The sequence below is a fragment of the Mauremys reevesii genome, linkage group 5 (genome assembly GCF_016161935.1).
Source record: "Mauremys reevesii isolate NIE-2019 linkage group 5, ASM1616193v1, whole genome shotgun sequence".
NCBI lineage: Eukaryota > Metazoa > Chordata > Testudines > Geoemydidae > Mauremys > Mauremys reevesii.
The window spans coordinates 26,529,436-26,983,398 of NC_052627.1; the positions used below are offsets into that span (position 1 = coordinate 26,529,436).

Consider the following 453,963-nt stretch of genomic DNA (forward strand, 5'->3'; position numbering starts at 1 on the left):
GGGAAACACAGCACACTCAGGGAAGAGGCGGGGCCGGGGCGGGGATTTGGGGAAGGGGTCCAACAGGGGCAGGGAGAGGGTGGAGTTGGGGTGGGTCCAGGGATGGGGGGACGCGAGCACCCTCCAGCACCAGGGAAAGTTGGCGCCTATGGATGTAAGGCTAATCTAATTTTTGCCAAGCCACTGGCAGCCCTGGGGATTGGGAGACAGGGCTAGGACTGTGTTGGGAGAGGGGCACAAATGTGGCTTAAAGCACAGATCTGGAGAAATTTAGAATATAGTTCAAAAAGAGTAGAAGATATGGTCTTTACAGCAGGTCTGGGGTCCCATTATCTCCCAATATCTTCAGCAGGCAGTCCATGATGTTATAAAAAAAAGTCTAATGAACTGATGCCTCCAACAGTGACTTAAATATCTATACATTTTAGAGACTGCGGTCAAGCAGCAAGGATTGGCACCCCAGCTCTTTCAGAGGAGGAACCTCTCCCCCAAACCATACACACACACACACACAATTTTAAATGTGAAATAATCCCATGGAGCATGTTATGAATTACCTTCATCTTCATAATTTTAAACTTCATTTAGGTGTAGGGAGAAAGATTCTCATAGCCCTTATGAATTAAAACAGATTTTTCCCACGTGTCACTCACTTTCATATTCAATTCAGGTTTAGTTATGCAATTTCATTTCAGAAAAGTTTAATATGCAATATTATCTTTCTTCCTATTTTCTTTATTCAGAAGATAATATGATTTCAAGGATGCTGAATTTTAACAATTGTATCTGGAGTTGGGAGTTTTAGCATTATAAATCTTGCCTTATCTGTATTCACAAACTGTTTGCACTGCTGGTGAGTTCCAGGTTTCACGTAGTACAGGGATGTATTTCTTTTTTCATTTGGCAAATTGATTATAGCTCTTCAACCAACACAAAGCAGGCAGAAGAAATAGAAGGTAGTTTAATGCATTTCACCTTGATAGGAAAGGCTTGTAGGCCAGCTCAGAGTAGCCGTTTAAAATATCACACACAGACAGACACACACACACAGCCTTTCTCAAATTGAGGCTTTTATTGCAAGCTGCATGCCAAATCAGACAGACAGAAGCTTATCAGAGTTTTGTCAATAATTTAGTCATACGAAGTGAGTAGGAGCAAGAGCTCTGGCGGAAGACAAATTATTCAGACTACTGTCTTGTGGAACGTCAATCTGAGTACATTTCAGTCCACTATAGTCACTTGTTGCACCATACATCATGCCAATGACTCTTCAAGAAGTCATAGGAATAGCAGAGCTATATTTGTTACCTGAGTTTTGTTTATTAAATGTGATTTGGTTATATCCTATGTATGATTTATAGTTATACATAAGCCTAAGCATTGAAATTCTCATAAAATCCTAAATTCCTCAGAATTTGGGACAGTTTTTTGATCACGCTGACAATTCTAACATCCTAAAATTCAAACATTTGCTAGTTTGGGGAACACTAGAATATCTTAATGTTTTTCCCTGGCTGTGATGGGGTGTAGTAGGCCCAGAGGCTCCTGCTGGATGCTTCAGGGTCCTACCACATTCTGAACCAGAAAGGAGCAGTAGAGAAGTCCTCCGGGATGCCTACAGTGTTTGTGGGGAAGTGGCCAATCAGAGAGGCTTCAGGGAGCAGTTAATCAGGGTCCAATAGGGCCATATAAAAGGAGATGCAGCTGTAGAGACAGTTAGTTGCTGCCTAGAGCTGGAGGAGCATGGATGGTGTTCTTGAGTGGCTGAGGGACCTACAGATCTATAGACAGAACAGTTTCTGGCAAGGACTGGGGGAGCAAGAGGGAGCTCCTGACTGGCTGCTGGGACCGAATACAAGACTTCAACCCTACTGTAAGAGTGAAGCATTCATGTAGGTGCTCGGGAAGTGGCCCAGGGAACTGTAGCAGCATAGTGAAAAGTTAAAGGGGACACAGTGGCATGTGACTGCTATTCATAGGGTCCCTGGGCTGAGGCCTGGAGTAGTGAGTGGGCCCAGGTCCCTCCCTGGCCACAGATGGCCTTAATTCCAGAGAGGGGAGACACATTTTCCTCAGAAAGGAGACTGAAGACCCCAAAGTGGGTCTGGAATTGGTATTAGACTTTGATACACCCCTAAATGGGGAACTGAAGTGCTTAGTGGCCGATCTGGGGCCAGAAAGGCCCACAGAGGGAGAAACTATTGCCTCCTGCGAGGAAGCCCGGGGGGTATGACTCAATACCAGGGCCAGGACTGTGTAAAGACTGTGAGACTGCTTAAAGACTGTTAGGTCTCTGTTGAACTGTCAACCCTGGAAGGGGTTTGTTTTGTTTGTGTTACCTACAGACTGTGTGAGACTCAGCTGGAAGGCTGAATCACAAACTTCCTGAGAAACCACAGACTGGGATCGCCACAGCCTGAGCGGTGCAGATGCATATCCATTGAGGGTGTGCTCATGAGAGGTGGGTGCAATGCCATTACACTGGCCATTCTTGCTGTTTTCCCACAACAGTTAAGGCAACCGTTGCTGGCACATATTTGGACTTTTCTCTGTGAAAATGGTAGCATTTCACCTATGGTATGGTAAACGTGTTGACATTGAGTTGGATAACAAAGTCAGCCAAATGTGTGGGGTTTCAAAGAGGAGGCAAGAAAAAAAAATCTCTTTGTGGTTTGCTAACAAGTCATGTTTCCATGTAGGCATAGGAAACTGCAAGTCTGATAAGCAAAAGCCGTATCAGCTGGCAGAGTCTGGTTCAAAATTAAAGGAACAGAAGTGAGTGATTCCCCCCTCCCCTCTGTGGGAAAGGGACAAACACCAGTATAAAGTACTTGAACCTCTAAGTCTTGAGCTACACTTGAAAGAAAAAAACCACATCCTGCCCAACATAGCTATGTGGACATAACCCCTAGTGTACCTGAAGTTCCCTTTACGGAAGAATGCTTCTGTCAACATTGTTAAATTTGTTGGTGTTCCTACATTGACAGAAAAACCCCTCCGTTTTGTTGTAGGCAATGTCTACATGATAGCACTCTACCAGCATAGTTATGCCGACAGAGCTATGCTAATATAGAAGATATCTACACTATGGAGTCCAAGTGTTCCTTCCAGTTTGGTGCAGCAGGCAGCTGCTACTTTTCAACTACTACAATACCCACTCTGGTTGAGCTATGTCATGTCTAGGAGTACATTCAACAGGTCAGTCTTAACATGGTCACTGTAAGTTGCTGCATTTTAGGGACCAGATGATTTGTGTATAAAGTATTCAGGAACCCTTCCAGTTGAAAAGTGTTACAGTGGAAGCCACTCTAGATAAAATTCACCCCTGTGCAGAGGGCCTACACAAGTGCTATCAGTTAAGCTCTCAAAGTAAGGCTCAAGTAGGACCTAGGTGGTGAAAGCCTCATTCACAGTAGTGAATTTAATCCATAGTTAACTGGAAAATTAGTTATTTGGTTGAGTCATACATTTAGAGTGAAAGTCATCGCCATGTTAAGGGCCTGCCTTAGGGCCCGTGCACCCCTTAAGCCTTATGTTGAGGGCATAAATGCTATTTAAGTGGTGCATAGGTCTTGTGCTGACCCTCCGCAGAAGGATGATTGATTCTTTGGACCTGGTCTTCCTCCTGTTGATATCAACAGTAAAATTTCCATTGAAATAGTCACCACAAGGAGCATTTTGTTTGTAGTCTACTGGTCAAAGACTAAGTTTTCCTGTGTGCTTTGTATAACAACTAGCTCAAATATGGAACAAAAAATAATAATGTAAAGAATGTGAGTAATTATTGAAGACACTGGGTTAGTGTAAACTTTTTTGAACAATTTTAATTTATTACTTCAATGGAAAAAAATGTCTTACTTTGCTACTACTTGGTTTCCAGATGAAGGTGAAAGGCCCATTGTAGATACAGTGAGAAATAGTTGGCTACACAGATATGCAGTATTTATCTGTATTATAGTGATTAACAAGAATTACAGAGAAAAGCCTTTGTTTATTTCTGTGCTTCAGCATGAGTGATTGTGGCTGAGGATGAGCTGGAGCAGTGGCACTTTCATGGAGATGGCTCTAAAGCTTACCAGGTCACAACTTACTAAATGGTCCTTTGATCCCATTTTAATTATAGGTCAGATTTTTTTGGTTCTTGAGTCAGTCCAAGCAGAATGCCCTCTGCAATTTATCCTTTTAATATGGAATATTTTTAAAATACAGCAATGAGACAAATAGGGATTTGAGAATCAGGTGACATTGCAAGTTTTATGGAACCTCTAGAAATAATTAACAGTCTTGTGTTTTGAAGAACATTGCCCATCCTATCCCTTATATAATACACGTACACACGCACTCCCCTAAAAGTATTTCTTTCACCTTGTAGTACCACAAGGGGGAAAAAAAGTCTAAAAATATGTAGCAGACCAGACTATAAGCTTTGCCTTATCCTGTTAGGATGGCCTTATAGTTAAAACAGTGAATGGAGACTCAAAGGAACTTGCTTCAGTTAGTGGATCTGCTAAAGACTTCCTGTGTGACGTGAAGTAAATAAGAATGGCTGTAATGGGTCAGACCAATTGTCCATCTAGCCCAGTATCCTGTCTTCTGTCAGTGATCAATGATAGATGCTTCAAAGGGAATGAATGGAATAAGGCAATCAGGTGATACATCCTCTGTCCAGTCACAGCATCTAGCAGTCAGAGTCCTAGAGATGCAGTGTCACCCCCCCACATACGCAAAAATCAAACACATGTAATGCAGCCAAATGCAAGGTCAGAAATGTACTAACAAAGTGTGTCAGGGGGAATGACTGCAGTGTGCAGTCTGAGTTTCTCTGCTGAGCTGCCTAGTAGAATTTGTAGCCCAGAGTTAAAGTGGCTTGGGGCCATCTAGGTGTATGAGGCTAGGACCTAAGCACCTAAAAAGGGATTTTTCAGAAGCTCACTGGATGAACAGGAGCATCCTAAGTGAGCCAGGAGTGAAATGCCAGAAGATATGTCTACAGTGCAGCTGGGAGTGAGCCTCCCAGACCTGGTAGACAAACTTGCAGTAGTGGGGCTCGACCTAGCATGCTAAAACAAGTGTGGTTGTTGCAGCTCTAGCAGAGACTTGGACTAGCCACCTGAGCTCAGACTCAAAAGGTTGGTGGGATTGAGAGCCTGAGGGGGTAGCAGTATTTTGAGCCTCGCTAGCACAAACCCCGCTACCCATGCTGTGAGGCTCTCTGCCACTACAATGTAGACCTACCCTACATGGCTGACCTGGTGCACTTCACAGATAGTTCAGAAATTGGTGCCTCCCTCTGCTAAGAATACTTAGCTGCAAAAGCTGTTCTGGAGTTAGCTGCTTATGTAGCTCATGCCCCAACACCATTTGTTTCCTTCCTGTGTTCAGTGTACTTGTCCCTGTGCCAAGGCGCCCTCCCCCACCTATTGGTGGTCTGCATTCAGTCTCCTGGTGTGGGGTCTGACAGGTTCAGGCATGCTCAGAGCACACCTACAAGATCAAGTCTTGTTGGCAAAACAGGCATTCACCTGCCTAATTAAAAAATCCTACTTTGGGGCCTCCAGGTTGGAGCTAGGGCAGCAGCACTTAGGCAGCTTTGAAAATGATGATTGGCTGAAAGTTGGGCATCTAGGATACTTAAGTGCCTTGGGGGTTAGATGGTGCCTGAGCTGCAGCTTTGAAAATGTCAGTGATACCCACATCCTTTAAAAATATGGCCCTTAGTTGTCAAATTGAATAACTAACTGAACATGAGCATCCAATGTGATGTATGTATGAGGGCTCAAGGACTGCATTATGTGCAAACAAAAAAAATGTAGTAGCAGGGAGCTGTAAGCTTGGCATAAGGCACTGGTGGGACCATTTCTGAAATATTGTGGTGTCCAAGAAGAGAACCACAAGAATGAATCAAGAGCTGGAAAACTTGCTTGACAGTGAGACTTAAGAAACTCAGTCTATTCAGCTTATCAAAGAGATGACTTAATCACAGCCTGTAAGTACCCACATGAGTCTCTGACATTGGCCAAATCAGACAGTCTCTACACAAAAGAATAAATGGACACAAATCAGACATCAAGACTGTAACATTCAAAAACCAGTAGGAGAGCACTTCAATCTCCCTGGACACTCAATAACAGACTTAAAAGTGGCCATTCCTCAACCAAAAAAGGACTCCAACAAAAAACTGCAGAACTGCAATTAATTTGCAAACTTCACACCATCAAATGAGGCCTGAATAAAGACTGGGAATGAGTGGGTCACTACAAAAAGTAATTTTCCCTCTATTGATACTTTCACCTTATCTACTGTTGGGAATGGGCTGCATCCACCCTGATTGAATTGGCCTTATTAGCAATGACCCCCCCCATACTTGGTAAGGCAACTCCCATCTTTTCATGTGCTGTATTTTTATATTTGCTTACTGTATTTTCCACTCCATGCATCTGATTAAAGCCCACGAAAGCTTATGCCCAAATAAATGTTAGTCTCTAAGGTGCCACAAGGATTCCACGTTATTGTTGCTGATACAGACTAACACAGCTACAACTCTGAAATCTGACAGTAGAAGACTCTAATGCCTTTGTTAGTTAGATAGCATGATCTAAACACTGGAAGGTCCACAAATTCAAACTGGAAATAAGGTGCAAGTTCTTAACAACGTAGTTGTGGAACTTCAGGTGATCTCAGCTGTGGCAGTATAAACGGAGAAATATCAGGGATTGTTTCTAACCAGAATGTATACTATTTAGGGCTTCATCAGTTATAATAGCAACACCTAAATATGCATCAACTTCAAGCCAATGCAGGAGTTGTGCTCTTTCCTGTGAGATGCGTCACTACCCAAGTGAGCAGTTATGTTCTGCTGTGTTTTCCTGACTAGTTTGGTGAGTCGAGCACTTTAATAACCATCATTTAATACTAATATTATGCCGAGGGAAAGTCTGAATGTCAAGACCTTGGCAAGGGTAAGACTGCTGTGTTTCTGAGGCAGGTCAGCAATTTGTCACATCAGCCCCTTTATGAACTATCAACCTCATTATTGTGGTTCACTGCACAAACCGCCTTTGGGAGTCTAGAACTAATAGCATGCACATAGCGGTAAGATGCACAGTCCAAACTACCTTTTTATTGATTCACTTTAAAGAAACGTGTGCATACTAGAGTGAAACAAGCATTACATTTAGAAAAACAATCAATAAGAGAAGTCAAACACTTATTTTTAAGTAATAACCTCAGAAAGAGCTTTAAAAAATGAAAACAACCTGGAAAACAGTGTGTGACAAGTATCATTGGTGTGGACAATCTCTCAAACTAGATTAATCATGTATGTAAATATAAACTCCCCATCTCTGCTAGAACTAACATAACAAGAGTGGTACTGTAATCACTTGAACAGGAACATGCTTTAAAAGAGACATGAATCACCAGGAAAAGACACAAGGGGCATCCAATTTTGGATCTGCTTGTTTGTGCCTGCTCTCCACTGCAGGTTTAAATAAGTTAGAATTGTAATTGCCTAAAGGCTTATACCTGCAAGGTTTTGAGCATTCAGGTGAAGTGGTGAGTTCTTTCAAATCTCATCAACTTTGGTAAAAGCTGAGAGTACTGAGCACTCACTGAAGTGCTCCACACCTTGTGGGACTCAATTGTATACGTTTACAAATCTAGACAGCACCCAGATAGTCTTATTTATGGTGCAATTAATTGTACCATAATTCTGAGGGTAGTTAGTTGTACCTCAATTTGATTTTCAGCACAAAGCTGTCAAAGCAAAATACTCACTGGGGCTAGGTGGTAAAGGTAATAATTGGAGATATACCAATCTCCTAGAACTGGAAGGGACCTTGAAAGGCCATCGAGTCCAGCCCCCTGCCTTCACTAGCAGGACCAATTTTTGCCCCAGATCCCTAAGTGGCCCCCTCAAGGATTGAAATCTATTATATTGATATTGGGGTCCAACAGTCACAACCAACCCTTTGAAAAAGTTAGCCATAAGTTACTATCATTCAAACAGAACTAAAACAAAAACAGAACTGTCTACACTTGTTGAACTTTATAGGAAATTTTAAGATAGTGTCCTGACAATACAAAGCATTGCAACTATATTCCCTCTTCTACTTTTCCACAGACCTAATCACTTTACCATGACATGTTATAATTATTTGACTAAGTTCTCTATTTATAGAGAATTTAAAATCCTTGTTCTTTTCAGGTGAAATTGATTTGTATCACTTGCTAACCTGTCAGAGTAAAACAACCTGTTAAATGCAAGGTCATAAACTTAGCAACAAAGAATGTGGGGGGTGAGGACACTGCATTCTGGAAAACAATGAACCTGAAAAGGACTTGGGGCCAGATTTTTAAAGGGATTTGGGTGTTGCTCTGCTGAGCACAGCAATACAGTAGTCAGCCTGCTGCCTGAGACAATGTTCAGCCCTGAGTTAGGCAGAAAGGTCCTTCACAAGGCATAAATACCCTGCAGAGGGGCAGAAGTATGAATTGCATTGTGTCCATGTGAAACCACAGTGAATTAACCAGGTTTGGATGCACTCGTATTTATGTATGTGGCATGAACTAGAGAATGTATTTTGAAACCTATATGGCTTTTGTTCAATTTTTGTATATTTTCCCCTAGTGATCATTAATGTTTCATTTACATTCATAGAACAATTTATGCCCCCTTTTGCAGCCAAATCAACACCTTTAACATCCCAATGCAGTTAACCAAAGTTTATTCAGTCTCATGAATAAAGGGTAAAACTGGTGTGTGCAGCTTTGTGCCACACCAATGCTATATCTTGGTGGCAAAACTTAAGGCCCCAGTTCCACAACATGTAACACATGGGTGCACTGCCGCCCCATTGTAGAGCCCACTAAAGTCAGTGGGGCTCTGGATGGGTGCAGCAGTCTGGTATGTGCTATGTTGCGGGATCTGGGCCTTAGTGCCTGAGGAGGGGGGTGGAAATTGGTAATACAGGGGCTTGTGTTTCATTCGCTGTGATGCTATCTCATAGGTTGCCAGCAGACTAATTCATTCTCATGCTAATAGAAATCAAAGGAATGTTAAAAGTTCATGGCGTGTTCAAACCAATTCACTTGTAAGATGCAACTGTATTGTTAAGCTTGACTATATCCTGTTTATTTACTACAGGGCATGCTTAATAGGAAATAACCCTAGATTAAAAGGTATGTTAATATAAGCATGAGAATTTACTAGGTGAGCAGAATATGAACAATAATGAAGGATACTTGTATTGTTCCCACTTATCCATCCCTATTGTAATGAGTGGCCAACAATTACATTATGTATATCACTGTAACTGGATTACTTGTCTATGCATAGGAAGTAGAATGTTCACTTCAAAGCCAGGGTCGTTTCCTGTTCAACATTGGACATTCACAGTCCCAGTCTGCATTTCCTAACATTCCTCAAAGGAAGCACCCATGGGGGTCAAGATGCTTGTCAGCTTGCCTTAGGTGAGCACCATCTACAAATACTAATTCAAGGGAATGATGCCGCATCTCTGATTTACTTGGATGCTGGGGAGCGGTTTCAGATACAAGACAGAGGTCCCCAGATACATTTTGGGCAGCCCTCAGAGACTCATGAAGAACTAAGCAGATATACCATCTCTGCTATAATTTTGGTCTTGCAAACTTTGACTCCCTGATTACATATTTTATCTGCTTTAACCTCCCTAACTCATTTTTTCCTCAGCAATCAATCTTTAGTTTAGTTTACTAAAGAAATTGGCTTCAGTATTCTTTTTGATGAGATCTGAACTATACCTTGACCTGGGGTAAGTGACTGGCCCTGGGGCTGAGAGTAAACAAATGTCAGATTTTTGGTTTTAATCACCTTTCATCATTAATTCCAGTTTGTCCGGCTGGTAATATAGGCTGGAGCATCTAAGGCACTGGTGGGCAACCTGTGGCCTGCCAGTGGGCCGCCTGTGGCCTGCGCTACTTCCCGCAGCTCCCATTGGCCAGGAATGGCAAACTGCAGCCAATGGGAGCTGCAGGCGGTTGTGCCTACAGCCGGTCAACATAAACAAACTGTCTCGCAGCCTGCCAGCGGATTACCCTGATGGGCCACATGTGGCTTGCGGGCTGAAGGTTGCCCACCACTGATCTAAGAGGACTGGCTGTGGCTCCATGGTAAGCTAATATAGTGGTCCAAGAGCACACTTTTGTTGCTGGTTTGCTTAAATCTAATTATAGACTATACCACCAGTTTGGTTATGTCTGCCCTGTTCTCTAGCAGTCTGACCAGCTTTCAGCTGTGACCCATTCCAGGCACCATGAGACACACCCCCTCTTTGCTGGTGTCAACAGTTCTTTTAGGAACAACTGAGTAAAGGTTCTCTGTCTTTTTAATATCAGGCTTGTTTCTGTGCCGGGAGAGGATGCCAAGTGTGGATTCATGCATGACTCATGTTGATGCTACGATATATGCAGATTTCAATGTCTTAAATAAGTAGATTCTGAGTTTCACTTTATGCAGAGTTTACAGTTTAAAGCATACATCTTATCAACTCGGTAAACTGTCTAGTAGGTTTGAAAAAGCCAAACTTGGTCAACAGAAAGTGATGCTCCATAAACATTATGGAAATCAGGGGGAAATGAATAACATCTGTGCTTTTAAAAAAACGATGTACAGATTTGCTAAAATGTCTACATTTCCTTTCATTGATATGTAGCCAGATGGTTCCTTCAATCATATCAGTACCATTTCCTTGATGTCAGTGGGGTGGCATAAGTGTAAACAAAATTTAGCTGAGGATGTTTTCAAATCCAGTAGCTGACAGCATTGTGACTCCCCACCCTCCTTTCTTTGAAGTTACTACTGTGTGTGTTGTGGGATACCTGGCACCTTTTAGTACCAAAGGAGGCTTCCTGTACCACAAGTTTGAAGGCATGTTAGATACCAGACCATAGGCACTAACAGTTTCTGGGTTCCTAACAAGTCCAATTGAGGCATCCAATAGACAAGGAATATTTTACTGTGGCTGGCAGAAAAGGAGGGGTGGGGGGTAAAAACCCCACCTCAACATGATTACAGCTCTTTAAGGAAAAAGAAAGAGATTAAACCGAGGGCTACTTGGAACATTTTTTTTTCATTGAAATATGTTATTTTGTTGAAGCCAAAATGTTTCAGAGATGTATCAGTTTTGACAGGAAAGTTTCTGAGGTGTAGGGTGGACTCTGGGTACTTCCAGAGAAAAACCAAAATAGACAATCTGACCATTTCAGCCAAACATGGATATTTTGACAATGCCATTTTGCAAAAGGCTTAGATTTTGTTCCACAGTAGAAGGAAAATTTTCAAAACCTTGAAAGCTGTCAGGAAATGGAATTGTCATCCTGTGACCAGCTCTATTTTACTACCTAAGGGGCAGTCCCAACAACAAGATATATAGGCTGCTTTGCCCCTTCTGAATCTCACATTTAGTACCTGGCTTTCTTCTTTTAGTCCCTCATGCTTGAGGGCAAGAGACTCCTTTTCCTGGTCTCGTAGAGTTTTGCATCTGGGTTTGGTGACTTACAGGTCATCTAGTGGTCTAACTGGGACCCTTCTGCATAGCAACAACAGCAACCTTACAATTTTATTTGCAAGAAATCTCCCATAGCAGAGTGAGTTAGAAAACAAATCTCCTTCCATTTCAGGTATTCAGCAACTTGGTATCGCCAAAGGTAGCCTCATTTGGCTTAACGCCCATTGCCCTACCCATGGGATCTTGACTGTTTAGAAACTGTTTCTCAGCTGATTCCATTCTAGGAATAGATGATTGGTCTCTTTGGTACTGTAATTTTCGAGGCTTCTCTACAATCAACAAACATGGCAACTTTAGCATCATACTGGTGCAGGAGCAAAGAGTCCTGATCACCAGCAAACTAAGATACCATAGGATATGGAAAACTAATTTCCCCAGCAGGGGCCAGAATAATACATGAATATCTCAATGATAACAGAATCCATCTCCTTTAGGCTGAAACATAGTAAGCAGCACCCAGTAAAGACATTTAAAAACCCCACTGGACATAAAGGAAATAGTTTCCTTTGGGTATGTAACATTCTCAAAATTAGATTAGAAGATCCCAGAGAATGAAACATGCAAGGAGACATAATTTCTAACTTTTAATCCATTCATTGACAGCTCTGTCCACAGCTATGCCCAAAATAAGTACAATAATTATTTTAGTTGTATTTCATCTCACACACTCTCAATTCCACATCATATCATTTTCCATATCATATCAGAACATTGATTTCTTTCATTCACCAGAACCTCAGGACTATGAGGTAGGTGATAATCCTTATATTCTAGCCAATTGTCCACCACTGTATATTGTTGGAAATTTCCTCCCGGACCACAACAGTGGTTGGTAAGTGTCAGAAGTATGAGATTTGTTTATCTTCCTCTTTGCACTATAAATCTAATTGTTCATAAGATTATATAGCCCCTTTAAGAAAGTAGCTACATTAGTTGAGCCAGATTAATCACTGGCAGAACTCTCTTGATTTCAATGGTGTAACATTAGAGAAACTTGGCTCACTGAGTCTAAGGCCTCCTGTAGCAATGAGTGCAACAGGCCAGCTACATGCTGTGTGAAGAGGTATTTCTTTTTCTCTGTTCTAATTTTGCCTGCTATTAATTTATCAAGCAATCCCCTTGATCTCATATTACAGAGCCCTGCATGTGGAGACTAGGAAAGCTAAAATGCAATTGCCCAAATTAATCAATGATGTTCCACCAGGGTAAACTTCTACCATTATTTAGAGAGATCCTTCTGCTGGTATCTAAAAGATACAGGTCCAGTAAAACTAGTAAAAACAGTAGTGGGACGAAAACTGTTTTAGAGCAAAATGGAGACCAGATGTTTCTTCTTTCCTGTACCTAGCCAGGATAGTATTTATGAAAGAGCCTTTAAAAAAATTATATGTAGCATACAAGCCAAACAAGACAGGAGAAAGGGAAAACCTGTACATGCCAGGCAAAATCCCCCACTGGTGTGGGTCAGTATAACTCCACTGACTTCAATGGAACTAAGCAGATTTGCACCAACAGAGGATTTGCCCCCCTTCCCCATATTTATACTGAATTTGAAACAGACCCTCTTCCTTTTCATCAGGACTGTATTTGGGGTATTGCAATTCCAACCCAGACATTCCTCCAGGGCTGTTCTAGGTAGCCTCAGAAGGGAAGTTTTTTTATTTTTTGAACCAGCTATTGGTTAAAAGCACTGCTTTAATAAGTGAAGAGGCATCCTCCTCACTTCAGTCTTCTGCTGCAAAGTGCATTACCTTGTACTTTGTGAAAGTGAGAATGAGATGTGCAGGAAGTGGAAGTCATTACCATTTAAACTTGAGGCTCCAGAAGAGGAGAACGTATCTGGCACTCAAGTGTCTGCTTGTTCAAAGTTCGGCAATAGTTTAGGGGATCTAGCATACCTTCTGCATGTTAGTATTGAAGAGTGACTCACCAACCAGGTTGCCCCTTTGTAGCTCGGCATGACATACCAGGCTTTCCTCCTCCAGCACTCCTTGTTGACAGCCACTCCAGCTCTAGAGTGGTCTGCTTCATCTCATGACTTGACCTTCTGGCCAGGTCACATTCAGTCCCATCCCTTCTGGGGGTAACAGAGTCCCACAAAACAGTAGTGACCTTATGCCAGGTGTTCAGCTCAACTCTGGGCTCAATGAGCCTTATACCCCTTATATCCAGGGCCTTGCATGCCCCCTTCTTCTGTTCCTGGTAGGGGAACCCAGGACTTCGCTCTGCCCTGGGCTCCAATCCCAGGGTCCTTTAGCAAGCAGCTACGGTCTGCTTCCTCACACTCCTCACTACCTCCCTATATCCCTTCCTATCACAGCCTGTCTCTAGGTCCTTTCCCCCAGCCCCTTCCTGGGCTCACTACTCCAGAGGCTCTTCAGCCAGGCTCTGCAGAGTCCTTTTCAGTTCTTGGACCAAGCAATGCCTCCCAGGGGATTCTTCCTCTGTGTGTGTGGGGGTCTCTCTCCTCCAGAAACCCAGACTCCAGGCCTGGGATTTTGCCAAGGTTTCACAACAGGAGCTCAGTCTGCTTCTATGGCTGCACAGTGTCTGTTCTGGTCCTCTGTAGAGCTGCTGTCTCAGGCCTACTAATCTCATGCCTTCCTTCTACTTCCCTGAAATCTTAGTCACCTAGCTCCCCTCAGCTAGGACTCATCCTTAGTTCAGCCTCCCAGCTGCATCTAATCCTAAATAGGGCCTGACCCACCCCCAGGTGCAACTGGGTGCTCTAATTGCTTTCTTCTGTGCCAGTATCCACTGCTACACATTTAATACAGGGCAATGGGCCAAACCCTTATTCAGTTTTAATTTAGTCTTGACTCTGAAAAATACCAGTAGGAACCTGGCCTCAGGAGTCAGGAGTGAGTGAAAACTGAATGGCTCCAGGAACTGGCCCTATAACCACGAACAAGTCAATTGAAACTTAAGTTTTTATCTCAGCAAATCAGTTATGGCAGTAGGTTGGCTGAATGTGAAATTTTCAGATTATATTCTGACAAAGGCAGAAGATATGTAAAGTGTGCTGATGATTCATCAGTGACCTAGAGGTCCCTTGCAGTATACACTTTCATTACATGAAGGCACCCAGAGGAATGTACTATTTGTTCTGGCTCTGAGATCTGTCACGTAAAAAATAGAATTCCTACAGGTGAGATTATCCTATGTGAGAGCTGAAGTGGCAGTAAGGTTTTTTTTTGCATATATTGTTTTCTTTTCAGGAAGTCATGAGCCTTCTGAAAGTTTTTAATATCCATATATGTATATTTGTATAATATTAGATACAAAGTTTTGTGTTAATTGCAAGCCTCCTCCCAAAAGGTTTTGACAATGTCAGGCACAGAAATAGCCAATATTGTGCAAAGCAGAGATGACATTAGCCTTGTGATCAGCCACAAGCCAAGAAGGTGCCCTATGGTAGAGCTCTGTAGCAGGACTGGGATCCGTGGGGTTGCGTGGGATCCCCAGGGTCCCGCAGGACCCAGTGGTGGCAGATTTGTATAATTTTTGGTGGTGCCCAGAACTGGTCCAAGTCCCGCCCTCCCAGACCTGCCTTGTAAGCTGATTTTTATATCTATCTATAAAAATAATGTAAAAATGTGAGGGCTCTGGGTGATGAGGGGTTTGGGGTGTGCCAGGGGCTCAGGCAGAGGGGTGGGGTTCAGAGGTGAGGGCTGTGGGGGAGCTGGGGATGAGGGTTTCACAATGCAGGAGGGGGCTCCTGGCAGCACTCATTTCACACCACTGTCACTGCACATGCTCCTAGGGCCCTGGTCAGGTCCAGGAAGCCCCTTCGCTTCCCCTGTGGTGGGTGCTGCAGGGGGCTGCCATCACATCCTCCCCTGCTGCTGCTCCTCACTGTAGCCTTACTGGGGGTGGGGCTGCCCCTTGCCCAGTGTGGGGCAGGAGAAGTGAATCTTGCGGGGGGAGGGTGTCCCCTGTGCTGGTGGAGTGTCCTGCTGTAAAAGGAAGGGTTCGAGGTGGAAGAGCAGGGTTAGCCTGCCCTGGCGTTATTGAATAGGGGGCGCTAGGACCCTGCGATGGTAGTTGATGCTGGGAGCCAGAAGAGTGGAGCTCAGCTCCTGGGGGCAGCCACCGGCTTGAGGATGGGACACTCTGGGGCCCAGGAGAGGCACGCAGGGACAGCAAGTGGGGGCCGGGGGACACTCGGGGGAGATGCGTGGGGGGCAGCAGGTGGGGTGGAGGGAGACACCATCACCCCAAACATTGGTGGATCCAGGCCCCCAGTCTCTGAATACTGCTGGAGCCTGGGCACCATGGGCCATACTTTGTTGCAGGTGGGATCAAGTGGGCAAAAAAACCAGACCTCGGTAATTTGCAGGAAAACACTAGAACTTTTGTCTGTCTTAACTAGAATTTCAGCAATGTAAAGAAAGTTTTGCTTGCAGGATTTGCAGGTTTTTTGCAGGTGGGAGCAGGATAAAAATGCAAGAAACAATGCAGGAGCAGGTAGGAATGCATTTCAAGGGTTTGATCGGAGCAAGATCAAAAAATAGTCCTGTGCAGGGATCTACCCCATGGCATTAGCCATTCTCATTGTACATTGATGATCTGATCTAGATATTCTCAAAACAGTAGACAATTGGCAGCCAGTTTTAGGTTTGTTTCTTATTGAAGAGATGAACAGAACCCAGAGAAACCACAACTTGTAATCACTTGCTGGCAATTTTAGCTATTGTGTATGATATTTAACATATCTAGTGTAGTTTATTCCAATGTTCCAAATGTTTAGTTTCTGTTTACATTCCTCTCTTTGTTTGTTATCTCTAGGTTTGATCCCTGTTACGTGTTCCTGTTTATGTGACACTCATTTGACACTACTACAGTTCACTGTAAACAGGAATGAGACAGCAAGATAAAACCTTTCTCTTTAGTGATTGAGAAAGCAATTTGAAAACGTAACTGTGAATTATAGAAATCTGTAGCAATTTAACATGCTCATCTTAACTACTGGATTTGAAAACAACTTATTCAGCAAAACCAAACAAATAAACCCAGAAGGATTGATAAGCCTTCAAAATGGTTTGAAAACAGATTTATTATTCCTGTCTTATTGATTGTTGTGCACTTTATAGACCATTATTTCTCTCTCAACCAAGCTAAAATTTTGGCATCTGGACCACCCAGGTGGACAGACTTAAACCAAATGTCCCTCATTCAGTGTTTTATTTGTTCTCATGAAGAATTGCAGATCCAAAATAGCTACTCTGGAGAAATTGCAAGCAACTAAACAAGTATTATTTTCCTTCTTTATGAAAGAATTAATCCTTAGAGAAAGCAGATGGGTGATCAATCTCTTATAGATAACCAGACCAAAAACAAGAAGTAAATTATTAAACTGGAATCAAAATTTTAAATATGTATCAACAACTTAATGGGGAAAATAATAAAACAACACTGCTTTAAAAAATTGGAAGGCCTGGAAAGTCAAAGTTAAGGTTATACTCACAATCCTCTACAAGCACTGGAAAGTATGGAAATACAAAATGAAGATAGGTACCCCCAAATAACCTTAACTCTGCCCATCCTGTTCTCCAAGCCAACAGAATATCTTACACCTTTAACAATGCCAAAATAATGCATTAGTTCCCTGTGTCTCCTATGGAAAATTGGGAAGTTCCTGATTTATCAAGTTACTTTCTCCCCACCTCCATTAAAAACCAAACAGGCTCTGGCACTTACTTTGCCCTCTTCCTGTGGTACAGACCTAGTTTGGCTCCTGTCCCATGCTGCAGCAGTCTGGAGACAGCAGAAACCCAGCATGCTAAACCTCTCTAAATCTCATGCTAGTCTCTCTCCTTTCTTCTTCAGGCATCTTTCCATGGGCAATTGTACCAGCTGCCATCTTGGCTGGCACCCCAGAGACCTCCAGAGCTAATAGCATAAGCTGCTATAGTTTGAGCTAAACAGTCAAGACTCTGAAGCTTGCGGCTGTAACTCATATTCTCTGTGGAGCAGCACACAGGGGACTTGTAACACACACACTCCAGTGGGTTACACTGTCCTCCCAGACGCCTCTATTTCCCACAAACTCCTTCTACAGCTCCTCCCTCAGTCTCCTCTCTAAGAACCACCATTGCTTTCCCCCTTTTCTTTTCTCCTGCTTTGCTGCCCCTCTCCAAAATCCTTCCAGCTTCTTTTCCCTTTCCCCAAGAACTCTCTACTGCCCATCACTCAACCCTTGTGACTGCTGCCCCCATATCTCTCCCCTCTTCGTACATCCCCCGCATATCTGTATTGCTTGCAACTGTCTCCCTGTGGGAGAGGAAGGAGAAACTGCTGCCCTATCCCACGCATCCTATTTTAGAAAGACACAGCCACCAGGGCAAGAGCTGAGCTGGTTGCAAAGAGGAACCTGAGCTCTAGATCTCTACCTGCCAGGGCCGGCGCTACCATTAAGGCGAACTAGGCCGTTGCCTAGGGTGCCAAGATTTGGGGGTGCCAAAAAGTGGTGCCCCCAATTTTTTTTACAGCGGTTCCTCCCTGAGAGTGCGGTTGCTGCTCCATTTCTCCCGCCTCCCAGGCTTGCGGCGCCAATCAGCTGTTTGGCGCCGCAAACCTGGGAGGAGAATTAGAGTGGGGGCGGTGTGCTCGAGGAGGAGGCGGAGCAGAGGTGAGCTGGGGTGGGCAGGTGCTGCATGGCTCCCCGGGCCGGGGGCGAAGGGAGCTGCCGCGGTGGGGGAGGGGCACCTCAGGGTGGGGGGAAGCTGCCGTGGGGGGGCGCCTCAGGGCAGTGGGGGGGAAGCTGCCATGGGGGGCACCTCAGGGCGGAGGGGGGGCAGGGAGCTGCCGCAGGGCTGGGCGGGGGAGCACAAGGTGGAAGTTTCGCCTAGGGCACGAAAGTTCCTTGCACCGGCCCTGCTACCTGCACAGCAGATTGGACATAACTCCTGCTTGTAGACTGCCGCAGCTGCCTACTGCCCCACAAGCCTCCCCAGCCACCCCCTTTGCATAACCTGGGATGGCTGCAGGTCATGCAGCCGGCACACCTGTGACCTGAGCCTAGAAAGCATCTGTACGCACTCCTGCGCCAGGCCCTTTGCTTCCTTCACCCTCATAAGTAGTATAAGGGCCCTACCATCAATCAAACCCTAACCCCGCCCCTAACCCCGCCCCTTGACCCCTGTAGCCCCTCCCACCTGAATCAGGGTGACTTCGGGCGGGTGACGGAAGCGAAGTGGTGGGTTGGGGGTGGGGGGCGGAAGTGGGTCGTGTGACCCCTCTAAAGCACCATACTTATGTGGCGGGGGCGCACGTCAGCGACAGTTCTGAGGAGGAGGAGAGTGACCGAGGAGCCCTTTGGCCCAGCCGTTGATGGAGCCGCCGAGGAGTCACCGTGGACAAGGCAAACGGAAAACAGCTCGACGATGCCTTTCTTCGCGCCTAAAGAACCCTGCGTATCAGTAAACCGGTGGGAGTAAAGGGTGATGGCGTCCATTTTACAGCCGTCTGTAAAAACAAAAGGGGTGATGGCGCCCATTTTACAGCCGTCTGAGGGGGTGATGGCGTCCATGTTACAGCCGTCTGACTTACGTGGGGGTTATGGCGTCCATTTTACCAATATAGCGTGTCCATTTCCATACTTGTGGTAGTAAAAGACGGTACCAGTAGCAGGGAAGTTGGAGCTTTGGCGGAGTGAACCCTCTTTAACAGCTTGGCTCAGACACCAGGCTTACACTTTACACAAACCGGCTCGAATACATTTTAAAATATGCGTTCTCCCAAACACAACAGCGGTTTTAAGTACATGGCCTTTATTTTCAGCGGTCGCGAAGGTCTCAAAAATTACAAAGCCGATCGGGGGAAATTTTTTTTAAACAAACCTTTAAAGTGTTTGTTTAAGCGGCATAGGGTTCACCATTTTGTTACTAATAATGAAGTCAAAGCAGGGGGTTGTGGGCGAGCAACCCAGAGCCAAAGACCTGTCTACCGATTAAAATTATGAGGTGAGGTAGTGACTGGATCTTTTTTACCCCTGAATTACAAAAAAGTAAACCCCAAACGAGACAGGATTGTTCTTTGAGTGTCCAGTAAAAGTTAAATGAATCTTAAATACTTTGTTCTTAACACATACTCTCTGGCCAGGGCCTGCTTGCAGCCACAAAACATACAGCCACCACTTTTTTTTAAAAAAAAAAAAAAAAAAAAAACAAAAATTTAAACCATCAGAGGGGCCTTAAAACCCCATTATGTACAGTAAAACCAAATACTTTTAAAAAAGCATGCCCCAGCTTTATGATGGTAGGGCCCTTATACTACTCTCATATCCCGCCAATTGGTGGGACCATCTGCCAGCTGTGGAGGGGGAGGAGCCCTGGTGGGCCAGTCTGTATTCCACCCTGGTCCCATGGCCCGTTGAGGATATCAGTTGGCAGCTCCTTAATGGAGCTGTGAGCACAGGCGTGTACCTGGCATGGTTCACCACCTCACCCGCCACCTGCCCCTTCTGTGACAAGAGGGAGACCCTGGTGCACCTCTACCTCAAGTGCACCTGGTTTCAGCCCCTTTTACGGCTCCTTCAGAACCTTCTCCTCCGGTTCTGGCTACACTTTCTCCTGCACCTTTTCATATACACCCCCTATCTGTGCTCCCATGAAATTCCAACGCTTTCTCATCAGCCTCCGCTTGGCGTTGGCCAAGGTGGCCCCCTCTGGATCCCTGCTTTTGACCCTGTCACTCTTAATTCTGTCTCTGCTTTTTCATTTGTTGTCCCCCCAGAATTTCTTGATGTCTGGGTCCAGTAGCTCCTCCCCTTAGGGCCTTTAGATCCCCGGGAATCAATAGATGCCTTCTGCCTATTGAAACCTTGCAGCTAATTAACTGATTGGCAGGCAGTAGCAGGAGGGAGAAAGTGGTCTGTGCAAAGCAGCAACAGACCCTCCACTCTACCACTTTCCCCTTTCTGGATAGTCAACCCTTGGGGTGTGAAGAGACATTGTTTTCTCCCCTTCCACAAAGTTATAAATGGGGGGGGGGGAAAATACCCTTCCTTATCTCCCCTAAAATTAGGCCCATGGTCAAACCTTACAGAATAAAATCTTTTCTGGTATAAGATCCTGCATATCACATTGCAGTTCAGTTGGTTGAATTTTGGCAAAGTTAGAGAGATAGTGTGGTACTCTCCTAATGTGTTACTGCCTTCTAGCACTTTCTCGTATCACAAATAAGATTAAGGGCATAAAGATCCTTTTGTATTCCCCTGCTCATCAAATTCTATCTGGCACAGGTGACCAAACATTCATTCTGAGAATTCATGCAGACCTGCCCCCGCCACGTACATGTTAAGTCAACATGGACTTTATTTTTCATTAAAAGAACAAAACGAGCAAATGTGCAGTCTTCATGGAAGAGCACACATTGTCCTTTTCTTCTAGAATGGTCTGTATAACTCCCCTTCCTGAGAGGGCACACAGCCCGGACTTACGCAGCTTGGCTTCTGACCATGTCTGCTGCCTCAGTTTCTCCTGCTTGAGGTCCTTTCTAACTTCACCTCGGCTTTTGTGGGTCAAATAACACCCCAACTTGGGGTGCAGTTTAACATAAAGTCTAAAAGGAAACAAGCATCCATACAGCCTCCCTAGCTGTCTCACAACCCTTAGTGTGGGGCTCATGGTCCTAGACCATGAAGGCTCCCTAGAGACTTACACTCACCCACACCCCAAAAACTAATGAAAGTGGGCCTCTCTGAGTGAAATCAGGCAGCCCTTCTATTTCCCAGCAGGCCAAATTCTGAGTTTCATGTTCCCATCACATGACCTCTGGATTCATTCCCTTGACCCGTGGAGGTGAGCTACACCTAGCACAGGTGAGGCTTAGGCACAACCCTGTTAAAGAGCCAGCAAACTCTGTGACAGGGCAGAACACAGAAAACAAGACCCTAACAATAACACAGGTGTATATAGCACATTAAGTTCCTTGGTGTGTTTGCTACCTTAGATAATATCAAATGGGGACTTAAAATCAGCCTTCCTCAACATTTCCCTCCAGTCTGCTTATTTAACTGATCACTTTTTGAACATTTAGCTTTATAAGCAGTGCAGATATTTTTCTTGGAGCTTGGCATTAATGTCTTGTCCAATCGATCACATCAATTTTCTTTGTGTGCTTCTTGGTGAGAGGGTTAGTGATTTTGCTGACATAATTGTCAGTGACAATATTCTTGAGTGAGATTTCACTGAATTTTTCAGTTGAGGGTTCTTTTTTGTTGTTGTTTTCCTTTCCCTTTTAATGGACTAATCTGAAGGTGGAGTGGCAAGAATTCACATGCAGACTGGACTTGAAAACACATGGACCAGCTCCTCAGATGTTGTAAACTGGTGAAACACCATTGCGATCCAGTGGATCTATGATGATTTATACCAGCTGAAGATCTGGCCTTTATAGAGCATTATGGCTGCTCTTGCATGAGTGAACAAAAGATCTTTCTCCTCCATTGTTCCTTTGCAAAAGGCAGTCATAATTTGGCAGCTTAGTATCCAAGTGTGCTTGGGGGAAGGCAAGTCCATGCTGCCTCCAAAACATATCTCCCTGGGAAAATTTGCCGTTGCCGTGACCCGATACTCTGATGCGAGCAAGGCATAATGCATAAAATTAACCAGGTATGCTTCCTTCTACAATCCTTGTTACTCTTCTTCTACCCCCAGCCAGGGGCGGCTCTACCGTTTTGGCCGCCCCAAGCAGTCATGCGCGGGAGGCGCCCCGGAGCCGCAGGAGCAGCGGACCTCCCGCGGGCATGACTGCAGAGGGACCGCTGGTCCCGCGTGGCTCGGCTGGACCCCCCGCGGCTGCGGACGGTTCGCGGATCCGGAGGCTCCGCTTGAGCTGCCGCAGTCATGCCTGCGGGAGGTCCAGCCGAGCCGTGGGACGAGCGCCCCCTCCGCAATCATGCCTGCGGCAGGTACGGTAGTCCCGGGGCTCCGGTGGACCTCCCGCAGGCATGACTGCGGCAGGTCCGCCGGTTGAGCCTGCCGCGCCCCCCCCCGGCTGCAGGGGACGGGCCGGCAGCGGCAGGATGGGCTGGGACCCCAGCCTTTTGCCGCCCCCTAGATTTGGCCGCCCTAGGCACCAGCTTGTTTTGCTGGTGCCTAGAGCCGCCCCTGCCCCCAGCTCCTTTGTTTCTAAAAAGCCATAAGGCACAATTTTAGTGTCTAAAGTTTGGCACCTAAATCCATATTCAGTTATCTAAATAAGTAACCGGATTTTCCTTGGTAAAGAGCCAGTGGGTGCTTTGAAAATCAGGCCACTTACCTAGGTGCCTACCATTGAGCACTCACATTTGAACAGTTTCCCCATAAAAGTAGCTCTTTGTCTCATGGCAACTTTCATTTCTTTCCCAGTGTGACTTGGCAGGTTGTCTTCCACTTCCTTTTCAGAGCCTTGAGGATTTGTCCAATGTACTTTGCCTTGGCAGCCAAGGAAGACTGAGAAAGGCTCTGTCTTGGATCCATTGACTGCCCTGTCTATCTTCTGGAGAGAGAAGAGATTTTTCAATACCACAAGGCCTTCCTTTTTCCATGTCGCCCCTCCCCCTTTGCAACAGAGCCCAGGTAGTAGGCATTTTGGTTTCCTCCTGAGAGATGAATAGGAGACGGACAAATCAGAGTAAATATCCTTGACTTTAGTTAAAGACAATGCAAAGTCTTTTAGTTGCATTCCAACAGAGAAACAAAAGAGATGAAAAGCAGAAAAGGCCCCATTAGGCTTGTAGTGGTTTTGAAGAACTGTAAAATGTAATGCACTCAAACCACAGAGAAAAGGAAATAAAACAGCTCCACCTATTATGGAGGGTTTCAGATATACAAAAGATCACTCTTTCCCCGAGGTGACATTTGTACAAATTAAATTGACTGTCTCTGACTCCTCTCATGCTATATAATAGAGCAAGGTGACATATTTGTAACCAAAAGTTGTTTGTTTTTTGGGAGAGGGATTAAACAAAAAACAAACAATTTTAGACTTTGCAAAATAGTCAGATTTGGAGTGACTTCGTGATCTTTAAGCACTCAACAAAGCTGTGTGCAAAATGTTCTTGAATTGGAATGTCTCTAAAAAACAGAAAAATCTGCATCCAGCCAATAACTCACACTCATGGATTTTGAAAAAGCAGCAAAGAGAAAGAGAGGTAGCAACAATTTTCCCCCAAAGCAATATTGTCTAGTGGAAGAATCATTGGCTCAGGAGCCAGGCAGCTGTGAATTTTATTCCTCCCTCTGCCACTTAGTCGAAGTAGTATTTTGATTTCTTTTAGAATGTCTATCCCCAGTACTAGGTGCTCTTACAATAGTGCAAAAACCACCCAAGTCACCAGAAGTTTGCCCCTCAATGCTACTAATAATCATAATGACTCATAATAATCCCTCAAGCAGAACTATAGCCCACAATCCGTCAGGGCCTGAACATTTCAAGAGAAAAGATGCACATTGCCATGTGCCCTGAAGGTTAACAAATCTGGGCTCTTCTGTACCAAGGTGGGGGCTGAGAGCCAGAGTATAGGACCCCATTCAGAAAGGACTTGCCACCAATTTGTTCCATAGGTTGGAAGGGCAGCACACCACCCCAATCCACTGGATTCAAATAATGGGCTAAAACAGTCCCTCAGCACAAATTGCCGGGAGTATTGAGTCCATGTAAATGTGTAACCATGGATGCATAGCCCCTCCTTCAGCTAATCTGTGGATTGCCCCAAAGTGATCTTTGACATAAACTTACACAAGATTGGTGCAAAAGACCCTTTTTGTAGTGAATATTGGTGCACAAGCACCTTCTAACATTGCTCTTGAGGCAGACACTCCTTCCTCTCAAGCAGTCCCTATGCCAAGCTTTGGTGGTGTGGAGGACCCCGTTATAGTGTCTCTTGTCTATTTCCAGTTCTACCACTAGGAGTGGCAGATGTTCTAAAATGTCAGGTTTAAATATGCATAACCTACACTGTGGCAGTGGGCCAGGTCTAAGGTGGTCAGGCCTAGTGGTTGGGGCAGGAGACAGGGCTAGTGGTCAGAGTCCGAATGCCAAAGCCAAGGTGCGAGACAGAGTCGAAATCCGGAATCAGAGTTGAGGGTTGGAACTGAAGTCAGAGTCCGAATGCCAGAGGTATTCGGACTCTGACTTCAGGGTTGAGGTAGAACCATCAGGAGTCAGGGACGGTAGGAACAGGGTTGGGTCTGAGGCTGGAGCAAGGTAGGAACAGGATAGGGACAAGGCTGGATGCAGGTCAGGATCTGGGCTGGAGCTGTGGAGGAGCAGACCAGGAGCAGGGCTTGCAGAAGCAAGTACAGATACAAGGGCTAACCCTTTCTACTGTGTTTGGTTTTTTGCTTTGATATTACTATGAACATAAATGGCCAGATCTGGAGCTGATGGAAATTGGCATAGTTCCTTTAGTGGGGCTGCCCCAATTTAGTTACACCAGCTGAAAATTTGTCCAAAAACTTTTTAAAATATGAACACTAAAAAAAAAAGGATGAATTTTCCTTTAATTATACTCCCCTGAGCCCTTTTCTAGTTCTGGTTCTTCACAATCCCTAGTGACTTGTTAAAAGATTTTGTTCGTTTATTATTTTCTTTAATTTCAATATCCCTCTTAGTCCACCATGGTTTCTATTGTGGTATGTGGGTGTGTGGGAAAAGGACTCACAAAATGTCTATTATTCTCATTTCCTCTCTCAGCAGATGATTTCTTTTTATTCTTTTTCCCACACATGTACTTCAGCTCTCCTTAATATACCACAGTGCCTGTTTGTTCATTAAGTTTGTATTAGAACAGGAGGTAGTCAGTATAATAGTAATGAACAGATAGTGTACAGTACATACAACATGCTGTTTCAGAACATTAAACATAGATCCTGCCCTCTCTGTCCCATTACTTTAAAAATGCCTTTAAAAAGGTTTGTATTATCCCACTGCTACATAATATATTTTGCGGCACCACTTTTTTGCAATGTGTACACAATGCAACTGCCCCACTGTAATGAACTAAAACATCAGGTAACACACCACATATGTATGACCAATACAAATTACATATTCACTCAAGCCTCAACCTTTGGAGTTTTACATTTGTCAAAACTTGGGGACAGTTTAGATCCAGATCCAAACATTGTGACTCAGGTATATTTCTCATAAGAATGCAGAAGGAAGGATGCCACTGGCCTGGTCCAAATAGACTGCTGTGAAAATTACATATGTACAAATGAAGAACTGGAATAAAATAAATCCTTTGTCTGGGGCTGGCATAATGGTGATGAGGAAGAGTTGCCAGATCACCCAAGCAAATTGTTTCGACAAGATGCTAAAAAAGTAGTGACTTGGATACAGTACCTGATCCAGGGATAGATTCCAATCTCACTTACACCAGTGTAAATCAAGAGTAGTTCCACTGAAGTCAACACAGTTACATTGGTGTAAAACCAGCTAAGTGAGATCAAAATTAAGTCCATTAACTCCAGCAGCCAATGGCAGTCTTCAAAGAATCCAGGCACCCTGACTGGTTACGTGTGGGGGGGGGGTCAATCTACCTGTGGACCCAAACAGACACAATTGTATTGGCTACTGGAGTTAAAATTCCCTCCCCTCATCCCAAAAACTGTACGCAACTGTACATGAGAAAGGTCACAGATTTAAATGTGAACCTTTGATGAATAACCTAGTAATCCTTATGGACCGCATTCACAGAATATATACTCTGTCAGACATGTCGTCTTTTCCATTTTCATTTTCTAAGAGCCAGATTGTGAACACATTACTCACAACATAGAGCAGTTACCAAGGAGTAATCTCATTGACTTTAATGAGACTAAAAGTACAAGTAACTGCTCATCAATTGAAGGAAAGGGCTTCTAAACTGGCCCTAAATTTCATCCTCTGGAGTCTAGACTTTAGAGGAAGTGAAGTGAAATTTACTTGATGACTAATTGGAAACTACATTTTCAGCCTAGATATCACTGAGGTAATTTAAACAGAATCTGCATGTTTTTTACAGCACCACCTTTATGTTTCTTTATGTTGGCCCTGAGCCACTGGGGTGCCTAAGGCCCAGGATTAGATGCTACTACAATCCACAAAACTCCTGCTGTACTGCTACCACATTTATTTTTCTTTGACAGGAGCCTGGATGCCTTGCTCATGCTCGTGCCCATGCCCCAGTGTGATCTTTAAAGCAGCTGAAGGTACACACACAGCTTGCTTGCAGGGCCTGAGCTGATAGGTATGCTCTGAGCAACCCTAACTTTACACAAAAGGAGGCCGCCCTTATAGCCTTTAGCATAGTGTAGTCACCTGGGATGTGGTTTAATTTCCCCCTCTAGCCAAGGAGGAGACAGGGTTTGAACAGGGGTTTGTCACATCTTATGTGAGTGCCCTAATCACTAGACTATGGGATATGCATTGAGCCCACAATAGTGTGGCAATGACTTTGCATGTGAGAGAGAGTGTGGGGGGGTACTCACCTGGTATATGGGGAACTCTTCATCTCCTCTCTAATAATAATAATTGGAGATATACCAATCTCCTAGAACTGGAAGGGACCTCAAAAGGTCATCGAGTCCAGCCCCCTGCCTTCACTAGCAGGACCAATTTTTGCCCCAGACCCCTAAGTGGCCTCCTCAAGGATTGAACTCACAACCCTGGGTTTAGCAGGCCAATGCTCAAACCACTGAGCTATCCCTCCCCACAGCAGCTTCATTAGGCAAGCCCCTGCACCCCGACAGGTGTGTGTGTGTGTGGGGGGGGTCAGGGCAAGCCCCCACACTCCAACCCCATTTCCTCAGCAGGCTCATGGAGAGGGAGCGGGAGGGACTGTAGGCAGAAGGGTGAGGAGGGGCCCCCACTTGCTCTGGCCCCAGGCTGCACAAAATGGTAATCTGCTCTGGGCCTTAGGCATGCACCGCTGAAGCTTTTACAAGAGACAGCTTAGGTGCCTAAGGAGCCTGACTCCAGGAGAAGGTTCCTGGCTGTGGATCCCAAGCAAAATTAGGCACCTTTCTCTACACTGGATTTAGGTGCCTAACTTAGCGAGAGGGGCACAGCTTAGGATGCATCCCTTTTGTCAGCATCTGCTATTGGCTAATTTAGATGGCTCCCTGCCTAGCATGGTTGCCTTTGTCGATGCCATTCTTAGGCACTTCTCTCCACATTCTTTGTATAGGGAGCCTAGGTGCCTAACCCAGGGTTTATGGTTTCCACTGGCTGCCTAGTCATCTAAAATTTAGGAGTTTCAGTGCATAGGAGCCCAGCCATCAAGATGAAGGTGCTGTGAACAAACACAATGGCCATTAGTTAAAGGCTAGGGAGGGGTAACTACCGAATTTAAAAGAGACAAAAGAATGGAGATGGGGAGAAATTAATGCTAAAAATCAGCTTTATCAGGATGAGGCATATTTTTGAATAGTGACTAGTTATTGTTGGTTCCCACCTTCAGATAGAGCAGAGCACCCATCCTCTGAAAAATCAAGTCTCTTAAGGTCTCTTAAATTGACTCCCCAAAATCACAAGTCACTTTTGAAAATCTTGGCCATATTTTCTAAAAACTGCAACACCTTTTTTCTTTAATCTGTTACTTTCCTTGACTAAATGGCAGAAAACATTTTGGCCCCAATTTATCTATCATTCCTCACAGCCCATCTTTTCTTACTCTGCAAACATTTATGCTGAACTCAGTGGGACAACTTGCAGGGTAAGGCATCGCTTATCATGATCTGGGGAGGCACAATTTGTTTCTATGTCTGTCTGCAGTTTCTGAATGCACAATGTTCATCTGAGTATCCTGTTTTCTCTGATTTTGTATTCTTTAGATTAATTGCTTTTCTGGACATTTTCTTTCACCACTCTTCTCTCCATTTGCCCATCCTCCCCAAGACTGCTTTAGGATGGGAAGCACTGGCACACAAAGGAAAAGGATGAAGTTTTAATTTTCTCTCCCTCCTGTTACTGAGAAAAAGAACTCAATGCAAACCCCAGTGCCTAAATTACTGGGTAGGTTTGTGAGCTTGGATTACACTTAAGGATTCCACAAAGAGACTATTACATTACGTTTTCTTTCTCTAGTTTCCAAATGCTGACATTGATATTACCAGCCAGCTTAAAGATATCAATCATCAGAAAGCTTATTGACTCTTCAGAATAGTTCTATCAATATCTAATTTGCTGTCTGATCTAATGCACAGTCTGTGCAATGACAGTGCATTGACTCCATCTTTTAAATCGTAAGGCATCACTTCTCTACATGCATTCGCGAAAGGCTCACATTGCGTGCTTGGCCCAAGTCAGATAAATGACTTACTGCTGCTAGGCTGATAGCTGTTCAAAAAAATTAACCTTGTAACACAAGTTTCAAGTACAAGTTACAGCAGTACTGAAAGAAATACTTACATTGATGCAATATTTCGCCTCCAAGTTTGTAGATAGGATTTTATAATGGTTTTGCATTGCTCAGCTTAAATGGACCGTATTGTTTCACTGGAATTCATTCAGTATGGTATGTAACTAAAACTGATTTCGTTGGGTGATACATAACGCAGCTAACCTAATACTGTAGTGATACAAGACACTGGTCCAAATTCTGCTCATACATTGACTTCAGTTCATTTGTACTGCTGTAAGTGGGAGCAGTATTTTTTTTTTGTATGCATGTCTTTGTCTCAGTGTAATACAATAGAGCTTCCACAAGCTTGTTTGCAGTTACCACTGTCTTGCCCAGAATTTTGACAGTATTTTGCAAAAACTCAAGACTAGACTATGATTTGGGCAGCACACCTCCCCAAGAGTATTAGACCAAATCAAAATTCCTCATTTGCTTGTGAGTAGACTTCTCAGACCTTGGGTCTGGCTGTGCTGGGCTGTGGGCAATGCACACCAGATCAGGTAGGCAGGGAAGAGTACAGACTGGGCAGACACTTGACTCCATCCCTGGAAATGAACTATCCAGCCCAGCTGGATTAACACACAGGGACAGACAGGGTTAATGATTTTCTGCCAGTCTAGGGCACCAGCTAATTGCGATCCCTCTGCAGCAACAGGGGAGCAGGGATGGAATTGTCTCCCTGAGTCACAGTTCCTTCCATGAGATGCTTCTGTGCAGCAAAACAGTGCCACAGGCAGTGTTCTAGTGACACAATCTAATCCTCGGTAAATAAGAGTGAATACTAGTTATATTTTGGGGGGATAAGAGGGCTTAGTTTGTACTACAAGTGTACGGTAATGGAACTGTATTCAATACAGTCGGGAACACACTAATATCTTGAGAGGGACAGAGAGCAGCAGGGCCACGAGGAATCAGATTCCTAGCAGCAACAGGAAAAGAGCAAAATGTTCCAGGGTGCTGTTCTATTTGAAGAGGAAATCAAAGGTTTGGGTTCTTACATGTAGCTAGTCTATATTTAACAGAACCTCTTCAGTCTAGAAATAAATCTGGATAAAATAGGATCTTCTACAAGATTTTAAGTAATTATTGGTTTTGACTGGGTTGGAAATATTGCAACAGTCTCTCTGGTGATGTTCCAGATTCTTCTAGTCCCAGCTGAAGCTGGGAAGAGCTGAGTCATGAAATGAGACATTTCAAAGGTGACTAATAATAAGTGCTTCAGTTTTTAGGCAACCAACCTTGAAGAGGCCTGATTTTCAGAAAGTGCTGAGCACTAGAGCTTGGTGGGATTAGGTTACCAGATTGAATCCAGCCCAGGTTAGGAGTGATTTTAAAATTGATGCTATAGGATGCCAATTCAGTGGCTTTAATTCAGTTTCTAGTGGTCTGGTGCCCACAATTTGCATCTTAGTTGGTAGGGAAACAGTTTTTCTATCCCACAAACATTTTTAAGATACCAAACTATTTTTCCCATCCTGAATTGGGGCAAAAAGTCAAGCTCTCAAACATTTTCACAAACCAAAATTCCTAAAAAAAGATTCAGTTTTGGTTAATTGAAACATTTCACTTAGATAATTTTGAAATATTTTGTTTCAATGTTGACCTTTTAAATTAATTTTAGTGCATATTTACCTAAATTCCAGAACAAAAAATCATTTCTACTAAGAAAGTCTGAAACTTAAAAGTTTGAAAATGTAAAAATACGGGGTTTCAACAATTTCAAAATGTTTTTACTCACATTTTTTTCTTGTTGGGAGATTTGTCAAAATTGATCCTGTTTCATGAACAGTGTTGATAATTGGCATTTTTTGGAGAGAAAATGGTTCATCAGAAAATTCCAAACCAGCTCAATTGAGCACCTGCTCTCTGAAAATCATGTCTCTTTAACATGCCACAGGTTGGGCACCCAAAAACTCAGACACCCAAAATCACTAGTCACTTTAAAAAATCTTGGCCAAGAATTGGGAGGAAAAAAAAAGAAAAAGGAGAAAACAGACATAACCAGATCCCAGATGCCACTTGCAACACTTCAGGGAATCAAATCTGACACTCCTGGCCTGACCTACAGTGGCAGCCCCACTAGTACAATATAGTGTACAATCTACTGTATGGTATTATTGTATAGTTGTACTATATTAAAGCTTCCCATGGATCTATAACCTAAACAGAATGACACAAAAATATTCTTCATTTCCTTGGGACTAGAGATGGCTGCAAGGCCCAACATTCTGATCTAGATCTGCATTTGGAACACTTTCACATTCATTAGTGCTTTGAACCGGAGTTTTGGTTCAGTCCATTCTATAGGTCAGGGTCACATGCAATGTTTGGATCCAAATCTGGATTGTAGACACCCCTGACATTTGCGGGTGACTGGATCTAGGATTTTGATTCAGACTGGAACGCACTCTACTTGAAACATCAGTGAAAATGATATCTGAGATCTGAGGGTTAAATTAACAAACAAAAAAAATGAGCATAAAATAATTATCCATCTGGAAAGCAGAAAGGAGCAAAAGGAATTTTTGGCACAAGGAAATTAAGATTGTTGACATCCAGAGAGGGCTGAAAAGTGTGAGAGCGCTGGATGTCCTGGTGAGAGCCAGGTGCAGACTTGAAGAACTAACCACTAACTTATTCCTGATGAGAATGAACAGGACCCTCTATCTATTGAGAATTGTTATCGCCAGACACTCCATGGAGGAGCATACAGGGAATCAGGGCAGATGTGAATTAGTGTAACTGAGTGTTAAACCTGGCAACAGAGTCAGGCTATCTGAATTACTGCAGTCATAAAATGTTATTATCATTTATTTATACAGAACCAGAAGTGTGCAGAATACTGCTTTGCTTCCGGAAGCTGCTGGCACAGAGTGGAAATGTCTCCATTTAAGCAATTTTTTATTATAAATCAGGGAGTGAATTCAGCAAAAACTGCAGCATACATACAGTGGGGAAATTACAGGGTAGTTTTTGCTTAGCAGGTGTGCATCTAACTTGCAGGAAAAATGTTTCAACTGATGGGAATTGAAGTGTTCGATTTATTCACTTTCATATTGACTTGCACAAGTCCACTATTGTTATTACAGTAACAATTATTATGGATGGAGACCCTAACCAAAATTTTAGCCCCATTGTATTTGGCACTGTATAGACACATAGTAAGAGGCAGTCCCTTTCCTGAAGAGTTTATATTTTTAAAGCACTATGAAGGTACAAAGGATACCATTCCTTTGGGGTCAGAGACCTGCAACTGGCTGCCTGGCTGATTAGCCCTGCCTGCTGCACCTGAGAGGAGAGCTGAACTTAACTAACAGATTCTTATGAAAGAAGACACCTGGGGGGAAGACTGTAACCCCCTCCTCAGATTGTTGAGAGGTTGTACTTTCAAAGGGCTGCTACTGGAACCACTGTAGAAAGGAACTGTTTTAGAAACCAAATGGACAGAAGGGAGACTGGGAAATCTTTGGTTACTGAGGTAAGTAAGTGCCAGGAATTTTGGGTTGCTGAAGGTATTATTGTGAGGGACAGACTCTGGGAAAGGACTGCTTAGCCTGCATAGACTTTGAGGGAATAAAGTGTGAGCTTTGATTTATTTTGTTAAGAGGAGTTAAAATAAACAACTAAGCCTGCTGGAAGCTGCTTCCCTAAATTCGTTGAAGAGTGCTCAGACAGAATTACCTCAGGAAGTGAGCTGGCTCAGCAGGAGCAAAGCCTGTAGGAGGAAGGCACTGAAAGATAGTCCCCAATCCTTTACAAGCACTATAAGGTGGATCCTGGTGACTTACCACTGCAAGATGGGATTCAGTATTTCCTTTTAATGTGCTTATTACTAAATGAAGCAAGAATATCATGATTGTTATACAATATAGACTACTGCATATTGTTACATTAACTGTGGTATACATGTAAGAAATTCAGTCCCAAACACACAAGTAAGACAGATATTTGAGCTGAAATGGTTTGCTCATTTTTTCAGTACCTTGCAGAAAAAGAAATAGCTCAAGTAGATTTTTTTTTAGAGCCTTGACTTTTCCCTTAGTTACATTCTGCTCCCCCCCGCCAAAAAAAACACCCCACCTCCAAACCACTGAATGATTTAGTCCTACCTGAAGAACTCCAAATTAACAATTGGTGTGTGTGTGTGTGTATAATATATGTATATATATACCAAAAAAAGCATGATGAAATATCATTACAAAGGTTGCAAGATCAAGCACTCAGCTTGGAAATGCAAGAATACAGAAGAACTATGTGATGTTCCACAGTATAAACTCCGCATCTTAGATCAATAAGTCTATGTGTGTATGTGTTTGTGTGGGGTGTGCTTATATGTATGTGATAAATGCTTGGGAGATGGATTTGTGGACAAAGGATGGGTCAGATGGTCAGATGTGCATGATAAATTAACTTATCACAAGGAATTCATCATATGTATTATGTGTCTATAATTGGACTTCACACATGTGCATAGCTAACTGGTGTTATGATCATGTGTGTCTTAGGATGTGCGCTGAAGGAGGCAGGGCTCCACTGTGTGCAGTGTAAATGTTCAGATTGTGTGACTTTTGATCAGCCCATGCAACATTATTTTTGGTATGTTTTTTAATAGAATCTGTCTATCTTTGTCCATGGCTATACACAAAGTTATAATTAAAATTATACACAATATTCCAAAAGAGCAGAATAAAGAGTAAGTTCAAAAGAGAAAGGGAGAGAATGATTACTTCAAGTGAGGAATAAACTTCATGAAAAGATGAAGTCCTAAGCTACCGAGATTTTGTTTTTCATGCTAATGTTGTTGGTAATAATAAAAAAAAAAACCAAGGAAGAAAACACAGAAAATATAACACTAATGGAGATGTACAGCGAGCACGATGCTGTGTCTGGCTATTATGTGGGCGCACAAGAAGCATGGGAATACAAGAATCCTATTCTTTTGCTTCACCCATGCAAAGGCTGGGCAGAGTCTCCAGCCTCAATATTTCCCTGAATGCAGGCACTGGTCCTCTTAGCACCCATGGCTCTACTTTCACAGAAGCCAATGGAGCTAGCCTGCCATGGAGTGGTGTGTATGCTACAGTTTCCTAAGGGGTGACACAGCAGGCACATTACCTGTGCGATGAAGAGCTCCAGCCAGGATCATGATCCCATTGTACAGCTGCCACTGTTGAACCTTAAGTGTCTTTAGTATTGCTCAGCCTGCTATTGTCAACAACCCACTAAGGTGTGGAGATCTGGATCCACCTGCTCATATCCCATGTGCGGTAGTGAATCGCAGCAGCAGAACTAGTGTTTTGGTGGAGTCATTTTAGATTGCTTTTATTTTCCTTTTCTTTGAAACAAATGACTAGCTTTGTATTAAAGCAGGCCAGGGAAAATATTTTTAAAAGACCAATGACATTGGTAGGAGGCTTTGTGCAGCAGAGTCTGACTGATCTTAAATTAATTTGTGTCGTACCTTCCTCGTTTTTCCTCTCCCACCCCTCCCCCTGCCAAATCCAAGTAACTTGAAACTAATTTAACCACATAATGATTTCTGGCTTAATCTGCAAAGGGGAATACAAAGGCATTCTCAACCAAAAACCCACAGTTTTTCTTTTAAAATAAATAAATACATTGGCTAACATGTGGAACTCTAGGAAATATAGAAGTAAGTTTTGATTTCCATTCTTATATGATCCTCACTGTAAATATGTGCCATATAGGTAACTTGTCAGCCCCAGTGTTGCTCCCACTCAGATCAGTGGGAGTCTTTCCATTGACTTCAGTAGGAGTTGGTTTATGTCCATACAGTCCTACGGAAAGGAGAGCAAATGGATACACAATCTCAGATGTAGTATTAACCCCATTTCTGCATAGCCTACTGCCTTGCTGCTACTTTAAGGGCTCATTCTTGCTAAATGTTAGTAACTTTTACAGGTGCTGAATGTCCATGATGGTCACTGAAGTCAATAGGTGCATGGGTCCATTAGTTGCTCAGCATCTTCAGGATTGAGCCCCAAATCATCTGGCTACAAAAAAGTTAACAGAACAGCAAATTGAGCCAGTTGCACTAAGCAGCACAAGAGACATGTTTGCAGGATGTAGCATATTCAGAAGCAATGAGCTCTAAAATACCAAGGTTTTGAGGATTTTAGGTCTCATCCTGCACCACTAAACTCAATGGGAAATTTACTTTTGACTTCAATAGGAGCAGGACAATCAATCCAATGCCTATAATTGTATCACTTATTTTAGAATAATTTATTTTGGATCATTTTACTCATGTGCATGTACATGAATATCATTTCTCCATCTGTTTCTTCTTCAGGATGTCAGCATTAATAATTTGGTAATACAGTCTATCTCCATTTATTTGTGTCATGTAGAAGGTATGAATAGATTCAAAAGGTTTGGTGCAATATAGTTGTATTCAGTTGTATCTGGAGCCTTGGAGAATCTTCTAACAAAGATAATTGGATTAGCAATGACCGAACTGAAGGGAAGAGATGATAAGGGTGGCGGAGGTAGCATCCTTCTGAGCCCTGCAGCGTTTTAGAAAGGTTTAACCCTAACAGCTGAAGTGAAGATGATAAATCACATGTCAGTTCTGACCAATCAAGCAATGAAATGGCAATGGCAGCAAAGTGTTTTCTAGTATGTCACTTGCCTTGTGACATAATTTCACAAATACAGCTGACTTTCCTTTGGGGATTGCACCAGTGGTTATAGGTGCTTTGTTTCTTGACACTTCAGTAATCACACACAAAGCTTCTTCAGAGGAAAAAAAAACCCTGATCAAATAAACCCCACCTTTTTCAAAGACACCGTTTCTCTCTGTGTGTGTGTCTGTATGTGTGAGAGAGAAATTGATTACTTATGGCGTGTAGGTGGCCATGTTCACTGCCATACAACTCCCTCCCTCCACAAGTTAAAGGCCAACTATATTTTTAGGCAGCTGCGAAGTGGAAACCCTATTGCGGAGTGAAGGCACATGCAGCCATCATCACCTATTATCATTCTGCTGCTGTGTGAACATCAGGCGATACAGATTAAAATAGAATTGTTAGACACAGCCATTTTAACTTTACAGTAAAAAAGCAAACTTGTGTTTTCTCATTTAGGTTAATGTGGTACATTCAGCATTGGAATTTTCAACAACTTTCAACATTGGCTTAACTCTGCTCGCATTGAAGTCAATGGTGAGACTTCCATTAACTTTAAAATAATTTAGAATGAGGCCAACACTGAGTGCTTTTGAAAAGCCCACCCTAAAAGCACAATGTTACATGTCCTATCAGAGTAACCAAGGGACTGAGAAAAATCCATTTAATGAACAGAGGTGGTCTTCACATTGAGCTGGAGCAGAACTATATTCAGCACAATTGGGATCCCTTTAGGGCAGTCTCTCTCTTTGAGAGGAGATTGTTTAATAAGGCTGGCTTTCACTGCCATTTGTCCTTGATTCACTATTGTGAATGATATGGTACATTCTATCGACCCTTCCTTGGCCACGGCTGATCCTGAAGGAAAGGAACTGGTGTGATTCCACTACATGTAGGTGGAAGGGAGGATGAAGTATTCAGGAAGTGCCAGCATTTTATGGAACACAGCTTCACTGAAACAACCTGTGTCCCAGCATGGAGGAAAACTTTGGAGACAGAGCGCAAATAATTATGTCCCTGCCCTATCTGAGGATTTACTGGCCATTTTCCCCATGAACTGGGTGAAGCAACAGCAAAGGTGGCTGTTGCCCTGTGACTTCAGGAGCATATGTAGACCTGCTCCACTGTCACGCTACAACTTAGTAGAAGGATTGTTTTCCCCAGTGGGGAACCCTAGTGCACACACAGTTACTAGTTGTGTGTGTTAGGAATGTTGGTTTGGCTCTAATGGCTTACTGATGCAGGCACAACTATATGGAACTGGAAAAACCATATGAATAACCATCTAGAACTTTAACAATACATATACAAAATATTTAATAATACCCACTTAGTGGGGCAACACACCCTCCCCTAGATTCATCATCAGTAACTCCTAGAATTATACGTAAATCCCATTGATAAATAATGTACTAGTGTGTCTGGAGTCCACCACAATGTGGATACATCTCCAAGTTTTGGTCACCTCAGCAAGCGATTGGGGAGAACGTGTATTTGGATCCAGGGTTTTGTTTTAGCCCACTATAAAGATAGGAGCTTGTTGTAAGTTTTGGATCTGGATTCAGGTTTGGATTTCCAACACTTGATAGTTCCAGGGTGTTTGGATTTGGGCATTTGGCAGAGGACCATGCCTGGAACATGCCATCTCTTTATTGTAAATTTAGCTAGATTAGGAATACATAATCATTCTCTTTACTAACATAAAGAGAGAACTGCTACAAAAGCCCACTTTGCTATATATAGTACATGTTATGTATATTTTACAACCTCCAGTTTAACAGCACACCTTTACTGCTGATTTACAGACATGCCTTTACATTCACAATGAAATATGGACAAATCCATACCATGTTACTGAAAGTCACATCTGGTTGACCAAGTCTGACCAGATAAAAAAATAATTAAATTCCCTGCCCTAGAGAGTGTTAATCAAGTGGGAGGCTGTTATTTTTTGCAGCACATTACACTCTGAGAAAAGGCTGGGTACTAAAATCTTAGATTCTTTAATTAAGGTAGGAGTAAAGTGAGAATTTATTTTGTACCTTAAAACCACTGACATCCTCTGAGTTGGTGGCCTGCATCAATGATTGTTTGCCTCCAGCTGGCACCTATAATTACTGTATTTCCAGCTAACTATGTTTCCAGATTTATTTAGCAAGTGTAGATTCTCTAGGGATGATATTCAGCTGTCAGTAAAGACATTTCCTTTGTTGCTGTATTGTTCCTTTCTACAGTTTTTTTTAAGACACCTAACAGTACAATTGCTTGAGCCAAGCGCAAGTGAAATCCTTGCAATATGCTCTTGTACCCATTCAACCATTTAAGCTTTTTAAAAATTAAAGCAATTTCCTTGTTTAAAGTGAGAACAACAGATCTTCAAAATGTGTGCTGCATGCTGCCTGTTAACCTATGACATACTGTACAGATTGCAACTGGGGAACAATCTGTATGGTATGAATCTCTTGCTGGAAGTCAGTCTTTTTTGCTTTACATAAATATGGAGATGTTCCTAGCTGAGCAACTCTCTTCATTCTTTTGGAAAACAACTCTTTAATCAACATGATGCATTCTTTACATTAATTTGCACCATGGACTGTAAAAATATCTCATGTCTAATATTGTGTGCATGCCAACTTAGTAATTACGAGAAATTATTTAAATGGTTTCTCCCCCCAAAAAGTCATATCGCTAACATATGTTGACAATATAAACACACACAGTGTGCAGATAATACAGGGTCCATGTAGACATGGCTTGTGACCAGTTGCCTTCATGTGCACCAGTGTTTTAAATGTTGGTTTTCAATTCTGTGTGTGTGTGTGTGATATTGAGGAAGGATGATTAAATGGTTAGAGGCCAAGTGTGGCTGGTGGGAGACATAGGTCCAGTTCCTGCTCTGCCATTGCTATTCCTGTGCTAGTCACTTATGCCTGGATCCTCAAAGGTATTTAGGTAATTAACTCCCATTGAATTCATATACCTTTGAGGATCTGGGCCTTAGTCTTTCTGTGCCTCAGCTTCTCATCTATAAAACAGGGATAATAGTATGTCCCTACCTCAAGGAATGCTGTGATGATAAAAACATTAGATTGTGAGAAGCTCAAATACTATGGTAATAGGAGATATATCAATACCTCAGATATCTCACCATGATTTTTAAAGCTATACTCCTTGGTCCATATTTATTCACTTGAATAAATGACCTTATTTTCAAAATCCTTTCTCTTAAGGTCAATCTACAAAGCTTAACGGGATCTCATCACTCACATTGAAAGAAACATTTATATTTTAGGAATTGTGCTGAACTACTAACCTGCACTTACCTTCATTGTCATTTGATGGAGTTATGAGTGAGGTCTCTGGCGACTTGGGCTAATTGCTAGCTATTTCCAGCATACTTAAGAGATTGGTTGTATGTATACAGATGCAATAGGAGGCCTGTTTACAAGGTTGCTTTTTAAGTGTTGAACACAGTCACTCACAATCTAGTTGAGTATGTCACAAGTCTTCAGAGCCAACTGGCCCAGCCTGAAGGAATATGGATCAATCCAGACTATGGAAAAGATGCAAAATTATAGAGGGATAGAAACAAATTTTGGAGGTTCTTTCCCAAGAAGTGGATGAGAATCGGAACTAGAACACTCTTGCTAGCCCAGAATCAGCACACCAGGAGCAACAATAAAAGTTAGTGTCTTTCCAGGAGAATAGCAGTACCATGGAAGAGAGAAAAGTAGCAACAGGGAGACCTAGAAGAGCATGATCTTTTTGAAGGCATAGCATTAAGTGATGAGATGTGTGCTTTCAAAGTGCTACTACTTTGGTCCAATAGCTAAAGAAAGTCATGAGTTAGGGGGCTCAGATGTCAATGGGCCACTGCTTTCAGATTTTAGTAAAACACTAAGAACATGTCAACATAGTGCCTTAGTCCTCACCAGCTGGGGTATAAATTCTGATGTGCACCAGGAGTTATGCATTGAGTTGTTGATGCTTCTGGCGCACTCTAAAAGCTTCCTACTGCAAGTTAATGTAGTCCCCTTTCAAACTGTTAGACAGTCTTTCTTTAGCTTAAGTTGTTGACTGTACAGGATGATTTTTTAAATCATGATTTTCTTGTTTTCCTGCATTATTAGGTGAGAGTTTGCTTGCACACTGCCAGTAAAGTAATTAATTGCCCATTAATATAAATATGCTTTACCTAAATGGCTTCTTACATTGCTAATTAGTTTAGCATCAAATGACCTTGCTATATTTGTACAAACAATATCAGATTTTCATTTAGAGACAAAATATTTGCAAATATCCGTATTATGCATTTGAGAAACAGCAAAGGTTTTCACGTTTAAGTGGAAACATGAGTTGGGAAGTAACTAGTATTTTCTGTAAAATATTTCCCACCATAAATGTTAAAAGCATGAAGACTTCAGTGTGTTTACAACAAAAAAACAGTTTCAATAAATATTTCTCTAGTTCTTTTTGTGTGGGTTTAAACTTACACACTTTCTTTTCAAAGAAAAACCTGTGTTTGGCGGGGAGAGAGGGGAGCGGGTATAGGCTCACTTGACCTCTCGATTTATTGCTCTGATAACATAACCCTGCATTCCTTTCACAACCAGGTTTCTGCCTAAGTGTTTACATGGTTTCTGTTTGTTTGCTCTTACTTGGGAGCTGGAAGGGGAAATCTTCTGGTATGTTTTTGTTTGTTACAAAATATTAATACTAATTAGCTAAATGTGTGTATTTTTTAGCTCAAAGCATCCTCTTGTAGCTACGTATTAATATTTAGTAAAAATGCAAGTTTGTAAAGACTTAAAAACTTTATCAATTTTGCATCAATATGGAGATCTCTCTCCCACACTTTCCTACTCTAGAAGACTCTCTGTCACTAATATTGAGGTCATGAATCAGCTCTGAATTTCCTTGCTTAACACTACCCTATTGGATGTAAATATGTCCACGTTTTGTGATATAACAGCACACAATACAGCCCCAAAACACTAGTTTATAATTCCCTCTCCCTCCCCATCTCACCCACTGCAAGCTTGCCTGTTCATAGGATTTCCCCCCACTCCACCCCATATGAACTTTTCTGGGGCTGGCCCTCCAAATTTGGCAGAGAGGAGCAACTGTAGCCTTAAAGTGGCCATTTTCCAAGCTGCTTTCTCCTACCATCTCTCGTTCTCTGTTCTTCATCTAAGTACTCTTAATTTCTGTGATGACCTCCCCCATAACACCAGTCCCAGTTTCTCCCTTTCTTATCACTGAGGCAAAACCATATTCTCACAGTGCAAAATATGAAATTCCCAATTAAAGAATGGGGGAGGAGACTTATTTTTAAGTAGATGGAGTAGGTGAGTACGTTTTTGAAACTGGACCTAAATTATATTTTCATGGAAATAAGATTGCTTACCACTTTTATCACACTTAAACCACTGTACAGACATCAACTAATTACACCTCAAAGCCACCTTATGAAGAAGGTGGGTGTTACCCTAAGAGCCTCCCAGTGCCAGAAAGCACTTGGCTTACTGGTAATAGGAAATGAGTTACACTGAATTGGTCAGGCCAGCTGAATCCCAACTCACTGACATTTTAATCTATATGTAAAAGGTGTCATGTAATATATCACTGGAAAACTAATTCACTGATCATGATTACTCTTGCATGATGTATGTTTGCAGTGTGTATTGAGATTTATGGATATATGCAGGAGTGACTAACGTGTTTAAACCAGGCATGTCAGGGTGAGTTGGTAAACAGGTCTGCCCTAGACAAAGGAATGACCACCCGGATTGTCAGGCAGAGACAATGAAGGTCCATTTACATATTATGTAAACAAAGTTAGCCAGCCAGGGAAGAGACTGCTTCCAGAAGGGAAGAGAAACTTTATTGGCACAGAAAGATAAGTGACTTGAACCTCAAGTTAGAAGCAATTGAATCAACTGATTATATGTGATATTACTGTATTTATATAAAGGTTTTTATGAAAGCATATGACACCCTTAATTACTAGTGTATGTATGTATTAACATCATATAAGGAATTATGGATACTCATTGATATTAGGCTTTACATTCTATGCCCAAACAAAAGGAGAAATATGCAGCTCACAGACAGGAGGGAATGCCACAGCTGTCATGTGTCTCCTATGTAAACTATTCTTGCTGGAATTTAAATAGTGGAAGCCCCATTCAAGGGGATGGGAAGCCCACAGAAAGGGAAGATCAGCATGAGGTCATCCTATCTCTTGAAACAAGGTCATTGAACTTTGGAAAATGTAATCTAAAACAGAAGCCATCATTGGCATCCATCAGTAGATAGACACAAGGTGCCAGAACTCTTGCAAGCTGAAAAAGATGGGCCCTTCAACCAAGAAGGGTGGAGTTGACATCTCTGGAAACTGAACATTGGAAAGACACCTGCTTAAAGACAAGGGAAGCCAGCATCTTATCCTTTTTGTGGTAGGTCCTGACTTAGGGACCTGGGAAGAATGACTGGAGAGTGAAACCATCTCAAATAAAGCCAATACCTTGCTAGATTGTTGTAGACTTTTAGATGCATGTTTTTGCTTTTATTTGCTTGTAACCCTTTCTAACTTCATGTGTTTTATTTTGGATCACTTAACCTATGGCTACGTCCTATGGCTAATGTGTCTAGTTTTTACTATAAACCAGCTCAGTGCCGTTTGAGGGGAAGGGTGTGTTTACCCTAGTTAAGTAAACAAGCTGTAACGTGCTTTGCTGTCTTCAAATGAGCAATGGATCCTATTTTCTGAATGATCTAGGAATGGGCTGGACACTTCAGGGTGCGCTCTTTTGGGGAAATTTGGGATTGGGAGTGTGGTGGGGACACCTGTCAGGGCGCTATAGACAGGTGTTGGGCTCAGAGCTGCTGAACTAGGGTTGTCTAGCACACAGACACTCAGGGTGTGAGATATGCTAATTGACTGGTTTTGAGCATCTCAGGCTGGGAGCTACAGGAGCAGGGTATTTCAGGCACCTAGGATTACAGAGCAGGTGGTATCTAAACCCCTCACCGGTCTCTCTTGCACCCTGACCCCTGTGGCTGTGTAAGTACTTTAAACATGAGGAAGTTAATACAAAAGGTTGGTGTGGCTTTCCCAGTGCCATACAGTAAATCAGAAGCAGAACTAGGATTAGAAGTCAGGATTTTCTGACTTCCATCTCCATACTCACTTCTCTAGCCGTCTCTGAATCCTGGGCCAGGTGAGAGGGTTTGGAAAACTTCACAAGGTTGAGCTCAGTATTTCTCAAGAATGCTTCCTTATAAATGTAAGTCTCCCAGAAGATCCAGAATGTATGCTACCAGGGTCTACTGGCACCTCACAGATCATGGAATATCTGCAAAGAGAATCAATACTTCCTCGGGGTGTCTTGGTCTTGTGACCCATCTCCATGCAATTATGCCTTTTAAGAAAGGTGGGTTCCTATTGACTCTTCTGCTGAGGGTAAGAAGATATGGAGAGTGATGCTGATTATAAGAACAGCATTAACTCCTTGGTAATCTGTTCAGTCCTGATTGTTGCATAACCTGGTGAACTGTGGCTGCTCCCTGGATCTACCTTCACCCCTGCAGAAAGTTCCTGAAGATGGAAATTCATACTGCAGAATCAGTGCTCTCCCTTTCCATTACTTCCTCCCACATGTGGGTGGACTTTCCACCTCTTTGCTTGAAGAGAAATGATTGTTGAACTCACAGGATTTCTTTGTGGTATTAAAAGAAGTCAATGTTTAAAAATGAAATAGGAAACTTTTTTTGTTTAAAAATATACAAATATCAATAGCAGCAGAGAGTCCTGTGGCACCTTATAGACTAACAGACATATTGGAGCATGAGCTTTCATGGGTGAATATCCACTTTGTCGGAGCATGTTGTAAAGCTCATGCTCCAATACGTCTGTTAGTCTATAAGGTGCCACAGGACTCTTAGTCTGGATCTGTAAAAGCAGCAAACACGGCTACCCCTCTGATACTAAATATCAATAGGTAATTTTTAATCTAGTTGACATATCCATCCCCAAGTGCTCTATTGGATCAAACTTAAAGCACTTGTGTAGTGTCCACTGAAATAATTTAACTGTAATATTGAGCTTAAAGTCACACATGGTAAGTACTTTACTGGACTGGATCTGGGGGGAGGGTTGTCCTAGTGTTCCTATTGGACTTCTTTAAAAAAAAAAATCTTTTCAGTCCATATATTTAGAAGTGCATGTGCAAAATTGTGTACATGCAGTTTTGAGTGAGCATGTCAGATATCGGGCATGTGCAACCCTGCTGCATGCAAACCAGGGATGGGTGCACCCGAGTGTACTCTTGGGTGCCAGTCCCCACCTCGTGCTGAATCTTTAGACCTTGCCCAAATAAAATGTGCTTATTAATAGCTTTAAATTGCCTTTCAGCAAGGTAATTGCCTTTTTTTTAAACCAGTCATATTAAATAGCATCAGACAAGCACCGTTAATTTTTCTCACGCTGGAAAAACCTAGCTTGTGTGTTGACTTGAGTTTATTAAATTTCATGAGCAAAAAGACTAACCCATTTATTGTACATATATCCTTATAAACACATGCGCTGTGATCTCATAGTAGGTATTTTGGTAATCTCCCTGCCTGACTCAAAAGGTGAGATGCATTTTGTAAAGCTATAAAGTTCCCTCCCGGTATTTTGGTCCGGAATTTGCTGGAATAAATCTTGTATTTTGCTTTGGCTTTTTTCTCCAGAGTAGTTCAAGAACAAGCCGGTGTCCTGGATTTCAGGGTCAGTGTAGTGATGACAGCACATTACTCTGGATTAGCTAGTCCTTTCAGCTAGTCCTTTTTCCGCTAAGTGTTTCCTGAACTAACAGTATGGGTTTAGCAACCCAAGCTAAAAGAAGCCATCTGGTTTGTTTGAATCAGCCTGTGTCCATGGCAGTGTGGTTCTTTCACTAAACTGGCGTCGGATTCTATTTTTCTGAAGACTTCTTTGCAAAACTAGGGTTTTTCTCTCTTTTTTTTAATGAGTAATTGTTGCCATTTCTCAGCTATGGTTCTCACCCGGACATTGCTCATCCTCACTTTACTGTCTCCTGCCTCCCTACTGCCAACTATCTATTTACCCAACAGTTCGACTCCATGGTCAAATCCATTATGCATTCTCCCCTGCACTGTAGTTTAATTAGAAACAAGGCTTTATGTTCACTTACTGCTGATGGAGGTACAGGGGAGAAGGTTTATGGGAATCTGTCCACATTATTTATGGAATGTTTCAATATTACCAAGCAGCTGATGACACATCAGTCATCAATCCAAATCCATGTCCAGAGAGACACTAAAACTTTAGTGCTTAACAGAGCTCGAAATACCCACCTGTCCCTCTATCCATCCTGCAATTAGAAATTGAGAGAAGACAGTCTATTCTGCTGGTTCTGTGGATCTTATATAATCGTTTACATATTATAATGCTGTGTGATGCCAACTATATTGTTGCTGATATTTGCTGGTGTTTAGGATTTCAGTATTTTCATCAGTTCAATAGGGCAAAGTTGAGAAGCACAGGAAGATAGGCCCCAGAGCGGTTGATTATTGGGGGACAGATATATTTAAGCAAAATCAATGTAAATGTTAGATTTTTATGGGAAAAGAATATTCTGTACACACGTTCCCAAAAGGCATGTATTTCTTTTCCAGAGTTCATACATTAACATTTGCTAGTGTGTAAGATACATTTCTGTTGGGTTTTTTATAGTAAAACCACCACCAGAAGAGATTGACTTTATGACTGAAGTAGCAACACTTCAAAATACTATTCTTTTCTGTTCTGCTTAGGTCTTATTTAGCCCACCTCCTCATCACCATAGTATCTGAAAGTCTTATTAAGTAATTCTGTCTTGTGTCATGAATGGCTTTAATTTTCATTATAAACTTAATTATGGTGAACTATGACAAATAATGTTGTGGCATATTGCACAAGATGGTACTAACATGGGGATTACATTATATTTAATAATAGTATTTAGTTATATGCATGTAAGTCTTTCATCTTCGAAGCTTTTGTAAAAACATAAACTAGCCCATAGGGAGCATATTAATTGGTTAATCTTAAAATGGGATATTGTTCATCGAAAATGGAGGGTGGGTGGAATAAATGACTTGACCAGTGCCACAAAGGAAGTCAATTTCAGCTCTAGCATGAGAACTAGGATTTGCCTAGTTCCTAAATTTGTACTCCTGTAATAGTTTAAAGACTCCATTTCAGCAAAGCACTCAAGCATGTGCTTAAACCTGAGGCATATGAATTGTCCCTTTGACTTCAGTGTGACTACTCATTTAAAGTTAAGCACATGTATAAGTGCTTTTCTGGGCTGGGGCCTCAAAGATGATGTTTCATCATATTTTAATGTTTGTTAATTTACCAGCATCGGGTATTATTTCAGCCTCCAAATAGCTAGGAAAGCTTTGGGCTCCAGGTGCAGGCTATTCCTTTAATGGGGGAAAAAATATGGACAAAGATACAAGATATTGTCTTTCTAGTCTAATTTGTTGACAAGATTACACACTCATTTAGGGGGTATTCAATGGTAAAAGCAAACTGCTGTTTATAAGTCTCAGAGGTAGCATCGGTTTCAGCAGTCCAGCAAAATGGCTGTATTCAGCTTCTAGTCATAGTGTTTGTCATCTGCTTCTCCCCAGATACTACTTCTAACTCAAACACTGAGGCTACTAGACCTTAACTCCTCCCCAAAACAAATTAAGGCCCATATGTGACCAGCAGGTGGGTCTCTATTTTTGTGGAAGTAGGATGGTTAGTGCAAAAATGTTTCCATATTTATTTGCAGATGAAAAATGACAGCCACAATCCTTTGCTTCTAGAATGTCAATAATTTAGGTGTCTCTATCAGGGAAGTGTCCATGTATTGCGTCACCTATGCTGTGGGCACACATCTACACCTGGATGGGATTTTCAAAGGAGCTTCAAGGAGTCAGTGCTTAAATCCCATTGAAAATCAATGAGGAGAATAGGAGACTTACTCCCTTAAGTGCCTTTGAAAATTCCATCCACAATTATCAATTTACCAACAATCTGGCCTTTCCACACTTTGGTAGTCATGTGACTGGCTGCTGACTCAGTCACAATACCAAGCCACCCATCAGGTGCCAGAAAAACATGAATGCATGTGCTTATCAATCTGGGGTTACTTGGCTTTAAAAAGGGAGCCAATCTTGGTTTTTGCCTTCGAGCATTTGACCCATTCTCTCAATCAGGAATTATTGACTTTCTCAAGTCATCACTTAATTGACTTAGCATCTTGACCATTATTAACCCAGCTCACTAAATGCTGTTATCCCTTCTCATGGAATAATAATCAACTCTCAAATATGAGCAATTTCAATGAACATATTCATTTAATATGATTGCTATTTGCCCTGCAGTACTGCATTGATTTAGCAATGCATTGTACATAACAGAGCAGGAAGGAAAAGGTTCTTTTTTAAATCCCTACTGGAAATTTTTTGCAAACCATATGAGATGGAAAAAAAATCCCTGTAGGAGGTGTTAGTGAAACCTGCTGAAGGAGAAGGTGGTATGTTCCAAGCAGTAGTGAGGGTAGCTCTTAAGAACAAACATTATGAAAGAGCTAGCAGGAACGGGGGGAGGAGAGGTGGAGGTGGTGGTAAATAACCCTCTCTAGTGGAGTAAGAGAGAGAGTAGATAGGAATCCAGCTAACTTATTCATGTGTGGTACCTGGTACCAGCCCTAGAACACCAGGTAATGTATCATTAGAATAGGTAGAGTTGAGGGGCATGATATAAGCTTCCTTTTTTCCTTTATAAATAAGCAGTCAAATCACATAATCTGCCCCATACCCAAGCAGATCCACATCAGAAGTAGAGCTGCCCAGAACTCTGTATTCTATTTCACAAAGAGACATGAGGTTTTGGATTTGGTTCATTCCAATATGAAATGAAGCTGAGCGCAGAGGCCTGAACCTGTCTGTCCACTCTCCTAAGCCAATGCCTTAACCACAGGCAGGATAGTCCATCCTGGATATTCCACACCGTTTTGATGAAATGTCTACCTGTTTCTATGAAACATTTTGGTTTCAACAGGAAAATATTTAATTGAAAAGTTTTTGACCAGCTTTGATTCTAAATAGGCATGTGTGTCCTGGCTTGGGGGTAGGGGGAAATGAAGAGATCTAGCTGCCTCAGCACCTGGAGATAATTTTTTAAAAAGTCATTCCCTGACAGGGTTTTTCCTCACCCTATAGTACAAATATCTTAATTTTACACTTAACCTGATGTTAAGGGACTTGCATGTATTAGGTAGGAATGGTAATAGTGCACTAGTAACGCACTAATGCAATAAGGATACTAATGTGATAAAGCACTAATGGGACAAGATTAACCAGAAGGCTCCTTTCTGTCTCCAGTGTTGAACTCATGGGAATAGACAGAGGGGTACTATCAGAGGGAGAGCCTTTCAAATATAGACCCTCATTAAGTCTGTGAAACCTAAGTTTTGTTGCCTTTAAAACACTGTGCAAGACACATTTGTTCACCATTTTTGGAATGTATTATCTGGGATGTTGGGGGTGGGAAGCTATAGTCTATTTGTCAAGTATCAGAGGGTATAACTAGCCGTGTTAGTCTGGATCTGTAAAAGCAGCAAAGAATCCTGTGGCACCTTATAGACTAACAGACGTTTTAGAGCATGAGCTTTTGTGGGTGAATACCCACTTCGTCGGATGCAAGTCTGTTAGTCTATAAGGTGCCACAGGATTCTTTGCTGCTTTTGTAGTCTATTTGGTTACAGATTTATCACTAGTATTTGTTGAATGCAATTATTTTGGAATTCATGAGAAGACATGGTCAACAAAAATGATTAGGGGAATGGAAAGGCTTCCATATGAGGAGAGATTAATAAGACTGGGACTTTTCAACTTGAAAAAGAGACGACTAAGGGGGGATATGATTGAGATCTATAAAATCAGGACTGATGTGGAGAAAGTAAATAAGGAAGTGTTATTTACTCCTTCTCATAACACAAGAACTAGGGCTCATTAAATGAAATTAACAGGCAGCAGGTTTAAAACAAACAAAGGAAAGGATTTCTTCACACAATGCACAGTCAACCCGTGGAACTCTTTGCTAGTGGATGTTGTGAAGGCCAAGACTGTAATAGGGTTAAAAAATGAACTAGACAAATTCAAGGAGGATAAGTCCATCAATGGCTATTAGCCAGGATGGGCAGGGATGGTGTCCCCAATCTTTGTTTGCCAGAAGCTGGGAATGGGCGACAGAGAATGGATCACTTAATGATTAACTGTTCTGATCATTCCCTCTGGGGCACCTGGCATTGGCCACTGTTGTAAGACAGGATAGTGGGCTCTATGGACCCAGTATGGCCATTCTTATGTTCTTATGCTTTCTAGTGGTGTGTGTGGTCATTGAGTAATATAAATGCAAGCAGATACAAGGCAACAGGAAGCTGCTTTGCATGGCATGCACTTAGCAAACCAGACTCTTAGCAAGTGTAAGCTGGCACAAGTCCATTGAATTCAGTGGCTCTATGTTAATTTACACAATCTGAGGATCTGTCCCAAAGAGTTTAGATTTTATGATACCTAGGGGCTCACCAATTAAACATTTAAGATTCTTTGCTTTTTGCCCTACCCACTGCCTCCTTTCCACCGCTTACCCTGGCAACATCATAAGAGTCAGGTTAGTTCGGATAAAATCTTAGCAGCTGGCATCCTTCCTTACTAGCTTCAGGAAAAAAGTGATTTGTGTGTGCGTGTGTGTGTGTGTTTTTTTTAATGCTTCTTCCCTTCTTATAGAGCAGTCATATTTTGCACAGTCATCAGGCTGCTGATCTTGATTAAATTCTTTGTGGTAACAGCAATATGATTGTAACTGCTGGTGGCCATCAAATGAGGGGGAAAAAAAGCTGCATTGTGGCGAACCAGTTTCTTTCTCAAAACCCAATATCTTTTTTGGGAAAAAAGATTAGATGATGACATACAGGGCTTTTATCATGCAAAATGAAATCACTGTTGTCAGAAAAATACACATTTAATAACACGACAGGAAACCCTGTTAAAGGCAAATACTTTGCTCTGTAGTAATATCTTTCCACCTTTCATTGCATTTTCTCCACTTGGCACAAAGGAGCTTGATGCTTTTAAGAGGTGGGGTTTTTTTTGTAGCTAGCAAAATGGATTTTCAATATGCCTTGTTTCTCAAAGGTTTTAAGGATTATGCTAAACTACACCAAACTGTAATTTGTAGTCTTGGCAAATTGGGAGCATTACTTTCATACAGGAAGATGAGAGCTGGCTGACTCCATGACTAAAATCAGCAAAGAATCCTGTGGCACCTTATAGACTAACAGATGTTTTGCAGCATGAGCTTTCATGGGTGAATGCCCACTTCGTCGGATGCATGACTAAAATGATGCATTTCCTGTCTTGCTGGTGCTTATTTAAAACATTGTGTAAGGCTCATTTGCTGTATGTACAAACATGTCATTGTTAAAGTTCAAAATGGGCAGAACGCTGTCCTTCTAAAATGCGAGTTTGATTATATAAATGAGGAGAAGGGCAAAGAACATAAAGGATGGAGTACTAATTGATCTGGAAATCACTTCCATTGCTCGCCTTGCATCTATTCGGTCATAGAGGCATGTGTGCACTCAGAGCCCCACACACCCACTAAAGCACTATTCCAGCCACCAGTTGCATGATTTCCAGCAACCCATCATCCTTTCCATCCTTTCTGATCCATCTGCCACTAGCCTGTATTGGAGAATTCCATTCCTTCCTCTCTGCTTGGCTGTGGTATGGTATGGGATGCTGGATAGCTTGAACGCTTCAGCAACTTTTGCGCTAAGTATGATTCACAGGCTGCTAGAACATAAGCATGGAAGCTGTCTAACAATAACAGAAGTACAATGAGGCAGATTCTGAGGAGAAGTTATTGCCAAGAGGAACTTGCAGTTTTGCTTTCACAGTGCTGCCGTAATGGGGCAGGAGAGAGTGGGTCACCAGAAGATGCAGAATCTCACAGAATGGGTTGCTCGATACCATGAGGGGGACAATCTTTAGGTTCCTAGGGGTTGTGTGCATTGTGAATAGGTGGGAGTGCAGGCCAGTAAGGAGTTGAAAGGGATGTGAACGAAACCCTCCATTCTCTAATATACATAGAGCATTGGAATCTGTCTAACTAGTCACGAATAGTTCCAAAGGGCTAAACTGTGCCTAATGCTGTACAAGCCTATGTGCAGCAGAAGAGAAGCCTTCCCCTCCCCTTGAGTCCTATATGGAACCCAGGCAGAATACTGGAACATGCATTCCTAGCATGTTCCTAAAAGAGGCAGATGGGAAATGGTTTTCCTGCCCTGTGAAAAGTTTCAAGATTTTGAACACTTTCCTGTTCCCCATCAGGATGAAACCAAGACCTTGTGAAATATTTTGTGTTGAGAGACCCACCCCAATAGCCCACTGGATAGGGCCCTTGCGTGGTATGGGGGAGAGTGAGGTTCAAGCTCCGCATTTGAATTGGGCAAGGTAGGAAATAAACATGGAAGTCTCAGGTTCAATACGAGTGCCCTAACCACTGGCTATTCTGAGGTGGCACTCTCTGGTTTTGACCAGAAATTCCATTTTGGACTTGAGGAACCTTTCCTGGTGAATGTTTCATTGGAACAGGTATATTCCTATGAAAAGTTTTGGTGTCAATTGACGTTTTCCAATGAAAATCCATTTAGTCAGAAAATTCCCAACCAGCTCTAGTTCCTAATAGCTGCTCACATCTAAATGTAGGGTTTGGACATTTTATTAAAGCTAGTAAACATGAAGTCTGAGGTGAGTGGTCCAAATACATTGTATTGTATTATACTGGGGTGAATTCATATGGCCCATGGCCCTTACAGGGCAAAATAGAAGAAATTGGATCACACATTGCATTTGCTTCAAAGGAGGGACCCTTGTCTCACTTTCTTGACTTCCAGTTTCATCCTCCCTTTGCCCCTGTCACATTTTCTTTGCCCAGTCATACCCACTTCCTGCTCCAGTTTCTTGCCCAGCCAGTCCTATTCTCCCCTTTCAGGCTCTCTGTTCTCTCTCCTTCACCACTTATTTCCCACCTCGCCTATCTCACTTGCTCCCAGTCTACCCCCCAGGCTCTTCATCCAATCCGTTTTATTCAATCTGTTTCTCCTGGCCAGCCCCTCCAAAGCCCTATCTCCCAGTCTTTTTGCCCAACCTGTTCCTGTTCTCCCCCTGCATCCTTGTTCCTCATTCAGTTTTTCTTCCCACTCACTGAATTCATCCCTTCCCCCCCCAATACACTGGTTCCCAATCCCATCCAGTCCCAGTTTCCCTTCCCCCTCCAGGAATGGCTTATGCTCCCTCTGCGCTCATATCAGGCAGCATCCTTCTCCTCACTGCCTGAGTCCAATGGGCGTGTCGGGGGCATTGAGAGCACAGGAGACACAGTTCTCGTGCCTACACCATACCTGAGCTGCAGTTGAAGGGGAAGTTCTGCCCATCCCCAGGTTACAACATACCAAGTGTAGATGGTGTCTTTAGGTTTTTAGCAGCAAAACTTTAGCAAGTCTCCACTGAGCATGTACAAACTGCTACTTTTCAAAAGCTTACCACTTGCTGGATTTGGGCAGATTTCCATGGGGGCAGCAAACAGCACGTCCCCAATATGGAGGCCACCCCCTTTCAAATTTCTAGTCCCTGCTCCAAAGCGTAGGAGTACCAGAGCTTCTCAAAGACATGGTAACCAGAGTTTTTAACACTAGCAGAGGTATATTTCCCTAGTCTCATTCTTAGAACTGTCTGAACTTTTTTGGCTAAAATTCTTCTCCCCAAACTCCAATGCTTGGCAAGTAAGATTGCCAAACTTGAACCATTCAAGCTACAAAGTTATAAACAACTGAAAACAGTGTCTTCTAATGGGAAGTGATGGACAACTTTAATAAGCAGGGCTGGTAGCGTGTGTGTGTGCGCTCTGATACCCCTTGTCCCTGACAGGATCAAAATTATACAGCCACAGGTGGCTTTTTTTTTTTTTTTGTTAAAACAAACCCTGAGCAGATAATGGCTTCCTTAGCTAAAAAAGAATAGCTTCTTTTTACTTGTCTTATAAATTAGGCTTAATTGTATTTGATGCAGAGTAAACCTTTTAAACCAAACAAATACTGCAGATCAAATGAAATTATTGGTATTATATTCCATTAAAAGATGCAGCTTTATAGTGGCGAAAATTGCTATCTGAACTGATAACACTTCTTAGCTGAAAATAAGTCTGCATTATTTAAATGTTGGCCAAATTCCAAGATTTAAAAAAAAAAAAAGTGACACAAACTTCTTCTCAGTTTAAAAAATTCTAACAACGCAGGCAACAGTTTTTAAGGCTGGAAAGGAATCATTCCTGTTTTTAAAGAGTGTAACAGTAAAAACTGGACCAGAGCATATGTTCCCTTAGTAAAATTCATGGAAGGGGGCCTATAATGGGGAAGTCTCCATTAGGTTCCCACGGAAGAAGCAGGAATCACAGCCACCAAGCCCAGCTCATCTCAGGGATCCGTAGGGAGCACATGACTATCTGCATGGAGGTCAGGTGCTTCCAAACTGGTACTAGTGCCCCCTGCTGTCTGGCCCACCCCCTGTCAGTGTGGCCCCATAAAGACCATACTACAGGCTTTCTTCTACTGGCAGCTGACCTCATTAAGCTGGGTTTCCCAGTGGGTGAGGGCCACAGAAAAGAGAACTGAGCATAGGTGTTCCCACTAGGTGCTGAGGTCCTTTCTGTAGGGGTCTGGAACAGGGGGCTACGGTGGTCTGGCCAGTTGTGAAGAGGACATATGCTGGTTTAGGGGGATTGATCATGTTCTATTTTTGGCAGCCTTGCCATTTGTTTGCAAGATTTCTCATCACCCAACACAGAAAATATAGGGGCAGTCCCTCAGCTGATGTAAATGTGTGTTGCTCTGTCTGAGAATATCGCCCATAATAATTTTCCTTCTGATAACAGGTAACTTTTGTCAGAAAATTGCATTGCCTGCAATATGGGATTAATATAGGAGTCTATGCTGAGGCAGGAAGGGCCTGATTCTTCTCACTCAGGTGCAAATCAGGAGCAACTCCACTGAAGACCAATGGTCTCTCAGGCTGCTCTAACTTGCACCAGCTGCCTGGCATGGTGCAAAGACAGCATAGTGTCCGGGGAGTGTAAATGTTAGTTTAAGGCACTTTTATCTTCCACCTTCCCTTTGCCTGTCCTAGCATGCATTGCACAGTTTGCTCCTCAGCTGTACCTGAAGATCTGGTCCAAAGTATGTATAAGCCTTAATCTGCAAGTGCTAAGTAAAAAGGACAAGGAGGGAACTGTATGCTAATAATATTTTGTTGTTGCTAGGTTGGTAGCAGCTTGCTAAAGTGGCCTGCCATCAATTGATATTTATAGCAATGTATAAAACATAGTAGTGACATCCCTTTTTAAATTCAAAAGCTTTAGCTAATATTACTGTCTGCATTCAAAGCAGAGCTCAGTGCCTAAAAGCTGGTCAATAAACATTTTAGTACTGCTCTATTCCAGTGATCTGAATTCAATAATGTTACCTTTCCAGAAGCTGCAAAATGGAAAGTGAAAGAATGATTTATGAAGCTTGGCTATGCATGGCCAGATAAGAAAGCTTTAACTGATGCTTGCAGGATTCTCTTTAATGAAGTACAAGTTGCCAAGAGAAGTTTAGGTAAATGAAGCCTCTGTCACAATATGTTACAGCAAAAGAAATGATAGAGCAGAGCAGAGCAGATGGAGGTTATTACAGCACAGTGGATCAAGCAAAGTAGTCTAGGTAACTGCACAAAGATGGAGCAGATGCATTAACATTGTTATTATAAACTTGATAATACCAACACACATTTATGGAATCAGTTTAAATTAACCATAGCAGGTGTCTTTAAGTTGTCACTTTGCCCTCATTGAGATCATATTTCTAACCCATCAGTTTCTTTCAAGTAAACTGCTCCTATTTAATACAACCTCCTTTTTAAATGTAGCTATTAGTCTCAAACCTCCTCATGTTTTGCCTTTTCAAGATCTTTTGTTAAGAGTAGCTTCCTGTTTTGTTGACTGTGTTAAGAAGCTGTGATTCAAATGGATGCAATTCCTGTTGTCTTTGTTTCTAACATCCTAACGTGAAATGCAACCTGGTATTGTGAATTACACCCAGCAACCATGTTTATCTGTGTTGCTGGTCCTTAACAATCAGAGTCCATGCTAGAGACTCAGGGTTCTGCTTACATGTTGTCTTCAGGAGAGGCTTGGGGGCTAAGTAAATGCACCAGCTGCAATTGTAGTCTCTCCATTGTAGTATTTCCTGTTGTTTGATGCTAGATAGTGAGGTGGAATTGGAAAGAGATGGATCAGGAGAGAGCCAAGCCTATTGTGACACTTGACTTTCTGCTTGGACGTTGAGTAAACCATGGAGGGTTTCATTGAGTCCTTGAAACCTCACAAGAGTCGGCATTTTCTCCACATCTTGTATTTTGATAAGTTAGGACATATTGTATAAAGGAATGCAGTATTAAAAAGGGCACTGCCAAAGCTAACAGAATCAAATTTTCAATTCATAGTACCTCGAAAATGGAGTTTTTTGTTCTTTGTACTCAATCCAGAAAAATGTATTAGTGCACCTTCTCTGCTGGGCGACCTGCCAAATGAGCACAGAGCCACTGCGTTACTTTGCAAACGTGTATGGGATCAGATCTCAGCACTCATGATACACAATTCCTCCAAGCTGCCAGTCTGCTTTGTTCTTGTTTGAAGGCAGGGTATTGAAAACCTGGCATTGAAGAGCTTCACTATCTATAGTACTCAGACAGCAGGATTCTTCTATACAGTATTTGAATACCCTGCCTTCTCATAAGAAAAGATGTAGAATGGAGCATGTAACATACCTGTACCTGGAAACTGAGACACTGCTGGAAAGAATAACTTCAGATTGACCAGGGCTGGCAGTATCTCTGGCACACTAAACTCCAAAAACTGGTTGCTCTTCTCATTTTGTTTATGCCAACCCCCCTACTCTCCACACCCCCCCCCAAGTCTTTCAATGAACACTTTTTTTTCTCCAAGGTTTCTTCACTATGGCCTCCCTTATTCAGGGATGAAAGTAACTTACAGGTCTTACCGGTACTGCTGGAGTCCTGAGGGGGGGCGTGGCCTCACCCAGAAGAGGCGTGGCCTCATTCAGAAGAGGCGTGGCCTCTCAAGATTTAAAGGCCCTGGGGCACCGGCTTTGGCTGGGAGCCTCAGGGCCTTTAAGTCAACCAGGGGCTCCCAGCTGAAGAGGTGGCTGGGAGCCCCACCCCCGGGCTCAGGGGCAAATTAAAGGGCCCAGGGCTCCTGCCACTGGGGGAACCCTGAGCTTTGCGGGGCTGGGACAGGGATTTAAAGGGCCCAGAGCTCTTGCCACTGAGGGGAGCCCTGAACCCTTTAAATCCTGGCCCCAGCCCAGCCGCCAGAGCCATGGCCGGGATTCAAGGGGCTCTGGGCTGCCCGCAGCGGTGGGGAGCTCTGAGCCCTTTAAATCCCAGCCGTGGCCGGGATTCAAAGGGCTCTGGGCTGCCTGCAGCCGCGGGGAGCTCTGAGCCCTTTAAATGCCAGCCGTGGCCGGGATTCAAAGGGCTCTGGGCTGCCTGCAGCCGCGGGGAGCTCTGAGCCCTTTAAATCCCAGCCCCAGCCCGGCCGCCATAGCCGCGGCCGGGATTTAAAGGGCTCTGGGCTGCCCGCAGGTTAGGTTAGTCCTTGTTTTCTCTGTCTTCTTCGTACTGTCTTAAACTAATCAGTTGATAGTTTTATGGAGAGTATTGTACGGCAAAGTATCAACTGAGTGCCCCAAAGTCATTTAACTCGGATTTATTTTGTTTTCTTTTTCCAGGATAGAAGCTTTAATAAAGTAACATATAAGAGTTTTACATGCTTTCTGCTCTTCCTTTTTTGTTATTTGACACAAAAATCTCCTACTCTACAAAGAGCTAAGATGTCAGTCTTGGTTTTGATTTGTTATGCTTCTTGTAACAGCATAGCCTGTGTGTAAACGGAGAGAGATTTCACTCAGATGGCACAATCAGCTTAACCTTCCTTGTGGCTTTGTAATAATAGTTTCTACGGCAGTCCTTTTTTATCCTTGCAAGTCTTCTTTTCCTACTGCTGTTTATAAAGACAGCAAAAAGCTCTAGAGCGAGGGAGAGAGACCAGTAATTTTATGTAATTTAGAATTAGCGAGTTGTATTTTCAATAGACAATGTTTGTCAGTTTTGTTACAGCTAGGAGGACATAATAAAGCCTAAGATTTATTTTGTATTAAAAAATCTGAACTTTATCTAAGCTCTATAGAACCTGGTAGCCTCCAAAGGAAGAAAAATGAGTTTCCACATCACTTGGCTCACACAATGGAATATCTTCTTCGCAGTCTAGTTAGAAATGTTGCTTTTAGTATTTTAATAAGTCAGGACAGGATATCAGCAGTTGCAAAATAGAATGAGATCTATCATTAACAGACATCAGAAATCACTGGAGTATCTTCTAAATCGGAGGAAGGAAGGCAAGAAGTGCCAGCCCCCTGAAGTCATGTTTAGAGACTTCAGAAATACTTTGTGCACCTATCATAAAAATAAATGGATGGCCAGAAGTGGGTTGTATGGTTGTGGATTTCTGCTGAAAGTTTAATGTGCTCAAGTTTGTTTGATTGCATTTGCATATACCACAATACTATACAATATAGTCACAATACTATACAAGCTAAGCATTCTCATTTTGTTGCTGAAAAGAAATGGCTGTCTATGTTGTCTCATATTTATAGCTGAAATGCTGTGAGAAGATGGCCCCCCTCAAGCATGTTTTGCTGGGTTCGGAATGACTTGTAGGCCCTCTGTTATGCCCACAAGATTATTATTCCTTTATTTGTATGGCACCTAGGAGTCCCAGTCATGGACCAATACCCCAGTGTCCTAGGCATGGTACAAACACAAAATAAAAAGACCATTTCTGCTCCAGAAAGCTTATGATCTAAGATAAGAGAACAGGTGGATACTGACAGACAGAGGGGAACATAAGGCACATCTGGACATCAGCATGGAGGCCCAATGCTTCCGAGAGCTTTCTGGAGTGATATTGTTTTGCCACCCTTTGCAAGTGAGCAGCACTTGCTTCCCCTGTGCCCGGCCAGCTTTGCTTCCCAGTGTGGGGTTGGGAGACAGGGCTGTGTCTTGTCCTTGCTCCCCATCTTTAGAGAGACTGGCACGATGCATCCTTGCATGCAGGAAAGCACAAGGATTTCACTGTGCCCATCCCCTACTGACATCCAGGAGGCTACCTACACACCTGTTTGGCAAATCTTAAATAATGAAATATTCCCTGTGACTTCATAGCATGATTTGTCGAGTAAAAACTCAACTACTAATCAGTTTCAGGTTTGACTCAGTTTTGACCTTCAAAATTAAGAGCCGAATCGTACATAATTTTTCTTGTATTTTGGTTTGAATGATTCATTCAAGATGTTAGCTCAATTAAATAGAGAATTTAATCATAATTAGTTCTGAGGTAGGGGAATTAATTTTGAATTGCATGGGCATCTAGAAGTTCCAAAGCATGAACAGCATTCCCCCCGCCCTCCAAATACAGGTGAAAATAAGGAGAGGACAAATAGACTTTTTGTTTTTTTCTAATATGGTTTTATTTAAGTCTTATCCACATTGTACAATTCCGAATAATAAACACCCCAAGTCTGAAGATGGTGACTTTAGAGTTTTTAAAAACAAGATTATTTTTTAATCATTTAGTATTCATTACCTTTGTTAAGAAAAGATTAACATAGCAAACAAGCTGAGCTATTGAGTGAATATATTCAAATATCCCATTAGCTGATGTAATAATTGTAAAACTCAAACTAATTCCAAAATAATTAGAGCAAAGCAAACAAAACAGATGACAAGCCGAAACATCTCCAAAATAACACACAGGATTAGACAAGACACTAGTCACTGTGAACTGTGTAATAAGAGATACAGCTATCACTGGTTTATGCAGGTGTATATCTTGGTATCTCATGTTAAGTATGCCTCGGAATAGCCAAATAAAACTGAACATAATCTCAGAACTGCATTGTGAGGATTCTCTACATTTCTTGTCAGCATAGGGTTAACCAAATAGAAACAAATTGTGGTCATAGTAATATTTGTTTAGTCTTGTATATGTGGCCTTCACATTTAGCTATTTCTAACAAATCAAATCAGAAATAACTTATATCAGAGGCAGGTTAGGTGTTTTCAGGTTATTAGAAATAACTCTTTAGCTTTGAAAGAAACCATAATGCAGCTCATTCTTACAGAACAAAATAAGTCAAGAGGTATCAACAGATAAAGCTGATTCAAATTCCATGCTGAGTCAACACCAATGTAATTGTAAAGATGGAGGCATCTGAACAAAATGGCTGCACTGTTGAGCACTTTCCTAAATGAGTTAGTGTTCCTTTACTACTGTTGCAGTTCCAGAAGCTATCACATTCTTTTAAGCCTCGTTGCTATCCAATACATCCTAGGATTTTTCTTGAATTAGACTGCCCTGCTCTCTACATACAGTACTGAACTTTAAAGTTGAAAATCTTGGCCTTAAAGTGTTATGATTTCTGGGTGCTGGACATCTCAGCACTGAGACACCCAGTTATCCATTAGATATTCTGTCTCAGGGAATGATATATATTTAATCAAACTCACAAACACTGAGACGATCGCTTCTGTAGTTCTGGCAAGTCTTGAAAGATCCACTATTAAATAAATAAATCTTCAAAAGCTGACCCCCCCCCTCTATTTTTCCACTCATACCCCATATTTTCCCCTTCAATTCTTAAATTTAAACTATATCTAACTATTGCCTTTGCAAACCAAGTCAAGTAGGATTTAAGATACTCTGGGCTGTCATACATTTTGCTGTTCACAATGAAGGGATTAGAATTCTTACTACAGAGGTATATTGCCAGATCAAAGTGTAACACAGATTAAATGCTATAGGGCAACAAATTGAGATTTTGAAGAACCAAGCCTTCCATACTAATCAAAAACGTATGCAGTATGGAAACAGGTTCTGTAAAACTCCTTAAACTTCCTCTGTATCTATTTTTTGGTGACGGTGTGTCTGTGTGTTGTTTTTATTTTTTTAAAGCTAGCTTGAGAGAATCCTTGTCATAGAAACATGACCCTGTACTGTAGGGGGAAAAATAATAACAAAAATGTTAAACATTTCTGTCCCAAGGAGAGTTTGTGTTTTGCAGATTCTGGACATTTTAGGGTATGTACTTGTTTGCTGCTACAACCAATGTGGTGGTGTGATTAATTTATTGTAAATAAACTATTGCATAGAAACAGTGTTAGAAATTGATATTTGCTGTCATTTGGGCACACTTTCAGAGAGAGACTCACGGCAGATCATCTGAAATAAGTTGAATCATATTTGTACTCCTTCATAAAGAATGAAAATACCATAAATCTGTAACTTGTCTTTACAGATAGGAATGTAATGGATCATTCACACCCAGAGCCAAATTTTCAATGGTGTTTCAACTCCTCTTCTGGAGTTGTGCATGGAATTTTGAACACAAAATTGTTTGAGTCCACATATAACTGAACATAGATACCTAATCACCTGATCTATTGGCCAAAATTCTGTCTGTAGCACCAATTCCATTCCAAGGGGGTGCAAAGAGCTGTATGAGCAGGGGGTTGGACTAGATGACCTCCTGAGGTCCCTTCCAACCCTGATATTCTATGATTCTATGTTCAAAATAGCAGGTGCAAATTGGAAGACCATTTTGAAGATTTGGCCATGGCCATGGACACACACCGATATTAAACCACTAACTAAAGTAAAAAACTCATACCAGAGAATTAAGCTAACTGAAACTAGGCTTTACAAAAGTTTAGCCCCCTTAATGAAACTGGGATTTCTGGTTATGTAGCATATGGCAAGTAGTCGGACTTTTTCTTGTGAAAACAAATTGAGGAGCTTCAGAGTTGTGTGGACTCCCTTCAAGTTAAATGGAAGAACATCTCCAAGCCCTATGGAGAAAAAGAGAAATGGATCGACAGGCAACTTAAACTGAAATTGGAATAACTTTAGCTCAATTTTTTTTTAAGAGTAAAGAACTTGTGAAAGCTCCGTATCAGTAGAGTGAAGTGGAGAATGTCTTCTCTTGTATGTTTATTTCATACGATAGTAGGTATTATGATATAGGACAAGTTTGTTTTATTAATTAATTCCCTGGTCCTTTGATATTTGGTCTACTGACTTTTTAAAATTAAATTCAAATTTCAGAACAGAGGTGTTATAACAGAAAAGCTATCAGTCCAAGACTAATACACAAGTTAAATGCTGCTTTTAAAAATCTAAGTTGCCGTCCAATTATGTTATGATAAATAGCAGACTTCACACTTGTCAGTCCTTAGAAATCTAACTCCTATCAATTGACATAACTAGTTCTGTTAACTTGTGGAAGTCTAAACTTCATAAGCCAAATTCACCACTGGCATAAATGGATGTTATTCCATTGAGGATTAAGCCAGCAGTGATTTTTTTTTTTTTGGTCCCTTGTATCATTTCAAAAATCCTTTCTGCTGGACAGGACACATAATCTTTGCACCTCCAAGAAACCTGTAATCCACTTTGTGAAGAAACAAACTCTATTCCTAAGAGAAGACATATCTGCTATATTTTAACTTAAATATATACAAAATTTACTATGTGGGCCCAGCAGTAAGTTAATACTTGATTAGATGGATCTAGCTAATGTGATTTCACACCTCCAGCTCTAGAAAGACTCCTTCTTAGCATATGTGCAATGTGCCTCAGGTGGCATGTGACCAGGATTCATCCTGAATTTGATCCGCTGGTTGGCTCATTAGCTGCCCAGGCCAGGTACTGATGGGGAGTGTGACACAAACACTGATCCACTCCCCCATACCCTCCTGAAAGACTAAGGCCATGGCTACGCTACAGAACTTACGCTGGTATAGCTCACTAGTGCAGATGCAGCATATACTGACTGAAGGATTTTTTTCTGCCCATATAGGAACACCACCTCCCTGCCCACTACTGTTGGCAGAGCTGCATCCACGCTTGAGTTTTGCTGGCATAGCTGTGCTGTTAGGGGGTGCAGCTTTTCGCAGGCCTCACCAGCATAGCTATGCTGGTATAAGTTTTAAGTATAGACTATGCATAAGGGTTGTCTTATACTTAAGACTCTAACCTGGGCCTTGGGAGATCTGGGTTCCATTCCTGACTCTGCCACAGACTTCCTTTGTGATGTTGAGTAGGTCAATTACAGACAGATTTTTCAAAGAGATCCTTGTTGGATTTTAAAAAATGCTTACGCAGGTTGGTACCTAACAACTATGTGCCTCAGTTTCTCCTTGGTAAAATTAGAAGAATAACCCTTCTCTTGCATCCTTAGTTTGTTTCACTTATTAGACTGTAAGGTCTTTGTGCAGGGGAATGTCTAACTATGAATATGTAGCCACCTGGCACAATGGGGCTCAATCTTGGCTGTGGCTTCTAAGAGTTATCATACCACACATCATAATACTGCAATAAAAAGTCTTTGTCCACACGAAGATCATATGTGCTCCAAGTACTACAGGTAGGCTCCAGTTGACAGTCATTTTCCAGAATTATGTCTGAGCAAACACCATAATTCAGTCATACCAGCTGGCCTGGACAATACCATAGGAAGTGGAGACTACTGGAGAGCTTTTGATTCTTGCCCCCTCCAACACACAAATGCAAATTGAGACTGAAGTTTTCTCTGTCTGTACTATAAGGAACAGCTCCAACAGCACCTACAGCACCTGCTTTTTTTTGTCTCTACTAGTCAGAATACTGTTCTTCCTGTTTAAACTGTCATGCACAAGGATGGGCTATTAGCACACAATCACTGCAGGCTGAGGGAAAATTAAAAATGAAAATTTTTCCTGCGAGTAAAATGCACAAGTTCTGCTTGCTATGGTACCTGCACATAAATAGCTTGATGAAGGAAGTGTGGGTGTTATGCTAATGATGATTAGAAATTACAGTTTTTCCCTTAAGTATCTTATTATTCAAGTGGGCTATAATTGTATTGATTTCTAGCACAAATGTACAACATACATTTTCTGCTGTATTCCTTCCAACATCAATACAAATGATTTTCAGAAAAAGGATCCAAATCAGATGGGACCTTCCCATACACTGTAACCTTTATTATATTTTCTAGTCATGTTAATACTCCAGCCTTTGGAAAGAGTTAAAAATAAACTTTATGTCCATAAGAAGTCTTCTAGCCCACCTCCAGATACAGTAGGTCACTTTCTTCCCTTTTTTGCTTAGACTCTTATTAAGAATGTGCTTCTCTGGGCACAAACTTAGAGGACAGGTTGAGCCTTGTTGAAAATTTGTTTTGGGGGATGAACTAACTAACTACACTTCATGACTGTGCAGGACACTTTCTACTGTGTGATTGCTGATTTTCTGTATTCCGGGGGTTTAACTGGATTCTTACTAGTTCTCTCCTAAGTATCACTCTCCCCAAAGCTCCATTTTCAGGGGAAATTTCAAATAATTTTAAAGTTCCTCAAGAAATCAAAAAAGCTTGAGGGCTAGGTTTTTAAGAGTTCAGCATCCAGTGAGCTCTAGAAAATCTGGCCCCAGTTGTAGATGTTGAGTGCTCATAAAAGACTGGTCCTCAAAACTTTTTGGAGTAAGCCAATGGGAGTTGCGTATTTTCTAGATGGGAGACTTGGACTATAGTACTGGGACATAAAGTTAACTTTTTCTTTAGGATCATTCAAGGATGCACTAATCTTGTTGGAAATCTTAAGAGGCATGACGTGATATGTCTTACCTTACTCATTCCTTTGTTAGTACCATATAGTGGGTTTTGGTTTTTTTGTGTGTGGAGGAAAATCCAGATGTTGATACACACTCAGGGTATAGATTTAGGGCTCCTTTATTAGCAAAACTTCAGTAATCTGCTGCTTGTTTTGAGCTCCAGTACAAGAATATCTTTGATTACAACAATGTTGGCCACATCTTTGTATGGTATGCTGGAATGCATTTAAAAGTTAAAACTATAAATCTCACTACACCCAGAAGGAAGTGCTGATGTTGACTGTTACTTCTAATAAAGCACTTACCTTTCTAACAACATGGATTTCTCTGTGATCCTGGCTCCTGCCTGTACCACAACATGACATGTCAGAAGTGAATTGATCTCCCCTTCAGAAAGAAGAGAAAAGCCAGGGGAAAGAATGAAGAGTAAGGGAAGTTCCTGCTCGGAGTGCATAGGATTTGTATTTCTCATCTTGAAGCATAGAAGTAGGCCTCAGAACAGACTATGCTGCCAGAGCTTAGAGGGAGAAGAGCTCTGACAAAGGTTGTAAGGGCAGGAAAAGCCAAAATAATGAGATCTTCTCAATGTTTTACACCCTTTATGAACTGAACTACTATCCGAAGGTAATATCTCATTAATTCAGGCCAAGAAAGGGCTCTATGAGGCACTTCGATTTCATGGAGATATATAAATAAATGCTAGAACCCTTAACAGCCCTAGTTTATAGTTAAAAAATGAAAATGAGTAAAGGAGATATCCTGAGCAAAATATTCTTCGAAGTCTTCTGTGAGGTAGTAGAGCCTTTTAGATGTCTTAATTCTAATCAAAGATGTATTCAAGCTCATAATCCAATGAGCGATGAGATTTATTTTCTTAGCCAATATATATCTAAGCAGGGGCTGCTGCATACATGAGTCAGAGTTTCAGGAAAAGTGTTCATGACTCGGTACTGCACAACATTCTTATTAAACTAGAATGATATAAAATTAAATGGCACACATTAAATGGATTAAAAACTGGCTCACGGATAGGTCTCAAAATGAAATCATGAATTGGGAATTGCCTTCGTCTGCATCATGGGGCCTGGGTCACTTGCAGGCTTAAACTAGTGTAAATGGTGGATTCTCTGTAACTTGAAATCTTTAAATCATGATTTGAGGACTTCAGTAACTCAGCCAGAACTTATGGGTCTATTGAAAGAGTGGATGGATGAGATTCTGTGGCCTGCAATGTGCAGGTGGTCAGACTAGATGATCATGATGGTCCCTTCCGATCTTAAAGTCTGAATCGCTGTGCAGTTTGTTTCCAGTGTGATCATGTAGGGATTGGTTCTTGCTCTACCCTAATTAACATTTTAATCAACGACCTAGTGGGAAAACATATAAAATAATCACTGATAGTTTGCAGATGACATTCAAACTTGGGGAGTGGTAAATAAGAAAGAGGACAGGTCACTGATACAGAGCGATCTGGGCTGCTTGGTAAACTGGCCACATGCAAACAATATCTATTTTAATATAGATAAAAGTGTAAACATACTTATAGGAACAAAGAATGTAGGCCATATGTATGGGAGGAGGACACTGTCTCTTGGAGTGCAGTGACTCTCTGAAAAAGATTTGCGGATTGTGGTGGAAAATCAGCTGAACACAAGCTCCTGGTGATGCTGTGGCCAAAAGAGCTAATGTGATCCTGGGATGCATTAACAGTAGAATTGCAAGTAGGAGTAGAGAGGTTTATTTTACATATTTTTATATTTTATTTGGCATCAGTGTGACTGCTGCTTGAATACTGCATCCAGTTCTTGTGCCTACCATTCAAGAAGGATGTTGATAAACATGAGGGTTCAAAGAACTCAATCTATTTATCTTAACAAACAGAGGGTTAGTGGGTGACTTGATTGCAGTATGTAAGTATCTACAAGGGGAGCAAATATTTAATAATGGGCTCTTCAATCTAGCAGAGAGAGGTATAACATGATGCAATAGTTGGAAGTTGAAGCTAGACAAACTCAGGCTGGAAATAAGTTGTATGTTGTTAACAGAGTAATGGATTCTCCATCACTGACTATTTTTAAATCAAGATTGGATGTTTTTCTAAAGATATGCTGTAGTAATTATTTTAGGGAAGTTCTATGGCTTGGGTTTATACAGGAAGTCAGACTAGATCAGGGATTGGCAACCTCTGGCATGCGGCTCACCAGGGTAAGCAAGCGGCTGCGGGAAGTGGTGCAGGGTGAGGTATGTGCTGGCCACCGCTTCCCACCATCCCTATTGGCCTGGAGCGGTGAACCGCAGCCAGTGGGAACCGTGATTAGCCGAACCTGTGGATGCGGCAGGTAAACAAACTGTCCCGGCCCACCAGGGTGCTTACCCTGGCGAGCCACACGTCAAAGGTTGCTGATCCCTGGACTAGATGATCACAATGGTCCGTTTTGGCCTGGGAATCTATCAGTCTATAAAAATCGGATAAATGTATTGTTTTGGCTGATTTCAGAACACAGGGAGATACTTTCTGTCTTTTCTCCATATTTATCTATTCCTCTAGGATGAAATTTTGAAAGTTGCCTAAGGGTTTGGATGCACAATTCCCTTTAACTTTCATTTTCTATTTAGAGCCATATGATTGACTATTGGTACTTGGAGTCAAGTATCAGAGGGGTAGCTGTGTTAGTCTGGTTCTATAGAAGCAGCAAAGAATTCTGTGGCACCTTATAGACTAACAGACGTTTTGCAGCATGAGCTTTCGTGGGTGAATACCCACTTCTTCAGATGCAAGGCTTCACCCACGAAAGCTCATGCTGCAAAACATCTGTTAGTCTATAAGGTGCCACAGAATTCTTTGCTGCTTCTATTGGTACTTGGAGTATCCTAATCTTTCTTCTTAGTTTTTACCTCCTTCACAAGAGTCTGGAACATCACTGTCATCCCAATGCACTTGAGCCCTTGACTTTGAATCTGGTAACTGAACATGTCTTGGGCTGACCTTTAATGCTAACATTATCTTGCTATTTCTCTGACTCTCATCTGTTAACAAATTCTTTGTATAACCACCTGTTAACATGCTAAGCACCACACAGCACTTGAAATAATGTACACATTGTCCCTTTCTACCTTATTTTATTTCATATTTCAATAGCTGTATAGTTGTCCACCCTCAATTATATTTTTGACCTTGAGCTTAGTTGGGATGTTGTTTGGAATTGCAAATTCATTCCTATTTCAGACTCCTGGTTGAGATAAAGTCCCTAAGGCTATGAAATTTTGTTAAATGCCAGTGCTACCGTTCATACTGTGTTGTATTTAATTAGGATTCCAAGTAACTAACTAACTAACTAACTCTCTCTGGTCTTTAAGTCTGTGTGTTAAATAAAAAAAAGTTTTGTTTTTTTCCTCTTTTGAAGGGTTTTGGAAATATTGAGCTATGGTATAACTGTATCTTTTTGCACAACTCGAATTGCAATTCAACTTCTATATACACAAACCTTTTGTATTGTATTAGCAATGATCTAATACCTACTTATAATTATAACACATGCCAATACAGATTCTGATAGAAATATTTTGATTAGCATGGCATACATCAAATTATTCAGAAATATTTTTCCATTCAATTTATTGTGCAGAGAGGATATGTATTGCCAAAAGGTCAAATATTATGATACCATGAAATATTACATATAATTTGCTGCTAACACATTAATTAGGGCCTGATTTTTTTTTCTTTCCAGAAGTGCTGAGGATCTGGATCTGCCACTGATTTCAACTGGACTTTTGGGTGCTCAGCATTTCTGAAATCAGGAGTGAAGTTGGTCACCTTTTAAAAAAACAAACAAACAAAAACCCAAAGAAACAAGAATTGAGTTTTTTGTTAGTTTAAAAAAACAAAACAAAACAGCCTGTAACCAGCAGAAATGTTAGTTGATGTTTGAAAAACTATGTGGAATGATTAAAAAAAAAAAACCAAAATACTGCTTAAAAATAGGTTTTACCACTACTGTAGGGCTGCTTTCCTGCATTCGTCACTTGAAAATGTTAGTGTATTACAAGTCTGTGTCCCAGTAATCCTCTTACTTACATCCGTGTAAAATGAGGAGGAACTCAGTTATTGAAGTTGTCTGGTGTACATGAGGGGAGAATCTGGCTGGATGTATACACAGGTTACAATATAGTATACTTGGAAAGGGTGTTTCTATGAAGTATTTGAAAGTTCTCTCTTACCACAGGATAACTCTAAACCAGTGGTGGGCAACCTGTGGCCTGCAGGCTGCATGTGGCCCATCAGGGTAACCTGCTGGCAGGCCACCAGCCAGTTTGTTTACATTTGCACAGCCGCTCGCAGCTCCCAGTGGCCGCGGTTTGCCGTTCCCGGACAATGGGAGCTGCGGGAAGTGGTGTGGGCTGCAAGGACGTGCTGGCCACTGCTTCCCACAGCTCCCATTGACTGGGAACGGTGAACCGGGGCCACTGGGAGCTGCAGGCGGCCGTGCAAATGTAAACAAGCTGTCTGGTGACCTGCCAGCAGATTACCCTGATGGGCTGCACTGTTCTAAACTGTTCAGTGAGAATTTAGATAAAAGTTGAATGATGAGGCAAATACTGGAAAAAAGTGACCAACCTTTCACTTTCCATTTCAGTTTAATAAACGCTGATCACCACTAATGTTTCCTAGGCATGTGTGAGAATAGACTACAATGGCTTCCATTGGAAGAACATATCGCAGAAAAACTCAACTCATTATAATAGAAAAAATAGCTTGAGTATCAGGAAATCTGTCTGTGAAATGAGAGTACCAAGTAGTCCCATAAGAAATGTGGTGCAAGTTTCATCATATGGGACTTATTTAAAAAAAAAAAAGCCAGACAAAGCAATAAAAAAGACTCCTCTTGTAAGGAACAGTTCTCTCCTGGCAGGCATCATGAGTGGCTTATCAACTTTGAGAGTTGTCCATTTCCCCATTACTTATATATTTTTGTTTGTGGCTCAGACATGTCATGTTACAAATCATTCCAAAAGTGCTAAAAGAAAAATCATAGAACGCATTTGTATGAATCAGCCCCAAAACATGAGGTAACAAAGATGACCGGATAGGAAAATGAAGTTCCAATTCTATGGACGCAATTAAAAATAATAAAACACACCAGGTGCCCACAGTTAGGTTCCTAAATCTATATTAAACCACCAAAAATATGTCTTGATTTCCAAAGATGCTGAGACCCCCAACAGCTCCCACTGAAGTCAGGTGTTAGTCTCGGTGTTCTGGATTACAGCCTTCATTATTTATACAGTGGTGACTTTACATCACAACTGTGTGTGTGACAATGTATTTTGCCTTACTCTACAGTTGCTCTTTAAGAGCACTTCTGGAAGTACCCCTCAGTGGTGGTGTCTGACATACAGTTCAGTAGCAGTAACACTTCATTACTGTGATTCAGTTTTCTCCAGTGTGAGCAGTAATACTGGCCTGAGAACGTCATTGGAGAAAGATGAGAATTATCTGAGTCAGAATTGCTCTGCACACAGTTCCATCTCTAACTTATTTGATCCAATTAAATATTTTATTTTTTTATATGGTGGTCATATTTATAGGGCCTCCGGGAAGGTGAAAGTCAATTAATACAAATCCTGAGGATATGAGTGGAACAGACCTATTGCAGTGGTACCCACATTTTGAAGCTGAGCCTCTGCTTGAGGAAAATAAAACCTGGTTGTGCCCTTCCCCACTGCTACCCTGCCATGTGGTGATGAAGGGCTACAGAAGATGAATGGTCCAATGGTGACAGTTCTTGCCTGGGACATAGCAGACTTGGGTTAAATTCCATTACAGGCTTTCTGTGTGCCTTTGGGCAAATGCTTTCCTAACTCAGTGCAGTATTAAAAGAATGAATACACTGAAGAGTGAAGTGCTCAGATTTAAAATTTTTATTAAAGCTAATGTTAAACAATTGTATAAATACATAGGTTGAGAAAAGTGTCTGGACATCTGGGCATAGTGCTTCAATTATCCACAAATACAAAGTTTGTTTTAAAAGTCATAAGATTCATATACTGCGTAATCAGCAATAACCCAAATTTAGGTGAATAAATTTAACAATACAGTTTAGATATTGGTATCTACACTGATGAGGGCCAAATAGATACCTTAGCTAGATATCTTCACTTTTATACATCTTCCACATTGGCTGGCTGTCTAGTCCTTCTCCCCATCTCCGCCCTGCTCTCACTTTGAGAAATCTTGCTGTTGATCTTCCTCATACATTTCCCATCCTTTCTTGCATCTTTGAGCAGTAAAATAATTAACAATATCGATATTTTAAAATGATCATTGTTGGTATCTGAGTAATAGCATTTATTGAAATGTATGGGGCTATTCGCTCCTCAGAGCTATTGTTTCAAGCTATCTACAAATTTAGGCAGACATCTCTGCAGTAACTAAACTTGCTTCATATTGTGAAGCTATTCTTCGGTTAGAGACTTGCTTTTTTGTCCATTCCTGCCCCCCGCCTCCCCTTCACATGAAAGTTGAGATTGGAAAATAACTGAAATGTCTGCATACCACAGATAGTTTTTTATGACCTTGGTTCACAAGTCTAGAAGAGTTGCACTCAGAGAGCAGTGGGAATACATATTTTGAAGCATGCTTCCCTGTGCCCAGCACCCAGGAGGCATTTTATCTTCCTAGGAATAATTCTTCCCTCCTTAGCACTCTGATACTGAAGATGCTCTTGATTCGTGTGACTCAAGACATTTAATGGGATGGGGTGTATGGGTGATGTGCAATAGGCCATGGAAGAAACTGCAGGTGCTTCCTAGAAGGATCGGCAGTTCTTCACTGTCTGGTTTTTCCACCTTGGCAAATCTGTCTCCATATTCTATTCTCTTGCTCATTGGTCCCAGAATCAAGGGAAACAACAGATATTAACATTTAGCTGTTCTAGTATAGATTCAGCATTACCCGTTTGTTTGATTAGCAGCAATTCTTCAGCAAGATGGAGCTTGAAATGTTTTGGAGCCAATCTACTCTGCTGAGTTGTCTCCAGTGCTTTGGAATCTCTGTTCACTGCAGGAAACTGACTCTATACTCCTTGCAAGGCCACATGTTACCATAGGATGTTTCTGTATAATACAGGATGCAATTGCAGCTGATGGGATGGAGCAGCTAGTATCTGGTGTACACAGACTTCAACCAAAGTGGAGTCATCACATCTCCAAAGATGCAGTAAATCTGAATGTTTTGTTAGAGAACAGTCAGTTTTCAAATGGGTGACTCAAGTTAGGCATACAGTGTGGTATTTTCAAATGTGCCCACAGGAGTTGGGTACACAACTCCCATTCAATGTCCTAAAGCTCCTTTGAAAATCCCAGCTTTAAATCCATATTTAGATACATAAATTGGAGACTTGCTTTATTTTTTTTTGGAGGTGGTGAAGACACAGCTCCAGTAAATTAAATGACAGCTCTGAATTTTCAGGAGCTCAGGAAATCAGGCTACTTATTTAGGAGGCTAAATATAGATTCAGGTGCCTAATTTTAGGCAATCCTGTTTAATGTTGGCCCAGGTGGTTGGATCTATAGAAAATTGGCTTTGAATCACTGAATGTAAATTTCATCATAAAAGGGTTTAAAAGGATATGCAGAATAATCTAAACAGTATGTTTAATAACCATTTTCCTGTCTACTGTAGTTCCAGATTTGGCATAGAGTGCATTATCATTTGTCTAGACATTATAGACAATACAAGAAATAAATCAGTGTTTTAGGGAGCAGTACATTTTTTTTATATTAATGACCAAAAGTTGTTAGGGTCACTGGTTGCAGTGATAATCTATATGTATTAATGACATATTCAGTATGCCTATTTTCTATACTGCAAAGATTTATGGCCGTTTGTAGCACTGATGAAAAATTACAAATGCCCATGAAGTAAGTCAGGTCTGCCTAAGTGCTGACTGCACCATATTTACTTGCTTATATAGAAACAATCTCCCTACCAGTCACTGCAATTTGTCAGGCGTGAAAGCACGATAGAGGGTAAGGCAAAAAAGAATTATTATGGCATTTGTCAGTAACATCTGATCTTGAGAGGCTGTGCAGATGGATATGCAGATGTGTGGAGACAGAAGATTATCTTTCCATCATTTGGAGCAATCTCCAGAGTAGCTAGTAATTTCCAACGGGGGGTTAGGAGCTGCCACAAACCTGTCCTTTCCAAGCCATTGGTGATAGCCGAATAAAGGGACTAGCAACTTTTGATTGGTTGCTGTTGCTAAGCAATGAGGAGCTGCGATTCTTTCTAAATAAACTTAGAAAAGATGAATAAATATAATAATTTCTCCAAACACTTCTAAGCACATACTAAGACATGGTGATTAGTCACACAATGTATTTTCCAGAGAGGAACAGGCTCATTCAGTTTCATTGCTGCACATTCAATAATGGTTAAAGTCAGCCATTCTCATGGATGCTCCTTGATTCTGGTTTACTAACACGGTGCCTCCTTTTCTTAAAAAAAATGGAAAATATTTCATGGATTCAATGTCTGCATTTTGCTGAGAAGAAAACAGTAAAATGTTTGTTGGGGTGTCTAATGTCTTCCAGGAATCTCTTGGCATAAATCTTGTTTGCTTTAAAAAATCAAAACAGATTCTTTTCATGTTACTATGTATAATAGACATAATGAGAACAATGACTTCACTAAATGTTCAGTGCAGAAAGTATATTCTTTAAACACTAGGAAAGAAAATCATAGTCAATGATCAAATCAACAGTCAGATGAACAATCTCCTGTTACTGTTTTTGTGAAATTACAGAAGCAAGTGGATAATATAACTTGCTGTGGGCTGCTCATCCATCCACTTTCCCAGAATATTCTTTTCTGTACTTCTGTAATTGAGGGGATAGTGTTCTTCAGAGGGCACCAGATAACATAAAGTATGATGTGACAGGAGACTGTGATCTAGTGGATAGCACAATGGATTGGGAGTCAAGAGACTTAGGTTCTATGTGCAACTCTCTGGAAGACCCACTGTCAAACTTTTTGTGAATTTGTGTAGATATTGGCAAATTTCGGTCGAAACACTTTTAATTTATTTTTTATTTTTTTGAAATGTTGAAGCAAATGTGAACACAGCTCTATCTAGCAGAATGACCTTGATTCCTGAGGCATCTAGGCACTACTATAAGATAAACACTGTTTTTGTGCAGATATACTGCTTCCTAATGCCAATAGATATCAAGGTAGTTTGTTTCATCCATCGAGTTTAGATGGGGATCTTCTTGGAGCATGGAGTTATTCAAACTACATGCTGTATATATTTCACAAAGCGGCTTGGACACATAATTCTAAATACGTTAATAGTAGCTTTAGAAACCATTGTGATAGATCTTATTTACCTATTATAGGTAGGTATTTTATCTACCTTCAGCAAAGGACACATGAAAAAATACAGGCAAAATCGATATTGCCAGCTGTTTAATAATAAAATAGAGCATGTCTAAGTACTACAGAATGAAAATAAGGACCCAATCTTGGAAATACTAATTTATGCATTTAACTGTATGCATATTGCCTTGAAGGAACAATCTTGAACTGGGTAAACTCACTTGGGTAAAATTAAGTACATGAGGATGACTTTGCAGGATTTGGACCTAAATCAGCAGTTATTATCTAACAATCCATTACCTGCTGATACGTTTCAGTGAAGAATAATCTGCAAAGGTTGTCAAAGATTCCAGTTGGTGGTGGTGGTGGTGATTTTAGTGGTGCATGCTATGCGTATCGTTCAAGATATATAAAGAATAAAGATTAAGACTAAAATTCAGTTGTTCTTGGAATGTACCGTACTTATGAGATTTTTCAGCCTTCTATGGCTTCTTTCAGAGAAGTCCGATTCAGGAGTCCCAGGAGAGCAAACAATATCACAGGTCCGATTACTAGTCTGTCACCACTAAATGGAACCCAGAAGGCGATGCAGAATGTTTATCGTACAGCCCTAGCAGGCCTAAACCTGACCAAAGATGGAGTAGGACTCCCCTTACGTTAGGCACCATATCAGTTCCACACAGAGTACCTGCGCTGGACATCCACCACAAGGAAGACAAAATGATGGTCCCTGCACAAGGAGCTGACAGATTAAGTAGTGAGAATTTAATAAGTGTTTGAACAATCCTGCCACAATGAGGCCCCCGTTTCCTGATCAAGCTGTTGTCCACCTATGTTGAGGAAGGACAGGAAGCAATGGATGTGGTTTTTATCAGGCCACAACTTTTATTCTTCAATATCTGGGAGTACCTGGTAGATAAAACTGTACAGTGCCAGAAATTCCATTTACATTTTCATATACTTGGAGCTGCTGGTCACCTTCTCCCTTTCCAGCAATCTTGGTCCCAGCCATCCTGCTGCTGTTCTTCCCTCTCTCCCCCGTATGAAGGTTAATAGGGCTATAAAGGAAAACTCCCTTCTGTACCAGTCGTAGGAGCCCCAAACGCCTCCTTCTTTCTCTGCTCCTTTAAAGGATGCTTCCTTTAAATACTTCACCAACACTCTTATCTGATCACCATATCCATGCCATACAGAGTACCTGCACTGGACATCCACCACAAGGAGGCGCCAACAATTAGTTTGACAGCTTGCCTTCTATATCTAGATGGGTTCCCAGACATTTACTGATGCCTTTTTTAATATCAGCCAAAACTATATCGGTCCCAAGTCTGATAGATTAACCTCTTCCTCCCTGAATACCTGCTGTGCTGTAACCTATGCCTGGGTGAGAAATTATCAACCCTCCACCCCCCAATATATAAATGTGGCTACCTCCCTGTACATGTAGCTACTAGCCTTGTCAACCTTCAGATGATTCATGGCTCCCTGCTACACCCTGTGTTGCAAATTAACAGACCAAATAACTTTCACTCCAGGGAAAAGTTCTAGGATCTGCTTCAAGTCTCTCTTAGCTAGCAGCATCAATTATGTTCTTTGCTGGTTTAGGGCCAGCTCCCAAAATCTGTCAATCTGAAAATGAGGGAATGCATCAGCTATGTCATTATCAACCCCAAGATGCCTTAAAGGCGCCTTTATTATTATTATTATTATTATTATTATTATTTATTTTTAGAAAGTGCTGAATGCTTTTTTAAAAAAAAATTAATATCCAGTCCTTCTTTAGGTTTTTCAGGATTGAGCACCATCTGCTGAGCCTGACGACTAGCCAGCCCAGCCTCCAGGCAAATGAGCAAGATCAGCTGTGTTGTGGTATGACCACCTGATTGGCTGGCCTGCTGAAGGGAGGCAGCAGTCTGCTTTTCAGCTCAGCAGCAGCAGGTGATTGGCTGCTCAATGCTTGGCCTGCAGCTGTGGTTTCTCTTGCTCCAGTCCTGCTTTTGCCCTCTTCTGCTCCCGCCTTGATCCTGACCCTGACTCTGGTTCCATCTCTTGGCTCTGCTTTTTGGCCCCTCAGCCTGGCTCTAACTGTTGGGATGGACTACCTGGGCCTGAGAAAGTTAGGTCAAGTTGTGTAGCAAGGACCATTCGTCACTTCTGAAAATCATGTCTTTTTTTTATTAAAATAGTCTTCAGTTTCGATGGTGGGTGTATTCTGCTGATCTTCAACTTATGCTGAATGGATCCTTGGTGTTGACTGAAGTCCATGGAGCGCTTAATGTGGACCATTAAGTTGTTGTGAATAACTCCTGGTGTCACTTTATATTCCTATGTATAAAGAGCAGGAAAACTTTTTTACCACCATCTGCTGTTATGTGAGTCCTGTTTCCTTATGGTATTAAGGGAGAATAAGGAGATGGGAATGGGAAAAGAATTAGACTAATCATGCTAGGAAATGGCAATGAGCATTGCTTGCCACTGGCTTGGGCTACAAGAAACTTTACACAGCCATTTAAGCTAGACAAGCTGCTTCACCCTGTCCCAGGGAGAACAGAAGAAAAGGCCTCAAAGTGGACTAGAGTGGCTGCAGGGGAAGCAGCCAATCAGAGGGGCTGCAGGAGCAGCAAATCAGATCCGTTTCTGCAGTACTCCTTCCTAGGTAGTCATTTCCCATGTTGTATGTGTGCGACTGTGCCTTCCTAAGTGGAGCACTTTGCATTTGTCTTTATTGAATTTCATGCTATTTTATTTACTTCAGGCCACTTCTCCAGTTTGTCCAGGTCATTTCAAATTTTAATCCTATCCTCCCAAAGCATTTGCAACCCCTCCCAGCTTGGTATCATTCGCAAACTTTATAAGTGTACTCTCTGTGCCATTATATAAATATTCAATGAAGGTATTGAACAGACCCAGACCCAGAACAGATCCCTGCGGGATCCCACTCAAGCTGAACGTGCATATTGACTGTGAACCACTGATAACCATTCCCAGAGAGTATCCAACCAGTTATGCACCCGTCTTATAGTAGCTCCATCTAGGTTGTATTTCCCTAGTTTGTTTATGAGAAGGTCATGCAAGACAGTATCAAAAGCCTTACTAAAATCAAGATATACCACATCTACAGATTCTCCCATCCACAAAGCTTGTTACCCTGTCAAAGACACCTATTAGATTGGTTTGACCCAATTTGTTCATGAGAAACCCATGCTTATCACCTTAATATTTTTGAAGTGTTTCAAATTGATTTCTTGGTTATTTGGTCCATTATCTTTCTGGGTACTGAAATTAATCTGATTGGCCTGTAATTCCCCAGGTTGTCCTTATTTCCCTTTTTTATAGATGGGCACTATATTTGCCCTATTCCAGAAGGCTGGAATCTCTCCCATCTTCTCTCTTTTCAAAGATAATCACTAATAGCTCAGATATCTCCTAAGTCTCCTTGAGTATTCAAGGATGTATTTCATCAGGTCTTGGTGATCTTGAAGACATCTAACTTGTCTAAGTAATTTTTAACTTGTTCTTTCCCTGTCCTAGCCTCTGATCCTGCCTCATTTTCACTGGCATTCACTGTGTTTGGCATCCAATTGCTTAATCACCTTTTTGGTGAAAACAGAAACAAAAAAAGTCATTTAACACTTCTGCCATTTCCACATTTTCTGTTGTTTTTTCCCCCTCATTGAGTAACAGGCCTACTCTGTCCTTGGTCTTCCTCTTGCTTCTAATGTATTTGCAGCATGTTTTCTTGTTACTTTATGCCTCTAGGTAGTTTAATCTCATTTTGTGCCGTGGCCTTTTAATTTTGTCCCTAGATACTTGTTATGTTTATATTAATCCTTTGTAATTTGATCTAGTTTCCACATTTGTGTAGGATTATCTTTTGAGTTTCAGATGACTGAAGAGCTCCTGGTTAAGTCAGGGTGGTCTAGTGCCATACTTCCTATCTTTCCTACACAGTGGGATAGATTTTGCTCTTTTACCTTTAATAATGTCTCTGAAAATCTGCCATCTGTCTTAAATTGTTTTTCTCCTTAGACTTGCTTCCCATGGGATCTTACCTACCAATTCCCTGAGTTTGCTAAAGTCTGTCTTCTTGAGTATGCATGACAGACTTAGCTTTAGGAGTAAACATCCCATGGAAAGGCAATGGGACTTGTTCTCCTATGTCACACAGGCACTTTTGAAAATCCCAACCTTGCTTGGAGAATCATGTCCACAGACAGACTAAAGGTATCAGTTCTATATAAAGGTTACTGGGGCTGATACTTCTCTCTCTTACACTGTTGTATAACAGGGTCCAACTCCACTATTTTCAATGGAGAATTCCTGATTTAAACTGCTAAGGGGGGAATCCTATGCACAGTGGGACTGAGCATAGATGTCGGCGTGATGGACCAGGGCTGCTTAAGAGAACTTTCAACTCATCAAAGAAACTAGGAGCCTTTGCAAATAAAACACAACTTTTTTTGAGGCTCTTTAACATCTTGTTTTTGCAAAGAAAGTAGCATGGCACTCTTTAGATAACTCCCACAAAACAGCTCTGTTTACAAACTGGCATAATCACAGTTTTATTTTCCCAGATAGCAATTGAAATAGTGTCTTTCCTGGTTGGCTCAGAACACACAAGTAGGTGGGTGGATGAACTAATGTTCTAGAAAGAATTGGCCATAAAATGAAATTTGGGAATTCTCCTGAAGGACAAACAGTTATGGTTTAGGTTGTTTTCAAGTTTTCTGTGGTTGACCAAATGGCGTCAGATTAAATAAAAAAGATTACTCATTAGATGCTTTTTTAAAATGAATAAATGATGTTGCTTTTTATATTTCTCCACGTTTGGATATTAAATACATAGGAGTATATGTATTGGTTAACTTGCGTACAATAGGCACCATTAAGAAGTCAGCATGTGTGTCAGTGATTGACAGAATACAGACAACACTTACCACTTGCATTCTTCCCTATACTTCATTATCCAGAGAGATTTTGAGATATGCATATGGTCAGTAAGCAGTGCACACAGCTTCCATGAGGAAGCTATCTGGGGCTGATCATGTTCAGGTAGGGAAGCTAGGACTATCTCTGTGGTGACCTCACTGTTAAGGAGTGAACTGCCACCTTGTTTGTTTGTAATGACTGACTTGCATGCTGAAGTAGCTCCTAGCCTTTTTCTGTGGAATCTCTTTCTTCTGTGGAACTCAAATGGATATTCCATTTCTGTCTCTCTGCATATCAGGCCATGGCACAAGCCAGGTCATCCTTTTGGTTTTTTTCCCCTCCCGATCATTTTCTCTATTCTCTCCCTATTTTTCCTCTACTTTTCTTTTGCCATATCTTTCTTTCTTTTTTTTCACTCTCATTTTTTGTTTTCCTCTCAAGTTTAGGAATCTCCTTCCACGTTCCCCACTCACCAACATATTACATGAACTTGGGACTAGAATGGTATCCAGTAGTAGGCCTACAGAGCCAGGCTGCATGAACTGAGTGCTGTGGGACCAGAGGAATGTGAGCTGATGAGGTGGTACTAGAACCTGCAACCTTTGACTTATGAGCTGCTTTTGTTGCCAACTGCATCAGCAGTCACTGAGATGGCTGACAGATGCCTTTCAAAGCACCACCTGTTGCTTTAGTTCAGGAGTACATTTTCAGTGGAAGTCAGGGTGGATCCCAGGTCATGTAGTTTCTCCACTTTCATTGTTGTCCTCAGTCCCATGTCCCCCACACCTTGAAATAGGATTAAGTCCCCCTTGGAGAGGAGGGTAGGGGGACAATTTTCAAGTTGGGTAACACTGACACCATGTCTCTCCCTACTGGGGACTATGAATCTCTGTGAAAGTTGGGGAAACCTCTTGGAGATTTCTCCTTGTAAATTGCTCTTTAGTCATGTTTGTTTTCCCCATCTAGATCTGTGCTGCTGTTCTCCACACTAATCTGAGGGTAGCGATGGGTCTTTTGCCCTCGGCTAGATAGGGAAATTGCCTTTCTTTAGCATGTGAAAACTGTTCCAGTGGACTGGGTGGAGGAAATCAATTTGTGATTCAATGGACATGAAGGCAGTTCAGCAACGTGCTCTGGGGAACAGAGACCATGACAAGGCATTGAAGATGTCCTGGTCACCCACTGCAGCTAACAAAGTCCCCAGCCATAATGATTCTTCCAGAGCAATAGAGTGTGACTGCTCCTCTGCAACACCTTTCTCACTCAAAAATTTCCCATGTAGGTTTTCTCGCAACTCTCATCCCATGAATAACATCTTATCAAATCTTACCATCACTAACATCGTATAATTAATCCAAGTCCTGTGGCAATGGGAGCGTGGCAAAGCGATAGATGGAGATGACCACTGGCAGTCAAAGCCCCAATCCTGCAGGTAGGCAGCCTTGGGAGTAATGGCCATTCAGGTCCGTCCCTGGGGCAGCAGAGAAGTTCAGCAGCATCCTAGGTGACTGAGCAGCCCTTTCTAGAGTAGCACTGCTCACCTTTTTTAAGGGAAGGGGCTAGAAAAGATACCCTAAACAAAGCCTGGCCAGACACTATGGGGCAGGCAAACGCAGCTGGCCGATCATCCTACAGCAGTCAAAAAACAATAAAGAACAAGACTCATTCTAGGAGCATGGAATGTCTGCACCCTTATGGACGGAGGTGATGCACGAAGGCCTGAGAGAAGAACAGCTCTTGTCTCCAGAAAATTCGCTTGCTACAATATCGATATTGCAGCACTGAGTGAGACGAGATTGGCTGGAGAAGGTACCATCAATGAGCTATGAGGGGGATTACACTTTCTTTTGGAAAGGAAAAACAGTCTGTAGGAGGTCTAGCTACCTTAAAAATGCCCAAATCATTGTGGCATAATCAAATGTCAGATCTTGAGACATGATTGCAAATGGTAGAGAAATTACCTTTCCATTGACAAATGGCACAGCTTTAACCTTTATCGTTGAGGGGGGGTTATGTCATACTAGTCATTCTTACATACCCTAGGATGGGAAAAGTGAACATCTGATTTTTTAAAATAATAATAATAATATCACATCATATTACTCTCCAGTTTTTCTAGTTTTAGAATGTAGAAACTCCTAGGAAAAAATGTATTTATGACCCAGGTATTTAACAGATATTCATCTCTACATATTATACTCTATTCCGTTTTTAGTACTGTATTTCTAAACATGAAAAATATTTACCCCAAACAGGGATTTGCTAATTTATCTGTTTGGGAAGAAAAGATCACAGCTCCAACATAGACAATATACAGAAATGAATACTCTTTACTCATTGCATAACATATATATTGTATGTGGATGTATATATATGTGTATAAAATAATTATAAATAAACCTATGTAACAAACATTAAATCAGTTTCTGTAACTTATTATCCAATGCTCATACTTAAATTATCAAATTTAAGATTTAAAATAAAAGTTGTGCCTACTGGATGTAACTTACAATTATTTGTATTATCCTTTAGTACTCCATATACAGCTATAAGAACAAAATTTTGTTTTTAGAGGGGAAACAATTGTTGAAAGGAATGATTACAGAATTAAGAAGTTTGGCTGATTGTATTTTGGGTATTAAAAAAACAACAACCAACTCTCTCCTTTTTAAAGATAATTTCCAACTTTTCACGATGAAAAGAAGCTAGGTCTGCAGCACACAGCCTTCAGAAACAGGGAGCATTTTGGCACACTTATTAATGCACTTTGTTTTGCAGATAATGAGAACATCGCAAGCTGTTTTGCTCTTTTGTCTAAAAATCCCCACCAGAGGCTCTTTTGAGCCTCCATGGCTTTCAGTGACTGATTCCTGCAGAGCTCAAGTCTGGTTTTGCTGTAGCTGTCAGCTGTTTCATGTGCTTGTTGGGGCCTGCTTTGCCATCAGTGGGAACCTAGCCAAAGTTGTGAGAAATCAACTGGCTTTAGGACAGGTGTTCCCCTCTCCCCCGCTTTGTGACTGGGGTTTTGATCAGCTTGTCATCACAGAGAGCTGTCATTCTGAAACTCCTCATATGGTGACATATATTAACTTGCATTGCCCCATCCTGACCAGAAGGGAACTGAAACTAATGACTGGCATATGGTAGTGGAATGAACAATCATGGTGGATGAATTGGATCAGACCATGGCTTGTTGAAATAGTCAAAAGACTAACAATCAACAGTAGTCGAGATTCTAAATCAGAATATTCTACATCTAAATTTTAGTATTATGAACTAGGTTACGATCTAGAATAACGTCAACACAATTTTTCACCCTCGCTTGTTATCGGCTGTGTTATAAGTGACTTAAAAAGGAGCCTGCCATTCTCACCCTTGTTTTTCTCCTGTCTGAAAACTGGTGCAGAGTGAGTGGCATTGGAGATTATTTATGGAGGCAGTCCATCACAACAGCTTTCTTTCCTTTGTTTTAATTTGAATAGCAGTCACAAGCACGTTTAACAGACAAATGGAGAACATAGTGCATGCTTATATCAGCAGAAGATTTGTACCTTAGTTGTAATCTGGCACAGTTTCAACCATATTTTCTCAAATACATCTGGAAAAGACAATGTGCCAAAGATCAAGAAAAGGTTTCCACATACGTAAACCACAGCACTCAAGTGTAGGTGGATTGTCACATTTTGCATTTAGACAACAACACCTTCCACCTGAGGCTCACAAAATGCTCTATAAACATTAATAAATTAAACCCCACAGCATTTCTGTAAAGTAGAGACTATCCCATTTTGATAGGTACCCAAGCACTAGCAAGTAAAGTAACTTGCCCTAAATAATACCAGAAGTCTGTGGTAGAATTGGGAATAGAACCCAAGCTGGTTTCTTTTTTTTTTAGTGCTCACTTTTGTACTTTTAAACCACAAAAACAACCTTCTCCGGAGAAGAATTATCAATACTGCTGTGCACTGCAAATGCTTTTTCCTGAGGTGACCCTGCAAGCCCTTGCACAGTGTGCAGATAGGTTTGCAAGTCTGTTGTACTCCAGCAGGAGTGAGTGGAAGCTAAGCATAGGATCAAGAGTCTGTTTCAGTTTCCATTGCAGTCAGTGGGAGTCTTACCATTCATTGCAGCGTGAGCAGACTCAGATCAGGCCCAGTGTAATGTTGAGCATTAAGCATAGTCCTTCACGCTGATCAAATTAAGATAGCTGTGCCCTTGTTTGCAAACATGCCAGGTAAAAGTATGGGATAGGGTGTAGAATCATAGAATATCAGGGTTGGAAGGGACCTCAGGAGGTCATCTAGTCCAACCCCCTGCTCAAAGAAGGACCAATCCCCAACTAAATCATCCCAGCCAGGGCTTTGTCAAGCCTGACCTTAGAAATGTCTAAGGAAGGAGATTCCAGCACCTCCCGAGGTAACCCATTCCAGTGCTTCACCACCCTCCTAGTGAAAAAGTTTTTCCTACTATCCAACCTAAACCTCCCCTACTGCAACTTGAGACCATTACTCCTTGTTCTGTCATCTGGTGCCACTGAGAACAGTCTAGATCCATCCTCTTTGGAACCCCCTTTCAGGTAGTTGAAAGCAGCTATCAAATCCCCCCTCAGTCTTCTCTTCTGTAGACTAAACAATCCCAGTTTCCTCAGTACTTGAAGACAAGGTTTAATATGTAATCCTCACGTTAATAGGCTTCTTAGCTACTCCTTCTCTCAGGTCTTCCTCTTGCTGCTGGGCAGAAGTAACTTGATAGCCATATAGCAGTGCTCTCATTACTAATCCAAGATCAGTGACCTGTGTTGTTTAAGATCAAACCCTAACTCTTTTTCTTTCACGGAAGAATCTCTGGAATAGTGATAGGCATAGTTATACCTTAAAATGGTGACAATAAGTGAGAAGAAAACATCAAGCTCATGAAACCATTTCTTGGTTTAGCTAAAGATTTCAGAGGCAGCTTTTTAGTGCATAGTAGGAGGAATCAGGTGTGCAGTTGCCTTTATTGCTAGACTTTTTGCTGAAAATATATCCCACTGAGCTCTTCACTCACAGGGAGATAAAGCAGTTCTTTGAACAGTATTTCTGTAGTTTTGTTCTTAATGTGAGGTTCACCTACAGTCCAATTCTGTGGTTTGTGTATGCACTTACATAAGAAATAATTCCTTTTCTGATTACTAAAATTGAACAGTTTTTTCATCTTCAATACTCCATATTGCAAAAATGCCTGTTTCTGTAGTGAACATGGGTGCTACATTTTTATAAATGTCTTTTAGTTTAAACCTTCATTTTGGAGACAGGTGAAAGGTTTCCATCTCTTCCTTGTTAGAGGAGGTTACATCACTTGTCCAATCAGACACCAAGTCAGTAGCAAAGTGGGAACAGAAATAGGAATGTGTACTTTCTATTCCTTACTCTAAGCACTGAACCACACAAACAAGTAGACAAATCATGATACAAAACTGTGCTTCGAAAGCATGAGATTTCTGAATTAATATGAGCATGTTATACAGAATTTCATGCAAAGACAAAACAAAAATACCTCTTGTTGATTTTTTTAAAATACAGTATATATGGAAGATGTCACTAAAAGACCCCAATCAAACTATTGATTTTCAATAGCAATAATGAAAAAGAAGCTTTAGTGTGTATTGAAATACCAGCACAAGCATAAGGGTCTCTTATGAAACATAGCCTTTCAAATACCTGGTATGGCTTCTTATGACTTTTGCATAATTAATAATGCAGGTATAATACATGGCAGTGCTTTTAATATATAGTGGATTAATTCTGAATTAATGAAACTAATGAATTCAAAAACAGTAGGAAGCCATTTTCCTGTAAGAAATGATACTTAAACTGTCTCAAATGAAGGTCAATCAAGAACAATGAGCATTTGGTTCAAATTTCGTCTGCAGATTGCTATTGTGACTTATCCTATTGGAATTACAGCTGGAAGAATTCTGAACAGCCTTGAAAGCTGTGTGGTTTTTTTCAAATGTACCTAAATCTATTATCTATTCATTTGCATCAATGGTATATTAAGAATAGTTTCAAGCCAGAGGATCCTGGGACTTTGAGGACTGAGAAACATGACCTGATCTTTCTGATCTCTGGATTTCTTCTTTCTTCTGCCTACTAAACACACCAGCCATTTTGAAAAGGAAAAAAAGTTTAAAACAAAATCAAACATCCATCCCAAAAGGGAAAAAAAATTGACAGAAATTCCTCTTTACCCAGGAAATGGAACCTAAGGTCAGGCAGACATCATCTCTTCTCTATGGTGGATGACATTCAATTGCCAAACTATTCAATTGCACAACATTTACTTTACCACATCTTTTTCTATATTCAAAATGCACATCTCAGTGAGGTATTAAATACCGTACCTCAGAGATGAGGTTCAATATTTTTATAAGGAGATTCCAGAATATATCCTGTGGCAAATGCCACGTACCCATGAATACATGTGGTTGTAGTGAATAGGAATGAAAGGCTATCTATTCATCTGTTTTTTCCATTTAAACAAAAAAAAAGTCATAAGGAGGCAACCCAACTTGGCATAAAGGCATAGCAAGTACACTTAATGGGAGATTTTTCTGTTTGTGAAATATTTTTCTAAATATATTGAAGCCTACCAGTGTTCACCTTATGAAATAGGGTGTCTGTGTATGTATATATATTTTCAGGAGGACCAGTATTATCATATTAGAAATTTTGTTTTTAAAAATGTGATTGTAACAAATGATCAGGTGCATTCAACAAGAAAAATACAAAATGAAAAATCTTCAGAAATATTTGTGAACCTCTGGGAAATAAGTATGATCTCTGGTTTGGATAATTTGGCAATATCTGGAGAACAGGGTGGGCCTTTGTCAGAGGCAGGGAATTCATCTCAACCTTCTCTTCAACTTGATAGTGGAAAAGAGCTGCAACAAGGTCCTTCCAGCTGCAACAAGGCCCTGTCACACTGTGGTGAGTTTTTTCTGTATAAATCTTTGGTAATTTTAAGGTGCCTATCACATTGGTATCTAAACACACATTGTATATTGTTCATTTACAGTCTGCCTGATCCAAAGTTCAAATGACCCAAATACACTTCAAATCAGTGACTTAAGCGGGCTTTGGATTCAGCCCTTAGTTATAACTGGGTAACATAACTGAGCAAAACTCTTTGGTCTGTGTTAGGGAAGAGGTCAGACAAGACAATCTAATAGTTCCTCTGGCCTTCAAAATCTGTGAAACAACGCTTTGCTTTACAGAAATGATTGATATGCCAACCAGGACTGCTCTGAGGTTTTTTTTTTCCCCCCTTTTGTGAATATCTGGAAGGTGCAAACTTTCCTGACAGAGTGTGTGGTTCAAACAAAGATGTTTTTAATCTTCCAGCTCAGAGCTTTTTTCCCCTCCTTATTTGTATACATCATGGAGTGTTAATGGGCATAACATAACAGAGCTGAGAGACAAACACATTTGCAGCCAACTCTCATTATAGTGAGCACTGCTTTTGAACTCCTTAACCCATTCTTACTGTTTCCTTCAAGTTAATATGCAAACTGAAAGGAAACGCCTTCCAGTTTACTATTTTTCCTTGCTTCATCTCTGTGGATGCTGTCTGTGAAGGGCTTTTCTGTTCAGTTTGATGATGTGACTGGGGAAAACTGTCATACTAAGTTTAAAAAAAACCCTGCTTATATATTCTTCCTTTTTATCTACTTGGCTTCAACACCAATCAGATTTGAACATCTTATTAGAATAAAGTGGCATTTAACATGTTCAAAGTCATATATTTACATAACTTTCTAGTATCAGAGGAACTACAAAGTACCTCAAGGATGTGCCTTTAACAAGAACAGTTTTTCCTCTGTATCTTGAATCTATGATGATGGAAAGATATACCGCTCATTGAGTTCCAAACATGGTAGAATGTGTACATTCTCAGGGTGATCCTGTTGTCACATTTATTTATTTATTTCTTAAATGGAAGTTGGTTGGAATCCAGACTATCCATGGATTCCAATAGATTAGACACACGGTGAAATTCCTCCTGGAGTTAATTGACCCATAATCTGAGAAATCAGGTCTTGCTAACTTCCCCTTTAAAGATTTCTTTTAATGATTATCATGCCCATTTCTATTGTGTCAGACACTCAAATTGAACTAACAAGGACATCTTCAGGGAAATGTAAGTTTCTAGGCAGTGATGCGATCTCATTATTTTCAACTGAGATGGCATTAATGTATCAGTTCAGTGGAAGTCGTATGCAAATCCATAGACAGGGAACTCAGTTTTGAAGTGTGTGTCTGTGGGTTTTTTTCTTCCCTTACAAAGATGTTTTTCAGAATTGGCAACAGGTTTTCATTTTGTGTTCTGTTTTATGGCATGAAGCTTATCTGGTCTCCATCCTCCTCTGTGTAGAGCAGACAAAAATCTCCCCAAGCTCTGATTTACCAGCAGGTCTCCGCAGGCTGTAGTGAGGCCTGCACAGCACCAGATAAGAAAAGAGTATACTTCAAACAGCTAGGCATTAATCAGCCAGCATGACTTCAAGCTCTGTTATAGCAAAGGAATGCAATTCAGAGGCTTGCTTACATTAAATGAAATTAAAGGAGACAGACTCACTTAATTCTTGCCTTTAAAAAGCTCTTGAAGTTCTGTTTTAAACTAGTTACTTTGTGATGTCACTGAGCAGGGATGCTAATCAGGTTTATCAGAAAGTGGAAGTGGCAGAGCCCTTGGGATTCTTTCACAGAATTGTTGGGTTGGCCTTTGAAACAATTCCCTTATATCTTATTCATACCTTTCCAGCATAACATATTGTACCATCCATTATCCTCTTGTATCAATGTTCTGGGAATTCCCCTGTAAGGAATGCAGGCGATAGGCCTTGTGTTCCTTGATAGTTTGCTCTTTCTCTTTGCCCTATGACTACATTTCTCCATTAGATTCATAGGCTGTGTGACTTTAGTGCCACTGACACCTAGCCGACTATCCTTAATTTTACTTTGTATGCATGCTTTGTATGCACATTGTGACAGAAAAATCTTGGAGAATTCGGAAGAAATCAGTGTAGAGTAATGGGCAAACTTTCTTTTTCCAGTCAATTTTGTCCATCCTTACTTTTGGGAACTTACAAATGATAAGAGGTCCAGCACACTCTTGAATATACTGTGTGTAATGTAAAGTAAAGGCTTAAACAACTACATAGACAGCATGTAACAAATCCAGTTTAAAGTGTATACAGAATCTGAATATGAGAAATAATCCTCCCATAGTTATAGAAACTATTCCAAAATGGTTCAATATCGTCTGTTTGCTAATTAAGTGATTAGGCAATCAGAGCAATCAATTTATACTAATGATAGGGCTAATAGTAAATCCCCAATTGGGTTTTAAATCCATGGCTGCAAGCTCAGAAGCATCTGTTCTAATGATTAAACCATTTGTTCTGATACTAGCCCATTAGTTAAACCAATGAACGATAAGTATAGCTTTTTTTTAAATTCAAGCACAAAGTAAAACAACAAAACTATCTGCATTATTGATCAATTTTTTTATGAATTTATCCATTTGGCACAGTGACCTATAACTCTGCTGTAGAACTGCAGTGAAAACAAGTCAGTAGCATGGGGAATTGTGGCCTCTGCTCTAACATAAACAGTGATTATCCCCAGAAATTATGATACACACTGTATTTTCAACAGCATCTCCTGTCCCTGGCTCAGATGTTTACCATTTGTGTGTGTAGCTGCATTTATAAAACAATAACACATTAAACTGAATTCACATGGTTTAGGAGATTGAATTCTATTCAAGGAGATAGATGGAAGGTCAGTATGACATCAGGGGAGCCATGGGTGATGAGGGGGAAGAAAGAAATCAACTCCACTGGTTATGAAGAAGAAAATGACTGACACGAGGCTTTCCACTATTCAGTTGAAGATAGCGAGGAAGAGGCTTCTCTGAGTAGGTTCTAAATTAGCTTCAAGAGAAATTTTGTGTAGTCAGGTTATATTAAGATAAATCAGGAAATATCATGCCTCTCTGTAACAGAGTACAGCCCCGGCCAATCAAAAGGCCATGTACTTTATTTTCTTCTAGCTCACCCACTCATTTCCCCCTCAGAGTTCAGCTTTCCTCGGAGAAACATATCCCTTTTCCCCTAGAATATTATGCAGAATATTATCCTTCAACTGGATTTAGCCATGCTTCTCTCGGGGCAGATCCTTTGGTGATCTCTGAACTGAGGGCAAACTTTTGTGATGCATTTTACATTATTACTGAAATGCTCAACTAAAAACTTTGTGACTGATGGTGACACTCCATCACCACCAGCCACAGTGCTTTCAGGTGAGCATTTCAGTAACAATGTTGATCCAGGGCTTTGTAAACAGGAAAACTGATGGTTCAATAGTTATGGAAGATTGTGTGTTACCTGAGAAAAATTTGTTTGGAAAACATTGTAGCATACAGCTGGTCATAAGATGGGAAAGAGGGGGAATGGAGAGAGGAATCACACACAAACATTTGTCCTGTTTTTTATTGAAATTTGAAATCTCTCCAAAATTTGAAAAAAAAAATTAACTAGCTGCACAGTTGGTTGAAAAATGAGAAGGAAATTCATGAAAAAAATGTGAAACAGTTTTCTGTGGGGTTTTTGGTCAAAATTCTAAATTTCAGTGACATTTTTCATTGACATTTGAAAAATTTCAACCAGCTCTACTTAAGGTACATGTACAAGTAAAAACATCGAGAGGCAAAATCCTCTAGATTTGGAAATAATGGTGTGGAAATATTTCTGCATGAAATAAGAACCAACCTGAACTTTTGCCTACCCCTTGAACCAAAGTTTGCCTGAAGGAAGAGAAAAGGAACTTAAAAAAAAGTATGTGTTTCCTAGTTGTTGACTAGAGGCAGATGTATTGAAAGGGCATCTTTACAGCCTGTCTAGCCTACCTGGAAAATTCCAGCCATGTATCTAGACCAGAAAGTTTGGGATATTTATCTGTCCTAAATACTTGTATGACCCCTACTACCATAGTACTTGAGCACCTCATAATACCATCATGAGATAGGGAAGTACTATTCTCTCCATTTTATAGACGAGGCACTGATGTGCAGAAGGCCAGATTTTCAATGGTATTCAGATAAGTACTGAGCAGGGTTTTCAAAAGCATCTAAGCAGGTTATGCACCTCCCATTAAAATCACAGGTCTCCCATGGCCCAGGCTAGGGCTCTAACCACTAGACCATCCTTCCCCACTATGTATTAGCAGTGGATGAGCATCTAAACATTTTGGTTCAATTAAGATATGAATCTAAACGTTTTTGAGGTTTGCCAAGCTCCACTTATAATGGTACCCTGCCACTGAGAAACTAACAAGATAGTCATGGAACTACTGTTTAGAGCTGACCCTACTGTGCTTCTAACAACATCAGGTCCATTTGAGCTGTGGCTGTGTGAGGGTGGGGAGAAGTGACCAAAATGGACTTTTCAATGTAGCCAATATTTTCTGAGCATTGGTCCATAAGTAGAGCTGGTCAGAAAATGGGGTTTCTGTCAGATAAGAAATTCTGACATTTCAACATTTTGATTTTGTTATGAATTGGGACAAAACAATTAATTTCAGGATTTATGTAGAATGGAAATTCGCCACATTTTGATGTGGAAATATCAGACAACCTTATTGAAATGCTTTATTCTGACATTGTCAAAATGTTTCATTTCTATAATGTTGAACCATTATGTTATACCATAAAGTAAAATATATATAAACATTATAATGTAATATAAAGGCCTAAACTAAATGAAATGACAGAGCAGAGAAAAATGATGAGTCTAAATGAAACAAGAACATCAAAACAAAATATTCCAATTGGATTCAAATGGTTTCAAAAACTTTCCATCAAAAATTTCAGCAAGATCAACATGGTCACAGGAAACACTTTGATTTTGACAAAACAGCATTTTTCAAAGGAAAACTTCCACTGAAATTTTTCCAACCAGCCATCTCTCTTTAATAAAATAAAAATAAAAATGGGGGGAGGGGTTTCTCTGACATAGTCTTTAGGTTGAGGTCATGCTGTGTTGCTATGTTTGATGTGACAGCGCACACATTAAAAGTGTGAAAAGGAATTGAATTAAGTACATCAGAGTTGAATGGGAATACAGTATTTTTTTAATTTTTTTTGGTTCCTTTCAAAATGGCCTATTAACATCATGGCACTGACTTGCAGTAGTAGGTTGTTTAGATAGGTTTCAGGGATAAGTGGATGGGAAGAAAGAGGATAAGAAAATAAAGGCTTGAGAAAAGAAAAGAACAGACAAGAGGAGAAGAGTTAGAGAGATGATGTGGAGGAGAAAGCGGAACAAGAAAGGGCAAAGGGACAAAAAAAATAGAAGGGAGGGATAGGAAAACAAGAAACATGACACAGGGTCAAAGAACAAGGGACAGGCAGGCTAGACAAGTGCTGGGGTGCCGAAGAAAATCTCAACTAGCTTGATCATTTCCCATTCTCTGTAGTTCTGCAAACTTTAAAAAAAAAAAAAAAAGAGAGAGAACAGATGCCAAAGCCAATTTCACCATCACAGTCTGTACAGCACTTCAAATAGATGAGCATTGGACAAGCATGTCAGGACCCTGCAAATAGCCCAAGTCCATGTTTATGTGTGGAAAAAATACATGACACAGTAGAGTTCTGTCCTAAAGTAGTTTAAGTGTGACAGGAAATAGAGCTGGATAGAAAATGTCAGGGCTGCCTGCGCACCTGGCAAGTGGAAAATGCAAAGCGGAGAAACAATTTTTCCTTTCTTTCTTTGTCTTTTATCTTCCTTTTGTTCTGTATCCCCTCTTTCCTCTTTATTCCCCTTCCTCTCTATCTTATCTGCCAATATGTCCTCCTTTCTCAGACCTTTTCCCCCAGAAAGCCTACTTCCTCATATTCTCTTTCTTCCTGTTTTCTTGTATTATCCCCAGAAAAACACCCAAATCACCTCCTGCTGTGAGATGATGCCAACAGGTTAGGATTCTATTTTGAACGGAACATACAAGTCCTGTAGAGTCAGTGTGATAGAAAAGTGATCTGGCTTGCATAGCAAACAGGAAAACAGTATGGGGCGGGGAGGTAGACTACTGGTGTATAATGTGACTGTAGGGAAAGAATTGATGGGAGAGATGTAACTATGAGGGAAGGGAAGCATTATGAGAGAGAGATGTAGGGGGAAAATAAGATGGAATGTCTGTAGGGATTGGTGGAGGAAAGGAATGATAGTAAGGTTACAGGTCCCCAACAAGCTTTTCTGTTAGGGTGAGGAGAAAGAAGAGTAAGAAAGCAGGAAAGAGAGTCAAGATGGATTTACCAGAAGTACAGAAAGAAGAGTAAGAAAGCAGGAAAGAGAGTCAAGATGGATTTACCAGAAGTACTCCAAGAGAAGAAAGAAGGTTAAATATAACTACAATGAAAAAGTAAATTGCAAGGGTAAAGTGAGAATTCTGAAAGAGCAGGTTTTGTGATATGCAAGGGAGTTTTTACAGAATTGGATGAGCAGAAGGGGGTTGATTGTTTCTTCCTCCTCCTCTTCCTCATCACTTCTGAACTCATTCCTCATCTCTCTCCAGTCCTGAGCTAGGATCAGGGCTCACCTCTTTGCCTAACATCCCAGCCAAGGTGGGAAGATGAGCAGCTGCTTGGGAAGTGCTTACATGTAAAACAGGACAAAGGACTCTCCTCCAATCAGTATTTCGCACCTCATTGTGCTCTTGTGTTTCAGAAAGGAATAGACTAGGTGAGTAACACAGACTAGTCTGATAAGAAAAGCTTTGGGAAATCAAAGAGTTGGGGGGAGCAGGAGGAAAGCCCAATTTCAGGATGCTGTGGGAGGAAGGAAGAGGTTAAAAATGCCAAACCCAAGGGAGCACACAATTGTGACAGGCCATAGGCCTTACACCACCTGTAAGGTGCCCTTCTCCCCAACACAGCCACGTGCTTCCCAACACAGCCACATGACCTACTCATCAGAGCAGTATTTACACTTCCCTGCTCATGATTCCACTTCATTCTGATGCTAGCAGCCTGAAGCACAGAGTGAATTCCCTAACTGCTCTCCCCAATTTCTGCTTAGAAAACTGTTTCAGTTCTGATTCCCTGCACAGGTAGGAGAGTTAACAGGAGCTGCAGAGCCTCTCAGACAGGTGGGCGAGTGGTGGTCAGAGTCTCACCGACAAGTGAAGAAGCGGTGTTTGGGTACCATGGTGATGAATGTGGTATAAACACCTAGACAGACACCTTGCAGAGGAGGGTTTCACTGGCAAGCAGGAGAGATCATGACATGGGTAGTGGTGGGAAGACGAGTTAGGAATTGTATAAAATTCTGCTTGCATTATTCTGTCTAGGACACCAAAAAAAATTTAGGGCTGACCCTGACAGTGTCACAGGGGGAAATCCAGTAACTGAAAGGAGACATGTATAACAAATAGTGTTTTAAAAGTTTTTAGGAAAAAATGAGAAAGTATAGTGAGGGAAAGTAAAATAATAGGTTAAAAAAAGAAACAATACACTGGATAGATGACTAAACTCTACTCTGGCATTGAGGGCAAAGTTCAGAGTCATTCCATTGATTTTAACGGCATTACTCCAGATTACCATTGTTATCTGAGAGAGGAATTTGGCCCAGTACTTTTTTAATAAAGTTTTCTAAGTGATTAATTAGGTCAACATAGCTTATGAAAAAATGCCCCACTTTCAACTGAAAAAGTGGCGTTGTGTTTTGTCCACATTGTTGCTTATTGTCTGATTAGGATGTTGATGTATGCTGCGTAGGCAGTTTCCCAAGAAGATTGTAATTGTTTCGACTAGTTGTTCCCTTCTTATCTCCTCCCCTTCAGTCAGCTGTTCCTTCAGCCAGGAATAGAACACCAACTTTTGCCAATACCAGTCTACTGGGAGAGACTTTTGCATTGGGCAGCTGTCTTCCCAGAGACAGAGGGCATCACCTCCATAAAAACCTCTTTACTATTCTCAAGGCTGAAAGCTTGAGTTCATCCCAGAAACCAATCTTACAGTTGTCACTCAGTGTGCTATCACCATATGCTAACTTGATGAGAAGCTGTCTTCAGAGCAAACATGATTGTCCACTCTGCCGCTGTATGTGTTTGTGTGAACCTGCAGAACCATGGGGGGTGGGGGGCAAGGGTGTAGGGGAGAAAGAGACGATAGTATGAAATGTTTCAAATGATTTTCCTGTAATGAAAAGTGGAGTGTTAGCTAATCACATATGCTGTGTGAGAACTGGCATCTAACATTTAGGTTTTTACGTATAAAAGACCATAAGCCCCCTCAGGCATTAAAAAAATTAAATAAACACATTTCTTTATTGGGTCAAGCTGATAATTTCCAACCTGCAGTTCATAAAGGCAGAAACCCTGATTTATTCACATTTAGCAATGCTCATTTTCAGCAACTGGGTTGTGTTACATCTGGAGGCAGAAACAGATGATAAAGAGTCCCCAGATACTGGTAGTCTTTGAGAACAAAAACTATTTTAGAACATTTAAAAGACAATTACTTTTTCAAAGTTGTTAGCTCCAAAATCAGCTTATTAGGCATGCCTTCAAACTCCACTGGGGATTTTTTTTTAAGACAGAAGAGTTTCTTTTGAGAAATGTGTAAATGCCAGTGAATTGCACCGTTTTCTAGCACTGACATTTATGCAATTCCCTTATATTATAGGGGATGCTGTTAATTCAGTGCCACTGTTCACATCAATGAGACGACGACAACAGTGTTGGGAAGAAAGTGTAAAAACACACTTCAGGTTTCTATTTGGAAAATTAAGAGCATATTCTCCCAAGATTCTGTATAGAGGGGCATAACTTGGAAGCTTTTCTAGGCTTTCATTTTATTGGTTCTAGGATTATTACTAACTGAATTATTTTAGTGCATTATTTTAGAAACAAGTTGGGAATGTTAAATTGTCCCTGTTCATCTCACATTATTGTGTATATATGTGCTGGTACATATGTATATGCATAGAGGTATTTTAATGTTTATATAAAGGGGCCAGATTGACTGCAGTGGAAACAAAGCTTCTGAATCTATCCCCAGAACAAGTGCAGCAAAAGCCCTAACCATCCCCATGGTGCCCTGCCAATGTGCCTCAGCTCTGTTGTAGAAAGTCACCACTGTTAGGACTGAATGAATACTGCAGTTAAGTCTCCATGTCTAATCTCTTTCCTTCTCTGCTCAGCCTGCTATTAGCTGTACCATTATAATTTTATTTTTTGTAATTTGGACACTGACCCACTAGGAATAGTTATGAAACAACCAAGCTCATTGTTTTTTGTATAGCCATGAAATCATAATGTCACTGCTGGCCTGCTATCAGGATTTGAATCCATGACCTGGGGGGAATGAGAGGAGGAAAGCACTGCAGCTCATTAGTAACCCTCTCAGCCATCTAGTACCCCAAAATGTTTGCTTCATTATCACCCCAAAATGGTCAATGTCAAAATAAGATGTTGATGTAAAATTGAAGTGACATTTTTGCAGTTTCAGTAGTGATTGCTAAATTTAGCTCCAGTTTGCCTGCTCAGTGGTAAGGGAATAAAGAACAGAGTTCTGATAAGTAAAAGACTAAAAAGCATTTTCAAGTTCAGTTGTTAATGTAATTTCTAGTTACATCACTGAAGAGGAGAAGAACAATATGTTTCTATAGTTAAAGTAGCACATAGGTAATGCATGTTTTCTTCAGAGTAACACTTGGAGTTGATAAAGTATATTTTTGGAGTAATCATCTCTGTCAGAAGGTTTCTGAAAATATATGGGCTTTATCTCTAATTCTGTTAACCACTTTGTTAGAACTGATTCCTGTGGTATAAATTTCTGGGTAATTACTGCAGCACAGAATAGCAGATTCCAAAATATAGACAAATCCAAATGCATGCATGTATTTGGAACATACCTGATTTGTTGCACAAATACCACTAAGTGCACATACATGACCAGCTAGACATTTAATTGACTTTTTTCCATAGACACAGAATGCAAAAAAGCTGTGGACGTAAGATGCACATAATTGCATATGTACAGGTAACATAATGCAAACATTCACTTTCCCCCAACACTCTCCCGACCCCCTCTCCACAAAAAAATCAAACCTACTCCAAGCAGAGTTCAGATCCTATAAAGGGAGCAGTGCTAGAGACCCAATGATGTCCACTAGGGACTTTGCTATTTCTATTAATTTCTGTGGAATAGGCTGAGCTACTAAGGTGATCAGCACCTAATTATCTTTTATTTTTCTACTGCTGCCTAAATTTGGAAATCTGGCCCTATATTGACAAGTTTTCTGTTTCTAATAGTGATTTAATCCTGCAGATAGTGCAATGGGCATGGAGAGTAGAAAAAATGTATAGAAATCGAGGGTAAGGATGACAGGAGATTCTAAATAAAACTTGCAGTGAAAGCAGACATTCAGCTGAACAGAAGTGGAGATAATAGAGACTTTGCATTTAGCAGGGGTTTCGCTTTTAAACTTATACTTTTGAAAATGCATATAGCTGTTGTGTCAGCTAAATTGGACTGGTGCTTTGAATGCCAAGTATCTTTACACACCACTGGAGCAGAACTGTAAGATGTCAATAATGAACCTGGCCCTACAGGTGTACACCTACTTACATTTTAATGTTTATAAAAAATGTTTCACACTTTGCTGCTGAAGGGATGAAGCTAGAGACCAAACATACACCAGCTTCCCAGAAACTTTATTACAAGATCATGGTGGTTCTTATCACAGACTATGTTCCTTTAGCTTCATGTTTTAAGGATGAATAAGAAAAGAATCCAAACACTACATCCTTCCACATATTTCTATATTCGTCTAATCGGGCCCAGTGGTGGGGCATCTGCTCCGGGTTTTCCGCAGCACCAGAGGACCCCCCCATTGCCGAAATGCTGCCAAAGACCCCCGGAGCGGAGCCCCCTCTGCCAAAATGCCACTGAAGACCCCTGGAGCGGGGCCCTCTTTGGCGTGGGGGCCCGATTCCGGGGAATCGGGTGAATCGGCTTAAAGCCGGCGCCGGTGAATGGTCCATCTCGTTGCCAGCAATAGTTGTGTCAGCAGGGGAACAGACACACAGCGCAGATACAGGGTTAGGTAACAACAGGAACATGTTTGTTTAGCCCTGGTCTACACTACGAGATTAGGTCGAATTTAGCAGCGTTAGATCGATTTAACCTGCACCCATCCACACGATGAAGCCATTTTTGTTGACTTAAAGGGCTCTTTAAATCGATTTCTGTACTCCTCCCCGACAAGGGGATTAGCGCTGAAATTGACCCTGCTGGGTCAAATTTGGGGTAGTATGGAAGCAATTTGATGGTATTGGCCTCCGGGAACTATCCCAGAGTGCTCTATTGTGACCGCTCTGGACAGCACTCTCAACTCAGATGCACTGGCCAGGTAGACAGGAAAAGCCCTGCGAACTTTTGAATTTCATTTCCTATTTGGCCAGCGTGGCGAGCTGATCATCACAGGTGACCATGCAGAGCTCATCAGCACAGGTGACCATGGAGTCTCAGAATTGCAAAAGAGCTCCAGCATGGACCGAACAGGAGGTATGGGATCTGATTGCTGTATGGGGAGATGAATCCGTGCTATCAGAACTCCATTCCAAAAGACAAAATGCCAGAATATTTGAAAATATCTCCAAGGGCATGAAGGACAGAGGCTATAACAGGGACCTGCAGCAGTGCCACATGAAACTTAAGGAGCTCAAGCTAGCCTACCAAAGAACCAGAGAGGCAAACGGCCGCTCCTGGTCAGAGCCCCAGACATGCCACTTCTGTGATGAGCTGTATGCCGTTCTAGGGGGTGCCCCTACAACTACCCCACCCCTGTGCATGGACTCCATCAATGGATTCTCACGCCACAGGGATGCAGATTTTGGGGACAAGGAAGATAGTGGACTGCAAGCAAGTGGCGAAGCCATTTTTCCCTGACAGCCAGGAACTGTTTTTCACCCTGGATCTAATACCCTCCCAAACCACCCAAGGTGGGCTCCTGGACCTTGAAGGCAGAGAAGGCACCTCTGGAGGGTGTACCTTTGTAAATATAATACGTGGTTTAAAAGCAAGCATGTTTAATGATTAATTTGCCCTGAAGACTTGGGATGCATTGGCGGCCAGTACAGCTACCGGAAAAGTCTGTATGTGGATGGAGTGGAAATCCTCCAGAGACATCTCAGTGAAGCTCTCCTGGATGTACTCCCAGGGTCACCTGGTTGAAATAAGGGAATTTTATTAAGGGGACATTCAGAGGTGGCAGTTCCTGCCGGGCTGTTTGCCTGTGGCTTAACAGAAATCATCCCCATTGTTATCTATGTGGTGGGGGGAGGGGTGAAGCGATCATCCCAGAGAATTGGGTGTGTGTGTGTGTGGTGGTGGGGGAGGGGGTTAGTTGGGTTTGTGCTGCATGTTAACCCAAAAACCGCAGCCCCTCCTTTTAATGGCCAACTCACTTTAAATGGCCAACCCAATGGGTGCTTGGAATGGGAAATGAGGGCGCTGTTGTTTGAAACCATCCCCACATGCTATGAAGGTTAAAGAAGCCAAAAGACTGTGGCTTACCATGTCTGCCTGCAAGCCGAATTCTGTTGCCCGCTGGCCCTGCGTGTGTGATCTCTCATACCAAACCGGCAGGCCCTCAATACAAGAGGCAAAATGTGACCTTGTAAAGAAAGCACACGTGCTATGTAATGTTAACAGCTTGGTTCACCGTGAAAGAATCTACCATTGTTCTCTAAAATGTGTCTTTTTAAAATACTACTCTCCCTTTTTTTCCTCCCGCAGCTGCAAATGTTTCAACACTCCCCGTATCATCTCTGTACCAGAGGCTAGCAAAGATTAGAAGGCGAAAAAAACACACTCACGACGAAATGTTCTCTGAGCTCATGCAGTCCTCCCACACTGAAAGAGCCCAGCAGAATGTCTGCAGGCAGACAGTATCAGAGGGGTAGCCGTGTTAGTCTGGTGCTTCTTGCTTGCATATATATACCTGCCCCTGGAAATTTCCACTACTTGCATCCGACGAAGTGGGTATTCACCCACGAAAGCTCATGCTGCAAAATGTCTGTTAGTCTATAAGGTGCCACAGGATTATTTGCTGCTTTTGCAGGCAGACACTGTCAGAGTGCAGAAAAGCACAAAATGAACGTGAGGACAGGTGGCAGGAGCAAGAGGAGAGATATTGGGATCAAGATGATCGGTGGCGTCAGTGTGATGAGAGGAGGCAATGCTTAGGCTACTTGAGGATCAAACTGATATTCACCAGTGTATTGTTGGGGTGCAAGAAAGGCAGCAGGAGCACAAACCACCACTGCAGCTCCTATGTAGCCAACCGCCCTCCTCCCCAAGTTCCATAGCCTCTTCACCCAGACGCCCAAGAACGCGGTGGGGGGGGGGCCCTCCGGCCACCCAACCACTCCGCCCCAGAGGACTGCCCAAGCAACAGAAGGCTGGCCTTCAATAAGTTTTGAAGTGCAGTGTAGACTTGTCCTTCCCTTCTCCCCTCCTCTGCCACCCCACCCAGTGCTTCTCTCCTCTGTCACCCCTCCCGGGCTACCTTGGCAGTTATCCCCCATTTGTGTGATGAATTAATAAAGAATGCATGAATTTGAAACAACAATGACATTATTGCCTCTGCAAGTGGAGATCAAAAGGGGGAGGGTGGTTGGCTTACAGGGAAGTAGAGTGAACCAAAGGGGCGGGTTTTCATGAAGGAGAAACTAACAGAACTTTCACACCATAGCCTGGCCAGTCATGAAACTGGTTTTCAAAGCTTCTCTGATGAGCAGCACGCCCTGCTGTGCTCTTCTAACCGCTCTGGTGTCTGGCTGCACATAGTCAGCGGCCAGGTGCTTTGCCTCAACCTCCCACCCCACCATAAACATCTCCCCATTACTCTCACAGATATTGTGAAGCACACAGCAAGCAGTAATAATGATGGGAATATTGGTTTCGCTGAGGTCTAACCGAGTCAGTAAACTGCGCCAGTATGCTTTTAAACAACCAAATGCACATTCTACCACCATTCTGCACTTGCTCAGCCTATAGTTGAACAGCTCCTAACTACTGTCCAGGGTGCCTGTGTATGGCTTCATGAGCCATGGCATTAAGGGGTAGGCTGGGTCACGAAGGATAGCTATAGGAATTTCAACATCCCCAACAGTTATTTTCTGGTCTGGAAAGTAAGTCCCTTGCTGCAGCTGTTCACACAGACCTGAGTTCCTAAAGATGCAAGTGTCATGTACCTTTCCCGGCCATCCCACGTTGATGTTGGTGAAATGTCCCTTGTGATCCACCAGTGCTTGCAGCACCATTGAAAAGTATCCCTTTCAGTTTATGTACTGGCTATCTTGGTGGTCCGGTCCCAAGATAGGAATATGCATTCTGTCCATTGCCCCACCACAGTTAGGGAATCCCATTGCAGAAAAGCCATCCATTATGACCGGCACATTTCCCAGAGTCACTACCCTTGATAGCAGCAGCTCAGTGATTGTGTTGGATACTTGGATCACAGCAGCCCCCACAGTAGATTTGCCCACTCCAAATTGAATCCCAATTGACCGGTAACCATCTGGTGTTGCAAGCTTCCAGAGGGCTATCACCACTTGCTTCTCAACTGTGAGGGCTGATCTCATCTTGGTATTCTTGTGATTCAGGGCGGGGGAAAGCAAGTCACAAAGTTCCATGAAATTGCCCTTACGCATGCAAAAGTTTCGCAGCCACTGGGAATCATCCCAGACCTGCAACACTATGTGGTCCCACCAGTCTGTGCTTGTTTCCCGGGCCCAGAATCAGTGTTCCACACCATGAACCTGCCCCATTAGCACCATGATGTCCAAATTGCCAGAGCCCATGCTTTGAGAGAACTGTGTCCAAGTCCTCATGACTCTCGTCATCACGCTGCTGTCACCTCCTTGCCTGCTTCTGAAGTTTCTGATGCTGCATAAACTGCAGGATAATGCGCGTGGTGTTTACAGTGCTCATAACTGCCGTGGTGATCTGAGCAGGCTCCATGCTTACCATGGTATGTCGTCTACACAAAAAAATGATTGTCTGCCATTGGTCTCATGGAGGGAGGGGCGACTCATGACATGGCTTACAGGGTTGGCTTACAGGGAATTAAAATCAATAAAGGTGGCAGGTTTGCATCAAGGAGAAACACACACAACTGTCACACCGAAGCCTGGCCAGTCATGAAACTGGTTTTCAAAGCCTCTGTGATATGCAGCGCACCTTGCTGTGCTCTTCTAATCTAATCACAAACAACCTAGTCAACAAACAGCGCCAGCGAGCTTTTAAACATTCAAAGGCACATTCGGCCACCGTTCTGTACTTGTTCAGCCTATAGTTGAACTGCTCCTTACTACTGTCCAGGCTTCATGAGCCATGGGAGAATGGGGTAGGCTGGGGTAAGTGCGACTGTGCTGTGCTGCCGGCTGGGAGAGCAGCATGAGGCAGAAGCCTCCAGCTGGCATGATATTCCGGGAAGGACTGAATCTCCATTAGACGAAACTTAAAGAAGAGACTGAGCTGGCACCATTCCCATTTTTGTCTAGGCGCCCCCAACTGACCTTACCAAGGTCAGCTAGGAGCACCCATGTCTGCCCAAGCGTCCCCAACCGACCTCACTGAGATCAGCTAGGAGCACCCATGAGATGACAACGATGGTTAACAGTCATATTGCACCATCTGCCACCGGCAAGGCAAGGCAAGGAGATGCTGCTGTGTAGCACTGCAGTACCACATCTGCCAGCAGCACCCAGGAGACGTACGGTGACAGTGAGCTGAGCGGGCTCCATGCTTGCCGTGGTATGTTGTCTGCATGGGTAACCCAGGAAAAAAAAGGTGAGAAATGATTGTTTGCCGTTGCTTTCGTGGAGGGAGGGAGGGCAAGAGGGGGGGCCTAACGACATGTACCCAGAACTACCACAACAATGTTTTTGCCCCCTCAGGCATTGGGAGCTCAGCCCAGAATTCCAATGGGCAGCAGAGACTGCGGGAACTGTAGGATAGCTACGCACAGTGCAATGCTTTTGCACACACACAATTGACTGCATACAATCGATTTCTAAAAAAATGACTTCTATAAAATTGACCTAATTTCGTAGTGTAGATGTACCCTTAGATATGTCACTCACAGAGGAGGTGACTCCCTTCTTAGTTCGTGGCTGTCCAACAGACACTGTCTGTACTCTCTGAGCCAGACAGAAGCACACAGGAAGGCCACAATGGGGTCAGATGCTAGTTCACAGATGTCCCACAGCATATACAAAATAGACTTCCCTACATAAATCACTAGAGTTTTAAACACTAGGATCCATCTAAGGAATTCTATTCCTGAATTGATAATCAATAGTATTTCCTAGCAGTTATTGTATCCTTTGTATTAAAGACATACTGTTACTTTTTATACATTAAATTGTCTTGAATTTAAAATCTGTTGTCTTAGGTTTTCTTAGGGCAAGTGCTGTATCTACCATGGGGATGTTGGGAATCTGTCTCCTGCTTCTTGCCCTAAAAGGACCCTAGGATATCAGACTTTTAAAACAATGACAATTTTTGTGTGCATAAAACTGATCACTGGTAAAGAACTAAACTGTTCATCCTGGCCCTTGGGGAGATGTAATTTTGGGGGAAAGTTCCACATTTTGAGGGAAAATGAATTTTTCTAGGACTTTTTTATGCAAAGATTGAAGCTGATTAAGAGTTGGGAATATTAGACTAAAGTCTAGGAGTTGTAGACTGCTGGACAGAATGCAGGTGAGACAATCAAAGCTGTATGTTAAATTCAATGATCTCAAAGTTCTAAAATGTATCATGTGGCTATGTAATATATCACAAAATCATCAGTCCCCATTTTTTAAAATCTATCAGACAAAGGTTTCCTGCTTCCGCTCCCAAATGTGGAATTTTTCCATCAAAATTACATTTGCCTGAGGCCCAAGATGAGTGAAATTCAAGCCCAGGCCACTTGCAATTTCTTCAAACATCATGTCACAGTTTTAAAGTCAAATTTCTGGTGTTGCTAAAGTGGCAAAACCAGGAGATTTAAGAAGTGAGATGTCCATTTCCCAGAGAGACATAGCATTCACTTCTATCACTGGATGCTCCCAAGATAGGTGAATCATATATTTAAGTAGGAAAAAGTGATTTTTTTTAAAAGATAAATTTTGGAGATGATGTAGATTTATTTTTGAATTTTTTTCTTTCCTTTTGACTCATGTACAGTGAGTTTCATGGCAACAAAGACACACAGATGCAGGGATAAGACTTCCAATAATGTTTTAGAAACTCATCAAAACATTCCTAAAATAGTTTCTCTAACATGAGGCATATACAGGGTGCCTAATCATATGCTGTGTTATAGAGCATTCATCAGGGCTCGTTTGGCATGATCTGCATAACTCACTCATGACCCACATTTATGCTAATTAAATCGCTATATTTGAGGCTGGTCAAAAATTGGTATTTTGACTAATGAACATTTTCTCAGAAAGTGCTTGTTTCCTGAAAGTAACTGAATTTTCATCAGAATAACAAAGAGAAAAAATGTTGGGGTTCTGGCTGAAAATGTTTGTTTTTGATCAAAAATGTGTGATTTAATTTTTTTTGGCAAAAAGAATTTGCTGTGGAAATAGATCCCATTTTTTGACCAGTTCTTTTTTTAAACCGAGTTTAACCCATAGGATACTCTGGATTTATATCCAAGCCTGGCCAAAGATTAACTGTGTTCTCACTGGCAATGATAATCCTAGTTCCTCCCAGAGCGCTGGGGTAAGGCCTCCATTCCCCATTTTTCTCCCCTTTTTGTCTTAGCAACAAGAATGATAAACTGTCAATTTTCCTAAAAGAAAAAAGTAAAACATTTGTAAAGAGTAAATAGTCCTCCATGACTATTGATCTAGTGTATGGCATGATTGTTCCAAAGAGTTATTTTTCAAATCCAAAGTGGATAATTTACAGTTGAGGGGGGAAAATGTATGTGTATATACATTTTGTGGAGGCAGAGAGTTAGCTGTCCTGATGTCTAATTGAGCAAGGTACTACGAAGTATCCATTGGGACTACTGATGTGCTTCAAGTTAGGCAAATGTTTAAGTACCTTGTTGAACTGGTCCTCCTGGTCAGGTGGCTTGTGATTAACTTAAACGTTGCATGTCTGTTGGCAACTAGCCTCTAACAACGGGCAAATTATCCTACAAAATTGCATGGTACTAAAACTGACAACCAGCTTGATCACCTGCAGGTGACTGTTACAACTGCACATGCTCATGTGCACACTAGTCATTCACCACGGAGTTTGTTCTAGTTAAGAGCCTATTATCTGAACTACTTTACAGCAAATTATATGCATCACTATGATTAGAGAGGCCACACAATTCCCTATTAATTTCTGCAGAACAGTAGCTCTGAGCATCAAAGCCACTGTTCCAATTAAACAGAATTGGATTGCTGCACAATATTGACAAAGCAGTTTTATGAACAGCACAGGTGTGAATACCTATCCTCATGAGAGATGTTGAACAACGTAGAAAGAGATTTTTTGAAGATCACAAGTTAGTCAATTAATTTGCAGAACCAATAATTTAGAGTAGTTACCAATATAAATGAAAGCAAAAGAACAGTAGGGTGGATCTCACAGCCCTTTAAAAATTTCCCCTTTTACAGTTTTTTAGAAGTACAGAAGAGCCTGCTAAAATATCTCAAACTGCAAGGGACAATTTTTGTCTTTGGATGCATGTATGCATGAAGTCCCATTGGAACTAATGGCAGTTACAAGTGCGAGCATCCAAGGATAAAATTTGGCCTGAAGTAAAAACCAACTCTCAGCTGCTCCCTGGGATAAAAGTGTCATAAATACAAAACCCCATCAAACTAGCAATTCAATCTCAGTTTCCCTGCTTTCCTATGAACAGTGCATCTGCTATGGTGGGAAGATCCCAGGTTCAGAAACAGGTGTATGTCTTTGTTCTTTTTAAATGAACTGTTTTCTTTACTTATTTTGCCTCTCTGGTTAATCGGCTTTTTTTGAACACTGTTTGCTGCAGTAAAAGGCAGCTGTGTTCCCCCATCAGCAGGGCATGACTGAGATTCTCAGTCTGGTCCCTGTTTTCCCCTTTGCTCCTGTGATGAAATAGTGTGTGCCTGCCCTTTTGCAATTTCCCTTTTGAAAAAATATCTAGATGCAGATTGGGAAAATCTGATGTCGGCATGAGTCGGCAAAATCTGATGTCTGCCAAATGTAGGGCTTAATTCTTTCATCCTTTCCTCATCTGAGTAGCACTTTAATCCATTAATTCGATGGATTTTCTTGCAGAGTAAGATACTACTCAGTGTGATAGAATCAGGCCCACGGTGATATCATACAGCACCATACTTCTTCACCTGTTTTAGTCTTAGATTTTAAACTTCACGCCATCGAGTTCTTGAATTAAGAATATCTTTAGGGTCTGCAACTTTTTAGTAAAAAGACTTTGCCCGTGGGTGATAAAATGATAGTTTTCTCCCTCCACTCCACAAAAAAAAAAAGAAAATTGCTCTGATTCCAGTTTTCTTATTTAAATCTCATCGCTATCAGCTTTTATTTATTCATTTATTATCCCCCCCCCAACTTTTTGAAAAAAATCCTTCCTCTGTTTCCCATTTTCTGGTGTACTGTAATAGTCCATTCTGACAACCACTAGAGTGGTACATTTGTGAAGATGCTACCAAATACCACCTTCCTACCACTTAATGCCTCAAACGTTGAATAGTTCTTTACTAGAACTTTTCTCTGACTGTGACCTTTCCGCTATCCATTAAAAAATTCTCACTATCCATCCTCCAACACTTGGCATTGTAGAATAAGTGAAAATATAAAGTGTTTTATTTTTTCTATTTTTTATTCGTACATGGATTTCCTCATTATTACTGGTTTACTTAACTAAATGTTCATGTTTATAGAAATCTGCCACACGCTGTATATGGTTATTCAGAACACTGTGTGAAAGAGTTCAATTTTCCATTTTTCTGCAAGCTATGAAATATGGCATTTTTCACAAAAACAATTACAATGGACCAGATAATAAAATATAACTTTTAAGAACAATCTGTTCATTAACATTTTGAAAAGCAAAACAAATATAAATCTGCAAATTCTGGCCCAGGAAAGCATGACAATTCACTGACTATATGTGACATGTTTCCTTTCTGTCTATAACTTTTAGCGTACCAACTTCAGAATGTTATTTCACATATGTACTTGAACTGATATATAATGGCTTTGGATAGAGATTTTTGCATGTGCCGTATGTCTTCAAGGACAAACACACGGCTCGCAGCAGAACTCAATGCACTTATATAATACTGCAAAAACATCAGGAAATTGTGAAGAAATAAATAACTTGAGCCCCATCATTATGATAGTTAATGGCTTCAGGGAGGCACTAAAGCACACAATATGGTCAGAATGAAGTCTCCATCTGTGTCTCTGCTGTCAAGGGAAATAGTTTAACATCATTTCTTATCTCTTCCTTGGTCCCTGTGACAAGTAGCCCATGAGGTGTTCAGACTCCGCACTGAAGTAACTAATGAAAGATGATAGGCTGGGAATTGCTAAATGAATTGAGCCTGACTATACGCCTTACAACGTCAGACAGCAGCTCCTCCTTCTATCAATTTTATAATCTTTCTTTTAGTTTGATGCCCCAGAAAACCTTCTTCCTGATTCTGAAATGTTGTCGTTTTCACAGGGATTCAGAAATAATCGGATAGGCAGGCTAAACAACACAGAGAGCAGTGCTAAATAAATGGGCTGTCAGAAAGATATTCTTCCTTGGAAAGGTTTAAGGCTTTCTCTAAAATCTGATGATAATCCAGGAGAAGTCCTGGCAAACTAAATGTTGTTCATTTTCTGTATACAAGTTTTTCACCTTCAGTGCAAAACTTTCAGTGGACTTTTTGGATATAAAACAATCACTATTATGATATAGAAAGAAAATAATTGCTTCCATACCTGTGATGGGCAAACCCAAACATAGGCCCAAACCCAAAAATAACATGCATGCTGAAACATGACCAGGATCAGAACCAGAATTTGGATGTTGATTTCAGTTTGAGTAAGAACCCCAAATTTAGAATGTTAATTTGGACTAATCAAAGCTTATGATTCTGAAAAATTAAATTGAAGAATGCCACACAATAAGGATGCATTGCAAGATTTCTAGTGTTTTCTGTCTGTACATACCATAAAAACAGGAGATGATTTACCCTGACCACTTAAAGTCCCAGCTGTAAATAGGAAAGGCAGAAGCTCACCAAAAAAAAAATATATCATATTTAGTAATGTATTTCATTGGTAGTCCCATTTTTCCCCAACGGGACTGTTAGGACTATGCATGGAATAAGGTGCTATTCAGTGTGAGTAAGGGAAGCAGAATCTGATGGTTGCATGGTTATTTATTGTTATGCCAGTTATTCTATCTGTAAATCATGCAGCATTCTCCTCCTCCGTGTAAAATGTTGAGCCAGTGATTTTTCTTTTGGGAGTCTGTAAATTTTATATTGTCTATCCCTGTCTGTTTTAAAAGAAATGTTTTACTGTCCAGTGATATAGGAAGTGTCTGTGTGTGTTTGTGCTTCTTCGTTTTCTTTACTTTTCAAATGAGTAAAATGCATTTGTCATGGTCTTTAGTTTCATGGAATCGAAAGCACAAAAGAATTCATAGTCTGAAGGTTAATTAAAAATAAGGAACAACTCTCTTCCCCCCTCGACTCTCTGTCATTGTGCATACAGTAAGGTGTATGAGCAATGTGACCATGAGTCACTTTTTGAATGTTTTAAAATATCAGCCCCCCCACCAAATTATGTTTGTCTGAGTTAGTGCGAGGAGAATGAAGGGTAAAGGGGAATTTCTCTCTGTATCCCACTATATTAGTTGTGAACATTTCAGCCACTATACAGGGTGGCCAGAAAGGGGCATACAGCAAGGAGGTAAGTCTGTCTAAACAGGAAATAAAAAGTCTTGCGTTCACCCTGTCCATAGCATATTGGGGTTCTCTAATCTCTGCACCCACTACCAGTGTACCATTGATGTGGAGGAGTGAAGTCATGGCAGCAGAATGCAGAGACTTTTTCATTTTTCACTTAAACTCTTGGACTGAATTACTTGTCACATGATGGGGGTGAAGGTGGCCATCAAAACAGTTTGCTGGTGGCATCTTATGATGGGGTTGACCTGGCAAAGAGGTCAGATGACGAGCCCAATAGCACAAGAGAGTGGAGTTTATGGCCTCCCAAACCTGATGTTTTTAGGAGAATGAGAGTCATGCTGCTACAAATTCCAAAACAGAGTTGATTGGCTGGATAATGAAGGTTGTTAGCTCTTGGCGAGAGAGCAGGGAAGTCACCTGAACATTGGTATGTGTGGTCCTAGCGGCCACAGTGGGGCGCTAGGGTTAGGAAATAAGTCTGTCATTTATAGCTAAGTTAAAGAGAGAGAGCAAGTTCCACCCAGGAAATGAGCTGGCTTTTAAGGATTTCCTCCTCTCAGTGTGTTTTAAGCTTTGTCAATAACACATAAGGCTGAGGTCAGTCTAGGCAAGTTTCTAAAAACTGTTTGTCTCTCCCTTTCCCCTTGTCATCTGCAGTGCATTTATGTTTTTAAAATATGCAATTTTTCTAAATGTAAAGTTTGCCCTTTCCAAAATTGTAATTCTAGAGAGCAACCAAGTAGTGGAATAGATAATCATCTTAGTAGAGAATCAAACTTAAGACGCCTTATCCAAACCAAACATCCATCCATCACCAGTATATAACAGATTATGTACCATAAGGTCCTCATGGTTTGCTATTGCTATCCTTCTTTGCATCATTTAGTCATTCTAGAATGATTTTAGTATCTAGCAGAAGAAGCAAAGCAGCTTCAATTGTTACTTTAGGTCAATTCTACTCCACCTGCATACAGTCTGAGTAATAGGGTTCTATGCAGGTGGAGGGCAGAAGAGATTAAAGCCAACCCCTTGACCCAGAGCGGAGCAGAGCTGCCTTGCAGCCCACCCACAGCTGCTGAACAGCAATTGTAGCCCATCTGCACAAGTTGTACAAGATACTGGGGTTGCTGGATTCATGTAAATGAAGCACCTATGGCCTTCCCTTGGCTTGTGCTCATGGCACCACTCTATGCAGTGCCACTGCAGAGAACATTTGTGTGATGCCTTGGGGATAGGTTGGCACACCTGCACAGCCACTCTCCCCATGCTCCCTTCACGCACCTCCTGTGCAGGCCCCCAGGCTGGTCCTGTGCATCAGAAGTGAATTTCATGCTTGGTGAAGATAGAATTTTGAACTTGTTTGATCTCTTCTCAAACTTATTTCCAAAAAACTTTATTCAAGACCTAGATCCGCTTCTGCCCTGACTACATTGTGCTTTTGATACTTAATTTGTTTAATATTTCCTCTAATCTACTCAGTGTAATCCTCCAGGCCAGCTTCACCTTAACTTTCCAGGCAAGGTAACTGCTTTGGGACTAATCTGTACTGTATAATTTATCATAAGTCATGTTGGAAATGGGATTTCACACCATCTTCCCCACCCACAACCTCACCTCCCCCTGCATCTTCCCCCTTCCTATGTGGTGTTCATGGTCTCTTCAGTACAACTGCCATTCATTTGGATTCTAGCAAAAGAATCCTCTAATATGATAAAGGAGTGTCTTTACCTGGTCTCTCTCTGAAGGTGTGCCTGACAGCAACATTTGGGAATATTGACTGAAGCAAAACATTTTTAGAACAAGTAGGTATCACTCGCTGCATATTGGGTTACTTAGGCTGATTTTTATTTTAGGTAGGTAGGGACAAAAATTGCTTGGCTATTAACCTTGATAGCAGAAGAAATGCAATTATTTTCAATTGTGAAATAGCACTGCAAGGCCATATGAGTAATTTCTCTGAACTTATAGAACCTTGAATAAAAATTTTTAAGTTTAAACTTCTATTATCTACAAGCTTTATATAAACGGAGATTGATAATGTACATATTTCATTTTGTGTACACTCTGAATCCTTGCCTTCATATGAAACATTTCTGCAAGATTGAACACTTGTAGACATTTCAACAGCATCCAGACACAGAGAAACCCCCTGTGTGTAAAATATGTGCATGCATTAAATATAGTCTATATGGATAAATTGTGCTATAATAATTGGTATTTTATACTAGATAAAAGAAAGCAATATTTGTGAGAGTAGTTTAAAAAAGAAATTTTCACATACTGATATTGAAGCTAATTAACACAGAAAACCAAACTCAAGATTGAAAGTCCCCACGTGGAAAAAAAATAATAAAATGCACGTTAAAAGGAAAACTATTTGTTTTCCATTTGGTTGGATTTTGTTTGTGATGAAAATACATCATTGAGAGAAAAAACAGCAGAAGGAATCACAGCACATTTCATGGGTTATGTCTGTCTATCAGGAAACAGAATGGTCCTATCATAGGTTTGTCAAAATAAATATAGAGATACCATTACTGTAGCTGTCTCCCTCTGGTACGTTTCAACTGCCCATCAGTTGAAATGATGTTCCTATTTTCTGCTACTTAATGTTACTCTTGTGATATCTTCAAAGGTCTTGCTTAGTATTGGATACGTAAATAGAAATCCAGTTGCCACATGTTTCATTTTTATACAAAATGGATGCACTTTATGCAAGCTTGGTTTTTTTTAATTATTATTTATTTATTTATTTAATAGCCTTCTGTGTTCTGAATTCAAGATGCATCCTTTAATATATTAAGCCTTTGGAACCTGATGTATGACACACTTCAGATGAATTTTAACTTTTTTTATTCAGTAAAAATATGAAATGTTTTTAAAGGAGATACTTGGTAGGTATTGTACTTTCAGGATAGGATCAGTTTATACCCAGTATACCTTCTATCCGAGGTCTGTATCCATACAGTGGCATGTGTTTACACTTGTTAAGAGATGAGATCATCTATTACTTAAAATTAATAAACCAAAACACAAAATGACCTACAATTTTTTCCCGTTTTATATACATTTGTTTCCTGATTTCAGTGATATATTCATTTGTAAAGCCAGTTTTTTCAAGGGAACATATTTAAAAGAAAAAACAACCATCACCAACAATAGCTGGCTCAGGTATACATGGGGTTGCATAGTAAGTCATGTGTGGGCTTTGTTTTTAATTTTTTTGCCTAATAATTTCTAGGCCAAACAACCTTGATGTCTCTTAAATTTTATTCATAGCAACATGCAGAGACATCATACTGAATTTATTTACATCTCTAAGTATTTCAAGGATCTATAGCCCCTCCACCAAAATCATCTGCACTGAACTTCAGAACAAACTGCTGTCTGGATGGATTGATTGACCTGTGAGCGTGGTTACTTTTCTGACAAGTTGCACATCCATAAACTTAGAGTAAATACAGAGGTCAGTGAAGTGAGAAGTATATGGCTTTGCAGTATGTATTGTGCAAGCAGACTACTGTTTCACATCATACTTATTTACAGAGCTGGACATGATTTAACTTTGAGGCCCGTATGATAAATAATATGATTAGGTGATGACTGCTTGTAAAAGCTTTTGCTATCCTGGCCAGCAAAAAATGATCCCAAGAAATCATTTGAGTTCATGAACTCATCAGAAATTGTTTAGATTTAACTTTTTTCATTGACATTTTTATTTACTAGGCATTTTTTTCTGCTTTTCATGTGAACTACACACAGGTTCCATTTATTTTTGAACTAGGGCCATATATGTCAGCAATCACCATGGCTAGTACCAATCTCCTACTTCTAACAACTCTTTTCATGTTTAGCTGTCTTACAACTAGTCTGGAATGCTCGACTAGCGTGAGTGGTGAGCTTTTCTTAGACATTGTCATTTAAATGTAAAAGTCATGCTGTTTTAATTAAATTTTAAAAAAAAGGCACCAGTATCTTATGTAAAGGGGGAAGGATTTTTCCTGATATTGGCCAGCATTACTCCTCCTCCCCTTCCCCAGGTAGCAGGGCCGGCTCCAGACCCCAGAACGCCAAGCGCGTGCTTGGGGCGGCATGCCGTGGGGGGCGCTCTGACGGTCGTTGGGAGGGCGGCAGGCGGCTCTGGTGGACCTCCCACAGGCGTGCCTGCGGAGGGTCCGCTGGTCCCGCGCGGCTTCAGTGGAACTGCGGGACCAGTGGACCCTCCGCAGGCAAGCCTAGGAGCAGCCCCTGTCAGGTAGGAGACAGATGCCCCAGGCAAAAGGGGTGTGGCTGAGGCTAGGTGTAATCTGCTGTACTCCTGCAGTCCCTTCCCACCACAATGACTCAGGGCCATTGTAACTGGATACAAATAACATAAGGATAAGGAGAGCATGAGACAGGTCTCCCACCTCCTCGGGTTCTGTTCTGAGTACAGCTGGGCAAAACTTTTTGGCCCAAACTCTTTTTGGTGAAAAATGAAAATTTGGCAACATTTTGTGAATTCATTGATTTCACTGAATGGTTTTGAAAGAAATTTGAGAAGAAAAACCCATAATATTTCACTATGACTTTGTTTCATTTCAAAATGTCCTTTATCTTTTATTTTAAAATGCTTGAAATCAAAACAAAACATTTTCATTTTTTTTTAAACACAATTTTTTTTTCTGGAAATGAAAATATTCTTGATTTTTTGATTCGCTGAAAATTTTTCCAAAAAATGTTTAATCGCCTAAACCAAAATGACTTTTCCCCACTCTTCAAATTTCTAGGGAACCAAAAAAATCTATTGTTTGCCCAGCTCTAGTTCTGAGCACTGTTTTGTTGGACCAGAGGATCAAGTCCTATTCATTACATAAAGGCTAGTCAACAAAATGGAATGGTATTTAAAAAACAAAAGTCAAGGAAAACAGTCTGGACTTGGCATCAGTGGGTTGAACAGGTGAGGCTAAGTGTAATTCTGGACCTAACTGCTGAGCAGCAGCAGCACTAGTAGTCCAGGGTGCCAGTCTGCTTTAGCGACTAAGCATGTCAGCTGCCACTGGGCATTTGGGGTAGAGAGCAGCCAGCTGTGCAGCCCCAGTCTGGCAGTGCAGCCTTGGACTGGTGATGGGAAAATAAAGGGGAAGGGAGAGGAAATATTTATGGCTTTTGGTTAAAACCACAATGATAACCAGTCTCAGAGGGGTAGCTGTGTTAGTCTGGATCTGTAAAAGCAGCAAAGAGTCCTGTGGCACCTTATAGACTAACAGACGTATTGGAGCATGAGCTTTCGTGGGTGAATACCCACTTCGCTGGATGCATGATAACCAGTTTAATCTTATTGGGGCAATAATGGTAATAAATAAAACTTTGCCCTCATTTGGACATGGAGTTAAAAGTGTGTGGTGAAGGAGGGCTAATGGGGAGGAGCTCATCTTTACGAGTATGCAATAAATTGTGGCTGATGTGAATTTTACTCACTGAAAAGGAAGGATTAGCGGTACTCCTTTCTAAATGTGACAGATCTTATTACTGCAGTTCAGTTGTTAATTGAGTTACCTATGGGTAAATTTTCACAATGCTGCCACTAGAAATGTTTATTATTTCTATATATTTCTTGGCAAAAGTGTGCAACTGCACATGGCAAAGTATATGTTGGTATCTACTTAACTGTAATAAAATGTTTCTTTGGTGGTGGTAGCAACATCATCAATGTTGCATTTTGTCGAAGAATAGCAACGTTTATAAGTGAATAAATGTGTGAAGATACAAATGGCCCAAATATTAACGACAATGATTTACTCAACCAGCTCCTAATAAATATTCCTTTTTTAAATGGTTGTTTCCATTTTCTGAAAGTAGAGCTTTCTCTTTGGCTTGCTCAAGAAGCACATGAAGGCCACTGTGCCCGGAGTAAGGGGTAGTGAATAGCTGTGCTGTCCGAGGAGCAGACAGGGCGACCTCTGAGAATCACTATTTCCCCTCTGCTTTCATTGCTGCTCTGGTGATGGGTAAACTATGCCAGCATATGCTGTCCAAAGCACTAGTGCCACACAGTGTGTTCAGGGTCCCTGCCCTGTTCTGCCCCTTCCTGCCCAACTGTAAGAGAGGTGGATGCAGCAGCTCTGTGGACCCTGTTTTCTCTCCTGTGCTGCTGCCCATGATGTGGTGACTGTCATGGGATATAAAGGGAAACCTTGCACCTCCTTAGGCCCCGATATCCCTGCAAGAAGCAGGCCACAACTAGGCCCAGAAATACCAGGAATTGAAATATCAGCCACACTGGAATTCTTCTGTATGTTGAATATAATGAATGTGAAAACATACAGAAGTCAGATCTTTTGTGCCTGTATCTTTGTTAATTGCTAAACAAAGAATTTTCATGAACCAGATGAGAAGAAATTTCACATGAGAAATTGTGATTACTTGGTTTTAGTATTTGTTGGAGCATCTATGCCCCCAATTCAGCAAAGCGTCTCTGTGTAACTTGAATAAACTAAATAACTTCAATGAGACTTCCTGCTCACTTAGTTAAGAACATATTTAACTGTTCTGGCAAATCGGGGCCCTCTTGAAAAGGTATCATCTACATGAGAAGAATACACCGAGAAGACTATCAGCCAATATGGTCAAAGATCCCAAACTATTTCCAAACTGATAAGACAATAATTACAGTATGACTTTTATGAAGAAGTTAACATGTATCCCTGTGATGGGCTGTACAAACCCCATACTGGGCAACAAGGAGTTAGGGGATTATTTTGGGCTCAGCCAGTTGTGCCCTGCCACACCTGCAGAAAATGCTCCAGCTGCTGGAGGAACTAAAGGGCAGGGAATTAGCTCATTTGAGTGGCAGAGCTGGAGGTGAGCAGACCTGCAGCCCACAGCTTCGGAGCAGAGGGAAGCCTAAGCCTCTGACCCAGTTGCCCAAAGGGGCCCGGGGGGGCCGGGGGGAAGGAGGACCCACCCTACAGACAACAGAGAGGGACGTATCCTGTGAACCTTGGACTTTGGTAACCCCCTTTACTTATTGTGGTTTGGGTTTCCCCACCAGGAAAAGCCTTGGACTAGGCTGACTCCAGGGGTGTGGATGAGAGGAAGAGGCCCAGGGAGAACAGTCATAAGCAGTCTTGGTTGCTAGACTACTGGTAGCCCAAAGGGCCCTGTGTCAGAGACCGGTGGAGTGGGAGGGCCCAGGCTCCACTCCCCACAAGTCCTTGGCAGTCAGGGGTTGCAAATGTGACCACTAGGCCAAGCTCCTCAAGAGAGGACTGGTACAATCCATCTATTGGAACAAATATGACTGAACTTGGATTTGATTCTGAAAGCAAAAAGAGAATCCATAATATATGTAAAAGGAGAGACAAAAATACACTAGATTGTTAGTTGGATAGAATCGTGAAAAAACTGGGTGAATAGTTGATTACGGTAGTTTATATTTAGTAATGGAGTAGAGAAATTATGTATAAGCATGATAAAGAAATCATGTAATAGGAAATAATTCACATTTACTTATTTTAAAAAACGAGAAATATTTTATACAAATATAAATATTTCAGTTTGTTTGATCTTACTTTTTATTATTCCCTGAGGCCCAGCAGACCTCATATCTATTTGGATGATAACCTTAATGCTTTTGGTCCAAATCTTGGAGTTCTTATGCATTCCTTATTCACACAAACTAAGTGAAGTCAATAGGAGGTTTTCCTGAATAAGGAATGTTAGGGCTTCAAAAAACATAACCCTCATAGATAAAGATGTAATAAAAATAATCATGATTGGGGGACGAATCCCCTTGCAGTGGATCTGAACAGAGAACTGAAGAGAAGATCAGTTTCAAAGGATTTCCATATAAAGAATGTAACTTACACCAGCAATACAATATTAGGCAGTTATTTACATTATGTTCCCCAATATGCCTTTAATGAGACCTATAATAAGCCCATGGAATCTGCATACAGATTGGACCTTGTGCACAGAGATCTTCCTCTTTTCACATAGGCAGAGCAAATTAATCATAGCAAAATACTGTATACATGAAAGCATACAGGAAAAAATCATGTAAAAGCCTGAGTTAAACAAAACAAAACTATATAAACCTAATGTTGTGGGCACCTCAAAGTATGGAGTTCGATGTGAAAAAGTATCCCAGCTGTCTGAACCAGGCCCCAAAATCCTTTCTTCCTCTTGAAATCTTCTTTTCAACAGATTCTCCCTTTAAAAATCTCTCACACCACTACTTGGAATGGTTGCCTTGGTGTGAAGGACCAGCAGCCTGTTACCCCCACTTTACCCATTGTGGTATTGGCTGGCAGGCCTGCTACTCAGTCTCTGTCTTTAGAGATGGGATGTAGCTGCCAGACAGGGACACTGCCCCTCCCTCAACACAAGATGGTTTTGGATGGAGAAATAAGAACCATCCTGCAGTACAGAGATGTTCCACTCTGCTGATGACTCATAGAAAGTACATGTCCCTCAGACCTGGTGAATATTCATTAGAGAAACACCAAGAACTCTTCAATATTAAGAGAAATTAATGTTTGTTCTTGGTTCAGAGGACACATAATAGAGCCCTGTCCTCTCAGAACATGTGTCAAATATGGCTTCTAGAGTACATGGGGTAAGCTCACTGAAGGGAACCAGAAATAAAGCCATGTGGCTTCAAGCATGTAATCAGTCACAGCTCAAAACTCAGAATTGAAAAAAAGACAACTAAGAAGGCTAGAGACATAAGGCAGTTGAGGTAATATCATTTATTGGACCAATTTCTGTTAGTGAGAGAAGCAAGCTTTTGAGCCATACAGAGTTCTTCTTCAGACCTGGGATGTGCTCAGAGGGTTACAGCTACATAGAAAGTGGAACAGATTGTTCAGCATAAGTAGTTAACACATTTCAAGGGACTATTGCAGGTGAAGTGCCCAGTTATCACCTCTCCAGTCACAGGTGGGAAAGGAGGGAGAGGAAAAAAGATTGGGGGCTCTTCGTGGTTATAGATTCTTGTAATAAGCCATAAATCTAGTGCCTCTATTCAGTCAATGATTTTTAGTGTCTAGCAAAGTTATGAATTTTTGCTTACAGGCTCATCTTTTGAAGGTGTTGTGTAGATTTCTTTTCAGGGTGAGGACTGAGAGGTCAAATATAGAGTGATCGCTTTGTGAAAAATGTTCACCCATATGGTCATATGGTGTTTTTGTCTTTTATTTTCTGTGTGAGTTCTTTCGAAGGTATGGCGATTATTTCATTTCACCCATAGTTGCTATTGGGGAATTTAGTGCATTGAATAAGGTACACCACATGTTGTGGATAGGCATGAGTGGGACAGATGGGTCTTGAAAGATCTGTTTGCAGGGTCTGGCGCCACTCTTGGTTGGGGGGGGGTTGCTTGAAGGCCAGAAGAGGGGGTTCAGGAAAAATATTCTTTCAGGTTGTGGTCTCCATTGACTATGGGTTGTAATTGTTAGTAATACCCCATATGGGTTCCAGTGTGGGGTGGTAGGTAATTGTTTAGTAACACCCGGGATGGGTTCCAGTGTGGGATGGTAGGTGAAAACTAGGAGTGTATGGTCAGAGAGGGTTTTATTTCCATATTAAAGCAAGTTGTCTCGGAGTATTTGGGTGTCCTGTTCCATGATGTGATTTACTTCTCTGGTGGAGTGTCCTTGTTCGGTGAAGGCAGTTTTAAGTGTGTTAAAATGTATATCCTGGACTTTCTCCATGGAGCATGTTGTGTGGTATCTGAGTGCCAGGCTGTGAACAACAGATTTCTTCGTCTGTTTTTGAGTAATTACTGGATCTCTAAAGGTAGTATGGTTATCAGTGGGTTTCCTATATACAGCTTGAAAGCTTGTATCTCTCACCAATAGAAGTTGGTCCAATAAAAGATATTACCTCACCCATCTTGTATCTCTAATATCCTGGGACCAATACAGTCACAACAACAATAGACAACTAAGAAGATTTGCAGATATCCTGGTAGTGCACAAAATATTCTGCTGAACTTCAGTGAGACTTTTACCTGTGTGAAAAACTACACTGATGAAAAATAGGCAAGTTTTGAATGATTTTGAATTTTGCACAACTTTTTGTGTACTCTATGGGCTGGAAACTTCCTCTAATATGATTTTAAATGTAGTAATTAGTTGGTATTTATTTAATACACACTGGCTCATTCTATTAAATCTTAAAACTTTTAATTCATAGCATTATACAGGATGGAGTGGCTATCTGTCCATGTAATGTGCTTCTCTTAGATGCTGATAGTTGAGAGGATAAGAGAGCATTTAAATTGTGGGCTTAAAGAAATCCTATTTACCTTTGTCAGGTGTATTTGGATAACTCCTTAAGATACTAAATATGCACCCAGACACCACTAGAACTAGGCTAGCTGTCCAAGGGCATCGTCTAGCTCCTTTTGCTCTTTAATGTCAGCTCTGAGTTTGAGAGTGGAAGAGAATTAGGTATGTTGGTGTCACTGATGTCACTCTGCATCTCTGTGAATAGTGTCAACTGCTGTCCCAGTTAAAGAAAAATACATTCCATACTTTCAGCACTTGACTGCAGTTCTAACCTATTAATTTTATATGGGGAGAGGGAAATGATCTCCTGTTATATATTTTACTAAAGGAAGCTCTGGACAGATGAAGCAAAAGTTTCAACCCTTTTAAATAATGTCTGTTACAATAAAGAGTTAGAGAAATGTAATGGTGGGTGAAGCTAAGGACTTGTGTGTGTGTGTGTATGCATGTGCATCCACGCTCGCATAGATTTAACCTCACTCTATACAAGGCAAATGTAACAATGGATGGTTGGAAGCTTTATATCGTATGACAGAATTGGATCAGAAAATGAACTAAATGTTGTTAGGAGGGAATCTGCAATTCAGTATTATACCCCGAAAATGGGGATCAATATTGAAATTCCATAAAAGGCATTAATTTTTCCAGTTAAAGCTATTTCACTGGTAGTTTAAATATAAAATGCATCTTCTATTATCCAATCATAAGAAATCCTGTACATCAGGGGTTCTCAAACTGGAGGTCAGGACCCCTCAGGGGGTCATGAGGTTATTACATGGGGGGGAGGGTCGTGAGCTGTCAGCCTCCACCCCAAACCCCGATTCACCTACAACATTTATAATGGTGTTAAGTATATTAAAAAGGGGTTTTAATGTTTAAGGTGGGGGGGTCACACTCAGAGGCTTGCAATGTGAAGGGGGTCACCAGTACAAAAGTTTGAGAATCACTGCTGTACATGAACTAAGTTTGACAGGATTAATAAATGAATTCAAGTATATTGTTCAAAATAGAGTTTACCCAGGAATAACACTGGTAAATTTGGGGTGGGTGTGGGTGTAAACCATTGAATTTGTATAAAACTCAGGATTCCTGCACCATTTTTTTTCATATAAAGATGCCATTAACATTTTGAGCCTCATCTTGATGTAGTAATTGCCAATTAATTTTTTACTCCATACCCTGACACTCAGACCTGTCACAATATCCATTTGTTATAAGATTTTTGATCAAAGTACATATAAGGGAAATAACAGGCAAGTGTAAATTATAAATCTGTAATTCCACTGTGGGACTCCGGTGACAAACCACAAGAGTGAGGACTGAGTAATTCTATCTCACCTAGCGGCAATATAAAGCATAGGCTCATAACTCACAGTTTATATATATGGATCCAAGTCCCATATTCCTGTCCAGCACAGCCTACGGCTATCTCGCTAGCACTGCATCCCTATTTGGGCAACTGCTGGTTACTTCCCAGCTGCTTTCACTCTGTCTCCAAATCATCTCCTGTTCTCAACTCCGCTTTGACCAGGCTTCCCCCAGCTTTATTTTACACCATCTTGTACCCACCTGTTAGCTGCTTTTCCTACTGCAGCCTCTTCCTTTCATCTGTTCCAGTCCTGGCACAGTTTTATTTGGGTCAGCTGTATGGGGTGGGGACAGGATTAAGACTCCCCCCAGTTCCCATCCCTGCCCATTCATTTGCACCCCTTGGACCTATTGTGGGTACTGGGATAGGGGGCCCAGGCCAACCCAGAGTTAAAGGTCTACCCCTCAAATGAGGGGGAAGAACCACTGACCCCAGGTCAGAAATGAATTCTTGGAACAATAAATGGAAAAAAAAACCAGGAATGGGAGTAAGGGTTAAAGGTTAAAAATAGTGCAACCAGAAGGGGGCATGGGGCAGAGAACCCGCAACATCATTCTGTGGCTCTGGAAGGTGGCTAAGAAGACAGGGGACACCACCTGGAGGAACTCTGCTCGGAGGTGTGATTTAACGAGGGACCAGAAATAGGCCCCACTGTTGCAGAGCAACTCCCTGTCTAGCTTCCTCCTTTTGGCATGGTGGATAGCCATTGTGGGCAGAGCTAGGAGGAGGTCTCAGGACTTTGTAGGACCATGCGTGGGGTGTGCATAAATGAGGAGGTGCAGGGAAAAGTGCGGCCAGAACATCAATAAGAGGTTTTGGAGGATCTGGAAGAGGGGCTGCAGCCTGACACATTCTACATGCTCCAGGGTTTCCCTCTTGCTGCATAAGGGACAGGTGTCAGGTGTCCATGGACTATGCCAGATACACACGAGTGCCTATGGCTCTATGGAGGAGCCACTAACATTCTTGGCAGGCCCACTGGCCAAGGAGATATACAAGCTGGTCCACTGGGGCTCCTCACACTCCACACATGGCAGAAAGTCCTGCTGCTTGGACTTGGGGCAGGACATGTTTCACCATTTGGACCAGTCACAGGAAAGGGATGCAAACCCACTTTACCAGTGGGTTTTACAGCCATTCACTGACAGCAGAGACTCAGGACTCCTTGGTTCAATTCCAACTTTTGAGTGGAAGACCCTTCTGCTCTTGTGCACACAACCTTTCTCCATTCCTCTCTTTTCCCATCTACATCCCACCCATGGCTCCTGCACTCCTCCCCCTCCAATTCTTTTCAGGGCTGCCCAGAGTGGGGGACAAGGGGGTAATTTTCCCCAGGCCCCGGGCCCCACAGGGACCCTGCGAGCCCTGGCCCAGCGGTGGTCCGGGTCTTTGGCGGTATTTCGGTGGCGGGGGGCCCTTCAGTCACTCCATATCTTTGGCAGCAGTGAAGGGCTCCCCACCACCGAAATGCTGCTGAAGACCCGGACCGCCGCCAGGTGAGTACAAGTGCCGCAGCTCCCCTGCTTTGCCCCAGGCCCCCTGAACCCTCTGGGTGGCCCTGCTTCTCTTTAACTCCTCTGCCTGTAATTTGGTCCTGTCCCTCTGCTCCTTTTCACTACTCTGCAGCTCCTGTCTGCTGCCACCCTCCTTCTCCTTGCTTATAACCCCTCCGGCCCCCTTGTTGTCGGCTTCCCACTACCCTCTGGCTCTTGAAAGCCACTGCCAATCCTCACCCCTTTGCATTTGAGTCAGGTGGCTTCCTCCTCCATGTGGCTGAGTCCCAGCAAGGGAGTTGCAATCACATTAAACACAATCCCCCTGCTTTCAGTGGCTGTGCTCACCGCTACATCAGCCTGCAGCAGACAGGAGGAGCAGTTGCAGAGAAAGTCCTGCTCAGCCCCTGAAGTTCTGGGCTGGAACATGCCTAATTGCTCTTCAAAGATAGCACATGCACAGTCTGGTTGGCACTAGCAGCTGTGAGGGGATGGAGCATGCTCAGTGCAGATGGAATCTTTGGAGAATTTAGTGGGCAAATTCTAACAAGTCTCTATTAAAAAAACGAATATTTTTTTTCAAAGGTTCTTAACTTGGACAAATTTGGGTAGTTTGCAGGGGGTATGGGGGTGGCCAAAGGCATATCCCTGACATCACAGTAACCCCTCTGCCAAATTTCAAGTCCCTGTTCCAAAGCATAGAGGCAGTAGAACTTCTCAACAAAAAGGTCACCAGAATTTTTTTAATTTGGGCAAAACAATGTATTTTTCCCTACTCTCATTCTCAGAAATGGATGACTGATTTTTTACTTCAACTTTAAAAAAATATAAATATAATAATACATTATTTTATTATTCAGCCTGACATAGACACGTGTCTATGGTTACAGTTTGCAAAGTTATAAGCAGCTGAAAACAGGATCTTATATTGGAAATTGTCAGGCAACCTTAACTTTAGGTGGTACCAGCTCCACCTTTAGTAGATCATAGCAGATATACTGACATACATTTACATACATTTACAGAAATATACATAAGCAGAAAAATGAATTGTTGCTATTTGCTTTGTAATTATTTGACAGCATAATATAGTCAATGGCAAAGTGCAGTATGCAAGCTTTTAAGTAGTGTATAGCATATGCTTCTAGTTATATTAAAAAAATCTGTTGACTGTTTTTGAATAGATAGAACTGAGAGCAATTTTTCCTGTTGCTATGTAACGCTGCCTGTGTGGATCTAGAAAAGGTTATGACACTTAAATGCTTTCTGAAAAAATGTTGACTTTTTTTTTTTTTTTTAAGAAAATACAATACATTCGCCAATGTGAATTCAAAATATTATTGTTAGGACATTTGCAGAAATTGATGTGGGTTTGAGTGGAAAGCATTTCTATCTTATTCCTTTTTGAGAAATCTTTTTCGAGATCAGGGACAAATGGAAATGTCATTTGTATAGATTAGAAAGAATGCATCTTAATGAAAATGAAGAGTAATATGACATCCCATGGTGAAAAACAACCTCTCTGAAAATATCCTTCATGAAGACCTAAGAATTTAAGCCCTCAACAGAAGGGAAGGAAGGAAGGAAAGGAAAACATTAAACTGTGAAATAGTAGATGCACATGCATTCATTTTACAGACAGAAGCTGGATTTTTTTCTATCGACTTTACTACATTATTCTAAATTGATTTTTTTTAATCTGTTATTTATAGGCAAAGTTTTTTAATCCAGTATCAGTTAGAGGCTGATCCAAAGTCCATAGACAATGGAAAAACTCAATAGACTTTTCAGGGCTCCAGATCAGGCCCTTACACAGATTAAATAGGGAGTAACTCCATTGAAGCCAATGATGTTACAATAGTGTAAAAACAAATATTAAGATTATCTTGCTCTAAGTGACATGGGGATGGAGAGGTCCAAGAGAGGGGTTCCCAGTTGTGGAACATTAGCAGAGATAGGCACCTCCCTGCAGCTGGCACTTAGACATCTAACTCAATCAAAGGTGCAGGACTTAGGACAAATACTTCTTCTTGGCTATCTTAGACAACTCACTGCCTAGCATGCTGGCTTTTGGTGGATTGCATTTTAAGGCCCCATCTCTTCCCATTCATTGTATAGAGATCATAGGTGCCTAACTCAGGCTTTGTGGATCACAGTGTTCTGTAATTTTTCTCACTATGTAGAAGGTAGACACTCTGATGCTCAGTGTCACAATGCCTAAATCCATTTGTGGATCCAGCCAAATGTGCTAACAGCTTTCTCTGTAAGCAGTTACTTAGATTCTAAGCTGTTTGGTGCAAGGACCATTTTTTTTTGGTTCTGTGTTTGTATTGGGTCTAGCAAAATGGGGTCCCAGTCCATGACTGTGCCTCTTAGACACTACTGTAATATAAATGAGTAATAATTAATAAGGAGCCAAGTCTATGCTCAGAACGGTTGGATACTGAGGGGAGACCAAGACCTCTTGGCCAAAGGAGGGATGCTTTGTTTTCTGACGTGCTTCTGTATAAAGGACAAAGCCTTTCATTTTAAAATGAACTCTTGGATTTACATTGCTATAAAAGTAGATATTGCCTGGAAATTATTACATTTGTGGGTAGCAATTAGACTGTGCCACTTATCCATAAACTGTAGTTAAATGTTTCAGGGAAGAAACATTTTCTGATCTTGAAGGTAGAGAAGAGAGACAGATGATTTAATCTCAGTAGTGCTGGTCTGTGTTTCTTTGTGGATGGAAGGGCAGCTTAGATTGGGATTTTTTTTTTCATTTGATAGGCCAGTCTATTTTATAAATCAGATTAGGCCTCAAAGTTAGGTTTTATAAATAGAAACTTTTCCCAAACCAATAGAAATATTTCTGGGAATATTCTTTGATAAATGCACTGGAAATGGGTTTTTAAAATACCTGTGATGTTTGCAATTAAAACATGGCTGTGATAACTGGATGCCGCTTAGGGATTCCCACACTGCTTTTTCAAACAGTTTTGTGGCCCCTCTGCACCACCAGAACAACACAAAGGGGGCAGACTGGGGCCAAGGATTTAGCCCCATATCCAGATTCCCCTTTGTATTCAGGCTACTTTGTGCCATGGTACTGGTGCAGAGCAACCGTAAATGTATAGCCAGCTACAGAAAGGTCAACTCATTTATAGGAGGATCTTGGATTGCATAAAGCCAGTATAGCTGCTTATTCACTACCCATGTAGCCTTCATAGGAGGCATGACTGGAAAAAAAAAGGAGGGGGTGGCATTCATGTTTTCCTTGTGCCTTAGTGTTGCTAACTATCATAATGCCCTGTTTGAAACCTTTTGACCCTCAGTGTAATTGACAGTAGCTCTCAGACTGCTCTAATTTATGTCTGGGGACCAACCACAGCACTGCTGGACCCAAGGATCTGGGCAACTTTGCACATGTAAATAACTAGACTGGGCTGAAGGCACAGGGGACCCAGGCCCCAGGTAGTTACAGCACCATAAAAGAGGTGTCACATCAGAATCAGGCCCAGTCTAGTTACGCTCTTACTTTGACTTATTTCTACTGAATGCTCTTTTACGAGCCAATGGCCTATTTTATGTGAAGCATTTAGTTTGTCTCAAAGAACCCCAAAAGTTACCTAGAAGCTTGTGTGTGTTTTCCCCTTCCCCTCATGAATGTTAAGTGGCTGGTTCTACAATACAGAGCTTTTGAAAAAGAGAATCACTTTATAAAACATAGAAATGTTTTAAAACACTATAGATAAATAGGCTTTCTATGAGTACAGGCAATATGACTGCTCTGTGCTACCTATTATGAAAATGAACAGGGGAAAGCCAGCTTTGTTTAAAAGAGCTTCTCCCAGAGCAATTTTTGTATGTTTGACAGTACACTTGTTAAGAAAATGCACATTAAGGAAGGAGAAGAAAATGAGCATCTTTACCTGATATGAAAAGGACAGAAGAAAGATGATAGGAACACTGAAAGATTTCTCACCAGAAAATGGTTTCTTGCTTGCTGAAAACAACAACCTCCTTGCAAAGTTCAATCAAGGCTTACAAACACATTGCTGTGGTACACTGAGTTCAGAATCCCAGCTGACATTTCTAATAGTATTTAGACAAATCTGATTTATTTGAGTCTCTCTTGTCGGCTGATTTGGTGACATATTAGTCATAGCACTTTCAGAGCAATTTCTTTTGCTGATAGTAGAGACCTATGAATGCCTTTCAACAGGTTTAGTATTTCTGTTTCTTAAAGGCTCTGTTAGTTTGACTGGACTTAAACTCCTGGCAAAGCCTTCACACACTGTATATTTCCTTGAATAAAACTCCTGTCAGACAACAATTTAGTTAATTGAGGTTAATGCCTTGTAAAATGCCGATTGAGTGATTTGGAAGGAACTTACTTCAGCTCTGTGCTGAAAGAGTGGCCCTTTCAGTTTTATAATTTAAGTAAAATGGAATTGAAATGCATTGTTAAATATTATCATCCCTTTGCATTTATAATGGTTTCCTTTAAAATAACAAATGACAACAAACAGCCTTCTCTCAGCAATGAGGCAATTGTTCATTAAGGATGGCATTTTAGGTGTCATGTTTTTATGAGCTGCAAATTGCAATTGTAGTAGTAGGGCCTCATCCAAAACTCACTGAAGTCCATAAGAATCTGAGAATTAAAGCACCAATCACTTTTTGTAGGATCCTTTTTTTTGAGTTTCAGATAACTGAAGATCTCCTGTTGCCATATTTCCTATCTTTCCTATGCAGTGGGATAGTTTGCTCTTGTGACCTTAATAATGTTTCTTTGAAAAACTGCCAACTTTCTTGAAAACATTTTCCCCCTTAGACTTGCTTCCCATGGGATCTTACCTACCAACTCCCTGAGTTTGCTAAAGTCCACTGCCTTCAAATCCTTATCTTTATTGTGCTGTTTTCCCTCCTACCATTCCTTAGAATCATGAACTCTAGTGTTTCATGATCACTTTCACCCAAGCTGCCTTCCACTTTCAAATTCTTACCCAGTTCCTGCCTATTTATTAAAATTGAAACTGAGAACAGTCTCTCTCCTAGTAGATTTCTCCACCTACTGAACTAAAATATTGTCTCCAATACATTCCAAGAACTTGTTGGATAATCCGTGCCCTGCTGTATTATTTTTCCAACAGATGTCTGGGTAGTTGAAGTCCTCCATCACCATCCAGTTTGTGCTTTGGATGATTTTGTTAGTTGTTGTCTCTCAAAGTCCATTGTTCACCTGAGAGCCTATATGCATATGTGAAACTCTACATTTTGCCTCTGCACTCCTGCAGTTTTTATAAATGCTTTGGAGAGAAATATGAACACAATGCAAAATAGCATTAATAAATTAATAATAAATAAAAAAATAATTTCCTTTCCTGGCATGTGGGTAACTGCGGGGTTCTTTTTGTATTTTAAATTCATGCATGTTTATCTGTAGCATAATTTCCAATTTTATACCTGCCAATAGAGCAAACATCCTCAAAAATAAAGTAGTTCTGCATTAGAACCCTAATGACATATAAGCAAAGTGATAGTGAGCTGAGGCATATGGAGATGCTGTTTCAGAGTGTGGATGGCTTAGATTTTCTTTCATGCAATTTTCTGCATACTATCGCTACAGAATACGATGCTGCCATTTCACTTCAAAATGGAAGACTCAGAGATGGAATCATAATGCAAAATAACCTCTCATCTTTGGACTTCAAGTTAAATCTGATGCTAGCAGGAGGGTGAAATTAATTTCATTGTCTTGGCCTAAGTCCCAGTGGACAGTTGTCTGTGCCCTAAAACCATTTTACACAGTTTAGTCTAAATGTAATAGCTTTTGTATTGAATTGCTCTTATTGAGGGACATCAGTGCTTCCATTTTATGTACGAGACTAATGCTTAAGAATATTAAAAGTGACTTCCCACCTTTTTTTAAATTCTTGCAAATTTCCTTTACAAAGAAAGTGACTCTCCATATCCATCCTTTGCCATTTGCTTCTGAAGCAATATCTAGATAGCAGTAACACAAGCTATTGACTAAATTATCTGGAAACTAACCCAGTCTTTTTGTTTTCTCCAGTGGTGTTAAGTGCATAGCCTGTGTAATAATGTATGCGAAGCAGTCACCGCTATACGTTAAAGTGGATACCTTGCAACTAGAGACTACCAACTAACATAAGGGACTAAAGACATATTTACCATATATAGATGCTATCATCTAAACTATCAATCCATCTAATCTTATCACTATAGAGTCTAACACCCCTGCTGATGTTAGAAAGTAAAAATCTAATGCATTTAAGCAGAACCTTCTGGGTTTTGAAAGATCTCCAGGCTTGTGTCCCTTAGTGGTATGTGTTCAGAATATTCCTACAGTATTTTCCAAAATTTGGAACCTCTGTTCTTTGCCATCAAGAAGAAAATTAAACATCAAACAGAGCTGAAGGCTTCTTATTTTTCCCATTGTAAAAGCTAATTCTATTAATAATTTTGCATGTTGAGATGAAGGAGCTATTATTCTCTGTCTTAAAACTGTGCACAACACAGATGAGTGACTGCAGCAATTTGATATGTTTAGTATGTCCTTCACACTACCTGACCTGGCATAGGTCTGATTCTCATCTAGGTGACATAACAAAAGTCCACTTCACAGATGCTCAGAAGATGCATTTTCACAGTTTTCAAGTTTCTCTGGTGTTAATTTGCTTACACTGCTGAAAACAGGAGGGGATATATCTGAAATGAACCATGTGGGGAAAAAAGTGCTCAATTTGAATTAATAAACTGGTATGCCTATTTAATTGCAATACTCAGTGAAAAATCACCAAGCTATGTATCGGGTGTTATGAGATTGTCAAAGGCTATGAAGAGTCACATACATGATGGAGAGCCATAAAAAGTCTTGAAGTCTGAGTCTCTCTTATTTCAGTGGACATGAAACCGAGGACAGTATTACAAAGGTCTACAACTCCCTCACTCCCCAGGCCAGCAGAGGATGGGAGCACTGTGTGTTGTATTTGGCCAGGGAAGTGTATGATTTACATCCTTGAATGAGATCCATTCATTGTTATAATTCTACAGACACAATTAGCATGCAACCTGGCAGCATCTAACGCTGGAATTGGTCAAAACTATTTAGAATGGACTAGTTTTGTTTAGAGTGAGATTTGTGGCTTGCCTAAATGGGAACATTCAGGTAAAATTAATCTGAATTAACTATTAAAATGGATTAGTTAAACTGCGGTACACCACTGTGGACACTTTCATTCAGAATTAAAGTGACCTTAATTTGGTTTAGCATAATTCACTTTGAAACTGAAGTTTGGTAGGTTGTAATCCCAAAATCAGGCCCAGGATTATTAGAATTACTATTAATTTGGGAACCCCGCTGTGCACTGTGGCAATACTTAGGAAAAACCTTTTGAATTTGCAACAATTTTATTAACACAATTAATAAACACCCACACACTTCAACCCAAACAAGTTGGTAACAAAAATCCAGAATTGTTTTAATACCCAGTGTCATGACAAACACATACTCATACCTTCCTTGTGGAGATCTAGGAGTGATGAGACAAGTGATGATCCATGAAGGTCCTATCTCATCTCTGGCATGCCAAGAGATCCCAAAAGTCTAGACTATGGTTAGCCCTGTTATAGGGTCTGGTGACTGCCATGAATATTCATAAACTTCCTCATCTTAATAATATTGGGGTGTCCTTATCCTATAGGTTAGGGTATTCATTATCTCAAACCTATTAACATGTAAGTCAATAGATTACTATAGCAATCTTGAGGTTGAACATCTGCTGATGTTCCTATCCTAAAATACCCACAACTGGCATCAACTGACTTCTTGCAGTTACTTGTCAGCGATTAAGCATACTTGTTTATTATAGGAATGCATCTTCTGTTATCTTGCGACTTCTGGTTAACTGCCTTATGGTAAGGCCTACAGACCTCAAACCCTTTTGCTAAGTGCTAAGCTAATATCTTTCAGGTTTTGGATCTGTAGGTTTCTTGCATTACTGCCTTATACCTAGCCCTTATATCAATAGGCTACAACTGTGTGCTGTTGACCACTCTTGATCCTGACCTGATCTAGGGAGATGTATAGTTTTGGGTAAAATGTAATCTATCTGCTAAGCGTGCCTGTATATATAATAATGGAAGTTATTGAATTAGTAACAGCAAGGGGAAGAACTAAAAAATATGTATTAAATATAGACATAGCTATATGTCTTGAGAATTGTTAAGGGCTTAGAGTGTGGCCCAGTAGAAGTTGGCAGTTGGCATAAGCTAACATAAGTATTATGTGCTTGACCTAAGGTTATAAAATTGAGCAATATGTATCTTGTGACGTTTTAGCAATGCATTGTGTGATAAATAGGTAAACCACAAACCAACATATGGTAGCATCTTAGGGTATTTTTGCAATATGGTAACCATGGAGCTAACTGCACTGACATCTCAAAACTATAGGAATATTAAATGACACAATTGTGGTGTTACCAGACAGAAATTTAACGGTGGTTAGCTGGCATATGACATATGGGCAGGGATTGATAACTTATCAATGGGAAAAAGTGCATAGAAGATGTAGTTATTCAATCTGTTGTCGGGACACTGGGACGATGACATGTGACAACCAGATAGGAAGTCTGGCCCACTGCCTTCCTCTTGGAGGATCTCCACTTACTTTTCCTCCCATCTTTATTTAATGGTCTCCATAATAATGTGAGTATGCACAATGTATGACTGTAAATATGAACAATGCAGGAAACCACTTTACTGTATTTATCTTATTCTGTTTATTGACTTTTCCTGTGATTTCAGTTATATTTTACTGTATTAACTAAAGCTCATAAAGGTTTGTGTGTGTGTGTGTGTGCTTCCCCAACTTCATTTTCTTAATTAACTCTAAGTAGCCGCCTACAAAAGAAACTTATTTGTGATAGGAGCACTTGATGCCCTAGGTCATTCCCAGGCTACAATACTCTGCATCACTTCCACCCTCTTTCAATGTTTGTCATTCCTCTTTCTCTTTGTCTTAGTCACTGAGCGAGTTTTTCCTCATGTTCCTTGATCGCTTCTTTCATCTTCAACAATCTCTTCTCCTCTTCTATTCTCATTTACCAATTGCCAGTCTCCTTTCTATATGTTCTTTTTTCTAGTGAATTCACACAGAGCCAGATCATCAACAGCAATAGAGTAGAGCTCTGACGTTTTCTCTCCCTGTCACCACTAAAATATTGTATTATGTTTCTCTTTTTTCCTGCACCACTCCAGTATGTACCATTCGTTGCAGGGACAATAAAGCAAAATGTAGTGCAATCTTCTCCTCTCTTGTATGCTGAGGTGAATGGGGAGTAGCTTCACTGAAGTTAATGAAGCTACTGCTGATCTATATCAGTACAAGTGAGAGGAGAGTCAGGTCTAGGGTGACCAGACAGCAAGTGTGAAAAATCGGAACCGAGGATGGGAGGTAATAGGAGCCTATATAAGAAAAAGCCCCAAATATAGGGACTGTCCCTGTAAAATCAGGACATCTGGTCACCCTAGTCAGGTCTTTGTTCTCAGGATGATGCCTTCACAAAGTGCAGCAAAGAATGGAGTCAAGAACAAGAGAAGGGCGGGCCGGGAGCAAAGAAACACTATAGATTTAAAAACTGTCTCCCTGCAATGGCTGGTGCTGTAGATATACTCATCTATTGGTACATACTGAGCTTTGATCAAATGGAAGGGAAGGATTTCAAGCGATACCACAAAGATTAAATGACTGATTCCTCTTTCACAGCAGAGAAAAAAAAATCCCTGAAATGTTGATTTAGGAGCACACAAGATATACTTAAGACTGGTAGTCATTCAACTACTCTTCATAATCCTGAAGACATTATCTGATGATCTTATAATATATTGAGACTATAACTTTGACAATCTTAAAACATAACTGAAAAGGAAGAAAGAAACAATGGAAGAAACCATCCTAGAAAATTGGACTTAACAGAGTAGGCGGCATTAGTTATGTATAAGGACAGATCCAGGTGCCAGTTCTGACTGCTTTGTGAGTCAGAGCTGATGGCAAGCTAGCATAAGCAGTCAGGAGAATCCCCAGATATTGTAACTAGCTCAAATGTTGGGAATTTTGTCATTGAAATTTTGTTCATGCATCCAAGGTCAAGGATAAACACATTTTAAAAGTACAAATATAGAAGCTGAAGTGCATGACAATTTAGAAAGGATAGAAAAAAAGAAACATTTTGAATTTAAGTCAAAAGTTTTGGGCTCGTTTTTACTTTATATGAATGCTTTAGTCCATCTTTTAATGATAATCACAGATGCAAAACTGATTTTCACACGAATTTGGGCACTACAGTTGCTGAAAAATCAATAAACAGTAAAGAGACAGTTTATATGAGAAATGTCAAGCTCAATCTTAAGGCCAATACAAAGTTCTTTAGTATTATGTGATACCTGTAAAGTAGAGGATTTATGCTTTTGCAAAGAAAAAATCAATAGTCAACTGTGGAAAGCTCAAATCAGAGAAGGACAACTTGAGATGAGACAGGCAATCAGATTGGATTTCACCATTTCAGACTCCAGGCGGCTTTAAAAAAGAAGAGATGTGATAAGACTCCTTTCCCTAGCCTACAGAGAAATCTATAGGTAATGTGTGAACTTAACCAAAGAAGGGGTTTACTACTAGACGAGGATCTGAAAAAAAAAGGAGGAAAAACAGAAGTTAAAGGGTTTGCCAGTAAGAGGCATTCCTTGTGGAGAAGGCAGGTTTCAGACTTCGGGGAAAAGCTTCTGTGCAACCAGAAAAGGGGCAGGTTCAGTGAAGTCTTTGAGGAGTTCAGAAGTTTCAAGAAACTTGTTAAAACTATAGTTCTTCAAGAACACAAAAGCAAGCTGCAAAGTGACAATACTGATGTATCCCAAGACATGTGTCCTGAAGATCCCATAGTTATACTAAGGGTGAAACTGACCCAAAGCAGACATAGGCTGGAATGCCAAATCCAGTGAAGATGAACAAGTGTCTTAGCCAGCAGGGCTGGTGCATCTTAGGTGCCAAAATTCTATGAATGGGTGAAATACATAACTTGAGATTCATATGCATCCTGTGTTGTCATAAAGGAACCTAAATGTCCCTGTGGTGACAGGGTTGTGTACTTTTTTATATGGGGGAGAGAACTGGGGAATGCCTAGTTTACATGCATCTTCGTAACCTACACAGCTTTTACATATGATTTTCAGGATCTTGCCAATACAAGGCCACATGTTGCCTTGATTTATGTTCTGTGCACTGTTTTGTAGTTAATGAACCGGTTCCACCATAAGCTGTGTATCTCTGACTTGAGGTTATCAGAGGTCCCTAACTAGAATTAACACTCTTGGCTTTGCTTTTATTCTTAATGTTGGGAATATCTAACACAGATTGCAACCTGATTTTCACTACAGCACAATAATCTGCACCAATGGCAAAGTCATAAATCTCTTTAGCTCAGAGTAAAGAAGAAATAAGGTTTTTATTTTAATGCTTGAAACTTCTTATATAGGTGAAGAGAGCACATATTTTATTTGGCTGTATTACAGGTCATTACCTCAGTCTCCAAACCAGTGGCTTGTCTATCTAGTTTTTATATATTTTCTTTTTTCTGTTTGTCTACATAATGTAATTCAGTGAAGTCTCTTCTCCCACAACTCACTGCTATCAGCTATAGCTTGGTAACAAAGCTACGTAAGTCTCAGAAATGTCAAACATAATGAAAAAAGGCGAAAACACAAAAAAGGAAGTTGTTCCTGTGCATTCCACTCTCAGAAACAATCTGCACAGTCTTCTGGTTCATCAGTCACACCATAGTTACAAGGTTATCCTACCATTCCTCTGTTACTCTTGTGGCACGGTCAAGAGGCGATGGCATACGCTCCATTAAAATAATATCTCTTGCAGAAATAGCTAGAATTACTGCCTGCTGATAACTTGAGAAAATAGCTTTGCTATTGAACGACAAGATTTTTTCCTTTGATTCCTTTCATCCATGAAAAATTACCAAGACTGCTAATTGTTAGTGCCAGTTGAAAATTTTTGATCAAAACTCTTTTTTTATTAAAGGAACATTTTGGGGTCTTTTGCTGAACAATTTTTTTCACAAAGAGTTTGCTTTCTGCTGAAAATTTCATTTTTTCATTGAAAAACCCCAAACCTGAAAACGGAAGTATTTTTACTTGGCTATCCTGCCTTGGTGCCTCCTGGGAGTTGTAGTTCAATTGCCTCATGTCCCCATTCTCCTCTATGGGCTAGGCTATGGCGACAGACGACATCTCCCATGATGCACCATAGCCAGGAACTGCCTCCCCCTACGATGATTCCTTCCCCTCTCCAAGAAGGGAGACCATGGTACATCTTGTGAGATGTAGTTTAAACAGGGAGCCTGCTCTTTAGAAGAGAATGGGAGCACCAGATTCATGAACTACTACTCCCTCAAAGCACCATGGCAACACTTCCTAAATGAAATATTTTAGTTTTCAGCCAGAAAATTCTGGTATTAACATTTTTCAAAAATTTGAATATTTTCTGTGGGAACCACTCCCAACCCCCAATTTTCCAACCAGCTCTATTTATTGTACCAAGAGCTAAATAATCTTCCACTTGACAGTGGTGAGTGTTATGGCACATATATTCTTACTGCTCTATTTGCCGCCCAAACACTTCACCATTTAAAAAGATGCCATTGATCTGTTTAGACCGTGATGTCTTCTTTCCACAAAGGTTATTCAATCTCATGTAGCATCCTTGAAGGAACTCTTATGTACATTAATATTTTAAATAATATTTTAAAGGCTTAAAATAATGGTTTATCTCTGTAGTAAACAAGTTGATGTAGTTAAGGTGTAGCATAAAGGTTTTATGGGCATGAATTTGGGATGGCCATATTTATCACCAGTAGCAAAGTTGTGTTTGTGCTATGTGGGTCACCCTAAAGAAGTGGCATTTAATCCCTAGTACCACAGTATTGTATTCTGTATGTACTGCATCATTTAGAGATCAGCTATTTTAGGAAAGTTTTGGAGAGTATTATGAAATTTAGTAGGACTAATTTTTCTTATATTTCTGTGAATAAAGTCAGGTTCCCTTGCTGTCACAAGTCCAACTTTACAGGCCTTCAAGGGAGACAGGAAGAAATTATATTTTAGAAACCTACAGTATTATGTGAAAAAGTTCTACGTTATAGAAGAGTTGTGATTCGTCAGGTAACCTCACAAGTCCAAAAGTAGGTGCAGTGTATCCCATTGCAAAGCTGGGAATCATGTACAGTACATCTTTGGGAATATAGTATCTATTTCTAGCCAGGATAATTTGTGAAATATTGGAGCTTAAATCTGTCACTGGTCCAGTGCTGATTATTGCCCATCCTTGGCCACAGGCCAATGTAATTTTGTAGGGAAGGCCCTCATTTATGAGGTAGAGAAGGAAATATTTTTGGCAGTTTTTATTTAAAAACTGCAGGTATTGGAAGATCTCCGACATTTAGAATATGATCATTGAGTAATCCCAGAGGAATTGCATTCCTCAGCAGAGTGCAAGTGAGGTGATTGAAGGTGCATGATAAATGTAATTTATTAAACAAATCTTTCTCTGTGTGTGTTTTATTAATTTTATATTAATAGTGACTGATATGGAGGACAAGAATTGTGAAGTTTGGTGCCTAAAGACTTCGATATGGAAAACATTATTCACCGAAGCCCTTGCGTGTACAGGGACTTCAGCACATATCACATTGTCCCCTTGAGTGGTAACCATTGCCAGAAATGGCCTGGTTCTATTGCTGGTGATTCAGGGGAACCCAGCCCCATGTTGTTTGAAAACATCCTTTTCAGTTGTGTGCTGGTGTCAGATGTAGACTACTGCCCTCCAAGCTGGGCACTTACCCATCAAAGAGGGCAGTAGCACAAGTCCAGCTCTGTTTGTGACTGTTTTTTAAGTCATGTATTTCCTCCTCCAGATATGAAATTTACTTTTTTGTAAAGGAAGGTATATTTTGTGGCATAAGTACTTTGATAGTGTCCTTTCAGTTGCCAAGTGTTGAAAAATCAATTGATGGCTCAGAGTCAATAAGGGAAAGTGAGCGGAAGGAGTGAGTCATTGGATTTATTGGAAAGCAACAGACGGAGGAAGCAATGACTGAGACATCTGATTCTGAAAACACCTGTGCTGAAGAGGAGTCTAGGTCAGGGAGCAATGGCAAGGCACCAAAAGGAAAAGAACACAGGACAAACTTCCATCCAATTCATTCTCTCCCCATCTTCTAATTAAAACCCCCCACACAGAACAGTCCAATTTTCATTATTATTTTTTATATCAAGCAGATTCACAGTCTAATTGTCACTGTCAGTTTGCAGTATAGTTGTAGCCATGTTTGTCCCAGGATATTAGAGAGACAGGGTGGGAGAGGTAATATCTTTTATTGGACCAACGTCTGTTGGTGAGAGAGAGACAAGCTTTCAAGCTCTTCCTCTTCTGAAGATCTCTGTGTAGCTTGGAAGCATGTCTCTCTCACCAACAGAAGTTGGTCCAATTAAATATTACTTCTCCCTCCTTTGTCTACTGTCTTAGGCCTGGTCTACACTGGGGGATCGATCTAAGTTACACATCTTCAGCTATGTGAAAAACGTAGCTGAAGTCAACGTACTTAGACCTACTCACCGCGGTGTCTTCACTGCGGTGAATCGACTGCTGCCACTCCCCTGTCAACTCTGCCTGCGCCTCTCGTGGAGGTGGAGCACAGGAGTCAATGGGAGAGCGCTCGCGGGTCTATTTATCATGTCTAGACTAGACGCAATAAATCAATCACAGTTGGATAGATCGCTGCCCGCTGATCCAGCGGGTCGTGTAGACATACCCAGAAAGTGGAGTGTCAACGAAGTGAGTCGTCTCAATCTTTCTACATTGATTTGTCAAATACTAGATACTGTACAATATACCAAGGCCTTTTGTGTCCTCTCCTGGACAAGTTTCGTTTGAGAGGCAGAAGAAAGGTGCTGATGTCCCTGCAAAAATGCTAATCTGATAATGATTTGTTAAGCATTATTCTTCCCAGAGGCTTTGAAGTGCTTTACAAATTATACACTTAAATCATTTCATCCACAAATAAATACAGCCAACATGGAGAGCAGCTACAATTTAGGACAGGAAATGAAAAATAATTTTGCCTTTTGAAATCGAAGGGGGGATTTTAGGAGGCAGAATCTAATTATTGTAATAATTATCCCTATCCAAAAAGCAACCATATGCTTTTCAATATGAATTCCTTTTATTTAGACTAAGGAGAAAAATATGTACAAGAAAATAGTCAAGTATACACAGAGAGCACTGTGTGTATTTGCTCTGAAATATACCCTGTAAACTCTGCCTCAAAAACTAGCAGCAAATTATTTGTAAAAAACTGTTTTGTAGAAAATGAGGTGCCAAAAACTACAAAAATACACATACAGTATTTTTTGACTTCCATATAACAGATGGCCAGATAATACCCAAGAATAGTTTTGTTTATAATTTTTTTTCTGTCAACTGACAAATAAATAATTCCTAAATCTTTACTTATTTGACCAGCTTTAAAGAGACATCAGGTTGTGTGGTTCTATAGGATCATGGGAAGAGAAGATGTTGTTCTTAGTTGTCAATAAGAGATGAGCAGGGAAACCTAAGGAATATCTTGATGTAGTTTTATGTTTTTTGTTATTTATTCTGTTTTTTTTTAAATAATTTTAAGTACTTAGATTAGGCTGCCCTAAGAAGTGCCTTACTATGTATCTAATCCCATCAATTTTAATGGGATTACTTATGGAGTACAGTATTTTTGGGTTAGGATCTCCTACATGCTACTCAGCATGAATAAAGGTAGCAGTATACAGCTCTATAAGATTGCAGATGCATTGGATTGAAGACCCGCAAGAGCACTTGCAATTAGGGAGGGACGCAGGCAGTGGTTTCATTGAGATTGGTGCATTTATTTCAGGTTTTGCTAGAATATTCTCTCACTAGTAAGGTATTATTTCAAGAATTCCAGAGAAATCCTAGATGGGCAATTCTCTGTTTTTTGTCATAAAGCTTTTCTTTTGAAATGTTTGAAAATCCTCTAGCATGATGGAAAGTCTACCTGACTAAACATTCTCTGGAGAAGGCCTAGTTCTTTTCTCCTGCCTCTTGATAGCATTACATTTTGCCTTAGCTGGCTATAGGCTTGCACAGAGTAGTAATTATGTGCATGTTCCTTCAGACTATTCTGACATTACTGAGTTGATTTACAAGTAATTAGCATGTAACCTGCTCTGTGGATTAGAAGAGAGGGACTAATCATGCATTTATCATATAATGATGAGCTGGTATATGTACAATTATCCTACAGCTAAATGGTAATTACGGTGTAATTAAATGATCAACAGTTTAAATAGAGAGTACTTACGTGATATTTGCCTGCTGTAATTTAAAATGGTACTGACTTTTTTTCCTCTACTGTGCCCTCATCTCTATCCCTGGGTTAGCCATATTCCTGAACTATAAAATTGTATTCATTAGTTATGAAATGGGCATGTGTGGCTGGTGCATAACAAGTAAAAGGGCATGAAAGGGAAATCTTAATAAAACAAATTCTGCCATTGAATTGTCCATTGCTTAAAATTTAAAGTCCTGATCCACAGCCCACTGGAGAGAATGAAAGGATTCTTGTGAACTTCAATGGGCTTTTTATCAGACCTGTACTAACTGGTCCAGAAACATATGCATGGACAATCTGTTTTCATGTTCCTTCTTGCAAATTGTCCTTTATAAAATAAATGTTACAGCCTTCTCTAGATAACATATTGCGTTTAGTGTATGCCTTATGGCCCCAAAGACCATCTGTCAAACAGTGGAGTACCTGACAATTTCAGTATGATGAACAATGAGACAGTGGGCTAAATCTTGCCCCAACATAGTCCTGAGTAACCACGGTGACTTTATTGGGGTTACACTTGTAAGTTATAGCAAAGTTTGGTCCACTCTCCCTAACCATGTCCTCTAAGAGCAGAATCACTAAGAATATAAAATCCTAGCTATAGTTTGGAGTATGACTTGTGCCCATATCTCTGCCATGCTTCAATGATAGTAACTTAGAATAATATCCCTTTTGACACAAAAGTGCAGGATGGGGAGAAAGCTACTCACAACAAAGAAAAGGTTAGGGGGCTACATGGCCACCTAACTAAGCAGCCCAACAGTCTGTGGTGAATCCTGGTCGCAACCTCCCTGAATTTCAGGTCTTCAGCATGCCACTCTCTGGCCCCTTTCCTCTGCTGCAGAGTTCAGCCATGAGCCATGTTGGCATTAGTGGGGCCAGCTCCAGCTGCATATGCTTTCCCTCACTGTGGACACACACAACGAACACACACTAAGGTGAGTGAAGCAAAGAAGCATGCTACTCCAATTAGCTTCCAATGGATATTCTGGAGGATTATCTACCAGTTTTCCATGAAACAATGCCACCTAGAATGCCAGACATATTTCCTGAAATTGTGTTAAGCCCCAAACTATGCTCTGTTCATGTAAAAGAGGTCCCACCATCTCAAATAGAAGATGATTATGATGAAGCATAAGCATACTTAACTGTAGTGCTTAAAATGCCTTATGATTAGCTTCCAGTAGAATATGTGAGTACTCTGCCTAGTCTGTGAAGGCCAGAAAAAAATAATCCTGACTGAACTTCAGGAAGATTATTGCAGCAGTCGAAGGTTTCATCCTCTCAGAATTCCAAATCTTACGTGGCTGAGAGGCTACTCTAGCATTAAAAACTGCCAATATAGCTATGTTGGAAAATCTGATATTGTCTTCTCTTCCATCTAAGAACCAATATTAATGAACACCCCCCACTTGTTTCAGCTGGCCGAATGTTTGGTCAACAGTGAGAAGTATGAGTTGTATGTTGTCACATATTCATTGTGTCTTTCCCTTGCTGGGAGAAAGTTAATAGACATGAGTCTAAAGGAGAAACATTACATTCACAATAATAGAAAGTCTTATAAAATATGACTGTATTTTACAGAAACAGCCCAAAACACTGTAAAACTAGAGATGTTAGAAAATTTTGGTCAAAAAAAAAATCCCATAAAATATCAAAACAAAAGCTTTGCAACTTTTTTGTTCCTGATCAGCTCTAGTAGTATCAACATTGTAAGCTGCAGTGCTTTAGAATACTGAAGTATATATTCATGAAAGCAATTCACTGTCCAAACTCATCTCATACCATAAGCTGTATTAAAATGTCAGCATTCATCATATCACTGTATCTGAGACACCACTAATATTTCCAGTTATGTTTAGAAAAATACTGCAGTACCTCAGCTACTGTTGTCTGATAACTGTTGGCTGCTGGATGCAGGGGAAACATTGCTGGATTTGGATGGTGGTTATTATGCTATTTGGTTTTCCAGTTTTAAAATCTAAATGCTTGTTTTCTCACCTGAATCAGGAGTCAGATTTCATCGTTTTCCTACACTTCTCTACCTTGAACCTCTCCCGCAAGAAATCAGTACTCATTTTTCAGTTTTACTCCAACATTCACACCAGCTATAAAGGACTACTGTGTAAATTCAAATGCAAACACATGGAGATATAGAGATATGGAGATATGCTGTTTATTGTCTACATTACACACGTGAAATCTGTAGTCATTGTTATGCTAGGACAATGCAGAGTTACCACTGTACTATTGCTATTCAAACTTAGGGGTACTAGCTTGTAACTGCTGAGACATCAATACTATCATCCTTTGCGTTTTTGAATAAGAAAAATGGCAGAGAACTACTGATGGATGACTAGTAGGCCATCTACTCTGTTGTTTTCATTAGGAAAGTGTAGACGGATAGTTGAAATGATTAAACAACAAGATATGGTACAACCCCCCTCTCCCACCAGTACAGTAGCATTTGAAATTTTTTCTCTAAGTTATAAATGTCTAAAATAATATCAAGCTACTGCATCTTCAGAATACTATAGAGTTTCAGGAACTTATGACAAAAACCTCCTTATCCAAAGCTAATCTTCAAATTTAATTGTCTAAATGTGTTGTCTGTTCCAAACTACATAGTGCACAAGAAAGCTCTTTGTGTTGACATGGATTCCCAGAAAATAAAGCTCCTTTGTGTTAACGTCTATTCCCAAATACTATATATTTAATGGCAGGGTAATAGAGGGTAATAGTGGAGATTTTGTATAAATGATAATAAATTGGACAGCTCATTTTCGAGAAATCTGTTACTGGGTTGAGGATTTATGTGTTTCTCAAATCTCTTGTGTGTATCACCATCTGTTTTTAAAGAGTAATATACCTGTCTAGCCTCCAGCTATTTTGCCAGTGACTCAGACAATTGGATGAAACAGCCAACAGCTTTATAAAGATAATGCTGCTGTGCGCTTTAACCATAAGAGCAATTTGAGCTTTTAAATCACAAGGAAGCATGGCTTTCTGCATGGAAGCAACCCGGTAACATGGCAGCAGTTCATTGGGACGCCATGTGGGAGGCCTAAAAACAGGCAGCTTCTAGATCTTACACTCACCAATCAGAAGTCTGGCCAGGTTACAGGTACAGTAGCAGGGATCTGGTGTGAAGACTGATGTAATGTAGCTGTATTTATATGAAGATTATATATCAAATACTCCGGTCCTAAATGTTGGCCAATGGATAGAAAAATGAGACCATATATTTTGTACTAGAATATTGCAGTATAGTATTGTGTGAGTAAAATTTACTCAAATGAACAGTATCTGTGCAAGCCATCTGCACTACTGAAGCCTCACCTTAAACCTGCATCTTATTTAGAGTTTACGTGGTCCAGAAAACCTTGTGTGAGCTCTTTGCACTAGAGGACATTTCACACTTTGGACCAAATGATGCTCTTGGTTTCCCCTATCTAAAACGGGAGTAATCCCATTGAATTCAAATGAATTACAATGTTCCTGACTTAAAGTGAAAGCAGAATTTGGCCCTATTTTTTTAACTCATGATATAAGCACTGGTCTTCTTTCATTCTGTAAACTGTATGGCATGCAAAGGTCCAAAATAAATTCATTGTCTAGTGGTAAGTCACTGAACTGAGAACCAGGAGACCTAGGTCCAGTTCCCAACTCTGTCACAGACTCCCTGTGTATCTTGGGAATAGCTTATTTATGTGTGAATTTTCAAATGCTTGACTGGGCACAAGTGACCTGCTGTGAATTCCAAATTATCAATAGTCTCAGAGGCAAGGAAAAATCACACACGAAATGGGGAATAACTGGCTAAGCAGTTGTACCACAGAAGAGGAACTGGGGGTTATAGTGGAGATGGTCTAGATAATACTTAGTTTTGCCTCACCATACGGGGAACAAGGTGGACTAGGTGACTTCTCGAGGTCCCTTCCAACTTTACATTTCTAATTCTATATTGTTTCCAACAGATGTTCCTGTTACAGTCTTGCACTTTTATTTGAAATGTAGCCATTTGGGGTAGAAACATGATATAACAGTGCCTTATTTGGTTTGCATTCCTTCTCTGCAAGATTTCTCCATTGTCTCTTCTAAGCAGGCGTAATGCATCTTCTGTGGTGGACCTGCCATACTCACCCAAACAGTAGATGCATTTCTAGTATATTGTATATTTCCTCCTTCTTACGCAGTGATTACCACATAAACCTTGCATAGCTCCTGCTTTGTGCTATATTCCAAGATACCATAGCTTAACGTGACAGTACTGCCTTTTGAAAATCTATGAGGATATGACTCTGCTTTTTTCAAAGAACTCAAACACTTGAAGTAGCCAGACCAAAACATCTTGATAATGACCTATCACTTTGAACATTTCACCAGTTTTAAGCGCTGAATGCTCTGATTTCTAACTGTGTATCCCAATATCCAGCTCTGCAAATCACCTTGGACATCCCTCTGTGCCTCAGTTGCCTGCCTACAAAATGGGAATAATATTTCTTTAGCACACGACCACATTATTATTTAATTGCCTTGCCGCAGCATCCATACACCCCAGGCTCATGATGCTAAGTATTGGATAAATATATACCAAAAGAGAGTCCCTCCTCTGAACAGTTAACAATCTAATTATAAGAGAAAGAAAAACAGGTGGATACAACAGACAGAAGGGATGAGCAGAAGGTAATAATCAGGCTTTTCACATCAGTGTGATAAGTAGTGGTCACTGCACACTAGCTGCCTGTCTATTGTTGATTTTTTTTTTTAGGAGACATCATGGCAGAGATTAGTTTTAAGGAGGGTTTTGAAGTAGGACGAGGTGTTGACTTTGCAGGTGTCATAGGGAGCTTTTTCAATATATAAGATGAGACCTGGGGAAAAGCACAAAAGTGCTTGTTGAAAAATGTGACAAATAGCATCACTGCCATATTGTGTGTAAATGCACCGATATTTGTGAAGTGCTCAAATGTTATGGGGCTGGGGACTGGTTAAGTAGCTAGATAAAAAGATAACACAGCTCCTGGTTCCCACACAAGATGTGAGTCATTTTAAGGGAATCATTTGAAGCACCAAGTCAGACCAGATTCCCTTTGTAAACAAGAGTTTCACAATGTGAAGTACACAGTGGAAAGCAAAGCATTTTTAGGGAGTATTTAGGGAGCTATACTCTGTGTTGTGTGATTTATACTGGTTCTAATGAGGTCAGATGACAGTCCAAATATTTACTTTGTTCAGTATTCAGCCACACCAAATTGTATTTCTTGTTTACTTTGTGTTCTCACACTAGCTTTCTTTGCTCCTAATGCAGTCTCAAATTGCAGTACAAATAAAACCAATGTCCTCTGTCCCATAGCAACATAGATTCTTGCTTAATTTCTCTGTACTACAGAAAGGGACTTCAGCAAATTGTCCCTGAGATAGAGAATAAAAAAAAAATCTGGTCTCAAGTACAGATACTGACTCCAGATCAGCACAATAACTTGGTGATAAGGGACAGTCAGTTTACTGCTGCATACCTCCGTTTACCCATCTCTCCAAGTGTTGTGTGAGTTATGTAAAAGTGCTTTGCGATGCATGGATGCAAGGCACTTGGTAAAAATGAAACAATATTAATATAATTCACTACGTGGAAAATTCAGCCTCCTTCTCTGCAGCTATAGAAGGACCTGGGACAGTTGAACTGCTGCAGCTGCATAGTTCAAGGGAAGGCATCTTGTGGCTAGCCAATGCAAAGGTGTGCACTGCCTGCTGGAGTTCTGCTCCACATGAACCTCTATATAATAGGTTGCAGGGGGCAAAAATGGATGAAGCAGGGGTGGGACTGTCTACGTCGATCCTCCCATTCCCCTCCGCAGGAGACTATCCCACGTAGGCTAATTCAGTCATTTGGTTGAAACAGGCCTGTGTAGTGGTTCTGTAGTCACTCCGTGGTCTGGGCTGGGAGGATTTCTCACCCTTGCCCTCACTCCATACATCCTCCAAAGTCAGCCAAGTTCTGGCAGCTGGGTTTGGGCCTTTGGATCTTTTACCGTACCATGGAAGTCAAGGGTACTTTTGCCATTGACTTCAATGGGAGTGGAATCAAACCCTTAATTGCTCGATACTAAGCCCCCAAAATGGCCAATTGACTTTGAGCCTCAATCATACCTCCATTGAAATCAATAGAAAGTAGGATTTGGATCAAGCCTATAACTTGTGTAAACAAGCAAAATTAAAGCAACTGAATGAAGCTGTAAAAAGTTAAAAATATTGTAATGAACATAAACATCAGCAACCAAAAATAAGCGTTTTCACAGCCTTTTTAAAGATGAAACATCTTAACTCTAAGCAGAAAAGAAAAGAACAATCCAGCCCTCTTAGGTCAATATAATAGCACTCTTCTATGTCTAACCTTTGGCTTATAGCCTACAGTAGGTAGAGCTTAAGTAGGTGTACCTGGGAACATCTTCAGTGGAAAGTAAGGTATTTTATAAATCTATATGTAGTACAAGTAGTATAATACTGATCAAGACAATATTGACACAGAGTACATTTATCATCCTTGGACCACTACCAAGCAAAATTATTGTAGAAGCATATTTGAGGTGGTTTTGTTTTACCCTCTCCCTCGCACCCCTTTAATTTATTTATAGTAGTGATGAAAGCTACTCTGCAGTAATTACCATCTGCATCTTAATTTTGTGTGTATATTTGGTTTTCATTTTCCGTCAGATTTTTGTTTTCTAAAAGCAATTTTTGGCTTGATTCATTAAGCAATTTATGATGATTTACATGCTGTTCCCCAAGTGTTACTTGAAGTAATTTTCCATTTGTGGAAGCGATACCACACCATCTGTGAGTTGTCCGAACACAATTAAGTGTGCAGTCCACTGCTTATGGGAAAGGTGGAATCCCTGGTCTTCTTTCATTGGATCTTCAACAAGGTCTTTGTTTGCGAAGTCATAAGCAGCCCACGATTTGAGCCAGCAAATGCTGTTATCCTTTCCGTTGGCCTGTAGCATTGACTTGTGGATCTAGAAAGGCTTCCTGGGTTTGAGTCTGGAGAGTAGCAGTGAATTAAGGTCTTGGTGTATCAGCAGGTTTGGAGTGGCCAGGATCTCATTGTACTCGCAGTGTCTCGCCTGATGTTGGCTGGCATGACGCCCACCAAAACTGAGAGCCACACTATTGGCATTGATTTGAGAGAACTGATACTAATCCCGAGTACGGCATTGATTTCAGAGTCAATGGGGTTGCTGTGGAAACTGTTGCACCAAACTAGCACGCGATACTCTGCTGTTGGCAAGACCAGGGCTTGAACTGATGTTTGAAGTGTTCGTGTATCATATCATTTGCCAAAGCGCTTCTGGCTGATGTTTACCCATCTCTTTATCTTTTTTTGGTGTTGTCAGGTTGTTGGCAATAACTCAGCAACCGATCCAGGGTAACACCCACGTACTGTGGGTTGTGGTCCTGCAATACAGGCAGTGATGGTAGTGACTGTGGTAAGATACAAACTATACAACACATCATGGACAACTGCCCTGTTCACATTTACAGTGATGGTATAAGGAGGGGGTCATGATTCACCCCTCCAACAGAGCCTGCGGGGACTCATCAGTCAGGCATGGGGCAGCAACTCATGTGCACTGGCTCACCCTGTAAGCAGAGCCATCAGTGACTCAGCACTTAAACACGTTGCAGCAGCCTATCCCTTGCAAGGCCTGGGTCAGATGATTCCCAGGTACAGGTATTCCACTGACCTGCCAGAACTGCAAGTTAATCTGTGCAACAGTAGTACTCAGCCAGGAACCCTCCTACTGCCTTGCAGTGTTACAGGCTCCCTAGGCTTCCTGTTCCTGCCCCATGCCTTGCCCTACTCCAACTGGGCTCCAGACCGGTTACCGACTTGCTCCAGTCCTGCACCTGCCACCTGACCTTCTCCCTTCCCAAACCCTTGACCTTCTCCCTAGACTCCCAGACAGATTTGATCTTTGGGCTGTATCTGGACTCTGACTATGATTCTGATTTACCTTCTCTATAGACTCTGACCTGAGTTCTGACCTACTGCCTGTGCCCAGTCTTGATTTCAGCGCCTCTTTCAGCCTGGTCCTGACTCTATTGCTGGCTTTGACCCTTGTATCTGTTCTTCACCATGGCTCTAATCACCAGGCTTGACCACCTCAAACCCAAAGCCCGACACCTGGGGACTGCAGTTGGTCAAAAACAAGGACACCATTTTCTGTGAAAATTTTCAAATAAAAATTTGTCCTTACCATACAAAGAAAATTGCAGGGATTTTAATCAGCTTTACTGAGGACAGTAGGTTCTGCTTGTGGTTCTCTACCATAAGTGCTACAGGAGGAATCCAACTGTAAAAATCCACTTATGAGCCCGTATCCTGGGGGATGAAAGTTTTGCACTTTTGCAAGGCACCTTGGCGGGCAGGAGTTTATTTTGGTTTGGCCACAGGGCTAAACTAACTAACCAACCAGTTGGAAGGAATTTGCTGACAGTATGAAGGAAACTAAGGGTATGTCTACACTACGAAATTAGGTTGATTTAATAGAAGTCGATTTTTTTGGAAATCTATTTGATACAGTTGATTGTGTGTCCCCCCACTAAGCGCATTAAGTCGGTGGTGTGTGTCCACAGTACCAAGGCTAGCATCGACTTTCGGAGCGTTGCACTGTGGTAGCTATCCCACAGTTCCCGCAGTCTCTGCCGCTCATTGGAATTCTGGGTTGAGGTCCCAATGCCTGATGGGGCAAAAACATTGTCGCAGGTGGTTCTGGGTACATGTTGTCAGGCTCCCTCCCTCCATGAAAGCAATGGCAAAAAATTGTTTCTCACCTTTTTTCCTAGGTTACCCATGCAGACGACATACCATGGCAAGCATGGAGCCCACTCAGCTCACTGTCACCATATGTCTCCTGGGTGCTGCTGGCATATGCGGTACTGTAGTGCTACACAGCAGCATCCCCTTGCCTTGCCTTGAGGATGGCAGATGGTGCAATACGACTGCTAGCCGTCGTCGTCATCCCGTGGGTGCTCCTGGCCAACCTTGGTTAGGTTGGTCGGGGGCGCCTGGGCAGACATGGGTGCTCCTGGCTGGCCTCGGTAAGGTCAGTCAGGGGCACCTGGACAAAAATGGGAATGACTCCAGGTCATTCTCTTCTTTAAGTTTTGTCTAATGGAGATTCAGTCCTGCCTGGAATATCATGCCAGCTGGAGGCTTCTGCCTCAGGCTGCTCTCCCAGTCGGCAGCACCACGCGATCACACATACCCCAGCCTACCCCTTGTTCCCATGGCTCAAGAAGCCTGGACAGTAGTAAGGAGCAGTTCAACTACAAGCTGAGCAAGTGTATAATGGAGGTAGAATGTGTCCTTGGACGTTTAAAAGAGAGCTGGCGCAGTTTACTGACTCGGTTAGACCTCAGCAAAACCAATATTCCCATAGTTATTACTTCTTGCTATGTGCACCACAATATCTGTGAGAGTAAGGGAGAGACATTTATGGTGGGGTGGGAGGTTGAGGCAAATTGCCTGGCTGCTGATTACACGCAGCCAGACACCAGGACGGTTAGAAGAGCACAGCAGGGTGCGCTGTGCATCAGAGAAGCTTTGAAAACCAGTTTCATGACTGGCCAGTCTATGGTGTGAAAGTTCTGTTTGTTTCTCCTTCATGAAAACCTGCCCCCTTGGTTCATTCTACTTCCCCATAGGCCAACCACCCCCCCCCCTTTGATTTCTGCTTGCAGAGACAATAAAGTAATTGTTGCTTCAAATTCGTGCATTCTTTATGAATTCATCACACAAATGGGGGGATAACTGCCAAGGTAGCCCGGGAGGGGTGGGGGAGGAGGGAAGCACAGGGGTGGGGTAGTTGTAGGGGCACCCCCTAGAATGGCATGCAGCTCATCATAGAAGCGGCATGTCTGGGGCTCTGACCCAGAGCAGACGTTTGCCTCTCTGGTTCTTTGGTAGGCTTCACCCGGCACTGCTGCAGGTCCCTGTTATAACTCTGTCCTTCGTGCCCTTGGAGATTTTTTCAAATATTCTGGCATTTCGTCTTTTGGAACGGAGTTCGGATAGCACAGATTCATCTCCCCATACAGCGATCAGATCCCGTACCTCCCGTTCAGTCTATGCTGGAGCTCTTTTGAGATTCTGGGACTCCATGGTTACCTGTGCTGATGAGCTTGCTACTCTAGCCAAACAGGAAATGAAATTCAAAAGTTCACGGAGCTTTTCCTGTCTACCTGGCCGGTGCATCTGAGTTCAGAGTGCTGTCCAGAGCGGTAATAATGGAGCACTCTGAGATAGCTCCCTGAGGCCAATACTGTCGAATTGCGTCCACACTACCCCAAATTCGACCCAGCAGGGTCGATTTCAGCGCTAATCCCCTCATCGGGGAGGAGTACAGAAATCGATTTTAAGAACCCTTTAAGTCAACAAAAATAGCTCCATCGTGTGGACAGGTGTAGCTCTAACACTGCTAAATTTGACCTAAACTCGTAGTGTAGGCCAGGGCTAAGACCATGGCGTCACCTGCTGCCAGAGAGATGTAATGCTGCTACAAGCATACATCTCTACAAAACGGCGTGAAAAGTGTTGCTCTGGTGGTATTACTGGTCTGACCTGAAGAAGGAAATACTGGTAATTGTATTTAAAGAAACCACCCCCCAAACAAACCTATTCTCATGAGATTTCCAGCTCAAATTTGCTGTCCCAAATGTTTCCAACAGCATTGATTAAGCAACTGAACTTCTCTCTGCTTAGCCACATTAAGCCAAGTTCAGAACTTTTATTTTTTGTGAATCCCATTGGGATGATGCTTCTATTCTATTCTCCCAGATCCTTTTTTCACCCTTGTTATCTGAGCTCTTATTTTGTTAAGAAATATAGCTCCAATATTCTGTGGCAAGCAGCTCTTATAATAAGTTTGTTTTCCTTTACTAGTCAAGTGCCATCCAAATCAAGGTATATGGATGCATAAGAGATAATATAATGGAATGCATAAAGGAAGGTATATGCATAAGGGAAGATCTGGGTCTGAATCCAGCACTACAGTAAGTGTTCTATTATTGAACTCCTTTTGTTTTTTTATAGGATTTTGTTTCCTCACATGTATGCCTATGCGATGTTAGAATAAAAATGAACTTTTTATGAAGTCAAATACTTTTCCCTCAGCATCTCACTTCAATAATATTTGCAATATATTTTGAACCATGCATGCTTTTGCTCACTAGCAAGAATGCCTACCCCTCTACCACTCCTCATTTTTTATTAAGCCAACCATTCACATTTGAAACACAAGGCTGCTAGTTTTTCATATTCAGTTCTGTATGAACTGTTCTTCGCTCTCTTTTTCCCCCAACAGTGGATGAAAGTGGCAGGAATGTAGTCTTTATCAGGTGAAATTCACTAAATGGGGGTGGGCCCCCTTTTTTCATTGAGGAACCCAATTGTCTGCTTGTGTGAGGGAACTGTGGATTGAGCAGCTCTTCAGTAAACTTCCTTACTCCCTGCAACCTAGGGTCATGGACATCCTGCTAGATCTATATATGCCACTGTGGATGGGAGTGTTGGGGATAGGCTAGATAAAAAGTCACTGGTTTTGCACCTACAATGATTCAGTGCGTAGGAATTCTTGTATAGGTACACAAGGAACAATACATTAGGTTGCCACTGTGGCCTGACCCCATGTTTATAGGTTTAGAGTTCATTGTGTACCCTCCTTTTCACAGTACAGGCGTGTAAAGCCTAATCCAAAACCCACCAAAGTAAGTGAAGAGACTCATATTAGCTTCAGTGAAATTTGGGTTAGGGCCATTACACCCATTCTAGTAAAGCTCTTAAACACATGCCTAATCTTAAGCGTGTGAATATCCCTACTGTGTTCAGTGGAACTACTCATGTATTTAAAGGTAGGCATGTGCTTAGGTACTTTGTTGGATTAGGGTCTGTGAAATCAAATATTTAGGTTTTATGCATGATTCAACAATTGTGTCCTCTTTTTAATAAGCATTCTCAGTTGTCTGCATGAAAATAAAGTAGAATTGCCCATACTGGCAGGGCTGGTGCAAGGATGTTTCGTGCCCTAGGCAAAACTTCCACCTTGCGCCCTCCCCCGTCCCCGAGCCCCCACCCTGAGGCGCCCCCCCCCGTGGCAGCTCCCCCTCTCCTCCCTGAGGTGCCCCCAATGCTGGCTCCCCACCCCTACCCTGAGGCACCCCTCCCACCACAGCTCACCCCTGCCCCGCTTCCTCCTCGAGCACGCCGTCGCTGCTTCACTTCTCCCGCCTCCCAGGCTTGCAGCGCCTAAGCTGATTGGTGCCGCAAGCCTGGGAGGCGGGAGAAGTGAAGCAGCCATGGCGTGCATGGGGAGGAGGCGGGGCAGGGGTGAGCTGAGGCGGGGAGTTCCCCTGCGTGCTGCCCCCACCACCTTTACTTGCTGCAGGCGGCCCTCCCTGCGCTCCCCTGTCACAGCTCCCTCCGCCTAAATGCCGGCAGTGACCGGGGTGGCCGAAGATCCGGCTGCTGCGGTCACTGCTGAAGAAAATGTCCCCCAAATCCTAGTGCCCTAGTCGACCGCCTAGGTCGCCTAAATGGTTGCACCGGCCCTGCATACTGGGCAGTTTTATAAATTAGACCCCTAGTGTGAATGTAACAGGAAGAGAAAGCACATTAACTAAACCACAGTCCAATACCAGATTAAGATTTCATTTTACAAGTGTGTGCGAGGTTGTTACCAAATTGCAGATTCCAGATAATATAAATCATTTAGATACATGGTAAAAAGGATATATTTTGCAATCATAAGTGATGGTTATCTTTCATGTTAGAGAAACCACATATTTTCAGATTAAAAACATATATGTATCAGAGGGACCTCAGCCCTGTAGCAGGGCTGGTGGTATGCCATGGAATTGTGGTCATCCCTGCCTCAGTTTCCCTTAGTTGGTTCATGGATGGGAACCTATCTCTGTCTAGTGTCAGCTGTAACTCCTGTCCTCCAGGTGGGTGAATTGTGTCTCTCCTCTTTCTGGACCCAAAATTCTACTGGTCACTGTAGTGGACCTTCACTCAATAGTCCAGGAGTTTGAGCCTTTGTCTCAGGACCTCTCCTAACCCCCTTCCTGGTGCTGCCCCCTTTACAGTTTTTCCCCCCCTTTCTTCAACAGGGTAGAAAGTAAAGAAAGTTAAAAAGTGAACACAAAGGTGAAATCTAATATTCCTGTTATTGTTACCACCCTGGTCAGGTTTCTTGACAGTCACTACCCCCAGCTGTTCAGGGTTGGCAGAGCTGGGTCCCCCTACCATCTCCTCTGGGCCACAGGCCAGGGACCCTGGGTGATGCAATCAGTGACTTGTGTGTTTAACTCTCTGAATGCTTCTCTGGGCTGCTTCCTGTCTTGGCCTTGCAGGTACCTCCTGGCTGGTAAACTTCTCTGAGCCTGTCTGGCAGAGAATGGTTTCTCTGAGCAGCTTCCTCTGGTCTGGCCCTGTGGGAGCCCCCTTCGCTGTGGCTCTCTGTCTCTCCAGCAGCCACCTTGGTCTGGCTGGGCTTCAGCCTTATATCTCTACTGTTGTTAGTCTGCCCATAGGTTGCAGCTGGGGAGGTGAGTGCTCCCTTATCACACCCTTTAGTGTCCATTCCCTTGTAGGGTCTTTATATCCCATCACAAATGCAAATTGTAATATTCAAGTGAAACATCCAAGGGTGCAAATTTCTGTGAAAATCTACAGTGACTTTCTTGAGGACAATGGAATTATGTCAGATTTACATTTGTGTGAAGGAGAACAGAATGTGCCCATTCTATATGAGCATATATAAATGATCTGGAATATGGGGTAAAGAAGCAAGGTGGCAAAATTTGCAGATGATATGAAATTAGTCAAGATAGTTAATTCCAAAGCAGTTTTTGAAGAGTTACAAAGGGATGCCACTAAACTGGGTGACTGGGCATCAAAATGGCAAATGAAATTCAGTGTTGATAAATGCAAAAAATGCATATTGGAAAACATAATCCATAAGAATATAAGAATGATCATACTTGGTAAGACCAAAGGTCCATCTAGCCCAGTATCCTGTCTTCCAACATTGGCCAATGACAGATGCTTCAGAGGGAGTGAATAGAACAGGTAATCAAGTGATCCATCCCATTCTCAGCTTCTGGCAGTCAGAGGCTAGGGACACCATCCCTGCCCATGCTGGCTAATAGCCATTGATGGACCTATTCTCCATGAATGTATCTAGTTCTTTTTTTGAACCCTGTTATAGTCATGGCCTTCACAACATCCTCTGGCAAAGAGATCCACTGGTTGACAGACCCCAGCTATACATGCAAAATGATGGTGTCTAAATTAGATATTACCACTCAAGAAAGAGATCTTGGAGTCATTGTGGATAGTTCTCTAAAAACATCCTCTCAATGTGCAGCTGCAGTCAAAAAAGTTAATGTTAGGAATCATTAGGAAAAGGATAGATAATAAGAGAGAAAATATCACAATGCTACTATAGAAATCCCTGGTATGCCAAAACATTGAATACTGTGTGCAGTTCTGGTCACCCCATCTCGAAAAAAGATATATTAGAATTGGAAAAGATACAGGGAAGGGCAACAAAAATGATTAAGAGTATGGAACAGTGTCTGTATGAGGAGTGATTAAAAAGACTGAGACTTTTTAGTTTGGAAAAGAAATGCCTAAGGGGGATATAATAGATGTCTATAAAATCATGAATGGTGTGGAGAAAGTGAATCAGGTAGCAAGTTTAAAACAAACATGAGGAAGTACTTCTTGACACAACACAGTCAACCTGTGGAACTCATTGCCAGGGGATGTTGTGAAGGCCAAAAACTATATTGGGGTTCACGGATAAGGTCATGGAGGATAGGTCCATCAATGGCTACTAGCCAAGATGGTCAGGGATGCAACCCCATGCTCTGGTAATCCCTAGTACCTGCTTGCAGTGGATGACCAGGGATGAATTGCATGATAATTGCCCTGTTCTGTTTATTCCCTGTGAAGCACCTAGCATTGGCCCCTGTCGGAAGATAGGATACTGGGCTAGATAGAAAATTGGTCTGACTTAGTGTGTCTATTTGTGTGTGTGTGTGTGTGTGTGTGTGTGTGTGTGTGTATTTAAATATATATACAGCGATTTTGCTGCAACACAGGATGCTATAATGCAAGCAGTCCCCTCACATTTACCTTTAGGTACTTCTCCCTGGAATGCACATACACCAAACCTTCTCCTTCCAACACTTCTATGGAAGAATACAACTACCCTCCTACTTTTTGTATACTCTTCCCTGCCAGAATAGGCAGAAACTCACCCTTAGAACAGTTCCTGAATTCTGTTGGGTTGTGCTGAGACTTGTGACTACTGGATGAAGACGACAGATAGTGCTGTTGGATGACTTCTGTTGGGAGATGTTGCTAAGTCTCAAGGGAAGACTTTTTCTTTTCTGATCATTGATCCAGGACCAATGGTTAGAAAAGTTTACTGGCCCTGACCACATTTGTGCTGCTCTGTAAATGTTTCTGTCTTGTAAAGCCACAAAATCTTACCCTTAAAATAGAGCTCACCTAATCTAGTCCATTTCTTCTTTAAAATATGTATCTTATTATCAAACTGTAATTATGTTTATTTTTGTAATGTGCATCTAGAAAATATAATAACTGCCTCCCACCCCCTGGGCAAAACCTGAAAGGAAGATTGAGTCCTAGTGCAGCTACAAACATCACAATCAGTTCCCATAATGTCAGTGGTTCTGAGAGTGCATTCAGCATCTACCTGTTCTGGCCAGATCTGTAGAGTAGATTTTTACCTTTTCATGCCCTTTGAACTGTACTCAGAGCTACTCAGGGAGACTAGGGCTTTAAAAAGCCCGCTCCTAAGCAACCAGAGGAGCTAGCGAACAGGAGCAGCTAACATGAGTTTTGCGAGGGAGTTCTTCAGGGAGAGTGTGAGCAGGGGCTAAAACTCAACATTCTTTAAATTTAAAAGCTCAGAACACCCCCTTGAGAATGCAGGCAGAAGTCCAGCAACAGAGTGGGGGCTACACAGTTTATTGCAACCAATGCAGCATGTATGATTACCTTCCCTATGGGCAGGTGGCGTATGTGTGCATTCAGTGCAAGGAGCTCCTGGCCCTCAGAGACTGCGTACAGGCTTTGGAGACCAGGGTGGCTGAGCTGGAGGAGCTGACGGAGACAGAGAGACAGAGAGATGAGACTTTCCAGGACACAGTAGAACGGTCCCACCCCCAGTCTGACAGCCTCGTGCTGTTGAGGAGGATGAAAGTCCCAGGAAAGAGAGCAACTAAATGGAGCAGAGGGAAACAATCCCATAGTTGGGACCCTCCTTCCAGATGATCTTGTGGTATCCTCTCGCACTGAGGATACCTCTCTGGGGGAAGGAATTCCAGCTATTAGAAAGAAACAGGTATTAGTTAATGCATGATTTGATCATTAGAAACACATATAGCTGCGTTTGCGATGACCAGGAGAACTGCATGGTGACTTGCCTGCCTGGTGCAAAGGTTGCGGATCTCTTGAGACATCTAGATAGACTTATGTTTAGTGCTGGGGAGGACACGGTGGTTGTGGTACATGTAGGTACCAATGACATAGAGAAGGATAGGAGATAGGTCCTGGAGGCCAAATTTAGGCTGCTAGGCAAGAAATTGAAGTCCAGGACCTCCATGGTAGCATTCTCTGAGATGCTCCCAGTTCCACACGCTGGGCCAGTTAGACAGGCAGAACTGCAGAGTCTCAATGCATGGATGAGATGATGCTTGGGAAAGAGAAGGCTAAGGGGAGATATGATGGAGGTCTATAAAATCATGACTGGTGTAGAGAAAGTAGATAATGAAGTATTGTTTACTACTTTTCATAACACAAGAACTAGGGATCACCAAATGAAGTTAACAGGCACTAGGCTTAAAACAAATAAAAGGAAGTATTTCTTCACACAACACATAGTCAACCTGTGGAACTCCTTGCGAGAGGATGTTGTGAAGGCCAAGACCATAACAGGGTTCAAAAAAGAACTAGATAAATTCATGGAGGATAGATCCACCAATGGCTATTAGCCAGGATGGGCAGGAATGGTGTCCCTAGCCTCTGTTTGCCAGAAACTGAGAATGAGCAATAGGGGATCACTTGATGATTACCTGTTCTGTTCATTCCCTCTGGGGCACCTGGCACTGGACACTGTCTGAAGACAGGATACTGAGCTAGATGGACCTTTGGTGTAACCCAGTAGGGCCATTCTTATGTACCAGCATATAGTGCTATTACTTGGGCTTTACTTCGCTTAAGGTGAAATCCTGACCCCATTGAAGTCAATGGGAACGCTCCCATTGACTTCAGTGGGGCCCAGATTTCACTATTCAACTACCCAGATATTACAGTGCTCAGATACTATGGGTGATGGGAGCTATGGGGCAGAAAGTGGTACTTGAAGTTGAACACCAAGTAATTTTATCCCCCAAATTACTAGAACTTACAGTCTAAAGAAACAAGAAATGGCAGGCCAGATCTTAATAATTGTCTGTTTTAATGACAATTCAAGGATGTAACTCCCACTATTTGAATCACATGAGTTTTTTTGGCCAATCATTAAAGGACATTATGATTGAAGAACAGCAAAATAATCACACATCAATTATGACTATTTTATTATTAAATTAATTAATTAAAACAGAACACAGACAATAAACAGTGGTTACTTCAGTTACAATCTCCTCTGGATGTCTTTCTGAGGAGTGCTTTTGAAGGACATTACACCTTTGAGAGTGGGCCTGACTCTATTGCTGGCACACTTCTAGAAGTAAATTAATACCAAGTTACACTAGACTCCCAAATTAGTGGTGAGACCTGTTTTAGTTATCTGTGAAACACTGAAAAAAATTATAAATGAGTAAAAGAACTTCCTCCGAGGGATTAATGAATCCTGTTTGGTTTGTTATGGATAAACTAAACATTTTAGTAAAGGGCAATGATGAGTAGTCTGAACTAAGTCCCATGAAACCAAATAAAGTATTCAGATCAGTTCTATAAAAGGAGCCATTAAAGGAGTTGTCTTCAGACAGGCAAAGCAATGAGTATTAAGAATCATAAATCCAAATGAAATGCCACTATTTCTCTCTGTTTACCAATGTTGGCTTATGCCTCTTTTTCAGGAATACACCATCTAACAGTCAGGGTTTAACAGGAGAAGCTGTCAATGTCTTAAATTACAATAGCATTTCAATATCCCATTAAAATCTTTGCAAGAAAAAATTAAAACAAACTCCTTGCCAGTGCTTTGACAAGTTTCATCTCACACCTGATGCTGAAGAAACAGTGTTTAATTGGAATGCTGCTTCTTGATGTTGCTCTGTGGCAGTTTTCTTCGTAGCCATCTTGCTTAGAGAGACAGGATGAGCAGAGATGAGAGGTAGCGATGAGACTGTTGCCTGGAGTTCTGAGCAGAGAGTGCTGCTAAATTGTTTTCTCAATTCAGAGAGAGGCATTATACCCATCTCTTTCCTCTAATTTCACAGAAGAAGGACAACACACCTTCAAGTTTTGGTTGGATAGAAAATATAGCTGCTGTCTTCCTTTCATTGGCTCAGTGACTTTGTGGGTTTGTCTAGAGTAATATTTTCAAGCTCATTAATGTGTTAATACACATACAGCATACTTCTAATTGCCTTTGTTCTTGTGGCAGGAAATTCTCAAAGCATCTTTAAAGTTAGAGTTTTAACTTTTTTCCCTCTATTCAATCCATTATTTGAGACATATTTTGAGTTTTTCTAGCATTTAGGAGGAGTTGCAATTTTCCTTCAAATAAGTCGAAAATCCTTATGTTATAAAAGTTTTCCAGTTCTCAAAATATTCTTTTTTTATCTTAATTCTTAAAGAGGGGCTTTACATTTAAAATAGCCATTGTTAGAGAGGTAGTGCTTGAGTTTGTTTATGGAGATGCTTAAATATTGCCCAACATCTACTATTTCCCCAATTAATATAAAGACTCTACACTCAGATCTTACAATAGCAACCATTTATAGCAAGTAATACACAAAACAACATACCACTTATACAGCAATGATGTTAGGAAGGTATTACATTAGATGTTTGCATTAAATGCAAAACATTTGCAAATATACATCTCAAGAGGCTCATGCTATTTTAAGCATTTATAGAATTACAAAGTATTCACCTTTAAGCAGGAATATGAATTCAGAAGTTACAGTGATCTTCTACAGAATATTCCCAAACTGTAAGTCTTCAGAGAGGTTCTAAGAGATATTATTTTCAATATTTCTATAATTTATGGGTGGTTTAAAACTGAAGCTTTCTTCTTTCAAAGGAGGGTAAAGAAAAGCCAATTTTTATACCTTAGTTTTATGACTCTGGTAATATCTTATATGCATCACTCCTTTTTGCATCCTTGTGTTCTTTTAAAAGCAGGACTTCTCCTAAACGATAAATATTTTATAAAGTCTGTTCTTTGAGATAACATTTTATAATCTGAACACAAGACTGCTGTGTCATGCTTTTTGAGAAAACAATCGGTTGGCTATGATCTGCCATTTATAACATTCACAATTTGCAGTTAAAACTTCTATTAAATATTATAAATCACAATAACCAATGTTTTATATGCCTAAATCACAATAACCAATGTTTTAATGCATTTGCTAAAATATAGCACAAAAGACAATATTATAGAAAATAAAAGCAAGATAGAAGTCATAAAAGTTGCTTTTTAGAGTCTGTATAAACACACTTGGGTATTATCTGCTTTGACACTTGAGGCTTGCCTTTGGTGACAAGGAGAGGCCTCGTGCATAAGTGCAAGGAACTAGGGGTGCTGCTGTGCCCCCTGGTTTGAAGTAGTAATAACAACCCAAATACATGGTTTCTACTTACAGCACATATAAAAATTGTTTCAGCACCAGTGGCCTCTTGGGATTTCTTTAATAAGCCTGAATATTTCATTTAATAAAATAAGCATCCAAAAACATAAGCATGTGATATAGTCTTCAAGCATTGTGGGTATAAAAGTAATTTTAGAGGTCTCTTAAAACTGAGTAGATGGGCAGCCAAATTTGTAATGACCTACCATCAGAGTAAACTATTATTATTTTGTTAATACCCATTTTTGCATCCATACTGAGGTCTATCCTCTTTAGAGCCAAGTAAGTACCTACATAGATAGATAAATAGACACATTGAATGAAGCCAGGTGCACTTACTGAACACCTGGGAAGTGTGTGTGTGTGTGTGTTAGGTTACTTATGCTAGGAAATAAGGAGACTTGTGCTAATCTCTTGTGAGCTCCTGTGTGTCTCACCTTTATTACATGGAGTCAGGAGAAAATGTAATTTTTGGGGGGTCGGGTGTGGGGGGAGTAGTAAATGAATCCACTTGATTCAGTCTACCTAGAAGGGAATGCTAGATTACTAGAAGGCGGTCCAGTATCACAGGTTTTTCCTAGAAGCAAGTGGTATTTCTGAGAGTCTCTCCACACTGCTAGGTCCTTCTCTTGTGATTTGGCAAGAGCATTTGCTACTTCCTCCATTTTCAAAATGGCTTCCCTAGTCCTTGATTTCATGTCGCTCCCCCTCACCCCAAGGCAAATTTTACTGATATTTCTGTGCAGCAATTCATTGAGGTCAATCAGAACCAGAAGTTCTGGATTGCGAGATGGAGCTCTGCCTGTGTTAGGATTGTCCCCTAGAAACTGTGGGGGTCCAAAATGCATATTTTCAGCAGCTGCAACCTCCCTTGTTTACATCTATCTATGCTGTAAGTACCTTGTTTGTTCATATGTACTGATGATCAGCTCAGGTGGTTACTAATGGGACTCTGCACCTTAAGTCTGAATTTGGCCCCAGGAGTGAAAGGGGGAAAAAAGTAGTTTTGATGTAAAGTATATGCATGTGCTTTGTGGTGGTGAAAACGCTTTCTCTCACAGATACATGCATAATTAGATCTTCATTTTCTTATGTGCAGTGTTATCACAGCATGAAATTGTTTTATTGAACTGTCTCACTTACTTTAGTTTTAAAACAAGTTTGCTAATCAATACATTTTATTACGGTAGTTGATTCACATAAGATGAACCTCAAAACAAAAATTGTGATTTAAAATTTGTAAGTGATAAATGCTTATACTTGTAAGACTCCAAAAATTTGTATACCAAACTAGGTTCTGATTCAAAGCTTACTGAAGTCAATGGGAGTCTTTCCATCTACTTCAGGAGATTGTGGATCAGGCCCTAAAGCTGATTGTCTTTTTGAATGCTGCAAAAGAAATAACTAGAGCTGAGTGAATATTGGCTTTTTCAGTTCAGTGGCAATTTTGAAAAGTAAAAGAAAAATATTTTGCGTCAAACCAAAATGAACATTGTATACATTTTTGGTGAATTAAAAAGTAAAAAAAATGAAATAAAATGCATTTTAAAATTTTTGAAAAGTTTTAAATAATTTTTTTTTAAAATAAATAATTTTGAACCAAAATGTCAAAACAAAACATTTTTATCTCAATGTTTTAAAGTTGTATCTGAACAGTTTGGTAACATCAACATGAATTTGCAAAATGTATCTGTAGGCCACAGATCTACATTTTTCACCAAAAAGGTCACTTTTTTTTTTTGCCAAGCCCTAGAAATAGTAGTCCAGTAATGGAGTTTTTAATGAACTCCTTTGAGACCTTTCAACAGCATGGGCAAATCTTCAGTGTAAAGTGGCTGAAGAAGTAATAAGTATGGTTGTTCATTTTCTCTCCGTCAGTCTCCAAAAGCCAGTTTAGAGCCCTATCTTGCCAGGTGCTTAATGAATCCAAGGAGATGCTGACTGGCATTCAGTGAGGGTTGAGCACATGCACCTTGCCCAAAGCTATTCAGAATCAGGCCCTTTCAACACATGGGTATTAAGCTGGAGCTAAATGTTCAGATAACAACATAATGGCATTGCAAAATAGGCAAATTGCATTTACCAGAGTTTAAAAACCAGTAAATAGTTTTATATAACTGTTTATATGCTCCAGATGGACAATCTGAAAGTGTTTGGATTATGACTCCATTAAAAATCAAATACTGAGGATGAACAATAAAATTGTTTGTATGGCTTACAGGATAATGCTGCATTTGTTATTTAGATAATTAATTAGGAACAGTCATGCTTTAGATGCAAGTTTCCTCCTCATTCTATCTGGAAGAGAATTGCTTGATAGAATGCTTGTTTACTACAGCTCTCTCAGCCTTGATTTAAAAAAAAAGTCTCTGCACTGAATAGAAAGTACACTGTACTTGTCTGTCTATGGTGTATACAAAAAGTTGTATTCTTTCCTTACAATTAAACTAATCTCATCTTTCAATGCGCTTGATTGTATGAAATAGTATTATACTTAAAAGACTATTTGCATAATAGCCCTTTTAAAGGGCTTAATAGCTACGATCATTTTTAATCTACGATGGAGTGTTTATAACATATAATAAAATGAAATATTTTATTGTGTAAAAAGGATTATTAAGACATATATTCTAATCAGAAGAGTAATAAAAATACTAAGTGGGATGGTTCTTGTTATTTTTTCCTAATTGTTTTTGGACACCTGATTTTTTTCCCCAGTGATTAGATGTCCATGAGAAGTGAGCTTGCATCTTAAATATTTTAGTTTCTGATGTGATTGTATAATTCTTTGCTCTTCTTCTTTAGGATGCAACTCTTTGCTTGTTTTCAGGTCTGATCCTGCTCCCATTGACAGCAATTGACTTCACTGGGATTGGGTTCAGGGCCCCTATTGTGAATGTAGTAAGCAGCTGTGGTTTTTATTTTTTTAGCTACATATGAGATAAAAACAAATTGCTGGCATAAATTATGAGTCATTCTCTTGAGTGTGTAATCTAGTCAAGAATCAGTCTTCTCAAGAGGCACACTGGATTTGATATAAAGAATCTGCCGTTGCCACTGGGAACAAGCCACATGCTGTAACAGCTATTCACAGCTTTCCCCACTCATCCCTCAGTCAACATACCACAGCATACAATGGACACATCTTTTCATAGAATATAATATAGGAATTTCATCAACTATAGTATATGGATTTGATGTAATTCTTGTTATAGAATTGGAAAACTATTTATTTTAACATCTGTTGTCACATTTATTTGAGATTTCAAAATTAAACACCAATACTATAAGCTGTTTACATACTCCATGTTTTATTATACCTTCCAAGCCAATGAATCATCATATATGCAACTTAATGCCAACTATTTTTTTGGTTAAGTAACTCTTAACTTGCTTAGTAACTAAGGTATTTTCCTCTGGATTTCAAGTGTTAATCTTTCACGCCTTAGTATTGTACAACCAACTTTGAGTACTTGGACATAGTTTGATGTTGAACAAGTGTGAGTGTTTCTTGTGGTAAAAGGAGTCTACCTTGCACTTAGTTCTTGTGTTGGTATGATATTTTGAGACGCTGTTCCAAGTCTATTGGTGTCTGATCAGCCTATACTCCTTCCGTGTCCTGCTGATCAAGTCTCGAGGGACTAAATATTTCATTGTCCTCCCTTTTCATGTATGTATCTTGTGGTCATAGCAGTCAAATGTACTTGTGGTTTTGGAGATATATATGCCTATCAGCTTCTACATTAAAGAGGATGTGTCTGTTTCACACATGTAGCTTACTTCAAAGTGCATGATTTGTCCTTAGGAAATAATTTGATCCTGACAGGGTCTCCTAGTTGTAGTTCTTGTAGGTCTTTAGCTGGTTGGTAGGCTTTGACCTTCACGTGTGTCTCTTCCTTTTCATCTGTTACTCCTTCCACTACTGCCAGTTGTAGTAACATGGGGGCTAGAGGCACCAAGGGACAAGTATTTGTTGACTTCAAGCAGGCTGCTATAAATACCTTCTGTGGGAATGTTTCTCCATTCAAAAACTTTTTGGAACCTTTTTAGTAGAGTCTAAGCAATTTTAATGGATGATTCATCTTTGCCATTGGACTGGTTATGATATGGTAATGAACTCCCATTTCCAGGGAAATTGAACAAACTCACTGCAAGCAAGCTAGGGTATGTTGTCTCTAACCTCACGCTTTTGAATTCCATATCTTCTGAAATTCTCCATTATTTTGTCTATGATGGGTGCTGTGGTAATGTCTGTCTGTTCATGTTGGTTCCAGAAGTTTTAAGAGTACTTTACAATACTGAGCTTGTGTGCGTGATTTGCGATGAAAAGTCCATTCCTATTTTGCTACAAGGTCTGTTAGGAATTGTCATAGGTTTATTCCCCACTTTGAACTTTAGCGTTCACAAGATGGGGACCTGCATGGACTCCTCTAAACTAAAATTCTAGTTTAGATCTGGTTCTCACTGCCACCAGTCAAGTTTTAAGTGTCTGACACACTCCCTGTTCCCCAAAACTTTCCCTGGGGAACACAGATTCAAACCTGAATCTCAACACAAAGGGAAACAACCCATTTCCCCCTCCCCTCTCCTAGTGCTTAGGAGAGATACCTGATTCAACTCCTTGAATCTCCCAAAGAGGGATTCACTTTTCCCCCTCCCCTTCCCCTGAAAATCCAAACAAGGGAAGAAATCAATCAAGTTCTAAAAAGAAAAGATTTTATTAAAGAAAGAAAAAAAAGTACACTCTCTCTGTATTACCAGGATGCAAAAATACAGGGTCTAACTTATAAAAACTAGAGAGACTTCCCCCTCCCTCCTCCTCAGAATAATCAGTAACAGCAATAGAAATAAAGAGATTCCTTCAGCAAAACACACAATTGCAAATGTAGAAATAAACTTGTAATACTAGTTCACCTTTCTAATACTCACTAGACTGAATAGATGAAAAATACTGCAGAAACCTGGGAGGACTTGATTAAGATGTCTGGCCTCTCTTAGATCCAAAGAGAGCACACAGAGCAAACAAGGAACACAGACAAAGCCTTCCCTCCACAGAGATTTGAAATTATCCTGTCCCTTGATTGGTCCTCTGGTCAGGTGTTCCTCAGGTTACTGAGCTTGTTAACCCTTTACAGGTAAAAGAGACTTTAACTCTTAACTATCTGTTTATGACAGGAATACTGTGTATTTTCATGGTCTCTCTTTGATGCTGCACCGGTGTTTGCCCACATGTATCACAACTGCTCACCAGTTGGGCATTTTTGGCCAGTATAAAGTGTCTGTAGTTTTCTAAAGACATGCTTTTAATCCCAAATGGCTCCAATATATTCTTGAGAGGTTCTGTTCTCAGTGATCTGAATATAATGATTCAATTGCCTTTATATATGACACCATCTGGTATGCTTAGCTTGCCTCCTTAGTTCTGGTATTCCTGAGAGGCAGGTGGAGTTTCTCCCCTGGTGCCTGGCCATCCTGACAGAATGATAGACATGAACATTTGTAGATCTTTGTCTTACATAATTTAGTCTCTGATACTTTTTAGACCCTGCTTGAAGCTGGCATATAAGTGGCTAGCTTGGTGCTTTTTATGTTATTTCTGTGTTTTCTGTATTTCTATCAGGTTGAGGATCTCATATTGTTCTTAAGCTGATGTATTTTCAAGCTGCAAGGCTGCTCTGCTCTAGATAAGAAGACAGCTATTTACATATCAGTCCCTTTCTTGTTGCATGAGTTGAAGGTGTTTTGGGGACACTAGCAGTGGCTTTTTAAAAATGTTTCCCAGTGGTTTATAGTCACTTTCTACTGAAATGGTTTGTGATGCTTCTTGTTTCAGAAGGTAATATTTCAGGCTGGGATATTTGGTCACCTGCTCCTTGATATGTATGATGGCTGCATCATGCTGAGGTAGTCATTTCCACATTACATCACTGCCACCAGTTGCCTCAGGGGTTCACATACATCTGAGAGGCTTGTAAGAAATGTTGTCGGCTAGTTTACTGTTTCTAATGGTTTCTGAACCAATTTAATATCTTTAGGTGTGGGCATCTGCTGTATTGTCTGGTGAAGTCATAGCCCTTGGGAGGTCGGCAAATATATCATGTATGGTGCTGCAGTCAATAGCAACTCAATATTGTTTTTATTTAATTTTAGATTTACTTCCCTGAGTCTTTCTAGCAGACAGGTGAAGTTGTGGTAGTGATCTGCCACAACGTCCACCATGTCACTACAGCCGTACACTAGAATGTTATCTTCTATGACAATAATCCCTGCAACTCCTGTTGCTACATCTTGCTGCTGACATTGATATTCAATGCATCAAGTACTCTAGTTCATTCTTCCCTCTGCCTCATAAGAAGGGATTTGATTTTGAGTCTCCTGTGTTGTAGGAGAAAACCCTATCCACTGGGCTATGGGATATACTGGTATGGATCATTTTCAGTCTTTCATGTTGAAGTTGTTCCACTTATTATAAATAAATAGTTTCTGGAACAGGGACCTGAGTCTTACCCTTAACAGGTTAGTGCACTCCCTAAAAGGGTCTAGAATCATTCTCTCTAGCTTTTTGGCCCTATCACTGTTAGTCATAATCATTCATGATGACAATGGATAATCATGTGGATAGGAAAACATCAAGACTGACTATACAGACTGGTTGGTAGGGCACTTATGTAGGATGTTGGAGACCCAAATTCAAGTCTCTGCTCCAGTGTCTATTTATAAAAAGTGGAATAGCTTCAAGAGAACAGATTGAAAAAGCCCCATACCAGCATAGCCCAGTGCTTTGGTCTCTCACTTGCAGCATGGGAGATTTAAATTCAAATCCTTTCTCCTCATCAGGGAGAGGGTAGAATTGAGCCTGGATCACCTACATCCCAGTAGGCCCAAGCATGACACCACTGCCTTTTCCTGGCTGAATCATTCTATCAATTTCCAAGTGTAACATGACTCATAGACTTTAAGGTCAGAAGGGACCATCGTGATCATCTAGTCCGACCTCCTGCATGTTGCAGGGCACAGAACTTCACCCACCCACTTCTGTAATAGATCCCTAACCTCTGGCTGAGTTACTGAAGTCCTCAAATCATGGTTTACAGACTTCAAGTTACAGAGAATTCACCATTTACACTAATTTAAACCTGCAAGTGACTTATGCCCCACCCTGCAGAGGAAGGCAAAAAACCCTGACGGTCTCTGCCAAACTGACCCGGGATAAAATTCCTTCCCGACCCCAAATATGGGATTCAGTTAGACCCTGAGCATGTGCGCAAGACCCACCAGGCAGATAGATTGGAAAGAAATCTCTGTAGTAACTCAGAGCCCTCCCCATCTAGTGTCCAGTCTCCAACTGTTGGTGATATTTGCTACTGGCAGTTGCTGATGGGACACATGCCATTGTAAGCAGTCTCATCGTATCACCCCTCCATAAACTTATCAAGCTCAGTCTTGAAGCCAGTTAGACTTTTTCCCCCCACTGCTCCCCTTGGAAGGCTCTTCCAGAACTTCACTTCTCTAATGGTTAGAAACCTTCACCTAATTTTGAGCCTAAACTTGTTGTTGGCTAGTTTATATCTATTTGTTCGTACGTCCAATCATTTCTCCCCTCAGCCTTCTTTTGGTTAGGCTAAAAAAGCCAAGCTCTTTGAGTCTCCTCTCATAAGGATTTCTGGAAGACATCCCAGTTCTTCAAAAATGACTTGGTGATCTTTTAGCAGCGATGTTGTCACAGGGTGGGGCTTCTCCCCAGCTTCCTAACACTCGCTACTGTGCCCATCTTCTTTTGAGAAGGTATATTCATTTAAAAAAGGCAAGCAATGCAAGAGAAAACAGTCTTTTATCTCATTCCCTTCTTTCAGGCTTCAGGGCCAGCACTCCCAGAGGTCTCTGATGCTCCCGCTCCTGGCAGCTCCCTAGTTCTGGTCAGCTCTGTTCCCTTCCTGGAGCTTGAGTACCTGGCATAGGGTTACCAACCCTCCAGGATTGGCCTGGAGTCTCCAGGAATGAAATCTTTAATTAAAGATTATGTTGTGTGAGGAGACCTCCAGGAATAGGTCCAACCAAAATTGGCAACCCAAACTGTCCCCTTGCTCCAGGGACACACCATAGAAATTAGTTCCACTCCACTGTGAATTCCCTTTCCCAGGCACAGCCCGTCCCAATCACTCCCTTTGACCTATCATTTATTTTAATGGCAAAGCAAACTTAATTGAATAGTCTATAATAGCTACCAACTATAATTCCTATATTTAGTGAATCATATTCTTGCACTCTACCCTGTGTCCATCAGGTAATGTAACAACACCTTTCTAATACTACCACATTTCCCCAGTATTTGTACTAAATAACATGCTGTAACTTTTGTTACCTTATGATGTTTGAAGATGTTTGAATTCCTCTGAAAGCTTTTCCCTTTATTTCTCAAAGCTCTTACATACCAATAAAAGGTGATCAACTGTTTCTTCCACCTGCCAGAATGCACTCAGTCCTTCTTGGTGTCTATTTTAGTCAAAAAAAAGATTTTTGTTTAAGCCACAATGGCCAATTAGTACCCTGAACAAATTCACTTATTTTTTTTCCTATCCAGGCCCAGAAGTATATACTCAGCCTCAACTCTAGGGCACAATTAAAAAAAATTGCCTTTTTTCAGTAAAACAATTTTTTTTGCCATTCCTCTTTTAATGTTTTTCTGTACTAGGATTTTGAATACCTATTTACTGAAGGGTATTTCTATGTCAATCCTTCCATTTCATATGGCATTTTTAGCTGCTTTGTCCACCATGTCATTCTCTGTTATCCCAGTATGCACTGGGATCCAAGCTAATGCTACATGTATCCCCATCTGTACTAATTCTGTTAATAGAAATATAATTTATTTGATTAAATCACTTCTGCATATTGAGACATGCTTTTTTATCATCATAAGGCCTGAGAGTGAATTAAAAAAAATGACCGCGGCTGCTGGGCATACATCCCAGATCCAATTTAGTGCTAGCGTAATTGCTACTTGTTTGGCTATCATGACAGCTACAGAATCGAATATTCTTTTAGATGTACTAATTCCAAATTTTGATTTACAATATGCTGTGTCCCTGCCCTTCCTGTTTTGTCTTCTTTGGACCCATCTGTATATATTTGACAAAACTGACTCCATCTTTCATCTATATACAAATACACTTCATTTTTAATGCTTACTGCAGTGGTGGGCAACGTGTGGCCTACAGGCCTACAGGCCACAGGTTGCCCATCACTGACCTACTGTCTTTTTTTTACCCATAAGTTTATAACATAAATCTAAATCTATGTTTGGACATGTGACTTGCCAACCATAACTAGTTTTTCCATGTCTAAAAGTTTTGACTTCATTTGGCTTTTCCTTTTCTTTTAACTTCTGCATCCATACTAACTTCAATGGCATGTGGAGTTCTAACTGTGTGTTATAGTTCACCTATTGAATGCCCAACAATCCTCATATATTTGTTTGGTACTTTCATTATTAAAATTCCCATTAACTTTGGCCCAGAAAGTTAGGTCCGGTAGTTTTAGTCATAGTGTAACTGTCATTTCACTAGAAGCTATGTGTAGCATGCGTCTTTCCTTCTCCTTTGTGATTGGGGGAGTGTCACAGGGTCAGTCCAGAATCAGATTCCACTCTAGGGCCTGGTCTACACTAAGGGGGGGTGGGGGTCGAACTTAGGTAGGCAAGTTCAGCTATGCGAATAGCGTAGCTGAACTCGAACTACCTTAGTTCGAAGTATTCACCCGTCCAGACGCCACGGGATTGAAGTCCGCGGCTCCCCCGTTGACTCCACCACCGCCGTTCGCGGTGGTGGAGTTCCGGAGTCGACGGGAGCACGTTCGGAGTTCGATATATCGCGTCTAGATTAGACGCGATATATCGAACTCCGAGAAGTTGAACGCTAGCCGCCGACCCGGACGGAAAGTATAGACGTACCCTAGGAGAAAGAGAGCAGCTTGTGCCAGGAAGTGTCATTCATCTGTTTGTGCTCCTTCCCCCTGATTCCTTATGGGGCCTTACAGGATGTTAGATAACGAATCCCAGCCACTGGCTCTGGTGTATAGCAAGACAGGAAGGTGGGACAAGGGCATGGGTGGGAAGGCTATTTAGCATCCAGGGTCACATCCAGCACCCAGAACTACTGCAACCCATGGAGCTCAGCAGTGACCCGACAAGCCACACATCCTCTCTAGAGTCAGAAAGTGCTGGATGTGTGCTCCCTGTGACCCAGCTCTAGGTATGTACCAGCTGAGATTCCAGCCACAGACAGGGGCGCCGGGAGCAGGGACCCCTCATTAACCAGCTATATCTGCTTCCCGAGTGCACCAGGCATCGCTATTAAACCTGCCCCGAGGGCCACATGCTCTTCCTGTTTACAAGTCCTTCTTTGTAATAAACCTCAGTCCTCCCCTGTACTCCACAATTATAAACAGCCTCTGAGCCATCTGTACAGACTGAAACATGATGAGCGAGTGACTCCTTCTGCCCTGTACCTCTGTTCTAACATATGGCACAGAGAGGGCCGGTGTAGCTATTTTAATATCTCGTCAACCTAAGTTTCCCAACTCTGATCTGCATGGTCTTTTTACTCAAAAATTCTCTAACTCACCCATAAATTCTCCCCCTTATCACTTTGTACCACAAGCTTTCCCTCCATAGCATGTAATATGTCTTTTCAATATCTAGAAAGACTGCTATCGTGAAACCCTTTTGCCTCATACTCTTGTATTTCAGTTTCTAATTTAACAATGTGATCAATGGTGCATCTTCCTTTCCTAAAACCACTCTCATATTTTTATAATGCCATTCTTTTCCAAAAAGGCAACCAGTCTTTCATTCGTCATTCTCTCCATAATTTTACACAGACAAGACATAACACAATAGTTCTATAAGCATCCACTTGTATGGTTCATTTGCCTGGTTTTAGTATTGGAATTATTACTGCATGTTTCCACCCCACCAGTATCACTCCTTTTTCCCCATATAGTGTTATATAATTCCAAAAGAAACCTTAAACTGCTTTCTGAGAAAGATGTAAACATTGTTACATATGTCGTCTTTCCCTGGGGATGTATTCCTGCTGATATCAATAGCTTTCTCAAGTTTTCACATACTAAACCATTCATCCAGCATAATATTTTCATGTTTTCCCCACCTCTATAATAGTTCATGATTCCCTGCATTGAATTGTCTTTTAATCTGTCTTAAAAATTCACTTTGATTTTCATCATCACTCACCCCCTACAAAGCTTCTGCTAAAACTTCTGCTTTCTAGTTGTCAGAACTTCTATCCATTTTGTCAATCCCACTAAGACCTGGGATGTGATCACTCTTAGTCTGAATCCCATTAATACTTCTAATTTGCCTGTATATCTCTGATGTCTGAGTATCTTTGTTTATCCACCTGCAGTACTTCTTCCAACTTTGTTTCTTTAATTTCTTTTATAATTCTTCATGCTATTGCCTTATTTTTATATTTCATTAGATCTTTACTATTCATTGTATCTTTTTCTTTTTTATAGGCTTTGTTCCTTTCTTTAATTGCTATTTGGCATTCCTCATTTAGTCTTCTCATTTCCTGTCCTGGCAGCCCTTTATATGCCCAGGAATAGCCCATTCCCCTATAATCGACAGGATTACGCTCATTTGCTCTGACACAGGGGAGCTGGGCCCAGTTCTACTCACAGGGACCAGTTCCCTGTGACAGATGTCATAATGCATTGTGTGGGCTAGATATAATTTTTGTTTTGCTTGTGTGTCCATTGTATGAATCATTTGTCCCAGGTTTAGTGTCACTAAGTTCAAGCATTGACATGATTTAGTCAAAAGCAATGGCTTCTCTGTTGTCTGTACTGCCTGAGATTTCAGGTTGTGTGGTTTTCCTTGGTAGTCTGCTTGTAATTTGGCTTGTCCTAGTAGCATTATTTTAATTTGGTTTACTTTTTTGAAATATCTCTCCTTTTGCATAAGTCGAGGAAGCCTTCAAAATCTTGCATATTCACCGATACCCCTCTGTCTATTTGGCACTTAATTTCCTGTTTGTATGTGTGCTGCTAATTTGTACACATGGTAGAGTTAGTCTGAGCTTTACAAACTATTCATTTTTGCATCTGACGAAGTGGGTATTCACCCTGAAAGCTTATGCTCCAATACATTTGTTAATCTATAAAGTGTAACAGGACTCTTTGTTGCTTTTTTTCCCTTGCATTCCAACTTTGCCATAATTTCTCTTGCTACAGTTATTGCACATGACTCCATATGTAGGACATTTTCCTTTATCCCATTTTCCCGCACAGTTTCCACAGGTGTTCATTTTCATTTTGTCTCTTCTGCTTTGTACGGATGCATTTGTTTTTGCATTAATTTTGGTGCGTCTTTCTTTGTATTGTCATGCTTTCTCTCTTACTTGATGAATTATCTTTGTTCCACTCATATTCTGTATTTGGATGTGAGCCTGTCTACTACCTTTGCACATGTCTGTAGCCTTGGTATAGTGAGTGTGGGCTCTCTGAACATTCTCATTCAAGATCCTGTATCTTTCTTCTCTATTACAAATCTGCCGTGAATTGGTTCATCTTTTAAGACTTGCTAAGCATACAAGTCAGCCATTTTACATAGTTTGTCAAAATAGTGATCTGTTGTTTTTCCAGATTCTTGATTATACTTTTCAGAGTAGCAGCTGTGTTAGTCTGTATCTGCAAAAAGAACAGGAGTACTTGTGGCATCTTAGAGACTAACAAATTTATTTGATTATACTTGTTGAAAAGATGCTTGGAAATGCTTTTGGAAAGCTTCTGGAATTTTACATGGGTCTTTGAAGTCTTCTGCTGACTTAGTTGAATTCTGGTAGCCCCTAGAAGCCCTCGTTATGGACCCGGGGCTGCACTGTGCTAGGTGCCATATGAGCACACACCAAAAAGATGGTGCCCCAAGTGCTCACAATCTAAGTATATCCCTGTTGTGTGCTGTTGTGTTTTGGCAACCTTTGCTCATTACTGCTAATATTGTGGAGGCTTTTCTTTGGTTTTCCTTTTATATCCAGTCCCATTGCGATTATTTAGATTTTCTACTGTGATCTATAGTATGTCCAGTTGATATACATACCCCTCTTACATGTTCATCTACTCAGGAACAGGAATTGGGATGTCACCATTATTGTTTACTCTTTCCTTTTCTTTTTTGGAATGTTCTCAGAAGTGAGTTCACATCAAAAACTGCCACCATGTTCTGTGTGCAAGTCAAAAGAGAGAGCGCCAAGACGGTATAACGTTCAGATTTTATTCCTTTCTCCATATATTCTGTCAAGTATCAGAGGGGTAGCCGTGTTAGTCTGGTTCTGTAGAAGCAGCAAAGAATCCTGTGGCACCTTATAGACTAACAGACGTTTTGCAGCATGAGCTTTCGTGGGTGAATACCCACTTCTTCAGATGCAAGACATCTTGCATCCGAAGAAGTGGGTATTCACCCACGAAAGCTCATGCTGCAAAACGTCTGTTAGTCTATAAGGTGCCACAGGATTCTTTGCTGCTTCCATATATTCTGTCCTTTCTCATCAAGCACTTCCTAAAAGTAGAGTTTTCAAAGTTAATGTACATAATCATACTATAGCACCCCTATTGGGAAGCTATTTATCATTACAAAATGCTGCAACTTGTAAAGCCAGCATTGGGGGTTGGGTTGTAATCATGGCTGAGAAAAAAAATGTTTTTAGGTGTTTGTAATAGTCGGGCAATATAACCCTTCAGTATAGGAGTAAACAGCTCCATGCCCCAGATTCCTCTTCCTTGATGATTTACGGGTCTGTCCCTTGTCTAGGGTTATTTTTCTACAGGAACAGTTTCTCTGGCATGGCTATCTGGGGACAGCCTTTCAATTTGCTAGAAACAGGCAGCGGTAGAGCTCTAAAGTAGCCATTTCGCTACTGGCTGATATTTGCTGCCTCTTTCAGCTGTTAAGTACCTGTTATGGTTCCCCTCAGATTTCCCTTTTTTATTGTTGAGGAGAAGGCATATTGTCACAACTCCCAGGCTGAAAATTCTCATGCTTGGTCTCAGTCCAAATGTGAAATATTCCCTGGAAGTATGGTGAAAGTACACAGCTCTCTTTTGGGAATAGTCAGCTGTGGGGAGAAGGGTGATTTTCATACGTTAAGACATTTTTGAGATGTTTTCTTTGCATATGGATAATGCAAAAGTATCTTATTTTTAAAACTTGTCATGGACTCTGTTTACACAGAGACAGAAGTGTTTTTACATTTGCTTTAGAAATAATGAAGTAATAAGTGTTTGAAAACTTCATGCTGTGAATTCCCAGTTCGTGACTTTTCACTAAATCTGTAACAATATGCCAAAGCACGGTGCTCCTGATACATGCAAATATATGTGCACCTGTCTATGTGGTTCAGTTCTTCATAGTGATATAAATGCTGCTCTTTATTTCAGTGATTGCACATTGAAATAATGATGATAATTTTACATTTAGGGAGCAGCTTCCATCTCAAATGATCCTAAAAATTTACAAACTACAGCCCTTGATTCTACAATCAGATCCATGAAAGTGGCACACACCCCCCGCAGTGATTTCAGCAGAGCCCGATATTCATTCTCTACAGAACTGGTTGCAGGATCAGGGCCTTTGTTAGTGACCCTATGAGTCACTTTGCAGGCTTTGGCCCAGTACATAGAAGAAACTTTACCAACTGCTGAAATGCATCCACCTTTGAAGTAATACTTGGCAACTGTTGAACAGCGCATAACAATGAGGCACAGGACTAGAATGGAAGAACTCCTCCAGTTCATACAAAAGCATGGAATATGTTTATTTCAGCATATGAATCTATATACACATGTGAACATTAACTAAATGGTTAAATAGATCCAAATGCACAGAGGCTGCTCCAGGCCCCAGCACGGAGGGTCCGCTGGTCCCGCGCCTGCGGGAGGTCCGCCGAAGCCGTGGGATCAGCGGACCCTCCGCAGGCAAACCACCGGAGGCAGCCTGCCTGCCGTGCTTGGGGCAGCAAAATCCCTAGAGCTGCCCCTGCAAATGTATGATTTCTTTTAAAGTAGTTTTGCAGACATTTATTTAGCATTAAGAAATGGATCATTCTGTATGTCAATTGTTTAAATGCCATATTACAGAGATGAGTTTAAGCGGAGTTATCCTGTTGAATTTCATTGAAATGTACACTCTAGAATTAGTGGTGCAAATGAGATCAGCTTGACAGAATTTGTACATTTCATATCAATGTAGTATGACATTAGCAGTGGGTATTATACACAAAGCAGGATTAAATCTCTTCAACCTCAATCCAACTAATACCTACACAACTGCTTAATTTTAAGCATGTGAGTAGCACGGTTGAATGCTTAAAGTTAAGTCTGTGTGTAGGTGTTTGTAAAATCGCTGCTTTATGTGGGTGGTTGGGAAATTGCTACTCATTCACTGGTACTGTGCTCTTTTTTTGGCTCCATTGTTCTTGTACTTGACTTCAGGCTGAATTTTCTAAAATATGTTCAGCTTCCTCACAGTGTTAAACAAGTCTCTCCAAATCATATTTTTAGGAGTTAATGTGAAAGTCAGATGCTTTTTTTTTCTGAACTGCTTATAATTCTTTTTTCAGGCACAAAAATGAATATAAATAAGAAAATATAATATGTATTTAAAATGAAAATTCAGAACTCTGAATTCCTTCAGCCTTATATGCCAAATTAAAATCATTGGTGTAAAAGTGTGCACAAGATTTTTAAAAACAACAAAGAGAGAAGACATACCACCCACCCACCCCAACTGGTGGGGGAACTTGATGGGATCAACTGAGGGGGGATGACCCCAGCAGCAAGGTGGGGAGACATGGGATGAGGGCCCCTACCTGGGAGTCTGTGTCACACATTGGCCAGTCAGAGGGGAAAAGTGCTGATTGGCCTGCATCCCCCCAGCACCAGGATTTAATCTGGAGCAGGGCCAGGTAGAGCTTCTTTTGACTCCATTCCAGCAGTAATAGCAGTCAGGATGCAAAGGAGGATTGGTAAGGATTCCAGGGCCCCTATTCACAGGGGTGGAGTTTCTGCCCCTGTGGGAGTTGTACCCCAACATTAGGGTTCTGACAGCTAATGGAGCAGGAACCTGCTTAGCGAGGGATACCATGCTGTCACCCTCTCCCCTCCCTACTTGAGCGGGGAAGGGGGGGAAAGGCTGAGGGCCACATGTGGAGGCTGACGGGGTCACCAGGTCTTGAGATGATGCAGCTCAGGTCAGGACTGCAGCCACGCCTCTCCCCCTGCTCATTATATCAGCTGGAAAGGGCCCATGGTACCCTGGGATCGCCACCCTGTGGGGAAGGATGTGCTTTGTCTTATATGGTAATAAGCTTGTAGCCCCCGAAGTGGAACCACTTAAATGCCTCATATGGGAGAGTATGGGTCATGGACGAGTAGCATCCTTCCTCTGTGTTTAAATTTAATAAAAGTTGTGGCCTGCCATCTAAAATCCACCCATGTATAGGTCCTCATTTTGCCTCTGTGTCTGAATCAATGAGTCTAGCTGTTACAGCTGTTTCCTAGCTATGGAAATCAATAAAGCACTCACAAGATTTTCAAAAATGTGTTTACTTTTTAATGTTGAAAGAAGGCATCCTACAAGCTTAAAAACTCTCTCTATAGATGGACATGTGCTTTTTAAAAAGTTTCTGATACAACAGTTGCAATAGATATGTCTATGCCTGTACACCACCCTCAGCTGCATGGCACAAAGACAGCATGTGCAAATCCTTGCCAACCAAAGATGACAAAACTTGTTAAATATTCTCCTTATTTTATAGGTAGGGAAACTGAGACACAGAGGTGAAGGGTGACATTTCCAAAAGACAGCACTAATTTTTGGGTGACTCCCTTTTTGGATTCGGCACCTCAAATCAGGGTTCACTTATGAAAATGCAGCCATGAGTGAATGACTTGTAAATGAGTCCAGGGTGGCGGCAGAGAGGTGAGGGGTAGCTATGCAGTACTGTTCCCTGCTAGTATGCAGCTGTCACAGGGTGACACTGGCCCTTTAAGAGGGAAGAGTCCAGTACATCTGTGACTGCTCAGCTGACCCACAGTTAGGCTTTAAAAAGGGCACCTGGGTCCTAGAGAGCAGACTGAAAGAGTCAGGGGGGAATGGGTGGGAGCTGCCTAGGAACAAAGGAGAGACAGAAAGAGCAGCAGAGAGTTGCCTGAAGGAAAGAGCTGCAGGAAACCAGGAGAGCAGTAACTGTGAGCTGCTGGTGACGAGTTCTAAGGAAACTGTTGAAGGATGGGTTAGCGCTGAGGAGCAGTGCCAAGTTGCAGGAAGGCTGGTGCAGTGACCCGGCCCTAGGACAAAGGGGAAGAACCAGCATGGTCAGTGTAAGACAGGGCCTAGAAGCAAAGGTTCGCTCTGGAGGGAGGTTCCCTTCAGCAATGGTAGGACTCACAGGTGAGAAGGTCTGGGCAGAGTGAAGCTTTGCTGGGAGCCCTCTTGCAGGAGAACTGACTGGGGAGCTGTGGGAGAGCAGTGGGTCTTGGAACTCTCGGGTAGGAGGCTTGGAGAGCGGGGCCCTGGAACTGTGACCTCTGAGTGGGATTGAAGAGCTGCTGCATTATAACCTTGTTTTACTGGGAGTGATCTGTGATCTGTGACCATTTATAATAGAAAGTTTTGAATGTGCTGCAGAGAGAGGCAGCATTCATTTACACAGGTGAATGCCAAGGGGAAACTGAGGCAGCCACACAAATTGTGCTGTAGCCTGCTGCTGGAGGGTGCTCCAGGTGGGGTTAGCCTATGACCATAACAGTCAGCATTTCTACCACATCTGCTGTAAGCATTAGCAGATATGCATGGCGAAAGGGGCATGATGAAGATGAGTGGGGGAGCAGCTGCCCTGCATGGCATGATCCCATAGACAACCCACCTAATTCACATGAAACGTTGCCACATGTGATAATGCGGATGAGTTCAATACTTCTCTATTCTCCCCCTTCCCCCAAGTTGCTTCTAAAGGGCAGTGCAGAAAGTTAATTTGTAGGAAGCAAGAGGTTAGTCAGAGTCAACACAACTCAGAATGCAGTGTGGAGCTGAGGGACTAAACTGAGATCTGTGGGATTAGGCTGAGTTGTTCCTGACCCTGTCAATGCTCTTATCTAGCAACCGAATGTGGCCTAACATAGGGAGCAGGGTATGAGTGAGTAAGGGCCTGGTTCATCTTGTGTACCATAACTCCTCCCCTTTCGTTCTTATTTACAGGGGAAAGGAGCATGTGGAGCTATAAGAAGGGTACATTTCTTAAACTGGTATGGTTTTAGGCCTTGTCTACACAGGGAGGTATTCCTGATTAACTCCATGTGCAGAAGCCCCTATTCTGGAATAAGAGTGTCTTATTCTGATGTAGTTTAATTCATTTTGGAAGTGGATTAAGATAATTTGGAATAAGACACTTTTATTCTGAAATATGAGCTTCCAAACATAGAGTTAATCAGGAATAGCTAATTTGTATTCAGTTTACATCCTGCCTTATCCCAGATTGACTGTTATGTATTGACAAGCCCTTCGTTAATTAAATGCTGATGAGATCTTATAATAAATTTCATATAAGAAGATTACTAGGTAACTTCAGTTTTTTTTGTGCTCCAAATACTTCCAAAACCAACCTGCTTCATGCCCTTTAACTCTTAACACTTCTCCGGCCCTGATTTAGACTTTCCATTTAAAAACTACCATGTTGCTGAGGAAACAATAAATTACATAATTGCCTTTATTGCCATGTATCAGAGGGGTAGCCGTGTTAGTCTGGATCTGTAAAAGCAGCAAAGAGTCCTTTGGCACCTTATAGACTAACAGACATGTAGGAGCATGAGCTTTCGTGGGTGAATACCCACTTCGTTGGATGCATTTAGTGGAAATTTCCAGGGGCAGGTGTCTATATATGCAAGCAAGAAGCAGGCTGGAGATAACGAGGTTAGTTCAATCAGGGAGGATGAGGCCCTCTTCTAGCAGTTGAGGTGTGAAAACCAAGGGAGGAGAAACTGGTTTTGTAGTTGGCAAGCCATTCACAGTCTTTGTTTAATCCTGGCTGATTGTGTCAAATTTGCAGATGAACTGAAGCTCAGCAGTTTCTCTTTGAAGTCTGGTCCTGAAGTTTTTTTGCTGCAGGATGGCCACCTTAAGATCTGCTATTGTGTGGCCAGGGAGGTTGAAGTGTTCTCCTACAGGTTTTTATATATTGCCATTCCTAATATCTGATTTGTGTCCATTTATCCTTTTCCGTAGAGACTGTCCAGTTTGGCCGATCACATAGCAGAGGGGCATTGCTGGCATATGATGGCGTATATTACATTGGTGGATGTGCAGGTGAATGAACTGGTGATAGTGTGGCAGATCTGGTTAGGTACTGTGATGGTGTCGCTGGTGTAGATATGTAGGCAGAGTTGGCATCGAGGTTTGTTGCATGGATTGGTTCCTGAGTTAGAGTTACTATGGTGCGGTGTGCAGTTACTGGTGAGAATATGCTTCAGGTTGGCAGGTTGTCCGTGGGCGAGGACTGGGCTGCCACCCAAGGCCTGTGAAAATGTGGGGTCATTGTCCAGGATGGGTTGTAGATCCCTGATGATGCGTTGGAGAGGTTTTAGCTGGGGACTGTATGTGATGGCCAGTGGAGTCCTGTTGGTTTCTTTCTTGGGTTTGTCTTGCAGTAGTAGGCTCCTGGGTACACGTCTGGCTCTGTTGATCTGTTTCCTTATTTCCTCGTGCGGGTGTTGTAGTTTTGAGAATGCTTGGTGGAGATTTTGTAGGTGTTGGTCTCTGTCTGAGGGGTTAGAGCAGATGCGGTTGTACCTCAGTGCTTGGCTGTAGACAATGGATCGTGTAGTGTGCCCGGGATGGAAGCTGGAGGCATGAAGGTAGGCATAGCGGTCGGTAGGTTTTCGGTATAGGGTGGTGTTAATGTGACCGTCACTTATTTGCACCGGGGCGTCAAGGAAGTGGAACTCCCGTGAAGATTGGTCCAGGCTGAGGTTGATGGTGGGGTGGAAGCTGATTGAACTAGCCTCGTTATCTCCAGCCTGCTTCTTGCTTGCATATATATACACCTGCCCCTAGAAATTTCCACTACATGCATCCGACGAAGTGGGTATTCTCCCACAAAAGCTCATGCTCCAAAACTTCTGTTAGTCTATAAGGTGCCACAGGACTCTTTGTTGCTTTTATTGCCATGGTGAATGCTGGACTTCCTCGATAAAACCCATCTCTGCTCCTATTATTCCAAAGTAATGATTTCTTCAAACACATTTTAGCAGCGCTGGGTGATAACTGCAGAAAACAAGTCAGCAAATATTTGCTCAAATTTTAAAACAAATTTGCTTTGGCTGGCCTCCAGCCCCTCTTGTGCTGGCTTTCTGTAAACAGATGATTCACTACTACTATTTGTATGTTGTTTTTTGAGCATCCAAAAATACACTGGGTACTCATGGTGATCAAATTTTACTTGCTCTCGTGCTTAGTGAAAGCACATTTTAAGCTCCCAGACTTGAGTATTTGCACCAGAAGTTGTGTATTCAACATGGGGTGGGATCCAGCTTGATGTACCAAGGGCAGGGATCCCAAAACTTCTTGCCAGAGCCCTGGCACAGAGACAATTAAATGAGCCAGGGCAAGGATCTGAGTGGCACCTTTGCAGTTAGGACTGTGCATGCTCATGCAAATGACTTTGAGAGAAAATTAAATTTAAACCCTACAACAAGTCAATGAATGAATATTACAGTAGTCTAGGGTGTGGTTTTTGTTTTGTTTTGTTTTTTGGGTTTTTTTTTTAATGACGCCTCAGCCAAAGCATGTGTGGCCCGGAGAAAAAATGGTCTAACGTATCTAAGTATTCCTTATTCTGCTTATATCTCCTACCAACCCCTGAGAGATCCAAAGTCGTGTTGAATCCTTCAGACCTTCTTCCTGATTGCACTCCTTGAGTCAAGGATCAGAAACTATATCATTTCACTCGAATTGGTACTACAACTGACCCTGTTTCTGTGGTAGAATACTGGGGATGCACTAAGCATGCTCTCAAGATGTTACATGCGGCCACATCGCCCCATTGCTCCTTGTGAAGCTCCATTGTTCCAATCGTTCCTTGTGAAGCCATTTCAAAGAGCAAGTATTCCCTCAGAATAGTGCAGCCTCCTTGAGTATGTAGCCAAGGGAGCCTGCATAGCTATCCAGCTCCTGAGCACTTTTAAGCTAGGCAGAATTCACAAAGCACATTTGAGAGTGTCTCTTTAACTTCCTGCATTTGAATTGTAAGGAGAAAACTTTAGATGACTATCATGGAGCATATCCTCAGCTGGTACAAACTGCCGTATCACCATTGACTTCAATACGCTTTGCACCGTGTCCGACTAGAGCAAATGAAATGAACCTGCAAGATTTCACAAGCTATGATGGCTTGGCCTGCATCAGTACTTAGATGGAAAACCTCCAAGGAACTTCTACATGCTACAGGAAGTGGTGCTGTGAGTTAACATAAGTGGCACTTTTCCTTCACAGTCAACATTGAATCTATGCCTTATATGGTATTGAGGAGGACTGTGATGCTTGAGGTATAATTGGATCAGATGTAGAATCAGAGTGGCCATTTACTCTCCCACTCCCGGCACTTTTTGCACTTTTTTTTGAGTAGAGATATTTAGACCTGGTGTCTTGCTAAAATCTAACTCAGCTGTATGCAGTTAAATAGCTGCTACCCTGCACCACAGAGGTGGATGCGCTGTTTCCTGTGTATCACTTACCTTCCTTTACAAGTGTTGTTTTGAGGCCAGTTAATGTCTGCAATGTGCTTTAAGATCAGTAATATAAACGTCCCTGACATGATCATTACTAACACATCAATTCAGCTAAGCATTTTCTTAAGTCTCTGTAAAATCAATGATATTCAAGCATGTGCTTCAAATACTTTGCTACATAGGGATGGATGTAAGCACAGGCTTAAAGTTAGGCACATGCTTAAGTGCTTTGCTGAACTGGGGCCTGAATCTTCACTTTGCTGGCATGATATTGTCATGCCTCTGTCAAGAGTCTTTGTAGTTTAAGTTACCAAATGTCTTTTAAAATGTGTAGAATATCAATGAACTCAAGAGTTAACTTTGGGAAAACTAAAGCCTGAAAAGATATATAATATAAAACCCAGAACACCTATTGTGGAAAGCCATATTGCATTCAAAGGTTTGTGCACTGCTTTATAAAAGTACTTTATGCAGCCACCATTTACTTTTCTTTAGGAAGTTTTTTGTTTGTAGAATCCCTCAACTTGTCAATAAAATTAGAGCTGGTTTTTTTTTTTGTGTGTGTGCCTGATGGAATACATTTGGTATGCAACTTCTAGGGTGCCTATTCATTAGCAGCGTCCTGCTGTTCAAATTTTATTAATGAAGCAACCCATCACCCCCCTACCAGCAGACACTTAATTCCTTCCCAGAATCCATCTGTTTTTCATGGTCTTCAGAAACCAGCTTTTCTTAGGAAATCAGCTTTAACAAAGCCTTAGTTCCATGGGTCAATTAAATACCAAATATAGTTATTTCACAGTTACAGATCCTTTTAAAATGTCTCTTAGCCATGATTAATTCTAAAATGATTTCTTGGGAGGGGATTAGGAAATCTAGATCCTACTTTAAAACAAATTTATTCTTATGACGACTCATGAGTACTACATGCATATGGACCATACAACTGCTGCTGCTGCTTCCATCTATTATGCTTTTACGTTCATGGTTTGTTTGGAGCTTGCTTTGCTAAAGAGTAGATGCAGAATCCTGTCTCTCATTAATAAATGTATCATCTGTATTAATAGCTGCCATTTTGTCAACTATACTCAATCAAAGAGGGTATCAGTGAATGATCACTCACAGAAGGCACATCAGCAGTATGCTTTACAGAAAGATAGCCAAGAGCATTTGTAAATACTCCCCCTGTCATAATAAAATGTTTTTCAGTATCAGTGTCTGAAAAATGTTCATGTTGTCCCAGAAGATTTTCAAACCGGTTTAGATTTTTCAGTGTAATTTGTCTCTCATTTGACACACACAAAGCATGTATGTCTTTATTCTAGTTGTGAACACTGTGCGCTCCCAAATCAATTGAGCATGCATATACTTACACTGACTTTCCTGCATCTTCATGCAGACCATATTAGCTCCAGCCACAAACAAAACTACGGATGGCCTGCTCAGCAGCAACCCAGCCTGGATTCCAAGTATCATTTCCTTAGAGAAGGTTTTCTGATTGACTGACTCACCCTGACTCATTTATTTTAATCCAGGATCAAGATCTGACATGTCCCTCTACCCCTTATTCATGTAGAGTTGAACCTTACTCAGCAAGTACTTCCATTAAAATCAGAGAGACTAAGGTACTACTCAATGTGAGTAACTGTGGGCAGAATCTAGTTCAATATGTATAGTGACTTATGGCAGATGTTCTTAGGTGCGGGCAGCAGAACGGCAGGACTCAAGTCCTGATACCAGTTACCTATAGAGACCAGATTGAGCCCAAGCCTGAATTCATATAGCTCCAAATGCAGGAGCTGTTTGCATATGAAAGGAAAAACAAACCATCTCTGGGAGAGAGAGAGAGAGACATCAGTGGAATGGGGAGGAAACAAAGAGATGAGACCCACTTGGTCCAGAATTATGCTAGCTAAATCTTAGTCAGTCTTTTAAAGCCTAATCCTGACCACTGAAGTCAATGGGATCTTTTCCTCTGACTGTAACTGGTGCAGGATGAGACTCATAGGCACTGCTGTAATAGTCACCTTACACAAAGGCACAGTAGGGCTGGCTCCTGAAGGCAAAATTGGGCCTTGGGGCCCATTTCTCAAGTGGCAATTCCAATCAGTGGGATTACTTATGAACATGTGAGTCCTGTCATTCTGCTGCCTGTACCCAATAATTTCAGCCTTGGCCTGTCTGTCAAATTGCAGTTTTCCCATGGGCCATAGTTGTCTTGGTGGGACATGGGGCAGATAAATGGCTTTTTGCTTGAATCAACTGAACATTATGAATTTGGATGTTTACAATAAAGTTAATGGAGGTAATGTTTTAAAAACCTTCTATGTTATCAGCAACGGTGTGTTCTGCATGCAGCACAGACCAGACTGATAAATGCAGTTCCTGTAAGTTCAAACTTAGCATTTTTTCCTCCTTTTCTCAGGTTCCATGATGTCCATCCTCTCTTGGACTGCTGGCTCCAGCTCCTGTATAATGTCACAGTGTACACCGTGCTGTTGATATGCCTTCTGTCATGGAGCCGTGCTTGCAACATGGGGTGAAATCTTGGTCCCCCTGAAGTCAATGGCAGGATTACATCTAAGATGCTTAATCGTGGTAGGGTAAGTAAAACTTTACAAAATGTTAATTATTATTGATTCATACTGAAAAGCTTATAAAAGATTATCTTTGATATTATAATGTGTGAATGAATGTGTGTGTTTATTATATTCCTTTTTATATTATATAACAAATCTAGCCTAATAAAATAGGGACTATATATCTTTACAGTACTATTCTGCCTATATCAGATAAGCACTCTTTAAAATAAGTAAATAAATACTGCTTATTATATAATTTTAATAAACATTTAATAATGTATACAGTATTTCAGCTATAATAACAAAAAAAAAACCCTAACATTTTCCTGTATTGTACCAATAGCAGGTAAAGGTTTGCAAAGTTTTAATATCACTTTTTAATATCTTAAATGGTATTAATATATATATATTTAAAAATCACCCACAAAACATTAATAGCTTATACTTACATGACCTCCCTGTTTTAAATGTTTCCTCAATGCTCCAGCATGGAGCCCTGGGTGATGAGAATGCCATTACAGAGCATGAGGGGCCATCACTGAAAAATTAGTATCAGAAACTTAATCAGGCTGGATGTTGAGGGACCTGAAAAAAAAATAAATTTTGTATTTAATAAGTGCTGGACGTCCAGCCTTACCTTCCAATTTGGGAGATTCAACATATACAGCTGGAGCTGAGAGAATTTAAAAAAAAGATTTTCAGGTCAACTTTACCTTTAATATGTATATTTTTAATTTGACCATTCCCATTCAATATACCTCTCTCTTGCATATGAACTTTCTGGGATCTTGCTGGGTTGAGTAAAGTCAGCCAAACCCACATGCACAACCCAAAGTTGTGCATGTGGGGGAATAATGGACTCCTCCGTGCTCTGTTTCTAATTCGGGACTACCTGACCTGTAGTTAAAGGAAGAAAAATTGCTCTACTCTGTAACTATTCCATATGAGTGGCTAATATTTCCCTGCAGACTGATTAGTTTTCTTATAAATTACAAGAACCCATGTACGCTTGGGATCCTGGAACATTCATGCATCACACAGGTAACATGCATGTATTTCTGAAAGGACTCAGATAATTTCTCAGCCCATTTTTTAAAAGACCTCTTTAATTAATTGTGAAGCCTCAGGTGACAGCAAAATGACCCTGTCTGTGAGTTGTATGGATACTTTATTTAATTTGGGACAGCTATAGTAACAGCAATTTTCCTAATTGAGAATAAATGTGAGTTGCATGATTGTTTTCAGCAGAGATACAAAGCCAGATTCTCTGCTATCTTGCAAGCCCCTCAGATGCAATAATCCATATTTATCACCAGTGCAACTCCATAGATTTTAATGGAGTGGTTTAATCTTAGTCCACAGTGTTTTAAATATGTTGCATGATATGACACTGCCATATATATATTTGACATAATTCCATTCTTTCAATGAAAAAATACAATAGTATTTTCAGTTGGGATCATTATATCACAGTTTATACAGTTTTTTCATGTTATATAAAGGAATAAGATCAAAACTATAGCTAGAGTCCATTGTGGACTAGAATTGTGTGTGTGTGGTGTGTGTGTGTGTGTGTGTGTGTGTGTGTATGATAGTTATTGACTTGGAAACTATATTGCTTTGGCCATGGTAATGGTATATGTCTCAGTTATGTCATTGATTCAAATCTAGACCAGGTTAGTAATGATTAAATCATTACTATCTGACAATATTTGGGTGAATGAGCAGAGAGTTTTGCTGTCTCAATTTAGTTGCTAGTATATTGGTGTTCTCATGACAAATACCACCATCACAGCTAGCAGTAACTGATGTCTGGGTTCGAAGATTTGGCGGAAAACCCAAGGATGGGATAATCATGGAGAGTCAACTATCTTCTCATTTCCTTGAGGTAGTTCTGTCAGAAGAGTGTGACTTCACAACCATGGGGGGAGACGGGGGAATTTGACAATGCTTCTAACTGTACTGTGACTAAATGGAATACAAAGGCTGCCAATCCTGTGACTTTTCAAGCCCAAAATTTAGTTGAAATATATCTATAGCTAGCTAAATAAAAGAATAAGAGACAGGAAGTTTTCTACTGTTCTGACATCTGTACACATGCTGGCCATGATTCCCCTCTCACATCAGACTTTGATGATTCAATGTAGTTATCCCAGACAAGTCTTTCAAACATGGTGGCACTTAATACACTAAGTCATTGTTTGCCAACAATACATATTTTCTAAAGCTTTTTACTAGCAAAACTCTGCAGAGAGAGATGGAAATGAAAGGAGACAAATACATTCATTCCAAAGAAAGGTGTATAAAGGACTTCAGGAAACCACTGGACCAAATTCTGTTTCAGATCACTCCTGTATTTATCTAAATCCATAGAGTTTTAGGGCTTTTACTATCAGCAGAGTGTGACCCATAGCTTATGATAGAGGCACCCACATTCTGACTCTAAACTGCATGAACACAGCATATTTGAAGTGGCTCCCAAAGTAGGTGGAGAGACCCCCCAAATTTCTCCTTAGGTATGATCAATCATTGGGGTCAGGCTAGGACTGTACATGCTTTTCTGCATACAGGGGAGTATTTTAAGAAAAATGGTGGCTTTGCAGAGGACAGTTCAGTTGAGGACCGTGATTTAGTGTTTTAAGCTTCTTAATGACCACCATCTCCAAACTCCTGCATCTTGTACGGTGGAGGGGTTCATTCCTATGGAAAAACAGATCTTGCATGCAGAAGTGGTGTTTATGAAGGACAATATGGGAAGGATGGATGGAGGTTTGCTGCTAAACGAGAGATGGAGAAGAGTGGGCTATATGTATTTAGCAGATAGGGGCATGATAAAAGGGAAAACCCTGTGATTTGCCATTGGGGTCAGCATATTATCCCTGCAATTTCACATTAGAGTATGTATGTTAAACATCTCACCCGCATTTCATTATGCTAAGATTCCTATCCAGCTGCAGGTCTGGCAGAATCATCCCAGGCTGCAATGGGTGTAAATAAGAGACTGAAACAGCTACAACCAGCAATCCATGCCATAATCTCTGTAAACTACAGACTTTAAAAAAAATCAGTAGATTTTTAACAGAATGCAGTTTCCATAAACAATCTGGACACATGCGATAAAATTTCATCCAAGGTGCACTTGTTTATCTGCTGTTCATTTGTGGAGGTGGTAAAAAAATAATTTCCATTCTGTGAGAAATGATATTTCAAAATTTTTCATTTCAACAGAAAGTTGCAATTTTGAAACTTTTCAAAGAAAGAAAATGTTGAAACATTTTGATTCAGGAACACTGAAATGTTTAATTTGGATTATATTGAAATGTTATAATATATATTAAATAAAATATATCCATATAATATTTTGATATTTAATATAATATTCAACATGAAATGTTGTTACCTTGACAACACAAAATCTTTCCACATTATGAAAACAAAATGAGAAAGTTGAAACAATTTGTTCAGACACTTATCACTGAAATGAACACATTCCTGAGAAACATCTTGATTTCAACAAAACTGCACTTTTCAATTGGGAAAACTGTTTCATCAGTTTTTTTTCAACCAGATTCATTAGTCTGAGTACTGAGAGCTTTGAAATTTTTAGCAGGTTGGTAGTTATACTCTATAAGATCATAGAAAGGGGATAAATTTGATAAGGTTATAAATGACTCCATAAGGATGGTGAAGCGCTATCTTTTTTAACTGCTTGGTTCCTGCTAATTCTCCCTATAGCATGGTTGCCCTCTTATATGAATTCCCTTTCCAGCAGCTATCACCCTATAGTGACTATTTTGCAGCTGGTTGCTGCTTGCTACATCATCCTCTCTTCCAGTTAACAAGTGACCTTAATTTCTGTTAAGTTCTCTCTAGTTTTCCCTTTCTTGCTCCTGAAGAGAAGGTAAATCTTCAGAGTAAGGCTCAGTTGCTCACACATCAAAATGAATGGTGATATTTGTTCCAAGGAGATTTTATTGGTAGGTACTAGATGTGTTGATATTTTTGTTGCAACTTGGTCGACTGAGCCTTTCTTCCAATCTGTTTTGTCAAACTATGAAAATAATCTTTTCTGACATACAATTCTGCAGTTCTTATCCTAGTAATTGTTTTCTCTGTAACAATAAACCCAATAAGAATAGTACTTCAAGTGTAAACATGCCACCCGCTGCCCTATGCCACATATACAAACTACCTATTCATGAACCGAAAAATCACATTTTAACCATGGAAACCTGAACGCGTACCTTTAGCTGTGTTTTATTACGATAATGCCAGAAGAGTTCTCTACTTCTAGGAAATTACAGTGATTGAAATATCTGTAATGTTTCATTTACCAACTTTTAGCCTGGCAGGGAGTCACTCTGATTGCTCACCTTGCACTATTTCTCTTCTTAATTCTTCTAAGATTTTCAAGACTGCTGCCACATTTTGTGTTTCCAGTCTCTGAAGGGGTGTGTCCCTAACTGTTTATGGGATAAAAATTCAAAGTATTTTGTGAGGTTTTTGCTTCATGACTCTAACTATAGGGAGTATACAGCTAAAAACAAATAGAATAGTCTAAAATATGTTACCCGTACATTATCTGAAAGTCTAAAAAATTATTTTCATTAATAATTAGTCTTCAAGTCTGAAGAAAAAATATCCAGAATATTTTCTTTAGTATCCTCATGATAGCACGTTGCCTGGGATTTCTAGGAATCTGGGCCTTGCATAGTAGCTACTGTCTTGAGGAAACCAGCATGGTTGGCATGACATAAATAATATAGGAGCACACTTAATTGTGCCATTGCAACAATTACCAGGAGATTTCCCCACACAGACGTGCACACACAGAGGATGCCATCATCAGGTGCTTACTCAGTGCCATTGTCACCTCGCACATGGACTATGTTTACACTTGGTGCTAGCTGTGTGCTTCCCAGCTTGTGTAGATGTATTCACACTTACTCTTGTTGAGCTAATGCGCTAAAAATTGTAGTGTAGCCATGGTAGCACAGGCAGCCAGCCCAAGTACCTTGCCTGGAACCCATGTGTAGTACTCAGGGTGCCCAGCCCATGTCAACTCCTCACCCACTATTGGCCATGCTACTGCAGATATACTACTATTTTTAGCTCTGTAGCTCAACGAGTGCTAGCCCAAGTATATCTACAAGACCTGGCAACCACACCCCTAGTTCTGAGTGTAGACATAGCCCATGCAATAACAGTTTCAGTATGTATTATGATCTACAGTGACAGTAATCAAAGAGTCATGGTATTGTAAGACTGGAAGGGACCTCGAGAGGTCATATAGTCCAGTCCCCTGCACTCATGGCAGGACTAAGTGTTATCTAGACCATCCCTGACAGGTGTTTGGAGATTTTTAATAATAAGTTAGACAATGACGGAGATTCCACAAACACCCTAGGCAATTTATTACAGTGCTTAACTGCCCTGGCAGTTAGGAAGTTTCTCCTGATGTTCAACCTAAACCACACTTGCTGCAATTTAAGCCCATTGCTTCTTGTCCTATCCACAGAGGTTAAGGAGAACAATTCCTCTCCTTCTCCTTGTAATAACTTTTATATACTTGAAAACAGTTATGTCCCCTCTCAGTCTTCTCTTCTCTAGACTGCTCCCTGGCCTTGCTGTATCACAAAATACATTAGAAGCAAGAGGCCAAGCAAGGACAGAGTGGGCCAATTACTCAATGAGGGTGGGAAAACAATAACAGAAAATGTGGAAATGACAAAATGCTAAATAAATTTTCTTTTCAGTTTTCACCAAAAAGATTAGTAGTGATTGGACATCTAACAATGAAAATGAGGTAGGATCAGAGGCTAAAATAGGGAAAGAACAAGTTAAAAATTACTTACACAAGTTAGATGTCTTCAAGTAATCAGGACCTGACAAAATACATCCTAGAATACTCAAGAAGCTGACTGAGGAGATATCTGAGTCATTAGCGATTATCTTTGAAAAGTCATTGAAAATGGGAGAGATTCTGGAGGATTGGAAAAGGGCAAATATAATGCCAATATATAAAAAGGGAAATAAGGACAACCTGGGAAATTACAGACCACTCAGCTTAGCTTCGGTACCCAGAAAGATAATGGAGCAAATAATTAAGCAATCAATTTGCAAACACCTAGAAGTTAATAAAGTGATAAGTAACAGTCAGCATGGATTTGTCAAGAACAAATCATGTCAAACCAACCTAATAGCTTCCTTTGACGGGATAACAAGCATTGTGGATAGGGGAAAAGTGATAGATGTGGCATATCTTGAGTTTAGTAAGTCTTTTGATACTGTCACGCATGACCTTCTCATAAACAAACTAGGCAAATACAATCTAGATGGAGCTACTGTAGGGTGGGTGCATAACTGGTTGGAAAACCATTCCCAGAGAGTAAAAAGAACAGGAGTACTTGTGGCACCGTAGAGACTAGCAAATTTATTTGAGCAAACCCAGACTCCTTCCCTGCTTCCCTTCTCTACCACCTTCTGGGGCCACTATCAGGGCCCTTGGCGCCCCAAGAGCAGGGACAAGGGGTGGTGTCCTAGTCCCCCGCCAAGAAAAGCACAGAACCCACCATACCAACATCGGCCATTTTGCCATAATTTGTAGAATGTTTTTTTGTTACCCTTTATGTCTCTAGCTAATTTAATCTAATTTTGTGCCTTGGCATTTCTAATTTTGTCTCTACATACTTGTGTTATTTGTTTATATTCATCCTTTGTAATTTGATCTCCATCTTTTTGTAGGACTCTCTTTTGAGTTCAGATAATTGAAGATCTGCTAGTTAAGCCAGGTGGTCTCTTGCCATACCTCCTATCTTTCCTACATAGTGGGATAGTTTGCCCTTAATAATGTCTCTTTCAGAAACTACCAAATCTCTAGAACTGTTTTTCTCCTTAGATCTGCTTCCCATGGGATTTTGCCTATGAACTCCCTGAGTTTGCTAAAGTTTGCTTTCTTGAAATCTGTTATCTTTGCTGTGCTGTTTTCCCTCCTGCCATTCCTTAAAATTATTAATGCTACCATTTCCCGATCACTTTCACCTACACTACCTTCCATTTTCAAATTTTCTACCAGTTCCTCCTCAGTTGTAAAAATCAAATCTAGAACAGCCTCTCCTCTAGTAGCATCCTCTATCTTCTGAAATAAAAATAAAAATCTCCAATACATTCCAAGAACTTTTTGGATAATCTGTGCTCTGCCATGTTATTTTCCCAACAGATGTCTGGATAGTTGAAGTCCTCCATCACTAAGTCCTGTGCTTTGGATGATTATGTTAATTGTTTAAAAAAGACGCACCCACCTCTTCTTCCTGGTTAGGTGGTAGACTGTAGTAAACCCCTACCATGACATCACCTTTGGTTTTTACCCCTTTTATTCTTATCTAATGACAGTTGAGGTATGTCACTATTATAAATAATAGAAGTAGTACCATCTCCTCCATTCATATTCTTCCTCTGTGTTCCATCTTTTTTAGAGTGGAGGAGAAAGCCATCCAGTCCAAGAATCTCCTTTATAATAAGGGTTTTCCTGAGGATTTCCAGACAGACCCATGCTCCCTCTATCTTTTCTCTGACAAAGTTACAACTATCAAAGCAACAGCCACCTACTGGCTATGCCTCACACAAAATCAATCCTTCATTAATTTTGAAACTAAAAAAATAATGTGGATTGGGTGTTAGGCAAAGGTTGGGTGAACTAAGAAAATCTGAATTAGTCAGATTATGGGTTCCAACCTGGCTGTAATTGCAGATGTAATTAAGAGGTACTGGGCATATCTTGCTAACATAAGTGCCGGAACTAGGGGTGCTGGTGGTGTTGCTGTACCCCCTGGCTTGAAGTGGTTTCCATCATACACAGGGTTTTCAGTTTGGTTCAGTGGATCTCAGCACCCCCACTATACAAATTGTTCCAGTAGCCTGGCTTGCTAATCTTTTCAATTCCCATTGTATGTCTAAAATGGGAGTTGCGCCAATGAGGAAGGAATATTCCTCCATTTGGCCTGCCTCTAATAGTGGGCTTTCTGAGACTTGGGATCAGGCTTGAAATGTCATCTTTTCAAGCAGTAAAAGGGTATTATATGACCAAAAGTCTCTATTTCTAGTTGAAAGTTAGAGGGAAAATAAGTATTGATATTTGCCCACAGTGTACTCAGAAGCAAAATGGGATTCCTGATAGAAACAAAATCAGAAGTAAAAATACTTTCCATGCAGTTTAACTGTAAGTGGTCTTATTTTTCACTCGGGTGTCCTAGTTTAGACTTCCTATATTGAAGAAACGCTTTTCTTTCTCTCAATATAACTATCCAAATAACTAGGCCCTTAACTGGTTTACGTGAGAAGTTGCTTAAACATTTTAAGCACACTTCCCCTACAGAAGAGCTGTGTAGGTAAAGAGCAGAGGTTTGCCAAACTCCAGTGTGGAACCAGTAGCATTTAGGTCATTGGTCTAATACTCCCTTCTGAGCTATCCTGGGGGTGTGTGTGTGAATTCTTTTAAATTTTGTTTTTCTTTTTCTCATTAGTCTTGCAGAACTTACTTCTGGTAGAAATGAAATGGGGGAGAAAACACCCTCTGTGAGAAGCCTTGGTACAAAGGTAGCTACAATGGCCTAGGCAGCTGTGAGATCATTGGCTCTGCAATTTTTTGCTTGCTTTGCTGATGTCAAGGCCTTAGGCTCTGAAGTCACTGGCTCAGTGCACTTGCTGGGACGATGACAGGTCCCAAGGCTTTGTGAAGTTACTGGCTCACCCAGCTGAAACTGGCCTTATTTGTGTGCACTTGCCTTGAATGGGGGGGGGGAATAAGGTTTGGGTTTTTTTCTGAGTATCAGGGAAAGACGACATTACTGTGGATCTTTCACATGTGAGATGAAAAAGGTAAATGCTAAAATGTGGAAAAGTGTCTGCCTGCCTGGTCTGAGCATTCTTTTTTCAATGATATATCAAAGAGAAATGCAACAAGAAAACAAATACTGGTGAAAGTGGCTGGTGAGAAGTGACATTTCTATGGCTGGTGAAAAGTTGACATTTAGGCTCCCTTCTTATGAATTTTCTCTTCCTGCTTTGGGGAAAGGAAGAAGTAGCATATCGGCCTGGTTTAGAAACAAAAATCTTGTGATAACAAAGACGCTGCAGGAATTCAGCTTATGACTACTCTTCCATGGACCAAGTGAAGGTAAAGTTTATTGCTTGGGCTATGTCTTATCCCACACCTAGACCCCATTAAAAAATAAATACTGAAACCAGCACCTTCTTGTGTGTCTGGTTTGTATGGATCCCATACTCACAAACAGCAGGGTGGGAAGGAAGAAACAGGAGGAAGTTGGTGTTTCCAAGGCCATGTGATGCAGGGAAGATATTTGAGGAAAGGGCATACAAGTTTAACTTCAAACTCAATCTTCTTCATATATCAATAATATGTTATTGACTTTACCACTAAACGCATGCTTGTGTGTAACTTTCTTAATTTAGAGGAAATCTGAGTTCAGATGGTGCATTTTGAGTGCAATACTGAGGATTTGGGTGTTCACACTGTAGATGATGATATGCTAGAATTCAAAAGGAGTTTGTGGAGCTGAGGTATCTTAGTGTTTGGTTGTTATATTTGGATGATGACATGTATGGTGAGGTTGGTGTGGATTTAATGGTGACTTAACTTGTGTTTGCATTGATTTTTAGTGATTGCAGTGGTAGAAAATGCAGGTAGCCAGTCTTATTTCTAAGTTAATGGCTTTTTTTTTTTGCTGTAGGAGAAAAGATTTGATTTTCCTAGCCACTCAACTTTGTAAGGAAGACAAAGCTGACCTTGCATAATGGTACCTCCTGTAGGGTTTCCTCCTACTTCTTGATGAAAGAAGTTATATCCATAAATGAAGAAGTAGTTGATATGACCCCCAAGCATTGTGCTTCTTCCAGATGCATACAGATTTCTGGATATGTTGGAGGCGCAGTACTTTCTATGTGGATATTCTGTTACTTGATATTGGCTCTAGTTCCTGTGCTGATCTTCCCAGATCCTTGTCAGCAGTTTCTCAGTGCTAAAAAATAATGGCACCTTCTTGTTTAATTTGGCACTGTCCTTTATTTAATTAAGTTCTTAAATGAAATATCTTTGGCAGGGCTTAGTCACAGATTCAGAGTCCAGAAGGGGTCATTGTGATCATCTAGTCTGACACCCTTTATAAGACAGGCCATAGATCTTCCCCAAAATAATTCCTAAAGCAGATCTTTTTAAAAAAAAATCCAATTTTGATTTAAAAACTGTCAGTGATGGAGAATCCACTATGGACCTTGGTAAATTGTTCCAATGGTTAGTTACTCCTACTGTTAAAAATTTAAGCCTTATTTCCGGTCTGAATTTCTCTAGCTTCAACCTTTAGCCATTGGATCATGTTATAACTTTCTCTGCTAGACTGAAGAGCCCATTATTAAATATGTATTCCCCAAGTAGGTTCTTGGAGACTGTAATCAAGTCACCTTTTAACCTCTCTTCATTAAGGTAAATAGATTGAGCTCTTTGAATCTATCACTATAAGACATTCTTTAAACATTCTCATGGCTCTTCTCCGAACACTCTCCAATTTATCAACATTGTGATATTGTTTGGCATACTCTGTCTATTGCACAGTGTTGTTGATGCCAACAGTGCTCTGTAAATAATTACAAATTGTGCTCCTCCTCGTTCTCAAAACAATCCTTTGTCAGTGACAGAAGTAAGGGACCAGTGAAACTACTCTTGTATTTTCCTTTCTGAGGCATACAATTGTATGTTTTTCTTGTGCATCATAGGCATTTTGTATTATTTTAAATGAAATAAAGTAAAAGATGTTAACATGACACTGTCACTGTCCAACATTAAATAGTGTTAAACAAGGTTTGGGGTTTGGTATACAGAGAGCTCAGTCTGCATAGTATCAAAACTAACCCCATTAATAATCTTTTAAACCTGTTTTTAAAGATACAGAAAAGAAGGGGAAAATAAGTTTAAAGCATTTGAAATGTAAAATATTAAGTAAGGCTTTTATTTTAACATTTCCTGGTCCCTTTTCTTCTAGCCATAGAGAGTTTTACAAAGAAACCCTCCTTTGCGCACACACACGCATTTGACAGTCTTTTCGATTATATTAATAATTGGTAATAATGATTCTTTTTGGGAAAGGGAGAATAAGTTAGTAGAAATGGGCTGGAACTGTTTTTATGGTGGTTAAAATTTACTACTGTTTTTTAGAAGACAGAAGATAAGTGCACAGGAGGGGAGAGAAAAGAACAGCAAAGATAGAAGATGCAGGTTCTGTCTGTGGTGTTGACTTTCACTTGATCTCGCTGGTGGAGAAACAAAGGCACAGCACACAGTCTTAATGGACACTCTGAAACCCAGCACACTTCTACCAGCATCATGCTATTTAGGGCTCAGAATCGCAGCCATGTTAGTCTGTATCCGTAAAAAGAACAGGAGTACTTGTGACACTTAGAGACTAACAAATTTATTTGAGCATAAACTTTCGTGGGCTAGAGCCCACTTCATCGGATGCATAGAATGGAACATATAGTGAGGAGATATGTATACATACAGAGAACATGAAAAGGTGGGAGTTCCCCTACCGACTCTGCGGCTAATTAATTAAGATGAGCTATTGTCATCAGGAGAAAAAAAACTTTTGTAGTGATAATCAAGATAGCCCATTTAAGACAGTTTGAGAATACTTAACATAGGGAAATAGATTCAATGTGTGTAATGGCTCAGCCATTCCCAGTCTCTATTTAAGCCTAAGTTGATAGTGTTTAGTTTGCATATTAATTCAAGTTCAGCAGTTTCTCATTGGCCAAATCGGACAGTCTCTATGCAAAATAATAAATGGACACAAATCTGACATCAGGAATCATAACATTCAAAAACCAGTAGGAGAACACTTCAACCTCTCTGGCCACTCAGTAACAGATTTAAAGGTGGCAATTTTGCAACAGAAAAGCTTCAAAAACAGACTCCAATGAGAAACTGGTGCCACAGGTACTCCTTTTTGCTATTTAGGGCATTGCTTTTAGCTGTCTTTGGTCACAGGCTTACAAAATATTCAGTGGTGGCCATCTAAGCCAGACTCCTATTAGGCAGAAGGAAAAAGGAGAGGGATAGGAAAGAGAAGAAAGAAGGTGGGGAAAGAAAAGGATACATGGGGATTGGAAGGAAAGAGAGAAATTCTCTTATTCTAGCAATTGTTTGGGATATTTAGCTGGAACTGGTGGAGGTGGTGATGTCATCCGGTCCCTCTCTTTGACCTGTTCTGGTTAGGACATCTCTCAGTATTAGGATGATGGAGGCTGAGTGGTGTCAGTGGATCCTGGTGTCCCAGAAGAAGTGTGTATGGCAGCCGTGATGGTGAAGCTCACTCCTTCCTGTTGCCCATCTTTCAGTCAATCAGCACCTGTGTCCATTATCTTTTTAAGGACCCCAAAAGGGAGTGATGGGCAGAATAGCGCACCCCCTTCAATTAGGCTTAATTTCTGATACACAAATTTTGGTTCATTGACTTCTAGTCCCATACTTTTCTTGTGTACCAGGCATGATTTTAATGCACCTCTTGAATTATGTAAGGTCTTTTTGTTCATACTAATTCAGTCTATGTTTCCCTTTTGCACATTTTCCCGTCAACATGTTTGTTATAGGTTATTGTGACAGTTTATAAATGTTTACTCAATTTTTATAGTTGAGCTTACAATTAGGTTCAATTTGTAGGCCCTATTATTACAAGGTCTTTGAAAATATACTACTTGTGTTTTGTTGAGTACAAAACAAGAGAAAACCTTTCCCACATTAGTTAACAGTGCAAATTCTTACACCAATCAGAAGACTTCAGAAAGTAAATGACTTGATTCTCTGATTGGTTTAGTTAGGAGAAGAATCTGATTCAATATCAGCAATTAGGTGACAGTTAAAAACAAAGGGATTACTGAGAGGGGTACTCACCAAATTCTAAGCAGATACTTGAGAACCTATCTTAGAAACAGGAGATGATATGTAGTTCTAATATTAGAATATTCTAGAACAGTCAAATCTTATGCTGAATACAATAGACAGAATGTTTCACTGGTCTATCAGTGGTCATTGGTTTACTCAAAGATGTTTTTAGTGCATATTTTCCACCATTAGAAATAATTTTAAAGAGCATTTAGAACAAAAAAACAGCCTTCTAACATTTATTTAAAAGATTAACGGTTCACTTGAATTTGTTAAGATCATTGTTCATTTTATCAAATTATACTGCACGACATTTGATGAAATCATTTCCCCAGTCAGAAATTAACTTCATCTGTGTGGTTTTACTTTATAAAGCTGCTTATTAGTCATAGCAATGAGCCCTGCAAACTTTATGTATGGTAGAGAGTAAAAAATATGAGCCGCTGTCCATGCTCATAGCAGTACTTGACGTAACAAAGTGTAGGCGGTAAGGCTGTGAAAGCCAATACCCATCAGCTTAACAGGAAAAACACAGAAGCAACAGCTCAAAACACTGATTCATTATCTTCTCAATCTGTAACTGATTTGTGCTGCATAAAATCATTTAAGTTAAATATGAACCTTGATAATCATCATAGCTTCAATCTGTGAGCTGAATTCACATTTTCCTGAGGAAGCCTTGATTTTGATAGACTGGAAAAAAAACCTATCATAAATTAGTCTCCCTTTCACTTTTGTTCACACAAACATTCTCACTCTTCCAGTTAATATGGGTATAGGGTGTGACACACCAATGCAAATCAGGAGGAACGCTAGTGATGTTTGTGGGTTACTCTGCTGTAAGTCAGAGGCAAATCAGGCCTATGTATCTAAACACAGAAAAGCACTGGCTTTTTCAGATTCACCCAAGAGTGATATGTGTTACCTTCCTGACTAGCATGACTGGCACATGGTTTTGCATGCCAAGTTGCATCAGGCTGTCACCAAAAGAAAACAAATTAAATAATTCACCCTTGCTTGGTCCTTGACCCTGATCCTCATCTGCACAAAATACAATTCAGGGTTAGAGTGATATAAAGGTGGCTTTAAACTACCTTTGTGTTCCCTGAACATGGGCTGAGGGCTCAAGCGAAATCCCTCGGTGTGAATTAGAGCAGTCTGAAGGCTTCTCTAACTTCCTTCAGCTTCCAGTGTCCCCAGCCAGGAATTGCCAGGCCACAGGAACCCCTGGCCATGCCTATTTTCACTGATGACATACACTGCACCAGCTTTACACCTCTGGTGTTGTGGCACAAATTGTCCACACTGCAGTGCAGAAGCTGGCTTCCGTATCCAGACAGAATGAAAGAAGGCACGTGACACCGCTGATATCCAATGAAGCACCCAGTTCAAAGAAATATAGTGCAACAAACTGGATTCAATCTCTTCAGAGAACAAATAGTTATTTTTTGATGTGACTGGAACAAGGGCATTTCTGTATCCAATTTCTAATCAATGGCCTCTGTAAATTGTCCTATAGTGAAAACCAAAAGGCAGGTACATGCTCTGTTAATATCCAATTTCTCAGCTCTTCTAATGTTGTCAACTCAGAAATACTATACAAATAAATTATTGTTAATGGGGGAAATAGAAAACTCAGAAGGCCATGATAGAGTTTGAAGTGTTACTAACAGGAAGGATTGATGCCATTTATTTCACCTGATTCTTGAGGAAAAGTCATAGCATTTTAATCATGCTCACTACTTTTTGCCTATTACTTAAACATTTTCTATTAAAGCTGGCTAATATTGATTCTGTCTCACTGTATCCAATTAGAGTTGGACCCCCCCCAAAAAAATCCTGTATCTTAATTCCCTAAAAAAATTGGATCCAGATCTAGCTCCAGCTCTGAACTTTGCATCTAGGGCCACATGTTTAGTACTTGTGAACTCCTAGAAGTAGTGAGCACAGATCGTAATTACACAGTGCTATTGTTATAGGGCCAGGTTCAGCTCTAGTATAATTTCACTGACTGCAGCAGAGTTAAACCAACGATGGATCATTTTTTATGGTGCTCTAACCTGCCTGAGAATTCTACCCCAATACAAAATCACCCTAGGAGAATTCCCACATATGTTGGGGAATTGTTTGTGTAAATGGCTCAGTCTCGAGAGGGATTGTAATGTGTCTTCTTGTAAAAGGTAGATGTGCCAGAAATAGAGAGCTTGGTGTACACACACACTTGTGGGCAGGACCGGCTCCAGCCACCAGCGCAGCAAGCAGGTGCTTGGGGCGGCCAAGGGGAAGGGGCGGCACATTCGGGTCTTGGGCGGCACATTCGGCAGCGGGTCCCTCGGTCCCTCTTGAAGGGAAGGACCTGCCACCGAATTGCCGCCAAAGAATGCAGCGGTGGCGGTAGAGCTGCTTCCGAAGTGCCGCCCATCGTGACTTTTTTTTTTTTTGTCACTTGGCAAAAACGCTGGAGCCGGCCCTGTATGTGGATAGGGGAAACAGTGCTACTACTATGCATGGTAGAAGGCGCTATCTCTGTGCAGGACTAGGGAGCAACTGATATCTCTTTGTTAATCGCAGATGGAATAGTCTGACACCTACCATGTTGCTTCTATATCAAGTGGTCAGTACTCCAGTAAATTCATTTGTGTAATTAATGTTTTTAGTGTACTTTTTGTAACTACTTTAAACTATCTTATTAAAGTGTGTAATGTAGGGATAGTCTCACATACCTTTACTTTTATTTTTGGTAAGCAAAGCTACTGACTTTACTAGTTATGTGGTAATGTAATATCAGCAGGCAAAGAATGATATGGAAGCATGCTGCCATTAAAGATCCTTTACTGTTAGATCTTGTGGAATGCAGTGGATAGTGAGCTGCAGGAGAACCATTATAAATATAACATATAGTAGGTATCAAAGCTTTTTACCTGTACAGTATATAGGCGATTTCAGTTTTAATACAGGGGAAATAATTGTCTACCTTATGCATCATTCTGTACCTTTTCATACTATGTATAAGACCAAAAGGCAGTCTCTAAAATATGTCCTTCTGAACTGTCCTTGAAAATTGTCAAAGATTAATTATTCTGCTAATGTTTTGTGACTTCCTCAAAGGCTATTTTTGCTATGAAATTTCCCTCACAATGAAAATGCATCATTTTGCTTCAATAGTTAGTTATATGTCCTTTTAAGTATGGAGCCTAGGTTTAAAATAATCAAGAGCTTTCTAATGTGAAAATTCCAGTTTACTGTGTGACTGAACTGTTTCCTTCTTTTTCTGTCCTGTTTGATTTGTGAAAGCAAATTTCTTGTTGGCAAATAATTTACTCTAAAGCAAAGAAAATCAGAACCGCTCCTTAACTCAGGCAATTGCATAGTTGTGATCAGTAGGAAAGAGATTCCACAGTGTATCTAAAATTATTATTAATATTCTAGGCATTAAGGAGTCCATCCCATAATAACTAGATGTCAGTACATAAATTTAGTATATGTCCATCTAATTACATCAAGAAAAGATGGCCCTTTCTTCACTGTGTTTTTATAATGAGTAGTTCACTCAGGGAAAGTAGTAGTATCTCCCTATTCGTATATGAATGATATGGACAAAAATATGCCTCTTTACTGATGAATTTATTTACCTTAATTAGGAATGTAGCACTAGATCCTCAACTGATGTAAATTGGCAGAGCTGCATGGAAGTCAGTAGAGCTGTGCTGAATTCTATCAGCAGAGGACCTGGTCCTTTCAATGAAAGGGCCTGATTCTGTGAGGTTCTGAGATCTTCCTGGGTGGTGCTGAGGATTCTCAACTCTTTTGTTCTAGAATGAGAACTCAGGGTCCTGGGGGACATGCAGGATGGATTCCTAAACTAGGAGTATTGCTACTCTTAGCTGACAAATGCACCATCTGCCGTTGGACTTCAGTGGACTTTGGACAATATTGGAGAGAAGCAAATCCACAGTGCAATTAATACAATTTATTTTTGTTCTAACTTCTTCACTTTCACTCTGGGATTTTCAAATGAGCCTGCCCAATGAAAGTCAATGGTATTTGGGCAATGGATTCTGTAGGCCCCTTTGAAAGTCCTAGCCTTATGTCCTATCACCCACTAAGGGTACGTCTTCACTACCCGCCGTATCGGCGGGTAGCAATTGATTTCTCGGGGATCGATATATCGCGTCTCATCTAGACGCGATATATCGATCCCCGAATGCGCTCCTGTCGACTCCGGAACTCCACCAACCCGAATGGCGGTAGCGGAGTCAACATGCGGAGCCGTGGACATCGATCCCTCGCCATGAGGACGGTAGGTAATTCGATATAAGATACTTCGACTTCAGCTACATTATTCACGTAGCTGAAGTTATGTATCTTAGATCGATTTTCCCCTGTAGTGTAGACCAGCCCTAACTTAGAATCACAGAATTATAGAACTGGAAGGGACATTGAGAGGTTATCTTGTCCAGTCCCCTGCACTCAAAGTGGGAGTAAGTTTTATCTAGACCATCCCTGACAGGTGCTTGTCTGACCTATTCTTAAAAATCTCCAGTGATGGAGATTCCACAACCTCCCTAGGCAATTTAGTGGTTAACTACCCTGACAGTTTGGAAGTTTTTCCTAATGCCCAACCTAAACTGCCGTTGCTGAAATTTTAGCCCATTGCTTCTTGTCCTATCCTCAGAGGTTAACAAGAACATTTTTTTCTCCCTCCACCTTCTAACAACCTTTTATGTAATTGAAAACTGTTATGTCCCCCCCGCAGTCTTGTCTTCTCCAGACTAAACAAACCCAATTTTTTCAATCTTCCCTCATAGGTCATGTTTTCTGGACCTTTAATAATTTTTTGTTGCTCTTCTCTGTACTTTATCCAATTTGTCCCACATCTTTCCCAAACTGTGTCGCCCAGAATAGGACACAGTACACCAGTTGAGTCCTAATCAGCCTTGTTTTTACCTTGTTTCTTAAGGTGGTTGGGCCACATGTTAATAAAACATGCTTGGTTTACACTTAGCCAGTCAACTTAAGGTAAATAATTCAAGTAATGAATAGCTGTGGATTAAAAAACTCAGTGTCAAACAGTTCATACGTTTGGTACCCACAGACATAAGCCAATAGGTCCTTTTACACTAGGCCACCACTGTATTTCCTTCTTCAGTTATGAAAAAGTTTTCAAAACGTTTATAGAAGTGCAGAATACAAAGAGTGACTTTTCATGTGCCAGAAGGGTGGTCTCCTTTCCTGAAACTGTCATTGATTTGCTTGCGGTAATATAGGTTCCCTTGATTAAGAGTTTGACAAGTTTCTATTGAAGCTGCATAATAAATCAACCCCTTACTGGAAATGCCTGAGAAGGGTGTAAGTGAGGATGCTGTACATTAATACCTAGGGGATAGTTACTAACCTCTGTTCTGTGGTGATCAATCACCCCACATAGGCTGTGCCAACAGTGTCTGGAGGTCATCTGGTTAATGAGACAGCACTGGGAAAATCCTTTCCAGCATTTTGTTGTACCTTCCAATCATTAGCATCCACATCAGATTCCCAGCTCGTTCCTAAAGGGAAGTGCCCTAAGAGAGTTCCGCAGAGAACAATATGAGAGTTAAAAATTATAAATTGATGACTTGGAAGATTGTGATGAAAGGAGATGATGGATCACTTTATTGCTCACCACACATGGCCATAAATGAACCACCAATCTATGGGGGTTAACAGATGGCTGGCATAAGTGCTAACTTTTGATCGTATTAGACTGTTTTTGAGGAGTAGGGTGGGGTTGAAGGAGGCCATGTGTGAAGGAGGATACTTGAAGGATGATTGCATTATAATGGGCATTGGCATATAAAATTATGGATTTATGAACCTTCAGATAAGATAGGCTATATTAAACACCTCACATTCTGAAGATGAGATAAATGCTGCATTTTTTGTGTTATCTGCTTCAGATAAGTGGGTTTCTGAGAAATATTGTATAAATCGTCACAAGCATCTCTCCTGGATACCTTAAAACTGCCCATTTAGCATTCAACCATAGAATGCAGCCTGTAGATCTAATGGACATATGAAGTTGTGCCCCAGCAGTTCAGTTTTTTCCAGCTTGTCTTAGAATGGGACAAGGTTTTCATTGAGCACTGCAGTCTATGTTCAAAATGCTTGCTCTATATTGAATTTTTTTTCTTTAGGGCAGATCCTTAACTATCATGCACTTAAAATGAACTTTAAGGCAGTGTTGTACAGTGGATAGAGCTCTGGGCTGGGACTCAGGAGACTAGGGTTCTATTACCTGCTCTGCCACTGGCCTGTTGGACAACCTTGAGCAAATCATTTCACTGTTCTGTGCCTCAGTTCCCCATCTGTAAAATGGGCATAATGATGCTTACCTCCTTGCTAAAGTGCTTTGAGATCTTCTGCTGAAAAGTGCTGTATAAGAGCTACATGTTAATTAGAGACAAGGTTATAACTAAAAGTAGGGGGATAAAATTAAGGAAAGAAACATTAAAATCCAATATTAAGAAAAAAGTTACTGTGAATATCTATACTATGTAAGGTTTGAGTTTCTTGTATATTTAACCCTGAATTTCCTGGCTTTCTTTTATTATATATGCTATTCTTAAAAGATAGTATACAGTCAAATTACTGACATGTGCCTGCAACCTTAATTCCACTTTAACAACATTTTGTTTGTTTGTGGTGGAATTTCTTTACTTTTTGGTGGACAGGATCGCTGTACCTGCAAACCCTTAGAGGGGAGGTCCCATCCAGAAGGCCTTCGGAGGCCTCAAGGGACACATCTTTGGTCTGATGGCTACTAAATCTTCTCCCAGTTCCTACTTACCATTACCTGGCGGAAAATTCTGGTCCTGTAGATCTCCTGATGTCTGCAAAGAAGGAAAATCTCTTTCAAATATCTACAGTTTTTAGGGTTCATGGTTCCTTTCCTGCACAGCCTCAAAAGAATCAGTCTAGTGTTAAGAACAAGCCTCTCTAGCCTGGATCAAACATGTAGAGAGTGTCCACATGAGCCTTTATAAGTGTGTTTAAGTACCTCAGTTAGCGTGAGGTAAAAATGTCTAGTGAAAATCAGTCCTAGGAATAGAGGCCATCAGCACGTTGGCCCATTGATGTAAATGAAAACACACTTATTGACTTCAGTAAGATTTGGATGAGTCCTTTAGTGGGTCTAGAGTGCCAAACATTATTAAATATGCAGATGTCTATCCCAACCTATAATAGAAAATTCTATGGGAGTTCATGGCACTGTATGGTTCCTCGCCATGCTGGAGGACAGGTAAAAAAAATGGTGTCAGTCATAGCTGTGCTCTATTCTCACATAAAATCCTTGCACAGAAGGTGTGACTTCAAGTTACTCTGCAGCAATCTCTTCTGTAAACTGCATGTTCAGTGGCTTTAGTTCTAAGAGATAGCGATTAGTAAACCATGGTGCTCCAACGGACAAGGAAGTGCCAGGGTAAAGACAGAGGGTGGGAAGTTAGAAAATCCTCTCTAATAGATAACTACAGCTCAGTCAACTATTTAGGTGGAGTAATCAGGAATACCACTATGCCAGAAAGGAGAAATGACTTCCTTTATTTCATCTTTTTTTTTCTTGTGAATGATTCCCATTAACTATTCGTCCTAACCCCTCCAATAAAAATCCAGCCAACTGTCCCCAGAAGAGATTAGATTTACTTCAGTGTCCCATTTAGTAGCCTAAAATTAGACTTTTCAATCTATTTAGTATACATGTGGGGCACTTTATAGATTCTTAATGGTATTGAGCATATAATAATATTTTATCATTGCTTTATTATCTAGCTTACATAGAATGACTACAACTCATTGAATATTTCCACTTGGAAATGGAAGTTCTGTCTTAATACCATATCTAACTCATAGACTGTTATACTATCTTTTTGTGTGCACCAACACCTGCTCAAGATATCTGGCATACACATAGGTATGAATATGAGCATTAAAGACTTGCAAACAATTTGGGGGGAGGGGATTGACTTTTCCAAATGATAATTAAATGTGACTTTCATCCACACAAGACGAAGAAGAGTTTTCCTCTGTAACATGGATGACCCAGAAGGCCGCAGGTTGTGACTAGGATCAGTCAAGTTCTCTAGTCATTTTTCTTCCAGAAGGGTAGTAAGGCAGTTATATTGCTGGAATAATAAAGACACAAGTAGTTGAGGCTAAACAAAGTAAATGTGTCCAAAGTTTCTTGATGGTAAACTAAACAATACAGTGAAATATCCCTATAGAGATTCCTATAGTTAACAATGTTATTCCTGTAAAGCTCTGTGAAATTCAGCTCTCAAAAGTGACTGCTTCAAAATGGCACCTCCTATTCAACAGATGTGCCCCTGTATATTGAGTCATATTTGCTTGCATTAGGGGACAAAAATGTTACTACCTTTCACTCCAAATAGCCCTGAAAAGCCAACATGGCTAAATGAAGATGAGTGGAATCTCTTCCTTCTTATATATCAGGAAACAGAGTTGTTTACTAAGTTCCAGTTAGCTACACCTGGGCACAGCCACTGAATACAATAAGGTTGTAGGTAAGTGGCACTGATGACATCTAAAGAAAAAAGAATTGCACAGGTGTTGCTTAGGGTTTATTTTGACCCACAGAAACGTATTCCCAGAAGTAATGGCATGGGAAAGAAAGGACACAGCTTGCTGCTCAGATCCGAGCTGGACTTTGCAGGACTGGAAGTTAATAAAGTTACTTCTAAACTGAGGATGTTCTCCTTGATATTGGAGGTCTGGAATGGGTCTGAATATTGATGTTTGCACAATGCCTGTGTTCCTACTCTCTGTAACCTTCATTCCATACTACTTTTACCAGATGTCATCCTTGCCTACTACTCTCCACTTTGCAAGGCAACGGTAGCAAGCACAGCAGGATGGGCCCAGACAGGGCCGGCTCCAGGGGTTTTGCCGCCCCAAGCAGACAAAAAAAAAACAAAACAACAACCCGCGATCGCGATCTGCGGCAATTCAGCAGGAGGTCCTTTGCTCCGAGCGGGAGTGAGGGATCCTCCGCCGAATTGCCGCCAAATACCTGAAAGTGCCACCCTGCTCCGAAGTGGCCGCCCCAAGCACCTGCTTGATAAGCTGGTGCCTGGAGCCGGCCCTGGGCCCAGAGGTACTGAATGAGCACTAGCAAGAGACAACGTAGATATGAGCATTGATTTTAATCTTATATAATCATGAGGAACCCTTTAAAAATTCTGGAATTTTTCTTATTTTCTCTCCCCTCTGCTTAACTGGTGATGCTTATCCCAGCATCTAAGCTACCATGTTGATTTAAATTCTCTGCTGCAAGACTGCCAACTTCTGTTTTTGTTGAAGTAATCTTATGTAAAAGTGTTAAGCAAAAATGTGCATTTTTTCTTGTGTTACAAATTTAGATTGTTCACAAGTCACTCAGACAGAATATATCAATGTACAAAACAAAGGAACAGATTTAAAGGAAATCTGTGAAAAATAATGTAGTCACATTGCTAAAGAAACAGTAGGGCCTGATCCTGCTTTCCTTGAAGTCATTTGGAGTTTTGTGATTGACTCAACAGGAGTCCGATTGAGCCATTCGTGAGAATGTCTTGCAGCAGATTTTGATGGTGCAGTATTAGTAACTGCTATTAATGTCTTGATTTTTACAAGGCATGCAGGATCTATAAAAGCAGCTGATTGTTTCTAGGCTGTATGTTTCTTTTTAATTTGGCAAGGGCATCACATTTCAGTTACTTGTGATAATGTATATTTTGTTTCCCCACTAATGGACTCTAATATATTTTCAACACAGAATAGCTATATAATACCTCCCAATGGCTGGAGATCATAGACATGTCAAGAGAGGCAGCAACAACTGTGCATTAGAAATCTGAAGGACATATATTAGCATGACAAATCCAGAGAGAGGGTGGTTTTTTTGTTTTTTGTTTTTTTCCTAAAGATACATGAGAGCTTGGAGAAATATAGGCTTGTCTCTTCTTTCACCCATTAGGCTCTTGTCTCGCTCCCTCTTCTCATTTATACTGAGTTTAGAGAAGGGCTGGTTGAAAATGTTCATTTAAACTGTTTTTCAGTGGAAAGCCGGGTTTTTGTCATAATTTTTTTTCACAAAGTGTCTACTTTCCATGAACCTTTTTTATTTTTGAAAAAAAAAAAATCAGAAAACATGTTTTCAGTTTTTTGGCTAAAATTTAAGAAATTTTCATTAAAAAATGCTGCCATTGTGTCTCATGCTCCCATTCTTTTCTACAGGCTCAGTTCCACAGCTGAGCCACATATTTCATGATCCACCATGGACAGAGACTCCCAGGGATGCATTGTGGTGGCTCAGCAAGGAGATCATGGTGCATCATAGGAAATCTAGTCTGACCATGGAGCCCAGGCTGTAGAGGAGGAAAATGGGTATAAAATACCCAAACTAAAACTCCCATGAGGTATTTCAACAGCATTTCCAAATAAATTTTTTTGGTATTCAGCCAAAATTTTTTAGGGTTTTTTTTTTCTGTAGAGTTAAAAATTTTCCACTGGGAATTTTTTAAAACTTCTCACCAGTTCAAACTTAGAGATTGCCTGTTGGGGCTAGTTAAAGAGACTTCTGTCATCCTTTTACCTAGATGGTACATTGCCATTCTGGCATCTTGGTGAAATTTTGAAACTGCAGTGACCAAACATCCAATACTCACTGCAGTTAATCTCTGGGATTAGAGCCCATGCAGACCAGGAGGGACAAGGAGGAAGCCAAGGTGGAGAATGAACTCTAGGACTCTTACCTGAGAGGAGAAAGCTGACAAGTAGTCAGGAGTGATATAGAGCAGCCAGTGAGAGAGAGCAGGCTGTGGTGGGCAGATATGGGACTTCCAGGGTGAGTAGGGAGGATTGAGGGATAGAGCAGGGAAAGCGGTTTTGCAACTACAAGGAAGGCACTGATCTATAGGAGCTCTGTGGCCCATTGAATCTGAGCCTACAGATTATTTAAAGTTGTTCATACTTGCTCTACTTTTGTATGCCAGGTGACCAGAGAAATGCCTGGATGCCTTAGCAACCTTAGATGTAGCCTCTGAGAACAGACCACTCCTGGCAGTGGTCTACTCTTGAGGATTGTTTCTGTAGATGGGCACTGCTTTACAAGTCTCTTGTCAGGAATAATATGAAATGAAACTTGATGTATCAGGTATTCAACTTTCCTCTAGTCCTTTGAAATCCTCCCCCACATTAACCCTGCCACTTGTCCGTAAGATTCAGACTAGAAATGGTTATAATAATTGCAATCACATACCCTTTTGTCTCAGAGCTCAAAAGTAGGAGTAGGTGCTTAAATATCTTTGAGGATCTGGGCCTCAGTGAGTTGTTCAAGTCACTCAGTGAGTCAGAGGCAGAGTTGATACGATACAATTGTTAAGCAGCAATGCTGTGCTTGATGCTGTACAAGGAAGCAGTAAGGACTGTCCTAGCTCCATGGAGCATTTTATATAGGAAAGGATGAAATATCTTATACCATAAGTGAAACCAGTTTTGTCACTGAGATTTTGGTTTACATTTGTGATGTTATCCTGTATATATCTGCTTGTTTCCTATGTAGTACATCAAGTTATTTGGATGGACTAAAAGTTTTGAATGCTAATTTGAGACAGCTAAGAAATACAGTTATTTCTCTGGCACTTAAAAAAGTTTAGAGATTTTTCTTCTGTAGTGACACAGTATAATGATGTCAAGGTCTTTAAAAAAAACCCACCATGGCATTAACAAGATGGAAGGCTAACTTAATGGAAGTTCCATTGATAAAATGCCATCCTCACACAGCAAGTAATTGTTCTTTGGCTATTATACTCTTACCAAAGAAGTAATATATCAGGTGCTTGCTCATCTAGGCATAACTGTAAAAGATTCTGAAAAGCTGCAAGTTGTATATCACTAAACTGTGGAACATTAAAAGCAACTAACTTATTCATTAATTATTGTAGTTCACTGACTACAGTCAAAAATTATGACAGGCACTTTAATTTAAAAATATTTTGAGTATAGCTCAACTGCATGACTTGTTAAGTGAACTATTTTCTAGAAAAAGCACCACAAAGATCATGCTTGCTTTGATAAACCCAATACACAGGACTGCAAACCAATGAGCTTTTGTAAAGTCTTGTGTTTTCCTCCATTTATATCAGTTCCAAGCTTCACAAAGGGCCCTGAAATAGAGAAAGTTGCACCTCAGCAAATGAAGGCTGGTCTTTTGAAATCCTTGGAGCTGTGAAAGAAATGTAGTCTGAGCTGAGCTGAGATTCTAGAGAACAACGAATCCAAATACAACTAGCGATGGAAGAAATTCAGAAAGTTTAGGAGTTGAGGTTTGATTTGAATAAACACACAACAATGTGGGTGTTTATCTGCTCTGCCTGAACTACTTCTGCCTGAAAATTTGTAATAGTTTTCCTGAACCAGGAAGGCTTTCTTTGGAAATTTCCAGTACTCCTGCTCCCAGATGGAAATACTACAAAAATAGCTTTATGGATATAGTTTGTCAATTTCAGTCCCATTTTCATCCCAGAAATGAAAGCCAGCAAACATAGGCAGGCGAGGGGAGATAAGGGGGAGTTCTTTCTGTGTGTTAGAATATCAGAGTAGGCACAATAAAAAAAATCATCCAAAACTGAAGGAGAGAATTCTAACTTTATTTGAACAGGTTTACCAGTTCAAACACCTGCATACATAGCCCATGATCCAGAAACACAATTAAATACATGCTGAAATTTAAGCATGTGACTAGTCCCACTGACAGCAATGGAACTAATCCAGTGCTTTTAGTTAAGTGTGTGTGTTTAACTGCTTTACTGGAACATAGGAATTACTGTCCTGGATCAGACTCGAGGCCCACTCTGACAGTGGCCAGTAGCAGATGCTTTAGGCAGGGCTGGCTCTGGGCAAGCGTGTGCCTGGGCGGCAAACGGGAAAGGGTGGCTTCCCTGGCAGTCTTAGGGCGGCACTGTGGTGGCTTTTGGTGGCACGCCGGCGGCAGCTCCTCTGGTGGCAGGTCGGCGGCAGCTCCTCCGGCGGTTCCCTCATCGTCAGCAAGCCAGCCGCAGCTCCTCTGTTGGTTCTTTCATTGTTGGCAAGCCGGCAGCAGCTCCTCCGGCAGCCTTTTTTTCCCTTCGCCGCTTGGGGCGGCAAAAATGGTAGAGCCCCGGGTAACACCAGTCTCTTCAGTCTCTTTTCAGATGAGTTTTTCGAGGCCCTTGATTATTTTCATCACTTTTCTTTGAAGTCCCCTAGCACAGCAGCAGGCCAAATCTTCTGTCTGCCGGTGGGGACTGCAAGATGTATCCAGAGGGAGAATTCAGAAGAGTCCAACTATCTCTAACTTTTCCCCGCTTCTTTATGCATTCCTGTGTTTATAATATTTAGGTTAAGCACAATTACAAAATCCCTGTAATGCATTTTACTCTAAATTATTGATATGTACTCTCAACTCCATTTTAAAGATTTTGTCTTGGCATTTCCTTGGTTCTTTTTAAATAAACCATTTAACACATTAGCAAGAAACCCCAAAAATATGACCATGTGCTATTTTTAATGATTTGAAGATATATAGTATTAACCTTACATAATTTTTAAAAATTTAACTTTTGGCTAGATTCACTGGTATGCTCTGGCTGCTTTGTCCCACTCTGGAACAGCACAAAAGCAGGCAGAGCATATGGGCCATTTAAACTAGTTTTACAGCAGCTGTGTTTTGCCAGAGCAGTACAAAACATCCAAGGCATACACTGCAGTTTCCCATTCCTGCCTGTCCTCCAGATTCCCCTTGGCTCTGGCATCTCCATGCTACGTTCCTCTGCGCACATGCATTCACCCTCTCAAAATGCCTCTTGTACCCTTCTCCATTCCCCTGCATTTGAGAATATTTACCCACTCTCTCCTGACCTGCCAATTGCATAGATGTGGTGCAGTAGGTAGCTTTTGAATAGATATTTAGGATTAATGGTCATTTTTTGCTATTATTTGGCATAACTGAATTTTTATCAGTCACAAAGTATTGCTCCCTTTCAAAATGGCCACCATCTCCTATTGTTCTCAATGGGACTGAAGCCACTGCTACCCACAGGGACATGAAGGGCCCCCTATGCTATTAGGAGGTGGAAACACTCTGTCCTATTGAGGACAAAGAGAGAGAGAGTGCAAGACTCTTCTCAAAATGGCCACACGCTGAGGGTAGCTATGACTTAAATTCCATTGAGAACAATGGGAGATGCCATTGTTGAAAAGGGCCGTTCTACCAGGAATTCTCTGTAATAGACCATTATATCCTGCAGCCTCTGATAAATGAGAGACTTTGAGTTCTGATGAATAATGGGAGTAAAACTACCATTACCCCTAAAAAAGTCTAATGTAGTCTAATGCATAAGACTTTGGTGACTTTTTACTATATAGAAAATTTGAAAACTGTTACTCCATTACTGAGATTATCAGAAACATAAAAGGTCTGATACTAAGTATTAAATAGTTTAGGAATGAAAAATGAGTCCTTAAGAAATCTAACAATTTCTGCACTCCTGTAGAAATTCATTCTGTACTCAGAGTAAGTGTCATATTTTTGTGGAAGATACACTGAAATTTTCATACATAATAAAGAGGTTGAATCCCTGCTTTAACTGCAAAACTCAACTTAGCCTTAACTGTGGAGTCATTACCACCTTAATGTACTGTACATTCAAATACGAATGTCTGTATTCAGAAAGAGTAACATTTTTCCCCGATGAGAAATGAAAATTGAAGTTATCTGATTTACAGATAAACAGTCTCACATTTGCTAAGATTGCCAGACACTTGTCCTCAACTTCACAAAAAATACATATTCCCTTTTCATTTCCCTGTAAATTCATAAGGATATGAATAAAAGCTGTTTTCTAGTGGTATATGCAATGTCCATATGGCTAAAAAGCTGTTAAGTATCTGGAAGACCATCCAGAGCAGCAGTGCAGTTAAGCTTTATGCTCACTGAAGTGTCATTTTTTCAGGGTAGTAAAATCAAGGTATGATAAGTTGAAACAGATAAAGGTGTTGCTATAACAGCCCCTTAATTAGTCAGTTTGATATTAATTTTGATCTCTGTAATTAGCCAATAAACCATCTTTAAAGTGATGTTATTGTGCAAGTACATCATGGGAAATCAGTTATTTGAAAGGGTTTTCACAAACCCTTGGCCATTTTTGTAAATGTAATGTAACCCTAAGCCAAGTGGCTAAGTATCCATCTGCCAGGTAGATGATCATACTGATTATGTGAAAAGACAGCAGGTCTCTATTGCAAGACTTTATTTTATTTATAGGGCTGTATATGTTGGCTTCCATTCTGATGATATTCAGCAAAACTAAAGCAATGAAGGAGGCACTTTAAATGCTCAGTAATATCCATACCCATGCCAAGTCAGCTTGAAGCTTGGTCTAATGAGATGTTCTTCACAGAAATGTTCCTGCAGGGATTGTAAAAGGTTATTTGCTTTTCAGTTTTGTAAGGGGTTAAGAAATTCGTATAGTGGCATCAGCAGGCTGTAGATCAAAGTCTTACACTGAATCTTGGGCTCACATTTAATGATGATAAAACTAACTATAAGGGAGGTATGCTTTTTGTGAGATATTAATTCTTTGGACAACGGTCCATTTCTCAAATAATGCCAGCTCAGATTAATTGCTGCTAAGAGAAAAATTTACAGTCATTTAAAAAATATATTGAATGCCCAGCTGCTGCCATGCTCAATATGCTAAAGGTATGCAATACAGCCCTCTGGAAAACATGATTATAATACAGCCTTGCAATGAGTTGTGGTGAGGCCGACGATATACTCAAAATGTAATGTTTGTTCTGGGTCAAAACCAATAAGCCCAGACTTCATTCTTTTGCTTACCTGGCCTCAGTGCTATAAGTCCTAATTTAAAAAATCATGATAAGATAACCATTAACTACAGTAATTATGCAATTTCAAGACACTACAGCAAAAAGATTAGTTGTTGACCAGACAATGAAATACAACTCATAAACAAATATATAACACAAAGGATTACAAATGATTGTTCTAAACATTATTGCTGTTTTAATTTAATAGAAGGGTTGGATTTAAAAAGTGCCTAAGCGAGAATTGTGCCCATCTCCCATTGTAAAAGTCAAAGAGAATACGGTGCCTAATTTTTTAGGCGCTCTTGAAAACCTCACCCCAGAGGCGGTGGCTTGAATACCAATTTTATTCTGACAGTGTTCCTTTAAGTTAAAAAATAAAATAAAACATTCACATGAAAAATCTTTGCAAGCCTAGAAATGTAGTGTAGGTAATAACTAAAATTAGACCTCCAACCTAAGTAATACTGTTTGAACTGATGGTGTTAGGTATTCAGCAGTAGCCCTAATTTGCATTGAAATAGATTCAAAAACAGCATTTCAGAACTATATTAGTAATTCCATGCAAACTGTAGTGGGGGCAACACAAGGGTTTACAAGATTTACCACTTACTAGTGTAACCCCCACTTGGAGTTTGCCAGCTCCTGGAACTCAGGACTGAGTCTCTAGAAGGTCCTATCTTATGGATTACAACAACAGGGGCTACCAGAGCCCTGACACCATTTCCCAGCATTCTTGGAGTCAGAGATGGGGATGGAATGGATTAGAAACTCTAGCTGAGGCCAATAGGGAAGCTTCTGCATGGGGTGAACAAGCAGTTTTCTGGGCCAATGATGAGTCTGGCCTGCTCAGCCCCTCTCAGTGGCCAGGAACAGCCTGACTAATAGACAGAGACAAGGTTTAGTTTCAGTTTTGAGCTTTTGCATTTGGGAGCTAAGAGAGAAGTAGAACAGTTCAGGGAGCCCCCAAAGGGAGTCTTTGATCCACTTTAGAATCTAGTGTATGTGTCAGGCAGTTCCAGTTCTGCAGAGACCAGCATTTAAAGTGGTAAAGATCTGACCCAGTGCTGGCTACCAGCCGAGACTTACACAGGCCTCCACACCAGGGAGCCAGGAGAGGACCCTGCCTCTCTCAGAGGTAGAGACACAGTAAAAAGCCAACATTCACTGTGCTGGAGCACTTGTCTCTGGACTTATCCTCAGCAAACTGTCTGCCTGCGAAGGTGGCAGGGAGGGAGCAAAGGGGTGGGAAGAGTGGGGAGTGTTGTGTATTCATGTGTTAGTGCTTATTAAACCCTATTCCTTTTCTTCCCCAAATCCTATTTTCCTGCTTCCAGTAAATTCCCCCTTTATAGTTTTATTGTTGGCAGTGTTATGTCTTTGGTGAGATGTGTGTTGATGTAACGTACTGTTTCTTGTGTGTTGGCTTTTATACTCCCTGCCAGCACTGGTAGGATTATTTATTTTCCCAAGGGACAGCATCCTTTGTGTCTCAGGTACAGTGAGGAGACACTTCAGGTGGAAGCACTAGGGGTCACAAAAAAGAACCAGGCCCCAACCCATGCAGGGAGAAGCCGCTCCCACTAGCAAGCACCAGGGAGGAGGCTTGGGCCACATCTCAAGAGAGGGGCTACCCTGGGAACTAGCTAAAAGACTACGGTCTAGGCCTGCCAAAGCTGAAACTATAACACCACAAACAAGTGATTCATGATGATAGAGCTTCAACCTTAACCAAGACAAAAATATTTAAGTGGTTTAGAATTGCTGCCAAAAATAAATCGCAAGGCCTGATGGGTAACACTAAAGTGCAAACAGGAGAAAAAGAAGTGAGTCTCTCTGCTCAAAGTATCAGTTTATTAATTTTTAAAGACCATTATGTTAATTTGAATAAACAGGCCCTAGAATTTTCCTTCTTTCTTTTCAAAACTCTTGCTTTGTGGTAATCATCCTAATCTATTTACCTCTGTGTAATTATGCATGTATTATTGTCAGAGTTTGACAGTTTCTCTCCTGAAAGACATGTCATGTTGGAGAAATATGAAAAGGAATGAAACACATGAAAGTAGTTCATATGTGAAAGATTCAATGTGGGTGAAAACAATGTGTACTATGCAGTGCATAGATTTCTCTAAACACACCAACTGTTCACACACAATCATTTTATTTTATAGGGCTATTAGTTTAACGGGCAGCCAGAGTATTGAGGAAGTAAAAGCAGTCCTTTCTGTTCCAATAACTTCTCAGAAGAGATGTTTTTTCCCTTGAGATATTTTTTACATTGCTTAGTTTAATTGTTACCGTAAGAAATCAGCAGGCACGTTCAATTTATATGGAGTGCCTCCTTTGTCTTCATTCGCTACCTTTGTTTCACATGAGCATCCTCACTTTCTAGAACCAGTACATCTCCAGTTGTCATATAAATACTCCTGCAGCCTGAAATTAAGCAATTGGATGTTATGGATGATATTTAACTGACTTTCAGGGAAACAGAAAATTAATAGTGTACGTTTCTGGGGCTGCTTTAGAGAACACAGAAGAAAAAGTATTCTGATTTTTAATACAACTAAGTTGTATTTTCTCAGTTGAGTAATAGATTTTAACTGAACAAATGCCATTAAGCACTAGTTACTCTTTTTCTGGAAAATTTGGCCTTTAATGATGATCAGTCAAAGGGAATTACAGTCAAATACAAAGGAAGGACCGAATGAACTGTTACGAATGAGATTTAAACTTTCTAGTTGAAAGACTTGATTCAAGATCTATAGAAGTAGGAGAATATGGAATAAGACCCCAATAAAATGCCTTCAAATGAAAACTCTAGTGGCTGATTCTTAAACATTTAAGGTACTTAGTATCAGATCTTTGTTGAGGGCCTACTGGAGTATATTACGAGATATTGAGAATTCATGAGGATATGTTATTATTACATAGTGCTAAGAAAGTTTTTCAGTTTCTGTGGTACATTTTAGAGGTTACAGGATGCCTGAATAAAGGTAGGATAGAAACAAATTATCCAGGCTTGAAGTTTTAAAGCACTACAATTACTGAATACTGCCTCTTGGAATAGAATGTGTCCTGATTTTGAGGTAAAGATGTTTCATGGATGGATGTAATATATCTGTGCACTAGTAACTTTGGTGCTATGGGGTAGGGGATATTTAAAACTAGACTGGACAAAACACTAGAAAATGTACTGGAGGGAGCAATCCTGCACTGACATGGAGATGCACAACCAACGAGGTCTTTTCAATCTCTAGTTTCATTAATTCTATGATTCTCTCAAGTGAGAACAGCACAAAACTGGAAACTCTCTTCATTTGTGTTGCAAATCCTTCTAATCCATTGGCTGGGATTGGGCTATTTGGGGTTGAATCAAATTTGCTGCTAGATGGCAAACTTTCAGAACGAGGACATATGATTCTGTCCAGTACAGTAGTGTCAGGACTGCACTGGGGATGTACTAAATTCCCTCCTCCTGGTGATTTGTATAAAAGTACTGAATCTTGTAATTACAGCTCTGTGTAGGAGAAAGCATATTAGGACTAGCATTGCATGAAAATCCATTTGAATTCCAAAACATTTTTAATGTATTTTAATTCTCTTGTTCACTTGTCCTCGACTGGATGATTTTGAAATGTTGCCCCCTAATCTCTGATTCTACTAGGGATGCACCTTTTATAAGATTGTGGGAGACTGTCTTACAAGATACCCTTTAATTAGAGGTGGGAAAATATTTTTTAGTCAAACAATTTTTTCACTAAAAAATGAAGTTTCAGGGTGACAAACTGTGCAACTTCAAGTCAAATTTGACAATTTTAGCTGAATATAAATGAGATTATTTTTGCACATGTCAAAACGGTTCCTTTCAACATTTTCAAAATGAAATGGTTTGACTATTCATTTCAAAACATTATATTTTGAAAAATTATCTACAGTTATGCTTTTAATTGATGTATTTGCATACTCAAATATTGCATGCATGTATTTTTTGCTTTATAACCTACTTTAAAAAGTTCAACTGAATCTATAAATCTCGTTTTGACACTGATGTTTCTTGTTGTCCATGATTTTAGCCATTGTAGATGATACTCTCAGAAAATACTGAACACATAGTTGCTGCTCAATAAATAATAAATACCGTATATACTCGTTCATAAGCCGAATGTTTTTGGTAAAAAAGTGACGCATCAAAGAACGGGGGTCAGCATATAAACGGGTCTACACCAACATTTGATGATTTTAAACTCTATGGACTCATTGAATTGAATATTTAATACATTGTCATTTTGTTTACATGGAGCATCTGCAGGCATGGAGTCCCTCAGCTCCCTGTAGCTGCGGTTCGCCATTCCCAGCCAATGGGAGCTGTGGAAAGTGGCGTGCCACAGCTCCCATTGGCTAGGAACAGCAAACTGCGGACACTGGGAGTGGAGGGGCTCCGTGCCTGCAGATGCTCCAAGTAAACAAAACATCCCAACCCGCCAGCAGCTTACCCTGACGGGCCGGGAGCCAAAGTTTGTAAACCCCTGAAATATAGGGTCGACTTATAAAAGGATCATACAGTTTTTGCTGTTTTTACCTAACCATCTTGCGGGGTAGCTTATAAACAAATGGGCTAATGAACGAGTATATACGGTACTAATAAAGTAGAAACTGAATCTGTATGAGGCATTATAAAAAATAATCCATGGCTGGATCGATCAGGTCCACATTCTTTTTGAATCTCCAGTCTTTTTTCTTTCTGTTCAGCCTTTGATTCTTCCATCTACCTGCCAGTGAAATGTAGGCCCATCTCTCTGTAATGGTAGATCCAACAAGAGAGAAACACATATTTGCAAAAGCTGTAGGCCTGTGTCCTCGCGTTGGTCTCACAAGGACCACTAACAGAAACGTTGATTTAATGGTATCAGTAAGCTTCCTACTGCATTCTCAACATTGAGGGAATTAAGTCACGAAATCAGCAATTTCTTCTGCACAATGAACCAAGCTTTTCTCTTCTATGTAATTATTTTATATTGCCTCTTAAAAATTGTCTATTAAAGAAGAGCTGCTGGCACGGGCAGCTAAAAGTGATGGCTCAGATGTATTAAGACCAATTATGATTACTTTACATCTTTTTTTTTAAAGGATTTTTACATCTTGGCAAAGCACCGGTCTCTGCAGATGTCTGTGAAAGGTGAAGTTCAAATAAAGATGTGCTGGGTGGACGGAAGTTCCACTGCACAGAGCAGTATTGCTGCCTAGTGTAAAGATCACTCTGAGAAATAGGATCGAACAGTGTGACTTTAACAAGAAACTTTTTTTTATTTAAGTATTTATTTTTGGATAGGTTAGAATCCAATATATCCTTTGTGGGATGATCAGACGAGTGACAAACTCCAAAGTGCCAAGGTCTAGTAAAATCTATACCAAAATATTTTAAGATGACTAATATAAAATGGATTTCTCATTGACAACTGCTCGCCTGTTGCAGAAGAGGGAAGCAAGTGAACCACTAAACAATAGTAAAGAATAAAATTGTCAGACACACAGAAGAACATAAATTGTTGGGCAAAAGTCAACATGGTTTCTGTAAAGGGAAATCATGTCTTACAGGGGTCAACAAACATGTGGACAAGGGGGATCCAGTGGACATAGTGTACTTAGATTTCCAGAAAGCCTTTGACAAGGTCCCTCACCAAAGGCTCTTACATAAATTAAGTTGTCATGGGATAAGAGGGAAGATCCTTTCATGGATTGAGAACTGGTTAAAAGACAGGGAACAAAGGGTAGGAATAAATGGTAAATTTTCAGAATGGAGATGGGTAACTAGTGGTGTTCCCCAAAGGTCAGTCCTAGGACCAATCCTATTCAACTTATTCATCAATGATCTGGAAAAAGGGGTAAACAGTGAGGTGGCAAAGTTTGCAGATGATACTAAACTGCTCGAGGTAGTTAAGACCAAAGCAAACTGTGAAGAACTTCAAAAAGATCTCACAAAACTAAGTGATTGGGCAACAAAATGGCAAATGAAATTTAATGTGGATAAATGTAAAGTAATGCACATTGGAAAAAAAATAACCCCAACTATACATACAATATGATGGGGGCTAATTTAGCTACAACTAATCAGGAAAGAGATCTTGGAGTCATTGTGGATAGTTCTCTGAAAACATCCATGCAGAGTGCAGTGGCAGTCAAAAAAGCAAACAGGTTGTTGGGAATCATTTAAAAAGGGACAGAGAATAAGACAGAGAATATCTTATTGCCCTTATATAAATCTATGGTATGCCCACATCTTGAATACTGCATACAGATGTGGTCTCTGCAGTATATATTTATACTGGCATTAGAAAAGGTTCAGAGAAGGACAACTAAAATGATTAGGGGTTTGGAGAGGGTCCCATATGAGGAGAGATTAAAGAGGCTAGGACTTTTCAGCTTAGAAAAGAGGAGACTAAGGGGGGGATATGATAGAGGTATATACAATCATGAGTGGTGTGGAGAAAATGAATAAGGAAAATTTATTTACTTGTTCCCATAATATAAGAACTAGGGGCCACCAAATGAAATTAATGGGTAGCAGGTTTAAAACACAGTGCACAGTCAACCTGTGGAACTCCTTGCCTGAGGAGATTGTGAAGACTAGGACCATAACAGGGTTTAAAAGAGAACTAGATAAATTCATGGAGGTTATGTCCATTATGGCTATTAGCCAGGATGGGTAAGGAATGATTTCCCTAGCATCTATTTGTCAGAGGGTGGAGATGGGTGGCAAGAGAGAGATCACTTGATCATTACCTGTTAGGTTCACTCTCTCTGGGACACCTGGCATTGGTCACTGTTGGTAGACAGGATAATGGGCTGGATGGACCTTTGGTCTGACCCAGTATGGCCATTCTTATGTTCTTATGTTAAATTTTATGGATTTAGACCTTGGGTAAAATTTTCAAACACACCTAAGGGACATAGGCTTGGGTTTCTAAAGGTATTTAGGCACCTAAATATGCAGCTAGGCATTTAGTGGGATTGTAAGGTTGATTTTAATGGCAGTTAGGCATGTAACCCGCCCAGGTGCTTTTTAAAATCCCACTGAGTGTCTATCTGCATTTGTAGGCACCTCAATATCTTTTGAAAATCTGCCCCTTGGCAACCTCAGGCCTGGTCCATACCACTAGCTAAGCGCCCATTGCATTCTTATTGGAATTAACCGGGAGCACCCCGCTGAACGCGCCAGAACGCTGCAGCCCACACACTAGTGTCTGGACAGCAGTCGCTTGGATTCTGGTCTCTGGCCTTGAGAAGGCTTCACACAGGAATTCATTTGCCTCTCTGGGGAGAATGGATTCTGGTCTTCTCTGCGTTCTGGTTGCAGCCACCGTGGAAATGACCCGCCAAAAGCTCGGGAGTCTCAGCAGGTCAGCGCAGAGTTGAATCAGAGGAGTCTGGGCAATCCCAGAATAGGGGAGTCGGAGCAAGCATGCAGAGGAGCGGATCAGCAGGATCTGCCGCCAGTGCCAGCAGAGTCAAGAGGCAGGACAGAAGCGCTCCCAGTCTCTCCAAGAGAAGAGTGAAGGGAGGAGTCGAGTGTGATGTGATGCAAAGAGGTGCAAGGACCGATGAAGTGCAGTGTCAAAAAAAGGAGGAAAAAGGGCAGAGATATCAGATGTAGACATGACAGATGCAGTGCCCCAGGAAAGCCCAGGACCTAGGACAAGGGGATAGGTGCCACAAAGATGCCCAGTGCTACGACAGCCCCGGGCCATCCGTGCACTGGGAGTGAGGAATTGCCCTGCCAGCCTGGGTGGTGGGACCGCCGGACCAGGTGTGGAGGACGAGGGCGGCGGAGGAGACCACTCCGCCTCCCCATCACCCCCTCCCCAGGACCACCACAGCAGAAGGGGATCATCCCCACCGTTCTCCGGGACCCCGACCCCCTCCCCCTGAAGGATCCAGAGAGGACAGGGACCTCAAGATCACCCCAATAACAGCAACAACCCCAGGAATTAAAATTTTGAAGAAGAGGGATATATATGCAAAAAATAAAAACACAAAAATATATTTATTTTAAAAATGAAATATATATATAAAATAGAAACATAATAAATAAAATAATAAAGCAAACAAGAAAAAATAGCAGCAAAAGACATAGCAGGGTAGACAGCCGTTGTTGGAGTGGCCAGGACAAAAGCACACTCTGAGAGCAGCTGGGAAAGCACACTCTTCCTTCCTCAGGCAATCCTCAGGTAAAGTGGGGTCCAGAGCTGTTTCCGGCTTGGCAGCGTATGGCTCTGTGGTGGCTCCATCTGCACTGAGCATGGCATCTCATGGTCCTCCTCTGGGCATTGCAGGGTGATGTCATCTCCTCGTGCTGTCCTGGTGGAGCCTCATTAGTGTGTGATTACAATGCTGCATGGAATTTACTTTTGTATAAGAAAGAATGACCTGACTTTAGACTTTACTTTTTATGCTTTGTGACTCTCGCTTAAGCATTGTTTACTTTGCATAGAACCTCGCTTAACAGTTTTACTTTGCATAGAACAGAGGTGTCTGCAAGCACAGTCTTGCTCGGCAACAGAGAGTTAAAGGCCACAGCATTCTTTCCACCAGAGCGAGAGCACGCATACAGTGAAGCTTGTAGCACATCTGTGACATAGCTGCAGCCAGCACTGTGTGCAGCACTGTAGCATCAGACTGTGAAGAACTGCTTGGACATGCTGCAGAGGGAGAGGTGCCTCGGCTACTGGACATTCTCTGTCCTCCACTAAACTGTCTTCTCTCTGTTCTTTCTTCTTCTTCTGTTTCTGCTTTGAAACTGAACTATGTTTTCCCTGATTTGTTCTCCTAACTGACTTATTTGAAACTGAAACTTACTGGCAAACATGTGTTTGTGGAACGACCACCCACAGCATCCCAGAGCCCAAGAAAATTCCAACTCATCAGGCATCACAGGAGCTTATGCTCAGGAGAGCCCGCCGAGGCAGAAGATGACCACATCAGGCAGGGAGGGAGCAGAGACCCAGAGAGGGGAGACTGTGTCCAGAGCACCAGGAGGACCTGGAGAGGGAGCAGCAGCAGCATCCTGAGAGGAGGGAGCGCTGCAGGCGGCGGCGGGAGCAGAGCGGGCAACGCGGAACAAGCAGGAGAGGAGCTGGGAGAAGGAGCGCTGCTCTGCAGCGCTGCAAGCACCGCTGGCGAGACCGCCTCCAACTGCAAGCAGTGAGGGCACCGGGACCAACGCGCAAGACGTCCTCCACCCCTGTCCCACCCCGCCCTGTCAGAGCCACCCAGCACAGGAGAACTGTCCCTGCAGGTGCCTCGCGCAACTGAGCACCACGAACTCCAAAAAGACAACACTCTCTGCTCTTTCCCATTCAAGTTGTCCCAAAAATTTGTACTACATTTGTTAAAACAAGTTTTGTACTTAACTGTTTAACAGGTGACTCTCTTGTGGTACACTTCTTTCTTTTCTTCTGTCACGTTTCTTGTTCTGTTTGCAGTTCACTGTTTCAGGGTGTTGGCTGGATTGGCCATCACTGGTAGCCAGCAGTGCACTTGTACAGAGCACACTGCAGGGTACAGCCAGGGCTGCACTGGGTGTGCATGGGCACACACACTGCCCAGGTTGTGTGTGTGTATGACAGTCTGTGTGATTCCTTGATCCCTAGGCTCCAGGGATGTGCATCTTCTTATGCACCCTTCAGGTCCTCACCCCTCCCCATCCAAATGCACCCTTCCACCCCACCCTCCTCCCCCCTCAAGACCCCTCAAATTCCCCCTCACAGCCACCCAGAACACCCCCACCACACCCCTCAACCCTACCCCCCCAGCCCGCAAACAACCCCGATCCAAAGACGGCACCCCCACACCTTAACCCTCCAACCCACCCATCAGTGCACACCTTAACCAGCACAGAATGCTAAGAATTTCTTAACCTAAAGAGAATTGAAGACAAAAAAAAATGTTTATAGATTTAAAACTTTGTTTTATGATCAGGCTAAATTAATTTCAAAAGTCCTTTCTAAGTGGGGAAACCATGCATCTCTCAAGCTCTGTGAAAAGTATCAGGCCCTCCTCTCCCTGATGCCTACTCAAAGGTCTGCCTCTCCTGCATATCTGATCGCGCTCGCTGGGATATTCCAGCTGCCAGGGTGTCTGCCCCAACCTCAACAGCAGCCAGGCACAGTTGATCGTAAACAGCAGGTTGGCTCAGCCTCTCAACCTCACACAGATTGCAAGGTTGCTCTCCCCAGCAGCACGTCAGAAGGGTCCTCCACTGCCCATTCAGCCGAGCTGACGCACCATCCCACACCAGCGAGTCCACTCTCCCAAGTAAGGTCCGCCCACCATTCCACTCTCTGCCACCGCCTGTTGTTTTTCTGTGAGCCAGGGGGCATGCGAGGGGTAGGCATCCTCCCGAGGGCTGCATGAGTGGCAGCCTGGTCGGGCCTTCGTTGGCAGGTGGTCCTCTGCAAGAAATCCTCAAGGCAAACGCGAACAGAGAATCCAGCCTTTGCAAATGTATGCGAAAACATGAACCTTGCCACCCCACCCGATGTTATGACCCTTGCCACCCGATGTTGATGTTGATAAAGGTAAATCATGGTCCACCATCCTACAGCTTGCAGCACCAAAGTAGACCTTGGTGCCAATGTACTCGTAGTGCCAGTATAGTCCCATCTGATAGGGGACAGCTCCACCGCCATTTGGGAATCCATATGCGCATGACCCCATGACGCACCCATCCATCTATGATGATTTACTTAGAGCAGTTCACGAGAGCAGTTGCTCTCATTCACTAAACAGTAATTCATCCCCACAGAGTTGCCCAAGTCAAATTGCCCACAGTAGATTTGCGGGCCAAAGTGACCGGGCTGTCTGGGTGGCTGTCTGGGCTGCTCGCTCACCTGTGCTAGGGGCACTCGCTGCCTGCGGCAGCCAGTGTCGGGTCGGCAAGTCACACAGGACAGCAAGTCACACAGGCACGCAGGGAAAGTGCTCATTCCCTCAGTCGCAGCAGCATCCACTCTGTGCCCAGTGCTGCATGCCCAGCAGTGCAGTCCCACCAGTCTGTGCCAGACTCCAGAGCCCACCCCACCCCCCCACCCCATTGCCACACCCATTCCCACTGTTGATTCCCACTGCCGTCGCCTCTCCTCACCTGCACTCTCGCGCCACCCTCTCTCACCTCCCTGTTGCCTCATCCCTGTCTCAGCATCTGATGACTGTGGAAGTGTGCGACTGGTTGTGGAGTTGGTGTTGCAGCGATGAAGCGCGATGATGGCTCGCGGCTCTGTGGCTGCCGTAGTGCTGTGCTCCGACCAGACAAACCGACCAGACACCGACGCGTAACCCGCGGAAGCGAGGAGAAGCGCAGGGGGGCGGTTGTGACAACACATTTTTTTTTTCCCCATTTCAGCCCAGCACAATCAACAATTCAAATGGAAAGGGGCGGGGAGTGGGGGGGGAACTGGGGATAGCCGCACAGTGCACGCTTTCCAAAGTGCCCCGTGAATATATGGGGATCAGAAGTTGAATTTTGTGTATTAGGTAAATTACACAAATTCGACTTATTAAGGTCGAATCCACAAATTCGACTTAAGTAGATTCGAAATAGTCCTGTAGTGTAGACAAGCCCTCAGTCACATTGTCAAAAGAGACTTAAGGGGGAAATTTTCAAAATCACAAATGTCATTTAGGCAGCTGATTCTCATTAATTTTCAATAGAAGTCAGGTGCCTAAATACCGTTTCTGCCTTTAAAAATCTCCCCTGCAAGAGACTATGTCTTACCAACTTTCAGCAAGACCTGGGGTATTCCTCTATGGCCATCACAGCATGTGACTGCAGCTTGAGTAGATATACTCAAGCTAGCTTTATAAGCCTCTCCAGAACCCTGGGTAATTGCTGGTGGAGCTGAAGCCTGTGCTGCCACAGCTTCACTTCTCTGGCACTCAAACAATCTAGATTAAAGCTTGCTCGGGGATGTCTGCTCAAGCTGCATGCAAACCCCATGACTGCATTATAAGCAACCCCCCAATGCACCAAAGTGCCTAAGTCACTTCTGAAAATGGGACTTAGGCTCCTAAGTCATTTAGGTGCTTGTGAAATTTTTATCCCTTGATAAAGATTAAAGGGGAATTAACTGCAAGTCATTTTTGGCACATGAAGCTACTAAATTTTCATGTTCAAAGGGGTTTTATATACACATGCACACACATGCCTACTTATGCACACCTTTTGGGGGCATACATTGGTCATCATGTCCTAAATGTTTGGCTCTAAGTTTTGCTAGTTGTAACAGACATTTTTTCCTGTAGAATTTTATTCACATGGGCTTGCTCTCGCTTCTTCTTCTGAGTGATCTCAGTGACATCAGAGAAAAACGGAATCTTTGGATCGTATTTCCATTGTGTCTTATTTCGGGTTTTATTTCCCCCTGGCTGTCTGCAATATCCTGTGCTAGTCATTGCTATCATAGACTGATTATCATAGTATAGTTATTTTTATTTATAAGCTCCTGTGTGGTGCTCACTCATCACTGTCATATCTCGTCATCTCACAAGCATTCATGAATTTTGCTTCACTATATGTCTGTCAGGTAAGAAGCATTATTATCCCTGTTTTAAAGAGGCAGACATTCACGTATGGAGAGTTTAAGTAATTTGCCCCAGGTCACAGAGAAAATTAGTGGCAGAGCCAAGATTTCTACTTTCTAGTCCAGTGCAATTTACCATAAAACCATTAATTAGCAATGGTCTTTTAAGTCCTGGTAACACGTAGGTCATCCTAAATATCTACATTTCACGTATCTTATATATCTTCTCTGGAAGGCCTAATATCCTCACATATTTCCCCCTCACCTATTGTGGAAGAAATCTCAATTTTTTCCCCACAAACTGGTTTTTGTTTCTATCTTCTTACATGGCTCCCATTGCCACGGCTTCTGACCACCTCACAATGATGAATATACTTATCCCCACAACACCCTCTGGTGTAGGCAAGTAAATTATGCACAATTCACTGATGGAGAGAATAAGTGATTTGACCAAGGTCACAGAGGAAGTCTAAGGCAAAGTGGGGAATTAACCTGTCTCCCAAGTCTTAAGCTAGCACCCTATCCTATTGTACCATCTGGCATCCCTTTTATTATGATCAGTGAAAAGCATTTATTTTGTTCCATTTCCTATCTCAGTTGGATCATACGGGATTACCTTCTTTATTTTCTCCCTCACCCACATCTACATATGTTTCTACTGTACCTTCCTTTAAGGTTAAATGTATCCAGCTTGGCATCAATGGTTTTGAAAAGCTTCCTGCTGGCTAACCTTGTTTTCAGTCAGGGCCTCTGTCAATTCTCTCTGGGATGTAGTACTGCGTGGAATGTCAGGTCTTTCATCTACATCCAGGAGTACAAATGCAAGTGCTCTTTTGGCAGAAGGACTATATTTGGACAGGGCATGTAGACGGGTTGGACTCACCCCTGCGGCACCTCCTGCTGGTGACTCCGGGAATTAGCTCTGTTCTCCAGTCCGGAGCGCCCTCTGCAGGACGGTGATCCGCCTGTCCTCAGGCCCCCGTGTCCCTCCCTGGACCCAGTGCCCTTTCACATGGGGTGCTGCCCCTGGCAGTAACCCCTTTCTCTCTGGGTCTCCCCTCCTTGGGGAACCCCCACCCTCTATCCCCACCTTGCCTCAGTATTGGCTACTGCCAGTCATTGTCTAGCCCCACACTCTGGGGCAGACTGCAGTATCAGCCTACTCATCACAGGCAAAGGGGTTTGGACCTGCTGCCTTGGCCTACCCCTGGGCTGCCCTCTGCAATCCCCAGTACCTTTTAGCCCAATGCTAGGCTGCAGCCTGGGGCTTTCCAGGCTGGAGCTCCCCAGCTCCTCTGCCTTTCCCCAGCCCTGCTTCACTCAGGTATCCAATCTCAAGCTCCCTGCAGCTAGGCCTTTCTCTCTCTGAAGGCAGAGAGAGACTGTCTTGGCTTCTAGCTTCCCTGGCCTTCTTATAAGGCCCTTGGCTCAGTTTGGGGCGTGGCCCCAGCTGCAGCCACTTCCCCAATCAGCCCCGCTTTTAGAGCCACTGCTCTCAAGCCCTGCCAGGCTGCTTTTAAACCCCTCAGGGCAGGAGCAGGGTCCACCCTGCTACACGGCAAGAAACAGAACAGCTTTTTGGATCACTTTCTATATAACCAATAGTAAATAGTATTCCTTTAACCAATAGTAAAAGGTTTTTTAGCCATATAAATAGGAAGAAAACCAAGAAAGAAGAAGTGGGACCGCTTAAAACTGTAAACGGAGTGGAGATTAAGGATAAGCTAGGCATGGCACAATATCTAAATGAATATTTTGCCTCGGTCTTTAATGAGGCTAATGAAGGGCTTAGGAATAGTGGCAGAGTGACTGATGGGAATGAAGGTGCGGGGTTGGAAATTACAGTATCCGAGGTAGAAGCCAAACTTGAACAGCTTAATGGTAGTAAATCAGGCGGCCCGGATAATCTTCATCCTAGTATATTAAAGGAATTGGCGAGTGAAATTGCAAGCCCGTTAGCGATAATTTTTAACGAATCTCTAAACTCGGGGGTTGTACCGTTTGACTGGAGATTAGCTAATATAGTTCCTATTTTCAAGAAGGGGAAAAAAAGTGACCTGGGTAACTATAGGCCTGTTAGTTTAACATCTGTAGTATGTAAAGTCATGGAAAAAATATTAAAGGAGAGAGTAGTTACGGACCTTGAGGTCAATGGCAATTGGGACAAATTACAACATGGTTTTACGAAAGGTAGATCGTGCCAAACCAACCTGATCTCCTTCTTTGAGAAAGTAACAGATTTTTTAGACAAGGGAAATGCGGTGGATCTAATATATCTTGATTTCAGTAAGGCGTTTGATACGGTACCGCATGAAGAATTACTGGTTAAATTGGAAAAGATGGGGATCGAAATGAAAATCCAGAGGTGGATAAGGAACTGGTTAAAGGGGAGACTGCAGCGGGTCGTATTGAAAGGTGATCTGTCGGGTTGGAGGGAGGTTACCAGTGGAGTTCCTCAAGGTTCGGTTTTGGGTCCGATCTTATTCAATCTATTTATCACTGACCTCGGAACCAAAAGTAGGAGTGGGCTGATAAAGTTTGCGGATGACACGAAGTTGGGAGGTATTGCCAATTCGGAGAAGGATCAGGATATCCTCCAGGGAGATTTGGATGACCTTGTAAACTGGAGTATTAGTAATAGGATGAAATTCAATAGTGAGAAGTGTAAGGTTATGCATTTAGGGATGACTAACAGGAATTTTAGTTATAAGCTGGGGACGCACCAGTTGGAAGTAACGGAAGAGGAGAAGGACCTCGGAGTCCTGGTTGATCGCAGGATGACTATGAGTTGGCAATGTGATGTGGCTGTTAAAAAAGCTAATGCGGTCTTGGGATGCATTAGGCGAGGTATTTCTAGTAGAGATAAGGAGGTGCTAGTCCCGTTATACAAGGCATTGGTGAGACCTCATTTGGAGTACTGTGTGCAGTTTTGGTCTCTCATGTTTAAGAAGGATGAATTCAAACTGGAACGGGTACAAAGAAGGGCCACTAGAATGATCCGAGGAATGGAAAGCCTGTCGTATGAAAGGAGACTTGAGGAGCTCGGTTTGTTTTCCTTAACCAAAAGAAGGTTGAGAGGAGATATGATTGCTCTCTTTAAATATATCAGAGGGATAAATACCAGGGAGGGAGAGGAATTATTTCAGCTCAGTACTAATGTGGACACGAGAACAAATGGATATAAATTGGCAGTCGGGAAGTTTAGGCTTGAAATTAGACGAAGGTTTCTAACCATCAGGGGAGTGAAATTCTGGAACAGCCTACCGAGGGAAACAATGGGGGCGAAGGACCTCTCTGGCTTTAAGATTAAGCTTGATAAGTTTATGGAGGGAATGGTTTGATAGGATAACATGATTTAGTCAATAGGTCAATAACGTGCGACCACTGGTAATTAGTACCGAGGGTCAATGTTGGGATATTGAAAGTCTTTTTCCTGAGTGTCTGGCTGGAAAGTCTTGCCCGCATGCTTGGGGTTCAGCTGATCACCATATTTGGGGCCGGGAAGGAATTTTCCTCCAGAGTAGATTGGCAGTGGCCCTGGAGGTTTTTCGCCTTCCTCCGCAGCATGGGGCAGGGGTCACTTGCTGGAGGATTATCTGCTACTTGAAGTCTTTAAATCAGGATTTGGGGACTTCAACAGCTGAGTCAAGGGAGAGAATTATTTCAGGAGTGGGTGGGTCAGCTTTTGTGGCCTGCATCTTGCGGGAGGTCAGACTAGATGATCATAATGGTCCCTTCTGATCTTAAGTTCTATGATTCTATGATTCTTTTTCTCCATGTTTTTGCTTATTGTCTACTATGCATTGGAAACAAGAACAAAGTATCAGATGAATGACACAGCAAAGATGCATGATTTAGTAACTTGCTCGCTTGCAGGTGCTTTTAGAACAGGGATATTTTTGGAATAATGCTTAGCATTTTATATTGTCACAGCACTATACAAACATTCTCATGCAACTTCTCTGAGGTATAAAGGCCAAATATGAATGTGTCTATTTTACAGATTCAGAAGAGAAATGGAGGCGGAGACTTGTCCAATGTTGTTTAGCAAATCAGTTGCAGACTTAGATTGGAACTTGAAGCTGCTGACTCATAGCCACTGGATCACACCAGCCCTACATATAAAAAGACAGGAGGATGAGAAAGGGATGGATTTAAGGGGACTTTTTTCAAATGTCCCACAGAAAATAAATTTGTATGGAAATACAGCATTTAGATACAGCTATGATAGGCACAATTCAGGACACCTTTGTGACTAGAATAGGGATCTTTCTTTCAATGGGCCATAATCTGTAGTCGCTACTAATTCCTTGCTAAGGAAGACTTTGCTTAATCTACCAGTGGATGTATTTCTTTATGCTGCTCCCATTACTGCAGGATCTGATTGCCTTACAGAATTATTAAAATGTATTTAATGGTCTACAAATAGCTGCTCTAGTAATTTGTTTCTTTTTCTCTTCCCTGCTAAAAGAGCAGGCAGGATTGTCTGGAACCTAACTTCACTCTTCTTCTCCTTTTTTCTTACTCTTCTTTACCACATTCGAAGGTCGGAAGAGGTGCTGAATTTTGTGTGTGCGGGAAATAATATGCAAGAGCTATGATGAAAGGGTGGCTCATGCACTTTGTCCCAAAGGCAGCCTGACTTGTGGTCCTCCTCCAGGTCTGTGGAAGGAAGTCAAACAGCCATGGGCCAGCCACCAAAATATGTTTTCCTTCAGCTCCACTGCTTCTTTCTGCTGAGAGTTTTATTGTCTGAGTATCCGAGTTGTCATGTCATGGAGGGAGAGGCAGTGTCATAGAGGGAGAGGTATTTGAGAACTGTGGAGATCAAGACCAGATCATATTCAATCCGTAGCGAGTGAAGTGATCAGAGTATCAGGATGACATAATCCCACTGGCCAGTGTTTGTCAGCAAATGGGCTGCTGTGACATGCACCAGATGAAGTTTAGTTGGTGACAGTGCATTCGTATCCAAGTACTGTGTATTGCAATAGCCTGACTGTCATAAGCACATGGATTATAGTGGCAAGCAAGTTTGACAGGAGGGGATGTAGTCTCCTGACCTGCTGAATGTGCAGGATGAGAAGTTCTTCTTTGAATGGTGTCTCTATGTATGCTCTACTTCAGGTGCGCATGTGCCTCTTGAGCCCTTGATTGGCAATTTTTCTGCTAGCAGTGCCCATTCAGCATGCTCATGAACTCTGTGCCTCCTCGTGCCAGACACCGAGGCTATGTAGGAATGCATGGGGTGAACTGCCCTCAGTTCTTTCTCTACCATCTCTACCTGAGACAGAGCTCTAGTGTGCCTCAGCTATTTTGTATTCTTCTCATAGTTTTGTTCAGATTTGTTAATATAATTAGCTAGTAAGTGTTACTAGTGGGAGGATAGGTTTTTTCCTCCTCTCTTTCTCCGTAGGGTGCCTTGTCTCCCTGGCAGGGGATGCCTTACTCTCCAGGCTTCATAGGCTACCTCTCCTGCCGAGAGGCTATACCTGTGAGATACGGCGACTCTAAGTGTGTCCATTGTTCAGGGGACTCCCACATCTACCAGAAGTGCAATTTCTGCCTCACGCTCCCATTGAGGGCCAGGAAGAACAGGGAGATTAATTTCAGACTGTTGATTGAGCGCTCACTTCGACCAGCATCTAAGTCAGGTCAGGAAACCACCCTGCCCCTATCTGTCTCTGGGCAGATCCAGCACCCCTTCCAACTTGGTATGGGCTTCCAATAGGAAGGGAATGTCTTTGAAGGTTCTGAGAGGGGCCCCCCAAAAGAGGAGAATGGCCTCTCATCTATAGGAGCCGCCAAAAAAGCCTGGGTCCCCTGACAAATCTATCTCCAAAACCTTGACCTCTCAGTTCAGTACTGTTGAGTCAAGAAACTCTTCTGCGGCAGTGCTTGAACGTCACAGAGCTTGAGGAAGAGAGATGCCTCCGACAGGGCTTTGGTACTCCCTACCAGGGGCAAAGAGGGCAAGCATAAGCACCTCTCCATTTGGCACCTATCTATTTGGCATCTTCAGCAACAAGCAATAGTGCCAGATTCACTGGGCATAGAGAAAGAGAGGAGCCACTGGTTCCTGTCTGGGTTAAACTTTGTCACTAAACTGCCACCCATTTGAGGCATAAAAGAGGAGAACGTCCCAAGTACACATGGTATAAGAGACACAATGTGAGACATATAAAGAATGCCAATGTTCATCTCATCTCACATGCACAACTTTTAAGGTGTATGATAGCAGTTCCAATAAATTCTTTGGGAAATTCATGGCTCTAATCTGGATAATTAGCTAAACTGCCTGTTTAGATGGTTATATTTTTATCTGTACATTAGTACCTCTGTGTGCTTGGAGGTTGGGAAGCCACTTCAAACCTTGTGAAAATCAGCCCAGTCAGAATAAAGTGGGGGAAAATCTGTTTCTAACAACCCTTTTTTATAAGACACATGGCAGTGCTTGTGATCAGCTAACCTACTTGTGCATTTCTCATCCCTTAAAAAGTCTCCATTCGATTTTTTACAATTTAAACAAAACTATTCCCAATAGATTCTTTTAACATGTAAAAACCTTAAGTGTTTCCCACATGATTCCTAAAAGATTGAAGCAGAATGGGGACCTGCAGCTGTATTACTTATCTTACCCTTTGAGGGAACTGGCCAGAAATCTCTTTGCACAAAACATTCCTGTCCCACTCTGGCTCATAATTTAAAGGATCTTTTTAACCCTATGTGACATTCTAACTATGTTCTTTACAGTCATGCACCCCTAGAAAAAGCACCCCTAGAAAAAGAATGTCAGGTTCTCATAGTCCTTCCCCAAAAATATGATTTCAGTTAAATCAAACTTGTTATCCCTGAAGTTCCTGCATTCTACACATGAAGAACAGAAAGAAAATGTTTCAATAAAATCCCTTGGGAGTAACCTAACATTAGTAGCAATTTGGACCTGAGAAAGGTTCCATCCTTTCATTTACCTCTCTCAAAAATAAGTTCAGCCTTCCTGACTCAAGTCTGTCATTTAAAAAAACAAACAAACTGAACCTGCCATTGAATCCCAACTCAAAAGGCGTACACAAACACACCTTCCCCCACCCTTCTCAAGACTTGTATATCCAAAGACAGTTGGTGACTAATTTCCTCCAGAGCTTCTTCCACCTCTTATCTAGGACAAAATGGAATTAAGAATTTGGTGCCTCTGTAGAGGCTGTGATGTGGGCCTACATCTAACCCATTATGAACAATTTCTACTGACTACAGATTGCAGGCAATAAATATCTCAGAATATATAACGTGCTAGAGATGCAACCACTCACCTGCCTCACCACCACACATTCTCTGGTCCCGCAAAATGAAAGCCCCCATACGAATGGCCATCTGCACCCACATAACACAACCCCTTACTCCTTCTGCTGACTTTTTTTCTCAGCCTTGAAGAGTGTAACCTACATACCCATTCTATCTTACCTTAAAGAAAAAATTTACTGAGACACTTGAAAATCCCTCATTCTCTCCTAATTTTGAAATTAGCATCTACCCACATAAAGGAAAAAAAAGTTCTCTCAAGGAAAGGCAAATCAGACCTCTTCTCCAAATCATGGCCGGTACAGCAGTACATCTCACCATAAAAGTCCCTTTAGCCCATTTGACTACAGGTCCATATCGCCTTAGCTATTGGGTCTTAAACTTAGCAGCATCAATCCCACTCTTAATCCTGCATTCTTTGTATTTACTATTTTAATGCTTTCCTTTCAGATTTCCCATATAATTAATGGAGGTGCTAACTGACTGTAACATTCTATACCTTGGGGGAGCATCCTGGAACCCCCATAGTCCTCATTTTTATATAATCGTGATATTACATATAAAGCATGCCTTGTAAGATATCAGGATCTGCTGAAATTCATTTATCTATCCATATACATATCTATCCATTAATGCATATGAAATTATGAGAATTGTGTTGTATGGTTGTCAGTAAAACATGCTGTAAGTTGGGGAATCAGCCAGATATCAGCTCCCCAGAGACAACAGCAAGAAAAGTAACCAACAGCCGGGCAGGGTGTCAAACAACCCATCAATAACCGTTGTCCACCAAGGGAGCTACAATTGAATGACTCACCTGCATGAGGCCAAATCAGGGGAATTGCTCAGCCTTGCCTGGAGACTCAGCAATGCCTCCCAGACATGCCTGGACTTGTGTTCTACAAGCACATGGACTGAGGGTATAAAACTGAACATGGGGGCCTATGCTTGGCCTTTTCTCCTTCACCCACCTACACTGCAAGCAACAAAGGCACTCTGAAGACTCCAACTGAGGGGACTGGCCCAGATTTCAAGAGTGAAATCTGTGTACTATGAACTGCAATATCTGGTGGGGTGAGGAAAACTGTTTAATCTAGATGTTGCCCAGTCTAATAGGGTTGAGAGTTTAGACTGCGTGTTAATATTTTATTTGGTAACTAACTCTGACTTTTTGCCTATCACTTAATATCACTTAAAATGTATCTTTTGTAGTCAACACATTTGTTTTACTGTTTATCTTTACCAGTGAGTTTGTATGAAGTGTGTGGCAAATCTGCTCAGGTTTTGCAAAGGCTGATGTATATCCACTTTCCATGGATGAAGTGGTTAACCAATTAATAAATCTGCATTGCTCGTCTTGAGCAGTGTAAGACAGTATATTCCTGAAGTGCAAGGCTTGGAGCTGGGGGGATTTGGCTCTGGTGCCTTTCTCTGGTGACTCATGAGTGGCTCTCGGAGCATTCGTGCAATCTAGCTGGGTGTTGGGTCTCCGCATGCTGTTGTGTTGAGTGATAACAGCACCTGGACAGGTTTGCTGCTCGTCACTAGCAAGGCATTGTGAGAGACAGCCCAGGCTGGAGAGAATTAAGGGGACACTGGTCCCCTTAATTAAGAATTAAGTGGTCCCACTGTCCCAGGCTGCACCCCGGGGAACCCGTCGCACTGACAATTGTTAACCTGCACTTCATTTAAGGATGCATTCTCATGATGGGATAGCCTAATTTTGGCAATTAATTTGGCAATTGATCTTTTATTATCAGCTGGTAAGTATGCCCAGTGGTCTGTGATGGGATGTTAGATGGGTGGGATCTGAGTTACTACAGAGAATTCTTTCCTGGGTGCTGGCTGGTGAGTCTTGCCCACATGCTCAGGGTTTAACTGATCACCATATTTGGGGTTGGGAAGGAATTTTCCTCCAGGACAGATTGGCAGAGGCCCTGGAGGTTTTTCGCCTTCCTCTGCAGCATGGGGCACGGGTCTCTTGCTGGAGGATTCTCTGCAGCTTGAGCAGCAAAGAGTCCTGTGGCACCTTATAGACTAACAGACATATTGGAGCATGAGCTTTCGTGGATGCAGCTTGAGGTCTTCAAACCACAATTTGAGGGCTTCAATAACTCAGACATAGGTTAGGGGTTTGTTATAGAAGTGGATGGGTGAGATTCTGTGGCCTGCATTGTGCAGGAGGTCAGACTAGATGATCATAATGGTCCCTTCTGACCTTAAAGTCTATGAGTCTATGAGTCTATTTCTTTCTTAGTTCTTTCTGATGTTTTGTTGAAACAACACTGTTTGGACCAAAATTTCAACTTTTAATTTTATTCTTTCTTTATGCATATACAGAAGCCACCATTACAAAATCAGCATTTATCCAGCTGCTACAAAGTGATATCTAGATTATAATAACTGGAGGTAAATGTTGACTTGTAAGTGTTAGCAACTGCATTGTTGTTTCTGCAAATCCATATACTGTAAGTGCCCAATATGCATACCTGGTGCACCCAAAACTCCCAGTGATGTCAACAGTTTCCTGTGAGCAAGAAATTCAAGGATTCTCCCCAAATTTGCACATTGTTTTAGTGTACTTGAAGAATAACAATATATTCTGAGAGTTGAACAAGCAATATTTTAATGTTTAAATTTAAAATGTTTAATTTTAATCCTTACCTCAAAAAGGTAAGGATTTCTCAGTATAGATACTAACAATGAGGCTAATTTACCCTGAGGTTTATTGCAGAGATACATCATCATGCTTCTTCAAGATAATTTTGTCTATCACTCTACAGCTGAAAATATATAATTAAAAAAATCCACCTCTATAAGTTACAATTTACAGTCTCACAAAAGCTTGAGCAATAAGTCAACCAAACAGAATCTGAAACATGAGAGTTCTGGACTCATCTTGAGCAATAGTTGCTAACGTAAGATGCAGTAAGGATCCATCCTTCATCACTTCGGCATCCTACTGAGAGTTCTGTATGCTCTAAAACCAATCAGTGCTGGAGGTAGAAACATAGCTAGAAACCTGAAATAATCAAAAAAGAACTAAGTCACTGTATAACCTATATAAAGAATATAAACTTGGCCCAGCAAGAGTCTCATTAACAATTTGGGACTAATTAGCCAGATAAGAGCCATGAATTTCCCAAAGAACTTACTGGAACTGCAATCATACACCTTAGAAGATGTGCATGTGATATAAGATGAACATTAGCACTCTCTGTAAGTCTCACACGGTGCCGCTTATACCATGTGTACTTGGGACGTTCTCCTCTTTAATGCCTCAGATGGGTGACAGTTCAGTGACAACGTTTAACCTAGACAGGAACCAGTGGCTTCTCTCTTTCTCTATGCCCAGTGAATCGGGTCCACATCCTGGGGATGGTTTCATTTCCATAACTGTCTTGCTTATGAGCTGGCCAACTCAAAAAGGTGCCTTTAAATTTTTACTCTAATTTCCGGTTTACCAATATGGGAGGGGGAAAAACCTCACTCTAGTGGAGAGGAGGCTATCAAGCTCTTCTGGGCTTAGTCAGCACTTATCAGTTGCACCTGTAAAGCTTGTTCTGCCTCGATTGGGGGAAGCTTAGAAAGGGAATTTGTGCCCTAGGAAGAGATGGTGAAGAGGAACAAGATTGCGCTACCTCAGAGATTGTTGGCCACAGGGACAGATCAGGAAAGAGGAAGACAGTAGCAGACCTTGCTAGGTTTTATTCCCACTGCCAGTGACCCAAAAAGTGGGACTGGAGGCAGACCCTAATTCTGATTAAAGACACTATGCCCTGCTAATAAGCCAAATCCCAAAGGGGTGACCAAAAAGACTGCAAGACAGACCACATTTTTCTTTTTCTTTTTTACTTGGATTCCTCCATCTCTTTGGGGAAGGAGAGAGAAAGGGACTCTTTTGTCTTGATGACTGTCTGTTTCTCCTTTTAATTCTGAGTAATGGGATTGATATCTATGGAAAACAGTAATTTGGTACTTTCATAGAAAATGTCTTCTTGGATCCTGTCTCTGGCCTCGAGTGCCTTTCAAGGTTATGGTTATTCTTTCACAGTTGTGGGGATTCTAAATGATCTTTTGATGTACAGCATACATGGTCTTCTGTCAAACCTACAACTAACTTTTGTTACAGAAAATTTTCTATGATGCTAATAGCCTTAGGGATCAAGGTGTGTGTGTCTAGGGGGGAATCCAAGACCATTGCATCAGATTAAAAATGAATTTGAGTTGATTGTGTTCACATCCCCTTTTTGTTCACGTTGGATGAAATTTGCCTTTGTGAAGAGGGTCTGTGCAAGGTGGCCTGTTTTGAGGAAATCGGACTTAAGTACTGCATGGGCCCTCTGCATGGGGGTGCATTTCATTTCTGGTGCAAACATTCATATGAGGGAGGTTTTGTTGACACAAATGTTCAGGAGGTGAGTTTGCATTCATGAAAATGTTTATTCACATATGGAAATGCATGTTTACATGAAAATATGAACATTTGCAAGGGAAGGGTCATTACTGGTAGAAGACCTAGGGTGACCTTTTTAGATTCTATTTATGGGTTAGGGTAGGGAGTGAGGATGGTGGGAGGAAACCAGCAACTGGAAAAAAAAAACAAGCAGGATTGAGAGGTACAGAGGAGAGGAGGATAGATTTGGGGTATGGTGGACTTGTTATAGTAGCTGACCCCTTTAGTACAATCCCACCTGATGATGTACAAGTTACCCACGTGGCAAAGGGCACGATTTTGAATTAGGTAATGTTTGCAAGGCAATTTGTATACAGAATAAAGCCCTGTAGAAAGTGAAAAGTGATTATTAATTGGATTATTAATAAAAATAATGATTTGTTTGTGTTTTCATCAGCTACAGCAGTTTTTCTTGCCAGTACAGTATGTGCTAGGGTTGGTCTAAATCAGTGGTTCCCAAACTTGTTCTGTCGCTTGTGCAGGTAAAGCCTCTGGCAGGCTTTGTGTACCTGCCGCATCCGCTGGTTCAGCCGATCGCGACTCCCAGTGGCCGTGGTTCGCTGCTCCAGGCCAATGGGAGCTGCTGGAAGCGGCACGGGCCAAGGGATGTACTGTACTCAGTATTGAGAAAAAGCACACACCAAAAAACATTATATTCAACTATTAGTTTCTTAGCAATCCCAGAAAGATATGCCTTCTTGCCCCTGTTTCTCCTCCAAATGTTCATTAGGCTGTTTATTCTAGCTGAGAAGGCTCCTCACTCGCTGATCAGTAAATGCACCTTAACCAGGAGGCAGTTGTCTCTTTGCTATTCATTGAGAACACCATTATGTTTTGTGCTAATCCAGCCTACATTTTAGAACCAGCCCTAAAACCACCTTTAGGCATAATACACACTGTATCCTCTGTATGATCATGTAATCCTGCATTCCAATTTTCTCTGCAAAGGAGTGAAATGAGTTCTGTTGTCCCCAGTGAATTTTATTTTATCCAGATATAACATTTTTTTGCTGGTTATATTTATATTTGTAAAATTATGGTGAGATTCAGTGTTTAATCGGCTAGCTACTAAACTGTTCCCATCTGATTCTGATAGGGAAATCCTGTAATCTCTATTGAGAAGAAAAAAAATTGGCACCTCTTAAAGATTTTTCTCCTGTAATTTATTTGAACGACGACAGGATTAAAGTCTCCGTTGATATTTACTGTGTAATACCAAGATAAGGAAGTAGCTTTCCCCCTCTTCCCCATCTCCATTCATCTGATCTTTGTCTACAGTGCAAAAGTCAGCTGTTTTAACCCTTCTGTAATAAGACACTTTAGATAACCACGTTAAAGATGCAACAAACGTTTTCCTTGAATGTGTACACTTGAAAAGCAGTGCTGTCTGCACATTTTGAAAATAAATTAACACTCTATAAGATTTATGTTTGCCATCCCAGTTGGCAACTCTTAATTGGAAACTCCTGAGTCCTGATTCCTTAGAATCAGTCTGCTGTATGTTATCTGATTTATTTTTAATTGAATGATCAGACTTAATTTCTTTAAACAGATAGCATTACTTACTTTTCATGTTAGTTTTCTAGCCTTTTTTCGTTAATAGTTACATTTATAAAGGTTCACATAATGGCAGGGCTAGAAAGGAAAAAAACAAACCTCTCTCTGTTATCTACAGGCAGGTCCAGGCAGCTACACTCTGAGCCTGTGTGTTACTGCCTTGCCAATCACTTCCAACCTGACCTAGAGAAGGAATCGCTTTCTGTCTCCCTTGACTCTGTCTCTGGCATTATTGATGCATTGAAAAAGATGTCTTCATGTGACCTTGAGAAAAGTCCTCATGGACTAACAGATGGTTAGACATAACTTTTACTGTTTGATTAGTTTTGGCGTAACAATAGAAGATCTGAAACTCACATAAATATAGCAGAGACTAAACAAGAAAGAAAGTGCCTACTCTGAACTGGATATGGAGGAGGGGAAGGAAGGGAAAGAACAAAATGAATAAGCAGAGCCTTAGGAGAACTTTCCCTGAAGAAAACATTGACATGAGTTCATTTTCCTGAACCTTAAGGCTTCTTCACAAAGACTTCGGGTCCTAGCTGGAGAATGAAAACAAATGTTATATGAAACTCAATTGATCCTATAGTAAAGGTCCATCACCTATCATTTTTTATAGAAGAGTGAACAGATCTTTGTTTTCTTCCCTCTGATAATTGCTTTGCTTGGACTCTGAAGCTCATTTATAGCATCATCCCCCCCCCACCCCCCCACACAAGAATGATTCATTTTCATGAATAGACCTCTACAGACCAAGTAATATGCTGTTAGCTGAAGGTGCATTTTTCAGACCATATGAATATGGCACAATAATATTCAGTCAAGCACAAAGATCGGACTCTGTATATGAAGTAAGCAAATGGATATATCTGCCTTCTTTGTATAATTGAAAAGGTTCAGGTTGTCATTGCTTCCATTATCTCCCAGCTTACAAGTGGGCATAAGCCTCATTATTTTGCATTTCGCATGTGATTATAGAACTCCTGACTTGCAGAACAGAATACAAGCAAGTGATACCTATTCCTTTTGATTTTATTGCTTTGTCCCCCTGAATTGTTTTAGATCCATTAGGCCATTAAGAAATATAATATTAGATCAAACAGAATGGGAGTGGACTGTGCGTGAAACAATGTGTCACAATTTTTATTTTTATTTTATTTCCTTACATATAGGCTTTTGTATTGATTTAGTTATTTTTAAGCATATTGCTCATCAGGGAATTGGATGGCTTGTGGGAGATTTTTAATAGCATATGAAACCTTTCATATGTAGGTCACCAGTTTGAATCTGGTCTAGTGTGACAGTGATTGAAAATTTCTTTGGTGACTGTTCTGTAAGAAATAATTCAGTGTTCTCAGTTCATTTCCTATTGTTGAGTTACGAGTTAAGCAAAAGCCACCGTCATAAGAAGTACCATTCTTGTCTGGAAACTTCTAGAGGGCCAGGATAAAATGAGCAGGGAGAATGGGGACTATCTTCTTACCTCTAGATGTAGTCCCTCAGGGCCAAAGTTGAGGCATGTTCCTGGGTGAGTGTCGGGGAATTTGCACTGCTGCTGTCCAGGTTCTATCTGTTCTGTGGATAAACAGAGGACATATCTCCAGGGCCCTCAAGCTGGTCTCTCTCACCCACTGAAGCCACTTGAAATTAAGAAGAAAAAAACAAAATTCTCACCTAGGTTGCTTCTTGAGAGTGAACATGTTATCTTTATTAAGGTCATGTTTCCTAAGTGAGAACATCTTAACCTTCCTGTATTATTCAGTGGTTTATTCCCCAAGCCTGAGAAGTGAAATGAGAACCCATTTTCTCAATAATGAAAGCCACAGAAGGGATCTGAAAATCCTGTCTAATTCCATCCCCAAAAAATCATTGAACTACCTGCACTCAAATTGCAGGCGATTTCTTTGGGATGAGATTGCACCTTGGCGAAGTACACCTCTCCTGCTGTGGGAGTGTACCTGCTCTACTGGCTGGTGCAGAATGAGGGTAGTCCCATGGCCTCACATCCTTCAAGTCCCCCTTGGGTGCGTATAGTGCACTCAGAGGGAGGAGTTTGATTGAGCCTGCTGGCTGCACAGGAAGTATAGTGGGGTGGCTCCTTGCCCTGTACCCACCTTCGATGCTCATGCAATACCTGGACACAATGTGTGATTTATAGCCCCTTAACTGTTAATGTATAACTGCCAACTCCTTGCACATCACCTCTGAATGTGGCCAGATACTGCATCTAATGGACTCTAAATTGGAGTCCTGGAATTCATATGCTGAGGGACTAGAAGAGCTGAGTGTTGTAAATTAAAGTAGGCCAGCCCGTGCCTCTGTTCCTTCCGCACTGCAGGGAGTGGCCCCCATTGCCAGGTGACTTGTGAAGTAGCATATGTTACACATCTGAGAAATGGATGACTCTGAGAGTGTAACTGAGACTAAATTGGTGTGACTTACACCTTCTTCTAGCCCTCCAAGTGGGTAAGTTACACCTCTTCTGACTCATTAACTCGCCTCTGATTTTGCCCTGTTGCCTTGGATCACTGAATTAAAGAATTAGTGCCTGAATTCCAGAGGTGGCATGCACCCCCTATTACTCCAGCTTTAGTCAGTGAGAACTCAGGTGCTCTGCACATCTGAAAATCAAGCCTTTGTTCTAGAATTATAACAAATAACTACAGTGTGCTTCCATGAGTAGAAAAAAAATTCTGTCTGAAAATCTTTCAATGGGATTTTTACTTGATCCCACTGGATATTTGGAAACTAGTTCTGGATTCATGCTTTACTTTATCAATAAAGTTAAATACATTAACATCTGGTAACATGGTAGACATCATAGTCTGCACCAGATAATACAAAGCTCCAGAGTTAAAACCCCTTAGTCAGTGTTTTGCCTAACAGCTGGCATTTCTTATTTGCTGTGAGCAGGAGTGTGTACTCTGTGTGAGAAACTGGGAACTTGTGTGCATCAGAATTATACGTTGAAGCCTTGAGGTTGAACTCTGAAGTCCCCATTACCAGTGACTTTAGTGGGGTCAGGATTTCACTCCTGATCTTGGAAGTTCTTGTTGAAGTGCAAGGTGGATGTGCTCCAGTGCAAATGCAATGGGAGGCAATGATCATGCGCCAGTTAAATTAAATAGGATGAGTCTGATTGTACTACCCTTTACTCATCGTGGCGAGCACTTATCTGAGTACAGTATTTCTGCTGAAGTCAATGGTACCGTGCACATAACTAAATGTTCACCAACTTGATGAGGGGTTTGCAAAATTCAGTCATAGGGGTAGTCCCACACATTGAGCAAGTGTCCACCCTCCAGCATGACTGTGCTCTGTTACATGCAAGGGCAATGAAGGGCAGAGAAATACATATATGAAGAGACATAGGCTTAACAACAATCCTCAGCATTCAAATGAGATATTTGCCTTACTCCTTCTATGTCATCGTTCCTGCTGCTGAACCCCTCACCCCACACCTTTTATTTTTGCCTTGTGCTTCTGTGCACAACACTGAACCCGCACTGTGTAGTACTGAATTCTAAACTCTTAGGGTGAGATTCTCCCATCCTTACTTGAGAAACAGTTCCACTGATTTTGATTTCAGTGTGATTATTCCCTGAGTAAAGTGCTCCCCAGTGTGAGTAAAGGTGTCAGGGTTTGGCCTCTAGTGACATCTTATCCTTGACATTGACCTTACTTCTCTTTTCAATTTTCATTCATAAAAACGCAGCAGACAATGCTGTGTGGAACAACCCTGAAAAAAAGGAGGAAAAACACTTCTCATGTGTAACCGAGAAAACACACATCCAGTTCTTCAAAAGCATTTAGCATCAGAGGCCTGGAAAACAACCTAACTTATTTTTCATATTGTTCCTGAGCATTAGGGATACCTCCTAGACTGATTGTTTCGCATTGGTGTAAGTTGCTGGCATTAAATTGAATAGTCTTTGTCATATGTACCACCTCCTTTGGGTTTTATCATTCTGTATCCAGTGATATCTCTTTAGCTTACATATCATGTTCAGTTTATTGGTATGGTGAAGGGCTAAAGTTACAGGAAGCAAGAAACATAATGTTGCCTAAACTCAGTGACTCATACTGCTTTCAGGGTTGTTGTTTCTTGGATGTTGTGGTATTTATTTCATGGATCAGCTCACCTCAAAGAAACGATTTAAATTTGATTAACTAAAGTCATAATTCTATAATCTCCTGATATCCAATTTAAGATAACATTCAGCAGTAGTTGAAGAATGGGTTCCAGGGGTCAGATGTGGTAGTGGCTATGATTGAAACCAATAAAAAGAGGATGAAAGATTTATTCACAGATAAGTTCCTTGCCTTCAAAATAAAATTATCCAAACCCCTTTATCTGTTGAACAAGGAATGGATTTCACAGATGAGAGATTAAGAAGTGATTTGTCATACCGTTAACGATTTTGTGTCTCAGTAGTTTCACTGTTAGCTTGTTCAAATCTGTTTGCGGAAGATCACTGCTCAAAATTAAGTATTTGGGAAGAAATTACTATTGTGTAATATATAGCAGGATGTAAAATTAAAGAGGCAGGTGACATAATTTACCAACTTTTCTCTTTTATTTGTATCCCGTTTTTTTGACCGTTCATCCTGCCCCTCTCATGTAGGCCACTTAACTAATGCCCCAAATTATACACACCAAGAGTGTTGCAACAGTGAGAGAAGAAATCACAATGGTGGTGGAAAGAGGGTGTGCTTCTCCCGTCATTGCTAAACACTGAATGAAAAGAACTGGCTTATAGCAGACTGTCACTTCTTTATCCTTTGTCCAGAAATTCCCCAAAACTAATGGGAAACAGATTGATGGTACTAAATTACTCAGTCTTGCTTGAAACTTGTAGCTAAGTTTGGGGGCTGGATTTCACTATCCTGCACCTTGTGTAGTTATTTACGCCAGTGTTAATTAGATTGGTAGCAGTTTACACACACACTGCTCTCTTTTGCAATAGCTACTGAAGGTGCAGGTATCAATGAACTGTGCTATAGGAGTGCAGTATCAATATCTCTCTAATGAAAACATGCATTTTTCCCTTGTGACTCACTGAACAGTTTCTCTTACAAAACACAGTTTTGATCACTCTTTTAAAAGGAACTTTGCTTCAATTAAAGGTTAGCGATTTTCCCCAGAGTTGCAATCCCCCATGAAAAACATTTATTCTGGTGTGTTGACCTCATATGGCTGGTTTTATGTGATTAGATTTTATGTTGTACAGACGTATATGCTGTAATGACGCACTTTGCTTCCTCACCCACCGACATAGTGAAACATCTCAATCTACAGTATTTTGCTATTTACATTTACGCAGGGCCTGATTCAAAGCTCAATGAAATCAATGGGGAAAATCCCATAGATTTCAGTGGGTCTTGGATCAGACCCATAGAGGAGGAATAGTACAGACCTAAGATGCCTACCTTGTCCAGTTACTATGCATATTAGCTAGTGCTGTATGCACTGAGTTTGTGTGTATTGGAGAGTAAAAGAATGATGTCAGCCTCTAGTGGCTGGCCCATAGGGTAAAATTAATCCCTGTGCACAGAGCCTGGACGAGGCCTATCCACCACATAAGTTCCCAGTTATGCCTGGGGGACATATTTTAAGAAGAGCTCTGATCCCACTGAGACAACAAAATAAATACTTGTGGCACCTTAGAGACTAACAAATTTATTTCAGCATAAGCTTTCGTGGGCTACAGCTCACTTCTTCAGATGCATAGAATGGAACACACAGACAGAAGATATTTATACATACAGAGAACATGAAAAGGTGGAAGTAGCCATACCAACTCTAAGAGGCCAATCAATTGAGATGAGCTATTATCAGCAGGAGAAAAAAAAACCTTTGAAGTGATAATCGAGATGACACATAGAAGGTGTGAGGAGAACTTAACATGGGGAAATAGATTCAATTAGTGTAATGACCCAACCATTCCCAGTCTCTGTTTAAACCTAAGTTAATTGTATCTAATTTGCATATTAATTCAAGTTCAGCAGTCTCTCTTTGGAGTCTGTTTTTGAAGTTTTTTTGTTGCAAAATTGCCACCTTCAAGTCTGTCACTGAGTGGTTAGAGAGGTTGAAGTGTTCCCCCACTGGTTTTTGAACATTAAGATTCCTGATGTCAGATTTGTGCCCATTTATTCTTTTGCATAGAGACTGTCCGGTTTGGCCAATGTACATGGCAGAGGGGCATTGCTGGCACATGACGGCATATATTACGTTGGTAGATGTGTAGGTGAATGAGCCCCTGACGGCGTGGCTGATGTGATTAGGTCCTATGATGGTGTCACTTGAATAGATATGTGGACAGAGCTGGCATTGGGCTTTGTTGCAAGGATAGGTTTCTGGGTTAGTGTTTATGTTGTATGGTGTGCGGTTTGCTGGTGAGTATTTGCTTCAGGTTGGGGGGCTGTCTGTAAGCGAGGATTGGCCTGTCTCCCAAGATCTGTGAGAGTGAGGGATCATCTTTCAGGATAGGTTGTAGATCTTTGATGATGTGCTGGAGAGGTTTTAGTTGGGGGCTGAAGGTGACGGCTAGTGGCGTTCTGTTATTTTCTTTGTTGGGCCTGTCCTGTAGTAGGTGGCTTCTGGGTACTCTTCTGGCTCTGTCAATCTGTTTTTTTCACTTCAGCAGGTGGGTATTGTAGTTTTAAGAATGCTTGATAGAGATCTTGTAGGTGTTTATCTCTGTCTGAGGGATTGGAGCAAATACGGTTGTATCTTAGAGCTTGGCTGTAGACAATGGATCGTGTGGTGTGTCCTGGATAGAAGCTGGAGGCATGTAGGTAAGTATAGCAGTCAGTGGGTTTCCGGTATAGGGTGGTGTTTATGTGACCATCGCTTATTAGCACAGTAGTGTCTAGGAAATGGACCGCTTGTGTGGATTGGTCTAGGCTGAGGTTGATGGCGGGATGGAAATTGTTAAAATTATGGTGGAATTCCTCAAGGGCTTCTTTTCCATGGGTCCAGATGATGAAGATGTCATCAATGTAGCTCAAGTAGAGTAGGGGCATTAGGGGACGAGAGCTAAGGAAGCGTTCTAAGTCAGCCATAAAGATATTGGCATACTGTGGGGCCATGTGGGTACTGTGTTGTGTGTGTGTCTGTACCGCACTGGTCTGAAGTACAACATTGCTTCTGATAGGTGTTTTCACATCCTGGATTTCATGTAGACTGGAGAGCTTAGGTAGTGTACAAAGCAGGATGGTTTTTTAAACAACTGTGCTTAGTTGTTATTGCCACCATACTTTACCATACTATATAGGCACCATGGAATGATAAAATACACCATTACCTAATGGTGCTATTGATTTTATTCTGTGTAATGGACTCTCCCTCCCAATCCCACTTGGCCTAAAGTTCAATCTATAAAAAAATGTTTCCACTGCAATGTGCCATTGTTTATTTTGGAATTTGATAGTTAAATCACAAGCCTGTCTCAGAGCTACATCAGAAGCAGCATCATAGCAGCACCAAAGCTTCTGGGAGCTCTCCACTGTGCCAGGGGCACACACCTACGGCTCTACCACTTTGAGGTGCAGTGAGAAGGGAGAGAGGTCAGAGTCCTGACCCTCTCTGTCACTTCTGGGGCACTGGGCTCCTTTGGTGGAGTTAGGATGGACAAACCTCTCCACTTCTACTTGGCCCTTAAATGGGTAATTAAAAACGGGAAGTTTCATTGTCCACTCTCACTAGACTGGGCAGCTACCTAAGGGCTCATGGTTTTAGGAGAGGAGTGAAAGCCTGACTCCAGCATTGAGCTGTATTTTGAGGGATTGTTGTTACTACAAGAGTATCAACAACCAGGAGTGTCTCTGGCTATCTTCCAACTTCTCCCCAAAACAGAGTAGTGTTGGTTAGTACTGGTACTACATTCACTGTTTAGGAAGCTCACTAAGAGTTGTGTATAACTAAGTATGTGTGGGCAAAATATGGCCCAAAGTTAAGAAATAAGCATGTAGCACTTAATGCAAGTCATCACAGATGATCCCATATGCTTCCAGGTCTGCTATGAGATGGTTGGCGGTATACACGAGAAATGTGATTCCTCAGCTGAAATATATCACCACCTGTTTCATTTGCAAGGAGAGAAGCTGAGTTCAGGTTAAGATGAACATGCAGAACTTTATTAAATGTGTGGACAGTTTTGTCCATGTGGCTGAGTTACTTCCAGACTAACATCCTGCTCCTCTGTTCCACTGGTGACCTGTCAACAAAAGTCCCACCAGGCAACATAGGCCCTCTGACTCAAATTCCACTGATAATGATACATGTTCCCTATTTTAGAAACATTTTAATATAAACATTAAAAACAAATAATTGACTCCCAGACCCTCACCATGTCCCCCTTTGGCCCGAGGTTGCTAGCACATAGCCAAGTCAGAGCCTTGTCTTTATCACAGACTCAGCTGGTTATACATTCTGTGACATAGTTTGGTCTCTTCAACAGGCACCACAGCAGAAGTCACCTATCTCTGTCTCCCTGTTACCCCTCTCCGAATCTAGCAAACTACCTCTCTGTGGAGTCTCCTCCTTTCCTGCAGGGTTGGCCTCCATGTAGTTCTCTGACTCTCCATTCTGCAATGTTCTCTGTAGACTCTCTCTGGGTGTTGTCTGTTGTTCATTAGTACATCTTGTTCCTTTAGGTCACATGTCCTTCTTGCATACTCACCTCAAATGACCTGGTTGCCACTGCACCCCTCACAGTTCCTTTAGTCCACTCCTTTTGCTGGTTCTTTAATAGCTGGATCCTAGGTCCTTGACTGATTTGTCAAACTCTAGGGCCTGCTTTCTCTGATTGCTGGCCGTCTCCTCTAGATGATATCTCTGTATTTCTGGCTGCAACAGATCTATTTCACTGATGGCAGGGTTTTGGTCCTTTGTCTCCTCAGTGCCTACGCTGGACTGTTCTGGCATCCCTGTGATAGGGTCTTCTTGTTTGCCAAAGATTCTAATAAAGGGTCTGAAACAGAAGAAACAGCCTTATGTAACAGTCTCTTAGCTTTTTTCACCAGGGCCCCATTTAAGATGCGGATGATGATGATAAATTTGCTCTCCCTACCCCACCGATCCTTCTCTTCCCCTCTCAGGCACCACCCCCACAACAGCCGCTCCCTCCCCCGCCAGCCCATGGGCCCCTCTACCCACCGCCTCTAGATCCGAGTGAGTGGCACTGAGACATGGTGCACAGGGTCACAGTGCCTCTCAGGTTTGGCCTGGCCAAAAAGCAGTTGGGCCATGGCCCAGGTGACCCCACCACACACACACACCATCCCGGGCTCTGCAGCCTGTGCTTTTCACAGCTGATATCATGTTACCATTACTTTGTGAGTATGCTGGGGAGATGTGTCAGTCAATCTTCCATTTGTGTGCAAATTCCTTTAGTTCTTCTGAGGCAAATTTGGTCTGTTATCAGTGCATGTAGTGTCTGAAAGGCCATATCTAACAAAGTGGGCTTTCAATTTTCCAGTCACCAACTCGCTTCTTGTATAATGCAGGGCACTGACCAACCTCTCAAAAATTTGAGTTGTAGTTCACTGTAATCAAGTACTGCTCTTCATTTAAGGGAAGTAAGTCCATTCACTCCTTTTCTCATGGTCAAGTGGATAGTTCATGCAGTTAAAAAAAAAAACCTGCAGCAGCAAGTCTTAGAGCTCAGGTCAGCTGACTCGGTCTTGGACTCACACTACAGTGCTAAAAATAGCAGTGTAGATGTTCAGGCTTTGGCTGGAGCCCAGGTTCTGAGAACCCACCCCATTTGCTGGATTTCAGAGCCCCGGCTCCAGCCCAAGCCTGAACAGCTACACTGCTATTTTTAGCACTCTAGCATGAGCCCAGTGAGACTAATTCAGTTAACCTGAGTTCTGAGACTCATTGCTGAGGGTCTTTTTCTGCAGTGTAGACATACCCAGAGTCCCTTTCAGCTGGTGGCCATTATACAAGTCACAGATGTGTCACAATTCTATCAAGGAGCAGAGGAGTTGTATATTCATTCCCAGCCAGTAAAAACCCACTTGAGCCCCTCTCAAACAGCTATCTCTTTATGCCTAGGTGTTAGGCATGTATTTTTTGCATGACATCCTTATGTAATGAGACAGAGACAACCGCTCTCTGTCCTCAAAATATGGTTCCATCCTGCACATTCAGCTTATCTTCAATTTGAAAATATGGTTCTGCTCCTACTGATACTTGGTTTTTGTATTCAGGCCATCCTGCTAGTATCACTCTCTTGACTGCCTGTAGTTGGATGTCCTTTCTGTAGCCTCTTTGATTTCCAACAAGTTCACTGTTGAAACTGGGACATAGTGCAGCATGTTAATGGATTCAATATCCTGGTCCCCTTTTCCCAACACGCTGATTCTGGGCATGTGTGTCAGGTAACACCAGTAATTGTCCTGGACAATATCTGATCTCCACCTGGTAGCACTGGAGGTGCATCAACATGTGCTGCAATATATTTGAGGCACTGAGAACAGGCTTTGCCACAATTTGTCTGCAGGGAATTGTGGTCTGATTGCACTATTACTGGCTGGCCGTATATGTTCTGATGAAAGCGTTCCACTCCGAATACCACAGCCAGAAGCTCTTTTTTCTATTTGGGCATATCCTTATTCTGTCTCTGACAGGGCTCTGCTGGCATAAGCAACCCGCCGCTCCTGCAAAAGAGCTACACACAATCTTTTCTTTGACGAATCACTCTGGAGTGTCAGTGGGTCTCTTGCCTAGTAAAACTTAAGGTCAGGGGCATCTGTTATCATTTGTTTCAGCATGTCAAATGGGGACCTGCTCAGTCCTACTCAACATCCTGCCTTGTCAGCTGACTTATTGTCTCTGCTTGTGGAGCCTGGGTGTGGACTGAACTTGGACAGAAAATTTGTCATTGCAATGAAGTGCTGTACCCCTTTCACATTGACTGCGGCTGACATTTCTCTGACTGGCTTGATCTTGTTGAAATCTGTTTTTAGTCCTGCTGCTGTGAGCAGATGTCCAACATATGTCACTTTTTTTTTCTGGGTTGAGTTTTATGTTCTTGCCCCTGCATTGCTGTAGAAAAGCTTGTCACTTTCTGTCATTTTCTCATTCATCTTATCATTGCTCCCTTCAGCTACAATGAGGATATCACCTGCAATTATTTTCACCCCAGGCAGTCCTTCCAATGATTGGGTGAGTCTCCTCTGGATCACCTCTGGTGCTGGGCTTATGCCCACGGGCACGCGCAGCTATTTGTAGTGACCAAATAGTGTTGCAAAGGTTGTCAGCATATTGGACTCTTTATCCAGACTTAGGTTGCACAACCAATTCATCACATCACAGACCATAAAGATTCTGGCTTTGGAAAGTTCTGGCAAGACATCATTAGTTGTGGTTAGTGATATCTCTTCAATGCACAGTTCAATGGCTTTGTGTCTATGCAGATACGCAATTTGCCTGATTGTCTCTTTACCACCACCATACAGCTTACACAGGCTGCACTGGCCTCTACAGGTGCTATGATACTTCTGCTTTGCAGATTTTCAAACTCCTTGTGTGTATTGGATTCCACTGTGCTATTGGAATTATCCTTTGTGGAAAGTGCACATGTACCACTGTGGGGTCTACTTCCAGTTGCAGTTTTCTTTCGAGGTCCCCATCACCTTTTAAAACATCCCCATACGCTTTTTAAATTGTCTACATTGTCCTGTTGTTTCTTACACTGCAGCTATAAAATTCTGATGCTGCACCCTGATCAGATCCATGCCTGTATTCCTCAAGAGGGGTCTATGCTGCTTACCATTCACCACCACAAACTTCAGTTGGCACCATCTGTTATTTTTCAGGTAAGTTACTGCGAGGGCACATTTTCCTCTGGGCTGCATTATGCTCTCAATGTACATGAATAGATTGTGCCTGTTCATCGTAATGTGTAAGTTTGAGTCCAGTTCACCCTGAGGAGTTGCACTTCAGGAGGCCCTGCTATCAAGATGAAATTGCACAGGGTGTGGTTGGTATTGTTCCTTGTTGCTTTCCTGTCCCACCAGCCTGAACCGGCTATGCTCTCAGACTCATGGAGAGAGGCATGTCATCATCTCATGGAGAGAGGCATGTGCCATCCCCCCCTTGTACGAGTCTGATTGAATTTTCTGAGATACTTCCTCTGTTCTTACACACACTGCTAAAATGGTTCAACTTGCCACCTTCTGTGCAGTGCTGCCCTCATATGGAGCACGTCTCCTTTACCTGCTGAAGGTGTTTCTCACAGTAAATGCAACTCATTATGGGTGTGAAACTCTTTGTTCCTGCTCTCCTTTGCTGTTGCCTCACTACATGTACTTCTTGGAGGTGTTTGTACCTCTTAGGGCTTTCATCCTTTCTCCTGTCCAAGCATCTGTCTAATGTTCGGTCACCTATCCAGAGCAGTTGCTTCCTCAGGTGGTCATCGCAAGTGACACAGACTATCCTGGTCCAAACTAGGGAATAAGTGAAATCAGGGCTTTGGAGCTGTGCTCCGGCTCCAGGCAAAACCCTGCAGCTCCACTGCTCCGGAGGTGCTCCGTGCTCTAGCTCTGGGCTCCACTCCAAAGCCCTGTGTGAAATCCCCAAAATTGCAAGTAACAGCCAGTGTGCTGTAAGGCTGTAATAGAGGGATCTATCCCCTCCCTTTGGGATTGGTCCCTAGGGAAAACCTGCCTCCACCCCACAGTTTTGGGAAGCAGTGGTTCCCAGGGCTCCTAGGACTGCTGTGAAGCTTGCGGATGTGGTGAGCTTCAGAGTGGTGCAGATCTCGCTACCTTATTGGGCAATAAGGTAAAGTGCCAGTTTTACTTTCCTGCTGTTGTCATCCTGCATAGCCAGGTCTGTGTACAGCTCAATTTTCTCCTGCCATCAGGACCACCCCTGGGCTAGGGTTTTATCTGCAAAATCCAGGGCTCTGTGGGGCTTTAGAGGGAATTCCATGGTTCATGATGCCAGCTGCTGCTTTCAAGTGAACTCTCAGCTCAGTTACTGCCACCATGGTTCATTTGCCAACAGTGAAGCTGAATGCAGGTTAAGTTGAACAAGTACAACTTTGTTTACTCTGTGGACTGCTCTGTCTGTGGGACTACATTGCTTCTAGCCTAAATCCGCACATTACCTGTTCTGGTGATGTCTTGTCTACAATAGTCCCTCCAGGGAAATTAGGCCCTCCGATTCCATTTCCATTTATAACGATGCACCGCTTGCCCATATTTTCACTGGGTTTTGATCCCCTGGCCCTGTGTCTGATTGAGTTTTTCAGAAGAACCAAACTTACTTGCACAGTTGGACAGCCAGTGGTGTGGCACTTACAGGACCTCTGGGCCTGCAAATTCAGTGCTTGGGCTTGGGACATAGGAATCAGAGCAATGAGAATCTATCAGTCCCAACAGTGGGGGAGTTTCAGGACATCCTGCTGGGAAAAGGGAGAAGAGACACACACAAAAAGAGAGGCATTCAAGAAAATTACTTGGAGGGGAAATATTTGTTTGGTTGTCTTTGAATAGGTAGCAGGAAATAAGAAAAGGGAAACTGATGTATCAGGAGGTTTTTAGGCAGAAATTATGCAGTGAAGTTGAGAGGGAGAGAGCTGTTTTAGGGAGTATACTTTTTCCTTATTCTAATCAAGTTTCTTCTTCAGTGTTAGAAGAAAGCAACGCTTCCTTTGAGTCTCTGTGGCAGTTATATGACCGAGGTCAAAAGAGAGAAGGCGTTGAGACTTTCCTTCCTAATAGCTAAGAGATGAAGGCTCCCCCTTAAGCTCCTTCTTTAAGCTTTTGTCCAGAATGATCCTGACTCGACATAACTAGTATGCGTAAGTGGGAGGGGCTAGTGCATTGGCTTTGTTCAATCGTTATCCTTTTGATGGTGGCAGCTTTTGTCTAATTTCCCTAAACTGAAATAAAGCAATAATAATTTGTAGTAATAAGATTATATGGCTTTACATCCACTATACTGTGATTTTTTAAAAAAAATCAAATTTCCTATGACTTGTCTTAACTTTGAGAAAACAATGGATTCCGTTCTTCTTTTTCGGGATAGGCTCACATGCACCGTTAGAGTACACATAGATCTCTCTCGCTAGTTTTAATGGAGATTACACTTGTATATCAGGGAGGAATAGACTCTTTAGTGTCTAGGACATATGCTGGCTCTGTGAATTCACTGCAGCAAGTTTGAGATTAATGTCTGAAATAAGAAATCTCTCTTTGGTGCATACAGAATAGAGTCATTCTTTATAGTGCTGCAACACTGCAACACATCCTTTGCAGTTCAGTCAGATATAACTAGAAAAAGTGCAAAAGATTAGAACAGAGACCCACTCTTCTGCAATAGTTGTTACAGCTTTTGATTTTCCCTTCACCCACTCATAGAAGCTGGTCATGACCTTTATCTGAAATATGTTATAACATCCACAATTTAAAAAAATGAATAATAAAAAATATTTAATTTAGTGCTGGAAAAAGGCGACATTCCTGATAGATCAGACCTCTGTATCTGTAAAGACATGTAGGAAAATCCCTGAGATAAATAGAACAGGTACAGAAGAGACCAGAGCTGTGCATCTGGAGAGACGAGTCTTTGGCTTGTCTGCTGAGTCTGCCAATATATGCTCTTCTTAGTGCCAATCGCAGTGCGGCTTTGTTGACTTTTTCTCATATGAACCAGGGGCGGCTCCAGGCCCCAGCACGCCAAGCGTGTGCTTGGGGCAGCAAGCCGCGGGGGGCGCTCTGCCGGTCGCCATGAGGGCGACAGGCAGGCTGCCTCCTGCAGTTTGCCTGCGGAGGGTCCGCTGGTCCCGTGGCTTCGGTGGACCTCCCGGGTCCTGCCTGCGGGAGGTCTGCCGAAGCCATGGGACCAGCGGACGGTCCGCAGGCAAACCGCCGGAGGCAGCCTGCCTGCCGTGCTTGGGGCGGCAACATCCCTAGAGCCGCCCCTGATATGAACATATAGAATTTTGAGGTTGTTCATGTTGTTCTCCTGAGATGGCGGAAGTGTTGCCTGTCTCAAACTCAGAGAGACAAATTAAACTGCCGGTTGCCAGAGTGCAATGAAATCATAAGGAGTCTACAAAAATAAATGCAAAGGGGAGGCTTTACTTTAACTAAACTCCTCCAGGGCCAGTTGAAGTAAATGGTTCAGCTACTGCTTGATCCATACTACACATGATATTCAGGTGTTAAAATAAATATTCTCCTTGTCCTTGGAATATTCTGCTGAGCACAGCACAGTATTGAGGCTTCTAGTTTCTCATTTCCTTAATTATATTATTTATCTTATGGCTTTCATGGATTGTTATGATTTTCACCATTTACGCAGCTAATGTCAAATATGCCCCATAAGTACATGAAACATTAATTGTCTTTTAAATTCATTTTGGCAACACTACTTATTTTTCCAAGTTCTTATGCAGATAAGATGCAACACACTGGCTTTTCTCTGAGCAATGGGCCTATTTGTTGTTTGCTGGCATTATGTGTAAGTATATAACACAGTGCATGACAGTTTTAAACATTAATGGTCAGAGGTGACTATAAATAAAAAGCCCTTGCAAGTGATGTTAAAGATCATTGCTTATCCTGCCAAATAAAAGGCCACATAGTGATGAACACTGTTTTCTGGGCTATAAGATCTGGAGGGAGGTCTTTATTAAACTCTCAGGGTATGTCTACACTACAAGAGTAGTTCGAATCAACTTAAGTTGAATTTGTAGAATCGACCTTACAAAGTCGAATTTGTGTATCCACAGTAAGGACACTAATTCGACTTTGTGAGTCCACACTAACGGGGCAAGCGTCGAAATTGGAAGCGGTGCACTGTGGGAAGCTATCCCACAGTTCCCGCACTCCCCGCTGCCCATTGGAATTCTGGGATTTCCCCCTAATGCATGCTGGGGGAAAACTGTGTCGAGGGTGGTCTTGGGTAACTGTCAGCATTCAACCGTCACTCCCGCCGGCGGGAAATCAGTTCGCGCACTTTTTCTGTTAGTGACAGCGCGGACGCCACAGCACTCCACTGCGATCATGGAGCCCGCTGCGATCATCACTGCACTTATGGCCGTTGTCAACTCCTCGCACCTTATCGTCCACCTCTTCAACAGTCAGATGCTGAGAAATCGGGCGAGGAGGCTCCGGCAGCGTGGTGAGGACATGAAGTCTCAGAGTGGCACAGACCTCTCAGAAAGCACGGTACGCCGTGCCGTGGAGATCATGGTGGCAATGGGTCATGTTCATGCTATGGGACGGCGATTCTGGGCCTGGGAAACAAGCACGGACTGGTGGGACCGCATAGTGCTGCAGGTCTGGGATGAATCATAGTGGCTGCGAAACTTCAGGATGTGTAAGGGCACTTTCCTTGAACTCTGTGACTTGCTGTCCCCTGCCCTGAAGCGCAAGGACACCCGGATGCGAGCAGCCCTGACTGTGCAGAAGCGAGTGGCCATAGCCCTCTGGAAACTTTCAACACCAGACAGCTACCAGTCAGTAGCGAACCACTTTGGCGTGGGCAAATCTACCGTGGGGGTTGCTGTGATGCAAGTAGCCAACGCAATCGTTGAGCTACTGCTCTCAAAGGTAGTGACCCTGGGAAACGTCCAGGTCATCATAGATGGCTTCGCCACGTTGGGATTCCCAAACTGCGGTAGGGCTATAGATGGGACTCACATCCCTATCCTGGGACCGGCCCACCAGGCCAGCCAGTATATTAACCGAAAGGGCTACTTTTCAATGGTGCTGCAAGCAGTGGTGGACCATAGGGGACGTTTTACTAACATCAACGTCGGGTGGCCGGGCAAGGTTCATGACGCGTGTGTTTTCAGGAACTCTGGTCTGTTTAGACGCCTGCAGGAAGGTAGTTTCTTCCCGGACCACAAAATAAGTGTTGGGGATGTGGAGATGCCTATAGTGATCCTCGGGGACCCAGCCTACCCGCTAATGCCCTGGCTCATGAAGCCCTATACAGGCGCCTTGGACAGTGACAAGGAGCTCTTCAACTACCGGCTGAGCAAGTGCAGAATGGTGGTGGAGTGTGCTTTCGGATGTCTCAAGGGGAGATGGCGAAGCTTACTGACTCGCTCGGATCTCAGCGAAAGCAATATCCCCATTGTTATTGCTGCTTGCTGTGTGCTCCACAATCTCTGTGAGAGCAAGGGGGAGACCTTTATGGCGGGATGGGAGGTTGAGGCAAATCGCCTGGCTGCTGATTACGCTCAGCCAGACACCCATGCAATTAGAAGAGCCCATCGGAAAGCGCTGTGCATCCGGGAGGCTTTGAAAGCTAGGTTCCTCAGCGAGCGGGGTAACCTGTGACTGTTCAGTTTCTTTACAGAGAAGCTGAACCTGCCCCTGCTTCAGTTACTGTTGACTTTCTTCTGCGGTGACATACCCCGTTCACCACGTTTCCCCCCTTCCAACACACGTTTAAAAGTAAAGTTAATGAAATATTTTTAATTAGCAACGTTTTCTTTACTAATGAATTCACGTTAAAGGGTTGAAACAGGGACGCAGACTGTGGTGGGTAGGGTGTGCAGTGATGTACAGACCGCTTCTACACTCTAGGAATGACAGGCTCCTGCCCCTAGCGGACTAGTTGGACTGCACTGTCGGACTGGTTGTTTCAACGGAGACTGCCATCCCTCCTCTTCGGGACTCTGTGTGCGGGGGCTATGTGGCCTTGTGGCAGGGGAGGACTGTGGGCAGGACGTTTACAGGTGGGTGTGAAGGAAGGGGTAAGGGGTGCAGGCTCTGGGCTGGGGGTGGGGGCGTAGGAAGGGGTGAGGGGTGTGTGGGAAGGGGGAGGAGGTGTAGGGGGATGAGGGCTCTGGCTGGGGCTGAGGGTTTGGGGCATTGGAGAGGCTCAGGGCTATGGTGGAAGGGCAGGGTAAGGGCAGCCTGCCTTGCCATTTGTGTATGGCAGGCGCTAGGACCCTGGGGCACCAGACAGCATTTCTGCGGGGAGCCGCTCTACTGTCAGGCAGGTACGGAGCGCGGCGGGGCAGGGGGGAGACCCGTGGGGGCCAGGGCCCGATCCAGGCAGGAGCGGGGGAGAGACCCAGCTCCAAATATAGCTGGAGCAGGGCACCTTCCGCCTATGCACGGAACATGAAAAACACCTCCCAGACTGACCAGGGTGCCTAGTGACTGCACTATGTGTGTGTGACCTGTAGATCCTGCCCCCGTGTATGTATCCAGGTAATGGTGACCGTCCTATGCAATTACCAAACCCCTCCCCCCCCCTTCACACAAAGTCTTCTGTAAAGAAACATGACGGAAACAGTAATAAACAGCAAACTATTTTTAATAATCAACTACACAGTGAGGGAACGAAACTGGGATTTGGGCTTGGGTGATCCAGGAAGGGAAGGACTTCTCAAAATTTAGCAAATGAGAGCTTTCTGGTACTTGAGCACTCTGCTGGGGTGGAGTAACAGTTTTCACAGCCCCTGGCGCACCTCTTTCTTGTTATTTTGGGTGAGGGGGGTATGGGACTTTGTGGCGGGGGAGGGCGGTTGCAGATACACTGCAGGGGGGCTCTGTCCTCCTGCCTGCGATCCTGCAGAACATCCACAAGGCGCCGGAGCGTGTCCGTTTGCTCCCTCATTAGTCCAAGCAGCGTTTGAGTCGCCTGCTGGTCCTCCAGACGCCATCTGTCCTCCCATTCGCTGTGTGAGCACTGCTGCTGAGAGAGGTTCTCTGTCCGCTGGCTCTGCTGGGCCGCCTCGGCTCGGGAGCAGCCCATAAGTTCTGCGAACATCTCGTCCCGTGTCTTTTTCTTGCGCCGCCTAATCTGCGCCAGCCTCTCTGAGGGGCATGGTGGAGCAGGTCGGGATACAGGTGCAGCTGTGTGATGGGAAAAAGGGATTGACTTCCTTATAAAGATACATTTCCGCAAAGAGGAAACATAGTCTAGTCAGTCTCTGTGAACAAGACCATGCACAGCACTCACTCAGGGAAAGTTCGAATTTTCGGAATTCGCTTTCATTGCCTGGGGGATTGCACTGCAGACCAGACAAGCGGGGTGGGACAGCAGAATCCGTGGAGCAGTCAGGCATGGTAAGCCAAAAACTTTTGGCTGCTTAAAAGTCAATGTATACCACTGTCCTCTTGCTACAGGCAATCCTGAAAGCAGAAACTCTGCCCCTGTTGCACCCCCTCGCGTCTGTTCCCTGGGAAAGATCCCTGTATAGTGCCACTCTGCAGCCTCCACCACGTGGCTGTAAAGTGAGGCTCATTGTTATGCAAAGGAACAGTGAAGCACTCCCAATACTAATAGTACACAAATTACTGTAATTAAATGCAGGAGTCTCCGAGCGAGATCACCCTGAGGAGGGTCACTGAGGCAGATAGAGAGCGCATGCTGCGTGAAAGCCAGCACAAACCAGGGGCCTATGCGGCCATGCTCGTGGAGGCAATGCTCCCGGAGTACCTGATGATAGCCTGGCACGGAAAAGTGTGCTACCACGGAGCACCCGATAAGGCAGCTCTCCCCAGGAACCTCATGCACAGGCTTTTCGATTACCTGCAGGAGAGCTTCTCGGAAATCTCCCAAGAGGATTTCTGTTCCATCCCCATATATATTGACCTTCTTTTTGCATAGTTAATATTCCTGTTCTGTTAGAAAAAATGTTTGCATGTTTAAAGCACGTACCGACTGATCCTTCCCCTGATTCAGGGTCCAGGATAACGGCTGGGGAGGGTTGGTAGGGGATCTCAGTGAGGGTGATGAAGAGATCCTGGCTGTCGGGGAAATCAGCGTTGTAAGCGCTGTCGACTGCCTCGTCCTCCTCATCTTCCCCGTCCGTGAACATCTCCGAGGAACAGTCCGTCGACAGTATCCCAGCCTCAGAGTCCACGCACACTGGTGGGGCAGTGGTGGCAGACCCACCGAGAATGGCATGCAGTGCCTCGTAGAACTGGCATGTCTGGGGCTGGGCTCCGGAGCGTCCATTTGCCGCTCTGAGTTTTTGGTAGCCTTGTCTCAGCTCCTTGACTTTCACGCGGCACTGCGTTGTATCCCGGCTGTATCCTCTGAGTGCCATGGCTTTGGAGACCTTCTCGTAGGTCTTTGCATTCCGTTTGTTGGAGCGAAGCTCCGAAAGCACAGACTCCTCACCCCACACAGCAATCAGATCCAAGACTTCCTGGTCAGTCCATGCTGGGTCCCTCTTTCTAGTCTGAGATTGCATGGACACCTCTGCTGGAGAGCTCTGCATCGCTGCCAGTGCTGCTGAGCTCGCCACGACGTCCACACAGGAAATGAGATTCAAACTGGCCAGACAGGAAAAGGAATTCAAATTTCCACGGGGCTTTTCCTGTGTGGCTGGTCAGAGCATCCAAGCTCGGACTGCTGTCAAGAGCGTCAACAGAGTGGTGCACTGTGGGATAGCTCCTGGAGCTACTAAGGTCGATTTGCATCCACACCTAGCCTAATTCGACATGGCCATGTCGAATTTAGCGCTACTCCCCTCGTCGGGGAGGAGTACAGAATTCGAACTAAAGAGCCCTCTATGTCGAATTAAATGGCTTCCTGGTGTGGACGGGTGCACGGTTAATTTGAATTAACGCTGCTAAATTCGAATTAAAGTCCTAGTGTGGACCAGGCCTCAGTGAAAAGCTTTTCAGGCTTTTGATCTTTCTGCTAAACTTTAATGGAAGCTACAATAGACTTAATATGAAGGGGATTGTTGACCTTTTCAAGCATTAAATAGTAACCACTAAATGCTTTATCATTGTTAACTTGGGCTATTAATGCATGTCTTTTTTTTCAAACACCGGAGCTACATGTTAACACACTTATAGACAGCTTCTTCCCCTGTGACTCAATTATATTAAAATAATACCTTTCTTTTCTTCAAAAACAAAATTCTCAGTTTCCTGAGATCCTTTACGACAAACACAAATGAGGCAGGTTTTGAGAGGTACTGGTTTAAAGGTAATATTTCTTAGGTAACTAAGGGCCTGGTCTACACTAGGGTGGGGGGTCGAACTAAGGTACGCGACTTCAGCTACGCGAATAGCGTAGCTGAAGTCGAACTACCTTAGTTCGAGTTACTTACCCGTCCAGACGCCGCGGGATCGAAGTCCGCGGCTCCCCCGTCGACTCCGCCACCGCCATTCGCGGTAGTGGAGTTCCGGAGTCGACGGGAGCGCGTTCGGAGTTCGATATATCGCGTCTAGATTAGACGCGATAGTTCGAACTCTGAGAAGTCGAACGCTATGTGTCGACCCAGCAGGTAAGTATAGACCTACCCTAAGTGAAATTCTGTATTATGTGGGGGTCTAACACATCTCTGAACATTGGTGCAAAGTGTTCCCCTGTGTATTTTTCACTAAATGAAAATAAAAAGTCTGGAGTCATGTGTCATGGTGTCATGGTGAATCTACACCATGGATCCCTGAATATCTAAGTAAGTAAGAGAAGTAAAAGTAAGCATCAGTCTCACTTCTACTGCTTGCAGTCGATGAGTATGGGTCTTGAGACCAAGTAAAAATCCATTAATTTACTCATTTTATGAGTCCATCTGGACAAAAGCACCTATTTAACTACCTGTCTAACCACTTACATGTTACTGTTTAACATAGCTCCAAAAAATATTCCTTCTAACAAGCATCAGTGGAAGGATTTTACTGCACCAATGCGTCAGTGTGCCAGATAGATGAATATATTTCATGCATAAGCCATTTTCTTAAGGTATTATTCTCGGAATGACAGCTGGAACATGGTGCCACCCTAGAATGTAGATACTAATACAAATATTAAAATACCAAGTCTGGGGATCATGAGTACAAGTAGAGAGAAAAAATTAGCACAGCTTGCAAACTGTTTTTTTTTAAATTACCTTTTTATATTTCTTGTAAAAAATATATCATTTCACAATTTCTTCATGAATGTTTAACATTCAAATGGAGTTATAACAGGCAAAAAAGTGCTTATTGTTTATGAAAACTACTACCAGGTTTGATATGGTCCCCTGCTTTCAGCCTCATCCTTTTGAAGATCACCAGTTGTCTCTGATGGGCAAAGAGGAGTGTACTAAGTTGTCCTTCAGACCAGATACTTGCCCAGCACAGAATTATATTTCTGCAGACATTATAAACGCTATTTAAACCATGTGGAAGACTATTTAGCTCAAATTAGATTAACATAGGTCTTGTAATAGGAGGTATTTCATTGTAAATTCTGATTACTTTCATGTATTGTACCTCTGTGGTATGACTTACTACCTAGAGGAGAAGGAAACCGAGTAGGTGGACTTCAGGTTGGTGAGCCGCCCTTACAACCAGCTGCTTTTTAGGAGGTGTTGCGCTGGACAGCAGCAGCAGAGGCAGATGGAACAATAACTTACCCAAGTTAGTTTTGATGGTTGCTACAGAAAATATGGATCATGTCATAGTAGGGATAATATTAACGGCTCTAGATGATAACTTTTTTCTTAGTTATTTATAGTTTGTGTTGTTTACAAGAATTTGCTTCCAGATTAGTCTAAACACCTAATAATAATTAATAATGTAAACATTAATGTGAACAAAGAATAAGAATACATAGCTCAAACTGCTATTCCCACATCACGTGTATATAATTATTCACATGAAAAATCCCTATCATGGGAATACAAGCAATACTATATAGCGAGGTCCCATCCTGTTGTCCTGATGCAAGCAAAACTGTCATTAATGACCGATAGAGACTAAAAGCTGAAGAGTTTTAATGAATGTGAACCTAAAATAGACTTCTCCAAAATATCAGGGATGCATCTACCTTCCAGATGCAAAGGTGCAGAAAGGGAAAAAGTATGCAAGAAATTGTATGGGGAAATACAGGTTTTTTTAATAATCCCCTTAATGGGGAGGAGTCATTGAAATGGCAATAGACCCCCACATAGAGCCCTAGGCTCAACAGCATAAACCAGGTTACATCTGCATGGATCCCTGGGCAGTTGTAGGTACTGTACAAGCCAGCATGCTATTGCGGTACTCTTGCCTCACTTTTTGAATGAGTTTTCCCTGCCACATTGTGCCCCTTTGCTTCCCTCTGTGGTACAGAAGGAACAGGATGATACGGTTTGCTCTGAAAATTCTTGAGTCTGTAATGGGCTGGAAATCTGGTGAGTTGGCATTCTTATATGAACTCCAGTACTTCCTGCTTCCATTTGGGCCAGAATTACTGAAAGTATAGCTTATTTCATGGCATCTCACGTCCCAATTGGGCTGGATAAAGCAAGTGCTGAGATAAGAACAAATGAAAAATAAGTTTACAAATGGGTAGCTTGGCCTTTCTCTAATATAAAAAACTGATGCAAGTTTGGTTTGAGCTTTGATAAAGAAGGTTCATGCCAGCTCTTATTTTATGTAAATTGATTAGCCCACCTATAATTGAAGGATATAGTCAGAAAAGCTCACAATATTCAGTCAATTAAATCAAGGTGACTCCTTTAAATGAAGCGAAAAATATATTTTTTTGCCAATTATTTCTTTTTGTCCCTCACAGTTGTAGACAGTTTCCTCAGCCATGTCAGCCAGCTGGCAATTTGGAGTTGCATTGTGAACCTGAGAAAAGCAATTTAAAAAAAAATGGGCCTCACTTCCAACTCCACTATCCCAGTTTTACAATAGTGTAATTCTGCTAAACGTGAAACCAGTGCAATAGATTGGAGGGTCAGATCCAGAGTGTAAATTATTACATACCTGCTCTAATTTTTTTACCTTTGAAGATGGAATCATCCATATTTTAACTGTCGCGCTAATGTGTTATGGGGCAAATCCTCAACTGGTGCAAATGGATGTAACTCTGACGTCACTGGAGCTACAGTGATTTACAGCTGCTAAGGTTCTGCTCCTATATAGTCTCAGGAAGATAGGGCCTGGTTCTCTACTACCTTGCACCCTGTGTAGCCACTGTGAGGCCTGGTCTACACTAGAGGGGGGGTTCGAACTAAGGTACGCAAGTTCAGCTATGCAAATAGCGTAGCTGAACTCGAACTACCTTAGTTCGAACTACTTACCCGTCCTGACGGCGCGGGATCGAAGTCCGCGGCTCCCCCGTCGACTCCGCCACCGCCGTTCGCGGTGGTGGAGTTCCGGAGTCGATGGGAGCGCGTTCGGAGTTCGATATATCGCGTCTAGATGAGATGCGATATATCGAACTCCGAGAAGTCAATCGCTACCCGCCGACCCGGGCGGGTAGTATGGATGTACCCTGAGAGTATAAAGCTCTACTGATCTGTGCCAGTTTGCTTCCACCTTGCATGGTAGGACATGGCAGAACAAAGTGCAAGTAGAGCACCAGGCCCATGTTCTATAGGGAATGATGGGTCTGGGCAAGATGCTGTGGTAAATCTTGTTCAACTTTTATTATTCTACAATTAAAGGACTTTGTAAATGAAATATTTCAACATGTGAGCTTGAAATAGCCTTAAAATTAACTCTGTTGAAAGTTAGCAAAGCCTATATACTAAGATTTTTGTATGGACTTTCTGTCATTTAAAAAAAATATGAATTAAGGTTTCACGTTTTAGACGTCTTACACAATAATTGAATTTTACTATGATGTGATGAGCTCCAAACTTTCTTTCTGTGAGAGTCCTTTTTGTTATGTTTCAAAACATAATCCATTAATCCTTTCAGTGCAAATGTATTCCTTAATAAGAATGGAAAATGCATAGGAAATCTAAGGAGCATAGCTACTCTTTCATCTTAAGTTAGTAGGTGGTATTCAGTAATTTTAAAATAGCTGAATTGACTTGTCATTTTCATCACTGCCTCTTGATGATAAATTATATTGACCATCGTTATTGAACAGGAAGTAAGGGAACATAGGTGCCATTCTTCTTATCGAAGCAGCAAAGAATCCTGTGGCACCTTATAGACTAACAGTTCTGTTAGTCTATAAGGTGCCACAGGATTCTTTGCTGCTTCTACAGAACCAGACTAACACGGCTACCCCTCTGATACTATTCTTCTTATCCTGTCTATGTTGTCAGTTATTACGTAACAAATAGAATAACACTGTCATAATGAAGAATCCATTGGTAGCATACAATGAAGAATTTACCATATGTGAGTATTTAGGACAAAGCCAAGGGGAAATCAATGTTAATATAAATACTGACACTGATTGGTGGCTACCGTGAAACCCTTTCTACAAATATTCTTCCTGGGAAACTCATCAAATTTTTGCGTTCCATCTTGGATAAATGTTCAGATAACTCATATTTCTGTACTGCCTCATCTTTACGTCTAATCACATATTCTATTAGGAAAAAAGTTGGTTCAATAAGACTTCTGCTTAGCATTTTGGACATTCAGGGCCAGATCCTTTGCTATGGTAAACTAACATAGCTCTATTGTCTTCAATAAAACTAGAGGATTTACACCAGTTGAGGATTTGGCCTTCAATGATGCTATAACTCATGTATACTGAAAGCTGACCAGGATATTTTAAATAGGCTATATTTTCAGCTTTGATATAGGGCTGTGTTAATAAACTATTTTTCCAATAGCATTTATGCTATTAATAATTATACCTAGCTCCGATATAGAACTTTTTATCAGTAGATCTCAAAGCACTGTACAAAAGAGGTTAGTATATTATCCGTATTTAACAGATGGGGAAACTGAGTAACAAAAAGGTGAAGGGACTTGTCCAAGATCATCTAGCATCCAAGACCAATCCTCTACTCACTCTTTTCACACTAATTTCCCATTATTATTATTATTTAACTTTTTAATCACAATTTTAATTGCCTTTTTGCTATCACCCAAGTATTCGGTGCCCATGAGGAGTGCTATTGTGTAATGATGCTAGCATATAATCTTTGTGGCTGCCAGTAAGGATTGTATGTATTAGCCAATTGCCCAAGGAATGCTGCTACACAGGCACCCATCTGAAAAATGAATCTCTGTCAGAAAAACTAGTTTAAAAACATCCTTATAACATCTTAAAAAAAAACAACAACAACAAAAAGCAGGTCATCCATGACATGTTTGGTGCGGCTCTGGCTGGATTTTTGAGGATTATAAAACAGACACTACATTTCTCGAAATATCATTGATGTAATATGACATATCAAAGGGCTCTGTAAGGTTTGCGTCATGTCAAGTCTTTCCGCTAGTAGACTGGTTTTGAAATATTACAGTAGATGTGTATAGAGCAGAGTTCTTCAAAAGAAAACAAATACAGACTGAAAGGGAATAGAGATTTTATTTTAAAAAGATTGAAAAACTTCTGAGCCAATTCTGCCTAGTCCTCAAGAGGTATACAGTGGGGGATGGGCGGTGGAGGGAAGAGAAGCCGAGCCTATCCCAGCCTCCTGCACCATTTGTACAAGGATTAGGCAGAATTGCAGTCCCTGCAAGTTAGGGACTACAGGAGCTTGTCTGTCCCTGCTCCTCCACGATATTCGATGTACCAAAAGGAGCAGAGAAGAGTGAGCAGGAGGTAGGCCCATGGCACCGCTACCCCTTCCCTCAGTTCAACATCCTGCAGAACTGGGTGTCTGTGTTGGGGATGGGAGAAGGAAGACTAAAGCTGCACCAAATAGGGCTGTATTTACTGTGTGTGGGGGAGGACCAAAGCCTGAGCCTGCCCAAGGTGTGTGTGTGGTGGGGTGGGGGGGAGCCTGAACCCCAACACCCTGGGAAGGAGGCCCAAAACTGGGGCCCAGCATGTCTAAGCCAGTCATAGTGACCCTATTAAAATGGAGTCATGACCCACTTTGAGGTCCCAACCTACAGTTTGAGAACCGCTGCTCTAGCCCTTAGATCCCAAATAATAAAGGAAATCCATGCTCACGCTTAATAGTTCAACATGAGAACTTTTGTGGTAGGATGCATAGATCAGATGAAGTATTCCTCTTCCTTTGCTAAATGAGCATAAATCAAGATGCCCATATGAAACTTGTGATTACTAGTCAAAACTGAGTGGCTGCTAATGTTCCGTAATATTTGCTAAAAAAAATGGTGTAAAGGCAAACATTCCTGCAAGGAAAAGTGTCTTCTGGAATATTTATGGACAGTGAACACAAAAGGAGCATTAATAAATGTTGCTGGTGAGAGGCTAGTCTTAATTTCCTGCTCTTGATGACCTAATTTGGGTTAGGGTTACAGTCAGTTAATAATCCTGTCACATAATTGGGTCAGTATTCACTGACTTCAGTGACTGTTATACGGACACAAGCACAGCTGGAGAAGATTCATTTAAACATTCGAATGAATATTCACAGAAAATGTTGGCATTATTGACTTAGTTCTAGTTATTATCCCGTTCCACACAGGAAGCAGAGCCCTGAATGTAGGTCTTGGCCGGTATGTAAATGTTTTGATCTGTCTGTATTTCTTATGCACCAATTACCATAATATCTAGGAGTCAGTGAATAAGTTAAGTAGTTAGGGCCCAAATGTGCCATTTCGGTACAGTACAGTGTTTGTGGTAAAACAGAGCTGCCCTGCCCAAGGAAACCCAGGGAGAACTCTTCAGGAGGCAGAATTCCTCTCTGAGCTCCTCAGTATGCAGAGCAAGTTTACTTGCTGCTGCGCCCCTTCTTGAAATGCAACGTATTCCCTTGCTCAGTGGATACATGCAGGGAAACCCATGACTCTGCCCTCTCCGAGGAACTGTGTTCCTCTAGGGTAATAAGGAGGAAGCAGTCTTTGCTCCTGGGAATGCACCAACTACACTTAGGTATTGCCCTTTTACAGCTCATATGAGGTTTTGGCTGGCTGGTGTTTTATGACTGTTCCCTGCATTATAGATTCATTTCTGGGCCAGTCACAATCTAGGCCTTTAATAATCTTTAAACACCTTGTTTGAAAATATAAATATATTAGTATGAAGTAGAGGGATGGACCCTCAGCCCCATTCCAAGAAGACAAAGCAGCTGGAAAACTAGTAGATCTGGCACCCTTTGGGTTACCACAGTGTTCGGGGATCCCTGGGTGTTGTAGATCTGCCATAGTGGCTATATGGCACCTCCTCATCCAGGCCCTGGCATATGGAAAGTGACTGAAGAAGGGGAAACTTCACTGCAGCACCACTATACTCTGAAGACCTCAGGTTGCTGAAACAGCCCTTTGGGTCTTCGGGGCACAGTTTAGAACATTCCTGAAGCTTAGATCCACCTTTCCATCTCTCCTTCTTTGGCCTTACTGAGCAGATCTCAACTGCAAGTGAAGAGCTTGTCTAAAATATATATTTTACTGACTTGGGATCTATTAATCTGATTCTGCACCCTGAAGTCAATGGGAGTTTTGCCATTGACGTCAATCATAGCAAGAGTAGGGTCTTTAAGAGCTTTGTGGTTTCTTAAAGCTCTGCAATTCACCTTTCATAAAGTTTACCGGTGGAGTTTTATTATTTGCTTATTTGACACACATTACTGCATTAAATTACATCTTAAATGTGACCACATGTAGAAACAAATCCATAGTTATAGATACACCTCAGAAGCAAACACAAAATTTCTGTTACTTTACGTGAAGCTGAGCTATCACTTTAGGCTTTGGCATGCTGAATACATGCTATACATAGTATTTTAGTTCAGGATGATTGTTACATAATATATTCCACTCTGGGCTTGATCCAACATTCATTGAAATCAGTGGGGGGGATCTGTCAGGCCCTATGTGACCCTCATGGGAATTTTTAAAAAGTATTGTGATTAAAGACCATTTTAAGCCATGCTGGTTTTGGGGAAGATAATCAATATAAATACCTGAAACTAAATATGAATGTTGTTTCTTCATTGGTATAGAACCTGCAGAACCCTAAGTCTAGCACAGATTCTTATACAATGGGCCAAATTCTGCTATCAGTTACACTATTGATTGCAGTGGAATCATTCCAGTCTATCTGAGAATCAAATTTTGTGAAAAAGTCCAAATATTTTAGGACTCTTAGTGTTTCATAGGTACTATACATATCATTTTGTCCCTCTCTGAATTTCTACTTTACCATCTTGACTAGGCCTAAAGTCCATATTTTGTCCAATAGTTATTGGAATGCAGCAGCAATAAAAATGATCTTAAGTTTATAGCGGAAAGTCTACAATTTAGGTAGAATCAGCAATTTAAAAAACTCCACACTCACCAAAGCATTCCATAGGCTTTTTGTGTTGTAATGAAGCTTTTCTCTGTCTAAATGATATTGACTGTTGCTCTTATTGAAGAGAAAATAAATATGTGCTTGGAGCCGCTCAGACAACCATTCATCATTCTCTCATGCAAAAGATAGAACTCCCATGCCAGAATACAAAATCCAATGGCAGCTATAGTAGCAGAAAATCAATAGTCTGTATTAGAAAACTCAGAAGCTAATCAGAGCCCGATCTCCAGGCATGATGTACTCCTGCAGAAGCATTGCTTTAGGACATAACTCAGTTCTCTGAACACCACAGACTGCAGCTTAATTCAAGCATTTAGGGGGAAATGAGGGTCTTTAAAATATACATTTAGTTCTTTATTGCTTCCCAGTGAAGTTTCAGTGCAGTACTGTAATGAATAATGATAACATACATTCTAAAAAAACAATGCTGCCTCAGTCATTATGCCAAAATAGGATGAGAAGCCCTGCTGTGTGAGGCAATGAGACATCATTAATAAACATCATCTCTTATAAAAGAAGGATGAATACTGTTATTTGTTCAGCACACTATTAATATCTGTAAATGGCTATTGCCTGGTTACTTTAATTTCTTCAAAATTGCACTGGTATGTTACAGCTATCTTTAAATCTGAATGTCAATATCAACAGCATGTATAAACCTACTTTGCAGCATTGCAGATTTTTATTGCCTTAAATGGAATCAATTGAAAAAATGACAAGATGTAATGAAAATGTATACAAATTGGAAGACCAAATTCAGAGGTGAGTCTCAAGGGAGTCTAAGTTGGTATATCTTACATACTGGGTGGGCTCGCAGATGGCCTACCGTGCCAGTTTAGACTTCTCCAGACTTACTCCCTTAGACTCATACCCTCTTAGCAGTGTTTAGCTTATACACCCTCTTGCCACACCGCCTCGCCTTTAGACACTGTCTCTGTATTTGTCCCAGAATCTCCAAAAATAGAAATCATCAAAGTGCTTTGTTTCACGTTTAGTAAGCAAAAAGAAGAGTGCAGCTCTCTGATCAAAAAAGTATTTTTGGCCTTGGCCAGGAAATCCAGAGCTATTTGATTAAGATCTAGTTTTCTGATGTATAAAAGTCACTGATTGAAGCTTCCTACAGTTAGCAATCCAATTTCCTCACACAATTAGCTTACACTGGATCCAAAATCCCCCTTTCATTGCTCACAGAGGTTGCAATCTTTGAATTTTCCGATGAGCAATGCCATGTTTCTACAGGATTTTGCCAAAATTAAAGCAATAAATTAATGCAGCACCATTAAATGATATTTCATTTTTAACCAACTTTGAATTCTCTCTAAGGAACTTGTCATTTTTTACTTTTATATATTATTAAAAACTTTATACTCTTATTATAATGGATACACAAAATACTGAAGCCTATCTGAATTCAATAAAACCAGGGAAACGAAAGGTGTATCCAGAAAAATGAAAGCCCTACTTGGAAACAAAAGCTAATTAAGAAATATTTAAACGTTCCCTAGGGAGACACAAATGTACAGATAGAAGTCACAGTCTGTTTAATATTGGCAAGTATATCTAATATGATGGCAAATTCCATCCAACCTACGCCTGCACAATCCAGCATCTGGCATGCTGATAATTATTAGACTTCATAACATTTCTTGGAAATCTCACAGATATTAGACTACTTACAGAAGCAGGCCTTCTGGAAGTATTAATTTTTTTCTATATAGTATAAAATATCTCATTAATATTTATATGGACCTTTAATTACTGAGATTTGTTTCTTTTCAAATGGATTCAAAGTATATAAAAAAAGTTTCTCAAATTTACTTGGAAGATTAACTGTTATGGCATCTGCATGGTTTACTTCTTTAAAGAAACATAAACAAATCTCTTGGGCCTTAGACTTTCTTGAAGGCTCAGTTTAGAAATGGTAACTATTTTAGTGTGGAGATAAACACTACCAACTAGAATAGCGAAATAACTGTTCTGTCCAATTTCTAGGTATTTTCTAATATGTTCTGCTCCTGATATTTCCTCAGCCACTGCTCATGATTTCAAAACCTAAGTTAAACAGCTAAATGCTCCTCTGAAACGTCTTCTTCCTGGGGACATGCTAAAATGGCCCTATTGGGAGATGCCAATTACAAAAACACATTTCCACATGGGTTGCCAGGTTCATTATCTTCAGCTGGCAGTATGAACTAGGTGAGCTAATATATTCTTCCATCTCCAACTTCTATGATTTGTTGAGTAACTGTGCTACCCTACCCCATCACAAGACTTCATAATGGGACTGCTCTTATTCACACCACCGTATGTTACCAAAAAACACATTTTCCTTTGCCAAAGCGGGGTGCAGCTTACAGTTCATCATACAGAACTCATTTCCTAGAGACTGCCTGGTGAAGAACAGGTAGGCATGGTTCTTGCCCAGTCCCCCTCCTCAGACAAAAAAGGCTCTAAAACAACAGAGGAATCAACACAGTTTATTGTTCATGAGGGAGAGGGAGAGGATCTCGGATTCTGTGCTTGGGGGTTTGTAGCTCTTGCACTATGTGGAGCATTTCTCTGTGGGGACTTCAGCAAAGACTGTGGGTTTGGCCATAGGGGTGGGGTGGGTGATCTCAGGGAAGATGGAGTGGTAGTGGATGCATTCACGGAGCTCAAGAACTTGGCTTCTCTTCCTCAGATCAAGAGCTGAGGTGGGCAGTGGGGGAAATGTGATGCTACAGTAGTGTCATACAGGTGTTCTGATGTCATTCTAGAGCCAGGAGTAAGGAATCCACCTCTTCCAGACTGCTGTGCACCTCCCTAGTGTGTAGCCCCATTTACTCAGGCTCTGGTGACAGCATCTGATCTCTCAGGCGAAATTTTCTCCAATCTGCATGGGGAATTTCAACTTCAGTATTCTTCATTTTTCTCTGAGAACAATTTAACTTTTTATGCAGCCAGGTTTATGTAAAGGATATTGTGAGGCCCCTCTCTTTTTCTGCAGAAAAACAATTTCTTTCTTTCCTTTTAGAGAGACAAGGTAGGTAAGGCAATATCTTTTATTTGGATCAACTTCTATTGGCGAGAGAGACAACACTCAAGCTAACACAGAGCTCTTCTTCAGGTCTGGCTCTTTCTTTCCTTTTGGCATAGAAAGTGATCATAGATTGGAAAAGCTAAAACATTTTCTAAAGAATTGCACCTCACTCAGATGTTATGGTCCTTTCTCACTTTAATGACACTGGTGTGTATACCTGTAAGTATACAGTTGTTTGGGATTTGTTTTTATCTATTCAAAGGATAAACATCAAAACCTGAAGAGCTTATATCTGTAACTTGTTATATGACTGATTCACTCTTTTTCATACTACGTTTGGAATAGCATGAAAAATGTTTTATTTACATCATATGGTTAGATTTGCAGAAGGTTGAAGAAAAACACAAAAACTATCTCAGCCATTTGAAAATGACTTTGATGACTTGTAACTGGAGCTGGACAAAAATTTTCGACAAAGATATTTTAGCTGAAAAATGCATATTTGGCAGCACCAGAACATTTTGTGAATTCATGTCAATTTCACCAAATGTTTGATTCAACCTGAAACAAATCCTTTTTTTTTTTGCAGCTGCCAATGAAACCAACAAAATCTATTTTTTACGCAGGTCTATTTATAATGCTCACTCATACTATATGACTTTTGTCTCCCTCTAGTGGATAGATCATATGCAGGCTCTGAGCTTGCTATTGCTTCTGAGATAAAGGGCCTGATCCTTTTCATGGATTCCAAGGGTAGAAGGTACCATGATGAAGGTACCAGGGGCGGGCAAACTTTTTGGCCTGAGGGCCACATCGGGTTTCTGAAATTGTATGGAGGGCCGATTAGGGGAGGCTGTGCCTCCCCAAACAGCCAGCCGTGACCCGGCCTCCACCCCCTATCCAAACCCCCCTGCTTCTTGCCCCCTGATGGGACTCCTGCCCCATCCAACCCTCCTGTTCCCTGACGCCCCCCCCCGGGACCTCTGCCCCATCCACCCCACCCTATCCCCTGGCTGCCCCCAGAACCCCTGCCCCTGACTGCCCCCACCACCCAATACAACCCCTCCTCTCAGTACTGACTGCCCCCCTCAGACTCCTGCCCCATCCAACCCCACTGATCTCCACCCTCTGACCGCCCCACCCCTTATCACACTCCCACCCCCTGACCACCACCCTGAACTCCCATGCCCTCTATCCAACCCCCCCTGCTCCCTGCCCCCTTAGCGTGCTGCCTGGAGCACTGGTGGCTGGCGGCGCTACAGCGGTGCTGCCCAGAGCACCAGGACATGCCACAGCTCTGCAAGAGCCTTGCCGTGCAGGCGGCGTGGCGAGCTAAGGCTGCAGGGGAGGGGAACAACAGGGGAGGGGCTGGGAGCCAGCGTCCTGGGACAGGAGCTCAGGGGCCGGGCAGGAGGGTCCCACAGGCTGGATGTGGCCCGTGGGCTGTAGTTTGCTCACCTCTGATCTAGTCTGACCTCCTGTACAACAGAGGCCATAGAATTTCCCCAGAATAATTCCTACAGTTTATATATTAGGAAAAAAATCCAATTTTGATTTAAAATTTGCTAGTAATGGAGAATCTACGACTAACCTTGTAAATTGTTCCAATAGTTATCAACCCTTAATGTTAAAAATGAATACCTTAATTTCATTCTGAATTAGTCTAGCTTCAACTTCCAGCCCTTGGATTGTGATATACCTTTTTCTGCTAGAATAAAAATCCCATTATTTGTTTCCCATGTAGGTATTTATAGATTCCAATCAAGTCAACCTTAACCTTCACTTTGTTAAGAAAAATAGATTGAGTCTATTGTTTGTTTGTTTGTTTTAACCGGTACTGCCTGCTGTCTCGATTGTGACTTCTGGGGCTTCTAGTAAAGTGTTGTTAAACAATTATCATGCTCATTTTTCTCATCGTGCTCATCATCTGATTTTCTTCTCATTCTCATTTTTCAGGGTATTTTCTAGCGCTATTTTTTTATTTTACAGAATATACATAGTTCCCATTTCCCTGAACAAAGGTGATCACAAACTGCACGGGCAACTTGAAAAACCTCAGCTCTGGTATCACTGTCCCGTTACTCAGAAGCATAATGTTCTTCAGACTTCTGTCTCTTAGATTCTCACTCAAATCTAACTGCCAATACACACTGTTCCTTGTTCCTGCCTCAGCCCTTCAATGTTCTGTTCAAGTCTAAGCTACTCACCTATGACTCTATGCTCTGGAAAGGTGTCCTGGTCATTAACCTTCTTTTTGTGTAACACCAAATAACATCAGAAAAGATTTAAATGTACATACAGAGGGGGTTTTCCCCCCTCATAATCCCCTTAATGACTTTCTGGGTGCAAGTCAGAGTTTCGTTCTGGGTACTTGTACATCAATGACCCATACTGTGCATGATGTTATCAACTGTTGCCATAACAGGAAAAAGCAGTGCCATGCATGCCCCCAACCCTCTTCATATTGGTCTTTTAGTCACACCAGAGGGAGCAGGCTGGACTGTCACAGTCTATCTGCACAACAGACTGCTCAAACTCCTCCTGGAGCAATGCAGCTCTGCAGAGCTCTCTTTTGTAGGCAATTACAATGATGCACAAACAGCATGGTGACCGGTTTCACAGGAGATGAAGCAGAGGCCCACCCAGATTAAGTGATTTACCTAAGGTCAGAAAATGTATTAACACGAGAGGCAGAAATAGAACTGAGGTTTCTGCACAGCCCCTCTTGCACACTCTCGTGCAAATCATGGCTTGCCCCCTGATATTTTCCTGATATGTTGTTGTCCAATATCGCAAAGTGAGTGAATGATGAAGCCAGGGACAGAATCCCATCTGCTACTCTAACCTCTAGATGCCTACGCCCCTTAGAGAGAAGATTACTCAAACCCAATTCTCTTGCTGAATATTTACCAGATTGTAACAATGTTTTGCTTTGCAAGATTGGCACTGGTGCAAAAGAATAGTTAGTGATGTAAAGAATTAAGAGTTAACAGCAGAGCAGTAAAGCAGGGGAAGCCCATAGAAATAATTCATAGCAACAAAGGGGGAAAGGGATAGACTAGATCACGCAAAATGGTAATTGGGTGTGTATGTACTTGTGTGTCTGAAGACACTTCGACTACTATGAGCATGAATCTGTTAGGGTGACTCCATTAAACATTATTAATTTTCTTTTAATTAAAAAAAACATGTTTATAAAATATCTTGTACCATTTTAGTTTTTCCACTTGTTTTGGGGAATAGTCTCCATTCTTCATTATTGTTCCATGTTATCCATCCCATGTAATGTTATCACACTGTTTCCGATTCTTGTGATTTTTCTGCTGTCTCATGTTGCTTTTGGTGCTTTTATTAAAGCCTCAACTCCATGAATCATGTGACTGTGTGACTTTCAGCTTTGAAGTTTTAAGTACATTTCTAGCCCTGGTGGCTATGGAAAACAGCATGGCAATGTGAATCACGATGGCTTGCAACTAAAAGGAATCCCACACAGTTAACACTTTGAATAGCTCATTATTTTTTTAAACTAATCTCATTATTTTCAGGAGGGAGAGGGACAATACATGATTTTTCGAGTGCTTCGGGTTGACAATACTATTACTGTGCTGCTTCTATGTTTTTATTTGGTTACTTTCCGCCTCTGCTTTTGTTAATTAATTAATTAATCATGTCTGAAATGGAGACCACAACACCTAGCTCGAGAAACAAGGCCTGGTGTTGGCGGAGGAATCCCCCCACTACCTGTGCAGTGGCTCATGAATCATCCCATGAAGGCTGTTTCAGCTGAGTGACACATGTTACTTTACAGGTTCTCTTGATAGAGCCAAACTGCAAATTTGGGGTGAGGACCAGTGGTTTAATCCTGCTGATTGGGTGGAATTAAACTCACTTGGGTGGACTGGTATAGTGTGCCTGAGAAAAAACATAGTAATAACAGGTAAGAAAGAGCTCTTATTGACTTTGGTTTTATTTTAGTTATCACTCATAAGGGAGACCATAGTCTGTTGTGAGATAACATAACTCCCTTTTTCCTTGAGATTTATTTTGCCTTTTTATATCTTAGGCCCATCAAGAAAAGTGAACAATTTCACCTGAGTCAAACTTAATGAAAAGTAAGATCGTGAAAAGAAAAGTTAATGGCCACAACGATTACAATGAGTTTATTCATTGTCACGGGCCTTACAGTGCCTGTACCACCAGCAAAGCAGAAATTCAGGAGCTGAGAGGCATGCACCACATCTACCTTTTAAGCAGGAAACCTGGCTTCAAATCTCATACTCAGTCTCTCATTCTGTGAAGCAGCTAGGAACTGAGAGCTCTAGTGTGATTCAACAGTGTTGTCAGGTTCTTAGGGCTGGATGGCCCTCACAGTAATACCAACAGACTGTTGTAACAGCGAGCATGACCACATCCCAGATGGGTCAGACCCATCTAGTCATACCTCTATAGGGGCAAAGACAAGAGAGATGCTGAGCGGGTTAGTAACTGCTCCCATTGCCACACATACACTACCTTTTCCTGCTTAATGGAGAATCAGGTCACCATTCTGTCCCACTCCTGCAAGGTTACAGCGGAGAAGAAGGTCTCTGTACCTTCCTTCGTCCCCACTAAGCTTCAGTGAGACATGTCAGAATTTAGTCCCACATTTACAAACTTTCCTGGCTGAATATTAAATGTAAAATTTCCCTTTGACCACCAAGTGACTTCAGAATTCCCATTGAGCAACATGGCTATACCTACTGCAATTGTCAATTGGACATCTGTGACCAGGATAACTCTACTATCAGACTGTGTCATTCTGAGCTACAGGCAAGTGGAACTCTCGGTTCTCAAACTGTAACCTTTCATCTTTGTTTGCAGAACTGAGGTAGGCGTTTAAATGATTAAACAATAATAGAACAACACATCCAAAACAATTGAGGATGAACTGTGTTCTTTATTCTCAACACAGTACATTTAAAAAAAAGAAGAAGAGTGAATAACATTCTGGAATCCTTTGAGTTTCTTGATAAGTATTTAATCTTTCTTTTATCAAATGTGACAATAGGTTTCCTTGTACCTTTAAAAAAACACATTCAGAATGATAGATGTCATGTTTCAATTGTGCTCCAAGTATGCCATCACATTCTTAAATCTGTAACAAGAAAGCAGTTTCTTTCTCTGCCTGTTTTGAAGTATTTGGAAATAGCTCCTGTAGTAATACAGTCACGGGCTTCTCTTGTTCCAGCCATTAGCTTTTGTTAATGGGCTGCATATAGATAAAACTCCATGGGGCTTGATTTTTCAGAGCTGCTGAGCACCTGCATCCGATCCTTCGAGGTGCATGTTTGAAGGGCATGTGTGTTATCTGGAGAATGAATTTTAAACAGATGCCTCTGCACGGTAACATGCCCCTAGTGGCAATGAAGATAAGCATGATTTTTGCAATGGTTGGACACCACAGATATCTTAGTCCCCAAAGCATTTAGCATCTTCTGTGAAACCTGTAGATGAATCCTGAAAGTGATGCAGAACTGTCCCGTAGGCAAAGCATAGGACTGGGACTCAGGAGCCCTGGTTTCAATAACTGGCTCTGCCACTGACCTGCTAGGTCACCTTGAGCAAGTCACTTAACCGTTCTGTGCTTCTGCTTCCTCTTCCACCCTTTGTATTTCAGACTGGAAGCTTTGGGGAGGGATTGTCTTTTGCTCTGCATTGTACAGTACAACGAGGGCCCCATCTTAGTTGTGGCTCTAGATGCTACTACAAATAAATAAGTATCCCGTTGGCTAATAAAGATATCAACTGTAAGAATATAATAAATGTTTTGCCTTCCCTCAAACCATTACTGTCAGGATCCTGCTACTGAACCCAGGTCCTTAGGCAGCATCCTTGTATGCGGCACCACAACAGTACGCTGAACTGCTACCCCTGACCAACAGCCTTACTGCTGAGGGCCTTCAGACCCACAGCAACCAGCCCCGATTGGATGGACAGAAAACATTCTCATTGGGTACCTGGACTATATAAAGATTCCAGCAGGAAGAGGAAGCTGTCTGAGCAACAGACTATTGTTTGATGTCTGGATCATTTTGCCAGATCATGCCTTGTTGTTCTGCTCCTCACACAATCATTGCTTCCCCAACCCACTGAACCAACCCTTATATTGGATCTTCCAACTATTGGCCTCTGTGAGAACTCCAGCCATTGCCCTGGATTACCTCTGATACTGATTAGAAGTGGGTGAGGTGCTATCTTTTATTGAACCAACTTCTGTTGGCGAGAGAGATGAGCTTTAGAGCTACACAGAGCCCTTCAGAAGAAAAATGATAGCGGAAACAGATTGAAGATTTTTTTTCAGTCCTATATTTTTGTGAATAGTGGTCATCATCAAAATGTCAGCATTTTCCAGCAGTTAACGCACAGAAAAAGCTTCCGTAAAATAGGAAATAAACATGTGTAGATTGACTGGTAGAAGACTGGTCTTCATCTTCTGGCCCTAGTCATGTTATTCCTCCATCACATTGCAGTCAGTCAGTATCCACTTCTTTTTCATCTTCTGAATGAAACGGAGTAAGGGAAGGCCAATCACAAAACCAGAGAGTAAGAGAGAGAGCCTGCTGAAATCTAAGCATAAGCCTGTAAGTACGGTGTGACCCTGGAAGAAGCTAGAGAGAAAGCTTTTGGATCTGGGGCTAGCTAAAGTGGTTTGAGGCAGTAAGCTAAGAAACTACTCCTTTTGCCTTTGGTTTCTCCAGCATTCTGAGAATCTGGACATTGTACATTCCTCATGAGTAAGCAAGATTGCATCGCAGAAAATACCAGACTCCGTCATCAATTTCTGCTTCCCACTCTACTTCCCACTCTACTCCCACTACTTCCCATATCCCCAGGGCCCTGAACTTTGACTAAATGCTTGGGTCAAAAACGGGCAACATCATGAAGGTTTCTTGGATTGATAGTCCAAGAAACATAGATCCTGATCCAGCAAGCTGTGTAGCTTCATGTATAAAGTTAAACACATAAGTAGAATGTCAATGACACATTCACATGCTTAAAGTTATGCATGTGGTTAAATACCTTATTGAGTTGAGCCTTTAAGCTCTAGGAATATTAAACCAGTGCCCTTCCCAAATGCTAGAAATGCAGTTATAATACTTTAAAAAAATCTTTAAAAATTAAGACACTACTAATGTGTAGATGAGCCCTAATAAAGCAAAGTGCTTCATTGTAGAAAGAATATGAAAACCTTTTAATGAAGATGACTAAACACAGATACTTTGTGAGTAAAGCACAAGGAGAGAGAAAAGCAGAGATCAATTCCACAGATAGATATTGAAAATATAAGCCTCTATTTTCCATGATGAATTATAACTTGGAATGCAATCCAAGGAATGAGCACAGAGGATTTTATGCAGTTTCTTAATGACAGTAGCTGTTAATGAATCAGGGAGTCAAATACTATACTGTGCGATAGTCTTGTTATAATTGAAAGATTCACAGTATGAATGTTTGATTATATTTGTGAAATCATTTACACATGAAACAGTGCTATTACATTTAAGATGCTTTAACAGCATTGTTTCTGTTGTTGTTTTCATCATCTATTTCACTTGCAATAAATCAAAATGAAGCAATTCATTTTCTACACATTCAGAGATAGACAACAGATCCTGAACACAGCAGGTGACACATTAAATTCAGAGTCATGTCAGTCACGTTTAAAGCATATGGCAAACACCTACAGCAGATCACTCTAGCAAGTGGGGGCGGGAGGGGCAATTTCTACATAGTTCTGTTTCTATGTCAAAGTGAAATGGAATTTTCTTTACCTTTACTTAGATGAGGACCATTTATGAATTTTCCATGCTCTGTCATGAAAACACAAATAACACAGCATCCAGTACCTGTATATAAGTCACAGAGGTTAGATATGGAAAAGAGCTAGTTAGAATTGTTGATCTCAATCTCTTTCTCTCTCGGATAGTGCCATATATATACCCCAGCTAAATGACATGCTAGACGTTACAGATTATTTTTAATCATAATCAAAAGGCCATAAAGCATTTCTTCATATTAGGTCTCCCCAGTCTCTTTCCACTGGCTACGAAGTAGAATGAGGAGACTAAACTTTCTTAAAGGGTTTGAACTCACATCTGAGAAAATGCAGCCAGACTGGAGCCACCCTAGAGCCCTCTTCTCTTGTATCTTGTAACACTTCTTGCTAAATAGAAGTGACACCTCCAGCAGAGTTCCTCAAGGCCAAATTTATTCTTGTTCCTTTGTAGAGATAATTTGTTTTGTTTCTTGACCCTAATTAGGTTTTGTTTATTTTGGTAGAGAGAACATTCTAAATTGTGGAAACACAAGTGATGCGAAAGAATACAGTAGAATTTAGTACTAGGGTGGGTGAGAGAATATTTTTAACACTGCTGAATAATATTAAGCAGCTAATAAATTGCATGTATGTGCTCTGTTCCTACATGGTGGGTGAGTGGGATCCTGTTTGTTATATTGTTGTCTCATTCACTATCCTTGACATAACGTCCCTCAACCCCTCACATCAAATCAACGTATGATATAAGGTGGCCATTCTATATTGTTTCATAGGGTTTTAAAATGCTTTTTATTATTTAAATAGCTTAGAAAGAAGGCACGTGCTTGATGCAGAAATTACTGTGTGAGTGTATATAGCCTATGTTATGCCATATAAATTCAGACCAGAAGACCACAATACTCCTTTCAGGTCTTAAATGCTATGATTCTATGGACTTCTTTCGGGGAGGGGTGGTGGTGGTGATTTTTGGGACTACCCCTTATTTATGACTTAACACTGTTTTTGTTTGAGAGGGTTTTTTGTGGTATTCTGTTCTTGGTTTTAGTAGGTTCATTTTAACGTGTAGTTTGTAATATTTTTGTTCTTAACTTTGAACATTAAGTAAATGAAGAAACCCTTTTCAAGTAATTTTTGAAGGAGTTCTTTACATAACAAGAGAATTTTCAGTGATAAATGTTGTTGCTGGGCATTTCTAGAGCAGATTTCCTATATATATATATTTCAGTGTTTAGATAAACTTACTGGTGTTTTAATTCCTACATTAAGTGTCATCTAGGAGAAATGACTGAATAATTAGAATATAATATTAACACATCAAAGGTATCTTTTGCATTAACGAAAGGCAGCAGGTTTGCAATTAATTTCAGAAAAAATAAGAAGGCAGTTAATTATGTTTACATATATACAAATTGTTTTTTAAAGAAAAGTAAATATTGGTATATTGCAATGTGCATATTTGACTTATTGAAAGTGTTCAATTTTTTTCATATAGCCAATGTCACTTTGTGGTATGCAGTTGCATTGTTTGGATTTTATATTTGAATTGTCCAAAGTGTTTAGTGTTACGAGGTAACTCTGCACCTTAGCCTACAAGGAATGGTCCAAAATATATCTGCATCAATTACATATGTTTACTCTGGGTTTCAGTTGTCTAAGCTGATTAGCATTAAAGAGAACTTTGTACCCTAGAGGTCTGCAAAACTCTCTACAAGTTTTCTTTAGATGTATTGCATATGTTCACTCTATAAACTGAACTATTTAGTGCTAAAGAGAAACTTTTTACTAATCCATATTATTGGATTTTGAAAGACTATCAGATAAGTACTCTTCAAATTGTTTGGTGCAAATTGTATTTCTTGTTGGTCAGTTTGTTATATTTGTACCACTGCTATTCACATTTTAACCATGTGATACAATGTCCTTTTTAAAATTGGAATGATATTGTTTGTAGTGATTTGTTTGTTCTTTATCAAGGTGTTTTGGCATGCAAAACAGACATGGACAAGTGGCAAATGTGATTTTGTAATTGACATTCACGATGGAATTTCTTCGTACGTTTTCCTACCATAAGGACTTCAATATTTCCATTAAAATATGTTATATGTCTTGTTGAACATTTAAACTGAAGATCACTTGCACAGAATATGACCATGATTTTCCCCCGAGTTATTTCTTTGCATTTCCACCAACAGATATTAGAGATTAAGATAGTATGGCTGCCCAGCTCAGCCTCACTCCAGTACAGTATAGGGAGATCCTCCAGTGGCATAGAGCGGGTGTAGCATTTCTTATATCTCCTGGGTTTTGGTGTTGGGGGTATAGCCAAAGGAAAAATGGTATAGCTGCCTTGTGGCAATCTACAGCTGCTCTGTTAGCCCTGTGGGATTGTTGGCAGCTGGTGAAGCCTTCAGGCTGCCTAATTTATATAGAAGATTAGCCTGGCAGACAGAATTTAGGATTAGAGGAGTGCCATCTTTCCACACCCCTCCCCCCACCAAAGTATACTTTTTGGCCAGATCAGATGAATATTTGTGGTAGTATTCACTGGTGTTTGTGGTGTTTTTCTAATATTTTCCACTAAAGCCCAGATCACTTAAGTGGAATATCTGTATTACTGTGAATTAGTTGTGTAAATGTTGGTAAATAATAAGAGAGGCTGCATGGTTGAATTAGAATAACACCTGATTCCTGTGAGATTATCTAATTGTGGGACTAGATTTGTTTTTGTTTTTCTGCTTGTAATGTCTGCTTTAAAAATGTTGTTAAATAGCATTAACATACAGTTGTTCTTTCAAGACAAGTGTGGTATATACCTGGATCTTATTCCATTGTGTTGTTCTACAGTATTACAATCGGATTGTTCTTTGCCTACATTAAAATCTAAAACACGCTCTCATTTTAAAGTTTTTACTTATTAGAAGTGTAACTTATGTCAAGCCTTAGATACATAATACATTTCCCATGCTGACAATCATGGAGCCAGATTGTCACCTACCAAGATAATAGGTGCAGAAGGGGGCAAGTTGGGAAAGAAAACTCAGGCTCCTCTCACAAAGATCATGCTATCCCAGGGGAGAGGGGTTGGAGTTTCACCCGCTATGGAACAGGCTTCAAGGTCCACACATAGACACAGTGAAAAGTTCCCATCACTGCAGGGCAGCCATAAAAAAAGGTAACACAGCTAAGGGTATATACTTTCCTGCTTGATTTCCACAGAACACATAAAGTGGGGGGGATTTTATGAGTCACCCAAGATCCTCACAAGAGGAGTAAGATGCATGCACAGGGGAATATCTAACTGCAAATCTGAGGGGTCCAGTTTGGTGTCTAAACTCAGTCTTTTTAATTTATGTTGATATGGCTATTACATTCCAGGGTGCAATCCAGACCACTTGCCACGCAACCTTGGGTGCCTCACAATGCCTTGTTGCTGTAGCTCCCAACCTGGGCTCCTCACAAACAGCCACTAAGCATTAGGCTGACCAGATAGCAAGTGTCAAAAATCAGGACAGGAGGTGGGGGTAATAGGCGCCTATGTGAGAAAAAGACCCAAAAATTGGGACTGTCCCTATAAAATTGGGACATCTGGTCACCCTACTGAGCATACAGGTCACACCCTGAGTGTTTGTGTATCACCATAGCACTGATCCAGTGACTCCGACCCTAGCAGCCTATTAGCAAACACCAGCCACACTCTGGCTTCCAGCAGCCTTGGTTACTACCTGCAGGGTGACCCCACCGTACTTCAAGTCCTGGATTTTCATCCCCCAAAATGTGTTTTGCACTGTGCAGATCTCTCCTGAATCGTCCAGATATATTACGTATGTTGCCCATCTAAAGGGATCAGCCTTAAATGAAGCTATCCAACCAATTCACAACACTGGATTAGTTTTAATTAAAGAATAAAACAAGTTCATTTAACTACAAAGAGAGAGTTTTTAAATAAGTACAAGTATAAGGCATTAACGTCAGAAATGGTTACAAGAGAAATAAAGATAAAATGACACATCAGCAGTAGCAGCCGTGTTGTGTTGTAAAAAAAAAAAAAAAAAAAAACTTGTGGCACCTTAAAGACTAACAAATTTATTTTAGCATGAGCTTTCGTGAGCTAAAGCTCACTTCTTCGGATGCATAGAATGGAACACACAGACAGGAGATATTTATAAAATATAAAATATTTTATATTTTATATTTTATAAATATTTATAAAATATTTTATAAAATATTTATAAAATGCTTTCTAAACATAAGCAACTAGACTTGATTCAACATGAAGTTCTTACCCAGGGTTTCTCAAACAGGGGTCGCCGCTTGTGTAGGGAAAGCCCCTGGTGGGCTAGGCCGATGTGTTTACCTGCCCCATCCGCAGGTCCGGCCAATCGCGGCTCCCACTGATGTCAGACTGACAGGCCTATAATTATGTGGGTCGTCCCTTTTACCCTTTTTAAATATTGGCACAACGTTAAGTTTCTTCCAGTCTTCTGAAACTTCTCTTATGTTCCAAGACTTATTAAAAATCAACACTAGCAGTCTAGTGAGCTCCTCTGTCAGCTGTTTAAAACTCTTGGATACAAGTTATCTGGACCTTCTGTTTTTACAATGCCGAACTATGGTAGCTGCTGTTTACCATCCTCCCAATGTATTAGTGGATAGAAAGAGTGCAACTGTCATCATGTGATATGACTATATCATCTGTTTTTCCTCAAATACAGGAAAAAATATTTAACACTTCTGCCTTTTCTGCATAATTGATAATTCTGCCATTCCCCTCTAGTAATGGACCAATACCATTTTAGGATTCTTTTTCTTCCTAACATACTTTAAAAACTCCTTTTTATCCTTACCTCTGCTATCCATAGATTTGTCCTTGTCTCCCATTACTTCCCTTATCAATTTTCAGCAATATCTATCTTCTGATTTATATTCATTACTTTCCCTTTCCCCTTTCTTCCATTTTTTATATATTATTTTTATAGCTGTCTTCACTTCCCCTCTAAACCAGGCTGGTGTTTTAAGCAGAACAAGTTTCTTCCTAAACCACTTCAGTACAATTCACCAAATCCACCTTCCAATTAGTGATCTGCATGGTATGCTTTTTATTTATTATCTAATCATACAGTTGGTGTCAATATTTGGGATCTGTAGGTTCTCGCTCTTTGATTATCAGTATTCAGTGTATACAGTATTTTCATATTTACATTTCTTGTTGTATTCTTGTGTTAGCTTTTGTGAGGATCTGAAATATGGGTTTACCTTTGACAGGAATGACCTACTTGTAAAAGGTCTCCAAATCATATTTTTGTATAGGAGTTTCAGACATACTGATTGTTGATATAACCCTGATCCTTTTGAAAACAATGGCAGAGTTTGGTCAACTCTCGCTAATTCTGAAAATCTTTTTGTACATATTTGTTTCTAAACAATGAATTATGTGATGTTATGTAATCTCAAGTGAATTTGATTTATAGTCATACAAATTTAATCAATTGTGAGAATTTTTCTTTTGTCAATTTTTTGTGTTCTATGCTGTTTTTTCCATGTTTTGGTGATGCAACCAATAGTTTATCTCTCCAGTATCATACGCTGCTAATCTAGCTGGTATAGCATTAATGGGAGGAAGTAAGGCAATAATGTTCTAAAATATAAATGCAGGAATTGCTTCTGTAAATAATTTTTTTTCTAGCAGAGCCATTAACATATTGGAGAAGACTTGTAATCATTGCCTTTACATTATGTTGCGTGCCGTGGGTTTTCAACGTGGGGGCCATGAACAGATTTGCAGAGGCTGAAATCACTCTGCCCTTCCTGGATTGTTAAATTGAAAGGGGTTTCTAGCTAGATCGAGATGAGAGCTCATGGGAGGTCCCACTGTGGAAAAGGTTGAGAACCATTGTCCTGTACTATGTACAAAGTAGTTTGTGATTTCGCAATAAACTTTTATGGGTATTTAACTGTGCAGCCATGGCTGCTACAACATATTTCTACTCTTGTGAGATGGTTGTAAAACTATTTGTTTCTTTAATCTATTGAGATCATCTGTTTTGTTTACTCTGTGTGTGTGTGTGTGTTTCCTTTCTGAATGACATCATTTGTACTGTTTCCCTTTGTTGTTTGCTTTTGCAGCCTTTTTCATGGGGTCTTTATATTTGTCTTTGGCAACACAACAAAGAAAGAGACATACAATTCTATCTGTTGCATGTTGTCTCAGTCTCTTCTATACCATAAACCTTCTGTCTTTCCTCAGATCATTTAACCCATTTTTCTTCCTAAGCAGTTCTTTACCTTATAAAGTCTATATTGCATAAGTACATATAGTGTAAACATGTGTATTATGGAGTGGTCATAGCTACTGCATAGGTAGGGCTTTAATTGATCTCCATTGCAAGCCTGATTTTGTCCCATTCTTACACACTCTTAAATACCCTCCTCTCTGAAATTCACAAAGGAAATTTGGCAACAAAACTGGTACATCAGGTAGTGAGGCAGAATTTTTCTCCCAAATTTGAATCAAATTGTACAAAGAGATCCTGAATTACAAACTGCTAAAAACAGGTCTTCGGCAGAGTTGCAAAAAATCTAACTTTGTTTCTGCCATTTTAGGTATATTTTAGAAAATATTACTTCCGTAATTAATCAAAATTACTTGCAGCATAGTTACACACCGAAGCATAGACAAAGGAAAGATTAGCAGCAGAATATCCCTAATTACCATAGTTGTGTCAAATTCAAATCCTCTAACTAGCTCAGGTGGCAAATTGGAAATGAACATGGTATATTGCAAACAAATGGGGAATCAATCAACAGAGTGTGGAGCAGTTATTTTGAAAAAAAGTGATGAATGAGAAGAACCCAAAGGAGGGACTAAAATATACTGAACTGGAACAGAATAGATTGCATAGAGGAGGAAGAGAATGCAGAGGTGCTTAAGAAAATTAAAAAGGAGAAAGCATTTGGGCCAGATGAACTACCAGTGGATGTGCTGAAGTTACTGGGAAAGGAAGGCATCAAGTATCTTACAAGTTTGCTCAGTGATAGTCTTAAGAAACAGAAAATGATAGAGGAATGGTGCAAAAGCTTTGTAGTGCCTATTTTTAAATATAAAGGAGATGTTACACTGTGTGCTGATTTTTGCCCAATTAAATTGACTTCACATGCTATGAAAGTATTGGAGAAGATTATTGAAGAGCATCTCCCTTGCATAGTTGAAATTTTGAAGGGTCAGTATAGATTCATGCCAAGAAGAAGCACAATTGATGCCACATTTGTGCTACAAATCCTCATGGAGAAGTTCAGAGAAAAGAAACATCAAGTGGGTATTTGTGAACTTGGAGAAAACATATATTTGTGTACCAAAAGAATTGGTTTGATGGAGTTTGCGATGGAGACGTGTGCCAAAAGAACATACCCATCTTATCCAGGATATGTATGATGCAGTGACTACCATAGTCAAAACTAAATAGGATTACAGAAGAGAATTTCCAGTAGAAAATGTCTTGCAATGGAGGGTGCGGGGTGTGGGGGGTGTCAGCATTGATCGTCTCTTTGTTTACAGTTATCATAAATGTGGTAAGTGAGAATATATGAAGGGAGCTGCCTTTGAACATGCTATTTGCTGATGAATTAGTGATAAATGTGCAGAAGATTGAGAGACCCTGTAAGTCAAATTAGAACCATAGCCACACAGTGTTCAGCAAGCAGGACTTAGTGAATGTTGGTAAGACTGAGGCTACAAAAGCTGGGAGGGGAACTCAGCATAAAGATTATCATATGCAGAGATCTTAGAAGAATGAAAGACTTTTAAAAAGAAACCTAGGACCAATAGATGCTGACAGTGGTGCCCTCCTGGTGCTCTTCTTGTGCCCTAGCATCATACCAGTGCTGCTTGGTGAAAATGGTGGTAGCTGACCCCAGTTCTTTGCCAGGGGCGGCTCTAGCCATTTCGCCGCCCCAAGCACGGCAGCACGCTGCGGGGGGCGCTCTGCCGGTCACCGGTCCCGCGGCTCCGGTGGACCTCCCGCAGGCGTGCCTGTGGATGCTCCACCGAAGCCGCGGGACCAGCAGACCATCCGCAGGCACGTCTGTGGGAGGTCCACCGGAGCCACCTGCCGCCCTCCCGGCGACCGGCAGAGCGCCCCCCGTGGCATGCCGCCCCAAGCACACGCTTGGCGTGCTGGGGCCTGGAGCCGCCCCTGTTCTTTGTGACAAAAAGATGCCAATAAAGTTAAAACGTTGAGTGTATAAAACTGTAATTTAATCCACCTAATGTATGGCCAGAGTCTTGGCCAGCCACAAGAAAATAAATCAGTACCTCTACACGATGGAAATGAAGATGTTGAGATGGTGAAATACGATAGCAAATGAAATCGGGTTGTGAGGGGCTTAATGTGATTTGCTTCAAATGAAGACAAATAGAGGGAGGCTAGGCTACGTTGGCCTGGGCATATCGAGCAGAAAACTGAGAGCTATAAAAATAGGAGGGCTCTTGCAATGATAGTGTATGGAAGATGACCAAAGACTCGATATGTGGATTGAATATAAGTAAACCTCAGAGAGGCCAATCTGCATGACAGCCTGGAATATGATGATGAGTTTTGGGAGAAGACTATAAAAGTTGCTGACCTTGAATAGGGCATTGGAAGAAAGAAAAGGATCTCAGGTGACAAATGTCAATATTAAAAAAGAAAAAAAGACAACTAGGAAAAAATCTACACAGTATAAGCATATGATGTTTATTGATAAATAGGAGTGATACAGCTATGAGATCAGATTGGTAATATTGCCTCTGGGAAATCATGCATAACCAGAGATCTATTTTTAAATTAATGTAAGAAATCAAAATTTCAAGTGGAAATAATGCTAAACATCCATGTTACTTATTTATAAGGTCTTTGGGACAGGACTGTCTTTTTGTTCTGTGTAGTACACATTCTAGCACAATGGGGTTCTGGTCCATGACAGGGGCTACTAGGCACTACTGCAATACAAATAATTTATAATAATGATAAATATTGTCCTTCCCAGGGAAGGAGATGTGTATCATTTCCCCCTTACTCTGCAGGGATTTTGCTGGAAAGTTACTATAGTCAACATTAGGCTATTTTAACTTTCTACTGGGTCACCTGCAGGTTCGAAATCCCCCTTCAAAGGGATCTCCTGAGTAATTACCAGCTGATGGTGAGGGACGTATGGAGTCCTGATCACCTATCTGGTCTGTGGGGTTTGTGGTCCAGCCACATGGACTGTTCTTTGAAATGTGAGGCTCCCAATGAGATAATTCGGAAAAAACTTTCCTTCCCAGTTAACCACTCCAATGGATTTTCCCCAGGGGAGAGTGCAGGCAGGACCATTATTAATACTTTGCACTTCAATAGTACCCTCCATGTGAGGCTCTCTAAGTGCTTTACAAACAGTTGTGATTTGAGCTTATAGTTTTTAAAGCTCAATTTGTACTGTAAGGTAGATATTAATATTCTCACTTTAAAAAGAGGTCATAGGCCAGATTTTGCAAGTGTGGCATGTCTAAATGATTGTGCAATTCCAAAATTAAATATTTACATGAATTCATGCAAATGCAAATTAGCTATATCTGCATGCACATGACATCTAAAGAATGTATTTGGCCACGTCCACTTGATTGGCATGCACACATCAGATATTTATACACATTAATCACATGCAGTTATTTGTGGTCTCTGACTTTGAAAATCTGACTCGGTGACTTTCTGAAAGTCAATGTGTCAGTATCAGAACCAAGAACAGAACTCAGAGCTCATGTGCTAGACTTTCATCTTACACAATGATTGTGTATGTGTGTGTGAGAGAGAGAGAGAGAGAAAGCATACATAGGTACACTGCAGCAGTCGTTAATCAGTATAATGGGTGACTTTACAAGTCAAGTTGATAATATTTTAGGCCTGGTGAATGAGGATCTGATTATTGCATTTTTATGTAGGTACAGTGGGCTAAATACTGATCCACATACACAACCTGCTGTGCACAGTGGACAGTTAGTTGGTGGTAGATGCAGAATCATCCCTTCAGAATGAAGGTCAGGGAACTGGAAGAGCCCCTCAGCTTCCCCTTCTTAAGTGTCAGGGTCACAATAGCAGACACGGGATGTTAGGCTTAGTCATATTCCCTCTGGCTTCTCTTACCCAAGACATCACCTTCTGTGTGCCTAATGAGGAGATGCAGCACTGTGCCTGTAGCACACAAAAGAGGAGCAAAGTCCCCTTATGTGGTTCTCTACCTCCTGCCCCCTTTTGCATGGTGGAATGGTGCTGTTTTGGCTGCATGCGAGGTCTCCAATTGTGCATCGAGAAGGATTTTCCCCTAAATTCTAGGCAATCTGAAAAACATCATACAGACAAGATACAGCATATTTCTTTCAATGCATTTTTGAATGGGAGCATTTTGGGTTGTACGTTAAGGAGAAGTCTTTGAGTTTATATTCTGCTGAATAATTGCTAGTTAATTAAAGATGGATAGTTTAACTGATTCCTTAGATAATTTAAAGAACAGAAAATAGTCCCCCTTTCATAGCTTGGTTGAGAGCAATTAATTGTATGCTTCTAAGTTTGTGGAGTTTTCAGAGCTCTCCAAAACTATGAATAATTGATATTTAAAATTATGACTATTTTTCAGATAAAATTGTTTTGACCAGTAATTTCCATAATCTAGAAAGAAAAACATTTCTTTGGTTACACATATTTCCTAAATGCATTCATGCTTAACAGAATCTATTTTAGGAGATTAACCCCGGAATATATAACCTTGCCCAGTCTTCCGTAACTCTGTGATACATGATACATCAGAAATTATTCCTATGATTAGATTAATTTTACTACTTTATAAAAGCGAATTATGATTACTGTGCACATTCAAAATAATATTTTGCTTTTACATGGTGACTTACATCTGATTATCTAACTAGACTTTAAACACATTAATTAAATCTCATCATTTGAAGTAGGAAAATATTAATAAACCCTATTTAAAACTGGGGCACAGAAAGGTTTACAGATTTGCCCCATGATCAATAGCAAGATTAGTGTCAGTGAGGAATTGCCAGCGCTCCAGCTATACAGCTAGGTGCTTCTTGAGAATACAGTGAAACCATTTAGGCTGAAATTGTCTTCTTTTTTAAAGCCACAACTTCCCTACGGTAAAAAAAATCTTGTCCTATTGAAATCAGAATTTTGACATTGAGTTCAATGAAATTAAGACTTTGCCCTGTAAGAGACCTCTCACAGTTTTCACATTGCAATGCCTTTAAACAACTGGAGACCTTCATTCTGCTTCACTATTAAATGGTGTCTTCATATATGGAAATTCATGTTTGATGATTAAATTGTATATGCATTATATTACTGTGCAGTGGTGGTATTTAAAGACTTAAAATTGCTTTGATAATGAACTAACATCTCTGGTTAGCTTTATCAGTATTTGCAGATGTTTTCTATAGTGAGTTCAGGGAAGTACAATAAATACAGCAGAGACTGAGGTAACTCTCTCTTTTAGTAATCCCAGTCTTTATTCAGTAATTCCACTCTAGTATTTGTATTAATTATACACTGTGGACCATATTCTGCCCTTGATTACACACCATACAACCCACATTAAGATTAGTGGGGATTATGGGTGGGGTCCTAGGCAGACTAGAGTTGAGTCCTATGTGTTGAATTTGTTTCCAATGTAAACATTAACTTCAATGGAGTTTTGCCAGTCACAAATTAGATCTGATCTGAGCCATGCTCTGCTCTCTTACACAGTTGTAAATATGAAGTAACTTCATTGGCTTCAGTGGATTAGTCTGCTGTAATTGAAGGCTGAATGTGGTCTCATGAATAGAGATTTAATCACATATTGAGTTTGTTTTAAAATAAACATTTGTCCAGTGGAATATTACTTTGGTATGTTTGTGAACTTTGTGATAAAGAATCATATACAGTAGACTTCCTCCTTCTTCATAGTAAGGTATCAAGTTGTAGGCTGATAGCAGCCTTAACTCAAAATCTTTACGTTTTTATTGGCTTAGTCTAGACCTGTAACTTTACTGTATCTTTATGAGTATGGGAGAGGAAACACATGGCATGGTCTTCTTTGTCTCTGAAGAAGAATGATGAAAGAATGACTGTTTCTGGCAGTTAAATCCCACATTTTCTCTCTGCATGGTGGGAGAGGCTATACAAAGCAAGTCTGTACCACTGTGCTAATAACTTTATATGTAAAGAGAAAGAGAGAGAGAATCTAAAAAATCTGACAATCTCACAAGAGTAGATTTAGATTTAGCTTTCAGAGGCTTATTTTTTTTCTCAAATGTTATTTATTTAGTTATTCCTTTAATGGAAAAGAGAACAGAACAGCAAGGCCAGAGAATGGTTCCATTCTAATCCAGTCAATCCTAATTATTTTAATGTATGATTCAGCAGTGGAGGTTTCAATTGCTTTTTTAGACATACAGCAGATACCCTGTAGGGGTCTCAGGATTATTTCTGAAATTTGCAAAATTTTGGCACAATGAAAAAAAGAAAATAAAAAGAAAAAAGTAATTAAGTACCAATCATGGTGGTGAACACTGAAATGAACACCATGGATTTATTACTATTCTATCCTCCTACTAAATTTTGTCAGTTAGATCCAGAAGGTCATACGAAGACTCAAAGCGCATTGACAGGGGTAATTGTACTGAGCGCAATCCAATTATGCTTAAATGCTTTCTGTAATGTTGCCATTCTTCATAGAAGCCTCTGTTTCACAAGCTTCATTTACAAAACAGAGCATATGCCACTTTACGTTATTCACTTCCTCTCATTGTACCAATTCTGAAATGAAGTCCAGTGCCATATTTTCCCATAGTGTTTAGCTGTCTTGATGGAAAACCTTCATAGGCCAAGGTCAAAAGCCATAAATGACAAGAATCAACTTAGACAAGGCTGAAAATGGCCAACCAATTATTTTTAAATATATTTATATGGGAGCAACCCATATAAATATATTTTACCTTCTGCAAAAATAACAAAAAAGTCCATTATGTTCCCATAAAATTAAAAAAAAAAAAACCATTGTGAAAACATACTCCAGTGTTCTCTATTTTGACATTGCTATAGACTAAGGGCCTGATCTCACAAATACTTCCTTGCATGAGTAGTCCTTGCCATGCCAATAACCCCACTGGTTTCAACTGGCATGAGGAAGGACTACTTGCATGTGGTCATATTTGCAAGATGAGTCCCTAATACTGTACTCCTTTTACTAGGGTCTTAAAAATGTAAACTATATTAACAATAGAATAGACACAAAGAGAGAGAGATTTTTTTTTTCAAATAGTGTTGGAAAATATTTATTCCATTCCAAGATCAGAATATTCTTTCTTTCAAAGAATGTATCCTTGAAATATCAGGAACTTTAGTGTAGTTTAAGCAAAGAACTCAGTGCTTATAAGAGGCATTATTATGGCACTTCCCTCTTTCTTTGCTGCTATTTGCAATAATTTCTTGCTGTGTGTTGTCGCTGTTCAGGGCAACTGCATCTGTATGCACACCCTGTGGTCCCTTGAGGACACACACCTAAAGGTTTCCAGCTCCCAACCATCAGCTCTCTTGGGCGGTGACCTGCATCTATTTCCCTCCTGACTGGAGTTTTCCCAGGTTGAATAGTTCCCTGCCAAAACTGTGATATCCTCATCAAGCCAGACTTCCTAATAGGCCAGCGTCTGCCCTTTGCTTACTCTCTGAAGGCTATGAAGAGAGCAATTGCCCACAGTTACAAGTTACCAGACAACTCTTTTTGAGCAATCACATTTATTCTTAAGGTGAAAACATTACAGAGAAAACATATTCAAAACAATAGAAGAATGTGCATGCATGCTAAAAATCTTACCAGTGGTCACCCCAACTCCAAGCTACAGTTTTGGTACTTGTCAGTCCTTCAAAACTCACAACTAGGTTTCCCCTGTGGTTATAAGTTCAGAACTGTCTCACAGTCAGAACCCGAACCAAGGCTGGGCAGAGTAGCCATTTCTTTATACAGCTCAGGCTTTTGACCTTGGCCTTCGGGAATAGGTAATCAACAGACAAAGACTCTCTCCTTAGAGCATAGCTTTAAATGTGGGTTTTTTGCATAACTGAAGTTGAATTTGCATTAGGAAATTCCCCCAGGATATCCATTTAATACTAATTGTCCCAAAAGTCCATTCTTATGTGGCACATTTTAAATACAGTCCTTTGAACCCCCAGGCATCACATTACATTTTCCCACTAGAGAGATTACGTACAACCCTGGCCTACAATATACATAACTTTGCATTTAATAAAGTGTATATTTAAGATATTTAAACTTAATTCAGTAAGGTCTCCCAAGAATATACAGGAAATTGCCATATCTATGACCGATGTCATGTACTTTCACTTGCTCACATTGCTGTGCTGGTCAAACACCCTGTTTTAGCATTAGCTCAGATAACTTGTAAATTGACTTTCAATGGGACTTCGGCTCCAAAATGTCTACACTATTTTTTAAACTGGGACTTAAGATCTAAGTAGGCACTTTTGAAAATGTTAGCCAATCTCTTTTCTGTTCATCCTTCCTGATACCAAAGTCACAGTGCTCTGCTTATTCGCACAGGGCTCTTTTAAAGGCTTCCACCCTTTTTTCTTGGCCTCTGCTCCCTTTCATAAAAGCATACCCGTTCATGTATAACATAGTTTTCTAGAATGCTCATCAGACATTTTAAGAATGATTTCAATTATTGCTTTTTCCATTAAAGTAAATGATTTCTAAATATTTTCAGTTCCATTCCTCATTGAATAAATACATGCATTGACTTGCACATCTCTGCTCTATGCCTTAAGGCATCGGGCATTGTGCCTTGGGACCTGGTGAAGCACTGCTTTTGTTCAAGTCATTCCCTGGGATTATCTAACTGTGGCAATTTCTTTTCCTTTTCCTTATGGTGGTTCATAGTAGGTCAACATTTAACATCCTGTCACGTGACTACAAGAAAAAAAACATAGAGTCACTTTCTTTTACAGTTGAACAAGGAACTCTGTCAGAATAAGGAAAATCATATTATCCCTAAAGGTTGTCTGCCTCTACATTACTGTGAAGCATCGGCCCAGAGCCTTTCCTAGTCTCCTCCTGCCTGGAGGTTATAAGGGGCTGGTTTTGTTTGGTTAAAACCTGTTTAATACATGCTCTTAGCAATAAATACTTTAAGGGGAAAGCAATCTCAGTAAAAAGCATTTGAACCATGTAGGCCAAACTCTGCTGGATAAAAGCCTCTAAAATTGTATAGATGAATATTCCCAAAAGGAAATGGCTAAAATACATTTTATTATATACCAAGGAAGTAAATCGTTATCTTCTTGCAACTCTGCCACAGTTTTTTCTTGCTATGCCATCTCTATGATGCAAGCCTTCTAGGCAGAGCCTGCATTAGGAGATTTACTAGCACAGGGGGGAGCTCAGGGAGGTAACATTCCTCATCTCCATGGAGAACAGGGAAGTGTGCCTGCTATTACAGCCTTCAGGGGGTACAGCCAGAGGTGAAAGTAAGCCGGTCTGGTTTGGTATGGCATACCAGCAAGAGCCAGTACGCCGTGCTGGACTGGACCAGCTTCCCCAGGCTGGCAGTTTAAAGGGCTTGGGGCTCCCTGCAGCAGCCTTAGCTCCAGGCCCTTTAAAGCGCCACCTGAGCCCCGCTGCTGGAGCCCCAGGGTAGCAGCAGCAGGGCTCCAGTGGTGACTTAAAGGGCCAAGGGCTCCAGCCACTGCAGGGAAACCTGGGCCCTTTAAAGCGCGCCTGAGCCCCGCTGTCGGAGCCCCGGGGTAGCGGCGGCAGGGCTATGGTGGTGATTTAAAGGGCCTGGAGCTCTGCTGTGGTAGTGGTGGCTGGAATCCCGGGCCCTTTAAATCGCCCCTGAGCCCCAGGGCTCCCAGCTGCCTCTGCACCTGGTAGCTCTGAGGGTGATTTAAAGGGCCTGGGTATTTAAAGGCCCCGCCTCTTCCAGTTGAGGGCACGCCCCTTGCTCAGGGCTCCGCCGTATCGGTAAGTCCTTTAAGTTACTTTCATCCCTGGGTACAGCAGACCTAGGTGCCAGCCTTACTCTGCTGCCTGGTGTGGAAGGACATAAGTCCATGATCCTGCATTCTTTAGGGCATTATGCAACCTTCAAGGATGCAAGGAGGGAGCAGTGAATACAGGGAGTGAAACTGTGGTTGCCTCTTCCTTTGACAATGCAAGATAGGAGAAAGTTCCTTATGCCCTCCCTTTCATGCACCTATATAAGGGCCAAACAGAATCTGCCCCTGAATTAGTAGAATGGGGAACTGGCAAAGGAGTTTCTATATGTATTTTGTATGCCTTGCAGCAAGTTAAATTTTGCATTTCTACCACCACCAGGAGAAGTAGACAATTGTCATTTATTTTAAGCCTGATGATCTGTAAAACTCATTTTAACATAGCCACTGATTCAAGAAATACTGTTGCTGTTAACGGGAAGAACAAGGGGACTGACTCTCATGCAGACACGCTTTTTATGTCCTCCCTCAAACTCCAAGACTTGTGGTGATTATATTACTTATTCTCAACTTCTAAGTATGAGAAAACATTTACAAAGGAGGACTAGGATTTTCAAAACAAAGCTTAAAAAAAGGGAACATATTTAAGGATGCTGGTTTCTCAGACAAAAGTATCAGTTGAAGCTTGTAGGCAAGTTCCAGTAATCAGTAGTAATGAGGCTTTGGAAAGAACAAAAATATTAGCTAATGAGGTCTGTATCTCATTTCCTCTTACATTACTTGGCACCCCACAGACCAAATTATTCAATATATTGTACAAAACAAAATGTAAATTTGACAACAATGCATCTACAATAATTATAAGAGACCCCTCCCATTCACTCCCCTCCTCTAGTCTTAGAGCAGAGATAAACATTTAAGAGGATATGTGGTCTGCTCCAGGATAGATAGAATACAGTTCAGTTTTATATAACACATTTTCCTACCCGAGTCTCATAGTGCTTTAAAGAGCAAAAAATTAAACAGGTGGGGTGAATATATGGACAAACATGGCAATTTGTATTTTGCTTAGCAGGGCTCTGTGAACATTTCACTCCAAAGGCAGGTGAAATTCCCCTTGTTTGGGCATTTCACTGTAAACCTGTATCCCTCCAAGATTCACTCAAAATCTTGGGCTGACCCTGATCCCTTCCATCCACCATCACAGCCCCACAAAATAGCTGCTGCACTCACACAGAGTTCCTAGAAAGGTGCAATGATCAGAAATCAAAAGATATCATAGTGTCATAGCTAAAGACAACAGAACACAGATTTAGAATTAGTCACAAAAATAATTCAGCTAATGATTTTTTGCCATAAACTGAAAAAGGGCTAAATTTGCCAAATAAAGGCTTCATTATGAATTATTGACCCCGCTCTGTCTCAGAGACTGAGGTATTCCCTTAGTCCTTTTTATTTTTTTTTCCACTGGATATTTACCTTCCATCTTCGTTTAATGTCACATCCAAAATATGGCACCTCCAGTAGCCTTGAGTGCTGTATTCCATTGTTTGTATCAACCTATGTTCTGATGTGAAACACGAGGTAGAAGAGAGACAAAAAAGGGAACCTGCCCATATATCACCCAAGGATATTACAACTTAGAAAGAAGTTCATAGTCCTACATTTTCATGTAAAATTAGCAGACATTTTAAAAGCAGCTTCAAAAAAGCTGATGACTTTATCTGCAGAATGTGCAACAAACTGCACAGTGTAAAACAAAGAAGGCTTTAGTGCATTGTTTTGTTGGACATTTAAGAGTACTGAAAATTTACAACCACCACTTTTGAACCACATCACTTGTGAGTAATCACTTCAGTGCAAATGAGGTAGCAGAGCGCAGTGCCTGGAATGTCTGACTGCCATGGAACACATGCTGATATGAAATAACAACAGTAATATACAAAATTATTGTCAAACTCCAGACCCCAGGAACCAACTGGGATAAAAATCCTAGACTGAACAGGAAAACATTCCATGATCCTTGCACATTTACCATACACTGAAAAATTAACATAATTCCATTCAACGACTTGTATAACAGTGCCAAACTCAGAACTTTCATGTCACAGTGAATGTGCACACTTCAGTCTGCATGAATTCACAGGGATCAACATTCACTATGAGTTTCAGGTTCAAATGAACCACAAAATTTAGAGCCTGATTTACTATTGAATTACTCCAGTTCTATGTCTGTGTAACTGCACTGAAATCAGTGATTAAATGGGACCTTAAGGCAAAATGTAATCAAAATTGGTGAATTTTGAGTTGTTGGACCTAGGGGTTACAGTGGACGAGAAGCTGGATATGAGTCAACAGTGAGCACTTGTTGCCAAGAAGGCTAACGGCACTTTGGGCTGTATAAGTAGGGGCATTGCCAGCAGATGGAGGGACACAATTATTCCACTCTATTCAACATTGGCGAGGCCTCATCTGGAGTACTGTGTCCAGTTTTGGGCCCCACACTACAAGAAGGTTGTGGAAAAATTGGAAAGAGTCTAGAGGAGGGCAACAAAAATGATTAGGGGGCTGGAGCACATGAGGAGAGGCTGAGGAACTGGGATTGTTTAGTCTGCAGAAGAGAAGAATGAGGGGGGATTTGATAGCTGCTTCCAACTACCTGAAAAGGGATTCCAAAGAGGATGGATCTAGACTGTTCTCAGTGCTACCAGATAACAGAACAAGGCGTAATGATCTCAAGTTGCAGTGGGGAGGCGTGGGTTGGATATTAGGGAAAACTTTTTCACTAGGAGGCAGTAGCGTAGCAGGGGGGAGCAAGGGGCGCGGCTACTCCCCCTGAGCACATTCCCCAAAAGTGGTGCTTTTTTAACTCACTAAAAAAAAACGCACTACCCACTGTGGCGCGGTCTTCGGCGGTGGGTCCTTCAGTGCCACCGAAGACATCCAGAGCTAGTGAAGGGCTGCCGCCGAAGACTCGGAGCAGTGCCCCATCAGTAAAAGTGCTGCCAGGTGAGTAAAAGCACCGCAGTGGGTGGTGCCTTTTTAAATCACTCACAAAAAAAGGTGCCACCCGCTGCAGCGCTTTTACTCACCTGGCAGCGCTTTTACTGACGGGGCGGCGCTCCAGGTCTTCGGTGGCAGCCCCTTCACTAGCTCTGGGTGTCTTCGGCGACACTGAAGGACCCACCACCAAAATGCCACTGAAGCCCCGCGGAGTGAGTGAAGGTCCCGCTGCCGAGGTGCCGCTGAAGACCCAGGTGAGCAGAAGTGCCGCAGCAGGTGGCACCTTTTTTTCTGATCGCTTCCCCTGTTCCCTCCACCTGGCTACACCACTGCTAGGAGGGTAGTGAAGCACTAGAACGGGTTACCTAGGAAGGTGGTGGAATCTCCTTCCTTAGAGGTTTTTAAGGTCAGGCTGCAATGATTTAGTTGGGGATTGGTCCTGCTTTGAGCAGGGAGTTGGACTAGATGACCTCCTGAGGTCCCTTCCAACCCTGATATTCTATGAATTTACAAAACCATGCAAACTGGAAAATATTTAATTTGGTTTGGATGCAAAACCATAAACTAGCTCAGATTCACTCAAAGTTGAGCTAGGTTTGCTCAAAAGTTTCACAATCTTAGCAAGTCTTTCCCTGAACCTGGTCGGAGTTTTCAATTGTATCAAAAGCTGAAACAGGAGTGTTTGTTGCAATTATTTCAGGCAGCTGTGCTGATTTGGGGCAATGAATATGCATCTGAATGTAGATTTAGATCAAACAAAGAAAGCTAAAGAGAGCAATGCAGATCATAGCTGTGTTACAAATACTGATTTATACACTCCCTTTAAAGTACAGTGTATTTGTTTCTTATTCCACACTGTTAACACGTGATTGCTTTAGTCTGGCACTGAAGAATGACCTCAGTGTATCTTCTCATCTACTGGAGATATAGTGTCATCTACACTACAGCACTTTCAAAGCCAGTCAGCATCTGATAGGCAATTATAATAGCATTCTGAAAACCCTGTTGCAAAGGTCGGTTAGGCTGCAGACAAAATAGCAAACAGTATGAATCTGCTGTATCCAAAGCTGGGTCATGAATTCAGGATGATGTACACTATCTTTCCATAAGCTGTTACAGTCACTCTCACGAAGAGTTACTGTAAGTAGATGAATAAAAGTATCCCTGAGGGAGCAAAGATTAAAACTAATGGAAACCTATTAATAAAAGCATCTTATCAAAGAAGCATCACTGTCTCAGCACTATTTGAAGTATCTACTTATTACAAAATTCTAATAACCAAAGGGCATGTACTTTTAAAGCTGGGAATAGGAAGAGATTATAGGACCACTGCATGGAAATACTGCTGCCTCATCTAACACAATTGAGAGATTTGCAAGTTTACTTTCTTAGCACTAATAAGCAGTGTCGCTAACTCTGGCTGTCACTCATGGTCTAATTTATTCTGGAACCTACTACTATATTTTTATACAGTAAAAAGATACAACCCACTTTCCCCAACCTCCTCCCCAATTTAACTGCAAGGCAGAATTTGATTTACATTGGAAATGGAAAAATACTCCATTATTAATATAAATCACGGGAAATTCTAGGACTGTGTCTAAATTTTCAAAAGTGAGCAGTGATTCTGGGGCCTGATTTTTCAGAAGGTCTGCACATCCACTCTTTGGAAACTCATCCCCTTTAAAATGTCTCAGTTTGGACACCTAAAAATCACTGGTGACTTTTGAAAATGTAAACCCCATTGACTATATGCAGCAATATGTACGGATATCCAGTGTAGTGCATAGTAATCAATAGTTGCAGCAACCTCTGCTGCTTTGGAAGTGGTCCTTTCCAGAGCAGAGGCTATAACTTGTCAGCTTGTGTTTGTGGATTTGTGATGTGGGCAAATGCCTACCATGGCCTAGACTGAGACAACCAAACTCGTTTCCCTTTTGCACTAAATCAGATACAAACCCAGAGCATCCTGTGAGGTAAACCACTAAAATGTGACCCATTTTACTGACTAAATCTCTCTTTACTGTCTGTACTTAGGTTTTATCCATTGGCACTCATAGTTTTGTAACACACTTCTAGTGTCCAAAGTCTCTCTACTACACTTCTATCAACCAGTGTTACATTTTACCAGCAACAAAACAATAATTTCAAGATATGGGAATAAAATACTTCATCAAATTGTAATCATTCTGATAATATAGTGTATTATAGTCCAGACCAGCAGGGTCTATTTCTGAAACACCGGTAGAAAACGCATCTTTAAAATGAAAATCTGCATTCCATCTGCACAGTATCTATCTTGAAAAGCAGTTTATATTGACCATAAAATATTTTCACTACATTCATTCATTTTCTAATCTGTTTATAGCCTGAATTTTCTGATCCTTAGATATTTTATATCTCAGCCCCACAATACACATTTCTAGATCCTGGAACTTGGCTGACATTACAACAGCTTTCATATAGGTATTAATCAATGAAGTATTTTAAAAACCATTTAATACAGCAAGTAATTGCTTTTCTTCAAGACTTCCTTCAGCAATTTCCTATTGAGATAATTGCAGAGGTGCTGCTTCAATAATAATAATTAATAATAAATGGTAATTAATAATAATTTAAAATGAAATTGGGCCAACTTGCTAAGTTCATGTTCCCAATATTTGGGAGTGGTTAGATATTGGAGTGTTTAGCTCAAAACTTTTTCTAATAATCATGTGCTGTTTTGCCCTTAAACAATATAGTACTGAAAGTTTTACCTCAGGATCTCAAAGTGCTTGACGGAGGTGGCAAGCATTATTATCTTCATTCAACAGAGGAGTAAACTTAGGGACAATGAGGCTAGGGCCTATATTTTCAGATGTGTCCATTTTATTCATTTTGGGTACTTCAATACGTGGAATTTTTTTTCAGCTGAACCTTTATTCACCAAAAAATGCTGATTCACACTGACCAAAACATTTTGTGAATATGTGTAGATTTCACTGATTTTTTTCAGTTTAAAAAAAATTTCCACATTTGAAATGTTCTATTTTGATATTTTCAGAATGAAACATTTCAGTTTAAAATGACTATTTTGAAATATCCTCCAATTTAATAAAAAAAATTAAAACCCCAAACGCCTCAAAATCAAAATTGGAATGTTTCATTTCTCAGTTCACTGACAATTTTTTGTTTTGGGTTGGTCCAAAACAGGGCCGGCTCCAGACCCCAGCACGCCACGCGCGCGCTTGGGGCGGCCTTTTGCCGGGAGGGTGGCAGGCGGCTCCGTTGGACCTTCCGCAGTCATGCCTGCAGGAGGTCCACCGGAGCCGCGGGACCAGCGGACCTCCCGCAGGCATGACTGCGGAGGGTGTGCTGGTCCCGCGGCTCGGGTAGACCTCCCGCAGGCATGGCTGCGGATGCTCCACCGGAGCTGCGGGACCAGCGGACTCTCTGCAGTCATGCCTGCGGGAGGTCCGCTGGTCCCGCGGCTCCGGTGGACCTCCCGCAGGCATGACTGCAAGAGGTCCCCTGGAGCCGCGGGACCGGCGATCGGTAGCGCGCCCCCTGCAGCATGCCGCTGTGCTTGGGGCGGCCAAATTCCTAGAGCTGCCCCTGGTCCAAAATGATTTTTCGTCCAACTTTTTGCAACTGCCAGTGAACTCAGAAATTAGTTATTTACACAGCTCTATCCATCAGCTTTTGAGTATGCAAGTAGGGGTACTAATTCCCAATTTTTTAAAAATGAACACGTAATTTTTGAGGCCCTAATTTTGGTGGCAAATAATGGCAAAGCTAGAAGTTAGGGAAGAAATTTCCCCTTTTTCACCAACCACAGCTCTTTTCAAAGAAAACTAGATCTTTGGGCACTTTACGGCATTCCAAGCTATAATCTGTGCAAAGGTAAGGCCCAGACACGCAGCAATTGCCCAGTAAAAGCAGTGAAAAATTGTGAAACACCTCACACAAAGATGAGAAGCTCAAACTGTTAAAAATGGACAAATCCTACACAATTGCTACCACTCTGAAAAATGAAAGGACCCTTAGAACATTCCACTTTTAATTTTCTTCAGGGTACCTTTGTAATACAGGACAGGTTATCTCCTGAAATGGAAACTTCCCATGTAACCTTGATTACAGAGCTAACGGTGTGCCACCATAATCACTACTATTATTTTAAATAAATCAAGCTCCATAAAATAAGGAAGACATATAAAATGATTAAATATTTAGAGAGTCTAACACTAGTAATGGGCTAAAATGTGTTTTAGTATTTTAATTAGTGCCCCTACCTGTGTGTGTGCATGTGTGTGTCTATATACATAAATATAAATCAATAGAAAATAAAAATTAGCCCAAACTTAGAGTAACAAGGACTTGTTACAAAAAGCCAACACAGTACATTGTCATGATACATTCATTTACTCAGTGTCTTTTCATTTGGAAGGTTCAAAAAGGAATCTCTTTTTATTTATGTCCTTATTGTTAGGTTGCCCAATTGTACTAGGTTGCTGGTATACTAATATAAAAGAACAGCACTGTAGAATTAACACTGGGAGAAAACCCTGTTTAAAGAACTAAAAATACTTTGAAAACAGATATAAGAAAAATAAAGTAGATCAAAAGTTGAGCCTAACAACCACTATAGTTCCTTTTAACAATTCTTCTTTCAGAGCTTGTGTAAATTTCATGTTATGCGGACAGATCTTGGCCAGCAATCATTTATTTTCTTTGTGTATTATGGAAGCTTTGTGGCCCTTCCAATTACATTTTTTATATAGATGGAAATTGCATGATAGTTTCTGCATGAACTATTTAACGATGCCACGAGTCTACAGTGCTCCATTGCTGATGTTGTTGTATGTAGGCTGGGCTAAAAATGATCATAAAATATTTTCCTGGATTTAATCATTTTAAATTTCATATTTCGATTGGTTCAACTAGTAACGTGTATTTACTACTACTTAGTCTTTCCCTCACCTTTCTCCTTAATAACTCATGTTTTCTCCCTGTCCAGGGAAGTTCCTATATGTTTTATACATACTTGAAAAGTTAATAAAATAGTTTTAATCATAAAAAAATGGCACTTTCATTGTCCTAGCATGTTGTAACCTAGGGACTCCATGGTGTCCAGTGGCAGAGCACTGGGGGTTGTGACTGAGTGCAAGGAGTGAGTACCTATTTAAGATCTGGGGAAGGCAAGCCTGCCCTCATCTAAAGGCCCCTCCCCAAGCCTATGGGGAAGAGCCAGTGAACCCAGGTCTCAACTGAAGTCACAGAACAACTGATGAATAACAGAAATGGGAGTGAGGGTCACAGTGTCAAAAGTAGGAATCCAGAGCGGGGACACTGAGCAGAGAACCCACACAGCACTCACTGCTTCTAGAAGGCATCCGGGGAGCCAATGTACGTGGCCCAGAGGAACTCTGCCCAGATGCATGGTCAAAGGGAGGAGTGTAAATAGGTTACGGTGACCAGGTGTCTGGTTTTGGATTGGAACATCCGGTCAAAAAGGGATCCTGGCCGCTCTGGTCAGCACTGGTGAGCGGGTCATTGAATGTCCGCTTGGCGCCACCGCACCAGGGCTGGAAGGGTCCCTGCTAGCACTGCACTGCGGTCAGCATGTCTGGGTACTAGCCTTAGGGGCTGCTGGGGGGGGTGTCTGTGTGTTGCCCCGCCCATAGGCGCAGCTCCCATTGGCTGGGTCAGGGCAGGGGAGGAACTAGCGCGACTCGCGAGCACTCAGCAGGTGGCTATTAAAGGGTCGCTTGGCACACGCCTCTCTCGCTGCTCTCCTGCTCTCTTCTCCTAGTGCTCCTCATGTGGTTGGGCTCAAGCTGCGGCACGTGCCCTGCAGTGACCTGTGGTCTGTCTGTCGCCCCATCGCTGGTACCCAGGAGTTCCAAGTATGTGTATCCCCATCTCCAAGTGCTGGGAATGGGGCTGCACCCCCATGCCCCTCACTGCATCCTTCCTCATCTCACCTCCCCATCCCCATCCTCCTGTCATTGCATCCCTCCCCGTCCCAACCTGTCCTGCCCCCCACACCTACCCATCCCAGCCCTGTACCCCTTACAGTTCTCTCCCAGCCATCCTCTCCACCCCCACGTCCCTCACCCTCCACAGCCCTGCACCCCATTCACCTCCATACACTGTTGCACTCCCATTATGTCCCTATATGCCCACGCTCCCCACATCTTTATGCACCTGTAGCCTTCCATCTCCCCCTGCATCCCCATCCACCTCCCATACCCCTGCACATTCCCTCCTCTCTCCTTCACTGCCCCCTCTCACTCCCACCCTGCTCTCGTCCCTCCCCATCTCTCTCCTCCATCCCCCCCCTTCTTTTACTCTCCAGCCCACCCTCCTCCCTTCTCGGCTGGGTGATTTAGGCAGCCCCTGGAAAAGTGTATGAAAAAGTGTCTCTGTGTAGGCAAGTGTATGCATGCATTGTATGTGTGTAAGAGACTGCCTCTCTTTGTGTAGGGAGGTGTGTGTATTGCTGCATGTGCGTATACCTGTGTGAATAAAATTTGCAGCCTAACTCTTTGACTTTTATTCCTTTTGCTGGCTTGCGCACACAAAAACTGATGACCTAAAATATGTGTGTATTTATTTAATAGCAAGTTTTTAAAAGAGAAGGGAACTCTAAAAGAAATGTATTATTTCTTAAAAAATGAATGTTGTTGAATAGTAATTACAGAAGAGCCAATGCATCATCCTTTTCTCCCCACCTTTGTCTAGCTATGTTATAAACTCTCTGTTGCAGACTCTCTCCCTTTTTATGTGTGGCTGGAGCACCCACGGAAAAAAATTAGCAGGTGCTCTGCACCCACCAGCAGCCATGCTCCCCCATCCTTCTTCCCGTCCCCCACGCTGCATCCCTGATCCTCCCTGTCCCTCCCAGTGCTTACCGCCGCCCCCATACCCCCGCCACCTAATAGCTGTTTGGCAGCATTTAGGAATTTCTGGGAGGAAGGGAGAGAGGGAGGGAGGAGGAGGGACACGGCGTGGGGCAGGGGAGGGGAAGAGGGAGGAAGAGGCGGGGCGGGGCGGGGACTTGGGGGAAGGAGTGAAATGGGGGCAGGGCAAGGGCGGTGCAGGGGCAGGTGCAGGGCCAGGGGCGAGGGGAGGGGGTCAAGCACCCACCGGGAAGAGGGGAAGTCGGTGCCTCTACTTAGTTGGGGTCTCTAGGCACTAAACAACAATTGTAATATTAAATAAAGCGGAAGTATATGTATTAGCGCATGCTAGATGTGTACACATGAGTACACATGTGTATCTGCATGGAGGTGTGGGAGTCAGTTTCGACAGGTTTATTTATATATGTATCTGGACAGGTGTGCATTTCTGTGGTTGTGCTCTATGGCTTTGTCTTTGGGCTTCAAGAGTGGGACTTTAATTGACCCCTTGCGGCTCTGATAATGTGTGGTCCTAATTCCACACATAAAATTACAATAACTTTAGTAAACAAAAAACATGGAGCTGGTTACGAAAAATGGGAAGAGGGGAGGGAAAAATCATTAAAACCTTTGTGAAATTTCATTTTTTTTTAAATTACCCTTTTTGATTATTTTGCTGCCAGCTATAGCGTCCTGTAAGAAATACAACTTGAACTTAGCATAATACATCTGTCAAAACAATAAATATGCCCTTTTGGGCCTTGCAGTGAAAATGAGCACTGAGAGAGGGTGGGGGAAAGCAAGAGGTGGAGGGAGGGGGGATGGAGGGAGTGGGGGGCAGGGCCTCAGGAAGGGGCAGGGCATGGTGGGACAAGGGTGTTTGGTTTTCTGGGATTAGAAAGTTGGCAACCCTATATCTGGTTAGGGCTTCAGCATTAAGGTGCCTATGCCAAGGCACTGTGTGCATACTTAAAGGCAGAAACTTGAGGGGTTTGGTGGCTTTTACAGCAAAACAATTCGGTACCAAAAGATTTTTCAGTGTTTTTAGGGTTAGGCAGCGGTATAGCAGGGATTTTGAGCTTAAATTTTGGACTTAACTGCCAAACTCCCTCTTCAGGTGTCTAACTCCATTGGTGGATCTGGGAAACTTGAAGACACAAAAGCAAGAACATTTCTACTCAAGGCAAATTGTACATAACTAGTATATTCCTGTTACAAAACCATTGTTAAATGTCACACCAATTAGACTGCAACCAAAGGAAGAGACAGGTTTATGTCTGAGCATTTGGAAACTGCATTAATTTCATATCAGTGTTTTGTCTCGTTATCTGTGGGAACTACCTAATAGTTTAGAATTTGCAGCTATGCTAAATTGACCATGAGACCTGGCACAACCACTGCAGTTTGAATAGTTAAATTAGGCTGTGTCCAGTGGATTATTTATTGAAATGTGTGTCAGTATAGCCATTGTGAGCTTCTGTAATATGTTTCCACTAACAAGTCTCATTCTCTTGACATTATGAATGTATTCAGCATGTGGTATAATGTAGGAAGTGCGTTTTACCTGAATTTAATTTCACTTAGTTTTCATTAAATGTCAATTTCAATATCTTTATATTGAATTAATAGAAAACTATGGTAACCTTCCAATGGTCAAACAAATACCTCTGAATACTTCATTAGATTACAAAATGTCAAATCCTGGTAAAGTTATACTTCTATTATTCTCTCTAGTGACTTCTTCTGTTGGTGCAATTAGAGATTATTTCTCACCATTTTCATAAAGCAAAGACAGAGGAGAAAGGGATTGGTCTTCAGCTAGAGTAAATCATTGAACTCCATTGATTTCACTCGAACTACAGCAACTTACAGCAGCTGTGGATCTAGTCCACTATGTATACACAACTGTATGCTACATTGCCCCTGCAGGTGCAATGTGTGTGCATGTGGGGATGGGGGAGGGATAATTAGGAATTACAGTGAGAATGCTATTCTCTGCAATCGAGAAAAGCACTGGGAGAACTGCCTCCCAGTATCCCCAGTGGGGCAAACAGGTTCAAAGGGCACAACAAGGGGAAGAAAGGAGGCAGATTCAGAGCCCTGTACCCACTCCACACTGGCCCCTAATTCTGCAACCTGCACACTTCCTTTGTGAATTGGGGAGGGATTTGGTCTCAGTGAAATTTTTTCTTCAGATAGTCTTTTACATTTGTTTTCCTAATAGCTGTCAGATATTATTGTGGTGCTTTCTTTCTTCTCAGTTACTCCCAGGGTCTTTACTTGGCTAGTATATTTGCCGTGTTTGTGTGTGATTATTTAGGGCATAGTTCCTTTGGCTATTTTATTAACCATTTCCACTAGCTTTAGTTTTTAGTGTTTAGTTTTTAATAAGAACAGAATTTCAGTCAAGATAATCAAGATGGCAAACACAACACCCTTGAAATCATGCAGTGCCTAGACTGGTTGCTATTATTTTTTTTTTGAAGGTTTATGGTTCCACTGAAAGCCTCAACACTTTTCAGTTTGGTTTGAAAGGCAAGGTTCAAGGGAGTCCTTAACACTTGGATCATCAACTCAGCAGCCTCTAATGGCTCCCTGATGTCAATGCATACTTAGGGTGCCCTTAATCTAACTCTAAAGAGTTATTTCCAGAGAGCACTTTTCAGATTAAACTTCCTTCAAGTGGATGTCTCCTGCCTAAGGGCGTTTAATTAATTGTTTACCTACTCAAAGCTGTTAGCCCATATAATGAAAAGGGGAGGAGGGAGACAAAGAAAAATGTTGTCCTTTAGTGTTTGCTTGAATTTTAAAAATACTCCAATTGTATCTCTTATTGGCCTCAGTCCTGCAAAGTGCTGAATATTCCGGCTCCACTGAATTCATTGGGACTACACAAATGCTTGGAGGTAAGTATGGACTTTTAATCAAACTAAACCACGTTGCAATAAGAGAGAAGATCCTGTCATGGATCAATAACTGGTTAAAAATAGGAAACAAAGGGTAGGAATAAATTATCAGTTTTAACAGTGGGGAGAGGTAATTAGCTGGGTCCCCCAAGGATCTGTCCTGGAATGAGTGCTGTTCAACATATTCATAAATGACATGGAAAAGAGAGTCAACAGTATGGTGGCAAAAATTGAAGATGATACAAAATTACTCAAAATAGTTAAGTTCAAAGCTGACTGCAAAGAATTACAAAGCGATCTCACTAAAATGGGTGACAGGACAACAAAATGGCAGATGAAATTCATTGTTGATAAATGCAAAGTAATGCACATTAGAAAAAATAATCCCAACTATTGATACAAAACGATAGTGTCTAAATAAGCTGTTACCACTCAAGAAAGAGATCTTGGAGTCATAGTGCACAGTTCTCTGAAAACACCTGTGGTCAAAATAGCTCACAATGTTAGGAACCATTAGGAAAGGGATAAATTATAAGACATAAAATATCATAACACTGTATGTATCCCTGGTACGCTCACACCTTGAATACTGCATGTAGTTCTGGTCACCCCCTCTCAAAAAAGATATATTAGAATTGGAAAAAGTACAGAGAAGAACAACAGACATGCTCAGGGGTATGGAACAGCTTCCATATGAGGAGAGATTACAAAGAGTAGGACTGTTTATATTAGAAAAAAAGATGACTAAGGAAGGGGTATCATAGAGGTCTATCAACTCATAAATAGTGTGGAGAATGTGAATAGGGAAGTGTTATTTATCCTTTCAGGTAACACAAGAACCAGGGGTCGCCCAGTGACATTTATAGGCAGAAAGCTTAAAACAAACTTCCTACTTAACCTGAGGAACCCATTGTCATGGGATATTATGAAGGCCAAAAGTATAACTGCATTCAAAAAAGAATTAGATATGTTCATGGAGGATAGGTCCATCAACGGCTATTAGCCAAGATGGTCAGGGATGTGACCCAATGCTCCAGGTGCTCTGACTGCCAGAGAGTGGCACTGGATAACAGGGGATGGATCACTCAAAAATGCACTCTTCTTTTCATTCCCTCTTAAGCATCTGGTCATTGTTAGAAGATGGTATACTCGGCTAGATGGACCATTGGTCTGACCCAGTATGACCATGCTTAAGTGCTTTGCTGGATTAGGGCCGGTGTGCTCACCATCTTGCAGGACCAAGTCTAATTGACTGTGTACTGGCTGTCACCCCACATTCCATACAGTCAAAGTTAATAGGAGGTCTGCCCATGAGGAACTTGCAGGATCTAGCCCTTAGTTTGCATCTTGCCAGGCTTGTGTGACATAGAGTATATTGTTTTGATTATCTTGAGTTTCTCCAACATATGCAACAACAAGGAATAAGTTTCTAGGGGATTTTTCCCCCCAAAATAAAAAACATATGTGCTTGCAGGTATAGACCTTATATGCCAAATTTTAGCCTAAAGCTAATTTTTATATCTCGCTTTTATAAGCTTCTGAAAACCGAGATCTCTAATGGAACTGCTGACACATCCTTAACTATAGCATCGCTACTGGGCGCCACTCTAATACAGTACATATTTCTTTGTGAAAGAACCGAAAGCTGCAATCATAAAGCTTGGCTTTATGGTATCGAAATTCTCAGTGTCTGTACCTCCAGGGAGAAAAACAATTAGAGAAAGACAATCTACCTAAATAGGCTGGGAAACTGCACTGCTGTATCTATGCTTCATTAGCCTGCCTCCTTCTCATCTCACGTTTTCCACAAATAGCGTGATTATGTTTACCTGACATCTTCACGCTTCCCCGCTGAGATAGCTGAGGATGCTTTGAAGCTGAGATAGACAATGCTTCCTGTGAGTAGCTACTTATATTTTCATTTGAAGGGTCGAATTCTCAAACCATTTCAGAGAGTAGCTTCAATCTTCAGCATGTTACCTAATACAGGTCCCGGGCAGAACATGTAGAATGAGCAAAGGACACTTTTGAAAAATAACCATATACAATAACAGGAAGAATTAACCTAACTGGCACATTATGCTGCTATAGCCTTGATTTCTCTCAGACTGAGACAATAGGGAATATTCCTGAATTAACATCTATCTGTAGGGAATATTCAAACTTGGCAATTTTTTTTTTGAACGGCATTAGAGATAACTTACAGAGAAAAATTGGTGCCTCTATTGAGAAGCCCTCTGCCACCAAACACTGTCTGGGTACTAGCCCCTAACTGTTGCACTTGGATAAAGTGCCCTTTCGTATATGAAACCCTTAATATGAAATTAAAAAAACAAAACCTTTTGGAATAATCTCTGAACTGAAAGTTACCAAGAAATTTTTAGTGGCTCTTTTGAAGAACTGAATCATAAACCTACGTCAGCATAAAGGCTCAAGAAATGTTCAGCTTGCCCTGATAAGAAATAGATGTTTTATTTTTCAGACTTCCCAGGTACTGAAGGAGATCTCTGCACATTCTGTTTTAGTTGCCAGACTATGAATCTGAATAACTAAACTACAGATAATCGGACATGATTCCTCAAATTAGAAACCAATATTACATGAGAGAATTAATGACATTTCATTATGTATTACTGTCTGCATTAATAAACTATGACTATATTAGGCTTAGTAGCAGCGTACAAGTCTCCTTTTCTTGTAACCCCTGGGATCTCTCTAAATCTAGTTCTAATCTACTGCTGTATGAGCTGCAGAATGACTAAACTTAAATTCATCTGAACATTTGTTTGAGGTAATAATAGCTGCAACACATTACCATATGGTAAGTCCAAACGATATCATGAAATATCTCTACCTGTATATTTACATCTGAACACATACACTTTATAAAATAGGCTGGAAATCAGCCTTAAGTGCAGCAGCTGGCAGAACAGCCCATTATTACATTGGCATAACCACCTACTATTATATGTGCTTTCTTAACAATTGGAAAAATATGTCTCCTAGAGGAAGAATTCAGCAGTTTTCCTTTACAACTTTTCCTCTTACGCTGATCATGAGCTGACCCCACTCTTCTGGTGAAAGAAGCTTCTTCTGGACTTAAAGCTCTCAAATAACTAGAATTCAAGCTTTGTTCCACAGCTGATTTAAAAAAAAAGCGTTAAATAGAGAACATAGATTTAATAGGGACCCCTGCAATTTTGCTCTCTGATTTGCACCTTCTGGCTTCACTTGCTTGTTATAATTGAACAAACTCCATTTGTGCAATGACTAGAAAGCTTCCCGCACTTACCCGCAATGCACACGATTTGTTAAAACTAACCTGCTGTGAATTTCCAGTGAAAAGTGATGTTGTGGTCACATCTCTACATTAGTGGAGAGCACGGCACTGATAGGGCCAGTTCAGAGTGATTAAATAGTTTGAAGAAAGAATTCCCTTTTTGACTATGCCTATGGATGCTTGACGCCTCATCTCAAAGCTAAAATGTCTTGAAGAGTAACTAATAAACAGCTACAGGTAATATTACTATCTACACACAGGCACTGGGCTGACACAGACGGAGCAGTTAGAGAGTGTGAATGATTCATCTTCAGATGTCACACCACTCTTTGAAAAGCACACAAACATGTGTTTTACACATATCTCAGAGTAAAGAAGGCAAGAACCAACACCAATATGAAAAACAAGGAGTCCTTGTGGCACCTTAGAGACTAACAAATTTATTTGGGCATAAACTTTCGTGGGCCAGTATGTTGATCTACTTTTAAACCTATATTAGACTATTTAGTATTTGTTTTATGATAGCACCTAAAGGTCCGGACCAGGTGCTAGACATCAATAATGAAAAGGTGGTTCCTGTCCCAGAGAGCTTACAATCTAAGTATGTAAGGCACGAGACTATAGGAGGATACAACAAACAGATGAGCAGATCACAAGGTAACCATGAGACAGATATACTTAGTATCGAAATCAATGGTCACTAGAGCTGTTCGAATAATTTATTTTTCAGTTCTCTGATAATTCCAAAAAACTGGAGAAAAATTGTTTTGTGTTGACTCAAAAATTATTTAAAAAAAATTGGTGAATCAAAAAGTAATTTTATTTCAAGTTGAACAAGAGATTTTGTTTGACCAAAACCATGTTGTTTTGATTTTGAACATTTTGAAATCTTTTTAAAAATAAAGTTGAAGGAAATTATTAAGAAAAAGTCATTTCAAAATTTAAATAATTAAATGTTTTAGTTTCAAAAGTAGAAGAATGAAATGTTTCAACCTTTCTGGATATTTTCCCCCAACTTCAATAGTTCAGTAAAACTGGCATGAGTTTGACAAATGTTTTGGTGTCACTGAGTCTGCATTTTTCACCAAAAAAAGTTTTGGACAAAATGTTTTGTAATTGTCATAATCTGTAATTGTCATAATCCTCAATAGGCTAGGAGTTATATGTGTGGGGAAAGGAAGTGGAAGGAATGGGAGTAAAGTGTATTTTATGGTAATAGAATAATTAATGTTGCCACATAATTTGATCCCATTCACTAATGGAGTACACAGGGCCCTAACTTTATCTAATCTAAGCTCAGATCCTTCCAACATTTCAGGTGAACAGTTTCACTCAGAAAAGTAGTTCCATTGAACATAATGTGACTACTCATGTGTAAAGCACTTATGTGTTATTAAAATTCGGGCCCTACACTATAAACTCTTCAGGGCAAGGACTATGGCCCAGAACTTAACTGTACCTGATGGTTTTTTTGTGGCTCCCCTATTCTGGGGCTAGTTTACATCTTTATAGTCATCAGGGATGCTCTAAACTGCACCAATCGACTATGGCTCCAATCAGTCATTATTCCAAATGAGAATTCCTGAACTGTAGTGTTTCTCTGGCCTCACTCCTTTCCTTGTGGCCACATCCTTTACATCAGGCCAAGAGTGGGTGGTGCAGGAGCCTGCTGTTCCACCTACACATTTCCTTAGAATGATGGCAACAACTGGCCAGTTTAGCCAGTTTTCCCCCTCGGATCAGTGAAAGGCAGCCAAAGTCAGATTTGGCCGTATGTCTTTATTCCATTCTAATGAAATTCCACCACATGCTATGAGATCACATCTCCTGCAGTGAAATATAACAGCAACAGGGTTAATGAAATTACCTCTCTAAATCCCCCATTTAGTCAGGTCACAAGTGAATAATTGACAAGATGCTCAGTCACATGTGGACAACAAAGAATATTGTATGTAAGTCAGGCTAAATCCTTAGCTGGAGTAAATCAGTGGCACACCCCTTGACTTTCATGGAGCTGTGCTTGTTTGCACCATCTGAGGATCTGGCCTGTAAAGTGAAAGACCCAGAAGGTCATTTCCCACAGAGTGTGTTGTGTCCTAAAACAGAGATTGTTTGGCTCCAACTTAATGTGGGGAAGGATTCCTGATTTTATATCACTGTTAAAAATCAAGAGACAAAAAGTGTAACCGATTGATTCAGGTTTCTTAGAGATTAAATTAATTTTTTTTCCACATTTAACACATTGATTCAGATTTTTAGCTGGTGTCAATCAACATAACTCCATTGACTTGAGTGGAGCTGCACTTATTTCCACCAGTTGAGGATCCAGACAATTTGCCTATGAAAAAATAGCTGAATAAATAAAAAGCATAGATCTTAGACCATACAGATAGATATTATTTAAATAATTCATAATAGCTAGGGGAATAGAAATAAATACAAAGCAAAACTGTTCCCCTTTAAAATGCTTGTTAGAACACAACTGTCTTTTGCTTTTTAAGGCCAGCCTCACTCATATTTTCTTGCTACACACTCCAAGAACTTATAAAAATGCACGATTCTTTAAGGTCTAACTTATTTATGAGGTGGAGCTGGCATAGTCCCATACATCTAAACATTGCGTGCATCTACTAGAGCTGACTCAAATGTGGTGATGTAGCAAATAAACTGCAGTTCATTTATTAAGTCAGAGACTAGTTCTGTTTTGTTAAACATTCAGCTTCTGTAATAATGGCTTACGGTTAAGTAGCTCAGCTCTCTTTAGCACTTTAGTAAAAATGCAGGTATGTTTCAGGTTGGCTCACACATGTTGGTCTTGCACCTGAAATATGTGGAATTCACTGGAGGTCTAGTAAACAATGTGCTTATCAAATGCAAAGTGGTTAGTGTTTCCTGAATAGTAAAATGGAGGGAGGTCTGAGGCCAGGAAATAGAGTAACCAAGCTAAATTCTTTCCCTTCTACAGAGAGAAATTGTTCAGCAAAATAGAAAGTGCTAATCTGTACTATGCTGCCATATATAGTAGGTGAGAGAGAATCCATCTGCTAGGAAAATGAAGTATTTATTTTACAAGCAAAAGGAAGTGGTGACAACATTTTTTGAATTTCACTTAAAACATTTATATTTTGTTTTGGACAATTTTTTGGATAGCTGAAAGTTTGCTTTTCTGGAAATATAGCTACATAGCTATTTGCACGTTGGAAATCTGTATGAATTCACATTTATGTGTTTTTACTGCAGAACTTAAAAACAAGTCCATTTTCATTCCAAGATCTCATTTTGAGCAAATAAACGGCTGAATCTGGCAAATAAACAAGAAGAAAGGAAAATGCCCATACTTGTAAAGACATAATTAAAAAAAACAAAACCTTTAAATTCCAAATACTTCATATTTCCTTGTGAATGTTTAACACACCTCTAATTGCACTACAGGTTTCAGTGATGGCTTCCCAACTGCATGGGCTTGACTTCTGTTGGAGCCAAGGGCAGTGTATTAGGGATAAGCCTACAACAGGATATCCAATCAGATTTAACATTTGGCCCCAGAACTATATGTGGCATCCATGTTCATCAAGTGAGTCTTGCGTGCTAGGGGTTTGACTAGTGATCTTCTTGCTCAGTCTGGTCTCAGGATGAGTGAATTCTGATTACATGAGATTGCACTGAACAGATGAACAAGAGTAGCTGTGATCCTGTCCCATCCTTTCAAGCAATCAGAAAAGTTGAGATGAGAGAGAAACTCTTTCTCTCCCAAGAAGGGGAGAATAGATATTGACAGTGAAGGACACAGATTGCTAGAAATTAAGCACAAGTCAAGGTCCTGGTGTTTCTTTGTTTTCTTGTGCCAAAATGCCCCTAATTCTCACACGGGTACTTTTTTTTAAAACAAATAAAAGCGCTACAATAGAGTTCTGTGCAACCAAAGGCCCAAGTTCAAAGGTAATGTGTGAGGTGGGGTAACTTTGACTCCCATTCCAGGTGCATTCCTTTATTCTCAGTTATAGTCCCTTTGTCCTTATATTCAGTCTAGCAATGTATAAAGAATTCTAAGTTGATGTTATATAGAAACCAAGGCACACAAAGAGAACATGGATATGATATGAGGATATGATATAAGAGGATATGATATAAGTTAAAGTGTGGGGATTAGTTTAATTGATGCCTTCTCCTAGCTCCCTGCCATGTTATCTGCGGAGGTAGGGCTCTGGATCAGTTCTCTGTTTGGGATAAATCTGGCTACTGTAAAATTAAAATAAAGGATCTTGAGGCCATTGGGCCAGCACTGCTGAGTGTGAAAAAAGTGTCTTCCAATCACTTTCTTCCTGTCTCCTTCCCGCTCCCCCTCCCCCATTTTCTGATGTGTATAGCCACATCAGATATAGAGGCAAGTTACAGGAAAAAAACAAACAAACAAACACACCTCGCTGTCACAGCTTCCACATATGATGCTTCTGAACTTGCGTATTTCTTTTCTTGTTCTGAGAATGCTTCAGTGGCTTTGAGAAATTGCTACCAAATGTATTGCTTATAGTTAAGATTAACTAATTACTGTAAAGACATAAGATACCTTGTTCCAATAGCTCACTTTCATTCCTCCAAAACTCACTGCTGGGCATCTCTTTCTTTGACTGCCTCTGAACTGCTCCATCGTGTGATCACACAAGAGCAGCTGGGAAAGAGAACAGAGCATCCTAGTTTTGCCAACACTGGTGGTGCTTGGAAGAATGAAACAATATTTCTTTTTAAAATGGTGTAACATCCACTGAAAGAAAGATATTTTTACTAGCAGAGGGCAGATATACTTTAATGTGCATAGTATTATACAGGTATTGTTACTGTCCTATGAAATAACAGAGACGCTGAAGCACAGCTAAGCTCTGAACACATGCACACAGACACACAGACACACACAGCTACAGTGTTAACTTCACTAAGTTACACTTTTCCCTTGGCTCCTCAAAGTGGTATTATCACTGTATTAAAATAGAACTTCCTATTGGAATGCTCAGCTTTAGGAGACTGGTAATGAGCAATGCGACCTTTCACCACTAGCAGTGAGACTCTTACAAGTGCAGCGCAGAACTTGCAGCCCAGAGGGAGTGGGACAAAGTGGATTTAAGCCGCCTTTGTACCTTCCTAATTCTGGTTTGCTCCAGAGGCCGAAGTGGCCCCCAGTATAATTTAGACAGCTCTGAGGCCCTGTCTAATTTGTGGTGGCCTCTCCTCTTCCAAATGCTCCCTCATTCCTATCAACGTGTTGATAGACACTGAGCTGGTGTAGCTCCACTGATTTCACACTAGCCCATTTTAAAAATAATTGAGAGTTATAGCATCTGGTAGTTTCATGACTTATGTGCTGGTGGTCTCAGTCAAGTCCCTAGAAGACAGAACTGAATTTTACCAAAGTCCCTATAAGACTGGACCCAATTGCTACAGAACCATCTTTACAATATATGGCAGCCCAGGAAAGAACAGGCCCTCAAGTGTGCAATAGGGGAGATCTGGCCTTGATTTACCCTTTCTCTCGTTCCACTACAGTAGAGGAAGATCTGATACTTCTTATGAAAGTACCACATTGTGTACAAGGTATGGTACTATACCAGTGATACTTACCTCAGAGTTTTCTTTTACCAAACAGAGCTTACTTCCTTTAATTATTAAAAAAGTTTTTACAGGGCAGTGTCAACTTTATGGCTCTATAATATGCTTTTCTTCTTAGCATATGAAGACACAGCCATATAGAAGAAGCATTTGTAAGAAAAATGACCATCAGTGGTGTTTTCCTTAGCAATATGTGTGGTTTAGAATACAGCATCACATAGCACTTGAAGGTTAGCAGAGTTCAGCATAAAGATGATAAACACACTTCTGTTTCAATAGGACTTTGTCCTTAGAGAGGTAATTTCAGACTTGATTCCAAGTTCCCTGGCTTTTATTTACCTCGTCCCACTCTCAGTAGTATCCTGATCAATAGATGCATGTCTAACTTATTTCAGCCTTTTCTGCTCCCTTTTGCTATGTTCTATAATAACGTACTGTGGTTTGTTCCTCTGTGATTACTAGAGATAAGTAAAAATATTTTGCTCTCCACATATACACACACACACAGATTCTCAGAGTTAATTAAGAGCTCCTGGTTGTATTCTGTTCCTCAGGCAGCTGGAATGGAAGACATATCATTTAAAAAGGGTGAAATTTGGGGTGAAATTCATCCCTGTGCAGAGGGTGAACCCAAGGCCTAAGAGCTTATGGGGGATGAGAATGGTCCATCAGCCTTCGGCTGGTTGTCCACACAGGGTGAATTTCACCATTTGTTTCCACAAAGATGGACATATTCTCCTGAGTCTCTATTGTGAGCTATTTGGGGCAGCAACTGTCTTTATGTTCTGTTTTTGTATAGCACCTAGCATAATGGAGTCTTGATCCATGACTGAGGCTCCTACATGCTATTGCAATTCAAATAAGTAATAAATATATTACTCTCTGCCCTACATGAAGAGTAGCCTTTTTTGGTCTCAGAAGAAGAGGCCATATATTCCACATTTCTTGTCAGATAATAAAGTACTGTAATGGTGGGCAGTAAGGGTTGAGTTGTGGAAAATATGAGGCCCCATAATGAAGTTTGTAAAATTGCCCATGCTGAACCAGTCACACACATGGGCCAGATTGTTGTGACAGAAACAGAGTCAGATTTGCATCTCTCATTATAATGAATGTATGTTTCCTGTTTAAATTTACTACATTCATATTTATTCGAAGTGTGTCATCTTGCTCTTGTCCATGTGTGTTTTTGTGAACAGGTTGTCAAAATGCTTTATTTTGTTTTTAAAAATATTGGAAGTAGAATAAGAGATTTTTAAGAGCATTGTTTCATCCTCAGGTTAGGGAACATGAAGGTTCATTAGTGGACTAAATCACGATTTGATAAACGGTCATGAGATGTGGCACTGGCAGCAAATGGTATGGCATTTTTGACATTGGGATGCAATACCACTAAACTGCTGTGCAATCCCTTTTTCTCAAACTCTCTCTTTCAAATGAGAACATAAAATGTCAATTCCAGGTCAGACCAATGGTCTGTCTAGCCCACTATTCTGTTTTTCAACAGTAGTCAATGCCAGATGCTTCAAAGGGAATGAACAGAACAGAGAAATTATCAAGTGATCCATCCCCTGTCATCTCGTCGCAGCATTAGACACCCAGAGCATGGGTGTGTGTCCCTTACTACCTTGGCTAATAGCCATTGATGGACCTATCCTCTATGAACTTATCTCATTCTTTTTTTAACATAGTTATGCTTTTGGCCTTCACAACATCCCAGGCAACAAGTTCCACAGATTGACTGTGCATTGTGTGAAAAAGTCCTTCCTTTTTATTTTAAACCTGTTTCCTTTTAATTTCATCAGGTGACCCCTAGTTCTTGTGTTATGTGAAGGGGTAAATAACACTTCCTTATGCACTTTCTCCATACCATTCACAATTCTATAGACCTCTAACATATCCCCATACTTAGTGATTTCTTTCCTAAGACCTCAGTCTTTTTAATCTTTCCTCAAAAGGAAGCTGTTTGTATGTTATATAGATTATATATGTATATAGATGTGTTTATTTCCATAGATACACACACACACACAAACACGTATATTCAGTTATCACAAATTACATGATCCAGAATGATTTAGTCCAAATTATTTTCACAAAGTAAAATACACAGAACAAGAAAGGATGTTTTATTCTCCTTAGGCCAACAGAACATCTTGCCCTGGTCTCTGAAAATTCCCTGCCATGTCTTCATTCCCATTGCTGGCTTACCTGTTTTTCAAAACTGCGTTTTAAAAATAATCTGGAAGCATTGTGACAGCCAGGTTAGGTCAGCAACTGCAACAGCTACTGAGGGAGAGAATGGAGCAGGCACATTTATGACAGCTTGACATTTCAGATAATGGAGGTCACTCCTTCAAGTTGTTGTCCCCCTGAGATGAGTGAAATTCTGCAGGTGAATGTGGGAGAGAATGGGCACCATTAAATTGTCAATTTGCTGGAAGTAAAGCATGTGGTTCTGGATTGGAACAGGAGAAAAATTCTTCTTATTACTGAAGCCCAAATTCTGCTTGCCTTCCTCATGTGAACAGGCCCAGTGGCACAAGTGACACTACTTGTGAGTATAAGGGAAGCAGGATTTGACTCTATAGGATGAAGTTCTATATTCTGACTGAACAGGCATTATGGATCTTAGAGTATCATTACTGAAGACTACCTTCCTGTCATGGAATACTATAATCAAGAAAACCACAAACATTACTGTTAAGAATTAGGATGAAACATGGCCCTGTGGTTAGAGACTAAGACGGAGAGTTTGGCATTCTTGATTATATTCTTAGATGCATCTTGAGCAAGCCCCTAAGCCTCTTTGTATCTCAGTTTCCCCATCTGTAAAATGGGAATAACAACATGCAATGTGGTAACAACAGTATAGTGAGTCTTGGTTCATTGATATTTGTAAAGTGCTTTGAGATCTGGGGTCATAAGGTGCTGTAGACATGCAAAATAATTATTACTTGTGCAGCCATTTTAATGTAGATGTGAAAAGTTCTGTTTTATGAAGGTAAAATCACTACATAAATGTGTTATTTGCTTTTCAAATACACAGGGCCATACAATTGAACTGTTTTTCCTTTGAATTTATATTTTGTACTTTTTTCCCCTCAAAAGCATTTTAATTACAATGTCAAGAACTAGCCAACCTACTGGTATTTAAGCATGAACTGTCATATCTCTTACATGACTATTTTTGCAGTAACAGAGTGGCAAAGGTAATCAACTAAAATTAAGTTTTCTGCAGAGCTCAGGGTTTGTCTACACTTATAGCGCTGCACCGGTGCAGTTGTGCCGTTGTAGAGCTTAGTGAAGCCACTACCTATGCCGATGGAAGAGCTTCTCCCATTGGCGTAAGAACTCCACCTCTGCAAGAGGTTTTAAAACAAAGAAAAGGAAGTTCTTCTTCACGCAGCGCACAGTCAACTTGTGGAACTCCTTACCTGAGGAGGTTTTGAAGGCTAGGACTATAACAGTGTTTAAAAGAGAACTGGATAAATTCATGGTGGTTAAGTCCATAAATGGCTATTAGCCAGGATGGGTAAGGAATGGTGTCCCTAGCCTCTGTTTGTCAGAGGATGGAGATGGATGGCAGCAGACATCACTTGATCATTGCCTGCTAGGTTCACTCCCTCTGGGGCACCTGGCATTGGCCACTGTTGGTAGACAGATACTGGGCTAGATGGACCTTTGGTCTGACCCGGTACGGCCGTTCTTATGTTAGCTATGTCGACAGGAGAAGCCCTGTGTACATAGCGCTGTGTACATAGTGCTGTGTACATCAGGACTTCAGTCGGCATAACTGCGTCACTCAGAGGTCTCGATTTTCAACCCCTCTGTGCAATGCAGTTTTACCTCCATAAATTTGTAGTGTAGACCAAGGATCAGTAAAATTAACTCCAAATTCACTTTGGCTGCCAGGTATCTGATTAGATATCTTTTCTGGAAACAGCCTAATGTGTTAAGTTAGAAAACTGCTCCTCAGGGGCTCCTAATGTAACCCAGGTAGCAGTGGCCCAGCCACTTAGCATCCAGGCCCACCCAAATCTGAGCAGGGTTGTAGGGCTGCCACAGCATCCCAGAACATCACTCGGGCACCCGAAATTGAGGCTGGAGCTATGCACTTGCCCCTCAGAAGGCTACGCTCTGGCAGCTCAGCTTTGCCATTTTCTGAGCTGCCCCACGTGCATGCTCAGCAGGTGAAGCCGTGTGTCTGGCGGCACTAGGGCTAGGAAGAGGGTGTGGTGTCATGGGAGAGGCTGAGCTAGCACAGTCAGTCATTGCCCGTCCACCTGAAAGTCAGGGCCCACCCAAATTTCCACTCCTAGCTACACCACTGCCAGGAGAACATGTTATAAAGAAGCAGGAAACAAAAAAAGAGAAAAAATAAAATAAGGATGACTTGGTAAAGTTACATGAAGCATTTGCAGCTTGTGTCAAACTGAATTGGGTAGAAATGGATCTGCGCCTATTGTGAGTCAATTTGAGCAGGTTCACTGGCTGGCTCCCTGAAGTTTTGAAAATACCTTTCAGCACATTTCTTAAATTATTTGGAACAGGTCAGCATAGAAACTTGGGCCTTAGAGTGCTTGGCTTTCAAAATTTGGAATAAAAACTCAAATGGAATTACATCTAGAAGGATTAGAAATTCATCCCTTTATATATTCAAAGGCAAAACATTTAAGCAAGTAATTAGATGTTTTAAGCATTGTAAATAATGAGACTACAGGAAAGTGAACCCTTTTATTTAACTTGCCACTTCCTTTGTGCTTGCTTTTGAGAGGGAAAGTAGTCTGGCAGCTAGAGGGGAGTGCATGGGAGCAAAGACTCCTGAGTTCTGTTTCCAGGAGGCTAAAATGCCAGGCCCCTACTCTGCCCATTGGGCAACACTCCTTCTTACGGCAAGGTTTTATGAGCACAAGCAGATGTACTCATTACATATAAGAGGTCTGTCTCAACTAGTTACACCACAACTTTTCCCCTCCTCCCCAAGGGCATGAAGGTAAAATTTCAGGGGCTCTGCACATACTGACACAGCCTCCATAGCTCTGCCAGGGGAAAGAGGCACTAGGGTTCTTTTATTGCTGAACTATGGTGGAACACTTAACGGCAGATCAACAAAAAGCACGGTAGCTGACAGTTCTGAAACAGAGATGTTAGTCAGGAAAGAAGTAGTGGGACCCATCTAGATAGAGTTCCTCTTCTATGCAATAGAGGAGGATAGCATTACCTCCTGAGGCTCCTGAAAACCCCAAATCTCACACACACTTATTTGTGGGGAGTTTGTTTTTCAGTAACCTGCCCTGGTTGCCCCTTTCTACTCAGGCAGCCTCTCTAGAGGGGTTACTGCATCCCTCTCTGTGTGACATACTAAGGGAGAGAAGGGAACCAAGATGTTTAGATGGTAGGGAAGAGTGGAGGGCTGAGGAGAGACAATCTGGATGACCTTGGAAACTGGAGTAATTAGAAAATGGGATGAAATTTAATAGTGCAAAGGTATGCATTTAGGGACTAACAACAAGAATTTTTGCTATAAACAGGGGACATATCAACTGGAGGTGACAGAGGAGGAGAAAGACCTGGGTGTACTGATTGGTCACAGGATGACTATGAGTTGCCAATATAATGAGGATATGAAAAAGGCTAATGCAGTCCTAGGATGCATCTGACAAGGTAGGGACAGGGAGATAGGGAAGTGTTAGTACCATTATACAAGGAACTGGTGAGACCTCATCTGGAATACTGTGTGCAGTTTGAGTCTCCTATGTTTAAGAAAGATGAATTCAAACTGGAACAGGTGTAGAGATGGGCTACTAGGATGATCCAAGGAATGAAAAACCAATCTTATGGGAGGAGACTCAAAGAGCTTGGGTTGTTTAGCCTAACCAAAAGAAGGCTGAGGGGAGCTATGATTGATCTCTATAAATACGTCAAAGGGATAAATACTAGGGAGAGAGGGGAGTTGTTTAAGTTAAGCACCAGTGTGGATACAAGAACAAATGGATATAAACTGGCCATCAACAAGTTTAGGCTTGAAATTTCTAATCATCAGAGGAGTGAAGTTCTGGATCAGCCTTCCAAGGGGAGCAGTGGGGGCAAAAAACCTAAGTAGCTTCAAGACTGAGCATGATAAATGTATGAAAGGGATGGAATGAAGAGACTGCCTACAATGTCATGTAGCTGATCTGCAACTGCTAGAAGCAAATACCTCCAATGGCTGGTGGTGGAACACTGGCTGGGGAGGGCTCTGAGTTACTATAGAGAATTCTTTCCCAGATGTCTGGCAGGTGGGTCTTGCCCCCTTGCTCAGTGTCTAACTGATTGCCATGTTTAGGGTTGGGAAGGAACTTTCCCCCAGGACAGATTGGCAGATTGGTTTTTTGGTTTGTTTGTTTGTTTTTGCCTTTCTCTGCAACATGGGGCCTGGGTCACTTGCAGGTTTAAACTAATGTGAATGGTGGATGCTCTGTAACTTGAAGTCTTTAAATCATGATTGGAGGATTTCAGTAACACAGCCAGAGATTATGGATCTATTACATGAGTGGGTAGGTGAGGTTCTTTGGCCTGCACTGTGCAGGAGGTCAGACTAGATGATCATGATGGTCCCTTCTGACCTTAAAGTCTGAGTCTAATGTAATGCTCATTTGGATGAGTTTCATGCCTACCCAACACATTCTGAGGGTCCTGCTGCAGAATTTACATGGAGCCCACCTGTGACCCCTTCCCAGCAGACTGACCATTCTGATCCCAGGATTATTCAGGTTCTTGTGGGGCTGGCATACATGGTAGTAAGGGGTCAGTGAATATAGAACACAAACAGGATTTGTCTCTTTGGTAATAAGAACTTTCAGCAAAAATTCAATTATTGTGTTAGGTCAAGATCTGCTTCATTGTTCATTGCATATAAGAGGAAACAGTTTTCAGGAGTCTCAGTTCCAGGTAAGCAAAATGTTTTACGGGAAAAGGCTGAGGATGGCAGGGATAAATCATAGGATGCAGGGAACTATACTTCACTTGTCTTTTAAGGCCACTCATATATCATATCACTTCACACTGCTGGATTAATGACCAGTATGTCAGGACTTTGTTCTTGGGCTACATTCAGCAAAATCACGAGCTTTTCAACACCATATCTGACCAAGACATTTAGAGTGATCTAGAAAGTAGGGGAAGGAGTGAGGATTAAAATGAATAAAACAACATTCCTATACCAAAACAACAAAACCAGCATCTGAATATCTGCTATATGTGTGTCAATAATATGTTTTCTCTCTTTCCAATATTAAGCTATTTTTGTGCCTTCTTCAATCTGTTACTAAGATCTGTGTCTTACTCTTAAAGTAAATATTTATTGAAGGGCTTTTTTAATATAAATATTCTTCCAAAAGCTGCTTATAGCTGACATACGGTATCTGTGGATGAGTGATGATAAGGAAAAGCAGTTGCTAAATAAAGAAGTTGTTCCTTACGCAAGCAGATAATGAAGATGATACAACTATAGTACACAGCTCTACACTATTTCTTTGGTGGCATTCCTGCACAGGATACATGTGTATTTAGGGGTGGATCTCAGCTGTAAGACTGAGATCTAGACTCAGATATTCTCAAAGATCTGTATCATTTGGATCCATGTACCTTAGTACCTTAGTTCATGACCCTGCAAATCTGTGTCTCAGCCCATGCATCAGATTTTGTTTCTACTTCACTATCTTTGCTCTACAATAACATCAGCCATATCACTTCCCATTCTTTCTTTCTTTCACTTCCATCTTCTTGCCTTCTTCCCTGGTCTCCCGTATGTATGGAATAAATTCCTAATCCCCATATACTAACCCCTTTCCCTCTTCACATTCAAGTCTACCAATAAAATCTCACTTTTTCTGCTATCAGTCAAAAGCCTGTTCTACTCCAACACTATATACCAAGAGAAGAAGGTTGGATAGACTAATATATTCCCTATGTTAATACATTCCTTTGAGTCCTCCGCTGCTTCTTGTCTTATCTCTGTCTGTCTTTCTGGCCTTGGTATTACAATCAGATCTGTGTTGAGGGATCCATACATGATTTCAGTGGGATTCCACATAAGTGTAAGGGTCTGTTCACACAGACCTGATTGCAGGATCAGAACTTTTGATGTTAAGATTCTTGGATGTAAGAATCAATAGGAGACCCCAGGCTGATATCAACCAACTGATGACTACAGTAATTTATGTGGCTGGGAGTTTGATTATGCCTAGGAGTTTATCTTTTCCATTTCACTGTAGCAGTGACTCTTGAATTGAAAAATATTGCTGCTAAGAAGAAAGAGCACCAGGAGTTTTGAACCTGATATCCAGGGCCGCCCAGAGGGGGGGGCAAGAGGGGCAATTTGCCCCAGGCCCCGAGCCCCACAGGGGCCCCCACCAGAGTTTTTCGGGGCCCCCGGAGCGGGGTCCTTCACTCCCTCCGGGGGGCCCGGAAAACTCTTGCGGGGCCGGGCGCAGGAGCTTCTCCGCTCCCGGTCTTCGCCGGCGGGGGGTCCTTCCGCTCCGGGGCGGAAGGACCCCCCGCTGGCGAATTACTGCCAAAGACGGAGCGGGACCCGCCGCCGAAGTTCAGCTCGGTCTTCAGCGGTAATTCGGCGGCGGGGGGTCCTTCCCTTCCGGGACCCTCCGCCGAAGTGCCCTGAAGACCCGCGACGGGGGCCTCCCTCCGCCGAATTACCGCCGAAGACCGGGCTGCGCTTCGGCGCCGGGTCCCGCTTCGGCGGTAATTCGGCGGCGGGGGGGCCCTGCCGTGGGTCTTCGGGGCACTTCGGCGGAGGGTCCAGGAACGGAAGGGTCCCCCGCCGCCGAAGACCCCGGGCCCCCGGAATCCTCTGGGCGGCCCTGCTGATATCTTGGTGGTTTACTTTGGAAAAAGAGGGAGTCCTTTACACATGCTTAGACACATGGAAGAGGTTAATGGGCATTTTTTTGTGTGTGTGTGTGTTATATTCTCCTTCTTGCATTTGAACTTGCAAATTGTATCAGTATAAAAAACTAGGGTGGGGATACTAATAGCTTATCTCTGCATTTTTTAAAAAAAAACCTCTTGCACTCTTTTTTTCTTTTATATTTTCCCTTCTCTGTTTGTGTCCTTTAAGTGGAATAATTCTTCTCACAAACGAAAAAAAAAATAAAAATGGAAAGTTTACCCAGAAGGGACAAGATCAATGACACAAGATCCAAGATTATCACACCTTAATCTAGCCACTCTGGATTATTTTGGGTCTAATATTATTGCTGTTTATAGGCTTTCGTACTTCTTAACTACGCTTTCCACTGGAAGGACTCCAAAAACCTTTGATTCTGTTCTCATAACACAATTAAATGTACAGAAATTGTACTTACTTCTGTTTTAAAAGAGTCTGCCAGCTTTTGAGATATTCCATATGCTTGAAGAGAGATACACTGATAGAATCAATAAGATCACTCACTGTTAAAAACTTTTTAAGTGCACCCACTGTTTGCTAGATTTTCTGTTATTTCATCTGCTAACATAGAAATATTATTACAAAGACCGTATTTACTGTGAAATTACAAACAGAGAAAGATAAATATTATGTGTGATTTGTTACAGGATTCTTATTAGTCTAAAAATGTTGAAATATCATGTTTTTATCTGGATGGTAGGAAATCAGATTAGAGTATGACATACGTTGCTCTTGCTCAAAGAAGCCAATATTCTATAAAGTCAGAAGTTTACACATTTAGGCTTGATCCAAAGCCCATTTGAAGTCATTTGGAGTCTTTCCATTGACATCAGTAGACTTTGGATCAGGGTCATGTTGTATATTTTGGATTGTAATTGATTTTTATATTTTGGGGGGAAAGAGAACTTAACTGTTTTGTAAATAAATATTAACTTATTGATTTCTGGAGTCCATAAACTGTGTCTGCAACACACTGATATTGTAGAAGCCTATGTGATTAAACTGGAAAATTGGAGGTAAGAGCTGCACTGTAGCTCAAAATGTCAAACGTCTGATGCCAAGCTGTACAAGGTCAAAAGGTGGTAATTAACCTCACTTTCCTGGTGGTAATACTGGAGGTCATTGGAACTTCCCTTAGTCATAAAAATAAAAATGAATCCAAGCCTGAAGGGAAAGCTAAACTGAATTCTTGTTAAATCTCAAGGTTTCTAGAACTGAAATATTGCAGTCTTATATAGGCTGATCAGTGCCTTGGCTCTGTCATTCAGGTGTTTGGTATTTAATGTTGGACTTGGTGAAGAAAGTTGACTGATTAGGAGGAACGGCGAAGAATCAGTCAAAGATCTTTTGCATAGAAATTTTTGTCCAATTTTCACTGTGCTGTACTGTCTCTAATCTATTGTGAAGCAAATCATGCTGTTGATTCATTGCCCTTTTCAGTTCAGCAACAATACTAGATTCAGTTTCTCTTTCTACGTACCTACTGAGATCTATGGGCTTGATAAAACTTTCCTGACTTGGTCCAGGTTCTCTTTTAGGCATGTTGGAGCCAGAACTGAAGGACACCCTTAGCTACAAATGAAACAACCCAACTTGAATGAATGAAGATGAGAGGAAATAATTTAAAATATAGAATTATAAGTAGAACTGGTGGGAAAACTGTCAATGGAACCATTTTCCATCAGACAATACAGCTCTATCAAAATAGAAATGCTTAATGAACTCGTGTTGCTTTTGGTTAAATTTCCTTTAAAAAAACCAGAAGATTTTTTCAATGTCACTTTGAAATTTTTTGAATGAAACATTTCAATTTTTCACTTTGGAAATTACTTTTCATTTTGAATATTTGTAAAAAAAATCACATATATTTTAATATAATACAAAACTTTAAAAGTCAGAGTTGAAACTATTCAATTTTATTAAAATGAAACTTTTTGACCCACTGAAATGTAATTTTTTTGAGAATTTTCCTTGGCAGAGAATCTTGAAATGTGTGGGCTTTGTACCAATTCAAAATGAAGCCAAGTTCTGAAATCTCTAAATCCTTCATGAAATGGAGTAGTTATTCTCTGGGCAGCTCTGTTCATAAGAACACAGAACTCAAACTTGTAGCTTCCAACTGATACAGCCACATCTGTACTAAGATTTCATAGTGCCAGATCCACATATGGTATAAATTGGCATAGCTCCATTGACCAAAATGAGCTATACTTATTTACAACAGTTGAGGATCTGGCCAATATTTTTTAAAATACAGTATCAGTGCTGGGTATAGAGCAGGTTTCCACCAATGGGAGCTGCATAAATAAAAGGTCCCTTATTAATGTGTTGAGATACAGAAGGCAAACATTCAATATAGATGCCACTCTTAATCAACCTGATAATTCATCAAATTGAGCACAGGCCCAAAATAGCAACAAGCTCTTCATAACAGTCTAGAGGTGCTGAATGGCAAATTATCATTGTCGATACCTGAATTTGAGTTTAGTGCTTAAAAGAAATCTTGCATCTCTAACATGAAGACCCTGAAAGAGAACTTTCCAGCTGTGAAAGTCCGTTATTAAAGTATGCAGTATAAAAAAGGGGACTATAGTACAATAAAGATAAAAATATAACAGTGGGTGCTTAATTTAGACCCCTTGAAATCCCCTGAATAACCCATTTCCTGTCCTCTATCCAGTCTACTAAATGAGCCATGCTCGGTAATTACTGAATTATTCCTTTCAGTGAGGAGAGGGAAACATCAGTTCTAGGCTTATGTTACTTTACATTCACCCCCATTATCATTACTAGCTGTACCTAATAGGCTGATAAATGGAGTATTGCTACTGTCAGTGACTAAATAGCACTTAATGTTCCATTTTGAAGATCAGGAAATCAGAAGTAGGTGGAGAGGCATTTGATGGCCATTTGTTCAGTGACACAGACTTATAATCAAGGAAATTTATGATGAAGGTTCAGTTACACAGAAGATCCTATCTGAAAATGTAGCTGTGAAATCATGCAATGTATGTAATAGCTTTAGGCACAATAGCCCTTGACCTTATTATCACAGCCTCTAAAAACAGTATTAAAAATAAAGCCTATTTTCCTACCTCTTATCCCTGTAATATTATCTTGGTTTATTTAATGGAAATGTAAAGGCTGCTAGGTAGAGTGGGTTGACTTTAATGCAGTATGTAATGGAGCAGGTTCTCTAATCTCTGCTGGTATAAATTGGTGAGGCTCTCTTGACTTCAGAGTGGAGCTGCATGAATTTACAGCAGTAGGGAATTTGCCCCTGTAATTAGAAATATTTTCAAACACATCTAAAGGTTGTAATGGAATAAGTACACTTACAACACACCTATGGAGAACTAAAATGGTCAATCTGCAGTTTAGTAGTGCTGAGACATATATGATAAAAAATCCTCGCATTACCTTGTGTCCACTGTTCTTAAGTATCTTCTGTCTTTGTATAAACCACTCAAGGATTAGCCCTTATAATCACACATAACGCTGCCGTCATGAGACATGAAACAGTATGTATTGGGTCAGTTTGTTCGTATTGTTTCATTAGTGTTGTTTCATGAGGGGAAGAAAACAAAAATAGGAAAAAAAGAAAAACATCAGGGGAGATCAGAATGAGAAGAAAAGCATATTCACTCTTGACTGAACACAAGGATAGAAGAGGAGTGTAGTGAAATGGCCTATAAATCTCCTCTTCCTATATTTCCTGTGACTGCTTGCCATCACCTCTGCAACAATCATTGTGTACAGTGCTGCTTTAATTCCACCATTTCTGAAATCCTCAACCATATCTCTTCTTCTGAAATTTTGAATCCCGTCTTTTTGGAGCATCTATCTCCCCAGACTCCCACATGTGCAGAATGCAGATGACTACCTTCTCATGGAGATGGAATCCACCTGCAAAGTTTAGATCTGTTTTCAATACTCTACACTATGGGATTTCAGATCCAGAGGGTTGCTTCCAACTTTTTATAAAGACAGGGAATAGTTGCAAGACTGAGATCTGGATTTAGGTCAGGGTTTTGAAAATCCTCTTATGTAAAGTTATTTGAATCTGGACTTTTGATTCAAGCCTTTCTCTCCTTCACATATGTAGAAGGAAATTAGACTACATTGTTTCATTAGTATTAAGTAATGTGGCAGGCAGGCAGAGCTTTATAAACAGATCTTTATTAAATATGCTGAATGGCCAGTGTTAGACAGTGACGTTCTGTGGTTTATGAGACAGCAGCTTGGCCTTTGCTTGCTTTTCTGAGCCCTTGTGTCACACTGAATTAGATCTCTTCTTTCTCCAGTCCCATTCATTATAATATACATGTCACCCTATCATCAGACAGCTCCACATTCATTTCACAGTTCTTTTTTTTCCACTTTTTTTTTCTTGACTTCTTCTTTTTTTCTCCCCTCTCCATCCAGTGCCCCAGCCTTGCTTTAAACTTCTTTTTTTTCTGTCCCACCTCACTCCTGCCTGCTGATCTCTCTTCTCTCCTCTGCCTCCTCTGCCATCACTCTTCTCTTTTCCTCCTCCTCTCTCTCTCTCTCTCTTTCTCTCCCTGTTAGCGAGGTGATGACGAGGTGAGTGGGTGAGTGGACAGTGGGATTAGGGAAGGGGGGTGGGGGGGCAGGTGGGGAAAGTCCCTGGGGTCCCTGGGGGTGTAGTGGTGGGAAGGCAGTTATACAGCCTTGCGTGCTGCCAGCTTGCCAAATACAGGCTTAGCCTAGCAAGCAAGCATCACAATAGCACTCCACTCACCGATAGTATACCTGCCATGCCTCGACCCCGTGTCACCAGCTACCACCCCAGCTCAGCCCCATCAGACCCATATACATTTACCATTCATTCTCTTCCTTTTTCATCTCTCTCTTTCTTTCATGTCCTTTCTTTCATGTCATCTCCTTCCCTCCTTTCCCCTTTCTCCCCCCTTCTTTTCCCTCCTCCCTCCCCCTCCCCATCCCTCCTCCACACCCCTCCACACTCCTTCCAGAGGATCACAGACAGAAAAAAGAAAAATAAACAATGATAATTTAACTAGGGAGAGCACATTCCTCAGGTTCTTCCCACGTGTGTTGTCTCATTTGTACATCTTTTAAACTGTCTTGATATTTGTGTCTTGTATATAGCATTATATATATACTTAATAAATATTACTAAATAATACTAAAAATCACCTAAAATAATGCCTAAACTGAGACTACTAAGAAAGAAGAGAAAAAAATAAAAAAAATAAATGAAAAAAAAAAGAGACAAGTGGAATGAAGTTGATGATTGATTTCATACTTTGATTGATGACTAGTTAATTTTTTTTTTTTTTTTTTTTTTTTTTTTTTTAGTGGTGAAATTCTGGGCCCACTAAAGTCAATGCAAAACTCCCATTGATATCAAAAGATTGTCACTGTCACACTGATAATACCTTTTTTTACTATGTACTTGATGTATATTTCCCACAATTTCTTCCTATGCTATCATAATAATTACCCTAAAAAAAAATCTCAGACAATGTCTGTATAAAGTTTTTAATACATGGAAAAAGAAGGGTGTTTTGTTTTAATTGTTTAAAATTCATCAATGGGATTCCTCTTTATTTTATTTAGCCCCAATTTAATTTTACATACAATAAATTAATAAAATTAATAAATAAAAAAAAATGACAAAAAAATGACAAAAAATCTCAAATTAATTTAAATTAATAAGATTTTAGAAAAGAAACTCCTCTCAACTCCACCTCCAAGGGGGCAAAAACCTGCTTTCCACTTCATATATGTTCATATATCTTTCTCTGTCTTCTCAGCTGCTTGCTTAGTGTGTTAAGGTTATTGTTATTTTACATATATTATATTTATTACTCTTCATTCACTTTTTGTGTTCTCTTAAAAGCCCTTAGAATATATTAGGAAGCAGGGCTTTCTCATGAGCCTCTGCCTCTGCTCCTGCTGCACCCATTTATCCCTGAATTTGCTGGAGCAACTTCAGCCTTGGGCAATTTGTAGTATGAAAATCTTGATAAAAGTACTGCTCCTGCCCACCATTGAAGGGGTTTTGATTTTTAGTCTGAGAGAGAGATCAGGCCTGAAGTCCATCAGTTCATTTTACTTTGGGTCACACTGGGAGCAGAAAAACTTCCACTGGCTTTTGGAAAGAAATGTCAGAAATGTAAATAATGTTACCAAATCCCAAGGTTCTTGCTGAGCTTTTACTCTGTCCTCACTTAGGCAAGAAATCCAGCCAAGTCATCGAGAGCTCTTCCTGCTTCCAAATGGGTAAGAAATATCATAGACATTTTTCTCTGGGTATTTATTATTGATTATTGCTATTATTACTTAATATTCAAAATGCAGGCATGCCCAAAGATCCTAATCAGGATGAAGTGCTTGTTTGGTAGGCTCGGCACAAACACGTAAAAGCTACCAGAAGAAGGATAATGCCTCTGGGTACTCCCATTGTTATGGATCCCCTTAAAGCTGCTGTCCCCCCTAAAGTGCCCCAGTTCAGCAAGGTACTTAAGCCCATCTATAACTTTAAGTGCCTGAGTGGTCCCTCACATGCCGAACAAGTAGATCCATTGCAGTCAATGAGACTAATCATGTGCTTAATTTAGTCACATGCTAAGTACCATGCCAAAGCCAAAGCGAGCAGAGGCTTAAACAGCTGTAATATAGTCCAAACATCAGCAAAGCAAGAAGGGTCTTTTATAGTTCATTATCGATTCTGTTAAGGTTTATTATTTACTACCTAAGTAATATCCATCTGTGAAAATATTTTTTTAAAATAAATACATAATGAGAATGGGGCTGCCCTATGATATGGATGTTAGCAGCACTTAGAAAGGAAAGAGCTCTCTAAGTCACCATTCAATTTGTCCTTGGTGAGTTATGAATCTTTCTTCCACTGATGGTAGAAATTCCTACCTGGGTATAGAGCCTCATAATGTATTTCTCTTCATATCTATGCATTTAACTTTCCACTTTTTGTGTCAATGATGCTAAACAAATGTTTATAAAAGCACAGGATCTAAGAATATTTTCTTGGCCTTCCATAAGTAGTTTGCAGAGTATGAGTTCAGTAGACTGATTGCTGTGGTCATCAGCTATGCAATATACAGTGCGTAGAGTTCTTTCTGCTCTTATCTGTAATATTATTTTGTGGCTAGGATTGTTGTCATCAGGATTGCTAGCAGATAACTGATTTCAAAGTTTTCCTTTCTCGCCTCTCATGCATTACATCATGTCACATTTTCTCATCTAACAAGCCAGCATAATGTCTGATAACACTGTGTATTTAACTTCTGGAAAAGCTTTTATCCTGGGCTGGAAAGCTGCTATCAACTTTGATGCTATCTTACTCCAAATTTTGGACAGATGGAAGCACAAATGGGGTGTCAGTGAGAAGGAGGGAATTCTTAACACTTATCAGCAGCCTCTGCATCTGTGCTATTTGTTTAAAAAAGAACATATTGTACAGCTAAGGAGGAAATCATTATACTGATCTGAATAATAGAAGATTAAGAGGCATATATCCAGTACTGTGAAATCTTCAAATGGTTGAAGGGGGAAAATAAGTATTGTAGATTAAAGCATCATGTGCAATGTGCTGAATTACCTGTGGGAGATCTGAGTACCTGCAAACATAACCCACTTATCTCCCTAGAAACCCAAGACCAAAATATTGCATAGCAGGAATGTTAAAATGTAAATAACATAAGTCTTTTTTTTAAAAACACTGAAGTAGGAAAAGAATAGCATTAGTACCCAACAAACCTCAACAAAAACACAATCATTTTAACCACAGGTCTTTGTAAACTGCAGCATTTTGAATTTCCCAGTTGTGTCCACATGCTGCTTTCTAGTGAGGATAGGTAAAAAATGAAATCCTCAAGGCTATGCTATTTCAGATGATATTGCACATCAGGAGGCGATGAACCACCTTGTTAAATATGTGTTGTGCCATGACACATTCTGACCCAGGACAGACTTTTTATTCTTCTTCTTCTTTTTTGTTGCACATGGACTTATTCACATCTCCAGCCCCTTCTCATAGAGTCTGTTCAGTACCTTTTAACTAGATTTCTTTGAGAACTGCACTTGCCGTGTCTTACATTGTAGCCCCCTACAACGGAGTATTAGTGTTATGGTTAATAACGATTAGATAGATAGATAGATGATATTTTGTGACACTGTTGATCAGGCAAAATGGTATTTTAATCAACCTTGAATAACTGAGGACAAAAGCAGAATCCATTGGCCCTTGACTTACAACCTTTCGGAAAGTGACTTTGCCTTATTTCCTTCAAAGTTTCTAAGCAAAAGAAAGGACAGCAGCAGGATTTTTCAGCCACACATTCGTTCATTGGCAAAGGAATACATGAAGGTCATTGAAAAGCTCGAATGGAAGGAATTCTTCTTGAGTGAAGCATCTGATTCTGTAGGAGTTTTGTCCTTGGTTGGTTTAAATGTGATGCTGCAGAGTGAGGCTAGGAGTTCAAAGCAAGACAGAGACAAAGCTGACTAAAATAGAACATCTGCAACCTCTCCTTAAGGGATTTGCTAATATTTCTCTCTCTCTCTCGTTGTTATCGTTGTTGAGGAAAATCTATACAAGCAGATTCACATCCTTTGGGTATGCGGGGGCTTTTGTTCTTTACACAGGCACCTTCAGGAGAAATCAGAATAGAATTCCAAATGCTAAGCATTTAAGTGATTATTTGAATTGTCCTCAATATCATACGATATTTCCATAGCTTACTTGACGAATTGTTACACTAGCACCACAGGAAATAGCCTAAAAGGGAAATGTTACTTTGTCATACACGAGAGGTTGTCTGATATGGCTGTACTTTAAAATAAATTAATAAATAAGCAATACTTAAAAGAAGTGAAATGATTCCAATCTGAACAAAATGTCATGGTTGTTCCCAGAAGTATCACAACATAGGAACATGGGAAAACGAGATAAAACTCTGCTGAAAATGGGTATGTCCCATGATAGCTTTAGTCAGCTATGGCAGGAAAAAACAAAGACATTTCTCACTGTGCAATAGTAATGTATACTGGGCAGGAATAAAGGAATAAATGTAGGGAAGTCACACTGACATAATAATATAATGCAAATTTCCATTTGCTCTAGTGAAAACATGAAAACCCTCCCTAATCTACGGCAGTTTTAGTTACTCTTTTAATGGTGCTTATTGCCAGTTTGCCTGCTTTTTGATATTTAAAAGAGAGTTTCAGTAGAATATTGCAACTGAAAATATATGAGCACAGTTTAGAGAGTATGACCTATGGTCAGGCTCTTATACTGGGGGCATCTTTTTTTGGTTTGTTTGTTTGTTTGTTTTTTGGAAAGTTCTGTAATAAAAGGTGGTTCAGTTTGAAATGCTGTCTGATTCCACTTAATGGTTGTGAATAGTAAAGTATTTCAATAGAGAAGGAGCAGTAAGTAAACAAATTAGTAAATTCAGGTCAAACGTGCGATGAGCCAGAATTTTGGGAATGGGTGCAATTATACCAATCTGCAGAAGAAACAACGGGACCTTTAGAATCTTATTAATTTGTGATCATGTTACCCGCAATCCAAATGAAGTAAAAAATAATGTGGCTTTGGGGCTATGGGCCCCATACTGAACCGATATAAAAACTGAACTGAAAATGAACTGAAATAAAAACATGGATCCAAACATGTCAAAATTTCAGGACAGTTTGAATCTAAATCTAGATTTGAATCGAGATCTGAGATTTGCAGTTGGTCTCTTGTTAAAATCAACCAAGTCAAAAATATGGATTTGATTCTTCCTTCAAATTTTGGGACAGTTTAAATCCTAATCCAAACTTTGTAGTTTACGCTCAAACCTAAATAGTACAGAGGTGTTATGATCTAGTGGTCTATGATCCAGGAACATCTGAATTCTAATGGCAGCTCTAATACTAACTCCTCCTATGACCTTGGGCAAGTAACCTGACCTCTCCGCCTACCCCATCTCTTAAATTGGGATAACGATTTCTACCTTCCTTGCAGGAGGGGTTTGTGAGAATTAATCATTTAATGCTTGTAAAGTGCTTTGAGGATGAAAAATGCTAAGTGCTAAGTATTATTATTACTGTATATATCATGGATAAGTTCTTGAAATAGAGTCACATTGTCCTTTCCCCCCTGTTCTGGCAGACAATCAAAGAAGCCGTGAGGGGAGAAAGAGCCAAGAAGTGCAGAAATGGGAAAGCTGTGAGGCAGAGCAAGTACTGGGGGCTGAGGTGCATTTTCTTGTAGCCAAAATAGAGGGAAAAGAGCAGCAGAATATTAAAATTCTCACAAGAGGAAGAACTGATAGAACGATCCTTGAATCCTCCTCCAATAAGTCCTCTGAGAAAGAGTAAAGGACCAATAGCACACTTGAGAAGATGGGTCCAGGTCAAGGGCTGAGGGACAGGTTACTTGTAGACAGTTGAAACCTGGGTGAATAAGGAGGCATGTTGAACCTGAGGGAAACCAGACTAATGAGAAGTTGCTGAGCTGGTACCAAGAGTGCAGACTTTTGTTGTGAGGACTAGACCTCCACCATAGGGCAATATCTAGGCACATCAGAAGCATTTGGCCTTACCACAGTTGATCAGCAGAGTCATTGCTGGAATTTAACTATATATTTTAGGTACTTTTATTACCCCCACTACTATAATACCTGCATTATGCCCATTTTGCAAATGAGAAAGTGAGGCACAGGATGACTAAATGGCTTGCCAAAGGTCACACACATGTCTGTGGCAGAACCAACACTTCTGAGTCCCAGGCTAGTACCCTAACTGTTGGACCATGCATAAGAGGTAATGAGATAAAAACCCATTCTTCTTCGAGTGCTTGCTCATGTCCATTCCACATTAGGTGTGTGTGCTCGCAACATGCACCAGTGCCGGAAGTTTTTCCCTCAGCAGTATTCGTAGGGGAGTGGCTCAGGTGCCTTCTGGAATGGCACCTGTATGGAGTGGTATAAGGGGCACTGCCAGCTCCCGCCGCCCTCAGTTCCTTCTTGCCACCAGTGACGGTGTATGGAACGTTTGCTCCTCTTACTAACATTGCTTAGGCTTCGTTTGTATGAACTAGAGTTCTTGAAAAGTTACTGTATGTAGTTAGTAACTGAGTTAGTTAGTCCTTAGCAGAAGTTAGAGTTATGTTAGTCCCATTGTGGACTTAGCCAGGTGACAGGGCATGCCCCGCTCCCCAGACTTTAAGCCCCGCAGTTGCGGCAAACGGTCCATGCCCATGAGCAAAACGCATAATCGCTGTCTCAGGTGCCTTGGTGAAGGGCACATAAGTGATAAGGGTTGAATCTTCAAGTCCTTTAAACCTAGGACTAAGAAAGAGTGTAAGATCAGACTCAAAGCGCACTTGATTATGTGCTCACTCCAGCCCCGGAGCAAAGGTCTGACTCAGCACCCAGCACCGCGGCATCGGTACATAGTGCGCTGCAGGCGCCATTGCCAAGCCAGCACAGATCCCCGGCCATGGCCCCAGCCAAGAAGTCAAAGGCCGATAGAGGATGGTCTCCTACTTCCCACAAGGGGAAGGACAGGGCTGGAAGTGAGCTAAGACCCACGCCGGATGGCTCATCTCCCCCGTCGAGAAGTCGGGTCTCAGCTCATGTCGAGCAATGCAGCCCACCCCATTCCTTGCTTGGAAGCCCAGACATAGAGGCGGGCCTTCATTAGTATTAGTGCCATCGACCCCTGAAGTGTTCCAGGCTGTGCAGGAGATCCTGACACTCCCAGTGCCACCCACACCAGCCCCAGTGATGCCCAGACCTCAGGACAAGCCTACCTTGGGATCTTTTCATCTGCCGTCACCCCATTGGCACTGCTCCCCATCACGGGGGATGTCCTGCCACCGTTCACCTGCTAAAAGCCATCATGCCTTGGAGTTAGGGAGGTAGATTCAGTGGAGTCCTCCACAATCATTGGACCTTGGGCACCGGCAGCGGGATTTGAGGTGGACCTCGCTGGTTACCTGGTACAGAACCATAGAGGCATGCGCTTCCCAGCAGGAACATCAGGACAGGCCCTTTGCATCACTGGAATGCTGTTACAGATCCCGGGAATGATCAGAGGACTGGAGCTGCGGGCTTCACCAACAATCCCTGAGATGGGTGTCACTGTGTTCGGGGAGATCCCCCTGGGTGCCCGGCCTGGGATACCTCTAGGTCCCACTCCTTGTCCCAGTACCAGTCTTGAAGCGCAAGGCGTGGATCACCGGTCTCCCGTCCCGGATTTGCTGATCACTGCTGGTCACCGAGGTCCCCATGGAGTGTACGTCCCACTTGGACCGGTTCTCCTCCAGACATGACCGCAATAATTGCCAGGCATGGGGTTGCTTCTCCAGTGGATTTGGGTCACCGGGTAGCAATCATTCCAAATATGGCTCCGGTACAGAGCAAGGCTCCATATCGGCAGGGCAGTCTCCCAGACCCTGGGTACTGCCTGCATTGTCGGTACCGAAACCTTCCCCGGGGCTCCAGGCTCAGTGGCTGGGCCCATGGTACCCTTGGAACTCGTCTGGGTTCACCCATCCCTCGTAGTCTGCCTACTCGGTGTTGGGAGCCTTGGACAGGCCTGTTGCCTCGACGACCCAACTCCCTCTGGGCTTGAGACCCCAGGGGATAAGACCCTGCAAGTCCATGTGGACCAAGGGGAACAGCCAGCTGGACCACCAGTAGGTGTTGTGGAACCCACAGTACCTGCCTCCTCCTCATCATCACCAGATGAGGCCATCACGGAGCCCCTCACCCAGTTCCTCAGCATGACGCTGAGGCGCATCAGGAGCTGTTGAAGAAGGTCGCGTCCAGCCTTTGCCTGGAGGCAGAGGAGTTGGAGAAGCAAGTGGACTCCCTGTTTGATGTCCTCTCCTGCACCTCCCCGCAGCTAGGGTGGCCCTTCCCCTTCATGAAGGGGTATTGAAGATATCCAGAGCCTTGTGGCAAACCCCCTCTTCTCTGTCCACCATTTCTAAATGAGCAGACTAAGGGGCACAAATATCTTTACTCTCATCCTGCCCCAAATTCCCTGGTGGTCGAGGTAGTTAACCACAGGGAACACCAGGGGCAACCCATAGTTATCCCCCAAAAAAAGACCCCAGGAGACTAGACTTGTTCGGACAAAAAATATATTCCTCATCTAGCTTACAGTTGAGGGTGGCTAACCACCAGGCCCTCCTTGGCCGCTATGACTTTAATATATGGCCAAGTTCGAGAATGCCCTCCCAGAAGGTTCCTGTAAAGAATTCTGGGCGATCATCGATGCCAGAGCGGCCCTTCAAGTGGCATCTGACACTGAAGACTGCCCGCACCCTTGCCTCCACCATCTCCATGTGGTGAGCGTCCTGGCTGCTCCTCTCCGGGTTGTCCTCTGAGGCTCAGCAGTCAATTCAGGACCTCCCCTTCAATGACCAGGCCCTGTCTGCAGAGCAGATGGACAACAAATTACATGGGCTGAAGGACTCCCAAACCACCCTAAAAACTCTGGGTCTCTACATTCCAGGGCCAGCATGCAACCGGTTCAAACCACAACTTCCCCAGGGGCAAGGGAGCCAGCCCTGGCAGGACCTGCCACACAAAAAGCCCAAGGGCTATAGACGGTGCACAAGACACCCAGCCCCACCATCTGCCCAGTCAGGCTTGATCCGCTCCAAGCAAGGAGCTAAAACCTCATTTTGAGGGTACACCTGAGGGCGACCTACCAGTCTATTTCCTGGATCTGATTTTCCCAACTTTTTGCAGTCCCGGCATGGTCGGTGATAACTTTGGACTGCTGGGTCCTCAGTATGGTGGCACATGAATGAGATGTAATGGAGATGTTTATTTCTCAAGATTTAGGAATATTTGTTATACCTCTCTGAGTTACACGAACTATTTTGACTTGCTAAAGGTTGAGAGAGAAATTGCTGAGTCTTAGTAACTAATTGGGTAGGCCTTTTGTTGCATTCTTAGAGATACCCTCACAGTCATAACATATAAAGGGTGTTTCTGTTGATGACTTACAAGATTAAAATGAAATCTGACTTAATGTGAAAATATATGATGCCAACAATGTTCTAGGTGTTTGAAAGGCATGAGGATAAAGGTTGCACGCTCTTTGAGGGAAAGAGCTATCTTTTACTTATGCATTTGTACAGTATAGCTGTCTTGAACCATGCTTGGGGCTCCTAAGAGCTACCACAGTACAAAATCATAAATAAAAGATCCTGAATCTGCTCTCATTTACACCACTTTTATCTCACTTATGACACTTGTAAGACAACAGCATTACTCCACTAGCGTTACTCAGGATCAAATCCAAAGTCTCTATCCCAAATAGCTTACAGTCTACTCTGCAGAAAGAGACTGTTTCTCACTGCAGTAAGGGTACAATAAATTGCTGTAACAAATCTTCAGGAATCTGAACAAGTCAATTTTAAACTGCAGGCTGCATGTAGAGCCCAAGAGAAAAGTGAGAGAGGAAAACCTTAACAAATGAGAAGGGTTGGTTTAAAATGGTAAGAAAATGTTAGGGAAAATATAGTATTCCTCCTGCAGCATCCCTACTAAGAAAAATATTGCCTTTCTCTTCACCTAAATATATATAGTTCCATTACAGTAGTACAGTAAGTTAGCAGAGATGGTTTATGTGAGTATGATTTAGGGTTAATGAGATTTTGTCAGGGTTTTTTAAATTGATCGTTTTGTAAGGGGAGGGGTTAATAGAAAAATCAATGTTTTAAACTTACTGTTTCTTAAGATGTTGGTTACCATTCAAAGACTTATTACATCTTCACTCTTAGGTACACTGCAAACTCTCACAGGCCATTGCAAAAGCAAACACGTGTAATTTATGAGCACTCTCAATTGTAATAATGTCTTGCTTGCATTCCATTTAATTTTAAAAAGACATTTAAGCATTTTTGTCCTCCAACTACACCAGGGCCATCCAAACATTGCTCATCCAGGGGTCACATTAGCAACCCTTCAGCAGCTGAAAGCTGCTTCTGTAAGTGAGCAGGGCGCTCTGAATGACTCAGCAACCAGAAGTGTGGTAGTTCAGGGCTTGATTCTGCGAGTATTACCCTCATTGAGGAAGCGCTGCAGACTCAAGCCTGCAATGAGGCAATCTAAGCTTCATATCAGTGCTTCTCCTTTGGCTGCTGGCAGCATATCGAATAATCTTGTGGATTTTTATTTCGTGTTAACGCATTATGAAGAAACTGTTCAAAGTTGAGTGACTAAAGTTACATTCCTAAACCCAGTGAGGCACCTAAATCAGTAGTCTGATGCTGAGGGATGCTGTATGTTCAGTAGCTCCATTTGATTCCAAGTTTCACAGTTTTGCACTCTGCTGCCATAAATGATCAAAGAAAGGTTCCTTTTGGGACATGTAGGTCAAGATTTTTTTTAAAAAATGCCTAAAGTTAGTGTTCTTAGTGTGCATATAGGCACCTGGGTAATTGCTTTAATTTTTGAAGGTGCTGAGCACAGAGCAGCTCTCATTAACATTGTAAAATCAGGTGTCTAAGTGCAGATGCAGAAGCCCAAGTTTCAGCAACACTTTTTAAAAATCTGGGCTGCGTTCTATAGAGTCCTCATGTCTGTCTGATTAATGAACCTGCATATAGGGCACAATGTAGGCCACAGTAATAACTAGGACATATTTTACAAGTAGTATCATGGCTAAGAGGGATGAAAACATTATCTAAGTTATATTACAATATGGGATTTTTGCAAAATGTGAGAGATCCTAGGATTTCAATCATGCATCCAGGGAAGAATACACCCATCAGAAACTAAGATATTAGTTAATGTTTGTGTGGCACTTTGAAAAAGTTCCTCACTATGTAAGTGTTTATTACTGTTATGTGCCTAAGCTGCAAAGTTTGAATCTGGAACTTCCCTTGAGTTCTGGCTGTTCACTTCTGGAGGGTTGGTTTGGCACATTGTATCTTCTTGTTGTTGTTAACAATAAATAATAATATCTAGCTCTTGTATAGTGCTTTTCAACCTATCACATTACAATGTTAGGATCCATGTTCCAGTCAGATCTAATATCTCTTAAGACTGGCGGTGCTCACCTCCACAGTATTTGATTTAGGTCTATTTCGAATTATAAATGAAAATTTAATCATGGTGAACTGAGATTTTCAGAAGTGCTGAGTACTGGCCTAACTGCTGCAATGAAGCCAATCACATTTTACTATTAAATTAAATGGTAGCAATGTGAGGCCAACATTGAGGATTTTTAATTGTCAAACCCTTGAACTACAGCTAAGGTAGAAGACAAGAAAACATAAAAATACAGTTCGCTATTATCAATTTCTACCCTACTACTATACTATACTATAGGACATTCACTATGTAATACAGATACTCCATTTGGACTACAGTTTAACATTACCAAGGCAGATCTTGTACATGTCTTAACTTAATTACATAGAAATTTCCCAACCCGAAAACCTTGGTGTCATAAATCAGTTGAAGTTGTTGAATGACAACAATGTATTTAACTATCTCATCATTTACAAAACCCAAGCGCTTAAAAGCAAGGACATGAAGACTAAAGTACATCATAAATCTTACACTGTCCATGTAAAAACAAATGATTTTTATCAAATAATGCATATTTCAGCACAAAACCCCCACTTTCACTCTGTGCTGGCTTCTCCGGAATATGGAAACATGCCTACTACTACATCCTTCTGTGGGATGCAGTTTACTCCTTCTGTATATTGGATCTACACCTCAAGCTAGAGCATATGGTGAGGTGGGCCCATAGCCTACCTCCTCGCTGCTTCTCCCTGATCCCTTTGGGATGCTGTTTGCCCCAGTAGATTAGATATCAAGCTGGCCTTGCTCTTCTCGGAGCAGAAGGACTGAAATTCTTCCTGGCCCTTAGGTAGGGGCTCTCTATGCTGTCCCTATATTCTGTGAACACACACACACACACACACACACACACACACACGAGTCATACATTATCTTACCCAATAATAGCCCTAATAAAACAAGTGCATGATTGTTTACAAAGATATTTTATCTTAATCCACTCGTAATAACAAAAGGATTCTGCAAGAAGCCTGCCAGCCACCACTGACAATAGTTAGTATGAGCTTTGTTAGTAACAGTTCATCAAAAACTGCACTCCATATTTAGTCTTATTGGCCCCAGTCTTGCTCCCATTGAAGTCTCATGGGAACAAAACTGGGCAAATTGAATTCAATGGGATTTTTGCCAGAGTGAAGACTGGGTGAAAACTGTAGACATAGGCCCAAAATGTAAACAGTAAAAGTTAAGCAGATACTTCTGATGGAAATCTGATTGCATATCATACCAGAAATGTCACCAAGACACGTAGTCACTTGGCATTATATGCTTCACACCAAATAAAAATACAAGTGCTTTTGTGCAGTGGTTTGCACAATGGGGTCCTGGTCCATGGCACTCCTAGGCACTATGATAATACAAAATAATAATAATAATTTGCAGAAAGGGAGGTATCTGTTGCCCAGCAACAAGTCCTTGTTGATTTCAGGCTACCTCCAGAAATATGCCATTCTGCAAGACAGCAGAAGCCACACAGCCTGGGGATACAGGATCTGTTTCTTAAAATTTATGATCCTCAGTTGCAAGGCAGCTCTGTTCTTCTCCCCGGGATTTGGTATCAAATGGAAGAAACAAGGGTTCCATTTGCTTTCTTCTTAGCACACCAAATTCTGTCACCCTTACTCATGGTGAGTAGTACCTTTACTCCATTGATATTCCATTTGTGGAATAAGGTACTACTGTGTGCTAGAATCCTGCCCTATATAAAGGAATTAAGAGCCTCACTCAACATGAGTGAAAAAGGTGCAGAATCAGTCCCCAGTGTAATATCTTCTGTGTGTTACATTCAGACTAGATTATGAATGTATTTGTAACATCATGGATAATTCAGTTACATGAAACTGAGTCAGTCATCTACGAGATACAAACTTTGTAATAACTTAGTGATCTCTTTATATCTCTGATTAATATATATGAGATTTTTTTCATCAAAATTGAATCAAACTTCATTTAAATTATGTAAGTAAAATAAAACAAATTCTTCTGTTTCTTTATATTAAATATGATCATGTAGTAAGGGCCTCTATAGTTTCATTTGATGGTAAAATGCAAGAAGTAGGAAGAGAAGCCATAGAAGAGAGAAAATTCCAGGAGGGGATATTAGACAAGAGAAGTAATCAGACTGTAACTTCAATATATTCTTTAAAATCTGATCTCAAGCAAATGTATGTGCACATAATGCAAGAAGATGGCCAGATATTAATGGGGACTCATTGGTATGGTAGTTTCCATTATGTGTCAACTTTGTGGCCTCATTGCTGAAAAAGTGGACACTAATGGCTTGACAAAGACTGAGTGGATAAATGAATGTATGATTGTATGTAGAATAGATTGTGTATCTGAAGAGGGAAATATGCTACTAAGAAGGTAGTGCTTCTCCTGAGCAAAAATCAAACCTGGTATGAGTTGAACCCTAACAGAAGTCTCTGGACTAGATCTTTTGATGGCCTAAAGTCTGGAGTAAGTTTCACGATGGTCAGAAAATGAGTGTAAATTGGTCAGAAAGTGGATGTAAGTGGCTGAGTAACATTATTTACCCTTATGCAGTTTTAGGTGGAGGTCACTTTCTGACTTCAGCAAAGTTGGTCCAGGCTTACATCACTGTAAATAAGGATAAAATATGGCCTCATGATCCATGTGATCCATGCACTGCTCCCCGCTGACTGACTTAAATCCTGTTTATAGTGGAATCAATGGTGCTGAAGAGCTGTAAATTGAGGGCAGAATTTGGCTCAGTCACTTTGCTTGGGAACCAAAGCTATCATTAGTGTTGAACAGCAAAATAATACGTTAGTTCAACTGATGTGAAAATGTACAACTCATTCCTCTTTTGCATAAAGAGTATGACATTGTCACATGATTAAAAAGTGAACCCCTATCATTTCCTACAATCAAATAATAGCGTGTTCTTGAAGAACTATTAGACATAGCAGCTCTGTTCTTCTTCTTAGCTGCTCATGATTTCTGCCAGTGCTCTGATACTTTGGACTGAATGGCTCAGTAAAATAGGAGATCAGCTGGTATCCTTTTTTCACCATTGAACAAAATGTTCCTGGCAAACTGGGGCATTTGTAGAATAACATAGCTGAATACACAATGGAGCTTGGTGGCTCAGAATATTACTGGTGAGGTTTCATTCAATATAGATGGACACGTAAATCAAAACATGTAGTCAGCTAGACAATTTATCCTAGAAAATGTCTATAATTCTTTTTACAAAGTGAGTTGTGCTTCTGTCAATGATTGATTTTTCAGCATTGTTTTTGTCTTGAAGAGAAATTATCACAGTCCACCCTTTTGCTGGGAACAGGTCAGTAATACATGTAACCGTAGAAAGCCTTGATTTTAGTGAACTTTGCTGGTTCACTTAAGTCTTGTTAATGTTCAGTTGCTTTTTTATTTTTAAAGATCCTAGAGTCCTTAGCATTTCCCTCAGTCTCTTTCAACTCTCACATATTATACCCACTGTTTCAAGGACTGCTGGAAGATGAAAAGTGATGTGCTGTGATCTCTGTATTTTGCTCGCCTGTTTCTATTAAGCTGTTCTGTTTTGGCAAACAGACAACTTTTGGCAAGGAAGAGCAACGTGAACCCTACCAGTTTAAAAAGAGAGAGAGAGAGATTACAACATATAAAATTTACATCTCTCTTGTTCCACATAATTGATACTTCAGTGTGTTCGTCAACAGGCTAGTGTGACTTGCAGTACTGAAAAAGGGAGATATTACTGTCAGCGAGTTTCTGAAGTGGCTATGTACAGTACTGTAAGCAAACAGGCTTTTCCTCCACACAGGCATATTAGGAGACCCGTGTCTTGGACAACAGCTGATAATTGCTCACTGCTAACAATCACTGTCCAGTGAAGTTGGAATTTGCCATCAGAGTCAGGGCTGGCTCTAGGCACCAGCAAACCAAGCACAAGCTTGGGGCGGCACATTTTTAGGGGCGGCATTGCAGCCACTTTTTTTTTTTTTTGCTTTGGGCGGCAAAAGCCTAGAGCCAGCCCTGGCAGCAGCAGCGCATCGTGTGCGGGGGGGCGGCTTGGGCCATTGCAGTTCACGCCGCGGGGGAGCAGCTCCCACACCTTGTAGCTAGGCCAGTCAGACTCTGAGCGGGGGCCACTTGGGCTGGGGACCACCCCATGGGGCACACGGAGCTGGGCGAAGTGGCCCGAGCTGCCCAGGGACTGCAGCAGGGTGGCCAGAAGAGGCAGCAGCAGCTGGGCCATAGAGGGCAGGGCGCTGCCGTGCGGGGCCAATGTCCTGTCTCCAGGGCTCCGCTCCCTCTGGAGCTACCCTGCCCTGGCTCCTCAGCCCCCTGCCGGGGTAGTCCCCCGGCTCTGCCCTCCTGGGTCCCGCCCGGTCCTGGAAGCAGGAGCCCTGGCTGGAGGGACCCTGGGCTGAGGCGCGACCCAGGAGCCCTGCTGTTTACCCCGACCCTGCCAGTGCTGGACCAGCTGGAGGTGAGAGGGGAGTGGGGGGAGTCAGCAGTGGTGCGGGGGAGCCCAGGGCTGGGGCAGAAGGGTGTGCGGGTGGGGGAAGAGCCCAGCGCTGGGGCAGCAGGGGATGCAGGTGCGGTGGGGAAGAGAGAGCCCAGGGCTGTGGCAGCAGGGGGTGTGGGTGGTGGGGGGAGATCCCAGCGCTGGGGCAGCAGGGGGTGCAGGTGCGGTGGGGAAGAGAGAGCACAGGGCTGGGGTAGCAGGGGGTGGGGGGACAAGAGAGAGTCCAGGGCTGGGGCGGCAGGGGGTGTGGGTCGGGGAGGGCACTGGTGATGATGGGGTGAGAGTCCCGGGCTGGGGTGGGGGGCAGCCAATTTTTTTTTTCTTGGGGCGGCAAAAAACCTAGAGCCGGTCCTGATCAGAGTAAAAGGTCTGGGGCGCTCTATGAAAATACTGAAAATCTTCACTTGAAGATCTCTCAGGTAGTACTGATCTCAGTTGGATGCTCCGTATACAGGGGCCTTAATCAGTAGGGATTATTGAATATGAAGACCATCAGCTAGACTCAGGCATCCATTCATTCCCTATATTAACCGAACTGGAAAATATTCAGATATCAGATTGTCAAGAGTGCACATCAAAATCTATCCATTTTAGGGCTTGGGGCTATGGCCCATCACTGCTGTGTCTGAACACTTCCCATATTAATTAGATTTCCATTGCAAGGTCCCTAGTGGATGTGAATTCATGGAGTCTTTAGCTCTTTTCCTTTCCCATTTTTAGAAAACTCTGCTTTGAGGTAGGGCATTTTTCTTTTTCTTTCTCCTTCTTTTAAGTTTGGGATTAGTGTGGGGTGGGAGGAGGAATATCTTTAGTATATGCCACTTTGTTTTGAAGAAAAAGCTTTATCAAAGAGGAAGTTCTTGCAGCGTCATCTGTCAGACTCTGGATTTGTCTGATTTCTTGTTTGTTTTGTTTTCTTTTTAGTTATTTAGGAAGTATTAACAGGTTTACAAATGGTTTGCCGTCAGAAAAAAAAATCATTACCTCAGTGAGCTTTTGTTTAAAGAGACATTGCACAAGAATATAGTCATAATTTATAGTCATAATCTAATAGTGTGTTAGCATATTACAGAGTGAGTATCATTACATGGCATTTCTCGTATTTTTATTAAATAGAGGGAAATCTCTTATTACATGTGTTTAACAGTCCAGGCATGTTTATCAAGTATTAATATTAAAAAACTTGACAAGTCTGCAGGGGCGGATTAGCTTGGTGGATTAAGCATTGGCCTGCTAAACCCATGGTTGTGAGCTCAAACTTTGAGGGGGCCACTTAGGGCATCTAGGGCAAAAAATCAGTACTTGATCCTGCTAGTGAAGGCAGGGGGCTGGACTTGATGACCTTTCAGGGTCCCTTCCAGCTCTATGAGATAGGTATATCTCCTTATATTTATTAGGGTTTTTTGCAGGTGAATGTATTTTGTCTGAGTATTGAATACAAGATAACTAAATATCTAAATATCTCTTTGTCCTCTATCTGTTTTACCACCCATATTTTTTATGAACCATCCAAATGATCCTTTGGTAATCCTCCAGGGGCTTCCTAGCAGAAATGGTCACACAAAAGAAAATTAATTCTTCATTTCTCATCTGCTAGTAGATGCATGGCCACTGATAGACTCTCACTGGAAAAGGAAAAATAATCAGAATTGTCTGATTTCTCTCAAACTTTCATTCCACAGTCAGGCCCCTCCCTCATCCAAGAACAAGGCTGGGAGGTAGATGAACAAGTTCAAGGGATATTTTCAAATTTCATAAAAGCACTTCAGCTAATCAGTGGCTGGATTTAAACTCTCATTCATGCAACCAATATGACTCAGATGCGGCAGGACTAGGAAATGCTCCTTCATCATCGCTATTGGTGTTTAAAGGTCCATTCATCTCATTCCGAAATTGGTATTCTGTATTTCTGTGGTGCATTTTGGGGATGTCATGCCTCATGTTGAGCTAAGTGGATTTGTAGGTGGCTTGCATTTTGTTTGGTTTGGACTGAAATATGTGCTAGCTGTTCTGTAAAATTTAAGTTTCCATTAGGGGAGCGGGGTCTTACGGTTGTAATTGACAGATAACTTTGTTCATGTGAGTAGATAGGCCAAATTTGTCCCGGGTGTAAGTCTTTGACTTCAGAGGCATTAGACCAAAAACAAAATTAGACCCGTTAGTTGCAAGACAGATGTGGACTGCCTGCATTCTTCTCAGTTCGTTCACTCTGGAGTCCAATGCTTACATATTTTGGTGCTGACCATTTTAGCAGAAACATGCAGCTGGACTTAAATAAGGGTTTTGTAGTGTGGGTAGATCTTGAATAAAATATCATCACTTTTATTTCCAGAGTGATCCCTACTGTTTCATTTGTTATGTCAAGATCATTCAGGCGTTACAGAATCTTCATAGATACTTCCCCTAATTTGTTATTGCATGTGTGATTTTAATTAAATAAAATCTAGATGATAATTAGGGAACTATGAACTTCCTTGATTAGAGAGCATTAGGAATTAAGTGTTGCTTTTATGTTTCCTAAGAAGGAAAGACAAATCAATCATCATAAACTTACTTGCACTATATACTAGTAACATCTTTGAGCCATCTTCTGGTCTTACTTGTACTATTGTAAATTCATAGCAACTCCACTGAATCCAATGGGGTTACTATGAATTTACACTGGTGTAAACGAGAGCAGCATCTGTTGGGGTTTTTAATAGCCATTGGATTGGATTTAACACTGATGAAGCAGAAGTCATGTTAAATTTATGCAGTAAATGTTACCTGAATTGATTCCCTTAGACCAGTAATTTTGACTAGACATTGCTCTGTTCAAATGCTTGCTGTGGTAGCATATGTCTTTTCCTATTGATTGGACACATTACAAATATTTTGCAATAGTTCAAACTGCTATTTGGATGTCAATAAAAATTCACGGAGCAAGACGCAGCTACCAGCTCAAGAGTATATTTGAAAAAAATGCTCCGTAATATGTTTTAATGGGATTGAGGGGAGATTTCCAAAGACACAAAGGGGTGTTAAGGGTTCAACTACCATTAAAATTCAATGAGAGTCAGGCACCTTTAGAACTCTCCCCTCAAAATTCTAGCAAGTAATAGAGACATCTAGAAGTAGAAGTAGATCATGTGTCCAGTCAAGGACTGTCTCCCTTTCTGCCTAGCATTCACAACTTGTTATATGATCCCCTTTTATGTGCTTGACTAATTGCATTTTAAATACGTTCAAAATTACAGCTTCTTTTTCTTTATTCATTAATGTTCCTAAATCAGTTTGTGATCCTTGGCTGGAAAGTGCTACATCCTCCCTGGCAGCCTCAGAAAAAAGGCCAGGATTTGAGGGGGCAAGGAGAATGAGCCTCCTTCTCACCTCAAGAGGTGCTCTCTCTAAGTTAGAGCTGAGACACCTTGGTGTAAACAGTATGAGGAGATTTGCAGTGCCGTTGCCTGTGCTGTACTTATTCTGTTGTTAAATAGAAGACATCTCTATCCAGAGCTGTCTTTCATGAATATCAGCAAAGAGTCTTGTGGAACCTTATAGACTAACAGACATTTTGGAGCATGAGCTTTTGTGAGTGAATACCCACTTCGTCGGATGCATGTAGTGGAAATCTCCAGGGGCAGATATATATAAGCAAGCAAGAAGCAGGCTAGAGATAACGAGGTTAGTTCAATCAGGGAGGATGAGGCCCTCTTCTAGCAGCTGAGGTGTGAAAACCAAGGGAGGAGAAACTGGTTTTGTAGTTGGCAAACCATTCACAGTCTTTGTTTAATCCTGAGCTGATGGTGTCAAATTTGCAGATGAACTGAAGCTCCGCAGTTTCTCTTTGAAGTCTGGTCCTGAAGTTTTTTTGCTGCAGGATGGCCACCTTAAGATCTGCTATTGTGTGGCCAGGGAGGTTGAAGTGTTCTCCTACAGGTTTTTGTATATTGCCATTTCTAATATCTGATTTGTGTCCATTTATCCTTTTCCGTAGAGACTGTCCAGTTTGGCCGATGTACATAGCAGAGGGGCATTGCTGGCATATGATGGCATATATTACATTGGCGGATGTGCAGGTGAATGAACCGGTGATGGTGTGGCTGATCTGGTTAGGTCCTGTGATGGTGTCGCTGGTGTAGATATGTGGGCAGAGTTGGCATTGAGGTTTGTTGCATGGATTGGTTCCTGTGTTAGAGTTACTATGATGCAGTGTGCAGTTACTGGTGAGAATATGCTTCAGGTTGGCAGGTTGTCTGTGGGCGAGGACTGGACTGCCACCCAAGGCCTGTGAAAGTGTGGAATCATTGTCCAGGATGGGTTGTAGATCCCTGATGATGCGTTGGAGGGGTTTTAGCTGGGGACTGTATGTGATGGCCAGTGGAGTCCTGTTGGTTTCTTTCTTACTGCTGAGCTTCAGTTCATCTGCAAATTTGACACCATCAGCTCAGGATTAAACAAAGACTGTGAATGGCTTGCCAACTACAAAACCAGTTTCTTCTCCCTTGGTTTGCACACCTCAGCTGCTAGAAGAGGGCCTTGTCCTCCCTAATTGAACTAACCTAGTTATCTCCAGCCTGCTTCTTGCTTGCTTATATATACCTGCCCCTGGACATTTACACTACATGCATCCGACGAAGTGGGTATTCACCCACGAAAGCTCATGCTCCAAAACGTCTGTTAGTCTATAAGGTGCCACAGGACTCTTTGCTGCTTTTACAGATCCAGACTAACACGGCTATCCCTCTGATACTTTCATGAATAGGAAGACCTCAGTTCAGCATGGTACTTAAGCACATGATTTAGTTGGGGATTGATCCTGCTTTGAGCAGGGGATTGGACCAGATGACCTCCTGAGGTCCCTTCCAACCCTGATATTCTATGAGTCTATGATTCACATTCTTGGCCTCCACAACATGTTTAACTGTAAACTCACCGACTTCAATGGAAGTACTTAAATTCTTAATGTTAGACACAAGCTTAAATACTATGCTGAATCAGAGCCTAAATTCAGTACTATCCTTCCCATAATAGTAAAGGGCTAGACAGTAACTGTACAATCTGCCCTGGGTAATGGAGCAGAATTGTGCCAAAGACTAGAGTGATCTAATAGTTCTAGGCCTTTCAAGCATTGAAACTTAATTTCAGTCATATTCTTTCATATCTTTCTCACTTCAACATCAATATTAAATAATATTACTTCAGTGGGTATTTTATTTGAGAAAAAGGTATAACTAAAATATAAGCAAATGATTTCTGTTATTGGAGAAGCAACATATAGGCGGCAGATTTATTTCTTGTGTAACCCCATTGACAGATCCAGTCTGAGTTACATGAATTTTCCTATGTTTGCAGACTTTGGCATTAAGTAGATAACAGGATTGTTTGAACTTTGTGGCCCTTTATTTTATCATCTCTCTCTCTCTCTCTCTTTTTTTTTTTTTTAAACATGCCAAACTCAATAGCCCTCTATTTCCTTCTGAGAATTGGGAACTTTTCTATCAGTGGCCCAGTCTATGTTTCACAAAAGTATATATATCTTCTATATTCCCCATGGCCATTTTTGCAGAATGGAATTATTATTTCAAAACTGTAAATGTCAAAATCATAACTTTCCAATTCAGAAATTGATAAATTTCAGAATTGGAATTTTTCAATTTTGGAAAAAAAACAAACAAAAAACCCTCCCACAACTCTAACAATGATTGACAAATAGTGGAAACATTCCTCAATTTATTCCTTTATATTCTTTAATTTTTGTTTATTTAGATTTAACATGATAAAAAAGATGCCTAGCCAAGTCTCTAATTGCCTTAACACATTAATTAATTACACAGTACAATGAAACCTGAGCAACATTAAAATAATCATTCCAACAAGAACTCAGCCAGCCAGACTACAGAATTATTTTCAACACATCATCGTTATGGGAAGTATGCACCCAGCTCTCTCAGAAAATATGAGAAAATTGCCAACGCTTTAGTTATATATTGACAACAAATATCCAGTGAAAATCCTTAGGCTCCCATCCCACACTGGATGATACTAGTATGCACCCCGCCTCCATATAGCTCAGTGATGTGCACAAGTAGAATCCAATGCCAGCTCAGCAACATGGTCTCAAGTCTTACAAACCTTTAAGTATGGTACATAATTTTGTTCACAAGAGTAAAGCTATGCACCTGCTTAAGTGTTTGCAGGATTGGAGGATTAGTTTGTATAATTCATGTTATGCAGTGCAGTACCACTATTGATTAGAGAAATTAGGCAATTACTACCTCACAGGTAAGAGTGTCATGCTGGATCTGCTTATAGTTATAAAATGATTTGTCACTGAGATAAAGTGTAAGAAATAATATAGTGACTGAGCTGTCTAAAATTAAAAGAGAAGAGAACCAAAATATTAATGGAAAGATAAAAGAGGGATGAGTGCTGTATAATCAGGACTTTTTTCAATGGCATTTGACAAGTTCTTCTAAATCAGAATATGACCTGTGTATTTTAATGCTCTCAAGGTCAAGCTGACCAGTGCTGGTTATGCAATTTAAAAAATGCCCAGGGCCAGCTTTAAATCATACACCGATTTTTTTCCCAAGTTTTCAAAAATGTCCAACAGTATGCATGTATCTTACCAGTCAGAGCTGCATGTTCTCTCTTCATGCCCCTTTAGGCATGCTACCCAAGATGCATGCCAAATCTTAGGGTTCAGAAAGCTGACTAAACGATTTGAGGAAGGAGAGCTCTCATTTATTTACCTTTTTACATTTCCATGATATGAAAACATGAGGTCTGTGAAGTCATGTGTTTTCTATTCACAGTGGTAATATTCAGTAGACTTCTGGGGAAGCAAGGTTTGGTTTGAAAAAAAGTACAGAACTAAACACAGCAGAGTGAAAGTTTGGATAAACTGAAATTCACAAGAAAAATAATTCTGTCTAATATCTTTCTCACACTTAAGACTGTCTGTTCCATTTGACTGTTCTTTGCTTGCTTATATGAGTAGCATCTTTCTTCCCAGACAGTTTTTGCTCACTCTCTCTCTGGGTTCCTTTTACCTCTTTGGCTTATTTTTTTCACTCTGTCCTTGTTTGCTGCTCTCTTTATTTGGCAGGATGTCAGAAAAGCTCAATCTTTATTTATCTCTGTCAGGGAGGAGGTCACACTTTGCTATGGCTTTGATTGTTTGTTTATATACCAGATGAAAGAATATCAAGAAATAAAACAAAGATCTGTTATTATGTTACCTTTGAACAGAGAGGTACCAAAATATTTCTAATGCGAAAAAATTTAGTTGCTTCCTTGATCAGATAGAAAAAACTGATACACATAATTGCAGTCTAAAGTTTCTAATGACCTTGAATAACTCAGTGTTGTGGAGTAAGGAAGGGAATATGAAAAAAAATAGGCTTAGACTCAGAGCTGATTAGATCAGAACTTCAAACGTGTCTTGGGAAACAGCATCCAAATTTATTTTCTGCTGTTTCTGGTTTGTTTTCTGTTTGTTTATTTGGCACAGTCTTTGTATTGTGACCCTGAATACTGTAACATCCTTAATGATCCTGCATCTTAGGATATTAGCACTACAAGACAATTCTGCTATTCTCACCAATCAAAAGTAGATTTAAAAATTCAAATTTACACATTTGCATACCCTTAGAAAAATATCCCTAGTGCTTTGTGCAAAACAGTCAAGTTATCGTGAAGCTCAGTAAACAACCATGTGCAGTGAGAGTTTCTACTTTGAATCCTACCTTCCACCCTCAATACTGTTAAAGACAAGCATATCTGATGTCAGAAACTGTGCAAATTCTGTTGGACTTGGCTAATAACAAGCCCATGGCATAAGAAAGAGAAAGCAATTAATCTGTTGCTCCAATGAAAACAAAAGAGATAGTGGAAAAGGAAAATGTGACTTCCCAGCTTGTGTTTTCATTATTCATGTCTTCGTTTGGTATTAATAATAAATTGCAGTATAGTGTAAAACAAAACATTTCATAGGGTGTCTTATTACCAAGTATCCCCAGGTGCCTTAGAATAGCATAAAAAAGGAACCAATGGACAGTAACTCATCCATAAGATACCCTTACACATTTTCTTTTAAAGGAGAACAGGTGTGGTCCCATCAGTCTTAAAAAGTTGTGTATTTAGGGCTATCATTATCCCTTTCTTTTCAGTTTTGCTTTTGTTCTGTGCATGTTTACTGTTAACAAGGGGCACAGTGCCAGATGGGAAAAGCCTGTGCTCTCTCCAAAATCCAGTCTGGGCATCTGTACAGGAAGTGGAATCTGGCTAAGGGTGTTTGCAAATTCGTACAGGAACATTTTTAATGAGGCATCTATAATGATGTGCTGGGTATCTGTACATTTTGGTGACTAACATGGGAATAATGCCTTGTTTCTCATTGTTGGTAAGTTGAACATAAGCAGACATTACAGAGTGAGTTTCATTCAGGAAAAAGAGCTCACCATTTAGAGCCAAAAAGCCCTCAGTCACTGCCCAGGAATATAAGCAGGGTGATGGGAGAGATGGAACAAGAAATCTTCCCATTTTGCACTCCAACACAAAGGACTGGGTGTAATTCAACTGGGGAACATGGGCACAGCTCCAGGCTAGTGCAACTGCAGGGCTAGCCAACCAAATAGGCAGAGAAGAGGAGCCATAAACCCTGTTACAAGAGTCCTATATAAAAATTACATGTCTCTGTATATGTAAAGAAACCTGTCTTTTTGGCTTATAAGAATATGTTCATACTTTTGTGGGTTCAATACAGTGGCAAATGGCTTCCCAAGTCTTAAACTCCACTCATACATTTAGACAAGCAGGATTGTGGGGGAACCTGGATCAGTGCTGACAACTCTAAAAATTTCATGTTAACTCTTACAATACTTGATTTTCATCTTAAAGCTCCAGCTCTTGGAGTCAGGTGATTATGTGAGATGCTCAGCTTTCATCAAAAGGCAGGGGAAAGCTTCTAGTTTATTTGATGGTTGCAGAGAAAAAAGCCTGAAAACATGACCTGAGTGCACCCTAAATTCTTAAAGTCCAGAAGGGAAATTGAAAGAGCCCCAAGCATATTATTTTGTTCAAATCTCATTTTAAGCCAGTCTCATGATTTTGGACACCTGACTCATGATTTCTGAAACTTGGAGTTGACAATAACGCATCATATTTTCATTGCAATGGTGCTGCAGCATCCACTGTTCTGTCCAAATTCTTCTTGAAGATCATGTTGAAATATGACCTTTTCAGTGTGCCACTGAACTACCTTATTCTGTGATGCTGCTATTCTAGCAACAAGAGACAAGGAATCTTTAATGATGACTACAGGTGATTAGGACCTTGGTTTTTCATCTCACCTATGGCCACCCACAGGCATTGACTCTACAGTAACTGAAAGAAAATAGGCATCATAGAGCATAACACATAAGTGGAGACCATTTCTGAACAAAATGTTTTCAAAGAGTGCATGAGACATCAGCAGGTTATTAATAGACTTAGGGTAGAATCCCATGATTATATGTCCTTCATAATTGGATGAAGCACATAGAGAACATAAAGAGCACTTTGTAGGGCACAGACATTTACTTATGTAATTAGTTACCTGTATATTTTTATCAACATTGGAATGAGATCAAATGTTTTAGCAAGCGTTTCTTAACTAACCAATACACACCAGTAAAAAAATGCTTTAGACCCAATATATCAATCTCATTTACTACCTTTTTTTTAGTTTGTATATGAAGATGGACACTCCAGTTAAATGATTCATAAAAGTCTCCTAATGACAAGTGTGAAAGCTGACATTGTCAGTTTGAACGTGGTTAAGATCCCTGGATTGTACTTCATGCATTTTCCCACCCAGCATTTCAAATGCTGATGAGGTACCAAGAGAGGACATACTGTATAACTGAATATAAAATGTAGCAATGAATTAGTCAGGATGAAGAGAGACAAGAGAATTTTTCTCATATATTGATGCCTACTAGTTCTTTTATAGCTAAGGACCTGTCAGTCATTTTTATTGCAATCCCTCTTTCGGGGGCTTATAATACTAAAAACTCACTGTTGGTAAAACTTTTTTCTTTTAAATTTAACATAGACTATTTGACAATTTAAATTTTAGGCGTGCAAAAGCAAAACAGAAGTTTTGGGACCAGCTACCGTATTGTACTCCTATAAGCTGAAAATCTGGTTTACTTATAAAATTCCAGACTACAGGGTGGACCAGACAAATTGCAATTTAAAAATAAAATAGTTAATCTGGTTTATGATAAGAAAAGGAGGTAATGGAGGGAGTGTTCTCTATTGGTTAGAGCAAAAGGACAAGAAGTCAAGACAACAGGATTCTCTTCCCAAATCGGCTGACTTTCTGCATGACCTCAAGTGGGTGATGTAACTTCTGTCCTTCACACTACTCATATGTAAAATGGATATAATACTTTCCAGTGGCACCTCCACAGGAATCTTAAGTTCTTTGTGGTTTCCCAGGGAAAAGCACTATAGAAAGGTGAAAGGTTATATATTAAATATCATTTTGAATTTTGTATTTTATTATACATTTGACTGTTATATTTTAGCTCTTTCCCTGTTTATGTCTAGCTGCATCATTTTACATAAGAATGGCCAATGGTCCATCTAGTCCAATATCCTGTCTTCTGACAGTGGCCAATGCCAGATGCTTAGGAAGAAATGAACAGAGCACATAATCCTCAAGTGATCCATCCCGTGTCTCCCATTCCCAGCTTTTGGCAAACAGAAGTTAGGGACACTTCAGAGCATGGTTTTGCATCCCTGCCCATCCTGGCTAATAGCCATTGATGGACCTATCCTCCATGAACTTATCTAGTTCTTTTCTGAACCCTGTTATAGTCCTGGCCTTCACAACATCCTCTGGCAAAGAGTTCCACAGGGTGACTGTGCATTGTGTGGAGAAATACTTCCTTTTGTTTAAAACCTGCTGCCAATTAATTTCATTTGGTGACCCCTAGTTCTTGTGTTATGAGAAGGAGTAAATAACACTTCCTTATTTACTTTCTCCACACCTGTCATGATTTTATAGACCTCTATCATATCCCCCCTTAGTCGTCTATTTTCCAAGTTGAAAAGTCCCAGCCTTGTTAATCTCTCCTCATAGGGAAGCTGTTTCAAACCCCTAATCATTTTTGTTGCTTTTTTCTGTACCTTTTCCAATTCCAATATATCTTTTTCTGCATGCAGTATTCAAGATATTGGCGTACCATGGATTTATGTCAAGGCAATATGATATATTCTATCTTATTGTCTACCCCTTTTCTAATGATTCCCAACTTTCTTTTGCCTTTTTTGACTACTGCTGCACATTGAGTAGATGTTTTCAGAGAACATTGTACAATGACTCCAAGATCTCTTTCTTGAGTAGTAACAGCTGATTTAGACCTCATCATTTTATATGTATAGTTGGGATTTTGTTTAATAAGGTAATGCTATAGGAATGCCAAAAATGTTAGAACTAGGAGGAGGTTTTGATATACCTTTTAAATACCAATGTGTTTAAAATGGAGCCTGAAAAGTAACAGATATTTTCATTTGAGCACAAGTACTGCACAGTGATAACATATGTTAATGACATTATCAGCAGTTAACACCATGCCATGTCTGTAACAGAGACTCCCTAAAACAGGCAACCTCGTTTAGAATCCATTGAAAATTGATTCAGAGCAAGTTGTTTCATGTCAGCTTTGTCCACAATCTTCTCCTGTACTAACATATTTCACCTCACGTTCCAGAAAACAAGGGTTATTGTTTTCTATGGAAATAATTCACAATAATATAGTCCATCAAGAGATCTCACAAGAAACCTTGATACATGTGATGAATAGCCACATTTGAATAGGTGATGTATAGTTTGGTATTAAATGTCTGAATCTATATAAATCCTATTTAATATATTGTACTATTGGCCTTAGGTAACCAGCTCACAAGTTTTGCTCAGCTAATTTTTTCAGATATTCCTTATGGGGATTTGTTTAGCTGAAAAAAACGTCAGCAATGATTTTGCATTCAACTTTGGAAAGTAATGATTTGATAGATGGCTTCATATCCATTTACATTCTGCCAGGCTGAAATGGACAAGGCACGTGAATCAAAAGAAAATGCTTTTGAAAAGGAGGCATAATGGATAAGTTGTTCCCTTGTTTATGAAATGGATAGGCTTTGGGGAAGACAAAGAGAATGTGTTTTCTATTACTAGAGAAACACCCTGGAGCAGACATACTTCCCTGTGCCATGCTGGACTTGTGAGACTTTCTGGAACTCTCCAATGACAGGCACAGAGAGAGAGAGAGAGCCTGTGTGTGTGTGTGTGTGTGTGTGTGTGTGTGTGTGTGTGTGTGTGTGTGTGTGTGTGTGAGAGAGAGAGAGAGAGAGAGAGAGAGAGAGATCTGTTCTGTTATGCTATAGGTAATATACAAACTTTGTTCCCACCTAGCAGAGCTTTTTACAATGCCCAACTAAATTTTATTTAAGACAAGCTGAGCTGAATGGACAATAATTTGGGGAGACTGAGTAAGAGACAACTATTGTTGGCGTAGCTTGGAGAGAAAGAAGCTGGCTTCTTATGTCAGATAATGCTGAATCAGGAGTGAGGTAATAGCCCGAATTGAAGGTTAGGGGATGTTATTCCTCCAAAGGAGTGCCAAAAAGGACTCTGGCCAGCTGTGGGCACAAGTGGAGACAATTGCCCTGTAGGGTGTCAGGCTAGTTACAGTACAAAATGAACAGGGGTTGCCATGTTATGGTTTTTTTATTCTGAAGCCTCGCTTTCCCATGAAAACAAGAGAGTGATGCGCAAATTGCCCAATGAGGAGAATGACTGTACATTCCCATCTGAGTTTCAATGGGCTTCCAATGTAGATTAGTTATCTAAACACCGCTGTTCTCTCAACAGCAAATGAGAGGGGGGAAGGATAAATGCGAAAAGTTCAGATCTTTATTTAGGCTCTATATTTAATCCAAAAATTTAGGCTGAAGACAAAGAATCAAGAGACATTTTTTTATTGAGCAAGAAAAGACAACAGCCCATTACTAATTACTGCCATTCAAAACAGTATTGCTTTATCCTGCAACCTTCTTGCAGCAAAAAGGCTGCTCCTTGATTTTGTATTAGCCTGCCGGAGCATCAGCTATTCAATTTTATTATTACAGAAATCATTTACATTTAATAGTATAATCCTAGCTGAAATTAGGTTTCATTTTGTAGGCTTACATCCTCCATCCTAACCGGAGTATTATCAGTGCTCCATGCAAACGATTCTACCCATCAGCTTCTTTCACAGATCCAGCAACCTTCCCCTCCCCACACAGAACTCAAGCAGTGCTCCCCTTTGAAGTGTTTGCTTTCATACCACAACTGGGTAACACCCTGTTATTTTCTCCAGGCCCCGTGATTCATTGTTTGGTTCCGCTGAAAACCAAAAACTGTCTATTTTCACTTCACCGTAGGTGTTGTTTTGAGCCTGCTGTGCCACAAGTAAAAATTAAATACCACACTCAACCTTTAACTCTGCAGTACTACATGACATTATAAATATAAAAGGGCCCAAATCCCTGCAGCACACTGTGAGCTAAATTGGTGATTTGGAGTTTCTCTTTAATGTTAAGCACAAGAATTCTAAAAGTGACAGCAGCGTATGTGGTGTTTGTTTCTCGCAACAGTTTCTTAATTTCTGCATCACTGATTCAACACATTTTTATCAATTATTCCTTTCCTTTAAGTCAATAACACAATGAAATAGTTGAAATAATTCAATAGCATGGAACTACTTTACCTTGAGTGGCACTAATTACACGAGGGCTCCTGATTAATTGAGGAGTCCCTTGCTATCTTTGTATAGTTGCATGGCCTTATACATTATCTCCTAGAGCTAGTTCTAAGTGAGCAGTTATTCCACATTGAGCCATCCCATTGCACGATTTAATATGAACAAATGTATGTGTAATTTCCCAATGCAACTCTGTTGAAATGATTGTGTAATTCCGTGTAACTATATAAAAATGACAATATAGCGGCTTCCCAATTACATAACTGTTCCAGGGTAGTCAGTTTTTCAATGTAAAATGTAATTGATTCCTAATTATTCCACTTTGGGAGAAAGATAACTTCATTACAGTGATAAGAAATAACTCTTCCAAAGCAAAGATTCAGCAGCATGTACGTGTCATGGTTTCCATTTGTTGAATGTTCCTGTTTCCTGAACATCTCTGCCGTCTCAAGCGAGATGTGGAATAGTATCTGCTCTCTGCATTATATTGGCAACAGGGTGCCCACCATTAAAGAGTCTAAGGGACAACTACTTTATGTGGCTGTGCTTGTTGCGCATTTAGTTATTGTCCCCAGCTGTCCTAAAGCAATTAGAAGACAAAGCAATACCATCCAGGCAACAGGCTTTTCCAGGGAAATAATATAAAATGAAAACAAATAGGAAGCTTTTCCAGCTGGACTTCAACTTTAATAATAATTATTTCAGTCAACAAGCAAAAGAAGGAATATCCAGGCTCCCTGCTTCAGATATTGCACCCCATCAATCAATCGTCTAGGCATCTCTAGCCTTTAAGCCTTCTCCTTCTATCTCGTCAACAGTAGCTTTTGGAACCGTGTTCCCCACATGGGGCTTGATTCCCTACTGTGTCTGAGCTGCTGCTGCTCTGACAGAGTGGAGTCCAGATTCAGGGCCACCCCACCCTGTTAGGGACCTTACACCCTCAGAGCCTTTAAACCAGTGGAGGATCAGATGAAGTAGAGCTCTGCAGGAAGCTCTACCTTTTCCACCAGCGTGATGCTAGTGGAGCATTTTCCTGAAGGAGGAAATGTCCTCCTGGCCTTCTGCTACCATGTTAAGACACACATGGGTTGCAAACTGGCCTTGATAGAGTGCAGAACCCAGCCTTATGGGCACAATTAAAGCTCCTATTGAAATCAATAGGAATCTTGCCATTAACCTCGAGAGAAGTTGGATTGGGCCCAAAGCCTCATCTTCTTTCCTTTCACAGTTTCTGAAATGAACTAATTTTTCCCTTGTCTATGCTTGCAGCTAAACTGTGGTCACCCTGGTTCAGCTCCACCCTTTGCTGACACCCATTGTCACCCATTATGAGCACTCATTGTCAGCAATGGATATATTTTCTAGTGCAGAAAAGGCCCAAACTTTTGCAGCTGTAGGTCCTCTGAGTAGACAGGTACCCCATCCCAGACTATTAATCCTGTCTGTCAGAAAAGCAATAACATTGTTGTAAGAAGGGCCCCAATCCTTAAAGCACTCAGTAATGAGTACTAATGGGTAGTAATGAGGCTACTCATAGGGACTGTTCATACGCATAAGGGTTTGCAGGATTGGACACTAAGGCACCAGTAATTCTTATCCTCCCCTATGCCTGACCACCTGATGTTCAGGGTCTATTTCCCCCACCACAGTCTCTCATCATAGTGCAGGAGTGATTGCTGTGTTTTGATAGTATATAACACTATATGAAACCCTTTACTACCATAAGTATTATGTGAAAACAGGTTCATTTACAGTGTTGTGCATATATTTCTGGTTTATAACGGTTACATGTTTCTCTGCACCTCTACCTGCAGAGGCTGGCAGCCATTTTGTGTTCATCACCTGCAGACTGTTAGAGGAAACACACACTCACATGATTTGTTCTGTCATGGAGATTTTCCTTGTCTTTATTCATGTTTTGTTAAGCTAAACTCAGTCATTCTTCCAAAGGTGTCTGTTTGAACTTTGTGTATGCAGAAAGGTAACAGTCATAGTTGAGTTTGGTGAGACACTATAACTTCATTACACAGCACCCAGGGGCAATGTTCCTCTATAGTCACAAAAGTGAATATAGAATTGCAGTGTTTTTAGTGCCTTTAAAAAAAAAAGACACTGAAGCTGATTTCTGATGTCTTCTGGTTTTGCAAGATCATTACATTAATTCTGCAACCAGAAAGAAATAATAGTAAAGTGAGAGGAGAAAACTCCTCCATTCCCCTAAAACGGGTGTTAACGTTGAAACTTTATTGTCAAGGACATGTCCATGGAAAAAGCTGACAGAGTTGTTGAATCTGATTATCCTTTTGGTGCTTGGGGGAGTAAGACCAGAGTAGGTGACATACTCCAACTCCTAACTTCATGTTGCTGTCCTCTTGCGTATCAAAGCTGGGCCTTGATTCTCTTCCACTGGTGCCCTCACATGTTTACAGTCTGATTCCTGAGTCCTACCTGTTCCTTTTGCTGCTTCTTCCTGGATCCAAAAATCTGACCCTAATTGCTCTCAAACATATAGTAGCAATAACAACAGTAAATGTGCTGCTTGGCATAGCACAGGCAGTGGTAATGTTGTAGGGTGGCCAACCTTCCAGGATTGTCCTGGAGTCTCCAGGAATTACAGATTAATCTTTAATTAAAGATTATGTCCTGTGATGAAACCTCCAGGAATATGTCCAAACAAAATTGGCAACCCTTTATTGTTGGATTCCCTTGAAGGACACCCCTGTGTGCCTCAAACCTCATCTAGAAAAATCTCTCTCTAGAGAGAAGAGATGAGTTGTTTGTTTCATCCCCATTCAATCTCTAGCCTCACTGTGAAACTGCTAGGGAGTACCAATTGTGATCATGATGGTTCTTGAGGTGTGGATTCTCATCTACTCAGCACTGGACTGAGACCACCAGTTATCACAAGGCACCCAAGGGCTACCAGATGGTAACTACTTTTGGTCAGCATTATTTTCCTGGTCTGGATTGGACCAGATGGTTAGTCCCTCAAGCTATCCAGTCTTCCAATCTAAAGTCCTGGTGGGTCTGCTCCAACCTCACCCAGCTATGACCTATAGAATAGAAGAAGAAGATTTTTTGTAAAGTTTTAAATTCCTACTTTAACATAAAAAAGCTAAAGTGAACTAGGTACCTCTCAGCTCACATGAGTAGCATCCACATGGGGCAGTGAGACCACGACACTTTGATGCACTCTGCAATTTGCACCTCCATAGTCTTCACTGCACCACAGTGTACCATAGTCTTAGTTGCACTACTCTGTAGTTCAAATACAGTTTATTGGGCTAGATGCAGGAACCACAGGGAGAAATTCTATGGCCTGTCATATGCAGGAGGTCAGACTAGGGTGGCCAAACCACCGCTTGAGAGCCACTTGCGGCTCTTTTACAGTTAAAGTGTGGCTTGTGAAGCCCTCCATCCCCCTCACCCCCATTCTCCACCTATCAGCCTGGGGGGTAGGAGGGGCTCAGGACCTCTGCTTTTTGGCAGGGTGGTGGCATGGGGTCTTTGGCCCAGTGAGGTGGGTGGTCTTGGGGCTTCAGCCCTATGGGGCATGCCTGCTGGGGCTTGGGGCTTATGCCTCAATCCCTGGCAGGTGTGCCCGGCTCTTGAACATCTGAGGATTGTTGTATACGGCTCAGTAAGTCAGTAAGTTTGGCCACCCCTGGACTAGATTATTGTAATGGGCCCTACTGGCCTTAACATTTATGAACCATGTATAGGATTTGGTAGGGTTTTACAGAGACTTTGCACGCATGTTTCACTGGGGTAAATGACTCTAGAAGGTGCAGGGCAATGGTGAATTGATCCTTCTAGTTTTAAAAAAATTGAGAAATGAAAAAAGATAAACACTCCAGATATTACAGTGACAACGAAGACATTTTATTCACCATGGATCACTGTCCATCCTCTGGCCCACATATTGTACACAATGAGCACAGAAACAGACAAGTCAATAATGGAAGATTAAAATGCCGAGAGTGTATCTCACTTGAGATATTGTCCACAAATTTGAAGCAATGCTTTAAAAAAATCCCTTTTCGGTTTCCCACAACAGAGAGAGCTTGTAAAATCTGAAGCAGTAATGAGCTTTTCCTACTCAGCTGTCTGCTGCTACACTACTCCAATTCCCATCTGCTGGCAGTTAAAAGCCTCCCTCAAAGTTCTTGCATCTGAGGGTACATACTGTACTCTGTGATGCAGGAGATGTAGGGCATGCTCAGCAACCAGCTTAAGTGCTTTACAATATCATTTCTTCGATAGCGGAAACTAGAAGGATTCTATGCAGCTCTCACTAAGAGGCATATGTTCCTAGCATTCAGACAGAACTGCTACCCAGGGAGAGAGAAAGTCAGCTAGCCATGTGAAGTCATTTTTATCTTTTTTAGCTCCCAATCATTACAATCTTCTGGCCACAAGATAGTGACAGGTCATTGAGAAAGTACTACATTATTTATTTGACTCTTGTTCCATGGATTATCCAAACAGTGCATTTATTTATTTATTTGTATTGTGATAGCACCTAGGAGCCCCAAAATGCCATTATACCCAGCGGTGTGCAAACACATACCAAAGAGACCTTTCCTCCTCACTAAAGTCACAATTTAAGTATAACAGAAGAGAGAACAGGTGGATGCAGACAGACGGGGGCGCTACATGGAAACAATGAGACAGTATTGGTCAGCATGTTGGGCCTATGGTTACATTTCTAATGTAGTGATCTGGGTATGACTGAAAGAAGACGCACAAGACAAAAAATGTTGGGGAAAGCTCAGTCTTGGCTTACAACAAGAGCTGAAGTTAGTGACCACTATCCTATCAAGTGAATGCAGCACTGAGGCAGGAAACACAAGATGATGGAGAATCAGCCCTGTGATCAATAAAAATCTTAATTATGAACCTCACTCCTTGATTTAAGGACCTCCCAGTAAGCAAGAAGTAAATATACATTTATACACATTCATATTTTAAATTAACTGTTATCCAGTCACCAGGTTCTAGCCATAGGAAGCTAGGACACATTCCAGTAAATACCTTCTTCTTTTCTCTGAGGGAATGCTTAATCACAGCAGGATCTGCTTCATTGTCAATCTCCTTGTTTTGTCTTTTTGTGGACTGTCAATCAACTCAAAAGCACACTAAAAGCTAAGATGCAGGTCTCTGAAGGTGATGTCTCAATGTCAGTTCTCTAGAGCTGTGCCCTGCACTGAGGGAAAATGTTAAAGGGTAGATTTCTGTTGTGCATTCACACAGTGAAATCCCCCCTCCCCCCGTTGCAGAGGACCCACACGCAGTCTATCCATCTAAGCCCTCAAAATGCAGCTTAAGCAGGATTTGAGTGCTGTATGGGTGTTGTGCTGCCCTCTCTGTTGGATGAATTACACTGTCATTTTGCAGGGGTAAATTACTGTTGATAGTGCATATATTGGTGGGCACAGGAATATGCATGTACAGTTTTGCACACAGAAGAGGCGACTAGGTCGAGAGTAGGTGGAACATTTATAGCAGTGCTAATTCCTTGATTTATCTCATTCACGATAGTAGCTATCCCCGGTTCTGTGGTAGGACAGGTGGCCAGTTCAGATCTTTGATTCAGTTACTGCATTTAGCTCATAAATCTTGAAACTAGTCTCTCATTATTGGTACTATTATTATTTTTGCTTACTGATGTATTTTAGAGGGAGTAGTTCAGAACTTGCTGAAGACAGCAAATGAGGCAGTGGGGGTAGTAATTCTTTTCTAGCTATGTTTCTTTCTCTTGGTTTAGCCAACTTGTCTATGGCATATAGGATATTTGTCTAGATGTAGTATGTAGGGATTGTATTTCATTATCGCAAGCTGCCAATGCAACCTGTCATGTCATTCACAATTTTTTTTCATGTTCTCTGTCTCAGTGAAGTCTCATCCTTCCAGCACTTTGCCATAGGTGACTGATCTGAAAATTGTACCAGTAACTGCACAGTATTTCCTTCCAAACCTTTCTGATCCTGAGCAGGGCAGACAAAATAAGCTCAAGTCAAACCCCACCTTGCCAGATTCCATAGGCTAGATCCAAGTCTGTGGGCAAATCACTCATTGCAGCCTCATAATGAGGGACACAAATGTAGCTTTAAACCACTTGGCATCCCCTTAATTCTGGGGCTCTCCTGATGCTGGCCTGGTTCCCAGAAGGATTATGCCAGTTGCCAAAATACTCAAGGGGCCGTTCTGGCATCTGGGGATCAGCTAGCTATAAGGGAGTCCCAGCCGTGCCCCTTTTGCCAGCAGCCAGGTGACGGATACAAGCAGTTACAGCAGTTCTATGCCATCTGAGGATCCCGCTATGCCAGAAGAAGCTTCCAGTGGCTGGCTGATTAACCATAGGGGCAGGCCAAAACTGTCCCAGTGTACTACAGAATGGGGTTGTATAGGTACAGTATATACAGTGATCTATTTGTAGAACAAACTGTGGTGTATGCCAGCCATTTAAGACGAGCTAGAGGAAGGACATAGATAGGGGGTATGTCTACGCTGCATTAAAAACCTGCGGCTGGCCTGTGCCAATTGACTCAGGCTTGCTGAGCTTGGGATAAAGGGCTGTGTAATTGCGGTGTAGGTGTTCAGGTTCAGGCTGGAGTCCGGGCTCTAGGACCCTGCGAGTTGGGAGGGTGCCAGAGCTCAGGCGGTAGCCTGAGTCCAAAGTCTACACAGCAATTAAACAGGCCTGCAGCCCAAGTCCCGTGAGCCCCTGAGCCAGCCATGGGTGTCTGATTGCAGTGTAAACATACTCTAAGAGGGAAGTCTCCCGTCTGTTTTTCCCCTTTTTCTGTTGTCTGATTTTCCAACTCCTTCTCATGAGTCAGTATTGTTCTCCAATGGTGCTGAATGCTGATGAACCAATACTTGGCACAATCCCAGCAAGTAATCTCCAGGCATTAATTTGTGTTCTGTACACCTGACCTGAATTTTTTGCAGGTAATTTGCAGGTCAGGGAACATATCAGAAGCAAGCAATTTTAGGAGGTACCAACAAATACAAGCAAATAATGGTTATTTTGACTCTGGCTTCCTTCAGTCTCTTTCTCTCTCTCTCTCTCCCAGCATTAGTGTTTCGTTGCTGTTGTAGTGCTTTGCATATAATTACCAAGTGCTTCAGGTTATAATTACATTGCCATTTAGTACATTTGTAATGAGGAAAGAATGAAAAAAGCAGTGAATTAAATATGTAATGACTGTTGATTTTTGTGCCTTTTGCTTTCTTAACTCCTTCATTAATATTTTGCAATGTTTATGAGGAGTTACCTGGGAGAATAACCCATGTGTTTACTTAAACATGTCACAACTGAGCTAGGAACTGAGAGAAGAGAGCAAGATGAACAGATAGTATTCAGGACTTTTTTAAAAGATGCTGCTTAAATAACAAAATTTTGCAAGTGTATATTTCACATGGGACATAAAGAAGTCCTCAGGATTGAACCAACTCTGCTCCCATTGAAGTAAATGGTAAAACTCCTGTTGACTTCAGTGAGGGCAGAGTTCAGCAAACACTAATGAAAGTGCCATAGTATCTTTTATGCTAAACTTTCCAAGTATTTTACGAACCATGAATGGCCTAAGTCCTTGCCCCATCCATAGCAGGGCACACAGATCCTGAAATAGTGTCCAAACCTCAGCTATCTCCCTCAGCTTGGAGATCAGTATGGTTTCCCTTCAGGACTTCTTCAGCATTTGCTCTCTACTGCCCTTTCTTTAAAGAACTACTCTCACATCCCTTGAATGTCACATGGAATTAATTAGCCACATCTGCCAAAAAGTCAGCATAACTTTAGCAGCTCCTAGCAAGGTTGTAACAAACTGATAAAAGAGTAAATCCATAGCAAGGCCCTGATAGCCTGGGACACAAATAGTAATTAATGAAAACATCACACACACACACACACACTAGTGAAGCTGGCATTGCTATCTTTTTTTTTTTTTTAAATAGATGGGGCACTGAAAGTTTCAATGACCTGTCCAAGATGTCACAGCATGTTAGTGTCAAAAACAGCAATGAACCCAGGAGTCTTGAACTCAGGCAGGAAGACTATCCTATGACTTGACAAAAGGTATGCAGATACTATGAGTAGAGCTGTGTAAATTGACTTTTCAGTTTGCCAGCCATACCAAAAGTTTTTAATATTTTCAGAAGCTTTTTTTTTTCCCGACCAAAACAATTCAGTCAAATTCAACCCAATTTTCAAAATGTTTTGGTCAACCTGAATCTGCATTTTTTGAAAAAAAAAAAAATGCCCAGCTTTAACCATACATGTGAAAGCTGGGGTTAGAATGCAAGAACCCCCTCGTTCTTAATCCATTTTAACATGCTGCCTCTCCTGCTGGTGACCTGCCTCTGCTTGCAGCCAGCGATCACACTGACTGTTCAGCAAGGCAACCAGTTTAGCTGCAGACTGAGAAAGAGCTTGCTGTGGCATCAGTGCTAGCACCGCTCCAAAATCAGCATCCTGATCTGGGACCCTTTGAAACATCAAGGGACAGGCCCATGAGTATGTTTTTCAACAGTCAAAAGGCCTGCATTAGATAGCTGTAGGTAAGTAACCTGTGATCATTAAGAAAAAAAAAACATGACCAGCTTTCAGTCCTTGCAATTTGATCATCAGGTTGGTTTTCTTTTTTCAGGGTTTTGCAAGGCAGGCTAGCTTTGAGGGGAGGGCTAGCTCAGTGGTTTGAGCATTGGCCTCCTAAACTTAGGCTTGTGAGTTCAATCCTTGAGGGGGTCAGTTGGGGATCATTCCTGCTTTGAGCAGGGGGTTGAACTAGATGATCTCCTGAGGTCCCTTCCAACCCTAATAATCTATGATCCTAAGGAGGTGCAAGGGAACTCAGAGTCTCCTTTACATTCCTAGGTCCTTCTTGGCTGTAGGATTCAGGGTGCTGAATGCCTAAAAAGCACCTCATCCCTACACCACTCCCATACAGATATCAAACTTAGTCTCCAGGTCTTAAGTTATGAATGATTCCTTGAGTCTGTAACAATAAATACTTTGTTTTATAATAGATTTCTTCAGTTAAACAATAATGCCTCAAGGTCTATTTTAGTTCCAGGTCTATGTATCTATTTCTGATCCATGGCTAGTGAGGACTGGCAGTAAACTGTTATTGAGGCATGTGAAAAAGCATTGTAAAGCTAAAATATCTCCACTCAGCTGAGAACAGCAGCTATAAACTCTCAATGCCTTACATGCTTGTGTGAAATATACTTTTCCTGACAATTCATTGAGCTTGTAGTTATCAATAAACATGATGCATATGTAGTAAAATGCCTGGTGCTGTAACATATTTCAAGTTGATATGAGGGGTTAGGATTTGATAAGAGAGGCTGATATTTCTAAACATTGAACTTTCTAGAATTTTTTATCTATAGATAAGACGGTCAGACTTGTCCATACAGTATAAGCCTAGATTCTGTAAGTTATCTTTGAGTGGCTTATAAGTAGCAAGCAATTGAGGTAGAGAGAAGGGTCATTCTGCTGTTTAGGAAGCAACTTTGAAGGTAGACACATAAGTAATTACTAATTAGTGATGGCTAATTCATAGATGATCATTTGAACTAACAGCAGCTTGAAGTTGTCGTGTTAAGTATTTGCATTTTGAGGTTTTGAGCCTGCAAGCCTTTGCATGGCACACAGCAAGATGTGCTAAACTGCTGCACTCCCGCACAAGTGTGAGCAGTAGTGTCCACTGATATTTTTCAAAAGTCAAAATTTCAATGACATTTCTTTTTTAAAAATTTGAAAAAAAGAATACTACTAAAGAAACTCATGTGTTTTGCCTCCCCCCCCCACAACCATCTCTAATGAACAGAGAATACATGTGTGCATCAATATAGTTAAGCACTAGTCCTAGTCCTCTGCCCTGAGTGAAAGTGTCAATACGCTTGTGACAAAAAAAGCTGATATGTGCAAAAATAAATAAATAAATGAACAACATCCTTTTTTAAAAAACAATTAAGTTGCAAAGTTGCGCACTTAAGTACAGAAGTGCCAGAGATAAACTCACCTGTGGAGCTTCTCAATGAAACAGTTGCAAGAATTTTTTAATGAGGGTCAAACAACGTATTTTTCCCTAACTCTAAAATTTAAAATAAAAGAAAAAAAAAGAAAAAAGTCATCCAGAGGCAGAGACCAGGCATGGGACATTTCAGCCCAAATGCCTGAAGTCTGCCAACGTTAGAAGCAACTGGAAAAAAAAATCTTATCTAAGCAACTCTTATCATAGCATCTAAAAGCCTATGGCCCAGACTTTTAATGGTATTTAGGCATTGCTGTGCTCAGCGTTGTAATGCCAAACTGGCACCTAGGAGCCAAAATCCCTTAACAGCTGGCACCTAAATACTTTTAAAAATCTGGGCCTAAGTTTCTTTTGAAAATAGGACTTAGGCTTCTAAGTCACTCTAAGAATTTTTGAAAGTGTTTACTCCTTACCTATAGGCTTCACTACTAATTCTGGCTATAAATATAATGTTATAATGGCTATAATGGCTATAATGTTAGTGATGATGTGCTGGTAATGAGATTACTATAACCTGCTTTTCTCCACGGGAGATGCACTGGACCTGACCGCGTTCAGTTTTCATTCAGTCCTTATTCCGGTAAAAGTCTTATTTAACATAAAAGAAGTTTTACCCAAGGAAAGACTGAATAAAAAGGGAGTAAGGACTTTAGGATTCCTCCCCTATCTTTGTCGTCATCACAAAGCCTGTAGGAAAATTGGATTGACCCAGTAGGATTTCCATAGAAAACTTACACCTGTTTAAATCTCAAAGGAAGAATCATACCAATTTAAAATGATAATCTTACTTTACTTTCTTGATTCTATTAAAAAAATTACATACCCCCTCTGAAAATTGATATTAGAGACTAGATTAAACTCACAAAAGTCAGATGAACAGATGGAGCTACAGAGGTTTAAAAATACTATATAATCATTGCTTCAGGTATGCTGTAATAGCTTTCAAGAGTTAAATATAGAGTAAGAAAACTTAAATCTGAATAGCCTGGTTCAGATTCATGGGGTGGGATTTTCAAAAGTGCTTAAGTGATTTAGGATCACATATATTGGATTTTCAATTGAATTCATACTGTTAAAGTCCCTTATGCACTTTTAAATCCTATCCACAATCCGTTAATGAAATAAAATACTATGTATACAATGGTGGACTGCTGTAGAAAATGCTGATTCAATATCTGCTACTAGAAAATATACTGCCTGTCTTATTGTAGTTAATATTTTAACTTTCATTTAATTATTTCCTTTGCAAATAAAATCAATGTTGTTCATATTAGCAACGTATTAGTGCTAGTTGAAACAAGAATGAGCTTTTGTCCTCAGAATTCACTACAAAACTTGACGTTTGTAAAACAGAAGTTTGAGGGATTTGGCAAAGGGTAGAGTCGGGGGCAGATATTTCATGTAACCAAAGCTCTCTTGAATTTATACCACATTGGCATTAGTTAGTAACTGAAATATTTTGTTGGACTCATGGATCTACCTTTTGAAAATCCAGGTATATTTTACACTTGTATTGTGAAAAACATTTCTCACCAATACACAATAATTAGAATTCACCTTTGTGTAGCATAAGTCCCAGGCACTGCTTAAATCCTATTTAAGTTCTAATTTCATCCACAGTAAAATAAGCTGGTTTTATTTTTTGTAGTGTTTTTGTTGTTGTTGCTGTGCGGTGTTTTTTTCCTCCGTTTTTTTGCAAAAAAGATATAATCAGACCCAGGTTTTTATTGTACTGCAATTATTACCTGAAAACAAACTTGGCAAAAACCTTTGTTTGTGATCACTGTATGTCAAACAACATTTGATGTGAGTTCTCATTTTTCAAACTTTTACATATAAGGTTTAAAATTCGTTGACAGCAGCAATATCCTTCAAGCACGATCTTAGTAAACAAGCCTTCAGAAAGCTATGAGAAATAAGGTACCTTTGATAGATAAATAAATAACATCAGAACTAATGCTCTGCTTAATGGATGTACAACTTTACCGGCATCCATTAATTTGTGTATGAATGCACCATAAGTGTAGATGGACTTCCAGTCAATTATACTTCAGCAAAGCATGACAGAAAGAGCACACAGCAAAACAGCCTCCTTGAAGAAGCAGTAATGGAAAACAACAGGACAGATAATCATGAGGGATTATTGCACTGGCTCATAAATCCACACCAACGCTGACAAGAATTCAACTCTGAAAATGACAAGCCTCCTCTTTCTCGTGTGATGGTGGGTTCTGGGATACTCGGCTAATGCACTCGTTTTGCTAAAGCCTTTATCTGTGTCACTGCTTGATGTGGGTTTTATTTATTTATTTATTGTTTTCACTTAACCTACACAGTGACATTTCTTTGGCTTTAATCCAAGTGACAAAAGTTACTATCTAAACTCTCACCCTATAGTGAAAAATGTATCCACATTTTTATTTAAACATTGTTTTATATTTATAGTAAATTACAAAGAACAAGGGTAAACAGAAAGTGCCAAATTCTGCTCTGGGTTACACACCATGCAGAAGCACCACTCATGTATTTGATCAGGATGTTTAAATTGGTTCAAATAAAATAAGAAGTGACCTCAATGAAACCCAAACCACTTCTAAAGTTTTAAAAAGTCTTATTAATGGTCTGTTTGCTTTTTTAAAATTCATGCTTAATTTAACTCTGAACTTTCTAGCTTTGGCCAGGATTAGAAATAAAAATGACAAGAGAGATTTTTTCTGCTGGTTAGAACTTGGTACCTAGGAACTTAGTGATTGCTATACTGGATCAGCATAATGACCTGTCTACTCCAGTGCCCTGTCAGGTACAGTGTCAAGTATAAGACACTGAAGAAGAAGTTGCAAGAAACCCCTTAATGGCCAGTTATATAATATTCTGGCCCTACAGGAAGTTTCTTCCCAATACTAGGTATTTAGCAATTGGCTTATGCCCAGAAATAGGAGGGTTTTCCACTCCTTAATTTTCATCCTGTTGTTTGCATCTTATTATCCTTATACATTTCTAAACCTGTCTTGAATCCTACTAAGTTATTGGTGCCACTGACATCTCATGGCAGAGAATTTCACAATTATGTTGTGTAAAAAAAAGTATTTCCTTTTATTTTTAAATCTGTTCCCTATCATTTTCCTTGGCAACCCCATTGCTGTATTACAAGAAGGGTATACAGGCGCACCCAACTGACCTTCTTTATAGCGTTCTTTACATCTCTGTAACATTCGTTATACCTCGATAGTGTCCCCTTCATTCATTTCCTCTTATCTACACTAAACAATCCTAAACTAGTCAATCTCTCCTCATATGGAAGTCTTTCCATGCCTCTTATCAATTTCAGTGCACTTCTCTAGACCTTCTCCATGTCTGATTTATCCATTTTAAGTTAGGTGGCTATAACTGAATATGATATTAAAGGTGAGAGGGTACCTTGATACCGCATCTTTTTAATTAGTATCTACACTTAATTCATAATCCATCAATGTGACTAAATTGTTCCTTTCACATGTATATTACCCTATATTTATCAACAGTGCATTTAATTTGTCCTTGGGCTGCCTAGCTGTGTTAGGTCCCTCTGGAACTCCTCAGTCTGCTCTGGTTTTGATTACTTTACATTATTTTGCCTCATCTGCAAATTTTGCCACTTCATTTTTTAATCATTTCTTTATGTCATTAATAAATATTAGAAGTGTGTAAATAATGGTTTTTTTGGTTCACTGGCCAAACCAAACATTTTTTTAAAAAAATCCATTTTCTCTCATCCAAAACACTGTGTTCAACTCAAAATGAAATGTTTTGTTGTTCTCAGGGTTTTTTACCCTCTTAAAATTGAAGTAACATTTGAACCAAAAGGTCATTTCAAGCTGAAAAGTCAAAATGTTTCATTTTGAAATGTTGAAATGGAACAATGAGTATTTCAGAATTTATATGTTTTATCAATTTAATGACACACATTTGTTAAATGTTGCAGTCAACCCAAGTCTGCACTTTTCAGGGGGAAAAGAAAAAAGAAAAAAGTTGTGGCCAAAACCTCTCTGCTCTAATATATATATTAAAAAAAAATTCTGTCCAAGAATGGATATTTGGGCCATTCCAGTATTAATCACTTTCCCTGATGAAAACTGAGCATCTGTTTTTACTCTTTGTTTTTTGTCTTTTAACTAATACTAGACATTTCCTGAACGATTGATATTTTCAGCCTAATTTCTAAATATGTTAAGATAAGCATCTGAAATTTCAGACATTTATCCCACTCCAAACCTTTAAATCTTTTTATTCATTGCCACCATCAAAAACTGGTCCTCAAGAAGTAATTCTTCTGCATGGTGGTGATCATACTCCCAGCGACTCCCAATACAGTGGTCAATATTCTAAGTTTAGTGGGTCAACTGAGGGTGTATACATTCGGAGCAACTGTGGAGGTCTCCTGTGGTGGATCAATAGTACAACAAAAGAAGGTCTTCCATAGCTCCTTTTTCTAAACTACCGTGACCCAGATTTTCAGAACTGCATACTCATAATTTGTGCAGGCAATTTCTGTGATTGTCTATGGCCCAGATTTTTTAAATTATATGGGTGTTGCTCTTCTTAGGATTTTCTCATTTTCAAAAGTGACTTAGGCTCTTAGGAGCCTAAGGACCCTTGACTTTCAGTGAGACTTGAGATCCTAAGTGCTTAAGTCACATTTGAAAATAGGACGTAGCCATCTAAGGGCTTGTCTACCCAGTGTGTTAGTCTGCACTAGAAGGATGTACATTCTACTGCACACCAGTGTGTTGTGCACTAACTGACCAGCCTGGGCCCTCCTGGCATACACTAAAAGTTCCCTTATGCGTATTAATATAATCTCGTTTCAAACAGTCCTACATTAATTCGCACTAGGGAAGTTTTAGTGCATGCCAGCAGGGTCCACATGGCTCATTTGGTGAGTGACATGCTAGTGCGCACTAGAACTTGCACCGATCTGGTGTGGGCTAATGTACCATATAGACAAGCCCTTAGTCATTTAGGCCTTGCAATGCCGAGTGGAGCAACACCTAATTTATTTTTAAAAAGCTGGGCCTACATGTTTAAAAGGTCACGTTTATGCCATTTTAAAATTCTGCACTTCTATATGCATCTCTTCTAGAACACCAGCAATATGCAGATTCTATATAGCCATCAACGTTTAAAAAGTCACTGGATATTTGTCACTAGTCTGGCTGGTAAAAGGCTTTGCTAATGTGGGTATTGTGTAAGCGCTTGCTTTTTAAAGCAGCGATCAATAAAAGACATTAAGTACAACATTCTGCCCTCAGTTATACCTGTCCAATCCCACTCTCCTTATTTACCCCATTATCTCTTTCGTTAATATAAGTGAGGTTGCAGGGGTGAAACTGAGTGGTAGTCTGGGCCTCACAGACCTGCGTTTAGACAAATCTGATGAATCATAGGGCTATGTGTGCATTTATGAATGAGCAATTAGCCCTTTGTGACATTACAGCACTTTTTTTATTATTTTCCTAAGCACATTAAAAATGCAGAGTGATGTTTAGTTATATTATAATAAATACCACAGGACAAATCCTGCAGTTCTTACTCACGTTTAATTCAGTCCTTGTTGAATCAATGCTCTTATTATCTTCAGAGTGAATATTGACTGAGAAAGAAGGAGAAAAGGGAAAACTTCAGGTTTTATTCCTATATATTGGCAGAACTTTGGTGTCAGTGGAACTTTTCTGATTTACACCCAGGGTCTAATCGTAAATATTTTCTTGTTGCTTTCTGGTTACTGGTTCTAAAACTTTGCTGTATTAGTTTTCTTCCCTCATGAATCCTGCACCAAACCATGTATTCAATACCAAGGTCCAAAACCTGCTCTTGCAAAAAGGAGACACCAGGGCTACATTGCTCACAAGCATATAACGATTAGTCTCTCCAGAAAATACAAAACAGTGCACTCTAATGCATGAGGAATTGGAGAGATGATTGTATATAAGCCACCAGGAAAGGGGTGAGTATTTGTGAAAAGTATTTGATAAGTTGGATTTCAAAAAATATTGTGAGGCTGAAGTGTGAACTGTCATGTTTCAATAATCTGGTAAGGGGTCTGTTACAAGAGACTGGTAATGCATGCATGCTTCACCTTGCATTTATTGCTCACTTTTGCATAGAGTGGGATGAGATGATATAAAAAGGAATCTGGGAAGGTAGACAGCTCAGTTGTTATACCACAACCTCATTTCTGTTACATTTGCATACAAATTGATCTGGAAATCCATCAGCTGACTTTGTTAATGAGGTCAAGAAAAACATGCAGAGTTAATCAAGCCCAGCTATAGCTTTTGTTGGTTAACTGTCTCCAGAGAAAAAAACTCCGGAACACCATTTTTTCTGTGCTTGCCAAAACACCTTCCCACACTAGAAGTATCAGAATTAAAATTCATTTAAGAGCTCCCTCCTTTTGCACAAAAGTTACCCATGCATGTCATTCTTGTCATTTTAATTGAATTTATAGACTTGACTGGCATATAGTGGAATTTACTCTGACAGTATAACAATAATAAATTATTGCTCAAAATCTGGTAAAGAAACCTGTGACTTAGCAAAGAAGAATATTGAGGAATTGGGGAAGCGGAAGGAGGAAATTCCATAAGCTATATAGTTACCTCCCCGTCAACACCATCACACTACCATTTTATCCATTTATTCTTGTCATTTTTGCCTGCCTGTTAATACTTAATTACTCTAGACATTATGCCCATCATATTCCAAGCTACAGCTATTCATCAAGTGGCTCAATCTTTTCCAGTCTTCCTGTTAGAAACTGGAATGTTCTTTATTACTTTTGCAACTCCTCTGACTTTTTCCTTCCAATTTGCTAGTACCTAGGAGCACTAATCAAGGACCAGAATCCCATTGTGCTGGGCACTGTACAAAGACAAAACAAAAAGATGGTACGGAACTTACAGTCTAAGTATAATACAAGAAACAACAGATGGACACAGGTAGACATGGGGTGTCCAAGGAACCAATGAGATAATATTGGTCAGCGTGATAGGCAGTGGTCTCAGCACACGGGTAGCCTTGCCATTGTCAAGTTTGTTGTTTGTTTCTTTGTTTTATGTAGGCATTACAACAGAGGAGAATATTAAGGAGGAATTTGAAGGAGGATAATGAGATAGCTTGGCGGATGTTTACAGGGAGCTCCTCCCAAGTGTGAGGAGCAGCATGGAAGAAAGCACAAAGGTGCTTGTTTGAAAATTTAGCAAAAGGGCAATGGAGGCTGGTGTCATGCAGCGATGGGAGGCAGGAGCCGATGTTTCAATAGCGATGAGAGATAACAGTCCTTGAAAGTGAATTCAAGCAACTTATGTTTCATGCGATAAAGGAGGGGGAGCCAGAAGAGGAATTCAAAGAGAGGTGCGAGAGGCTAGGAGAATGATCTTTGCAGCAGCATTCTGAATGGATATGATTGCCTTTGTCTAGGCCAGAGAAAAGGTGCTGCAGTAATGGAGACCTGATATGAGGCTAGATTAGACAAGAGTTTTACCTGTGTGGATGGACTCATCTCAGACCTGGTCCACACTTGGGGGGGAGTTGACTTAAGATATACAACTTCAGCTACACGAATAGCGTAGCTGAAGTCGGCGTATCTTAGGTCGACTTACCTGGCTGTGAGGATGGCGGCGAGTCGACCGCTGCCACACCCCCGTTGACTCCGCTTCTGCCTCTCGCGAGCTGGAGTCGACGGAGAGCACGTTCAGGGATCGATTTATCCGCATCTAGATGAGATGTGATAAATTGATCCCCAATAGATCGATCTCTATCTGCCGATATGGCGGGTAGTGAAAACCTGCCCTTAAAGAGGTTATGCAGAAAGAATCTGCAAGATTTAGATATAGAATGGATGTGAGGACCTGAGTCAGGATGACACCCAAATTATGAGCCTGACTGATAGGCAAGATGGCAGTGTTGTCCACAGTGATTGAGAAGGGAAGTGGTGAGAGCAGTTGTGAGAGGGGAAGAAATTAAGTGTTGTGTTTTAATGATGTTGAGCTTCATCTGATGGCTAAATATCCACAAGATGTCAGAGAGACAGGCCAAGATTTGACTTGAGACAGGAGGAGTCAGGTCTGGAGCAGAGAAGTAAATCTGTGAGTTGTCAACACAAAGATGGTAATGGAGTTTGGATTGTAATTAGTTCATAAAGACGGTATCCTAAATTTAAATTAGGATACAGAGCACTATGTGAACTTAAAATGTAAAGAGATGAGAATGCATGAGAAAGAAGATAATAGAAGGCCTGATTCTCCTCATATATTGGTGTAAAACAAAAGTAACTCCACTGAAGTCAATGGAGTTACACTGGTGTATACTGGTGTTGTGAGAGGAGAATCAGGACCCATCGATTTCTTCAAAAAAACGCACATTTCAGCATAGTAGGTACAAAGATATAATTTCTTTGTTTCATATTTCATAATTAGAAACAAAAGCCTTTGATAATGTGATAAGTGGTCCAAACGGGGGTTGCAGGTAATCATGTCTAACTAATTATCTACTGTATAATCAAAAAACACAAGAGAAATAGGCACCTGCATAATACAGGTCTGTAGAACAGATGTGCTCCTATTCATAGATGTGAATTGTCTATTAAAACTCTGCAGTGACACAGAATGTTATCCTCTGATAGTGAAGACTGCCCTCACTAACCTTCAGTTCCTATGCAATTATTAGCAAGAAAAAAGCAGAAGTGCCATGATTTGTCCCTTCTTTGCATTATTCTGCAAGTGTGGGCTCTTAGCTCTCAAATGTTTTCAGGGTAAAACAATGTGATCACTCTTCCCTGGTGGAATTTTACAGAATATATCATTGCTAAAGATGCAACAAAAAGAACAGTGGATGGAAATATTTTGTTGGTAGAGAAATCCACTATGTTAAAGTATTCAGGGTTCATTAGAAATGTTACAGATGTACTGTGCTGATAATTATGGATGTAATAAATAATGTAATGTGGGAATTTTTTTAAGATACAAAATACAGACTTTGAACTACATGACTATGGTTGTAATAAAAATTAGCTACTTAGAAATAGACAACAGGGAACAATAAATTAATGCATTTATTCATGAGGATAATATTTTAGATATTAATAACTCTTTCCAACATCCACGTTTCATAGTAGATGAACAATAAGACTTTGCACCTCCATAGACTTGGGTATTATTTAACATTACACAAGTGAGTCATCCTGTTGGCTTCAATGGTTTTACTCACATGTGTAAAGTGAAGCATGTGCATAAATCTTTGCAAATATTAAATGCCATCCAAAGCTATTAGAAATACATTAAAAAATCCTCCTAGTTTTTAAATGCTTGATGAATGATTATTTTTTAAATAAATGATAAACTGAAATCAAACAAACAAACCTCCTCCATTGTCTTTCCTCCCCGTCAGTTATGAATAATAGTTAATTCTATATGAGACATACATTTCTAATTTTCATGGTTGTAAAGAAAAGCTTGACACTGTTACCAGACTATAACCAGTGCTGAGACATCTGCCTGAGTTTGCAGACAGATTGAAACAATAGCCGTAATAAGTGGGAGCTGCTTCAGTTAACTCCAAGCCCCATTGCTCTGTGAGGGCCGCATTAACACCACCTTCAGAGAGGCCTTCACGTGTTGCAGACGGTGAAGAGTGCAGTGGGCTCAGCCCAGCAAATGCACCTGGATGCTGGGGTAACTAATGACAAGGATCCCCTGATGCTATTCCTGCTTGAGAAAGCGGTGGAGGAAAGGCAAATCCTGACACCGTCCCCGTTGTTTTCAGGGAGAGAGTGGACCCTGCTGCTTAGTGCAGAGAATGGAGCTCCCTGCCATTACCATTGCAAATGAGGGGTAGAGGCCCAGGGGTCCTTGTGTCAAGGTGTGTCTGTGTCCCTGGATTACCTAAACAATGATATGGTTAAACTATAAATTGAAATGCCAGTGAAACGTTGTCCAGTGGAAACCTTTTGTAGCAAAGTTATGTGATTATAACACATGTTTGACAGTATCAGGCTACTGCAATGAATCCAAAAGGTGACTGATGTTTAGACTTTTTCCTTGTCTAAAACAGCTTACCTTGTGCTAAGCAAAGATTCATTTAAAAGGTCAAACTGAATGTTATCCTATGTATTGTAGTAGATGGTATATAAAAGCTCATTAAGGTGTGTGCGTATCACATACGTTATAGTATGCTGGTGGCTGCATTAGCAACCTATAGATTTAACAGAAGATATTAAAAATTCATCATATACTCTCTACACAGCTACCATAGAATAATCTCTCTTCTTCTAAGTAGAAGAGAAAAGTATGGTCATCTCATATACCACTGTGTCGTAAACACCAGCAAATGCTGACTTTTTAAATGATCACCATTCTAGGTATGAGCACCCTAAACACATGTTTCAGAGTAGCAGCTGTGTTAGTCTGTATCCGCAAAAAGAACAGGAGTACTTGTGGCACCTTAGAGACTAACAAATTTATTTCATGTCTCTAAGGTGCCACAAGTACTCCTAAACACATAGATTAGATTTAGATTTTTTGTATATATTTGAATACATTTGTATTCAACGCACACTATATGTATGTGTGTTTGTTTAGGGGCGCTCCTAGCAATTTGCAGCTGGCAAATTACGACATGCTCCACGAAGCTCAGCTGTGCAAGCAGGTTGGTTAGGGATGGAATCAAGAATCTGCCCCTCCCTGCTCACCTGTTGTGGAGATGAGGAATAGCAGGCGCACAGTGCCTGCGTACACCTGCATGCCCAGAACAAAGGTCAGGAAACCCAGGCAAGGATACAAGTGGGGTTCTTCCTCCCCTTATGCTTCTGCATGGCATGGCCAAAACCACTATCTAGCCCACCGAGTTTAGCAACATACATTTTTTGTGTGGCCTGTGTTTCACTGTGTTCGTTGCTATTGCCTCCTGGTCACAGTCACTCACATAGATTTGTCACCTAGCTAGCCTTCGTCATAATTTTGTTGCACATTACGTTTGACACAACTGTGATGAAAATCCAGGGTGATGCTTTCCCAGGGTGTGAGCCTTACTTAGTATGTACCATCTATATTAACCTTGTAATTCATTTAGTTCCAATCCATTTTTAACCTGGAAAAATGAATAGCATGTCCTAACTTTGGGCCCACTCCAGCAGTAATAATCTGTGCCTACCTGCATTATGGAAAATCCTTATCAGAAGGCTAGTCCATTCAACAGCTGTCTCAGCTGACAGAAGTAGCCCTTTCTTTCCGGTAAAGGAGTGGAGCTAATAAACTCCAGAGGAAAACGTGTCGTTCAGGTTGATGAGCTCTCTCTCAGCAGTGGATATTATTCTCCTCATTCTAGGAGACACCTGCAGTATCAAAACATTTTATTTGCGAGCCAGTGTGGCTTTATAGATGGGATTCAAGAGACCTGGGTTCTATTCCTAAATCTGTTACTGGCCTGCTGGGTGACCTTCACCACTCTGAGACTCAGTTTTCCAATCTGTAAAATGGAGATAATTATATCAATCTCCTTTATAAAGCATTTTCAGGTCAATTGATGCAGATAAGCTAAGTGCTATTATTATAATGTAGTTCTCCCTATCCACATAGTACACCATCAAAAACAATTAGGTACATAAATCTCCCTATGCTACCAGTGCTAAGGGCTTCAGCCCTTAGAAGACAATGTATTCTAGGTAACTGGAGAGAGGGTGTCGGGAGGCAGTCTTTGGTTTATATTTGTTCTTGGACAATGTATTTCAGGCAATTCTACCTTGCGCTGTAGCTGTCTAAATGCCTGTCAGATTTACTACCCCATTCTTATAAAACTAATGTCACAGGGCTACCTAATGTATTCACTAATGCTATATGTGGCTTAGGGAGGCAGGCAGAGCTGAAGTTGAAGCAGAAAGTTTAGCCAACAATGTTCTATAGATGTAGATGGTGGAATTTGGGAGAATTTTCAATATCAAGAATCACACTTTTGCTGTGTAGACCTATGCAAATCCTTGGGCTCTTGTCAGTATTTATTTGCATGCATACACAACGCTTATGTTTGAAAGGATTCTTTGTGGTCAAATCTCATTGGGAACCTAGAGGCAAGGTTTGGATTCATCTAAACAGGAAATTGAATTAGTAGCCATAAAATAATGGATGACTTTCTCTACTTGAATTCTCCCAAGCAAACTAGAAGAAGCACCCACAAAGTGAAATTGTGGATCTTAATGGTGAATAGTTAGAAATTTGGCTGACAAACAAAATTCATGCAAACCACTGATTCATTAATATAGGTTTAACTTGAATCAGGGCCGATTTTGAGTGCCTTTTGGTCAGATGCTTTTATTGGGCAACACAGTACAGGTTTTTAGTTACATTCGTGTAATTTAATATGCTAAATTGTTTTAAATAGGATACCTTGATAAATGACCTTTCACCCCAATGAAGGAGTCGTCACAAGAGATATATTGCAGTTGTAATGCTGCTCCAGGGAGATGCAGAGCTGCAGGAAGCCTGTCCTATGACTGTCCCCATGGAGTTGCTGAGAGGCCTTGTTGATCAGTCTAAAATGTCTGAGGCATAGTCTAAGCCATAACTGGATGTATACTGAGCTACTCCATAGACTAAACTAGTGCCAGTGACACTTCAATACCACCATAATTGATAGATTGGACAGAGAAACCAGGCCTGGCAGCAGCAGTCCAATGAGGTTTGTTAATATGGAATAATCAAGTTAGTAGGAAGGAATAGGGAGAGGTGAAGGGCAATTGAATAAAAAAATAAGGTTCTTGCTGTAATTTCAGCGGGATTCAAAGGGAGGTATTGCAAACTGTTGTTACAGTTTCCTATTGAGGCTGACTGCACACCTGCTAAGTGGTTCTGGTATCCTGAAGGGGGAATTCCCCGTCAGTGGTGGCCATGTAGACACTACATTGTTGCAACAACTCATGCCCCGCCTGTAAGACAGAGACATGGGATCCATCCCTCAGGCTCTTGAGGATGATATTAGTTGATAATTATCCCATGTGCCCAGTGCCTCCTTGATACTGGAAAACACAGATTGCCATTGCTTGCTTCTACTCACCTACCACTAAGATTCATAACGAGACCAAGCATCCCTTAAATAATGCAAATGTCTAACTGCTCTTCTGTCAGCCAGAACACAGGCAAAGCCCATCAGGCAAAGATTCATTGAGGCACGGGGGAGGTCAAGCTGCCCAACAACCTCCTCACCCCAAATCTCCAAGAAGTAAAACACTTTCTTTGGGAGAACACCAGTTCTGGTACCTGGCTACTTCTCCTCTCTGTTCTCATCTTCTGCACAGAGGAGAGAGAAGTAGGATGTGTGGCGGATTCAGGAACTCACTGACATAAAACTTTCACATCCACCAATAATAGTTCTGTATTTGTAACTGGCATGTATTGTGATTGCATGTGCAAAATAGGTAACTGTGTCAGAAACTAAGTAGTGAGGAAATAGCCATTTGCGTGTGTTAACTGAACCAATACAATTCTTGAGGAGAAAAAGGTAAATTGCAATAGGCTTGCCACGAGAATTGAATGGACCTGTTAAAACAAATTTAATAGAGATCTCATTAAAAAAAGAACCTGCTAAATGAGGATATTTTTAGTGCACCAACTTTATGTCATTAGCAAGTTTCATTTGCATTTGCAGTTTTCTGTGAGTAACATTTGGATTACTTGTTACTGCAAAGCTTTTTTTAAGTAGAAATAGAATCAATATTCACCTCTAGCAGCCCTTCACATTAATGACTTTATTTTCTTCAATATTTCAACCTCATAATTTCAACCCAAACACAGGTTCACTTATAGTTGTAGGTTATTATACCCATCAAAAATAGTACAGAGTTACTCATCTCATTTCCACTTGCACTAGAGAAAGAAGTCACTGACTAATTGTACTTTCACATTGGTGACGTTAGTGTAGTTTATGATTATTTATATTATTTATAAATATAAATACTATAAAAATGAGATTAAACCACTGTCATAACTGATTACACTAAAGGGTATTGGATGAAATTGAAGCAATACAATGAAAAGGGTAGTTTCTGCTTGGAGGCACTATTCTTAGTATCGTATGTGGCTCTCATGGTGTTCCTAATGCTTTACCTTTTGGGGTCAGAGCACTTACAGCAATTGTCCATGGAACTAATATCTGTATGCACGTTCTCATTTCAATATACATGTATTTAAAATGCTGCAGTATCATCTGTGCGCACAGGAAGACCTTGCACTTTACCTGAAGGCAAAAAATTAAATCATTGCATGAATCTTTTATGACATTGTTTATTTTAACATTTCAACATGGAATGTCATCATAAGGTGCAGACTATGGCCTCACGCCTTCAAAGAGACAGAACACAAAACACACACTGTCCACCAAATGCTGTGTTTTATGAAAATAACATACTAATTGTATTGGTAATATGCCATTAACCCTAAATGGGAGGATAATGTCTAGTTATCTGTCACCAGAGTGCATTACAGGGATTCCCACTTAATTAGATATCTATATCCAAATTATACTTTGAGATAAAAACCATGGTTATATATCATACAACCTGAGTTCTATAGTTGAGCACTCCATAAATCAATGTCTATAACATAACAATTATGCGATTAAAGACAACTGTGCTGCTGAAACAGGATTCTTTCCCATAATAGGCCTGATCCTGTAGCCTAACTCAGACAGAACTCCCATTGACTTGAACGGGCCACACTTTTTAAGTTTGTTTAAACTTTGTTTGTTTAACCTTAAGATTATTTTTTTAAAGTATCAGTGATAAAAAGGGGATCATGCATATTTCGCGCAGAAGAAACGTACACAATGAAATGAGGGAAATTATAACAAAAGATGTGAAATCAATGAAATTCCAAGGGATATGATTCTCCCCCACACCCTTAAAATAAATGTAGTAGATTATATAGGGCCTGATTCTCTTCTCACACTGGTGTAAACTTTATTGAACCCAATCTAAAATGGGCATGAGAGTCACACCATGGTACATAAATTGTGTCCTTATCGCACTACATATCTCTTAGCCATCGTAGATCAACAGACACTGCTCTGTTTTACCATACAGCCATTCCTTCCAGTCAGCTGTCAAAGTATAAATAAATAGCTGACGTGTGAAAGTGATGTCTGCCATATGAAAGAATAATCAGCCAAATAGTCTCACTGAAGGGCCAAATTGTCAAACGAATGCACAGTCTGAATTAGCACCCTGAGTCCTGGAGATACTGTAGATGCTCCGGGCTGGTGGGAGAAGTGGCGGTGGGAAGAATCCCCTCTCATGACAGCAGTGCAGGGGCAGAGCTGGTCTGTGATCTCCACTGCAGCCTCAGAGCAGTAGTAGCCCCAGTACAAGACCCCAGCCCCCTTGCATGGAGGATGGCAGGTGTAGGCACAGTCATGGATTTAGAAACCCTGCCCTCCGACTACGCCACACTGGAAATTATTCTTGCTGCAAACCCTCAGCATGAGTTCCCTCAATCCTGTTTTTCAGTCTGCATGATGCATTGGGGGATTTAAACACAGAATTCACAGGATGCAGCCAAGTAACCCTCCTCAGAACGTGTAAGTGGAGTGCTACTGCTTCCTGCTTCTCGTTATTTACCTGAGCAATGTGGTAATTTTACAACAATGTTATGTCTTGCTATTTAAAGTACTCAGCATTCAGTGAGTGTTTTGCAAGTCTTGGAGTGTTTTGTTAGCAAGGAATTTCCTTGGATCTTTGGGACTAAAGTTTGTTGAAAAAAATTTGAGTTACTTTTTTCTGTGGAAAAATGCCAGTTCATCACAATGAATATGTTTTGTGGGAAAGTATTGGTTTTAACAAAAAAAGTCATTGGGAAGGAGGAGCATATGCATGGCTGTGATGGAGTGCTCCACTCAAAGCTTGAATGATGCCTCCTCCTGGCCATTCTGGGGATTATCTCTGGGAGGTCGACACCCCATCCTGCGATGGCACACCATCTTCCTGTCTCTCACTCTCAGTCCACAGCCCCTCTTTCGCTCCAGGAGATGCTGCCACCTCTTCGTCACTCGGCCCTCTGGCAGGTCACTCAGCATTCCCCCTTTCTGGGATATAGTCCTTCAAAGCCTCTGACATGCCCACAGTGATTTAGGCAATCTTCCAGTTCACTGCTCCACCAGTGCCATTTCCCCGGTGGCAGGTAGGGGAACCTGGGCCTACCCTCTACTCTGGGTTCCAGCTCAGGGACACTACAACACACAGCCAAGATCTGGTTAGACCGCAGCCTTGCTGCATACTCCCTAACCTTCCTTCTATCCCACAAACTCTCTTCTCCATCCTGCTCTCTTCAGGATATGCCCTTCCCTCCAGGCAAGGCTGTCAAGGTCCTATTCTTTCCCTGGGTTCCCTCGTTTTCCTGGGTTTATACTAACCTAGCCCACCTCTGCTCAGGTGAGTTTCCTCCTAATTAGGGCTTTCTTCCCACCCTTAATTCTCCCAACTTGCAGCCTAATTGGCTGATTGGGCCCACCTGGCCTATCTCAGCCTTCTCAGAGCCCATATAGGGAGTACACTCCACCGCAGTGGCTAATAACCCAGTAGATAAGGCCTTCTCCTCGCATGTGGAAATTCAGTTCAGGTGCATGCTGTGTCTCATTCACTGGGCTCTTGGCTAGTCTGGGGTTGGTGTCTCTAGTGTTTTTTAAAGTCCACACACAACATACAAAAAAAATGAAAGGTACCAGTTTTGTTCAGTGAAAACAAATGTTGAAACCATGAATTTTTTTGCGAAATAGAATTGTGGTTTTCCAGCCAACCCTACTTGGGACTCTTTTAATCTGTGACATGTATTAATCTTTCAAGTGGAGTAGAAAATGTGCACAATGTTGGTGGTGTAGCTTGCACAAAGAGCCTGAGTACATTTTTCAGAAGCGTCTGTTAGTCTTTAAGGTGCCACCGGACTCTGTCGCTTTTTACAGATCCAGACTAACACGGCTACCCCTCTGATATTGAGATTATGCCATTTTTAAAAGTGACTCAAGCACTTATGAGACTAAATTACCTTTGAAATTGGGACATAAACTCATACATCACTTACTCTGTTATGAAAATGTTACCCGATATCCCACTCAGAAGCAATGGACAAATGTAAGGAATCCAGAAGTGCATCTGTTAAAGATGACCCCAGGAAACTGACATGCTATAGTGGCCATCTTCTTCCACTGGCCCAATCCAAAACCCACTGAAATCCATTAAAAGAGCTTTGGAACAGGTTAATTGTGCTTCACTTGGATTTCCCATAGAAATCAATGGGAGTTTCTGAAAGACCAATAGCAGGATATGTGTGGAACTAATACATCCTGTGCTCTAAAGAGGTCTAACCCTGTGATCACTACCTGTGCACAGAGAGAAAGAGAGAGAGAGAGAGAGAGAGGAAACTGTGGTTATTTGTTCTTCTTCTTCATATCACTGGGAACAATGTAGTTTACACAATTATTCCACAGTGAAACCTTTTGTATGTGCTTTCAAGCAAAATCATTAAAATTAGTGAAGTATAGTCATTTCCAGGAAATTTCATTTATATGTTGGATGCCATCCTGATATTTTGAACAGGAACCATCTTTATGTCCAATTCAACAATGATAGAACATGTGGGTAATGGCAAATGATGAGCTGCTGCCAAATATAACATTTGCTGTATAATAGATAGATTATACATATTTTTAAAGCAATCTGCTTGTATGACCAGGATCTTCTATGAGTAGATTTCTGATTATACCTTGAACTGTAGGTGTCATGAAGTAGAAAGAGACACAAATGATTTGACTGGTATATATATTTTATTTGATCTATATTGTGAATTGACAGAGTTGCAGTTTTGAGGAATTTAGCTTGGGATTTTCAAAAGCAAATGAAGGAATTAGGAATCTAATTCTCATAGATATTGGACCTGATTCTGCTCTCTCCTACAGTACTACAAATCAGGAGTAACTGAAGTGAAGCCAGTGGAGTTATACCTTTGTAGACCAGGTCTAGATAAGAATCAGGTGCATCATGTCTAATGCAAGGCTAATGACATGAGTATTTCTGATTCCAGCACCCAGAAGTGTAGTTTGATAAGAAAACATAGTTGTGCTTTGGACATGTTGAGCTAGATACCCAGCTGCTGGAACTGTGCTTAGTGCTGGATTCAAGATGGGGAAAGGAAAGGTTATGGTAAGCCATATTTTTGCTCCCCAAATTGTGGGACTACCTGGGGACCACAATGGCCACTGCAAAATTTAGAGCAGCATATGGGCTGCTCTAACAGTGGCAAGAAAACTTACTTGGGGATTGCTTTATTGGCTGTGGATTGTTGTCGCATAATATTATCTAGTTCTGTCCCCTCTCACCCTGGCCACAGCCTGGAACATTGTGGTGCCAGTGGTGGTTGGGGGCATCGCATAGAGCTGGCTTTATGACAGCTGAGGATTCCCCTAGTTCACAATAGCTTTCTGGATGCTTTGCACTGCCTGCTGAAGAACCAGAGCAGTGCAAATAACCTGGAAAAGGGTCCAAGTATCTGATTTGGGTTTTTGTGTGTGTATTATATTAATATTGAAAGTGAAGGTCCATGTTACCCCAAAGATTGCCCTACACTGTGGCATTGTCGCATTATCCTGTAGTGAAGGTCTAATTAACTTGTACTATTACTATATAATGTAACTAATCTATGGAGTACTCATATAACCTATTCTGGTTATACATCTTGAATACCAAATAAATCATAGACAGGTTTGGAAGGAACTGTATTCTAACTGCCAAAAAAATTAATCTGGATACTTTAAATCTGATTTGGTGTAAGCATGTGGCCCTTCTCAAACACTGTTCCTAATAAGCTATATTTTTGACTTACAGCTGCTGCTTGAACTTGTGCAAATACAGAAAGCCTGTAACAAATTGTCTCTGCTTTTGTTTATGATATGGTATGATGTTGCCTTTTGCAATTCACCACTTTTGAAGCAAAAATGAAAATTGTATGTGTATCTTTCATGAAATATGCACTATGAGCTTTCAGATGCTGCTAAACTGAAGATACCATACCCCAAAAATATAGCATCATTGGTTTTGTTTTAAATCTTGCATCTTTCCATTCATAGTTTGAAATTGCTGGGTTTACATTCCTAAGACTTCCCCATTTTTAACACCTATAGTTCTAGTGAGAATGCACTAAATATAATTTGTCTGTCCCTTCTGATACCATAGCAACTGAGATCATCTAAGTGCTTTGACATCAATTGGAGGAGGCTGGCAACAAGGCATTCTCAATTAAATCACGTATTGCCTTGATTTCCTAGAGCCGAAATTTGGTGACCTTCAGGACAGATACTCTGCTAGTGGCCAAGAAGAGTATTTTAGGAGTTCTGTCTTCATAGAATCATAGAAGATTAGGGTTGGAAGAGATCTCAGGAGGTCATCTAGTCCAACCCTCTGCTCAAATCAGGACCAACCCCAACTAAATCATCCCAGCCAGGACTTTGTCAAACCGGGCCTTAAAAACCTCTGAGGAAGGAGATTCCACCACCTCCCTAGGTAACCCATTCCAGTGCTTCACCACCCTCCTAGTGAAATTGTTTCCTAATATCTAACCTAGACCTCCGCCACTGCAACTTGAGACCATTTCTCCTTGTTCTGTCATCTGCCACCACTGAAAACAGCCTAGCTCCATCTTCTTTGGAACCCCCCTTCAGATAGTTGAAGGCTGCTATCAAATCCCCTCTCCCTCTTCTCTTGTGCGGACTAAATAAGCCAAGTTCCCTCAGCCTCTCCTCATAAGTCATGTGTCCCAGCCCCCCTAATCATTTTCGTTGCCCTCCGCTGGACTCTCTCAAATTTGTCCATTCGTCTTGTTAGGATTTAATTTCTATTGACCAGATATTATCAGTGCATTTTGTATTTGTTTAAGCTGTTTTCTCTGCACTGTAGCACAAGTGTGAGAGGCATATCCAAAATGTAAATTCATTAAATAATACAGATTATTTGAGTTGGTAGGAGCAGTAGGAGAGGCCAAAATACTCTCATAACAGCACGAAGAACATCAGAAATAATAGAAGAGTTGTGTGCAAGTGCTTAGCCAAAAGGGAGATTAATATATAACATGGAAAAGCTAAACAGACTGTTTCTAACTCTGAAGTCACAAATCCCAAATGAACTCTACCCACCTGTCAAATTTATAAAGGACCTATGAGCCACTAGGCAAAGGCTGTAATTTCAACCTTCCAGAAATTCTCAGCTCATGAAAATAGGCATGGCTCCATCCATTTCAATGGAACTGTGCTGCTTTATATCACCTGATGTCTGGCCCTAAGTATTTGTTTCCTACTTTGGTACAGGTTAGCACAGCATAAACAGTAGCCATAGGACTGCTCACGAATTCTCACACATCCTATTTAACATGCACCCAAACTCTTTTCATTTGGTCTGTGTGTACTGTAGGTAATCAAAGGTTATAAACCTTGTTACTTTTTTATTTTAAGGAATCCATAGAATCATAGAATCGTGGGACTGGAAGGGATGCCCAATGGGATGTTAGATGGGGTGGGATCTGAGTTACTACAGAGAATTCTTTCCTGGGTGCTGGCTGGTGAGTCTTGCCCACATACTCAGGGTTTAACTGATCGTCATATTTGGGGTCGGGAAAGAATTTTCCTCCAGGGAAGATTGGCAGAGGCCCTGGAGGTTTTTTGCCTTCCTCCACAGCATGGGGCACGGGTCACTTGCTGGAGGATTCTCTGCACCTTGAGGTCTTTAACCCACAATTTGAGGACTTCAATAACTCAGACATAGGTTAGGGTTTGTTCCAGGAGTGGGTGGGTGAGATTCTGTGGCCTGCATTGTGCAGGAGGTCAGACTAGATGACCATAATGGTCCCTTCTGACCTTAAGTCTATGAATCTATGAATCTCGAGAAGTCATCTAGTCCAGTCTCCTTCACTCATGGCAGGACTAAGACTAGACTATCCCTGATGGATGTTTATGTAACCCGCTCTTAAAAATCTCCAATGATGGAGTTTCCACAACCTCACTAGGCAATTTATTCCAGTGCTTAACTACCCTGACAGGAAGTTTTTCCTAACATCCAACCTAAACCACCCTTGCCGCAATTTAAGCCCATTGCTTCTAGTCCTATCCTCAAAGATTAAGGAGAAAATATTTTCTCCCTCCTCCTTGTAACAACCTTTTATGTACTTGAAAACTGTTATGTCCCCTTTCAATCTTCACTTCTCCAGACTAAACAAACCCATTTTTTTCAATCTTCCCTCATAGGTCATGTTTTCTAGACCTGTAATCATTTTTTTTGCTCTTCCCTGGACTTTCTCCAATTTGTCTACATCTTTCCTGAGATGTGGCGCCCCGAACAGGACACAGTAGTCCAATTGAGGTCTGATCAGCGTGCAGCAGAGTGGAAGAATTACATCTTATCTCTTGCTTATAACACTCCTTCTTTTACATCCCAGAATGATTTTTGCTTTTTTGCAACAGTGTTACAAAACAACAACACATTGTTGACTCATAAGTAGCTTGTGATCCACTATGACCCCCAGATCCCTTTCCACAGTCCTCCTTCCTAGGCAGTGACTTCCAATTTTGTATGTGTGCAACTGATTGTTCCTTCCTAAGTGAAGTACTTTGCATATGTCCTTACTGAATTTCATCCTACTTACGTCATCCTACATTTCTCCAGTTTGTCCAGACTATGTGGCTGGAGAGCCGACTGAGACACTGGTTTATAAATTCCATAATAAATTATTACAATTTCAGTTCTTAGAAATGTCAGAGAATTCTTTTGTGACCCACCTTCATATACTATCAAGGTCAATATTTTAAAACCACAAGATTGTGGCTATTTCACAAAGTGCCCTAGGTAGGGCCCCATCTTTTTATGAGTACCAGCGACTTATAAAATCCATCCTACTGGACCCAGAAATATACTATGTCATGTGATTTATGATCCTAGATTATACTTCCAGCCATTTACACTAGATTAATTGATTAAAATAGCTTTTAAAAGCTGGCCATATAATGAGATGGAAATATCTTGTAATGGTCATAGTATCAGAGTGAAATTTTTATAGGAGAAAATGCCATAATGAGGGTTATGGAGGTGGTGGTAGTGGGGGGTAGGAGGGAGGCACTAACCAAGAATATGTGCACTAGAAAGAGGGTTTTACAGTATTTTGTATAAAAATGTGAAGGTGTAAAAATTATGATTCTGGGTTTAAAAAAGGAAGGCTATAAGCTGCCTTCCCTTTGTAAACTAATCGTATGGCTTTCTTTTCCCTCTTAAAGCTTGGAGGCATTTGGGTACACTTTAAGGTTACTGAAAAGTAGAAGGAGTTGAAGTCAGGATGTTAATAAGTTTTGGTCATAAAAACAAGGGAGAAATATAATAATGTTTTGAATTTGAATAACATGATAGCTAACAGCAATGGAAAGAAACATCAATTCAGAGAGAAGGAAAGAGGCTAAAATCACATTATGGAATATGAATCACGGAACACCAGCGGAGCAAAATGAGTGAGTAAGGAATAAAGGACTGGGCACTTTATAAAGAACCTGCTACAGAACAAGTTGTCTATTCCTATCGCTTTTCTAACCACTTTATATCACTCAGATCGCTTTTCTAACCACTTCATATCACGCAGACCACTTCATATCACTCAGAATAGAAATGAGGACTTTTAAGAATCATAGGGCTGCACTGGGACTTTGTCACCAGTCCTGAGTATACAGAGAAATGTGGAGCAGTACTGGGAAAGATTCCCGCTGTGCTTCCACCTTGTTCCTGGGGAGTTGTGGGAAGGGAGTCAATTGTTGCTACGCCATACTAACTGCAAATATATCCTCTCCACCCAGGTTCAGCTTTTCGGGGTGGCATAGTGAGGTGTTAGAGCCAAGGTTCCCTGCCCGTGTCATCCTTCCCTGCCCACTCCTCATGTACCTGCTCAGTAGAAGGAGAGTAACAGCTGCTGTGGCCCATCTACCACTGTGGAGCTGGATTTGAGGTTTGAGTAGCCTATGCAGGTGCATAAAGGGATTCTCTCTCCTGCTTACTGCCCTGCACTAGCATGTAGCCCAGGGGATAATCAAGTCCATAGGAATCAGAGATGGACAAACCCTATTAGGTCATCTAGTTCATTTTGCTGGCAGTGCAAAATAGTTTGCTGCAGTATATTTTCTAGTGACTTTCTCACTCTAGTTTGAAGTGTCCCAATCAACCATTTCCCCAATCTCCCTGTTGATCTGATTAGCTGCGAAAACTCAGAGAGTTGAGAATGCCCCAGCAGTAGAGTTTGTTCACATTTTTAAAACACTGAGGACAATGGAAGCTGCTGGATGCTCAGCAATTCTGAAAATCTGTCGTCTTCACTTAGCCTTAACTGGGAGTTGAGCTCTTTTGAAAATCTGTCTCTTCAGTCTCTCAATCCAAAGGTTGTTGATCCCTGAGTTAGACTCTGAGTATGTGGGCAAGATCCACCAGCTAGACACCTGGGAAAGAATTATCTGTAATAACTCAGAACCCTCCCCATCTAGTGTCCCATCACTGGCCATTAGAGATATTTGCTGCTAGCAGTCTCAGATCAGTTACATGCTACTGTAGGCTGTATCATCATACCATCCGCTGCATAAACTTATCAAGCTCAGCGTTGAAGGCAGTCAGGGTTTTTTACCCCCATTTCTCCCCTAGAAAGGCTGTTCCAGAACTTCACTCCTCTGATTATTAGAAACCTTTGTCTAATTTCAAGCCGAAACTTGTTGATGGCCAGTTTATATCCATTTGTTCTTGTGTCCACATTGGTGCTTATCTTAAATAACTCCTCTCTTTTCCTTTTATTTATCCCTCTGATGTTTTTATAGAGAGCAATCATATCTCCCCTCAGCTTCCTTTTGCTTAGTCTAAACAAGCCAAGCTCTTTGAGTCTCCTCTCATAGGATAGGTTTTCTATTCCTCAGATCGTCCTAGTAGCCCATCTCTGCACCTGTTCCAGTTTGAATTCATCTTTATTAAACATAGGAGACCCAAGCTGCAAACAGTATTCCAGATGAGGTTTCACCAGTGCCTTGAACAATGGTACTAACACTTCCCTATCTCTTCTAGAATTGCCTCACCTGATGCATCCAAGAACTAGCATTAGCCTTTTTCATGGCCACGTCACATTGGTGGCTCATAGTCATTCTGTGATCGGCCAATATACCCAGGTCTTTCTCCTCCTCTGTCACTTCCAACAGATAGCTTATAGCAAAAATTTTTGTTTTTAGTCGCTAAATGCATGACCTTGCACTTCGTACTATTAAATTTCACCCCATTTCTATTACTGCAGTTTACAAGGTCATCCAGATCATCTTGTATGATATTCCAGTCCTCCTCTGTTTTGGCAACACCTCCCAACTTTGTGTCCCCTGCAAATTTTATTAGCACACTCCCACTTTTTGTGCCAAGGTCAGTAATAAATATGTTAAGTAAGATTGGTCCCAAGACCAGTCCCTGAGGAACTCCACTAATAACCTCTCTCCTCGCCTTTCCATATGACCCATTGTAGTCTCCACTTTAACTAGTTCCTTATTCACCTTTCAATTCTCATATTAATCTCCATCTTCTCCAAATTAACTAATAATTTCTCATATGGAACTGTATCAAATGCCTTACTGAAATCCAGGTAGATTAAATCCACTGCATTTTCTTTATCTAAATAAAATCAGTTATATTCTCAAAGAAGGAGATCCAGCTGGTTTGCCATGAACTCCCTTTTGTAAAACCATGTTGTATTTTATCCCATTTACCAATCACCTCCATGTCCTTAGCTACTTTCTCTTTCAAAATTTGTTCCAAGACCTTGCATACAACTGAGGACAAACTAAAAGGCCTGTAGTTTCCCAGATCAGTTATTTTTTCCCTTTCCTAAAAATAGGAACGATATTAGCAATTCTCCTGTCATAGGGTATGACCCCTGAGTTAAAAAATTCATTAAAAAAACTTGCTATTGGGCTTGCAATTTCATGTGCCAGTTTCTAATATTCTTGGATGGAGAGTATCTGGGGCCCCCAGTTTAATCCCATTAAGCTGTTTGAGTCTGACTTCTACCTCAGATATGGTCATTTCTACCTTCATGTCCTTGTTCCCATTAGCCGCCCTACCACTACCTCTAAACTCTTCATTAGCCTTATTAAAAACTGATGCAATATAGTTGTTTAAGTGTTGGGCCATGCCTAGATTCTCTTTAATCTCCTCTCCAGCCTCAATGGTTACACTCTTTCTTTCCTTGTTTTCTTTTTATTTATATGGCGGTAGAAGCTTTTACTGTTGGCTTTAATTCCCTTTGTGAGGTCCAAGTCTGCTTGGCTTTTGGCAGTTCTCACTTTTTCTCTACACTTTCTGACCTCCAAGAGGTAGCTTTCCTTGCTGATCCATCCCATCTTCCATTCCTTGTAAACTGTTTGGTTTCTTTTAAGCACTTGTTTGAGATGTTTGCTCATCCAGGCAGGGGCGGCTCTAGCTTTTTTGCCACCCCAAGCACAGCAGGCAGGCTGCCTTCGGTAGCGTGCCTGCAGGAAGTTCCCGGTCCCACAGATTCGGCAGCACGCCTGCGGAAAGTCCACTGGTCCCACGGCTTCGGCGTACCCACCGCCAAATTGCTGCCAAATCCCCGGGACCGGCTGACCTCCCGCAGGTGTGCTGCTGAAGGTCGCCCTCACAATGACCAGCCAGGCGCCCCCCATGGCTTGCCCCCCCCAGGCACGCACTTGTGGCACTGGTGCCACCGCTGCATCCAGGTTAGCCTGCAACCCTTCCCTATGAATTTTTTGCCCTTCCTTTCGATGCAGGCTTCAGAGATTTTCTGATACTTTGTCTTAAGGTAGTTCCACACCTCCTCCACATTCAGATCTGGGAGTTCTTTGGTCCAGTCCACTTCCCTAACCAATTCCCTTTTTTTTTTTAATTAGCCCCTTTGAAGTCAAGGACCCTAGTTCCAGATCTGTTTTTGTTTATCCTCCCATTTAGTTGAAACTGAATTAGCTCATGACCATTCGAACCAAGGTTGTCCCCTACAATCAGTTCTTCTATGAGGTCCTCATTACACATCAATACCAAATCTAAAATGGCATCACATCTTGTTGGTTCAGTGACTGTTTGGTGAAGAAATTTGTCAGCTATCACATCCAGGAAAATCTGGGCCCTACTGTTGTTAGTAGCACTTGTCCTCCAATCTTTATGTGGGAAGTTAAAGTGTCCCATAATCACACAATTCCCAATAGAATTTATTTCATTAAAATCCTTGAAGAGGTCTCTATCCACATCCAAATTGGATCTTGGGGTCTGTAACGCACGTGAAGCACTAGCCCAGGGGAACCTCTAGTAGCTTTCTTTCCCAGAGCAATGTTGCCCAAAACAGACTGTCTTCTCCGTTCCATCACTTCTAATTTCTTTACAGTCTATCTCATCATTAATATTCAATGCTACTCCACCGCCTTTGCCTTTATTTCTGTCTTTCCTGAACAGCAGCTACCCTTCAATACCTGTACTCCAGTCACAATTACTACTCCACCATGTTTCTGTTTTCCCTATAATATCTGGCTTCATGTCCTGCATCAGTAGGTCTAGTTCCTTCGTTCTGTTATCCAGGCTTCTTGCATTGGTGTACAAACATCTTAACTATTGCTGATTGGCTTCACATGCATTCCTTGCCCAATTGGGTACAGTCATTCTATTGCCAGTATTGCCTTCCTGACTGTTAGCTTCATTAGCATCGACACTATCTTTCCTTTTAATGTCCATTCTCCTACCCATTGTTGTATCCTTTTTTACTGGATTTTCCTCCCTCTCAATATTAAAATCAGGTGTGAAGATTACATTAGTATCTCCCTTGAGTTTCTAGTTTAAAGCTCTTTTAATCAGTTGTGTCAACCTCCGTCTCAAAAGTCTATATCCTTCCCTTCTCAGGTGGAGTCCATCCCATGAGAACAGTTCTCTGTCCATGAATGCCTCCCAGTGGTCAAATATCCCAAAGCCCTCCTTATAGCACCACTGAACCATCTGTTGAGGCAGTGATCCTGTAGAACAGACAGTATAGAATCATGTAATTAAAGACTGTATCATAATGCATACACAAAAGAAAGCTGAATTAATGAATTTCCTAACTTCTGAGTGCTTGACTTTGCAACCTTAAAGTTCTTTTAACATCATTTTTTATATATAAATGTGTAGGTTTTTTAAAGAAGAACTGAAAAAAAAATGAATTCTACCATGTGGAATCATATTTACATCCCTCTTCCCTCTGCATATAGATACACAGCACAGTCTCTACCTTAACCTAAAGGCATAACTATTATCAGTAGCAGACTCTTATCCTCAATGTGGACCAGCCACTAGAGAGGGATATGACCTGCACACTGCTGGTGCCTATTTCCTAGACAACAGAAGAATGTTAGGAATCAAGAGGCATGGGTTCTATTCCTTATTCTGGAGCGGAGTGTGGTCTTGTGATTATGGACAACACAGCCAAGCATATACATTTAGCACATTTGTATTGGAAGTTAGGGAGGCTGAGTGGATGCTAGAGGTCTTATGCTGCCAATATTAAAAATCTTCAGAATTTCTGAATATTACAGATGACAATTTCCTAATTAAAAAGTGGTGTATCCAACACAAGGGAATTCCATATTAAACCTCAATTTGATAGATAAAGAGGAATTGATTACAGAACTATAAATTAGTGTTAGCTTAGATACACAACTTAATCATATTTGTAATGTGCAAACTGAATCCTGGCATACTGGCAAACTCTCTCTCCCTCTCAATAGATAAACACACATACACACTTACACTCCTAGTGTTTTAAAAGGGCCATTTTCACAAAGCTGGAAACTAAAATGAGCTAAAACAGTTGAGAGAAAGAATTAAAACAGAAAAATGTGACTGGTAACTGGGGATTGTTTAAGAACATTTGAATAGATGCCCAAAAAATCTACAATAAAGAAAGGTGGTCATACTGGTTTAAAAAAAAAACAACCTGATTCAGAGGAAATGTGAAGGCAATTATAATATAGATATAGATATAGATATATAACAATGGAGAAGGGAAATTGATGATGATATAAATCAGAAGCATGGAATTATAGAAAAGCAATAAAGGAAGCAAAAAGGGCATAAGGAGAAATATATGATCAGCAAAGTTAAGAACAATAAGAAGGAGTTTTTTAGAAAGTATTAGGAACAAAAAGAATCTTAACAATGGTATTAGTCCATTACTAGAAATGGTAGAATTGCCAATAATAATACAGAAAATATAGAAGTGTTCATAAATATTTCTGTGCTGTCTTTGGAAAATGAGAGACGATGTAGTTGCATCACATGATAATGATGAAACACTTTCCATTCCAGATGTAACTCAGGAGGATGTTAAACAACAGCTACTAAAACTAGACATTTTAAAATCAGCAAGTCCAGATAACTTGCGTCCAGCTGTTCTAAAAGAGGGGGCTGAGGAGTTCTCTGGAATGTTAATGTTGATTTTCAGTAAGTCTTGGAACATTGGGGAAGTTTCAGAAGACTGGATGAAAGCTAATGTTTGATGAAGAGACAATTAAATGATGACTTAGTCACAGACTTTAAGTACCTACATAGGCAACAAAGCATTGATAATTGGCTCTTCAGTCTCGCAGACAAAGGTATTCCTAGATCCAATGTCTGGATGTTGAATCTAGATACAGTCAGTCTACAAATAAGGTGCACATTTCTAATAGTGGGGGTAATTAACCACTGGAACCCTTTAACAAGTGTTGTGGTGGATTCTCCATCACTGGCAATTTTAAACCAAGATTGGGAGGTTTTTCTAGAAGGTATGCTCTAATTTAGAAATTGGTGTTATCTGTCTGTCCAGTAACCCTCAAAGATCCTATGAGAGACTGAACAGGTCATTGGATGCCTCCTAGAGGGATCTCTGCAGACATAACATAGCTTTGCTCTGTGGTGTCTCTTTGAGACGGCCTGCTAAACCAAGTAGTAGCATGGAGATTTTGGCGTTCAATCCCAGTTTGCTGTCAGCACAATTGCTGCTGTATCTAGCTAGGATCAGAGCCTTAAAAGGGAGCAAAACTCCTTTGAGGACAAAGAACAGGGAACATTTTCCTGACCAGAAGCCAGGACAGAAAGCTCCAGAGAGCTGCCCTGTTTATGTTATTCTCTGTGGTTTGGTTTGAAATTTCCAGCTTGCTAAGCTTCATGAAGGCTGGAGATGTTACTGGTGTATGTTGTTTGTACCAGGAAAGAAAACACAAAAACCAAACAAACAAGTTTAAAAAAAAAAGCTCAACAACTGTAAATTAACCTAAAACCCAAGCAGATTTTTGCTGACTAACTTAGGATTTCTACTGAGTTTCTATCCAGCTGTGTGGAATCTGGTCCCAAGACAGTTTTTGTAAGAGTAGAAGCTTGCCCAACGAAACTTACAAATAAAGTCATCATCTCAACTTCTCCCCACTCCCAGCCCAGAATATTTTCCTTAAGCAGGGATAGAGGTCCTCATGTAAGAGCACTGCAGGACTGCAACCTAGTGCTGCTCCCCCCCCAGAATTTAAAATATACACACTTGCACATGAGGGGTGGGAGAAATGCTGATCATTCTTCTTGCTAGTATACCTGGCAACATATTGATGAGTCCTTTATATTAAAATCATCAATGAACGCTGATCTCTGGCAGTCAGTTCTAAGAAGGTACATCTGTAAATGCACTGAATCCCCTATGCAGCGAGGTGCTTAATCAAGTGTCCAAGGGCATGTCTAGAACTGATGTGATTTCCAGCTTGAGTAGACAAACCTGTGCTAGTTCTGACCAAGCTAGTGTGCTAAACATAGAAGTGTAGGTGCAGTGAGCAGCAGGAGGGGCTAGTTGTCTCAGTACATAACTAGGGTTTCAAATGGGACATGCATCAGCTAGCCCCTCCAACTATAGCTACACTTTTATAGTTAGTACACTAGCTTGATCAGAGCTAGCCTAGATATGTCTGCTTGAGCTGGAAATTATACCTTCCAGCTCCCATGTGGACATACCCTCAGTGTGTGAGTTATCCAGTTGAAGTCAATGGGACTGCTCATGGGTTTAAAGTCAGCACCATACTGAATACTGGTGGAATCTCCATCTTAGAGGTTTTTAAGGTCCAGCTTGACAAAGTCCTGGTTGGGATGATTTAGTCAGGGTTGGTCCTGCTTTGAGCAGGGGGTTGGACTAGATGACTTCCTGAGGTCTCTTCCAACCCTAATCTTCTATGATTCTATGAATAGGGATGTGATCTCTGGTCCTTTATGTACACCATCATTTCCAGAGAAGGGGTCTACAGACACAGGCCCAGATTCAGACATTCTGAGTAACACCTGATTCCACAAATATTCCCATTGACTTCAGTGGGACAATTTGTGAAGCAAGGTACTACTCAAAATGAGTAAGGGTGTCAGAATCGGGCTAACAATATTTAATAATAATATAAATTTCAAACTGAGATGTTTAGCTCTTACAGCACTGAAATATTAAATTTTGAATCAATCAATCTCCCTGTCAGTAAGTACAGTTCATAATAACATTGAAATCACAAGCAACACCAAATTACTTTTCAGTTTCACACCATTACTAGTAATGAAGGGATAATAGTATCTGCTCACTGGTTTATGAGACAATAATCCTATTCCCAAAGGGATCAACCACAAGGCCAAAGGGAACCAGATTACAGGGAAGAAAAACAGAGGCCATTGTTCTCACTATTACATGAAGAAATAATCAACTCAAATATTTTTGAAAGTTGTTCCTTAGATTTTAAGATCACTTCCTCCCCATTAAGAAGAAAAAATGCCAATTTTTTGCTGTTGATTTGCTCTAGCTGCTGGTGCTTTCAGAGCTGAATAACCATATTAAGCTTCAAGGTAAAATTTGATTTGTTTAATAAATTGCTTACCTGGGAAATCTGGAATCCTCTTTACCAAGGAACTCCTCTTTCAAAAATCTAGTGTATCTCTGAGCATAAAATGGTTATTTAGCTTCAAAAACTGTGTCTGCTAGAACCAGATCAAAAGCAAGACTACTTTTCTTCATGCTGATGTCGGCATGGCTTTTACAACCTGAAGATTTCAAACTCAGTTTTCAAATTGCTTTTAATTATTTTGATTTTGATAAAGTCATTTAAAATTAATGTTTTACATGAAGTCAAGAGGAAATGTATAGGGGAGCTTTGATGTTGTCTCCACTCATCATTAACTAAGCAAATGCTCTATCGGTGTTAGTCACAAAATCAGCCTAGAGGCTACCAAACTCAGCATTATTTAACAAAGAAATTAGAAAGACAAGTAAAAGAGGCCCTGAGTACATGCTGCTCAGAATAAACAAATTCTTCCCAAAGAATGTCTTGCTGCAATGAGAAAACTTAAGATAATCTACAATGATGGAGAATCACACTGAGTAAATGAAAAAGATAAAGGAACATATTCCCTTCCAGATGGACAAGCAGAAGTGAAAACAAAGGTCACAAACCAAACCATGCATGCTAATGAGAAATAAATCCCCAGTAATCACAACAAACATTTTCTCCTGCTACTAGAATAACCAATACCTCACAATTGACACCTTGTAACCAACATACACTAACATATTGGAAGCCTTCTGCTTATTGAGGGCACAAAAGCTATTTGAGAGGCTACAAGAAAGCGTCCCTTGTTTACGTACCTGAATGGATCTGCCTGAGTTATTGTCCTCCAGTTGCTAGTATGGGGCATATTTGTGGTTGTGGGTGCTAATGAAAAGTTCTCCCCTGTTTGCATGCACAAATGAATTTACAAACAAGTAAACATTTGCACACGCAAATGGGTATCTGTTGCCTCCAAGCTGAGAATAGGGCATTACATTGGTATGAAATGTGGGGGATTGGGTCATCACCCACATGTAAGGAGGTCTGCAGCACTAGATGAAATAAATGCTTTACTTACAAAAATGTTTGGAGGCAATTACAATGCCAGGGCAGCGTTACTTCCAAGCCTGGGGAAAGTGTGCAACTGAAGGAAGAACCCCCAGTCAGAAAGAGGTGGAGCCCTCAAAGGTTGTTTTATATTCTGGCATTGTACTGACGTAGTAGTTAGAAGAAATTGTAGCTTGCTGGAGAAACAACACTCTGTGTCTGAAACAAGCAGCAAAACTCTACCTAGGACCACTAGCACTCAAGTCAACTCAATTTAAGGCATATCATGCCCAGTTTGAACTGATTAGTTAGCTGAACCAATGAACTGAATGAAGTTGACAGGGCTTTCTTCCTCTCTGCAGATCTCATGGGAGCAACGTTACCAGGCTTATTGAACTTACTGGCAGGAGACCAGGGCAGTTTTACACTGCTGTAGCCACCAGGTCAGCTTGGCATGACAAATCCCTAGAGTGCAGTGATCCCAGTTGTATCTTGGAATTTAGAAAGCAAAGGAGTCACTCTCAGAATTAGTAGCAGACATTGTTCTCGTGGTCAGACAAGTAAACGCCAATGTCCCTTACTGGAATCCAGAAGGAAATAAGCTGAGGCCACTTTTGGGAGGCTAGAGGACCCAACAAAGTACAAAGACATCTGCAGAATTTAGGTTGATGGGGCAGCCACTTAGTAGCTCCACTGTCACTCCAGAGCCTGTGAGGATGGATTCCTTCCCCCTTATAACACCCTAATGCTGTATGACTCAGGCTGTGTGTGCCGGGAAGAGAATTAGGTCCTGAATGAATAACCACGGAGCACTGCTCTCTGCCAAGGGTGTACATATCCTAGTCAGGGCCCTGCTGTTATTATATTATTCATTCAGTTACAAGGCCTTTGTCTGTGGCTTTAACTAGCTGATTTCTACCTGCTTGGTGTTTTAGATTATTTGTATTTTATTTTAATCTCAATTTTATAAATACTTGTAATACCAGGCCGGGCATCTGTAGAAAATATGTATTAATGTAATCTATCTCCTTATCCACTCTGTGCTATAGTAAATATTCATGTAGAGTCAATTATAGAAGTAGAGGGGAAAGAATTAAATCCTAATGAAAGTTAATCAAAGAGAAGAACTTCCTTCAGGCTGCCCATGCATGTCTGTAGTTTGTCTGTCATTTATAATGCTGCAGCCTCTGGTTCATACTCAAGCTGTAATTCTGCCAGTTAATGTATCCAATTAACCCCACTAATGAGCTAATCAACAGTGTAAAATCTGTGTAAAATCACTGTGGGTGTTTGATGAATGGGAAATGCACTGAACTCTCCCTGTATAAAAAGTGCTTTATTGCACTTGTTAAAGTGGCACTGTCTTCTTCCTCTCTAAAGGGTAATTTATCGCTAGGGTCCATAACAGTGCCATGCCCTGATAAGGGAGAGGTGGCAATAAACCCATCATAAAATGATTACTCAGGAATGTAGAGCAATTAAAACGTCTCTGTGTATCAGAGTCATAGGTTGGAGAGCAAAAGTGGTATTCTGTTAGTGCAGGGGTGCTAATAAAAGACCAGCAGTCACTTGAAGGTGATCCACAACTTGAGAAGCAATTATCTATCTATCTAGCTATCTATCTAGCTATCTAATAAAATATTTCCAGTTTCCATATAAATATGCTGTGCCATTGTTGACAATGATTTAGTGGCATCTCACTCTAGGGGACACAATACCTTGAATCATTTGGGGCCAGATTCTGCTACACTTACTCATACTGATTAGTATCTTACTACATAGGTAACACAATTGATTTTAGTGAGGCTACTTGCAGAGCACAGCGCACAACATGAGTAAGGTTGGCAGAATCTGGCCCCTTGTTTAAATACAAAATTCTACACACCTTTTACTTCTCTAAAATAACTGGATAGCAAAGGCATTTTTCCAAAAAAAAAAAAAGGTACCAGTCACTAACTGACTGTTTTTGTTATCTTATTTGTATCAGTGTCCCTAGTCCTACCTTTCTAGAGATACAGTTCAGAGGACAGAAACAAAACTGGTAAAAGATTTGGAAATAGGACCACTGAAGAAAGATTGAGAAGGAACTATTTTCCACCTGGAGAAAAGAGGAATGAGAGGAAGATGTGAAAACTGCCTACAATTACATAAAAGGATGATAAGGAGAGGAGAAGGATGAATTATTCTCCTTAATCTATAAGGACAGAACAAGAAATAATGGGGCTATGCTACAGCAGGGAATACTTTGATTAAATATTAGGAAAATGTGTAACTATTAGTACAGTAGAGAAATAGAACAAACTACCAAGGGAGGTTGAGAAATCACCTTCAATAGAAATATGAAAGTTACAGCCAGCAATTAGAGATTATTTCTAGATAATGAAATTTGCTCTCACCTGATGCAGGGGAATGGATCAGATGACCCACTAGAGATCTCTTTTAATCTTAATTATTCTATGGATAAAATCAAAACCATTACTTTTTCCCCATGTAAAGTCAAACTACTAACAAAATCTCTCTTCAGACTAATTTCACCTCATAGAAGGTGGACTGATTACATTAATAAAATGAAGAAAAAAACAAAGATTTAGGGACACCTGAAGTTTTAGCTCTACAAATCTCACTGAAAGTAATGGAAACTATATTGCTATAGACAGAGCTGAAAACGTACCCGTTACCACTCCTTTTTTTAACAAGTAAAGGTAAAATGAGTCTTTGGAACAAGGAGTATACCAAATGTACAGTAATCCAGATTTACACAGGACAATACTTGTCAAACGCTTTCTGCAAAGAAAGCTAAACTACCCCTTAATTATGGTCTGTGGGTTGTCATAGAGTTAGAGTTTAAGGTCGGAAGGGATGGCTGAATCTTGACTACAAAGCAGGGTCTTGTACTACTCTTATATACAGCAATTCTCCTCCCACTGGTAAAAATGGGATAGTGGCACAAACACTGGGGATAGAATGTGTCCCTTGTGCATGGGCATAATTATATAGAATGACAGGGGGACATCTCCCCAAAACTTCAATTGGGGGAACAACATTAAGTTTCTCCCTCCTTCAAGTTTTCAGCCCCACACTTGGAGGGGAAGGAGGAGGCTGCAAAGCGAGTGACAAGGTGGAGTCTCTGAGGCTGCTTAAAGCAATGCTTAGCACACTCTTCCCATCTACCAGCTGTTGAGCTGATCATGTGAGGGAGGAGGCAGCTGCAGCTTTAGTCTCCTTGATACTAGAGGCCGCTGCTCTCCAGAGTCACAGCTCCTTCCCTGCCTGCTCTACCCCTTCTCAAAGTATAGGGCAGGTTGGCTGAGTGGTTACATAAGGCTCTCCAGAAAGTACAGTAACTCCAGGTCCTCCTCCTTTCCACCCCCTCCTCACTCCTCCCCTCCCCCAGTTTGTTAAGGAAGTTCAGGCCTGAGGTAATGGACTGAAGCTAGGTGGGTAGAGAGACACTTCTTGGAGGGGATGCAGGTTTAAAAGGGACTTTAGTGTGGGGCTCAGGACTAAGGTCAGACCTTGTGGATGGGAGCTATGAGGATACACAGACTCAAGGAAGGTTCTTGCAGGGAGATCAGGCTCTTGGGGTACATGAGGTATGTTTGGGGAAGATGTTTGTGAGAGCAAGAAAGGGGAATGAGGAGTGTTTGGTGGGAGAGGCAAGGGAATCTGGGAATTTCTAAGAAAAGAAGGAAGGCCAGGATCCACAAAAGGACTTAGGTGTTCTGACGCTCAGCATCACAATGCCTAACTTTTAGGCACCTAGAAAATCATAGGAAAAAGACTGTGATTCACAAATCCTAAATTGAGTTCCTAGGCTACTATATGATGACTATGTGTGTGCGGGGGAGTGAGTGTAAGGCACCTGAGAATGCTATCCACAAATGGTGGACAATATGGGGACAGCGGCCTAAGCTAGCCAATGGGAGACGCCAAGATGCAGTCATAAGCTCCACCCCTCTCACAAAGATAGGCACCTAAATCCAGGCTGCAGAGAAGTGCCTAGCTCTCCTAGAGACCCACAGCTTGGAACCCGTCTCCTGAACTCAGGTGGCTTAGGCACATGAGGCATTTCCTGTGAGAATGATTTAGGACCTGCTTCACTTTCATGCTGAAGTTGATCCACTATGTATAAATAATTGAAGAGTCATTGGAGCAGTGAGGAGACCGGATGTTGCTTTCTCTCTCTGGCCCAGTGAGTCTTTAATTGTTTAATCCAAAGTGGAACAGCTTGAACAGGAGAGATTCAGGAAGACCCACGTCAGCATATCCCACAGCTTAATGGTCAGAGCACTCTCCTGAGAGGTGTAGGAGATCCCTCTTCAATCCTTTCCCCTTCTTTGGCAGGCAGGGAGCAATTGAACCTGGCTCTCTCACATCCCAGGTGAGTGCTCTAATCAGCGGGCTAGAAGTTATAAGGTTTAGGTGGGAAACAAGCATCTGGGCACCTAAGTGAGGCAGCAGAGTGCATGTTCAGAGGCGGAAACATAGGTGCTTAGGGAACTTTTACCATTAAATTTAGATGCTGAATGAGTTTAGGCACCTACAGGGTTTGGTAGCAGCCTAGCAGGAGTTTTGTGGGATTGAGGCAACTAAATCTGAGATGTAGGTGCCTAAAGTGGTTAGAGCTTTATGGCTGGTGGGAATATGGGAGAGAACTTATACAGCTGAGAAGCTCACAGAACTAGGAAGGTTTATGTCACCACATCTTTATTGACAAAATTATTGAATTAGCCTGATATAGGGATCACACCTGTAGTTAGTGAAGTTACTTTTAAGACAACTCCTATTTCCACCATTTGTGCAGTTGTCTATTTGTATGTTTAGTTACCTGATTCTCACACAAGATTGCAATAAGTGTGCAAATTAGGTGCACAGTTACACATATAAACCAGTGATACTCAGACCTCCGTGGTTCAGAAGCAAATTAGCGATCAACCTTACCCAAAAGAGCCATGGTGGTATGAATTCATTGTTTCATTTACTATTTATATATATAAAATATTATTTTCACAGCAAAATGATTGACCAAGTATTATTATTTTATCAGCTACAATCGGTTAATAACCTAGTAAAAGCATCCTGATTGGCTAATAACTTAGATTGGTTAATAATTTAAACACACAGTGTTTTAATATCTTGTGCAGCAAAGAGCCGCAGGCGACACATTAAAGAGCCTCAGTCTACGTATCACTGATATAAACGATGTGACAACCTGAATCTTTAAGATGACATTGTGAGCTTAAGAGTCAACACTTTCCTGAGATGAATAGAGGTAGTTTACATTTCTTTGAGTTGTTGTTGTTCCAGACTGCAAACTCAAGATGATAACTCTGTAGGCTTTGAGTTATACTCATTTGGAGCTTTTCATCACAGCCATAAGCTCTGGAAATGGTCCTATCAGAGTGGTATCAGAAATACCACACTATCCTTTCTACTTAAAATAGGAAATATTGCTAGATGGTAATCGTTGGCAAATTTTGACTTTTAATGGCAGCCATCGTATAATGGGAAATAGGTTTCATGTGGGCAAAAAAATACATAACAAGACTTCCTAATGAATATAACAGATAAAAACAGGAAATACATCTGCACACGATTCTGGATTCAAACAATCGAACTTAGGTGAAGATGACTTTTGATCCAGCCTGGACTCATAAATCACTTGCTTGCAAAGTTCGCTCAGACACCAGACAAACACAATATTAAACTACTCACTTAGAGCCCAATTCAGCCCTTAGTTACAATGGGAGCCATATCAACAGGACGGAGGGCAGAAATGGGTTTTTAGTCATATTGAGAGAAAAGCTAGAGGTCTCTCTTCTCCTGAATTGGACTCTGGGGGCATAATTCTGCTCTCATTCATACAGCTGCAACTGCATTGAGTTGAATGGGGTTGCACTCAGATGATTGAGAGCAGAATAGCACCCTAGAATTTCCTCTGATGCTTTACAAAAATAATCTGATCTGTGAAGTTGAGTGTTGTGACCACAATTTCAAAGTGGGTCAGAGTCAGAGATGGAGAAATATTTGTTGCCTTGCCAAATGAAGCAAATCCACAAGACACTGTGGAGTCTGTTCCTATTCATTTACAGTAAGTTTGACTTTCTGCCAGAATGTTTATAGGAACTATCACTCTGCTGAATGAAAATAAAGCTGTTACCCATATTTCTCAAGGTGATTGTTTATAATTTTATATTTTGTACAAGTTTTAAATGTATTTTCCTCTAGTAAGCTATTTTTTCCTCCGTAATTCTTAGTTTATACAATGCTTTCACTACAACCATCACTAGTAAGGGTTCAGCAAACAAGCCACAGGTTTCTCCATTGGTGATCCCAGAGCAGAGATACAAATACTAGACTCAATAAAGGAGAATAAATATATCGATTTATATACAGTACTTTTTAATTTCCCATCTTCCTATGGACAACAAATCTCCTCCTATCTGAGTAAAAATAGGCCCAAAGTAAAACTCTGGATCTGATTTTCTGTTTCCCTGCATCTTGCATAGTCATTTATGTCAGGGAAAAGTGTGTGTAAACTATGATTAAATTACTATGTATTGTGCAAGGCACAAAAGAACCACCCTATCACCACCCACAACCTGATCCTCAGCATAGTATTTCTATAATAGGCAGAACCAAAACCCCATATCCAAATACCCCTAAATTGTTGGATTCAATAGCTAGACCAAATCTGAATTTTCCCTAACTTCAAATTCCTTAAATTGAGTGGAATTGGATTATTTCTGCACACCTTCAAAGGCATATCCAGGGCCTGATTCTGCTCCACTTAGAGTTTTCTCCTTGTAACTGAGTGCAGAATTTGGCACTCAGAATCCAATCTCTATTTCTGAGATGACACAACTTGATTCAGGCATATGCACATCCAAAATTATCCCCAAAGCTTTTCCTTAAGGCAAAAAAAAATTGTACTACAGTTGAAGCCATGCTGCAAAATGTGTATGTTTCCAGATTTGAGCCTCCTTACCACATCTCAGGAGTTTGCCCCAGGCTTTGTGGTGTTTGACGGTGTTTTGGGTCATCTCTCTATAGGATTGTGGGTCAGACACAAAATTCAGATCCTAACTGATCCCATTTGGAATTCCAAGCACCACCCCACAAAGCTGAAGATGATCATACTCTTTAGGTTTGGTTATGCCTATCACTAAGTCATAATTAAACATACTTTTTATGTTGGAGAGTGGGAAATTTTGATCTTGATTAAAGTAATTGTGTAGCGGCAGTATTTTTTCCCTTTATTTCCCTCTAACTGTGAGATCCTTTTAGTTAGAAGCTAGTTTAATCAACCAACCTTGGGGGAAAAAGGTAAACCGTATGAAATTATACATAAGTTATTAATGACTCCCTAATAGGAGAAAGGGGCCTAAAAGAGAGAGTGAATTAAATGACTATAATAATCACAAAGAGATACATAACTTGAAATTATATATCAGTACATTTCTGATATTTTGTAATTAGAGCCCACTTTAAACTTTGCCAGAAAGCATGTTCTTCCTCATTAACAGTATTTCTTGGTGAATGTAACTTTCCTTATTCAAGTTCATGAAATGATGCCAATATTACATTATGAACACAATTTTTACTAAAATTCTAGTAACTGTTTCCATTGAACTACACTTCCTAAAATGCACCGCAGAATGTCTGTATTTATTCATAGACCTTTATCCCTGTCTGCAAACCAGCATTTTGTCTGAACTAATTTCCAAGAACTGGTTTCACAAGCCTTATTTTGTACAAATATTATTACAGTAGTGTGTAGTATGTGAATACCGGGGTGCCTAGGGTCACGCAGCTTAAAATGTTTTAAAGGAAAGAGTTAGCAAATGAATTGCTAACTCTTCTCAGACAGAATATACCAGATATAAATACTTTCCTCATGGATTGTATTTTTTAAATGGACAAATAACCTAATTCCCAATTACTGAGGGACAATCTCCATTCATTGATATATTTTGCTTTCCACAACCAAATCTCCGTACAACTTTTCATGAGTGATGTACCCAAGTATTCTGATTCTAATATCTAAACTGTATTGTTAAATCTATTCATCTACATTTGTGTTATTGCTGATTATGGACTCTATGTATCATATGACTTTTAAAAACTAACTTTGTAGATAATCTAAGCACTATACCCAGATGTACAGACTGTAAAAGCACATGCTGGCCTTTTAAAGACTGGGCCCATGTGTATCATGGGTTTGTTCCTGGTTTCAGTCTTAGACACTGAAATTCTAGGAGCTATAGACTCCTGGGCTGATGGGAGCAATAGGCTTCATAGCAAGGAGTGCTTGGAAGGGAGGCTTTAATGTAAGAGAATCCTTTTGCTCCTTGCAGTGAAAAACAAGGTGGCAGGACTGACAGGGTTGGTTTCTCCAGTTCAGAGACCTAGGAAAAGCCTACAAAGGGCGTTTGAATAAGCCAATTGAAAAATGTTCCACAAGAAGCCTAAAGGACAACAAGATGGCTGGATAAGGTATCCTGAGGAAGGGGCATTATTTTGGCTAAAAAGCCGAGCCCTGAGAGGGGTATTAAGGGACTGACACAGCGAAGAAAGTAGCCTTGAGGGAAGAGAAGTGGAGAGAGTTGAGGATCAGACCTGACACCTACTTCAGTTTGAAGGGCCCCAAGGTTGCAGATTATAGTAGACAGGCAGGGGCATACATTTGCTGTTGGTTCTGACATACCTGAGGTGGGTGTTGCTCGTATGCCCTGGCGGGAGGAGGGGAATGAAGGTTGATAGGCTCTTGATGGAAAGCTGTGACCCAGGAGAAAAGAATGAGTGAAAGTTGTGGACTTCCATTTGGGCTTTTGCTTTATTTTGGATTTTTGTTATACCCCAGTTTTAGTTTAAATGGAGGTGTAAACTATCTTTCCAGGGATAGGGAAACTGAGACATACATGAATCCATGTGATTAGCAGACTAGAGCACTGTTACAAACCTGATCGATTTCTCTCCTGTAACTTCAGGACACTGGCAGTTGTCAGGATTTTTACTTCAAGCTTACCTACACAGTTAATAAAATGGGTTACAAATGTCTTTAAAATAAGAAATTAAATATTAAAGATTCCTATTCCCATTTAAATTGGAAAGTCATGGTATAATGGATTGGAAAATACATTTTTTGCATTTCATATTTAGAATCTTTTTCCAGTCTAATCTGTCTGACCACGTTCAGTTAACAGCAATGGAAGTCTAACTATGTTTCTTGATATTTCCACGGTCTTGGCTGTCCTGAATTATAGACACTCTTTCCAGTAAAATCAGGGCCGGTGTAACCCATTAGGCAACCTAGGCGGTCACAGGGCCAGTGCAAGGATGTTTCGTGCCCTAGGCGAAACTTCCACCTTGCGCCCTCCCCCCCGCACCCCCACCCTGAGCCCCACTCTGCGGCAGCTCCCTCCTTCCGCCCTGAGGCACCCCCCCAGCGGCAGCTCCCCCCCACCCTGAGGCACCCCCTTTGCGGCAGCTCCCCACCCCGCACCCTCTGCCCTGAGGCACCCCCTGCCCCAGCTCATCCCTGCCCCGCCTCCTCCCCGAGCATGCCATGGCCGCTTCACTTCTCCCGCCTCCCAGGCTTGTGGCACCTAAGCTGATTGGCGCAGCAAACCTGGGAGGCGGGAGAAGTGAAGCGGCCACAGCATGCTCGGGGAGGAGGCGGGGCAGGAGTGAGCTGGGGCGGGGAGTTCCCTTGCGTGCCGCCCCCCCCCTTACTTGCTGCAGGTGGCCCTCCCCACGTTCCCCTGCTCAGGTCATTCTGCCTAAATGCTGGCGGCGACCGGGGCGGCCGAAGAGCCGGATGCCGCGGTCGCTGCTGAAGAAAATGGTGCCCCTCAAATGCCAGCACCCTAGGCGACTGCCTAGGTCACCTAAATGTTGCACCGGCCCTGGGCGGTCGCCTAGGGTGCTAACATTTGGGGGGCGGCGACTGCGGCGGCCGGACCTTCTGCTGCCTCTGTCGGGGGCAGCATTTTGGGGGCGGGACCTTCCGCTGCCTCTGTCGGGGGCGGCATTTCAGGGGCGGGACCTTCCACCGCTTAGGAAGGCAAAAAAGCTGGTGGCGCTCCTGAGTAAAATCAGTCCTTTATATATTTCTTTTAAAATTTACTTTTGTAGGATTTGTTTTAAAAAGGCAGATTAATATAAAAAAAATAGAAACAACCAAAGAGTAACACAGTTAATGGGGCTGTTATAAGAGGTGTATTATAGCATCAAATTACCAACTACATCTCTACCCCGATATAACGCTGTCCTCGGGAGCCAAAAAATCTTACCGCATTATAGGTGAAATCGCATTATATAGAACTTGCTTTGATCCACCAGAGTGCGCAGCACTCCCCCCGGAGCACTGCTTTACCACGTTATATCCAAATTTGTGTTATATCGGGTCATATTATATCGGGGTAGAGGTGTATAATTAGTTATTAAAACTATGTAATTCAGAATGTAATTTCTCATTATTCAAATGTAAGAATATATGTATTTATATCAACACAGTGTTTACACTTTCCATGACCAATAGATGCTTATAAGATGATGCTTCTGGAGGCAAGAACTTAAAATTCTCATCAAAATCAAGAAAATCACCTCCAGAATCACCCTTGACTTAACAAGAAGGGAAATTACCATTGTAGCTTTTACTTTGGAAAGATTCTCTTTTAATACTTGAAAATTTAACCTCCTGATATGAAGTGTTTTGTTAAGGTTGAGCCACATCAAAATATCATTATCCTAAATCATTTTTTGTGTTTCCTCACTATTCACAAAGCAATCACAATCTTTGTCTGAGCCAAATACTATCAGAAGGCTTCTACACCCTTTGACTTCTTTATCTGGTAGGCAGGCACAATAACTTTTCGGTACAAATTATTCAGAAATTATATTCAGGGCTTTTCTCCAGTATAGAAAGCAAAACAGAAACAGCATCAGGTCCATTGGTTCACATTTGTAAAAGGAATGAATCTGTAGGTATTCCTTCCAGTGACAGGACAGCTTGCCCTTTACAGCTATTTAGTTAGTCCAATTAGTCTAGGTTTTATTACTTCAGCAGATTATTAACTATATCATATATTTATATTTTGCCTTAGATTGAGTTATAGACTAATCTGACTGAATCATAAACTCATAAGTAACACTGCTTTATACTATTATATTCATATCAGAAACTAGACAACATGTTATGGGCTGGTAGCACCACCTTTTATTAAGGTTGCCTGATAATTCCCATTATAAGACCCTCTTTTCAGCTGCTTATAATTTTGCCAAACTTGAACCATTTGGGCTGAAATTTAACATACCAGGTGTCTGTCTCAGGGTGGTGGGTTTTTTTGTTTGTTTGTTTTTTTAATTTCAGCCTAAAGAGGGAAAGAGGTCAGTGAAAAATACATTGCTTTGCCATGTTAAAAAATTCTGATGTCTTATTCTTTGAAAAACACTAGCTCCCCTATGCTTTGGAGCAGGGACTTAAAATTGTCAGAGCAATGGCCTTTCTGTCAGAAATATGCATTTTGCCATCCCCAGGAAAAGCTGCCAAAATCTGCAGCTAAAATTCCAGTCATTCCATCTGTACTGGGTGTGTTATAATCTGGACATGAGCACAAGTTTCCCTGCAATTGAAGCTCTGGGCTGCTGTGTGCCTTTGGTGGGGCAGATCTCAATCAGGAAGGAGTTAAAGAGCTCTTCTGTGCACAACCAACCCCAACCCAGTGTACCTGTGTGGTCTGTCAAGCGCAAAGATGAGAACCATTGGGAGCAGATGAAAGGCGTTAATGGGAGAGGACACAGATTGCACAAGAGGTCAGGGTGAAGAGGAAGACCTGCAAAGGGGACTTACTAGGGAAAGAGATTGGGACAAAGAGCTGGGGAGTAGGGAGGAGATTAGGCGAGGACACCATGAAGATCGTCTGGGCCAGGGAGCCAGTGGGGATGGGGAATATAGGTTGGACAAGACAGTTGGCTGGCTGCTGGGAGTGGGAGGAAAGACAGACCAAATGGAGCTGGGAGAGAACTGGGACTGAAAGGGCAAGGAGGGTGGTGACAGGGAATGAGTGGGCTGGGAAACTCTTTGGCAGAAGGGGTCAGTTTCAGGGGTGGAGTGGGGAGAGAGAAACAGGGGAATGAGCAGAAAAGTTTGTGCCTCCTAGAACACACTCAGAACCTGGAGTGGAGCCCAGGATTCTTGAATCTCCTCATTCCTCTGCTGTCAGGAAATAGCTGTGGAACACAACTGCAAAGTGTCCTATCCACCCTCTCTTCTACACCCTGCAAGACAGTCTGCTATTGCTATTAGTTACTTGAGCTCAAGTGGCAGAGGTCTGAGTGGTGGATCTAATGATGCCAACCCTACTGATAACCCGTGTGGGTGTCAATATGCTGAATGATGGAATTTATGGGAGCATTTTTGTCTCCTTTTTAATTAAAAAAGTAGGCAATTATACACAAAATTATGTTAAAGGAACTTCATTAAGTCTAGCACTCAAAAGTGAAGAGATGCCAGAATTAAGGTTACCTGTGCAACCTTAATTTGGTTTCCTTCCATATATGCCGTATGATACAGTCTTTAATGACATGCTCCCATGCTATTTTGTTATACAATGCCTTAAGACACATAAGGGAAAGCTATAAGTGGTTTAACCGATCCTGGTTTCCATAATGCAAAGAAAGATTTCTAAATGTTATGATGATCTCTGGCATGAAAGGAAATGTTGTACAGTCTTTGTGGTTCACTAATCCACAAATAAATTAAAGAGGATTTCTGGAAAGAATGTCAAAACTCAGACAAAAGCGTATTATGTATTGTATGTGCTCTACTTAACATAATCTTTTATCTTTCCTGAGGTCTATTATTTTTACAACCTAAAATGACTCATTAACATTTATCTCTACTACCTACGAGAAATCCTATATAACAGACACAAATAAGTCTACATTTCTGGCATAATAAATATGGAACTTCACTTTTGCCATTTGGTTATGTGTGTCTAGAATTTATAGTGAGAAAGAACCTTAATCTTTTTGGAAAAATAGTAATAAAATCTGTAGTGACAGTGTGAGAAATAATAATGTGATTTGGATTGTTAAGGTGATTCTTGGAACTATGTATTTTTTAATCTAGACTTCTAAGGAAAAGGTTATTTTGTGATACATTTTTTACTGATTTTTCATAAAGAAACAGGCAATGGAAAGTACAAACAGGTAAATAACGTACAGCTTGTATGTTTCTAAGTACCACATGCTTGATGGGATCTCCAACATCATTATGCAATTTTACATCATATCAGAGCTGAAAGACCAGACAATACCACACACACATTACATGTTAGGGTAGGAGTAGTTGTAATAACATAGAAGACATCCATGAATATGGAAAGGTGGGAAAGAGGGAGAGGACTAGTTAGATGTAATGGAGGTCTGGCATTCTTTGAAACATCTCAGCATTTTCTTATCCCGCTATATCTGGAAACGGGGCCCAAATTTCTCTAAATTCATGTAATTGCTGGAAAATGTTATTTTAATTTACCACAATCAGTTCTTCATGCAGGAACAGATTCTGTCCTCTCCTTGGCATAAATACCTTGACTTCCCTCTTTTCCTGCATTCAAGGCTCTGTGTTGCAGATACACTCATTCCAGCTGAGGAGGATTGGATTGGAATTCATAAAAGTCTGAAAGCCTGAAAATTAAAATCCACTGTGTAAAGTGGGTATAAATTGCTACCCTACCAAAATGTCAGTGTTTTTACACTCACTTTGCACAGGTATAAATTATTTCATAAGGTGCAAGGCAATGGAGGATCAGGATGTTAGAATACAGCGCTGGCATCTGCTCCATGGCACTGAGAAAGACAGACATGTAAATTCGTTCCATCATAACAGCAGGGATAGGGGAAAATGCAAATATAGGTGGAGAAGGGGATTCTTTGTGTCTTTTTTTTTTGAATGAATGAATGAATTAAGGTGGATCTTCAATTTTGTGTTAGGTGCATATATCTAACAGTCATTTACCTCAGCTGCCTTGTCTGCCTAACTCTCCTCCACCACATTCCTCTTTCATATCAGAATTGCCCTCTTGCTGACAATTCTGACTCCGTATGTATTAGATAATCATCTTACTGCATACACCTTGGATAAAAATTGATCCCTCATGGTGTTTAAGTAGGTACAATACAGAATTCAGAGAATCTAAAGTCTAGTGACATACAATATTAGCTGGCAGGGCACACGTTTCTCTGTTGCACCCTAGATAGGGTATCACATTGATGGTTTCAGTAGCACACACATTCATGCATTTTCAAATGTGCATTGAATTCAGAAACTCCAGAAAATAACGAGAATTTTCAAAAATATCATAACTTCGCCATACATGTTAAAGAATATTACTTATTAGCTTAAAATATTCACAAACTAATTTTCTACAAGTGGGTATGCAAAAACTGATGAAAATGTTGACATAATAAAATAAGTAAACAAAAATAATTGGTTAACTTAAAGTACTGTTGGGTAATCAACATAATGAATATTCATAGTTCCCTGATATGTGGCTAACATATTTGAGCTCATTTTAATATATATGAACACATTTTTATATTGTAAGATGAATATGCTAATTCGACCGGCTCATCAGTTTGAACTAAAAAGAGACAACTAATGCCAAAAACCTTCCACAATAAATTCAGACAGCATTTACCCTATCATCATCTCCAGAAGGAGGAGGAACAGTATGATTTAATAGTGACTTGCATGAGCAATAACATATACACCCACTGTCAGGTACAGTGGCTTTTTTCTGCAAGTTTTTTCTGGGAAACAAGGACTTCTGTTTTTAACAAGGTGCATGTTCTAAACAAGTGTTCAGATCTGAACAATAAAGCACAGTAGGCTGTGTTCTTCTGTAATTGTATTCATAGGGTGAATTCAACCAGCTCAGAACTGTAAATACCTCACAAATGTCTCTGTTCTCAAGTGCCCTACTGTGGATTTCAAATGTTTGCATTTAAAAATAAGAGATTAAATCTTGTTTAGGGTGGGATTTTCAAAAGTGCCTAAAGAGTTTATGAGCAAAAGTCAATGGGACTTGTGTTCCCAAATCCTTTGGTGCTATTGATCTTAATGAATGTATAACTGTGTTACAGAATATACTGTGCCCTTTAAATTACAATTTTTAAAATATCCTTTTTTTTCTGGAATTTTTGGATGTAAACCATCAATTCCTGAGGAACTAAAGAGTAACAATTGATCTGTTTTATCTAGCAGTTCCTCTTTTAGTACTTCTATCTCTGACATTGCCTCATTATTATCCAAGGCAAAGGGGGAAGTAGGTCTGGGGTAGGACCCCAATATCCTCATGTGCAAAGAAAGAATTTAGCTTCTCAGCCAGTGCTGCTCCTGAAAATCCTAGCCAGTGTATTTCTTTCTTGCCTCCTTTATGATCTCTCCAAGTCCCAACTCTCCAGATTTCATTTTTTTTCCAAATATGGTGGCTCATCTTCTGTCGCACCTGAAAATGGGCCTCATCCTCAGCACTATTTCAGAATGCAGAAGAAAATGTCAACCTAGTATTCTTCGAAGTTTTCCATGGATATGCTCTCTGTTTGTTTCCCTTATGTCTGACTTTCATCATTTCCTGTTCTCCAGCCCATTCTATACCCTCATCAAATGTACTGACATCATTCTGTGCTCTCTCATTGATACTCTTTAGGGAGTAGGTAGATCAATTTCCCATGCTCCTTCCACCATCTGTGATAGCACTTTATACCTAATTGACTCCCTGACTCTTTTCAAAACCCACCCTTTCTGCTTGGCCCATGACTCTTCACACTCTCTACAATAAAAGTGTCTAATTCTAGGGGAGTGGATGATTCAGGATATCGGTAATGGGTTACAGAACAGAGCCTTTTAATTCTAGGTCACTAGTTCAAACCCAGCCTAGGGCAATAGTGACTGAAATTTGTTAACATGCGATGGCTGTTAACTTCAGGTACTTGTGGTATGTCTTCTCCTTCCCCAGTACATCTGCCCAGTTGAGTAGTTAACACCTATACTGTAGGTCATAAATGCTATATTTCAAGATTATCACAGTGAAACCTTCTTATAGTGGAGTGAAATTTCACTAATGATTTGTTTACTGTGGTATAAATAAAGTTGCAACCCTCTCACCCTGGTGTAGACATAGTTCTATGAGTATAAAAGTTTTTATATTGGCATAGCTTTTTCTGGTTTGGGAAGCAAAATAACTTATAACAGTATAAGGGCTGTCTACATACTTTGGAAGCAGAATAATTATTCCCCACGTAGATAATCCTTAATGCATTTTTATACTGGTAGAACTGTGTCCACACTAGGGCTTATAGCAATATAACTACACCAGAAAAAATAACCCCCCCACCAAGGTTATTATACCAATAAAATTCCTTTGATATAGTGTCTAGACTCATTTGTGGTCCTGTAATTACAAACCAAATTATGCAGTCCTGATTACCCAGATTCTACTACAAATCTGAATAAAGACTTAAGGATTTGGTCCCATTCATAGTTTCTCCAAATCCAAGTTCACCATAGATGGGTTCCACTGTATGGTATTTGTAATCTAGATTTTGTGCACTGTACTCCACTTTGAAACACTATAATACTTTTCTATGAGTGATACTATAAAATAATATTAAGTGTTATATTCAAGGCCATAGTGCCTTTAATGTTTAATTGAGGCGCTTTTATGCTCTCAATTTTGCTTGTCAAAGAAACAATGAAAGTTAAAATCTGTGCTCCTTGAAAACTAGAAGCTGTACTACAATTTCATTTGCTCTTTCATGAGACTGTCTACAATTTTATGCATGTTCTGCTTCAATAATGTCTCGTGAACAAAATATTACATCTGAAAATGGGTGAGTCACTCATTTTTCCTTTCCATATTTGTCTTTTTCTGAAAGGCTTTTAAAAAAACAGGTTCCACGATGAAATGATTTTCTGTCTAATGTTAAGACGATGGGGTTACTTATGTCTTATCTATGTGATCACTGTTCTATAACCACAAGCTATCAAGCCATAACTGCCATTCTGATCATTTAATTTTCAAGTCTTGTTTCATAATGAACTTCAGTGAGTATTGAAACAAGACTATATCAAAAGTAGTTGGAAAACAGACAGCTTTACGGTACGTATGTCACGCTTCTGTTCCTATTCCAACCCCCTTTCAAATAGTGGAAGCAATTTCAGTTTCTAAAGTGTCTTGCTTCAGAATCTTTGGGAAAGTCAGGTTTAGCATGGGATTTGGCATACGATGGTACTTTGCCCCTTGGTAAGCGTGATCAGTTTGTTTCTATAGAAAATAATGGTAACTGGGAGCTTCTTCTAAAGCACTTTGAATGTATGATGGCATGTAATGTGGGGGTGGGGGTTATGAGGAGGCAATTGCTGGCTGTGACCTATATATGCTCAGGGAGAAAAAAATAGAATCCAACTCCTCTGCTTCTGGTAGTAAATTCAACTCACAAATTACCCTCATTAATTGAAATTAAATATTCAGAATCCCAATTAGTGTCAAGAAAATTGACCAGCTTTGGCTGGACCACATCTAATCACCATCTCATTGTCTCACACCACTGACAGTACTGGATGAAGATGAACTAGAACTATTAGAAGAAAAGGACAAAAGGAAGCCAATGACCTCTACTGGATGTACTTTGTGGGACACGATTCAATAATACTGCACCTATGTAGACAACTGGAACAGTGTTGTGTTAGGGCCATATGCTGCCTTAGACCCTTCAGCTGTGCCGTTAGTGATGACATTCGTAACCTGAAGGTGCCATCCTTGCTACTTTCTGCAGCTGACACAGAAGTATAGTTGAGTGCAGATGCTAGTCAGTTCGGGGGGTGTACTATGCAGAGAATGACACTGATGGGACAAAATAGGAGTGGGCAAAGTTGCTCTCCAAATATTAGGTCTGGGTTTTAAGCTTAAAATGACCATATTAATGAAACTATGTTTTCCCCACAAGTATACTCAGATTTTCATGATTCACATGTGCTTCGATGTGTACATCCTGTCCCAGAATTGCTTCTTGACTGGAGCTTTTTTAGTTTGCTTAATCCTGGTTTTAAAACTGAAAACATCACCAATTTCATACACAATATTCAGCATGCTTTGCTGTACAAAATTCAGTGCTCCTGCCACAAAGCTAAGCATGGATGTAAACTGGAAAGAAAATAATTTTGCAGAACATGCCCTCTAAGCAGCTTTGGGACTTCAGACTTTCTCACCCCACACTCCCAGAGAAGAGCTTTGGCCTTACTGCATTCTTTACTTGCAGGGTTTTTTCTTGGTAGGATTAATGAATTCTGTATCTTCAGCAAAAAAGGGCAGATTTTAAAAATGCAAGGAAAGTGCCTCAGCAGAATGAATGGCAAAATTAGAATTAAACACCCTGCAGATTATTTAAGAACACCAAGTTAAGGATGCTTGTAGATGTAAAGGCGCATTTCTCTGTTGGGGACAATGCAGAACTGCACTTAAGATCACCTTTGTCTGTGCAACAAATCTGGCCAAAAATTGCAACACTTTTCCCCCCTGCTCCACACATGCAAAATATAAAGTGACAAGGCTAAGCCAAGGAGGAGACAGATTGGAGCTAACAAGAATCCTTTAAATGTGGAAATCCTGCTCAAAAAACAAAGATCAGAATTAGGGATATGTGAGCCCTGCAGGTTTGGAGGTTTGATGGGCTTGTGAACTTAACCCTGCAGTTCAGTTAGAAGGGGTTGGAGCAAACCACTCTTTACATATTTGCTTGGATGTTTGTGTTAGAATGAGAATTCTCCCAGAGAATCCTCATCTTACTCCCCAAACCAAGGGCCCACTCATTCTTCCCTAGTTGTTCCCCAGCAAAATGAGCCTAGGGACCTTGTTACTCACTGTTGCTTTCTCCAGGAAGGACCCAGTGACCTCCTTACCCCTCCTGCTCTCTCTTGGTGTCAGATGGGGCTCCTTTCACCTCGAAGGGTCACTGAGCAGTTCTCCTACATCTTCTCTCTTCTGATGGGCTGTCAAATAGGGCCACTGTTCTATCTTCTCTCTCAAATTCCTGATGGTCTTTTGGGGAGGAGTGGAGCCAAGAGTGGCCTGACAAGGGCAGCAGAAGGAGACATGTTTTCTTACTGCAGCTGCTGCTGCACTAGAGGCTGTGTGCAGATAACCCACATAGAGCTTAGCATGGTAGCTAATTATTGGATGTTATCATCTTGTATGATTACTAAGGAATCCCTGTGGGTTACCTAGCTATCAAGGTGAACCTCACAGGGTGATATCTGCTCCAGGGCTTAATACAGCAGCAATTGCAAAGAGAGGTTGCAAAGAGAGGTTTTCATCTCCAGATACTCTGTGTGGAGAGAAGTCAGCCTGCTTCCTGGGGAGCTGGAGGTAAGTAGTGCTGACTGGAAGCTCCCATCCAAGGGTGCAAGTCATGGATGGCAGCCCCATCCAAGGCTCCCGGTAAAGCAAAAGTAAATAGGAGAACCAGTGGTTTAGTAGAAGAAGGCTGGGGTGACTTTTGTGGACTGGAAGACTAGTTGTGGGGAGGATATTAAGGCAGATTTCAGGAACTTTTCAGTTTTGCTTACAGCCGTCTTCCCTTAGTTTTATGAAAGATATTGGACTTGAAATGGTGATTAGAAGGGGAAGACCTATAGGTCGTCTGGGCTTGTGGTTACCCAACGTGGATTATGTGTGGTCTGTGGAGCACTTCCAGGTGTTTTGTGTCGCTCCTTCATTCACAACCTTGGAGGATCTGGCAGTCTTCAAAGAGTGATATCTTCTGCTACTTGAGGCAAAGATTTTCAAAAGGCTATCCCTTTGCTAATTCAGAATTGTCCCCTGCAGTATATTTTACCAATGCATTCTCCAGTCTCGATATAAATGTCTCTGACAAAGAGGTTTCCATTGGAAGATTAGGCCACAGTCTAATAAATGTGTCAGGAAGATTTTCCTGAGATTCAGGCTTTATTTTCCTTGTCTTAATTTGGAATGTCATGGAGCAACTCATGAAATGCAAGTGCAGTAAATCATTTGGACCAGATGGTATTCATTGGGGGGTTCTGAAGGAAATAAAGTGTGAAACAGTGCATATAAATCATTAAAAATAGCAGCTGTTCCCTAAAAACTGGAAAATCCAACCTGATGCCGGTATTTAAAAGGGGGGGGGCAGTTGAGGAGAACAGCGATTTCAGGAATTACAGCCTGATGAGCCTAATCTCAGCTCCAAGGAAATTTACGGAGAATATGTGTATAGGACAACACTTAGATAAATACATTAGAGCCAAATCAGCACAGCTCCTGCAAGGGTAAATAATAGCTCCCTAAGCTACGAGAGAGCTCTGAAAAAAATTGTTACTATAAAATAGCAATGTAGCTAAATCTGATTTGGGTGGTTATAACTTGTTTGGAAAGTCGTTTTTAGATCTTGTTTTTAGAAATCTTTTGGAAAGGAAATGGCCTGTGGGATATCCCACTGAGGATGAAAGAGGGGTCCATTGGGAGAGGGAGTTCAGGACTATAGAGCAGGACAGTGTCAGGAGATGAGGCACAGAGCAGACAGGAGCTGACTAGTGGGGAGGGAGCTGGGCAGGGGTTTATGGCACCAGAGTGTGAACTGTAGGGGAGAGTCTAGTGGGGAGGGAGGAAGAGGGCATCTGTGGGGAATGAGAAGGAACAGATCATCAGGATGGATCTGGTGGGCAGGAAGAAGATACTGGTCTTTATGGGAAGAGTGGTGTTGAGGGGACTGTCTGGCAGCTTTTGTGGGGTTTGGAGAGGACAGAACTGAGGGAGGAACTAGGGACTGTTTCCTAGCCTGTAGTGGAAGTAACGGTCAAGGACTGGTGCAAAACTCTCAGTTAAGTTACAAACCTCATCCACCACAAGCCTGGCTTTGCCTAACTTTCAGTGACTTTCCCTTTTTCTGTCCATAAAATCGTGGATGGGAAGAAACTGAGGGTGAAATCCTGGCCTCATTCAATTGAGTGGCAAAACTCCCGTTGCCTTCAATAGGGCCAGAATTTCACTCAGGGAGAGCATTTTTGTGCTCACATTTATTTGCAGATCACATGGTAAAGATTATTGGTATGGAAGCCCAACCATGAAACTGTGACAACTAGGGGATCATGTGTATTTGCGAGATGGTTGTCAGCATTTGATTTTTGTCTTCCAATAATTAAAATAACACTGTGTGTCCAATATTTCAATACTATGAAAATGAGGAGAGTATTGAACTCGAAAACTCAGTGGATTCCTTGTAAATTTGATGTGTCTTGTTCTGGTTTGGTGATTTTCCCAGGGTAACTTGTCAATGAAATTAAAATAAAAAAAGTAACTAGTGTGTGACAAATGTAATCCTCTCAAGGCCAGGGCAGCCATGTTTCTGTGTTCCAGAAAAGTCCATGTTGACCTAACAAGGCGGGAAAAAGAGACTTCAACTTTCTCTCATAGGGATGGAGAATGATCATTGTTTTTGTTTAGATCCCATCTCAGATTTTCTGTGAAGCTTAGCTGGAATTCCTGGGGCTTGATGCACCTGTTGAGAGAAATGTCTCCTTGATGAGGGATGTGTGGGCTGGGGATAAAAGCAGAATGTGAGCTGAGACAGTGAAAGCTGCGATAGGAAGGGAAAGTGCATTGGGTGACAACTGCTGGGAGCTGTGTAAATGACAGCGGAGAAACAGACAGCTCTAAAAGAAATATTCATTCATCTGCAAAATAAATCCTATACATCAAAGAATTACAATGTGCACACGAAGTGTCTGCTTTTATTTTGGTGCTTCTGGGCATTGTACTGTTTAGTAAACCGGGGAAGGCTGTAAGTCAGTTCTTGTTCTTTCCATTTATCTAATGTGCAAGGACATTTGGTGAGGATTCTACAGGATTTGTGAAGAAAGCCCGACTATTTAGCAGGGAGCATATTTATCATCATTGTACTCGCAAAATTATAACACCGGCTTTCTCTGGAGGAAACAAGATAATGTTTATTTTTTATTCATTGTATTGTGTCGGTGCCTGCTTGCATCACTGCAGGGTTTCGTTTGGCCTCATCCAGAGCTCACTGAAATCTTTAGAAAGACTCCCATTGATTTCAGAGGGCTTTGGATCAGGGCTGTACTGTTTTCATTAGCAATTCTTCCTTTTAGAAGAGTTTAGAAGTAAAATGTAGTATTAAATATTTGTCTAGGTTCCTCAGCCCAGGAATCCGTTTTTGATTTTTACTCAATTAGGGCCAGATTCTGATATCTTTACTCAGGCTGAGCAGCACCTTACTCCATGGTTGCTGACTGGTCCTTGCCATTAGACACAGCAGCTATCAGGCTGCTCTATCTTACACCCAGCTGCCTGAAGGGAGCATCTGGAAATCTTCCAGATGAAACAACTCCCTACAATGGGCTGTTAGCTAGTCACGGCCTTTCGATGCCAGATGGGAGGGGCATAGGAACAGCTACTATGCCCTATACGACCCTAAGATTTTCCTACACAAGAGGAATTAACATTTTCCTGCTACTTTTTCACTGCCTAAAAGTAAAGCTGCTGTAGTGGGGAACAGAATCTGGACCTTCATCTAATTTCATCTCATAAAGTCCTGTCCACAGACTGTGAATATTGTTCCCTGTACTATATGAGAATTAAATGGGATGGAGGTAGGGACCTAACCCTATGTGAATACAAAATTTAGGTTGCACTTACAATCTTTACATTGCATTATTTTATTATTTCATTTATTTTGTATAATCTCCTTGTTATTTTTAAATAATAAAAAGAGAGGCCAGGGAGAAAAAAATTGCCTGGGTTCAATAATGTTAGCGTTTAAATGACCCCAGTTGGGCTTGGAAGTTCACATCTCACTGAGCTTCACTGAGCTGAATAGGGCCAAAGAGAAAAGGTATTCTCATCTTTCCAGGCAAGAAACAGCAGCAACAGACAATTTTTGCAACTGGTTTATGTCTGAATCTTCAGACTAGTAGAAGAAACTAGGGCTTATTTTCCTCCATACCAATGGTAGACTAGTGTAACTCCACTTGGTCCTGATTCCCAGCTCCCATTGGTTTTGCAGTGGTATAATTCTATTGACATTAACGTAGTGAGACCTTATTTAGACACTCCTCGGAAAGAAAGAATCAGGCTCAGTGGGTTCAATCCTTGATCCCTGTGCCGGGTCTATGCCACCCGCCACATCTCCCTCCATGTAGGAGGACTCTCAGAGGCAGGGAGGGTGGGCAAATATCATGCTGGGGAGGACTTGGCATCCCAGTGCAAGAGTACGCATTGTTCAAGGCTTTTGCTGCGTTCCTGCACAACCTCACATGCACAGCAGGGATGTATTCTCGACCCAGCCCTATTCTGTCAAACTATTGACTGGACATTAGGACTTGCCGCTCCACACATCAGAATCAAGGTTTGTCAGGAAGTGTTTACAAACAAAGACTATGCTAACAACATTGCCTTGCTTGTAGAGAAGCCAGCAAATCTCAACCCTGCCCTTCAAGGTTTCCAAGATGCTGCCCACGCTGTGGGTTCAGAACCTTGGATCTGGGCCACCAGAACCCCTGGTGGAGGGCACTGATGAATTTATCTATTTAGGCTTCAACCAACAGTCCCAGCAAACTAGATGTCCTCTGGCCAATAGGTCTTACCATCTCCTTCATGCAGTCTGCTCTGAGACAAAGTTCAAATTCCATCAAACTTGTATATTGCCTGTACTACAGGTCAGAAACCTGGATCCTGTTACAGGCCGAATTGGAGGAGCCAGAGGCAATCCATATGTAGAGCCATGCATGGATACAACGTTTATATCCATGGATGCAGATATCCCTGGATATAAAGTGGATAGCCGTGATGCTGCAGGGCTCTACCAGGAACCACAGTGGCAAAAGTAGCAATACGTCAGGCCGCTGCTTGCAGAAGCCAGCATCCAGCCCAGCCCTGACTACTGGGGTGGGCACCAGGCTCACCGGTAGCTGTCCCCGGTCCCGCCCAGGCTGGGGGCTGGCTCATGCAAGTGACAGCCTGACATGCTGCTGCATTCACTGCTGCAGTTCCAGGGAGAGCCTTGCAGGTCTGCAAATGTCTGCTTTCGATCCATGGATATCTGCATCCATGCAGGGCACTATCCACATGCTCTGTCAGGACCAAATCCTGAGCCTAAAGTGGTTCAACTTGATGCAAAACACAGTCATCCCGCAATTAGGGTTACCAGTCTTGTGATTTTTATCATGAATCTCATGCTATTTGAGGGTTTTCTGAAAGTTTCAGCATCTGGAATCATAACAGTTTTCGATTTCATTTAAAAAAAATAAGTAAGTTTCTAGCCCTCGTGGCTGCTGAGAAAAGCTGGGAAATATGACTCACATAAACCCTGAAGGCTCAGAAACCACAGGCAAATAAAAAGAAACCCACATGGATTTATTTTTCAAATCTTCTGATTTTTAAGCTAAACTCATGATTTCGGGGGCTCTGACACATGATTTGTGAATGCTGGGGGCTGGCAGTACTGCTACCAAGCTTCAGTGCTTTCTATAAAGGTGCTCCCAGTAGCAGGCTGCATGATACAGTAATGTGATTGTGTGTTGTGCTTCCAAAGGCGGCCCTGCGAGCACCCCCTTGCAAACCCTGGCACAGGGAGCAAGCAGTGGACAGGAGGGAGCATGTCAAGGGAGGAGCCATAGTATGGAGCAGTTCAAGGGATCTGGAGCTGCTCTGGAGTGTGCCCCTCAGGAGGCTGCCATAAATTAAAGCATTCCCTGCCTGCTTTCATTTATGCAGGAACCCACATGAACAGCCCCAAATCCCAAGGGAACAAAGGTGGTTTAAAACCATCCTTGCAGTATTCCAACCCTGAACGTTCACAAATCATGAGACTGGCTTAGAAATCATGAGATCTTTAAGAATAGTAAATGGGAGTTATCTTTTTTCCCTTGTAATTCTTGAGCCTTTAGGTGAGATGTTTCCAAGTTGCTCTTTACAACCATGAAGGCTACATGCTCACTACTTCATGTATCTATGAACACTGTAATTCTCAGATAATCATGTAATTCCAGGAACTGGGGGGGAAAAAACTGCAAATATTGCAAGACTCACAATAAAACTGCCTTACCCCTACCCTACGCCCACCATTGGCTATGCTGTGCTTCCTAGAGGTGCTATACAGAATTTCCACTCAAATGTAAGAGTTTTTGAAAGACGAGAATGTAAAATCAGTATCCAGTGCATATAACAGGTACTACCCAGTGATTAGGTTAGTTTTATAAAGTAGTCTGAGTAGGAGAGGTTTAGTGTAGACAGTCAACGTCAACGTTGAATTAAATTGTTCTTATTGGCTTGCATCACAGCCTTAACACTATTTAGCATAATTTTATCATGCTGCTTTGTCCTAATATTTGTACCTATATGGGTACAAAGCCTCCTTGTTTTCTCTCTCTTTCTATAACTGCTCCCAAAGGTGCAACATCTGTTCTCTTCTGAGATGGAAATATTGCATTACTACCATTAGCTGAGAATAATATGATAATGATGTCACGCAGTAGCATGGCTCACCCTCATTTATCTAAATGTAGATCAGAGTATCAGACCCAAAATTCTTAGGACTTTAAGTTATAATATACAAATGTGGTGAAGACGTCACTCTTTTCAAAGGTTTAAAATCTTTGGTTTAAAAAAAAGAGAGATAAAGACTTTCAATATAGGGATTATTTCATGTGAAAAGAAAACACTGCTTTTTCACCCTGGTTTATGGATAATACATTAGTGGATAAAATAGGGGATCATATTCCTCTTTTGAAAAACTTACTACTTAGAGATTTGAAGAAAAATCAATGTGACATTTGAATACACTTTGAAGTTATTTCTCAGCTTGAAACTTCACAACTTTTGTCTATCTCTTTTTTTTATCAACTGTATTCATTACATTTCCATATAAAGCAGTCTGCTTGTTAAATACCATCTCTGCCTTTCTCTTTTTCTCAGTGTCAGTTTGCTCTCCATGAGAATTGAACACTTTCTCTCAAAGGTAGCAACGCACCATTCAATTAAAGCCCCAGCCTTTGTAAAGACAGATAATAACTTTGATTGCTGCATTTGTATAATGAAGGGACAGACCTCTGGTTTAAAGGGGCTCCTGTTTTGCCTTTGAAATGGGGAGAGCATGAGTTTTCTGTGGCAAGCTCACTGTAGGAAAGTCCCAGGCTCCTTTAGTGTCACATCTATCTGCGTCCCCCAGACTGCTCCTCCGCTGTCCCAATGACAATGATTAGTCGGACCCCCCACTGGCTGCAGATGGAATGAGGCAGAGAGATAAGCAAGCTGCCTTTCTCTTATGCCTCAGATCAGCGGAGGGAGAGCTCTTCTTCACAGGAAGCCCAAGTGTAAGCCGTTTAAACAAGCATGCAGGAAATATTGGGGTAATTACCAAACGCAGGGAGGGGGTCTGTGGCTATCAACAGCATTGAGAATGGATTCTAAAATTCACTCAGCAGATTAATTGATCTTCTCTCTGCAGCTTATCTTTTGAAATAATTCTCATGGCTGAAAGTTGGGAGAGTAAAGTGTATGGAGGAGAGGCATTCTCATTATAGCTCTGCATATTTACTAATATCTGAAGCTCACTTTCTTCTCCTAGAGAAGCATTAAGAATTGTAGCAATAATTCATGCTTGGCAAACTTGTTTTCTGTAATAAGATCAAACCCACAAAGGGAGAAGAAAAAGCCTTGCTGTCTACCCTTTCTTATCTGAGGTGATGATGGTTAAGTGCTCCAATATCGAGACGCGAGTATGAGACACTCACATCTGCCATTTAATTTAGTTTAGTTAAAACATAGTTTGCTGAAATTTTAATTTTTCGCTTTGCGAAAGCAAAACATGCTGCCAGCTTAGTGGAGCAGGAAGGATGAGTAGGTCCCTGTAGGGGATGGACTGGCTCATCTCAGTCCCGGCAGACCACTGAAGTGGAACTTTAAAGAAGTGACAGGTTCGTTGCTGGGGAGATGAGAACCTGCCTTTTCTGTCTCCTTCTTCTCCTTTGCACCTCCTTTCCCCAGCTGGAAGGAAGAAAACCAACCTCGTGGCTATAGTTACTTCTTAGATATTCCAGGTGCAGGATAGGTATCAAGATGGAAATGACAGACGACACTTCCATTCCTGTACCTGTGTGTTTCACCTGTTTGTGTATGCCCCTGTATTTAATGTGTGAACCAGCAGATTGTGGGGAGAAGTGACTGGATGCAAGAGCAAAACAGTTTTGTTTTCTCTACTGGCTAATTTGATTGCTCATTTGAGGGGGGGAAATTATGAGCAAAGAATTGTTTCTGATTTATATTCTGTGCTATGTGGAATGTTTCAAACCCCCTTATCAGCGCTAACCAAGCAACTTGAGATAAAGCGAGTGACAAAATGTCCTGATTTAATGTAGAACTCCTTATTTTTGCACAGAATGATCCACTATCTTGGCAAATTCTGTCAGGACACTCATTGGTTTAGGCTGTTTTTGGCACTGTGGAAAGTAAATTGCTATCCTGCTGAAATGTAGCAAAGAGAGAGGTTGAAATCTAGTTCTGCTTTGACTGCCAGCTTTTTAATACAGTAGGAGAAAATGATGATAGGATGTTTCTTAAAGACAAAAGCTTAGAAAGAGTAGTACCTGCCCCCTTTCTCCAATTTCTTTCTGTCAACTTCTTCTCTATTGTTGGTACATTTGTGGGTATCACTCCTAGTGAACTAAGGGCCGGACTTTGACAATTACATTGCACACATTTGCATCAATGCAACTGTATGCCCACATTATGTGGGAGCACAAGACTGGGAATTTGCATGCACACATAGCTAGATAGATGTGTGTTCAGCCCTGAATTTCACAGGAAGGCATGTTATGCTTTCAACAGCTATTATCACTAGTGTGATGTTAAGAAGTTTAGAAATGGAAGAAAGGTGAAGAGGTGCAGGTATTCAAGAAAATAGCTGATTACTCCTATTATTCCTGAAGGCATCCTGCACCAAAAATTAAAAATTCTGCACCAAAAATATTAAAATTCTGCCCACAATATTTTAAAATTCTGCAAATTGTATTTGTCAAATAAATGTGGAGGCTCTAGCCTGGTATTGGGGAGCCCAGGCCACTGACAGCACAGAGGTGGGAGATCACTGTGCAGCTCTCCCCACCCCCGGGGCACGGACTCTGCGGTGAGACTGCACCCAACCCTACACAGTGCAAGGACCGGGCCTGCCCCAGAAACACCGCAGAGCCCTGCCCCTCCATGCCAGGTGCATCAGGTGTGGGAGACAGGCTCAGCAAGGCAGGATCCAAATGTGGAGGGGCTTAGTGTGGGGGATCCAGGTGTGGATTGAGAGGGTTCTGTGTGGGCAATCTGGGTGCAGGCAGCTCAGTGGTGGATCCAGGTGTGGAGGAGCTCTGGATACACAGGATCTTGTTGCGGGGTTCTGGGTGCAATGGTAATGGGACTCTGCAGGGGGGTCCAGGTGAAGGTGGTTGGTGCTCAGCAACAGTTGGTCTGGGTGTGTGTGGGGGGGGTAGAGCTTGGCAGGAAGGTCTGGGTGTGTAGGGCTCAGTGGGGGGGTCCAGATGCTGGGGGAGTGGAGATCCAGGTGCAACTGGTTGGGCCTCAGTGGGGTGGGTATGTGGGTGTGGGTGGCTCATCGGAGTGGTCCAGGTGCAGGAAGAGTGGGCTCATCGTGGTGGGGGGGCTTCTGGGTGCAGAGGGATGAGGCTTGGCAGGAGGGTCTGGGTATGAGGGGGGTCTGGATGCACTGGGATCGGGCAGATTGGAGAGAGGCTCCCTGTACAGGGATCTCTCCCCCTGCAGCTGAGCAGTGATGGGTGCAGGAAGCGGGGGTGGGGGGTTTGCAGAGCTTCCTGCGGCTGGGGGAGAAATCCGGAAGTGGATCTGACCTGGCCCCAGAGGCCATGCAGGGGAAGTGGAAGTCCCATCCTCCCCAGCCCAGCCTGGACTAGCAGGTGACTCGACACAGGGTAGGAACCACCAGCTGGGTCTTCCCCCATCCTGCCTCCTGCCCCACAGTGATTTACCTCTCTGCTGGCTTCCCTGGCCATCCGAAACATACTGCTAGGGAGGGTTGCATGACTGCTCTTGTGACGTCCCTTTGCTTCCCTGTCAGAAAGTTGGGGAAGCAAAGAAATCTGGGGGGGACATAAATTCTGTGCATGTGCAGTGGCGAAGAATTCTCCCAAGAGTATCCTATACATGCTTACTCCTCCCATCTTTCTGTAAATCTTCCTGAAACCTGACAGGCTCACTTCATAGGGTCTTGTGCAAATATTCTCACTAATTTTGAGTTGTCAGGGTTCATACTCCCTGAGGGTTGGTTTGAGTATTGCCTCTCCATGAGCTCCAAATCTGATTTAACACCATGAGTTTCACCTGCACACTTTCACAGGCCTTGGGTGGCAGGCCAGTCCTCGCCCACAGACAACCTGCCAACCTGAAGCATATTCTCACCAGTAACTGCACACCACACCATAGTAACTCTAGCTCAGGAACCAACCCATGCAACAAACCTCGATGCCAACTCTGCCCACATATCTACACCAGTAACACCATCACAGGACCTAACCAGATCAGCCACACCATCACCGGTTCATTCACCTGCACGTCCACCAATGTAATATATGCCATCATATGCCAGCAATGCCCCTCTGCTATGTACATCGGCCAAACTGGACAGTCTCTAAGGAAAAGGATAAATGGACACAAATCAGATATTAGGAATGGCAATATACAAAAACCTATAGGAGAACACTTCAACCTCCCTGGCCACACAATAGCAGATCTTAAGGTGGCCATCCTGCAGCAAAAAAACTTCAGGACCAGACTTCAAAGAGAAACTGCTGAGCTCCAGTTCATCTGCAAATTTGACACCATCAGCTCAGGATTAAACAAAGACTGTGAATGGCTTGCCAATTACAGAACCAGTTTCTCCTCCCTTGGTTTTCACACCTCAACTGCTAGAACAGGGCCTCATCCTCCCTGATTGAACTAACCTCGTTATCTCTAGCTTGCTTCTTGCTTGCATATATAAACCTGGTCCTGGAAATTTCCACCACTTGCATCTGAAGAAGTGGGTATTCACCCACGAAAGCTCATGCTGCAGAACGTCTGTTAGTCTATAAGGTGCCACAGGATTCTTTGTTGTTTTGGCACTGAAGTAGAAGTATTGCATGGTTTTCGAAGCAAAATGACAGGCTGAAATTTGCCTGAACCATTTGAGAGACATGCAACTCTGTTAAGCCTCACACATCTGGATTTTGAATATGTAATGAGGCATTAATCATTAGTTTGGGGTTCCACTGGTAACATTTCTCACAATCCTACTCTGCTGTAATATTGTTCCTAGAACTAAATCCTGCCAGAAGCTGATCATCAGGAAATTCCATTTGAGTGCCACTTAAGTCCCGCCTTACCCACAATTTCTGCTGGGGTGCACATAGCGCTGGAAGCAATTGATATGCTTCTGCACCACTCCTCTTGACACAATTCAATGAAACATGATTAGTAGTTGAGGTGCTTGATCCTGCAAAGGACTGAGCATCCGTCAACTCCCTTTAGCTTCAGTGTACCTAGAACTGCACAGAAGGTCTGAGCATCCATTGTCCTGTGTGACAGCTGCCTTCTTTGCTAACATACTGGGAACTGAACTGGGAACTTCGAGAAGTAACTTCATGATGAACTGCTATATCTCGAGCTAAAGAACTCTGGCTAGGCTGTGACAGACACATTCTCCGTGAATAGGAGCAGAGGGGGAATCTGTAATACACACTTACCGAGAGATTACAGCTACATCTTGTTTAGACATGTACACCAGGGCAAAGTGGGTGTAAAATTAGAAGAGGAGGGATTTACACCCCTTTACACATGTTATTTAAATTACTACACAAGGTGCAAGGCAATAGTGAAAGACCTATACATGTTTAGCCTTTCAAATGGAGAAAAAAGAATACCAGAATATAAGTAAGTATCCTCTCTGTTTCATGATCAGCCTACAGCACATTTGAAAGTCATTCCACTAGACTCATGTAGAATATATGTACCCAACACTTTACCATACCATACCTGAAAATAATATCTTATTATTGAGATAATTATAAAGGAGAAAAAATATATATATGTTCAGAACACCTACTTGAAGTTCAAATTAATCCCTAGTTTCTGCAATGGCCCAGTTCTGAGGAGTGGGAATAAGGTTTGAAAGTACTCCAAATAACCACATTGACACCACAGCTGCTGTTTTTAATATCCTGCCATGTAGGGTAGCTTCCTGAATGAGACTAAAAGCCTCTGTCCGTCTACTCATGTCAGATCCAAAGCAGGTGGCTGTCTCTTTTCTGAGCCGTTTCCAGGGTTTCTTTTGGGATCCATCATAGAGTCAAGTGTTTTCTCCAGTGGGACTTACACCAATTGTTCTCTCTATTTATATCCAGTTAATTAAGTGCTAATCCAAAAGTATCAGAGCATGTGTGAAATAATAATAATAATAATGATGATAACTCAGGCACACAGAACACAGATCAAGGAGTTTGAGCAAATGGGATTTTGCACCTAATGATAATACATTCTCCTTTGTACAGGAAATAAAACTTGGAACAAAATGAACTAAATTCATCCCTGGTGTAACTCCAGTGACAAAAGTGGAGTTACATCAAAGATTAATTTGGCCCCTAGATGCAAATTCAGATCTAATTTCAGTGGGTACAAATATCTCAGAAGTCTCTGGGTCAATGGGGACATAAAGAGTGATGTAAGCCGATGTCATGTCAGTTGTAGGCTAGTCAGAAAATGGGGTAAAAAGTAATTTGCACTGATGTTGGGTTTGATTCTCATTTACATTAAGGCTCCTCTATACTGCCAGTGTGGTGTGAGGTATCTTTGTGTAAATGAAATGAGGCCTTCGGTATTCAGTGGCAATGGAAAACAAGTATCACTTTCCTGGGCCCAATAAGGGCCCAATTTTCCTCTGCCTCAGGTAGTCAGTTACATCTGCCTCTGCCAGTCCCAAAAATTCAAGAATCATGACTCAGGCCCCAACGGAAAGCAAGAAGGTGAGCAGGAAAAGTGACTAACAGGAAGGTATTACTCTCCCTTCTCCTCTCATCTTTCTTTGCCTCTTCCTTTCCCATCCTTTGCTCTGATTTTTTCTCTCTTTTTATTTTTCTTCTTCTCCTTTACTTTCTCAATAAAGTACAATATAATGGAGATTTAATAGAAAACTGAATTGTTGGAGTGCTTTGGTTGCACAGTTGCCCTGTTGTAGGGGAAAATGGCCTCTGTAACTTAAGCATATGATGGAGGTTAGCTTTAAATAATAAATGAAAAAACCCTATTGCAACTCCTTTGATTTATAATAAATCTTTTAAGAAACAAAGTGTAAGAAGAGAGAGTTACTTTTCTTTCCTAATTGACCCCATGCAGTGAATTTGAATCTGAGGTTCTCTAGAAGGAAATGTGTATAATTTTCCTTATTATTTCTTTTCCCTTTTATTTTTGAATTATTTATTTGTTGAAGTTACTATGTGTTACAGCAAAAGGCAACTCTTCTCAAGCCAACTAGAACAACTATCTGTTGAGTCTAATTGCTTTGGCTATACTGCCATTAAAATCGCCCTACCCTCAACTCAGTGGCAACTGATTTAGAGCAAAGATCCATTCTGATAAAGAGTAAACAGAAATGGCTGCATGATGACTTGGGTGAGTAGAACTGCAGCATATCTTTGAGTCATTGTTAAACCAGGTCAAGAATGCATTCCTTTAGACTCGGGTCTTGATCCTGCAAACAAGTATGGCTATAACTTCACTCAAGTGACTAGTGCCGTTGAGTTGAACAGAACTATTCACACTGGTATAATTACACAAGTGTTTAAGTGTTTGCTGTATTGGGGCCTTAGCTCATAAGAAATGCAGGAAATCTTTGCTTCCGAAAATCCAGACTTCATTCTGATGTAACCTGGCTAAAGAAAGGACACAAATTGTTGACGTTTCATCACAGCAAAGGTTTAAAAATGTGGCGGGGAATAGAGGGAGTGGATACAGTAAAAACAAAACAAAAAAAACCCCCGAAGAATTGTCACCATATTTCCTTTTTAAGTTAGTTCATGAAAAAATACGTATTTTTTTTTAAATCTGTAGCTAGTCATTTTTAATGTTAGCATGTCCGCTTTGCTCATTGAGTCATGCTGTAGAAACATATTTGAGATTTAAAATAATCTTTTTAACTGACTAATATAAAAAGTTCAGTTCTCTGACAGAGTGCCTATTTAAAGTAGTAAGATATTTGTTTGCTTGTTTAAAAAATCCTTTAGTGAAAATTAAGAGCTTATATTCTGAAGGGTCCTTGGAAATGAAAGCAATACCCTCAACAGGCTGAGACCCACCTCTGCCACTGTCCCATTTCTCTTTGTGTGCACAGCTTAGGGCCGGCTTTAGGAACTGTGGGGCCTTATTCGAATACCCGGCAGCCTAAAGCCGGTCCTGGCACTGCTACCTACTCTCTGTTCACTTTCAAGACAGGTCTACACAGCAAATTATGGTGCATCAAGCCAGAGTGTGAATCTACAGCTCACCGGTTTGCTGCATCAGACCATCCCATGTGGACACTACTGCTGAGCAATGAAAGCCCTGGAGTGCGGCTTATTTTAGTACTACTGCAGCCAAGACGCACTCTGAGACTTACACTGCTCTGTAGAAGTGTCTACATGGGACATTGCGGCGCAGCAAGCTGTTGTACTGTAGATTCAGACCCTGGTTTGCTGTGCAGTAAGTCAGCATGTAGACAAGCCCTCAGTTTCAATTTCATCTCTCCTGCAGCTGTTCCAGTTAAGTGCTATTTTCCAGTGCACCATTCAACAATACTGTAAAACCAGCTATACACAAATTACAGTTAAATGCAGAAAAGAAAAGTCTGGAAAAGGGGGGGGGGTGTAAATCCCTTTTCCGTGATAGTAGCCTAAGAGGTTACTTGTAACAATAGTAGGTAGAAAAATTTCAGATGGAAATATGTAGTCATTAGTGGTGTCTCTTTAAAGTATAATATTTGTTCATACAATAGGGTGTAGAAGTCACTTTCAATTGAATGAAACACAGTGCACATGGTTACAAACAAGCGGAGAGAATGCCCTACCCTCCTACAAAAAAATCCAGGGGTGGGACAGTTAAAACTCAACAAGGTATTCTACACAAAGGGCCAAATTCTGCCAGCCTCACTTACAGTGAGTAATCCCTTACTCTCTGAGTAGTCCTATTGAAATTTACTACTGGCAGCATCTGGCTCTAGGGTTTCACTGCAACCTTTCATCAGGCAGTAAGGTGCCTATGACCTTGCAGGGGTATCAGGGAGTGTAACCTGGAGATGCCGCAGAACTCCATCTCTGCAGATCCTGTGTCCTTCTGAAATACTCCCCTGGTCTCTCATCATGCACAGCTCAGAAGCTGGCTGCCTTTAGTTGTCTCCCAAGACTATATGTCCACCACACCTTAGGCATTGGCAAAAGGCAATTAAACAGGGGCAAATACTACACTTGGGAGAAGTGGCGCAGGAGGCCGAATGGCTGCTTCCCTACAGCTCCATCTCACCCCAGCGACAAAGACACAATTCCTGGGTTTATGGCAGAGAAGCCTCTGTGGGATTGGAAGCTGGAACTGCTGCTAACCTCCGTGTACAGTTTCACTCAAGAGGGGCAGTTTCTCTTCCCCTCCATCTGCAAAACTGAGGTGAGCATTGGGCCTATCCTTTCTGCAATGAAGTGCATGAAGCAGTGGTTAAAACCATGCTGTCCTAAAAGCCAAGGGGAGACTGCTGTCCCATCACTATGGCCAGACCTGGGAGTGAGGGGCAGTGGTTTGGGCCTCCCTTATTTAGGGCCTGTGGGGGGCAATTCATCCCCTGGTGCAAAGATAGGACAGCCAGAGGACTTCCCTAAATTGTGCTGCCAACTACCACAGCCCTTCTCAGGCTTGCAGCAGGGGAAGATTAGTAGGTCAGAAGAAACTCCCTGGCCAAGCTGCCTTCCATCCTTAATCTTCCCTGGCCTGCCTTCTCTCTGCCCCAGAATGCCCCTTGCAGCAAAGGTTCAGAGGGGACTGCCTATGCAGTATGTGCAGAGACCCCCTGTACCGGTGCTAGTTACTGAGAGAGGGAACGAGGGATGGAGAAAGGAAAGGGGAAGTCTTGCACTAGTATGCTGGTGCCTGTGCTGGTGCCAAGGGCTTATAGGGCAACTGAATCTGGCCCCAAATGGAAACTTTTGTCCAATGGTTTACACAGACACCACAGTAAACACTGGCATTCTCCAAGGGTAAAAGTAAATTAAAGATTTAGAAGATGCTGAACACATTCTGCCAGCACAACCAAACATTCAATCCATCGGGATCCTAATGTGCTGACACAATTTATTCATTTTGTCTATGACTTGTACACTTCATGTATACACTTGATAATTTCTCAACAAACAGTGCATTCACCCATATTATCCCTTGCCAGTACCTACAGCAATCCCCCACTCCCCAAAAATATGTACAAAAATTAGGTGCTCTCATTTTGGAGAAGAAAATGTTGTGTGCCTGATTAATGAAGATATGCGCGAGCAAGCAGAATAAACCAGTAAAATGTAATTAAGCCTTTTAGCACTCCAGAAAAAAACGGGAACGCATAAAAAAGTAATGCAAACCACAGGGGTGCATTCAGCTACGAGACCCAGTATCTCAGTGGGACTTAAAGGGACACTGTCAAGCCATTACAGCCTCATTTCATGAATAATAATTAAAAAGAAATTGATAGAAGGCACGAAGGTTTTCTTCTGGGAACTAAGAGACCCCTGTTGCATTGACTCAAGCAGGGGAAGGTCTGAAACAGATATCTGTCCAGTCTCTTTCCCCCACTCCTCTCAGCTACAAACACCTACTAGAATCGTCTCACACCCCCTCCCATGCCAAGTTCTTGCATTATGTTTCACTGTTGCCCTGATCTCCCTAAGCTAGCTGAAAAATTAAACTGAAGAAAAAAGAAGAAAGTCCCACACACTGAGGTGCTCTGTATTGCTGCTTCAGAGATTCAGGTTTCGGTCACTCTGCTGTGGACACATATAGGAAGCTAGAGACAGAGGGAGAGAGTTAATACATGTTCATTTTAGAACTTAAATTGACTCTCAGACATAAAGTGCAGATCAGCAACAAACGTTCTTTGCAGAGAACATCCACTGAAAATAGCTGTTGCCCTCCAATACTCATTAAGGTGGGTTTTTCATTATGTGTAAAACCACCCTGAATGTCAGCATCTAGGGAGGGAGTGGAGCAAAGAGCAACAACATAACATACTGAGTAGAGATCTGGGTGGCTGTGCTGAAGGTTCAGACTCTGCTGTTGGCCTGGTTGGGAGTCACTACAAGAGTGTGCAGAGGAGGGGAGAGAGCCATGCATGAATTCATGCAGGAAACTTATGGGGCTGTTATGTTCCTGTGCTATGATGCCATGACAAATTAACGGCTAGGGTCTTAGAGAAGACGAGGTACATAGTGATGATCTGAGGGTGTGCAATCATTATAATGGTTAAAAATATAACGATGCTTTAAAATACAGGGGCTCTGATTATAGCGTAGTTGCATGGAAATTAGAATATAAAGCGTAACCTAGGTAGTTGACCTTTTAGTTACAGGATGGTGTACAATGTGCATGTATCAAAGTATAGCTTGAGAGTAATTATAATAGTGAGTATTTAAGTATGAAACCAAGGGGGTAATGGTAAAAAGTAGTCAAATTATATAGTTAAACTTCCAATTATATGAATTAGTGCTGATTATGGTATAATAGAGTGTAACCCCAGTGTAAGTATAGTGTAATCAGAGTAATCACAGGGTAGTACCTGTAATTACACCCTGGTTTATTATTATGTGTAATGACAAAAGAAATAAAATTCTGAGAAATTCCTATGCCTCCAAATTCATCCCTCTGTTATTCTGTATTGGCATGATGCTCAGCTACATGTGTAATGTACTTCCCACCTATCTTGCTACGTTTCTCATTGCGATATTTTTTTAATGCTGCTGCACCTATTATTTTAAAATTAAGATGAGATTAATACACTTATTTGTCATTGGTGTTGAATACCAATAAATATCCATCTGTACCATCAAATCTAACAAGACACATGTGCCCTCCCGTCACCCCCTCCCCCCCGGAAGAGGCAGGCATTTGAACCTCTGGGCACTCCCCATTTCTCTGTCTGAGCTGTATGTATCTGTCCACATTGAAGGAAGTTCCATTCCATATCATTCTCCCTACTTCCAATCCCTGGTCTCTCCCTTGCTCCTCTCTCAAGCATCTAACATTCCTTAGTGGCAGAGAGGGGGAACTCCTGCCTTCTGGTTTGGGCGGGTGTGCGGAGGGAAAGAGACTAGCATTGGTGTGAGTAATGTGACTTCCAGAGTATATGAAGATAGAGACCCCATCTTGGGATCAGGCCTACTCACCCCACTTGTACTCTCCCAACCACTTCCAATTCCTCATTGGCATCTCATTTTAAAACTGCATGTGATTATAAGTGAAATGTTTGGAGTCTCTTGTCTTTGTGTGCCTAAGAAAGGGTTGGGGAAATTACCGTAGATAAACCAAGCAGTGTCTTTCCTCAGAGCTTTCCCATGTAGCCAGTGTGGTGTGGTGTGTGCTGGGAGACAGGACGAGCAATGAGAATGGGCTGTACCTCTTGCTGGTGGTGGTGCCCTTAAAATCCCAGTTTGCTTTGCAGGTGACAGATCCCTCCCCAGCTCCCAGTTAACTTCCAGCCCCAAGTTCCTATGGGAGGTGAGCTCTTCCCCATTACAGGTGGCACCTCCCACCCCAAAACTTTTTCCATTGCATGTTATTGATCCCCACCCAAGCTCCATATCTTCATATACCAATTGTCGGAGACAACTGGCACTTGATGTATTTTACAGATACCATGGCAATAAATATTCACTACAGCATGCAGTTATTTTGGACACTTATTCTCACAGTGATTGAAACATGATGGGTTATGGCCACAAGGGGTTATGTTCCTTTGTCCCAGTGGTATGCCCAAAGGTTAGTCCTGACTGGATGCTGCATGTAGTTTGGGGTTCCAAACTGGGAGAGGAAGGCTGAAAACAATTGGTTTCCAGTATTGCGTGCGTGCATTAAGAATTGGAACTAAGCACTTCACAATAAAAAAGAAATGGTAATTTATTTAAAAACAGTGGCACATAATCCAAGTTTGACTAGTTCCAGTGAAGATCAAAGAGAAATTTAAGTGAATTAATGCAAGTGAGTTTCTGCAGCTCAATATTTGTAAAATTAAAATAGACATCTTAATTACATTGGATTTGTATAACGCTTGCTATTTTCTTTTCTTAATATACTGTATATTCTCATTCATATGCCGAATATTTTTGGTATAAAAGTGATGCATCAAAGAGTGGGGGTCGGCTTATAAACGGGTCTACGCCAAAATTTGATGATTTTAAACTCTATGGAATCATTGAATTGAATATCTAATACATTGCCGTTTTGTTTACTGGAGTGTCTGCAGGCATGGAGCCCCCAGCTCCCTGTGGCTGCGGTTCACCGTTCCCAGCCAATGGGAGCTGCAGGAAGTGGTGCGCCAGCCAGCGGCTTACCCTGACAGTTGGGAGCCAAAGTTTACCAACCTCTGAAATATAGGGTCGGCTTATGAAAGGATCATACAGTTTTTGCTATTTTTACATAACCATCTTGGGGGGTTGGCTTATAAACAAACGGGCTAATGAACGAGTATATATGGTACATATGTTGGCCTTACAGTTCTGAATCACGATGTGCATTTCACTTCTAATGTTTCTCACACCTTTTGCTTATGCACCATTTTATGGTATCAATTATAAAAATACAGTATTATGGAGCAGAAAATTCATATAAAGATTATCTTCACAATCCACTCATTTTAATGGAATTTTGTGCAAAGATATGCAGTATCTATTGTATTGCTTTCATTGGCATCTCGTTGGCTACTGAGACCTCACTGATTGTTAATTGTACTGCATTAGTCCAGAGCTTTCTATTACTTGTTATGTATGTAAAATCCTATTGTACATACTATTATCACCATAATACTACTTAATGCTTACAGTGCTTTTAAGCTCTAGATCTAAAAAGAGCTTTGAAAGAGTGGAGAATCATAATTAATCCCATTTTATGGATGGGGAAACTGAGGTATATTGAATCAAAGCCCAACATTTTTAAACGTGGGTGTCTAAAGTTAAGAACTTCATTCATATTTAGGCACTTTAAAAATGGCCTGATTTCCAGACATGCTGGGTATCCAAGGCTCCCAAGGAAATGCACCCACAATTTGCATAAGTGTTTGCAGCACTGCCCATGAGAACACTTGCCATATCATGACATTCACTAAGATGCTTGAGAAAAGGAATCTAGTGCAAATTTCTGATTACATTCTCACAGAAAATGATTACTAATTACTTTTGCAGCATCATTATTATTATTATTATTTTGTATATTACATTTTATATTTGTTGTATATGATAGCACCTAGAGGTCAGTATCAGGGCCCCTTTGCTAGGTGTTGTACAAACACATGGAGGGGGGGGAATTGGTTCTTGCCTTGAATACAGCATTCTGCATGCGAGGTTGCACAGGATTACTGAGGCCAGGCTTAGTAACATAACAGCATTGCTCAGGTTTAGGACAGAAATTATAGGAATGCCTGCTATGAAAAATAATTGAAAAGGAAGCTGCATGTAAAAGTAATCAAATTACTTCTTAGGATTAAATTTTTAGAGCCAATTTCTAGCCCTGCTTACTCTGCAGCACAAAGTCCTGCCAAAACTTCATGGCTTGGCCAGGCTCCATGCCTGTGGAGTGTTGTTGGAATTTTGAGTAGGGATGAATTCTGATCACTTTTACACTGATATAACTCAATTGACTTCAATGGAGTTCCTGCTGATTGTCACCTGTGTTAGTGAGAGGAGAAGCAGGCCCAGGATGACTCTGTGGCTGCTCAGTCCTATACAGGGAGTGCAATCCATAGCTCTGTTCCCGGGGTGCTTTGGTATGTCATTGGGGAGGTAGTGGCCTTGTACTGTACTTCCACAGCTCTAAGGGACATGCTGGAATGGGAGGTCTTAGAAGCTGACTCACAGCTGCAGCAATCCAAAATGGGGTTCACAGCTGGAACTATCAGCTAAGAGCAGGGGCGGCTCTAGGCACCAGCAAACCAAGCTGAGGGGGCGGCGGGGGGGGCAGGGGGGGGGGTGGGTGGTGCGGCCCGCACATGCCTGGCGGGAGGTCCACCGACGGACCGGACCGACGACGCCGCAGGCCGCACCTGCGCGCGGCAGGCCAGCGCCGCGCCCCCCCACCCGCCCCCGCCCGCGCCCGCCCGCGGTTCCGTCCGCTGTTGTGGAGCTCCGGTGTGCTCCCATGCCATGCCTGCTGCTGGTCGTCTCCCGGTCGGGGGTGACCCTGCGGGAGGAGCTCCGGCCGGCGCGGGAAGGAGGACCCCCCGGGGGACCGGAGAAGGCGCGCAGCACACCGCGCTGCCTGGGGCAGCCTATTTTCTAGAGCCGCCCCTGGCTAAGAGAGTCACACTGTTTATTAGGGTAAAGATTCCCTTCTCAGGGAGCAGTACGTAGAAGAAAGACCACCTTTCCCCACCCCATCACCCCACCACAAACAGCTAGTAAGTGTTTTGGGTTTGGTTTTTGCTGGTGGTGTTTTAAAGATCTTACTATTGAACCTCTCTCTGCTGTGCCAGCTCCACTGAGGTTACTGTACCAAGCCTGTAGTAAACTCCACAAACCCTGTACAGAGAGAGAGGAGGAGGCTGTGAGGGAGGAAGCAGGGAGCTCATTTGCATGACCTCCATCCCCACTCCATCTCCCAAGTGGTTCTGCAGTTCCATCCCCCTAGACTGACCAAGCACCCCCTGCACTAGCCCTGAATTGATCGTGACTGGTTGGAGTTGCGCAGAGCTGGATGACATTAGACAAAGGGATTTTCTGCACCGTGTATCCCTGCAGAATGGTAGGCCAGCATTTGACTCCCAAAAAGTAAGAAGGTGATTGTGCTGAGTAGGCCCAAACTGTAGCGAGGGGGCGGTGCTGAGCTGCACTGCCCAGAAAGAAAGTGTTGGGAGATAGCAGAACATTCCAGGGTGTGCTCAGCTGCACATCCACTGCTACACTTTTTTGTGGCTGGTGCCTGCGGCAGACAGAAACACAGCCCTGACTCTTCCCCTCCCTCACCACCCTGTGTTGGGGGCCCTCAGCACCCCAAAGGGAGTAGGGAAGAAGAGCTAGCTTCAATTCCCGGAGTGCAGGGACTAGAATTCTGGCTAACCCTTATGTGGGCTGCACAAAAAAGCTTCTTGCATTGTTGTCCCTACCTCACCATGCACTTGTGCAAAGAATCCCTATTATAGCTGTTCACTTTAAAAAGTGAGCTGATTCCATGTTTCAGGCTATTGCAATGAGGTATTTTTAACCACAGTGTCAGTGAAGATTCCTTACAGTGTCACTAGGAGCTGTTCTTAAAAAAAAAAACAAGTTAAAAATGTTGACACTGACATTAAAAACAAAGGGGAAATGTTCACATAGATTAAGAGTTTGGGTTCCAGCAAAACAAAGAAAAATATTCATAAGAGGTACAGCTAGGCATCTTATAATCAAATGTGAGAAATGTTCCAACCTTAACGCCTGGGGTACTGAGGTGCTGCATTCTGGCATACCTACCTATCTAACTCCCTATGCTGAGACCATTACTGGGATAGCTGAGAGCCTTTGTGTCATGTGTCCCATGCTGGCAGTATCTAGGCACAACAGAGTGAGTTAACAATGGAGTGACACTTCCAAGAGGGTCCCTGGCTGCTACTTTAAAATTGTTTCATGTGAATAATATCTTCAGAGTGGCCATTTCTGTTTCAGATAACAGAGCCACATACCCCCACAGCTGACAGCTACATCTCTCCCACTATAGAATACATTAAAATGTTGACATTCACTGTGCGGAGTTGTTAACGTTATCATGGTATTTTCCTATTCAAAGTATAGAGAATACCACAAATAAGATGATAAAGGTAAATACCACAAAGTGGTAAATGTCAAGATTTTAATGACACCCACTGCAGGACCTGTTTTAAACAGCTATTTTCCAATGAAAATTTTCACAGTTTGTTTACTCTTCTGGTTCTTGGAAGTTGATAGACAGTGTTTACTGAAATTAATCATACACAGCCACCAGCTGAGAGGCATCACATATATGGTTCCCTTATATATCTTCTCTTCCCCGACAAACAAATCTTTACATTATCCTGATTGCCAAAGAACAGTCTATCATGGCTGATATATATTCTTAGATTCTAAGGCTAGAAGGGACCTGTGGTCATCTTGTCTGACCTCCTGCATAAGACAGGCCATAGAGTTTCCCCCAAATAACTCCAGGTATGCAGGAACTCAGCTAATAGAAATAGGTGTGCTAGCTCCTTTGGGGCCTGATCCAATGCTCACTGAAGTCAATAGGATATTATCAATTAAATCCAAAGGAGCTTTGGATCGGGTCACAGGGATGTGAGTTCAGTCCTTGAGGGGTCCATTTAGGGAACTGAGGTAAACATCTGTCTGCAGATTGGTCCTGCTTTGAGCAGGGAGTTGGACTAGATCAGTGGTTCTCAAAGCCGGTCCACCACTTGTTCAGGGAAAGCCCCTGGCAGGCCAAGCTGGTTTCCACATCCACAGGTTTGGCTGATCGCAGCTCCCAGTAGCTGCAGTTCACTGCTCCAGGCCAATGGGGGCTGCGGCAAGGGCAGCCAGCACATCCCTCAGCCTGCGCTGCTTCCCGCAGCCCCTGTTGGCCTGGAGCAGTGAACCGCAGCCACTGGGAGCTGCGATCAGCCAAACCTGTGGATGCTGCAGGTAAACAAACTGGCCTGGCCTGCCACGGGCTTTCCCTGAGCAAGCGGTAGACTGGCTTTGAGAACCACTGGACTAGATGACCTCCTGAAGTCCCTTCAACCCTGATATTCTATGATACTGTCCCTTGATTATGGTACTTTTGACACCTTGTTTCCTTAGAGGTGGAGCTATAACTCTCGGTTTAAAGACTGTTCTAGAATGGACAGAAAACTATGACAAATGGAACAGTTAATTACTGATAAATCATTTTCCTTTTTTGGATCCTGCATTATGGCTAAACTGAAGTACATAGGGACATAGGAACATAGGAGTTTCCACACTGGATTAGTTCAGTCCAGTATCTTAACTCTGACTGTGGCCAGATGATTTTGAGCATGGTGCAAGAGACTTTGCAGTGGACAAATATGGAATAACCTGCTAACAGACAAAGCTTCTTCGTGGCCCTATGTCAGTTAGAGGGTGGCTCATGCCCTGAAGCATGTGGGGTTTTTTTTCTTTTCAATATTCTTTACCCTTTGTAACATAAATGTGGATAGTCTCATTATCCATAGCCATATAAAGTATCTTCTGCACAATCCTGACCAGTTCTCTAAGAGGGCAGCACAACTACAGGGTTCAGGTCTGCTCTCAGTAAAGACAATGACAAAACTCTCATTGTCTTTAGCTGTGAAAGATTGGGGCCATAATGTAGGTACTGCGGTGTCTGAAGTTGCTTACCAACACTGTCTTTCCCTGATTGCTAATTAAGCAGAACCTTATCAAAGGACACCCATCTGCAAAGGAAAGGATCGTCCCATCATTTAAAGGGACAGTGGTCATTAAATGTAAATGAGAAGATAACAGGAATGCTGTGTTCTATTAGCATGCATCATATCCCACGGTGATCTTTTTTTAATTATAAAACATTAAACTGATTGCATGCTGCTTTTCTGTGTACTAATCACAAAGGCTACCCTTGGATAGTGAAGTGTAATTACAGGGAATCATATGTATCGGTTCATGCAATGTCAATGATTTCACCGTAGTTAGACATTGGAAATACAGTGCTTTACAAAGGTAATATTTAACATTGATTTAATTGATCCAACTGTCCTCAGTTGTTATAATTATTGAGCAGTGTTTGATTATTTAGACTTGTTTCTGCTAGTGCAGGCTCTAAAAAGATATAAATGTGCAGCATTCTATTCAATCATCCATTCAGTGTTCTGTGCCCCATAACCATTCCTTCATGGAGTTGAAGTTCCATAGGATAATACTCAGTACTGCTTTTCTTGAACTTCTCTGCATTTGAATGTTCAAAACTGGACAAATTGAGGGGAATTAATTCTAAATTAAGCATCTCAAACCTGTTTTTTTTTAATTGGACCACTCTGCTTAGAAGATTAATGAAAGATTCATGAACTACTAATGATTATCAGCATATTTTTAACACTGGATGACTCTGATACCTGCCCTCAGTGCTACAATAAAGATCCTAATGTAGTTGCTGGATGCTTTCTCCCTCCAGCTTACTCCGACACCCCTGGGATGGGGTGTTCAAACCCCACACTGGGGAACAGAGGGTTAAGGATCAGCTCTGGGCCCAGGAGGCTCTGCCCAGTCTCGTCTGCTTGGTGTGCTCACAGTGGAGGTGGAACTTAAAAGGATCAGCAGAGCTCAGTCAGTGCAAGGGAGCAGAACTGCACTGGTTTCTTCTTCAGGGATACAGCAGGAGCCCCAGGCTGCTTGGACCAGACCTCAGTGCAGACCTGCCACTGGAGAGAGCAGAGTGCCTACTTGTGAGTGAGAGAGAGGAGCCTCCAGACCCCTTTCATTGCAAGTCAGTAGTCAGTTCCCCACCCCATTGGGCTTCTGGAGAGGCAGGAGGTAAACTAGGAAGTCACCAAGAGTGCTGGCTTGGTGATACCCTTGCCAAAGCTGCACACCTGAACTGCCAGCCCCAGGGCCTGAGGTTGGAACCCAGTGGAGCAGAAGGGCCTGGGTTCCCCTACCACCAACCCACAGACTTGAGCCACTAGGCACTTCTGCTGACTCGCAGACTTGAACCACAACGGGGGATAGTCCTTTGACCACTATGGGACCACCCACATCACAGCCTTCCAGGTCCAATACTTGAGGATTTGTGCTACTCCATCACTTTCAGACTTCCTTTTGGCTCACTCAGCTTCTGGCTCTCACTCATAGGGAAGAGCACTCCAGACCCTAATGCTCCTGCCTGCTTGTATGGCTCTTGCACATGGCTTCTATATGGTGGATGTGGCAGAGGGGGAGATACTTCCCTCCGCCTCTGAACTATAGAATATGTAAACACAAGGAATGAAATTTAAAAACTACCTTCTTCAGGAACTCAACCCATATGCCAAGACTTTCTATCTACAACCACATTGGAGTGGAACTGGAGATGCAAGTCAATTCATATGCATGCAGCTTTGTACACACAATCATTTGTGTGTGCATTCTATAGCACACTGCCACTTATGCATAGTAATAAATGAACCTACAAATGGAAACCCCATTTATGTTTGATTTGAGCTTGAAAATTAGGGTTTGTATTTATGGGATTTGTACTTCACAAGCAGGCTGGCTAACCTAGTGAGGAGGGCTTTAAACTCGGTTCACTGGGGGAAGGAGGCCAAAACCTTGAGGTAAGAGGGAAAGTGGGACATGGGGAAGGAGCACGAGCAGGAGACCACAACAGGGGAGGACTCCTGCCTCATACTGAGAAAGCAGGATGATCAGTGAGTTATCTTAAGTGCCTATACACAAATGCAAGAAACTTAGAAAACAAGCAGGGAGAACTGGAAGTCCTGGCACAGTCAAGAAATTATGGTGTGATTGGAATAACAGAGACTTGGTGGGATAACTCACATGACTGGAGTACTGTCATGGATGGCTATAAACTGTTCAAGAAGGACAGGCAGGGCAGAAAAGGTGGGGGAGTTGCATTGTATGTAAGAGAGAAGTATGACTGCTCAGAGCTCCAGTATGAAACTGCAGAAAAACCTGAGAGTCTCTGGATTAAGTTTAGAAGTGTGAGCAACAAGGGTGATGTTGTGGTGGTAGTCTGCTATAGACCACCAGACCAGGGGGATGAGGTGGACGAGGCTTTCTTCTGGCAACTAACGGAAGATTACAGGCCCTGGCTCTCATGTGAGACTTCAGTCACCCCGATATCTGCTGGGAGAGCAATATAGTGCACTGCAATCCAGGAAGTTTTTGGAAAGTGTAGGGGATAATTTCCTGGTGCAAGTGCTAGAGGAACCAACTAGGGGCAGAGCTCTTCTTGACCTGCTACTCAGAAACAGGGAAGAATTAGTAGAGGAAGCAAAATTGGATGGGAACCTGGGAGGGAGTGACCATGAGATGGTCAAGTTCAGGATCCTGACACAAGGAAGAAAGGAGAGCAGCAGAATATGGACCCTGGACTTCAGAAAAGCAGACTTTGACTCCCTCAAGGAACCGATGGGCAGGATCCCCTGGGAGAATAACATGAGAGAGAAAGGTTTCAGAGTAGCAGCCATGTTAGTCTGTATCCGCAAAAAGAACAGGAGTACTTGTGGCACCTTAGAGACTAACAAATTTATCTTACATTATCTTACATTTATTTGTTAGTCTCTAAGGTGCCACAAGTACCTCTGTTCTTTATGAGGGGGAAAGGAGTCCAGGAGAGCTAGCTGTATTTTAAAGAATCCTTATTGAGGTTTCATGAACATCCCGATGTGTAGAAAGAATAGTAAATATGGCAGGTGACCAGCTTGGCTTAACAGTGAAATCCTTTCTGATCTTAAACACAAAAAAGAAGCTTACAAGAAGTGGAAGATTGGACAAATGACCAGGGAGGAGTATAAAAATATTGCTCAGGCATGCAGGAGTGAAATCAGGAAGGCCAAATCACACTTGGAGTTGCAGCTAGCAAGGGATGTTAAGAGTAACAAGAAGGGTTTCTTCAGCTTTGTTAGCAACAAGAAGGTGGTCAAGGAAAGTGTGGGCCCCTTACTGAATGAGGGAGGCAACCTAGTGACAGAGGATGTGTAAAAAGCTAATGTACTCAGTACTTTTTTTGCCTCCATCTTCATGAACAAGGTCAGCTCCCAGACTACTGTACTGGGCAGCACAGCATGGGAAGGAACCCTCTGTAAAGTATGGGGAGAAGCCCACAGTATTACCAGCCCTCTGTGGAGAAAGAAGTGGTTCAGGTCTATTTAGAAAAGCTGGACGAGCACAAGTCCATGGGGCCGGATACGCTGCGTCCGAGGGTGCTAAAGGAGTTAGTGGATGTGATGCAAGAGCCATTGGCCATTATCTTTGAAAATTCATGTCAAGCGGGGAAGGTCCCAGATGACTGGAAAAAGGCTAATGTAGTGCCCATCTTTAAAAAAGGGAAGGAGGAGGATTTGAGGAACTACGGGCTAGTCAGCCTCACCTCAGTTCCTGGAAAAATCATGGAGCATGTCCTCAAGGAATCAATTCTGAAGCACTTAGAGGAGAGAAAAATTATCAGAAACAGTCAGCATGGATACACCAAGGGCAAGTCATGCCTGGTTAACCTAATTGCCTTCTATGACGAGATAAGTGGCTCTGTGGATGAGGGGAAAGCAGTGGACATGTTATTCCTTGACTTTAGCAGCTTTTGATACCGTCTCCCACAGTATTCTTGCCAACAAGTTAAAGAAGTATGGGCTGGATGAATGGACTATAAGGTGGATAGAAAGCTGGCTAGATCATCGGGCTCAATGGGTAGTGATCAATGGCTCTATGTCTAGTTGGCAGCTGGTATCAAGCAGAGTGCCCCAAGGGTTGGTCCTGGGGCTGTTTTTGTTCAATATCTTCATTAATGATCTGGAGGATGGCATGGACTGCACCCTCAGCAAGTTTGCAGATGACACTAAACTGGGAGGAGTGGTAGATACACTGGAGGGTAGGGATAGGATACAGAGGGACCTAGACAAATGAAAGGATTGGGCCAAAAGAAACCTGATGAGGTTCAACAAGGACAAGTGCAGAGTCTTGCACTTAGGACAGAAGAATCCCATGCACTGCTATAGACTAGAGACCAAGTGGCTAGGCAGCAGTTCTGCAGAAAAGGACCTAGGGGTTACAGTGGATGAGAAGCTGGATATGAATCAACAGTGTGCCCTTGTTGCCTAGAAGGCTAACAGCATTTTGGGCTGTATAAGTAGGAGCATTACCAGCAGATCCACGGACGTGATCATTCCCCTCTATTCAACATTGGTGAGGCCTCATCTGGAGTACTGTGTCCAGTTTTGGGCCCCACACTACAAGAAGGATGTGGAAAAATTGGTAAGAGTCCAGCGGAGGGCAACGAAAATGATTAGGGGGCTGGAGCACATGATTTATGAGGAGAGGCTGAGGGAACTGGGATTATTTAGTCTGCAGAAGAGAAGAATGAGGGGGGGATTTGATAGCTGCTTTCAACTACCTGAAAAGGGATTCCCAAGAGGATGGATCTAGACTGTTCTCAGTGGTAGCAGATGACAGAACAAGGAGTAATGGTTTCAAGTTGCAGTGGGGGAGGTTTAGGTTGTATATTAGGAAAAACGTTTTCATCAGGAGGGGAGAAGCACTGGAATGGGTTGCATAGGGAGGTGGTGGAATTTCCTTCCTTAGAGGTTTTTGAGGTCAGGCTTGACAAAGCCCTGGCTGGGATTGGTCCTGCTTTGAGCAGGGGGTTATACTAGATGACCTCCTGAGGTCCCTTCCAATCCTGAGATTCTGTGATTCTATAAATTCTGTCATCTGGGCACATGTGACAGTATACAAACTGTGTGACAATGACTGCACTCACAAACGTGCATGCATTCAGAAGATGTGTCCTGTTACATCTCAGGAGAGGTAACAATGACATCTTCATACTTGATTGGAGGTGCAGCAATATTTTATGAGTTATGCTTTCTGTCTTACTCTGCACTGTTGCAGCTTGGCAGAACCATATACAGGCATGTTAACACCAACCATAACTTTACAATAGAATAAAATGAGCCAATGAAACTGAGCATTTTCTGATTTCCATCTAAGTGTAAAAATCATTCATCTTGGCCTTTTTATTATGGAAAGAACCTTTGCATGAAAAAATTAATTTGTATAATGCCTAAAGCAAACTACAGATGAAATAAGTGACTATACATTCCTCAAAATAGCTGAATTACTGGACAACATAGGTTCAGTTTCATTTAATCTCTTTATCCTTCTAAGAGTTCATTGTAATGTACTCCATCAGCAATATTGATGGTTACCTGCTGTTCAGCGTGAAAGAACTCATAGCGAATAGGGTGGCTGAGCTGAAGGACAAGATGGTCTTGTTTACAAATAGGTGCAACTGTGTGTAGGTAGTTTGCTATAGAAGGAGGTTTCCTCCTTCAAGCAGAATTGTGTGAACTTTAAAATTCCTGCTTCATTGTTGTGTTTGCAGGACTTTGACAGCAAAGAATGTCAATAAATCCTCAGCTGACAATGGAGTGAAGATCATGTTTTTATAATTTATAATTCTCTTACTGATTCTGAAAACAAGGGTATATGGGCTAGGTTGTTACTGGCTCTTGAACAGGCATGTGGGTGAGGAGATGTGCAAGAATCCACTTACCCTCTTGTGTGGCTTGCAGAAGAGCCAATCACAAGGATAAACCTTGCTCCCTCCAGGGTTCCAATCACCCAGAAATCACCATGGGCGATCGCCTTATCCTGAGCTGTGACCTATAGAATAGGGGCCTTGCACTATGGGAGCAATAAATGTGGCATTCCTAAGAATATGCACCCTGCATGCACAATGAGTAGCCCCCGGAGAGACTATGCCCAGGGATAGTGCAGAATTGCACCACCCCCTATATCAGGCACTGTGCAAATGACACAATCTAGCCCTATATCTGGAAACCCAGGGGTAGATTTTGATTTTAGTCTGGGGTAAATGAGGAGTAACAGCGCTGAGGTCAATGGGCCAAATTCTGCCCTGACTTGCACAACTTGTAAACCCACTGAATTTGTTGGGCTTGCCCCATGTGTAAGTCTGGACAGATTTTGGCCAGTGTGAGTGGGATCAGGCCCTTAATATTTATGGGAGAAACATATTTGTTATTGTTTGAGCTTTTTTCAATTTAAGTCAAGGATAAATCTGTCCATTAACAACTTCACTCAACTGCCTGAAATGGCAGCCAGGCTGCCATAAACCTCACTTCATGCCTGCAACTGGCTGCCAGCCAGTTCTGACATCATTATGTTAATGGTCATGAAATATCAAGAATCACTTGTACCTTGAAAAATGTTTGGAAGAAAAAATGACTAAACAAGGCTTTGGGATTATGGATTGTGACAAAGTTTCTCCTCTATCTTGGTGGGTCCTGTGCTTATTGACAGATGTGCTCACCTCACAGATTCACCCTGTGGGTCAGGAAACAGCCCAGAGACCTTCCCCTCTAGTAGAAGCTACAGTCCAGGTCAATTCCTCCTGTGTCTAATCAGGAGTTGGGAGGTTTGGGGGAACCCGGGCTCACCCTCTACTCCAGTTTCCAGCCCAGGGCCCTATGGATTGTAGCTGTCTATAGTGCCTCCTGGTACAGCTGCACGACAGCCACAACTCCCTGGATTACTTCCCTATGGCCTCCTCCCAACACCTTCTTTATTCTCACCACAGGACCTTTCTCCAGGTGTCTGATAATGCTTGTACTCCTCAATCCTCCAGCAGTATGCCATCTCACTCTCAGTTCCTAGTGTCTCTTATTCCCAGCTCCTCACATGCACACTACAAACTGAAGTGAGGTCCTTTTTAACTCAGGTACCTTGATTAACCAGCCTGTCCTAATTGATTCTATCAGTTTCTTCTTAATTGGCTCCAGGTGTCCTAATTAGCCTGCCTGCCTTAGTTGGTTTGAGCAAGTGCCTGCCTGTTCTAGAACTGCCCTGTTACTTTACCCAGGGAAAAGGGATCTACTTAATCTGGGACTAATATACCTGCCTTCTAACACTCTCTTGTAGCCATCTGGCCTGACCCTGTCACAGGATGTAGAGGTGACCTGATTTAAAATCCAAAGCCTATAACCAAAATGAAGATTAATTATACAGCATATCCTGTGCATATACAGAATACTATATAGTCTCTATTAGGAATTTAGATATATGTCTGTTATAAGCAGGAAATATGTGATCACTTATGTCTGTAAAGAACTGTATGCATTCATAGTGCTATATACCTGATTTTTATTATTCATAATAAATAATGATAATATTAAATAGCAAGGTAGGTACTGAAGAGATGTGAGATAGTCTCTTTCCTTAATAGATATTTAAACTTATGTTTAAATATAGTGGTTTGGGGTCACAAAAGATCTCAGTTTGTTATTCATTTCATCCTAGTGCAGCTAGAGTGACCAGACAGCAAGTGTGAAAAACTGGGACGGGAGTGGGGGGTAATAGGAGCCTATATAAGAAAAAGACCTCAAAATTGGGACTGTCCCTATGAAATCAGGACATCTGGTCACCCTAAGTGCAACTATTATCAGATTTCCTGGGTAAAGCTATCATTTGCTGAAATTTCTTCAAACCCTTACCATTATTCATTTGAATATACATAATTTAATGCAGGTTTTCTATTATTTGTATCTAAACATTCTTGTAGAATTAGATTAAAAGGGTCTCTCAACATTAAAAAGTGCCCTGGACAATGTATTTAATTGCTTCTCAGTTATCTTCTTTTTTGAAAATATTATAAATGCAAGGAAAAGGAACACTTGGTGTGAGAGATCATAAAGAGGGCAAAAAGTATTGCAGTGGCAAAACAATAACAACACTCTTTAGCTGCTAATAATCTCAGAACTGCTAGAAATGCTTCCTGTATTCCGTGTTCCAAAAAAACCCCAATGCACTATTAATGATAGTTTCTAGCCTCAGGATCTACAGTGGTGTCATTATTACAAGGGTGTCAGAAGCTGAATTCTCCACATGCTTCAAAAAGTTGTTTAGGATTCGATTTTGGAAATGCAGGGCTCAGCTGAGTACTCTCAGCATTGGCGCCCCTGGGGGTGAGGCAAAGGTGCACTGCCCCAGTGAGGACTCCAGGAAACCCAACGTGAGGGAGTGCACCTGATGCTACGTGCCTTAAGGGAGTGCTGCCAGTTCTCCCTTCCACAACCTACCTATCTGGTAAAGAGTGAGAGGAGGGCCTGTGACCTTACTTCTTCACTGCCTCGCCTCACTCATTTTATGGGAGGGATGCTTGGCTACTAGCACCAGCAGTGGCAGCCAGACCCAATGCTTGTGCTCAGGTGAGGGCAAAGTCTGTAGAGGAATGTAAGGAAGAGAAGCTTCTTGCGCTCTCTCCCTCTCTTGTATGCTCATTCAGGGTCTGGTCAGTCTGGTCCTGAAATACTACAAATAAAGTTGGTGAGTCACTTTTAATGAGCAAGTCAGCACTGAGAACTGGGTACGATAGCAATTTCCATAAAGAGAAGGAAAAGCAGTTTACTCACAGTCTATCTTACATTTTACATAGTAATGACTCTCCAAACTAGGACAGATTATTATCTCCATTTTGCAAATGGGGAAATTGAAGCACGGACTTGCCCAAGGTCACACAGCAAGTGAGTGTCAGAGAAGGGAATAGAATCTGAATTTCTTGACTCCTAGGCCATGTTTCATTCACAAAGCATCCTACACATTCCCCTGCTAGGATGATCACAAATCATGCTTGTAAAACAGCTACTGTATATCACAGGTAAAAAATCAAACCTTTGGGGCTTGATTCACCACTATCTTAATGCCATTTTCCCTCCAGTGGAGTTATACCAGTGCAACACTGGAGTGACGCAGAGGTGAATCAGTATTTAATTAGAATGCTGTTTACATGGAGGATGATATTTGGTGTGCTTTTTCTTAGATTAATGATTTATATTTGGAAATGTTTAAAGAACCCTGGGACATCTGTGGTTACTAGTTAACACGTTTCTGAGGAAGCAGCTAAGTAGAAAAGTCCTTTTACAAGAAATAAGTTATAAGGAAAGAATTCAGGAGGAGAGGCAGGAGGTGTGGTAGTCAAGGTTAGGGAGAGTGTTACAGGCTGTTTGGAACAAGATCCAAAACCTGGCATTCTAAATACTGTTGTGTTTAATAATCCAATGTAAAAATGTCATTCCCCTTTTCTAGTGATCTTAAAACTATACTGCTCTGAGGTCCAGGACTTGCTATATGTTGTCTTGCATCAGTGCCCCAAAAGTATTTCTAGACTGAGAAAACAATTATAATTATAAAGTTCAATCTTTTATGACATGTTAGAGCTGGAAAAAATATATCACTGGAAGGAACCAGTTGTGTACTGTATTCCTTTCTAACCCTGACAGGCCACAAGATATTAGACCTGAAAATCACATCATTCTGTTTAACATATTGTTTTCTTGTCTACTCAAATTCTCGCATGAGAACCACTCAGATATGAAAAATGAGATTTCAAATACAATAAAGCACTGGTCCCCCAACCTTTACCTTTTGTAAATCAGTTAGTAAGCGAGAAATCCTACCCAACTCTCCAGTCCTCCACTGCTTGTTTTTCCAAGTGTTTCATTCTGTGAACCATCATGAAGGGATCTGTAGACTTCTCGTGATCCACAGAGCACAGTTTGAGAATCACTATGTTAAAGAGTCCTTTCTCTAGTATTTTGCAAGCTGTTCACTACTAATAAAATCAGGTGACGTGTGTGGGGAATCAGGACAGTAATCAGACTCATATTATTTTAATATCTGATATTTCATGACCTGCGAGCACCAGAAATACTTTGGCTGACCAGCAGAGAGACATTCAGGACCAGTTAACTTTCCAAGTGCTGGTCCAAGAGCACTGATTGGAATGAAAAATGACACTCCTTTTCTTCCCCCTTCCTTGTTGCAAGATTGTCTACTTTAACTTGCAAGTTCTTACTGGAGAAAGTGTTGGAGTAGATCAGAAACAACTTTGGAAATAATTATGGGATGCAGGATGAAGTTTATTGACATTAGAACCTCTCCTTCATTTTGAAACATTAACAAGAGGTACAAGTAGCATTTTTCAAAGGACAAGAAGAGTTTCCACTTTGCTGGTATCACATTTCTGAGGCGCTACCTCTTACATCTACCACTTACAGCTTAGTCTAGCCCTTGTAGAGAAGACACAGGCACTCATCCAGGGCCCTGGCTCCAGAAGACACATAATGACATCAGCATCTGGGGTTTTATTAAAAATGTATGTTTCTAGCCCTCATAGTTGCCAAGGAAAACTTGAAAACGTGCCCCAAGATCACCAATGCATTGATGTCTCCATAGAACTGGAAACAACCTTTTTAATGAGGTGTGGACTGCCCTGTTCATCTCAATGTCCCGTTAACTTTGTAACCTGCTGCCACCAGCTCTTCATGATTCTTCTGGGGTGGTGTCATCAGGGTCCTCAACACATGACCTTCTGTTCAACTGGATGGGGAGTTCTCCTTCCTCCAGGACAGACCCCTAATCCAGTGAGCACTGCTCTAAAGGAGGGGGTCCCAGCCCGCCTAAGAATGAGTGAGGGAGGCCTCCCATCAGCCCAGCAAATGATTCTTTTGTGGGTGGCCCCTTCCAGAGCATCCCCAAGCACTCCTGGCATGGGGCAGGGCCAGAACCACCCACAGTTATGCCTACAGCCCCAGATTTCCTTACTCCTGCCTGGTTTTCTACAAGTAACTCCATTCTGCCCTCTCATGTGCATACACATCTTGTAGTATATTTTAAAATAAGCTATAGCACCTGAGTACTGTGGCCCAGGATTCAACCTCAGAACTTCAGGATTCTTCATCACACTTCCTTCAATGAACATCTTATTCTCTGAATAAACTTCCCCCAGAAAAGCTTTTCAGTGATGTTTGTAGCCCCCATTCCTTTCACATTATTCTCACCTTGGAAGCAGTACTGACCTTCAGTACTAGCAAAGCGAGTGACCATTTCAGACACCTCCCATTTGAAGGGCCACATCCTGTGAAAACTTGGTCACGTACAGCCAAATCTGATCCCCTTCTCTGGCTGTAGGAGCGGAGGAGGAGGGAACAATTTTCTACTCACCCCACAGCGAGGCTAGCAGGGCAAACTATTCTTAATTTGATCTCCTCTCTCAGCTGCTTGAAGTTACACTACTGGATCTGTGCTTGGAAGGCTTTTCCCCCACAGAACCTATCCTCATCTCTGTGGATATGCAATGGGGTGGTCACCCCAGACCACCCCTGAAAGGACCAAGATGTCTCAGAAGGGGCCAATTAATCATATAGGCTGCCCCTATATGCACCAGAGGCAGGCTGAGCTTGTGTACAGCCAGCAAAGGAGAGAGCAGGAGAGGGCTGCAGGGAGAGAGTCTGCAGTCACTGGGCACAGAGAGGTGGGTAGGCAGAAACTTGGGGGGGGGGGGAAATCCCTGGGATCCTACCTGTGCAGGAAGGGTTCACCTAGATGAGTTGCAGGGAAGAAAGCTTGTGGAAGGCAGAGTAGGAAGAATCCCAGGGAAAGAGCAATGACAGTT

General features: G+C 41.3%; 2 long non-coding RNA genes across 4 annotated transcripts; both read left to right on the top strand.

The window, feature by feature from the left end:
• The first annotated feature begins 1,731 nt into the window (after positions 1-1,731).
• LOC120406562 lies at positions 1,732-16,602 on the top strand. Of its 2 annotated transcripts, none has more exons than XR_005599353.1 (4): positions 1,732-1,892; positions 2,346-2,461; positions 3,012-3,198; positions 16,338-16,602. It is a non-coding gene; the product is annotated as an uncharacterized LOC120406562 (long non-coding RNA). The 2 variants fall into 2 exon arrangements; XR_005599354.1 differs by having other exon boundaries at positions 1,732-1,873.
• Positions 16,603-32,293: 15,691 nt separating this feature from the next.
• Positions 32,294-323,669, top strand: LOC120406606. Of its 2 annotated transcripts, none has more exons than XR_005599404.1 (3): positions 32,294-32,401; positions 180,585-180,762; positions 323,592-323,669. It is a non-coding gene; the product is annotated as an uncharacterized LOC120406606 (long non-coding RNA). The 2 variants fall into 2 exon arrangements; XR_005599405.1 differs by lacking the exon at positions 323,592-323,669 and adding an exon at positions 277,391-277,869.
• Positions 323,670-453,963: the final 130,294 nt, after the last annotated feature.